The 576,716-nt window shown below is 38.5% G+C and overlaps 4 protein-coding genes and 1 long non-coding RNA gene across 11 annotated transcripts; 1 reads left to right on the top strand and 4 right to left on the bottom strand.

Moving 5' to 3' along the window:
* Positions 1 to 21,169: 21,169 nt before the first annotated feature.
* Positions 21,170 to 23,257, bottom strand: LOC116419768. Its single transcript, XR_004230065.1, has 2 exons — positions 23,176 to 23,257; positions 21,170 to 21,935 (listed from the first exon to the last, which is right to left on the bottom strand). It is a non-coding gene; the product is annotated as an uncharacterized LOC116419768 (long non-coding RNA).
* A 13,793-nt stretch (positions 23,258 to 37,050) lies between these two features.
* On the bottom strand, positions 37,051 to 40,726 carry POU4F2 (POU class 4 homeobox 2). The gene is made up of 2 exons (XM_031941562.1): positions 40,171 to 40,726; positions 37,051 to 39,593 (listed from the first exon to the last, which is right to left on the bottom strand). Exons 1-2 carry the CDS (start codon positions 40,468 to 40,470, stop codon positions 38,652 to 38,654), a joined length of 1,242 nt encoding a protein of 413 aa, XP_031797422.1. The 5' UTR covers positions 40,471 to 40,726; the 3' UTR covers positions 37,051 to 38,651.
* Positions 40,727 to 108,516: 67,790 nt separating this feature from the next.
* On the top strand, positions 108,517 to 359,394 carry SLC10A7 (solute carrier family 10 member 7). Of its 7 annotated transcripts, none has more exons than XR_004230006.1 (12): positions 108,647 to 109,073; positions 117,552 to 117,634; positions 123,770 to 123,906; positions 128,186 to 128,261; positions 185,285 to 185,323; positions 282,614 to 282,649; positions 308,544 to 308,627; positions 309,930 to 309,964; positions 317,884 to 318,049; positions 320,074 to 320,125; positions 326,441 to 326,514; positions 356,844 to 356,882. XR_004230006.1 is itself a non-coding variant. In XM_031941416.1 (12 exons), the coding sequence occupies exons 1-12, from the start codon at positions 108,974 to 108,976 to the stop codon at positions 359,156 to 359,158; spliced, it is 1,023 nt and encodes a 340-aa protein (XP_031797276.1). In that variant the 5' UTR covers positions 108,662 to 108,973; the 3' UTR covers positions 359,159 to 359,394. The 7 variants fall into 7 exon arrangements, 5 of the variants coding, with proteins under 5 accessions (XP_031797279.1, XP_031797275.1, XP_031797278.1 ...); XM_031941416.1 differs by lacking the exon at positions 309,930 to 309,964 and adding an exon at positions 359,129 to 359,394 and having other exon boundaries at positions 108,662 to 109,073; positions 356,844 to 356,989; XM_031941415.1 differs by lacking the exons at positions 309,930 to 309,964; positions 356,844 to 356,882 and adding an exon at positions 341,580 to 342,734 and having other exon boundaries at positions 108,640 to 109,073.
* Positions 359,395 to 386,548: 27,154 nt separating this feature from the next.
* Positions 386,549 to 399,313, bottom strand: REELD1 (reeler domain containing 1). Its single transcript, XM_031943507.1, has 7 exons — positions 399,106 to 399,313; positions 397,103 to 397,325; positions 394,237 to 394,388; positions 390,490 to 390,805; positions 388,454 to 388,512; positions 387,894 to 388,208; positions 386,549 to 387,815 (listed from the first exon to the last, which is right to left on the bottom strand). Exons 1-7 carry the CDS (start codon positions 399,311 to 399,313, stop codon positions 387,238 to 387,240), a joined length of 1,851 nt encoding a protein of 616 aa, XP_031799367.1. The 3' UTR covers positions 386,549 to 387,237.
* Positions 399,314 to 424,375: 25,062 nt separating this feature from the next.
* On the bottom strand, positions 424,376 to 438,060 carry LSM6 (LSM6 homolog, U6 small nuclear RNA and mRNA degradation associated). Its single transcript, XM_003773154.2, has 4 exons — positions 437,819 to 438,060; positions 431,932 to 432,035; positions 429,011 to 429,124; positions 424,376 to 424,657 (listed from the first exon to the last, which is right to left on the bottom strand). The coding sequence occupies exons 2-4, from the start codon at positions 432,023 to 432,025 to the stop codon at positions 424,623 to 424,625; spliced, it is 243 nt and encodes an 80-aa protein (XP_003773202.1). The 5' UTR covers positions 432,026 to 432,035; positions 437,819 to 438,060; the 3' UTR covers positions 424,376 to 424,622.
* Between the last annotated feature and the right edge of the window lie 138,656 nt (positions 438,061 to 576,716).

The raw sequence follows: 576,716 nt of genomic DNA, 5'->3' as shown, positions 1-576,716 counted from the left end.
TTCTTTAGTTTGCTCCAACAATACAGCTCCAAAGCCATCTACCCAGTGCTATTCTTGTTCATGTTTTCTTAAAACAGAGATTCTTAACCTAGGACCTGTGAGTTTATTTTTTTAATGCATTGATAATTGTATTTCAATACAATTGGTTTCCCTTATAATGCTGTATGTTTTGTTTTATACATTTGTCAATATTATTCAGAGGAGTCATATAGTTTTTCATCAGACTAGCCAAATAAGAACACCCGTCCTAAAAGTTCATCACAGGGAACCTACCAAGACTTCCCTGATTCCTCAAGAATTGAAAATGTACTACTGGAATATTCTGTCATCTGAATACTTGCTACATGATCCACACATCTTCTCATCCCATCCAACAGTTCCTTGATGATGCCTTTACTCTTATTTCTTGGCAAAACCTGATAGTTCATTTGGCATGGAAGTGACCTTGATTCCCAAAGCTTATGTCATCAGAGAATAAGTTCTGCTAGGTTCTACCATGCTGGAAAGATTCCAAATATAACATCAGTAACAAATCAAATCATTTCTGAGAATCAGCTAAGCTAAGTTCTAAAAGGCATATTACTATTACATTGGCAACTTGATGATGAATTTAGTTTTGACCATGGAAATCTGCGAAACTGATGACACAAAAAATATGAGAAAAAAAAACCTGATCACTATATTCAAATAAATGATAAAAGAAAAGTGTCCAAAAATAAAGAAGGGAGGCCAAATGGGAGAAAGACTGTGAAGAAAGAATCAACAAGATTCGGCAATTCATTGGACATGAATGAATGGAAGGATTGAGGGAGTGAGTGAGTGAACAAAAAAAAGTCTTTATTAAGAGCTTACTACTACGTGATAAGGATGTAAGAGATAAAATAAAATCAAAAGTGAGTTAAAACTTTTCAAGCCTGGGTAAATAGCAGAAGTTAAGAGTGACCTAGCAATGCATGCTTAGTCTCTTAAATGTTTACTGTCAAAATGTCCCTTTCAAATCTTAGAAAATTTAATCTTGCTTTACAAACCCACACAGAGAACTAATATATTCATAAAAAATCATATATCACTTTATAATGTGCTCGTCTTACAATAGTCATCTTAAAACAATACTAAAATGAAGTAAAATATTATTCTACCCATTTTACAGATTAGGAAATTGGAACTTGGGAAAATTTGTAATTAGTTGATAGTCATGTATCTAATAAATTAGAAAAACTGGGCTTTGAACTCAGGTTTTTTAGGACCAAGTTCAGCAGTACCCTATACAGTTTCTCTCAAATGAGTTTGAGATTGTTTGGGTAAGACATTTTCTGATCTGATACACTGGAGTTAAAATACTCAATTCAAACTCCACAATTAGTTTCAGTTCCTAATTTTGGAATCCAAAGTAGCCTAACAAGAAAACCTTGTGAGGAGCCCCATGAGAGTTCAATCTTGCCCTCACTTCAGAATTTGGATCATTATGTTCTCTTCATAAATCTTTCAGTAAAATCTCCTTTCTTTTTTCACATCCTAAATGGCCTTTCTCTTCATTAATTGCAGAGAGGATTCAATATTGATTTTAAAAGTCTATGATAAGGTAGGCTTCACCCAGGTAAGTATAGTTAGGAGAAAGATGAGACCTTTGATTTAGGCCTGAAAGTGCCTTCAGAGGGTATCTAGAGCAACCCACTCATTTTACAGGTGAGAAAAATGAGACCCAGAGATTTGGGCAAAGTCACACATGTAGTGACAAAACCATCGTTCATATCTAATCATCTCACTCCACAATTTTCACTCTGTAAGGTGAAATATAAATACATGATAAATAGAAAGATAGATGGATGGATGGATGGATGGATGAACAGATAGAAGATGGATGTATGGAAGGAGGATGGAGAGAAGAAGGGAGAGAGGGAGGAAAGAAAGGAGAGAGAAAAAAAAAGAGAGAGAGATGCAAGAAAAAAAATAACCATTAGTCATATATATATGACTTATTTCTTGTTCCATAGGCAAAAGAAGACATTGTCTATAATTATCTTTCTTTTAGTATAAATTCCAATTAGCAGCAACCTAGAAAACTCAATTTACCAAACACAATTTGGGAAAAAGACAACTTAAAGAGTGATTGCTTACATCATGAGATGAATGTTTTTTCCTTTGATAAAGAATTTAAAATTAAAACAAAAACCCCTAAGTTACATATTAATTCCTTGGGAAAAGAGCCTGGGTGAACAGGAAACTTATAGACACTGACAATTTAATATTAATTCAAAATGAAGGCAAAATGATTTATCAGTCATAACTAGGATGGATCAATGAAGACTTTTCCCCAGGGAGCCCAAGTCTTTTAAGAGAGCAATTTGGGATATCACCTAATTAGCAAGAAAAAAAATGTTAAAATAGGAATCTGTGAGAAAAATTTCTCCAGTTCTGTAGCCAAGATGAACATCGCCCTGATCTAGTCTCACTATCCTCCACCCCGGCCTCCACCATAGATAGAAGGCTCTCCAGTCTCACAATATCTGGGGTCTCTCCCCATGAAAGTCAACTTCTCTGAACAAACTCCCTAAGTTTCTCACTGGATTTGCCTTTAAAAGTTGATTAGATGTATATACATATATTGTATTTAACATATACTTTAATATGTTTAACATGTATGGGACAGCCTGACATTTAGGGGAGGGAATGGGGGAAAGGAGGGGAAAAGTTGGAACAGAAGTTTTTGCAAGGGTCAATGCTGAAAAATTACCTGTACATATGTTTTATCAATAAAAAGCTATAATAATTTTTAAAAAGTTGATTAAAGGATGTGCTTCATGGTGTTTGTCCTAGATTTGACCACAAACCCACCTAGTTTCAGCACTACTATAAGTCAAATGAAAAAATTAATTGATTTGATTTTTTGAAGTCCATTTGCAAAGAGATGCACAGGAACTCATCTATTGTATAAAATGATGTGCTGTTTTTGAATGTATGATGTAATCTATATCCCATCTCGAAAATTTAGCCAGCAAGAGACTGGAAGTCCCTCTAATAAGCTCTACAAATAAACCATTAGCATTGTTTTTCAAATGTCCTTTGCTTTCTCTTTTCCTAATCTTATCTCCAATTTTTATTTTATCCCGTCTTAATTTCTCCCAACTCATCAGGCTTTTATTTATAATTACATATCCATTTAATTACAAAGCAATTTGGAACACTTTGTGTAGAAGATAATATGCAAAATAAATCATTCCATACACATCTGCAGTGAAACTTTTAATTTGAACATCAGTGCCAGCTGATTTTCCACAGCCCAGAATGATATCTGCAGAGCTTTCCTTAACAATAGCTCAGGCATTTTAATGTCAGTCGCTAACTTAACAGGGAAAAATTTCAGTCAAATTTTTAGCACCCATTCTCAATCATGGTTTACTCAGGTTAGATTATTAGGCAGCAATAATGTCTGTTCTTCTTAAGTATTGTTAGCCACTCAGGCTTCCAACTGATGTGTTCTTAAGCCTGCTGTTATCTTGGTAACACAAATGTAAGGAAATAAAACAAGATAAACATTCTTTCTTGCCTTTCCTGCCATCAAATAAATAACAGAAGATCCAGAAATGTGTTAGAAATAATAGGATGTCTACCAAAGGGAATCAAAAGGGGAGAAAAGCTTCAGAATTTAATGCAAGATTATTCCTTATCCAGCTCAATTCAGGAAACAGATTGTGAAGAGGGAATTCCTGACCACAGTAGTAACACATTAAGATCTTAGTGACAATCAGTGAACTGAGGCCCATGGCCTCAAATTGCCATCAAATACTGGAACAACTGGCATCAAACTTGGAGTTAAGAGAACTAGGTTTGAATCAGCTCTCACTCTTACTAACAAATATTAGTGAGCAAGTCACTTAGCTTGTCTGCCTCTTTATGTCTTCCTTTGTAAAGCTGGAAAAATAATATTTATCCTGTCAACTTCACAAGATTGTTGTGGGGAAAAGCATATTGTAAACAAGACCCTAGGTTTTCTGACTCACAGTTCAGAACTGGTTACATTATTCCTTATTACTTTCCATTATTAATAATATTACTTTCCCTATAGGTTTATATATACATATATGTAAATATATCTGTGTATATATGCATACATATATACAAATTTGTATACTTGAACATAAATAAAAACATATATACTTAAAAACATACATGTTATTGTTCAGTTTTTTCAATCATATCCAACTCTTCATGACCCCATTTGGGGTTTTCTTGGCAAAGACACTGGAATGGTTTATCATTTTCTTCTGCTGCTCATTTTACAAATGAGGAAACTGAGGCAGAGTTAAATGATTTGCCCAGGATCACACAGCTGGTGAGTGTCTGAGACCACATCTGAACTCAGATCTTCCTGACTGCAGACCCAACACTCCATCTAGCTGCCCATATGTGTACGTATATCTGTATGTATACATAATTGTATACATATTTTCTCAATTAATCAAGACATTTGGGACAACTTAAATATAATTTCTTGGACCATAATTTAATAGTATCAATAAAATATAACATAATTATATATATAATATATAATGATAATAACCCAATCTTTTTCATAATTGTTGTCAGCCACTCAGCATATAAGTATTTCCTAAGAGCCTGCTCTGTGAGAGTACTGGGTACTGAGAGGGAATAAAAAGGATAAACAATACACTCTTCTCTTAAGAGGTTACAAAATAGTTCAGGCAGTAAAGGCCAAGCATGGGGTAATTTGAGAACAATTGTGAATCTTATATTAACAGAAATCTTCAGCTCCGCCCTTTCCATTTTGGGGCTGAACTTAGCTCTCTGGCATTCTACAGATCACCTGTTTCTATGTCCCGAGGCTCAAATAAAGTTTTGGAGCGTGCAAAGTTTGTATTTGGTGTCTCCAGCTCCCCAGTTTTGTGCCCTCCTCTGCTTCCTTGGCAAATACCCCCTTTCCCTCCCACTGCATACTCAAGCATCCCTACGTTTCTCATCATCAAAACCGACTCTCTAGAGTTCATTCACTCTAGAATGGCCATACCTGATATGTATCCCTCCCTCCAGCTGGATTTAATCTTAAGCTAAAAGAATCATGCTCCCAAAATAACGGTTTGGTCATGTATACTTATGGTGTATCTAATTTATACTTTAATATATTTAACATCTACTGGTCATCCTGCCATCTGGAGAAGGGGGTGGAGGGAAGTAGGGGAAAATTGGAACAAAAGGTTTGGCAATTGTCAATGCTGTAAAATTACCCATACATATAACTTGTAAATAAAAAGCTATTAATAAAAAAAAGAAACTGGTATATATATATATATATATATATATATATATATATATATATATATATATATATACTTAAAAAAAAGAATCATGCTCCCGTGGTCTTAGGCAACGGTGAGTCTGGGACTGAGAGAATGGGGAACAGGACAGCTTTTGTGGTGAGATCAGAGCATTTGGTCCACCTGGGCATAAAAAGCAACAACCTTCCCTTCTAGAACTGCAGAAAGTTTGGTCCCTGACCCTCAACAAAGGATCACAAATTCTGACCTAGTAGGGACTTTAGAGATCACAAAGCATCATCCCACTCCATCATCATTAATGAAACTGAAACTTGGGCAACTAGTGAGTTGTGATTAACAGTTATGAGCAATCATTAATAAAACAAAGATGCTTGTGACAACGAAAGAAAGATGTTTACCACAGTCCAAAAATCATTTTCGTGTAAGGATTAACACCTACACACACACACACACATACACACACACACACACACACACACACACACACACACACCTCAATTATTTAATTGGTCTTTAAATTTTTGTAGACATTCACTTTGGTAATGGACAAACATTCTCAAACAATGGACAAACAAAACTCAATGATTGTAATAAACTACTGCATAATTGTGGATTCTCTGTCACAGAAATAGTTCAAGAAATTTTAATGTTCATCTATCAGTTGCTAAAATGGAAATAACCCTTAATTTATAACGTTGGGATCTGAATTCGAATCCTAAATGTTATTTGATTTGAGGCAATCATTTAAAGTCTCTGGGTTTCAGTTGCCACATCTGTGAAATGAAGGGTTTAAATTCTCTGGTTTCTAAAAGAGATCTGATTTCATTGCCGTAGGCAGATTTCCTGGAGACTCTCTTCTACCAAAGCAGATCAGTAACTTATCTGCAACTTAGTCTGATAATAGCAGATTTAAGAACACACCAGTTAGAAGCTGAGTTGAGCAATAATACTGAAAGTCTTTCACTTTTCTTTCCCACTTATTTTTTTAATTCCTTCAATTCCTCTAGGGATACTGGGCTGGGATTATTCCATTTTCCCCTAGATTTCTTTAAAAATGATCTCCAAAAAAAGAATAGTATTGAAATAAATGATGGGGACACAGAGATTTTATAGCCTTCACCTTGAAAGTTTTTAACATATGTATACATATATTGGATTTAACATATGTTGGACTACCTGTCATGTGGAGGAAAGGGTGGGGGGAAGAAGGGGAAAATTTGAACAGAAGATTTTGCAAGAGTCACTGTTGAAAAATTACCCATGCGTATGTGTTGTAAATAAAAAGTTTTAGTAAAATAAATAAAGAAAGAAGTTTTTAACAGAAATGTGTATGGCAGTTCCTTCCACAGCAACCTCATTTTCAAAGAGCCTATAAAAATGAAGTCTTTTCCATAGAAAACTTGCATTTTTCATCAATAGGTGTGATTGGTTACATATTTCATTCAAGGTTCTTTCAGCCAAATTCTCAAAGTACTAAACAAGAAGGAAATTCCAACACAAAGGTGAAAACAGTACTTGGATCTTTCTGGGAAAGTTAATTCATTCCAATTCACCCTGGCCTAATATATGTTAGAGCCATTTTCCTGCTAAGCCTTAAAAAATAAACAAAAAAAAAATCAAGGTCTCTGATTCAATCTATAAAAACTAGAGTTTCTTTTATTAAAACAATGAATGAGCATTAGTTCTTAATCTTTTTGTGTCATAGACCTCATTGGCAGTTTGATGAAGTCTATAAACGCTTGTTCAAAATTATGGGATTTTTTAAATTCATAAATGAAGGAAATGCCAAACTTCAGCTAGAAAATAAAGGTGTATATATTTTTCTTAACCAAGTTCCTAACCACTGAAATCATAGATGCCTAAATTGTCTTTGAACCACAAATTAAGAAATCCTATTAGAAAGGCAGCATGGCATAGAGGAAAGAATAATGGATTTGGATTCAAATCTTGACACCCTACTATCTGCATTACCTTGGTCAAACCATTTCTCTCTGGATCCCAGTTTCCTCATCAGAAAAAGTGAGAGAATTGGACTAGGTGATTTCTGAGGTCCTTTCCAATTTCCAGGTAGCACTATATATACAGCACATCTCAGACTTATTGTGAGTTTGGTTACAGACCACCCCAAGAAATACACAATAAAGCAAGTCACACAAATGTTTTTGTTTCTCAGTACACAAAAAAATTATGTTTACACTATACTGTGGTCTAGTATACAACAGTATTGTGTCTAAAAAGGTCACATACCTTAATTTAAAACTACTTTATTGCCAAAAAATTTTTTTTAATTCTAAGTGTCATCAGAGCCTTCAAAGAATTGTAACCTTTTTGCTGATGGAAAATCTTGCCTTAATATTGATGGCTGCTGGATGACTGGAGTGGTGGTTGCTGAAGATTAGTGTGGCTGCAACAATTTCTTAAAATAATGCAACAATGAAATTTGCAACCTAGATGGACTCTTCCTTTAGCTTGAATACTTAGAGGTTACTTTAGTAGCCTAATTTCAATTTGCAGAGTAGTTGCATTTCAGGAAATTGGGAAATATGGGGAGAAGGGGTAGTCAGAACACACTTAACTTTTTTCAATTAAGTTCACAATCTTACATGGGTGTAATTCATGGCTCCCTAAAATAATTTACAATAGTAACACCAAAGATCACTGACCATAGATTACCAGAAAAACTATATAAATAATGAAAATTTTGTATTATTGAGAGAATTACCAAAATGTGACACAGAGATATGATATGAGCATATGTTTTGGGGGAAATGACACTGACTAACTTGTTTGACATAGGGTTTCCCCAAAGCTTCAATTTGTAAAAAATCTAATATGTGCAAAGTTCAGTAAAGCAAAGAGCAATAAAAAGATGTAAACTTGTTCTGCTCATAGACAAGTAAAATGCAAACCAAGATTTGCCATTTGCCAATTTCCTTGATACCACATCAGAATCTACTTTTCTTACTCTTTCTACTTCTTCTGTCTCTCTATATCTTTCTTTGTCTATATCTTTACCTCTTTCCGTTTCAATGTTTCTCTTTCATTCTCAGCATATCATTTCCCCTGCATGTTCCTCTTTCTTTTGTTTTCCTCCTTTTCTATCTCTTCCCTTCCTTTTTTTTGTCTTTCCATCTGCTTTCTACCTCTTAACAATCTGGCCCTCCCAACTCTTTTTCTTTCTGCATTTTCTCCTCTCTCTTCCTTTCTCATGCCTTCCCCATCTCTTTTCTTTCTCTAAACTGCCCATAATATGTAACTTAGAGAGGGAAAAAGGCAAGTTGTATCAGGTATCTTATTCATATTTAATTGTAAAAACAAGAAAATTTTATATTCTGAGAAAAAAATAACTTTGTTTTTATTTATATGGGCCACTTAAATGAACTGTTTTCTCTTAATCATAAGCTTTCAGCAAAATAAAGACATTCTTCCATCCTGACTTTACTGTGTAAAGACTATATAACCCTACTGACCTTACATGGTCTCTACATAAATTGCTCTGATAAGATCTCAAATTTCTTGATAAGAGCCACAAAACTTATCTCTCTCATCCAATTTTTGTTCCAGATTGGGGGACCATAATCCCAATATTTTTTTTTTACAGATTACCAATAGTTTTTCATCAAACACTCAGAAATGAGTAACTATGTTCTGGGGAGAAATTATTACTCAAGGAAAATATTTGATTTCCACGAATCAATGTCTCTGAAGGATTGTTTAAACACCCAGTGTTACTGAGTACAACATTTCTCTGACCTCTTCAGTCGAAATGCTTGCATTTGGATTCCAAGACACATCAAGCCATTCTAGAAAAGGTCAAAACTAATACATGGACAAATATCTTATTCTTATTTCATCTAGATGTGACAGCATGATATGGTTTAGTCTACCTGCTGATTTTTAGAATCATACAGTATGTTTGTGATATAAAAATATTAAGATTTCTATGCTTTTCTTTTAAGGATTTCCTAACAAAAGGTCCTTGAAATTAGCCATGTAAATTTCTGGCAGCAGACACTTGAAATGAGAGTATTGTGCTTTTCCATTCTTTGTAGCTTTTATTCAGCTGATTCACAATCAGTTGTTTGTTATTGTTGTTTATGTGAATAAGGAATTAATAGATTCACTATATTTATAACCTAGCTAGAGCACATTTGGAATATTATCTTCAGTTTTGAGTACTACAATTTAAAAGGACAACAACCTGGAAGTCATTGAGAAGAGGTCAAGCAGAATAGTGAATGGGCTTAAAACCATGTGGGACATTGGAATTGATTGAAGAAACTGAGGTCATTTAGCCTGGAGAAGAGAAGACTCAGGCAGGATATAATGGCTGTCTTCAAGTATTTTGAAGGACTGTGATGTAGAAGCAAACTATATTTGTTCTATTTGACCATAAAGGGTAAAACCAAAAGCAACTGATGGAAATCATAAATTTAGATTTCTCTTCAGGGAGTCCATCCTCACAATTGGAGTTTTTCAAAAGTAGAATGGGTTGACAAGGGTTCTTCATCGACATACATCTTCAAGCAGAGGCTGCATGGGGACTTCTGAGCAGATTCTTTTCAGAATGGGGTTAATGCAATTTATCTCCAATTCCTCTGCTCTCACCTAACTGACTTAGAAATATCTTAGGCTTGTCTACTCTGATTTCCCTTTTAGTTAAAGTCTCTATCACCTTCCCGAGTTCAAATCTGATCTCAGACACTTATTAGCTGTGTGACCTTAGGCAAATCACTTCACCCGATTTACCCTATAGAGTAAAATGAGCTGAAGAAGGAAATGGCAACATATTCTGGTATATTTGTCAAGAATATGGAATCACAAAGAATCAGAAACAATTGAAAAAATTGACTGAGCAACACATGTGGCCAGTTGTTTGTATAGTATCTGGCTACTATGTGCCAGCTACTATGTGCTTCTTGAATGAGGGTCTATTGTGGGTTGCTAATTTTCTCTGGTAGAATGTAAGCTGCTTGAGGGCAAGGAGTGTTTCATTTTTCTTTTCTTTTTATCCACAATGCTCAGGATTGTATCTAACATAAAGTAGTAGTAACAATGCTTGATTGATTAAAAATAAAATTTTTAAATAATCAAAAAGTATTATTCCAGGGTTATAACACTAACGGGGGCAAATAGAGCTTTTCTCCAGGGTGCTGAAAATTAGTGAGCACTAACAATTCTCAGTCATGCAGCAACATAAAACAATTGAGTTTATCCTTTTAGAAAGAATAATTGAAAGAAATAGTAAAGCCAGTAAACAACATCTTCTTGCCCCTGGCAGAAGCACCACAAATGAATTCTTGTCCATCCATACTTTACCAAGTGTTTCTATCCCATTTCAGAAAAAAATGTTCTTAAAAGTTAATTTCAAGATAGATTATTTCATCTCCTGCCTCCATCAGTCTCAGTAGAGATAGTGGCTTTGTACATAAGTTCACAGCTCCCACGCAAGTGTGTCTTTCCAACCCACCTCCCTAGACCACTAAGCACCAACTTCCCTCATGGCCAACGTGTTTTTTTTATACCTATAGCTGATTTTTAAAAATTTATTTGCAATCCATTTACTTTATTCTCCCAGAACTAATTTCACAATTTAAGATTGAGAAATCAATAAGATGTGTGTGTCCATCTGCATGGGCCATTGTGATGAAAGATTAACAAGAATATTTTCTTTTCATAGACTTCCTTGGGTTTACTTTTGTTTTGTTTTAAATTCATAGTCTTTTCTCTGATGCTTGAACTCATTTAGATTCTCTTCCAATACATGTCCATACATAAAGATGAAAAGTATAAAACCCTTTTATTAGTGCTATTGATTTTAAATTTAAAACTGTTGAGAATAAATTGCTCGTTTCAGAAAAGCCAGAGGGGGAAAAGGGGAACTAGGGAGTTCCATGTAAATAAGCACTCAAAGGTCTCATCATTCTCCTTCTGTCATTTGCCTTGTCATTCTCATTCATTTCTAAGAGGAGATCCTATGCAGGCAGGTAGGATTCTTGTCTCTGAACCTCAGCTCAATGAAATAAAAAAAAAAATCTGTGGTCTTGTCACAGAGGATGTGTCCCAACATTCTCAGATCAGGTTACAGGTATAATTGCTGCATGCTCTTCATTCCTGCCTTAATGTACTGCCAAATAAACAAATGGAGAATAATCTTTTCCACAGATAAGGAGAATTCATAGAAACAACTAGGAGGTAAAGACATTGGGCATAACATGGATGGATCTGGGGCATTCACTCTCAGGGAACTCTTCTCCACTCCCCAAAAAATCTATCAACAGGAAAAAGTCTCTCTTATCCAATTCTCACAAAACTCACCTCTAGGAGAGAATATGGATACTTCCTATCCCATATTTAAAAGAATAGAGACTAGAATATGATTTCATTGTTATATAGAAATCTAGGAGAGAATATGGCTACTTCAAATTTCACACTTAAAAGAATAGGGACTAGACATATGATTTCATTGTTATATGGAAATCTAGGAGAGAATATGGCTACTTTCTTATCCCACATTTAAAAGAATAGGGACTAAACATCTGATTTCATTGTTATATGGAAATCTAGGAATAGGAAATACCCTCTTCTAATGCAGCTTCTCTGATTTAGAGATTTGCTTAGGACACTGAATGGATATGTGGCATAAAGCTAAAGTGGATTAGAGATGGACTTGACTATAATTCTGACTCTGAATCCAATTCTCTTCACAACCCAATCCTATCCTTCATACTTTAAAAAGGAAACTCATGATTTATCTCTAAAATTCATCTTGGAACACCAGCGGGGAGAAAGATTGAAATTAGACATAGTCATGTTACACAAAATTAAACCCAGAGACAAGGAAGGTCAGTGGTGTTAGCCTAAAATGTTTCAGAAATGATTAAGTAGACTAAAGCTTTATTTGCCAATTTCATCAGGAAACGTGGTGTACATAAATTTATACCTAAGTGGAAACTTTCAGTCCATCATTTAGAGCCCACCACTATCCAACTCCAATCTTTCCAGATTTATTTCATATGATTCCCTTTTTACACATTTCTCTCTTGCTTTCTCCAAGGCTGGTGTCATGGTATCTCATCCTAGGAGCCTTCTTTGATCCCTTCAGCTTTAGTGCTCCCTCTTTAGTCAAATTATTATGTATTTATTTGTATATATAGAAAGGAAGGAAGGAAGGAAGGAAGGAAGGAAGGAAGGAAGGAAGGAAGAAAGAAAGAAAGAAAGAAAGAAAGAAAGAAAGAAAGAAAGAAAGAAAGAAAGAAAGAAAGAAAGAAAGAAAGAAAGAAAGAAAAAGAAAAAAAGAAAGAAAGAAAGAAATGGGTAGAGAGATAGAGAGATAGGTATAGAAATATATACTGTATGCCCCCAGTAATAATAACTAATCTTTATATGACACGAGGATCTATAGGGTACTTGACATATATCTAGAATCAATTAACAATCCTGTGCTGTTCCAAGTTCTTTACAAGCTACAATCCAGTCTTTTTCTACCTTACTCACTCATAAGTATTCTATGGTCATCTAACTCTGGCTTTCTTGCTATTGCTCTAATAAAATACATCATCTCCAGCCTCCAGGCATTTGCATTGGCTGACTCTCAAGCCTGAGATGTTCTTCTCCAACTCTGCCTCCTAGATTCTCTGGCTTCCTCCAAGTCCCAGCTAAAATCCCAACTTCTTCAAGAAGCCTTTCCTTACTGGATTTATATCCCAAAGAGATTTTAAAGAAGGGAAAGGGACCTGTATGTGCAAGAATGTTTGTGGCAGGTCTCTTTGTAGTGGCCAGAAACTGGAAACTGAGTGGATGCCCATCAGTTGGAGAATGGCTGAATAAATTGTGGTATATGAAAATTATGGAATATTATTGTTTGGTAAGAAATGACCAACAGGATGATTTCAGAAAGGCCTGGAGAGACTTACACGAACTGATGCTGAGTGAAATGAGCAGGACCAGGAGATCATTATAAACTTCAACAACAATATTAAATGATGGTCAATTCTGATAGACCTGGCCATCCTCAGCAAGGAGATCAACCAAATCAGCTCCAATAGAGCAGTAATGAATTGAACCAGCTACACCCAGCAAAAGAACTCTGGGAGATGACTAAGAACCATTACATTGAATTCCCAATCCCTATATTTTTGTCCGCCTGCATTTTTGATTTCCTTCACACGCTAATTGTACAATATTTCAGAGTCCGATTCTTTTTGTACAGCAAAATAACTGTTTGGACATGTATACTTATATTGTATTTAATTTATACTTTAACATATTTAACATGTATTGGTCAACCTGCCATCTGGGGGAAGGGGAGGGGGGGAAGGAGGGAAAAAATTGAAACAAAAGGTTTGGCAATTGTCAATGCTATAAAATTACCCATGTATATAATTTGTAAATAAAAAGCTATAATAAAAAAGAAGCCTTTCCTGATCATCTTTAATGCTGTTCCTTCCCTCTATTAAATATCTCCAATTTATTTTGTCTATATCCTGCTTATATATAATTGTTTTCATGTTATCTCTGTCAATGGACCGTGAGCTCCTTGAGAACAAGAATTGTCTTATGACTTTCTTCATTTCCATCTTCCTTAGCAGAGACCCTGGCATATAGCAAATGCTTAATAAGTACTCATTGACTAACTGGCTGCCATTTTATCACCTGAAACTGCCAACAAATCTCTAAGGTGAATAACATAGTTAATATTGTTCCTGTATTACAGATGAGGAAATAAATGTTTGAAGAGTGATTTTTTTCAAGTTACTTGAAGAATTAATGAAGGGATTTGAATCTATAAGCAATGGATGGAGCAAAGGGCCTGCAATCAGGAAGGCTCATCAATCTGAGTTCAAATCTGGCCTTAGGCACCTACCAGCTGTCTATATCTTGCTGATAGAGTCATATAACCCTATTTGCCTCAGTTTTCTTATCTATAAAATGAACTAGAGAAGCAAATGGCAATCCACTCCAGTATCTTTGCCAAGAAAATAGCAAATGAGGTGACAAAGAGTCAGACAAAACTGAAAAATAACAAACTCTCAACTTTAAAACTAGAACTTTATGTTATATAATGTTACTTCTCTAAAGAAGGAAGGTTTCTTATGAGGGATACTGTTTTGTTTTTCTTTTTTTGTATCTCCAGTGTTTTGCATAATGTGTGCTTAAAGAATGTTTATTTAATTGAATCTGATAAGTGAATTATCCATGTGCCTTTTAAAAAACTTTAATAATTTTATGGAAATTTTCCTGAAACATATTTGATCTTCTTATCTCCTCAAAAAAAATCCTTAAGGAAAAACATTTCATGAATAAATCAAGAATTCAAAGCTGAAAAACAATATGACTAAAAATATATATATCCAAGAATAACTACAATGTAGAAGGGAATGAGAAAAAAAACTTATGGAATCAAATTAAAATTTCAAAATAAATGACCTTGAAATTATAATGGATATAGGTGCTTAATACCTTCAGGATCAATTTAAAATACATTTCCATCTAGTTACAGAGACACATGGATCCGGATCCAAGAAACTTTCATTGCATATAAGCAATTTAGAATTTTCAAATCAAAGAAGAATGTCCAATTTGATTAATATTGAATATTCATTATGATTAAGTCATGATAATAGTAAAATGTTGTGATGGGAAATTTATAATATTACAAACTCTTATTTTAAATTGAAAATATAACCTCTAAATGAGACAAGCAGGTTCCAAAATATTGCATTCTGTTTGTCTTCATTGAATACTCTCAACATTTGTAAAGCATGGTACCTGGAGCATAATAAACACTATAAAAATATTTGTTTATTGTTAATATTATGAAAGATACTCAAATGGAGCTGGGATCTCATCAATGTGGACATTCTCTATTACCATGTAGATGATAACCCAACCATGGCTACCTATCTATCCTACGTTTTCTTGTCCATGGGCTCTCATAACTTTGCCACAAGGGGTCTGATATCCTGGGGATATTCCTCACTTTCTCTTGACATCATGAGGATACCACAGAAGTACACAAACAGTCTCAGTCACCCTCACATGACAAATCATCAATGTATTAGTAAATGTTAAATAATGAGCTCTCAAAAATAAAAATTAAAACTTTTAAGTTTAATTTGCTTAAACTATTAACATTTTCTATCACTTTCTTAAAGCTAGAAAATAAAAAAAAAAAAAATCAGACCCTGATTTGTCATATTTCCCAATTTATGAGATTTAGCAGTTGGATCTCCTGAACCATTTTGAGCCAGGTTCCCGTGACCAGGATCTAGTAAATTCTTTATTATATCAATAAGAAAACTGAAGCCTATAGATACTAAATAACTTGACCACAATTAAGTTACAGAACCCATGTTTGAACTCTACTCTTGAAATGACTAGTCCTCTATTATACCAACTGCTTTTCCAACTCTTAGTTTTAATGTTTTAATGTGACTTTATCGCCCTTAATGTCTAAGGCTCAATGTGTACTTCAGGTATCAATTAATACTTCAGGTATCAATTAGTACAACTCCACTAATACAGATTGTTGTTCAATCCCGTCTAACCCCATTTGGGATTTTCTTGGTAGATACAGGAGTGATTTGCCATTTATTTTCTCCCCCACATTTTACAGATGAGGAAACTGAAAAAAACAGTGTTAAGTAATTTGTTCACAATCATACAGTTAGTGAGTATCGGAGTCCAAATTTGCATTCAGGAAAATGCGGCTCCCAGACTCCAGAGCCAGTGCTGCACCCACTGAACCACCCAGCTTTCCTATGACTTGGTAGCTGATCTTAAACAGTTGCATGATAAAAACAAAAACAAACAGATAAAAAAGAATGAGAAGAGACATAAAGTATTTATTAAATACCTACTATGTGCCAGGAATTATAATACAAATATTATCTAATTTTATTGTTTGCATTAAGAAATGGGAATGAAGATGATTTATGCAAAAAGGAAAATAGCTGCTGCTTCATATTTAAGCATTGGAGTCACATGAAGTTCATGTTTAATATCCCTTATAACTTCCACTTCATAGAGAAGAAAAACAAAGCAAACAAAAACCAAACAGCGGTGAGCTGTACTTCAGTGGAACCCATTGCGACAGAATGAGGCCAGCTAGAAATGCATCTGCTTCAAGTATTCCTGCTTAAAGTTAGATGAGTGAACTTCTAAAGAGGCCTTGATATTCACCTGTATGGCCTTTCTTGTTCACAGATCATCAAAATGAATTTTTTTCTGCAAAATTGTTTCCTTCCACATGAGATTAGTCTTAAAAGAAAAATGCCCTGATACTGTTAGCTCTTGAAAATTCTGGTTTCCAAAGATGACAAAAAAAAAAAAAGTTTTACTAACCTGAAAAAGGCTAAATGTGATCTTCCCGCAATGATGCTTTGTTGGAAATCACATGAAACTGGGTTCCTTTCTGGGTTTGTTTGCTATTTCATCTCACTAGAGTTCAATTGAAATTTCTGTTATTCACTTTTAGAAAATATAAATTGGAAGCCAGACTTGAATCTTTGGCAACATGGGTACCCTTATTGAGACAATTCTCAGTGTCTCTGCCCATAACCTTCTCTATTTTCCAGTTTTTACTTTGACATCCACAATCAAATAAGCATTACCATTGTTTCTGGAAAAACTATGTCAGTCACTTGAATGATGGCTCCACTCATCATCTCTCTGATTTTTCAAGACCAAAATATCCTTCCCTGATAATCACTCTCCTAATGATGTCATTTTTCCTGTATCATTTGAATGTAATCATCTCGAAGGAAGTTATACAAATTCAAGAAGTATGTGGTAGAGTTATTTCTTTCATATTTGTGTAAGCCAATATATCATGGTGGCCAATACAAAATTCTAAGTCAAAACTATAAGAAATATTCTTTTTTATGAGAAATAATTGTGTGATATGTTAAGTTGTCATATGTCATACCTCAGGTTATATCTTTGCATTCTTTATTGATACTTCTTGATTGTAAATTTTTTTTAATCAATAAGCATGTATTAGGCTAGAAGCATTGTGCACTAGGGATACAAAGAAGAAATGAAACAATTCTTACCTTGAGGAAATTTTATTTTTAACATCATAGTCATTTCCCAGAATTACCAACCCCTCTTCCCCAAAATGAATTCCCTATTACCTTTGGGGGATAAAAAAGAAAGGAAGGGAGGGAGGAAGGGAAGAGAGAAGAAAGGAAGGAAGGAAGGAAGGAAGGAAGGAAGGAAGGAAGGAAGGAAGGAAGGAAGGAAGGAAGGAAGGAAGGAAGGAAGGAAGGAAGGAAGGAATAGGAAGAAGAAAAAAAGGTGGACAAAGTTGACCTAGAAAGAAAGCACATCTGGCAGTTTATGCAACATTTTTCACCTATAGTCTGCTACATTTCTTTGGAGGAAAGGAAAGTGTATTTTATTTGTTTTCCAGAATCAAGACTGTTGGTTTAAAGTAATCTGGACTCAGCTACCTTTCAGCTTTATTTTTAATTATAATAATTCAATCACTGGGGCAGCTAGGTGGGGAAGTAGATTGAGCACTAGCCTTGGAGTCAGGAGGATCTGAGTCCAAATTCAGCTTCAGAGGATTGATATAATAAGTCACTTAACTCCCCAAATCCCAATTGCCTCACCAAAGACTTTAATAATCATCAACATTTTACTTTCTGCAATTTGCATCAATTTACACAAATCCTCCCAAGTTTTTCTGGAATTGAGAAGATGCAACAGCTAATTGGATGACATGGGGAGGGGAGGATATTAGCATGGGGGAATGCAGTGAGAAGACAGTGGATTAAGAGTAAAAAATAAGGATTGATAATGACTCCTAGGTTTTGAAGAAGGGTAAATAAAAGAATAGAGGTACGTACCCTAGAAAAAGACTGGAAAATCAGGAGGAAGGATGGGCTTAAGGAGAAAAAGATGAATTGGCTTCTGTGTTCACTGAGTTTGAGATGTAGAACATGCCAGTGGAAGGCATCATGTTGGTTGTTTCAGAAGCTGATTCTTCTCTGTCAAATCATTGAATCACAGGTTTTCAGCTAAAAGGAATGGAGGTCATCAAATCCAATCCCCATCCTACCCCTTTTATTACAGACGAGAAAACCATGACAGAAAAATGAGTCACATAGCTATTAAATAACAGAGTGGAATTTGAACTGAGGTCTTCTGACTCACCATGTTGCTACCTCTTATCCATCTTGAAGGTTTATGCTTAATAAGCAGTCACCAATACAATTTAGTACCTAAATAAACAAATTTTAAAAAGAAGCTAGGAAGACTTGTATTTTCTGATGTAGAATGAAGTAAACAAAACTAAGAGAACAATTTACACAATGAGAACAATATTATAGAAAAAAATAATTTTAAAGACTTTGAAATTTTAATCAATACAAAATGAAACATGACTCCCAAATCCAGTCAGAGAGGGAATGGATTGTAAAAGCAAGATTAAACATATTTCTGGTGTAGTCATTATGCAAATTTTTTATTTAACAATGAATTTTTGATATGAAGGTTTTAGTTTTCATTTGTTTATTGTCTAATGGGGTGGGGAAGTAGAAGGAAGAAATAATAAGTGCTTATAAAAACATTTAAGGAAAATTAGGATTCAGAGAGACAAAGAAATTTGAGAGAATGAGATCAAGACTATCAGTAAGGGATTGGTGGGAAAATACATACATATGGCAATACATATATATGTATGTATTTAGAAATATATTTCCATATATGTGTCATCTATATAAAATGGGGACAATAATAACATCTACTTCCTAAGGTTGCTGTGAAGATCAAATGACATAAGTATAAAGCATAATACATAGTAAAAACAATATAAACATTAGCTATTATTATTATGTGTATTGTATTATACATGTATATCTAGAATGATATATGTGTACATGTATATATACACAAGTACAGAAAAAGTATACATACATACATAGAGACATATATACTTCAGTATGTGTACAGACATATATGTGTGTATAATTGTATTACTTTTCCCAAAACAATGGTAACCTTGATTTGATTGGAGTTCCCAAAGCAAGATAATGGAAAATAGAGAGGATTGTAGCAAAGACGCTCAGCATTATCTCAGCAAGTTCCCCATAATAACAAAGATTCAAGTTTGGATCCCAATTTATATTTTCCAAAAGAACATAACAGAATTTTCAGTTGAATTGTAGTGAAATAGAATAACCCAGAAAGAGACTCAGTTTCACTGTCAATAATTCTTATATTGACAATCTATTTTGGTTTTACTCAATAAAAAATATTTTTAAAGAAACTAAGCATATAACTATTTTTTCTTAGGAAAAAAATGCATTCTATAAAGACTGTATTCAGAAATGGAAAAGACTGTTATGTTAGGATTCTTGCCCAGTCCTAATATCCCCTGTAGGCCATATACCTGGAAATCTCCCTTGCCTTAGAATGCCTCAAGAGTGAACTGAGCCTCCCCAGACACTTAAGCTCTTCTAATGGAGAGCCAAGGACCTGGAAGTCTGAGTATAGTGGGCTAAAAGAAATGCTAAGCTAAGTGAGCTGCATTGAAAGGCCCTCATGTTTTATGGGCCTGAACTTACTTTTGGAGTTTCAGTGACAACAGATCTTGCTCATTAGCAAACTGGAAAAAGGCCTGAGGACTCTTTTTCCCTAATGTCAAAGTGAATTATTAATTAGCTCATGCTTGTTAAAAAAAAAACTCACATATACCCAAATAACACCACCAGATTATGGCCAAACAATGTGGATGATTGGGAGGAGAGCTGAGCTTAACCTCCAAACTGATAGAACTCATACTACTAGGGAAGCAATTATGGTTTAGTATAGATGGGGTCAGGAAAGCTCTGGGTTCAAATTTCACTTTTCACACTAAAAAGCCAGGTAATCCCTCAGGGTCTTGGTTAACTCAAATGTAAAGTGTAGCTTTTGTTTGGAGAAGGAGAAATGGAGGGGTCACGACATCTGATGTCATCAATATGGAGAATTTCCATTATAAAAACTCCCTACACCAATGCAGTTCTCTAATTTATAGTCTTAGAGATTTGCCCTAGTGACTCTTAAAGGTTTAACCACTCACCAATGGCCACACAAACAGGACAATCTTATTTCCACTCTGCCAGAGAAATCCATTTTCACAGGTGAGATCAATAATATGTAAAGTTTAATTGTTAAGATCTCCTCATGCTGAGTCATTGGTTAAATAAAATTAAAGAAAAATATATCACTGGGAGCCAGCGGGAGCCACTGTGCCGCTACATTTTGTTTCGAGGAGGGTGTTCAAACTCTGTGCCCTGCTGCAATAAGGCTTTCAGAAAGGGCCGAGTTGAGACTGAATGATCAGGAAAATTATTTATCAACTTCAGGATTTTCTGGAAAGAAAGGATGATTCTGCTGGAGACCTGAAGACAAGATTCCCAGGTTCTAGGTCACTACATCAGTGCTAGATTAGGTTGCACTCTAGTGTCTGCCGCTGGAGACAAGATTCCCAGGTTCTAGGTCACTACATCACTGCTGCTGCACTCTAGCCTCTTTGATCTCAGCGGCTGGGAAACACTTAGGAGCTCGATTTTCCTGAGGCTTGCGTGGTGCTACTTTAATCCCTCTCTGTACTTTCATTTTAGGAGAGTGGAGAAAGTGGAGGAGAAAGAGAGGGAGAGGCAATGGGAGCCAATCAAGATAAAGGACAGCTACCTCCGCATTCAGTCAACAAGCGTTTTCCGAGGGCTGACCATGAGTGGAACACTGTGCTAAGTGCGGGAGATACAGAGGAGCAGAAATACTCACTCAGCAAGTAGCAGTGAGCTAGTGCTTGTGTGCAGGGCAGTGAGACAAACGTCCGACACTCTCAAAGAGCTTGCAATCATTAATTGGGAGAAAACATGTAGGCAAATAACTCGTGTTCCTTTATTCCTCAAGCATTTATCAAAGTTTATTGCATACAGAGAAGCGTGGAGAAGATGTAAGTTGGCGCAAGATGTGGTTCCTGCCTGCCCTGCAGAAGCCTCCTTCCGGTCTAGGGCTGGACTCCCGGGTTTTGAGAGCTGCCAAAAGGAATTCCCGGAGGGTAAAATTCCCGGGGGAATGGGGGGGGGGGCGGAGAGGGGAGGCAGTGAGGAAGTTTCCTAGAGAAGAGGGGGCAGTGTCCAGATGGCATTTCAGATGGCAAACTCGTGCCCCAAGGGACTGAAAACAACTTCCCCCAATAACCCCACGCCCCCTCTTCAGAGAGAGAGAGAGATATCGGTGGGGGTGGGGCTCTGGCCGCCCACCCCATCTCGCCCCCAGCCCGGAGCAAAGGGAAGGAGGCGGTTTTGCAGAGGGAGGAGGAGGGAGCTGGCCGCTAGGCTGACGTAGGCCCGGGGGCAGTCAATGGGCGAAGTCGGGAAGCCTTCTCCTCTGATCCAGGCAGTTGTCCCCGAGGAGTTGAGGAAAGATCACTGCGAGGGCAGGAGAGGGACGCTGCCCCCGAACAATGAGGCCGAGCGGGCGTGGCAGAGAGGCGGACCCCGGCGCGTGGGGGCTGCTGGAGAGCTCCTCTCCCTCTCGCTCCTCCCCGAGGCCTCCGCCGTTGGTAGCCAACCTTCCTCAGCGTCCGCCTCCCCCGGTGTAATTTTGCCCGGTCTGTCCCCAGTTAGTTGCCTAAGGCCACTGGCATACAGAGGGAGAGAAGGGGGTGAGGGGGAGGGGGAGAAGAGGGGCAGGAGATGGGGGAGGGGAGGGAGAAAGAGACAGAGAGGAACAGAGAGAGATTGGTGTCATGTCTACCAACTGGGCTCTTTCCTGACCCAGCCACTCATCTGTCACCACTGTCTCATTCCTGTTATTTACATCTGTCTTTAGCATTCTAATTACTCGCTTTATTACTTTAGCCTGGAGGAATCCTGTAAAAAACAACGGAGATGAGGATCCAACCACACAATAAAACTGCCCAAAATCCCCACTGCACATTATACAGAGCACTTGAGAATATTTGTGCTGTTATATGACCTCAATATGTCCTTAAATTGATCTTATATCTTTCTTTTCTCCTACTCTTTCTCCTCGTGGAGGTAATGAAGTCCTTTAAAGGTACGCAGTTAAAAAATAAAACTGCTAGTACAAATAATGTCTATATGTTTGGGGCTGGGGGGGTGGGGAGGGAGGAATCCTCAGGAACTCCCCAGAAGGGGCTGCGGGGGAGAGATGCTCACGCTATTTGGGACTTGACCCTCCGCTACACATAGTGCTGGGCGCTAATAGATCCCTTCCTCGCTGTTGCCCCCCATCCCTGTGGGTTATTTTTGCCTCAAATCTAATAAAACAGAGCAATCCTCCCACCCAAGCTTGCACAGGGGCGACAGAGTCCTGAAAATTTAGTGGGAAGAATAAAACGCCTAATGTATTTCATTACCTTGCATTAATCTCTGTGTCCCCAAGAGGCCTTAGGAGGGGAAATGAATTAAGAGGAGAAATGGAAGTGGGGTTCAAAGATCATAGATTTTTTTTTTAATAACGTAAGGTTCAAAAGCGGGGGGAGGAGAGAAACCTGGTAGATTTGGTTAAGCTCTGGCCAGTGGGATGTCAACTGGAGACTTCTGAGTGAATGGAAGATCTGAACCCAGAGCTAAAGGTGCACCAGGTTGAAGAAAGCTGAAATGAAAATGTGGGTTCCTAACTATTATTTATTCCTGCTAGAGGGATTCCTATTGCACTCAGTTGCAATTTTCTGGGCTGCTAATGGTTTTCTTTATTGTGTTATACTAACATAATCTTCTCCAGAAAAAAAATGACAGAATATATGGATTTTTAGATAAATAAAAGGCGTAATTTATTGGCCTTTATACTCTTCTGATGGAGTGGTTGATAGATAATATAATAATATGTACATAATTAATCGGGTTTACTGTACCTCAGTCAAATTACGTTCACCAAGATTGTCTCTCCTTCTCTGTGCCTAGCGTTTCGATTTGCTCACATCCTTCTTGTCCCCTGTGTGGAAGAGGGCAATAAGTGGGATTGGGAGTGGGGAAAAGGGTAGGGGGTAGTAAGTGGAGATGCTAGCATGAAGAAGCAATCGAACCCATAAAAACTAGTAAACATTGTTGAAGAAATAAGGGAGCTGGCCAACCTGCTTCCCATTCTCTTTCCAACTTATGCGATGTGTTCTAGAGCCCAAAGCCAAATATTTATATGTGATATAAATGTAAATATGGGCAGAAGAGAAAGAAACAATAGACAGGAAGTACTTCTCCCTTGAAGAGGGAAATGAATGGCCAAGGGAGACTCCCTCCTTCTTAGCCGATAGAGCGATTTTTCAGGGAATGGACTTTGTAAGGAGGTTTGTTCAGCTTTTTGTTCAGAAATGTCTGCTATAATGTTCAAAATAAAACTTTTTTTGAAAGCTAAATTAATGATGTAAACTGGAAGTTGGGTAAGGCAACACAAAGCTCTTTATGGACACGAGACCCGCTTGTTTGACAGGAGATCTGTGAGTTGAGGACTTGGAGGGAAATCATTTCCTAAAAACCAGAAGTCCCTTTCACCCCTTGCCTTGGCTCCAGTCAGTTGTCCATTCAAGGCATGGCATGCTTGCTCTTCCAAACTCATCTAAATTACATCAATAACAGGGCGCACTCTTTAATGAGCTCTCAACTTTAAAGACTTGAAGGATATTAACAAGCCGCTTGACAAATGGTGCTTAGAAGCACATTAAAGACGCTGCTAATGGAGCGCATAATGACGGCTAATTTTCGATCAGATATAAATTAGAGCCCCAACAGTTATTTGCCTTAAGGACTTTATGTAAATGATTCTGTTCTGTATAAACTGAAAGGCAAAGAGAGCCCCGCCATTTTGGCAATCCTGGTGCTTATGATTAATAGATCTGCAGCAGAACTGGGCAAGACAACTGATGACATTTCCATCTAAAAGTCAGTGTGTTTGGGTAGTAAATAAAAGATCCGCAGGAGACAGAGTGGGCTTCTTCCTCACCGGGTAGGGGTGTGTGGGGTGCAGACAAAATAATGTCCTTGGAACCCTTTTCCTGAGATTAAGGAGACCAAATCCAGGCTCGACTTTTTCCGTCCCCTCCACTCAAACTCACAATTAAATCACCCTTGGGATCAAGCATACCTCTCTGCCACCCAGGCTCACAACCTCTTCACACTTTTCAGGGTCACCTTCAAGGGCACAGTCAAAAGTGGCTTTGCAACCTCCACATAGTGGAAATCCCTCACTCGGAATATTTCCAGAGTTTTGCAGTTGTCGGGAATTAGTTTCATCAGATCTCATCCAAGTGTTTAGGAAATACCTGTGATCTTTCTGTCATCAGGGGGTGGGGAGAGAGACAGAGAGAGACAAAGACAGCTATAGACATTGAGACACAGGGAGAGATTGGTGACTAAATGCAGCAACAGGGTGCTGCATTTACAAAAGAAAGGAGATCACTTTTAGGATAAGCTAAAAGGGCCTTAACAGGCATCTAGTTCAACCTTCTCTTTTTACTTATAAGGAAAATGACCCCGGGACCTGTACCCTGACTTGCCCAAGTTCTCTCACATATAGCAAAAGGCAGAGCTGGGAATCTAACTAGAGAAACCTAGATCCTCTGATTTCAGAGCTCATGCTTTTCAGGCATCAACAAGCCCCTTCAACACCTAATCTTTCTTCCTGGAAAGTAAATTATTAGAATTAGGATTTTGGTTTTAACAGTTGTGAGCACCGTTGACCCCAAAATAGTCTCCAATTTATGTGTTTCTGAAATCACTAGAAAAGATGAAAGAAAAAGTCCTAGCGTTAAGTAAGTTGCTTCCCCACTTAGCCACCAGTGCTTTCAAAATTATAATCAACCCCTTCTGGTGAAGAGGAAAAAAAGGGATGGTTTTACTTTTCCAGGTCTCAAGTTCATCACCTACATCAGGCTATAATCTAGGCAATGGGATGTGGCATCTGATTTCTTTGGGCCTGAATGTACTCAAGGATTGCAATGGCAGGATCCTTCTCTGGACCAGGAAAGAGAAAAGTATATGTGAGGAAAAGATCTAGAACATATCCCTGCATTCCTCCCTCTTCCCTCTCCCTAAAAATCCTTTCTCCAGCAGAAAATGCGCATATTATCTTGGTTGCAACATTCTCTGCTTTCTGATTTTTGGTAAATATGGAAATCATATCATATCACCAAGGGATAATATTTACAAATATAAAAATATTTAGGCAGGTCTAATGGAAAAAAGGCTGGATGTGGAGGGAGGAAATTCTTTGATTCGAATCTAGCCTCTGACACTCAAAAGCTATTCAACCTAGAGAAAGTGACTTAACTTAATTTAAAATATAAATAATTCTGGCTGAAACACTCACCTCAAAGGATTATTGTAAGGATTAAGTGAGAAAGCACTCTGTAAATATTAAAACATTCTACAAAGGTCAGCTTAGTTAGTTCAAATGGAGAAGGGCCTCATAACTCCTAGGTAATGTTTCAAGTAAGTACTGAAATTCTGTCCAGGAGTCATTTTTTTTTCTCTTAGCTGCATTGAGATCCCTATACTGGAGATGTTTCCTTGATATGTGCCATTTGAGAGATAGAAGGAGGAAGGGGAGGGGGAAAGGAGGGGTATAGGGCAAAGGACTATTAAAGAGATTTCACCTAGACTTATTAAATCATCTTTTTTCTGGAAGTAAGCTGATACCTAATGGTCATACGGCTGGAGTAAGGTTGCTTCTTACTGCTATTACTGAGTTAGAGAGTAAATTCATACTGGAGCCAAAAAAAAAAAGAAATTCTTTCAATTTTACTTTAATTCTCTATGTCTCTTTCAAGGGTGTGGTATGTATGTGGATATTTGTGTATATGTATTTGTCTTTGTCTCTCTACGGGGGGGGGGGGGGGGTCTATATGGAATTTCTGTACTTTATCCAAGCAGTAGAGGAAAGAAAACAAATGAGTTCCAATAGCTTCACCCTCAACCCTAAACATAGAGCAAAGAAAAGATGGTAGCAGTGAAGTGATTTCTGCTACTTAACTATTTTGAAGGACTCTTTCCAGACTCTTCACCATGACTGTCCAAACTGAATTATGAAAACAAGAAGTTAATTCTACAAACCTTGACAACTATTAGTGGCAAGATGAAAGAAATCACTACTATCATTTGAAAAGCAGACTTGAAACTTGCTGAAGGAGAAGCTGGATTTGCCAGTTTGCTACATTAGCTTTGCCAGTCAAAGATCCTCCAATTTCTGTGGGTTTCTTCCTTTCAGGTCCTACCTAGATTGAATATTAGAAAGATTGAATCCCTTCCCCCTCAGCCCTTAATTGAAGTGTGTTTTCCCTTTTTCTCTATCTCTTTATATTAAACAGCAAAAACTACAGGATCAAACTACATGATCCCTGGAATCTCAGAGCTAATTGGGAACTTTGGCAGAACTGACAACCTCCATGTGAGTCACTCTGGCTAAATGGAGAAGGACATGATTGATAAACACAGTACCTTTGCTATTTTCCTGCCATTTCTGTGACTGTTTTGGCTAGCCCACACTGTAAGGGATGCTATATTTTCTTTTCTCCCTGGAAACTGCAGGACTCTCTCTACTAGGCCACCATTAGACAATGCCACTTCTGCATAGGGACTATCTACTTCTGGATCATACTCATAAGTCAGAACAAACATACCTTAACAGTACTGAAGAAGAATCAGTGAAGTCCACTGAATCATCACAGAAAGAAGAGGCAAGGCCTTGTGAAAATATCCCACTTAACAGTCCTTTAAATTCTAAAGGAGAATTTGCAAAGCAAAAATCCCATGTAACTGGTGGTTAAAAACTTTTTTTTACTGGAAATTAGAAAAAATAAACAAGAAGTAAATTGATGAGTTTAAACAAATTTTCAGTTGTGGTGCCTGAGTAGAAGTGAGGGAAAAGGAGAACTAATAGAAAGATCTTTGGACCTATAAGGGAGGGATCTAATATCCAATTAAGTTCTGCCCCTTAGTTTCTGTACAACCTGGAACTACTCATTTTCCCTCTCTGAATCTCAGTTTTCTTATTAAAATGAGTAGGTTTAAACTCTTATTTAGTTTAAATAAAATATCTAAAGTCTTTTCTAGCTCTAAGTCTCATGAGTCTAAGAACCCCACAGTCCTCAGAAAACTAAAATGCTTTTCCCTCGGGAGGAATAAAATGTGGCTTTAACTTCACCCAGAGGTGAGATTGTCTTCCTTTAAAAATAATAATTCACACTTATATAGTACTTTAAAGTTTGCACAGCATTTATCTTCAAATAGTCCTGTGAGGTAAAGAGTATAAATATTATTATGCCCATTTTAAAGATGAGGAAATTTAGGCTCAGAAAGGCTTAATTGGCTAGACCCATATTCACACAGCTAGGAACTAGGGAAGGCAAGGTTGGAGCCGAAGCTTACAATACTGGGTCCAATGCTTTTAAGACTTTTGAGGTCAGAGGTTCAGAGCTCTTTCCCCCATCTGGTAGGTAATACAGAGGCCATCTGGCAAAGTAATGGGGCTCTTCAACTAGGACTGAGAAGACAAGTTGTATATCTCAAGTCAAGTCAACAAATATTTATTAAGCACATGCTATGGATTGGGAATTGTGCCAGGTGCTGGGAATACAGAAGGAAAATATAGGTCCAATTCTCAAGATCTCACCAACTCAGCAATTAAGGAACTTAGAGGGAATTAAAAAGTTGGGAGGGGACTCGGGTATACTGACGAATCTCTATCACCTTAGGAAACTGGGACTTTGTCACCTCTCATCTAAGGGTTCAGGGACTCCCTGAAACCCAATTTGAATTAGAATCATGAATGTAATCAGTATCTCCTCTTCTTTCTGTTCCCTATTTCCAATATGGCAAATTTCCCTAATCTGTTTGAAATGTTTTATATTGCTACTTTTATTACTCAGAGATAATAGTTACATTAGGATGGGGCCACTGAGCCTGGAATCAGGAAGAGATCCTCTTTAACCATGCACCCAAAAATCTAACCATCTACATCTCAGGATTTGAATGAGTCAGTTAGAAATAAAAAAAAAAAAAAATGTAAATTACATTTCTTTTAAAAATACAAGACTGCTCACTTTAAGTCCCTTCGAAAGAAAATAGTGATCTTTTTTAGGAAGAATGAAGAGTTTCATAGAAGCTTAGCATTAGGAGGTGATCCTGTAAATTCCCACATATTTGTGCAATTAAACAGGATGAAGAGGGAATCTCCAAAGCATAAAGCTGATCTCATTTGCTTTTAACTCCCTGCCTTCTCCCCTGTCATTCTACTGGAACAGATGCAGCAGGACCTAACATGTGCCTTTGCCACGCTGTAATGTGATTTCCATCAAGCTGGCCATTAAGGATCCTTTTACAGCTCCCCCTCACCCTCAGCTTCCATGGTGCCCTGGGGCTCAGTCAAGAAAGGCCGGAAGTCTGGGCTCAATCTCATTCCCTCCACCTAGCAAAAGGACTACTGCTCCTGCTGCTAACTAAAAGTAGAAGGATTGATGGTTTGCATGAAGGAATGGGTCAGGCAGGACACAGTGGCTTCTTCAACACTAAGTCCATAAAAAGACCTTCAAAAGAAAAAAGTAAACACATTTATGGGGAAGGCACAGATAACTAACTGTAACTTGAGAGTACAAATTTTTCTAAAAAAGGTGTTATGGATGTATAACACCTCTTCAATACCCCCAAAGCCCTAGATACTTCTACCTCTGGGATCTCATCCAGTTTAACCAAAAATATATAGTTTAATCAAATTCAGGTTGCTTTGTTTTCAGAGTAAATAATGGAACCTTTTAAGGGAATGGGATTATTAGGAAGTGTGTGCATAGCATCTATGTATCTCCTGGGACCTAGCTCAAGGGATCCTTGGCTCACATGAATTCAACTGCTAAATACACCCACTCTGCCCATCTGAACTTGCCAAGAGAATTATTTTTTAATCCCTTCCCCCCAAATAACCTCTTACTAGCTTAGAGGAAACTTTTTGTCTGGAAGGAAACTGAGGAGGGAGCAGGATTAAATAAGTGATAATATAAAGAATAGATTATTTCACACACACACATATACATATGTATAATTACTCCCTTTCTATTAAAAAATGTTTACCATTCTAATCTCATTAAATTGCTCAGAAAAGTAATGTGTTTGAAAAACTAAAGGGTAAGGAAATAATAACTAAACCCCTATCCCTTTAGAGGAAAATGGGAGAGAGGTATTAAAGGATCATATTCTCTTGAAGAAAAGTCAAAAAGAGTTTGTGAATCTGTGTCAAAGACGATAAGAGTAAAGGGGAGGGGAGAATGAAGAAAGCAATGAATAAGTAAGGAAGAGAATGATAAGAGCAAGATAGAGGGAGTAGTAAAAAAGGGAGAGGAGGCGGGTAAAGAAGGGGAGAGGGGGGAAGAAAGAGAGAATTCTATAAGCTCCCGAGGATCTAGGGTAAGAGGGCTCCTGCTTTCTGCCCAGTGACAGCTGGAGTAATGGCTCTAGTCCCCAGTGCTGGGGCTTTGGGTTTAGTAATTACTGTCCAGCTTTCTCAGCTCAGGACTTTGGAAGGAACCTGCTCCCTTTTCTCTTTTTTCCTCCAACACATTTCACTACCATTTCATTACTGCTCTGGGCATTCCAGAACCTAAAGGGGTAGGCTGGGGGTGGGAGAAGAAGCTTTCCTCTGGGGACTCCAGTCTCACCAAACATAATTGTCTAACTTCCTTCAAAATTAGGACTATCTCAAACTCCCAGACTCCTCGACTTCTATGAACTATACTTGGCCTGGACGGGACTCACAATGCTAGTAAAAAGGAGAATTTTCCCTGGGACTTCAAACTTTATCCTCCTTTTATCTTCTTCGAAGGCCTGTTTTGACCAGAGAAGGAAATAAATTGAAAATCTCCCCTCCCCTCACCCAGAGATTCTGAGTTAGTCCCCCAAAGGCCTGTTGTCCCACAGCCTTAAGGAAGAAAGGGAGGGAGGGAAGGAGGAAGGAAGGATGAGGGAAGGAAAGAGGAAGGAAGGAAAGGAGGAAGGGAGGGAGGCAGGAAAAGAATAAAGCATGGAAGGAGGGAGGAAGAGAAGAAAGGAGGAAGAGAGGAAATGAAGAAAAGGAAAGAAGAAAAGAACAGAAGGAAGAGAAGGAGGGAGAAAAGGAGAAAAGAGGAAGGACAAGGGGGAAAGGGAAAGAAGAAGGAAAGTAGGGTAGGAGGAAAGAAAAGTGGAAGGGAGGAAGGGATGGAGAAATGCAGAGGGTTACAATTTCTGGGCCTGAGGGCACAGGTGGCAAGGGCGGGGGGAAAGGGGGGGGGAAAGGGAGGCAATGGGGGGTGGGAAGAACGGTCGCCTCCCTTCCTCCCCGCCTCCCATCCCCCCTCAAACTGTTGGAAGCCTCACGTAGCCAGGGATTTTTCAGAATAATTGATGGGTCCAGTTCTCCAGAGTTTTTCGGGGCAGACCCGGCAGAATTTAAATGACGGATTAAATGTGGGGGCCGAGGCGCCCTGGCCGCCGCTCTCAATCTTGCTCTTTCTCTCCGGCTCTCAGATTCTCCGGCTGGCAAGACGTCTGCTCTCGGGGCCGCTGAGGGCCCACGGGGGCAACGGGCAGCGCCTGGCCCGGGGCCCGGGGCAAACCCGCCCTCGCAAGGGGAGCGTCTCCAAAGTCCCCCCTCCCCAATCCCTTGCTTTCTACCTCTTGCACCCCGCTGCAGCTCCCCCCGCCCCCTCGCCCCTGGGAGGGGTCCGCAGGGCGTGGGGGAGGGAATAGGGAGGTGGGGCTAGCTGGGGGGAAGGGTGGGGGAAGAGTGACTCGTGGTTCGCGATCCTCTGCTGCTGCGTAAGCTTGCCAAGATTGAGGGGAAGAGTTCTCGGCTCCCTAGCACACCCGCAGCAGAGGGAGGTAGTTGTGCAGAAGGCTTCTGGGGATCCCCTCCCCTTCGCCCTCGGTGCCCCCAGCGAGGCTACCTTTTCGCCTCCGTCTCGCCGCAACTGCGGCCCAGAGCAGGCGGGCAAACGGGAAGGCGAGCTCGCTGCGCCGGCCGGAGCTAGCGCCTCTCCCGCCCTTAATCCTCACCCAAGGTCCGCACTTACCTAAAGCTGGGAAAGCTTGGGGGGAGAAAAGAAGTTCCCCAGCCGGGGGAGAGCTTCTGCCTCGACTCTTTCCCACATCCCCACCTCATCGATTTGTTCCTGAAAATAGGGGGCTGCGCATTCTTATAACAGCTACAGCCAATTAATATTGCATTAACTCTATTAAAAAAAAAAAAAAAAAAAAAAAGCCAAAGCACCAGAATGCTTCACCCTATCAAAGCTATCTATTATTCACGGAAATGTAATTGGAGACCTAAGATGTGTGTGTGTGTGTGTGTGTGTGTGTGTGTGTGTGTGTGTGGTGTAACCAGGGCAATGGAGAAAAACACAATCGTGACAATATTCCAAAAAGGAAAGGGAGCCGGGCGTATCTAATATTTAATTTCGAGTCTGTGGTTTTCTAATTCGAGATTAAAAGCAGTCACGTCTTTGAAGCCAGACACTTGGTATAAATGTACAGTTAAAATATTCTATTCCATGGTCCCCAGACGGAGCTCTCTGCTCATCCCAGCCTTCATTAAATTTTTATTATCATCCCAGGCTGGAGCAGGGAGTGAGAGGGAAAGACTGGAAAGACTGTCCATCTAATTGCGATTGATTAAAAAAAAAAAAAAAAAAAAAAAAAAAACATCTTAGCTTTCCTCTCTCCTTCCCCTCCCCAATTTGATAAATTAACAGCAGTTTTCTTTATCCGCCCATCTTTAGAAAACGGTAGATACAATTATAATATCATACGAACGTACTTTCCAACAGGCAGACAGGGTCCAGAGTCTTCTGTGTTCTTTGAGATTCGGGGGGAGGGGAGATAAAAAGAAGGGGAGGGGGAGGATGGCTTCGGAAAGTGCAGCCTATATGAAAAAAGATGACATCAGTTCTGAAAGATATCTGGCGAAAGATCAACAGAGAAGCTTTTGCACTAAACTGGTTCTTACCATTCTGAGATTAAAGCTTATTGTTACCCAGCAAAACAAACAGATGATTATACCCTGCTTCCCACTTGGGCAGCCTTTTTAGTGTGCAGGATGAAAGGCAAGAGCGGCTCTACCTCTTCCTGGTTTTATTCTGTCTGTTCCCCTTACCCTGAATCTACCAGATCTCTATATCGCCCCCGTCTTTCCTCCCCCACCCCCAAACTAGAGTAAAGCATTTGTTCTTCAATTCTATCTTCATCTTGTGCAATTAATCTATGTTAGATCAGGCTACTTTGTGAGTATAAAGGTGTAGAGGTGGGGAGTGTGTGTGTGTGTGTGAGAGAGAGAGAGAGAGAGAGAGAGAGAGAGAGAGAGAGAGAGAGAGAGAGAGAGAGACGCAAGACAGAATTCATTCCAATGAAAAGGTTAAAAAAAATTTTTTTCAAGAAAGCTTTTCGTCTTGCGGGCACTAAAGGTACAAAATAAAAGCCACAGAGTTTTCTTTCTAAGCAGCTCCCTATTATCACGTCGCCACTTAATTTTATTTCCATTCTCTCCAAGTTAAATAGAAAGACTGGCTCACAGGGGAGCTGCCATGTGGCCACAGACTGGGGATGTCAAGCAGAGAGCCTCGCTGTGCAAAGTTAATTTCAATTCCCGAAGAGGATTTCACATTCCGGCTCGCTCTGACCCACAGTAATTAGCTGAGATAACTAATGATTACTTACTTATTCCTTGTAATTATCTGGATTTAATAATTCGCTGTGTAATTTATTAATTCTCCCATAATAGCTTTTCAGTAGTGGGAATGGCTCATTTAAAGGGGAAAAGCGGAAGAAGTTTCAAGATTTCTCTCCTGTTGCAACATATTCACTCGCCTATTGACAAATTTGGCTCTTCTGGTCGTTCTAATTATCCTCATTATGAGGTAATCTTGTTCTCCCTGTTTGCCATATTAGAATACTACGTTGACTTTTTTCCCCCTCTCCTGTTGCTGCTGCTGCTGCTGCCATTAGAGGCAAATGAAAATATCAATCTGCCTTCTATTTCTTCTTTCTTTCTTTCTTCCATCCTTATGTTTTTCTTTTCTTCCTTTCCTAAACCTCCTTTTTACTTTTCTTCCTTCAGTCTTTATCTCTTTCTTTCCTTCCTGCCTGTTAGTATTATTTTCCAAGTGAAATAAAAAGCATTTCAATTAAGATTGTTAAAAGCTTATTTCCAGTACTTTTAATTCTGCGGGACGCAAAGATATCTAAACTTCCTCGAAGAAGCTACTTGAGAAATTAATCTCCCGATCTTCTAAATAACAGGTTTCAAAGAAAATCAAAGAGTTTTTAAATTTCCACACTCCCCACTACTACCATATCAACATAAAGAGCTTTCCCAGTGGACTAAATAGAAGAACTATATTTAAAGGGAAAATCGACAATGATGTTTTACATGAAATGGGAAGGAAGAGAGAGTATTTGGTCCAGAGACTTTGCAAACTGGATTCTCGAGCCCTAATTTTGAGAGGCAAAGCCTTAGTTTTGAAAAAAATATATAACTAGGAAAAATCGAACGTATGATTTATTACGTTTGCATATTTCATTGACACCCTCAGATTTCCATATAACCCCTAAGAAATCTGTCTAAAGAAATAACTGTACCTCCCAGGTGGATAAAACACCAGGGACATATAAATACAACATCTAAGTGATGATCTAGTGTTTTGAGATGTAGTGTTTTCAAATAGCAACTGAAACCGCTTTTTCTGACTGTCAATTGTTTTGTTTTTATCCACATGATCATGGTGAACAGAATCCGAGAAAATGGCTTAATTGTTAGAGTTTTTTATATTGTTTAAAGTACGTCACTTCAAACTGAACTTTCCAGCCTAGGGGGAGAGTTTCCTCATATAACTTCTCCTTTTCACATAATACACATAGTTTCCTAGCAGTACAGCTTGGAGAATGACTAGAAAATGAATCACATAAATGCCTAGTGATTCGACTGATGTGTCAGTGACATTCCATATTTTCATATGATCAGTTACTGTTCTGAGCATTATCAAGTCATCTCTGGGTCTCCAGGGGGATAGCTCAACCATTTGCATACAGTCGGTGCTTAAAGATGTTTATTGAATTGAACACAAATGAATATTAAACAGTACTTTGTGCATGGATTATTCTCCCTCCTCCTTGTTACTTTAACTTTCTTAGTCATTTGTCTAAGTCCCCCCTCCCCACTCTCCATATCTTTTACCTAACTTGGGATTTCTCTGTACCCTTTCTTTACTTAAAAAGACTACTTGAAAGAAATGGTTTTATTTGGTTCTCTTCATTTCCTTCACAAACCATCATACTCTTAGAATATAAGATCATAATTTTAGACCTAGAAAAGATATTAGAGGCCATTAAGCATATTTAATTAATAAATGAAGAAACAATAGCTTTCTTGCAAGTAAAAATACACTTGAAGGGGAAGAAATGTAACACCCTGAATGTGAATATTCAGTACCCAATCATAATCTAAAATGTCTTACATAGAGAAAAATCCAAGAACTAAACAACACAAAACATAAAGAAATCCTTGGTGAATCAGGGCAAAGAACATGGTGCTATCCCAATTGTTTAAATAGTTGGATTGTTACTGAATTTCACTTTATTCATTATTACAACCAGGGACACATAGAGTTTGTTGCAAATCCCAAAATATATAGAAAAATTTTTAAGGAAAGCAATATTGTTTCCTCCACTCCTACCTCATGCCATTCAACATCTTTCTTCATTTCCACTTACTACCTGGATTCCTCTTTTAATAAAAATTTGATGGCTTTATTTGTAAAATAGAATATTCCCACACACTATCTCCCTTACACCCCCCACCCCCCATACCACCTATCCTCTCCCCATCCCCTCAACCAAGATAGCACTGGCCAAGTGAGAATTGGGTATTTATATTAAAGAAAAATTGCATTCAAATTTGGGAAGCCTGTCTTCTTCTTATGAAGGATCAGTTTTCTTTTGAAAGAGAAACTATTGAGTTCCTCCACTCTGAAATAAGTACAACTCCAAACAAGGTTTACTACTCAAAAACACTAGCTAGAGTTGAGGGTTGGCCAGACTCTGTGCTCTGTCCATGGTGCTGAATGCAGGCCTCCACTCTGAGATTGGGCAGCAAATTGAGACCAGGAATAACGAGAGTGAGAACAAAAATGAAGGTGAAGGATTTCAGTTCTAAGAAACTAGAATGTAATAAAGTCAGATGCCTTGTCACTTTTTTCTAAACTTAGCAAAGTTGCAATCATTCTTTCATTTTCTTCAAAGTCCCTTTTCCTTGTCCCCCAACTCAGGCTGATTCACGAATATCAAATGTTTTCCTTTTTTTTTTTTTTAATTTAGAGGGTTCACTCCTTCCCTTTTTTTTGGTAAGAATAACCATCTTCCCCCTTTATCTTTCCACTCTCTATCCCTAATGGGGTTTGTCACATCTGTAAAGCATACTCAAGTGCCACTCCAGCATTTATTGACAGTCTGAATTACTAAAATGATTTTGAGTAGGGAAATCTGGCATTCCTCCATTTAGTCACTGACATTAAAAACACCTTGAGGGAGTTTCACTTTACAGGAGAGTATGGGTTAGATAAAGCACAGTCATCAGGGATGGGGAGATTGGGAAGTATAAGAAGGAAAACCCATTGGTCTCTTCTTATTTGAACTACAAACTATAATTGTTATTTTGTACAATTACTATTTTTCTATCAATAATATTAACTTCAAATCAGAGCCCTCTTAATAAAGTGTTTAAAAACCCCAATCACTCTGTAATTTGAGAGAACCTGAAAATTATCAAATTAAGGTTAATTTCACTGTTGAGCAAAAGACTGGGGTCAGAAAAAGAACTTCTTTGTCTCTATTCTACCTTGAAGAGATCTCTGTCACCTCCAGCAACTCTACTCATCACAGCAGGTGGCATAACAGAATCACCTTTTAAATATTCCCCTTCCCACCCCTTGTTTCTCCCTCTCTGGGATCCACCACCCCACCTACCCCAGACCAGCTAGCTTCATTAAGTGTGATGGGAAGTGTTGTAAAGGAGGGAAATCTGAAGGAAGGGAGGGAGGTCCTTCCAATCCAGTGTCATCCCCCTGCAGCTTGGCACCCGCCAAGAGCTGTCAAATAGTAGGAAGCTGCTGTAGGATCCTATTCTACATCTAAGGCACCCTGAGCTTCAGCTCTAGCCACACCCGGTCCCCTGGCACTGCTCTGAAGTGATCTGAGCAGTCACCTCCCAAGATTCTTCAATTGGCTTCCTCTCTAAATGCTGGAGAGGGGAGGGGCAAAGAGGAAAGATGATTAGGAAACGTTGTTCATTCAATATTTTCCATTTACAAAGCAACTCCTATATATCTTGTTGAGGGTCTGGAAGAGGCAAGTGGAGGGAAATATCTTAATTTGTTGTTAAATGCCCCACATCATCCTGGCAGAAAGGGAAATTCTCCAAAATACTAAGTAATAGAATTCTGTTTTAAAGAGCCATGTTCCTACACATACCTAAAATAACCATTAGTTTGAGGAGAAAAATATCAAAATCGTCATACTAATTTTCCAAGCACTTCCACAAAAAAGAACCAAATTAATGATTAAAGCAACAACTTAACATTTAAAAGCAATTTAATTTCAATAGCATATTTTAATGAAAAAACAGCATACTTTCCCAATAAAACATTAAAATCTTTTCTTCAATGAAAGACAATTCAACAACATTGAAAATAACTTAATACATGACTATATTAAATAAAGCTTCTATTAACAAAAACAATAAAACCGGCTCATATACAGAACTTAAGACTTCAGAAAGTCTTCATTATAACAGCAGTACAGCGAAATCTGTAAGAATATATCTATGTGTGCATCATTTTTCAATGAAATATTTACAATACCTAAAGTACTAGAAGTTGTGTACCTTATTTGTTGTTATTTCAAAAGAATTGTACCAAACAATGTGAATTTACAAGCAGTGCACTGTCCCTCTAATAATTAAATTTTGGCTTTTCTACAAACAAACCTCCAAAGGGGGGGATCTTAAAAATGTAAAAAAAAAAAAATAGAAAAGAATAAATAAAATATAAGAGAACTGGGAAGTTGAAACATTGTGAAATAGTCTTGAAATCTATAAGGACAAACACCAGGAGGCAAACCAAGCCAACCCTAATTTCTTTTCAGCTTTAGAGGAGTGTCTGTGTGCTTGTGCCTGTGAATGTGTGAGAGATAGGAGGGAGGGGGTGGGGGGAGAGAGAGAGAGAGAGAGAGAGAGAGAGAGAGAGAGAGATTGGTGGGGACAGGACAGTATGGGAATCCCCATTAAATATGTAAGGAAGTAAACAATACTTTGGACAGTGAATCAGGTCTATACAAATAACGGAGGACATCTATTACAGAGTGTCAACGAGTCACAAATAAGAACACTGCCAGAAAAAACAAAAGAGAAACAATCTTCGTTCAGAGTGAGAATTTACATGTGGGCCAAAAGGAACATTGTAGAAAGCGATAGTTTTAGGAATTCCACAAAGTCTTCAAACTTAAACTTTTCTGGTGTTCACTATACATAATTTCCCCTTGTTTGTTTTTAATCAGACTTAGATTAAAGAAGTTTAATTAATCATAATGAGCACAAATTAAGTTGCCAGAGACATAAATGAATAATTTACAGAGGATTGTTTGGCAGTAATCTAATAATAGCTTTTAAAGATCAGTGAACACAGTGGGCAGCTCCTTTCCTAAGCATTAACACTTCAGAGGAGAACGAGAATAATAACCACAGTAAAAATATATTATATATAATATACAGTGTAAATGCAGAAAAATCTGCCATCTCTCTCTTTTTTAAATCAAAATACTTTTGAGATGTCTCTATCATGTTAGGGGTCAAACTCTAGTTTAAAGTTCCAGTCCTGACACAATTTTAATTTTCTGAAAAATAGCTGCAAAGTGTACTTTTAAACTCGAACAAGGGTAATGTCTTTAAGAATAAAAACAAATCTTACTTGATCGTTCTTCAGTCTTTTAAAAAAGGATTTTATATCTGCCTTCAGTCAGTGCCAGAATACTTGGAAGAGCAGGCTGCCTTTCTAGATGTGAAGAGGGACAACATCGTCCAAACTTGAAAATTCAAGTCTACTTTTCTTCTTCTTCTTTTTTTTAATCGTGTTTCTTCATTTCCCCCACCTCCCCCAGTTTCGCCAGGCTTCTTCAATAGCTTTCTCATTTTCTCTCTCTGGTGGAATCAGACACTGAAATAATTTCATATCGACAAGTAAAGAGGAAAAAGATGAGGAGAAATAGATGGAGAGAGGACGAAATTGAGTTCGGAGAAAGGATAAGAGTCCCAAGAGAGATGGAGGGCCTTTCAGATCCCAGCCGAATATTTCATCCTTTTCTGTTTCTGCCTCTGGTTGCAGAACCAAACCCGCACCACATTTTTCTTAAGGTCGAGTTTCTCTGCAATGGCGGCAATTTTCTCAGAGGAGGGGCGAGGCTGGATGGCGAAATAGGCTTCGAGGGAACGCTTCTCGGGAGCGGCGATGGACGTGCGCTTCCTCTTCTTCTCGGCCCCATTGAATAGCTCGGGTTTGGTGAGCTTTTCTCGGTGGGACTTCTCCGCTTCTTCGAGCCAAGCCTGCAGGATGGGTTTGAGAGCGATCATGTTGTTGTGGGATAGAGTGAGGGACTCAAACCTACATATGGTGCTCTGGCTCAGCGAGCCCACGCCGGGGATCTTAAGGTTGGCCAGAGCGGAGCCCACGTCCGCTTGGGTCACCCCCAGCTTGATGCGCCGCTGCTTGAAGCGCTCGGCGAACGCTTCCAAGTCCCGCGGGTCGGCGTCCACGTCGCTCATGCAGCCCATGTGCGAAGGGAGCCCGTGTGCGTGGGCCATGCTGAGAGCCGCCTGGTGCATGGGATTCATGGTGGCCATGTGCGGGGCGTGGGCGGGCGTGGACACCACCGAGCCGTCGGGCCCCGTCATAGCGCCCAGGGCCAGCCCCGGCGTGATGTGATCCAAGAGCTCTCCCTCCAGCGCCTGGTGCGGTTGGTGGTGGTGGTGGTGGTGATGGTGGTGGTGGTGGTGGGTGCCGGACAGGGCGGAAGGGTGCGAGATGGGCACGGAGGACGACGACGCGGAGGAGGTGCACGGGATGGTGTTCATGGTGTGGTAGGTAGCGTCCGGCTTGAAGGGACTGTGATGGGGCGCGTGGTGATGGTGGCTTTTGGTCTGCGAGACGATGTCCACGGCCGCCAGAGCTTCCGCGCGGGCCAGCAAGCTCTCATCCAGACCACCGAAGATGTTGCTCTGTAATTGCAAGTAGAAGGCACACATTACTGACTACTGGGAATTGGGCTCTCCTCCCCACACCACCTCCGCCAGTGCTCCCGCCTGACCGCCCGCTGCCGCCAGCCAGCCCAACTAAACCATCTCCGGAAGGTTAAGAAAACCAAACAGAAAGAAAAAGAAAGAAAAGAAGTCCTGGTAAAAGAGAGAGGAGAAGGGGGAGTGGGCAGAGAGAGAGAAACGGTGGAGGAGGAAGAGAGCGCAGAGAGACTACACAACACCCAACACAACACAGCACACACAGAGAGGCAACATCCCAGGTCATAAAAATTAATATGAAAGACTAGATCCACTGAATACATAAGTTGAGGGAAAGGAGGAGAGAGAGGAGAGAGAGCGGGGAGAGGGAGAGAGAGAGAGAGAGAGAGAGAGAGAGAGAGAGAGAGAGAGAGAGAGAGAAGGAGAGAAAGAGAAGGGAGCGAGGGGGGAAAAATTGGAGGTGTGGGGTGATTTGCTGTGCAGACATGAAAAAAACATCAAGCAGATAAAGGGGACTGTCAAAACGTGCCTTTAAGCGGTGATTATGCAGAATACATACCGGTGGGGTGGGAAGACACGCTCGCCTCATCGCCTCCGAACCTCCGCCGCCCCCGCTGCCTCCGCCGCCGCCGCCGCCTCCGCCGCTGCTGCCGCTGCTGCCGCTACTGCTGCTCCGGCCCCCGCTGCCTCCGCCGCCGCCCCCGCTACTAGTATTGCTGGGGGAACTGGACGAGGGTGCGGCGGAAGAGGAGGTACAGGGAGAAGCGGAGTGCAGCGCCGAATATTTGGGCTCAACGTGCAGGCTGCCGCCGTGAGGCATGCTGAAAGCCTGCTTGCTGTTCAGGGACATCATCATCATCTTCCCGGCCGCCCCGGAGCGCAGGCACCAGGCACCGGGACGCGCAGACGATGCCCGGAGCCGGGAAAGGCAAGGGAAAAGTTGGGCTGGCGGCCGGCAGGCTCCGCTCGGAGACCTGGATGTCGCTCTGGGGCAGCGTGGCTCGACTCCGCTCTTGCCGCCGCAGCTGCCTCTTAGTCCTCCCAGGCTCCGCTCTGCTCTGGCTTCAGCCCTTTCCTCTCGCAACTGCCCCCCAAGCCTCCGGCCGGCCGCAGTGTTATACTTCCCTCGCTCCCCCTCGCCTTCCCCCTCGCTCCCCCTCCTCCTCCCTTCCTTGCCAAGCTCCTACAAGGTTTGTTCCTTTTCCCCTTTCTCCCTCCTTTTCTCCCTCTGGGCTCCGGATCTCTCTTTCTCTTTCTCAGCCCCCCCTCAAACCCCCCACCCTCAACCCCCGCCTTCTCCTCTGTCACCAACTCTCCCACCGACTGCCTCCTCCTTTCTCCTCCTCCTTCTCCGCCTGCGCTTTTGATCCCAATGCTTCTGGGCTGGCCCCCTCCTGACTCCCACCCCCACCTAGTCTGGTCTCCCCACTTCTCACCCTACCCCAGGCCCCTCCCCGTTTCCCCAGGAAGCACCAATGCCGCTGGGAAATGCCGTAGGTGATTGCCACCAGTCCTCTTCTGTACCTTCTCAGCGCCCTCCTTCCCGCCCCTCGTCCCTGGATCCGAGTAGGAAGAAACTCTGCAAGGAAGTTGCCTCTGGAGCCAGGCTTAGATAGAGATGGGCTTTCCCTGTCTTCCCCAGTTAACTGTCACCTCGCACCCGGCTCTCTCTTCCCAACCCAAGTAGCAGGTTCCCGCCCTCCCCTCGACACTGACTGACTCTGGTTCCCGGCCCCGGATGGAGTGAACAGCTGGAGCAGCTGCCAACCAGCGTGTTCTCCCTGCCCTCCTCCGGGCGCTCTTTTGTGCCACCGCCTCGACTGCCTCAGTCTCGAAGCTCAGCCCTGCGCACCTTGACCCGGCAGGTGCCTTGTGCCGAAGAGACATCGGGGTATTTGGGTTGTGAGTCTTTCTCTCTCCCTCGGTTTCTATCTGCTCTCAGCCCATTGGACAGCGGCAGGTCGGGCCCTGGGTGAGAGTGCGCATGCGATTACCCCCCCCTTCGACACCCCCCCCATCCACACACACGGAGTGCCTCTCCTCCCTTCCCCCCTTCTTTTCCTCCTCCTCCTCCTCCTCCTCCTCCTCTCCCTTTTCTAGTATAGTGAATGTGAATCTCGTGTGGATACGCTTGAAAAACCTTTCACTGGATTTATTATTCTTCATTAACCACAATAAAAGGGGGGAGGGGCTGGCTACGGGGGAGGGGGAACCAAAGATACTACATAGCGCATGTGTTGAATGCGCCTCGGGTTACACACACACACACACACACACACACACACACACACACACCACCACCACCACCACACACACCACGTACCCTCGGGGGCTAGCACAAACCCCACTTATCTTCATTCTCACCGCTACACCCAGCGGTTAGCTCCTATTTTTAGCGGATATCCTGTCGGCACTTTTTAATTTTATTTTATTTTGCTGAGGGGGGCAGGATGTGGGGGGGGGGGATGCCTAGACCCGGTCTCTGAGAAGTAGACAGACTTCTACTTCCAGTTGCGAAACTAGGTGTGCCATCCCACCCTACGGCCTCGCCACTTCACCCCCATCTCCCACGGTGTTTGGTTGGGGGGTCAGAGGGGATGGAGAATAGGCTAAGGATCAGTGAGGTCTCCTCTCAAGTCCTCACACAGGATGAAGGGAGGGGGTAGTAAAGGGCTCGGGGCTCACCCTGTGAGGGAGTGCTGGGCAGGAGTAGCCCAGCGGGCAGGGGCGTCGGGGTAGCCGGGAGCAGGTGCAGGCGCAGCGCCTAGGGAGTGGCGAGCAGGTGCTGAAGCAGGAGGCGCAGCTCGGGGAAGTGCCCGCATTGGCGCTGGGGCAAAGTCGGAGCGGGAAGGTAGCGGGCTCGGCGCAGGAGGGAGGGAGGGAGGGCGGACGGGACGCACCCCGGAGGAGCAGGCGGGGGCCGGTCCCCCACTCCCCCCGTGCCTCCTGGAGTGCTGGACAGAGCCCTCGCTGAAGCAGCTTCTCAGCCCCGACGTCTTTTCTCCCCGCTCTCGCCCAGGGCCGGTTAAAGTTTGGTCCCCAGTAAGCGGGGGCCGACTCCTCCTGGGCTTAGCTGGCGGCAGCTTAGGGCTCCGTCTGATTTCTCCGCCTGGGCTCTGGATCCCAACGAATTTCCCTCCCTGGGCTGGCGGCCGCCTCGGTCGGTCGGGTCGGTGGGTTTGTTTGTTTCCCCCTTTCCCTGCGTGGGCTAAGTGCATTAGACATCCAGCCAAGGGAAACTGTGCCGGCTGTCTGGCGGGGCTGCGAGCGCGGGCTGCGCTGGGGAGCCCCGGCAGGGCCCGGGGCTGTTGACATGAATGAACCTGGCTCGTGCCGGCCTCCTGCAAATATGTGCTTAGGTGGTTAATTTCGACCTAAACTGGAACCCGTGTAATTTTCAAGGAAATAAGGGAGGAAAATGACATTGTACAGCTCTCACTGTCTCCAGCTTCGAGAAATGAAATAAATCAAAGTTAAAAGCTTGAGTATCATTTAATTATAGTGTGAATAGCGCTTTGAAAGAAGTAGAACAACATCTCTAAACAAATTATGACCGGGCCAGGAAGGAATTATTAGATTGAAATTTCATTTAGGCTCGGGAGACACCGCGCTTCACTGTGTAATCTGCTACGCCTCATCTGATTTGTATGCTTAATTCAGCTTGACGAATTTATTAGTTTTCATAATAGTGAAAAAATGGAGCCGCACTATGGGCTAATGCATTGTGTGTACTATAAATTGTATGTCATCGGTGAAAGGCTGAAGTCTATAGAAATCTTTTATTAATGACGGTATAAGAAGAAGGATTTTCTTGCCAGCCTCAGAGAGAGAGAGAGAGAGGTTCATGCCAGAGCCCAATGCTGGGCGTCTTGCTGGCCTTATTAACATATCGCCGTACTAATTAGGCTACTTCATCAATGATATCATTTCAAACTTTAAATTATCTTCTAATTAAAAGAGTTGTCCAATTTGCTTAATCTTCAGAAGGCTTTGCTTAGTCTAATGAATAAACTGTTGAGCGTCTCCGATGTGGAACAACAACAACAACAACAAAGAAAATCCATAAAAAGTGTGACCGTGTATGTGGTTTTTAGTTGGAACTTGTATCAAGTCCAAACTAAATAAGTTGGTGTCAAGGGAGGAAAAACAGTTGCCAGATGCCCTCATTCGCCCACCCAGTAAGTAGCTTGGATCAGAAGACTCAATAAACTGAATTTCAAAATCTGGATGTTGACACAATTTGTGTGTGATTTTGTCTAGAAGAACATCATGGAGAACAACAGAAAAAGTCTTCTCTCCCATTAGGTGCCTAATTAGATGTAAAGGGAACAGCAACCCTGAGATGTTTAATGAACATTTTTTTTCCCTTGGCAAAGCACTCCACGCTGAACTTGGAGACCAAAATCAAATATTTGGGGGTGTTGGAAGCTTCTCCTTCTCCCCTCCCCCTTCATTGAGCTTAATTACTTGCAATAGTTGTTTTAATGTATGTTGTCACCTGGGAGTATTGAGAAATGCATATCGTTAATATGAATTAATCTTGATTTTAATAGCAACTGACAACTGATCTCCAAAATGCTAAACACTTGTCATCGCTTCCTATGGTAAATAAGGCATTATAATAAATTCATGAAATAAAGAGACTACTGGTGAAGGGACTAGACAAACTTTGTTTGATGTGGAATGTGGCTTGACGAAAACCACTTTAACCCAGTCAACTCCAAGGCAGACCTTTCCGAAAGGGCCAGAATCGGTATTTCCATACAAGTAATGTCGCTCATTTCTTTTCACAGATGCTTCTTTTCCTGGAAGGGGTGGGGACTTAGGAGTCCAATTATCTGAAAATGAAATGAAAATCCTTCGCAGGTGACTGATAATTCAAGAATTTATTCTAAGCCTGTTATTCTCTGACCTCCTAAGAACACATACTTAAAAAAAAAAATCAAGTTACAAAGTCAAATTCTTCCCTTTCTCACTCAGAGTGAAAAATGAACAGCAGCGCCCAGAAGTGACTTCTGGACTGTATAGGAGGGGAAATGCAATCTTCTCCCAGCCTCGCGACTTGCAATCTCCGCCTCATTACAAGAGTGCCCAGAATACCAACATGCTCCCAGTGATATCGATAAAACAATAATACGTCGAGAGTTTGCCCACAAACGTCGCTCCAAAGTGCATCCGCTTATTTAGAAACTCTGCTCAATCGCTGCTCCACACGCCCCTAGAAAGTTTCGGAACAAATCGAAGAGGTTTGGATCAGTATCCCAACCTCAGGGAACTTGACCTACGAAGCTTCCGAGCTTAATTGGCTACCTGTCCATAGAAAGCATCCTCCAATGGCTGGATTTTGCTCTACTCCTAGCTACTGAATAGGAAAAGTGCCAGTGATTTGTTTTTGTTTGAACTCAAAGAAATGGGAATAGGATCAATTGTCTCACTTTCCTGGGAGAGCCCCCTTGACCTGGCCGAGCTATTGTTCTGGCTTAGTCCCCTGCAGGCTGCAAATAGATGTGACCCCGAGGGCGTCCCAGAGCAGATTCAGGAGAAGCTGGGAGGGTTCGAAGCAGTGTCACTGGATTTCTCTTCACAGCTTCACCCCCTGCAGCCACTTTGGAGCAGGCTCTGGGAGCAGTGAATTGTCCTCCTCTAAAGAGCCCTCCTCCCCACGAGTGTCCAGAATCTGGAGGAGAGAACTCTGGTCTTCTTTCCTGAACCGGTGAACATATTTAAGATCAAAATTACTAACAGATTTATTATTTTACTGACCCTGGTGCATTGGGGGGAATAATACATGAAGGGCACTCTGATTTTTTTCTTTGGTTTGATTTGGTTTGGTTTTAGACACAACCAGTGGAATTGAGAGGAAAACCTCTCCAAAAGGCTTCTATCGGGTTTACATTTCTAAGGGGACGCGGATGGTTCGTTCAGGCCTAGCACCTTCCCGGGTTTCTTGGATTTTTAGGGGCAGGGGATTCGGAGTCTACTCCAGCATCTTCGAAATGAATGGCAGAGGAGTTCGTGGGCCCTCTCTAGTTTCTAGTTTTTCACAGAGGGCGAGGTCAAAGGCAAGTAAACCACTGCCTCCCAAAAGGATGTTCTGGCCCGACAGCACTCTGAAAGGGCCATTTTGGAGGCCTCCTACAGAATTGCGTCCCGCGACAGACAGCTCCAGCTTTGGGTAGGGATGGATGGAAAAGAAGAGTTAAAATAAGAGTGTGGGAGAGTTTGGAAGAGCTTGCTAAACAATCGTAATCATTTCCTTGTCACCTTTTCTTCCATTATCCTCTTTTCCCCTAGCTCTCCTAACCTCCTTCACGACACATTCGAACCCCGAGCTCTTTCGTGGTTTCTATTCGTGTGTTAACTTCTATTCGGCTTTGGACTTCCAGTGCTCTTTGGGGCCTCAAGTCTGCCCAGGGTTTGGGAGCAAGAGGAGGGAGACCCCAGGTTTTCAAGAGATGCTCCTTCTCTTCCACCAAGCATTCAAGGCCGGAATATACTGGATATTTTCTCTCTAGCCTCGCCCCTGCCCCTTCACTAGAAATCCCATTCTGCTGGTCTATCCCTAGAAAGTTGGGACCCCTTTACTCAGATCCTGGGAAATGCCTGCGAGCAGCATTCCTGCTACCTTCTAGATCTGGATCCTCCTTTGCTGAACCCTCCTCTGGGAGGCAGCCGGGGCTGCGGGCTTATAGGCAGAGAAGGGATAAGGCAGAAGGCGCAGAGCAGGAGCTCAGCTCGCTCTCGGCTTCTCCATGGAGAGCCCTGGAACCTTCGAACTCTAGCCTTGGCGGTTGGGAGTCACCGTCCCAGCAGCACCTAGAGTTCTCTCTTTGGTCGAGTGGAAAAAGAAATACAACGGGAAGGAGAGGTGAAAAAGGGGAATGGGGCGTCCTGGAATTGTCCAGCGCTCCGAACCAGGGAAAGGAAAGAAAATATTTCCCCCCCCCCATTTAAGACCCACTTTGGGGTTTTTAGAGTTAGGATGTGAGAGCATGTAGGAAAAAGTCAAGATTCCTTCTTCCAGAAAAGAATAAAGGCTTTCCCCACACTCTCTTTAAGGTTAATTTTTGAAAGACTGCGAGATGCTGGACGTTCCTGGCCACGCAGGGTTTGGAAAAGAAAAAGGATTGAATTTGGGGGGACTGAGTTGAGCCAACACGATCAGGAGAGAACTTTTAACTCTGAACCACTGAGAGAGACAAATCTTTTTGAGGTGAAAACATTTTAAGCAACAAGGAAATTAAAATCTGCCTGTAAGGGTAAGAAGCAGGAATTAAGCATTCGATACCCTGATTCCTCAATCTCAAGAGAGGGAGGACGTGGGCGCGCGCGCACACACATGAACACGTATAGGTTTTCACACAAACATATAGGTCATACACACTCAAACACACACACACACACACACACACACACACACACACAATCTCGCCCCGAGTCTTAATCCTGCGCGCACCTTTCCACCCTGTCTCTACAACGATGCTGAATTCCCTCGTGTGCGGAGGTCCTGCTCCTTTACTTTCACCTCTGGCAGTGAATTTCCTAAACCCGTGTGTTTACCTTTTCCCAAAGTTAAGTCCAGTCACGAAATCAAACTGAAAGCATTGGAACAATCAATGAAGACTTTTGCAATTTTTTTTTTTTTTTTTTTTTTTTTTTTTGCCTCGTACTTCCTGGCACTAAAATAAATGCAAGAAATCGAAACTTAATTACTTGAAAGAAATCCAGAAATCCCTCTGCATAATTTATCCAGTCATTTTTAGTAGAGTTCGCATGTTAACTCTATACTTTTCCCAGAGATCTAACCCTATCCTCCTTCCCCAGCTCTAATCTTGCCTCAATCTCAGTTCACTTTGCATTCATTTTCATGCACAGGGATCATCTTTCTAAAAGCTCCCAGCCAAAAGAGTGAGTGCGTCTCGGATGGTGTGGGTTTATGTGTTCATTTAAGTCTGTTACTCCCTCCCCAAGCTGAGTTCACCTCTACCCTCTTCTCCCCTCCTCTCCCCTTTTTTTCATTGCAGGTTATTATTTGAATTTGGGGAGTTGATTATTTTACTGATCCTGAAACCAGGCCTCTTAGTAAATACAAGTCTGGACTATTTCTCCAGGGAATATTGTACCATCAAAAAGTGCCATTCTGCTAGTGATGGAAAAATTGATTAAAAGGTGGATTTTTTTCCTTCTCTAGGGATACAGTCTCTTTTCTAGAGTATAGTTAACCCAGCTAAGTTGCAGTCAGTATGTCAGTATCTCTGGCTCAGTTTACTTCTCAAGCTACTTATAAGCAACCCCCACAGTCTGGGTGCATATTTCCTTAGCTGGTTCCCCGGCTGCCTCTTTTTTCCTTTCCCCTTTCAAGGCTGACCTCTTGGGAACTACATGTCAGAAAGCATCTATTCAGTAAAGTGCTAAAGAACTAGCTCAAAATTAAAGGGCATAATGATTAAAAGCAAATACATACTTAGATATGTGTCTGTATGTATGTATGTATATATGTACATGCATGAATAGATACTTTTAAGTTAAAAGGGATGAATACCAAGGCTTATATCTTCTTGTAAAACATTCTATTTCTCAAATGCAAAATGTGAGAAGTATGATGGTGGGGAAAATCTGGGATTTTTAGTGACTTGAAAACAATGTGAATCAGCAATCCATTAGGAGGCTGCCTCTTCTCGAAGATACAGTCTCGACTGGTTTGGAAGCCAGGAATATATTCAGGAATGGAAATCTGCCTTAAACACTTAGGACATGTGATCCTAGTCAAGTCATTTAACTTCTATAAATTTCAGTGTCAAATCTGTAAATGAGGGGATAATAGTGTCTACCTGATAATGTTCTTGTAAGATCAAATGAAATAATACATGTAAAGCACTCTGAAACCAGACAACTCTGAAAAGTGCTGCATGAATAGGAATTATTGGTTATATTATTATTGTTTTACCATTCACTGAGAAAGTACTAAATAAAATAAGTGTCTGTTCAGTCAGTTCAAAGACCCATCTTTGATCATTGATCATTGACTGCTGGACAAAACCTTTCTCAAATACCACTAAAAATGTAGGCATTTGGTGATGATTAGCTAATGCCTGGTCCAGTGAAATTAAGCAACCCAGTATTCCTTGAATTCATTAGTATCGTGAATATGTCTCCCGAAAAGGAAACTTCATCATAGACACCTCACAGAATCTGAAGTAATGTTATGAAAGAATGAAAAATACATTGGGGAGCTGCTTGGAAACCAAAGTACATTTTGATTTAACTTACATTAACAGAAATGTAATGTAAAAGTGAAGGGATCTAACAAAACCATTAATAATTAAAAAATAATTACAGATAGTCTATCCTTACTATTCATAACCACTCAACACTTCAGACAAAGAAAACGGAATACTCTTAATGTGACTGGGATGTGAGCAGCCTACTAATAAGAAATTAACCAAGGACCATGCATTTGTCAGAGTAGGCTGGCTCTCCCTCCCCACTATCCTCCATTCCCTCCTCCTGACTCCCTGCATTTTAGACTCTCAGCGTTGACTAAGATCTTCATGTTCTTCTGGCCTAGAGATGGAATCTCCCACGGTTTACACAATGGAATTCTCATGGAGAAGTTTATTTTATTTTATTTTGTAACAATAGGTCAAGATTTCATCTAAATATGAGGACCTATCTGAAAATTAGAGACATTCAACTACCATAACCAATGATAGCTATTTATTCTATACTTACTTAGCACTTAACTCCAGGATTTGCCTATGTGGGGTTGAACATGCTCCTTTGAACAGTGTAAGTATCCAAAAAACAATTTTATTTCCTTGCTCACTTTGCAGAGAATGTTTTGTTACTAGTAAAAGCAGAGAGCCAGTCAGCACTCAAGATAACCTGAGTCTGTCTTGTCTTTGACACACATTGGCTATGTGACTAGTGACCATTGATTTAATCTCATATTGGACCCCAGGCAACAGTCTAAAATGGTAAATTTGAGGTAAGGCACTGATCTGCATCAGTAAAGGGATTGTCCATTCCAGGACTTTCCAACATTACTGGTGAAATCAGTGGTCACAAATGAAAACAGTGTAACACTAATAACAATAGTTGTCAGCATGACATAGTGGATGGAAAGGTGGTCTTGGGTTCAAGAACATCTGGGTCTCTTACTCAATAAATTTTTAGTAAGAGCTTACCATATGCCAAGCATAGTACTGTGTCTTCTCATAAAAAGAAAGGCAAAAAGCAAACAAACAAATGAATAAATAATTGAGTAAATGAATGAATAAATATAATTTTAAAATATGGTTCTTATTCTGGAACTTTAATAGAGCTCTTATTTTAACATGCTAATGAAGGAAAAATGTGTGACAAATTACACATAAAATATATGTATACATAGTATAACTGGAATATAATCCCAGTGGGAAGGATCTAGGTGGCAGTGGAGGAGAGGAAAACTGGAAGAGCCTTTTGCAGAAGATACAAGTTGAACTGAGTTTTGAAAGAGTTCAGGGAATTCAGGAGGCAAAAGGAAAGAAAGAGAGGATGCAAGATCCTGGACAAATCATTTAATCTCTCAATACTCCAGGCAACTCTCTAAGATTTTAAAATCATAGAAGAGCTACCTAGCTGTATTAGTATAGAAAATGTTGTAAAGAGAATTTTCTTCCTTAGAGCAGTGAAACCACAGATCTAGTCCAATAAAAAATGATCCAATGGTGATTTTTAGCATTAGTAATAACAATGATTCTACTAATTTAAATCACATTATCACTTTACTGTTTCAAGGCATCTGTTTTCATTACCCTATATCTTTTTTTTTTTTTAATGGAAACTACAGTGTTACTAGTTATGAATAAAATGGACCTGTGTTATCCTTTTCTGTAACATCTTTTTTTTTTCTTTTTGATGTTTGTAACATGCTTATATCTAAAGAGCTGAAAGTCGTTTCATATCCAGTTTTCTGTAGTAGGCCTTTTCAGAAAGTGTCTGTGGAAGAAGGACCAGTCAAATCCATTATCTTAGCTGTCTTCTGGTCTTATTTTGTTTCAGGGACACAGGGGACTGAACCTGTAGAAGCTCTGTTGATGTAAGCTGGAGCTTTGGAGAAATCAAAGCAGCCTGGTGGAAGGCAAACTTTACTGCCTCCTTTCAGAGATAAAGGAAGATGTTACAAAAGGAAAGATTTGCAGACATGGTACTAAAATGTAAGGAAGCCACGATTGACCCTGGCTGGGAAGACACCACAAAGTAGAAACTTACCGTCCAGGAGACATTTTCCTCATCAAAAGAGTCTGAAGCTTCCTTTCCCCAGCCCCAATAGAAACAAAACAAAACAAGATTTTTTTTAAAAGGTACAGATCCTTTCATTTTTCTAGAAAGCTGAAAGGAGAAATAATGAGTTGGATTCATAGAGTGTGTATTTTCAAAATGAATACAATTAATTCAATATAAGAAAGCATATTTCTATGCTATTTTAAAATGAGGTTCTTTATAGCTTTTTATGAAGGAAAATATTATTTATGTGAATGAAAACCAGCTTACTGATTTGTTTCCCCACCATTTCTGAAAATATACATATTACATTTGGTTTATTTATATGAGTTCTTAACTTGGGGTGTGTGAACATATTTATGTTTTAAAATATTTTGATAAATGTACTTCAATATATTTTGATGCATTTCAATAATTGTTATCCTTTATAATCCTATGTGTTTTATTTTGTGTATTTAAAGACATTATTCTTAGAGGTATGTCTCAGAGTCAACGAGAAAATACATACACAGAGACAAACAGACAGACAGACTCTGGTCTATTAAATCATGACTATCCAGAAGAAATATTTGAAACTTGTCAGAATCAATTGTTTGACCTAAAAGAGCTTTAAAGAGAAATTAGATGAACTAGTCAATACTGAAAGCAATAGGCTTTTTTGTTTGGTGTGTTTAAAGGGAAAGCCATGTGGCTCATATGATATCATACAAGGGAACAACAGGTAAGGTGCTAGGATAGAATAGCACCTTATCGTACTGATACCAGGACTGACATCTTCAAACTTTGACTGGGAAAAAAAAATAGGAGAGGGATGAAATTAGTACTATCAGTAGGAAGAGTTGTCTGTAATAGTCTTCAGGCCAAAGTAGAAAAAAAGAGTCCATCATGGCTCTCACTGAATCTTTATTCCATGCTCCAAGGATAATAGCTCAAAGGTTCAGTTGGTTGGGGGAAAGGGTTGGTAGTTTCTTGATCAAAGCAGCTCTCATTTGATATGAGGAGGGGAGGGAAAAGGAGTACTGTTCAGGCTAGCAGGATTTCCCACTCCTGAAATAGGGAGCTGCCAAACAGATGGATAAACAGAAATTTTTAGCCTGACTATAAGAATCTCAATATGGAGGATTCCAAAGAAAGAGTAGGCAAGAAAGGAGGGAATAGCAGCTATGAGGGAAGTATAGAAAGCAAGGAAATAGCCAAAATTTATGAAGAAAGTGTGTCTACTACTGGATAGTACACAGACCATGGTTTGGGAAAAGACTAAGTCAGAAATACACACTAACATACACACAAAAACATACATAGGTTTTCATAATAACACTTTTATCACATCCAAAATGCATTTTCTCCTCTCTTTCTGCCATCAACCATCCATCTATACGTGTCAAGATAGTTCCATTATCTTACAAATGCTTTATTAGGAGGCTATACTTTTGTGGTTGGAAAATTACATGCAGATATAGCAAGGTGTCTTTGTGAGAAGGAAGGTATATGAGGTGAAAAGGAAAGCTACCTATTCCCACTTTGTAGCCTCCACCTTAGAAATGTGGGCATCAGTGGTATTTTTAGCCAGCACAACCTTCCTCTCCATGGATGTGACCTAGCCTCAAGACAGTTCCCTCAGGAACACCTTGAAGGAGAATTTTTGTGGGCATTTGTAAAAGGGAGCAATGTAGAAACTGATGTGACCAACTTAACAACCCAAACACACATTATAGTCACACTGACTTTTTTAAGACTACTTGTTTAGCCTACAAGAAAACAAATTATCAAAAGTACATATCTTGATATTTTTTGAAGTTTATCATATATATCAGTGGAGGTAGGAGAGAAAGAAGGGAGACTTCTTAACAGCATCAGCCTGGGCCAAGGAGGTATGGAATAGAAGGGAGGAATGTCTTTCAGGTTTAGGAGTTCAGGGATTAGCCTTTCTGGAGAAATGAAATTTCTTGATTTCAGAGAAAGAAAGAAATAGCCTACATACATGTAGTTGTGAGTAGCATTCTCTTTGGAAAGAAAAAAAGCCCATGAGTCATTTATTTTAACTTTGCTAGGACCAATGAGAAGGAGATGGTTTGTAGGGTAGAATTTTCTTTCTAAAGGGGGGTTGAAACCAAACCACAATCATTTGTGTTTCATACTATCATACTAGTGTATGATATTGGAAGGGATGTGTCACTGTCTTTGGGGAAGCCAAGGATCTAGCAAAATGGCAAAGGGTTGCCCTCTTAGCAACCTAGCAAGCCTAAGTTTATTTTCTTTCTGAAGGAAGTCACTAAGTTATTTGAGTACTTTGTGTGTTTGTGTATCTGTTTATGAACTCCTTTGGGTCATCAGGGCCCTTATGAATTTTCTGTGAAACAAAATAAATAGCTAACCTTTATGAGAAATGGAATTTTGGAGAAACATAGACAGGAATGATATCTGAGCTACACTTACACCTGTTTCTAGAGTAATTCCAGACAGAGACAAGTCTAGGAGAGAAAATAATTCTCTTGTATTCAACGTCCAGGATTGAATCTGGTCTGTGAGAGCCTTGGCAAGCCCCGGACCATGGGTTACAAGTATATATGATAATGTAAGGTAACCTAGTATAATATAAGATGATAGGTGCAAAAGAGAGTCCAAATATTCTAAAAAAATTTGATGAGGGAGAAAATTTTGTGGTTGGCTTAAGGAAAGAAAAGGAGAGAATAGAAGGATACTGAGAGGCAGAGAAGAGTTACTGCCTTCCAAGGAAGGAGTTGGGGGAAGGGGAGGTGTGGCCTAAAGACAACATCAAATTTAAGAAACCAGCTAGTGGTCCAATTCTATTGGATTATGAGCATGTGAAGAGGAGAAATGTGAAAAAAGATTGAAGAGGTAGATTGGAGTCATATAGTACAAGGCCTTAAATGTAGAGGTTGTATTTTATACTCATGGGTAATAGGGAGCGACTAAAAGGTTTTGAGCAGGGTAATGACATCTGTGTTTCAGAAAGATCATTTGGACAAAAGTTGGATGATTAAATCATTCAATTTATTATTTCACTTTTGCCCTCCACTTTAACTAGCTTTTGTGACCAGTTACTTCCAGGTATCATTTCATGAGGATAGAAGCACTCATTGAGTTTCAAGCAAAGAATAGACAAACTTAACTTTTATTAAATTATTAAAGGATATTGAGAAATGTTAAAAAGAGAAATATGACACATTTTATTCCTGTCATACATTAAAAAAAACAAAAGCACCATAAGTGGATAGACCACTGCCAACGTATTAATTAGATGGTAGACCCAAAGGCCTTCAAGGATCACAAGTCTACAACATTTGCCTGAATGTTGTATTTTCACAGAATCTTTGACTTTGCAAAAAAAAAAAAAACATAGAAAACTTCAAATGTTCTGGCAGTTCTCTATTTCAGGAAATCCAAAGGAAATTCAAATTATCCTATCGAGGTAAACCACACTTATATTTACTAAATTTGTTCTAGCTTTTTCTATTTCATAAAATCTTTTCAATCAATCCCAATTCTTCATTTAAAAACATAGAGTCCACAGAAACACACAGAAGTGTTATGCCTTACTCCCTTTGGAAAAAAAGAAGTAGGATGGCTACATGCATTACCCCTCAAATGAATCATTGCAATTGATGATTAGTGGCTATCTATGTGATATGTATGTATATATTCCTGTGTTAGCAAAGTGAAGTGCTTTTATTAAATGTAAAGTCACTAGTGAGTGCCTTTCATCCCAACACCAAACCTACACTAAGATAGTTTCTGGCATTAGAACTATACCTCCAAACATTGTACTTTGAGATAGACTGTCTCAGACCAATCCTATCTGGACATTTAGGTTCAATAGTGGAACAAATGAAACATTTGTGGATCATTCAGCAGTTATCGAAAGAAGAGCCACTTAGCCATAAAATGAGGATACAAAATTTGGTATTAAGCATGCTTGGAGTTGATTCTACTCAGCAAATCTCCCTCACCTGAATTACCCATCTTTTCCCACTATTCAAGCCTCATAAACACTCCCAACTCCTCATGGCTGCTTTGTACTCTGAAAACCAAAAAATAATGTCAACAACTCAAGCTTTTAGTCCCATGAGCCAATTAAATCTACCGGTAAATGGGAAAACAAAAAATCCTAGTCTAAATTGCATAATTCAGGGGTTTACATACTATTCACAACTGCTATCCCAAATTATGCTTCCCAGGGTCTTAGTCTACATGCTTTCCTCTTAAAGTTTCCTGTACACAATATGAACAAAGTATATGTCACAGTTGAGACCGTAGTTACCATTGTTACCATAGGAAAGAAGTTATATTTTTAAACAATATAGTAAGGAAAGACACATTCATAGGATTGTTGATTTAATTGGACACCTTGGAGGAGGAAATGGAGATCCAGACAAGTAAAGTGATGTCATAGGGGCCTAAATGTAGATCTGGAAGAAAACTACTCAGAAGTAGCAAATGTGTCCTCCCTGCTGCCTGTAATACTTCCAAGAGCCGATGCATCTAAACTAGATTAAAAGGGAAAATTGGGTTGTATCTAATAAAGTAAATAAAAATACAATCGAATCTAACTGTCAGTATGTGGTTTTCTAAATCACTCTGGAGCCGGCGGGGATCCTTATATCCAGTTGAGTGATCCCATTGCTTTAGGCCTCCATTCCATCCTCACTTAATGGATTCAGAAACTGGAGTCAGAAAGATTAAGTAATTTAACCAAAATCATACAAAGGGTAAACAGCAGAACCAATAATTGTTGAGCTCTTTGATCCTTGTATATAATTTTCTTTTCCTTTCCAACATGTATTCTAAGGTAATATTTTGGGAGGAAGGTAGGGAAGCAATGTTGAAATAATATATGGAAAACTTGATCAAATATGAAATCTCACTGAGCTCTGATGCAGAAATAACCAACAAACTCAACAACTTGGAATAGCCACAAATCCTGAAGAAAATCAGAAGTCATCAACCATAGTCAACTGGTCAACAGCATCTACTATATGCAAATACTATGTAGTCCTAGGTTCTTTGCTTATTGGTGCCAGATAAACATAGTGGGCACTTAATACTAGCTGCCTGACTATGAGGTTACAAAGTATTAAATATGGTCCCTGTGCTGTAGGATCTCACAATGTATTTGGAATAGCAAGTAGAACCTTATTTGGAATAGCAAATAGAACAATTTCAGCTTCCATCACAATTGCCAGGTTGAAGGTGGGCTTTTGGAGATGAGCTAGGGAAAGAAATCACACTTATGAAATTCTGTCTCAAAACACTTTCCAAGCTATGCCAACAGACCATGGATTATTTCTTCAAATCATAAAATATTTAATTAGGACAGAATAAGAAAGTAAATAACAAGAACAAATTTCTACACAATGGAATACTATTTCACAAAGATTCCCATCTTGTGTGAGAGAACTATCCATGGTCCTAGGATTCCATCCTAGATAAACACTTCTCAGGATTCTGTTTCTTAGGAAATAGCTGTGCTCCCACAGAGGGAGTTTTTCTCAGTCCATTAATATTTATTAAACACCTACTATGTGTCAGTAAATATACTAAGTGTCAGCAATAGAAAGATAAAAATGAAAATTCCTACTCTCAAGGAGCTTATATTCTAGAGAAGAAAAAAGATTACCAATAAGCATTAATTTGGGGAGATTCAGAGTTTTCCCTTTTATCTTCCTCATTTTAAGGCCATAGTTTCTAAAGATTGAGCTAACCTTCACCTCTATCTAATCCCAGAAAATATTACAAAGAATCTCTAGTCAAGGTGAATTCCATTCTAATCAATCTTGGGTGGAAACAGACTCTTTTGTCTAAATTCCCAAGGCTGGATATGGAATGGGTATAGAAATTATCTCTCTGTTCCAGGGTAACATGTCATCTCTCTCAGTCCCTCACTGTAATACTCATTCTCTCATTAATTGTTAACCAATCAAAGTTGATTGCCATCCTTTTGAACACTTTCCCCCCAAAGAACATAAACACCACAAGTGCTACTGTGATTATCTTTGGTCTAAGAGACTGCCAAATGACCATCTTTCTATTAAAATGCTGACATTATTAAGAAAATGATTAAATTACCCAGAAATTATGTTCTCACATCTTTTTAATTAACACATAATGGGAAAAGATAAAAATGTATGCCTAGAAGCATCCACAGAATATATACAAAATGAGGGGAGGAAACACACTTAATAGCTGAAAGGATCAAGGAAGTTTTCCTAAAGAAGGCAGTGCTTAACTGAGCTTTATAGGAAGGCAAGTATTCCAAGAGATGAAGGCAAGGAAGAAAGCCTGTTCTGACCATGGGAGACTGCCCGAGCAAAGGCACAGAGATGGGAGTTGAGAGGCATAATAACATGTATGCAGCATAGTAATGGCTAGATTATAGAGGGAGTGAAGGTGAGTGATGCATAAGAAAACTGGATAGAAAAGGACCAGATTGCCAAGCAAAGGATTTTCTAATTGAGCCTAGAGTCTTTTTATTGAGACCTTAATAATAGGGAGCCATTGGAGCTAATTTGGAGAAAGAGAGGGAGAAAGGAAAGACAGAATTATACTGATTTTCAGTTAATCAACTACTGTAGTATTTTCTACAAATGGCATCCATATGTAAGACTGTCCGTGACTAGAGGCCTCTTTTTTTAAGTTCTTTTGTTGAAACTTATAACTATCTAACAGAGGCAGCTAGGAGGCACCGTGTTAAAGCACCAAGTCTGGAGTTAGGAAGACCTGAGTTCAAATTTGACCTCAGACACTTACTAGATGTGTGACCCTGGACAAATCAACTAATCCTGTTTGGCTCAGTTTCCTCATCTGTAAAAATGAGCTGGAAAAGGAAATGGCCAATCATTTCAGTATTTTTGCCAAGAAACACCCAAATGGAGCCATAAAGAGCCCAACATGACTGAAAAACAAAACATCAACATGGCAGATCCAAATCAGAAAAGGTTTTCTACTGTTCAAAAAGAGAGCAGACTGATTTTCCCCCCTGAATTTTTAAAAATAATTGAACTTTGAATGAGTTCTATTTTTATTTTTGCTACTATCTTGGTTTAGTATTTAAGTATTGACTGCATCAGCATATATATAATATATTCTATTTTCTAAGCTATAAATCTTAGCTATAATATTTTATTCTCTGGCAAAAGTTTTGTTTTGCAAAGGCCAAGTCATAAGACATTTGTAGAATAACAGAATGACAGAATGATAGTATCTCAAAGTTGGAAAGGTAAGGAAATTCCTTGGCAAGTGGTGATCCAGCCTTTACTTGAAGAATTCCTAGGAAGAAGTCAAGGGAAACAAAATGTTGGACCAGGGAGTGAACTTCTGCCAGGACCCTGGAGATCTGGAAGGGCTCAGAGAACAGGGTTTTCCTTCTCTATTAAGTATTCTTCTCTATAAATGGAGTGATGTATAGAGTACTGGACCAGGACTCAGGTAAACCTGAGTTCAAATTCAGCCTCAGACACTTATAAGCTATATTATATTGGGTAAGTCACTCAAACTTTCTCTACTTGAATTTTCTCATATAAAATGGAAATAATAATAACACTTGCCTTCCAGGACTGTTGTGAGAATAAAATGAAACAAAACTTGCAAAATGATTTGTAACTGTTAAAGAGAAACAAAAAGCCTAAAAATTATTACTATTGTTACAGATATGCTTTTCCTTCAGTCAATGCCCCAAGCATCTCTCAAGAGATAGCACTTGTTGTTGCCTCTCATTGCATTTTCCCATTATTGTTTTTTCTGTTGTATTTCTTGGCTGCAAATTAGGTCTCCTACATTTCTTCTGAATTGCCAGAAAGTGAGGGTTGTTTTCCTTCCCAAGGGATCAGCTTTCTGTCTCCAGGATCTTGGGCCACCTCTGAAATAACTCAAACTCCAGCTCTAGATAACCTCTACTACTCTACCTTCTAGATTTAATAGTTATTTAATAGCTACTTAATAATTATTAACATGATATAATTATTACAATACAATGTATAATATAACATTATTTAATGACTTAAAATACTTTTTAAAACCACAGTCATTACAATATATTAGTTGTGAATCCTACTTTATAGGTAAGAAGACTAATTAAGCAGGTTAACCAAATCGTTTTGCTAAAGGTGACTCCAATGACAGCATTTATATGTTCAGAATTTCAGGATCTGATCAACACAGTAACCACACCTGGCAGCAGACACAACAACTTTCTATCCTTTTTAATCTCTCCTGATAAGAGGAAATTGAGTTTCATCTTCTGTTCTCCAAAACCACTGTATTTTTCTTCTTGCATTTAATTTAAATTCAGATGCCTTTTAGTGTTGTTTTCATTTCCATAATTATAATCATTGTGTATATTGTTTTCCTGGCTCTGATTTCTTCACTGCATCAGTTCAAACAACTCTTCCTCTGTTTCTCTGAATTCCTCTTATTAATATTACTAATGTTGCAAAGATCATGCATTCTCCTTGGCAGAGAAAATAGAACTAGAGAAGGATTGAACAGCTTTGCTTTTATTACCATCAATCAGTGGGTATGTCTTTTTTTTGTAATACTTCTCTTTTCCCCCAAGAGAGCTTTAAAAAAACAAACTGCAAATGCTTTTTGTCATTGGCTTTTCTTTTTGGCCTCATTTCCTAATAAGATTTAACACTCCTCATATTTCTTGTACAGTACCAAACTATATCTCTATTACTGACTCTTTTCAAATTTTATACCAATCTTTTAAAAATACAAATTGGTGTACTGGTCTCTTCAGACAATTACCATTTTCCCTCTTCATTGTTTCTCTTTTTTATCTTCAGAATTCCTTTCCTGTGAATTTCTCATCTCTCTCCAGTTGGCTTCCTCCATAGAACTAGAGGACATGGAATCTTACCTAACTTTCCTTTGAACTAGACCTGGTATGTTGTGGTTATTTGTCCTTATCTTCAGAGACAATCAATGACATTACAGGTTTATATCTTGACTTGGTCATAAATTGGATTTAAGCAAGGCTGAGTTGCACAAAGTCATCAGCCTCCTGTTCTCTTACAGAGTCATCAAAGTCTAGTGACAGAGCAGAAATCAGGATGCCTGGTAATGGCCCAGGATGGCCCAAGATTTTGGTATCTAATATCTGATCAAGATCCAAGAACTCCACAACCTGCTTCAGCAGTCTTTGGGTCACTGGAATAAATTGTTCTCATCCACCCCATTCCATTGGGACAAATCTTCTATGTATCTCTCTGCCACACCAATAGATTTAAGGTCTTTTGATTACCCTCAATGTGATTCAGCCCATCTGCTGAGATGATTTTACCAGGGTGTGTCTATTGCACATGCTACAGCTTCTTGAAACAATAGGTGAGAGAGTTGGGAAATATCAAAGGTAGATGAGCATCCCTGAAAAGAGTTCAGCAAGCCCTTACACCAGAGGTGCTGTCCTTCATGAACAACCCACAGACCCTGAAACTGTATGTATCTGGCAAAGGTAGTATTAAACCCATTTCCTTTGAACTGGACTTGCTTTGATTATATCATGCTATATTCTCCTGTTTGGCACATGTACATTTTAAAATAGCAGTAATTCATTTCTCCAAGTACCTCTTGTTCTGGAAGAGAAAGGAACTGCCCTCTTGACAAAGTCAACATGTTCAAGAAAATGGCTTCAGGGCTTAGGCTGAGGAAGTGAAACCTGCCCATAAAGGGTCCAAGCCTTTGATTTGAAACACAAATAATTATTAGCATTCCAAATTAAATTATCTCTCTGCCCCAGGTTTGTAACTCCTGGACATTTTGTACAGTTTGACTAGTGGGAGGAGGGGAAAGGATTTAATTGAGCCAGAGTATTCCTTCTGAGTACTGACTCATACACATTTCTGTGTGGGAACCCAGTTCCTACCATCAGAAAAAAAAATAGAGAGATTCTAGGTTTTAGATATGGAAATTATATAGTCAATCTTGTTATGAAGATGTTTTGCCATAATATTTTTTGTAATTCCTTTTATAACAGTGATAATGATGGGTTAAAAAGAAACAAAAACATTTGTGGCAGCTCTTTTTGTAATAGCAAGGAAATGGAAACTGAGTAGATGCCCATCAGTTGGGGAATGGCTGAATAAGTTACGGTATATGAAGGTAATGGAATATTATTGTTCTGTAAGAAAGCATGAGCAGGCTGATTTCAAAAAAGTCTGGAAAGATTTACATGAAATGATGCTGAGTAAAGTAAGCAAAAGCAGAAGAACATTGTACACAATAATAAGACTGTATGATGATCAATTGGTGTAGACTTAGCTCTTCTCGACTATGCAGTGAATCAAGGCAATTCCAATGAACTTCAATTGGAAGATGTCAATCACATCCAGAAAGACAACTATGAGCACTGAGTATGGATGAAATCATAGTATTTCCACCTTTTTTGTTTCTTTCTCTTTTTTTTCTCTTGGTGAAAAGTTTTTCTTGTACAACATGACAAATATGGAAATGTGTTTAAAGGGATTACACATATTTAATCTATATCAGATTGTTTGCTATTTTGGGAAGGGGGGAGGTAAGGGAGGGAGATAGAAAAATTTGGAACACAAAATTTTACAGGGATGTATGTTGAAAACTATCTTTACATGTATTTGGAAAAAATAAAATACTATTAAGTTTTTTTTTTAATGCAGATTAAAAACGGTTTGTGTACTTGGTCTATAAATCTTTTCCCATAAACATCATCTTATCTCTCAGGTATACAAGTGATCATGTCTGAAATTCATTGAGTCCTTGCCTCCAGTTCATAGCATCCTTAGTTTCTTTCAAAGCACAGCATAATTTGTATTTCTTAGAAATGTTTCTTCCACCCCCTTAATGACATTATTTCTTATTAGCTTTGTGTGTACTTGTTATCTCTGTACTCTAGTACAAGTTATTTCCCCCCTGTAGAAAGTAAACTCCTGGAGGGCAGGCAATGTTTTATCATACCCCCAGGACGTAACACACATAGTTTTTTGCATATTATAGGGACTGAAATATTTCTTGAGGGTGATGCTCTCTCTGAATCCAAAATACCCATTGTGATTATGAAACCCCAAGAAACTTACTAGTCTCAGAAAGCTTTTCAACCTATACAGTTGTCATTTTTCTCCAATGATACAGTCTCAGTATTTATAGTCTCCCTTTGCCTGTCAGAGTAGTGAAAGTTCCAAGATAGAGTAAAACCAAATTTTGCTTTAGAATGGCTTTAAGAAAATATTCAGATGCATATTGATGGAAATTCTCACCATGTCTGCACACAAACACACACAGATAATGAATTCAATAAATGAGAAGCAGTGTGTCATGGCAGATAGATCACTGAGCTTGGAGTTAGGAGATCTGGGTTTAAATCCCATCTCATAGATTTACTTGTTACATGACTATAGGGAAATTAATTTTTCAGAGTCTCAGTTTCCTCAATAGTAAAATGGGGATATTTGCATTATCTACTTCAAAAGGTTGTGGTGAAGAAAGCAATTTGTGAGCCTTAAAATGTGACACAAATGGGAATTGCTATTGTAGTGCATGTCAACTTTGGAGCTACATTCCCCACTCTCACTTAGACTAATAGGTTGGGTCTCCAGAGAAAATCTACTGCTTTTCTCTGAGAATTTTTTAATTTAATTTTTTTTTTACATTTTGAGTTCCAAATTGTCTCCTTAACTTCCTCCCCACTTTGCACCAGAGAAGGCTACCATTTGACACAGGTGTGTGTGTGTGTGTGTGTGTGTGTGTGTGTGTGTATGTGTGTGAGATGTAAACTTTGAACTTACTTTCTACATTTTTAGATAGGTATGGCACCTGGATTTCATCTGGTTCCTCCTTGTTTCTTCCCTCTGAGCTACCTAAGAAACCCCTAAAATTATATTTCCCCTATAAAAAATGTGTCCATGAGGAAGATCTTTGCTATGTCCTCCAGGACTAAGACTAAGGTACTAAGGTAGTCAATGGCCTACTCAGACCTCATGACAACTTTTTTTTTTAATTCCTTGAATTCTTCCAAATTCCTTTCCTTGGTAACTATTGCTCTCTCAAATCTATTTCATATTTACCACTCCTATTTTACCTCTTCCTTTTGTCTGTAATCTCTTCTAAATAAACATTCCCTTTGGCAAAGAGATTGGTCATTATGAATTTGTCATGTTTATTTTGAACTATAAATTGTTACCCTAACCTTATATGTGTGTGTGTGTGTGTGTGTGTGTATATATATATGTATATATATATATGTAATATATATATACATATATATATATATATTGTGGATATGGGTAGTTGGGTGTGAAATTACATTATGATATGTCTCTTTTTAAGTTATTTTTCTGGAGGTAAACAGCATCTACCTTAGTGAACCCTTTGTAATTGATTTGAGTATTTATAATGCTCTGAATAACTTAGTCAATTCATTGAACAACATTGCTGTTAATGTGGACAACATTCTCTTACAAAATCTTGCCAAATCAGGAGCCATTTTCCTCTCAGTCTTTGGGAGCCCTAATTCAAATTACCATCACTGCCAAGGGTTAGATAACAGATGGACAAGTCACTAACTCGATTACAATCCAAGGAATTTCATCCAGGTGTGTTGATTCACTGCTGAGATGAATCCAGCAGACAGATCCTCAGTGCTGGCTTCTCAGTGTACTCCACTGCTATCTACAGACTTCTGTCTTGACCTCTGGTGACTTATTTGACCTTTTGAAGCTTACAAGATTATAACTTAGACTATTCCATCTCTGATACTCCTTCATCTAAAATCAGGAAATTAAAAAATACCTCACAGACAGAAGAAACTTAAGTTCTACATACCCTTAGCCATAAAATAGCCCAGGTCTAGCAGGGAGGTAACTTGTATATTTCCTTCCCTGTGCAAATGCTTATATTTCTTGCATAGTTCACAACTAGGGAAGAGAGAGGGGTTTTGTCTGTTTGTGCTTTCATACACAAATACTCAACTCAGTTTTGCCCCACCAACCAATGAAAAGACTGGCTTAAAAAGAATTCTTTAATTCTAATTTCTGCCCTTTGAGCTTTGTTTTTCCTTCTTTTCTTCTGGATTTTCTCTTGCAGTTGGGGGGCTACATGATAACCAATAAAGCAGTTATCCTTCTACTATTTAAAACCAATTCAGCACAGTGGATATCTGAGAAAATAGTGATAATACTTCAGAACAAGAAAATGTAAATGCCTAGAAGATGTGCTGTCATTTCTATCCCTTACCTTTCTGTTCTTAGACTTGGCCCCCTTTAAGACCATGGATAGATAGGTCATGTTATAATAGTTCTTTGTCCAAGTACTTATATGGTACACTAATTTCCACAGTGATTGGAAAAAAGACCACTAGTTCTAGAATCAGATGACCTCAGTCTGAATAATGACATTTTAGAGAGGTTTACTATTTTTCCAGGGTATTTATTTAACACTTGACAGAAATATTCTAAAGATTGATCAACAATTTATGACTTTTACACAGTTCTGGTGCTTCACAAGTATCCCAGGCCAAGATGCCCACTTGTCCAAAGTCCAACAATAGGATTTATTGAATTGTTGACAAGCTAATTAGCTAAAAAGGCACTTTCATCAAGCAGCAAACACTTAAGATGGAAATACATTGGCAGCCTATGTCTTCACATTTATAGAGACCTACTGACCTTTTCAGCAACAATAGCCTAGATCTTCAATAATAGTCAATATTCAATAATAAGGAAGGGGCTCTAACATCCTGAAGAATTTAGCAGAGCTCATTTCCATATAAATTGCACCCTCAGATAATGGCTGAAGTTTGTATTGGAGGTGACAAGGAAAGTGAGCTCCTTCTCCACACAAAATGCTCTCTTCAATTATGCATGAAAAGCATGGGTTGGAGGCAAGCTAGGTGGTCTAGGGGCAAGAGCAAAATTATTCCTTTCTGATTTCAGTTTTAAGGACTTTTGTCTTAATATATGTTTAAAGATTCCTTGTTGGAAAAGACCCATTTTATTTTGCTGAGAGAAGAGCAAAAATAATTATCAAACAATATACACATTGGGTTCTTGTGTTTTCCGAACCTTTATAATAAATATATGTCTATAAAGAGAGCCTTCTATAGTCAGTTATTTAAGAAAACTTATCTGTTTAAGATTCCCTCAAAATGCATGTAGGTTACTCGCAAGGGTGAGAAAATAGGCATATAGGTCAGTAGACATTAATAAATCAATAGCCTTTTGGGGTTATTCACATAATCCAAGAGTTCTTTTTCTTTTTTTCTTTTTTTTTACCTTCTCCTCTCAGAAAGGGAAATTATTATCATTATTCTCAATGTTTTTAAGATTTTATTACAAGTCTGGAGTTCAGATGAAAGATCAGGGTTAGAGATTTAAATCTGAGAGCTGTATCTATATAGAGGTTCAAGCCTTGCTCATGAAAGGTCTTTTAGGAGAGTGGGGAGTTGAAGATTGGAGGGGAGAGGGATGGGATCAGAGGTAGGGGACTGTATTTTGTGAAGAATAACAGTTCTTCTGGGATTAGTAGGAGAAGAAACAAGTGAAAATGATACTGAACTTTATTTGTTCAACATATATTTTACTCCCCCTTCTCCCCAATTACATACTAAAACAATTTAAAAAAAAATTATTTGTGGGTTGGTTTTGTTTTGTTTTTAGTTTTGAATTCCAAACTATTCTTTCCTTCCTTCCCTCTTCCTCCCTGACATGGCAAGCAATCAGATATAGGTTATATATGTGGAATAAAAGTAAAGCAATTTTGTATTAGTCATTTTATACAAAAAGACTAAAATAAAAGAAAAATAAAGCAAATTTAAAAATAGCATGCTACTGGTTCTTTCTCTGAAGGCAGATATAGTATGCTTCATCATTAGTTCTTTGGGATTCTCTTGGCTTATATTAATGAGAATAGCTAAATCATTCACAGTTCTTCATTGTACAGTATGACAATTGTTGTGTACAATGCTATCCAGCTTCTCATTTTGTTTTGCATCAGTTCATGTAAGTCTTTCCCCAGGTTTTTCTGAAATTATCCTGCTTGTCATTCTTATAGCACAATAATAGTTCATCACAATCATATACCACAACCTATTTAGACATTCCCCAATAAATGAACATCCCTTCAATTTCCAATTATTAACCACCACAAAGAGCACCTATAAATATTTTTGGTGCTGATAATAATTATATTATATGTACCACATATGCTATATTATAAATAACAAATGCTTTCAAGTTAAGGTCATCTATGAAAACAACTAGAGCTTAAAAAGTAAGATCTATTAATTTTTTGACAGTGACTGATTGTAGATCAGGAACACAACTTTTTAGGCAGGTAGATCATATAGTAGATCGACATGGATTGAAGTCGGGAAGCTTTATTTTCCTGAGTTCAGATCTCACCTCAGATATTAGCTGTGTGATCCTAGGCAAGTCACTTAACCCTGTTTGCCTCAGTTTCCTCATCTGTAAGAAGAGTTGGAGAAGAAAGTGACAAACTACTAGCATTTTTTTTTGCCAAGAAAACCCCAAATGAGGTCACAAAAATCAGATATAACTGAAATGACTCAACAACATTTAATCTTTTTTTGTATTTTAGTCTGACTAAAACTATAAATCCCTTTTCAGAACTATGTTTTAAAATATATAAGATAAAACATAGGATTATAAAGAATACTGACATACAACTATTAAAATATAAAAACAAGTTCATATATCCCAGATTAATAATCCCCATTTTAGGCATCCCAATTTAAAATGAAATTATGTTCCAATATTTTATATGTAAGTCAGTTACTTAGAACCAAGAATGCATTTTTTCCTATAGAAATTATCTTACAATTTGTGATTAGAGAACACCAAAACATGCTTTCTACTTCAGCCACCCAAGATATCATACTGTGAATTAGTAGAATTTAAGAATGGATTTTTTTCAATAAAATGTACTTCATTGAGATAAATTATATCACACTAACCTTCTTCCCCTTTTCCTCTTCCTTTTGTTCTGGCACAGTTACCAGACTACTACTAGGGAACAGGGATAGATGGAGACGTAATTGTATTAGCAGAGGGAGCTTGAGGTAAGGGATTCCCTTTACTAAGGTAGATTGACACCTTCTCTACAATTTATACTTTTTTTTAAAACAGTATTTTATTTTTCCAAATTCATGTAAAAATAGTTTTCAACATTAATTTTTGTAAAACTTTGTGCTCCAGATTTTTCTTCTTCCTTCCCTTACCAAGATAGCATTCCCAAGATAGCAAGCAATCTGATATAGGTTAAATATGTGTTATCCTGCAATTTATACTTTCAAAGGACCAAATGAGATGTATGTATGTAAAGCACCTGAATGCTAGTGTGAGTTATTAATCATCATTTATTATATTGTACAGAAAATATAATATAATACTGTTTAAATCTAACTTTTTGTGATTTGAGATTGTTGGAATTCAGAATGTGGCCCCGATCCTATAGTTCTCTAGGAAAACTAGAGATGGTTACTAGGAATTTGGGGTTCCCCTAGGTCCTAGATCCACTTGAAAATCTTCTTTTGGGTTCCCCCACCTAGGTTGTATTTTACAACCAAGTTTTGTGTTTTAGTTTCACCCAAATTTTATTGAATGTTTATATCTACTGATATTGTTTTTAAAAGCTTTATTTTTTTTAATTTAATAAATTTAATTTAAAAAAATTTTAAAGCTTAAACTGCATATGAGTGGCATAAGTACCCTTGTTTAAATAAATCCTAACTTCAAACTTCCAGAGCCTGAGTCAGAGGGAACTAAGACCTCCTTTCTAGCTTGCTCTCTTTCTACCAAATGATCTAATAAATTGTTTTTCCAAAATTATTTCAGATGTTTGGGTTAGATCTCTTCAACAAGACTAGCTACAATCACCTATGTCATCACTGTCATTGTCATCATCGAGTCTCTTGGAACATCAGGAAGTTAAATGACTCATTCAGGTCACAGTCCCATGGTGGAATTCCAGGTCTTCCTGGCTCTGAGTCTAGCTCCCTAACCATTATTCCTCTTCTAGATCAGAGGAATGATATAGATATAGCACTAGATCATGAACCACTCACTTAGATTTGAGTAAAGCATTTGACAAAGCCTTTTAATGCAAACTCAGAATGTTTCTCAGCTCAGACATACCGGGACTTGGTCTTCGAGTTATTAAACTAGATTGAAATGGATAGTCTTCAGTTGAATCAAAAGATCATAGATTCAGAGCTGGACCGTGTCTTAGAGGCCAGTTAGTCCTAATCTTTTTGTCTCCTGACTGCAACCTGGCACCCTTCTTAGTGGCTGTTTGGAGTACTGCCAGGCTGGTTTAGCTCCCTTGAAATATCTCATCCAGATGGACCAGAGCCAGAAGACCCAGAGGCTTACGATGAGATATGATAATGGGTTCCCTAATCAGCTGCTGAAGTAGAACTCGGGGATTATTCAAAAAGCATGACCTGTATCAACCTGTAACCATGAACATGTAGCTATTTCTTTGTATTGGTCATTCTTGATCTTATGTATATGCGTCAATGAGTGTTCTGTGGTGACCATATATCTAGGATGGCACTGACTTTGTGAGTTCTGAAAGATCAGGAGATGGTAGGAGGTCTTCCAGGGACTAAGGTATTATGCTAAATTTGGTGGAATAGCCCAGTTGGGGCTACTCCAGTGAAAACAGTGAAAACTGACACAAAGAAACTGAATGTTTTGAAATAATAATGACCAAGCTTGACACAAAGTAAGAGTTATATTCCTTTCTTTCTCCCTTCTCTAACTAAAGATCGTTTACCTCTAAATATAGCCAACTTCATTTAAAGCAACAATAACGTCACTTTCATATATATATATATATATATATATATATATATATATCATTAGCACTGCTTTCATGCAGTTAAGTTAAAATATTATTTTGTCTAAAAAATGATACCAAAAAAACTAGAAAGGGAGGAGAGAAGGAAATAAGAGAGGCAGAGGCAGAAAGAGAAAGACAGAGAGAGAGAGAGACAAAAAAGGGGAGAGATAGAGACAGGAAAGGAGAGAGAAAGGGAGATAGAGAGAGGGAAGAAAAGAGAGACAGACACAGAGACAGAGACAAAGAGGCAGACAGAGATTGAGACAGAAAGGTGGGAGGGAGGGAGAAAGAAGGAGACAGAGAGACAGGGGCAGAGACAGGAAAGGAGAGAGAAAGGGAGATAGAGGGAAGAAAAAAGAGAAAGACAGACAGACACAGAGAGGCAGACAGATATTGAGACAGAGAGGGGGGAGGGAGGGAGAAAGAGACAGAGAGACAAGGGCAGAGATAGACAGAGAGAGATAGAGACAAGAGTGGGAAGAAAAGGAAAAGGGAAAGTGAGAGGGAAGGAGAAAAAAAAAAAGATTTGTTCTTGTCTATCTGGGCAAGAATCGGAAGAGAATAAGGGGAAACAGATAAATGAAGGGGGGCGGGGGGGGGGGAAGAGGTGTGTGTAAGTATGAGTTTGCCAGAGCAGAAATTAAAACTGTATTGTAAACAAAATCAATCCATCTCAGAAGGACAGCCTTGAACTTGGGGAATGCTTGAATCTTTTCCTACTTCCATAACTGGTTCTATTCACTTCCTAGATTATCTTGGGTTTTTTTAGTATGTTTCATGTTTTACCTAATATTCATTTTCCAATATGCCTCCTACCCCACACACCCTCCATCATAACCACCAATTCCACTATCACTGCTGAACCTCCCCTTATATCAAAGAAAAACAAAAACAAAACTGGCAGGCACTTTCTTCTGAATATGCAACATTACATATCAGTAGTCTCCCATTTCCCAATGAACTAATGAATGAAATGGCATTTATAAAGGACTCACTAAGGGTCAGGAGTATGCTAAAGCCAGAAAATATAAATAACAAAAGCAGCACAATCTTCAACCTTAAAGAGCTTATATCCTAATAGGGAAAGACAATGTGAAAGCTGGGGAGTGAGGGCCAGGAAGGGGATACTTCCATCCTGAAAGTTCCTGTGATTCTAATTGTCCCTCCTAGTAGATGGACAAGACAAACCTCTTCCACAAGCAAGGGCAGAGTCGATTTGATCATATTTTCAGAATTCGGAAGGAGTGGGAGTGAAGGATAAGGTACAAATTCCCTGGAAAGGTGGCTGGCTACATATGACTCTAGATTAGCTTTTGATAATGACTCATCCACAAATGCCCTAAGGGGAGTGATTTCCAAAAACCTAGCTTAGAATTTTATGACATAAAATATTTTAGGCACACGGCAATAACAGTTTCTATTCGATGTAGGAGAAGAAAAGAAAAATCCTATTTCAGCTTAGAAAAATAAAAACAAACATACTCAAAACCCCACCCCCTTCCCTTTCAGCTTTCTTTGGGGATTCAAGAAGACAGACCTGGGAAGCCAGAGGGCACAGTGACTATCCTTCAGAAAGCAGGAGAAGCTGAATGAAACAGAGGCCCAACAGCTACAAGCTTTGCATATTCATATTTCTCAATTGTTAAGCATTAGAAAATTCAGGTAATGAGCATGTGGTAATTCAAGCTGCCTTGGTATTGCTTGGGGGTTTGCCCCTCTAGCCCTCTCTGGGAAGAAACTGTTCTATCAAGTCATTCCCTCCTTCCCCCCCCAAATCGAATCAGCTCTTGTACATTGAAGTTTTCAACATCACCCATAAGATTTTTAAGGACTTGTCAAAAGAATCTCTGTAGTCTCTAGCCATGAATAAAAATGATTTCAGATATCATCTTTATCTCAAGTTTTATTTCATGGGATTAATTTAATTGATGGAGCTGAACTGGATAGATTGTTATGTGGTTTCAGGTAATAAAGAAAACATTTACAATTTTAAGGAAAGTCAGTTGTTGTGTATATTCCAAATGATCCCATTTACTTACGTGGCCCTACACTCTTATTGAAAAATGACAGGGCAGTGATATCTAGATTAACAAATCCTCTAGGAGTTCAGCTCCTTCGTTATGAATTTGACCCTTAAAAAAAACAACAACAAGCAAAATGTTTATGAATCATGAGATGTAGAACTGTCCATCCAAAGTTAAACATCTCAAATGCTATCAAATTAGTGTACCCATAGTTTCTGTTTGTCTAGACACAGCTACAAATAAATCAGGTCATCCCATGGCAAAAAGGAAAAGTCACTGACATTTGTGTAGCACTCTCTCTGGCTCCCTTTCCCAGACTGAAGTCCCAGAGAGTGACTGACTATTCCTTCTTTTAGAATTCTAGAAATTGTGTCTTATAATACTATTGCTCACAAACCATAACTACCATCTCTGAAGGCTATTTAATCTTTCAAAGTATTAATAGGGTCAATTTTTATTTACAGATACACATGAATATCATATAAGAAAAAATGAATATGAAACAGATGAAAAAAAGATATGTTATGTATTTATTGATATATGGGAAAGAAGGCTCTCTGTTCCTTCTCCCAACCAATAACTCACAATAGTCTTCCTTGACCCAAAGCCACCAGGAAAAGAGAGTGACAGATTATATTCTCTCAATAAGTTCCAGTTCAATTTCTATCAGATTATTAGTCCTTCTTGATCCTCAGCCAAGCAGAATACTTTTCACTATCACTTGGTCCTAATTATGTAGTGATTTATGACCAGAAATTGGTTCCCCAAAACCATGTTGGATTGGCAGCAGGATTAGAACATTGCACATGTACAAATCCACATGTACCTTAAGGACTGGCTCTCATTGGCCAGTCTCCTAATTATATTTAATTTCTTTGTCATCAGTCCCAGGACTTCTCTTTATCCTTTCAGGAAGCATGTTTTAGTAGATTAGAATGATGCTCTCAGAGTCAGAAAGTTCCAAGTTGAAATCTTGCAGTCTGAGTGACTCTGGCAAACTACTCAGTCTTTTGGTGCCTCAGTTCCATCATCTAAAAGATTGAGCCTCTCTCTTATTCATTTTAATTTCTTCATCCCTAGCTGCTTAACCAAAATAGAGATTATTTGCCAATTATCACATTTATTTGTTTGCTATAAAACTAAAAAAAAAGGTCTCTAATATAATTTAACTCAACAAGCATTTATTTGTTGTATGTATACATAATAATTACACATAAGTACATGATATGTATTATGTACAAAGTAGTGTGCTAGGTGAGGATAAGAAAGTAAAACTAACCTCTAAATCAGCCATCATCAAAAAGCTTACTTCCACCTGGAAATTGCAATGTGTAAAAAGATATGTACAGTATAATCCTATAGAAGGACAATGCACTAGCAACTAGAGAGAAGATGAAAGAATGTAGCTTTTGTTGTTTAATTGTTTAACTATGTCTTACACAGCTGTGTCTCAGTGACTTCATTTGGTGTTTCCTTGGCAAAAATACTAGAAGTGATTTGCTATTTCCTTCTCTGATATCAAAATTAAATTTGCCTCTGTAATTCCCACCAATCCTCCAAAAAACATTTATTCAATACCTACCAAATGCCACATACTGTGCCAAGCACTTCTATCTCTTTAATGGAAAAATTTTTATTAAAAAAATCTTTGTAAATATTTTCTATTTTTCATTTGTACAAACTTATGCCTTCCTTTTATTTGGAATGGTTTATTATTATTATTACTAATGTTTCTTTAAATTTTTTTCATGACCTTTCTCTATCATCATCTATAATATTTTACAAATCAAATTATGTTCTCTTTTAGTATGCCATAGCCCTTTATTGTTATATGTTTTATTAACAAAGAAATCATGAATCCTTTTCTATTTATTTTGTTCTCCCCATTATGACAGTTAATTTTCACTCATTATACTTCTTTAGTAAACTGTTGTATTCCATACATTTATATCTGTTCTTCTACCTTTTCCCCATTTTTTAGCTTTATTATGGATCCAGCTTAATTTATTTTAATTTTTTCTTCTCATTTTGAATTTTTATTTTGTATTTTTAATGTTAATTTTTGCTCTCTGTTTAGTGGTCTATATTTTCTCTCTATACAAAGAATTGATGAGTCAGTAATGAGTTCTTTCTTATGTGCTATAATAGAATCAATTTCATTTGTGACATAACTTTGTTCTCATGTCCAGTGCCAACTGACATTTGTCAAATATAATATTTATTCTATGTAAACATAAGGCCCAAGAAATGTGACTATATCCTTTAATGATTATTGTTGTATTCCAAGAGGTCTACAGCTTCTTCCTCTTCTTTCTTCTTCTTCTTCTTCTTCCTTCTTCTTCCTCTTCTTCCTTCTTCTTCTTCTTCCTTCTTCTTCCCCTTCTTCCTTCTTCTTCTTCTTTCTTCCTTTTCTTCTTCCTTCTTCTTCTTTCTTCTTCTTGATCTTCTTCTTCCTTTTTTTTTTTTTTTTTGCAATTGGAGTTAAGTGATTTCCCCAGGGTCACACAACTAGGAAGTGTTAAGTATCTGAGATCAGATTTGAACTCAGGTCCTCCTGACTTCAGGGCTGGTGCTCTATCCACTGCACCCCCTAGCTGCCCCTAGAGCTTCATTTTTTGAGGTTCCAAAAGCCATAAAAATTATAAAAAGCCATCTAGTCTTGGAAGTATTACCATCTTTGGAATAAGGTGAATGATGATTTTCCTTGTCTTCCCTCTTAAGCAGTTCATTATCTAACTCATGTGTGGGTCAATCAAGAGTAGGATGAGACAAGTTCTTCCAGATTTGCACAGAAATGGAGAAATTAGTTTGTCATGAATAGAAAGAATAAAAGAAATGCTTCCCTTTGTGGATCTTCCCTACATACAGAAGATTAGGTCCAATGTGTTGACGTTTAAATACCTGCATCAAATACAAATGACTGAGGACTATAATTGCAAAAACTGTCAGTGAAGATTAATTCTTTAGTTAGGTGAGGATCTGAGAAGCAAATATGATTATTTGGAGGCAACACCAAGGAATCACCAGTAGAATTTAAGGTCCTTAAAGGCAGGTGCTATTTTCATTTGATCTTCATATCCCCATTGTTTAGCATCAAACAGACAGTTTTTGTTGAATGAATAAATGAATGAATGAACTTGATTACTTGAAATCCAGACAATCATCATCAGGAAGAAGTAGCTTTGAAATACAAGTAAATCCCTTATTTAGGATGCTATATATTTATCTTCCCATCAAATTCTGAGTCCTTTTATCATTAGCAATGACCATAATAAAAGCTTATCTATAATGCTTTAAAGGTTAGCAAAGGTCTTTCCTTATAATAACCGAGTGGAATAGTGAGTATACATAATACCATCCTCATATAGCAGTGAGAAAGCTGAGGATCAGGAAGTTAAATGATGTGCTTAAGACCAAAAATCTAAGACTCAAACCTAGGTCTGGTTCTAAGACCAGTGGAATAAAAGAACCTTGAAGTGTTAGATTATCCACTGGATTTTTGTTTGTTTTTGTCTCTGTTGCTTTTTGGAGAGCCATTACCTGTTCCATAAAACCTCTTAGAAACTTAAGAAGGTAAGGATTTCAGTGCAGGGAGGGAGAAATTGGAGAGAAAAGAAAAGAAAACTGTTTAACTATAAAGGGAAAACTGATAATGCCTCCTCTCTCCCCCCATCCCCTATCCCCCCTATCTCCCCTATATCAAGAATTCTGTTCCAGTTTCCCTTAGCCCTTGCTAGTCAAAAAAATCAAGCAATATAAAATCTAGTCTATTTCTCTGCCTTCAGGCATGACTGCAACTAAACCATTAGGGGATGCAAATTAATTCCTTCCCTGACTAAATCTTGGTATATAACATATGTTACAGGCCATATGCACAACTCAAACCATTCACAAAGGGCTTGGCCCATCCACCCATTTGTGTGTGGGACCTATCTCAAAGTGGAGATAAGCTAGAATATGGACATTAATTTTCTTTTTCAAAAACAATTTTATTGGTTTAACAGATAATGAATTAGCAGTGAAAGCAATTAAAAACCATTGAGTTTTTAAAAATCTATTATTAGCTTAAATGTTTTTGAACACCATTTTTAAAACCAATAAAAATGTATTTTTAACTTTGTTGTTTCTGAAACTTAAGTTAAACTATGGGGTGTTTTCCCATTCTTGAGCAGTTCTCATTAGCCAATTTACAAATAGATCAGTTTTAAAACGTGGGTTCAAATATATACATCAAACTCAGATGCTCCTTAACTCCCATGTTCCTTGACTTCCCCTTTTACAAGTTTCCCATGTCTAAAAAATTACCATCAATTTCCTTTCCCAGGCTCTCAAAAAAAAAAAAAAACAAACCACCAACCAACTTCTCAACATTGCCATCTTTCCCCACCCTCATTTCAATTAGGGTAACTGCCAGCTGTCAAGAGAACTAGCTCAATTCAAGGACCCTGGAGAGGAATGAATGCTCCAAGATGACCCAACTGGGCAGAAACTCAAATCTCTGTAGTCTGAGTAAAGCTGTAGCTATGGATTTTGTCATTCCAAGTAGTTTCCAGGCTTCAAAGACATGATGATGATGGTGGTGAAGATTACAGCAAGAAGCGAAATATTATAATTCCACCAAAATGTTAAAGTTTATCAAGTACTTATCACACAACCCCATGAGGTATGATAGACACATCATTCTTCTCATTTTATAGGGGAGGAAACAGAAGCCCAAAGAAATTAATAAAAATCATAGAATTAGGGCTGGAAAGGAAAGATCAATTAGTCCAGCCCCCAATCTTAGAGATGAAGCAATTAAGGCTCAGAGAGATTAAATGATTACCTAATGTTATACAAAAATGAATGACTTGGACAAGATACAAATTTGGGGATGGGATTCTATATCCAGTGCAGTGAATAGATTTCTGGGGATCACTAGATACACACATATATTCTCTCTCCCTTCCCCTCTTCCTTTGTCTCCTTCCCTTTTCTCTCTCTGTGTCTGTCTCTGTTTCTGTTCTTCTTTGTGTTTATTTCTCTCTCTCCAATACACACACACACATCACATATGGATATTCACACAAACATGCACACACACACATGAAAACTTACAGGGCTTAATATATTTATTTCTTTTTTTTTCTTCTCTTTTTAATAGCTTTTTATTTACAAGTTATATGCATGGGTAATTTTATAGCATTGACAATTGTCAAACTTTTTGTTCCAATTTTTCCCCTCCTTCCCCCCACCCCCTCCCCTAGATGGCAGGATGACCAATATATATTAAATATATTAAAGTATAAATTAAATACAAAATAAGTTTAATACATTTATTTCAAGGCAGATAGGTGGTACAATGGATAAAATATGGGTGTGGAATTAGGAAAACCTGAGTTCAGATCTCTCATACACCTACTGTGCGACCCTGCAAGACATTTAACTTCTCTCAGCCTCAGTTTCTTTATATATAATATGGGGATAATAATAGTACCCATCTCCTAGGGTTGTCATGAGGATCAAATAAGATATTTGTAAAAGTGCTTCAAAATATAATGTAAATTATAATAATATTAATTATTATTCTTTGAAAAGAGCACTGGCTCTAGATATAGAAGACTTGGATGTTGACTATCTGACTTGGAAAAGTCACTGAACCTCCATGTATCTCAGTTTCCTCCTCTATAAGATGAGGGACTTGAATGAGATGAGCTCTGGGGCACCTTCCAGATCTACATCAATGGTGACATGTGTTTGGGTACCTTTTAGAGCACTCCTCAATGCTGGCTAATTGAGTGTCCCAACTCCCCAAATGGTACTCCCTTATACTATTGTGACTATTAGCTGACAAAGTAATGGGAAAGAAGAACTCGGTTTCCAATCCCTGCCCCTTACAAACCTGTGTAGCATTAGACAAGTCACACAACCACTCTGGGCTTTAGTTTTCTCACCTGTCAAATGAAGGAGATGACTTCCAAAATGGACAAACTCTTCCCAAGTTGTCTAGCTTGAAAGAAAGACATTCAGATGCCTATTTTTAGTAAAGAATGAAAGAGGAAGGAGGAAGCACTTCAGATGAGAGTAGAAGGTGAGGAAATATGCTGAGGGCACAATTCCTTGAGAAATTTTCATGAAAAAAAACTCATACATATACCAAGCACAGAGAAGTACAAAACTGTCACAGTCTAATATCAACTTCACAGTTTTGTTAAAGGCACATTAAGGTATGTGGTATGATAATAAGAGGATGAAATTCAATGTCTGATGCTTTGGAGAAGCATCCATTCTGGCTCATAGCCTCTGGGTCATGGCTCGGAACTTTGGAGCTCAAAGGGGGAAGGAGATGGTGGCAGGGAAATAGCATAGCAAAGGGGATGTCTGCCTCAGGTATAGACATGATACCCATTCTGCCAAAGGAAACATCCTCTGCCATCAGTATAAGACCCTGGAGTTGGTGGCTCAAAGACAATCAGGAGATGCAGCTCTCTGTAAATAGCTTACCTTGCTCCTTAGGACATGTCCATTGAACTTAATTAGGATATTCCTAAAAGTTAGAAGTCAGACTCACTAAAACAAACAAAAGGTTCCATTTTTATTGACATGTATGGCTGTTCTGAATTATTTATTGAGTCTTCTAAGGAAAATAATATTTCTCTACTTTAACCTTTTCCAGAGAGTTGATTTTTAAAAAGCTCCCTTTGACCACCAAAGTGGATCTCTCTCCTCTCCTCACCCTGGGAATAGAGGCTGATAATATTAACCTAAGGAAGCTTCACACCTTGGTGTTTTCTCTTACAAACACCTTAAAGTGCTCTGAGTCTCTCCCACAGTTCTTGTGAGGACAGATTCATTTAAAAGAACATTTGGAGATGTTTTCAGAGGAGCCGTGACCCTGGGAAATGTAGAGTATCAGATTTTTCCATCACACTTACTACACACCTTATGGGTCCAATAATTGTTGAACAGTAGGGGTTGTAGACCTTTTTCCTAAAGGGAAAGATAAAACTCAAAATCATGCTTTCTGCTCTCAGTTAATCCCCTAAGTAAAGTAGATTTCCTTTCCCTGGATAGAACTTGCACCACACCATGCTGAGGAGGACAGATTTCTCTTTTTCCTCTGTCCCTCCTCCCCCTCCACATTCCCACCTTAAATGATTTAGGAGTTGAAAGCTTGTAGCCAACAAAAGCCTGGCGTTATCTCCCACAAAATATTTTAACATGCAGAGAAAATTAAAAGCTAAGAATTTTCTACCTTTCAAAATGTAAATTGATGCACTATCTAGGAAAACTTTTAACCCTGAGACATATAAGGATAGCATCACCTTCCCTTATAGGCTTTTTTAAAAATTCTTAATTAAACTGCTTATTAAATTCATAATGCCAGTTTTCACTTTTCCTCATCTTTCATAACCAATAGTTTGTCTTATCTTGTAGAATCCATAGTTAGTATATCTCTTACTTCAATCTCAACATTGTCTATCAACATACAGGTCCTTATTACCTTGCACCAGAACTCTTCTATTTTAGTCTCCTAATTAGTCTTTCAGCCTCCAGTCTTTCCCCCTTTTCTCCCTATTCTCCACATGGTTGCAAAATTGACATTTCTAAATCTCACTAGCATTTATATACTTAAAATTCACATCTAAAAGGGAATTTGAGCTCAGATTTTCTTAATTCCAGGCCCATCAGCCCATTTACCCAGTTGCTGAAAGCTTATGACCTTAGCTTCTCCTTAAGAAATTCAGGTGGTTTCCATAGCCTGCAGGATAAAATACCAATTCCTCTGTTCAGTACTTTAGACTACTTTATTTACTTTGGTGCACAATCTGGCTCCAGTATGTCTTTTAAGCTTTTCTAATATTACTCTTGTTCATTCACTCTACATTCCAGCCAAATCAGTCAGCTAGCATTTATTAAACACTTGCTGTGTGATAGACACTGTGTTAAGTGCTAGGGATACAAAGAAAGGCAAAAATAGTCCCTGCCTCTCAAAGATTTCACATTCTGATGGGAGAACAGCATGAGAACAACTTAATACAAATTAGTTACATTCAGTCATACCTTGGAAATATTGTGAGTTCAGTTCCAGACTTAATAAAGCAAATGTCACAATATAGCAGGTCACATTACTCCCAAGTTTCAGAGAGATTCCTGGTAACACTGAAAAGTCAACTACTATATGGTCACACAGCTAGTATGTGTCAGAGGCTAAGTGTGAGTGAGATTATCCTGACTCCAGGACCAATCCTCCATTTACTACACAAGCTGCAGGTCAACATAGTATTACTGATACTGAGTAAATCCCCAGGTTCTTCTTCCCAAGTAAGATGTTTCAATTTATCAGTTTTCTAGAAAGTAAATCCAAGGGGAATAGTAAAAAAAAAAAAAATACAAGCACTACTTTTCCTCTGCTACATCTAATTTAAACAAATCTTCCCCTTTTTCAATTCTTTGTGATCTTTATAAAGTAAGGTAAGTGGGGAGAGGAAGCGGAGGAAAATAGAGGTAAGTTTTTTCTTTTTCTTTTTTTTTTTTCATAAAATAACCAGAAGAAAAATCTACATAAAATATCTTAATTTCAAAAAAATGTCTCTGTGGAAGACAAGAGAAAGAAAACAAGGACACGTTAAGCATGCTTTTACCAAATGTGTTTATATAGAGCAACATCCATTGGTGTTTTGACAGAGTAATGATGACCACTTATCATCAGTGAGCGAAACTTTATTCTTATTCAGGAAGTGTTATAGGGCAGAAATGCTAATATCAAAATGTCACATAAATTCACAGTGCCTTTAAGATTTATTGCACAAATAAAAATATAAAGGGGCAGCTGGATGGTGTAGTGGATAGAGCACCAGCTCTAAGTCAGGAGGACCTGGGTTCAAATCTGGTCTCAGATACTTAATACTTCTTGGCTGTGTAATCCTGGGCAAGTCACTTAACTCCAATTGCCTCAGCAAAAAAAAATTTACATATATATGTAAATTTTTTTTTTGCTGAGGCAATATATATATATATATATATATATATATATATATATATATATGCCAGCAGTTATAGCAAAAAAAAAGAAACATCAGAAAAGGAAAAATCACAAATTTAACCTATATTGGATTACTTGCCATCTAGAAGAAGGGAAGGAGAAAAAAATTGGAACACAAGGCTTTGCAAAGATGAATGCTGAAACTCTCTATCTATAACTAAAAAGTTTTATAAAAAAGAAAATATTAATTTGGCAGCTATGTGAAAGACATGTTGGACAGAAGAGAGACTTGAGGCAATTTAGAGGCTTTGGTAATAGTCCTGGCAAAAGAAGACAAGGGTCGGATGGAGAGAAAGAAACCATACAAGAGATTGTGAAGGTAGAATTGAAAAGAATTGGAAACTGATTAGATTTGGGCAGTGAGACTGAAAAGTGGAGGATGACCCTGGACAAGTCACTTAATCTTGTTCGTCACAAGTTTCCTCATTTGTAAAGTGAACTTGGAAAAGAACCCATATAGGGCTTGGACATGACTGAAAAAACAAGATTAGGCCAGATGACCTTTAAGTTTCCTTCTGCTTCTAAGATGCTAGTCTTTCATGTTTCTGTCAGTTTTCACCAAGCAAATAAAAAAATGTACATAACAAGATTAGCCATCCTAAATAATCATTTATGTGCATGTATATATATATATATATATATATATAACATATATATATATCTTACACATGCACATACACTTATATATATATACACATCTTCACACACATTTTTATATATGCATATGTCACTATTTCAAATGCATACATATCTGGGCAGAGAGTGAAAGACGAGGAGAGTATAGTGGATAGGGCACTAGTTTCAAAGCCACAAAGATCTGCATTCAAGTGTTGCCTCTGATGCAAATTTGCTGTAAGACAATATACAAGTCTTCTAGCAAGGGTCCTCAAACTTTTTAAATAGGGGGCCAGCTCACTGTCCCCCAGACTGTTGGAGGGCCGGACTATAGTAAAAACAAAACCTTTGTTTTGTGGGCCTTTAAATAAAGAAACTTCATAGTCCTGGGTGAGGGGAATAATCGTCCTCAGCTGCTGTATCTAGCTTGTGAGCCGTAGTTTGAGGACCCCTATTAGTGCCTTAGGTGCTGACCAACATTGGTAGAGTGGGTTTTTTTACCTGAAACCTTACTACACCAGTAAAATCACAGGTCTGTGTTTATGTGTCTGCGTTTATACCACTGGCTTCATTTGTGATTGTACCGTTTGCCTCTATTCTTAGAAATGCCTTAGAACAATAAATCTCGTCTCTTCAAAAGTTTTAGGAGGCAAAAAAGATCAATGTTCTCTTAGAGAGAGTTCACTGCTCTGAGTCTTGGGTTTGCCTGCCCCAGCTGTAAAGCCATAGGCTCAATACTCCTAATGATATCACATTAGTCTGGACCCTGGTGATCAATACAAAAGAGCATAATGCTACCATCAACCACTCCAAACTATCAATTTTGAAGGAAGTTAGGATGACTTTAAATTATTGTTATACTGAAATCGGAAACTTTCCGAGGGAACCTGCCCATGAAAGATATATGATCTTGGTGGAATTCCTTCACTTTCATTATTGGAGGGTCTCAAACTATGATTTCGTCTGTAGGGAACTTCAACCTAAAAAGTCTTTCTACTGAGACTGATCAGCAAATGTCTCTTGGGCAGTTGATAGTCTTAGAGAAGTGGGAGTGGAGGAGATGGGATGGGAACTGAGAATATAAGTGATTTGTTCAGGGTCACATGGGGAGAAGAAAAAGGAAAACAACTATCTTCTAAGTCATATTATCTTTATCTCTTTTCCTTTTTTTGAAAATTTGTCAAAGACAGTTTCCAACATTTACCTCTGCAAAACCTTGTGTTCCCAATTTTTCTCCCTCCCTCCTCATGTCCCCCTCTCCAAGACAGCAAAGCAATCTGATATAAGTTAAACATGTACAATTCTTCTACTTCCATATTCTTCATTCTGCACAGGAAAAATTTGACCACAAAAACACAAAAAAGAAAAAATAAACAAGCAAACAAATAATAATAAAAAAGATGAAAATTCTATGCTTTGATCTACATTCAGTCTCCATAGTTCTCTCTCTGGATCAGATGGCTCTCTCCATCACAAGTCGGTTGGAATTGTCTTGGATCACCTCATTGTTGAAAAAAGCCAAGTCCATCGGACATAATCTCATTACTGATGTTCACAATGTTCTCCTCACTCTGATCACTTCTTTCACAAGCTATCTTTATATATTTATAAACACATATATGCAACAAACATCTTTTTGTTCTATCTGATCCAAGATTTCATCAGTATAGGGAGCTCCCAAAAAGGAAATTTCCTCTCCCAATATAGTTCAACCCCTTCCATGAAACTTATCCTTACAGAGAGTTCCCTGGGGCTCTTAAGAGATAATTGATTTGCACCCTATTATATAGTCAGTGTGTGTCTTAAACCTGGTCTTCCAGACTATAAAGGCCATTCTCCATCCATTAAATCATGTTGTTCTTCATGTTTTCCAACCAAAACACACACATATAATACATGAGGGAATGAAATTGAATTTTGGAATAAGTAAGAAGACAACATGAAGAAAGAAATTAGTGTTTGACATATAGTAAATGCTTAATAATGATTGGTTACAGTTATGAAATTCCTCTTCCCCCCAAATTAAATAATTCTGAATACAAAAAAAGGTGAAGTCTTTGCTCTGGGCTGTATTATATGTAACTGAAATAAAATTATTCTGGTGTTGATAAACACAATATCTTTTATTTTCTTGTCCAAAGAAAGTATTTCTAATTTCAGAATGTGGAATAGAATTTTTTAAAAAAGTAGTTCAGTGTTCAGGAATGTTTTACTTACTATTTTAATAAACCTTTGTTTATGCCTAGAGGTGCCATTAAATTACCAGACAGACATTAATATACAGCACACTGGGGATGTGGTGCGGAAGCTGTGATTATTGCTATGTGCGTCACCTGGAGCTCACAACTGTCTCTATCCAGAGCTGTTGGGCAAGAGATTAAATAGGGAAGGATCAGAGTTTGTTTATGTGTTAGGACTGTTTTTCTGCCATGCTGGGTAAATGGAGTGCTGCTGTTGATGAGACACTTCAAGAAACCTTACTGACAGGCTTCCAAAAGTGTTCAACTCAGTTTGAGAGATTCTGCTCTTCCTTTTATATAGAGAAGTTACTAAAATCATGTTTAATTTGGTTTTCTCCAAAGCACCGAGTGGGAATGGATTGATTCTAGCAGAAAGTAAGACTCCTGAAGGGCAGAATTTTTGTTAATTTTTGTCATTGTATCCCGAGCTCCTACCAAATTGTAGAGGAATTTATAATAATTTTGATCAATTGAATTGAATAGTGCAGAATTTCTTTTCTGCACTAGTATTCAGTGCTCTTAATGGGCACAAGTGCCACTGATACTTGGACTATTATATTGAGAAACTTAGTAACCAGTTGGAGCATAGCCATGAAACTGGAGCCTGGATATCAATCAGTCAGTCAGTCAGCAAATGCCCATTAAGCATTTATTATATGTCAGGTACTAGGAATACCAACAGAAGCAGAAGAGAACCCTTTCCCTCAAGGATCTTACAATCTTCTACAGGAAAACAACACTTAAAATGGAGCTGGAAAGGACAGGGGAAGGGAAAATCCTGTGATATGTCAGCAGTGTATCCAGGGAAAGGATGAAGGTATGTTCTGTGTTTTCTGTCTCTCTGTCTTCTTTGACTCTCTTTCATTGTCTTTGTCCATTTATCATCTACCATCTCTATCTCCATTTTCTTGTCTCTTTCCCCTTTTCACATAGCTGTGTTCATTGGTTCAAAGGAATTCTCATTGTAGAAATTCTCACCACCAATAAAGACCAGTAACCAGCCATCACTTAGTCATTAAAAAATTTTTAAACAGTATTTTATTTTTTCCAAATACATGCAAAAATAGTTATTATCATTCATTTTTGTAAGGCTTTTTGTTCCAATTTTTTCTCCCCAATAGCAAGCAATCTGATATAGGTTAAATATGTACAGTTTTTTTAAACATATTGCCCTATTTGTCATGTGGCACCAGAAAAATCAGGTCAAAAGGGAAAAAAACCACAAGAAATAAAAAAAAGCAAAACAATGTGAAGATACTATGCTTCCATCAAGTCTCTACAGTTCTCTCTCTAGAAATGGATCAAATTTTCCATCCTGAATCCATTGGAATTGCTTTGTATCACTGCTTTATTGAGAAGAGCCAAGTCCGTTACAACTGATCATCACATAATCAAGTTATTACTGTGTACAATGTTCTCCTGGTTCTCCTCACTTCATTCAGCATCAGTTTGTGTAAGTCTTTTCAGGTTTTTTCTGAAATCTGCTTGTTTATCATTTCTTATAGCGCAATAGTAATCCATTAAATTCATATAACACAACTTGTTAAGCCATTCCTTAAGTGATGGAAATCCACTCAATTTCCAGTTCCTTGAGACCACAAAGAGAGCTGCTAAAAACATTTTTGTACATGTGGGTCCTTTTCCCTCTTTTATGATCTATTTGGGATACAGACCCATGGCTGGATCAAAGGGTATGCACAATTTGATAACTTTTTGAGCATATTCCAAATTGCTCTCCAAAATAGTTGGATCAGTTCACAACTTCACCAACAATGCATTACATCACTTACAGGTCTCAAATTTTATTATAAAGCAGTTATTATCAAAACAATCTGATACAATCTAAGAAATAGAGTGGTGGATAAGTGAAATAGAATAGGTGCACAAGACCCAGTAGTAAATGACCACAGTAATCTAATATATGATAAATCCAAAGATCCACACTTTGGAGACAAAAACCTCCATTTGACAAAATTGCTGGGAAACAAGAAAGAAAGCAAAAACTAGGTATACACCAAGATCTTATACCATATACCAAGAGAAGGTCAAAATGGGTACATGATTTATATATAAAGGATGATATCATAATTAAATTGGGCAAGCAATCACTAATAATTAAAGAAATATAAATTAAAACAAGTCTGATATTGACTAATATGACAAAAATGGGAAATGATGGATATTGGAGGAAATATGGGGATAATGCATTGTTGGTAGAGCTGTGAACTAATCTAATCATTTCTAGAGAGCAATTTGAAATTATGCTCAATGGGTTATAAACCATGTATTCTCTTTGATCCAGCAATACCTCTGTTGGGCCTATTGACTAAAGGAATCAAAAAATAAGTGGGAGAGGAAAAAGGACATATTTGTGCAAAAATATTTATAGGAGCTCATTTTGTGGTGTAACGATTGTAAATCAAAGGGATGCCCATCAATTGGGCTATAGCTAAAAAAAACTGTGATATAAGATTGTGATGGAATATCATTGTGCTATAAGAAATAACAAGCAGGATGATTTCAGAAAAATCTCAAAAAACTTACATAAACTGATGCAAAATGAAGTGAACAGAACCAGGGTAATAGACACAGCCACAGTAATATTTTACAAGGAAGAATTGTAAAAGATTTGGCTATTCTCAGCAATTGAATGATCCAACAGAATACTGAAGCACACTATCTGCCTCCAGAAAAAGAACTGAAATTGTTTGAATAAAGAATAAAGCATGCTATTTTTACTTTCTTTTTTCTTTTAAGTCTTTTTGTACAAGACTAATATGAAAAATGTTATATTTATATTTATAATTTATTTATATTATATTTATATTATTATATATTTATCTATTATAAATTAAATATATTATATTTTATATTTATCTATTATAAATTAAATATATTAAATTTATATATTATAAATTAAATATATTATATTATATTTATAATATTATAATATGGTTGACATGATTTCATATGCATAACCTATATCTGATTGCTTACTGTCTCAGGAACATGAGAAGGAAGAGAGGAAAGGACAGAATTTGGAATTTAAAACATTTTGTATCAAAATGGTGGGGGAATCAAATATAATTTTTAAAAAGATCATGCAGTTAATAACTTTCTGAGACAGGAATGCAAAAAAAAGTATATAGATTCAGATACTCTGGGTGTTACAGTTTTACTAGCATCTCTCCTACTCATTTCCCATATATGCCTTTTATCTCACAGGGTTATTATAAGCACATAAGCATAAAATGAGTGAATGCAATGTGAAAACACTGAACAAATTGTAGAGCCACAAATACATGCAAAGTATTATCATGGGGAGAGGAGAGGGAAAACTGGCTCCTACCTATTTTTGATACCTAAATAAAAAGGTAGGTTTTGAAGAGGAAAAAGTCAAATTCTACCTACTGCTATGAATAATGTATGCTATGTTTTATATAAATTAAAGAAAGTTCATATTCTAAGAATAATTTAATTCCACTGGGTTTTAAAAGATAAAAGATTCTGTTCTCAAAGAGAGGTTAAACTCATGGGCAAATCCAATCTGTCTTTTCTTATAGAAAGTAAAAAGACAAACACTAAAGTTGATAAAAAAAAAAAATTGCAACCCTCTCATTTTCTCCCTTAATGGTTTTAAGCTTTTTGTTAAACAAAAACAATATTTTTCACTATGAAGCAGAATACTTATTGAATTAATTAGTGTTATTCAAAGATATATGGGTAAAAAGGAGATGGGCTGGTCAAGGTGGAAGGACAACCAGTGGATAGTCTACATGCTATGTTGTTGCTTATGTAATATGAAGAAACCTAGAGGATGGCTGTTGAGTGGATGTTGAGAGAATGTTGAGTGGATCTTTCAAATGGAAGATTAAGGCAAAGAATCTGGACACCCATTGTCCCACTATCAGACTTTGTCATCTTGGGCATTTTACCTCTCTGGGTCTTCATTATTTCCTTTTTATCTTTAAAGTCTTTTCTAGTGATAAAATTCTGTAATATTTCTAGATTGGCTCAACTAATCAAGAAGGGGGCTGTAGACTACCTCATATCTATTAGATTGGCTGCATTCATAAAAAATGACCCAAAAGAAAAAAAGTGACAAAGGTTGGAGGGATTGTGGGGAAATAGCCACATCAGTGCACTGTTTGTAGAGCCATTCTAGAAAGCAATTTGAGACTATGACTAAAACATTACTAAATTGTGCCATACTTTTGGACTCAGAAATACCACTACTAGATCTATATCCCAAAGGGAAAAAAAGTGTAGCATATGGGCTAGTTCCCTGGAGGCTTCAGGGTCAGCCAGAATCAGGATGAATTAAAGTTGTTGGTCTTTAGGGGGAGAAGTAAAGGAGGCAGCCAAGCAAAAACCTGGATCCTGGAGTCCAGAGTCACCAGCCTCTCTCCTACTTGTCCTGAGGCCAAGTGCCTCTGACTCTCTCCTTCCCCCTCCAATCCTTGCCTATGATTATCTCACTACCAAACATTCAGCAAGCACCAAGGTGAGAAGAGCCATTTATCCAAATATATGCTAAAAGAGTCATTGTCTCACATTGAACAAGTAATTAGCCTTAAGTGCTCAGTTGTCTGATTTAAGCACATCTTTTGGGAGTTTCAGCCTTCTACAAAAAAGAAAGAGGAAAAAAGATCCTACATGTACAAAAATATTTATAACATTGCTTTTTTTTAGCGTCAAAGAACTGGAAACTAAGAGACTGTCCATCAGTTGCCAATTGACAGAACAAATTAAGATATATAAATATAATTGAATATTATTATGCTATAAGAAATAATGAGACAGTTTCAGAGAAATCTGGGAGGATTTGTATGAACTGATGCATGGTGAAATAAGCAGAACCAGAACAATTTATGTTGTAACAACAACACTGTAAAAATCAATTCTTTCAAAAATTAAAGAATTCTGACTTCACGACTCCAGAGGAACCACAATGAAGCATGCTCTTGATCTTTTAACAGAGAGATGGATTCAGGATGCAGAAAGATGCATACATTTGGGGGCATAGTCAACGTGGGGAATCTGCTTTGCTTTACTATGTATGTTACAAGGATTTTATTTTATTACTTTTTTTCCTTTTCGGGGGTATAAGGGAGAAAAAATAATTTCTTAATAATTGTTAAAAGGTGGGGGAGGTGGGAAGGAGAAGAGTATAGAATCCACAGATGGCCTCAACTCTATTCTAGGTAAACCATCTTTCCCTGGTCTCAGCTCTATTAATTTAGAAGTTGGCAACTATTTTTCTTTACTTAATTATATCACCTGTGCTCAAAACATTGAAGGTGCTTAATAAATGTTTATTGTATTGGATAAGCATGGCCACTAAAGCCACTGAACTCTAATTCTATAGCCATAGCCTCTCTATTAATTAAAGTCTACCAGGGACCCTCAAACTATGGCCAGACGGCCAGATGCGGCAGTTGAGGACGATTATCCTCCTCACCCAGGGCTATGAAGTTTCTTTATTTAAAGGCCCACAAAACAAAGTTTTTGTTTTTACTATAGTCCGGCCCTCCAACAGTCTGAGGCATAGTGAAATGGCCCCCTATTTAAAAAGTTTGAGGACCCCTGCCCTAGACAATCCTTCTCCCTCCTTAGATAACCCTAGTAACATAGTAATTTCTCAAAAGAAACTTTAACTTGGGGCATAAGCTATTTTTCCCATGCCCTAAAGAATAAAAATAGCCAAGTTTCCAGAATATGGCCAATTTCTCATTTAGTGTCCACCATGTCTATCCCACCCCCCTTTCTAGTTCATGGCTGTCTGCTCCTCCCACCTCTTCCTTCAGCCTGGAGCACTGGTCACATCTACCAGCTGGGTAGAATAATAGGTGGTTAATTGGTTAATGGGTTGCCCCCATTAGAGAAAGACATCATTACACTCCGATAGCCACACATTATCATTCAAGGGTAAGCTCCAGGCCTATCAGAGCCCCATCGAACAGCTGTTTTCTTTTCTTTTTCTCTCCAGAAGGGCAATGGGGTCATTTCCTCAACTCCTTTTGTCAATATTAGTACAATCAGCAAACTTATTTATTCTTTGAGTCATTTATCTAGCAAAAGTAAGCCATCATGCTGATTGAATTCTAGTGTGCCCAGGGAGTTGGACTGCTACCAAAGGATTATCCCACTTCCTTTAATATTCATCAAATTGAAAATAAATTTAGCTGGAAATAGCTAATCTAGTTCACAGTTGGTAATTTGGGATTCAGGACTAAAATGCATCCTTCAGAGAATCAGAGAGACGACTTGGAAGAGATTTAGAGACCCTTCAGACCAATAGCCTCAGTTTCCACAAAAGGAAATTTGAGATCCAGACAAGTCAAATAAGCTTCTGAGTCCCACGGCTAGTAAATAACCCAGACGCTTTGTTTTCAACTCCAGCCCTCTTTCCAAGGTACCAGGCTCAGTTCTGTGACAATGATGGAGGTCAGATAGAGGGAGAATTCTGACAACGACAACGAGCCTCTCTCTGACCCCGCCACCTTCCCTGCCTTGTTCCCATTCAGGCTGATAGAACTCCATGCCCCTGTGGGCCTCTAGTTTCCAATATAACTTTAAAAGGCCATTTTCCAGGGTCTGTTCTGCTTTCCACCACTGACTTGCCTCTCGGGCACTTTTAAAGCCTGCATGCTTCAGCAACTCCCGTCTGGAAATGGAGGCTGGAGAGTTCTGGAGGGAAACAATTCCAATCTGCCTCTCCACACGAGGATGTGATGAGGATGGATGAAATAATGTTCCTCCATTACTTTCAGATGTGAGTATAAAATGCACCTTTGTAAATATGAAGTATTTTAAGAGGCCAGTTATTGCAACTTCTCCCTACACTAAAAATTGCTGACTACTTTAAGCCTGGGAAGTAAACATATCAGTTTGAAATTCAAGTACACTTCACTTGGGAGCAGCAGCAGGCTGGCATTGCAAATACCAGAGGTCTTTACTATCATGTGGCTATATTTTAGTTGAAAGCTTTCCTTCAAATGCATATCATGTTCTGCTCCGGGGTTATTTCAAGTAAAAAGGCTCTGATCCTGATTGAAGCATAACAACTCATTCATATGCAGCTTTGAGGCTGACAAAGCACTTTCATCACTCCCGGGGAGATGATCAGTATAGTGATCATCATGCCCATTTTATAGATGAGGTCACTGATGGGCAGAGGCGGTAGCTGACTTCCTCCTGGTCATTAGTACCAGAGGTTTCAAACCCAGGTCTCCTAACACCATGTCCTGAAGTCTCTCCATTATATGATGTATCCTCTAAATAGGGACCCAGGGGGAGGGGGTTCTCTTCTACTTAGAGACAGAGTATGATAGTGAGGGTTCTGAACTTCCAGGTTTCTGGTCAAAATTTGAGAAGATTGAAGCTCACAGAAGCCTTTTCTCCTTACCCACTAGGGCAAACACATTTAATTAAACAGTATTGCAAGGAAATTGTCCACAATTGTCATCATTGGCTGACTAATGCACTTTCCTAGAGGCTCTTCATACTCCTGGAATCAAGCATCTTAATGGAGTGAATAACGAACAACTTGAGCAAGCAAGCAAGACTAATGACCATGAAGTGATGCTGGAATGACCCAATCCGGTGGAATCAAAATCTAGAGTGATCTTGAATTTTCCGAAGGCTTGTCACATCCTAGAATGGGCAGATATGTTATCTCTTCACATACCCCAAGGGCATTAATGTGTTCAAGGAGATGTCCAACAAAAGTCACTGCAATCCATCATGTCCTGTCTCATTGGTGCAGAGGATGCTAGGATGGAGAGTGATCGTTGATAAAGTCAGGAGACAATGTGGACACATGTGGGTTCCTATCGCATCCTGTCATTATTCCAAAGAGGCGTCCCTGGGTAGTGGGAGGCGTCCTGTGTTCTCAAATCAGGAGGACTTGGGCTTAAGTCTTGAGTCTAACACATGTGGCCTTTGGCAAATCAGTAATCTCTTTGTTTCTTCCGCCAATTCCCTTTGATTTATTAGGACATAGGAGGGCTTCAATGAGAATTCCACTCTGCTGAAAGCATGAGCCTTAACGGCTCCAGAAGGCAGGCTGCCCAGTCAAGAGTGAGAAGGAAGATGAGACAGGGAAAAGTAGTGTAGGACCAAGATTAGCTTGGTGACCGCAGCAGCCAACTGAGCTGGCAGGGAGGGGTTTGGAGGCCACAGAGGCTCTGGCTCTAGAGTAGCCTCAGGTGAGCTAAGCAGATCCTATGGAGAAGGGAAAAGCCAGCCTGCTAGGCAGCTGCAGGCAATTGGTGCCCTCTTGCAGGGAGAGGTAAAAAGGGATATTGCCAGGATGCCAGATGCTGAAATGATTCCTGTGACAATGGCCCCAGCAGGCTCACTCCCGTGCCCATCATCTTTGTCTCAAGTTACCGCTATAGATGGTTCTTGGAGAGAAAGAGAAAGGTGAGACATGAAGAGAGGAGATGAGAGAAGAGGAACTGGTGACTGTGGAGAGGAAAGGAAGAGAAGGCATTTAGAAAAACACTGGGCATTCAATAAAGCATTCATTCAATTGTTTATTCATTATGAAGTTTCTTGGATCTTCACAGTACCATGAAGCTATCTCTAATAAATTGGTTTAATTAATTTATTAATATAAATACAGCCCTAAAGAATCCCTCCTTCCGTGATTCCAAAACCTAAAACTTTTTTTCCCCTGAGGCAATTGGGGTTAAGTGACTTGCCCAGGGTCACACAGCCAGGAAGTGTTAAGTGTCAGAGGTCACATTTGAACTCAGATCCTCTCGACTTCAGGGCTAGTGCTCTATCCATTGCACTACATCTTGACAGTGCATGTTTAGCAATGGTTGGAATTATGGATTTGGAGATACAGGTACTAGAATTTGTTCTTGGCTCTACTCTTGTATAAACCGAGGTGAGATAGTAACCTCTTTGTGACTCTACATCTGTAAAAATGTGGGTGATGGCAGCTATCCAGGACAGAACCATTAGTTGGTTGATAGTCATTAAACAATCTGAGGCATTTCCCTTATTTTGTGTTTCCCAGTTCAATCTAGCATTCATTAAGCATTCCTATGCACAGAACATGGCTAAGTAAGGGTGAAACAAAAATAAAAGGAAAAATTGCTCCTGTACTGAAGAGCTTAACTTTGTTTGCCTCAGTTTCTTTGTCTATGAAATGAGCTGAAAAAGGAAATGGCAAATCATTCTAAGTTCTCTGCCAAGAAAATCCCAAATGGGGTTACAAAGAGTTAGACATGACTGATCGATAATTGAGGTTAGGTGACAACTGAAAGGCAGATTTAGAACTTTCAGCCTCCAAGTTTTCAATTTGATCTACCTCCCATAATCTCTTTGTCATCATTTTGAAGAGTATTAAAATAAGGCGTCAAAACAACAAGGATATTGTAACAACCAATAAAAATGGATCCAATGCTCACTGAAAGTAGGACTGTGTTGTTTTTGTTGGTCCCCACGTTCTCCAAGAGGATCGTTGATGTACCTGATTTACCATTTGGATCGAAGTGAGGCAGAGTTCAACAAAGTCATGAGTCTCATTTTCCTTCAGAATCATTGAAATCCAGTGGCAAGAAAAGGTCAAGATGACTGGGAAAAGTCTAGGTTTGGTCTGTGTGTTATATCTAATCTCTAGCACCTAGAAAAAATCTTGTACATAGAAATTGTTTAATATATTTTGAATTGGACAGAACTAAATTAATTTAAAAAGCCATAACTTGAAAAGAAAGTCTCTAATGAATTGAAACATCATGTTAAAAATATTTATTCTCTTTAAACCTTAGTCTCCTTATTTGTAACATGAATGGGTTGAATGAGATTCATTTCTGGATATAGTAGACATTTAAATTAAGTAATCTCTAAGTTTCTTCCAGCTCTGAAACTGTCATTAATGATGTGAAGGTGAGAGAATGTGAAGAGTTCCCAGAAACCAGTTCTCCCTGATCCACCATTTTGCTTAGGTCTGCCCTGTACACAAAGCTATACTAATAGGGATAAAAGGAAATCTCATTTAGATGGAACCACAAATAACATCTGGAATCTAAACTTTTGGAAGGCCAGACCATATTTTAAAAAACCCAATGGCTTTTTTTTATTATACATGACAATGTTAACATCACAAGATAACAGAAATAGATTTATAATAGAATAATAGAAAGAATTTTAGCATTCATTTTATCTAATCCTCTCATTTGTACATAAGTACTACATACATGTTAGCTATTATCATTATTCCACTAGTTTTTATATCCATATGCCTCAAATAATATTTTTCTGATTTCCATTTTTAATAGTATTTTAAGTTTAATGGTATTTAATAGTGTCTTAAAGAACTTTAATCTGATTCTATGTGCCCATGTTCCTTAATATGTAAACTCATTTGCAAATGCGATTTTTTTAAAAGGTTGGATATTAAGAGGAATAATGCTGTTCAGAGGTGTTAACATGTAGCCTACAGACCCCGTGTGGCCTACTTCTAACAGATTAAAACATAATTGGGAAAAGGGAAGGAAGAATAGAAGGAAGAGAATTTGGATCTCAAAATTTTAAAAATTAATGTTAAAAATTGGTTTTACACGAAACTGAAAAAAATATTAAAATGTAATTGAGAAGTATTTAATAAAGTCAATGAAAATACAATAAAATATAGATGGGATTGCATTTCAAAACCAAGTCAATAAGTATGTACTGATTAGTGATTTATTTCTATATGAGTTTGATACCATAGTGTCAATGATATCAATAGATTCAGAGATTTTAACTTGAATCACAGTGGGAACACTTGTGTGACCTTGGATAAGACAATTCCCTTCTCTCTAACATGGCCTTGAATATTTCTAAGATCTGTTCTTTAAAATCTATGATTGGTTGTCCATTACATTTTACAGCACCTGGGTTTTCAGAAGTTCAGCAAATAGAATTGGGGATGTGGAGGATTTAGCTAATCTCAATTACTTTATAAGGGAGACAGAGCGACAGAAAGAAACAGAGACAGACAGACAAAGGGAGTAGAAGAAGGAGAGAGAGGAAGAGAGAGAAAGACAAGATAGACAAAGACAGGAGGAGAGAGAGAGAAACAGAATGGAAGAGAGACAGAGAAAGAGGAGGGGAGAGAGACAGACACAGAGAGGGGGGAGAAAGAGACAAAGACAGACAGAGAGACAGAGACAGAGAGAGGGGAAGGAGAGAGGAAGAGAGAGAGACAGAGGGACAGAAAGGGGGGAGAAAGAGGCAAAGAGAGACAGAGAGAGAGACAGAGGGAGGAGATGGGGGAGAGAGAAGAAGTGAGAGAGAGAGAGAAAGAGAGAGAGAGAGAAAGAGAGAGAGAGAGAACAGACAGAGGGACAAAGAGACAAAGAAAGAAATAAAAAGAGAGGAAAAAAAAAACATAGTGGAAGAGAGACAGAAAAAGGGGGAGAGAGAGACAGAGGCACAGAGAGACAGAGACAGAGAGAGACACAAAGACAGAGAGGCAGAGATAGAGACAGAGAGGGGCGGGAGGGAGAGAGAGGTAAGGTACATTATTTAGAAAATACTTGCTTTCCCTCCCCCACCCCCATATACCCTAGAAGGATCCCCCAGGCTTTCTGGAAAGCAACACAAGTTTTGTGATTCTGCAAATCTGAAAACAGCAGATTTGGGCTTTTTGCCAAACTATATTTATCTTAAACAAATTAAGGTTGCGCCAGGCTGTCTAGATTAAGTGGAATTTTGTTTCTTAGGTCGGTTCAGACTGATGATTTCCGGGGGTGGGACGAACCCCAGGTGTGGGAAGTTCCTCTACCCAAGCAGATCTATCATGCTTATGTCATTTAGTGTTAGAGTAGCCTGGGGCACTGAGAGATTATGCGACTCTTTCAGGGTCATAGAGTTTGTATGTGGCTGGAGACCAAACTTGCATTTTGGTCATCCTTGTTTCAAGATGACCCTCAACACAATTCCCATTGGATTAGTTGTGTGAGAAAAAAAAATGTTTTCATGTTCATCACTTCATAAGAAGTGAATCTCATGCCCCACCCCTCACCCAATTTGTACATCTAGGGTTTTGTATGTCTTTAGATCTCATTAGATTAGGTGCTCCCTGAAGGCAGGAACTGAGTTTTTTGGCTTCTTTTTATTAGCACAGTGACTGGCACATAGTAGGTTCTTAATAAATTTTTCTTGATTGATTATTTAGCAGTCACTTAATAAAATGTTTATTGAAGTGAATTTCACAAAGCAACCAATCGAGCTAATGAGATCTTAGCTTATAATGAAAAAAAGTAGAGTATCAAGACCCTGAGACACAGGTCAAATCATATGTGTAGTATGGTGCTTGGTTTGGAGCATCACATTTTTATGGAGGGCGTTGACAAACTGGAGTGTGTCCAGGAAGATGACCAGGAAGGAAAAGGTCTTTATGATCATTCAGTAGTAAGGTTATTTAGAGAAAGAAGGGAAGTTTTAAGCCCAGAGAATAATAATTACTAACGATAATAATAACTAACATTTTCATAGCTTCTATTGTGTGTCAGTATTATGCTAAGTGCTTTATAATTATTGTCTCATTAGATTCTCATAACAACTGTGACACGTAGGTGTTATTATTGTTCCCATTTTACAGGTGAGGAAACTAAGGAAAATAAGTGATTATATAGCTAGTGTCTGAGGCCAGATTTAATATTGCCTTCCTGACTCTAGATCTAGTTTCGAGGATTGTTATATGTGTGTGTGTTGTGGAGAAAACTTGACATGGCTAGCTGTGAATATGTAGGGGTCAATTATGTACAAGTTTCCACCATTCTTCGAGTTTCCTAAGCTTGCAGTTTCAGAATAGTTCTTGATTTTAAATTCTCCTTCACCCCACATATATGATCAATCAACAAAACTTGTTACCTCTACCCCCACAGCACCTCTCCTGTACTCTCCCCTTGTCACTATCCACTTTGAGCCATCATCATATTTTTAGTCTGTGTCATCTCTTGGTTAGACTGTAACCAAGGAGACTAATAGGATTCTTTGCTCTACTTCATCCTCTACATAGCTCACCAAAATGACTTTCCTAAAGAATGGGTTAGATTAGACCAATTCCGTTGCTCAAGAACCTTCAATGGTTCCCTATTACCTCCTTATAAAATACAAATTCTATTTGGCTTTCAACCCTTCCCCTAACCTTGAACCAGCTCACCTTTCTAACCTCATCATAGATGAGGTTTATCAGATTGGTCTTCTTGTCATTCTTCACACAGAGCACTCTATTTCTTATCTTGGTGCCTTTGGACTGGTTGTCCAAAAGCCTGGGGTTCTTTTCCTTCGTCCATTCATCTTAACTGAATCTCTTACTTCTTTCAAGTTTGGGCTCAAATATTCCCTCCTCCATGAAGCCTTTCTTGATTCCTTTCTCCTTACAGAATATCGTGTAAAATACACAATAAATTTATTGATTCTGTATGTGTGTATTCCTCTATTAGTATTTCACAAATGTTTGCTGACTGATTGTTGCTCTGCTAACTTTCCCAGTTATTCTACATAAATTCTATCACTAGGGGAATTAAATTTGTCCTGCTGAGATTAGAACTAGGAACAGTGAGTTTGGTACTAAATGGTAAATTTAAATTTGATGTTAGAAAATTTCTTTAACAATTAGAGGTAACCAAAAGTTTCAAGGAACAGTATGGGAAGTAGTGAGGTCTTTCTCACTTCCTATTCCACACTGAAGCCAATCTATCTTTTTTTGTTGTCACGTAAAATATAGAGAGTATTCTTGTTTCAGGTACAGTTTGGAGTCCAAAGTCTCTTCCAACTCCAAGATTCTGGAAGTAACGTTCTCTCATGGTATATATGTCAACTACACGAATCTTTTCCCTGATTTTCAAGAGACCAAAATAGTTGCCCCAAATTACCACAAGGAAGCCAATCTTTATTTAGGTGATCTATTTTTCTCCAAGCCATGAGGGAACAGAAGGACTTACCCTTCTATAAAATTCCAGTTCTTAGAAAGTGCCATCAAAGCAGGGAACCCAAATGAGGTTTTCAAAAGGATATTCCAGTTTGAAACCCAGCAGGTGACAAATTCAGCCCTGCAGCCCTCTGGGGACTTGGCTACTAAACACCAATATATCCTCGAAACATTTATTTTGTAAGTAATGTTAATGATATTCGGAGAGCCTTATGTTTATTGTTTAACACTGCCATCATTTATTGATGACTAATGGCCAATAAACAAAGCCCCCTGCCTCAACTCGGGCTTCTAGTCAGTGTTTATGGATTAGCCCCATTAGTCTCCTTTTGAAAGCCACTGGGAGAATGCAGCTGGTGCCCAGCCTCAGCAGAGACACAGGAAAGCAGCGTCTGCCACTCAGGTGAAGACAAAAGAGGTAACCATCTAAGAGCCACAAAGAGCCATGACCAGAAAAAACCAGTCAAGTATTGTCCCATTATTATTATACAATCCCCAAATATATAATGGGAGAATTCATCCTTTGGGCCTAGCTGCTGGACTGGACTCGAGTTCCGATCCAACTTGTGGAACTGAAGCAAATCACATCATGTTTCCAAGCTTCAGTTTATCCATGTGGGAAATGTAGAGTTTGGACCAGGTGAATTCTTTTTTTTTTTTTTTTTTTTTCTTCAAAAAAAATGTTTTCAGATGAATTCTAAGATCCCTTCATACTAAGAACTTATTTTGATGATGATATAATATAGGTGCTTCTCCAAGTCCAGCCCTTTATCTACTATGTCAAATTGCTTCTTGAGAATATCCTTTACCCACATGTGCAAAAATACTTATAGCAGCCTTTTTTGTAGTGGTATGAACTGGAAACTGAGTGGATGTCTATCCATTGGGGAATGGCTGAATAAATTATAGTGTATAAATATAATGGAATATTATTGCTCTATAAGAAAAGAAGAGCAGGCTGATTTCAGAAAAGCCTGGAAAAACTTACATGAACTGATGCTAAGTCAAGGGAAAGAAACCAAGAGAACATTGTACATAGTAACAACAAGATTATGTGATAGATTTGGCTCTTTTCAACAATGAGGTCATCCAAGACAATTCCAATAGGCTTGTGATGGAAAGCCATCTGGCCAGAGAGAGAGGAAGAATGACAAAGATGGAAACTGAATGCTGATCAAAACACATTATTATTATTATTATTATTTACCTCTTTTGGGTTGTTTGCTTGCTTCATCCTTTTTCTTCCTTGTGTTCTTTTTTTCCCACTTTTGATCTGATTTTTCTTTCACAGCATGATGAATATGGGAATGTGGTTAGAAGAACTACACATGTTTAACCTATATCTGATTGCTTGCTATCCAGAAAAATTTGGAACACCAGGTTTTGCAAAGGTGAATGTTGAAAACTAAAAGAAAGTATCCTTTTCAGGAAAGAATGAAGAGGTAGTTAAGAAAATGGTAAAAATGGTGAAAACTGAAGGAATTGGAAGGAATATTGCTGAAAGTAGAAGGTAAAAGGCAGATTTTTGAATTTATGAGGGTTAGTTAATGAATTATTAATGAAGGATTAATTTTAGTTATATAATTCCATTTATTGTTTTAAGAATAACAGGAATATCTTTAATAATATAATTTAAATGAATGAATATTAAGTAACTGCTATGTATAAGAAACCAAAGTCAGGAAAACTCTTCTTTGTGAGTTCAAATCCAACCTCAGACATTTACCAGCTGTGTGACTCTGGGCAAGTCACTTAACCCTGTTTGCCTCAGTTTCTCACTTGTAAAATGAGTTGGAGAGAGGAATGACCAACCATTCTAATATCTCCACCAAGAAAACCCTAAATGGAAGAGGACACAACTGAAATTATTGAACAACAAATGCTTAAAGAAGCCTCATACTAAATAATGAGGATGCAAAGACAAAACTGAAAACAAAGAAAAAAAGAAAAACAACAACACAACAGTTCCTGCCCTCAAGATGCTTATATTCTACTGGAAGAATAGAATATTTGCACAGATTCAACCACTGTCTAGATATAGATAGATAGATGAATGGATAGATTTAGAGAAGAAAGGGATAGAAGTCATCTAAAGTACTCCTCTAATTTTATAAATAAGGAAATTAGGTCAGAAAGAGTGAGCAGCCTAAGGTCTCATAGATAGCAAATTAAAAATCAATGTTTGAACCCAAGTCCTCTTATTCCAAATCCATCTCTTTTCGCCTTAATAATTTGAGAAGGGAGAGAGCAGTAGCAATTGGGGAGGCCAGGAAAGATTTTCTTATATAAGAGCTGATAAATAAGCTTCTCTATCACAAAAGTGAGGAGAGAATTACTACAAGCATATATTTGCTTTATATGCACCCATTCATAGTATATCTTTACATACTATACTAAGGCTACCTCTGTGTATCTTGGGCTAGTTTTTGCTTAAAATATATAAAAACTTCTCTAAATGAATTTGGGTTAGAGGACTAAGGCTCAGGCTGTTGGCCTGGCTTACTAATCACCTGAATATAAAAAGCCATCTGGGTCCTATGCTTGACTGGCAGATCATCATGGGCAACACAGAGGCAGGGGACAGGTGCTCTGCTGATTCACTTTTGTGTCCTTACTAAATATCTTTCCCATGGTATTTGTTGTTGTTCAGTCATGGCTGACTCTTCATGACCCCATTTGTATTTTTCTAGGCAAGGATAATGGAATCATTTGCCATTTCATCCCCAAGATAATTTTATAAATAAGGAAACTGAGGCAAGGAGGGTTTATGACTTGCCCAGGCTCACACAGTTAGAACTCAGATTTTCCTAACTCCAGGCCCTTCGTCTACTGCACTATGCAACTTCCCCTGCTATGGCTAAGTGAACATTTGGTTAATCGTTATTTTGGGGGGGGATTGTTTCACTTCATGTTGATAATAGAAGACTAGCCCAGTCAAAGGGTGTGTGTGTGTGTGTGTGTGTGTGTGTGTGTGTGTGTGAGAGAGAGAGAGAGAGAGAGAGAGACAGAGAGAGACAGAGACAGAGAGACAGAGACAGAGACAGAGACAGAGAGAGATTGATTTGTTCCTATGGAATGTAAGTTCCTTGTAGGAAGGGACTGCCCTCAATTAAGATTTTGTATCCTCAGATTCTCAAATTGCTCTTGACATATACACAATTTAATAAATACTGTTGATGACCTGATTTCAAAAGCTATAGCACTCAGTTTAGCTAGAAAGTCAGTCAACAGCATTTATTAAGTTCCCAATATGTACCAGGCACTCTGTGCTCAGCATTGGGACTACAAAGAAAGGCAAAAGACGTTCTTGGTTTTCTAAATGCTCAAAGTCTATTCAGGGAGACAACCTGCAAAACTCTATAGACAAAAAATTATCCATCCATCCATTCATCCATATATTATGATAAATTGGAGATATCAACCAAGAGAAGGCAGGAGTATTAAAGGGATTATTAAGGAAGATTGCCACTTCTCCTAAAGCATTAAATGACATTTAAATAGATCTGGACCAGACTGTGTAATTGTCTGTACAATGTATAAATAAAAATTGATTTTATTTTTCATATGGACATTTAAGATTTATTTTCATTTTTCTTGGTTGTGGTTAGCGAGAGTTCTTTTAAAATTCTATATTACCTCTCTAAAAGAACTGAGAGAGATGCTTTTTTTCTTGGACTTTGGCTTCTTTTACATAAGTTATAAGAGTCTTGTGAACTGAACATCTTTTAGGTTTGACAATAGTGCATCTTGCCAGATTGCTCTCAAACATTCACACCTGTGCACATGGTTATTTCAAGAGAGTAATACAAATGTTTTGTGTAGGAAAAATTATATATACATCTATTACATTAGGGAGAGCAAAGCTGAAAGACAAACATCCAAAATATGGTTTATCAAAATGGGAATTAGCTCAACCTAGTAACTACTCTGTGTGAAAAATTTAGCTTTAACAACTTTGAATAATTCAAGTCTGCTACTCAACCAGAAAAGACACAGATAGGAGATGTTCTAAGCCTTAAGGGGTCCTCAAACTTTTTAAATAGGGGACCAGTTCACTGTCCCTCAGACTGTTGGAGGGCCGGACTATAGTAAAAACAAAACCTTTGTTTTGTGAGCCTTTAAATAAAGAAACTTCATAACCCTGGGTGAGGGGGATAATCATCCTCAGCTGCCACATCTGGCCTGCGGGCCATAGTTTGAGGACTTTAGAAAGGTTTAGTAATAATTATAATTGCCAGCATTTGTATAGCATTTAATGTTTACATTGTGCTTTATTATATTTTAACTTTTTGATCCTCTTGACAACTCCTTGAAGTAGATGCTCCATGGGCATCTATTTTACAGATGAAGAAACTGAGGCTGAGTGACTTGTGACTTGTTCAAGATCATAAAACTTATAAGGGGTTATGGCCAATCATCTTGACACACATATTGCCACTCACCCCAATGATTCTGGAGGAGTGAGGCTGATGACTTTATACAGCTCAGACTCATTTAAATTCAATTCATTCACAGGTCAAGACAATGTCCGGTGATGTCTCTGGCCCTCTTCAAGAATGAAGGACAAACAACAACAACAAAACTAGTAAGCACTGAAGCAAGATTTGAATTCATCTTCCTGATGAGGTTCAGTATTCTATCCACTGTGCCACCTAGCTGCTTCCTGAATAACTTTTTTTTTTAAAACACAAGATCCAAGAATTTTGTGGACTTGACATCTTTTAAGTTTTGGTAAAAATGTATCTTGGAAAATTTTTCCCAATCACTTAAAGTTTTGCAAGTTATTTCAAGACTAGAGTGTCCTAAATTCTGAAGTTTCAGCCCATGCTTAGCAAACTGAAGAAAATGATAAAAAAGACTGAAATAATGATATAGTATCTACAGGAGAAAAGAATAACTAACTATAGTGTTGGTGGAGCTATATAATTTAGTCCAATAATTCTAGTTAACAACTTGGAATTATGTAAGAAAAGTGACCAATTCACTTATTTGGACAGATCACTTCCTCTCTCTGAGACAAAGTTTGTTCATCTATAACATGAGGGAGTTAGACCACGTGATCGCTGAGGTTTAACGTTTTATTATTTTAAATTTCTCTAAGTTATTCAATCACCGGAATAATGGAAACTCAACATCACTGGATCTCAGTTTCCTCATTTGTAAAATGAGGGGATTGGAATAGGTGATCTCTAAGAACATGAGGGAGTTAGATGATCACTGAGGCTTAACATTTTATAATTTTAAATTTCTCTAAGTTATCCAGTCAGTGGAATAATGGACATACACTCAATGTCATTGGATCTCAGTTTCCTCAATTGTAAAATGAGTGACTTAGAATAGATGATCTCCGCAGGTCCTTCCACCTCTTAATCATTGAGTTTAGGTATGATCTGGATAGGGTCTCAATCCATTTGATATTTGTCAGTTTAAGAAATTTGATATGACTAACCAATAAAACTCCCTATATGACTCTGGGTAATAGTGGGTAGTTATCCTATCCCTGAGGATCCAGATACATTTGTTTTTTGGGGGTGTTTTTTTTTGGTGTTTTTGAGGTGGGGAGGAAGGCACCATTTTAATTTTTACTTAACTGTAGTTTAAGATATTTGGTCAGGTGAATTTGTTTGATATCATTTAAACAACAGAAAATGACCACAACTGCTGTTTTCCCTGCACATGACAGTTCTTCAAGCTGGCTTATTTAAAAAAAAATTCCAGCCATGTTTCATTAATGGTGCCAAGTTCTGTTCTTTGTTTTTGGTTCATCCACTTCCTAAATCCTTCTGTGATATTGTTATGCACAGTGTGTTGGGCTTTTGTTTCTTCCACTCTTTCGATCCTTCATCATTTATTAATGACACAGATTGTGTGATGAAGAGTTGTCAACATTATCATTTTTCTATATTTACAGGTATAATAAAGGCATTGAAGTAGGTTTGTCATCTAATAGTCTTTAAATGATCTCTCTCTTTCTGGCTGCATTTTCCTTCCATTATTTACTGTGCCTCCCAATAGCTTATCATCTGAGGCTGTCTGCTCTTTCCTTTGTCCTTAATTTCCTGAGACAGCTTTCCACTTAAGAGACTGAGAAAATATTAGATGAAGAGATTCCACAAACCACGGGAGTACAAGGTCCTCTAGATAGAGGCACATTCATATGCCATAGGTTAAAAAAGAGATGGCATCATGACATCCTCCAAACAGAAAATCGCACAGCTGGCTTCTCACTGTAGTGGGGCCCCAGCTCATACCGAAGCAAAGGTAAATACCTGTAGAACTCTCATTAGCACTTGCAGAATAGAGGGCTAGAAGATTAAATTTCTGTGAAGAGAACGTAGATGGCATTGCCTAATGAGAGGATCAAATATCTCTTTACATTTCACATAGAATTCTTATAACTACGGAATTTTATTTATGGAAATGTGCATAGAAGTGCGCATGTTTAACATATATTGGATCAATTGCCAGCTAGGGGAGGAAATTGCCAGCTAGGGGAAGATAGGGAAAAAAATGGAACATGAGGTTTTGTAAGAGTGAATGTCAAAAATTATCCATGTACATATTTTGAAATAAAAAGATGGAATTTTAGTGTAAATTATCAGAGATAAATACTAGATAACATATAAGCTCATAAATCTAGAGTTGGAAGAGACTTTGTTATTCAGTCATGTTTTATCCTTCATGCTCCCATTTGGAATTTTCTTGGTAGAGATAGAGTGGTTTGCCATTTTTAGCCATCTCTAGCTCATTTTTACAGATAAAAAGTGAGGCTTGGGGTAAAGTGTCTTGCCCAGGGTCACACAGTTAATAAGTGTAGAAGGCTGAAACTTTTGAATCATTGCACTGAGGTCAGTTCAAGCACTTAGGGCTCATTACTGATTGAACAATACTCCATGGGCATATGTTTAGAAAATGGTCCTTCTCACTATCCTGTGCTGGATCAATGATTGGTGTATACAGAGCATTGTAGGAGGGACTAGAGGGTGGAGTAAGACAAGCCAGGGTCACTTTAGCTCTAGACCAGGAAGAAAGAGGCCATGGAGATTCTGCTTCCATCCTGTTCACTTCTATCCCTAAAGACCAAGAATAAAGACTAAGGACTTTTGCTTATCCTGACTCCGGCTGATTCTGGGGTGTCCTGGGTGCTAATGTGGTCATCACAAATAAGTACCTGAGGCTAGATTTCACTTTCGTCCTGCTGAATCCAGGGTCTGTGAAGTGGTCACCTAGTTAGAGATCATCTACTCTAGTCCCTTCATTAGATGTTTGAGGAAACATTTCTAAGATCCAGAGATGCTAAGTAAATTTCCATTATTCCTGTGATTGGATGATTTACAGAAATCTATGATGTTAAAACTGGAAAAAATCTTGGAAATGAACTGGTTTGGGTCCCTTGAAGTTACAAATGAGAAAGCTCTGGGTCAGAGAGAAGGAAGGAAACATTTATTAAACTTCTAATACATGCTGGGAACTGTGCTAAGAACTGTACAAATAACCCATCTGATATCCACAACGATCCTGGGAGGTAGATACTATTATACAACCTCTGAGGAAACTGAAGTAAATGGAGCTTAAGTGATATGCCCAGGGTCATACAGCTAGTAAAATGTCTGAGGCTAGATTTCAATTCAGTTCTTCCTGGCTTCAGGTATAGGATTCTAGACATTGTGCCATCTAGCAAGAGACAAGGTGCTATTACTCCAAATGACAAAAATAAATTCGATATGACAGATAAAACATTTATTACATATTTAGTTTGTGCTAGGACTTTGCCAAACACTGGAGATGCAAGTTCATCAAAAATAAAAACAATCACCCTCAAGGAGCTTACATGTTAGTGGAAAGATAAAACATAAAAGGGAAGTGAAAAGGTTCTAGGAAAGAAGCTATCAAAGTTTGGAAGGATCTTTTATTCCTGTAAAGAACACTGGATTGATTCATTCACATAATCAAGCTTTATTCAGCCATTATATTTTCATATTATGCTCATATAAGTAAACATTCTAGTACAACTGGCAAAATTATTTGACATCTTTGTTGTTCCTATAAAAAGAAGATGAAGCAGACAGTAACTTCTTTCAATGGTAATATAACGAGAGTAATCTTCGAATGTGAAAGCATTCCAATTTTGAAACAATTATTTTGGAAACAGTCACATTATCTCATAGTAGGTAGGGAGCTCAAAGGCCATTTTGTATGGTATATTAATAAAAATTTCCTCTATGACAACAGGACACTCGGTAGTTTCTGGAAGATGACAAGTGGTTATCTAGATCAAAACTTCTCAAACTGTGGGGTCAAGCCTCCATATGAGGTAACATAACTGAATGTGGGAGTTGTGAAAAATTTGGCAATAATAAAAAGGTATCAAATATTCTACCAAGATTTATTTATGTAAAAATAAACAAGCACATTCATCTTATTAGTATGCAAATTTGCTTTCATTTTTAATAGTAAAGTTATATATATATCAAAGAATTGTTTTATATTTCTTGCGATTATTAGTAAATGTTTAATTTGTATCTACCTTTATATCTGAGGTTGCATAAAAATTTCTTGGGCCAAAAGGGATAATGGGTAGAAAAAGTTTAAGCCTTGATCTAGACCAGGGGTCCTCAAAGTTTTTAAATAGGGGGCCAGTTCACTGTCCCTCAGACTGTTGGAGGGCCGGACTATAGTAAAAACAAAAACTTTTCTTTTGTGGGCCCTTAAATAAACTTCATAGCCCTGGGTGAGGGAGATAAATGTCCTCAGATGCCACATCTGGCCCGAGGGCTGTAGTTTAAGGATCCCTGCTCTAGACTTCCCTTAAATACCTGGAACAGAGAGACCCATGGTCTGCTCAAATTGCTCATTCCTCTATTAAAGATTTCTAATTGAGGGGAAGTTTTGTACAATCAAGGCCATTATCCAACTTCCATTCATTGTTTTTAGCTCTGTCTTCAGGAACCAATCCTAAATAAGGTTGAGCTTTCTTCACTGGGCAGCACTTTAAACATCTGAAGACAGCTATCATCTTCTCCATTTCCCACCTTTCAACCCTCTCTCCAGAACTTTCAGCACTCAGAGTCTCACCTTATTTTCTGCCAGACATTCTTCAGATTAATGTTTTCCAAAAAACATGGGAGCTACATTTTAAAATATTTTATAGAAAAGTTGATAGCTACAGACAATTATGTACAAAGAACAGTGGGCTACAGCGTTTTGCTGGCAAAAGTGACCATGCAACAAGTGGCCCTAAAAGACTTTGAGAAAATTATAAGAGAAAGAGTTAGGTCATCACATAAATTTAAAATTATTAGGGACAAAAAAAAAAAAAAAAACGATCCAACTGGAATGTGATTATAGCTGGGACCTGATTAGTGAGAGTAATGAATTTTCTTGAAGTGGTCACATATATTCAAATGTACATTTTTTGAAGTTATAATTATGCAAAATATAATCATTGAAAACATAGTTTGAACTATTCCTGAGACAGTCAATTAATGAGCATTTATTGAAAACCTTCTTCCATTTGAGAATCACAGAGAATTAATGTTTCCACAAATGATGTTATAAAGGGGGTAGGTATCATGTGGTATAGCAGAAGGATAGATGCAAATCCCTGTTGTACCACATAATACACTAGTGACCTTCCATAAAAGGCTTAACCTTTCTGGGTCTTACCTTTCTACCCTGTAAAATGAGAGGTTTGGACTGAATGACCTTTCAAATCCCTTCCAATTTTAAAACCTATGATCTCATTTATTGATTGGTCCATCTCTCTCTTAAAGGGATTTAGTGAGGTATAATGGAAGGAACTTTGGTGAGAGTTGGGAAGAGATGTGGATTCAAATCCTGTTTTTTTTGTTGTTGTTGTTGTTTTTTTTGGTGGCATTGGACAAGTTATTTTCCTTTTCCATTTTCCTCACCTGTAAAATGAGGGGGGGTTGATTACTTTAGGGTCTCTTCAGCTCTAAAACTGTGAAATTATACCAAACAATTCTCTAGTTTGCATTCTTAACAAATGGTAGAAAAATTTTTCTAATGAACCTATGCCAGGGTCAGAATGGACCTGAATGTGGGAATTTGCCAAACACTGGAGATGCAAGTTCATCAAAAATAAAAACAATCACGCTCAAGGAGTGCTAGTGGAAAGATAAAACATAAAAGGGAAGTGAAAAGGTTCTAGGACACACATAAATGCTCAGGAAGGTATTGGTAACTGGGACAGGTTATCTTAAACTGATCAAACGTTGGAATATTCCAAATTACACTTTAATTAAAAACTGGCTTCTGGAAGTCGATCATCCTTTATGGTACTCAGCAAGAATGGGAAAAGAAATCTGTTCTTTTAACTCTTCCCTGTTTCTTAAGTTCTCTAAATTAGATAAAAGGTGCTCCCAGAAGCCAGTGTTAGAAATGGAAGGGTTTGGGAATTGTCCACAAAAAGACCTCTCAAAGCCAGATTGCCAAGAAAGGAAATTGGGGGAAAATGGGATTCTTGAGAAACCCTTAGTAACTGGTTATAGGGATCAACCTATGATACTTCTGAAGCTGACCTCAATTTTGGGGAGCAGCTAGCATGCCAAAAATAGATTGAAAAAAAATATGTTCACTGAATTTTCACGGTGCTTGGTAATAAGAAATCATGGATGACCTTGAGAAAAAGTTTCATTGGAGTGAGGGGATAGAAAGAAGCCAGCTTCTGAGTGGTGTAATGGATAATGTTGAACCTAGCGTCTGGAGACTCTAGAACTGAGATAAGTTGGTATAGATATCAACACATTGGAAAAAGTGTTCCGTTCCCTTTTTGAGAGAGGTGAGTGAGAGAAGAGATGCATTATGGTTTAGACTTTTATTATAAGTATTAGGGATAAGAGTTATACTCAGACATATTATCAGTACATGTTTGATTTGTACTATTGTTTATTTTAATCTATTTTATTTTATCTACTGTTATATCTGGAGTTGCATAAAAATTTCTTGGGTGAAAAGGGGTCACGAGTGGAAAAAATCTAAGTCCTGATCTAGATTTCCCTAAATACCCATGGTCTGCCTAAATTGTCCAACCCTCCGGGCTATGAGACTACTGGAAAGGCATTTAACTTCTTAATGGCTCCCTAGGATTAGATTATAATTTACCCCAGGGCTACTCTTCTGAATTAGTGAAGGAGTTTCCAAACTCGGCAATTCTCAAAGATTTTAGTGAAAACTAGGTACTCTCCATCCCAAAGAATCCAAGGCTTTTTTTTTAATTCTTTAAAAATTCTACGTTGACTTTTTTTTTTTTTTTAATCATGACCTTCAGGTATTTCAATAATTAAAAATTGTCTCTTCCGGACCTATCTCCAGGTCGGTTGTGCTTCCTACTGGGCTCTCTCCTAACCAAAACCCAGCCTTGGGCCAGCGCCTGGCCTTCAGAGAGCCTGGACGGGAGGAATTCCCCCGAGGGCAGATAAGGCGGCGCCGGCTCCACAGCTGCGGCCTTCACAGAGCCATCTCGGAGCCCGGAGCGCCTTTAACAAAGTAATGAATGGGGCGCGACGAGTTTTTCCGCGGGACAGCGGGAGCGCGTCTTCCCCCCTCCCCCCCCCCCCCCCCCCCCCCCCCCCCGCACAGCTCCGGGGTTGTTTTCTCCGCCCGCTCCAAGCCAGCCACTACGGGGGTTCCGGTGTCCCATCCCCCTCCGCTGCTCCCTGGCCCGGCGCCTTTCCGGCAGCTCCGGCGCAGGGTGAAGAAAGCGCCCTCGGCCCCCGGCTCCGAGGGCGCGGGGCGACCCGCGCCCGGGGAACCGCGTCCACGCCGAGCTAGGGAAGCAGGAGCTGCAAGCGGAGCCCCGCCCTCTCGCCGGCTCCACGTCAAACGCCCGACGTCAGGAGAAACAATGTAATGCATCAAAACAGCGCGCCCCGCGAATCTCCGCGGCAGCCGCCGCCGGTTTCCCCTCCCCCACGGCCAAGGAGAGCAGGACGCGCGCTCCCGGTCCCAGGCCTCCCTCTGGGCCGGGACACGCGCCGGAGCTCGCAGCCCGGGGGAGGGGGAGGGGGAGGGGAAGGGGCAGGGCGCGCGTGCGCGCAGCTCGTGCCCGCCCCCCCCGCCGAGAAGCGCCGCTTCCCAGAGCCCGGCCGAGCCGCGGCGGTTGCTTCTGCGAGTCTATTAGCAGGCGCGTGGTAGCGATGGCGGCTCTCTGGGAGACTTGCCCGTCACTGGCTACTCCTCCTCCCGGCCCGCCGGCGGCGCTCCACCCCACCCGCCCCCGCCCCCGCCCCCCCCAGCGTCTAGTTTACAAGTAGCGATTTCCCCGGCCGGTGCCGCGGGTTCGGAGCGAGCCGGGGCGCGCGCCGCGGGCCGGGCGCAACCACCCTCCCGGAGGAGCCCGAGGCGGGCCCCCGCATCCCCGGCCGGCCGGCCAGGCCAACATGGGGCTGAGGGAGAGGCTGGGCAAGGAATGGTTCATGTTCTGCATCGTGCTGGCCATCGTGCTGGCGAAGATGGACCCGTCCGTTGGGGCCAAGGGCGGTGAGTGCGGCCCCTGCCCGCGAGCCCCGACAGCGGGGGGCGGCGCTGCTGGCGTGCACGCGCCCGTGTCGCGAGGGAGGCTCCGCGCCTCGGTCTGGGTTACCCCGGGACCCCCCCCTCCCCGTGGGGGCGTCAGCCCTGCACGTGGCCTCCGACGCGTCAGAGCCGCCCACCCTTGGGGTGTCCGGCAGTGGTGGGGGGGGGGGACGTAGTGTGTAACTGGCCCGCGGGTCTCGGGGGAGAGCCAGGAGCAGAGCCGTCGGGGGGGGGGGGGCCCGGCATCGCCCTGACCCGGGGTCCCGGAAGCTTCCCCACGTGGAGACCCGGCCTCCCTCCCTGCCCCCCGCTGTGCGGCTCCCCTTCTCTTCCTTCTCGCGGGGAGGTGGGGGGCGAGGAGGAGAACGTCCTGCCCGCCACCTCCAAGCTTCTCTGAAACTTCTCGCGCAGACTGACACGTTGCACACTCGTACTTCCGTGTGCTCTCCTGCCGACGCTCGCTCCCAACGCTTGGCTCGCTCTGCCAGTGGGTGCCCGCCTCGCGTCACTGGGAAAGCCCGGCTCTGCTCCCCAAGAAAGTCCTTCTGGAGGGTGGACGCTAATTGGTTAATAAACTGTAGCCGGCTTTGAAATCGAAAATCGCAGATAAGGGGAGCCTTCTACAAGTCTCCTTAGTCTTTATCTCCTCTTCTGTTCTAACGTAGAGTGTGACTCAGTACAGATAAAATGACACTTTTTATCTAATCAGTTTTTCTCATTCAAGAAATTCTAGCTTAATTTCAGTGTTTGACGGATCTTTTTGATCCCTGCGCTGGTGTCGAAATCGTCGGAATGTTCAGTGGGAGATATTTGTGTTATTTTGATAAAAACACGTTAGAAATGAATGAACATTATTTGTTGTTCCAGTCAGTCCCAAAGTCATTTAGGTACCTGCACCCCCAAGTTGAGAAGTCGGCTCCCTGGAGAGCTTCTTGAAAGAGACAGCACAGAGACGATCATGCTTTTCTGTTTTTATCTTTTCTAGTATTAGTTACTTTACTAGGTTTCATTTATTATTTTAGAATAATAGAATATTTTTATTTAATTTTTATTTAAAATTTTTTTATTTATTTAAAATATTTATTTCATATTTTAGAATAATAGAATAATTTAGAATAACTTGGAGCACTAGTTCGTGGAAAGGAAATAGAATCTGAAGAAGGATATGAATTGGCTCCATACCAGGAGTCCTTTGTAACTATGTGGACAGCAGGGCTTCCATGCCTTCCTTTTATGGAACCCAGAAAGTACCAATGCTTTTTACAAGCATTCTCTGTGACCTGTAGGCAAATGCTGCAATATATATTTCAGTTTCTGTAAAATGACGATCACTCCTTTACCTCTCAGGTGTTAGTAAGAACTGACTTGGAAGTTGGGAAGAAATCTGAGGCTGATAATTATTAGCTACGATTTCTATTGGGTTATTGTGGAAGATAAAGTAAAATCCTGTGTTGTATGCAAAAAGCTTTGCAAACCTTTTAAGCTTACATAAAGGTCAGCTATTATTCAGTGGAATAATAGTGGGATTGGAACATAATAGGGTTTTATAGCCTGTGCTGAAATGTTTCTAGTCAAAAAAAAAAAAAAAGTTTTAAACACAGTGTATCCTTGTTTCAGTTTGCCTTGTATAGAAAGTACCATCTTAAGTGACTTGCAGATGCTTGAGTTGTTATTTTGGAAGAAAACTTTGGCAAAGTCTGTGGGGTCATTAATAATGGGAACCCACTAGGTGGGTGTTAATTTCTTTCTAAAGCAATGTTTCAGTTTCCTGAAAGGAACATGTGTACAAGCTGGGAATTAAAATGAGTTCTATAGTGAATCTCTGGAATATAACATGAAAACAAAGTGACTTTCAAAGTTGTAAAAAAAAAAAATAATAATAATAAATAAAAATAAGAAAGGTAGGAGGCAGTCAGGTGGTGCAGTGGATAGAGCATCAGCCCTGAAGTCAGGAGGATCTGAGTTCAAATCCGACCTCAGACACTTAACATTTCTTAGCTGTGTGACCCTGGGCAAGTCACTTAACTCCAGTTGCCTCAGGGGAAAAACTTCAGGATGTGAAAAGTATATTTAAACCATTTAGAAGCTTAGTTTAATTAGATTAAACTTCCTCCTATCTTAAATAATATTATGTTGGGTATATGTTGACTGTAGCATCTGTTTCCCTAGCATTGGTTGCATGTCACTGGCAGGTATGAGGCATGTATGCATATTCACACATTTATGTTTGTATACATATGTATGTATATATGATACATTGTGTAAATATCAAAGTGAATATTGTGTCATATATGTTAACATAATATTATATATCTTTCTGACCATAATGTGCCAAAGCAAACACAAACTGGTAATTTCCTTGTTTTCTAGTTACATAATATTCACTTTGCAAATAACTGTTTTGTATTGTTACAGAGAGTAGGGTTCAACTAGGATAAGTAAATACAGTTTAAGATTAGATATCTTCTCCTGTCACCCTTGATCCTTCAGCTCTTTTCTGAACCCACTTAACTTAAACATTCCCAACCACTTTAAATTAAACTAAATTTTAAGCCTCCAAATTACCTACCAAAACAACACCTGGGAATTGGGAGGGAAGGAATTATGATATATGCTTGATATCTGCCTCGCATATTGAAAGTGCAATTTTGAGGGTTAACAAAAACTCATTATAGTAAAACAGTTTAGCTGTCCCTCCAAATAGAAGCCTGGTTGTTCATACATTTGTGAAAAGTCTTGGTAGATGGCCATATTTCTAATTTTTGTAGTGAGTCCTTGGTTTCTTCTCTAACAAGGGTTGAGGTTTGTTCCTGGCTGTATATAGTATTGCATTTTTACTTTCAGAGGGGATAAGAATGCTTACTATCCAAATTTTTTTTTTCTTGAAAATAAAACAGCTTGCCATAAATGTGGTGCTTTGGGGTTTATAATGCACTTTACAAATATGTTCTCTTTGTAACAGCCCTGGGAGGAAGGTATTTCTATTATCTCCATTGAACAGATGAGGAAACTGAAGCAGAGATTACCTGAATTGCCCAAGATTACACAACTAGTAAATGCCTAGAAAACTGAAGTAGATATATAAAGTGACTTATGCAGGTCACACTCAGCTGGTAACAATCTGAGACTGGATTTGAACTCAGACCATTTGGACTTCAGGTACACTCAATTGAGCAATAATTATAATATAATAATTATGAGCAATTGCTCATAAGCCACTCTGTGACTTAACTAGGGATTTTAGTAATTTCCATTTTACATAGAAGTAAAATAACAGACTATGCTGTTCTTAGGTCTCAACTTTCATTTTGGTAAAATAAGTGAGTTGGACTTTTAAGATTTCTTCTACAAATCTAAATTGAGTGACTTTCAAGACAGAAATCTCCTCACATAATTAGCACTCAGATGCCTTAAGATTTAGTACAAAATGCCCCTCAGTGGATTATGCAGCATTTTTTAAAAGTCGCATAAATCAAGGATGAGAACTGTGTGCCATATTAAATGAAAATATTATGTAGCTACTAGGTAGGAGAGTTACCAATAGAACACTGGGCTGGAATCTGGAAAGCTAGGATCTAACTCTCCTCTCACAATTACTAGCTTTGTGACCACAGGCAAGTCTCCAAGACTGTAAGTTGCAGGTGTTTTCTGGTGCTTTTTTTTTTTTTTTTTTATAAGGAGTTTTCAACAATAAATTTACAGGTCAGTTCCTCATTGTAGGTACTTGATATATTGATATGCTGGATGTGATCTACGCATCCCAGAAATGAAGGGAGCATTGAATCCTGTATAGATTAGAGCCTCCCAGATATAGTCAAGATGATGCCTTTACCAAAGGAGAAAGTTGCTTTATTCTTTTGAAATACAGATTAAGTTTCTGATTTCCAGTTGCAGATTTAGTTAAGTCAAAGATTACTATGAATAAAGCATGAATTCTAAAAAGGAAGCTACATTTTTTTTTTATGTACAAGTCTGTACTGTAAAAAAAAAATGCTTCAAGATTTAAGATTGTGACACAGATATTGCAGCAGAATATATTATCAAGTTGCAAAATTTTATTCAGTAGACTCTTGCTGCCCCTCACCTCCTTAAAGTTCTAGTTGACTCACATTTTGAGGGTATGAAAAACCCACACTTCTTTGCCCATAAAAAAGCACTATGAATTTAGTGGGCTTATACCTACATAGGATCAAAGAATTTTAGGTTAGAGGCCTTGGTTGGTCAGGTAATTTAAAAAAATGATTAAAAGCCAGCTATGTGCTAGGCATTGTGCTAATTATTGGGGATACAAAGAGAGGCAAAAGAGAAACCTTGTCTGCAAGGAGCTTATAGTCTAACAAGGGAGACCATAAGTAAACAAATATATATATATATATATATATATATATATATATATATATATATATATATAAATAAGCTATGTACAGAATAGTTAGGAAATAATTGAGAGCGGGAAGGCATTTACTGTAGAAGGTATGATTTTAGTTGGGACTTAAAGGAAGCCTGGGAAGCCAGGAAAGGCAGGAGATGAGGATTGAGAGCATCTCAGTCGTGGAGCACAGTCAGAGAAATGTCTGTAAGTGCAGAGATGAATGTCTTGTTAGTGGAATAGCAAGATGCCATTGTCATTGGGATTGAAGAGTATGTGTTGGAAAGGAAGCGTCAGAAGACTGGATACAGAAGAGGGGCTAGGATGTGAAAGGCTTTGAGCAGTGGAGGATTTTGTGGAGGCCACTGAATAAGAGGGGGACATGATTGGACCTGCACTTCAGGAGAATCACTTTGGTGGCTGAATGAGGAATGGATTGGCGGAGGAGAGACTTGAAATAGATGTGCCCACCAGCTGTTATTGCAGGAATCCAGATGTGAGGTGACCTGTGCCATTTATGGTGGTGACAGGTGGGAAGACATCAACAGCTTTGGCCCCGGTTGGAATGTAGGGGATAAGGTAGAGTTGTGAGCCAGAGGGCCTAGGAGGATGGTGTGGCCTGAGGGTGGGTTTGGGGGTAAAGAGAGCAAGTTTAGTTGAGTTTGAGATGTCTATCTCTTCAAGATGTCTGAAAGGAATTTGGAAATGTGAAGACTGGAGGTCTACAGAGGGGTTAGGGCAGGATGGATAGCTTTGAGAACCAGTAGCTTAGAGATGGTAAGGAAATCATGGGAACTGATGAGATCACTAAGTGAAGTGAAGGGGGAAGAAGAGAAGAGGTGGGGTCTGAAGGGAAATCCAGCAAAGGAGAGGTAGGAGGAGAACCAGGAGAGACAGGAGTCCTAAAGCCTAGAGAGAAGAGACTATCAAGGAGGAGAGTGACCCTCACAGACTGCAGAGGGGTCAAGGAGAATGAGGACTGGATTTGGTAATTTTTGGAGAGAAAAGTTTAGGGAGAAACCTTGTAGAGGGTTAATGAGATTGAGAGGAGAGAAAGTGAAGGCATCTGTCGTAGATCACTTTCTTAAGGAAGGACAGCAAAGTTAGAGGGCAATAGTTATTGGGGACAGAAAGATCAAGAGAGGGTTTTTTCAGGGTAGGGGAAACTGGGTATGTTTGTAGGCAGAAGGGAAGGAGCCAGCAGACAGGAAGAGATTGAAAATAACTGTTAGAGTGGAAATGACAGATCAATTTGTTGGAAGAAATGGGATGGGATGGGGTATATTGAGCAGTAGAAGTTATTAGCCTTAGTAAGGGGGGAAGGAGGTGACAGAAGGCATCTGAATGATAGGAGATGAAGAAGGGAGAATGGAACTCAACAGTGGATAGTCTTGATTTTTTTTTTTTCCTGTAAAATATGGAGTAAGATTCTCAGCTGGAACAGGTAGCAATGAGAGACATAAGGAGACAAAAAAGATTTGGAAGAGCCATTGTGGAGAGTGGGAAAGTGAATTGATGAGGGAGCTATATGTGGGATTGCCCAGCAGCAGTGAGGGCCCTATTGAGGTTGGGTAACAAATTTGTAGTGGACTAGGGCAGAATGGTTGTGCGATTTTCTCCATCTTTCATTGGCACATGTAATAGGAGCAAAGGTGGTGAATGGTGTGAGTGATCCAAGGCTGAGGGTTGGTAGGTACAATCATTAAAATGCTAAGAGTAAGGGTAGGGACTCAGCAGAGGAAAGGACAGTGTAGATTTGAGTTGGTTCATTGGGATCAAGTTGGAGAGAAGTGGGGAGAATGGGTAATAAAGGAGAGAGAACCTGGAAGAGTTTTGAGGAGTCAGGGGATTGGAAATCTTGTTGTAGACAACGAATTGGGTTTGGTAAGAGAAGGAAGAGGTAGAGATGGAAAGCTAACAGAATGTATCAGATAAGAGGATTTCTAATTCTTGAACATAGAAGTGGTTCATTTGTAGGTAATGATAAAATCAAAAGTATGACCATCTTTGTGTGTGTCTGAGATGTGGAATAGGTCATGGAAAGTGAATAAGATTGAAGAACTGAATGGTTAGCATATTGGAAGGAGAGTCAGCATTGATACTGAAGTCACCTAGTATAAGGGCAGGGATTGGGGAGAAGAGAAAAATTGTCATTCATGTACTAAACTTAATGAGGAAGTAAGGGAGTAGACAAAGGCTTTTAGGGTTCTGATAGGGTTTTAGTAGGGATAAATGGCATGCACCTCAGAGGAGGTTAGTGAGTGATGGAAGTAGAGGGAGGACCTAGAAGTGGCAGTGGGGAAAGTAAGAAGTATCCTAAATACATAATCCACATTTGTTCTCTAAAAAGGCACACTAGCACTTCCTTCCTTGTTGACAAGAAATGTCAACAAACATTTTCTTTGTTTTAATCTACTGAGGACTGAACATTGTCCTAGGGCTGTGTATTTGTACTGAGATTAGAAAGTTTCCAGGTATTCTTTAATAAATTGGCAAAGAAATTATTCTTTATCAGAAAAAACTTGGGTTCAGGGCTCATCTAGGACATTTCCTAACAATGTTACGTGGGCATGTCATTTAACTTTGGTTAGCCCCAGTTTCTTTATCTGTAAATGTTAATCCGTCAATAAACATTTATTAAGTGCCTACTATATACCATTTGATATATAGTGCTGGAGATGCAAATACAAAAAACCAAAAGTCCTTACTCTCAGGAAGCTTATAGGGAACACTCTGTGTGGGTGTGGGTGGGTATAAACCATCTGGGAAGCAGAGGTAAGAAAGAGGAGTGTTGCAGATATGATCAGTGCAGAGACACAGATAGAGATAGAGATAGTGCTATGTCCAAGGGACAGAGAGAAAGCTAGTTTGGTTGGAATGTGGGATGCTGAAAGGGTAGTAAAACATAATGAGATTGGAAGGAGAGAATAATGCCAGCTTCTGAAGGATTTTAAAAGTGAGAGTTTATATTTTATCCTAAAGAAATTAGGGAGGTATTGAGTGCCAGGGTCAGACTTTGACTTGAGGAAAGTTACTTTGATTGTGTTTGGGGGATGGAAAGAAGGTTATTTCAATGGTTTATGTGAGAATTAGGGCCTGGACTAAAGTGGTGGCTGTGTGTGGAAAGAAGGAGTTGGATGCAAGAAATACAGAGGGAGAAATGACAAAATTCAACAACCAACCTGATATGGGGGGGTAGGGAAGATGAGAAATCAAGAGCAGGGGAAAGTTACAAACCTGAGAGACTGGAGCAGTGGTGGTCCCTCTGTCAGAAATAGTGAAGTTTGGAATAGGAGTGGGTTTTGGGGAAAGATTATTGGAGGCTGTTTGGGACATGATGAGTTTGACATGCCTGTAGGATATCCATTTTGAAACATCTAGTAGGTAGTTGGTAATGTGGAACTTGAGCTCAGGGAGCAGCCAGGAGTGGATATATAGATTTATGAATCGCATGTGTAGGAGGTATACTCATGGGAACTGATGGGATCACTCAGAGAGGGAAAGAGAGAGGAGAAAAGAGGGGCCCAGGACAGAGTTTGAACTTTGAAGCACAACTATTTGCTAGACGAGAAAGGAGCTGTTCTATTCATTATTTTTTTGGTCCTGATTTGTGTTATTAAATATCTCCATAGTCTTCTTTATACCAAATCTAGTGTTTTGGAAAATATAGATAAGCCTGTTTTGATTGGGAATTGGAAGAATTCCCCAATAAATATGAGTACAGGAAGTGCTCATATTATGGTCTTTCTTCTAATCCTGGGAGAAGTTGACCAAATAGTTCTCCCCCATGAACTTTTGTTGTTTTTAAACCCCATGTGGGATTTTCTTGGTAAAGACACTGGCCATTTCTTTCTCTAGCTTATTTTATAGATGAGGAAATTGAGGCACACAGAGTAAAGTGATTTGTTCAGGAACATACAGCTAATAAATGTCTGAGGCCAGCTTTGAACTTGAGAAGATAGGTCTTCCTGATTCCTGGCACTCTACCCACTGTGCCACCTAGCTGCCTGTTCTGTGGGAGTGGTGATCATTTTGTTATATTCATTCTCTCCCTTTCTCTCTTTTTTTTTTAGGACCATTGAAGCCTGAAACAACTATAACCTACATTGCTGTTTCAACCATATTCTTTAACAGTGGACTGTCACTAAAAACAGAGGTATTGTCAAGGGGACATGAAAACGAAAGTCAGGAAAACCTGACCTTACTCATCTGTTTGACAATTTCAGTGGCCTTGAATAAACCTGTCCGTAGTTGGAAGTATAGAAAAATAACAACAATATTAAATAGTTGCCATTTCTAGAGTGTTTGTGAAGAGCTTTACATTCCTGATCTCCTTGGATCTTCACAACAGCAAGTAATCACTACAAGTCTTATGGTTTTCATATTCCCATCTCCAAGCTTGATTCCATTAGTGCCTTCCTATGAAGTGTCAGTATGAGTGAAAATGATTTGTGATAATCCATTGTTTTGAGTCCAAGAAAAAGGGGCTGAATTACTACTACATTTTCTTGGAGGCCCACTTGGGCCTTTGCATCGGATTTATTTTGAGTATAATTAATGTTGCAACAGGACTAAAAGTATTTTGGGCCTTGCTTACCCTATGATTAGAACTGCCTTCTAATCATGTCTAAGTTGCTTTGTGCAGTTCCTAGAACTTTTCTAGACTGTTTATATAGACTCAGACTGTTTAAGGGCAACATGCCATTTTAACCTCCTCAATATTAGAGGTTACTTAGTCCATTTTATAGGTTTTACCTGGACTTACCACTAGTATATGTATAAACATATATACTTTATAAGTATGTGTGTGTGTATATATATATATATATATATATATATATATATATATATATATACACATACATGTTTATAAAGCATTTCTAAATCCTAGTTCATGTTTTAAGATAAATAAGCATATTAAATAAATGAATATAGAGATAATTATAATATCTATTTCCCTGGGTTGTTATGAAGATCAAATGAACTGATGCTTGTTAAACATGTTGTAAACTCTGACCATGAACTAGAATGATCTTTTCTTCATCTATAAAATGAGTATCGGGAAGTAGGCAACGTGAGGTCCCTTCCAGCTCTAAATTTGGGATTCCACCGAGTAATAAATGAGTTGTGACTATGTTGGCAGAGGGAGGTTCCTACAGATGTGGTTGGTATTCATATATCTTCCTTACTGTTAACCCATTTTAAGATGCAATGGACTATGTGACAGAAGTATTTCTGCACAAAGAAGTCTGTGAATAGAAAGGTGATGACATTTTTAAGTCAGAGGGGTTTCTTCTTGAAGGGGATAAAAAGCTGAAAAATAGATAAAATTTACTCTTGAAGAAGTAGTTAAGAACAATTGTTTTGTTACAAATCTGTCAGCTCAGTAAGTTCCTACTCTGTAGTAGGGTAGTTAGGTGGTAAGGTGGGTAGACCACCAAGACTCATCTTCTTGGATTTAGATTAGGCCTCAGACACTTACCAGCTGTGTGGCCCTGCACAAGTCACTTAACCCTGCTTGCCTCAGTTACTCATTTGTCAAATGAGATAGAGAAGGAAATGTCTATATCACTCCAATATCTTTGCCAAGAAAATCCCAAACGGGGTCACAAAAACTTGGACCCTTGAAAAATGACTCAACCGCCACAGCTTTCCCTAGTCCCAGGGAGTTTGTGTGCAGTTGGAGGAGACAACATGTATAAGCAGATACAGCATATATGTGAGATATGTACCGGGTAATTTGGGGGAGGGGGAAATCAGCAAGGACTTGTACCAAAGGCGATGACTGCTGGGATTTGGAGGAAATACTGGTATACACAGCTTCATGGGAACAGAAACTTCCCATGCCGAGGAAGGATGTGGCCCAACCCCATCTCCGTGGTTGTAGAGTCTGAGATTTTATGGGTGGTGAGCAGCTGCAGGTCCATTAGTTTCCACACAGAGGGAGGGATGCTCACAAAGGCCCTTCTGTGAATGCTGCTGATGTCTCCCAGACAGAAGGCTCTCTGGAGAGCTGTTCTTGGTTCCAGAATCTGGGACGATGGCACCTGAGAGATGATAGCTAGACTGACGTGGCTCTGAACTCTCTCCTCCTGCCCCGGCTGCTCTGGTTTTGCAGAACAGCTCTCCTCAGACCCAAGGTTTTGTCCTAAAGTGCATCCCCTGGTGCCTGGTTAATGCTACAGCTGCCATGTTTACTAGCTAGAGTGCTGATCTAGAGCCAGGAAGAATAAAGCAGAGAAGCAGAGTGGGGAATGATGATGGACCTCCAAGGCAGGAAGCCTTGCCTCTGATCCTTCTATGAAAAATATAGTCTAGTCAGTCCCCTGGATCCAGTGCCTTCTCTGTTAATTGGAGAAAATCCATTTCCTGCGGTTGTTTAGAAGCACCAGTGATAGGGCAAGTGCTTTGCTAACTTTTGAGTTCAAATTTGGCCTCAAGTACTTTCTTAGCCACATGACCCAGAGCAAGTCCCTTTTCTCATCTATGAAATGGGTCTAATAAGTAGCCAGCTCCTACCTCCCAGAGTTATTGGGAGGAGCTCTGTGAGTAGGAGAGTAGGAATCTTGGCCGGCTTGCCTCACTCTCAGAGTCTTTGACTAGCTCACCATCTGTACTAAAGAGTAAGAAGGGACTTGGATCAGGGAGTCTGAGCTCATGGAGGACAATGGTCTCTTGTTCTTAAAGCTCCTGTAAAAGCTTCTAAAATTATGTGGAATGGAAGTGAGGCCCTCGTGGAAAATGAGTGACTTTTATGTCTGGCTAACTTATTCAGGGGTAGCTGGGTGACCCGGGGGAGAGAGCGCCAGATCTATGGGACCCTGGAGAAGGTACCTCATCCAGATTTGCCTCAGTTTTCTTATCTGTAAAATGAGCTTCAGAAGGAAATGACCAAACCCCTCTAGTATCTCTGACATGGGGACACATTAATGGGCTCCTCAAGGATAGGACATGAATGAAAGACAACAATAACAACTTATTTAGTCCAGGAACTAAGAACTTTTCCTCTTGCCACAAAGCAGTCCGTTTTCTTAACTAGGTTGGTAAAGAAGCAGACTGGGGCTGGCCTAGCACCAGAGATAGGTGAAGTGCTCTGCTAACTTTAGAGTGCCATGTAAATGTATTCTTCGGTGGTGCCTTGGAGAGAGCCCTGGGGCTTCCAGTCAAGAAGACCTGGTCAGGTTCAAACCTTGCCTCAGACACTTACTTGGGAGTGACCCTGGGCGAGCCATTTAACTTCTATCTGCCTTAGTGTCCTCACCTGTAAAATGGGGATAAGAATAGCCTATCTTCCAAGGTTGTTGGGAAGATCAATTGAGATAGCTATAAACTGCTTTGCAAGACTCAGTGTGATATAAATGTTAGCTGCTATTACTGTTATTATCCATCTGTCAGTCAGTGAGCCTTCGTAAAGCACTTGCTGGGTGCTAGCTCCTGTGCTAAGTTCTAGGGTACAGAAAGAGGGAAGAGAATCTCTGGTCTTGTGGACCTTACAGTCAACTGCGGGAAACATGATGAGGGTGATGATATTGATGAAGAAGTGGACAAACATCAGGAAAGGAAAGTTAGAGCTAGGGTGTGAAGGGCTTTCAGTGACAAGCTAAGGGGTTTGTGCTTTATCCAGGGTCAGGCAGTTAAGTGGCTGAGTGAGGATTCTAGCTCAAGCTTTTCCGACTTCAGATCCAGTATTCTAGCCACTGTACCCCCAGCACAGCAGCATGTAGAATTTAGAATTTTGTGTTCAAATAAGTCCCAGATCATCCAGTGCTTCCTCAGTGCTTAGTTCCTAGCATATAGTAGGTGCCTAATAAGTGCATATTGACCAACATTGGCCCAAGAGGTAATATCATGGATCATCATGAATCAATGATTTGGTAAACATCATGTTGGATGCCACGTTGTTTCACTTCTCTGGCAGATGTCCTAAAGCCCAACTTCATTGCATTCTATCAATGTGTTTAAAATGTCCAGGAGATTGCTTTTCATTTTATCTCATTTGAACAACAGGAACAATCACAACAAAAAATAACAGAATATGTGTGTGTACGTGTATATACACACACATATATGTAAGCACAAAAGATAATTTTATTAGATTCCCATAATAATCTTGAGAGATTTGTGCTGGTTTTATTCTCATTTTATAGATAAGTCACCTGGGATAACAGTTAATGAACATCTGAAACAAGACTGGAACTCAGGTCTTCTGATTCTTAGTCAGGCACTAAAGACTCTGGATTGGTTGGGGGGAGGGATGGCAGATGGAAGTTCAGCTCTGTTCTGATAGGGTTCAAGGCCTGACTTCTCAGGAATCCTTCCTGAAGTGTAAGCAGGTTGAGGTTTCTAGGAACCTTGAGAAACTGAGGCATAAACCTCACTGCATCTGATATGAGTTTCATCAGTTGCCTCTCAGACTCATTTCTTCTCCTTTCCTCCTCTCCAGTGAGTTCCAAGTCTGCCAGTTCCACTTTAGAATAGTTTGAATTGTTAGAATTTGTGGGTAATGGAATCCCAAGCTTGTCCTCTTCCAGTCATCACCATGATGACTTACCTAAATGGCAAGAAATCCAGCATGGACCCGGAAGGAGTCAAACAATAGAAATGCCATCTGTCCAACTAGAACCAGATATTGGCTATAGGGGGATTTGTTTTCTGTCATAGCCTCTTACGGAGAGGACTGCTGTTGCTTAGAAGGGTTGTAAATTTTCTCAGTTGATGAACATGTTATCAGGGCATTGTTTAAAGTAACTATTTATTTGATGGAAAGAAGAGCCATAGAAATTATGTAGAATTGGGAACGGAGTCAAGTGATCAGGATTTGGCTTTTGACATTTGCTAGCCCTGTGATTATAGGCAATTAACTTGCCTCTTGTGATTCCCAGTTTTCTCATCTGCAAAATGGGTATGACCATATTTGCACTGTCTTCCATATAAGTTTGTATATTTGATCCTTGAATTATTTTAATGGTTGACTAATTGTGCTTCTTTATGTCACAGGATATTTTTGCTTTGCTTTCATGTATCTTTTTCATTGCTTTTTACTTTTAAAAACTATTACCAAATACAGTAAAAATATTACTGATTTGAATTAATTGAAAGTGTACAGGTACACAGAGGAAAAGCCAATTTTCTAATCTGGGATTTATGGATCTCTGGGATGCTGTGGATAAAATTTAGAGGGTCAAGAAACTTGGATGGAGAAAAAAATTACACCCTTAATTCACCCTAACTAATAGCTGGAATTTAGCATTTTCTTTAATTACTTAAAAGCAAGATTATAAGAAGGGAATCTTTACCAGATTGCTCAAGGGGTTTCTGATAGAGAAGAGGTGAATAAGTTGTGATCTAGAAGAAGGAAGGCCTATAGTATTGGATAGATTCTCACCTGATCTAAAACTCACCTGGAACTCATACAACTTCAGAAAATCTGGATGGGTTACAATCCAGGAGTACTAACACTGATGCAGTTATAGAACCAACAAGCTATTTAAACATTTCCAGTGACAAACTGTATTATTATCTGATTGTAGTTAAGTCAGTTTAATGACTAGATAAGGATCATTAGTAACCAGCAGAGCATTTTTTCCAAATTGGACCTCATAAAAGAACTGAATACATAAAGAAAATGTAGCTTCTTCCTTCCTTTTTTCCTGAGGGTAGGTTGGGTTGGTAGGCTATGGATAAAGAATATACTGTTAGGTTTGGTTGATTCATAAGTTACATTTGTTGAGTTACTTTCTCTCCCACCCCCTTTTTCTCTATTTTTTATTACAAAGAATGACTTTCTGAATGGGAGAAAGGAATGAGGAATATTTGGAAATAAAGGTTAGATAAAACCAAAAGGTAGCAATAATAATTAAAAGGCTTCCAGAAAAACAACAACAACAAAACTGTTTTCCCTTCAGTAGGTTAATAAAGTTACCCTGCAGACTTTCTTATAGTAGTATTTTGCTTAACATACTCATTTCTCATATTTCTTATAGTAGTATTTTGCTTAACATCCATTTCTTATAGACCAGCAAGGGTAAAAAAAGAAGTTTTTCTGTTGTCTAAATTAAGTTGGTTGTATTTTCAATATACATCAGGCTATATTTTTAGCAATTTAAATTCAAATACTTATAAGCACTATAAAGAATATTTTCTCCTTAGAATTCTATTAGGAATATTTTTAATATAAAAAGGAGTTACAAATAAATACTGAAATAAAATAACTAGATTTAATGGTCTTTCTATAGCTATCTCTCTTCCAAAGTATTTTAAAATGTGTTTCTCTCTTTTTACCACCCCCCAGGAGCTGACAAGTGCTTTGATGCATATAAAATTACATCTTTTTGTTCAGATCTTTACACTTGCATTCTTCCCAACAACAATATGGCTTTTTCTTCAATTGCTCTCAGTCACATCTATCAACGAATGGCTCTTAAAAGGGTATGTTGAAAAAAAATTCATTTTTTGGGGAGGGTCAGTGGTGAGGAAATTGAAGAGAATTTATTTTAAACCAATTTTTTCCATGTTTTAAACATATGTAAGAGTTTATTAATGGAACAAGTATGTATTTTCTGTAGTGAATTGTTCCTCTCTGTGCTAATAACACATGTTTTAACAAATGATTCCCCCTAAAGTTTGAAAATGTTGCTCCAGATTTAAAGATTGGTGGGTTGATTTAATTGCGTTTTGGGGGGAAGTTTTTAAAGTAGTTAATACTTTCAGATTATGGTGTAATAAATGGAAAGGAATAAAATGAGCTTAAAATGAGGAGGCTTGTGATCCAGTGCTGTTCTTGCTACTAATTTGCTCTGACTTTAGAGGAATCAGTCACTGTTGGGGGTCTGTTTGCTCAGCAGTAAACTAAAGATAATCCTCTATTCAGAACTTTTTTTTTTTTTGTGAGGCTCAAATGAATTGTAAAATTCAATTTGAAAAATATATTGTGGTATTTAAAACATTTTATTGTTTTGGCTCAACAGATAATAATAATTAAAGCTTATATAGTACTTTAAATATTATACAGTGCTTTCCTTACATTGACCATTGACATAGGTAGTGCCAGCACGATTCTGTTTTACAGACAAACTGAGAACTTAAGTGACTTATAGGTGATCACCCAGCCAGTAGGGTAGGATTTTACTCCAGGTCATGCTGTCTTAGTCAGTCGTGCTTTAATTATACATGTCAAATTATGTACAGATATTTATTATGAACCCCACTTATTTGTGATGCTAATAATTCTGATGATTATAAAGAATAATAGTTTACAGTCTAACTGGGGATGCAGTTTATCTATTTGTATATGTAAAAATATAAAAATGCTAAAAGACATTAATTATATAGGACAGTGTCCCAAGGTAGACCTTCTTTAGTGCTTATCATAAAGCATGATATTCTTTGTCTCTTAATCCTCACCTGAATTTTAAGTGTATTATTCCAGTTGCTTATGATGTGCTATTTTCTAGTCTTATCCAAGGAATCAAAACTCAACATTGGCTTTAGGAATATGTAGTTTTTGTTATGTGCTTCGGTTCACATTTTTATCTGGATCATTATCTGTGACCTTCCTCCTCCTTCATCCCCCAAATAGCTAACGAGCAAATGTGTGGATCTTCAGAAATATTTACTTTGATTCTTTTATTTCTTCAAAAATCAAACCATCTTAATATTTATGTTTTCATCTTTTCCTTATAACACATTTATTTCCTAATTATTTTCAACTCAGTATCTTAAAACAACAAACAAACAAAAAAAGGTGATTTTTGTTAAAAATTCTTTTGGGTGGACAAAGGTGGGATTGCTTGGGAAGATGAATGGAGGTGAGAAAAGCATTGTATAATGTTCCTAGAGAGCAAATTAGCATATCTGTGTTTTTAGAACTTGAAATAAATTTGGCTACCTTCTTTCTCTGTTTCTCACATTCCCTCCTGTTCGGTCCAGTTCTGCAAAAATGCAGGAGAAAAACCTATAATACTGTAATGTTAGTAATTTTATGATAATTACAACATCTACAATATTTTTAAAAATAGAGTGATGGTCTCAACATGGACGAGGCCACAATAATCCTTAACTTAGATATAAAAGTGAGAGCTTTTGACATCAATAAACATGTGAAACAAGACACTTAATTCAGGCATTGAAATTAAAAAAATTAAAAAGTAAGCCATCTGTCCTTTGTAATTATATAGTATAGAATGTTTTGCTCACAAATTCCTTTTAACAGAATAATATAAAAATAATAGGTTTCTGCCTGAAATGATCATAACTGATATGATTAGAAATAATGTTATTAGTGGACTATACTCACTGTTACAATAATTTTCTTCTGTATGGTGATATGTTATTGGGACTGTGTAACAAATAACATTCTCATAGCCTAAGAGAACTTTTTATTTCTTATAGAGGATATTCTAAAAATATTAGTGCTGTCTTAAGTTTTTAAAAACTGTTTAAAAAGACCTATGGAACACCCTGTATTTTATATTGCTTGAGATGAAGAAGTCAAATCAAGTCAACAAGCTTTCAAGTGTTACTATGTGGCTGGTATTATGCTAAGCCTGAAGATGCAAAAAAGAGCAAAATAGTTCCTGCTTTCAAGGAAATAGACAGCTAGACAGGAGTAAGATTAATAATAAGAAGATACAGGGAAGATAAGGGAGAGTGAGCTTGGAAGGGAAGCACTAAGATTTGGGAAAACTGGAAGGGCTTCTGGCAGAAGTAGGACTTTAGCAGGGACATGAAGGAAGCCAGGAAATTTAGGAGGCAAAGGTGAGGGGGAAGAGAGTTTCAGGCCTGGACACCAGCTAGTGAAAGTTCCTTCTTGGCAGGTAGGGTGTCCTGTGGGAGGTTCTAGCACAAAGCTTATAGTCATTGGATAATAGAAGGGAGTAAGGTGTAATGGTTGGAAGGATAAGGATGGACTGGTTATAAAGGGTTAGTTATTGTTGTTTAGTTGTTTTTCAGTTGGGTCCAACTCTTAAAAAAATTTTTTTGTCAAAAAAAAAGAAGTTCTAAACAATAAAACAAAACAAAAAAGAACATTGTCTTGTGCCTAGCAGAACATCAGGGAGGATTCAAAATATATAACAACAAATTACCAGATCAAGAAAGCATACATACATATATGTGTATGTGTGTATATTAGTGGAAGAAACTATATTCCTGATGGCCCATTTTTTCTTTACTTCCTTGTAAGTTATTGTTTTGTTCTCTGCTGTATACCTTTTTTTCTTAAACTTTATTCTTTTTTTCCCTTTTCATTTCCCCCTCCTAAGGGAGACAACATGCAAACATTCGTGTACAAACACACTAGACAATGTAGGCTATATTAGAGGCAGTCAACAGGGGCTAGGCTTCCTGCAGAAAGTGGGATTTTAGTTTGGACTTAAAGGTAGGGAAACCAGGAGTTAGAGCTGGGGGGAGAGGATTCCAGGAATGGGAGATTGCAGGTGAGAATACCTGGAATTGAAGTGTCTTGTTGGAGGACCATCAAGGAAGGCCAGTGTCCCTGCATTGCAGTTTGTGGGGAGGGAATAAGTGTAAGGTGACTGGAAAGGTGCAAGCAGTGTGTCTTGGAGGGCTCTGCAAAGCCAGCTGGAGGATGTTAGTTTGATCTTGGAGGTCACAGGGAGCTGATGTGAGCAGGCCTGGTCAGACGGCCTCCTTCAGGGCTGCCTTTGGGTCCTAGTAGATGGACCTGTCCTTCTCCCTGGTCTCCTCATCCTGTAGCCCTTAGCTCTCTCAGGACTTCAGTCTTTATCTTCCTTTATCCATTTCTCCTTCTTCCCTGTAGAATAGACTGATCCTCATCATGAAAAAACACTTCCCTTTCCACTGCCATCTGATGTCATATAATTGTCTGGTCATGACTAGATTTAGGGCTGGGAAGGACCCAGAGGCGGTCCCCCTGATTATATGGGTAGTACAGGTCTAGGCTGGATGGACCTGATTTATTTCTTCTGCCTCCTTTCCTCAGATCCCAGTCACCCCAAGCCCTCCTTCAAAGCTTTCTTAAAGATTACCTTTTAATCTCAAAATTCTTTCCCTGCCTTTTCCTCCTCCTTGACTTCTCTGGGACATGACACCTTATTGAACACCCTCTCTTTCTCAAAATATTTTTCTTCTTTATGTTCTCATTCTCAAAATTTTACTCGAATGTTTTACTTATTTGAAACCCTAAAAGTCCTTGGGAAGATACCACCCAGAAAGATGAGTTACATTTAGCTTTGATTTTATTGCAAAATCTTTCTTGACTGATAATTTTTTAACTGTGTGATGCTTTTAGTGTCTTTTCAAAAAAAAGAAATAATTATTTGTAATGCTTAGGATTGTCTCAGATATAAAGTCACATACTTTTGTGCTAGTCCAAAGTGATATGGGGTTTCTTATTCAGCTTTTGAGGTCTGCCGCCCAGTGTGGAACTTAAGCAGCTAATGGATTGTGACTCAGTGGAAAGAGTGTTAGATTTGGTATCAGGAACAATACCTCCATTCAGATCCTGCCTCTGACACTTATTAGCGGATTGGTCACTTAAATCATCTCTGCCTTGGTTTCCAAAAATGCAAATTGGACACTTTGCAAACCTTAAAACAGTATCTAAAGTCATCAGGGTTTGAGTTTATATTCACAGTTTTATATTTTCATTTGCTCAGTTCTCAATGCAGTCAAGCGGATGAAGTAAAAACCCTATTTATATGTTATTTTATATTTTATTTTTCAGTTTACAAACAGTTGGTTGCATGCCGCCTCCTGTTTCTTCTGCAGTGATCTTAACCAAAGCTGTTGGTGGGAATGAGGTGAGTCCTGGGGCCAACTTATTTTAAAAATAAAATTGTTGTTCCTCTTCAGTACTTGTTTTCATTGAATCTCAGGGTTGGAAATGACTTCAGATGCCAACTTGTTCACTTGATACAACTAGATCAAGACTCTTCTCTAACATATACGTGACAATGGTCATCCAATCTTTGTTTAAACACCTTCCACAAGGGCGATCCTATCACTTCTCAGGCCAGTCCAGGACACTTTGGTAGCATTCTTATTGTTAGCAAGTTTTTCTTTACATCTTGTAGAAATTTTGCCTTTTTAAATCTTCTACTTACTGTTCCTAATTCTGCTCTTTAGGGTTATATCACAGGACTGGGGATGGGAGCCATGGTTGGGATGGAATTTAGAATGGGAGATTTGTTTTCATTTCTTGTAAAACATTTATTAATATCTTTTTATAATATGTTTGTGTCTGCACAAATTCCCTTTCCCTCCCTCTCTATTGAAGTATGAAAGAAGTAGGTGCGTTCATAAAAATAGGTTTTCCTGGACCTCATTAGGTGTGTCCTTCAGTGACAGACAGGAAAACAAAAGCAGAAGCCATTAAGCATTTAAAAAAAAATTCTTGAGGATGACTTTAGCCTTTCTAGGGCACCTTAGAATTTAAGTTGGCATTCTTCACACCTTGCCCATTAATTAAATTTGATTTAGTCATAGCACATGCATGAATGTAAAAATGACAGCACAAGCAATGAAAGCAAATATAATATCTTAGGTGGTTAAAATAAAGTGAAAAAAAATTATCCTATTTTAAGCCACTGACACATTATTGATTAGAGGCTGACAACCAATAGAGTATCTAGTTGGACCAACCTCTTCATGCCATCCTCAAACCATCTGGATTCATGACAGACATGGCCATGGTGCCCTAGGGACATAAATGACAATGGGAAAATATGTTTTAGTACTATCAAGCTTAAGAGGAGGACAAAGGGAATTATTTCTTTATTAGATGGAGAAGGAGAACCAATAACAGATGGCAAATATTTTTATAAAAAAGTCAATTGTAATTTGATAACCAGAGCAAGCAGCACAAGGTATTGGAGATAGAGTAAGAAGAAGCATACTCAAGGTTACATACGTGAATCCCTTTTCATTCTTTTCTTCTCCTTTCCCTTTCTTCTCTTCTCTTATTATTTTTTTACATTTCAAGTTTTGTATACTAACTGGTTTATATAGAATGATAGGAGGAAATGGGGTAAATTAGACAAAATGATTGAGGCAAACTTTAGTGTAATGTTTCAGTTAGGTAATATTTGCAAAGAAATTTTGTTTTTTTTATTAGTAGTACATACTAAAAACATGCATAGTCTTTTTCTTAAATCAAGTTCTGTTTTGAAATCTTTGGGATTTGGAACACATTTCCCATGACAGTAGTATTTTACATGGTGGATGGATTTTGAGGCCAGTCTTTTCTGTCCTCTTTAATCAATAACATAGCAGAATTATAGTTTTTCCCTGTGATCTGAATGTGGGAAGTTGGAAGTCATTCAATGCAGGAGGAGGGAAAGTGAAAGTGAAATAAACTCCCTTCTTTCTTGACACCATACCAAACTTCAGCAAAATTTGAAATGTTCAAAGTTTATCTTTGGCCCTCTTCCATCTTCCAGTGTATTTCTGTTTGAGGCTTACAAGCTCACATGTACATGAAATGGAAATTAAACATATTCAAGGGTCATTATCAATTAAAAGCCAAATGACTGATACAGGAAATAGGTGCTATTGGGAGGTGCTGGTGGGTTCCAGGAAGGATTCATAAAGGAGGTGGGAATTGAACTGGGACTTGAAGCATAAGTAGAATTTGGTCAGTGAAGAGATGGCAGGATAGACGGACAGTGTGAAGGAAGGTTCTGAATGAATAGAGCAAGTCTGTGGAACCCTCTTGTCTGGCCCAGGTAAAAGATCCACTATTGAAAATGCTGGTAGTAATCTTAGAAAAATCATTTGGCCCCAAATTGCATAAGACTGAATGCCAAGTTTGGGAATTTGGGTTGTATCCTGTTGGTGGGTTATGGAGAAAGATGAGATCCCAAAATATCCTCATTTTTATAAGTCTTTTGGTTTTTATCTCTTGTAATGTAGCCATTTGCATTCTAGGAAAGTGTGATCTATTCAGATATTCTCCTGGGAGATCAATGTACAACTGCTCAAAAGATTGGATATGAAGAGTAATTATAGATAGTTCACTGATAAATGGGGAAGCTTACCCAATGATGCCCTATGGGGGAAGCAGGGTCATTTATGAGCCTAGGACTAATTAATTTTCTTAAATAATGGACTAGAGAATGAGCTTTTAAAATACAGAGCTTTTCCCAACTTCCATGGAGGTTACCTAGACTTTTAGAGAAGAGTAGAATTAGAGTAACTCTGATCTAGTTAGAAAAATATTTCGAAATAAATTTTTCCTTGTAGAAAAATGAAAAATATAATCTTTAGGAAAACATTATGTAAATTACTATGACCAAGAATAAATAGTACTATTCATGACCATTTTTATTTTGCACTTGCTTTTTAAAATAGTTTTATTGATGTCTTTTTTCAATATAATGTATATTTCTTATTATATCCTTCCTCACTCTCCCAGAGAGCCATTCCTTATAAGAGTGAATTGGAAAATAGGAAAGAAAAAAAAATTTCAACAAAACTAACAAAATGCGTCAAACCGAATCTGACAGATGCTATCCCCTCACCTCTGGAGGGAAAGGGAGAAAATGTATGCTCATCATGTTTCTTCTCTGTGGCTAGGTTTGGTCCTTATAATTTTATGACATCTAGTTTCAAAGGTTTTGTTGTAGTCGTCATAAATATTTTTCCCTAGTTGTTCTTATATTGCTTTTATGCATTACTTTAAAAGATTTTTGATACCTTCTACTTTTTATGTCACAACCATTTCTTGATATTACCCCCGAGGCCCTTCACTGTGGTCTTTCTTGAAATAAATAAAAGACTTAAGAAAAACCAATAGATAAAATGGCCATATCTGATGACAACCTAATTCCCTTGTCTCTCCTCTAAGGGGAGGAAATTATGTTTCACTTGTTTTTTAGTACCAAGATTGTTCATTACTGTTACTATAAAGGGAGTTGCCTTCCTGTGTTATTTTTGTTTATATTGTTATATATTCTGCTCATTTTTACTTTGTATCAGTTCATACATGTCTTCATAGATTTCTCTGAATTTTCAAGGCTGATTTACAGTAATATTTCTTTCTTTTTTTTTTTTTTTACTATGTCTCTTTCTATCTGTTTCTCACACACACACACACACACACACACACACACACACACACACACACCTACCTTATACTACTATTCTACCTTAAGTGGGAACCCAATTTTTTGGTGTATATTTGTGACCATTATAAATGATGCTACAAATTTTTGTTGTTATATGGACTTTACTTTCTTTGATTTTGTTGGAGTAGGTACCAAAACTGGACCAAAAGGATTAAAAGTTTTTCCCATAATTTGTCTATGAAAAGACATAGAAATCTTTGTAGACTCTCATAAGGAAGCATAGTAATATAAACTGGTAAGATATTTGTGATAGGGGCCACATCCTAAAAGTAAAAATGTTGTTTGGTAAATAAATTATGAATCTCATACCAATTACACTGTTGTATTGTTGGAAATTATACCATCACTTTAATATTTATTATATTGTAGAACTTAGACATAATTTTTTGCAGTGACTTTTCACATTTGTCAGTTTACTTAATTAACAATTTTAATGAAAGTACTGTGAATTGGTGCTGCTTGCTAATTGCCTATTATATTGGCTTTACATTTGGGGTCACAACATGAGAAGGCTTTCTCTTTTTCCTGAGAATTGTTCCTGGGAAAAGTGATTTGTGTTTTTCAGTTCAATGTCTTGTGAGTTTAAGGTGTCATTTCAATTAAAGGCTCTTTCTAATTTGATTCCTATAAAAGCTGCATATGTGGCATTGATTTGAAAGAAAGAACCTTTTGCATTCAACAATTCAATTCAGTAATCCTTTATTAAGTATCCAGTGTTAGTAAGAAGAACGTTGTATTTAGCGTCATGAACATGTGCATTCAAGTCTTGACTTTGCCACTTAAAACCAGTGTGACTTTGGGCAGATTTTCTCACTTCTGGTCCTTATTATTACATAGCATTTTAAGGTTTGCAAAGAAGTTTCCATATGTTAACTCATTTGATTATCATAATGCTGTGAGATGGGGGGACTGTTTGCATTTTAACAGATGAGGAAACTGAGGCACACAGTGTTTATTTGACTTGTCCAGGGTCACAGATCTAGTTAAGTGTTTGGGGCTGGATCAGAAGTTTTCTGCCTCCAAATCTTTTGCTCTGTCTAGCCACCTCGTAATTTCTTAGAGTTCCTTCTTGTTCCAGATTGATCATTTTTCAAAGGTAAAAATGAAATAGGTGACTAATTTACATTCTACCTAGAGATGGGATCAGAGGAAGTTTCACATAAGGGACACAGCTGAGGGAAGAAAGATAAGAATTTTGAGGTGTGGAGATGAGGAAGAAGAGTCTATTTCACTAGAATGTGGTTTGTGAAGGGGAGCAGCTTTAAAGCAACATCATATGATTGAATGAATACATGTATGGAATGATATTGCGTAAATGCAGTGCTTGCACTATATTTAAGATTGTTCTGTATATCTGAAGTGTACTTAGATATTAGCTTTCAAAGGATTTTTATCAGCATCATGCAAATTGTTCTTTATATCAGTGTAATATATGATAATTGAAAATTTTTAAATGGTTCCTTGTTTTTTCTCATAAATAATAGATCATTTCTTTGTTTTTTTTTAATTGTCTGTGGGGGTATTTCCCTATTTGCCTTTTTTTAACTTTATCAAGTATTTTATTTTATCTGAGATTGATTTTAACTTTTGCTTTAACTAACTTTAACTAACATAACACTTTATCTTTAACCAACATATCACTGCAATCACTTGAATCATAAGAAATTTTGTTCCATCTCCTTAGACTTATTCTGAATGTGTATTAATAGTTCAGATATATTTTTAATCATACCATGTGGCAAATTATTGGCATATTTTTAAAACTATTCCTTTTCTTGAGAAATATTTCTTTGAAAGTTTGTTTTGTAACTTCACAGTTTATGTTAGTTTTCTTCTGGCACATAACTGTGAAAAGGAGGATTAATTTTGGAGGATATTTAACTGAAGTAAGGAAAGACCACATATACAATAAGGCAGTCAAAAGATCATTGTTATTGGGGAAAAAAGTTCAACAAATCAATAATAATTTTTAAAGCATCTACTATATTCTATATTTTGCGAGGTGCTGAGGATATACATACAAAGAATAATGCAATTCCTGCTCACACTAGAATTCCATTCTAATAGGAGATACAACAAATGCACATTAAAAATATATACATCATAAATATGAATTATAGAAATGTGCATGTGTACAAAACAGAAGAAAAATAGAAGCTCAGTAGTTGAGTACTCATAACAAGTCCCATCACTTCTTGGATCTTCCAGTTGCTTTTAGTATAGGTCAAGATAAATTATGCCTATATATGCTTGTTGCAAAGTTTATGTATATCACCTTTAAGTATGATGTTATTGATATTAATAAATTCAGAGTTCTAATTTTTGGGAAAATAAAACTAAAAGCAAAGAAAACGTTTGCTAATATTCCTTAGTTAACCATTGCCTAAGGTTTAGTTTTCTTTCTTTGACCCATGAAAATAAAAGGAAAAAGTATAGAATCCTGATTATGTAAGCTTAAGTTTTTTTTTTTAAATCATAATTCATAAACCTTTTTGAAGGTGAATATGCACATTTAAATATATAAGGTGAGGTTTTTGCTGGCAAAGAAGTATATCTGGGGGAGGCATTAATTAGGGAATGGTTTAACAGATTGTTATATGAATATGATGGAGTTTCAGAGAAATACAGGTAGACTTGTATGAACTAACGTAGAGGGATATGAGCAGAACCAAGAGAACAGTTTATAAAATAACAATATTGTAAAAATCAAACTAATTTCAAAAACTAGAACTGTGATCAATACAGTGACAAAACATGATTCCAATGAAGCATTCTACATATTTTATGACAGTTTATAGACTTAGTTTCACTGAGACACAGATTCTTTTTAGATATAACATTGGGGGTTTTGTTTTGCTCGACTACACATATTTATTGCAAGACTGTAGTTTTTTTTTCCCTTTTTCAGTGTGTTTGTGTGTGTGTTTGTGTGCGCACACGTGCATGGGAATGAGTGGATGGCAGTGGGAGGGTATTTTTGTTTGTTGAAACAAATTAAATTAAATTTTAAAAACCTGCAAATGCAACACTTTCTCTATTATCTTGTTCTTTTAGCATTTGGCTGAAGGGAAAGATGAATTTCTATTTGCGCTTTTATTGGCGTGTTTTCATTGGAAAAATTAAAGGATTTGTAAACATTGATAGTCGATCAGAAATTCAAACATGACAGAAAAAGAAATAGTTTGATCCTTGCTTCCCTGAAGCAGGAAGGTAATGAGTTGAAAATATATATGTTTTCAGTTTCATCTCCGGGGTTAGTTCCCCAATCTTTTCAAAGGAAACCTCAGGTGTCTCCTGGGCAAAGAAAATTATTACATGAGGTGAACTCTTTAAGTCATAGACCAAGGTCGTGGCAGCCAGTATGTATTTCAAAAAGGTTTTCTGTCTGCTTGGAAAGCAAATGAAGTTCTCATTACTAACTTTAAAATTACACTTATGAGGGAGTTTTTGTTAGAGGTGAAAGATCAAGTTCATAGAAGACCAGCTGGAGTCTGAAAGTTCAATGTCTGGCATATCACTGTAGCATGAAAGATTGCCTGGTTATTCCATATCATCTGTGGGGAGTTAATAGTGCGAATCCTAGGCATGAAGATGAGATTCCTTAAAACATTTATAAAGGTAGTTACTGTCAGGAGGAATGCTTACAGAGAGCATGTGATAATTCAGAAGGGTGAAATTCTTTCACTCTGGTTCCCTGGCTTATATTCAACAAGTTACCCAGCCTTTCTGGTTTTATTGATTTAATTTTATTTTTCTGTAAATTTTTATTTTATTTTGTTTTTTATTTGTCATTCATTATGTATTTCCCTTATTTTTATTTTATTTTTCTGTAAAAAGTTTAAATAATGAACTAGATTATCTTCAGTTATCTTCAATGCCCTTAGCCTGCCATATATTATGTGTAAAATAATTTCTGTGGTGCTGTGAAGTTTGCAAAGTTGCTTTATGCCCATCATTGTAATCCTGTGAGGTGGGTACTATTATTTATCTTTATTTTATGGTTAGGACAACTGAGGTTTACTGACTTATTCAGAGTTAAATATTTGGGAATTGTCTGAGGTAAGATTAGAACTCAGATCCTCCTGATTGCAAGTCCAGTGTTCCCTCCACCATGACAAGCTCTCTCTGGTATCTGTGCCCAATGGCCTATCCGAGGAATGCGGGGCTGCAGTGCCACCGGGATCCGGGGCCCAAGTTGTCTTGTATAACGTTCACATTTCCCAGATGTCCAAGATCAGACCAGAATGGCAGAGCTGAGATCGGACTCTGTTCTATGCTTTCAAGCACAGGGCTCTTTTTATTGGGCCGGGCCGTCTCCTAGGGAGGTGGGGAGTGGGCACAGCACACTGCTCTCAAGCCTTTGCTTTGGAAGAGAAGGTGGCAAGGTCTCCATCACTTGGGTGTCCAGAGCGCTGCCTGAGGGCCCAGAGCTCTTCCCCCAGCGCCCCTCTGAGACGGCCTCTCGCTGTGTGTTTTGGGTCAGACTCAGGTACTTGGAGGAATTGGGAGCTGTGCTTCCTAGTACGCTGACAGGATAAATATGGGCTATTAGGCGGCCAGAGGTTTTGAGGAGGCAAATCAGCTCTTCCAGGTTGCTTTAAAGTATGCTTGTATTCTTTGGCTCTCTTTTCTGTCTTTTCCTACCTCTCTCTCTCTCCACACACACACACATACATTTCTTGTACAAAATACATATATGTATATGTATATATAAATTTTTTGTACACAGCTGGAACAGAAGAATTATTTTCATTTATGGAAGTGATGATCTTGAGGATTCTCAGTGTGGAGAATGGCATCTCTCAGGGGGTCAGCAGGCTTGTGGCAAATATCTGGAAGACATGAAATTCAGATCCAGGGGCTACTAGTTTGAAAAACTTCTTGGGCATCATGGCATTATTACGGGTGCCATTATTTTTACTGTGGTTTAATCCTATGACATGGCCTCAAAGGGTCAGAAAGCTGGAAGGGAGTATAGAGATTATTTTTTTTTAGATATCTTATTTTAATTTTACTAACATGAAAAACCACACACATATACTTTATAAACCTTAAAGTGGTATAGAATAATACTTATAGAAGAGATTTTATTCTTTTGATGGTGTGATGACAAACTGTTTTTAAAAACACACGTTGGAAAATGCAGCTATGTATAAAACTTTTGGTGTTTGTTTTTGATTTTTAGCTACAGCTAAAAAGCAGCATGAGCTGAGAATGCAGAAAAAATTAATACTTGGAGTTATCCTTTATAATTGTTATTTTACAAATGAGGACAGTAAGAGCTGGAAGGCTCGAGTAATATTTTTCAAGGTGGTACAGCTAAAAAGTAGCACTGATGGAATTTGAACCTACGTTCTTCTGGTCTTCTGCATCATCAGTGGCAGTAAATGGCTCTCTGCTCCCAAGCCTTCGTGGTGACAGCAGAGGAATGGGGCATTTCCCTTCTGTGCCCCCTGCAAAAGCAGGGTATTCTCCAAGTGCTAAAGCCACATATTTAATTTTCCCCACAAATGATGTCCTAGAATGGTGGTGCAGAAGTGGATCCATTGCACCCTGAATGTGTGGCCCCACACTTCACATTCTGTGGCTTGTCCAGATGTTCTGGATTGACTGGAGGGAAGGATGTGTTTCTGAGGAGACAGTGAGATGGTGTCTCGTCCCCTCAAGTCTTCATCTTCCAGATCGGATATTTATGATCTCGGGGGGATCGCTTGAGGTCCCTGGTGTGTTGGGTGGTCAGTCTGTGTCTTTTCTGGGTGATGCTTTGTATGGTCCAGAGCCTCAAATACTTCACTGGTGCTGAGCTTAAATGTGGCTGAACCATGAAGTTTGGAATGGCTGCGTGCTGCTGGACATTACTGCATTGTGAAACGTGAACATCCCTTTTAGGAAGCAGGATGGGGCAAATGATCAATATAATAGCCAGTAGTCATGATGGCTAATGTTTATATTATGTTTTAATGTTTGTAAAGCATTTTACAAATATTATCTAATTTCAGCCTCACAGCAGTCCTAAGAGGTAGATCCCATTCTATTCCCATTTTTCAGATGAAGAAATAGTCAGACAGGAGTTAAGTGACTTGTCCATGTCTACATAGCTAGCAAGTATCTGAGGCCAGATTTGAACTCAGAAATTCCCACCTTTAGTCTGACATTATTCAGGGAAGAGGTAAGGAAATAAACATTTATTTGGTGTCTACTGGGTGACAGATTTGAACTCGGTTTTTCTTGATCCCAGGTGCTCTATCCAAGGAAGGGGTAAGGAAATAAGTATTTATATACTACCTCCTGTGTGTCAGGCTCTCTGCTAAGCACTTTAAAATCTCATTTGATCCTCACAACTACCCTGGGAAGTTGGTACCATTTTACAGTTGAGGAAACTGAGGCAGACAGAGATGACATGATTGGTAAAGGGATCATGAAGCTGCTAAGTGTCTGAGGCAGGATTTGAACTCGGGCCTTGTGAAGTGGAGGTCTAGCACTCAATAGAGTTGTACCACCTAGCTGCTTTACTTTCTTCATTTATAGATGAAGAAAATGTGTCCCAGGGCTGTGAAGGGATCTTCTTTATACTGAGATCACAGAGTTCAAAGATGGCAGAGTCCTCTGCTCTTAATTCAGTGTGGTATTCACCATGTTAACAGACGTGAACTCCCAATCTTTCTCATTCTCTCTGTCAACCATTGAATGGCTTGGATTATAAATTGAGGACATTGCTGACATGGGGGTGACAGCCCTCCAGTAAAGCTGGGGTCATTTTTAGGATGTTCATTTGCTTGCCTTCTCAGGGTGAGGGAGGGATGGGGAGGAGAAGAGAATTTGAACTCAAAATTAAAAAAAAAAATGAATGTTAAAAAAATTCCATGATCCCTCTTTTTTAATTTTTTATATTTAATTTATCTTAGACATTAATATTTAAGTGTTTTTTTTTTTTTTTTTCCCACTGCAAGTAATTACTGTAGTCACTGGGGATCCTAAATACAGATTGTCCAAGTGATTGCCCAAGAGTCTGGAGAAGAGGGTGATTCGGTTTAGTTGCGGGGAAGATAATAGACACTGTGTTTTTGTCCTGGTCTGTTATTTCTCCTCCTTGGGTAAATTTTGGTTCTTTTTAGAAGGTGTTGGTTTTTGTTTGTTTTGTTTTTGTCAGGGTCTGGTGGGGAACCTCATTTATCCATTGTGGCCTTTGGGTTATTTCCTTAAGAATGGGAATGTTCTGTCTGTATCTTTTAATACCAAGAAATTTTCCCCTTCCTTTTTTTTTTTTTTTTTTTGAGGGGGGGGTATGTTTTCATAATTCTTTGGTTCAGTCACTTTTTTATTAAAAAGCAAACAAACCCCATCCCAAACCTGAAATTAAAGTGTATTTGTTCAGTTGTGCCTCTTACATGCAAGACGGACATTTGTTATTTTATTGTATGCTGTGATATCTGTGAAACTGTCTTGTAAGTGTTGTTGGTTACTTACTGTATGCAAAACTCTGGACTCTAAAACAAACTTGGATTACTTCCTGCTCATAAAAACCTACTAACTAGGGGCAGATAAAAATTTCCACACAGATAAGAAAATTTAGGAAGGCCGAGAGCACTGACACACGGGGATGGAATGCTGAATTGAAGGAATGCCAAGAAAGCCAGTTTGTCTGGAATGCAGAGTGCCCGAAGGGCAGAAAGACAAAATAAGTCTAGAAAGTTAGGGGCAAGCTAGATGGTGAAGACCTTTGTGCATCAGACTGAGGACTATGGGTTTTATCTCGGGAGCTGGAAAGGCAGCAAGGACTCTGTAATGCACGGAGTGTTGGACTTGGGGCCAGGAGAGTCCCTGTCTCTGGCACTTAGCGGCATGTGACTCTTGGGCAGGTATGGAGAAGTGACCTGCTCCATCCTAAAACAAGGGCAGGGAGAGTGGATCATATAGCCTCTACAGGGCAGAGCTGCTTATTGCCTGCTGCATTGGTGGAGGGAGGACCTTGTTACCACAGCTCCATTCCATTAAATCTGCCATTGGCACTTACCTGGAGGATGCATTGGCTGATGGAGGCTGGAATGAGAAGAACCAGCAAAGAGGCTGTTGCACTTGTCCAAGAGAGGGATGGCAAGGGTTTGAACTCGTCTAAGTGGAGAAAAAGAGGGCCACAGATAAGCAACATTTGGAGGTAGAATTAGACAACTGATTGAATATATAAGGTGCAGAGGAGGGAAGAATCAATGATAACTCAAGATTACAAACCTGAATGGATGATGGCTTTCCTCACTGATATAGGGAGAAGGTAGTTTTAGGGAGGAAAACTAATTTAACACCTATGGCTGTGCCTGGCCATAGAAGGTGCTTAATAAATGGTTGATGGTTGGTAGTAGCATTTACAGGTTGATATTCCAAATTCTCTCTCTGGAATGTGACTTGAGAGGTTTGTAAATCCATCACTTTTTAAGTTGGAACAGAACCGAAGTTAAAACTGGAAAGGACCACAAAGATCACCTGGTCTATTTGTCTCATTTTACAAATGGATTGACAACTGGTAATGTGATGGTGGATTGAATGTTGGAATCAGGCAGACCCAAATTTATATCTGGCCTATAACATTTACTAGCTGTCTGAGCATCAAGTTATTCATCCTTTGCCTCAGTTTCTCCATCTATAAAATTGGGATATTAATAGCAGCTACCTCCCCTCTCCCTAGATATCATTTGTATGTAACTTTGCAAAGCTTAAAACTATACAAATTCTAGCTATCATTGTTGAGGCCTGAATAAATGCTATGACTTGGCCAATATTACAGCAAGCTAGTGTCAGAGTCTAGACTAAAACTAGTCTTTTCTGACTCAGTCTAGAATTCTTTCCCTAACCTATACTATGTTTCTAAAAATTGGGACAAGTAAATTAAAAAGTACATTAGGAAATAGCAAAAATAGTTTTGGAAATTAGTACATTCTAAGTCAGAAGTGCCAGACATGCAGCATGCCTACCTGTGGCCAGAACCAGTTTAAATTGTAACTGGGATATATTTATTTATTTATTATTTTCATTTTCTGTTCCGCATTCTCTTTTTCCCTCTCCACCCATTGAGAAGGCAAGAAATACAATACATTTTATACATGTGAAGTCATGAAAAACATTTATGTCTACATTAGTCATGTTGTAGGGAATGAGGGAGGGAGTGGGTGTGGAGGTGATAGAGGGGGAGGTGGGCAGAAGCAAGAAAAATAAAGAAAGTGGAAAAATAACATGCTTCATTCTGCATTTAGAATCCATCAGTCTTTTCTCTGGGGGCAGCTAAATCCTTCACAGTTGATCATCATCATACTTTTGCTGTTGCTCTGTATAGGTTCTTCATTTTGCTCTTCTCACTTTCCATCAGCTCGTATAAGTTTTTTTTTGGGTTTTTCTCATATCATCCCCTTCATCATTTCTTATAGCATGGCAATATTCCATCACAATCATTACACAACTTTCCCAATGGACAGACATCCCTTCAATTTCCAGTTTTTTGACACCACAAAAAGAGCTGCTTTAAACATTTTTTATATATAGTTTCTTTTTTCCTTTTTCTTTGATCTCTTTGGGATACAGACCTAATAGAGGTATTACTGGGTCAAAAGGTAAACACAATTTTATAGCTATTGGGAAATAATATTCTCCGAAATGGTTGAACCAGTTCACCATTCCACCAACTGTGCGTTATACAGTCCCAGTTTTTCCACACCCCCGTCAGCAATGGTCATTGTCCTTTTCTGTCATGTCAGCCAATTTAATAGGTGTGAGGTATATCTCAGAGTTGTTTTAATTTGCATTCTTTTAATTCATAGTGATTTAGAGCATTTTTTATGTATTAAAAATTTGGAAACAGAGGGCCTGGGTTCTTGGCTACTGTTTGCACAACCTGATTTTCATTATTTTCAAACTTGATCTCTCAGGTCTTTTCCTGCTCTAAATCTGTGGTCATAAGCTGGCCACCCTTCCTTTCTCACTCTGTCTTCCCATACAAGAGATACAACAATGATGTATGCTCACATATACGAGCCCATCAGGAAGGGGGGTGCTTCTTAAGTCTCCAAACTTTGTTTGGCAAGCTGCTGTAACCTAGATGTTTGGTCTGTGTTTGTGCCATGTTACTTTGATCTATTTTTTGCAAAGACTTATTTGTCCGTGCCTTTATTCTCTGTATGCTGGAGGGTAAAGGATCTTGTCTCTGGGGTTAGCAGACCTGGGTTCAGAAACAGCTTTATTTCTTACTCCCAGCTGATCCTGGGGTCCCTTCACTTATCTGAGCCACAAAATACAAACTGGAATTTCCTAGGAGTACAATAAAATTCATGGAAGGGTGTTGGAATCTTTACAAAGTGTTAAGCCCATTGGAGTTGATTTGATCTTAGAGATATTTTGGGCCAGAACTTGAAACAAGGTACTAAGTGGAACAAACAATGCTTGTGTTCACACTTTTAGAGAGGTCATAAGTATCTAAGTACTCAATGGAGTTCACACGTTTGGGAGAGTTCAGGGTTAGGGTTTTACACTCTGGGAGATAACCCAGAATCCCTCTCCCTCCAGAAGGCAGAGTTAACCTTTGGGAGATCACATATATAGAGGGAGCTCTTGGAGTTTGGGGACTTAGTTGAGTAGTTACTTGAAAGAGTTTTTCTTGGGAGCTCAAGAGAGATTTACTTGGAGTTGGAGAGAGCTCTTGGAACCCACAAGCCCCATCTTCGAGGCAAGAGATTCATTGCATCTTCCAACTTGGTGCTGGCTGGAGGCTGAAGAAAGCAGAGGCAGAAGCCAAAGACAAAGCTGCAAGATCTCTTGGAGCCAGGCAGAGAGATAGGCCTCAACTAACCGGGCTAATTTGGAAGGAGAAATAAATGTTTGCATTTTTACCAGCTGGCTGCATTTTAGAGTAATTATTCAATTGTAACTGAAACTAAGGCTGCCTCCAGAAAACCTTCACAGGAGGGACTTATTTTTGTTCTGTCAATCAGCCAACATTTATTAAGTGCTTGCTGTATGTCAGATGTTGTGCTAATAAGTAAAAATGAAATATTCTCTGTACATGTTTGTAATGGTTTTTTGTTTTTTCTTATGCTCTCAGTTGAGGGTTGGAATGGAATTTTGAGAAGGCAGATTTAGACTGGTTAGGAGAAATGAAATGTTAAAAACAATCCCAATAAAATAAGTGAAATCACTCTTGGTCTCAAAAGCTTAACATGGGCTTTTTTCAGTGTAGATTTCTGTGAAGAGGAGAGGAGAGATGACAGAAGAGAGAAAGATAGAAGAGGGAGAAGAAAGGAAATAGAAATGAAGATAGCGTATATAGACTGTAGTGTTCAATGTTCGGAAAGAATAAGGGCCTGGCTCCCTGAAAGGAAGAAATTGTTTGACTTGAGCGTTTTACAAAATTACAGCATTAAGCAGAGACCCCCATACTGGGGCTATTGTGCTCTGCCCAGATTTCCAGGCTTGCTTAGGTCAGGGCTGCTGGCTCTCCTTTGCAGCCTTCTCATTGTATACCCTCATTACTTTGTGTGCTCCTCCCCAAAGTGCACAGCTCCCCGCCATCATAATTCTGAGATCTCCCATCCCCATGACTTTGAAGTTATAATGTCCTATGTTTAGGGTTCCCTTTCTCCCTCTTTTTGCCTGTTAAATTTTTGCCAATAGTAAATGTCATTTCCTTTAGAAAGGTTTTCTTGGTAGATAAATAAATAACCTTTCCCTTTGGACCTCACCCAAGACTTATTTTGCAAGTCTCTAATGCTCTTTTAAGATAATCTCTGTTACTGTTAATCGTGCTTATTTCTCCTTCCCTTTCTGTATCCAAAGCTTGATGAGAGTAGGGACTCTGTTACTTACAATCTTTGTATCTCTTCTGTTGCCTAAACATATATCCAAGAGGTTAATGAATAAAATGCAGGGCAAATAGTTTTGAGAAATGTGGTTAATTGAAGGGAAAGGGAAGGGAATAATCATTTGCCTAGGATCAGCTGCTGTGCTAATCACTTTGTAAATGTTATCTCAGTAATCTTCACAATAATGCTGAGAAGGTATTATTATTACTCCCTTTTTATACTTGAGTAAATTGTGACAGGTGAAATGACTTGTCCAAGATCACACAGCTACTGAGTTTCTGAAGTAGATTGGGATTCATATTGTCTTGACTCCACACCCGGTATTTGTGTCCACTAGGTTTCTGGGATCCACAGCTTGGTTGCTAAGTTGTTTCCCTCAGTGGGAGGAGACCAAAGGAGAATTTTACTTTATCTTTTCCAGAAATGTAGAGTTCCTGTGGTTTTCCTCTCTTCTCCTATGGAAAGGGGAAGGGGAATGTAGAATAGAATACCATTTTAACAGTTGAACTGTCTCTTAATAATAGAAACACAAATCTTTGGATCCTAAACACCAAGAAGCAGGGAGACTTTGCTCTTTGAAAAAACAAAACAAAACAAAACTTGTTAATTCGGACTAGAGCAGAGAATGTTAGAGAGTAGACTACTAAACTTTCCTGTGTATCACAATCTCCTTACACATGCTGATGAAGCCTGTGTTTATGAATGTAAAAATAAAATCCATAGGCTTACAAAGGAAAAAAAAAATTGTTTTGAGATTTAGGTAAAAAACAAAAATAAGTTTACAGACTGCAAGCTGAAAACTCCTATTCTAGGACAGGTAGTCCCCCAAAGTGCTTTGTTTGGAAACTGTGAATGGGATTTTATTGTATTTTATACAGTTCTCTTAAAGATTTAATAGTATTTATTTTTCTCAGTTACATATAAAGACAATTTTAAATTTTCATTTAAAAAATTTTAAGTTCTAAAATTTCTTCCTCTTTCCCTCCAGTAGTGGCTCCCTCCCAAAGATGGTAAGCAGTTTGATATAGGTTATGTTATGTGCAATCACGCAAAATATTTTTCAGTATTAATCATGTTGTGAAAGAAGAAATAAACCCAAAGAGAAAAAAATGAAAAAAAGTGAAAAATAGTATGCTTTGATCTGTATTCAGACTTCATCAGATCTTTCCTTGGAAACAAGTAGCATTTTTCATCACAAGTCCTTTGGAATTGTCTTAGAACATTGTATTCCTGAGAATAGCTAAGTCATTCATAGTCGATCATTGTATAGTACTGTTGTTATTATGCACAATGTTCTGATTCTGCTCACCTCATTGTACTGATGTACAGTGTATGACTTACCAGGTTTTTCTGAAATAATCTTCCTGTTCATCTTTTCTTTTCTTTCCTTTTTCTTTTTCTTTTTCTTTTTCTTTTTCTTTTTCTTTTTCTTTTTCTTTTTCTCTTCCTCTTCCTTTTCCTTTTCTTTTCCTGAGGCAATTGGGGTTAAGTGACTTACCCAGGATCACACAGATAGTAAGTGTTAAGTGTCTGATGTCAGATTTGAACTCAGATCCTCCTGACTTCAGGGCTGGTGTTCTACCCTGCCACCTAGCTGCCCTCTGCTCATCATTTCTTATAGATGTCAAGTCAAGAAGGGGATTATAAATGTTTGAGAACATTTTAGGGGAGAAGAATGAAAGATTGAAAGGGAAAGGATGATGACGATCATCATAAATCACAAAGCCAGAGGTTACAGATAACAAAATAAACACAATCACACTTAATAGAGTTATTTTGGCCTGGAGGATAAAAATCTACACATAATCAAGAAAGTTCTTCTGAAAGAAACTTTCACTGGAACAAAACCCTGAAGAGGACCAAGAGCACATGTAGGAAAGAAGATCAGTGCAGACTTTGCCTAGGTGGAGAATGGAATGCCATCATCTGGGATCCAGAATACCCCCAGTTAGGTTCAAGTGTAGGAGGAGGACTGTGTAATGGTTTGGAGGCCAGAGCCTGGTTAGGAAGGACTTTTTAAATACTAACTAGAAGAATTGTGCAATAGGGAACTGGCCCTTCTTGACCTGGGGCATGACTTGGGCAGACTGATAGGTTTGTCACCTATTATCTCATGGGGATGGTTTACTTAAATAGGGGTTTCAAAACAGTTGAATTGAATAGGTAACTCTCAGTATGTCCTATAAATCTTCTTGCCTTTCACTACTGTGAAATTAAAATTTATTAAAATACCTTTAAGGATCTGTTTTTTTTTTTTTTTTTTCCATTGTATTCCTACAGTTAACACAGCTTACAAACTCATTAATTTTGTAGATGAAGTATGAGAATTGCTGTGATTGTAAAATGTGTCATCCTGTAGTCAGCTTCATGTATTTTGGTTAAACCTTAGTAATGATTAGTGTTTAGTTTATTGAAATAAATGCATAAATTATAGAAAAATTTTCTTTTGTGAGAAAAGCTTGCATTATTGGCTGAGTCATGTGTTTCTCAATCATCCAGGTCTGAAAAAATGTCTCTGGAAACCTTAAAATAGTATGCAAATGCCAACCGTTATTACTCTTGCTATTATGATGATGATGATCATCATCAGCTTTTACAGGATGATTAAAATATTGTTCTTTGTCATGGTCTCGATATTCCAGCCAAACCAAGATACTTGCTATTCCTCATAAATAACATTCTGTCTCTGGTTGGCTCTCCTGCCTGTTTGGTTTCCTAGCTCCTTTCAAGAATCAGCTGTTGTGTCACTCATTTCATAACACCTTTCCTGTTCCCCCTAGTTGTTAGTGGTCCCCCTCCCCTCCCCTTTGTATTACCTTCTCTGTCAGTGTGTTAAATACTGAACTTACGTTCAGTAGAACATAAGCTTTTTAGAGGCAGACACCATTTTGTTTTTCTATTTGTATTGTAGCCCATGTCTGGCACAAAGGAAGCACTTAATAAATGCTTATCCATTGATTGAATCTAGGTTCCTGATAAGACTTTTATGGTGCTTCTGGAATTCCCAGTTTATATTTTGTGAAATTTTACTCTAAGCCAAAAGGCAACTTGTTTCTTTATATTTTTGTTTAATTATTTCTTGCAGTGTAGGGTTTATAATAAAATAGAAACCAGTTCTTCTCTGCCCGGAAACTGAGCTAAACTGGGGCTTTTTGGACAGAGAGAAGCTTGACGACCTGTTGATTTGAGTGTAGTAGGAATAATTAGAGGGGGATTAGATAAATAAAAATTAAGTAGAGCTCCTCTTCCACTGGATGTATCTGCCAGGACTGATGAATGAGAGCAGTATCACATGATTCTGATTCCAAATGGGAGAATGATAGAGGGAATGGGTTGTGGCAACAACTGCTCAGTGACATAAAAAGAGAGTGTAGCCTATTTCATTCCTTAGACTGGTGTCTAGGAATTTCTCTCTTGCTGCTTTTAAAGAGATCAGACCGATAGCAAGGCATCTACACCTCCCCATGCCAGCTGAATTAAAGTCCAAACTCCTCAGCATGGCATTCAGTGATCTCCACATTATATCTGCAGCATATTTTTTTCCAGATTTATTTTTCACCCCAATATACCATATCATTCAGCCAAACTGGACTGCATTTTCCTTTTTGTTAATACCTTTTCTTCTCTTTCCTTCAACTATTCCCTTACTGGAATGGATTTCTACTAGCTTCCTTCTTCTGCCTTTCAAAAACCTAATCTATCCTTAAGATTCATTCCAAATGATGCCTTTCTTGTTCTCTCTAACCAAATATGATCACTCCCTTCAAGCTCCCCGCTATTTTTTCCTTTCCTTTATGGCTGCCTAAACATTTTTTCTTGCCCATTGCTTCTTTGTATAATTTATCTTCGTCTCTGTCTTGATTGTAGGGTCTTTGAGGGCAGGGACTAGGTTCTTTTCTTTTGTGTTTCCTGAAGATTGAACACTAAGCTCAATAAATATTTGTTGAATTGAATTATAGAAGGAAAACAGAGAAGTTTCCCTTTGAAGTTCTTCTCTTTCAATTGGTCTATTATGAAAGCAGAAACAACAAAGCCCAAGAAAATTCAGCTTTTGATGCCTCATGGCAGTCTCTGTCATTAGAAGTAGTCAGGAAGTTGTTCAGTTCTCTGACTCTTCATGACTCCATTTGTTTTGTTTTGTTTTGCAAAGATACTGGGGTGGTTTGCCATTTCCTTCTCCAGCTTATTTTACAGATGAGAAAACTGAGGCAGAGGGTTAAGTTATTGCTCAGGGTCACACATCTAGTAAGTGTCTGAGGTTGGATTTGAATCCAGGAAAATGAGTCTTTCCAATTCCAGACCAGATGCTCTATCCACTGTCCTGTCAGGAAGATCCAGGGTTTGAATCTCTTCTCAGACCCTTATTGTCAGGATAATCCATCTCAGAATCTTTCTCTCTCCTTTTTCTTTTTTAAAATTATTTTTATTACAGCTTTTTATTTTCAAAACATATGCATGGGTAATTTTTCAAAATTGACCCTTGCAAAACCTTGTGTTTCAAATTTTTCCCTGCCTTACCCCCACTCCCTCTCCTAGATGGCAAATTATCCAATATATAATAAATATGTTAAAAATATATATTAAATTCATCATAGGCATACATATTTATACAATTATCTTTCTAAACAAGAAAAATCAGATCAAAAAGGAAAAAAATGAGGAAAAAAACCAAAATGCGAGCTAACGACAACAAAAAAAGTGAAAATGCTATGTTGTGATCCACACTCAGTTCCCCTAGTCTCTCTCTGAGTGTAGATGGCTTTCTTCATGGCAAGATCATTGGAATTGGCCTAAATCATCTCATTGTTGAGAAGAATCATGTCCATCAGAGTTGATCATTGTATAATCTTGTTGCTGTGTACAATGATCTCCTCATTCCACTCAGCATCAGTTCATGCAAGTCTCTCCAGGCATCTCTGAAATCATCCTGCTGAACATTTCTTATAAAACAATAGTATTCCATAGTATTCATAGATAACAACTTATTCAGCCATTCTCCCACTGATGGGCATCCACTCAGTTTTCAGTTTCTTGCCACAAACATTTTGATACATACAGGTCCCTTTTCCTCCTTTAGGATCTCTTTGCGATATAAGCCCAGTAGTAACACTGATGGGTTAAAAGGTATGCACAGTTTGATAACTTTTTGAGCATAGTTCCAAATTGCTCTCCAGAATGATTGGATCTGTTCACAATTCCACCAACAATGTATCAATGTCCCAGTTTTCCCACATCCCCTCCAACATATTCTGCATTATCTTTCCCTGTCATTCTAACCAACCTGACAGGTGTGTAGTGGTATCTCAGAATTGTCTTTATTACCATTTCTCTGATCAATAGTGATTTGGAGCACCTTTTCATATGACTAGAAATGGTTTCAATTTCTTCATCTGAAAATTGTCTGTTCATATCCTTTGGCCATTTATCAATTGGAAAATGGTTTGATTTTTTATAAATTTGAGTCAGTTCTCTATATATTTTAGAAATGAGGCCTTTAACATAACTCTTAAATGTAAAAATGTTTTCCTGGTTTATTGCTTTTCTTCTAATCTTATCTGCATTGGTTTTGTTTGTACAAAAATTTTAACTTAATATAATCAAATTTATCTATTTTAAATGCAGTAATGTATTCAAATTCTTCTTTGGCCTCTTTGTCTTTTGCACGGTGTGGATAATAGTGACACTTACTGAACTAGGTAGTTATGAGAATTAAATGAAATGTTGCATAGGAAGCCCTTTGCAAATCTTGAGGTGCTATATAAATGTTAGTCATGATTATTATTGTAAAATTCACCAAAAAAGTGTTTTTTGTTTGTCCAGAGTTCTAAGCAATTTATTTCAATTGGTAGTTAATGTATCTTCATTGGGTCAAAGTAAGGGAAGCTGCTCCGGACCAGCACCCCAGCCTCAAGCTTTGCTTGGACATAATAGTGGAATTCTGCTGACCTCTCATTAGAAAACAAGGTGTAGATTTCTTAGCAAGTGTTTTCCCCTTTGGTCTTATATCTTGGGGGAGAGGAAGCTGCTCAGAATAAAACATCTTATTTTGTTTTTAGTATTTCTCCTTCCTCCCCTGTTCTTCCTATGTTCCCCCTCCTCTTTCCCCAGCATCTTTCTTTTCTACTGGGGGGGGGGGGGGATTTTCATTAAAGAGAGAAATGCTGCTGTTTAAGATTTCCTTTCTCATGTTTATACTATCTTGAAATTGTCTGTCTGTGTCATTAATCACCATGGAGGTAACTGATTTCAGTGGATGTTGTTGCTAAAATGGGGAATTGTGAACTCATGAGAGAGTGGACTGGATTTGAAATACAGTGTATGGCAAAAGTCACCTGCAGCCTCACCTTTTTATTAATGTAAAGAAAATTGAAGTATAAAACAGACCACAAGCCGTTTCTTCAAACCAGCAATGTGAACAAGGCACCTCGTTATTTTATTCAAGTGTACAGTGTCTTTTGTTTTTCCACATGCAGCAGAATAAGACTCTCTTTATAATGTTAGTGTCAGGAAATTTTGGAATACCTCTTATCCTAGTATTATATGGGCTAGAAATAGATATTTGGTATAAAGAGAGAAATTCGGGATAATCTTTTAAGCTTTAAGAGGAAAACCAGAAAGTTGAGAAGTTGGGAATGTACCCCTCCTTGGTTTTATCTTGTGTTTGTGTAATGTATTGGTGCAAATTCTTTCCTTGAGCCTCAGAAGGTATTGATTTGGGGATAGAACAATTATCACTAAAAAAGGTATTAAAATGTTGATGATTATTTGTTGCCCTGGAAGAATATTGATGACCTTTGTCTCTTCTCCCCAAAGCCCTTTGTCTTCAAATCCCTTTATTTCTTTTTAAATTCATACCTCCTCTCCTAGGTCCCTCCTGTTATCTCAAAGGCACACTTAAAAAGACGCCTACTTTACTCAAAATCCTTCTGGCTGATTGGCAGCCAAAGTCCTGAAAAAAAATTGTTAGTAAGAAGAAAGAGCAGGGTAGGGAGGGAGTTGGGATAATGGGAACAGAGTAACTCTATTTTGCAAATCTTAGGCATTATCCCACAATTTTGGTGTCACCTTCCAGCTGACAATTAAAATCTTTGTTTTATCAGTCATCGCCCAACCCTAACAGATGGGTACAGAAGCCATTTGATTTGTATTTCCCCCCAGCCCCTATTTTTAACTTTTTTGTACACATTGTCATTTTCTGTGATGAACGTTCAGTGAATTTTTAAAGATGATTGATAGTCTTTAAAGATGGAATATATATGTACATATGTGTATATATATATATATATATATATATATATATCCTATTTAAATTATTCTTGAGCAAAAAATCGCAAAACATGACAGTTCCTAAGACCCCCATAGAAATTTGAAGACAATTTTGGTACTCCAGTCCACTCAAAAAACCTGCTAATATTGTAATGTTTTTTCCCTTGCCAGGACCCTCCTTGCCTGGTGTCATTTCTTGAGCTCTCGTGGGATGAGATTAGTCTAAACAACAAAGTAGCCAGATGTCTGGTTCTGAGAGAGTCCCAGAGGCCGGGCTACAGTAGGCAACAGAAATCGGTGGGGCTGCAGATCAAAGATACCTGAGGATTACTGATGGGCACATAGTATATGTCATTCCCATTATTAACAGTCTGAGGAAATTTGTATCCCTAATTAACCCTTTTGTTGAAGTAACCCTAATTTTTTGGTGTATTTCTTAATACATACTCTTTTTTAAAGTATAATTATACTTTAGTGGTAGAACAATAACACCACCAAATAATAATGATGATAATGATAATAGTAATAAAACTCAACAATCGCATACGTGCAGAGGATATCAACAATTTTAGGGATTTGATAAAATTTCTAAATCATTTTCTATCATTGTTATCTTAAATAAGACCATTCAATCAAGTAATATGTTTCATCTTCAGTTAAAAGCTTAAAAACAGTGAGCAGCGATTCAGATAGATAAGTATTTGTCACCCAGTCACTGAGCCTTACTCTTTAAATATTATTATAACAATTTGGGTATTGTTCTTGGTAGAAATTTTAAAGAATAACTTCCTTTTCTTCAGCTGAATTCTGATTAAATCTCAGTGGAAGGAAATTTGTACCCTCTGAACAGTTTACCCCTTTCTGCCTTACTTGGCTATAGTATTATTGAAATATTCATTAAAATCTCTTTTTTTCTTTACCTGTTGGTTTTATATAAGCTTATCTGTAGCTTATATATTATCTACCTATCTAATGTATGTATAAAATCTGAGGACTTTAGGCTATTTTCAGTTACTTTGGGTTCTAGATGTTGGAAAGCTTTTAGGATTAATTGACACCCCTGGGCATGTATAGACATCTGATTTTTGTCTTTGATGTTTTAGCCTCCAGAAATAAGTATCAAGACAAAACAAAAGATGCCCGTTGACCATGGTAAATGATTTGTTTTGCACCTGGCAACATCGTGAAGTAAAATCCATGCACCACTTTTCCTGGTGTTAGAACTATAAACCACTGCCAGCAAGGGCATCATTAGCCTTCTTTAACTCTTATGGTATAACATTCTTTAGAAGTAACTAATCCACATACATAAAATCTATAATGGTTTCTTCTGTTCTAATTGAATATATATCTGTTGGCAATTCAGTCCCAAGGTGTTATTATTATTATTATTGTCTAGGGGTCAAGGCTTCTTTTAACTTCTCGTGGGACAGAAGCTCCAAGGAAGATTTTTCAGGGATTCATTGATTTTTTTTCTTTGACTGTTGATGAATTAATTCCTAGTTTATTTTAAGCATTTAAGACAAAACAGAATTTATCAACTGCACAAAGTTCTAGAATGGCCTCTGCACTTTTTTTTCCTAGAAAAGAATTAATACAACAATGAAAGTTCCTTTTGTATTTTTCCTCTTCATCCTTGTATGTATAGCTGATTGTTTGTACTTTGTATTGTGAATAGTGCATTGTAGGTTTTAGAAAATCAGTATGGTTGCTGGTTTCCTGTTTTGAAAATCAATTTCAGTGATAAGAAATATAATTTTAAAGCCCAAGTCTCATCATTGTCATACTCACTTAGATCAAACAATATTCATGCCCCATAATTCAAGGTATCAGATGGTCTCATAGAGTTGGTTATAGTAGCAAGTGATCTGTATTCATATTTACAAATGTAGATGGGCTTCCAGAATTAGAATTCTCTCACACTACTTCAGGTTACTTTGATAATGTGAATTTTCCTTATTTCTTTCTGTCTCTTTCTAAACTTGAGAATGAGAGGGAAAAACTCTAGGTAGGCAGATATTGCTGCTGGCAACTTCCTTACAAGGTAGATAAGATAAAATTACTGATGTAATGAGCAATCTGTATTTTTGTAAATATAAATATACTCAGGATAGCTAGGGTTATTCATTGTCCACTTAACATTTAATTGTGGATCTGAGTAGATGTATTTTAATCTTTAAGTGGATTTTTCTTTTTCTGATGTTCAGTGTCATTTTAGAAAATGAGCTTTTTTGTTTATATCTTGGAAGTTATGGTAAGTGTGTGCTGCCTTTGGAATTTAATTCCGATTTAAATATCAGTTCTGTCATTCTGCAGCCCAAATTACCCTAAAATTGCTTCATTTCTCTGGGCTTCTGTTTCCTCAGTTGTAAAATGTGGATGTTGAACTTAATATCCCTTCCAACTTCAAATCTGTGAATCCATAAATTTTTTTATTACTTATTTCATTCCTTCCGTCCCTTCCCTTCTTTTCTTTTTCTTCCCTCCCTTTTCTTCCTTCTCTCTCCCTTCTCTCCCTTCCTTCCTCCTTTCCTCCCTCTTTTCCTCCCTTCTTTCCTTCCTCCTTTACTCCTTCCTTTTCTCCCTTCCTTCTTCCCTTCCTTCCTTTCTTCCTTTCCTCCTTCCTCCTTCCTTCTCTCCCTTCCTATCTTCCTTCCTTTTAATTTTATTGCTGTCTGTCCCATTTCCATCTGGTTCCTATTTATTTTTCATTAATTTCCCTGACCATCTCTTCCCTGACCTTTTATCATTCAATTCCAATTTTCTAGAACGAATCTGGATTGAATCTGGTTGGTTGGAAGGGACAAACCATTAAGCTCACATCTCTCTCTCTTCACTAGGCACTCCTCCCTGTTACCCATCTATAACCTGTTTGGGGATTAATGATGTTGCAATCATTCTCTGTCATGCAGTATTCTCTGTCAATACTTTACATTGAGATGACTGAATTAAGACAGATGCAAATTTTAAGTTGACTTAGTTGTTTGGGATGAAGACCCTTCAACATGCCTGTTTCTCATAATATAAAAAACCATGCAGATTTGGAAAGGCTTATGGTAGGTTAAAGTAGGCTGCCACACGTGGGCAGAATTATGCTGAAGAATTAAGGATGTCATTAAAATCCAGGGGCCTGGGCCCCAGTAAAGATACGGGATACTGTGGACCTCTGTCTTGGTCTTCCTGGCAGGACTGCCAGGCTTAAGGGAGGGTGTGGACAGGAGGAGCAGGTGAGGGCCAGGCTTTGAACAGGGGGATGAGATGGCAGCTCCATTGTGAGGTCTGAGCAGCTTTGGTAGGACAATGGAGGCTCTTTTCCTTGGATGACTATTTTGAAAGGTTTCTTTGATTTTTATATGTAACTGGTTCTTATTTTGAATGTTTTTCTTCTTCGTTTTTAGGGTTGTGGGGTAAGAGCCCTGAACATCTATTTGGGTTTAGGAGAGTTGTCGTAGGTTTAGGTAGCAAGCAGATAAGACCAGATCTTGGCAGAGGACACTTATCAGTGCCCCTCTGACACTTGTTGGGACCATCCTGAAAGGAGCAGGACTATACATGAACCAAAGCCCATGGCTTCTTGAGCCCTTAAAACCTGCAGCTTTGTTAACAAAGTTGTGAGGAAATAAGGGCCAAAATGAGAGTCTTGGTGCTCTCTTGACAAAGAGTAATAGAAACAGAATTTGGGTCCTTCTGCCATAAGAATCTGAGCAGCTGGCAGGAAGGAAATCTTTCCAGTGGCCTTGATTTCCCTTCTTTCCATTGGAATGCTACATAGTTAAATATGAAATGAAACTGTAACTGATAATCAAGCACATCGAAATAGTATTTGAGAAGCAGGACTTCCCAAAGACACAAGTTTCAGTTATATTAGTCTGGGGATTTTGCCTGGAGAAAAAAAATGCCTGGAGAAAAAAAAATTTCCTTTGATTCTAGCTTACTTGGTAAAGAAGATAAAGGGGAAGGGCTTGGAGGCTTATAGTCTTGACTTAAAATCCTAACCCAGAAATTTGCTAGTTGTATTATCCTGGGTAGTCACTTGACCTCTGTTCTTAGTTTCCTCTTCTATAAAATGGGGAACACAATAGCAATACTTCCTTCTCTAGATGAATTAACATGTATAAAATATTTTTTCAGAACCTATGAAACCATATAAATGCACTTCTTATGTAGAATTATATATGAAATTTTGGGAACAAAGTATTTCAAATCAATCCATATTTCTTTTTTGTGTTTTTAAAAACTTTCTCTCATTTGATTTTGGAAAAATGGAGATCATTTAATTTCCATTCACAGTTTTTATTTTGGGGGTTGGTGTTTGTTTGAACTCATACAAACTGGAGTTGTTAACACTTATAGTTAATGTCTTATACCTGAAAACTAGGATTGTATAAGGATTCTTTCAGATCTAATTTACAGAGTCCTGTTATCCTGGTTGGAGAAGCTGAGCTTGGAATGGAAATAGTTAAAACTCTGAGCAATGGGGAATGCTTAGATTTGTTAAATTTACCCCTTGCAAGAATTATAAGAGAGTCTAGGTGACTATATATATCCTGCCACCAAATATGCCTAGTGTGTGTGTAGTTGTTTTTTTAATCAAAAATCAAATTTCAGTTTTTAATGACCCAGAAGATGCATTATGTTTTGTCAAATCATGAGAATTTATTTATAAAGAGATTTGGAATCCCCAAAAGGTCAGAAAGGGGATTATAATTTTGCTGTTTAACACACATATAAGCATTAATATTTATAATTGAGTTTAATATTTTGTATTTACAGTTCCATCAATGTGTAATGTAATATAGTGTATTTTTCAGAAACCATTAAATAGCCTAGAGTTGACCCACAGAAGAAGACAAATTATTATTATTTTTTCTGTTCCTTTTATATTTCCCCTAGATTGCTTGGTACAGGGTATAGTAGGCAAATTCCACCATGATGGGGGTGTCTATCCTCTGTCTTATATGTTTAGTAGTTACCCAAAGAGCTGATATGTTACCCAGTTGTTAGCTTCATCTGTTGATGGAGTACCAAAGTAGTTATTGCTAAGCCAGTAGGAGTAACTCTAATGGAGAAAATCTGTTATTTGTTAGATAAAGCCCTTATTATTTACTTTTTACCTAATTATTTGAATGCACATAAAATATATTAGATTGATCTCCTTAAATAATAATGTTAGTACTGTAACATTTAATATTCATGGAAATGTTAGATAAATGCATTTTTGCTAGACTAAAGGATTCATTTTTTATTAAAATATGTACAAAACCAAGATATAACTTGCTCCTAGAAAGTCATTTTTTGGGAAGTATGTGAGTATTTGAAAAGGTTTTCCTTAATAATTGGCGACTCTCATGCTTTTAAATAGCTTAGTTTTGTGTAGCTCCAAAAACCCTAATTTTTTATGGACTAAATTGTCATTTGTGCCTTCTTTATGGGAATAAACTCTTTTTAAGGGAATATGGGCTAAGGAGTATGTGACAACTAAGTTTGTGTAATTTGGTGAGCTAAATATAATTTCAGAATGCCTCCTTTAGTGTTTTAAGGATCTTGTGTAATGTGTGCTAAATAAAACCTTTTAAATAACTGGTTCTCTTCTTTCTGCCTGTACAGTGGCTTGTGGAGGTTTTTTTTTTTTTGGGTGGGGGGGAGAGGGGAAGACACATATGGTAAAACAGATTCTCTTAACTGAACAGGACAGAAATTGAACCTTCTAGGGGACAGTGAGAGCCTAGGAGGAAGGGAAAGGGGGAGATTTTTGTGCTCCTGCCACGTTTTTCCTTCAAAAAGGAAACCAGGCACCCTGATAAAAGGGCCGTAGGATATGTGTTTGAGGGAAGGCACGGGACTGTTGGTGAGTTAGGGGTGAGAATGGCCTGGGTTGATCTTTTGTTATCTCCTCCTTCAGCCAGTGGTAATTGATTCCCTCAGTTTACAAACCAGTGTGCACAGAACTGTGTATTTCACGCGGAAAGCCCCTTAAAACTGGCTCTCTTTGGGTCAGAATAAACACCACATTTTGAGGAATGCCAGGATGGACATTGTCCCTCCTTCTTCCCTTCCCTCTTTTCCCTTCCTCCCCAGAGGAAACAGTGAGGGCCACTTCCCATTGCCTTGTATTGATTGAGCGAGCCCTGGAAAACCAGCTGCCCAGACCATTAGCTTGACCTGGCCGTGTTTTCCTGGGTCTGGAATGCCTAGCCTGCCTCCATCCTCCAGTCTTCAGACAAGCTTGACTTTCAGAAGTTAAAAGGCAATATTTAGTCAATCCCTTGGAAACGATGCAGAGACGTAGATTCGAATCATAAATAAGGAAACGCATTGAGTACATTAAACAGACATAGAGAAATGGATTTCTGTCTTTTGTAGTAAGGTAATTGGGCACCACAGCTTGGCAGGAGCTGCTGCTATCGAGCCGCCTCTATCTGCCACCGGTTGATAGGCAGGTGATAAGGCAGCTTCCACTAGGGTCTGCACAGGAGGCCTACCTAATATGCTGTCTGCCCTAAGGGCCTATGGGAACACAGTTGGATTATTATGTTAATGCATGAGCCTCCTGCCCTCTTCCTATCCCAGCTGGGTTCCCTGTTGTTAGGGCCTGCTTTGCACTGACAGTGGAGTAATATGCTTCATGATTGAAAGGGCAAAGGGGTTTGGGGAAAAAAAAAAGAATAAGACTGCACAGATATGCAAATGCGGGAAGGAAGTCTGGAGGAAGATTTTTACCAGAAGTCGAAGGGAGAAAGTTTATGAGGAAGGCTAGAATTACTAAGTCCCCTAACTGGACTCTGTAAACAGTTCATTTCTTAATTAATTTCTTCGTATGCAGACTTTCCCAATACCAGCACAAGGCCTGCTAAAGTGCTTACCAAAGCAGGCATTTAGGTTGATTTATTTTAAACTAAGGTGCTGTAATGTATTGGTACCTGTGTACAGTGCTGACAGGGGGATATTTTTCAAAACCTTCATTACTCTTTCAGAATCTGCATTTGCTTCTTACACTTTATTTTAAAGTAGCATTTTGCAAAAAGATATTGAGGTAGGTTGTATTTGTTATTTTTTTAAAGCTGTATTTAATAACATTCCTTCCTTCCCCTTTTAAAATATAGACTTTAAGAGATAATTTGAACTTGTCATTTAGGAGAGGAATACTTTCTGATTATGGCTTCTTAAATGGTGGTTCAGTTCCCAATGGGGTGCTGGTTTCTGTTCAAGTTCTGTTTTGATAGACTGATCATTGAACTTTGGTAGAAGTCCAGCTAGACACTTGTACCATGTGGAACTTCTTCCCCGGCAGGTTTTTCCTCTTTGGAACATGTTTCCCAAATAGCACCTACTATGAATTTCCTTAGGAAGGTAGTGGGTAGATGTATTCATATATTAATAAACTCTCAGGTTAAAAGTCTTTTCATGCAGAATGTAGAAGATGCTTATACATGGTTAAGTTTTAAATTCAAAATTCACTTCAAATATTTAGTGATGTGTTATTTAAGAAAGGACTCTCTTCAGAAGGAAGGTAAATGTAGACTGTCCTTATTACAGAATGACAGCAGGAGAAGGGCTCAGTTTTCCCGTGTGGCAAGATCATTTTATGACTTGGCTTGTAAATACTTGGATTCTACTCTTTATTTCTTTCTTTAATGGAATTGTGTCCTCTAGAAACATTACATGCAGAAAAAGTCATCCTGTAAGTGAGAAATGAATCTCATTCTCTAATGCTATCATTTAGAACTTATATTATATAATGGGGAATTTTTTTTTTCCCATTGGAACTTTGAAGATTGGCTGTTTGTATTTTCCATGGATCAAACAAACATGGTGTTCTTTCACTGGTGCAGAATTTCCTTTAGGCTAGCTTTGGGTATGTAGGTTCTAAACCTCTCTATATTGTAAGTGATTGTTTCGTGCTCTGGCAGACTTGTTGGGAGGATAGAGATAGGAATGAGAGTCGAATAAGAAGGATGGGGTGTGGTCTTCATTCTTAGAGAAAATAGCCTCATCATTGTGGTCCTTGGTACCCTTGGGCTCAATCAGATCATGTGGTCATAGATTTAGATCTGGAAGAGAACTTTTTAGACATCCTCTGATCCAACTTTCTCACTTTACAGATGAGGAAACTGAGATCCAGAAAAATTTAGTGACTTTCCTGGGTTAAATAAGTAGTAATTAAATTAGAGCCAAGACTAAAATCCAAATCTTCTGACTCCAAATCCAATATTCTTTCCAAAGCATCACTATCTCCTGAGTATTATGTCTTATTTCCCTATGTGGTTGCTACTTTCACATGTGTATCTTTTTTAAAAAATGAATAATAACTTTTTATTTTCAAAATTCAAAAAATTTTTCAAAATATTTTTTTAAAAATTTCAAAATATTTTCAAAAATTCAAAATTTATTTCAAAATTTTAATTTTGAAATATTTTCAAAAAATCAATATTCAAAGATAGTTTTTAACATTCACCCTTGCAAAACCTTGCGTTTCAAATTTTTCTCCCTCCTTCCCTAGACAGCAAGTAATCCAATATAGGTTAAACGTATACAATAATTCTATACATGTTTCCACAATTATCATCACATATATATCTTTTAACAATTGTCTGGTTGCCTTAAATGTGAGCCTTCCCTAGATGCTTAATGATTATTTTAGGTTAGAGATGAACCACAACATTGTTATGTGTCACGGATTCCTTCTTCTCCCCACTTTTCCAATAAGCATATGGAGCAGGAGAAATGTCATAGCCTCTGATTTTGAATCATAACTCTAACACTACCCTTAATATCAGTGTGAGCTAAAGGGGGCCATTTAATCGCAGTGTATCTCCATTTCCATTTACAACCTTTCAGATCCCCTTCAGCCTCAGATCTAAGTTTTCAAAGAGAGAATTTTGCACACCAAAATTGGTTGCTTGCATTTCATCTCGGACCCTAACTTGCCACAATTTGCCCTTATAGTTTGCTTATTTTAGATTCTGAAGAGAAACATCAATACTATAGGAAGAAAAATCAAGTTTATTTTTGATTAGTCTTCCTGGCATCCCGTTATGCAATATCAATAAGACAGATTTTTGTTTCTAAACTTGGTGGAATTCTGTGTGATGTTTTTGCTTGAGACCACCTAAGTTAATAAAGGTTAGAATAGCAGTATGAAGTTCATGTTATTTGAAAAAAAAAACTTTAAAGGAAATATTAAAATTATGTTGCTGCTGTTGAAGATTTCAAGCCATTGCTATGGGGTTTTGTTAGGGGGAGCAATTTATTTTATCTTTGTACCTACAGTTTTTTCTGTCCTCAAAAAAATTAGATCTTAATTTCCAGTCCCTTGAGTTCCATAATAAAGTCTTCAGTAGTATACGTTTTTTATTAAACATCTTTTTTACTCTAATTTGCATTTCAGATAATATAACAAAATGTATGTATTTCAAATATTCATTGCATAATTGTGATTAGAACATGTAATCCCTCAAAAGATGTTAATTGTAATTTAAATTTACGTTGAATTTAATTAAGCGAGTTGGGGATTAGAAAATAGATGTAAGGAGTAGTTAAGGGAATAAATTTTATAGAAAGGCTATAAAGCTCTTGTGATTTTTAAGGCCAGGAAGATGAGGAAAAAATTGATAGAGAAGAGACAGGTTAAAAGCCAAACACTGAATTACATCTTAATTTAAGCATCTTTAGAAATTTCAAATTATTCTGACAATCTGGGTCATGAATTTAGTCTGATTGATGGTTAAAATGGAATTTAAATATCCTTGATTATATCTTGAGGCATTTTCAAATTCTTGGTAACATTTTTTAGATATGTGAAAATCTTCTGAATTTTTAGAAGACATTTTATATATGTATACATATGCACATGTATTGTATATATACATAGATACCTTAAAATCTTTTATTAGCATCTTTTTGTTTTTATATCACCTTCATATGTCCCTCCCACCCCTCTTAGAGAGCCATCCCTTGTAACAAAGAAAAAAACAGTTCAACAAAACTCGCTAATATATCAGTCAGGTCTGACAGTATATTCTGTGTTCTACCCTGTAGCCCCCCCCACCCCCCATCTATGCAAAGAATAGATTCCTGGGGAATAGGTGGTTTACATTTAAACAGTTAATATTTTATTCTATGAGTTCTTCATATATTCATATTGCTATTAATAATAGTGTTAATAGATGGCATTTACAGAGTACATTAAGGTTTACAAATGAAGAATAGTCCTGTTACTAGAGAGCTGGAAGTGCAATCTTTTGGTCCTGAAAAGAAATAATTAAAAGGCCCAACTATATTTTAGAGCTGAGGTGTCAAACAGGCAGCCAGGAGACTGAGTTGGGCTCTGAACCAGATAAATATGTAATTGAGCAATATTTAGCAAAATAAATGTAGTAGAACATAGATGTGGTGTTTTCCTTTTTTCTTTTAAAGGACAGACTTTTAAAATTCTTTTTTTTAAGTTCCAAATTCTCTTCTTTTCCCTATACTTTCCTATACCTTCTTTTACAAAAGAAAAAAAAAAAAAAAAAAAAAAGAAAAGAAAGAAGAAAAAAATAGACTATGTACCCTGAGTTCATAATATCTCTCTGGAGGTGAATAGCTTATTTCATCATGAGTCCTTTGGAATTGTGGTGGGTCTCTATTTTAATCAGAATTACTAAGTCTTTCAAAATTGATGAACTTTATGATATTGCTATTGTGGTATTGACGTTCTCCTGTTTCTGTTCACTTAATTTTGCATCAATTCATACAGATTTTCCCAGCTTTTTCCTGAAACTATGCTCTTCATTTCTTACAGCACAATAGCTAGTATTTCATCACATTCATATATTGTAAAAGTATGTGGTTTTCTAAGTCATTTTGTTCCTAGCATGGATCCTTATGTGTGTTTAGCAACTCCTACTTCTGTTTGAATTTGACACCACTGTTGTAATATTAAAACCCAATTTCTTAGATTTTTTTTTGAAAGCATAGCAAATGTTTTGTTTCTCTTCTTCTTGACTATGAAATGAACTCTTTGGAGGACTCCTGTTGGAATACACGGGAGCCACCTGATAGTGGCTGCTGGAGATCCAACCCAGAATGGATCTCCTCTTGTGAGAGGAGGATGACACAAGGAGATTGAGAGGCAGTGGCTGTTCTCTGACCTCTCTGATTGAGAGGCCTTTGCATTGTCTGACCTCTCTCTTCTTCCCTCTGCCTCTAATTTATCTCGTTCCTAGTCTGCAACACCTGTGTCAGCAAAGGCTGCCTTGCAACTCCTTCAGACATTATAATCCACAGCTGTGGAGGCTCTGGAGAATTGAACTGTCCCTTAACACACTCCCAGTTAAAACATTGATTAGATCATAGAATTATAGATATAGAGCCAGAAGAGACTTTTGAAATCATTTATTCCCTTACCCTGTGGTCCTCAGACATTCTAATTTAAGTCCCTGGATAGATTTCATAGAGTCCCTGAATTTAGTTGGGGGAAAAAAAAGAAAAAAAGCCTTCCATCTTAATTTTCACTAAATATTTGTTTCCTTGGTAATCCTGTATATTTTATTTTATACTTTTAAAAGCATCATTTTAAAGAACCAATCTGCAGTCTTCAAAAACCTACCAAAGAGGTCCATAATACTTAAAAGGTTTAAGAATTGTGGCTCTCATTCAAATAGATGAAGAACTTGACTGTAGGAAGAAGAAGCAGAAGGTCACATGAGTGGTATGGCAGGGTCTCAGACCTGAGTCCCCCAGTCCTCTTCCCCACTGCACCTTGGCTGATAAGAGCCTTGGGAGTTGACAGCAGTCTCCATAGGATGAGAAGGATCAGAGAAGTTTGGGGTTTTCACTGCACTGAGAAATCCCAGAGCTACTAAAGTTATAATGGGTTTTCATAAGGATCTCTGCCCTCATCTGATGGATTTAATTGGATTTAAGGTGGAACTGCACAGAGTCATTAGCTTCATCCTCTTCTTCCTGAGTCATCAAAGTCTGGTGAGAAGACAAGTGGTGATGGCCCGGATGCAGTGAGTGACCCCTGATGCTCACCAAGCTCCAAGCACTCCACTTCAGCTGCCTTTACGGCCACTGGGACAAACTTTGTATTCGCCTGTTCCCTCAGGGAAAGCCTTCCCATGCTCACCAGTGGGTTTGAGTGCTGCCATTTGCCAAGGTGCCTTATTGGAGGGTGGCCATCTATGTGCTATAGCTTCTTGGAGCCACAGGTGAGAAGTGGGTGAATCAGTGGATATTAGAAGTGGATGAGCAGCCCTGCAAAGGGCTCCCCAGAGTGACATCGGACCTCTATAAAGTAGTAAAGCTCATTTTTGCAGTAGTTTTTCTAGCTATTATTTAGTAGTAATAATAACAGCAGCATTACAAAGAGATTTTTTTAAATGGGGGAAAGAATTAATTTGCACAAAAATATAGCTGCTTTTTTTGGTGACAAAAAATCAGAATTTGAGGGGATACCTCGTCATTTGGGAAATGGCTGAATAGGTTATGGTACATGATGGTGATGGAATTATTGTTATGCTGTAAGAAATGGCAAGCAAAATGATTCCAGAAATATCTGGACAGACTTACATAAACAGACGCAGAGTGAAGTGAGCAGAATCAGGGTTGTACATAGCAAAGCTCTTCTCAGAAATAAAGTGATCCTAGACAATTCCAAAGGACTCATGAAAGTCTACCTCCAGAGAAAGAACTTATAGAGTCTTAATGAAGATTGAAGCATACTTTTTTTCATTTTATTGTTTTTGTGTGTGTTGTTGTTTGGAGGAAATTTTTTTTGTTTTCTTTCACAAGGTGACTAATGTGAAAATAAACAAAAAAAATTTGTCATAGAGCTTTAAGATTCACAAAGCACTTTAAAGTATTATCTTGTTCAGTTCTTACAACAATCCTGGTAAGGAGGTCAGTGCTATTATGATGTCGATTTTACTGATGAGGATACAGAGGTAGGCATTGTGATTCACTCAGAAACACATAACTAGTAACTTTCTGATGAGTGATTTGAATTTGAGACTGCCTTCTTTCATGTCCTATCTCTACTATACCTAACACCGCTATTCCTCACATGAGACGGAAAGGAGAAAGGTGCTAAATATTTTCCTAACTCTGTTGTGAATGACTCAATTAGAATTAATCCGAAGAACCTCCTTTTTTTTCCTGCTTATCCATCATTTCCTACAATTAATGACTTATTAAATGTGCACAGAAAATTTCAAGTAACCATGATGTTGTTATAATAGTATCTTTTAAAAAATTATGATGAGAGCTTAAGTGACTTATAAAGATTTAAGGAATAGAATATTTTCATTTCTGTTTGCCAAGAAAATGAACATTTCTAAAAGCTAGATGTTGACTGAACTAATCTTTCAGAGAAGATTGTATGATCTTTGTGTCCTGCCTAATTTATTGTTGCCCTATTTCTGTTGATAAACTTGTAATAAATACACCTAAATAGTGATTTCCTCACAATAACTCTTTTAAGTAGATAATGCAAGCATTAGCATACCCATTTATAAATTGGGAAGTCAAGTCTCTGAGGTAATTAACTTGTCCATAGTCACTAGGGAAGTGTCAGAGGCATGACTCAAACATAGGTCTCCTGACTACCGTTTTCTAAGTCACCAAAAATCTTCATCTATTTTCCCTCAAAGACCCTCTCACACAACTTCATTTTTCCCACTAATTTCACTTTTTCTAAGAAATGGAATTTTTATTAGGAGACTTTAAACAAATCTCTAGCATCTCACCAGAGTGACCCAGTTTGCCAAGAGAAACGGATGATATTCTTCCTTGGACTAGGTATACTTTTTAATATCAGGGACATATTTAAGTCATAGCTGCAGTGTGTAGTGAATCATAGGAGTAGAAGATGGAAAGGTCCTTAGAAGTCTTCTAGTTATATTTTATACTTATATTTATATTTTATAATTGAAGAAACTGATACCCAGGGTCATATAGGAAGCAGGAAAGACTGAACTTGGAACCACAGATGCCAGTCTTCTTTCTTTCTTTTTTTAATAAAGCTTTTTATTTCCAAATCATATACAAAGATAATTTTTCAACATTGATCCTTGCAAAAACCTTGTGTTCCAAATTTCCCCCCCTTCCTCCCACCCCCTTCCCTAGACAGCAACTAATCCATATTAAATTTTACACACACACACACACACACACACACACACAATAAATACACACACATTTATACAATTATCTTACTGCATAACAAAAAAGATCAAAAAGGAAAAAAATTAGAAAGAAAACAAAATTCAGGCAAACAGCATCGAAAAGAGTGAGAGTGCTGTGTTGTGATCTTCACTTCAGTCCTCTCTCTGGGTGTGGGTGGCTCTTTTCATCACTGAACATGTGGAACTGGTCTGAGTCACCTCATTGTGAGGAAAGCCACATCTGTCAGAATTGATCATGGTATGGTCTTTTTGTTGCTGTGTACAATGATCTCCTGGTCCTGCTCATTTCACTCAGCATCAGTTCATGTAAGTCTCTCCAAGTCTCTCTGTATTCGTCCTGCTGGTCAGTTCTTACAGAACAATAATATTCCCTAACATTCATGTACCACAACTTCAGCCATTCTCCAGCTGACAGGCATCCTCTCAGGTACCAGCTCGTCGCCACTCCCAGAGGGCGGCCACGAACATCTTTGCGTGTGTGGTCCAGTCTTATTTCTCTTGAGTCAGTGTCCTGCCTCTCCTTGTCCGGTCAGTTGCCACCAGGTTGGACGACCTTGTTTGTGTGGGTTGCCTCCCCCCGTGGAACGTCAGCGCTTTGAAGGCGAGTGTCTTACAGTCTGACATGGATCTGTATAGGTAGTAGGTGTCCAGTTTGCTTTGGTTTGACTTTTCACCGGCACTGCATCGCTTTAAGATGTCCCTACCTACAGCCCTGGGAGGTAATGTTTAATGCCTCATTTCCCCCGACCATATTCCATATTCCAGGCTTAATACATGATGAATAGCAATTTAATTTTGCCTTCCTCTTAGATGTCTTCTCCTTTAAAGGAAGGTGGGCCCATAGCTACAAAGCTAGCCATCACAGAAATGACGTGATTCACAGAATTGTCCATTTCAGCACTGTTGCCCTGCCCAACCTCCATCTCACACGTACTCAAAATGGCACCAGTTTGGGATGGAATCAAAAGGGCAGTTTTTGAAAAGATGCCCTGTTTTCTTGTTCCTTTTGAATGGAAAAGTAATAAATACATTTTGGAGTTGGTGAATGCATTGTTTAGCTAGAGCTCTAATCCTGTTATGATGTGATTGGGGATAAGACCTTTAAGTGTTGTTGCTGTTGTTGTTGTTGTTGTTGTTGTTGTTTAATCACAGTTTAGCATCTCTTAGAATTTGAATTTAAATAAGAGTGTTCTTGAGAGGCTGTTATTATACTGTATTCTTCTGAGACTATCTTCTCAGATAATTTTTTTCTTTTTTTTTTTAGAGAAAGTTATTTATTGACCAAAAGGAAGCCTTAGGTTGGCAGAGTTACTTATATATTATGGTGTCGCCGGGCCCCTTTTATTAAATCATCTCTTTGCAGCCTATTAGTTGCTTTGATACAGCAAAACTGATCTCAATCCTAAACAGAAGAACTAACTTGAAAATGTAAAGATACCCAAAATAAAAAAGAAATAAAAGTTGGAGGTATTTCTAATGCTTTTTTTTCTCTCTCGATGGCTTTCCTCCTTATAGAGAAATTCTTTGTGAAATATCCATTTCATATTTGTTTGTGTATGTGTTTGTGTATATGTACATGTGCACACAGGGTATGTGTGTGGGGGCATATGTAGACATGCAGCCTAACACCATGTCTACCTAATGGAAACAATGATACTTAGCAAATTAGACAAAAGAATTAGATCTTTAGGAGGATGAGAAGCAGCAGTAGGTCTCTGATAGCAAGATTTCATTACATTCTTTCTTTTTATGCTGCCTTACTTTTTTTCTCCCTCAGTCTGACTTAATTCATCTATAGATCCAGGAAAGGAATCACTGGTGTGCTTTCAATCAATGAAAGGAGTAGAATACAACTCTTAGAAGCCCTATTTTCTTCAGTGATGAAGTCAAGCCCTATTATCTACATCAAACTTTTTAGATCCCTTCACCTTCTAAAGTCTGATTCCTTCAAATTCTCTTTTATCTATTTGCTGTGTATGTATGTGTGCATTTTTCATAGACCTGTTTATGCATATGTCTCTGTCCCAGCTCAGATTATAAGTTCAAGAGTAAGGGACTATTTTGTTTTTGTTTTTCATTCCCAGCTCCTAAAACAAGAACTAGCAGGAATTATAATTTATAATAATTTTATAGGAATTTAATGAATGTTTATGGATCAGTATTGGTAAAATCTCTGGGTTAGAGCTAAAGGACTTGAGTTAGAGTTAGGGTTCTGCCATTTGCTACTTTTATGGTTTGTAACAAATAATTTAACTTTTTTCTAATAGTCACCTTATCTAAATGGAGTTAGATTAAATGAGAAAGGAAGGAAGGAAAAAGAGAGAGAAAGAAAAAGGAAGGAAGGAAAGGAGAGAGGGAAGAAGAAAGGGAGGGAGACAAAAAGGAAGGAAAAAAGAAAAGGAAATAGGAAGATGAGATAGGAAAGATAAATAGGTTGATAGAGATAGAAATAGGTGGGCAGGTAGATGGTTAGATAAATGATCAATATATGACAGAGCATTTATATAAAGCATCCTGAAAACCTTAAAGCACAATGTAAACTATTAACTATTATTATGTGCTTACCATATATTCTGTATTGTGAATAGAAATAAAAGCATGAAAGACAGTTGCTATCCTCAAGGAGCTTACATTCTAATGGGGACAACAGATCTAAGAATGCTGTAAAAGGACAGGAGCCCAACATAGCATGATGTACAGACCAGTTATGGATAAGACCAGACAAAAGTTCATTTCACAGGCAGAGTCCAAAGTTGGTTTAGAGGATGATGCCCAGAGTGCAGAAAGCAAGATTTGGAAATAGTGGTGGGGAAATAAAGTGAAGGCCTGAGATTTGAACCCAGGTCACTGAACTTTAAATCCACTTTTTTTTTCATGAGACCAAAGCTATGACTTAACTTTGTAGGTGATTGATTAAAAATAGCTCCTATGTCACTTGTATTTAAAAAATACCCTTTAGGACTTTGTTAAAACTTTTTAATGAAGAATAAACAATTCTATGCAGTGTGGATTTATGCATCTTGAGCATTCCTTTTCAGCATTGTATGACTTCTTTGGCCTTCCCTTACTAATGCAGCCTGGTAATGGGTCTGTAATCTTAAAAGCTTTCCTGGAGGTGTCCTGGAGAAGTAGATCCAAGGCTGGACTCTCTGGCTGGACATCTGCCTTGCCTGGAATTCTCTCCACTTCCTCTCTGTCTTCTGGATTCACTGGCCTCCTTGAAGTCCCAAAGAAATAGCTACCCTCTTAAGGAATCTCCCCTCTGTTCATTATCTCCAATCCATTCTGTTTGTATCTTGTTCGTGCACAGTTGATTTCCTGCATTTTGGATTTAGGTCATAGAATTTTAAAATTGGAAGAGATACTAGCTCATCTTGACCAACTTCCCATTTCTAGTGGGGAAACAGAGGCCTAGCATTTAGAATTGAAAGCTGTGTTCTATGTCATTTATCCCCACTCCTTACCTTATAGCTGGGGAAACAGCACATTTTTAAACAAGTTAATATGCTGCCTACAAGGAATTAATGGCCCTGTTTCTGTTTAAGTTTGACCCCAGTGATGTAGATGATATGAACTTTAGAATGGCCTGCTGAGACATTATCTCTGTCCCTGAAAAATAATGGTAGGCAGTCACCTATCTTGAAGAGTTCAGGTTTAGTCTTTCTTGGAGGCAGAAGGGCTCAAGTAGATGATTGCAGAGGTCCATGTAAGTGCAATGATTCTATTATAAGTTATTTCCCAGAAGATGACGGGAAAGCTATTTTTACTGTTAATGAAAAGCTGATGAGAGAGTTATTGCTAGGGGATTGATCTATCACTCTCTTAAGAAGCTCCGAGGTCTCAGACCTAATGGATGGCTAAATAGCACACAGTTAGATAGCTGCAATCTGCTAACATTTATAGAAAATATGGAATATTTCAGCAGAGGTGATTTGCAAATGTCTGGTTGTAAGCTGCTCCTCCTTCTACTCAATTTTTTAAAAAACATGTTTTGGGAGAGTATCCTTGAAGAAGCTCTCATTAATTTGCAAGATGGATCTTGCATATAGGTTATGTGTTGACTTTAAATGGAGCTTCAATTAAAAATTAGCAGGATGTTTAGTTTATAGTATGGCTTCTGTTTCAAGAAATTGAGGAAGAAATGCTCTTTAAAGGCTGTTCAGTAACAAATCCTGATTTGGAAGTGTATTTGGTTCTTGTTCCCTCTTCATCCTCCCACCTTTTTTTTTCCGGTTGGGCTATGAATGGTACCATTTTAGGGAGTAACCTCAGTGTCTGTGAAGCCACACAGTCATGGAAGAACCCCATTGTTGTATCACATATAATTTAAAAAAATTTTAATACCTGGATCTATAATTCCATCAGTTTGGAGAATTCCCCATGTGTAGGGAGAATGCCCTTCCAAGTAGGCAGAGAAACAACTTATTTGTAACCGACAATCATAGAAAATCCCTGGAGGAACTGCAAGTTTAAATGACTTGCCAGGAAGACAGGTTAAATGACTCCCAGGTTAAGGAAATATCTGACTTGTATGGCTAAGAAGTATCTGAGGCCCAGTGCTCTCTCTACTGTGCCTCCTCGATGTCTAAAGCCTGTGTGTGTGTATGAAAAGCGAGACTCGTTCCCTGAGTGATGGGGATCTTCCTGACGTGATGACTGTTCTTTTATCCACTCAGTATTAAGAACTAGACTTTATTTTATGGTGTGACATTTTAAGTCAATAACTGCAAATCATTTAACTTTATTCTGCATTGAAAGGTACATGTTAAATTTAACATAAAAACAGATTTTCTCTTGTGGAGCAGATAATTCCGTTTCCCCAAACTCAGTATGGGTTCAGACAGTGGGACCCTGGGAGGGACACTGTGTAGAATGACATCCTGGTCCTTCCTGTAATCACCTTTTAAAGTATTAGGGAAGTTAGACCTTTACCCCCAAATTTGTTGTCTTTAGTGACTGATTACAGATTTAAATCTCTGCTTTTGCTGCTCCTAATGACTTCTTGTGGCATGGAGATGGTCCCTTAATTCTCAAAGGCTATGCCTGCAGAGCACAAGATTTGGGGGTTGGAGTACAGGGTTCTGGTGATGGAAGGATTGGTTTGACTAAACCCAAAGAGGCTCTTCCCCAGAGTTGGCCACAGCTAGTAAAGTCATTGGCCCTAGAAAGTCAGATTATTTGTTAAGGTAGGGAAGGTTATATTCTGCACTGATAGAGAAAATACGCCCAAGAATGAAACTGTGAGATTTTGAAGCATATATTATACTTTTTTTGACTTTTCATTCTCTTTAAAAAAAAAAGTCTTAATTTATGAAATAAAACAAGAATTTCCATAGCACAATATAATAAAAAATATGATTACAAATGAAACTGAAAACTTGCTGTTCCTTTTGAATATATAATAGATATCATGCAAATTTCTTTTTTCTTTTCTTCTTACCCACATCATGATGACTATTATTAGATACAAATATGTATTATATATGTGTATATATATATATATATATATATATATGTATCTATATAAACTGTTCCATATGTACTTCCATTTTTCAGTTCTTTCTCTGTATGCAGTCTTTTTTCATATTTTCTGTATAGTTCATTTGGGTATTTATAGTAATTAAAATGACTTCTTTGCTCAAAGTCTTTCTTAAAACAATATTGCTATTTCTGTTACAGTGTCCTGCTGTCACTGCATAAATTGTTCTTTTGGTTCCACTCCTTTTACACTTTAATGTTTCATGCAAGTCTGCCTTTGTTTATTTAAGATCATTGATCTCAACATTTATTACAACATAGTAGTATGTATATGTACATACACAAAGATATGTGTGTGTGTATATAGATGCATATATATATATATATATATATCATATTTACTCAATCACTAAAAGTTAAATGTGAAATAGTACATTGTAGAAACTGTAGGTTAATGGAGAATCAAGTAAAAGACAGGGCAATGTGTGTAGTATTCCTCTAGATCAGATCATAAAAAACTTTTCTTAGAATATTGTAGAAATATTTCTGTCCATATTAATTATCACGTGATTTGAGCCTACTAGGTCTTTCTTGATACTCAAGTCATGTTTTTGTTGAAAAACCTTTTTGAAAACTAATATAGAGCTCGTGTTATTAAAAAACGGTAACTACAATGATTTAAGTGGTTTTCTGAGCTTTCAAGAAGCGCTTGATTCAGTTCAACAAACTTAGAAATTAAAAAAAAAAATAATAGCCTTTTATTTTCAAAATATATGCAACAATAGTTTTCAGCATTTGTCCTTGCAAAACCTCGTATTCCAGATTTTTTCTCCCTCCCTTCCCCTCCATCTTCCCCTTGATGACAAATAATCTAATATATGCTAAACATGTCCAATTCTTCTGTACATATTTCCATGATTATCATGTTGCACAGGAAAAATCAGATCAAAAAGGAAAAAAATGAGAAAGAAAATAAAAAGCAAAACTTAAATATTTACTCTTATGCAAGGCTTAGGAAATTTCAAAGGAGAAATAAGGGTTGTCATCAAAAATATATGTAATTGAAAAAGTTTGATCAGATGTATGGTGAAGGATTAAACAATGGACAACCCACGTGTTGTTCCATTGGTTTCCTCATGAAATTGAAAGAGATATAATTTTGTATATACAAAGCATACTAATGGAACCTCCTCCACACTCTGTGACTAATGTATGGGAAGATATAGATGAGAGTCACACAGGAAAGGCAGATGTGGATGAATTGAAAGAATATCATAATATTCTTATGAATGAAATCACAGATTTGAGTTTTGAGCATGGTAGGCACTGGGGATGCAATTGCAAAAGTAGAGTAGTCCCTGTCCTTAGAGAACTTACATTCTTCTAGGTGGATACAATATTTACAAAGATGATTGCATGTATACTATATTTAAAGTTTGTAAATGATTTCTAGTGGGAGAAGGGACTAGCAAGTAGAGTGAGTAGGAGCTGTGTTTAGAAGGAAGCTAGGGATTCTGCGAGATGGTACAGAGTGAGTGAATTCCAGAAATGGGAGCCAGCTTGCCAGAAAGACATGGATATGGAAAATGGCATGTTGTGTGAAACTCGCATGCGAAATTCCCAGAGATTGGTTTGACGGGAATAGAGTGTGTGTGAAAAGGGATTCTTTGGGGGAAAAAATTGGAAATGTAAATGAGTGCTCTGCTCTTAGGGGCTTTATATAATAGTTTTAGGAGTTTAACTTGCATTTTAATCATATCAGTTTGGCATCTGTTTGGAGGATGAGTTGTAGACAGATATCCTGGAAGCAGAAAGACCAAGTATGAAATTGTTACTGTTGTCTAGGTGAGAAGTGATGAAGTCATGAACTAAGGTTGGTAATGTGTGACGGGAGAGAATAGAGTGGATTGCAATTGTTAGCTTAGAGATAGACTTGGAGATTTATCAAAAATATAAAAACAACTATTTTATATTAGTGATGTATAAGAAAAAATATTCACAAGAGAAAATCCAAATTGCTACTACCTCTGATTCTTTTAACATCTCAACCAAATCAGTCTTTCTTTTCAGTCTAATTGTGAGAAAATACTTTTGCATACTAAAGAAGCAAAGCAGGCATTAGATTTTTAAAAGGTGGTTGGAAATGGTAACAGGCATCTAGCTTGTTTTGGAAGGGCCAGCTTGCACAATAAATGATTTTGGTTGAACAGGTAAGGTGTTCTTTAATGTTGAACCATTTTGTCACGTGATTTTTTTTTTTTTTTTTGATAGAAGTAGGGTGTGCATTTTAAGAGTTATTTAAGAGTCCCTGTGTGCTTAGAAAATAATCTGAATATATGTTCCTTTTTTCAGCCATACCACATAGTAGGTTATTCCATCAATGCAAGAAAATGACTCGGAGCTGTAGCTGGAACGATATGTAAAAATACAGCTTGTGAAAGATTTCCTTTATTAACTGTCATCATCCACAGAATATATGTTCAAATAAACGTTGTGTAATAACTAAATTTGAGATTAATAGGCCCCTTAAGAAACAGCGAAGTCATTCAGAACAGTCAGTGAAAAATAGGCTAGGAGGTGGAAACATGCACATATTGTCCTGCTTACATGCTCTCTTTGGTGTCATTCCCATTTATCACTGTCGGCCAGCTCTGTTCTCATTAAAACACTCTTGCACAAAAGCAACTTAATTTTCTTAAGAGGAGAGGACACCTGATTCAATTTAGCACCCAGAACCAGTAACGGGAATATGGTTTTTTTTTCTTTCCTGAATTGAAACTAATAGTTACAAACATTTCCCTGTCCCACTTCTTACCAGTTCACCCTAAGATGATGAAGGATATTAAATACCTTTTCTTTCTCTGTTCTCAATAAGCAAACCTGGAGAAACAGGCCAGCCTTTAAAGAAAATATAGCATATTAATGAAAAAAGCAACTGGCTTCCAAGGATTAGATAGGAAATGAAAATAAAAATCTTGGAAAATTCCTGAAATATTTTTAAGACAGAGAAATGAAAATGGTCATTAGAAGATTTGGGTCCATTTATCGACACGTGCCTCCAAATTCTTCTTTCTTAAGACAAATGAAGACCATGGAAGAGTTTTGCAATATCTTTTTTATTTTTATTTTTTTATTTTTTAGTGTGAATTATAGGTTTTTTTAAACTTGTCTTTTAGAGTTTTTAAGGTTCTAATTCTCTTAATAGTGGGCTCAAGCAAAGCAAGATCATCTTTTCCTTTAAATTCAAATATGGTATATGAGCTTACTTTTGAATAGATGTCTTATATACTGAATTTTCTGTGACATGGATCAATAATAATGGAACACAATTGAACACACTGAATATTTTACCAATTTGTTTAACTCAAACTGTAGTTATTGTGGAATCTATAAGATGATAAAAGATATCATTAAGTAGGTAAAATTTAAGTGTTTTTGTAATTGAAGTATTTATTACCCAGCAATGGAATGTTCTTATGATTGTATTCTGCTTTTTAAATTAAATTAGATTATTTTTAATTGGTAAGATTTTTTAGGATTTGAAGCCAGAAAAGGTCTATAGAGGCCACTTAGCCCCACACATTCATTTTATAGGTGGGGGACTGGGACCAGAGAGAGGAGAAGTGACTTACCAGGATTCATTCTGGTTGTCATTGTCAGAAACAGAATTAGAATTCAGTTCCTCTGAATCTCAAATCTACTCCCTTTATCTCATGTTGCTGCCACTAACACTTTAATTCATCGGAATATCATTGATGGAACAATTTTTCTTAATTATAAGTGGCATATATTTCTCCACTTTAGTGAAAACAAACTTTTTTTTTTTAACAGTGCAAACACATTGCAAGGGACTTTGGAATGATGAAAAAGGGAATTAACCCATGAAGAAACAAATTTTTAAAGTTAAAATTTTTGTTCATGCTTTTTGTTTCTTTTTATACCATGGCTATTTCTCAGTATCCATCCCCATACCCCTCATCACCAATTGAGCTCTTTTTTGGAGCAGAGTGACACTTGAACCAAACTGCATGATGTGTAATGGGGTGCAGCGATACTCTGTTCCATAGCCCGCTGTCTCTCTGCTAAGAGAAGAAATAGGTTTAATCTTCCCTCTTCTGGGAAGCTCATGGGTACTCATAATTAATGAGAGTTCTGTTGACATTGTTCTGATCCTTCCTTGTGCTCTGCAGGACTAACAAGTCTTGCCCTTGGAAATCAAGCCTCCTATAGAAAGGAAGGCAACAAGCATTTATTAAGTGCCTCCTGTGTGCCAGCCACTCTGCCATGAACTTTACAAATCTCATTCGATCCTTACAACAACTTTGGGATTAAGGTGCTTGCTGTGAGCATCCCCATTTCACAGGAAGAGGTTATAGGACTTGTTCAGGATCACACAACTAGTAAGTGTCAGAGGCTGGATTTGAATCCAGATGTTCCTGGCTACAGGCTTGCTGTTCTATCCAGTAGCTCATAGTTTATTAATTCTTGGTTTAGGGATTAAAGTGGAAACATTTTTAGTTTAATTTCCAGCTCCTAGCATTATGCCTGGCTCATTATAAGTGCTTAATAAGTGTTTATTGTTTGACTAAGCAATCTTGAATTTGGACTGAGTATACAAAAACATGAAGCTCTCACCTGTGAGAGGCTTGGAATGGCAGAAGCTCCCGTGGGGATCCCTTGAAGGTTCTCTCCAGGATGAGATCCTACTGTTATAATTTTTCCCCTTGCTTAGGCCTCAACTCTCTGTAAATGGTTAAAAGGATGTTTTCTCTTCTATAATTTTAGACACTGATCTAGCCGGTGGAACTGGAACATGATCATTTCATTGACCAAAACTTATTGGTCTTGTTCAGATTAGTGGCCGTTAAGCCTTTTCCAATCCAACCTAGTTTTCTGATTGCTCCCTTCTTTCTCCCATTGGCACGCAAGTGCTTGGGTTGTATGGAATCTTGCTGGTAAAAATTCATAATTTTTTTTTGTGTGTGTGTGTGTGTGGGGCGCGCGTGCGTGTGTTTCCTGTTTTCTCAGCAGTGTAAATTCTTCTGGAGCAGGACCCTGCCTTTTATTTCCTTTGTCTCCTCTCTGTGAGCAGGGTGGGCATTTAATAAATGTTGTTGGCTGGCGAGTATTAACCATGGTATTTTTGAGTTCTAAGAGTGGAAATTTCATGGGCCCATTAATGTTTTGGAAGCTCTAAATTACAGGTTATGAAATATGATATGTATGCTGTCTCCTGGTGCATTCAGACAAAGAAAGATGATAAAATGTGCAGCATTTTTATTTTCTCTCCTCCGGAGGTGCTTGATCTCATTTGAACATGCAAAGGAGAGAAGGGCTGTGATTCAGCAAGTGCCCCTTAAGAGGGGGGGTAGAGAGTAGTGTGAGAAGAGAATCTGGGCTTGGAATGAGAAGCCTTCCTCCTCCCTACAAATTCTGACTATGGTTTAAAAGCCCTTGGGACTGTAGCTAGTCCTAGTGCCTAGTCTCCTCCTCTGCTGAAAGTGAAAGGGTTTTTCTACCTCCCCCCATTTGCTTTGTCTCTCCCATTAGAATGTAAACTCCTTTTTTTTTTTTTTTTTTTTTTAAATTTAATAGCCTTTTATTTACAGGTGATATGCATGGGTAATTTTATAGCATTAACAATTGCCAAACCTCTTATTCCAATTTTTCACCTCTTACCTCCCTCCCCCCTCCCCCAGATGGCAGGATGACCAGTAGATGTTAAATACATTAAAATATAAATTAGATACACAATAAGTATACATGACCAAACCGTTATTTTGCTGTACAAAAAGAATCAGACTCTGAAATATTGTACAATTAGCTTGTGAAGGAAATCAAAAATGCAGATGGGCATAAATATAGGGATTGGGAATTCAATGTAATGGTTTTTAGTCATCTCCAGAGTTCTATCTCTGGGTGTAGCTGGTTCAGTTCATTACTGCTCCATTGGAAATGATTTGGTTGATCTCGTTGCTGAGGATGGCCAGGTCCATCAGAACTGGTCATCATATAGTATTGTTGTTGAAGTATATAATGATCTCCTGGTCCTGCTCATTTCACTCAGCATCAGTTCGTGTAAGTCTCTCCAGGCCTTTCTGAAATCATCCTGCTGGTCATTTCTTACAGAACAGTAATTAGAATGTAAACTCCTGATGGGCAGGGACCTGTCTCTAGTGCTTAGGACACCAATTGACACTTGGTAAGTGCTGATGAATGGGTTTTTTCCCTTTCATAGTCTAATCTAAACCTGTAGTTTAGGGCAGAGAGAGCATAAAGCTGGCACCTGTCCCTAGCTGGAGGTACTTGCCACCATTTCCCCCTTCTCTGACCCAGAGTGGGACCAGTGTAAAGTGGTGAAGGAAGCGACAGCCTCTAGGAGCCCTTCCTTGGCCTTTGCCTTGGAGTCCTCAGGGGAACAGAACAGGGATGGTCTTGGATATTGGATAGCTCTCAAAATCCACAGCCAGCCCTTCCTTGGTGAAAAAGGAGGGGCCTGTGTGATTCAACATGCTTATTACCCTGTCATTTCTGCCCATCTGGTTGTAGTGCCTAGTGTAAGGGACAGCGCCAAGATGAGAGGGCATTTACAGCAGAGAGGGCTGAGGCTGGCGCTCATGGGGAGCTGTAAGGCACTTACCTCCCTGATATTAATACTTACTCTTGCTATATCACAGGGTTGTAAGGAGGCACCTGATCCCATTTCCCCATTTATCTCTCCCTTCTCTCTAACATGTTACTTTCTTTGCACTTAGAGTACCATAACCTTGGATAAGGTCTTGACCATCATGTCTTACTTAGACTATTTTAATATGCATCAAATCCGTCTTTCCACCTCCACTCTCTCTCCCATTTCCAGTCAAGCAGCTGCCAAAAGAATATTCCTGATGAACAGGTCTGACGTGTTACTTCCCATTTCAGAATTCCTTTGGTCCTTAGATAGGGTGATTGTTTTTTGAGTCTTGGACCCTTTTGGTGATCTGATGAAGCCTTGATAGGACCCCTTCTTGGAACAATGTTTTTAAATGCATGAAATAAAATACACAATTTCATTTAAAAAATACATAAATAAAACACAATTTCATTTAATAAAACAATAATTTTATTAAAAATACAGAAGAAAACAATTATATGGAAAAAGCCATTAAAAAAAGTCCCTAGGGCCCTTCATTAAGAACCTTGCTTTAGATCAAATCCAGACTTCCCTGCTTCCCTACAACTGCTGTTGTTGTAGGATGCATCCCACAATTTAGATATGATCTCCCTTACAGGTTCATTTAATATCACTTCCTTTATGCATCAATTCCAGGCAAATGTGGCTATTGACTTTCTTCCTTGGCCCTGCTTATATTTCCTCCACCATCTCTACCTGTTGAAATGTGCTACTTTTATCATGGGATATTTTCTGTTTGCCTAATTCAAGGTGATTTTTCCTCCTTAATTTTGTTATAGCGCTTTGTATGCTTTCTTTGTATTTATCATATTTGTCATGTTTGCTCCATTTTTGTGTGAGGGCGTTTATGCAGACCTACCACAATCTGGCACACTGTTGGTCTGTGGTCCTTGTTCTTTGAATTGCATTGAATCGGATCTTCCACTGCCTCTCTGTCTGAACCCCGAGCTTCAGCTAAGCCGGCCTCCAGCCCATCCTTTGGATGGGCCGTACCTTCCTCTCAGTCTTGTGTCTTGTCTCATGCCTCCCTTCATGGCTCTATGAAAATCCTCCCACGACAAGCCCAGACAGCTTTCTCCATGAGGCTTTTCTGCTGCCTTGGAGTTCTTTCACCTTTGCTAGGATATTTCAGTGTATTTCAACAAGCATTTATTAAGCATACTGAGAATGCAGGGACAAAAGTGAGTGAGGAAGGCATCTCTCCTCAAGGAGCTTTTATGTTCTCCTTGGGGATGAAACAGTCGAGTCAAGTTAAATATACACAAAGTGATGCTGAGAAATTTCAAGTGGGAGAGAAGTCTATCAGATTTAGAAGTCTTTTGTTAGGAAGGAGTTAAGAATTCCTTAAGGCAGCAAGGAAAGAGGGCAAGCCCGGGCTTTGGGACAGTTTTCACAAAAGCCTGGAAGGAGCAGCCTGGAGGTAGGTTGACTAGAATTAGGAGGGCATGAAGAGGAGTAGTCTGGGAATAAGACTGGAGCTGAGTGGTGGAGAAGGGCGGCTAGGGACGCCACACTGCACAGAGCTCTGGGCCTGTGGCCAGGAAGACATCCTCCTGAGTTTAAATATGGCCCTAGGCACTTACTAGCCCTGGGATCCTGGGCAAGTCACTTGGTGCTGTTTGTCTTCCCAAGAAGCAAGCAGAAGATTTCGGATTTGATTCCAGAGGCTATGGAAAATCTTTGAGCAGGGGAGTGATGGGGTTAGATTTGTGTGTTAGTAATGGACCTTCCTTTGTACATGGTTATTTGTGTGTCTTATTCCCTCTAATGGAATGTATGTGCTTTGAGGGCAGGAAATGGGATGCATTTCCCCTTTCCCTGCAACCCTTAGCATGTCATGCCCATTTTGGAAAGATTTGTTGAATAAATAAGAAGAATGACAATTGAAATTCAATGGCGATTTTTTTTAATTTAAAAATTTCAAATGAATTTTCATGTGCCTTATGATCATCATTTCCCAAAGCATTTATTCAGTACTGATTGCTGTCTTAGACTAATATTTCATTAGTGTCATATTGCAATAAAGCTTTTCCAGTCTACTAAAAACCAACAGATAGCCACCAAGTTTCAATTTTTAAAGGGAAGGAGACAATTTAGTGAGTTGGAGAGGGCATTTTAGGAATAGGATGGAAGAGTTGAAGATGAAAATGGAATGACTGGACAAAATGAGAGAGGACTGATATGGAAGTGGTAGTTCAGGGAACTTTCTTAAAGGACTTTGAAAAAGAGAAAAGATAGGCCTTCTTTTCCTGAGCTGAAGCTCCTTTTTTCTGATAGACCTTGGATAGGGGTGGGGTGGTTGGTTGTTCATATATAAAATAAAGGTGTGGAATTAATAAAATAAAGCAAATGTTAATGATAGTATGGGTTGATCACAAAATTTTTAGACTTGATAGATACTTATTAGCCAGTTGTCATGTTCTAATAGTCCATGATATCACTGATTTGGTGATTTCTTCTGAACATGGAGAAGTCGTCACTTATCTGTGCTTGTTTAGCCTATGTAATTCTTGTACTGGTTCTCTTATAAGTTTGGCCTTGAAGGTCCAACCAACATGGAGGACACCTTTCTTAGCTTCTCTTAGCTCTCTTATAATCTACCTGTCATTTTTTTATTCTTGCCATATGATCACATCATGTTCTCTTCCTTCAAGATATCTTTTATTCCTGTTCAGAATTCCTCATTAGTTATCTGTTGTAGCCTGCTTATACCAACATGAGCCTCCAACTATTATATGGCTTAAATCCTTGTTCCTTGTCCTATTTGTCCTATAACCTTGTCTTATAGAAGTTATAATCTGGATCCAGAGAATGTTAGTGAACCTCTCAATTTTTACCAATTATTCTTTCCTATATTCAATCTCTATCCCCCCCCCCTTTTTTTTACTAGCCCAGAACCAAGTCATGTGCACAATTTACTGATTCAGATCACATGTTTTTTTCTCGTCTATTTTCCCTCAATCCAGTCTCTCAGAACTTAAAAAAGTACATTTAGCTATTAAGGGTTCCTCTTTTATTGTTTTGACTATCCATTATTGAAATCTTTTCTTATTTAGTATTATATATGTACATGGCTCACCACCCCAAATAGATGCATAATCCTTTGAAGGCATGTCTGCATATTCCTCACAGCACCTATCACAATGGTTTGCATATAGTAGGTGACCAGTATATGTTGAATAACTGCTTCTTGCAAAATCCTCACAGCAGCCTCTGTTGTCTATCTATCTTATCCTACTTTACATACCCAAACCTATTTCAGTCATATCATTCCCTTGATCATAATCTTACTATATTTTCATGCTGCTTGTGACATTAAATCTACCTGGTATTCAAGGCCTTCTAACTAATTGACTCATCTTCTTTAACATCATCTATCCTTATTTCCTCTTATAACTCCTTGGCTCCATCTAAGCTATTCTTCAGCCAGATTTTGGCAATCATTTCTGTTCTTGCCAGAAACTCAAGAGTCTTCCACTCTCATACAGATTGTTTTGTGAAGGCAAATTATGACATCTTTTCCTTAATTCTTACTTAGTCTTAAATCATTGAACGGATGTTGCCTCAGACCAAAAGACCAAGGTCTCCCACTGCATCCAGGACCATCGCCAGTCATCTTGACCTCTGTTTGACACTGTACCCTGATGATTCGGGGAAGCTGGGGGCTGATGATTTTGTACAGCTCTGCCTTACTTAAATCCAATTCACTTGCAAGTCAAGACATGACCCTCCTGATGTCATTGGTCCTCTCTGATAACAAAGGATTGCTGTTGGAGAACAATAATCTGTGGCTTGTGATTCGTTGTTTGACTTTTGAAGGTCAGAGAACTATCAAATTTGATCCCAAAATTTCTTGTTTGCCAGAATCCATTACTGCCTTAGGCAGGGGTGGGACTGAAATAGAGATGACTGAATAGTGGGTAAGACAGAGCTCCTCAGTGAAAGAAGGGAGGGGTGTGTGTGTGTGTGTGTGTGTGTGTGTGTGTGTGTGTGTTTTCATATCTATATGTGCAGGGTATCACAAAAGTCTCAGTGTATAAAAACACTGAGACTTTTGGTGTTCCTAGCATGTTTGTATTTCTGCATATATATGTTTCAAGGAGAAAAAAAGCCTGATTCAGAGGGGGAACTTTCATCCTAAAGTTCCCATTTGTGCTTATTTTTTAAAGTCAGGGCCAGGAAAGGCAGAAGAAACAAGCCGGCTATCTGCTAGGTAGGGTTCCTTGTGGGTGAGATATATCATTGATCAGCTCTGTTTACAGAACTGATCACAGAGATACAGAGATATTTAGATTGGTATTCCCAGTGCTTAGATTGGTTACCTGGTACATGCTAAGCACTTAATAGTAATCTCTTGATGTGACTTGATGAGATTTTCATTGTTGTACCCGTCAGTCAGACTCAGTTCCAATTGTCTCTGAGGTTTGTTTCAAGGGTGCAGAGCTGGTCCAGAAATACAATTAAGAGAGAATATTTCATTTTCACCTAAAAGTAAATTCACTAAATTGTAGCAAGACTTGAGTGTGGGAGTTGAGTGTGAAAGTTTGATGATAGTAGAGACAATTAAACCATGCAGACCACCAAGGGAACCTCCACATTTTGAAAAATTCCATAGATTGTTAAGGATCAAAATTCTCCTGGTATAGTGCCTGAAACACAGCATCTCTTTGTCCCACTGTACTATGCTTGGAGTGCCAGAGGGCAAAACTTAGAGCAGTGAGTGTAAATTAGAGGGAGAGGCAGGTCTTGGCTCAGTATAAGAAAGTTTTCTAAAAATAAGAGCTATCCAGTGACAAAATGAGATACTTCATATTATAGTGAGTTCTCCATCATGGGATTTGGGCAAAGGCTGGCTGAACATCCATTGGGGATGTTGTTGAAAGGATTTTAGCAGTGCATGGGAAGTGGGAACATGAAGGATTTCATGCAACCATGGACCTGCTTGGCAACAATGGTCTGATCCACTTTGACCTCTTGAGAGCCTGGTGAGGCTAAAACTTGGTTCTCTTGGTTCTGTATTCATTGGTAAGAAATTTATGCACAAAATGAGACTTTTGGTAGCCTTAGATACTCTGCCATATCAAACAGTTGTGCTCTATTAGGTAAATAATCATTTATTCTATGCGAATTAAATATTGGTCATTGCTATTTAGTAGCCTCCCCCCCAAAACAAACCCTCAGATTCACCTGCATTCATAAGCATAAACAAAGCAAATGTTTAGTTCTTTGTTACTGTTTGATTCTAATGGTCATGTCAGGGATCCACTTCTGCTTAAGATCATAGCTATAACTACACTTGACCCATTTCACAAATGTCTGCTCGTGAAAAGGATTAGGCATCTGAATGAGTTCAAAACCATCGTCACAAATTCAGTGGTGTGTATGTAGACCTTAGGAAATTCATTATTGTTATGTTAACATAGTACATAATAGTAATACATCTGTAGAAGAGATTTTTCTTCTATTCAGATAGCATAAGAAGCTCAGGGGAATGGGTAGATAATGACATGAAAACTGTTCAAAGTTAGTGTTTGTTTCCATTTACTTTGAGTCTCCTATACTTTGAGTGCTTCCCTATTTCTTTGAATACTAGGGAAAGACTCATCCATTTGATACAACAAACTTGTACTAAGCAACCTAGTGTGTGTCAAACAATTCACAACATGGAGCAATGAACAGAATACAAGCCTTAGCTTCTTCCACAGGTTAACCCAGTAATATTTCTGTGCCATAGGACAGAAGCATCAGACATAGTGTCCAAGCAGATTAAAGTGAAATTGGAAAATATTTGACAAAATAAATAGAAATGCAATTTTATACACACACACACACACACACACACACACACACACACACTATAATACAACAATACACTTCCAGTCAAATATACAGCCTGCGGGAATCTTTCTGTCCAGATTCCTGGCCTGGATTTCCATGAGTTGGACACCACTGCCTCAGACATTTCTCTAAGACTAGAACGGCCATCTGGTTGGATGGAGACAGTGTAGAGCTAGAGCTGAATACACTGATGAAATCACAAGTCTGGAACCAGAACTACTTGGTAGCCACTAGGGTTGCAAAGACTGTACATTCAGCCTGCACAGGATAAGATAGGGACGTACTGTGAGTTCATTGGTATTGGGAACTCTTAGACTGGTGCCTTTTCTCGAGAGCCCTGAGGAGTTAAGTGACTTTCCCACAGGGTCAGAGGTACAACTGAATTTTGATCTTCCTGGCTCTAAGATTAAGCTGTATCTATCATATGACATTTCCCTCAAAAACAAAGTATATATGAATAAACTCCAATAGAGTGAGGGCACTGAGAAATAGAGGTGGAATAATCAGGAAAGGTTTTAAATAGAGCTGAGTCTTGAAGGAAGTTTTGGGTTCTGAGAGACAGAAGAGAAAAATAAATGCATTCTAGACATGAGGGAATAGCCTGTGAGTGCAGAAACCATGTTAGGTGGAGGATGTGGCTGGATTACTCTGTTGCCTGGAACATAGAGTGTGTGAAGGAGAGTAAAGTAAACTGGAGCCGGATTTTCCTGGACCTTAAATGAAAGATAGTGTATTTATTCCAGAGGTAGTAGGAAGCAACTGAAGCTTGCATGATAAGACCTGTAATCAAGAAGGAAATAGATATTTGACAACTGTGTGCAGGGTGGAAAGATTCTGGAAAGAATGGGGACGGAGTTCAAAGGTGGGAAATTTATTCATTGTGAATGTAAGATTTGTTGTAAGCCTAAAGTATAGACCATCAGAATTAGAAAATCACGGAGGTTTTACCCTCCTGGCTACTCTCTGATTTTTACTTCTACCACAAAGCTTTCTCTCCTTTAATCCTTAGCAAAGGAATCCAATAAGTAAGAGGTGTTAAAATATGTTGCTGTAGTTTACAACTGTCATCTGTAATGTTTTATTTAGCTGTATCTTTTTCCATTGCTCCCTCAGCAACACGGAGCACCATATGCCATTGTCCCTGTCAGGAAGCAAAGGTTCCCTGGTCTGTGCCTTTGCCTGTGTTTATGCCACAGAGGAACTGCAGTCCAGTGCCATCTTTTATTGATAGGGCCAGCAAAGGAGGAATCTAATGAAATTATCAAAGCTTTGAATTAATTATGAACTTGAATAGGAGAGCTAAGCTCTCTGGAGCCAGGGATCTCATTACCCATTCACTCTCATTGCATCCTCTTATGGAGCAGAAGGCTGGTTCAGATACAGCTCTTAGCTTGGCTTTGGACTTTATTCAAACTTGCTAAATTGACATCCTTTTCTTATTGCAGTGTGGCTGAAAATGTCTATGATGATTAATTTAATTCTGCTCGGGAACTCCAGGACATGTCAGTAGCAGGCTTTTCACTTCACTCCTATCTTTTCTTTCTTTCTTTCTTTTTTTCCCTTTCTTATATGAGCTTTTTGTTTGCTTGTTTTACCTCTTTTCTATCATCAAATTGGATGCCACACAAGTTTCTATCCATTTGGGGAACTGGGAGAAGCATTCAAGATTCAGGTATAGCTTCATCGAACATAGTGGTTGATTTAAAGTTAAGAGCTCTCTTCCAGCTACCTTGGGTTCCCTGGATACTTAGGTAAGACTGCTAGCTTCTAAAGCCATTGCCAATTGTTTCCTGTCTGAGTCTGAAAGACTCCTTGGACTGACCTCTTGCATGGGTGTTTCTACTTGAGAATGGTGGGTGCTGCTGCTGAATGACTTGTTAACTGGGTGGGCTTTTGCAGTCTTCCCTGATGTGTGCAGTGTGGGGTTAATGGCACAGCCTGAGAGCTCCCCTTGTAGCCGATGGCTTCAGTTACTCGTGTGCATTGAGCAAGGGGGCTAGGAACTTGCTGAGGTGACCCTGCCGTCATGGGTATTTCAGTCAGAAATCTAAATTGCTGTTTTCTTGGATGAATAAATCAGCCTCTGATTGCTTTGTGTCCAGTAGGCAGAATCAATAACTATGAGGTTGCTATTCACATATTGGGGATGATTCTTTTGTTACCTGTCATAAGTTTGTAACAATGAGTAGCAAGCCTTTTCGGCTTGCCATTGAGACCCATTATTTATGAGTTCCTAAGCTGCAGCTCATCTGTCTTTGTAAACTACAGGCCACTGGCAATTTTTGTTAGCAATGGCAAACTTTGCCTAATGGTAGATGGGGTTCTGGGGCTGGGAACTGGAGTGTTGGGAGGAAGGAGGGAGGGAGAATGGCATTCTTTGCTTGCACTGTGACTGTTGACTTTTAGTTTACTTTTCCTCTTTCCTCTTCTCTGTAGGCAGCAGCTATATTTAACTCAGCCTTTGGAAGTTTTTTGGTGAGTAATGCAATGTTTAAATCTTTCTCTGAAATGACTTTTTGGGAGTTGGTGGAGGTCAGTTATTTGGAAGACTTTGGCGAAAGCTGAAAACATTTTTCAGTTCTGTTAAATGTTCCTGTACCTTTCTATTCATCATGGCCTGAATAAAATTACTTACTAAATAAAGGCAATTGATCTTCTGCAGTGTACTCTATATGCCTGAGTTTAATATGCCATTGAATGGGTTAAAGGGAATCAATTATAACACAACGTTTCTCTTTATAGAGGTACTGTCAATATATTGATTATTTAATGAGGTCTATTAGATTACTATTATTTTCTATCAAGGGGCCAAGGATTTTGAAGAGGAAACATGACCCAGCTGGTCAGAAAGGAGATGCTAATTTCCTTGGTGACATGTCATTTATTTTGTATGTTTCATTGACATTGGAGCCACAATCCTGGGTACTTCTGAGAAATCTAAGGGAAAGACCAGGAGGCAACTTAAAGGTCAATAATTTGCAAAGATTAGAGAAATCATTTTTTTTTTTCTTTTAGGCATCAGTCTCTCAACAGAGAGAGAGAGACAGAGAGACAGAGACACACAGAAAGAGCGAGAGAGAAGGGGAGAGAGAGAGAGAGAGAGAGAGAGAGAGAGAGAGAGAGAGAGAGAGAGAGAGAGAAGGGAAGAAAGTCTAGACTTCTATACAATAAGAATTAATTTTTTAAATAAAGAATAGAGAATTGTAGTCTGTTTCCTTTAGTGGTTCTTTTAAAACTGGAAGATTTGGCAAAGTTTTGAGTTTTTAAAAAATTGCAAAAGCTGCTTGAGTTTTGGAGGGTTGTGAGTAGAATGTTTTGATTTAAATCCTTGAACTTAGGTGAAATACATGAAGATAAATTAAAATACTTTTCAGGGAATATATTTCTCATTTAAGCAGTTAGATTATGCTGATTTATATATAAAAACAAAATCAATTAGTTTGAGGATAGGATTGTCCTAAATTCAAATTCATTTCATATCACCACCCATTATATATCCAATGGTTGTATCCAGAGGTTGTATATCCAACCTCTTCACCAATATATTTGCTGCTATTACATTAGACTCAGACTGTTGATTAAGTAGTTTAAAATTAAGAATAGTATAATAGTTAAGAATTGTGCTAAGACTTTGTCAAAAATATGTACTTTTATAAATATATTTATGACATATATTTAGTGCCTTTTAAAGTTAGGATATTTTGTTGTACTAATTGTACAGTTTTTTTGAATTATAAATATTGTACCATTTTTGTCAGATTTTAAAGATTCATTAATAGGTTATTTAATTGGTCATAATTCCTGATTATTTTTAGCTTCTGTAATTGCTTTATTGAGGTAATTGCTTTTACTTGTTTACATTTTATTTTCTGCAGAGTGATTTTTAAAAGGTTGCTTCTTGACCTACTATATTATGCTATTTTTCCAAGACTATAAATTACATTTGAGTCTTTGATCTCCATTGGTGGAAAGAATTTTAATAGTTATTAAGTACAGCTAAGTATTCCTTGATCCTCTAGCTTTACTCCTTACACTTAGAATCACAAAATTGCAGATCTGTGCTCAAGGAAGGGAAACAAAAGAAAAAGAAAAGGTTAGCAAAAAGATATTCTTGTATATCTTGTATATTATCAGTCTGGGAGAATAAAAAGGTTTTGGATTGTGACCGTGCCTCTGTCACTTGCTAGTCATGTCATCTGATGACCTTGGTCAAAGTAGTTTATCGTGACCAAGGTAAGTTTCTGAGGATCATAATACCTGTAGCACCTATATACCTTAAAACGTTACATAAATATCAGTTATTCGCACTTAAAATGACAACAGGGTTTGACCTAATTGGAAGTCAGTTTGTCATAAATTAGGAGGTCATGTACATTTGCTGACCAAAACCTGATTCCCTCAGCTCCATATTAACTCTAGAAATTTGAGATTTTTTTTAGTCTTCATTGTGACTATGGAATGGAGACAATTGCTTATCTATTGATACACTGTAATATCGATACATTAGCTTTTCTTGGGTTAATCCTTGCTGCAACTGGAAAATCAGCCCAGTTCGGCCTACACCCATGACTACCTTCAGCTACAGAAGGTCCTACTCCTGTATCAGCATTATTACATTCTAGCACCATAGTCGTTGCAGGTATCTTCCTCCTAATCTGATTTAACCCCATTACACAAAACAACCAAACAGCTTTTACTATCATACTATGCCTAGGAGGAATTACAACTCTATTTACCGCCATCTGTGCTATCACCCAAAATGATATCAAAAAAATTGTAGCTTTTTCTACATCAAGTCAACTAGGCCTAATAATAGTAGCATTAGGCCTAAATCAGCCACACCTGACATTCTTACACATTTGTACACATGCCTTCTTTAAAGCAATACTATTCCTATGCTCCGGCTCCATCATCCATAGCCTCAATGATGAACAAGATATTCGTAAAATAGGGGGGCCAAAGTTTCTTAAACTGTAGGTCACAACCACAAAACTGTGATTTATTATAATTAAACATTTGATTGGTATGTCTATTTTTTATACTGGTAAAAAGGGGTCACGAGTAGAAAAAGTTTAAGAAGCCCTGACCTGTGTGATTAAAACCTTCCTCCCTCTGCACATAGTAGGTGCTCAGTCAGAGTTGTGTGAAAATGGCTTAGCCTTCCTTCTGTATGAAGCCCCAGGATTGGGGAGGGTGGGAAGAAGAGGGCCTGGAGCTGGCTCCTGATGGGTAGGTGACATTGAGATCGGGAGAGATCTGACAGAGATCCTGAAAGCGAGGAGAAGGCGGGGAAAAGCAGAGCAGCTCTTGCTTGCTTGCCATCTTCCGTTCCTTCACGAAACATGAATTACCAAAGCTGGGTAGGAGTTTTTGGTAGGATGGGGCTAAGAAGAGGGAGCAGAGTTAGAGCTGAAGGCGGCTTCTTTTCCTCCATAGGCCTCTACCTCTTCCGGCTGCTCCCTCTCTGACCAGGCTTGAGGTTCCTTCTCTCTGACAGGCCCAAGTTACAGTCAAGAACAGATGGTTTAATAGATTCTAACTCTGTAATTTTCAAATGAGAGACATTTCTTCATGGACTTTGAAGGTTTGTTTTATAGATAGAAAACACCCAGATGTACTTAAGATCCTCTGGTTGTTTTTATTCAGTCACTTAGTCCCGTCCAACTCTGTATGACCCTATTTCAGATTTTCTCGGCAAAGATAGTGATTTGCCATTTCCTCCTCTAGTGTGTCCCCATTTTACAGATGAGGAGATGAAGCCAATAGGAGTTACTTACCCAGGATCACATGGCTAGTAAGTATCCGAGGCCGGGTCGGAACTCCCATCTCCCTGCATCCAAGACAGGTGCTCTGTCCACTGCGGTATATTCTACTGCATAACAGGCTGGCCTCAGAATCAGGAAGCCCTGGGTTCGAAGGCTGCCTTGGACAATGCACTGAACTATTCTGCTGAAGTCATTTACATGTCTCATGGTCGCCAGTCAGCTCTCTGAGGTGTTCTCCGTTAGGTATGAGTTACCAGTCTCTCAGTGGAGAGCCTTCCCCCCACAGATAAAACTGCGTTGCTCTCCTTCCCTTCCCACACCCCTTTCTCTGCCCCACAAATTGTCTTAAGTGAAGATTCAGATGACTTGAGCTAGTGGGGAATAGGGGAAAGAGACCTGAACCAGAGGCGGGAAACCTCAATTCTTGTGGCTTTCTGTGAGTTCTTGGGCAAGTTACTTAACAGTTCAATTCAACAAACATTTACTAAGCACCTCCTTGTGTTCCTGGCACTGAGAGTACCAAGATAAAAAGGAAACAGTCTTTGCCTTTACAGAGCTTACATTTTACCAGGGATGGAGTGGGTGTGGACAGAAATACAATACAGGTAAAATAAGTAAATGGGATGTCATTTTTAGAGGAAGAGCCTTAATTGTCTATTGTAAAATGAAGGAATTGAACTAGATGTTCTTTGAGGTCCCTCCTAATTTGAAAATGCTATGTTCTAATATTCAGCATTCCATGTTCTAATAGTCTATGTTCAAATATTTGATAGATCAATATTTCATATTCTAGCATACTGTATTCAAATAGAATACAATTCATTATTCCATGTTCTTTCATGAAATAGCTTTGCTCTTCTATAGTCGATTCCTTCTTGCTCTAAAATTCCATAATTTGAGACTTTTATTGTTAGGAGTAAGCATTTTTCAGGTATTCACATATGGGCATCTAAAAGAAATTTAGAATTCCTGATTGCATTTTAAATTTTGAATGAAAATGTATTGATAAGATGAATTTTTTTAAAGGGAAAAACAATCTTCAAAAATTCTTTCTGGTTTTCAGGTAGTTGGGGGCACTAGATAAAACATTGTCCATATTTATAGCAAGCTTCGTAACATCCCAGGTCTAATTAAAACACAGTGTTTTAAAGAACTAATTGTTACAGAAAACTGTTTTTATGTAGCTGGGTTGGTAATAACTAATGATAGATGAATTCAATTTACATAAATTTCAGACCAAGAGAATATTTTAGAATCATGCCATGGAGGATTGCTTTAAGTTAAGAAGTTAATGTCATTATCTCCTCCTCATTTAAAGAGTTCGCTTTACAATAATTGTAAAGCATAATAAGCGATTTGAGATTTCTCACTTGATGGGGTTTTAATAAAATCTGATAGCATTTTAGTAATTCTGGGTGGTTGTTGAGCAGGGTTTTTGCTATTATGAAATATCCTAATGAGGGAAGGGATGTGCATAAGGCCAAGTTCAGCATACTTGAATGCTGTTTTGGACACATATAAGCAAGGAGCATTTCTCAAACACAGGGCATGGTGATTCTCTGGGGAATAGGATCAGGGATTTCAGATGTCTTTGTTTAATTTCAAAAGGTTGTTTGAGAAGTATTAGTAATTTATCAAAGTTACAATTTAATTGTGTGATTTGGTCACATTCTAGCTTGAGGTCTTGGAGGAGGAATTTTTCTGCTCAACCTCTCACCCCCCCCCCCCCAAAAAAAAAAAATTTAATCTAAAAGGTAACATGCCATTGGGCACGTTAATTTGGTATGAGTCTTGTATTCCAATGAAGTTCCACAATATTCTAGCAATTGGTTGTGAGCTGGTGGAAGATCTGCTCACTGAGCCATCCATGGCCAAGTGAGCGATGAATCATGTTTGCTTCTGGACATTATCTTTCAAAAATTGATCTTTGAAGATTATTATATTTGTTTGCAGTGAGAGAGCTGGCCCCAAATCCTTGAAGCCCTGGGTCCAAGACCAGCCTGATGTTGGTTCAGAACCTCTTCGTTTTCAAGGCAACTCCCCAGGACTGGTGCAGAGAGGGTTTCCAGTCTGCACTGACTGTGAGGGGGAGAGTTGGCTCACCTGGGAGTTCCCCATACTCCCAAAATCACAGGTGCAGTCCCAGTCAGCTAGGGACTAGCCGCTAGGCAATACCGTGCATAGAGCTCTGGGCTTAGAATCAGGAAGGCTGACCCCACCTAAGTCACTTACCTACTCTTGACTTGTGAAATGGGAATAATAGCAGTGTCTATCTCTCAGGGTTGTGAGGATCAAATGAGATCATATTTGTAAAAAGTGCTTAGCTCAGTGCTTAGCACAGTTCCCTTATCTTCTTCTCCCCATCCCAGTTTCTGTTTCCAGATATCTTACATTTATTTTGAGAAGAGGATTTGGGGGAGGAGGGGAATTACATTTTTTTACAAGATATCTTTCATTATCACATTCTCCTCCTTTGATGTGGTGGTTGTTGCTATTTCCAGAAGCTCATCTAAGAAGAATACATCAGGAAAGGGGAAAAAATTACATTTAAAAATCTACTATCCATCTCTCACTCTTGTAGCTTAGTTTAAGTACCTTAGTTGTCCTCTGGCCTTAGCTCTAGTTCTCACCAGTTTCAGTTTTTAAATCTAAACAGAACAGATATATTGCTTGCCTTCTCTTTAGGTGAGGGAGAGACTGAAAGGATAGAGAAAATTTGGAGCTTAATAAAAAAAAAAAAACCCATTAAAAATAAATAAATAATAGTTATTAAAAAAAAAAAGAAAATAAGCAACAAAAGAATCCACGATTTTTATATAGCTATTATTTCCCTACATTTGCTCCCCTCTACTCTAATCATACCCCTTTCTCTTCCTTCTTTGGAACAAAAAAATGCAGTGTAGAAAATAAACAGCCACGTTGTTTGACAGTATGCCTCTGCACCTAAATTCTACACTTCTCTGCCAAGAGGATTCATCATCGTTCTTTTCACTTCTGTCCAACATTGGTGGGGGGTGGGGGGTGTATGGGCTGTTAACTTCCCAACCCTTGCTCAAAAATCTACAAGATGAATGAATGTTGCAAAGGGCATTTGTAGACTAAGGCCTGAATCCTTGAATACTTTTTCATTTCTTTAGAAGTGATTTTATTTGATTTGTGTTAATTCAGTATTCCCTTTTCATGCACTACATAAGATTATTCTGATAGTTTTTACTCTAATGCTAACTTGCCCAAATAATCTACTTTGTGTTCTAAGCTCTTTCAAATGTTTAGAAGTTGTCTTGTATCTTCTCTACAAGTAGAGAATACTTTTAGTTCCGTTTTCTTCATTTAAAAAGAAGTTTCATCCTCATTTAAAAAATCATAGTCATTTCTAGAAATACTTTTCTCACCTTCATTCCTCAATTTCTCTCAGTAAATTGACCCTTTTCCTATAACATCCAGTATAATATACAGTATTTTTCCTTCTTATCTGGGATTGGTGGGAGGGGAGTAAGTTTCCTTATGTGTTACCTGAGACCATTTGTTTTTCACTTAGTTCTTGTAATTTTAATTGTGTGTTAATTCTACAAGTCTTTTATCATAAGAATAATTAATTCCTACAGGTTGCTCTGAATTTTTCTTTTAGTCTTTTATTACTGTACAAAACTATCCCATTGCATTTCTATAGTACAAGATTTTTTTAAAGCCATTTTTCAATCAATGAGTACTCACTCTGTTTCCTTTTTTTTTTTTTTTTTTTTGCTACAAGTGGTGTTGTTATGGATATTTTGGATATTATGGATATTATTGGGCCTTTGTTCTTGTTCTTGGCCTTCCTGAGTTATATTTCCAACTTGTTGAAGGCTATAAACAGTTCAGTCCCTGTTCCTTCATGATTTCACATTGATTTCCCTGCCATTTGGCAAGAAATGGAATCAATTAGCAGCAGCAGTCAGTGTTGGAGAGATAGTGGGAAGACAGGCACATTCATTCAGTGTTGGGAGAACTCTGAATATGTCCATCTTTCCAGGATGTCATTATGTAATTATTAAAGGAAAGTGACTAAGCTCTTTTAAATCGTGAGAAGTGTGAAAAAGAATATAAATTCAAGGAATAAGAAGTGTAAGAGTTCACCTGAAGCCACTGTGACTCAGTGTGAAGGGATCAGTTTTAAAATAGCCATTAGGAAATTGACTTTAAGCGAAGTGAAAAGGGTGCTGGATGAAGCATGAGGAAATTTAGATGGAAATCCCAGCTTATTCTCTTTCCAACTGTGTGACCTTCAGAGTTTGGCCCTCTGAACTCCAATTTGATCATAGTAGCATGTTTCCTACCTCACAGAATTTTTGTGACTAAAGCAGTTTGCCCATCTTTAAAATGCTAGAGAATTTAGGTAAATTTAGAGGGCTAATAGGATAACATTGTACAGTGTATTTGAAGTGGGATGCAAAAACTTAGCACTCACCACTGTGCTATACAAACACTAAGCATTTAATAAGTCCTTAATAAGTTAGTTTCATAAGGTAAACTTAACAGGATAACAGAGCAGCTGATTGGGTCATTATACACTGTGTTTAAACCTAGATGTGAAAGCTTAGCATACAGTATAATGCTTTATATACAGCTGGCACTTAATAAGTACTTCTTCTTGAAAAATATTGGTGGAACAATTAGGTGGGTAGTAGATAAAATACCAAGTCAAGAAGACTCATCTTTATGAATTCAAATTTGTCCTTAGGCATTTGCTGGCTATATGATCCTGGGCAAATCACTTAGTGAGAAGAAAATCCACAGTATCTCTACTAAGAAAACACCAAATCGGGTCACAAAGTTTCATACACAATTGAAATAACTTGAATAAGAACAGAATCACAGCTGGAACACTAGCACCAAAGTAAAATGGCAGATAATTTGTTGGACACCCATTAGAGAAGCAACTTAGCAGGATAGGTTTAATATAGGTTTAATAACCCTAAACTTTTAAGTCTAGAAGATTTAGATGGGAATTTTCCCTCTGACATTTACTTAGTAGCTTTGTAATCATGGAAAAAGCATTTAACCCCTCTAAGCCTTATTTTCCTCCTTTGTAAAATGGGGATAGTAAAGTACCAGCACATTTATTTTTGAGGATCCAATGATGAGGTTGGTAGATAAAACACTATATAATGTGATTTGTTGTTGTTATGCTTATTATTCTACTACTACCTGACAAATTCCCTTGGGAGAAACTAAGACATTTAAGAAATGGTCTCTGTTCTCAATCTCAACTAGATTATAATCTGGTTGATAAAGTGTGACATTAATATGTAGTAAGTTAGATAAGGATAAAAGCTTAAAATAACCACTCAAGACAACAGCATCCTGGCATTTCAGCCCATAAATTTGAATGGGAAAAATTACATTTTTATTTTTATTTTTGTTAAGTTCTAACAGAAATTTACAATTTCCCTAACTTATTTATGAACATTTATAGACATAAAGTGGTTCATAGACTTTACCTGATTTCCAGAGGAGGTCCAGGGCACAAAAAGGTCTAAAAATCCCTGCTCTAGGTGATTTCTTAATCTCGTCCTCTAAGGATTGGGGGGGGGGGGGGGGGGGGGGGGAGAGAAAAAACAACAAACAAACAAACTTTGGGAAGGGAGGCTTTCTGAATGGGAGAGTGTAGGACAAAGGAAATCTCCATGATCCAACAGGAACTCTCTCCTCAGTCAATCAATCCATGTATAGCTTGTGCTTGCCTTTCCTAGGCAGAAAGCCTTTATGCCTTTGTGTTTACACATCAAGCAATATTTTTAGCACAGAAATATTGTGGTAATTGCTTTGTAGATTTGTTTCTCCTATAAGGTTTTATCTAAAATAGTCATCCTAAACATAAAATGGCCTTTGTTGCTCAATAAAAATGTATAGAATCTGTACCTATTGCATTTTAACAGCATAATGCCTTATATTACTTGACAGGACTTCTGCAGCAAGTAAATGCATTAGTCACAGTGTCCATTTTTCTTGCAAATTTGTGACATAGATTTAATTATGGGAATGACCAGCAACTTACTAATCTAATTTTAGGAGAGGCTCAGCCAACTTTTTTTTTTTATTTTAATAATGATGGATTTTTTAAAAAAGCAATGATTTCATTACTATTTAAAGAAATCCAGTGGTTTGGAACTAGCCAATTGACTGAAGTTATTTTATTACCCTTTAACAAATGCCATATGCCTTTATCTTTTTTTAAAATTAATTTTTAAAATGTCATTCCCCAAACTGTGAAAATTTTTGTCTGTATACATCTCTTTGACGAAAACAAACAAACAAACAAATAAATCAATAAATATCTCAAAGAAGACCTGGCTTCCTTCAAAGTATACCTCCTACCTGAAGATTTTTCTGATCCTTTCCCAGTAGTTAATACTCCTCTCTCTCAAAGTTACTTGTGCTTTTTTAAAATTTGTTTTTACATTTACTTTATTATTTTCTTATGTGCACATACTATATTCTCTAAACACACACCCAATCCAAAGGACTATAAGCTCCTTGAGGGCAGGGATTTTTGTATCCCTAGCACCTACTTAGCTTCCTTATACATAGCAACTGGTGAACAAATATTTGTGATAAATAAACTGAATAGAATGAATAAATATGAAGAATTTTTGGTAATTCTTATAATAAAGGCCAGCATATCAGTTCAGGTCCTGTCTCTGATAAGAACTGTCTTTTATGACTTTTCCCCCACCCTGGCAAGTCACTTAATCTCTTTTTCTAGGCAGTCTGCCAGGATTTTAAATTAAAGAGAAAGGTATTAGTAAAGGAAATTTCCATTACCTAGGAATTTCATCTCCCCTGAAATCAGGGCTCTAGTCCCTCTGCTAATCCTTATTTATAATAAGTTCTCTGGAACTCATGACCACTTTCATTGGTAGAAATTTAGATTCAATTTTCTGAAGTTGAGTCTTAACCTTCTAAAATAATGACTTCTTGACTACCTTAAACCTAATAGAAACTCCATCATTGTTATTTGATTAATATGCTTATCACCTTCCTCATTTCGTGCTATTATTGTATTAGCACAATTTCCCTAACATGGATGGGCTACAAAGTTTTCCCTTTTTCCCTATAAATGTGAAACACCAGTTCTTGAAGTTGTGGCTCCTTGGTTCTAGTGTCTGTGTTTGCTTCTTAGGCCTTGTCCCAGTCACGATCCACATTTGGAAGCCCCTGTAACTTCAGAAAAGATCTGGTAGATGGAGAAGCAGAGAGTTGAAGCACTGTGCTTCCTACAAGATGGAGACTTCTCCAGGTGCTGAGGAATAGGATAGACGTGCATTTCTAAATCTTGACCTTGAACCCCAGGTTCTTTCCACAGTGTCTGCTCCTCCTTTGTATTTTACAATGAAGCCGAGTCTGCAAGTTTAAAATCCATCCCTGGTCTCGGGCCTTTGAGGAATCATTGATCTCTTCAAAGAAACTTTGCTCTTGTGTTTTGGAGGAAAGTCGGGATGCCATTTGTTCTGTTGACGGTAATAAATGGTTGACAGTCACAAGCGCCTTATTTGGCTCTGCCTTGCACGGTTCTTTCAGTCTGGTTCCTGCTCCCTTTTGTTCTCAGGGAATCAAATGCATCCATTTAAAGCCTGAAACTTCAATCAGCAGAAGGACCTGTCATCCTGAATGCAAGAAAGAACACACATCTCTTTTCTTTTTTATTGTGCTAGCTACAAGGAAGAAGTGCAATGCTCTTTTAGGCAGACTTCTTGAAGTACCGGCTGGTGATCAGAAGTCAGGCACGCTTTGTAGGCGCCTCCCTCAATGGAAGAGCAGTGTACATAATGTCAAATTTAAAAGTAAACATATTAGATTGTCTAAGAGGCTCTTACAAAAACAACAATAAAACAAAGTGACTCTCAGAGTCTAGCAGTACAAATAATACAAATCGCAGCCGTGGGGAGAACCATGTGGTAGACAGAGTTCACCTGATTCCGTTGTCCCTGGATAAAGGTGCAGTATCTTGGCTTCTCCCCATCCTCAGGGTTTTGCTGGATGTCCAGCTTTGTATTCTTGCACCTCCAGACATATGGCTGCTCCCTGAAAATAATTGAATCAGTATTCATGACTGCTAAAAAATTGTGTCTCTATCTTAGGATATTACACGTGACATTAATAGAATTACTTAAAATAAAATTCTGTTTGTTTGAAGTGTAAAATGGTGCCGAGCATAGAAGAATGATTGAGCAATTATGAAAGACTAACTTTGATCTTTAGTAATCTAATTTGCAAATATTAAGTGCAAATAGCAAATATTAAGGGTGGAGGGGAAGTTGATTCCCAGGAATAATGGAACAAAAAGAATAAGTTGTATGAAATCAATTTGATGGCTCTTTTAGGTTGGAATTACAAAATTAGTAAGTGAAAGTGTGACTGTTTCATAGGTTTTCAGCTTTAAATTATCTTTTAAAAATAGAGTACAATTATATAGTAAATATATTTGCCCCTCAGATTTGCTAAAACAATTCTCTAATTCTTCCTTGCTCCCATCACAGCTTATTTTCTGTTATACTAACATAGAAATAGTCTTTATCCCTTACCATAGATAGAAGAACTTCATTAAATACTGGAAGAGATCATTTGCATCCCTGCACAGGATCCTGCACATAGTAGGGGCTCAATAAATGTTCATTGAATTGATTGGCTCTCAGGAACCAATCATCCCATAGTGATGCGTTACTGGGATGAAACTTCTTGTTAGTTTACCAGGTTGACCCACAGCTTTTTTTGGGTGATCAATGCCATTTCTTGGAGATTTGGTTAGCAATTTTGGTGTCCAGTGAAAGCTTTACAAGTCTGCCCAAGATAAATGGTGTCAAGTTCCTTTCAGATAAATTTGTAATGACAAATTCAATCTGGAATGTGGTAAGATACACTGCTATATTTAGAAGTATCAGAGATACAGGGATATTATGGGGCTAATTCTAGAGAGAGAGGAACAGAAAGGAAATACACCATTTGGTAGGGTTTTTAAAAAATTTAACTGATTATTTTTGTTAAAGAGGCAATTAACTTAGATGTCTTATGTATTGCTGCTAGAATATGTTGAATATAAGCACCCTTTAAATTTCAATGTCCTGGGACAAAGCCCCTTTAGGCCCCACTGTAGAAATGCTTCTGCCAGGTCTATGTGAAGCTTCTCCATGTGTCCCAATTTATTTGCTAGTACTCATTTGCCACATTTGCATTAGTCTTTTTTCTAGAGCTATTCAATTACTATAATTGTTTTTGCAATGATTTTGGTGATACTTTTGCCAAGTAGGAACATTTCATCACTGTGATCCTTTGCAGTTTTAATTCATGTAGGGCCATCTCCTGTTGTCCTGATCTCTATTGGCCACTGGACCCCAATGGCTCTGGAGGGAAAGAGAGGCAGGTGACCGTGCCCAGCCTTCCTCCCTTAAGTCCAAGTCACTTCCCTGTCACGGCATATCTTCCCTGATGTCAGGGTCCTCTGTGAGCACGAAGGACAAACAATGATTCTGTTCCATAGGAGAATGCTTGATCCGTCGATATAGATTTATTGGTCTATTGTTGCTGTGGCTTAATCTTAGTGTTTCTTGCAGCTGTTGTTTTCTGAAATACTTGAACTCAGAGTACTGTGTTAAAGCCCTTATCAATTCAAGCTTGATCCTTTCTCCTTTTTGCTTAATCTCCAGCCTACCAGAGTTGTGCATTTCCTTGCTGCTTCTTCCCAAGAGGCACTTACCAAGCGAAGGATACTGGGGAGAAGGGGGCAGGGGAGGGGGCAAGTAAAGAATATGGAGCTGGGAATATTGGCCTTCCTCAAACCTCCCTTTGGGGATCTCATGGAGCATTTTTTAAACTCTTTTTTTCTTTTCTTTTTTTTTTTTTAAGAGTTTTTTGGCAGCATAGCTAATATGGAAATATGGTTTTCATGTCTTCACATCTATTGTGGATATCATGTTTCTTGCCTTTTCCATAGGTGGGGGAACAGGCGAAGGGAAAGAGATAAATTAAAATGAAAGAACTCAGAAACTCAGCCATCTCTTCCCTTCCCTATAGCTGCGTAATTTGGTTCTAACTCCATCTTCCTTAAGCCCAGGCCTTTTCCTCTCCCCACCAAACCCTTTTCTACTTCCTTTTGTGGTTTGCTTCCCCCTCCCCCATTAGATTGTAAGCAGTTTGGGGACAGGGGCTGAATTCTTAATTAGTGACTAGCACATAACATACTAGGCACCTATTACTTGTTGTACTGTATTGTAGTGTAGTTATGGTTTCTAGTCCCAGGTCTGCCACTCACTTTCCATGTGACCTTGGGCAAATTATTTGTACTCCCAGACCTCAGGGTTTTGGTTTTCTTTTGTTTTTAATCTCTTCTAGTGAGTGGTTTATAGCAGTAAATATTGGACTTAAAGCCAGAGAATTGGATTTAGCTTTGCTACTTAACAACTAATTTACAACTTTGGACAGGTTACTTCCTTTGGATCTCAGTCTTCTCATCTGTAAAATTGAACTAAAAGTCATTAATCTGCTTCCTTCCCATCTCAATGCTGTCATCAAAGTGGGTTGGCTGAGATAATCTCCAAAATCCTTTTCAGCTGTAACATTCCATTCCATTTTAAACGTTGATCACATTTTGAATTATTTTTCCAAACAACTGTCACCACCTGAGCTTTCCTTTATGATGCTGTAATGATTTGTGCTTGTAATAATTCTATCCTGAATATTTACCATAAACCTTTATGTCTCACCCATCTATGTTTGTCCAAAAGTCATGCTGTTTTTCCAAAGCCTTGAGAAATGTTTATTGCTTTATTTAGGTAATACTAATTGGGATGATGGGGTTGAATGCACTAACTTTTTTTTTTTTTTTTTTTGGTATCTTTACATCATCCTTATCATCTTTACATCTGTCCCAGATTAACCCTCCCCTGTGAAAGTGAAATTCAGTTAAAGCAAAAATGTGCAATGTAGAAATTTTGACTTACAGTGTATATAATATTCTGTCCTGATTGGCCCCTAGCTCTGTTGTGAGAGAGGAGGAGTCAGGTTTCTTTATCTCATCTCCAGGACTTTCATTGATTTTTCCATTATTCAGAGTTAACCTTCCTTCCTGGGAGCTTTTAATTTATTTTGTTGATTCTATGTGTTCTCTCTGTTTTGTTTTATTCTGTAAGTTCATATAAGTCTCACTAAATATCTTGGAATTCACCACAGTCATCACTCTTTACTGCACAGTAATATTTGATCCCTTTTATAAGGTATCCTGAATTCACTGTGGGGTCATTTGTAGATTTTTCTCCTTACTAGAACTCTGCAAGTTATATAAATAGCCTGATTTTTTTTTTTTTTTTTTTGATTTTTGTTCCTTGAAAAATTCTTTTTTTTTTTTTCTCTTTTTTTTATTTTTTATTTTTTATTTATTTAATAGCCTTTTATTTACAGGATATATACATAGGTAACTTTACAGCATTAACAATTGGCAAACCTCTTGTTCCAATTTTTCACCTCTTACCCCCCCACCCCCTCCCCTAGATGGCAGGATGACCAGTAGATGTTAAATATATTAAAATATAAATTAGATACACAATAAGTATACATGACCAAAACGTTTAAATAGCCTGATTTTAGAGATCATGGGTCCTAAATTTTTTTTGATTCCAAATTCCTGTCGTTGAAGATTCTTAAGAATGTACCCACAAAGAAAAGATGAGTTAAAAATATTTTAACCAATTTTTTAGTTTTTTTTTAAATGGTACAAAAATCTGTTTCTTTCACCAAAATATTATTAATGGTAATTTAGTGAAAGCAATGTTATTTATGCTTCCATTAAAAAATTTACACTTAGAGATGCAGCAATTTTAGGTCCTGGAACTCATTTCAATTTATTTGTCAATTTAATGGCTCTCATAATAGGAAAATATGCTTAGAATCAGGTGAAAAAGGAATATCATGACTGGATTTATGAGATTATATTTGTTTTTTTTTTTTATCCCATCCACCAGTTATGCAAAGGTTTTTGTTAAAATTGGGATAGTAAAAATTTCCATTTTCCCTCATAATAATTAGTTGTTTTGAAAGCTAATTAAAAGTCATTGCATTTTAATATTTTTAACAAATGAGTTCCAAACTTATTGAAATTTTTCATTTGGAAGATTAACTGCACACCCAAATAAGCACGTAGAGATTTAATCACAACAAAGTTAAAAATATGAATTATTTTACAAATTATCAATGAAAATGTTTTTTTTTTCACTGACAATAATTTGCACTAATAAAATGGTAGCTATGGTGTGTGTATATATGTGAATGTGTGTAAATCATGGCCATTCTATTACTTTCTAATAAATAGGCTTAATTTAAGTCCAAGATAGATTTTTATATTTGATGTCTATTCCCTCTTGTATGTGTAATGCTGTATTATTTCTTCGGTTAAGATTTTTCAAGGATGAATTACGTTGAGATTTATGTGAAGATTCAGAAAATTCCCAGTCCTTAGACTTACTAAATTGGCCATTTTTAATATATTATGCACATACACAAAGGAGGTGGGATGTCTTCAGTTTAAGGAACCCTTGGCATGAGAAGAGATTTCCCTGAAGCACTGGAATCCACAAGCTTTATATAAGGAAAATTTAGGATTGGAGATTTAGAGTTTAATGAACTTTAGGGTTGGTTGAGTTCAACATACAAATGTGGAAACTGAGGCTTGGAGTGTTTAAGTGACTTGTCTGAAGTTGAACAAACAGCATGTGTTTGACTCATATTTGCACCCAGGGCTTTTCCAAATCTAGAATTCTTTCTGCTAAGCCCTGTTGCCCAGTGTAGCCTCCATCAGAAGTGGGGCTTGAAATTAAGTTTTCCTGTCTCCAGGCTGGGCATTCTTCTTGCTACACAAGTTGCCTTAATACAGATGTTATTATTTGGAAATCAAACTAGAAATTTATGTTATTGAATAGCCTCGACTATCCTCTTCCTGCCTAGATTGGAATGAAGATGCCCCCCCCGTATTTTTATCCAGGCAGCAAATTTATGCTTATAAAATCAGTTAGTTAAAGCTTCCTTGCCTTAAGAAAACAAAAATGCCTCTTTGTGTCCTCTTTTAGCTTAGTGTAGAGTGGTGTTCTCTAGAATTTTTGAAAAGACCCTGGAACACAGCCAACATATTTTCTAAAGGAAGGGTGACATAGTGGAGCCATTTACATAATCTTGACTTCTCATAGTGTTAAATTCCTCTCCTTTCCAGGCATTTTACTATTTCGATAAATTAATATTCTTTGAGAAATGCTGACAGTGCCAGAGAAGCCAAACTCAGTCATATACATTCAAGTGATGTTCCCTGGGAAAGAATTCACAATTACCAGTGATTTGGGCCATTTCCAGATGCCCCTATTGTTCTTTTTTAAGATTGTGAATCTTCTTTTATGTAGAACAACTTCCTCACTAGGATTATTGTCCTTTTCCCTCTGTGACGTCCATCCACAGTTGTCTCATTTTTATCTTTATGTTTCCATGCCTGAGTGCTTCATAAGTGTTTGTTGAATATTATTCAATTTGATATAACTGAACTTTCTTTAAAAAAACAAAAAATGAAATTCAAACCCAATCCTTTCTGATCTAATTGTCACCTGATTTTCTTGTTAGGTACCAGTGTCCAGCGCTCTTATTTACACTATAGTTTGATCAACAAATATGTTCCTGGGGGCCATTCACATCAAACTTAGGGTGTGGAATTCCCACTTGCATTACTTTCAGACCCTGGGCAAGTCACTTACTCCTTTTTGCCTCTGTTTCCTCATCTGTAAAATTAACGAGAGAGAAGGAAATGGCAAACCACTCTCATATCTTTGTCAAGGAAAACTCAAATGAGATCTCGAAGAGGCAAACATGACTGAAGAGCAAATGGGGAAATGACAAATTTAGATACTTGTTTCAAACAAAATTGCATCAAAGACGTGTACCAAAAATGTATCGTTCTTGGGGACTTGTCCGTCTAGCACTGTGTTAATATATAACTTACAAATCGATTGTGTGGGTAGAACTGTGGAAGGAATTTTTTTTGGGGGGGAGTGTATGTGCACACACATTACTAGTGACTGGACAAGTTATTTAGCTTGTTTTTCCCTTGCCAGTTCTAGAAGACTCTAAATTGGTCTGCATCCCTGTCCTGCTGGGCGGAGTTGGGGGAGAGGGCCGCTTTTGGTCAGAAGTGTTGGATTGGATCTCAAACACCATTTGAGATAGCCATGGGCTGTCTAGAAGGTGATCAGGAGGGAGGATGGAGGCGGGGTGAGAGGGCAGAGCAGAGTATTTCCATGGGATCTTTGAGACATAACATTGTTGGTCACCCCCTGGCTGATCTGAACTTTCTCCAGAGAGAGATTGCACACCAGAGACCGGCCAAGGCCCCGCTGATTTCTCCATGGCTGGCACCAGGCTCTCCTTGCCCCCAGTCACTGCCCAAATCAACTCTCCTCTTTAATGTATTTGAGTTCATGGTACTCCCCAACGTTCATTGTCTTCTCTATTCTTATTTCTGTCTTTCTATTTATGAAGTGCTTAGAAGTTCTGCTGGGAGATTCTGAGTAAACATTTCAACAGAAAAGGAGATATTTTGCATTTTTATTCTATGTTGATTGAGGTCAAATAGCTTTTGCAATTTTTCATAGTAAAAGTATTAACATGACACGGTAGGCTAAGTTCCTTCCATCAAAGGAGCTCACTAATACCTATAATTTCTAAGGTGAAATCAATACCCGAGTTTTGCTTTTTGTTTTTCTTTTTCTTCCAAGCCCTTACTTTCTAGCTGGCTCCTGTTATTTTCACTTTTGAAAACAGTGGGGGCCCTTGCTTTTAGGCGAAGTCACGGTTCCTATTACTCTTTTTGATGCATGAGCATGATCACATTAATGCTAATTGGAGATATGTGTATTCATCGAGAGTAAAAATTGGGCTCATTTTTATGTTGGATTTCAGCCTGCAGCTAGTCTTACTCAGAATCATAAACCCTAAAAATTAGAGGTTTCTATAGAAAATAAAAATGCTCAGTCTGAGGATATCCATTTCATAAAACAGCATTAACGGTTGTTGAGGAGAACCACCCTGTTCATAACATTGGACGGCAAATGTTTAGTTGATAATTTATAAGGTTGATGACTTCAGCCTCGAGCTGCAGCTCAGGATGCCTATCAGCCAGTGGCGAATCTCTGTGACACTGCTGGAGAGCGGGCTTCCGTGTAGGCCGGGCCTGACTTATGCAGGGTAGCCCCCAGCCCCGAGTCCTTCACACAGCTCATCATCATCATCTGCTCAGATGATGCCTATTTAGAAATCAGCTGTCCCCAGGGTACAGAGAGAGAGGAGCTGGGCTACCAGGATGCCGGCCCGCAACCCTTTCACCTCGCTGTCAAGGAGACAAATGTTTGTCCTTAGGGGAACACCAGAGGTTAAATCTCCAGTTTTTGTCTCACTTATTCTCTTCCCGCATCGGCCTCCCAAGCCCACAGCCAAGTGTACAATAAGGGGCAGTAGCTGGAAATTCAAGCTTCTGCTTCTAGAAATTGCTTCTGGATGTCTTTAGGATTGTCTTCTGGAAGAATGTTTTGTAGAGATGTCACCGGTATAAGGAATGGTCTTCATTGTCACATATTCTGAGAAAATTCAGCATGATTCCCAGTGCTTCTTCCTCTCAGTTATCTTCAGAAGTTTTTCTTTGTTTTTTTTTAAACTAATTTAATTTTCAAGGTAGAATAATGGGAACTTTTCCAGCCCATGTAGGAGTTTTCAGCCAGTATATTTTGTATGTCGGTACATATATACATGCACAGCATGGTAGCCCAAAAATCCTCTGTTCTTGGGCCCAATCTTTCTCAGGATTGGCTGTTTCTTTTCTTTCCTGGCAGAAAAAGAAGAGTCTCTTATTTTCCAGAATCCCTATGTCTGAATACTTCCATTTCCCCATGTAATTTTGGTACCTGAAGCCTTCTAATCTATGATATTAGTAATGAGATACTCATCGGATGCACCTGCTAGAGACTCAGCCACTGCCTGTAGAAACCCTGGCCCTCCGAGGAATTGTTTTTTGTTGGATGACCCAAATATTTCCTTACAAAACAGAAGCAAGGAAAACCTGGCCTAAACTGGCACTCTCTCAGGTGGGCAGCCTCTGGATTTTTCTTCCTCTTCCTCTATCCTGCCAAGTGTGACCATCATCCCACTGGACGACCAAGACTCTGTTCTAGTCACATAATTATAGGGTGTACCCTGTTCTCTCTAGAAATCTGGTTGTATTCTTAATCTTTTGATCAAGAGATGTTTTTTCCTGTCTTTCTCTGCTCACCCACCCCCTCACTTTTGAGTCTCTCAAGTTAAAACGTCATACTTTCCTACATATAAAATAAAATATGTCAAACAAGGGCTCATTGATTTTCTGCATTTATGCATCAGTCTATTTCTTGTTGGGAAATCTCTGTATCCTCAAAGGGAGCTTCTGTGGACTGGGATACCCAAAAACATGCCAAATAAAATTATGAAAGGAACTTTTAGGAGAATCCCTCTAGGTAACAAGGTTTTCAATATAGACGATCCTTTATTCCTTTAGGTTTCACATTAGATAAACAAATTCACAATTTTGGAATAAAAATATTTCAAATATAAGCACATTTTCCTTTGTCAGGCATGTAATCATTTAACTTTTTTGTCATCAACCGTTTAATATTTTCTTGATGACTCCGGGTTATCATCATGAATATTAACTTTTGTACTATAAAGTCATTTTCTGAGGCTTGGTTAAGTTCTTTACATACGCCTTTTAGAATCCTTCTCTTTCTTCAGGGGCCCAATTTAGGTAATACCTCAGATTTTACCAATTCAGAATTTATGGTACTTCAACTTGAGCTTCATTATCCTGCTTCTGTAGAGAGAATTTTCCAGTAAGCAAATTAATAATGTAAACAAGAGTGTGGTGGACATACTTAAACTACTTGTGGAGATAAACTCTTTTCAATGAATGTAACTCATTAATTGTTTATGGGCAAATTGTGTTGCTAATTACAAATGAGTTTTATCTGTTCATTGAAACTGACCCTGAAGGAGCTCTATATGGAAACACTTTATTAGCAGATAGTTCAAGTTACTGAAAGTAATAAAAATACATTTTTTTAAATTATGAATTAAGACAGGCCTATTATGGTTCTTTTTCCAATTCAAACTATTGTACCTATGTTGTAGGGTAGATAGAGAGGTGAAGGTGGATCCTATATTCCAGGAAGACCCAAGTTTAAATCCTGTCTTGGTAACACTAACTGCATGACCACAGACTAGTGTTACAACTTCTCTGCTTCTCAGACAACAGTAAGACCAGTAAGTTATTAATAGATCTATATGTGTTTAATGTCTGTTTTCTTTGAATTTATTTTGCGTCAAATATTTTTCCTCTGAACATATTTTGATATCATTATAATATTATTACTACTTTTGGGGTTGGGGAAGGCAAACAATTCACTAGTTTTCCTGCACTTGTCTTTACCTGGTTTTGTAAATGTAAATAAAGATCCCCTGGATGTAATTAAAGTCCTTTGACCTTATTACAAACCATCATGTGAATTTCATACTGGTGGAATGGCAAGGCTGTGAACATACTGCTTTATTTTTCCTACCCCTTGTGTAAAACCCCCATCTTGTCCTGTTTGATTTACAGATTGAGGTTGGGGTTCAACTGCTAGAGGTCTATTGCCATTTGTCCCTTGTGTCCCAATGAGACATTGGTTACCTCTCTTTCCAAAATGACTTATTCTAGAATACTTTCTGGTGTGAGGCCCAAAGGAAATGGGCATAACATAACTGTGTGGCAGTAATGTGCTTGGGAAATGATGGGAACACAAATGCAGTCCTTACCTTTAAGAAGCTTACATACCCATGGAGAAGAACACATGCAAATAAATGGGTACACACAATATGCATTTTTAAAAAATGTGTTTAGTTCCAAATTTTTCCTCCAGCCCTTTTACTTATTGAGAAGGCAAGGAATATATCAATCATATGTGTAAAATCATACAAAACATTTACATGTTAGCCATGTTACAAAAGAAGAAGAAAGTGACACTATTATACTTCACTTTGCACTGAGACTTATCAGTTCTCTCTGGAAATGTATATCATTTTTCATCATTCGTTCTTTGGAATTGTCTTGGATCATTGTACTGATCAGAATAGCTAAATCTTTCACAGTTGATTATTCTTTCAATAATCTTCTTACTACATACATTATTCTCCTGATTCTATTCATTTTGCATCAGTTCATATAGGTTTTCCCAGGTTTTTCTTTATATACTCCAGCTCATTCAGCCATTCTTAATTTGAGGATCAACCTTTCAACATTCAATTATTTTACAACTACCAAAAAAAAAAAAAAAGCATCTACAAATATTTGTGTGCATATCAATCCTTTTTTTTGCTCTCTTTGGAATACAAATCTAGTAATGGCACTGCTGGGTCAGAGTATGGGCAATTTTTAAGCCTTTTGGGCACAGCCAGGGACTCTAAGGGGAAAATTTTAAGAGGGAAAGCATTCCAGACATAAGGGTCAGTGCACAGGCCTGAAGAGAGGAATTAGAAGAGCAAATAGACTGATATTGTTGGATTGTGCATGGACAAGAAATTTGGAAAGGCAAGAAGGGATTGTGAAGAACCTTAAGTGGTGCATAATCATAGTTGAGCATAGAATAACAGAGATTCCCTGGAGTTGGTTGAACAGGAGTGAAAAGTGTTGGGAATAGAGATGGTTGTGGTATCTCTGTGAGGGACTGTGGGAGAAGGAGGCATGGAATCTTGAGGCATGGAAACTAAAAAGAGCAGTAAATAGCTGTCCAGTATTTTGAGTGCTTTTCCCTCTTTTGGGGAGCTTGTATTTGTGATTGATTTGAAACCATATTTCTGATTACATTCACATGTAATGATGGGAGCTATTTATGGTTATACATACCACACAGATATGTATAGATAAAATATAGGTACCGTCAGTTTCTAGAATCAAAAACCAAGATATGTGTATGGATACATATGCCCCCACTCAGTGTATTATACATTATAGACATGTAATTATGGTTGGATTAATGGATGCTTACATGGATACCCACAAAACTATGTTCAGTTTCTATATTCTTATGTATTTCTTGCCTCCCCAGCATCTAAAACATAGGGACAACTCTGAATAGGAGGGAAAAGCACTAGCCAAGAGGAAAATGGTCCAGATGTTTCATTCCATGACAGAAGTGTCACCCTTGGACTTTTGGACTTAGAATTGTGTATAAAAGTAAGACTAATGCTTTAAAAAACTTAATTTTGTGGGCAACCTTCAGCTCTTCTTCGAAAGTAAGTTGAAGATGCTACTGCGGGCTGTGGTGCACCTGGAGGGCGCTTCACAATGGAAACCCTTGCTAGCTGACTTTTGGCCTGGCGGTCACATGGTATTTCACATCCTGCCTCTGACACTCAGTGCTTGTAAGCCATTTAGCTGCTTTTGTCCTCCATTTACTCATCCCCTAAATCAAGGGACTGGACTCAGAGATACTAAGTCCCCTTCCAACTCTAAATTTATGTTTCTGTATATTATCTATGTAAAGTACTTTAGCACAAAGTAAAGCATTTTATCTTTCTATTTTACTTATGTGAAGAGCTGTAAGTATAAGACCTAATAGCCTGGTCCCAATTAAGGAGCAAAATCATCTCAGGATTGTGCCTCAGTGTCCCCAGAAAACACCTTTGTATAATAACAGTATGAGAACTGTTTATTCTAATGACCTGTAGGCATAAAAAAAAAAAGGAACGATTAAGCTGTAATTAATATAGTCTGCTTCTTAAGGCAAGAAAGGAAGTCTATAATAAGTTTTAGAAAAATTTTCATACAGATAATTACAATTTAATTTTAAATGTGCTTAAGGGATGAGATTTTGTAACTTGGAAGTTTATGTCAGGTAAGTGAGGCATTTGTGTGTATGTGAGAGAGATGCTGTAGAGATAGTCAATGCAGTGGAACACAGTGTCAGGGAACGACCCACTGGATATGGAACCCGAGGACTTCAGGGGCTAAATTCTGGCTCTTTCCATGGGACCTCACCTGAGTCTGTTCTCCTTTGTGGATTCAGTTTCCTCATCTGAAGGCTTGTGGGTAGTTTTCTAGATGAAGGATTTTTAGGCTTTATTTTGTGATGTCCCCTTGGGCAGCCCTAGTGGAGCCCTTTTTGGAATCATGTTTTTAAGTGCATAAAGCCAAATATGTAGGCTTTGTAGAGGAAACAAATTAAATTTATATACTGTCATCAAAATATTTTTGAAATGTGTAGAGATTCTAAGTTATTAGCCCCTAAACTAGATCATCTTTGAGATTCCATCCTGTCCTAATTCTTCTGGCTCTTTCAGTGCTAGAGCTGACTGGCCAGGGTTTGAGCTCAGATTTGTTGGGATTTTAGGTTAGATGGTTTGAAGGCCCTTTGGGACATATAGTACACCTTCATTCTCATCCTTTCACTGTCCCATTCTTCCTACTACCTCCTTTCCTTAAACCATTCCCATTTAATCCAGAGAGATATCCCATAGTTTTGCTACTCTATCGTCTTCTCCACTTGACCATCCATTACTTTTCCTCATTTGGTTAAGTAGTGAACCTTCTCATGGTCTCATTTATTTCTACTTTTTAGAGAAATTGTTATATGGTCACTCTCTCCCCCTACCTCCTGGTCCCTTCTCTGTGGGACTCAGATTCCTCATCTTTAAATTAAGGAGTACAAAATCCCCAATATCCTTTCTTAATGCCAATTATTAATTAATAGCAATATTTCTATTAAACATGTACTAAAGAGGTATCACAATTTAATAAGTGGTCTTCATAATTCTTCTTGCTTTCCCATTTTATTTTTCAACACACTGAGGATAGTATTCTTACCCTAAAAAAGAGCTCTAACATTTATGGATTGCACATAGGATAATGAATTTTTCCCCTTTTTTATTGAGTAAAATTGATATTTCTATTTTAAGGGGAAATTTCATATAAAGAAAAACTGTTAAAGTGACTCATTTTTTCAGTGATCTTTTGGTGAAACACATAAAAATACCTTCCCATTTCTCGCCCTATCCCCCAAAATCACACTTTGTGGATGCCTATCACTTTTAATCCAAGTAATTACTTTCCAGACTGCATTTCCCCTCTCCCCCTTTGGACAGTGAGAAGATAAAAGCCGACTTTTTCCCAGATAGCACCATACTTCACAAGTGTCTGAAGCAGGTGTTAGAAATGCAGATGAACCCTACTGACTAAAGGCCCTACAAATTTGAAGTGAAACCGCCATTGGTCTATTGGCAGCATTCTGTATGGGTGAAGTTTCTGCTGGTTAAATTATTCATTTGATTGTGTGAGCTTATTCTAGAGTTAAGAAAAGCTGCCTTTTACATTTTAACTGTCTCTCCCACCCCTTTTCCTTTTATCAACATTATATAAGCAAAGTGTAAATGCTACATCCAGATTTTTTTTAAATAGATAAGACCAGCTAACCTCTAGGTCTCTGTGCCACCATGTAACAAGAATTTCTACTTCCCTCTTTTACTGGTGATATGGTGACTGTTACAACAGATGGAGATGCCATCTTGTTCTACTACTGCCATCACCCTCAGAAAACACTTAGTAAATACATCTCTGTTCCAATGTTTTCTATTGATTTGGGGAGTCTGAAATTTGGACAGTTAGAGGCTGTACTTACTACTGACGTCCTTTTGTCCAGTATCTTTTCTTTGGAATTTCCCTAAATAAAATATAAAGAATACCAAGGGGAAACTAAAGGTTAAGGAAAGTAAAGATAACTGGTTTTTTTTTAAACCCCATCTAAATTTATCTTTCTAAGCTATCTATTTGTCCATGTATACTTTAGCTATCCATGAAAACAAATTAAGAAACCAAATTTATCTGATTAAAAAAAACTGATATCTTTGAACGATAAAATATAGATTTTAAAATATAGTTTAACAGAGAAGTATCATAATTCCTAGACCTCCCATTAATTTTGTTTCTCTTCTGACATTTCAATGAACTGAAGGACAATGATAGAATCTTAGAATTGGAAAGAATATCCAGGATTATCTCATCCAAACTATACCTAAACAATAATTCCTTCTAAAAAATCCAGTTGAGTTTAGTAGAGCTCATTGTTAAGTAATGCTCATTGTTAGTAAAGCTCATTGAGCCTTATTGTTTATACTCTGTGTGGCCCTGGGGACAAAAATGAACAATGAAATGCCCTCTGGAAGCTTATATTCTTCTTGAGGATGCAAAATGTCCACAGAGAAGTATATAGTATAAGTGGTAAAAACACTAACTATGAGAGATCAAGGGGAGAAAAATCAGAAAAATATCTCTAGTCATAAGACCCTAATTTCTCTTGAGCTGATCTATTCCAATTTGGGGTAGCCAATCATATTAAAAAAGTCTGATCATAGAGTAATAAGAATGCTGTATGAGGTTTTTCTTTGGTGATCTCCAACAAAAATGAACGGAATTGATAATTAAGATAAATAAAGAGCTAATGGTAGGGTGAATAGACTCCAGCAAAAGACACACTGGCATTAATCCTTATTTTCCCTTAAAATCTACAGCATAGTACCTCAAAACTTACTAAGATGTTCTAAATGGGGATGAATTCCTGGAATTACTCCAAAGTCTCCGGAATTCTTTCCTGCAAACTTAAAATGGTTAACTGCTAAATTCCTTAATGATTAATCTCAAAACCTCTAGAATCTGCCAAGATGTTTTTATGTTTTTATTATCTAACTTTATTTCTGTCACCCCATCTTGTCCAGTGTTGGGGCCAAAAAAAAAAAAAAAAAAGTTTTTACAGGCGTTTCCTTTTTTGTTTCCTACTCTCCCATGGAAAGCCTGAGGTGGGAGTTAGTTAATAAACCTTTCCCAGTGTTCTCTCTGAGCCACAGCCCTTAAAAGTGTTTCTTTTTGGCTGCATTTTAATCTTTCAGGACAACAGGACAAATATGACATGGACATTGTGCAAACACAGACATAGACAAAAAGACAGGACGAAGACAAACCCCGAAGCACAATGAAAATACTGATTTAAAGGGACTCTTGTGGGAAGGTGGGTGACTGTCCCATCTTTGCCACAAGCCATGAAAAAGAAGGGAGGGAAACCAGAGCTCCCGCAGTCCCTTGCCTCGGCCGGCAGTCCCTTGCCTCGGCCGGCAGTCCCAGACAGGGAGAAGAGGGTGTTCCTTGGGTGTTCCTAGGAACACCTTGGGTGTTCCTAAGAGCAAGTGTCCCTAGTCAGAAGGAAGTGTGCCAGAGCCCGAGGCCCGACCCTGAGGCCCCATGTGCCCCGCCCCACGGGCCCGGCCCTGAGGCCCCACAGGCCCGGCAGTGTTTGAAGGACCAGCCCAGCAGCGGGGCAAAAGAGAGAGCTGGGAGGCCCAGCTTGTGGAGCCTGAGTTCTGGCTGTGGCCAGTCCCCGGGCAGATGAGGAGAATTCCTGACTGGGAGGATCTGGTGAAGGGACGCCAGTGTCGGACAAGAGAGAACCCAAGGACTTTGGGGCTTCCCAGAGGAAGGCGGGGCGCGATTGGGCTTTGAGGGTGGGAATAGAGGAGGCTCCAGAGGCTGGAGACCAATTCCGAGCCTGCTGCAGCTGGCTGAGGGAGAGGGCCCCACAGGAAGTCGGAGTGCCTGGGCTTAAATCCGGCTCTGGCCTTGGCTATGCGGGCAGTGACTCTGGGAAGGGACCGTTAAGTGTCTGGACTAAAGGGGTCCAGAGGAGGGCCTGGCCGAGATGGCCTCCAGGACCTTCTCCATCCCTGGGCTGGGAATCTGTCTCTTGTACCACAAAAGGAGCCGCTTCCTGGAGGGCAGGGACTCTGGCACTTAACAGACCATTATTAACTAAAATGGAAACTTGTCAATAAAGGAGCCTGCAAGGTTGGGTCTGGACTGTAGCTGATCTCCCTCCCTCCCTTCCTTCTCTCTTTCCCTCTCTTTGTCTTTGTGTCTCTGTCTCTCTTTCTTTCTCTGTGTCTCTGTCTCTCTCCCCCTCCCTCCTTTACTTCCTCCTTCTCTCTGTCACTCTGTCTCTATCTCTGTCTCTCTCCCTCCCAGCAAACATGATCACAAATTGCCAAAGGGTAGCTATAGCCTGGAGGTAAAGAAAACACCCCTAACAAGTATTTTGGCCTCTGAATGGCATTTGCTACTTCTGGGAGCAGCATACTTTCCCTTTCTAGAACCTTTGCAGCAAAAGTTGGTGGAGCATTTGTGGGCAAGAGGTTTCCTTGGGCACTTGCTGCTTGGTCCTTGTTAGGATCTTACAGTGGTCAAGCCCAGCGCACACAGGAAGTAGAAGCCAGAATTGCTTGAGGTTCCCTAACAGGTCCTTCCGGCTTTGAGATTCTGTGATTTTGTAATTACTTACGTCTTTCCATTTATGAAGTGCTTTCCTAAGGTGAAGCAAAATCAAATATTCCCCTTTATGTGGCCCTTGTGAATACTTTTCCCAAAGTTTCCTGTTTTTAAAAGATTAATCAGACCCCTTTTCTCGACATCTAGGTTTCCTCCTCTGGCAAAATTTGCTACAGGTTGACCAGAAACATACAACCGTATTCTTACAACTAATTTTAAGGAGATGATGATGATGATGATGATGGTGATGCTATGATTTATACTTTAAGGTTTGCAAAACACTTTACAAATATTTTGATTCTTAGGAATCACCCTGGAAATAGGTGATAATGCCTCCTTTTTATGTCTGTAGGTAAAATTAATTGGCTCGTGTGGAGTCACATAACTAGAATTTGAACAGGTCTTACGGACTCCGGATCGAGTGTTCTGTCCACTCCACCCGCAGCTGTGGTGGCCACCCCTGTGTCCTGGCTCCTGAAGAGGCTGTTTCAGCTCTGAAGCTCTGAGCTGCCTGAGGGCAGGTAGTGGTTTTAGCCATAGGAGTGTTCTCACCAAGTCAGGTGACTAGCATGCTGCCTAAGGCAGGGTGAGCTCTCCAATTGGAGAAGGCCAAAGCTCCCATACCCTCATCATTAATAGGTGAATGCTTCCAGTAAAAGCTGTCTTAGGCAAGATACAAAGATTCAGTCTCAAAAACCAAAGCAAAATATAATGAACAAAAAACAAATAAATGGGCCTAATCTCCTTTTGATTGTGAAAAAGGTAGATTTGTGATTTTTTTGACAGCACAAGGCCTCAGCACTTGCCAATCGAAACAAAATTTAAGATACCCAAAGCACTTAGCTACCAATTTACAAGACTTTAGTTATAATATCAAGAGATCATATGACAAAAACCCTAATTTTTCTGTCAACTGTCAGACAATTCTTTGTACATTACCGCTTTAAAAGACTTTTCTTGTACATGACTGATAGCATTTTTTCCATATTGATTTTCTTTTTGTCATATTCAGACCACATTTCAAACCTCATTAAAGCCTATTTCATCATTGCTCAGACTTCATTAGTTATGGCAGTATCTCAAAATTTTATTTTCTCTCTGAATATCATTATTGTGGTTGCCAATCCATCATAAAAATAATCAGAGGGATTCTTCTTTCACACATGACTAATGTAGAAATATGTTTAATATGATTGCACATGTATAACCTATATCAGATTGCTGTATGGGGAGGAGAAGAGGAGAGGGAGAAAAAAATGGAGATCAAAATCTTATAAAAGCAAATGTTGAAAACTATCTTTACATATAATTGGAAAAAATAAAATACTACTGAGTGGCAAAAAAATAATCAGGGGAGCAAAATGAAAAAATTAAGATGCTTCAGACAGGGAAAATGAAGGCAAAGAAGGGAATGTGATGAAAATCTAAGAACATGGATGGTGTAGATAAAGCAAACTTATTTTTTAATTCTTTTTGGGATAGTCCTGTGACTTCATTGGTGTAGGGAACTCGCGGTATGGGAACTCCCTCTATCTCTGCAGGTCAGTACCTGCTTTGTAACTTATAGTTTATAGAGTATTACTTGGGGGAAATGAGAGTGTCATTGCTGATATTTATGTAACACTTTTAGATTTTCTTTTTTTGTGTGTGAGGTAATTGGGGTTAAGTGACTTGCCCAGGGTTACATAGCTAGTAAGTATTAAGGTCTGAGGCTAGATTTGACTCAGGTCCTTCTGATTCCAGGGCTGCTTTTCTATCCACTTTACCTTCTAGTTACCCCACTTTTAAGTTTTCTAAAACTAAGCTATCTCTTTTTTATCCTTGCCTCAACTCAATGAGTTGAGTTTTATTATTATCGCCATTTTACACATGAAGAAATTCCAGCTCAGATAATTTGGGATTATGAACCAAATTCTGAAAGACCGGCTGCAACTTTTGATGAGGGATATCCTTTGGAATTGTATCAAATTAGGACAAATTGTGGTAATTTAAGACAAGTAAGAAGTATGCACATGCTCAATTTAGAGTCAGAGAATCTGAGTTCAGACCATGACTTTGGCATTTAGTGCAGTGACTTTTGATAGGTGTGAGTTGGTTTTAATTTGCATTTCTCTTATCAATAATAATTTAGAATATTTTTTTCATGATTACAGATAACTCTGATTTCTTCTTCTGAAAATGTCCTTTTCCTGTTCTTTGACCATTTATCAATGGGGGAATGACTTATATTTTTATAAATTTGACTCAGGTCTCTGTATATTTGAGAAATGAGTCCTTTATGGAGAAACTTTGTTACTTTTCTGCCCCTTTTCTTCTTTCTTTCTAATCTTGGATATATGGCTTTATTTGTACAAAATCTTTAGTTTAATGCTATAAAAATTTTAAATCAACATACCTGAAGAGTTATTCTTTAATCTGGATTTTTAGGTCTCCCTACCTTCAATATTAGGAATTAACTTGCAAATCCATTCTGTTCATGCTATCCTTTTACCTAAGAACCTTGAAGCAATTTCCTTTCAATTTAATATATTTCTAATATGGGCATTTCAGCTTTTTTTTTTCATGAATTATGTACTAGAAATAGTGATGCCTGTGGGATAGAAGAAAACATACCATGATAGAACCACGTTGGGTTAATTTTGTTCTGATTCCTATCTATGGGACCTTAGTCCATGTTTGTATTTCTTCATTGTCTTCAGGACTTGTCTTTATTTCTGTAATTAAGTAAACCATTAGACACTTTTGAGGTAACCACAGACCCATATAGACATGTTGTAGGGGCAGATGATGTTAGAATAGGTTTTCTGTTAAATTCATTGAATCTCAGTGTTGATAGAGAGCCCAGAGAGTCATCTGGCCTTCAGGGAACATTGAATCTCTCCAATCTGCACTATCTCCAACAAAGAAAGTGTCATCCAGACTCTTCCATAAGTCTCAGAGACCCTTTGGACGCCGTTGTCAGAGCATTCATTGCCACCATTACCTTTTTAGACAATTCTAAACAATATATCCTTACCGTGAGCCCGGATCTTCCCCTCTGTGACTTCTACTGCACAAGAGCTAGTATAACGTAGGAGCATCCAGGACTCTGAGTTAGAAAATCTCGATTCCGAGCCCTGGCTCCCAACACATAAGTCTACTGTCAGCATGGCACCTAAATGTAACAATCAAGTATTTACTGATTGGCCACTGAAAATAACGGCTCTTCTCCGATCTTGGGTTATAATAATAGACTATTGCAGCTAGAAGGTAATTTAGTCCTGTAATGGTCATATATGGGTCATATAGAAAATAAGTTTATCTGCTTTTAGTAGTTATGCTTTTCCTGTTCTACCATACAACCTTTTAACGAACAGGAACTTTTGATACTGTTCCCTGGATTTGGCATTCTATCTCCTTACTCCTTGCATGCTTGATATTTTGTTTTCAGTGTTCCTTATCCCACGCCTGTGTCTTTGCATGGGCTGTGATCTGTGCTTAGAATACATTTCCTTTCTGAATCTTGGCTTCTCTCAAGGCCCCACCCCTTGGTTTTCCTGATCTCCTGAATTCTCTCCCTTCTCAAATTATCTTCTCTTTCCTCATCTGTCTTCATATAATATTATCGCAACCAAGGCATGATCTTTGAGCCAAGCCTTTCATTTCCTACCCCTAGCACTAAGTATAGAATAGTTTGGATTGAATTGCATTGAATTATTTTAGGGGTTCTGAGTCTTGGAGCTGTCTCCTTGTTTTCCTTTTTTCCCATAATAATTTTTTCCTTTTATTTCTTGTCATGTTTCTGATCTCTCTTCATAGAAATATGTGTAAATATTTGAGCATGATACATATGTGCTATATGTATGTATGTATGTGTGTGTGTGTATATATATATATATATGTATATATATATATATATATATATATTCTTTAACACATTTCAGAAGCATTTTAGTTTGTCTCTATTTATTTTGCATTCTGTCTTTTCCCCTATAAGAACAGGTGGTGTAGCATATTTCCTTAAGGCATATTTCAGATATGTGGAGGAAATAGTCATCAGTGTTGGTCTGTTCTGCTTATATATGTGGAAGACTGACGCTTTAGCTTGAGCTATTCATTCTCAGAGCCCCTGGCTTGTTTCCATTGGTATATGTATGTCTATCTCTAATTCTTATCTATCTATAATATGTGTATGAACACACATATACATATATATATATATGTATGTATATGTGTGTTCATATATATATATATATATACACATATGTCTAGATGTATATTTTTACATATTTGAATGTACTTCAGGGTCTATCCAGATACAACCTGGACCTGGAACATCTTGAAATAGCTCTCTCTAATTAAGGGGCCCTCAACACACTGGAAGCTCTTGATTTAGGTCTTTAACCCTATCAGAGGTCCTGTTTGTGTAATCTCTAACTCAAGGCTTAGTCTTATTCCTTAAATGAGGAAATTTAAGGAAAATGTTTTCCAAGTCTTAAAGCACTACTCTGTGTATGTATGTATATATGTATATATGTGAGCTAACATTACTCTTCCCCTTGGATTTTCTTCCAAGCCCATAAAATTAAGAGAAGAAAAATGATGGTATCCTGGAAAAAGTTTCAAACTTAGAATTTAAAAAAAAAAAAAAAAAAAAAACCTAGGTTCAAATTGTAAGCTTATATTTACTGAGTTTACCAGACTATCTCCAGATATCTAAAAAATCTCGGGTATCAGCTTCTTAGTGCACTGTGATTGCAAAAGGAAATGAGTAGGGCAAACCATTCAAATAAGTATTTATTATGAGTAGATCATTTAAACTGCCTGAATCTTTGTTTCCTCATCTCTAAAAATGGGAAAGACCGGGAACATGGAGTGCTAGCCATTGAGAGAGCAACTTCTCATAGGAAGGAGAATGGCAGTCAAGCCTTGAAGGAAGATGAGGATCCTCAGAGGCATCTGTGGAGAGGGAATGTACTATAGACATAGGGTACACAGCCCAGGCAATGGTATACAGGTGGGAAATGGAATGGTAACAAGAGGGAGTAGCAGTTAGAAGCACTGGGTGTCGAACACAGATGCCAGAAGCTGGCAAAACTCTGGGGTGGCCTGAACCAGATTACAATAAAATTGGGAAATGTTTCATCAAATAAATAAAAACACAGCCCACCATAGTTAATATTAATTTGTGGCTCTCAAGTCAGTGTGCTCTATAGGGACACACATTATTTGAATGGAACACCACTGGTATGGGAAATAAGGGACAAATGTTTGAGTTGGGAAAACCTGGATTCAAGGCCAGTCTCTGACACACATTGGTTATGTGGTCACAGGGGAGTCATTTAATCTCTCAGTGTCCCCAGATAACTCTGGGGGACCCTACGTTGTAGAGGGGTTGCTAATTGTACATGGGTGTAGGAAGGTTCCATACCAGGAGTTCTCCTCTGCTCATAACAGCCCAAAAAGCTGAGCGGGAGGTAGATATTAACTTCCACCATCTGTTTCTCAGGGCTTTTGTATACAAAAGCACTTTGTAATTCCCTAAGGCCTCATCAACTATCTACTAGAATCTTGGTTGGTCAAGGACAAGGTCAGAATTAGGGGTGCCGAAGACAAAAAGATGGCCCTTAAACAACTTAGTCATTCGGGATGGTGCTTGTTTACTGGGAACATGGGGTGGTGTAGAAAGTTCAGGATTTCAACTGGGTCGAATCTGGATTTCTTCAGTTATTGCCCATATGACCGTGGACAAATTTTGCCCAAGTCTCAGTTCCCTCATTCATAGGATGGAGATGCTGACATCTTTTACACTTAACCAGAAAGCTGTCAGGATGTCAGATGAGATGATGGGCAGGAGGTGCTTTGTCAATATAGATGCCAGCTACTGCTCCTCTCCCCAGCTTCAAACCTCTCAGACCCAGTGGCCGTGTGGTCCCGGGCAAGTCCCTTAACCTTGTCTGCCTTAGTTTCCTCATCTGTAAATGAGCTGGAGAAGGAAATGGCCAACCCCTCTTTGCCAAGAATATTCTAAAAGGAGTCACAAAGGATAGCACTGAAAATAATTGAACAACAAAAATTATTGATAGTAATAAAAAAGTTCCCAGAATTCTCATGCTGAATTTTTTATTGGCGATTTCTCTCTCATTTCCCCCCTCCCTTTCTAAAATAGAGCTGTCTCTGTCTTTCTAATGCTGGGCAGCCTTTACAAAGTTACTTTTGATACTTCTTGTCCTTTGTCATCATCCAGATCTCCTTTCTGCAAGCACAATGGCCCTGTCATTTTGAGACTGAGAATCTGTTTCTTATTACAGTGAATTAAAGTTCTTCCTGATCACCAGGACTAAGCTTGTCGGCTATTCTTACCTTTACATACAATTGCCTCATTGTCAGCAAGCAGTAGATCGAGTCCAGATTTGACTTCAGGTTCTCTGATCTTAATTTGTCCCCTCTGACTCCTTTCATGATGAAGAGTTGTTTTGATGCTGAATCATTGTCCATTGCCTTATCCAGAGAGACAGTGGGATGTTTCAGGTGTGGGGGGACACCTGGCAAAGAGAGTATATATGTACACTCCCCCTCCTTCTCATTCCTCCCTTCTGTTTTTGGTAAGAATAACCAAAATAATTTTAACCCTCACTGAAGATTCCCTTGTCAAATTGTAAGTTCCTGCCATTGTACTATCATTCACCTTTTCTACAAAAAAATTCTCTTTTTCCTCTATAGAGTAGAACCATATTTTTCCAAAACTGAACCCAACAGAGTTTTAATAATACCATTCACAGGCATTTATTTAACACCTATTATGTTCTAGGCATTGTGTTAGACCTCAAGAATATGAAAGCAGAGAAAAAGCATCTCTTGCCTTTGCTTATGTTCTTTTGGAGTTTTGGAGTATGTTCTTTTCAGGGCAGACTGGGCTACAGAAATACCATAATGAATTTGCCAAATTAGCATATACACAAAGTACTCTGTGTCCGCAATGCCTCCTCAGTGCTGATCAACTGTTTAATAAATGATTGTTGAATGAATTAGAGAATGAGTATAGAGATATTACTCTACATTCATACTTCATTGTCTGAGAAAACAGGATTGTGAGTCCCCCATAGGTCAGTTGTGAGTGGAAATAGGTTGCAGCATATTAGCAATTAAGAATTATGTGCAAAAAGTGGTCGAAATGGCATCATCAAAAGTTAAATGACAAGAAAAGGAGATGGGGTCATGCTTATACTAAGAGAGATTTTTTAAAATGGACAGCCTATTTTTGAGGCTACAGATGCTGACAGTGATGATCCATTTATTTATTCAAAAAATGATATATTCTTTTTATGAAGACAGCACTGTGATAGGTGCTAGGAAAAACTAAAAAAAAAAAGTTTAAGACACAGTCTTTGCCATCATAGTATCTGTGGTCCAGTAGGTTTTAGCAGCTAATAAATAATGTATAATATTGACACACAATGACACACGTATATGTATATATAAGCCAGAAATAATAAAGATGTTATGAAGTGTTCTGTGATATCAGAAGGGAGGAAGGTCATTACCTACTAAGGGGAGTTCAGGGAAGATTTATTGGAAGAGATAGCATTCTGGTTGGGATGTCTAAGATTTCATCAGAGGAAGGGACAGTGGAAGCCTGGGAACAACCCAAGATGGAAAACTTAGGCATTGTCTGGAGAATAAAGTAGTCCCATCTGGGAAGATTATAGGGTACATGAAAGGCCATACTGCAGTTGTACAAATAGGTCTAGGATTTCTTTCATGTGAATCTTCCTTCCAAAAATGCAAGCCCTGTCTTGTTCTGCATCTCCTTATCCTATGAGAATATTGTCCATACTATCCCCCAAATTGTGACAGCCAACATGTTGGGAGGAGCAGGAGAGGGCTTTCCCTAGCTCTTCTGATGTTACTTGGATACCAGAGTTCAATGCTGTGTCCATTTTTAAACCTTCACTCTTACTATTATCTTGATTCTACTTCCTTTTCTGATCATCTATCTTTTTTATTTTCTTTCTGCCACTTTTGCACATAATTCTTAATTGGCAATATGCTGCAACCTACTTACACCCACTGTTGCCCTTTGAGTGACTTAAATTCTGATTCCCCAGAGACCACGGTATTCTGTGATTCACAGCCATGTAACATCATTGAAAGAATGTTGGTATAAAAAAGGATAGATGTTTGTTTCCAGAAGGAGAATGGAGTCCTTGAAAGCCCTCTGCAATTCCTAAAAGCAATCTAGCCCACTTGACTTCATTCAATTCTGGGTGCAGTTCATCATCTATCTTCATTATCCAAGATAAGATGTGTTCTCAGTATATATCCCAAGGAGAACAATGACAGAAAAGATGCTCCATATTTATTAAAATAATCCTAATATAATTTTTGTACAAAAAACAAACAACAACCTGAAAAAGTAATTACCTGTCAGTTTGGGGTTCACCAAATAAATGTTTTTTATGAATATAATGAAACATTATTGTGCATGCATGATGTGTTTTTATACTAACGTGGGTTAAAACCCTGCTTTAGACACAGACTAGTAAGTGGCTTAGATTTCTTGAGAGTCTCAATCAAGACTCTGAATTATAGAATGATTGGTGATCTGCATTGATGAGAGGATTTTCCTCACCAGGGACTTTTCTACACCAATGATATCTCAAGTCCAGATTCCACCTCCCTCCAAAAAGGTAGGCAATGTGAGGAATTCAGAGAAATAAAGGAAGATGTGTGCAAACTGATGTGGAGTAAAGAAAAAATACGTAGAGTACCATTATGATAATGAAAATGAAAACAACACTAAAAGATATCAGAAATCAAATTTAGATGCAATGACCAGAGAATTGATCGTGGAAAATATGTCCCTCTTAGTAGAGAGGTGACAGACCATGGATATGAAATGCTGTCTATGTAAACAAATATGGTCATTATGTTTGATTTATCTTTTTTGTTGTTGTTATGATGGGGAGGTTCTGTCTTTGAGTCCATTATCAATGTCATGTCTCCTTGTGGTTGTGGTTCTTTGTTAAGAAGATGGACATCTGTCTCCACAACAATAAAAAATACATGCTGGTAACATGAGATAATCTTGAAAAGGTGTATGTGAACCAGATTCTGCTTGGGAAGGACTTGAGGCTTTCTATCTGATGGACAATAAAGATCTAAAGGGTTTTAATCTGAGACATATAAGGAAAATCAAGATGGCAGAAGAAGGGAGGAAGGGAGGAAAAGGAAAGGAAGAAAAGAATAGAAGAAGAAAGGAAGGAGGGAAGGAAGGAAAAAAGGAAGGAGAAAAGGAAGAAAAGGAGAGAAGGAATAAAAGAAGGAAGAAAGGAAGGGAAAGAAGAAGGGAGGGAGAGAGTACTGGAAAAGGGAGACAGTGGTACTTGAGGCCCTGTGCTTGGCAGGCAATAATGAGGCTGTTCCCTTGGTGTCTGTAGCTCCGAGAAGAGTCTGTTATTCCCATGTCTGCTTCTGAGGGTTATTGTTTTCCCTGCAGGCCTTTACTCACACAGAGCTACTCCCTTTGTGATAGTCTTTTGGCTAGATTTGTTTCCCCACATCTACAGTTACCAGCATCGATTCAGCACCTTAAAACACCTTTTTCTGTGTTCATTCTTCTCCCCTACGTGGCTGTTCCCTTTGACTCACTGTGCTCTGGCTGCGAGGCTCTCCTGTGTCCCCGCAGAGCCAGCGTGCCTTTTTTAGGGCCCCCTTGTTGGTGATGCAGGGCCGCCCCGGGTAGTCAGCAGGCAGCTGAAACGGAGGGAGAGAGGGACATCTCTGTACTTGGGGTGAAGATGGGAGGCTTGGTAAGCCCCGCTTTCCTGGCACAGGCTGCTGGGACTTCATCTTCCCGCTCTGCAGCTGTCGTTGGGAGCTGCGAAGGTTCTGCCTTTGAGTCCATGACCCACTGTGGCTGATCATCTTCAGGAAGGAGCTCCCAGAGGCCATCTGTCTCTGTGACTTTGGCCAATGGTTCCAGTGGACGAGCTAGGAAGAGCTTCTCTAAATGTCTAAAAATTATCTGACAGTGACTTCTTAAGCCTCTTGTTGCTTCATCTGACAGTAAACAGACCGGATTATTCCAGAAGAGTAATTTTTAGGGTTTAGAGGCAACATAAGATATTGGAGGCTGTCGGGCATGAAATCAGGATTCCTTATGCTCAAATTTGACCTCCAACATTAGCTTCCTGAATTTGGGCCACTCATTTACACTTTCTAATAAATTTAACATGGCTTTTAAGCCCCATGGTTTGAGCCAGGGATTATGCCAAGCATTGAGGATATACCAAAATAAAAGGAAACAGATCCCTGCCTTCAAAAGAGATTAATTTTACTGGAGGGAAATAATCTGTATGCAGGGAGGTCTATACAAAATATATGCAAAATAATTAGTTTTACAAGGAGGGAGGATAGTGCTAACAATTTTGGGGAAGGAGTCAAGAAAAGGCCTCATGTAGAGAGCAGTGCTTGAGCTAAGCCTTGAATGGCAATAAGGATTCTAGACGGCACAGAAGGGGAGAGCATTTCAGGAAAGGAATTCAGCCTGTGCAAAAGCCTATACATTTTTAAAAAAAATATCTTTTTGTTTTCAAAACATATGCATAGATAATTTTTGACATTCACCCTGGCAAAACCTTGTGTTCCTTTTTCCTCCCTTCTCCCCATCCTCTTCCCTAGATGGCAAGTAATCCAATATACATTGAACATGTGTAATTCTTCTATACATATTTTCACATTTATCTTGCTACACAAGAAAAAAAAACCATATCAAAAAGGGAAAAAATGAGAAAGAAAGAAAAAAGCAAGCAAACAACAACAAAAAGGTGAAAATGCTATGTTGTGATGCATACTCAGTTCCCATAGTCCTCTCTGGGAGTAAATGGCTCTCTCCATCATAGGATCATTGTGAATCATCTCAATGTTGGAGAGAGCCACAGCCATCAGAATTCTTATAGTCTTGTTGCTGTGTACAATGATCTCCTGATTCTGCTCATTTCACTCAGCATCAGTTCATGCAAGTCTCTCCAGGCCTCTCTGAAATCATCCTGCTGCTCATTTCTTACCAAACAATAATATTCCATAAATTCATATACCACAATTTATTCAGCCATTCTCCAATTGATGGGCAACCACTCGGTTTCCAGTTTCTTGTTACTTCAAAGAGGGTTGCATGTTGCACATGCAGGTCCTTTTCCTTCCTTTAAGATCTCTTTGGGATACAGGCCCAGTAGTAACACTGCTGGGTCAAAGGGTATGCCCAGTTTAATAACTTTTTGAGCATAGTTCCAAATTGTTCTCCAGAATGGCTGGATGATCCGTTCACTGTTCCACCAACAAAGTATCAGTATCCCAGTTTTCCCACATCCTCTCCAACATTTATCATTATATCCTTTCTTGTCATCTTAGCTACAAAAATCTATATCTCAGATAACTCCGTAAGACTTTTCTATTCTTGATGGGTTGTGATTTGGTGGAGGGGGTTTCCAATATTGAGTTCCATGTTTAGTGCAGATTGTTAATGTATCTGTATGTAGTAGAATTCAGTTCAATTGAAGAGAGAATGAAGTAGACTATATGGAGGAAATTTTTCCAAAGATTCATTGTGGAAAAGGATCTCAGTGGCTGATCATGTTGGGAGAAAATTGACAGCTGGAGAAGGTCTCCTAAGCTATGGGTATGTCATCTGTGAAGAATTTACTGGAAGACTTGATAAGATCCCACCAGACAAGAAGGTCCTGGATGGGCTGTGATCATTCTAAACCATTCTAATACCCCCATTACAGGGGGCTTCTATGTAGATGAGATCACAGAACTATTGAAGTCTTCTTATATATTTGTTTTTAGAGTCACATAGTTCTCAGTGGAACTTGTTTTAAGTAAGCCATCTTTTAGTTCTTTCTTCTGTTCTAACTGTGTTAAAGTCAAAAGTAATGTTTAGGGAGGGAAAAATCACAAATACAATTCATAAATACTTTAAAAAAATAGAATTCCTACTTGAATAAAAATTCTACTTAGAAATGTAGCTTATCATTGAAGGAAAAACTTCTGGGATTAAGTATAAACTAGTTTTAGAAAAGAAATCAAATATTATAGAATTTGAAAATCTAATTTGGCACCCATTGAATTAATGCCCTGTAAAATCCCAAAGTCTGAATTCAGTTTACAGTATATTTGACTTAATTCTGTTGTTTCTTTTTCTCCTTCTAAGTCCCCTATCCCTTATGTTTAAATCCTGGTGACTTTTCTTTCTTTTTTTTCTTTTCTTCTTCTTTTTTTTTTTTTTTTTTTTTTTAACAGATTTAAACATTAGGACTGAATTTCTAAAGAGGAAAAATTCAATTTTATGGTGGCTTTTTATGTGTTTTTTTCTCAACTGATGTTTTTTATTTTTAACATCACTTCTCCTTTCCTAATATAAGTATTCCTGCCCACAGAACCTTCTTCTCTAACAATGAAAATTATGCCTAAACAAAATAAATCAATCCAGAGGAACTAGATCTAACAGTGTATACATGCTACAGGCCACACCCAGAGATCAACTATGCTCCAACTCTATCCAAAGAAAGCCGGGAAGTGTTTCTTCCTTAGTGCTCTTTAACCAAGATTGGTTGTTGCACTTATTCTGATTTCTTACATCTGTTAGTGTTGTTTTCCTTTACATTATTGTGGTCATTGTGTCTATGACCTTTTTCATTATGCTTTCTATCACTATAAACTTCTGAGAAGAGGTTCTGAGTTTTGTTCTGTCTTTATAAGTAATCTTATAATATCACCAGTATTCATGTTTTACTTGCAAATAAGTAGAAATCCAACAGTCAGGTATGTAAGAAGCAAGGTTGGTAAGAGCCCTTAAAATATTTGTATAATAATGGGGCCTTGCTTTTAAAATAGATGCTGGAGTAGATTGAATGGAATTTAATTTTAACTTCTACGGCACAACTGTAATTCCCTCCAAAATATGTCAAAATGCGGTATATTTAAGGTGGTGTCAGCAACAATTTTTTGGTTACTTAGAATAATGCAATAGAGCACTATCAACCCTATTTTACTTTTTTGAGTTTTGAACTTTTTCTACTCCTATGCAGGAAAACAATCTATTTTACTCCATATTTGGGGTTGAATGACTGTCACTGGCAGAAGAAATAGATATTTTTTTAAAAGTGATCTTGTCATGTATATTATATTTTCTGAGATCTCTGTGTTTTTCCCTGAATCTTAGCATTTCTATGGTTTAGATGTGCCTTCTTATTGAAAAAGAAAAAAAAATGACGTATCTTCTAAGTTGTGAAATCTAGATCCTTTGGGTCTAGTCACTTAATCTGTTCTCTGTAAAGGAAATAGACATCAGTGATCTGAACCAGAGAAAAGTATTAATATTGAAATATTTATATTTATATGAGACAGAAAATAAAAGGCATGTTATCTAATTTTTTTTTAATTTTCAAGTTTATCTCAGTAATATTCAGTGGGCTAGATAAGAAGTATAGAAGGAAGAATTTTTGCTAAGGTCTTCCTTTCAGTCACCCACTCATTCATTTTAAAAAAAATTATATTTATTCAGCACCTAGGAGAAACACCACACTGTAGTTCCTGATGGAATTTCTATGGGGTTTTTTGTTTGGGGAATAAATTGATTCTGAAAATCAGTTGTTCACTTTGACCTTGATTTCCCCATCTGTTAAATGTCAACTACCAGAATCTTTGATATAGGAAAAGCTTATGGACAGCATTATCTCTAACTTAGAAATTCAGGGAGGTGGCTAGAATACTGGAATGTTAAGAGATTCTTCAAGGGGCAAAAGAGTCTGCATATCAGAGGCTTACTAGAACTTGGATGTATCTTCCTCCAGCCTTCGAGGAGTTAGAGGTAACCCAACTTGGTAATTATGGCACAAAGTGTGAGGTCTGAGCCAAGGAACATTACACAGGGTCCTTGGAAAAAGTTTAACCTATTTAATATATAAGAGGGATTGGGGAAAGGAGATGCAATGGGGAATTACAAGATTTTAAGCTGTAGTGGATCTATCTACCCCCCACCCCCACCCCCTTTATTGATGAGAAAAGAGGCCCGGACAGTGAAAGCCTATGCCCAAACTCAGCTCCTTTTAGACCCGATCCAGTGCTCTTCCCCTACAACCTACCGGCCTTGGCTAGGAACCACAGCCCCTTTGGGGGAGCTGAGGGCCAGCTCATTTGGTTCCCATTTAGCTCTGGATGAAAAGCTGGGGCAAAGAATGAAGGCCAAAATGGGCTTTAAAAGCCAAGATTTCATTTAACTGCCTGTAATCTGGGTAGGTGAGACCAACTGAGATGTTCCTATGAAAATAGAGTGGGTTTGGCTTGTACCAATCATTAACCATGACGTTTGTCCCTATAAAATGTTGTCTTATTGGACTTCCTTCTGAGATCTCCATTGAGAGGGCATAAAAGGCACCTTTATGTGGAGGGGAAGGAGGGTGCTGGGCAGCGGACAGAAAACAAGACTCCCACAGCACTTTTTGGAGTTGTTGCCGGAGATACAAGAAAAAGGGACAACAGCTCCTGCCTCCAAGCATCTAACATTCTGACTGGGGGTGACCACCTACGTTAAATGTATATAAATGAGTGAAGGGTAAAATGTGGGGAGTCAGGAAAGGCTTACTGCAAGAGATGGCATCTGAGGTGAGTTTTGGAGGAAAATGAATGCCTCAAACTGCATGTAAAGGCCCATATGGTGATAAGAGAAGAAGGGAAGTAAAGTGTAAAAGGACTGGAGAGATCAAAATGTTTGTAAAGGGATTTTAATGTTAAATCGAGAAGTTTATACTTCATCTTGAGGGTAACAGGAAGCCATCAAAGTTTGTAGAGCTTGATCAAAGGAAGTTTCTTCTGGCAGCTAACATATATGGATAGTTTGGAGAGGAAAAGTGTTGGAAGCAGAGAAATGAGTGAGTAAGCTAACAGTTCTGGCGAGAGGCAGTGAGGTCCAGAGCCTCAGTCGTGCACCTGGAGAGAAGAACATGGCTGCAAGTGATGTTGGGGGTGGGGAAGGAGACAAGGGACAGGTGCTCAATTATTGACCAAAATCATTAACCCAGGGAAGCCCTCTAATTGGGTGTGAATCACTTAAGTTAGATATTACACCCACTAGTGTGCAAAATTTTGAGAAAGCTGGGTGATATTTTGCTACCAAATTCTAACCTTTTTTTTACAAGTTACTTGGGCAAAGATAGTGAAGTCTTACTCAGATTTTCCCTTATGCTCAAGGATTTGCAAGGCAAAGCGCTGAGTTGCGAGGCAGTGGTAGTAATGGTAATAATAATAACTGGCATTATATAAGTACTTTTTATATGCCTTATCTCCTTTAAAATTCACAATAACCCTTGAGGTAAATACTGTATTACCCCCATTTTACAGATGGGGGAACTGAGGCTAAATTATATGATCATGATTTCACTCCTAGTTCCTATTAGAGGATTTGCACCTAGGATTCCAACCCTAGCACCATCCACACTCCATGTTGCCACCAGTAGGATGCACCAACCTAACACCTGCTCCTGAAGATCAAGAGAAATCTCTGTCCTATTTTCTTTCTCACCCCCTCAGCCTCAGTGGATTATAGTTGTATAAACCGTGCGGGTGGGCGTTAGGCGAGACAGAGTACCCCCTCACCCATTCTTCAATCAATAAGAGGCAATGACATCTCATCATGATAGCTATTCGGTTTTGGGGTGTGTGTGTGTGTGTGTGTGTGTGTGTGTGTGTGTGTGTGTGTTTTATATACATAAGGGCCTTTTTGGTGCACTCTGAAGAGAGAAAAAAAAATTCTCCAAGTCTTCTCTAAGAGAATCATGTTTTCCTTGCTGCACCATGATGAATGTCACAGTTGTGCTGGGCGACCAGAATAGATCACATTGAACATCCCCTGAGCTCCGTTTGCAGACAAGTCGTATCTCCACGATGACAAAATTCCCACAAGATTTTGAATTATTAATGCCTTGGAATCTGCGGAATTCAGCAGATACGTTCAGGGTTATTGATGGCAAACTTTATCCCTTTTATTTCAGATACACATAATGAAATCGGGAGTCCCTCAAATAACCATGGTTAGTGTGGAGGCTAATTTTGCCGGGGCCAGTGGGCATTTGCCTTAATGTGTATAAATACAATTTTTCTCTCTCACAGCAGATTGTGAGGTGGGGAGAGGGAGATGCAATTGGCACTAATTTATGAACCCTTCCAGCCTTCTCTGTGTGCTGCACCCTGTGAGGGCAAGATGCTCTAATTACACCGACTTCATATAATGAGAGCTTTTAATGACAATTACTGATTGGAGTTGGGGATGTGCTGGGACCTTTAAGAAGATGTATTGACTTTCAGAAGTGAAGACTTCATCCACCCTTTGTATCCCGTCCATCCTCCAAAATCCTGGCCAGCCAAGTCTTCCCCAAAAGGCAGGGCCTTGGGACGCTGGGGGCCTGGCTTCTCAGATGTGCTGCAGTTCTCCACTCAGAGCAGGTCAGAGAGTTCAGGAGTTATTTTGGAGCTCTTAACAGTGTTTTTACTTTGCACTCTAAATTATTGTCACCTAGTCTGCCTTTTGGGCAACAAGATTCAACCCCTCCCCCCCCCCCCCCCCCCCCCCCCCCCCCCCCCCCCCCCCCCCCCCCCCCCCCCCCCCCCCCCCCCCCCCCCCGGGCCTTATCAGATTCATTGATCTGTACAGCCAAGCGTAGGTAACTAACATTCTTTTCCTCTTACCATGTTCCTAGTGTTAAGTGTTTAGGTTTGGGTGGAGGTTGTTTTTTTTTTAATAGAATTTAAAATCAATGACCTGCTTTATGTGAGTATGGATGTAGATTCTAATGGTGAAATCCAATGAGAGGTAGTCTGGGGTGACGGGTTGGTTCTGGCCTCAGAGTCAAGGGCCCATGGGTTCAGATTACTCCGGACCCAGCTCCCTGCCTGACCCCAGTCAGCTTACTCTCTCTGAGGGTCACCTTTCCTCCTCTGTAAAACCTCAGGTAGTGACTCAGGGCTAGTCTGAAAAGCAGAGGAAATTATGTGTGCAAAAGCACAACCACAAAGTCGTGTCAGGGACCCCTTGGACAGTCTAGGGAAGCCCCTGGCTCTCTTTGCGGAACACTTACTGTTTATAAATGCAAATGCACAAAAGAAACACATAGAGTTACAAAGGAGTGGAATTATGTGGAGGCGCAGTTATCAAAATCTTTTCTTTTTTCAAGTTCACATATACCATATTCAAAACCCTGCTTTTTTTTTTTTTTTAATTTAATAGCCTTTTATTTACAGGTTATATGTATGGGTAACTTTACAGCATTAACAATTGCCAAACCTCTTGTTCCAATTTTTCCCCTCTTACCCCCCCCCCACTCCCCCAGATGGCAGGATGACCAGTAGATGTTAAATATATTAAAATATAAATTAGATACACAATAAGTATACATGACCAAACTGTTATTTTGCTGTACAAAGAGAATCAGACTCTGAAATATTGTACAATTAGCTTGTGAAGGAAATCAAAAATGCAGGTGGGCATAAATATAGAGATTGGGAATTCAATGTAATGATTTTTAGTCATCACCCAGAGTTCTATCTCTGGGTGTAGCTGGTTCAGTTCATTACTTACTGCTCCATTGGAAATGATTTAGTTGATCTCATTGCTGAGGATGGTCAGGTCCATCAGAACTGGTCATCATATAGTATTGTTGTTGAAGTATATAATGATCTCCTGGTCCTGCTCATTTCACTCAGCATCAGTTCGTGTAAGTCTCTCCAGGCCTTTCTGAAATTATCCTGTTGGTCATTTCTTACAGAACAATAATATTCCATAATATTCATATACCACAATTTATTCAGCCATTCTCCAACTGATGGGCATCCACTCAGTTTCCAGTTTTTAGCCACTACGAAAAGGGCTGCCACAAACATTCGTGCACATACAGGTCCCTTTCCCTTCTTTATGATCTCTTTGAGATATAAGCCCAGTAGTAACACTGCTGGATCAAAGAAAACTCTGCTTTTTATGTAAATGTATTGAATTTTAAAATTATTTTTTGCTCTTGTAATTTTTGAAAATGAAGCTGTACCAAGGAGGGGTGGTTTTGATATATCTACAGCCTTTTTTTAAAAAAAGAAATGGAGCAATATTATTCTTTGTAAGTTAAGAACTCCTATTTATATATATGTTGTTTAAGTGTTCCGAAACCTCAGTTATACAGTGCCTTACTCATTTGTTTTTTAATTATGGAGTTATAATGACCCTTTTGGCATCAATTAATCCCTCTTTTGAATGGAATAGTAAGGGAAGGGAAGGGAAGATGTTCCCCTGACTCATTTGTAATTAAGGTTATTTTCACTTTGAAATATGGTTCCTACTTAGAACTTTTGATTCCTTTTTTATTTTCTTTGTTAAATGTTTCCATCTTTCTGCTCCATTGAATCTAAATTTAGTACCATAACCAGTGGTCAGCTGGCAGCCATGTTTAAATTTAGTACATATTAAGCAAACATTTGAATGGCTTTAGGTAATAGGGTATAGCGGTATCTTCATTACTGAAAATATTAAAGTGGACAGGGTGGCACATTTTAAAAAAATTTCTAATTGTTTCAGAGCCTTTCCTTCTAGCTCTAGATTGTTGAGATTCATTAAAAGGCTACATTTCATATGTTGTGTATTGTTTTGCTCAAATATACTGAACATATTTTCAGTGCTCAGTGACTATTATTTTGCTAGCCAGTCAGTGATAGGTAGGCTTAGTGATTGAGCTCAATAATGTTTAGGCTGTTTATTTCATTCTTCAATCATTTATTATGTCTAAGGCACTGTATTAGGTGCTAGGGAGAAAAAGTCAAAATTGAGACAGGCCCTGTCCTACAGGGCTTCTATCCCTGAAAGGTGGCATTTTTGGCCCTGTTCCTTAGGCACAGTCATTCTCATTTTCACCATTTGGATTATAAACTCCTAGGATCCAAAGGAATCTCAAAGTTCATTTCGTCATCCTTTCCAGAAGGAAGAATTCCATTTATGGTAGGTCTCGGCATTCAATGGGGCAGCTACGCAGTGCAGTGGAGAGAGAAGCCTCATCTTCCTGAATTCAAGCCTGGCCTCAGACACTTACTGGCGGTGTGACCGGGGAGATCCTGGCTGCCTCAGTTTCCCCATCTGTAAAGTGAGCTGGAGAAGTAAATGGCCAACCACTCCAGCATCTCTGCCAAGAAAATCCCAAATGAGCTCATGAAAAGTTGGATCTGGGTGAAAACTCCTGAACAGCATTCACACTGTGCTTGAAGACCTTGGTTGACCAGGAACAGAGTGTGCATTTCACTCTTGGATGGTTCTCATTAATATGGAGGTCTTCTCTCTACTAAACTAAAAACTGCCTTCTCACAGATTTTAGTATTTATCATTGGATCTTTGCTGTGGAGCAAAATGATTCCCCTTCCAAATGACAGCCCTTTAAATACTATTAGAAAATGACTTTCGTGGATGTCCCAACCTTCTCAGCTGCTTGTCCCTTCCTCCGCCCCCAGCCTTGTATTTATTTCTTATTTGGTCTGTATATAATGTACAAACTATCTTCTCTGACAAAACATAAACTCCTTGAGGGCATGAATTGTTCCACCTTTGGCTTTGCATCTCCTGGGTCTGGCGGCAGTCCGGAGAGGCTCGGCAAATGCTTGCGGATTGATTGATGAACCACCTACAAATGCCATTTTTTCCAGTTTTCCCTTATGAAGCATGGTTTTGAACCGTCTCTCTTTCCTTGGTCGTCTTCTCAACAGATTCTAGTTTGCCAGCTCCTGCCTAACCTGGGGCATCCAGAACTGAACACAGTCCTTTGGGTGGTCTGACTGAGCCAGTAGCGCCAATAAATAAGTTTTAAGAGCTCAGAGATGGTGACTTTTTTTTTTCCTTAGCAGCCAAGGCCATTCATATATAATACCAGACTTGAACAAGGGAATGCAAATTCTGATCTTCTCCTTCCCAAGCTTCTCGAATGACATTTTGTGAAGTTCTGTTCATTCCTTCAAAATGGAAGCTCCTTGAGGCCAGGGGCTATCTTTTGCTTCTCTTTACCTCATTTGCACTTTGCATAGTTCCTGGCACAGCCAACCCTTAATAAATGTTTGTTGATTGTTTATGAACTGATTGATTTCAGCAAATGTTTATTAAATATCTACAGTGGGCTAGGCACTGGGGATCCAAACAAACATGGAGCATTCCCTCAAGGAGCATATGTTCTATTTAGGGGATACATAAGTAGGACAATAAAAGGTAAATTAAAGAGCAAATACTAACCACTATTGTGTTAATCAAGGAGGTAATGCCTGACCTGAGTCTTGAAAGAAGGCTGAGATTCTGAGAGTATAAGATGAGCAGAAGTACATTTCAGGGATCCAGGGGATGGGTGGTCAGTTTGATGGGAACATAGAATTTCTGAAGAAGATTCCATGAAATGAAGCTGAAAAAGGAAGCGAGAAAAAGATGAAAGGGAATCTTGAATTTCAGGCGGTGTTGTTTGTATTTTATCACCAGGATCAGTGAATTATGATAGTGATGTTGCCAAAGCTATGCCTTAGGATATTATTCTGGCAGATATGAAAAGTAGAAATTGAAAAACAAAAAGATTGGAGACAGGAGACTTCCTGTATTTTAGGTGATAGGCAGCAAGGGCCTGAAAAATCACAGTTAAATATGTGTATAGAATGGGACCATCATAGAGTGATAAGGAAGAAGAGACAAGAACTGACAGGTTATGAATTATGAAGGATGATGGAAAGAGGCAAAAATCAGAGATCATTCATAGATTCTGAACATGATGACTGGGAAAGATGATTGTGCCCTCTGCAGAGACAGGGATCAGTAAAAGAGAACTGACAATCAGCTTCATTTTGGAATGTTGCCTGTCCTCACTCTGTGCTATATTTATGTTCCAAGAAAAGGGGTGGTTAGTTGTAGCTATTATTATGGTTGTAGTGAGACCTGTCTCATGAAAGTGTGGTCAAAAATGTTTTTGGTTAAAAAGAAAAATATTTCTTTAAGGTGTATTTTCAGAACTAGTGCTAAGCAAAGTTTGGGGAGGAAATCTGTCTAATTCTCTCTCTCTTTTTTTTTTAATTTAATAGCCTTTTATTTACAGGATATATGCATGGGTAACTTTACAGCATTAACAATTGCCAAACCTCTTGTTCCAATTTTTCACCTCTTACTCCCCCACCCCCTCCCTAGATGGCAGGATGACCAGTAGATGTTAAATATATTAAAATATAAATTAGATACACAATAAGTATACATGACCAAAACGTTATTTTGCTGTACAAAAAGAATCAGACTCTGAAATATTGTACAATTAGCTTGTGAAGGAAATCAAAAATGCAGGTGTGCATAAATATAGGGATTGGGAATTCAATGTAATGGTTTTTAGTCATCTCCCAGAGTTCTTTTTCTGGGCATAGCTGGTTCAGTTCATTACTGCTCCATTAGAAATGATTTGGTTGATCTCGTTGCTGAGGATGGCCTGGTCCATCAGAACTGGTCATCATATTAGTATTGTTGTTGAAGTATATAATGATCTCCTGGTCCTGCTCATTTCACTCAGCATCAGTTCGTGTAAGTCTCTCCAGGCCTTTCTGAAATCATCCTGTTGGTCATTTCTTACAGAACAGTAATATTCCATAATATTCATATACCACAATTTATTCAGCCATTCTCCAACTGATGGACATCCATTCAATTTCCAGTTTTTAGCCACTACAAAAAGGGCTGCCACAAACATTCGTGCACATACAGGTCCCTTTCCCTTCTTTATAATCTCTTTGGGATATAATCCCAGTAGTAACACTGCTGGATCAAAGGGTATGCACAGTTTGATAACTTTTTGAGCATAGTTCCAAACTACTCTCCAAAATGGTTGGATTCGTTCACTACTCCACCAACAATGCATCAATGTCCCAGTTTTCCCGCATCCTCTCCAACAATCATCATTATTTTTTCCTGTCATCTTAGCCAATCTGAAATCTGTCTAATTCTCAACATTGTGGGATTCCTGCCTAAATTATATAGATTGTGCCTTAGTCTTCACCTGTTCTGTGGTTATATATTGGAGGAAAATATGGATCTCCATTTAACAGATGAAGCAGCACATGTGGGTCTGTGGACTTGAAAGCAAGAAGACCAAGGTTCAAATCACAAATCAGACAGCTACCATTTCTATCACCTCCAGCAATTTATGCCTTTGCCTTTGTTTTCCTTCATTAGTGGAAGGCTCTCTCTCCTCACTTCCATCTCTAAAACAGCCTCACTTCCTTAGCTCAAATCCTATCTTATGTAAAATATCTTGTCCAATCCTCTTGGCTACTAGTTCCTTCTCTGAGATTCTCTTCTATCTGCTCTGTATCTCACTTAAAAATGTATTGTGTTGTTATTTACATGCTGTCTCCCCCATTAGACTATAAGCTCCTTGAAGGCAGGGACTTGGATTTCTTCCCCCTTTCTATCCCCAGTGATTATTAGTACAGTGCCTAAAATTTAATTTTGAGGCTTTTATGCCATAATACATGGTCACGGTTTCATGTACCGCTGAGAAAAAAAGTATGTTCCTTTCTGTCTCCATTCAGTTTTCTCCAAAGGTCTGTCATACCTAACTTTTCTAAAATTCTATTTTCCTCCTTAACTTCTCTCTTATTTATTTTGTGTTTTTATTTACTTAGTTCTGAGGGAGCAAGATTGTGATTCCCCAACTAGTATAATTTTGCTATCTAATTCTTCTTGCACTTCTCAACTTCTCTAAAAATTTCAATGCTATATGTTTAATGCATATGTGTTTAGTATTGATATTACTTCATTATCTGTGGTACCCTTTAGCAAAATGTAGTTTCCTTCTTTATCTCTTTTGATTAGGTTTATTTTTACTTTTGTTTGATCTGAGATCAGGATTACTATTCCTGCTTTTTTAAACCTCAGCTGAAGCATAATAGATTTTTTACCTTTTATCTTAACTCTGAATGTATATCACTCTACTTTAAATGTGTTTCTTGTAAACAACATATTGTAGGATTTTGGCTTTTAATCCTGTCTGCTATCTGCCTTTCTTTTATGGGAGAATTCATCCCATTCACATTCATAGTTAAAATGACTAACTTTGTATTTCCCACCATCTTATTTTTCTAAAGCTATACATTTCTCTCATCCTTTCCCCTTTCCCTGCTCTCCAGTGTTTTGCTTTTGACTACCCCCTCCCTCAAACAACCCTCCGCTTTTACAACCTTTCCCCCTTCCATATCCCTTTCCCCTTTTACTTCTATTCTCCCTTCTATTAGCCTCTCTCTTTCCTTTCCCCTTTCCTCTCCCACTTCCCTATAGGATAAGACAAGCTTCTCTATGAGCTAAATATGTCTGATATTCTCTCTTTGCACCAGATCTGATGAGAGTAAGGTTCACACAATGCTCAGCCCCCTCAATTTTCCCCTCAATTATAATAAGTCTTTTTTGCCTCTTCATTTACCCCATTTTACCTCCCCTTTCCTCTTCTTCCAGTATAATCCCCTTTCCACCTCTAATTTCTTTTATATATCATCACAATAAAATCAAATTGTACCTACGTCTTCTAAGTATACCCATATCAGAGATACAGTTCTCAAGAATTAAACATATCATCTTCCTATAAAGGGATGTAAACTTTTTAACTTTTAAAAGAAACAATTATTTTTTCCCTTCTTTTTTACAACTTTTTGGGCTTCTCTTGAGTTTGTATTTAAAAATCAAATTTTCTTTTCAGCTCTGATCTTTTCATATAAATGAAATTCACCTGTTTCATTCAATGTCCATCTTTTCCTCTGAAAGATAATGTTTAATTTTGCTGGATAGTTGATTCTTGGCTGCATTCCAAATTCCTTCGCCTTTTGGCATATAAGATTCCAGTTCCTTTAGACTTTTAAATCGAAAGCTGCTAGGTTTGAGGTAATCCTGATGGTGGCTCCTTGATGTTTGCATTGTTTCCATTTGGTTGCTTGCAGTGTGCTCTCCTTGATCTGATAATTCTGAAATTTAGCTATGGTGTTCCTTGGAGTTTTCATTTTAGGGTCTCTTTCATGAGGTGATTGGTGAATTCTTCCATTGGCTGTTTTACCTTCTGGTTCTAGGCCATCAGGGCAGTTTTCCTTGATGGTTTTCTGAAAGATGATGTTTAGGCTTTTTAAAATTTTCATCATGGTTTTCAGGAAGTCTAATAGTTCTTAGATTGTCTCTCCTGGATCTATTTTCCACATCAATTGTTTTTCCAATGAGATGTTTTACATATTCTATTTTTTCATTTTTTGGGGTTTTGTTTGACTGATTCTTGATGTCATTGAGTCATTCGCTTCCATTTGTTCAATTCTAATTTTTAGTGAATTGTTTTCTTCAGTTAGCTTTTTTATCTCCTTTTGAATTTGACCATTGGAACTTTTAAATGAATTGTTTTGTTCAATGGATTTTTCCCCCATTTCAGAAATCCTGTTTTTCAAGAATTGTTTTCTTTTTCCATTTTGTCAAATCTATTTGTAAGGAGTTATATGCTTTTTCCATTTTACCAAATCTATTTTGTAAGGCATTATATGCGTTTCCCATTTCTCTAAATCTATTTTTAAAGGAGTTTTCTTCAGATAATTTCTGTTTCCTTTTCTAAACTCTCCTGCAACATTCTTATTTTCTTTCCCCATTTTTCTTCTAACTCTCTTTTAAGATCCTTTTTTTTAAAGTTCTTCCAAGAGAGCCTTATGAGATGGGGACCAATTCACATTGCCCTTTGGAGCTTCATGTGGAGACAATTTGCCTTAGGTGTCCTCAGGGTTTGAGGTCTATAATCAGAGCTCTTTTTTTCTTTTTGGATCATTTTTAAAGGTTGAGGTCTGCTCCTAGTGCAAAGGGAATTGACCCAAGCTGCCTCCACAGGTGACAGCTGCTTCACACTGTCCCTGCTGCCATTGCTGTGGCTCCCTTCCTGTGCTGCTGGGTGGGTGCAGGGGCCCACTATTGGCCCTCTGTCATTGCCTTGGAGGTTTGAACAGCTAGTTGCTGATCCATTGGTTTCTGAACCAGGCCAGAGTCACCCACACTGCTGTACTTTGGCCAAGAGCCTTCTGGGAGGTTCCCTTGGGGCATGGAGGCTCTGGGTCCCTGCGCTGAGCCTGTTCTCGGCCGCCTTCCCCATGCCCCTTTTCTGAAGTTCTTTCAAAATTTGTGTGTTTTGTCCCTCCAAAACCTGGTCAGAAGCTTGATCTGGTGTTGAGGGACGCCAGGGAGACAGTCTACTTTCCACTATATTGGTTCCACTATAGTGGTTTCCACTATATTGGTGGGGTTCCCACCCCAGTGCCTAAAATTTAATAAGCATTTAATAAATGCTTGTTGACTTGGCTTTTGCAGCTCTTTGAGCTGCAAAATGAAGCTAATTGTATTTATAGCAATTTCTTCATAAATATTATGAAGATCAAATGAGAAAACATCTATGAGGTCCTTTGCAGCCTTTAAGCACTATACAAATATCAGTTATTGTTTTTAATGGACTTGGAACCATAAGAGAATCGGTTTTTTGTTTGTTTTTTTTTGGTGTGTGTGTGTGTGTGTGAAAGAAACATAGAAGTCTTCAAATTTCATCCTGGGGACTTAGTGGCAGAGCAGGGATTTGAATCAGTGTCTTCTATCTGCAGATCCACTGTTCTTTCCATTGTATATGGTGACCTAAAGGGATGGTTTCTGTGACATGATTAAAAGGATACTCTTTAAAATCTTATTTTTGACACTTCACAAGTAGCCAAACCTATCACTGATTTTTAGCCTTAACGTATGAGGATGCTGACACAACAGACCAGCTCGTCCTTCCCAGAGCTGTTCCCAGCCCTGCAGAAAGGCCCTGCTACCCTGACTCCCAGGCTTGCAGAGAGCAGAGTGCTAGGTCCCCTGGCTGCCAACATTGGCCCTGATGCCAGATTCATGCCCTGAGCTTTTTCAAAGGTAATATAAAATGTTTTATAGAGCAGCCACAGAATCCCAACCAAGGGATTCCGTGGAATTTCCAATTATGAAAGCAGAGCCGAAATTGCCTAGCTCGTCATCAGAACCCCCAAATGGAATAAAGAACCTTAATTTTGCATGTTCAAGAAAGGGCCTCCTCCTTAGGTATTGCTGCTGTTCTTGATAAATAAAAATACAAAACACAAATCTGTGAGAGGAATGAGGTACTGCAAATGAATAAATCATTTTGTCTTTTGAAATAGGAGTTCCAGCTTTTCTTTAGCTACCTAACACCACGTCCACATTGTGTTAACTTTTAACTAAAGACCCTTAGTCATGTAACCCACAAATACATAAAATAGCCTAGCCACCAAATTTTATATTTGTACATGTACATATATACACACACTAACATATGTATGTATACACACATTTATGTATGTATATACATACATATATGTTAGTGTATCTACATATACATAAATGTGTGTAATTTATATGTGTACATATGTATATGTATATCTATCTATCTACCAGAAATGTCTCTAAAGACATATAAAGAGAGAGACATGCGTGTGTATTTGTGTGCATGTATGAAGAAGATGGAGAAGGGGCTCCCATCTAACCCAGCAGCATTATTAAGCACACGCGACGCATTTGCAAGCATTCAGCCTTTCTCTGTCTGAACGCTGTGGACCAGTGGGTCACTTTCCCGGCAGTCCGCTTTCTGGGGATATCCACGTGGACACTGAGGTTGGCACGCGCATTGAGCTCGGTGCTTGGGAAGTGGGGGAGACGCACAGCACGGCCCATCTGCCGCCCGCCAGGTCTGCATCGTGCGGACCTCAGGACCATACGCCTGAGACTTGGACGCTGCAGTGCCATCCAAGCCGCGGAGCCGCTTCCGTGAGAGGCGTTCGTGGACGGTTCTGACCTCGCCTGGCAGCATCTGTCCCGGACATGGAGGTCCTTTCTGCAGCCAAACTTCAGACTCCCCTGCAGAGCATAGGTTCTGCACGTCAGTGAGCAGAGGACAGCGTATCTCTAAGATGTTTCGCGGAGCCCTCCTAGAGGGGTGCACTCAGCGGGCACGAGTGACCGGTGACACTGCCCAGGTCTCGCTGAAGAGCTTCAGCATCCGTTGGGAGGCATCAGAGCCTGGCGCAGGGCAGCCGGCCTGATTGCCCGTGTCAGGGAGGGCTGTGCTCTCCAAGCAGGGAAAGAGTGCTGAAGTCCAAAGGAAGCGCGAGGTTCACCATTTCGAGACATCTCCGCTCCGGTGTTCCTATGGAGTAGTTGTGCCGGCCTGTGGCAGAGCAGTCTGACCTTGGGTTGGTCTGAAGGAAGATTCCTCAGAGCCAGATTTTTCCTTTCTTTGTTAAGTGCCTGCTCTTTGGTGAGCAGTGAAGATGCAAAGCAAGGCCTTGCTCTTGAGGAGCTACATTGCCAAGATTGAATAAATAAAAGACAGCAATACATCTTCCATGTCATTTCCAATACATTTCCATGCCATCACTAAAGTCACAGCCACTTCTGACATTGAAGCAATGGACAGTGGCAGGGACGTTGGGGAAGAGTTTTCTTTTCTGGGTCTTCAGGCAGGAACATGGGCCAGGCTGCATCTTCACAAGGATCACTTCCTAGCAAGATGGCTGGTGATGGGTATGGTGCCAGGTGGGCTAGATGCAGGGCCACTGGTCTCCAAGAGCTCTGCTATCCCCAGGGCCCTTGGGCTTTCTGAGTCTCTTTCACAGAAATTGGTAGTGGTGGGGATGACAAACTTCTCTCTCCATGAGGATTACTTCCCTTATATATGGTTTCAGATTCTGGATTAGAAGCAGGGCTGTTAGTTTGGGGTCCACTGCTCTTAGGTTTTTGGGTACAGGGTCCTGGCTGACTCCACCCATATGTCTGAGGAAAAAGAATGGAGGACTTGAGCCAGAAGAGCAGGGTTTGAATTTCTGACACTAGTAGTGCAATAATGGACAAACCCTTTCCATCTCTCTGACTCTCAATTTCCGCATCTGTAAGAGTATTTTTTGTATCCCCAGCACTTAGCACAAAGCCTGGCTCATAATACGTATTTAATAAATTCATATTAACTTAAAATACGTCTTATCTACCTTGTGGGAACATCATTAGGAAGATACTTTGTAAAAACATAAAGCATTGTGTAAATATGTTTTGTTATCATGAATAATAATAATGCTTTTAAGGTGTTAGGATCTTTTTTAAAAACATCAAAATTGAATGAGGAAATAGTTTGAAGGCTATTGGTCATAATGGAGGAACATGGCATATGGTCAGAGCTCTATATCCCCAGATGTTGGTGTGCCATAGGAGATTTCAAAGGGAGAACATGGGATTCTGTATTTCTGACTCTGGTTTGTGTTATGAATGGTTTTTGGCTATTGTTGAGTTCTCTGATTAGGTGATTGGAGCCAGCCTATGTGGTGATGATAGCAGACAAAAGAGAAAGGATGGAAAAGGTGATAATGACTGGCAATTGTTAGAAAAAGAAGGTAAAGACATAATGACATTTAAGTACTCTGCACATTAAAGCAAAATAAATCATCAGGGATCTGGCAAACTAAAAATCCCTGTTTTTGTGAGAACTGAGTGGTTTTTACATTTTTAAATACAACCCAACTTTATTTGCAAAAGTAAAAGCCATTTTTAGTTCACAGACTATATAAAAACAGGTGGGCCCACAGGTCTTAACTACCAGTTGTCCAAGTCAAAATTCTATTCTTGTCTCTGGGTCTTTAAGTTAAACAGTTTCTTCACTATACCCTTTATTAGCCACCATCTTGTATTCACTTGGTATTAAATACCAACTTGGAAAGGACAAATAAGAAAGTATTAAGTTAATTTTAGACCTTAAGTATGGTTACCATTCATCCTGTCAGCTTTCTGGTTTGTGTTAAGGCCCAAATGGGGAAATTGGTACCTATTTCTAACAAACATTCAACAAGCTGGACCAATATCGTGTGGATTTAAAAGATTGTCTTTTTGATAGAAAATATGTTTGCATTGGAGTTCTTAAAGACATAGAGGAAAATGGTCCAACCTAGTGTTAGAACTCCAGGGCTAGAAGTTCCTTAGAAGTCCATATGGTCCAGTCTCTTCCCCCTACTCTTTTCCCTCCACAGAAAAGCTTCTTCTAAGTCACCCAGTTAGTGAGTGAAGAGTTGTGAGCTGATTCCAGGTCCTTGGAGTCCCAAGTCCTCGTTCTGTCCTCCACACAGTACCCTAGCAGCTCTTGTAGGAGCCAAGGGGAGAAGAGAAAGCAGACATTAGCAGCCAGTGCCTGGAAGAGCCACAGCCAGCTGTACAGAAGCTTCATTTTCCTGCCCCAAGATTCCTAGTCCTTTCTTCATTTTCCCTCATGGCACAATATTTGAGAAGAGAATTAACCAAAAGTGCACAGGATATAGTCTTCCTCCAATGCCCTCACCCACTTCGAAAGAATAGCTTTTACCCATCCTCCTCATCGCCCCTTCCCAATGGAAAAATCTCTGATGGGAATGGGTTTGCCATGGCCTGTAAGGGAGGAAGGCCATGCTCAGCTGCCTCCAGTCAGGGTACCTCCAACTCTGTTTTAGGCTTCACTGGTGAACCAGAGGCCACAGGGCTGCCTCACGCCCCAGTCACACACATGTGTATGTTTACAATGATGCTCTTTTTCAAATACTTGAAATGACTCTCTTTCTTCCCTTTGATTGGTTCATAGACACACATTTATCACCATTTGCCTAAAATATGATTTGCTGAAAAAGAAGCATTATTCCAGAATTAATTCAATTTGAGATTTTTCTTTAAAAAATATGAAAATTTTCACTTTTTAAATGTTTATCTCCTCAATGATCTGCTGTTACCATGTTAACTTCTGTGTTAATCTTTTCTCTATGCTCTGGCAGTTTTTTTGTTTTTAATTTTCTTTTTTCTTATGAACTTAATCACCAAAACATGAACATTCCAATATTCCAAAGATTCCAAATCCAAATCCAAAAAGAACAATAAAGAAGTTTATATAAGAAATAATGAACTTGTTATTTGGCATTTGAGAAATATATGTATTGAACTTAACACAAATAACAAAACTGTGATATTTATGTCCCTTATTGTACTTTTTGTTTTCTTCTGTGCATTTAAAGCAGTAACTTTTATAGTTATCTTTTGGTTTTTATGTCACCTTGATATATTCCTTATCCCTCTTCACTTCCCAGCGAATCAGCTCTTAAAATAAAGAATAAAAAAGGGGGTGTGGGGGGGAAACAGTTCAACAAAGCATAGCATATTGAAAAAAATTTAGCATTATATTCAATATTCCATAACCATAATCCTCTTATCAGTCTCTACAAAGAAGAGGAGAAAAGGTATCATCTTGTATAATTCCTTTTAAAATTTATTGTTATTATTTTTAAAAATTGTTTCCATTTACATCATAGCCATGGTTGTATATTGTTGTTAAAATCAGCAGCTATGCTATTTTAGATCAAAGTTTTCTTAATTGTTTTGTGTGTCATGGATGATCCCTTTGATAGTCTGATGAAACCTGTGCAGTCTATTTGAGTTTTTAAATACATAGAATTACAATGAAGCCAGTTATATTGAAATCAAGTTGTAAATTTTTTTTCTCATCCACATTCACACGCAAATAAATCTCTCTACAGACTCGTGGGCGGGAGTTGGTCGGGGAGCCCAGGAAAATAACACATTTTAGACTAAATTCTTTATATTATATATAAATTTTAGAGTACTGCTATTACTTCCAAAATTCTGGGGTCCCAACTGAGCTCAAATTTTCTAATTCCCAGAGTATTCATTTATTCATTCTGCCAAGGTGTCCCCTGACTACTGAACACTGTAGTGATCCAAAGTTTGTAAAAGTCTTGGTCCTTGGCTTCCTAGAAAGATACAAAAGAAGGTGCCATGTGAGAGCTGAGGGAGGATTTCATTACTAACTGCAGTCACCAGAAAATGTATTCCAGGACCGTAGATTTATTATTGAAAAGGAATAAAGAGAACATCCAGTCCAACTCTCATTTTCCAGCTGAAGAAGAGATCAAATAATTTGTCCATGGTCACATTCTTTAAGTGACGGAGCAGGATTAGATCTTGGGTTCTGGGGGTTGGAAGTGGGGAGGAAAAAGCATTTATACTGCACCTTCTATGTACCAGGCACTATGCTAAGATCTCACTTGATCCTCACGACCACCTTGGGAAATGGGGTTTATTATTATCCCCATTTTACAGATGAGACAGCTGAGCCAAACAGAGGCTAATGAACATATCTAAGATCTTACCCATTTGGTAAATGTCTGAGGCTGAATTTGAGCTCGGCCTTCCCAGCTCCAGGCCCAGCAGATCCCATGGCTCTTTCTACTTACTGTTTTGCTTTCTTTCTAGTAAAAGGAAAGCCTCCATTTTTCTATAAAAAGCTGGGTCTGAGATCCAGAACCTGTTGCTTAACTTTGTTCTCTCCATCCCTTATTTAAGCCAGATTTTCCAGCATATTCTAAAATATTCTTCAAAAGCATATCAAATACTTTGCAGTCTGTCTTCTCTAATATGAAGCAGTAACGAAGAGATGGGAAGAAGGGATCAAGGAGCATTTGGTTTTACGTGGGGAATGAGACCCAAGGCAGTGGGAGCTGAGGATGGGAAGAGGCAAATAGGAAGGTTGTGGAGGCACCATTATTAATTGGACTTAACCTCTGTCCCCACACTGATAGAGTCCTAGTGGAAGGTGCCCAGGGCATTCATTGGAGCTGAAGGTCATTAGCTGAGATATAGCGTGAAGACACAGGGTCTTCTGGAGTTCAAAAATGAGGGTATTGTACAAGGAAAAGAGTCAAGAGTTGAGAATGGTAATTTTGTGAGAACAATCTGAAACCTGTGGTTATGCATTTCTCATGTTTTTTTTTTTTTCCTCCAAAATGAGAAACAAGTTTGTCAGGAATTATCTTGCTTAGATTTCTTTCTGTTATTTAGGCCAATCCATTATCGTGTAGAGCTTCCTGCACCATTTTCTGACTCACCCTGAGCCCAACCTTCATAAGTCAGCTTCTTTATTTCCTTTCCAAAGGCTTTCCCGTTTTGTTTTATCAACTATTTTCACTGCCCCACCACTAGAATGGATTATAATTTAAAACAGACAATTCATCAAGATTATACTATCCCTCTAAGGGAAGATGAAAGCAATTACCTGGGCAGAATGATAATTTAAAGAACTCTCTTTAAAAAATGGTTTACATTTGCACTGACGACTCCAAATTTGATGTCTTCCAGTTGAGTTTGTCATCAAAAGCTTTTCTCAAGAACAAACCATAACCCTACTAATGAAACTCTTTCTAGGCTTAGAGATTGTCCCTGCCAGGGAGATTTAGAGATAGATTTAATTTTGTTTCCTACTTGTTGGGAGAGAAGAGCTCTTATTGGAAAAAAACAAAAACAAAAACAAAAACAAAACAAAACAAACCTATTCTCTCCAGAAAATGCCTTTTTAAAAATACATGGAAGTTTCTTTGGTTGATCTGCGACACCAGGGCCAGGCAGCTTAACTGTGAGTACTAGAAAAGAGGGGTCCAAAGGATACAAACGTTCTCTTGGTGATAGATAATGCTGTTGGTCTGTCCCAGGGGCTGGCTCGTGGAGAGAACCCTCTCTGAGCAGGCTTGGGCTGAGAATGCTGGAGAAGTAGAAGGAACTTCCTCCCTGGGGAGCAGAAAGAGTGTCTTGTGTGCCCAAAGACCGATGGGCTTCCTTTGTCTGAAGGCCAGTGCTCGAGCCTAGACTAGGCGAGTTCCCCTTGTGGAGGATGGTTTTGTTTTCCAGGGTAGGGGCAAGCTGTGGATGGGAAGTCAGAATTGGAAATCCCTTTTGGGATATCTGTAAGCATCTTTTCCTCATTCCCAGGGAGAATAAGAAGGGCTAATGGCAGCATCTCATCACACTAATTAAGACAGATTAAAAGAGGAAATGAGTGATTGACCTTGAGCTGTGACTCCTGCTGAAGCAGTGTGGTGAGATGGCAGGGTTATGTTTCTGTGGATTTCTTTACCCCAGCTTCACCCTGTCCCCTGTGTTGCCTCTAATTGAACCATAGAGGGAAAAAGGCCTTCCGCCCCCACCTCATTTTCGGATAGTAGTTGTTTTTGTATAGCAGAGTTATCCAGGACACAGGAAGTGGGATCTGTTTCACATCATGACATCAGGGAAGATGTGTTATTTATGGCAAATAGTGCTCTGCCTTTGAATGAATTCCGTCACCAGAGGCCAAAAGTGTCCCCAGGATGATGTTTTCTTATTGAAAATGTTGAGTTCTTTGTTCATTCTCTCCTTTAATAACCCATTTATTCTTTGGCCCTAAGAAAATAGTTAGCCTTTTATTTCTCTTGGCTGCCTGTAAGGGTTTTCCAGAGGAATTATGATTATTAGATGAGAATTTTAGTCCTGGAAGGGCCTTAATGATCATCCAGTGCAGCTCCATTTTATTTTTAATCCAGTCCTCTCCTTTTTTTCCTCCCTACCTCTAAAAGTGCTTTATTGATGTTTTTAGTGTTTTATGTCAGAGTCATTTTTTAATCAAATGAGATGAATTCTGTAAAGCACTTAATACAGTGTCTGGCACCTGGTTGTTTTTTGTTGTTTGTTCTCCAAGAGGACCATGACATCAGGAAGGTGATACCATGACATGCAAGTAAATTGGATTTAAATGAGGGTGGGCAGTGCAAAGTCACTGGCCTCACCTTTTCTTCTGGAACCATCTGCATCTAGTGACCAGATACAGATCAGAAAGATTGGAGATGGCAGATGATGCTTAATAAATGCTCATTCTTTTCCCTTCTCTCTCTTCACTTACCTTTACTTCTTTAAACCCTCCCTCCTTTAAAAAAAAAGTATTCAACAAAATTGATTCAAAATAAGATTTCATCTGACAGTATAAATACAACATTTCACCCCCATGGTCCATCACCATCTCCCTACCAAAAGGATGTGGTTTTCACTACTCTTTAATCATATGTTTTCTGGGACCAAGATTGATCACAATTGATTCAAGTTAATATACATTTAGTATTTGTTTATATTACTCTGGAGGTATAATTAACTTTTTTTTTTTTTTTTTTTTGCACCAAGTGGGATTTGAAAGTAAACTCACCTGAGTTGCAGCTGCAAGGATTGAGGGAGGTATGTGTGTGAGATGTGGTCACTGCTTCAAGGGGACACTGGATGTGGGAGGAAATAGGCCTCAGAAAGGGGTCAGTGCTTCTTCACCTTTCTAGTCAGGATAAAACCCCTATCTCCCGGCCTTCAGTTCATGCAGGTCTTCCTATGTTCCTTTAAGTTCCTCCTGTTTGCCTTGTTTATTATATTAATTTATCACAGTTCTGTTTTTTTTTTTTTTCCCTAATGAATGGGTACCCTCTTTGTTTCCTTTTTTTTTTTTTGTTTTTTTTTGCTCCCTCAAAAGAATGGCTTCCTTTTGTAGGTATGGTAACTAAGATCCAGAGAGGAAAATCCACAAGGCCTGTAATCTCCCAAGCTGGACAGGATCTTTCTCTACTGGTTCTTGTCACTTCACAACTAGTTCCCAGTTAATATGAATAATGAATCCCATGAAGTACTCACATGTATTTGAATTCACACTATTTGAAGTTAAAAATGTTTAAAATGTGACCATTTCTCAGTATTTATTATTCATACTAATCAGGATCTGACTGTATGTGACTTTTCTATATTCATATTCCAGTTTGCATTACATTCTTTTGGACAAGTAATATCTTTCCTTATCATGATTAAAAAGTATTTGGGAACATCATGTCTTAAATAGTACTTACTATAATATATTTTATACAGATGATATTTAATAAATGCTTGTTAGATACGGAAGCATAAAACTTTATTGAAACAGAATTGTTTCCTTCAGCACCTTACATGTATTTCACTTTTTTTTTGGTAGCTGATATGTAATTGAAAAGCTATTTGTAAATGAAATCTTATCAATTGTATGCTATTCATTTGTGACTTATCATTTCAGAATTTTTTCATGTTCATTTCTAATTGATTTTCATTTGAGTTTTGAGTTTATTTTCTTCCAGGATAACATTAAGAGAGTTTTGTTAAAGAAAAGGATAGTAACAGGGATTGGCCCCATGATTTCATGGGTATTGTACGGGTAGGGAACTTCCCTCTGCCAATGTAGATCAGTACCTTCTCTGTAGTTTATAGTGTTAGGGTTGTCTAGAGCACTAAAAGGTTGAAAGATATGCTAATGATCATAAAGCCAATATGTGTCAGAAGTGAGATTTGAACTTAGGTTTTCCAGACATCCAGGACAGCTTTCTATCCACTATACTTTGGTGCCTTTAATGATTTGATTTTTCAAATCAAAAAATTCCTTCCTAATGCAGATATACAATTACCTATGTATTTATTTGATACATTGGGGATTTTGGATTTTCTAAAAAATAAAATACAATGAGAATCTAACGCAATAAAAAAAATGTTTTTTTGACCTAAAAACTTAAGCATTTTCTTCCTGTTTTCCAGTGTGGAGGCCTGGTCAGATCATTTTGCTTTCTAATTTAAAATACTTTGGTCTTCTCCTGTGAAACAGATCAAGTGCAAACTGTTATGAAGTGTAACTCAAGGAGAAAGGGTTGGTTTTTTTCCCAATTCTTTTTCATGAGATGAAAGGTTAGCTGACTTTTCCATCACTCTGCTAATTCACATCATTAACCTTGAAGTAGATTTCAGTAATTAAGAAGTAAATAATCATCATATCCTTAAGGTCCTTTCTAATGACCCAGAAACAAGGTTTTGTTTTGTTTTGCTTTGTTTTTTACAGACAGGTAAATAGAAAACAAGATGATGAATTTCATTTGAGGGCTACTTTTGATGAATTTGAGCCATTGCTATTAAAAGAGAGATGATCTGATGATTTATCCACTTGGAAAGAAGTAACTCATGGGATTTAAAATTGGAACGGCCCTCAGAGACCCTCCAGTACAATCTTCCATTTATACAGATGAGGAAATTGAGGTGCAATTGTTGTTCTTTCAAGATCACATAAGCAGTATGTAGCAAAGCTGAGGTTTGAATCCCTGTCCTCTGAATTCCAAATCCATTTTCCTTTACCCTTCTACCAGGAAAGCAAGAAAAATTAAGCGACCTGGAGTGTTACCCCATGTTCTCACAGGATTGCTTCACCCTGAGGAACCCTAGCAGAGTGCTTTGGAGCATCTCAATAGAAGGCTAAGTCCTCACCCATTTGAAGGCAAATATTGCCTTTAAATATCCAGTCGCAGGATGCTCAGGAGTCAGATGGCTCAAAGGACATGTGAGAATGTTTACGGGCAACTTAATGCTGTTCTGAATTCCTTTGTTTCCTTTCCAGTACTTTCTACACCAATTTTTTGGAGTCACTTAATTCCTTCTTCTGAGAAGGAATAGTCATAGCTACAAACTAGTAGTTCTTGTTTCTAGGGCAAGATTATGAGTGAAAGGAAGGGCAGGGAAGAGAAGAGTCTATCTTGGAGCCATCCCCCCAGATGGAGGGATGAGAATTCTCCCAGAGACCAGTAGTTCCTCCCCAAAGCCTGAGGCAAAGTGGAATCATGGTAGTTGGGGTTGACCTAGATGCTATCCAAGCTACCCTCCGTGGCGGTGACCCTGGGGGTGGCAGCCCGAGCTAAGTGAGAGGAGGGGACACTCTAGAGCATTTCGTAATGAAACTGCTGGTCTCACTTTAGTTATGACTCTAGTGATGAACCTAAGGCTTGATCTATCATGTTAGCCCTCACTTCTTAACCGAATGATTCTTAATGATTTTAAAATCAAGTCATAGTATTTGATTGAAGGAATGGGCTCTCCACACAAAGCACACCAAGGACATTCTCATGGTGTCTCTAGGCAACTAATTTCCAAGCATTAGGAGTTCTCCTTTTCCCTAATGTGTGCACATTAGTCCCAGGCCAACAGGCAAAGGTCTGATTGCCCCCAGTGGCTGTACCATGAAATGCATTAACTAGAGGACCCTCATTATGTTTGTTTCCCTCATACGTTGTTCTTGAATTGTCTCTCTCTGTTTCACTGCCTCTCTGTCTCTGTCTCTCTTTATGTGTATCTCTATCTTTCTCTGTCTCTCTCTGTATGTCTGTCTCTTTTGCTGTCTCTGTCTCTACTTCTGTATCTCTTCTTTCTTTCTGTTCCCCCCCTCTTTCCTTACCCCTTTTCTTTTTCCCTTTTTCTTTCTCTTATTCCATCTCTTTCCCTCTCACTTTCTGTCCCCTTCCTGTTCCCTCAATCATATGGCAAGAGGATGAAGGAAAGATCAAAGCTTGAAGATTGAGGGGGTAAAAAAGTAATACGACACTTGGATTAAATGATTTTAATTCTTAAAAAGCCAGAACAGAAAGGAGGATTTCTCTTAGGTAAGACCTCCTCCTCCAACCCTGAAAGGAAGATGAAAAGAAAAGGTTGACGGGGTGGTGTTTGTTTTGTGCACTTGCAAAATCTACATTTTCTTCCCTTTGTGCCATCCCATTTTAGCATAGCAACTCTGAGAGATGAATCCTGATTTGACCTTTAACGCTGCTGCTGCTACACCCTGCTACTCTGTGGTTTCCCTGTAGGAATAAAAGCCAACACTGGCTTCCCTGAACTTCTTTCAATCAATAGTAGTGTGGCAGAGTACATATTATCCCGATGGGCAGACCAATAGGAAAATAAAAGCACATCCATGGATACAAATAGAGAGGTAGACAGATTTGGAGCAAAATCCTTTTAAATGGGAAACATGAGGAAGAAAGGCTGAGGAGGGTCAGATGGGGTCTAATGATTTGCAGATTAATTTTAGGTTGCTTGAGGATGTTGCTTTTCTTGAGAACAGTACTTCTGATAAGTATCGTCAAGTTCTTCCACACTTAAAAATGAATTTATTACTTTGACTCTTAGAACAAGCCTCTCGGGATTGTGCATGTTGCACAATCTACAGTGGCAAAATTGTGTTAATTTGATTGACTAGAAATATTAACCATATTATATCAAATAACTGCCAGGAACAATTCATGGCCATGCCCTGTGACTTTATTTTAATTGATTTTTTTTCTTTTATTTTCAGCTTCTCTGATTTTGTTTCCTCTGACACAGGTTTATTAAATGCACAAGGAAAATTGTTTTGCAAATTATTTTTAGTGTTTTTACCTGGTTTAAATTGGGAGGGTTGTTTAACTCTTTGTGTCCTGCATTCCTCTCGTTTTTCTTTTCTTTTTGAATTTGATTATTCATTGCCTTCCCGTGGTTGGTGCTGCTGACTTAAGCGTAATTTGCTGGCCCTGCTAAAGATGCCAGAATCCACGTCAGCATGGTGTGCCATTAGATAGTGTGTTTAGGAGTACCATTTGATCTTTCATAAGAAAAAAATCTGAAAGTGGAAATTGAATATGATGGATTGCTGTAAGACAGCTTAATATTCCTATTCCTGAGCTTTGTGGACTAATGAATCACTTGCTGTTCTCCTCCAAGAAAATGACTCTAATGTGATTTGTAATATGTTCACTCCATATTACTCTAGGGTAAAGTCTCTACCCCCTTTGCCCCTTCCCCTTTGCAAACCTCCCTTGTCACAAAAACGTTATTTAGCTATACCAAGAGTTTCCTTGCCAAAATGGTTTAAAGGGGGAAAAAAATGAGGGAAAAAGAAAATCCTATTTCCAAGCCACCCATCCTCATCTGGCCTCTTTGTCTTATAGTATTCTCTCCTGCTTAATCTACTGCTTTTCTTCTTCTTTCCCAACACAAGTTTATCATCCCATGGAAGAAATAAATAAATATAATCAATCAGTGGATTATTTTTGAATCAACTGCTGGAAGTGGGTGAGGGAAGGATACCACATTATTTATATGTCAGTTTAAGGTTTACAAGGCAATTTGTCTGGACATTTTTTCATTTGACCCTCACAGCTGTCCTGACGTTTAAGTCTTTAAGGTGTTCTTAGCCTCATTCAAAAGTATTCTTAGCCTATTCTTAAATCAGTTGAAGGAATTGAATCTCAGAAGTGATTGGCCCATGACTAGAACTTGCTTCAGAGACAGAATTTAAACCCTCAGCTTCCTAAATCCAGCATTGTTTCCACAATACCACTGTCTCATGAGAAATAAAAGGAAGTCAAGACATAGTTTCTGTCTCAGTCAATCGATCAGTAAACATTTATTGAACACCTATTTTGTGCCAGGAACTATGCTAAGAAGTAAAAAAAAAAAAAAAAGTCCCTGTCATCAAAGAGTTTATAATCTAATGGGAGAAAACATGCAAAATATGTATATACAAAGCAGACTATATACAGGATAACTAAAAGTGGGAAGGCACTAGAATTTCTGTGGGTTAGGAAAGGCTTCCTGTAGAAGGGATTTTAGCTGGCAGAAAGAGAGAGCTCTGAGTATGGAGGAGAGCCAGAGAATGCCGGGAGCTGAGAGATGGAGTGTTTTATTTGTGGAACGTCCAAAAGGCTCATAGTGGAAAGGGGAAGAGGGTTTTTCACACATTACTAGTGACAGCTGCTCACATGCAGAGCAGAGCACGCTCTCACCTATGCCCAACAGCCTCCTGTCATCAGGTGCCCAAATGAGAACTGCGAGCAGGACAGCTGTGGAACTCAGAGAGACCGGTGGGCGGGGTGATCCTCGGGCAGGGAGTCTAGTGTCATGTCATAAGCAGTGATGAAAGCCAAGGCTGGGTCTTTGGAAGAGCTCTAGCAAAGCCTCTGTGTCCTAGTCATGCAGTGCTCCAAGTGAGCTTCCGCCAGAATCCCCGGCTTCCTCAGCACTGTCCCCCGTCGAGCCCACTCCCAGTTAGTGTTCTCCCCCAAGCCTCAGAAACCACTCCCAGTTTTATTTTGTGTGGAGTTTAAATTGACTTACTTGCATACATTTTGCGCCATCTCTCTAGGATAATTACTCCTTGGACCAGGGACCATTTTCCCTTAATTATTCAGCTCAAAGGAGCCTAATGAATGCTTGTTGAATTGAAGGGGTTTTTGATAGACCAGATGTTCATTTTCATCAAGGATCTTATAGTAACCTCATAGAGATGACCTAAGGATCAGGGAAGATAAAATAAGAAATACCAATAATAGAGGTACTGGGCTAACCTTTTTACATTTATTATTAAATTTGATCCCTACAACAATCCTGTTACTACATGCTATCAAAAGTTCAGTGACTTGCTCAAGATCACACATCTAATCCATTTGAATATAGGTCTTCCTGACTTCAGGTGTACTTCTCTGTCTGCTGTGCCACTTGGCTGTTCTGTCTGCTTGTCTCTGTGTCTAGGTCTGTCTGCCTTATGTCTGTCTGTCTGTGTTCTGTCTGTGTGTGTCTGTGTGTCTATATCTCTGCCTGTTTCTGTGTGTCTGAGTATCTATCCATCTAGGTGGATATAAGTATATTTACAGATGTATGTCGATATATCTGTCTCTATATCTAAATATAGGTTCACACACAAACAGAGACACACCTCCTACACTGAGCTTTTAGTCTCAGTTTCTTCAACTGTAAAATGTAGATAATAATAGCTCCTATCCCTGAGGGTTGTTGCCAGGGTCAGATGAGGTAATAATTGTACAGAGCTTAGCACACGGTACCTGGCACAGAATAAGCAATATGTGTGTGTGTGTGTGTGTGTATAAACACCTTGTATATATAAATATTATTATATATAAAACACTTCACAAACTTTAGGTTGCCGATTAAATGTGAATACTAATACTAGTAACTCCCATTTACTCCCAAGACTGGATCCTTTGGAAGAGTCCCACTGTGGAGAAACTTAGCAGTAATAGAACATTTTATTTGATGACATTTGTAATATTGATTTAAAACCTAGGCTGGTAAATTGTGTTACATTTTATTCAAAAAGAATAGCAATGGACTTGTTTGTGTTTTGAAGTCCAGGGTCTTTCATGCTCTTTCATCTCCTCTGGCTCCCTTAGTACTCAGCCCGCACACGTTTCTTGTATTTGGTTAGCTAAGGTAGTGCTGCATTAGGAATCTCGGTACAGAGGTCTGCTGATCCTAGGCGAAGCTTGCGGCGACTGGGATCCTGCAGCATCAGTGGTCCCGTGGCTGGTGACTGGAGTCCCTGGGTAAGCCCCATGTCGTGCGCCAAGCACCCTGCCCCCTTGTTCTCATTGGCACTGGGCCTGGGGCCTCCTGCACCAGCTCCGCTGTCAGGGAGAGGACTCAGATATAGCGTCTGAGTGAATCGCCAATCACAAAGGAGTCTGGCTGGTTGGGGCCAGGGCTGAAGCCCTGCCCATGCGTCCCCGAGCCTAGTCCGGGCCTGAGCCGGGAGCAGCCCTCCCCAGAACCTTTCCTGAAGCCCTCCCCCCCCACCCCCCGCCATTGCCCCCTCTCCCGCTTGTTCTTTTCCTTTTATCTCCTTGCAGCTGCTCATACCCCACTCCCTAATGAAATGTAAGCGCTCTGCAGGCAGCGACTGTTGTTTGTCCCTTTGATTTGTGGCACTTACCATGGCAGCTCGACAGATGTGAAGTATTTATCATGTTCCATGAATGGTTCTTATTCCGTAGCGGTTTTTGGTTCACCAGATCCCTCCCTTACCCTTTGACCCTTTGACCCTTCAGAGCCTGCTGCAGATAACCAAAGAACAGTTTTCTAACAGATGACGAAGAAGCAGGTGGGGTAGGGCGGGACCCATCAGACAAACATCTCTGAGAATCTCTCATTGGGTAAGAGCTTATGTTACAGGGAGTCTGAAAAATTCCTAAGCAATTTGTTAAATTAAAATGTAAACTACATGAGAAGAGTAAAGTGCTTCAGCCATTAAATAACGTCAGATATATTGGGAGAGGTTTAAATAATTCCACATATGTGTGTGTAGATGGAAGGAAGAAAAAGGGTAGAGAAAAAGAAAGAAAGAAAGAGGGCAGTAATAGGATATTGAAGAATTATATCTATGTGATATATGGAGCAGGGAAGAAGAGGAACGATAATGATTTGAGAAAAATAAGTAGTGCTCACATACATACATACATATATGTGCATATGAAAGGATTCAAGAAGAAAATCATTTAAACTTGAAAAGCCAGACTTTTGTGCACTTAGAGGAGAAAGGCATTAGAGAGACTAAACCAGTAACAGACAGCATCCACCTGGAAACAAAAAGAAGGCAAATTAAGAGTCATCCTAGGAGTCATGACCCAGACTCCTCTGCAAGCAGAACCAGGTTAAAATGCAAATAGAGAAAAAAGAAAATGTTGGACTTAATAAATAAGAATACAACATAAATCATGTTGATTTGTGACTTTCTAAGCCAGTATAAGGCCCACTGGGATTCATTTCTATATGAGCTGGACATTAGTGGACAAGACTTTGAAAGGAATGATAACTGAGAACTGTGTCTCAGAATTCAGAAAACTTCAGATTTTGGGAAGTGAGAAAAGGAGCCGAACTTTCATCATATGTGCTCTCTAAGCTTGAACCCACATGAACACACATGCACACATGGGTGTCTATGTATATGCATATTAGGTATGTATATGTGCGAGTTTGGGGTGTTCTGGAGGATTAGCAATCCTAGTGTGAGGCTGATGAGCCTTCCTCAGGATTGCACATCCACCTTTGGAGTCCCTCTCTCAGCCAGCTTTTACCTGTGGCTCCAAGAAGCTGTAGCATATGCACTGGCCATACTCAGGTAATGTTGGTAGGTGGGCTAAGCCAACAACAGTCCTCAAACCCATCAGTGAGTTAGGGGGATATCTGTTCAGGTTTGTGACTTCAGGCCCAGTCCTCCATCCAGTCAACCACTAGCAGCCTCACAGGTACATCGGAGTAGCTGAATGAGCCAATTTAAGCTGAGTAAACCCTGAGCCACATTTGAATATTCCACATAAGAGTAGTTTAGCTGAATTTAAACATAGATGTAAGGACAGTGACTTCTTCTTTCATAGGAAGGGATTGATCTAGCCTTTATATTTTAAGAAATTAATTCTGGGGTATCTGATATCAGGAATCCAAATTGGAAATTATGGTTGTGGACAGTGTGTGGTTTTTCAATAGCAGAGAGACTTTTCAAAGTATTCCTTTCCAAGTAAATATTATTGCATTTTTAAGAAACATTTGCATACCTGAAATGATTTGTAACTCATTATGAGACATTTGAATCTGGGGCTATCAACTCCTGATGACTATCTCAGGGCTATCTAAAGGGTTATTTAAAATACAGACTCATCTTGATTATATGTGACTTGAGAGAATTGTTGGATGAAGATCTGTACTAGTGATTTGTTTCAGCAAGTATTTTGGATAGAAAAGATTCGGAGGGAAATCTAAAAACCCAATTTCTTTGTCCCCAAAGGACATAACCATAATTCATAATTCTACCTCAAAACTTTATAAAATGACAGGAACTTAAAGTATCTAAGAGTATTTTCTTGTCCAGTGGTGATGAACCTGGTAAGAGTATCTATTAAGATATGAGTATATTTTTCAGTCTCTGTAATATATAGACAGGGGTAGAAGAAGAAGAAAATATGATCTGAGAAAATAAATACATTGCAATAAACATTTACCTGTCCCCTGTGATGTAGCCCAAACATTGATGGTATGATGAAGCAAAAGCTTTCTCTCTCTTTAAAATCAAGCATGGTAATATTGAAACATTTAAGGGTACAAAAGTGCCCCCACTTATCATGAGGGGTTTTGAGATTTTTCAGTTCAGTTCTGTCTAACTCTGTGTGATCCCTTTTGAGGTTTTCTTGGCAGGAATACTGGACTGTTGACCATTTCCATTTTCAGCTCATTTTACAGATAAGGAATTGAGGTAGACAGGGTTAAGTGACTTGCTCAGGGTTGCACAGCTAGTAAGTTCCTGAGGCCAGATTTGAACTCGTGAAGCACTCCATCCACTGCACCAACTAGCCACCTTCTAGTAGTAAATTTGTGGTATTATAATAACACATAGGCAATGTTTAAAAAATAAAAAGTTAAAACAGTGTCATTTATAGCTTTGCTTTATCACATTAAAGATTTAGTTTCTCAGTAGCATGGCTGCTCCTTTGAGCCTTTAAGTGATTGCCATCACCATCCTGATATTGACAGTTCTCATTCTTTGCTAGGGAAAGCTCAAGTGGAGAGAAATCATTCTGTTCCTGGACCCTTCCTCTGAGTCTGTCCAACATGATGGACTAGGCCTACAGTACATTGAATATAGTAATATAAATGATAATTAAAACAGTAAAATCTTGAAAATCACACAATAGAAAAGGAGTTCAGAAGGGGACATGGATGAAAAAGAGTGTTTGATTTTGTGTTCTTTACTAACTCATTACAATTAACACAGTTTATTTATTAGACTATAAATAATGAAGTTTATGATTTCACGTGTGGTTTTCATTTCCTTGTTTGTGCGTTTGAATTTTCTCTTTATGCTTCTTGCATTTGGAATTAGATTAAATATCAAAAACAAAATAAAACAAACACCAGACAGATTAAAACTTAAAAAAAAAAAAAAACGGGTTTCTTTTTAAGATTTCTATAATGTTAAGTGGTATATGGATTCAGGTATTCACATTTTTAAATGACACTTTTTTGGTAGCTAGCTGAAGAAGACTTTAAAAAGTTATCTTAGTCTTGCAATTCTTCAATTATATGTTATATCTAATATCATGGAATTCGAATCAAAAGGATTGGCCAACTAGGCCAACATGGACCTTAGCAAAAATCCCCTACATGTCATACTTGACATCCAGGTGATCATATAGATTTTGCTTAAGGGAACTCCCAAGGCAACTTAGTCCCTTTTTGAACAGCTCTGAATATTAGGAAGATTGTCCTTAGATTGAGCCTAAATCTGTCTCCAAACAATATCATGAGTCATAAGATCATGATTAGAAGATACTGTGGAGATCTTCTAGTTCAGCTCTCTCATTTTGCAGATGAAAGGAGTTGAGGTCTAAAGAGGTAAATCAATGTGTGTAAGGGCATCCAAGAAGTAAATGTCAGGGTCACCATTTGAATTCAAATCCTTTGATACCAAGTCCAGTGTTTTTCTATTGCACTATGAACTTTACTAAATTTTAATTGAGATCTTTAAAAACAAGTACCTAAGTATATTTTTAAAAGCTCATTCTAGAAGATGATATTTACACATTTATCATCAGTGTCACCACAAGTCAGGATGTCCACATTCTAATAGACTTCCTTCTCTAGGATAGGAGTATCTTTGGCCTGCCAGAGAGAACCCCTCCACCATGGTCTCCCTTTATTAAGTTTGGGTTTGTGGATAGAGATGGCACCTACTAGAACTTGGAAGACATTGCAAGATATACTGAAGGTCATTTTCTGGAGGGGAAAATCTCCAGCCTCAGTCCTTTAACCATGATTTCCAGTTATTAGACCCCAATGAATTGAAAAGAAATGCTGTTGAACATGTGTGACTTGAAGTTATTGGCTTCACTATTTCTCCATGAAAGAAAAACAACTTTTCAGAGCTTCCATGGCTCTGAAAATAAAATTTTTTAAAATTATGAATCCATTTGGAAAGTAATATTTGCAGTAGAAAATAGAAGAATGGGAATATGAGGACTTTTTGAAAAATCATATCCTCACAGAAAAAAAATAATATCATTTCTGCTTATTGGGTCTGTGTAGTGTGTTTTCATGGGGGAAAAAATTCAGATACGGTATCTGCTTGAAAATGAATCTCAAGGGAACAAACTCCCAACTCCAATCAGAGTCCCCAACTATATCTGGTCAAAGCATCCTCAATATTGATTTTCAAAAAAGGAAGCACAAATCACAGGTCAGTGGCATTTTTGTAAGATTTGGAGATGACATGAAGCTGAAACATAGTGAATTAAAGACTCATGATCCAAAAGAGATCTTGATATTCCAGAGATTCTGTGAGTTAAATGGCACAGGTATATTCCCCATTTTACAGGTGAAGAAATGGTAGTTCAGAGATTGTGATTTATTCATAATCATCCAGTTCTAGTGGGTTTCAAATGCAGGGTTTGAGTTGATGTTCTTGACTCCAGATGTAGCATATCATCTGCTAGAGCAGGGTATCTCTCCCATTTGATTGTAAAGTGTTTAGTTATTGAGCTAATGGACCCAAATAGGTTTGACCACAAATAGAAATACAATATTAATGGAAGGGTTACTTTGTCCCTTTTCAAGGAATGGTTATAATAATGGATGGCTGATTTGATGGGGCAGTTTCTAATTGTTGCTGGTTAACTTAATTTAGAATAGGGGTTCTTAATCCTCCCTTTTTTGGTTACATATCCTTTTGGTTGTCTTTGAAAACTGTGAACTCCTCGGAATAATGTTTTTAAATGCATAAAACAGAATATACAGTATGACAAAAGAGATTAGAGCAAAAATAATTTTTTTTCCTTTCAAGTTCATAGACTCCCTGAAATCTATTCATTAATCTTTTGAGGGTCCATGGACCTCTAATTAAAAACCCCAGCTTTAAAATTTGTCGTATTCTAGTGTTACATCTCCCACTATTCCTTGATAATATCAAACCCTAGAATATTACAGATCCTCCTAACTGACATTCTGTGCTAAAGCCAAGGAAAGGTACTTGAAAGAATTTGCCTTAACTATTCACATAGAAAAAACCAAATGGATAAAGACTTGTTTACTACATGTTGGTGGGTATTCCCTTTAAAAAGGCAGCCTGGAACCTGGACAGTCCTTTCCATCCTATTTGCCTGTCCTCACAGAATTCTTTCATTTGGGGTCTGCCTAATGTGCTGGGGTTCTTCTTCATGTTCTGTTGAAATTACCTGGATATCAGTGGAGCAAATGGATTGACCATCAGTTACCCATTAGGCTTTCTATATGCTAGCCCATCTTATTTTCTAATAATATGTTTTTCCAATGGCATCCTTTGTAGCACTCCTGCATAATTCCACAACTGTAGTATGTTGTAGCCTTCTCACACCCACCTCAGCTTTTTGTTCTTTGGGGTGATCTTCAACTTTATGAGACTAGCCTTTCTCCACCATCACCAGAACAATATTGGAAATATTAAAAAGCTGGGATTTCATTTCAGTATTAGAATGTTAGAAATAATTTTGGAAATTTGGGACTCTTATTCCAGGAAGAGAATTGGAGGGGGGGGGTCATGAATTAGGCACTTACTGAGTACTAGTTTGTGAGCTAGGCACTGGAGAATTCAAAAAGACAAAGAATGAAAGAATTTGGACTCTGAGAGCTTACATTCTAAAAAGGATTTAGGGTTTTCTGAGGGCAATTTACTACTTTCTCAGTCCTGCTCATAGTTCCTTTTTGGTGTCTGTCCGAGGTACTGATCATTAAGCTCCATGGATTTTCCATCTGCCTGTGTAACAGTCTGCATAGGAGGCATTTTGTTGTCCATTTGTATTTTTTTCCTTTGTTAATAGTTAAATTAAATTCTTTTGGTGCTTTTCTATAGAATGTCATTTAGGAGGTTCTGCAGTGTTCTGATGCAATTCTTGATGCAATAAGCCCAAGGTCAACTGTGAACAAGAGCAGCTAGATGATCTCACTAATTTATAGGAAATCTTTCTCAGACCTGATCTGTTTTAGAGGTATCTTCAGTGTTGGTCACGACTAATGAACTCTTTTATTTCTGTCTCTTTAGAACTAGCCTACAAAAAATTACTAGATATTATAAGAGCTAAATAAGTCACATTAGTCTGTGATGCTTCTTGTACCATAACCTCGGTGAATGCTAAATATATTAGGCTCATATTTACATGCCATAAATAAGAAAATTAATTTGGTTCTTATTCTGTTTCAGGGATTCACAAACATTTTGGCACTGATTTGTTTGAAAACGTACTTTCAATTTTCACAGAATTTATCTGAATAACATGTTGGGTTGTATAGCTAGTAAAGGAATGCCAACATGAGAATATGACTAACTCTTTAGGGAAATGAGAAATTATGGCATCTTTGCCCTGTTGCCTTGTCTCCCCATTCTCCTCACTATTTATATGTTAGCCAAATTATTTTACAAAATCAGCTTTGAAGATTTCTGCACAGAGTGGAGAAGAACAAGGATTTACATTCAGGCCCAGTGCTATTGAGGAAAATTTACATGAATTTAAATTACGTATTTCCTGTGCTGTTGTTTCCTACAGGAGGAAGCTCTCAGAGCTTTGAAAGCATGGCTCTTTGGTTTGTGAAACTTGCCTGACACCTCACAGGAGAAGGAAATAAAGACATTTTACCTCAAGTAAAACATTTTTCCAAATTTTCTCACGCACATTCATGTGGGTGTTGAGAGGAAAAAAGCAAGAGTTATTTTTCACATTTTAAATACAAAAACACACCAGCTGCCACACACAACCTTGCCACTAGAGAAAGGGCGAATAACTAAGTTTCTCCAGCAATCTCAGAAACTAAATTTATTGAAATCCCAATGAAAGCCTTTTGTTGTGTTTGGTATAATGGAGAAAATTCCATAAGATATCTTCCATTGCGTTTTCCTAATGTTAATCTTCCTAGGTCTTGTGCTCCCAGGTCAGGCAGTAAACATACTTCATTCACTTACAGGAAGTCTCACGCCTCAGAAGCCAACCAGGTTCTCTCATTACAATCAGTTTTCCTTTTATTTCAAGTAATATCTCTACCCGTGCCTTTAAACTCTGAATCAATTTTTTATGTATGGTGGGTTTTTTTTTTTTTTTATTTGTATTTCTCTTGCAGGCAGAAGGACAAGGGGGTTAATTTGCCAGTGCTTTCTTTTTCTCCAATGTCTGCAGAATAAATTTGTGTTCTAGACCACATGATTTGGGGAGTTAGAATGTCTCATTAAGAACCCCCACATAAGCTTGGCTCTCATTTGGTGACTGGCCTCCTTTCTCACTTGCCATTCTTGTATCCCTTTGCATAGCTTAAAAATCCAGTTTTCATTTGGTAGCAGGAAATCAATTAGTGTGTTGAGTTAATCACCTTTCATTCAGCTTTGCCCCACTCGCCCTCTCTGTCATCTGTTTTCTGAAGGAAGATGCAGACCAATGACTGACCCGTGTTGTCCGTTCCCTTTTAAGAAATCCCTGATGTGCCCATGACACTGGCTACTGCTGTATACAGCTCTGCATTTCTATTCATAATTGATGGCTTGGGCCCATGCAGGCAGCACCATACCTAGCAATATGGATTATCATGGAGTAGGGTTTTTTAGGTGTTTGAATTTTCCATTTCTCAACAGAAATAACTTCTGCTAAGAAGGAAATTCTAGAAGGAATAAATTTAACATGAGTATATAGCTATGTGGATACAGCATGTGTATATATGTACATATGTGTATAAGAATATCTGTATACAAATGCTTATGTATAATATGCATATATGTAGTTATGTATGTATGTGTATAAAATGTATTATATATAGGCACATGTATAATATTCTTAAACATATATGTGTGTATGGCTAAGGATGTGTGTGTATATATACATACATACATACATACATGTGTGTGTATATGTGTGTGTTTACATATGTGCCACAAAGAATATATGTGTGTGTGTGTGTGTCAGAGAATAAATTATTCCCCAGCCAAATTGCAATCAGTCTTAGAATTCTGTTTGTCATACCTTTAGAGATGTTTCGTTTTGCTGATTTGTATGATGTTCAAAACTTTTAGTGGTGATGAAAGTGAAAACCAGTGTGATTTCATGGGAAAAGCACCAGAGTTGGGGACCTAGGTCTGAATTGTTTTATTCTTCCTATGAGCTTGGCTGAGATGCTTCCCTGGGTTTTTCAACCTCAGTTTTCACATTCCTAAAATGAGAATACTGAACCAGATAAAGAGATCATATTTGTGGCCTGGGGGATCCCAAACAGTTGCAGAATCAGATTAAAATGTAATCTAGGAAATGTTTAACAAGATAAATGAAAACACAATTCATAGATAATGTTAATTTGTGGTTTTTTAAGTCAATGAGCAGTCCACAAGGATTCATTTCCATCTGAATTTTATGCCACTGGATTAGTTATCTCCAAGTTATCTTTAGAGATGCATTTTAGGTTTTCATGATTTTTCCGAGAATGGGCTCAGGAACAGAGTCCCTCTTAAAGGTTTTAAGATGTCATGGTGACCAGGTATCATTCGTGTTAATCCATCCATCCATCTGAGCGTGTGCCTGAGGGAATTCAGCAGTATAAGAACTATAGAATATACCAGGGGAAGGAAATGTATCCTGTTTTCTTTTTAGATCTCTACCACATTTCTATTCAGGCATTCTCAAACAGGAGTCTGGATTTGCTGCTCTTGATTTTTGCAATAAAAGTTCCTAGTTCCCAAATTCAGATAATTTTCAACATACAGAATGTGTTCTAAAATTTTTTGTTGAAGTCAATAGCTAGCAGTTAGGGTTCTAGGTTTGTGCATAAAAATCTGTATAATGAAATGCATAATTGATCTGTGCTTGGGCAAAATCACTGATGCTGTGAAGACTTCTCAGTGATGGGACATTAGTAACTGGTAATTGTGATAACTGACGTTTATATAATATTTTATGGTTGGCAAAGAGCTTTATATGAATTATATCATTTAAGCCTTCTGAATATGAATCACCCTCTGAAACAGATGCCATAGGGATATTTATTTATGCCTTCATTCAGTTATTTACTTACCAACGAGAGAAAGGCTAAAGCATGTCGTCTAAGATCACCCAGCAAGAAAATACCAGAGGTCGGATCCAGCCCAAGTCTTTCCTGATTCCACATTCAATGCTCTTTCCATTATAACACACTGCCCTCAGACCCCAAATGATGCAGGTTCTCTCAGATCCATAAGCTTCTCAAAGTTTATCTTTTAAGAGGAAGATATTTATGAGGTCTTACTATAAGGCATGTCACTAATTTGCTTGAGTCACTCCTAATGGCAGTTCTGTAAACAAAAGGACAATGTTTTAAAAGTAATAGTGGGAGAGGAACAGGCGTCTAACCTGCAGAGGTGACTCATTAGGTGGGGGAACATTCCTCTCTATATATATGTGTTAGAGGCTTTTACAAATCAGGTACTCTTTCTAGATTGGAAGATTGCAACAACTTCTGTGCCTTAGTAGGAGGTTTCATGAATTGTTGTGGTTCAAAACAAAACAAAACCAGATCAAAACTGACCAGCAGCCTCTGACCTCTGTTGATCCTTAGATGGTGAGGATGAAGTCTGTCCCAAAGCCTTTGTCAGCTTGGGAAAATTAGTCATTCTTCTGAAATAGGCTTCAAGAACCCCAGAGATATGGGAGAAGGTGGAAATGTGTGTGTGTGTGTGTGTGTGTGTGTGTGTGTGTGTGTGTGTGTGTGAGAGAGAGAGAGAGAGAGAGAAAGAGAGAGAGTCAGATACACAGAGAGACAGAGACAGATACAGAGTCAGAGATACACAGAGAAGAGACAGAGATACACAGAGATAGAGAGAGACAGAGAGACAGTCAGAGACAGAGAGACGGGGTGGGGGGGGGAGAGAGGGAGGAAGAAAGAGACAGAGATGACTTGGGGGGGAGTTCCTCACCTTGTATGATGGCCTTCTGGGTCTCCATGCTTGGAAAACCCAGAATTCCTGTCTCTAACCCATACTATACACTTATGATGATGATTTATGTCACAGTGGGCACGTTACTTAGGTGTCCCCTGCCTCCGTTTCATTCCCTATACAATAGCACCTACCTTGTGGTTTTCTCGTGAGGGTACAATAAATCACATTGGTAAAGTGCTTTGTGAACCTTGCAGGCCTGTCCAGATGTTAGCTGTTGTTGTCCTCTGGTCTCCTCTTCCCACCCCCAGTCCTCACTGTTGCCTCAGTACTCCCACGGGCTGACAATCCCCTCCATGTACTTTCTGAAGATGGGCACATGTCCCCTCCTCTCCCATACCTCCCTAAGGGATTCTCGGCCAGGTGCCCCCATCCAGGCTTCCAGAGCCTCCCCAGAAGGTATGGGGAGAAGAGTACAGCCCTCAGCCTGCCTTTATTTCATCCCCCATTCTTGGTGCAGAATTTCCTCACCTCTTTTTCCCCCTCCCCTCCTCTCTTCTGGTCATTCAGACCCACACCCTGACAATATTTTGGGGTCATTTCTTGCATATAAGTTATTATGGGGGTATGCAGGGCCCTCCATGGAGTTCCTCCTGCTCGGCCCTTGTCTGTGTTTTCCCATAAATCCAAGACAAGGAGGGAAGAAGTATTGGCTGTGGGTTCGGAGAATCACTGGGCTTGGAATTCTGCCCCCTGGGGTTTCTTTGAGATCTTGGGATGGCCTCTTAATGTGTCCCCCCCCACCTTTCTTCCCTTGTTAAATGAGGCCTGGGAAGTCCTTTCCAGCTTAAGTCTCTGATTTCTGACTTCCCAGCGTGCTGAAGACCTCCTCCCATACCTATGGTTATCTGTAACTACCTGCATCTCATGGAATTAGGGAGTTGTTTGGGACTCTGAGGTTAAGTGGCTTCCCCAGGCTTGTGATGCAGGTACGATTTGAATTCAGGGTGTTTTGGCTCCAAGGCCCATTTTTAACTCCCTCTACTGAGCTGTCTCCTTCTGTAGTTTTTTTAGTGTTAGGTGAGTATCTTCTTAGATTACCTGTCAACTGTTGTCACTTGTCCATACATGAGGCTAATTTTCTTACTCATTTCTAAGTTATTCTAAAATCATCCACTTAATTCTGGAAGTATCTTGGAGGTCACTGATTATAAGCCTTTTTATGTTTTCAACAAGGACTCCATAGATGGGAAATGACTCGCCCAGAGTTCTGTAGGTTTTATCACCCGCCAGGATGTGAAATGTAGTCTTCTTCCTCCAGATCCAGAGCTCTTCCCCCTTGCTCCAGGCCATCCCATCTCCTGGGGTTGAGCCCAGTTCATTGTTAGTGATATGTTTTGGCCATCTTCTTTCTACCATCTCTCTCTACACTGATCTTCACCCACCATTTTGGTTCTTTTGTCATCTGTTATTCACAACAATAGAGCATCTTTTGATTTCTTAAAATGTGGCTTTTGTGATGATTGATGAAAATATCAAATAATTGGTTACAAGGAGTCAAGCTTGCCATTTTCCACCTTTTCAATTCAGGGCCTGCTTATTGTCTGTACTCAGTGCCGTCCAAGTAAACACACCTATCTTCAGTGACCTGAATCAATAATAAGCCTTGCTTGTATGTGTTACTTTTTTTTTTTCACATTGTTATGTTTAATAAAATTTAAAGTCATTTAAAGTCATTACCAAATTAATAGTAAGATTTGTCCCTATGTAATTCCCCCCCATCAACTGATATCTGTATTACAACTATTAGCATGAAATCTTTTATGTTATTTCTGAAACATGTGAGAACCCCTGTTCTCTTTCTTTCAGTTAGTTATAAGATTAGCATTGTATAGTGGAAAAAAACCTAGGCTCTAAGGCAGAAATTTAAGTGTCCCCTCTGACATTATATCTGTGTGACCATGATTTAATCTCTCTGACCTTCAGGTTCCTTCTCTCTAAAACGAGGAATTGGACTAGATAATCTTTGAGATGCTTAATAATCAATAATTAATGATTATTCATATATATATTTTGGGGGAGAGAAAGGAGAAGAAAAGGAGAAAAGAAAGAAGAGAAGGGAGAGAGAAGAAAAGAAGAGGGAGAACAGATGCTTAACACTGCTTTGATAGGACTTTTAAAAAGGGACACTTTGCTATAGAAAATACCTTGTGAAAGGCTACCTGGCCTCTTTTCACATATTCATCCATAATATTTTCTAGAGGGGAGAGAGTTCACATATGAATTGGTGGCTATTGATGCCCTGCTCCTCCCCTTTTAGTGGTAATACTGTGCTCTACGGCTTTTCCCCAGTTATCCCATAACTTCCACTCTTCTAGGCATCTCTAGCATAGATTTGTGCATCATCTCTAGCATGGTTGTCTCTGTTCAGTCCAGCTGTGATTACCATCTTTGATGACATTACTGCTTCTTCAGAAAACACATTAGGGAGAGGAATGTGAGTACAAATGTGGGGGGTTTGTTGTCACTTTTAATGAAAATAGTTTGTGAGAGAAATGCAAACAGATCTTTCCTTCCTCCCACCTTCATCTGTGACTGTTTTTGAGATGATCTAGCCTTAATTCTCTTACCAAGTTTTTTGCATTTTTTGCATTTTCTCTCTACTGATCTTTGCTCTTTTGTGAGGAGGTCCTGCTTGTTGCCCTCTACCATTCTCCTCTGTGGTGTACACATAGCCGCCATGTCCTTCCGTTTGGCAGTGAGATAAAGAGATTGACAACAGAGCTGTTTTCTGGCCCTTTTGGCCTCTCTATTGTTGCAGTTGCTTTATGAAATAAGTGTCCTTTCCTTACCATTTTTAAGTATAGTAATGAAGTAATGATCTATACCAATGCCTCTCTAAGTTGCTTTTCTAAAGAAATATTTATAATACTCTAATAACATGAGGCTTTGGATTAATCTAAAAACTGTTGACTTCCTCCCTTTTCTTTATTGTTAACCTTATTATGCAATATTTTGACCAAAGACATCACATCATGGCAGATGGAGGGTAAGAGTCAAGAAGGCAGCTGTAGTATATGAATTTGAAGCCAGAGGATCCCAGTTTCAATCCTGGTTGTGCTTCTATGTGACTTTTAATAAATCCTTTAGCCTTTTTAAGTCTCAGTCAGTATAGATCGGGTTATTAACCCCAAATTATAGTGGGAGTATTAAATGTCAGTGTCCACATTTGTGCCTCTTGTGTCCAGGAGGGGGATAGAGGTAGGGAGGTTAAGTCTTGGGATTTCAGTCTAGAGAATTCTCAGGAAGAAAATTTACTGTATCAATACAGATCAGCAACTTTTCCTAAACTTCAAATCTTAGTGTCTCCTGGAGCTTTGAGAGATTATACTTGCTCATTTTGTATGTCCAGCAAGCCTTCCTGACTCAGGCCAGCTCTCTGTACAGAGTCCTGTGGTTGTCTCTCATGCCAAAAATATGAGACACATTTATCTCTTATGAATAGGTGTTTCATTTTCCCTCAGAGTTGTAAAAGAAATAAATATTATCGTCCCAAAGGAAAAGGTGGTAACATTGCTACTCATTTTCTGTACTCGGCAGCTGACTCAGAAGCTAATATTGACCATCCTGAGGTCAGGCCCTGATTCAGCAAGAATTTCAGCCTCTCCCAAAAGAAACAACACTGAAATGATCCATGTCTTGAGAAGACTCTCAGAATGAATAATTTCACTCCGCAGTTAATGAAGGCTGTTTGGAGATTTGTCTTAAGTTATTTTGCTCTTCTCCTTTGCATATAGCATGTATGTTATAACATGTCCTCACCACTCCTCTTCCTCTCTCTCACACACGCAAATACATGCACGTGTGCACACACATAGGCTAAGAACAGGACTGTGTGCCAGACATATCGCTAAAGATACATGAAAATATATTGTGGTTGTACTCTAGCCCAAGAAGACTGCAGAACACCCTAAATCAAGTACTTTAAATTGTACAATATAATTTTCCTTAATATAACGGATGCATTGATTTGTTTTACTCAGTTGAGCTTTATTTTTTTCCCCCTCTCCTCCTCTTCCTCCTCTTTTTCTTCTTTGTCCCCATCCTGCCCTTCTATTTTGTCTACAGAAGTCATTGTTATTGGGAAGTGACAGTCCTTTTGTTTTTAAAGGGGCACCAGCAGAACATATTTATAAAATTATTTGTCACAAACTCTCTAACTAGCTTTAATTTAGATAGTTTGGACTAGTAAAACAGCCATTTTAAGGACCATTTTTAGGCCCTTGACTCCTAAATGATGGCACTGATTCTATTAAGAGATATCTCAGCAGTCTGGCAAAGAATATGGGCACAGTTATAAAAGGGAGTCCTGTCACCTCAGAGAAGCCACCAGGCATATTTCAGGGTTTAGGGAATTACTCGGCTGGCTTTGGCGTACCCAGAAAACCCTCTCTAAGTAAATTTAAATATACAAAAGCAGCCCCCATTCATCCACCCAGGGCTTCTTAGTTGACTTATCTGGAAGGTACCACAGCGCCACCTAGTGTCCCCTTGGTTCATTTTAACAGACTATTTTTGACAATTTCAATGGTTCTGGAAATCACATTTTAGTTGTAAATGTCACTGAGAGAAAATGTGATTTAAAAGCATTAACAAGACGATATAGGAAGCGATGTTAAGTGTTTGCTTAGTGTCTGTGAGGCAATTTCCCAGATGTGGACACAAACTTTCTGAAAAGTGTCAATTAGGAAAAAGCCCCATGTAACAATTTATCAGTCTCTCCATTCTATCTTTGAAGAAAACCATTCATTTATAGAACGCCGTTACTTTGTATGTGATCTGACGGAGGTGTTCGGAAGTTATTTTTCATTAAGTGCTTCTCATATTCAGCATTTGTGAATTCCTGCCTCAAACCAAACTGTAATTTCACCAAGAAATTGAGGAATACATCAATAGTCATGATGTTTTACCTAAATAAAAATGCCAGTTTTACTCAGGAAGTTGTCTCTAGTGAAATTATATATAAAGACTTTATTTTGAGGCATTCTCTTTCCCCCTTTTATCCCCCTACATTTACAGCTTGATATTGTAATCTTCCCTGAATACCAAAGCAGAAGGAAAATAGAATCTTCTTTGAAAAGGGTCTAGATAAATTGATTTAGAAAGGGGAAACTTATACAAATGCCACTTTTTTAAACTTTAGGTCAGTGGGTCACTTCATTTTCTTTATCTTTAAAAAAGAGGGGGATTGGATTAGAGAGCTTCTGAGGTCCCTTTAAGCACTAAATATATCAGAATAAACAGCAGTCTTGGTCACTGTGATTATTTTTTTATATTTGGTTTTTAAAACTTGTTTTCAACAAGTGTCATTGTTTTGAAATTTAGCATTTGTGCTTTTATATTGTCACAGACCTATTCTTTTCTTTCTCTCCCTCCTTCCCTCCCTCCCTCCCTTCTTTTCTCCCTTCCTTCCTTCCTGTCTTTTTTTTTTTTTCTTTTGGTGAGGCAATTGGGATTAAGTAATTTGCCTAGGATCTCATAGCTAATAAGTGTTAAGTACCTGAGACCAGATTTGAAGTCAGAAAGACCTGAGCTGTCCTCAGTCTATCTAATTCTTATCATACAATCCTAGCAATAAATTGATTATGCTACCTTAGGACCAATCCAGATAAGTTAAGTTAATCACTAATAGGTTAGTTGTCAGGTAATGAGTTCTTTGGCCATAGCAACCCTAAGAATGGCTGTATGGCTCTCCAGTAAATTAATTTTTTTCAAAGGAGAAACTTAACCATTTTGAAATTTTTTTGCAAACTGTAATGATTGCTCTTGTTAACTTTCTACATTGAAGCAAAAAGAATGGTTTTTTTCCAGTACTTTTTGCCCTACTCTCAAAAGTGTTTGTTTGTGCATAAATATACATATATATATGTAAATATGTTCAACTATCCATACATAACAACCTATCTCTAACATTGGCACATGCAACATGAACAAAATTACTACCAACTTATGTTTTTCAGGATTTGTTTTTTTTTTTTCTTTTTCTTCCTCCACTGAATTTGTTATCTCCATATATATGGGAAGCTCCTGGAATGAAAACTCATTCCACAGACACAGATAACCTGTCAGTTAAGATCTTAGAGTTGTCTGGGATATTGAGAGGTTAAGTGATTTCTCCCATGCTTCATATAGGCAGTTGCTTGAGAAACATAATATAAATCTGGATCTTTTTAACTCCCCAAACCAACCTTCTATCCCTTTGCCATTAGAATGTCATACTTTATATATGATCTAACTGAGGTGCTTAGAAGTTATTTTTCAGTAAGTGCTTCTAATATTCAGCATTTGTAAGAAAGCCTGTAGAATTCCTATCTCAAACTAAAATGTAATTTCACCAAGAAACTGCGGAATACATGAACAGTCATGATTTTTACTTAAATAAAAATACCAGTTTTAGTCAGGGAGTTGTCTCTAGTAAAATTATATATAAAGATTTTATTTTGAGGCATTCCTTTCTCCCTTTGTTTTATGTGTTATATCTCCCTTTCTGTATTATATCAAGCATTTGCTATATATGATTAGATCCACCATCTATTTCTTTTTAAATAATAAGCCATGTTATAAGGTTCCATATATACATAAATCTAAACATAGCTACGTTCAGTTCAATATTTATGACAGCCATTCAAACTTTTATTCTTATCAAAATTATTCATTTAGCAACACCTCTGATAGTTTCAGTTGTATGGTATTGTGTTCCCAACCAGAGGTCTTATCACCACATAGAAATTCTTTTTTGGAAATCTATTACAACAGGATTTGTTCAAAATAATAATAGAATTAGTTCTGTAATCCCTGCTTATCTGTGCTTTAGCTACTCATAATTCCATTAGTGGGAACAAAGTAGACCTTTCCTTTAAAGTATTATAATTATCGGGGAATTTTACTTCTATAGAATGAACACACAAAAATTCTTATTATTTTCTTTGTAGACTCAATTTGCCTGTTACTTGTTTAAAATTTCATGCCAATTTATAGCTGCCTGTTAGGGGCAACTTCTTCACAAGAATAGACCATATAGTTTTTAAGTGACGTAATTTAGAAATTATAATAGTACTTTGCAACATATGTCAATTTTGAAATTCTCATCAGGCAGCCAGAAAGAGTGCATGTGTGTGGAAGCTGCCCTCTACTGGGCAATCAGAAGAATGAAGTCTGACACAGTTTTTCAATTTCCTGGACATCTGTTATCCTTCTTGATGGTCTTTGCCACATAATCAGATTTTTTTTTTTTTTTGGTCATATAAATACCTTTGAATTAAGAAGGTGCTGATTTGTTTGCTTTATGGGAAAAAATCATGGAATCATTGATTGGTTATTAGCTTTAGAAGGAAAATTGGGGATAAAATAGGAAAACCTCATTTCATCAATTGTAGCCTAGAGAGGGAAATGATTTGCCCATCATGATGCTGAGCTGTTCATTGGTAGCGCCAACATTAAGACCTAGGACTTATGATTCTCAGGCTAAAAGTTATTTCCATTACATCACGCTTATCTCAATGATTTCATGCATGTGAAAAACTCCCAGTATTGGAACTTCTGCATGATATAAATCAGCCACTCATCTGTGGCTATTGTCCAGGGCACTGAGTGCTTAACTCAAAGGTCTTCTTGACCCCCAGTTACACCAGCAGCTGTTTGGGAGCTCAAGTCTCTCTGACTATTAGCCCAACATTATATCCACAGTGCTGTTCTTCCTTTGGCTCATAATCCTCAATAATACCATCATATGATATTAAAAATAATAATAGGGTTAGTCATAAACATATAGCACTTTAACACAGATTCTTTCATCTGAAGGAAGTTATCAAAAGCTTATATGAATCAGACCATCTACATATAATAAACTGAATGGACTCTAGCTTAATCTTATTGTGTGTTTTTTTCACATTTTTCAACAAATATTAATCCTTACAATCATGTCAGTCCTGCAGCAATATGCTTTAAGATAGCACAAGTGAACGAATTGACTATAGTGTGGCCACACTATAGCCCATTCACTCCAGATGTGTACAGATGTGTCATAGATTTTAAAGCTATGAGAACCCTCAAGTGTAGCCCCCCAACATAAGGGAAGATGATGATAATATGATGGTGATGATGATAATGAGTACCACTACATTTAAGGTTTATAGGATGAGCTTCCTTATTATAAACATTAAACATTGTGTATTTGTGGTGAATGCATACCCTGGGAATAAAGAAGGATCTTTTCATTTACTATATTAATTTGTCTTTAATTTTTCAAAGCTAGTCAACAGAACGAATCCAAAATTCTTATCTCTGTGTAATGCAGATTTTCTGAAGTTCCCCTGCTTTCTGTCCTATCCCTCCCCTGCTGCAGCATGCAGGACACTTGGGAGAAAGGGGAGCCAGTCTCATTTCAACAAGCCTTTATTAAGAACTTACTTTGTACAAAGGACTGTGTTGGCAGCTGAAGGATCATAGACAGCCCCTGCCCCCAGAGATCTTCAATTCTCCTAGGGTAGGGGAAGGGATATCATATGAATTTAGATGATCTAGCACTGATCACATAGGATGTGAGCAAAGGCTAGAGAAAGAGAGTAAATAAGAAGAGCTAGCCTTATTTACCACTGTAAGAGTTCCTATATTGTCTTATTTGCTCCTTACAATAGCCCTGTGAAGTAGGTATGATTCCCATTTTACAGACAGTTCTGGAAATGCTCGAGAAGGCAGAGAGCGGAACCAAAGACTTCGTGGAGAAGAGGCTACTAGAGCTTAGACTTGAAGGAAGGGAAGGAAATAAGCATTTATTATGTGCCTACCATGTGCTGGGCACTTGCTAAGAACTTTAAAAATCTTATCTCATTTAATCCTCACACCAGCTTTGAGACGAAGGTACTATTATTATCCCCATTTTAGAGCTGAGGAAACTGAGGCAGCCCCCCTCCATGGTGCACCTAGCTGTTCTCTAGAGGGAGAGCTTGAGCCCTCAGCCTGTGAGAGAGACCTGGAGCTCAGCCTAGATTTGGAAGCCTATGAGCCCATGGGAGCAGGTGGGATCAGGGAGAGACCCAGTCACAGGGACTTGGGCTGACAGGAAACCCAGGAGAAATAAGACTATCCAGCAGGAAAGGGTGACTAACACTGTCCCAAGTGGCAAAAATTATCACAGAGTGAGAAAAAGCCCTTGAAATTAACAGTTATTGGGCTGCCTTTGAAATGCCAAGTGCAGTGGTGGGGCCAGAAGGCAGCTTGTCTAAGGGCTTGAGAGGCCCTGGGCTGGTAGGGAGGCAGGAGCAGGGGCCCTGGAAGTTTCTTTCTAGTAACCCTAGCAATGGAAAGGAGACCAAATGTAGGGCATTGGCTCGGGGGCATGGCTAAGCCAAGTGAGAAATTTTAAAGGATGAGGTAGACCCGAGTGCGTTCATAGTAACAAGGAAAGAACTAGTAGACAGGGAAGGATCAGAGATGAGGCGGGGGAAGGGGAGGCGGATGATTAATGTACTGGGGTCCTGCAGGAGATGGGAGGTTATAGGATCAAGAGAACAAGTAGACAGATGAGCTTGTCAAGGAGAAAGTTGGCTCATCCTCTGAGAGGGGAAGAAAGCATAGGTGGAACTGTAGAAAGTTTTTGAGGAATGAAGTGGGAAACACAGGGGAACTCATGAGAGATGACCTTGATTTTCTCAGTGAAGTAGGAGATGAGGTTATGAACTGAGAGTGGGGAGCCTAGGAGTGTGGCTTACTTAAGGAAGTTTGAAACCGATTCTGAAAAAACTTATCGGAATTTATTTTGGTGAGGGGCACCATGGGGTACTAGTGGGAGAGCAGGCTTTGCATCAGGTAGTCCTGAGTTCAAGACCTGCCTTTCATACATAGAGGGGAGGGTCCCAGGCAATCCTCTAAGTTGCTGATCTCCATTGGTGGAGAAAATGTCCTCAAAAACAACAAAATAATTTCCAGGCAATTTCCCACGCATCTTTGATTCAATTGTTCTTTGGCAGCATTCCTACATCCATCACCTCTTCCTCAGCTTCTTCAGTCTCTTCTTCTCCACTGACTCCCTGCCCTCTGCTTCATCGGGCTCCAGTTTCTTTGGGAAAGTAGTGTTGAGCCTCCTTACGCTGTGGCTAGTTATGGTTTTCCCTCCTTTGGATCACCAGACTTTCAGGACCAAGTGCTCTGTGCTCACGACCATCCACACTTGCTGTGAGAGCTGGGTTTCTGTACCAGAACTCTGCTCTCACAAGTCATCAGGGACCACCAGCTTTCCCAGCTGGTGCCATGGCCCTGGGCTTCATTCTTTCCAAGTAATGTTTGACACCCTCTCTTTAAAACCCTTCCCGGGGATTGGCTCTTTCAGACGTGCCCCAAATCCCCTCTTCAGCTTTCCCCCAGCTCTTTTCTCTTTATTCTGTGACCTGTGAAGAGCTCACTCATCCTTATCTCCAGCACTTCCCCAGTTATCACCAATGTTTTACCATGTAACTCTCTTGCTCCAGAACTGGCAGTTGCTGTGATTGCCCCCAGAATAGTTCATCCCTCCAGTTTTGCCTTCTCCTAGAATCCTTTGCTTCAGTCTGCCCACTCTTCTGGCTTCTCTGCCTGGATTAAACCTTCCCTTTTTCAAGGTCTATCTCAAGGCCCACCTCATTCATTCGTTTATTCATCCTTGAATGCTAAACATTCATTTTTAACATTAGTCATATTAAAAGAGTCAAAAAAAAATCAATGTGTATAATGACTATGACAATGTAAACAAGACTAATTAATGTGCAGAGGCAACAAAGCTCTAGTCAATCATTGTGATCTGAGTCTGTGTCCACTGCCAGCGTTAACGGCTGCCTGGGTCCTTTCTAGCAAGAACTGATGAACTCTAACTGATTTTCTAGGAAAGTGGCATCTTTAAGGGGTCTTGCTTGGATCCTTGTTGGGAAGTGATCACTGAAGTCAAACAAGTTGCAGCCGTCCGTTTATTAAAATAAATACAAAAAAGTTCATTATAATTATAGATAGTGTTATAATTAGTATCGGATAACTGGACACTTTATTGAAAGTGTCCTCAAGTAGTAGACTGTATGTATATTGCCTGTGAAGGCAGCAGGCAAGATGGCTGGAGCGGGAGGCCCCTTCCCCAGAGGCATGGAATGGAGCAGATGAGGCTGCAGCTTGATCTATTGAAGTCTTCCTCAGGTCTGAATTTCTTGTCCTGTTTCCCAAAATAGCATCTTATTAACTCAAACTAATACTTTAATAAAAGGGAAACTTGGAAAAATTTCTGACGCCTGCTCTGCAAGCGGTACATAATAGACAGTCTCAAACCCTGGCTTTGGTATCTATCCAAGCTATTCAAACTATCATGAAACCTAATCAGTACTTGATACTTCAGGGTGTGTGTGTTTTCATACACATAGGTCCTCTTACTGCCAAGGCAGATCCCAATTCCACTACGTGTCTGTAAATGGATTTTATGTGCTGCTATGACCAAAAATCCTGGTAGTGAGCCTCCACAGACTTACCTGGACTTGTCCTCAAACAGAGAGAGGGGGAGAGAAGGGGGACAGAAGGAGAGAGAGGGAGAGACAGAGACAGATTCACATAGAGAGTGACTGAGAGAGAGGAGGAGGAGGAAGAGGGAAAGACAGAGAGAGGGAGAGACAGAGACAGAGAGAGAGGGAGGGGAGAGAGAGAAGGAGAGAGGAGGAAGAGGGAGAGACAGAGAGAGATAGAGACATACAGAGAGAGAGAGACAGAGAGAGAGAAGGAAGAGGGAAAGATAGAGGGAGGGAGAGAGAGGCAGAGACACATAGAAAGAGACTAAGAGAGAAAGGAGGAGGAAGAGGGAAAGACAGAGGGAGGGAGAGAGAGAGGGAAGAGAGAGAAAGGGAGAGAGGGAGAGAGACAGAGGAGGAGAGAGGAGGAAGAGGGAGAGACAGAGACACACAGAGAGAGACTGAGAGAGAGAAGGAAGAGGGAAAGTTGGAGGGAGAGACAGAGACACACAGAGAGAGACAGAGAAAGGAGGAAGAGGGAAAGATGGAGGGAGAGACAGAGACAGACAGACACATAGAGAGAGACTGAAAGAGAGGAGGAAGAGGGAAAGATGATAGAGAGAGAGGAAGAAGAGGGAAAAACAGAGACAGTGAGAGACAGAGAGGGAGGGGGGAGAGAGGGAGAGAAGAGAGACAGAGAGAGGGAGAGAAGAGGGAGAGGGAGAGACAGAGAGAGAGGGAGGGGAGAGAAAGAGAGACAGAGATAGAAAGAGAGGAAAGGGAGAGAGGGAGGGAGAGAGGGAGAAAGAGAGAGAGAGCGCGCCAGAAAGACAGAAACAGAGACAGACACATAGAAAGAGACACAGGGGTGGGGAGGGAGAGGAAGAGTGAGTTTGTGTGTTTGTGTGTGTGTGTGTGTGTGTGTGTGTGTGTGTGTGTGTGTACGTACATGAGAGAGAGCACATAGACATAAAGAGAAAGTCAGACAGGAGTGTCTCTGACCTGGGCTCTGCTTGTCAGCTTAGGAGGATTTGAGACAGAATTTCTATTTCCCGAACCCACCTTCAGAAATGGTCACCATTGTGCTGTGGCCAGCCATCCGCATAAGACTTTTGTGGGGACCGCGCGAATTGGGAGGCTCACCAGTGGGGGGACACCAGTCCTAACCTAGCCGCTACTTTTCATCTTGGGCAGGCCTTGTCTGCGTCCTCCCATCCCTCAGTAACTATTTATTAAGTGCCTACTGTGTGCCGGCCTTGTGCCCAACCCTGGGCACATGAAGAAAGGCAAGAGATGGTCCCTGCTTTCATGGACTCCGGTCTCATGGGACACATGTAGACACCTTCAGAGATGGGTTAACTGGAAATGCAGAAGGGGCTTTCTCTGGGCCGCAGCCTTGTGTGACGCCCTGGCAGCTCCCGCAGCCTTACCTGCCTCACCTGGCCTTTTGATGCCTTTCTAAAGAAAAAGAAGCACAGAAAGCTCCCGTTTCTTACACAAGCTCTGCTATAGAAAAGTGCATTTACAGTTCTCTAATGGGACTGAAGCAGTCTAGAGCTACATTTTGTTGATCAGTGCTTGAGGTCAAGGAGTGTGGGGTTTTTTTTCTTTCCACTAAAATCATTGAAATATATTCAACCAATCGTTCACATCAGAGGTGTAAATGGATTTCCTGGAAGTTTTTCAGCAGCTAATGAAAGGCAGTGACTTTTTTTTTTTTTTAAACTTTGACTCCATTACAGGTTACAGTGAGAAAACTTAACAGTCCACCCCAGCTTCGAGGATGCTCTAGCTGCCTTGACCTTGAATCCAGAAGGAGAGGCGGCATCTTTGGCTAGAAGTGCTAATCTATAATCTGTTTACTCTGATACACTGTATTTTTGACAACACTTGTCCAGAAAGGGAGAGGGAGAAGGAATGGAATTGATGTGTTCTTAAATGATGCTCTGTCCCACAATTCACTAGGTAGAAAATTACATATTTTTCCTTATTTGCCTTTCTGACATTCAGTAACGGTTGCTATCACGGCTTCAATTTATAGTTCACCCACTTTACCGCTGATATCTGCTGAGTGTTCATGTTGTGTGTGTGGTTTCTCCGCGTCACCCAAGGGCACATTTCTCAGGCCCTTCCTTTCATCCCCACCAGAAAGAGGTACTGAATATGATGCTCTGTTAAAACATCCTTCTCTGCTGATAACTGACTCGTCGAGAGCACTTTATGGTTTACCAGGGGCTTTACATATATTATTTTATTGCATTCCTCACAACGACCCAGTGAGGGAAAGTGTGATTCTCTCCAGTTTATGTATGGACAAAATGACATATAGGTAGAGGTGACTGGTGAGTAGCTAGGTGCGTCCATAGAGCACCAGGCCTAGAGTCAGGAGGATCTATGTTCAAATGTGGGCTGAGATACTTACTATCAATATGAACCTGGGCAAGTCCCTTAACTCTGCTTGCCCTCTCTGTAAAATGGGGACAGTAATAGCACCTACCTGCCAAGGCTGTTGTAGGGATCAAATGAGATAATACATTAAGGCACTTAGCACAGTAACTGACACAGAGTAAATGCTATATACATAATTAGTTATTATTGCTATTATTATTACCCAATGTCACACAGTAAATAACCAACCTTGGATTTGAACCTGCTTTTCATGACTACAAATCCATTGCTTTTTCTATAGTACTCCAACTTGTCCCTAAATATATAGAGATCTTTAAGGAAATCATATAAGATTTTAAGACTTTTTCCTCTCCCACCCCCATTGCCATGACTGCTACTTATAACAATTGCTAAGTATTATTACACTCACACTGCTCTCCATCGTTGGCTCCCTGTTGGAAAATAAGGGTCTTGTAAAGCCCAAAGAATAAACAGAAATGTCAGTCCCACACCCCTACATTGCAAGATACAGCAGACACAGCCCTTTGTGCCCACTGGGTATGGAACGAATGCTGAAAATTTCAAGAACCTCCCTTTTGGGTCAGTCATTCTTACTGGGAAGAGTCTGACACAGTAACTGGCCCTAAGCATCTTGGCCCTTCTAGGCACATTTGGTTGCTTTGAGCATGTTCACCAGGAACCTGGGATGGTTCTGTTATGGGATCAGTGATCCTGTCAGAGTTGAAGGCCTGTTGTCGGACCCATTCCTTATCAACGGGAAAACAAAGCAGCAGGAGCCATGTATCCAGCCACGCTCAATGTCCCAATAAAAGTCTTCAAATCCAGCCACCAAATGAGGTGATATTTGTAAAAAGCACTTAGCCCGGAGTCTGGCTGGGTGGGCACTCTGGGGAGGCTCCCTCCCTTTCTTACTCCGTCCAGGACACTCTGGACTCCGGGAGTACTCAGGACTGGAAAGGGAATGTGTAGCCTGAGGAGAAGCTGGGGAGATGGCCTGGTAACTGTCTTCAAGTGCTTGAAAGACTGTCGCACAGGGAACAATGGCGGGTGATACCAAGAGGCCAGTGTAGGCTTTATAAAAGGGTGCGGGTGGACAGGGACATGGGGGCCTGGTTGGGGAGGAGACTTCCTGCCAGTTAGAGCCACCCCAAACTGTCATGGGCCATCTCAGGAGGGTGAGGGGTTTTTCTTTCTTTGGAGGACTTAAGAAGAGGTTGGACATCCTTTGTCACAGCTGCTGTGGTGGGGACTTTTCAGCCAGATAAGTGGACTTTGAGTCTCTTCTGCTTCTGAGGCTCTGTGGTCCCCCAAAGCTTCTTGTTTAGCGTAGACCTCCGTGCTCTGAGGGCTCCTGCAGAAAGGCATGCCACTGGGCTGGGCCACTTCCCAGAAGATCCACAATGAGTCTAAGAGCATGTGTCTACTAGTCAGACCTCGTGAAGGCCATGTGGGACTGGACTGTCCAGCGTACGGTCACTGGGAAAACAGAGTCAAGGACACGCAGAAGGAGACGAGTGTCTATGGAGGGCTCCTGGGGCAGGCTGTGTGAGGGGGGGAGATGCTGGCACAGGGCCGCCAACATGGCATGCCCTCCTCAGAGAAGGCGCTGGGCTCCATGGCCAAAGCAGAGCCGAGCTGGCTCAGAAGGAGCACGAGATGCACATAGCGAGAGAGCCCAGCCCACGTGTTCGTGTCACTGTTCGTGTCCGGCCTGTGGCCAAGCTTGTGTCGGTCTGATCAGCCACAGCTGGACACCCGAGACCCGACTCTAACCTCGTGAGCCATTTTGGTCCTCTTGGAGAACAAAGGCCTGCAGCACCCACCTTTGGGCCAGGGATTGCCCGGGCACCTGAGATACATATACAGTGAATAAAGAAATTCTTTCTACACACAAGGAGCCTATGTTATAGTGAGGGATATTAGCAGAAAGGTCATGGACTAAAGGTGTAGAATTGGGTATATTTCTTTTGGATACCGTTAATGGGGGAATTTGTTTTATTTTACTGTGCATCTTTGCTACAAGTGTGTGTTTTTTTCTTTATTCCCCTCACTCCTCAATATGGGTACAGGGTGGACAGAGAGGGAGGGAGGGAAGGAGGAAGGGAAAGAACGAGGAAGGAAGGAAGGAAGAAAGAAAGAAGGGAAGGATGGAGGAAGGGAGGAGAGAAGGGAGGGAAGGAAGCACAGACAAGCAGTACAGCTTTGAAAACTATAGATTGAACTTAGTACATAATAAAACTCAGTATAAAGAAAAGTAATCTATGTCTAATAGTTTTGCACTTTTGTGTATAATCCTGTTTCTGTGTACACATGCGCACACATATATTTCTTTCTCTCCATACATATGTAAATATGTATATATATATATATACATACACCTTTATAGCAACAAGATTATATATAGTATATATACCAAAAAAGGAATTTACATGTTTGTGTGTATATACAAACATATATATATGTAAATATCCCTTTTATTTGGTGTTTTAGTGCAGAATAAAATAGATTTTTAAAGTAAAATTATAATGGGGAGACAAGAACATAAATAAGTATATAAAACATAAATTAAGAGAAGAAATAGAAATAATGTGTCCATGTCTTTACCAGTTGTTTTGACCTTCTCTTGAATGACCTGCCTTATTCCTTGTAGCTGTGAAGAAATCATTTCTTATCTCTGGTTTTCATTTTCTTCACCCATAAAATAAAAAGGGTTGAACTAGGAGGCCCTTTCCAGACTAAAATTTCTCCAAAATTCTGTGATGTGTGTGTGTGTGTGTGTGTGTGTGTGTGTGTGTGTGTGAATATGTACATAACAAACTGCTAAATCCAGCAGGCTCTTACAAGGTGCCTCCTATACAGAGCTGTGGATAGTGCAGGGCCTAGAGAAATATTGGCCCTGTCTCTCATGGAACAGGACTCTTGGGTGGTTCCAGTACTGAACTTTCAGGCCAAAGGTAAAAACCATGTGCCTTTGAGTAAAAATTTTAAAACTTTGGTAGGCCTCAGTCTCCCCATGAGTAAAGTAAGAGTAACATACTGTGATCTCCAGGTGCCTAATACCTCTGAATCTGTGGTCATGTGGTAGTATACAGGAAAAGGAAGAAGTAGGTCTCTCTTAGACCTGATTCAAGGAAATTTAGCTAGACAAATACCAAAGATATTTAAAATTTCATTGGAAGCATCCGTGGGACTTCAGTTTAGGACATTTGTACCTCTAAAGCAGTCCCAGCTGTGGATCCTGAGGAATAGAGCATTAAAGCAAGGCCTCATGGCCTACCCACGTACGCCCATCCCTGGACCACCCAGAATATAATCAAGTTCCGAAAATACCGATTGTGGAATGCTTTTTTCTTCTTTAAGTTACAAGATGCTGAGATATGAAGGAGAGACTGAGAGAGAAGTATCATTTACTTCCCTCAAACAGCTGTCATGTTTACTCCCAACTCAAACAACTCGTTTTTAAAGATTTGCCTCCAAGAAACCTAAAAGCCTGGCTTCCGTGGCCTGATCGGCAACAGCCTCCAACCTGTTTTCTGTCACTGAAGAAAACAAATCTTTTGCCTGTCTCTGCCTGGGGGAGGTGGAGGAACCAAGGAGGTCCTGAGTGACTAAATCAGATGAAAGACTTGCCTTCCACCATGGAGACATGGAGCCTAATCAAGTGAAATGAGTTTGAGGTCTCTGCTCATTTCCTAGGGGAGATCCGTTCACATTACAAAATCACGACATCCCATTCATCACAGCTGACGTGGTCTGTGCTCAGGAGAGGACCTCAGCTGGGACTGAACCACCTGTCTTTTCTGGAAAGAGGGGGCACTTTATCCAAGTTAGAGTTGAAGCCTTGGAGAAGGGAAGCTTGCCAGGCAGGGCCTGGACCTCAGTAATGCACACAGAATTCTGTGAAAGGGAAAGTCAGATTTACCATGGGCAAGGCAGGAAGATGGGTGGGAGGCCTTTTAACTGTGTCAAACACAAATAATCGAAAGAGAGGGCTGCTAAAGAGGCTCTGCAGAGGAAACTAGACTTGACCCTCCCCCTTTCTTTATCATCTAGATTTTATTCAGCAGGAGGAGATTTTCATGCATCAGAGTTTAGAATGGCAGAGTGTTCTGTTTTCCAGGCTGATAAATGAACATCATCTTTTTTATTTCTTTCAGGGCATCATTGTAACACCATTGCTGCTGCTGATTTTCGTGAGTATTTTGATGTTAAGGCTTTAATACCTTTTATTAAAATCATTTACAACCTGTTAAGAAAGGTCATTAGGGGAAAATAGAAATTGGTAGCATTTTGTACCATTTTCATTTCACATGTTTTAAAGTATACTTTAGGTATAATCAATCAGCTGGCCAGACAATATTTAGTTTATTTTTTCCAAATACACATAAAGATAGTTTTGAACATTCATTTTTGTGTAGCTTTGCATTCCAAATTTTTCTTCCTTTCCCCTTTACCTCCTAAAGATAACAAGCAATCTAATATAGTTTAAATATGTGCAATCCTTTTAAACATATGTCCTTATTTGTCATGTTGGACAAGAAAAGTCAAACTAAAAGGAAAAAAAAAATCATGATAAACAAACAATCAAAAGGCAAAAATACTATGCTTCCATCCACATTCAGTCTCCACAGTTCTCTCTCTGGACGTGATTGACACTTTCCATCCCAAGTCTATTGGAATTGTCAGGCAACATTTATAAAGCACCTACTATGTGCCAGGCACTGACACTAAGCAACTGGGATACAAAGAGAGGCCCTCAAGGAGCTCACAGATTAATGGGGAGCATGTCATTCATTATGTACAATAAAGCTACATATGGGATAAATTGGAAATTGATAGCAAAGAGTAGACACTAGGGAATAAAAAATGGTTTCTTGTAGAAGGTGGGATTTTAGCTGGGTCTTGAAAGAATACAGGGAAACTATATCCTAATGTAATTTGGATGATGTTAAGCTATCTGGCCTCATTTTCAATCTCAACAGCAAGCATTTATTTATTCATTTAATAAGTTTTTATTAAGCACCTATTACTAAGTTACCTTTAGTGCTGGGCACTGAGTATATAAAGACAAAAATTACATAGACTCTACCCTTAAGAGCTTATATTGCATAAGGGGAGTTAACATTTGATTAACATATAAATAAATATACAAAATAATGCAGGGTGGTTGGGGGGGGGGGAGGGAGTGGCTAGCAGTTGAAATGATCAGCCTGTGCCTTATATGAGAATTTGATTTGAATCTTAAAGAAAACTAGAATCTCATAGAGGTGAAGATAAGAAGGGGGTACAAACCATGCATGGGGTACACTGTGCAAAGGCAGAGAAATAGAAAAAGGAATGTCATATACGTTAGAAAATAGCAGAAAATGCAGTTGTGCTGGAATATGAAATGCACAGAGAATAATGTGTACTAAGCCTGGAAAGGTAGACTGGAGTACTGATTAAGTGCCTATTATATACAAAGTACCATGCTAATTACTAGGGATATAAAGGCTCTTGCCTTATGAAATTATAATCTCTGCCATAAAAGACTCTTCTGGTTCTGAATACCTTCATAGAAGCAAGCTCTTGTGGTTCCATAGTCCTCCTGAAATCACAGGTTTTTTGAATTCACACTCTCTTCACCTGAGTTCTGTCCTAAATGTTTATTGACTAAATTTCATTTTGGTATCCATAAAATGAAAAAAAAAAAATTGGTACTGATCCAGAATTCTTAAGCACATGGGTCTAGTGGACAAATCAAGGCTTGGGAGACTGGAGGTTCCAGAGAGCTAGGTTGTAATAACTCATTGTATAACTTTGGAGTAAGCGCTCAACTCAATTCAGCCAGTAGTTAGTAAGCTCCTACTGTGTTGTGTGCAAGGTAGTGTGCTTGGGGAGGCAGCCTGCTAGAGTGAATGGAGTGCTACACTTGGATCCAGGAAGCCTTGGGTTCAGATCTTGCTTGGCTCAGCTGTTGAGGCTTAGTTCCTCCATCTATAAAATGGAAATAGTAATTGCACCTAGCTCATGGGATTGTTTGAGGATTGAATGAGAGAAATGTGTAAGAAGCAAAATATCTTCCCAAGAACTCCACTGACTCACTGATGAGTGCAGCAAAGATTTATTTTATATTCTTGCAAGAATGGGTGCCTGGGTGAGTAGACACACCTGTGAAACTCCAAAGGCAGCATTTTATTTCCTATCCTGAAGCACAAGTCCTTCCCCTGATTCCCATTAATTGGACATGACTCAAATCTCCATACCTGATTACACAGCCAATCCCTGCCCCCAAGGAGCTTGCCTTCTAGAAGGGGGAAGCCAACAGAGGAGGGGTAAGGGCAAAGAACAAAAGTATCTTTTCAAATCTCAGGCCACCACCCCATTACCAAACCCAGGCCCTGCCCCCTAGGAGCTTGCATTGGGGGGGGGGGGAGCGGGAGGGGGGAGATAATCTCTACCCTGGATTATTCTTTGATGTCCAGGTGGCTTTCAATTTTCTAATTTAAGTTTCATTTCTCCAATTTAATTTTCCTAACTGTGGAAACCAAATAAATGCCCATACATTTCTCACAGTATGTGAAGTATTTTGCAAACTTCAAAGCACCATACACATAATTGCTGCTACTACTATTTATGATGGTACAAGCAGTAGTAGTAGATGGCAGTAGTAATAATTGTAAGTAGACATATGTGCTTGACCCTGAGGATATTCAGAGAAAAGAACAATTCCTGTCCTCAAGAAGGTCCTGGGAACATGTGTTCTACATTCCACTTAACATCCCTCTCAGACACAATTTCCCCTTCTCTAAAACAGAGGTAATTGTACCTGTCCAAATCAACTTCCCAGGAATATTATAAGAGGAAAATAAAAGAATAAATAGCAAGGAACTCAGAAATTAAAGCATACTCTATAAGTGGCAGCTGTTGTTAACTGAGTCAAAATTGTTTGTTTGTTTTTTTTTAAAGGAATGCTAATTAAACGTCTTATTTCTTTTGCTGCTGAGACATGAGAAATAGAAAAAAAAGATTATAATAGAAATTAATGTTATTCCACGCTGAGCACAGCAGCATATTTAATCATGAGTAATACCAAAAATATTTTATAAACTAATTTTTTTCCATGCACACATTTCCCATATATGAATCACTTCCCTTATCACAGAATGCAGTCACTGCTGGGGCTGGAACTGAGTTCATCAGTCCTACTGCTATCCAAGACAGGGGAGAGAAATTTATGTAGATATCCCTCTACACAACATGATCACCTAACTTGGGATTCATTAACATAACCTAGTGAGGGACTCTCTCCATTCTCCAAGGAATTCAAGAAAGATGCAGGATTAACCAAGCTCCCTAGCTGGCTTTATCATCTAGGAGTGATGTTCTCTCCAGATACTGTCTTTGAACCCTGGCTCAGACCCAACCATCTGCGACAATTTAATCCATTCCACAAGCATTTATTAAGAGCTAGGCAGCACAGTGCAGGGAGAGAGCGAACCTGGCCAGGAGTCCGGCAAGTGAGGACCCAGGCCTTATTCGGATGCCAGGTGGGCCCCGGGGAGCTCTCTGAAGCTGTGACAGCAGGTGTGAGTCTGCACAGGCTAGGAAGTAGCCCTTGGCTCAGGGAGCTTGTGTTCTTCTGAGGTTGGAGTTGGAAGACCTTGGTTGGGTCTGTAGACCTTGACAGGAAAGGCTGATTTGTGAAACTACTGTACTCAGAACAAGACTAACATCTTAGTGGGTGTTCCCTTCGTTAAGGATTTATGGCACTTCAGCTAGGTTTAGCTGGCTTGCCGCACTGAGCATGATCCCACCGTGAAGCTGACTGCCTGGAACTACCATATCATCAAAAGCCCCAGAGCTGCCCACTGCTCTTCCAGCTCACTCACCACTTGCTCCCCCTCTGCTCAGGCCCTTTTGCTTACCCTGATACCTTTCCTCTCCCCATTTTCTAACTTCCTTTTGTGTGTTTCCTTCTGCCTTTTAGAATATAAGCATTGTGGGAGCAGCTTACTTTTGTGTATGTGGGTGTGTATATGTGTGTGTTCCTTGTGCTTAGCAATGTCTGACACATAGCAAGTAATTAATGTTCATTTTGTCCATCCATCCATCTATTCATCCAACCATTCCTCCATCTGTCTCTCTATCCATCCATCTACCCACCCATCCAACCATTCATTCATCTATCCATTCATCCAACTATTTGTCCACCCAATCATTCATCCATCCTTCTATTCAATTGTTTGTCTATCCATCCATCCATCCATTCATCCATCCAACTATCCTTCCATCTAACTATTCCATCCATCTACTCATCCAAGTATTTGTTCATCCAACCATTCTTTTGTCCATCCCTCTACCCATCCATCCTTCCTTCCTATCTATCTACCTCTCTATATTTGGTTGTCTGTTGTACTGAGAGGAACCAAATGACATCACTATCAGGACCAAGCCAGAGCATGTCCCTCGGTGGCTGATCCAACCCATACAGACTCCAGAGGCCTTACTGCGGTGGACACAAATACCCCATATGAATGTTTGGAGTGGAGATGTCTCCAAATGGGTGCCCCTCACATTCCTTTTGCTCTGCTGCAGTGCTGCTTTGATGCAGGCGGGCCATGCTGGACAGTCCAGCGCCCTCGCTCTCTGAGAGATCTCGAGAGTGTCCTTGTATCACCTCTCCTGATCTCCGAGGGAGCCCTTGCCTTTTCTGTCTCCCTGTCTGTCTGTCTGCCCAGGGTTAGTTTCCCCATATGGACAAGATTTGATCAGCGAATCAATTGCATTGACAAGACTGTAGTGACCTCTATTCCAGATAAAGCAAGAACATCTTAGTTGATATTCCATTGGTATAAAAGAATTATAAAAGATTTCATCACATCATTTGTTTGAGTTCAAAGGCTGTTGCTGATTAAAGATGGGTCTTGTCTGAAAACAGGCCCCATAGGATCTCAGTCCCTGTACACATGTTCACGGTGTCTAACTCAAGTTACTTAGTGCAGAGAGAAATAAAACTGCCTGTCTTAGGACAAACTCTAAATGCAGACTTTTCACTGATGCAGAGTGGCCCCTTCTCTTTCCTGACCCCCTCTCCCCACGCTGTGTTAGCCTACATTAGCTAAGCTTCACAACACTGTGTAGTCTAGGCTTTATTCTCTTAAAATTTGTCTTGGAGAGGCTGTTTTCCAAGCTCCCGGCATTGGCTCTGGGAGACGCCAGGCTTCCTTTCCCAGTCAAGTGGCAGAACAAGGTGTCTGGAATCAGGGGGAGTAAGTGGGCATTTTACAGGGTTTCCTGAGAGGACACAGCAGATGAGAACACCTTTGAGAAGGGGGCAGCCTCTGGCTGGGGCCCGTTTCTGGTGCTTCCACTTCAGAATCCGTTTGCCAGCTTCTCTGCCACTCAGGTCATCGGGGGGCCATGGGGGCTCCACCAGTTGCAGTCACGGCAGCCGGGTTTTCACTGCTGACTAAAGATCACCGGAGCCCCTTCTGCAGAGCTCCCACACTCCTCAATTCCGCAGCGGCCTCACCGGCCATTTCTTAAAGACGCCCTTCTTCCTGGAAGGCTTGTGACTTGTGCGGGACTCGGCCCATGCCCTGTCGGGAGTAACTCATCTCCCTTTGGCGCTAACTCCCTCGGTGGGGCTGGTCCTTCTTGGCTGCCCAGGCTCCGTTTCCATGGTGACCCACAGGGGAGGAAGGATGGGGCAGCGTTGTGCACATGGCCTGGCCCTGGCGGAAGGAAGGTGCAGGTCTGCCCCTGCCGGCAGCGGGACCACAGCCCCCTCCAAGGGGCAGATTTCCTCATCTAATGGGCAGGGATTGTGTGTCACCTCCCTTGGAGAGTCGTTGGTGGGTTGCATTGTCACTAAACATGAAGCACCTGCTAGGTGCCAGGCCCCCTGCTGAGCGCTGGGCAGAGAAGGGTAAAGGATCCCGGGGCCATTATAGTGGGGGAGACAAAAGGCAGACAACCGCACCCAGACAAGCCGGGGGCCGGGGAGTGCCAGGTCCTCGCTGGAGGGAAGGCACTGGAACTAAAGGGCCTTGGGAACGCTTCTTGTAGCAGGCAGGATTTCAGGTGGGACGTCGGGGAGGCCCGGGGAGGCGAAATGTGCCATGGAGAGAGCACTGGGCCTGGTCCCGACTGCCCTCAGACTCCTCCCTCGTGCCTCAGCTTGCTCCTCTGTGGGAGAAGGAAACGGCAAACTCCTCCATACCTTTGTCAGGAAAACCCCCAACAGCATCCCAAAGAATTGGACACAACTGAGACAATGAAATAACCACAACAGGGGGAAGCCAGGAGGCAGCCACCAGGATGGAACCTGTTATCATGGGGGGGGGGGGGGTTAGGGGAGCAGCAGTGGAATTGCCGGGAGTGGGAGGTTGGAGGATCTAGCCCAGCGAACCGCAAGGGGGCCAGTGCCAGGAGTGTAGAGTGCGAGGGGGGTACCGGTGGGCAAGGTGGTGGGAAACCATTATCAGGTGGGGGGTAGGAGGGTGACATGGTCCTGCCTCTGGGACTGCTTTGAGAGGGGGGTGACCTGTGGCAGGCAGAAGCCTGGCAGGGGCCCCATTGGGGCGGGGCTGTTCTGAGGGGAAAATCAAAGGCTCAGCAGTAGCCTTGCCATAATACGGCAAGGGAGAGCGAGGAGATGGAGGAGCAGAGGATGACCTAGATCTAGAGCCTGGGGGTTGGGAGAAGGGTGGTGGAAGGAAGGAACACGACAAGTTCAGTTTGGAACCTGTTGGGTTTGAGATGTCTACAAGACATTCATTTTGAGATGACCACCAGGCAGCTAAAGATTCAAGAGTGAAGGTCAGCACAAAGGATGGGGCTGGAAAAGTAGATTTACGAATCATCAGCCTAGAGATGGTGATTGAATCTTTGGGAACTGATGAGATCATCAGGTCTACTTGACAGACTTTAAAATGCTAAGTAAATGTCAGTCATTGCTGTCTCTCATCACTTCTGGAAATTGAAGATATTTCATCATGTTTTGTAGATGGGAAAAAGATTCAAGCAGGATCTCCATGGAGTCTCTCATGGTAGAACTGAGATCAGAATTTGAAACTCACTGTCCCATAACCTGTGTTAGGAACCCACTGCTTATTATAATCAAAATATCTGGATGAGACCCAATACATTATTGTTGTTGTTATTGTTCAGTCGTGTCCTACTCTTCATACCCCCATCTGGGGTTTTCTTAGCAAAGATACTGGAGTGGTTTGACATTTCCTTCTCCAGCTTTTTTACAGTTGAGCAAACTGAGGCAAAGAGGGTTAAATGACTTGCCCAGGATCACACAACCAGTATGTCTGAGGCTGGATTTGAATTCAGGAAGAGCCTGACTCCAGATTTGGTACTCTGTCCACTTCTGCTCCTAGCCACATTCATTAGAAAATTGTTCTGGTTTGTCTACATTTTTGTAGTCATAAGATGATAATAATTGCTGATATTTATTCAGGTCTTTAAAATTTGAGGGTGAACATGTTGCAATAGAAATACCATTGGAGTCAGGGGACCTGAGTTCAAATATTACTTGTAGGACCTTGGCAAAAGCATTTAATTGGGTAAAATGAAGGAGTTGGATTTTCCTTATCTCACATGATACTCACTGCAACTCTGTGGTGTACATATTATCGTTATTGCTTTTTCACAGATGGGAAAACTAAGGCTCAGAAAAAGTAAACAGCCTGTACAGAAACCCACAGAAGATCTAAGATGGGATTTAAGCCAGTCTAGAGCTCCAGGTCTAGAGTTCTGTCTAGAAAAGAGGCAGATGTCAAGGTCATAGGATTAACCTCTGCTGAGAGCACTCAGACTAAGCCTTGGGAGAGAGACTTTGCACCCTCTCCAGTAAACAGCCCCTGCCTCTGCCACTGCTGCTGCCAATAGTAATAACGCCTTTATTTATATATTGCCTTTCCTCCTAAGAGAGCAGAGTGCTTTCATGTATATTATCTCATTTATCTTCACAAGGTTCTTGCAAAGTAAGTTAGGGCAGATGTTACTGGTCTCATTTTACAAATGGAGATGCTTCAGCACCAGCAGGTCCTGGTGAAAGGAGGTTCTACAGGCACCTGCAACTTGCAAATGAGATTCGGCTGTAATTTGGTTATTTGGAATTCCAAAAGCATTTACCCCAAGAAATGGCATCCTTAAGTGACAACTCCCATACTGAGCCTGCAAGTGGCTGGTTGATTCTCATTCTTACTGAATGATCAATAAGAACTGCAATAATTCACACTTAGGGCATAGAGGGATGGAAGGAGCCCAGGATGGAGAGCCAAAACCACTGGATGCATTCTAGTGGCAAGAAAAGGGAGGGGAAGAGAAGAAAATAAGCTTTATGTAGCACTTATTATGTGCCAGGCTCTGTTCTAAGTGCTTTACAGTTATTACTTGACTTAAAACAACTCTGAAAGGTAGCTACTTCATTTTGCAGTTGAGGAAACTGAGGGAAACAGTGATTTTTTTACCAGGGTCACATAGCTAGTAAATGTCTGAGGTCACATTTGAATTCAGGCTTTCCTGACTCCAGGCCCAGTGTTCTACTTCCAGTGCTTTATCTACCACCAACTTTCTTGTGCCAGCAGCACAGAGTAGGTGTGTTGCTTATTCAGTTGTTCTATTATCTTTAATCCTGAGTGTTTCCCTGGATATAAGGTTTAATGTTTGCCTTGAGACATGCTATGAACTTTCCAGTCAGTTGAATTCAGTTTACTCTAAAACCTTGTTTGGTTGAAATATAGGCAAAAAGAATATGAAAGGATATTGCAACTTAATGCTATGATGTAGCTTCTTCTATCATTTTTTTGGTAATTTTTTTTTAATTTAATAGCCTTTTATTTACAGGATATATGCATGGGTAACTTTACAGCATTAACAACTGCCAAACCTCTTGTTCCAATTTTTCACCTCTTACCCCCCCACCCCCTCCCCCAGATGGCAGGATGACCAGTAGATGTTAAGTACATTAAAATATGAATTAGATACACAATAAGTATACATGATTTTTTGGTAATTTTTAAAAATTTTAAACAAATACAAAATGAGAAAAGAAAAAAATTGCCATATATGCAGTAGACCATAAGAGAGGATTCAATCTAAAACAATAAATTCCCATTTCAAGAAAACCTTTTTAATAAATACTATATATTGTTTTCAAAGCTGCCCAGCTTTTCTTTGCATCCTTGTTGTTGTTTTTTTTTGTTGTTGTTGTTGTTGTTGTTCTCTGCTGTGCCGCTTCTATGCTTTATTTTTTCCTTATTTCTCTTTACTTTATCTTTATCTTCCCCACTACCATCTTAAAGAAGGCTACAATTACGCATGGAAATACACACACACATATATCTGTAAGACCATACTATGATAAGCATTTTTCTTCATAAGTTCCATGGAAATAAATATATACGTAGATATACACCTACACATATGTAAGAGCTTACTATGATAGCATTTTCTTTTATAAGTCCAAGTCTCTTCATCTTTTTCTAAACCAACCAGGTTATCACCACAGCAATATTCCAACTCAATTACATCCTGAGAGAGATGATCTATAAAAAAATTTCCCCCAAATTTTCTGCATTTCTTCCATTCTTGGCTTCATAGATTTTATTTATACTGGAAAATTTTAATTTAAAGCAATTGAAATTATCCTCACCTTTTCATAGAGTTTAAGGTCTGATACTGTTCAGTCTAACTCTTTTATATCTTTTCCCCCTTGTTACTTTGATCTTTTGTATTACCCATAACAATAAATATTCTTCAGTTATTTAGATCTGAATTTAATTGTATAAAAAGTGTTTCATGTTTATGTTCATAAATCCCTATATTTATTTTGGCAGGCATATGCTCAGATATTTTATACTGTGTAGATATTTTAAATGGTTTAGAACAATATTGAATAATATTTTGATACATAGTGTAGTTTATTTTTCACTTTTGATTAAATTTCTTTTAAGTTTAACTTTGATATCATAATTACCATCTCTGCTTTTTTTGCATGCTAAATTCTACTCTTACCCTTTAATTTTTGTGTGTATCTCTCATTTTTATGTTTCCTGTAAGCAACATATTGTTGAATTCAGATTTTTAATCTTCTAACTATTTCTGTTTTATGGTAAACCTTTCCTATTCACATTCTAAGTTTCATTTACTTCTTGTATATTTTCCAGCTTCCTATTTTTCCTTATTGTCCTTCTCTCCCTAATTATCTGTTTCCTTCCATACTCCTCTGCTTTACTTCCATCTGCTACTCCTACTCCCTCCCTTATTTTTTTCCCTCATCCTATCCCCTTGTCCTCTTGGGTTTTCTTTTTTTCTGGATTTAGAAGACTTTTATACTCTTCTAGATATATATGTTCTCTCTTTAACCTATTCCCAATGAGAGTAACATTCTAGTACTATCCACTCTCTCCCACTAGATTTATCTCCATCAGTTCTTCCTTTTGTGCCTCATTTGTATAAAATAATTACTGCTTTTTGTTTCTCCCTACCATTTTATTTTTTAATTACCCCATCATACTGAACTCAGCCCCGCTGGGTTGGAGCTGTTTGAAGATCAGCTGTTTCTTAGGGTCTTCTCAGATTCTTTGGGAGGACAGTTGCTTTACCAGGAATTTATTTCTGCTGTTCTGAAGTGATGTTCTGCTTTTTTTTGTGTAGGAAATTTGGGAGAGCCTCAAGTTTGCTGACCTAGTCCTCCATTTTCCTGAATCTTCTAGGTTTCTTCTTGTTGAGTCAGTATTCTGAGTTTATATTCTACTGAAATCATTCTGGAGGCATATGGTAAACTAGGTTAAGGAAATATACTTGAGCCTAGTTAACTCTGAAAGATCTCAAAGGCTTACAGCTCCCAGATTAGTTGATGAGGGTAAACCTCTACCATTGTATCAGTGAATCCCCTTATTCTGTGATCCCGCAGACCTTACCCTCACCTTCCTTTTAGTAACTCCTTGCTTAGCAGTCAATTCACAACTGTTTAAGTCTCTTCTAGGCAGTTCTAGGTGCTAATGATGCAGGGACAAAAATGTAGAGGAACATGGAAAATAAAGCATGTATGTATATAAATAGATTAAAATGAATGAGTCAGGTGCCAAGTCTATGGATGATTGGGAAATATGGGGGGGGGGGTGCTAGCATCTTCCCCTGGAGTGGTAGTGGGTCTTTTTTACATTATTCTCTGACACCAGCAAGTCAATCAATCAAAAAAGCATTTATTAAGTATCTACTGTGAGTCAGACATTATAGATACAAAGACTTACAGGAAGCCACACCATCCCTTTCAGAAAATGATAAGTTTATGTACTGAACCCTAGTGAAAGGGGGTTACTCAACTTTCAGCAATCCCAGAGCCTTCCTGAATTATCTTTATATATTGGGAATAGTTGCTTATAATAGGATATTCTTTATATGTTTGTCTACCTAGCTGCTCCTTTTCGCCACAACTAAATATAGTTTAAGTCCTTGTGTGACCCTTCTGTGGTCTGGAAATGTGTCCAGTTCCCTCTCAGCTGTCACCTTCTGGGACCAGGGTGATGGATGATCCTGAGGTCTCATGGGCAGTTCTCATGGAGTCCACACCCAGGTTAGCCATTGAGGAGCAACCTTGCGCAGTCTGGTATGGTCGTCACTCAGAACCCCAGATCCGTTATTTTCTTATGGCCTCAAGATGAATGATCAAGTCATTCGAGCATTTATAGGCTCTCTTAAACAAGAACTTGCCCCATGGTTCTATTGGTAGGAGGAACTCCCAGGGAAGATCCTCCTTTTGCAAATTCAATGAGGATCTTTGTCTTTCGATAAATCATCTTCCCTGCTTATCCCAGTTCAGGCTGGCGACTTCTCAGCAAACTATAGCCTTGGGGACTTGAAGAAATGCCTAGAGCACTGACAGGACAATTAATAATGGAGTGCATGTCAGAAGCCAAACTTGAACCCAGCTCTCATTAGCTTTGAGACCAGCTGTCTGTCAGCTCACTTTCATGGTTCATTATATTTTTCTGCAATTGATCTGGTCAGATGGTTGAAGGGGATCTTATGAAGTCATGCGGTCCATTCCTCTGCCCCCAGACAAAATGGTATCACAAGGCTTGCACTGTTATTTAAAGCAAGGGGATTCCTTAGGACCCCCTCCCAGTGTGCCACAATTTCTTAAAAATAAGTCCTGGGTCTTGAGTTTTTGATCTTCATAATGATCCTGTGAGATTGGTATTATTATACCTTTTTCAAATTCTGCCTCTGACCCTTACTGTATAATCTTGGGCAAATCACTCTGTACCTCTAAGAATTAGTTTTTTCATAAAATGATAAATTTCAAGCTCAAAAAATTTAGCGGCCATCTAGTTAAGTGCTTTTATTTTAGAAATAAAAAAATCAGGGGCCCAGCAAGGTTCAAGGGCTTGCCCAAGATCTGTAGTAGAAGTTGGAATCATGGTCCCAGTGCCTTTGCACTGCTTGTCCCCCATGCCTGAAATATACTCCATCTCTTCTAACTCCTCCTATTCCAGACCTTTCCTGATCTCCCAAGATGTGAGAACCAGCCTTGCCCCAAATCATATTTCTTTCATTTATACCTATTTGTACTCGTTCTCTTCTCTAAATAGACTAGAGTTCTTGAGGGCACTTTTCTGTTTTTCTCTTCAGGGCCTACCAGAATGTTTTGTTTTATATATATATATATATATATATATATATATATATGTATATATATATACAAATATATATATATATATATGTGTGTGTGTGTGTGTGTGTGCGCGCGCACGCACATGCACACACACTTAATTGCTGTTTGTTGCCTGGTTGAGTCCATTTCAAGCACCCCATCCACAAGAGCTGCGTGTCTAGACTAACCAGGGATAATAATGAGAGGACTCACCTCATAAGCTTGTTATGTGGACCAAATGTTTGAGAGACCAGTCCATCATCATTTATTAAATGCCTGCTGTGTATGAGATACAGGATAAAATGCTGGACTTGGTGTTAAAAGTAACCTGAGTTCAAATCTGTTCTTAGGTACTACTATCAATAGGGCTTCCTGTGAGCTCCAAATAAGAGCATATTTTGCAAACCTTAAAAAGCTGTATGTGTTCAGCAGTTTTTATTTTTCTCTCTTATCCTGTCCCCTGACCTCCTTGACATGTAGTATAGGGCTGGTGCACAGTGGGTATTGTGTTGTACAAGACATTTTACAGAGACAGGGCCCAAAAATGTAGCCAGAGCTTGGAAAATCATTGTCTTGTAAATTAATGTGCAAAGAGTTGGAGAAATGTGGAGACAGGAGCCATTTGGAAGGGAATGAATCCAGGGAGATACTGTTATTGAAAGGGAAAGACAAAGTGGAAACAGGAAAGAAACAGCGTCCTAGTGGTATTGGGAATGCAAAGAGCTCAAGAAGATGTAAAGCCTTGATCAGCAGTAAAACTTGAATATCAAAATGGAAAGGAGGCCGATTCAAACTTTTGGCAGATGCCAAGAGGCATCCTTAGCAGGGAAAGTTGAGGAAACAATGATTTATTTTGACAGTCTCATAAATTGGGCAAAGCTGTGTGATGTCCAATGAAATAAATGTTTAATCTTTTTTGTAGGATTCTCTAAGCCCTGTCAAGTCTAAAATTGTACTTTTCCCAGCAAGTTAATGCGATGAAACTTATATAATAACTTTCCCCACTTCTTGGGTTTCTTTTCTGCACACTTTATTTCTTGGGTCTTTGTTGGCATCTGATTCTTAACAGTGTCATTCTCCATCAGTACATGGCCTGAGAGACCACATGTGAAATCCCAAATTTGCCACTAAGCAATTACTAAGTGCCTGCTATGTCCAAGGTGCAACTCATTGAGGAGCAAAAGGGAAAAAAGGAGATGGTCCCTGCTTTCCCAGAGGTGGGATCCTATTAAATCCAGCTCTAGCATATTGATGAAAAGCATGTCTATTTGTGAGGTTTTCCATTCTTTTCCTATTCTTTCACCAATCGGTCGCCAGGTTTGTGATTCCTGCTCTGTGTCAGGTATGAGAGTTGAGCAAGCAAAAATATGAAGCCAGACTGGCTGTGGAGGAGTGTGGTGTGGCTGGGGAGACAGACAGACCAGCCCACAGAACAATCATACAGGAGTTAATTGCTCACCTGCATGGTCTTGCCTGTATGCAGAAGGATTTCTCAGATAGGAGAGATCGGGCTGGGAGGGAAAGATCCGTTACACTTTCAGAAGCTATCAGTCCTCATTAGTTTTCCAGTTCTGTGCCTGCCTACAATCTGCAGCTCTTGAACTTTTGATCCGAGCCATAGAAATAATAATAATGTACAGAAACCATTAGTATCACTTACGATACTCTGTCTCTTTTTCCATAATCTATTTGTGGAGACATCTACATAATTGATATTCACATTTATGATCACATATGAGAGGCATTTAAAGTAGATGGCTCTTAAAGAATGACTTGTATTCTCTACTGGCTTACTAAAGAGCTTGCTCTGAAATGACCTTGGGGTGAAGGCAGAGCATGAGAAGATGAGGAAGAAGGATGACTCAGGCCGGACTGGTCATCCTTTAGCTGTCCCTGGCTTGCTCTCTCCCCCTGTCTGTCTTTTCCCTGACTCTGTGTCTGGGTTAAAAGGGTGTCATGGAAAGAGTGACCAACTTGTAGTCAGAGACCCAGGTTCGAAGCTCAGGTCTGAGAATTAGCCAACCTGGGAGACTATGATTTCACCTTCCTCATCTGTCATTAAAAAACTGGGACTTGGGTTATCTTGGAAGTTCCCTGTGGCTCTATATTTGTGATTCTGTGATTGGAAAGAGACAGAAAGAGGGGGAGGAAGGGTAAGAGGAGGAGGAAAAAGGATGAGGTAGGAAGAAGACAGGAGAAGAGGAGGGAGGAAGATGAAGAGGGAGGGAGGAAGGAGGAGGAGGAAGAGGAGAGATAAAGAGATGGAGAGAGACAGGAAGGAGGAAGAGAAAGAAGAAGAGGAAGGAGAAGAGAGAGAAGTGAAAAAGAAAGAGAAAGAGGAGAAAGAAAAAGGAGAAGGAGGGAGAAGAGAAAGAAAGAAGAGATAGAGAAAAAGTAGGAAGAAAAGGGAGAGACAGAGACAGAGATTTCCCAGACTGACTTATGAGCTTCCCCTGTCCCTGTGACTACCCAGTAAGCACATTTCTGGGAAGGAGGTGTCCTGTGCAGCATTCTGAGCTGGAGCTAAGTGTAACTCATCTCTGTCCCCAGTGACAATAGTCTGAGAATGCTGCTGGCTGGGATTGTGTTACCTACCTTAGAGGTGCTCAGGGGCATGGCACAGGGAGGAGTGAGAGCTTTGTAACCCATCCTCCTTTGCTGAAAACGAATCCCTCCCACCTCTACCTCCAGAGATAGAAACCAAGCATTTTCCTCCTTGTTTTCATAACCTTAGTAAGCTTTTTCCTTTGGCTCTATGTAGCCAGTTTTCTCATCTAGAGAATGCAGAATGGGACTGAATTTTCTGTAAACTTTCTTCCTGAGGAACATCCAGGATTCAATTTGTAGAATGTGTCCCAAAAATCTGCATGCATTTGTAAGCTTCAATAGCTTTATAAGCTTTAATCATCTTATTTTAAGCTCCATTGGCTTATTTTAGATACCCCATTTAAAACCAAAGAAGAATAATAGGTTTAGGGTAAGAAGGAACCTTAGCTGTGAATTTGTCCATCTTTTTCATTTTATAGATAAGGAAGCTGAAGGATCAGAGAAGTGATTGTCTAAGGTCATTAAGAGAAAAAAAAAGCTAAGATTGAATCCTGGTCCTCTGCATGCACATCCAGCATATTTTCCATTGCGCCATCCACACTGCCTCTTCATATTTCTATGTCTATTCATGTGATCTGTGTGGGTGGAGGTATGGGAAAGGTGAATGTGTAGGAATGTGAGTTGTAGACCCATCACTTGTCTCCCTGAAGCCAAAGGGTTCAGTCTGCCCATTTAAGGTGACTTTCATGAACAGGCTGTGCCTGAATTCCTAGCAAGAGAGCTTTGACATTAAGCATTCTGCAATATGTACATCTCTCTAATCTATTCTTATTTTTCCCTGAGTTGGGGCCTTATGAAAGCTGGGGCCAATCATCAAGGGTGAATTATTAAATACAATAATGTTTTAATAGCTGAGAAGAGATCCAAATAGATGAGAAGCCTGTGGCTAATGGATTTCACTGGTAGGAGATAAAAGGCTGATTACGCAGTAGAGAAAATGAAAACCCAGTGCATTAATGACGATTTACAGGTCAGTTCACTTACATGAGTGATTTAAAATGCACCATCTGTTTTCCAACTGGGTGTTTATAACGGTCATTTTTGTAGAAAGTCATCATCTCGTTCGTCCAGTAGGAAGGATAGCTGGCTGCCATGACCAAAGAATTCATTACTCAATGGGCAGGTTACTTATACACTTGGATAGAACACATGTTATTCCTCTGAGACTATGTTCAAAGCCCTTCCAATTTAAGTAGTATCTGGAGACTGCACCTCATTGGAGTGGCCTCTGGGGACTCACATTATCTCGTGCCATGAGGAGATATCTGCAAAGTGTTCATGGAAGGATAGTTACTCTTCCAAATGTTTCTGAGTCAATCTAAATTCAGCCTTGTATTTTTGGAAGTTGATACAGCATGAAAGTATATACAGCATCTTTCCTTCCTTATCAAGTTGGCCACAAATCCCTCCCATGTTAAATAGTTTAAAAACTGAATGAACTAAATGTCTCTGACCTAGGTAATAAAAGAACATGCCCTGGAATGTCTCAGAATCCTTTGTCCTAGAATTCAGCATTAGGCAAAGCCATATCTGGAGTTAGGAAAGGGTAGAGTGAAATAGTCTTGATAGAGTGCTAGATTCTAGAAACATGAGGCTGACTTGGGTTTAGAGTTATTATGGGAATATAGGGCCAGCCCCAAGTTGGGAATTTGATCTGATCACACTGAAAAAACTAGCCTGGCTATGAGCTCATTGATTCAGCTTCTTAAACTTGTTTGTGTCCTGGGCCCCTCAGGCAGTTTGGTGAAGCCTTTGGACCCCATCTTGGAATAATGTTTTTAAATGCATATAATAAAATACATAGGATTATAAAGGAAGACAATTATATTGAAATTTACTTACAGAAAAAAAATTGTTTTTTAATTTACAGAGCCCAGATTCTTAATCTGGGATTCTTAACCCAGTCCTCAAAGATCCTTAATCCCCAGGGCAATCAGAAAAATGGCCTAGATAAACCAGAATTCTTAACCTTGGTTCAAATCATGCTAAATTTTCCATTCTACACCCTCCGGATCTCCTCTGAGCCACCGCTGTACTTACTAGATGATGCTCTGACCAACCAACTACCTCATCACTCCCTGATTCCCTTGGTCCAGGATTATTTTGGATGTATTTTCCTGAAAATTATCACCAGAGTCTTTTACCATGCCTTCTAAGCATCACAGGACCATTCTATCTGAATTGAGAATGAAGGATTGTTATGATTGTCTTAAGTATCTCATAATAATAGAGAAACAAATCCAAGAGCAAAAAGAAATAACAGATAACACTTAAATTAGGATCCCTTTTAAAATCTAAATTCATTCATTCCAGAGTTCACTAATTATTTCAGCTATAGCACAGAAAAAAAGCACTTTAAATTTGAGATTTTCAGGATGTTCATGTGATTTTGTTCCCTTAATAGGAGGATAGTCCATGTATTATAAACAAACAGTTTTTAAACTGTCGACCATATAAACTGCTTCCATACAAATTAAAATAACTAGTCTTACTGCATACTCATCAGATTGTTAGAGGTGAACAAAGATGAAAAGAGACCCTATTAAGAGGAACTATGGGAAGAATGATGCACTAGAACATTGTTTTTGGAGCTACAAATCAGCCCATTTTGTGTTCATTTGTTTTTCTTGTCTGACTCTTTGGGACCCTATTTAGGGTCTTAGTGGTTTGCCCAGGATCACACAGCTAGTCACTGTCTGATGACAAATTTAGTCTCAGAGAAATGAGTCTCTGATTTCAGGCCTTGTGCTCTACCCGCTGTAGTACTTTCCACCTCTTCTGGAAAACAGTTGATAATTTTGTAATCACCTACCATTTGACCCAGCATCCTTCTACTGGACATGGACACCAAGTAGGTGGGTGACAGAAATAACGATCACATGTACAACAAAACACTTTTTGGGTATTACAGATAAAAGCATCATTTTTTTGTGGGGGCAAAAAAAGCAAACAAAAATGGGTCTTCATCTGACGGGGAATGACTGAATGAATTGTGGAATATTACAATGGAAAACTGTACTCTTAGAAAGTGTGCAGAAGAAGGATTCAGAGGACAGGAGAAGACTTGTATGGAGTGATAGAGAGCAAAGTGAGGTGAATCAGGAAAAAAAAGAGTACTAAAAAGAGGTTGTCTCTTTGTAACCCTAAGGAGCTTGTGAAACGTAACCTCTTTTTTAAATAAAGGGGAGGGGCAAGTAAGTGCAAAATGTTCTCCACAGCCTCAGACCCTGGCTCTGTTTTCTTAGTTATGAGAGAAGATGTGTGTGCGCGCGCCTAGTGGGCACGTGCCGTGTGTGTGTGTGTGTGTGTGTGTGTGAGAACAACTCTCAGGTAAAACTAAAGGCACCCGGAAACTTGGAGAGGCAGGCCCCCGGCTTCCTTGCCCTTGGGTTTGCAGGAACTGCTCTCCCCAGAAGGGCTGCAGGCTGTGCAGCGGGGGCCGCCGCCCTTTGTGGGCCCCGGCCGCCGCAGCGCTCCCTCTGGCCTTTGTCGGCCGTACAGTCTGGCGCGCACTGGGTCAGAGGCGGGATTAGCCCGGCACCAGGAGCTGTCGAGAGGAGGAGCCCCCGAGGGCGGTGACCCACAGGAGGAGGAGCCTCTGAGGGCGGCGGCCTGGAGGGGGAGGAGCCCCCGAGGGCGGTGACCCAGAGGAGGAGGAGCCTCTGAGGGCGGCGGCCTGGAGGGGGAGGAGCCCCCGAGGGTGGTGACCCAGAGGAGGAGGAGCCTCTGAGGGGGGCGCCGGGAGGAGGAGGAGCCCCGAGGGCGACAGCCAGGAGGGGGAGGAGCCCCCGAGGGCGGTGACCCAGAGGAGGAGGAGCCCCCGAGGGCGACAGCCAGGAGGGGGAGGAGCCCACCCCCACCCCCCACCCCCGAGGGCGGCTGCTTCAGAAGCGCCCTCCTTCAGGAGGGAGTCCCAGGCCGGATCGCATTTACAGTAATTGACTTAAACTGCTTCTTTGGAACCCGTCGAGGGTCCTGTGGCTGCGGTCAGTCAGTGGGCCGCCGGGCCCGGCCTCCCGAAGCTGTGAAGTCTGCCCTGGCATGCAGAAGCAATTAGAGGAGCATCTGGCGGAATGGAAGTATGAGGCCCCCTTACTTCTTATGCAGGGATGGTTTAACTAAGGCAAAAGTGAGCGCCACGCCTCCTGTGGTACCTGTTCTTCGCATTGTGATGAGGCGTCTGTGGTGACTTCCGTTGTGAACTCCCAAGTGAAAACACGCTCCCCCTCTCCCTCTCGCGCCTGAAGTGGCCAGTCTGAGACAAGCGCACGGCTGTAGCGGCGAGCACTGCGGGGCGTTTAGGGGACTCTGCTCTAATTCGGCTGGCCCTGTACTTTTGCTAAAAAACACGCTGCTTCTTGGCTTCCCCTTTTTGTCCGGCCTGTAATTCCCATGTAGGAGACCCCTGATCGGTGGCCAGTCCGACTTGGAGCCTTTGCGCCCCCGGTCCCGGGAGCGAAGTGACCGCGGGCCACGTTCCCGTAGCCAGCTGCCTCGGAGGCAGGGCTTGAATGCTAACTTTGCGGTCCCAGAGCCGGCCTCCTCCGCCTTGCCACCTCGGGCAGCCGGCGGTCCCCCACAAGTATTGACTGAGCTCCCAGGCCCCTGCGGCCGTCCTGCCTCTTGTTGGCGCTGCTGTAGTCACGGTGCATACTCGGCTTCCCTCAGTGCCCCTCCGGTCTTTCTGACATCCTCACGTCCCGAGTTGGCGCGGTACCCAGAACGTTCTGTCACATTCATGCGCGTCCTTTGTTGCCGTTCTCCACCTAATGGGCGCCCACTCTGTTCTTTGCTGCTCCTGAAAGTTCCCGCAACGGCGCCGACCGGCAGGAGAGGGGGGCAATTTAGTAGGCGAGGGAAGAGGCCTCGGTTCCCTTTGAGCAAGTCCACTAATCATTCCGGATTTTGATTTCTTCATCTATAAAATGGAAGGTTTGGACCTTTTGCACATGCAGACAGAGAGAAAGAGAACAAACTTGAGCCTTTTGGACCTAAATAAACGTTTGTTGAGTATCTACTATATGTCAGGGGGATTCAGGGAAAGATGATAAACATTGATTAAGCGCTGTGTGCTGGGCATTGCGCTAAGCCCTGGAGATATCAGGAAAGAACACCAGCCTTTATTAAGCACCTACTATGTGCTGGGATATAAAGAAAAGCAACCAAGCAGTCACTACTTTTGAGTGCCTATTATGGGCCAGGCTTTGTGCTAAGCACCGCGAATCCAGAGCCAAAAGGTCTGCTCTCCTGGGGCTCCCAGTCTGAGGTGGCCAGCTGACCTCGAGTCCCTTTCTCCTCCCACATTTGATGCTGCTCCTTCCTCTACCTTGCACTTGCATCCATATCCCAGCCTCCCCCGGTTTCCTCTTTGATAAAGTGGACATGATCTCGCCCTTGGAGGGCTGTAATGAAGATCACAAGATCACAAATAAAGTGTGAGGTTTTTTTTTTTTTTTTAAAGGCAGATATTAACTTTAAAGTATCCTGTAAATGTTAGCTGTTATTATTATTTTCTTCCTATCTAGATATCCCTCTTTTGGCTCCCTTTCTAGGGAAATGCAGGGTTCATTGAGTGATAATTAGTAGTGATTTAACAAAATAATGATTTAACAAGGTAATTTAATAAAATTATTTTAACAAAATAGTTTGTACAACCTGCAAACTAACTGATTTTCTTGATAGTCTCGTTTTTTATATATGTTCAGAAGTGGGTTTTCTTGTTTTGTTTTTTAACTTTGAACATGAGGCTGCCTTTTAGACAAGACCAATTTTTGTCACTCCCTAGTTATAAATTACTTCATAGTTGATTCTTCATAGACATATCCTGAGGCTAAAATTGTGGAACAAATAAATCTGATTAATAACACAGAATCCCGTGATAAATACATTTTAGAACTCTGTTCTTGCCCCGTGGGTTGTCACACCAAGCTAATATATTGCCTCAATCTAAAACTGGGCATCTCATTAATGATGGTGATAACAACAACTGATATTTGTATGCCTCTTCAAAGTTATGAAATTACAATAATTCTATAGTGTAGGTTATTACTCCCATTTTATAGATAAGAAAACTGAAGATTGGGTGGTTAAAGAATTTGCCCAAGATTGCACAGCTGGCAACTATCAGAAGTTGAATTGGAACCCAGAGTTCCCGACTCAAATCATTTTCTGGATGGATCACTAGTTACAATGTGCAAGCCAAAGCAGTCTTTGTTCTTGATGACATCCCCAACATTTAACCCAGTGTCCATTAGATGAGAACACTGAGGACAGGAATTATCTCTTACCTCTATCTCTAGGGCTTAGTACAGTGACAGGCTGTTTTAGTGGGTGCTGAATAAGTGTTTACTGATTGATTGAATGGCACATAGTAAACTAAGTTTTTAATATTATGCTTGTTGAGTAATTCTTTTGATTATGATCTTCAAAATATGTTTTTAGAATGATTCAATGCTATGACTTTTATATAGAATATATATTTTAAATTTCTTTAATATGATATATTAAGAAGATAGGGTTTAGAAGGAGCAGATGTTTTAAAGATCATCTTGTCCAAGACACATGGGTCTGTAGAGGCAGTTTTCAAAGGAAGAAATCAAAAGTTTTTAGTAAGCATATTATTAGAGTAAGCAGTAAATCATTAATAACTAGAAAATTACAAATTAAGGCAACTTCAAGTTTTTACCTCATACCTACTCTTCTAATAGACATAACAAATGTAGGAGAGATTGTGTGTTTTTTTTTAAAAAAGACATACTTATGCATTGTTGGTGGAGCTGTGAATTGTCTAGCTGTTCTGGAAAGCAATTTGGAACTGTTCCCAAAAGGTTAGTGAAATGTACATAGCCTTTGTCGACTGATACCACAACTAGGTCTAAACTGGGAAAAAATTGTAGACAAAGAAAAAGAGCTCTCTATGTACAAAAATATAGCAACTTTTTTGTAATAGCCAAGAAATTGGAGACAGAAGGCATCTTCTCCTATTTGGAAGTGGCTGTATATGGTATATGAATGTAATGGAATATTATTAGGCCATAAAAAGTAATGAAACAGTTTCTGAGGAAACTGCAAAGATTTCTATGAAAATTTCTATAAAGCAAAGTGAACTAGAACTGTTTATACAATGACATAAAAATCATAGGAAAAACATCTTCGAAAGAATTTTAAGAACTCTGATCCACACAACAATAAATCTTGAGTCCTAAAGCATGTCTGCAGATAGGTGGTAATCTTAAAAGAAAGAATTGTTTACATATATAGCCATTGTTGGAATTTGGTTTTTGCCAGATTGCTATGTATCTATGTATTGACGACTTTATTTTTCAGATTTTTATTTTCTAAATTCAAGGAGGGAGTAAGTAGAAGGGCCTTTTTTTCTCCTTAAACTATGACCAACCCCTCCTTTTTTTCAAATAAGGAAACTGAAACCCAAAGAGGAAAAAAAATGCCTTGCTTGCCCAATTCAGGGAGGATCAGAGCTGTGGCTCAAAGCTGGGTTCTCTGACTACCAGTATCTCTTCCAGGATGTCATAGCTGCTTGCTTCTAATGTGAGGCATAATGACTAACATTTGGTCCTTTGGTTCTTGCCCATGGAGAGACATCGAAAGGTCATTTTGTTGTGGTGGTTGTTTTCTACCAGGCTCGGTTTTTCTACTTGACACTCTTCATTGCCTAAATCCTATATTAGTCATAGAGGAAAAGCTTAAGCTGCAATTTTGACTGGCTAAATTGTCAGCCAGTTGTCAGCATTGCTGCTGATATTAAATGAATTCAGGTCCAGTTTTAGGCAGAGCATAAATCTTTGGCAATTCATGGAGATTTGTGGGGTAGAGGAAGAGAGGATAATATAAAGCATCACCAAACATTTTGATAATTATAGTTTCAGCAGATCAGAAAAAAAAATTTGAGATTCACTTCAGTTTGTAAGGAACTGTCCTAGCCACTGAGAAATCAGACAAAAATGAAGCAATCTCTGCTCCCAAGGATTTGGCTTTCTCCTGGGGTAAGAAGGAAGAGAGAAATAAAGGGATGAAATATAGGAGAATTTGGGAAAGAATAGTCCTAATAATTGGCAGGATCACAAAAGGCTTCCTTTAGAATAGAGAGACCTCTTACTTGAGGTCCCTGATCTGTTATTTTTTCTTTCACAGTTTGATAAATACATTTTCATTATTCTATGCATTTTATTTTATGCATTTAAAAACATTAAACTGAGTTCATAGGCTTCATCAGGCTTACTACCTGTGACACTCGAAATTATTAAGACCCCCTGTTATAGAAGGTGGGCACAGAGGGTAGAACACTGGGCCTTGCAGAAGGTTAGGATTAATGTTTTCATGCATTTGGATGAGGAAGAAAAGGACCTTTCCAAATGAAAATAAGATGTAGATATTTACTTCTAAACAAATGATTGGAGAGGGAATTCTCAGATATCGGGCAGGAGTAGGTAGGTACCAGCTGCACCAAAAGAGTTTGAGAAAGTGTTTGCCTTAGTACTTCCACGGATCTGCAATCTCATTGCTGTATGAGAGGTCTCTTTAGTGGAGATGATCACAAACCATCCATTAGTGAGCCTTCCCTCTTAACATGTGACCAGCCTCCATCGATTCAATAATATCTTTGTGGGTAATATGTTTCAGTCTCCTTATCCACCCTAAGCTTTCCATCTTCCTTTGGCTAGCTGGTCATAGGAGAGCACAAAGAAGCAGTCATTAAAAGTCACTTAAGGAAAAGAAATCCCTAAGAGGCTGAAGGTGAGCCAAAGGGCTTTTAAAAACAAAAGACTATAAAAAAATAACAAATGTACAAAAAAAGAGTATTAATTCTCAATAGTTAGAGATAATGGGAGAGTGCATTTAGGAGAAAGGAATGGAGTGCAAGATCTTTTTGAATCTTAGCCTATAAATTGGGATTATTTTTGTTCTCGGAATTACAGTAATAGTCTAGGCAAGAAATAATCCAAAAATGAAGAAAAAATATTATGAAGGAAATATATTAATTTACATTAATTAAGGATACTACTCAAGGAGAGAAACACCAGTCTACAGTGAATTCTGTATTAGGCCCTGGCTAGGTCTTTACAAAGAAAAGATTTGCCTTTTTTTTTTAAGTCATTGGAAAAAAATGAAGGAAACCAAAGGCAAGTGATCTCAGCTATAACCCTTATCTTAACAAGAGACCAATGAAGCATCATGTCCTTGAGTGAGACAGGAGCCTCAGGGAATCTTATACACCTGAGATGAAATCACCTAGCCAGCACCTAGTAAAGAAAGGAAAATAGTCAATAGTCAACATATAGTATAGAATAGATCATCCGACCTCTGGCTTTGCTCTTCAATCGCATTTAGCTAGCATGTTTCACAATTTAAGTGGTTAATCCACATATATACTTACAGGATCCCAGACTCAGATCTGGAAGAGTCACATCTCTTGTTTCACAGAACCTTGGAAGTGGCAAGAATCATCAGAGACAGTATTTGACCCCAGAATATGTGTGTATTTAGATAGATAGATAGATAGATACATACATACATACATACATACATGTAGTTATAAATAAAATTATCAGTTTAATTTGGATAACAACAATTATTATTACTATTCTCATTATAGTAATAATTTTGTCATCCTTAGGTGGTGTTGAATTGGGCCACATAATACCTCAAATTCTCTGATCCTATAAATTCAGTGAGGGAAAACAAAACAAAACAAAAAAAAAAGTTATGATACCAAACCAGGGGATAAGAGATGACAGCCTGATCATTGTACTAATTCACATAATTTTAAAAAGGCCTAAAACAGGGGTTTGAGAAAAAGGACAAGGGACATATGGGAAAGATAAGTGATAATATGATTCTCTTGTCAGTGATATTAGTGTGGCATAAAAATTTGTGTGTTTGGAGAAAGAAGGGTGGGCAGTGAGCAAGGGGAGGAGAGTGTTTCAGTGCATCTGAAAAATCTGAATAATACATTTGAAGGAATAAATGCTCCTTGCCAAAACTAAGTGAGGTTTGACTTTGAAACCTTTTTTCATTTTGAGCTAGAAAAAGTCAATGACAGTGATCCAGTGAAAGCCAAACCAAGCCTAATTCTTCAAGCAAACTCCAGAATTAGTTCTTTTCACATCAAAGAAGCATATTTGAAGGTTTATTGAAAGCCCAAGGGAGTATAAAGATTGGAAGTGGTTGGGGCACTTTCAATCACCTCCTATGTAAGAGATCTGTGGAAGAAAATGGACAAGAGTCACACAGATAAGGGATTGTGCTCAGTATATGTTGAGATCATGTCTAGAGCAGTGAGACAGATTTGATGGAATCTAATTTAATATCAGCTACCTCATGAGTTTGTAAGCTCCTTGAGGGCAAGATTTTTGCCTCTACTTTTATATTCCCAGCACATACAGTATCTGCCACATAGTGGATGCTTAACAAATATTTGTTGATGGATTAATGCAAATTAAAACATAAAAATATAAACTTTAAGAAGTACACCAAGTGTTTTCAATAACATATTTATGCTATTTGTGATGTTTTCAATAAAAGCTTGAAGAGATTATTCAGAATCCACTATTTGAACAAGTTACTAAATTTTTGTTACCCAAACATCTGGTTTAACAGCTGGCAGACAGACTGCTTTGCATTAAATTTAGAAAATTGAAAGTAACATCACTTTCTCTGTGTTTGTATGCAGCTGTTATATATGTGTCCCTTTGTGGGTGTGAATTTGATTCTTACTGCATTATTTCACAAATAAAAAAAATTTTTTGTCTGACAAGCTCATTATAAACAGCTTACTGAATTCCTTCTTTCTCTTTTTTTTATAGCTTGGATCATCTTCTTCAGTGCCTTTTACCTCCATTTTTTCCCAGCTTTCTATGACTGTTGTCGTTCCTCTCATTATCGGACAGGTGAGTTCTATACTTGTATATCCAGTCTTCTGGCAGGAGAAATGAATAAATGTGAAGGGAAAGGAATAAGCATTTATTTATATATATGTCAGGCACTATGGTAAGCACTTTTTATGAATATCACATTTGAGCCTTGAAAGACAATTTCAAGAGTGAGAAAAAAATCCCAGAACCTTGTAGTAGATACTTCTTTATTGTACAGACATCACATTATACTTCCCTTTATCTATTTTTATCACTCTTACATGAAAGGCAGTATGGTATAATATAGAGTCGACTGACATCATAGTGCAGAAAACCCAGTCCAAATCTAATGCTGACATTTGTTACTCTGGGCAAATCACTCGTAGTGCTCCTCGGTAATTCTCTAAGACTGTAAGCTACAGACAAGTTGGCTTTTTATACCAATATAGGCAGTTTCCAAGTTGGCAACTCCTTACACAGATCACAGGATCATAGAAGATTTCTAGTTCATCACTCTCCTTTTGTGGATGGAAAAACTGAGTTTGGGAGAAGCTGTGTCTTGCCCAAAGTCAGAAAATTGAAATCAAAGTGTGAACAAAAAAGGGGGGAAATCACTTTTGTGTACATGAGTGATGGTAGAGCAATCCTGTGGTAGGAATGTTGAGTTTCTTCTAGCTTTTCTTTAGCTTGCTAAAACAAATGGAAAAACACTAACAAACAGTGAATGCTGTTGAAGACATAATATCCCCAAAATCAGTTCCTCGGAAGACGTGGATATAGTTCAGTCCTAGTGAGTGATATTGTCTACATTGTTGGAACCAGTTATCTGTCATTTTGATTAATTATGGATCTCAATAGGGACGGGGCCTGATTTCTTTGGTATGAGAACATTCTGAATGAGGAAACTCCACCAATGTGGGTTAGTAACATCAACATAGTCTTACGGCACTTAGTGGACTCATGATTTACCCAGGTCACACAGCAAGTGTGTGTTAGTGATAGAACTTAGAACTAGGTGTTCTTGGTTTCCTGTCATAACAGGCTCTCTATCCACTGACCTGTGCTGATGATATGGCAGGAATACATCAGCAATATGTGATGCTATGCACATGGAGATGTCTTCCAACAATACAGATCCCAATACATTTCTCTTTTAGTATATAAGGTCTTAAAAAAATTGCTAAAGCTCTAAAGGGTTAAATCCCTTTAGATCCACAGGATCATGTAGCTCTAATGTGACAAAGGCAAAACTCGACCAGCCCTGGATCTCCTAGACTGTACCACAACTCAATGGAAAATAACATATAGAGTTTTAATTCTGTGATTTCCTTCTGGTAGGTTCTGGTAGAGTTCCTTTTCTGCCTTCACTTAAGGTAATAGAAAAAAATCATTCCTATTTAATTTTTCATAATGACTGATCCTCATTACATTAATTTGTTTTTACTTTTTGTTTTTCCTCATGGAAATGTTAGATATTGGATTACTTGCCATGTAGGGGAGGGAATGCAGGGAAAGGAAGGAAAAAATTGGAACACAAGGTTTTGCAAAGGTGGATGTTGAAAATCATTTATGCATATATTTTGAAAATAAAAACTTTATTCAAAAAAAGAGAAATGTACAAATCTAAAAAAAAGAAATGTCAGATATTAGGGGAGGGGGAGGGGGTAAGGAGGGGAAAAATTGGAACAGAAGGTTTTGCAAGGGTCAATGCTGAGAAATTACCCATGAATATGTCTTGTAAATAAAAAGCTATAATAAAAAATGTTAGACATTGAGTTCAGAGTGGAATCTTGCTGAATTCCTTCTTAAAATTTCGTTCTGTAGACTACATTCCCAGGGGAATGTCCATGAAAATGAATGTTTCATCTCCTAATGCAGAACAGGAGTTAAATTTGAGTTATTACTCAAAATAAAATATATTATTTGTCTGTTGGACAAAGGGACAAAATTTTAAACATGGAAAAAGGACGAAACTAAAACAAAGAAGAGAGAAGTTACTATAATACCTTGTAACCCCAGTGGAATGGATAATAGAGGAATTATGGACCTCACAGAATCCTGGGGCTGTAATTGCCTAATTGGTCCTTAAAATAGCATAATAGGTACACATAACCATGGTTAGATAGGTAGCGGTTGCATGCTTCCTTAAAAATCAGACCATACACGACTTCTAAGAAGAGGATATTTTAATGGCATGCTGTCGGATAGTCTCAGATCAACTATAAGAGTACATTAATGTTCATCTCTGGAGGTATAACAAATACAGTTGGCATTTCACCGCTCTGTACTTTGTGTGTCACAGACAATATCAGTTTAGTACTTTGTTTACTTTCTTGGTACTAGAAACCAATAATAGACAGTAACTCATAATTGGTGTACATTGTTCTTTATAGGCTAAGAAACATTTCAAATGCCAGTGGTATAAATAAGCACACACTTCAGAATGAATTAGGATTGGATCAAAGAATCTAAATTTTTACATAGTTCTGCAGGATCCTATAGCTATATCAGCATAGGACTCCTAAATTGAGAGGAGTGTTGATTATTCTTACTCACAAGCTGGTGGAAGACTTTTTCTCCCCTATCCATATAATAAGTGATAAAGTATTATTATAAAGATTGTTTAATGCTTGTTTTAATTTCCGTCACTGTCACTTTTCATAAGTAAAGCAAACAAATACATGGACCATGTCTGATGGGTTAGGATTCATTTAGTCACAAAGTCATTATCAGTAATCTGGAGTTGAGATCATTGCCTCCAAGGTTATTGCATCCATCTGGATGTCTTCTAGTATGGTTTTAATTTATGTTATTATGGCCACAAATATAGTTATTTTGGTTCTCCATGCTTCCTCTATATCAGTATACACAAGTCTTCTAAGTTTTTCTGAATTCTTTTTATGTGTGTTATTTCTTGTGGTGAAAAAATATTCATTATATTCCTAATACCCCTGTTTATTTAACTATTCTCCAGTCAGTGGTCATTCACTTTGTTTCTTAGATTGTTGTTGGTATTTGGGGACATTTTGGTATTTGTTGCATTCTTTTTATTCAAAATTCTTGAAGATAGGAACTATCTTTTGCTACTTTTTATATCCCCAGTGTTTAGTCCACCTGACATATAGTAAGCATTTAATAAATGTTTACTCTTTGATTGTCCTTTGGAAATTTGACAAGTGATCTTTTCTGAACTATTTTCTTTCTTTCCTCTTTTTGAGTCCCTAAGCTTTTGGTGAGTTTTAGGTCAGATTCCCTCCTTTTGCAGGAAGTTCATGACTCATCCAACCAAAAGTAATTACTTTGCATTTACTTCTCTGTGAACATATTCTTAATCATCTCCCTCTCCCCCCCCCCCCAGGAGAATATATGCCACTTGAAGACAGGCACTGTTTAATGGGAGTGGGGTGGGGAGAGGTTTGTGCTCTAACTAGCACAATAATCTTGCACATAGTAAGTTCTTAATAAAAATGTTTGTTGACTGAAATTGAATTTCCCGAGTTGACAGAAAACAGAAACAATGAACACTGCTATAGTATTTTCTTTCCTCTTCCAATAGACCTTTTTTCTCCATATCTAAATGCTTGTGACAAATTTATTTTATACTTTTTATTTAAGAGTGATTTATGATTAAATGTTAATGAAATAGAATTTTCACCACCTTTCATCATATTCAACTAGCTCAGGCATTTTTCAAAGCAACAGACTTTGAAACCTACTGTTTTCTATGAATAAATAATAAAAAAGTATATCTGTGCATTATTAGTCATTCATTCTCTGGTCTCTCCATTAGTGATTCATTTTCCAGTTTAATGTTGGCACTGTTGCTTTCATATTAGACCTTCCTTAACTAAAGTTAAATTAGGAGGTATTAAGCTTGCACCTTCCTGCAACCTCTAGAATTTTATCAGTTGTGTCAATGGGAAACTACCCCATTACCTTATATTGTTTCTGGTTAGAGGGAACTATTGGTTACATTATTCAAGGAAATACATTGAAAAACCGGGTGGTCTAGAGGAAAAGGAAAAAAGAAACTTAAACAGCAAACAGGATATGTGGGTTCTGATTCTTGGACCTCTACTCAATTCTTATGGCAATATATCTTTGCTATCTGCAACTCAGTTTTCCTGTCTACAGTATGACATTAATAATATCTTTCCTTGCTGGGGAGTCCAAAAAGGAAAGAAAGAATATTGCCCAAATGAGTATCACTAGGAAAACTTCCAGAAAACAAAGAGAAATTTTAAAATGTAGCAAAAGCAAAATCACCTCCAAACAACACAAATTAAACAAAATCACACAGATTTTAATCCAACAATCAGGAAGCATTTGTTAGGAAGTTGCCATGTGTTAAGGGCTGGGAATACAAAGAAACGGAAAAAGCAGGCTTTGGTATAAGAAACAATATAATGGCAAAAATGTTTAAATGTTCAACAAATGCTGTATTTCATTAGATTCTCTGCCATTGACCCAGAGAATGGGTCCTAGAGAGGTTTCAGTTGACTGTTGCTTAAGACATAAAACATAGCGAACAGATTAGAAACCATATTTATATTTGATGGGATACTGTGTGGGTGTCAGAATCAGATAGGAAGCCACATATTGACTTAGAAAATAATATATTAACATTATCTATGTTTTATTGTATTTTTATTTTGTTAAATATTTTCCAATTACATTTTAATCTGGTTTTAATTCCTCAGGAGTGTTCCAGGCTGTGTACTAGCATACAGGGTGAAAAGTATAAAGATTTTGATCTTGGGAAAATTATGTTTCTTCTTTAAAAGGAAAAGCTTAGCAGTAAAATTGCTACCATGCTTTCCTATTCCCATTAAGAAAATACTTACAAATTCTACAGAAAGGAAAGAAGAAAAGGCAGAAATGTAATACCAAAAATTGGCAAACTTAAGAATTAAATATCATTCTTCATAAGGATTCTAGGCTTAGAGGTAATGTATCATAATGAACAGGATTCTGGACTTAGAGTTCCCTATGTTCAGATCTCTTATACTTGCTAGCCATGTCATCCTAGAAAAGTCAAAACTTCTATGTCCTTCAGATAGTTTCTAAGGAGTTGGCTACCAAATTGGGATCTGCAAATTTAGCTGCTGGAGGGAGTTTGTGAAGATGATAAAATCACAGTTCTTTCTCCTCTTCCCATAATTATTTTAGGATATAAGCATTCTTCACTAAGATGTGTTATTTAACCCAATTAATGACCTGATAGATGGTAAATAAAATCCTACTCTTTGGAAATGCAGAGATCAATCTAAGCTTCCCTATTTGTAGAACTTGCACCCTTCCAGGTTCTTAATTTAACATAGAAAACTGAAATATTGAATCAAGTCAATAAGATTGAAGTTCAGTGACATGGGAAAGAATTTCTACCACCACCCTATCCTGAATCCTCTGGGGAAAGCATAAAAAATAATGAACATACTATCATTCCTTAATTTTTATTAGTTCATTGAGGATAAATGCATAACCTGATAAACCTGATAACCTGAGCATAAACCTGATAAAAGATAAGGTTGACCTCTGCACCAGAATGTTGTTTTCTCTTCTCAGTGTGCTTTTTTTTTTCCTCAAGAGAAAATACTGGAAGGTCTGTAACCAGTGCCTCTAGCAAAATCTTTGCCTCCTTAAGATTTTATTAAAAAAACAAAAACAAACAAAAAACAAACCTCCTAAAGGACAAGGCAGTTCACAGATGGGGTAAAATTGGCATGGTTCTTGTTTTGAAGGGGAACCGAATGGAAAGCGTCAGATTTTATAGGTCCTAGAAATACAGGAATTTCATGGGATCAGAGTTTTAGAGTGAGACCTCAGAGGTCATCTAGTTAAACCCCTAATTTTACAAATGAAGAAACTCAGATGTATGTCAGTGACTAGCTCAAAGGTACACTCCCTCACCACTCAGTTTCAACAGTGAAGTATTTTTAGTTGCAAAATTTTTTAAAAATCTGGTAATTTGAGTACTTAAAAAGAGCAGATACTTCTGGGGATCAAATGCTTGTTTTAAAAAATAAGATTGAACTTAATAGTTGTAGATCCTGGCCAGATAGAAAATGATAGATTCAGCACCTAGGACAGTGCCTGGCACTTAAAAATATTTATGCATATTTGTTGGTTGAGTAATCAATGCAGCCAAAATGCCCAAGGTGAGACTCCTAATAAAGGGAAAGGTTGCAAACAGCTTGTTCTGCCCTGTTGTGATTGTTTCATTTGATGTGACCTTAATTTGAAATGTTCCTTTGCAGTGCATTTTTCTACATGTTTATTAAAGTAGCAGGGGTAGTATAGAATGCAAAATACATTTAAAGATGAGGTACTTTATTAGGATCGTTAAATTCAGGGGGGAAAGGGCCCCTTTTCTTTTTTTCTATCTCCTTTAAATGGCATATTGTTAGAAGTCTATTTTCTCCTCAGATCATTAGTAGTTTGTTATGAGGACATGGAGTATTGGGTATTTAAAGCTATTTTTAACGTTTACAAATACAACTGCTGATTATAGAGCAGTTTATTGATAGGTTATTTAGTACCTACCTAATATGCTAGTATTTTCCTGTTCCTCTTGGCTTCCATTCTTTTGGGGGAAGAAGAAGGGTATAGAGGAAAGGAATTTCATATTTCATTTTCTCTAGGACTGGGTTCATGTGGTCTGTAGAATGTTATAATCTGGGGATTTCTGTTACTCAGATGTTTCACTTCAGCATAACTTCCTCCTAGGTCACATGGATAGTATTTAACAATAATACCCCATTTAATGTGCTAAGCAGACCAGAGGTCCAGGGTTAGACTATATCACTTCTTACTGGCTGCTGAATTTCTGTGGATTTCTGGGTTTCATTTTGTTTATCTATAAAAATGGGAAGATGAGGAGGTTGAACCTCTAATGTTCCTTCAAGTTCCAAATCTATAGAATAACCTATTTCATTTCCTGGAAAAGTTGATTTTGAATTTATATTTGTCTGTCTGCTTGATATTGCCCCGTGCAAGTTTATAAAATACATCAAAGGTATGAAAAGCCTTGGTAAATTACCCTGCTCTCAGGAGACTTCCAAAGAGTCACGTCTTTGATCCAAGGTCATAACTCTTGCTTCACCAGCAGTTCTAGTGTCCAGGATCAATATTTATACCACCAACTGCCAAAAAAAAAAAAGCCCCCAAAACTTAGCCATTTGAAAAGCTGTTTTCTGGTGAAACTAATTTTTTATTCTCTATAAGGCTTCATAATGAAGCTTGAGGAGACCAAAAATACTATTATTTTATATCTTTTGTCTATAACAGTAGAGGTTAAATAAATTTAAAATCTTAGAAAATTCTTCATATAATGAATACTTTTAAGTAAAATGATTTTTTTGAGTATTTCAGTGTGATTTCTCTTTTGAAAAAGAACAAGAGATATTTTATAAAGTCACTGATTTCATTTTGGAGTTTCAAGTTGTTAACTTTTTGTAAAATGCCCCTTTCTTTTTATATATGCCTTCTATATGGACCCTTCAATGTTACACTGATAACAAATGACATTTAAAAATTAACAAAAACAAATACAGAGCATTTGTAACAGTTTGTTCCTGTTGCCCCCCATTATTCCACCAAAAATGAAATATGTTTGAATAGCTATTTTATGGGACAAAGACTGGTTATATAATTAATATGAGTTCAGTTGTTCTGTAGTGTTGTCTTCAGTTATTATAGTAGATGTTTATGTTGTTCCTCAAGTTCTGCTCTCTTTGCTACAGTTCATGCAAGACACCCAAATTTCTCTGAATTATTCATTTTTTTCAGTTTTTAAGAACTCAATGACATTCTATTACATTTTTATGCCACAACCTGCTTGGCCATTCTTTAATTGATGGACAAATTTTGCAAAGCACTTCATCTCATTTGATGATCAAAACTACTTTATGAGATAGCTGCTATAATTACATATGTTTTACTGATGAGGAAACTGAGGCTGAGGCTGATGAAATGACTTTGTCCGCAGTCATGTAACTAGCCAGTGTCTGAAACAAAATCTTCCCAACCCCCAAGTTGAACTCTGTTGATTGTACCACCTGCCTGCTGTGCTCACTGCTCAGATGCCTTCAAAGGATCCATTTATTGACTGACCCTTAGGAAAGGCACTGGTTAGTTCTTAAAGAAGCTCCAACAGAGGATTATACTGTCACTCACAGATTTCTGTAAAGTGTATTCTGCTGTGAATTTGTCTTCTTTTTCAAGGCATATTAATGATGCCGTTTTTAGGAGATAGGAGAACCCCATGGCAGAAGTCAGTACAGGTTCCCTGACCTCATTATTGCTAATGGATCATGGTAGCACAACCTGCTGTGGTCTTTCAGATTCCGGTCACACAGGATAATTGAGTGACAAGTCTCTACCATGGAACTAAGGATATAGCTTTAAAAGAGTCCACCTCTTCTCCCCCCCCCCCCCCCCCATTAAATGAAAGTTTTAAATAGAAGTTAACAGATGGTTCTCAAAGCCAAATTCATCTCTACTATTCAGATCTTCCGCGTCACAGCAAGTTCAGAAAATGAAGGTGACTTTTATCATTAAACTTTCATTTTACAAGACTCTTGCTAAACAACTTCAGATTCTACTTCTCCTGTCATGGTGAAGTCATGGCAGGTTTGCTCATTTTCAAGTGTTAATTCTGGTATTCTAAGAGCATGCAAATGGCATTTGTCTTTGGATTTACAAAAACTCTAGATATTCAGAGTTTGAATTATTTAAACTCCCACAACACATGCACTTTTTGCTTTTCAAGCATGAGTTATAATTTAATTAAAAACTTCTGGTGCATCGCTGGCTTTTTAAAATATTAATATGTTTCATGGATCACTTTAGATTATCTGCCATCATGAAATTCCTAAAGATGTCAGATTTTTAAGATTCCCAAAGATGCACTTGGAATGGTCTGTTGAGGCAAGGGGGACAGTGATAATTACATCCATCCATTAGGATCAGCAGAGGAGATAAACTTTGGGGAGGCTTAATGGGCATGTCTCAGTGACAGCTAGCAAAGAACATTTGGCATGATTAAGGATGGATTTGAATGCAATTGAAAATATACTCTCATTATGGACACCCAGTGGAAGTTGCAGTACAAATGTTAAATTCCCCAGAAGAAGAGTTTTGTGGCAATGAAGCTTTGAAATCCATTGTGGCCCTCGTCCAAATTATTCTCTTCCCTTTATGTCTTTCTGCTGTCAAGTTCACTTTGTGCTGCCCAGTTTGGCTCCTGAAACCCTCTGAAAACGAGGCAGACCTGTTGCTTTCTCCATTTCAGATTGTCCGAAGGTATATCAAGGATTGGCTGGAGAGGAAGAAGCCCCCATTTGGGACGATCAGCAGCTGCGTTCTCCTCACCATCATCTACACAACCTTCTGCGACACCTTCTCCAATACCAACATCGACCTGGACGGCCTCAGCCTCCTCATAATTTTGTTCATAAGTAAGTGGGCCCTTCCTCTCCCATGGCCGCCCCCTGCGAGCTGGGTCTCTGGAGTGGCCGTGGTGACCCAAGCTCCCTGGGGACCGCGGTGGGTTAGCCAGGACTCCTCCAGGCCGGCTCACCCTCAGGGGTATGGCTGCTGGCTGAATACCACTCAGGAAGCCCTTCATCCCTTACAAAATATCTGCAGTGCTGTTTAATCCGAATGACCGTGGGTAGAGATCACAAGGGACCAGTATCAGGTCGAGGCGAATGAGCCAACGGCCACATTTGTGAAGTTCAGCAGGAAGGGGACTCTTGGTCCTGGAAATAGGGAGAGTCAGTCCCGTGTGATGAGCACGGGGAGTACTGAGTCCAGAACAGAAGCCCCAAGGGCAGGTTCTGGCTCCCCTGCCCACGGTTGCTGGGGCAGGGCTCACCCTCTCCCAGCCATGGCTCTCTTACTTGTAAAATGGCAGCTGGAGGCAAAGACATGTCACAGGGTTCTTCTAAGAGGTGTTTTCCTGGAGGAGACCCATGAGGAACATCGTGATAGTCTTCTAGGGTTTGAAGGCTGTCATGAGGAAAAGGGCCAAAACAGAGTCAGTAGCTCTTTTGTTGAACTCTGCATAAATGGGAGCTCCCATCATTGCTTCATTACCCCTGCGTAACCTCCAGCCAGAGTCCTCTCCTTTCAGCATGGAGATGACCCTGAGTTCTCAAAGGGTGTGTCAGGAGAATATGAGCTCGGGCAGAACCTACAAAAGTGCCAAGGCATTAGGTGTGAACCCAGCATACCATCTTGGGCTGCATTACAGGAGGAATTAATTCTAGGTATAAAAGCGTTGATGGGGGCAGCTAGATGAGGCAGGAGAGAGAGCAGCAGCCCTGGGGCCAGAAGGACCCGAGTTCCGATGTGCTCTCAAACACTTGACGAAACTTACTAGCTATGTGACCCCGAGAGAATCTCTTAACCCTAATTGCCTTGCAATAAAAAAAGAGTGGATGCTCACATGTCCTGCAGCCTTTTCAGGCTTCCCCTGGAACATGGTGTTTAAGAAGGGTATCAATAAGCAGCTGAGTGCCAGAGAAGGCAGCAGAATGGTGAGTGTCTCAAGCTCATGACACTGAGGACTGGCTGAAGGAATTGAGGACGTTTATCCCAGAAAAGAAAATATTTCAGAGGCACACGATGGCTGCCTTCAAGTGTTTGGAGGGCTGTCTTTGAAGAGAAAGATTAGACTTGTTCTGTCCAGCCAAAAATAAAGTCATTGGGTGCAAGTTGCAAAGAGGCGGCTTTAAGCTTTAGTGTCAGGAAAATCTTGCTACCAGAGCTGTCCCCAAATGGAATGAACTGCCTCATGCAATTATTATCTCATTTAATCCTCAGGGGCTGTCATCATCCCCATTTTACAGCTGAGGAAACCGAGGCAAGCAGGTTAAGGAGCTTGCTGGGGTCACACAGTTAGCAAGTGTCTGAGGCCAGAGTTAAAGCCCATTTTTCTTGGCTTCAGACCCATTGCTCTTCCCGGCTCCATGAGCTGCTTCCGGCGGGAGCCGGAGAGACACTTGTACTTGTTGGCAGTGGTGACTCCTGTCCACGTTGGGCGGGACTGGCCAGCACTGGCTGGCCGCTGAATTCCTTCTGGATCTTGGGTCCTGTGTGTCCGCTTTCCATGCACCAGCCTGGCTAACGGGCAGGAGGCTTATTGACAGCGAGTTGGCCGTTGGCAGGTGACATTTTTTTAAACCACACATGCCAGCGCCCAGCAGATAATTGAATGATCACAGACTTAAGCCATCTCTGAGCCTGTCTAATCCAAGCGTCTCATTTGACAAATTAAGAAACCGGGCCCCCGAAAAATTAAACGGCTCCCCCATGACCACATGCAGAGGCAGCCTTGGCCTTCTGACTGCAGAGCCTGTGCTCTCCCTACCGGCCCACCCTCCTCCAGAGCTCCTAAGCCAGCGGCAGCTGTGTAAAAGCTGTTGATGCTAATATATCTTCAGTCTTTATAATGCTAATTTTTTCTGTTTTCTTTCAGTATTTTCTGTCCAGCTGAGCTTTATGTTTTTAACATTCTTCTTTTCTACAAGGTACGTGAGTTGGTTTCTGGTGTTGGTCCCTTATTTCAGAAAGGGTGGCTCAGAATCTCTGCCCAGGTTCCCCCTGCCATTTGTAAAGGTGCGGCAGAGACCTGCCTCACTCTTGCACAGTCCCTTCCAGCTTGCCAGATCCCCCTCAGCTTGTAAGTGGGAGGTTTCTCTCTTCCCTGATGATGTGAGGAAAAGTAGCCATGGACCCAAAGGATGCAAGGTGTGAGCCTGGAGTGCAGTGAGGCACTTTTTTTTCAAATGCAAGTGTGCCCAATTACAAAGAGTAAATGAGTAAAAACAAAAAATAAGAATTTGTAAAAATAGATAAACCAGTACATGGGGCTGTGATTTACAAAAGAATTCTTTACTTTGCAAATCAATCGATAAGCTTTTATTAAGTGACTACTGGGGGCTGAGCCAGGCGCTGGGCTAGATGTTGGGGAACAAAAGCAAAATGAGAATCCTTCTTAGGAGTCCCTGATTTCCTTCAAATCACAGCTTAGATCAACCTTCAAGAGCCTCTTGCTTCCAGAGAAGGATACTTTCCATCAGCTTTGTTTGCATTGTATGCCTGTTTATACACATTCTAGCAGCCACCAGGCACTGTCTTGAATTGCAGTTCTCTGTGCTTTCACACCTTGCTAAGAGAAGACGTGAATGCCAAAAACTGAGGCTGACAGAAAGGACCAAGCCAAGTCCCTCGTCAGGTCCACGCCCTCATCCTACCTTTGATGTGGTGGACATCTTCCCACATCTCACATGTCTGTGACATGAGGGTGACACCCTCGAGGGCAGGGACTGTTTTGTCCTTCCTTCCTATCCAAAGAACTTAGAACAGAACAACAGCAACAACAGATATTTGTTGATTGACTAAAACGGTCCCTGACCTGAAGGAGCTTACCTACCAGCAAGAGAAACAACATCTGAAGTACATTTAGGCTAGACGTAAAATAAATGCAAGGGAGTGTTACTGTTTGTCCATGACATCAGCAAGGTGAGTCCATGACTTGCAAGTGAATTGGATCTCAGTAGGGAAGGACTGTGCAAAGAGGGTCCGGGGGCCAGATATAGATCAGGACGACTGGCAACGGCCCTGGATGCACTGGGAGCACCAATAGGAACAGCAAAGTGTCTTTAAATAATTAATTTGTATAATGCATTTAAAATGAGGTTCACTTCTCAGAACCCATCTGTGGGATACACAGGAGTCACGGTGGCTCACCCAACATTGCGCATTGCCTGGGACATCCAAGGCAGATGTCACAGGGGGTGCAAGGGGATACGCTTGCCTTTCCTAGTCCCTCTCCCTGCACCTCTCTGCTTTGTATTGTACTGATCAGGGAGCCTGTCCTGGACAATGCCCGCTCTTTGAAGGCAGGTGCCCAGACATTTCTTCAGCTTTGTGATCTCATCTAGCACATAGTAAGTAAGGTCTCAGTCAGCACTTAGTGAATGGACCTGTTTGCTGTGCAGGGCCCATAGGGATGAATGATAAGCTGGTCCCTATTTGCCAGAGGATAAATAGTGAGTGGCAAAAGCATCTATTAAGCATTTATGATGTACCCGGCATAGTGCTGAGCTCTGGGAACTCCAACCAGGAAGCAAGACAGACCCTGCCCTCAAGAAGCAAGGGAAGGCGCTTGGAGGCCTCGTCTCACACCCAACAAGGCAAAACCCCCTGAAAGAGCCAGGGTCTGACGGGGGGGAATGAGAGGAGGCCAGAGACCAAGAGGCAGGGTTTGGAAGTGCGGGAAGTACTTTGCTTGGGAAGATGGGCTGGGTCTTCGGAGGTATTTTGCTTGGTCCTTTTTCCCAGTCTCATTTTCTCTTAGCAAAGTATGAAAGCACAGAGCACTGTAATTCAGGATAGTGCCTTGTGGATGATGGTCAGTGCCCGAGAAAATCAGGCAAAGGAAGCCATATTTCCAAGTAGGGAAACCCAGAAATACAACCTAAGGAGAGGACTTGAAGTAAACCCAGACGGGTGGGTGGTACTTCAGAAAGCAGAGATGGAACAGGGAGAGACGGCCACTGGGCACCACCTTCAGAGTTCTCACCTCATCCAGCTTCGGGTCATCCCTGAGCTATTGGGAGGACAAGCCTTCCATCCTCGCTCAAGATGAGGAAACAAGCCCCAGAGATAAGCGTGGCATGTTTAGTAAATGACCAGCAGGGCTCCCGCGGGGGCTTCTGCACTTAGTTCTTCCCGTTGGGGCCCAGAAGAGCAGTTCCGTACCTCGATGGCAGCCCTGCTTGAAGATGGCCAGCGTATCCCTGCTAAGTGTTCTCATCTCCAGCTGAGCATCCCCAAGCTCTGTCAGCCGTGATCTCGAGGCCCTTCCTCATCACAGGGGCTGGCCTTTTGTGCTTGTGTGCCAGGCTATAAATGCCCCGACTAACTGTGGCCCCAAAGCCGAATGCGATGCTCCGGCTGGGGTCCGACCGTGGCAGAGCAGAGGGGGGTTTACCTCGCTCTTCCTGGGCTCCATGCCTCCTCTAACACTGCCTCCGTTCAGGTGGGAAACTGGCTGCCTCACTGTGAACTTGGGATCCATTAAAACTTCCAAAACTTAGAGAAAGGATTATCTGGAAAAACACACATGTAGAGTACTCTGTACATGCAAAGAAAGGCAAGAGCCAGTCTCTACCCTCAACTGACTCACATTGTAATGGAGGAGACAACGTACAAAAAGAGAAAAAAATAACAAAATAGATAAAAGAATAAATGGGAGGATTTAGATCTAAGAGGAAAGGGCCTACCAGTGGGGGAGCCTGAGGAAAGGTCTCTTTCAAAAGGTAGGATTTGCAGTCTTGAAGGAAGCCGGGAGGCAGAGGCGAGGGGGGAGCAGGTGCGGGCCAATATTAGTCCTGAGACCATGGAATTTAGAGGCAGAGGTCAATAAGCTCGACTCTCTAATTACCCAAAGGAGAAAACAGAGACTTAGTGAAGAGAAAATATTTGCTTAAGATAATGGGATACTACATAGTAGATCTGCCAAGCAGTTAAATTTCTGTGGTGGAGATTATTTACTCGCTGCCCTCTGACTGTGAAAGGCACCATGGAGCAGTGGGTAGCTTGGAGAGAGTCAGGAGAACCTGAATTCACAGCCTCCTGGATACCCGACTGTGGGCCTGGGCAAGTCAGGTTCTTTTGTGTCATCCTTAGCCACTGAGTTGGAGGGGAGCTGTAACTTGCCTTGGAGAAGGAGTTTTTAAAGGACACCTCCTTCTTGTTATAAGCAGGTTTCAATGTAGGAGAAGGTAAAGCCCCTTGTAAACTATCAGGCGTATCACTGTGAGGATCCACTCATACTGCAGTGCTTATTTAATAAGGGTGGCCTGCGGGTGAAGATAAAAGATCATAGATCCAAAGCAACTGACAGCGTCATCTAATTGTTTTACAAATGGGGAAACTGAGTCTGGGAGAGGCCAGATGACGTGTTTGAGGACACAGGGGTAGCACGTGGCAAAGCCTGGAATTTGTCCTCAGCCCCTTTGCCTCCAAATTCAGAGGGATGCTCCAGCAAGCTTAGAAACTCGAGAGTTTTCCAAATTCTGTCCTTGGAAAGAATGATGAACATTTATTTAGCACTGTAAGTTTTATATACATTTCATTTGAACCTCACAACAACCTTGTGAGCTCAGTGGTACAGATATGATTGCATATGAAAAAACAACTGAGGCTAAGAAATTTAAAGATTTGTCCATGGTGTGTGTATCTGTGTCTGTCTATCTGTCTGTCTCTGTATCTCTGTCTCTCTCCTTGTCTCTCTTTGTCTCTTTCTCTCTGTTTTTGTCTCTCACTCTGTCCTTCTGTCTGTCTGTATCTCTGTCTCTGTCTCTATATATCTCTGTCTCTGTCTTTATCTCTCTCTCTCTCTCTCTCTCTCTCTCTCTCTCTCACACACACACACACACACAGCTATTAAATGTGAGAGGCAGATTTTGAAGCAAGTTCATCTTTCTTGAGGATTCCACTTCTGAGAGATGGTAATAACACAGATGAGGTTCAGAAAAGAACCAAAAAGGTAATTAGAAATAAAATTGTTGACAAAAAAATAACTTCAGATGGAATAGAAGAATGCTCAATTATCATTTAGGATAGATAATCTAATTAGGAATAGAGAATACTGAAGGTTCATTTAAATCCAGTTGCTGTATATCAGAAGGGCTCTCACAAGGAGGGTCATAGCATCTCAGATATAGTGCTGAAGGGTCATTTAGTTCAACTCTTTTCTTTTGTAGATGAGGCAATTGAGGCCCAGAGGGGTAAAGTGAACTTCCCAAGTTCACTTGGGCACTGCTCACACCACTAATAAAGAGCTAAATTGGAATGACAGCAAGATGGTCTCAACCTCTACCAAGGACTTCTCAAGAGAAATTGGATTCATATGTACTGTAGCATGAAGAACTTAGTTAATAAACAAGGAAGCCTTTCCCCAGACTATACGTTATCCAGTGTAGAAATTAGCTATGGAGAGAAGGGTAGTAGGGTGCCTTTCTCCAGGGGTCTTTAAAAATTGGGTCAGTTCTTTTTTTAAGGCTGGTGTAAATGGAGCATGTTTGAATGAGGTCATGATCATGAGGCTACTAACAAGTGTGCCATCTTGATTTTACTGAATGCTTTGTCCTTATCATGGAGTTTTTATATGTCAGAGCTCATTGGAAAGCAGAGTACAGATATCCCCTAGAGAATGGTAGGGGACCCAGTAAGATGAATGATCTCTGTTCTAAATGATTTGATGTATTATTATTTTCTAAATTTTTGTCTATATTGAAATATGGGAAAGTGGATTATGGTATCCTCCCCTTCCCCATACAACACTGTTTCTCATGCATATTTAAGACTTGGTCTTTTGGAGTTTATTTTATTTTGGGGGAATCTAGATCTGTGATGTTAAGAACTGCCAGTGGGGAGACTCTTCACTGATGAAGATCAGCAATTTCTGCAAGTTGCAGTCTTAGAAAGATAACTGCAGGGCAGTAAGAGGTTAAGTATTTGCCTGTTGTCACAGAGCCAGAGTTGTTCACACTCCAAGATTAGCCCTCTAGCCACCTTCATCATCAGCTTCATCATATGTGAATGCAGTCATTAAAGCATTTTTTAACATAATTTCCCCCTGAAGGTAGATTTCCCTCGTTTTTTGTCATGAGACCATGTTGCTGTCCCCTGATAGTGACAGAAACCTTTTTAGAGACATTAACACTTAACAGTTTCTTTGGCTTTAAATGGACAATAAGAACTTATTAACCCCAAAGAGTTACACTACTGTCTTGCTCTGAATCACTGCTGATCATCAATTAAATACCCATAGAGTCTTGAGTGAAAGCTGCTGGACTTGGGATTTCAGTAAGTTGATTACTCAGTAGAATGTAAGCTCCTTGAGGACAGGACCTACTTAATAATTATAGGCAAAATTTAGTGGCAAATTTAAAAACCATTTAAAAAAATAATCCAGATATGATTCCAACGTTCCTAGTGTCAAAGCCTTGACAATCAGATTAGTAATTCATCTGTAGCTTTTACCCTTAGAAAATTGCCTGCAACACCATAAATTTAAGTGGATGGTCACCTAACCAGTATAAAGATGACCCAGTCAAAAGTAGGATTTAAATCCAGATCTTTCTGTCTCTTAGCCCATACTTCCATCTACTTTATCACCCTGTATCTCATCTGACACATAGTAAGCATTTAATAGTATTTATTTGTTGAATTTCATTGGCTTGGGAAGTCCCTCCAGTGGTGTGCCTTCCCTTCCCATGCAGTTCTCATCTATGTAGTTCTGTCAGTGTTTTAGAAGAGGCTTTCTTTTTAATTCATTTATCTTATACTGATAATTAGTGTAGCATTTGAGCCATTTAGTTAATATGTAGTAAGTCCCCTGCTTATCTTTTGGGCTACTTCAAGAAAAGTAGGCATTTATATAAAGCCACCTAAGAATCAGACACTATGCTAAGGAATTTTTTTAAAAACAAATATGACTTCATTTGATCCTTTCAACAACCCTAGAAGGTAGGTGCTATTCTTAGCCCCATTTTACAATTTAGGAAACTGAGGCAAACAGAGGTTAAGTGTCCATGACCATATTTGAACTCAGGCCTTCCGCCTTTGTTAATAGCATTCTCTCCCTTAAAAAAAAGTTACACAACACTTCACATTTCCGCTTAGGATGGCTTTTGTCACTAAAATTGAACTAAAGGACAATGACATAAAAGTGAGTACTCCCACTGGGATGTTTGACCTAGAATGTGTTAGTTAAGTAAGTTTTGAATAAGTGTTAGTAATGTATTTTTTTTCTTTCTTCTTGCCCCTAGGAATAATTTGGGTTTCACACCAGCAGACACTGTTGCTATTATTTTCTGCTCCACACACAAATCCCTCACGTTGGGTAAGTAAATTTGAGCCCTAAAGAGCAGTATTTAACGTAAGCCTTGTCTACATACCTCATTCATTTAGAATTCAGAGGGTCAGAGAAAACTATTTGGAAGGAACTTGGGATTGTCCACTGTCCCATTTAAAGAGCAATGGCATGAAAGACAGCTTCCTGGTGTGTGACTGCTGTGCAATTAAATTGAAAATGGACCCCAAAGGTGGATAACAGCTCTCTCACCAGAGGTCTTAGGCCTCCTTGAACATCCAGTGTAGGGCACGAACACACAATAGATACCATGTTTGGTGCTGGTTCTAGAAAGATAAAAATAAAATCATGTCTGCTCTCAAAATAAAAAATGGCACATACTGAACCAGTGTCAGTGGGCCAGATGTTCTTCCATCAGCCTCTTCTAACCCAGTGAATTCAAGTGGCTCACTCCTGGAGATTCTAAGTGCCTTAAGGACAGGAGTGTCCTTTGCCTTTTTTTTTTTTGTTAACAGAATTTCGAGTACTTAGCACAGTGTCTCATGTGTTTGTGGGGGGGAGGTGTGTGTATATGTGTGTGTGTGTGTAAGTGCTCAGGTGGATCAGGCATTTATGAAACACCTGCATGTGGGAATGGGGAGATGTAGGTGCTCTGAGGAGTAGATCAGGCTCTGTTCTAAGTGCTGGCAGTTCCACTGCAGGCCAAAAGACAAAAGGTTCCTGCCCTCCAGGAGCTTAGACCCTAGGACCACACGTGAAAGGGAGTTGGGAGTAGAGTGACTAGGATACCATTGGCTGGGCCAGCCCGCTTCCTAACTTAGGAGGGGCTAAAGCAGAAAGGAAGCCCGAGCAGAAGGTCCTCCCCAAACAGGGCCTCTTGGGTCAGAGCTGGAAGGGCCCTGGGAGCACTCACTTGAGAGAGGCAATGACCAGGGGTGAGCAGGTTCACCCTGCCAGTGACGGTCCAAGCCTGGGGGAGCCCACGCCTTCCTGGCTACATCCAGGGCCCTATCTCCTGGGTTCCACAATGGGTACAGGCCTTCTACCATCCAGTCCCTCCTGTTGCTGTCGCGGTTCAGCCCCACTCACAGTTCTAGGAGATCTCTCTCTACTCTCCATTTCTTTATAACTCAGTTTCCCTTTAGCTCTCAGAAAGAGCCCTCTTTCTTACTCTTCTTCCAAGGCCTCATCTTCCTGCATTACACAGCAGCCTTCGTCCCCAGTACTTGTTCCCAGAACGTGGGAAGGAGTGAAACAAAGTAGATTGGGCCAGTGCCAAAGGGCAAAGACTAATTGCCAGGATTCTTGACTTTATGGCCTCATGTCCTGGACATGTTGGTGCAGCAGCAGACAGGCTGGTCACAAAGCTATGATTCCAACCATCCTGCTGAGTTTCCTCCTTGGTGACCAGGAGTAACATATAATTCACTTTGGTTCTAAGGAGAGGAAACATGTTTCCTCTCTGATAAAAGATGGCTCTGGAGGGGAAAAAGAGGCAGGTGACCTTGCCCAGCCCTCCCTCAAATCCAAGTCCCTTGCATGTCACAGCATCCCCTCCCTGAGGTCAGGGCCCTCCTCCAGGACAAAGGACAAACACCAAGGAGCCAGGAAGACCATTGAGACAGCAATGGGACCCCAGCCTGCAGTGGACTCCCTCTCTCCTGAGGCACAGACTAGTGATTGAGCAGGTTCAGAGAGCAGTGGTTGGTTCATTTGGTATCAAATGCAAAATGCTTCATCAGCTTCACTGAGACTTCTAAATGAAACTCCTTTTGGGAGAGGATGCTATCTGGATCTTCCCCCAGAAGTTTAAATTGAATAGGAGGAACCTGAGTTCAAATTCTGCCTCTGCTATTTGCCACCGACTTCCCTGAGCCTCAGTTTCCCCATCTGTAAAAGGAAAGGGTGGGCTAGATGTTCTCTGAGGCACTTTCCAGATCCAGAGCTTTGTGTCTGGTGTTTTGACCTGGCCTGGATGATCCCTGAGGGCGCTTCTAACCATGAGCCTTAGGAGATAAATACTGCAGCCTTACAGTTACTTTGCAGATACCTCAGTACCTTTCTTCGTAATCACCAAGTATTACTCTATTCCTTTCCTTTCCCCTCCATGTTTATACCTGACAGGTCTGGCTGTTCCTAATTCTCTAGCTACTGACCTTAGGGAGGTAGGTCTCCTCTGTGGCACCCAATGCAGTTTCCTGTGGGTGGAATGACTACTGCCAAAAGGCATCAATAAAACTTTCTTTAAAAAACAAAAAACGTCCATCTTGAATGGCACACTGCCGTGGAATCGTGACTGTTCTCTGAATGCCCAGTGACCCAAACTTCATATTAGGTTAGTTTTTCTCACCACCTCCCCTTCCCAAGATCATGCTCCTCAGCTTCAGCCTCCTGAATAATACTTTTTGGAAACCAGATGAAAGTGTTTTTTTTTTTTTTTTGTTTTGTTTTTTTTTTGGTTGGTTGGTTGGCTTGTTTTGGTTTTGACTTTGTTGCTAGAAAGAGCTGGGCTTAACCAGGTTTGAATTTGTATTTGAAATACCCATCATTGCTTGTTTAGCATTAGACCACTAGTACAGTATCTAAGAAGCCTTGTAGTAAAACTCTGAGATTTTTGGAATACAACCTGAGTCACTTGCCCTTAGGGTAGCTGGATTTACCAGCTTTCAGTCCTGTAAGTGCCATGATAGCTGCTGTCCACAGCGACCCTCCCTCCAGGTATTCACCACCCTTTCACTCTAGTCACCACGGCAACCCGCATCCTTCCCCCTTGGGCAGATAGAGAAACAAGAGCTCTGTCTGCTTATTTCCACCTGGAAAAGTAAGAGTTTGGTCCTGGACTGAACCTCACAGAAGCTTTGTGCTTTGAAATGTCAGCTCACACAAGTTCAATCCCTACTAGCTGGGGCAGAAATTATTGGTAAGGAGGATGCTGTGCTAATCACAGTGCCTGGTAGACTAGTAATTATTGTGTTAGAGGTTTTGTCTGCATGGAAATTACAGGACAGTGCAATAAGTGTGGAGGACCCCAAATTCCAGAAAACAAGAGCAGCCAGCCTCAATTAAGCTTAGTCTTGTTTACCCTCCTTGTCTTCCACCAAACATCAGTGATCAGAGCATTTCGTTTTATGGGAAAGAAGTTAGGACAATGCTGTGGAAACTAGCATGGAGGACAAGATGGCTCACCGGCCCCGAAAAGTCACACACAGCCCTGCGTCTCCCCTGGCCTGTTTGTCCCTTTCATGAAAGGGCCACGTTGGGTCTCCTTTCACCAGCACTTCCTTCACCTTGGGCTAAGAAGAGCCATACGATTTTGTATTTGTTTTAAAATATCAGCAAAGGAAAAACAACCTGCATAGAAAGAGGAATACAATGCAGAGTCAGGAAATCTGGGTTCTGGTTAGATCTTTGCCATTATTAAGCTGCATGTCCTGGGAAGGAGGGAAGAAAAGGAAGGAAGGGAAGTTGGAATGCAAGGATGGAGGATAGGAGGAAAAAAGGGAGGGAGAATGAAGGAAAGAATAAAGGAAGGAAGAAAAGGAAGGGAGGAACATTTATTAAGTACCATGTGCCAAACACTGTGCTAAATGCTAGAGATGCACATGGAAAAATAAGGCTGTCCCTGATCTCAGGGAGCCTCGATCCTAATGTAGGAAAGGCTATTTAAGAGGCTTCAGCAGCTAGTCAGATGGAAAGTCCCATAGTCCTTGGGGTACAGCTGCAAACCAGATAATGCTTCTTTCCTTAAAGTCATTTCTGCCTGTAATTTCTAACGTCAGACCATTTGACAGCGCCAAGAACTTTGGGGCAAGGACTCTATTTTCTGGGTCCTGCAGAAGCTGTGGTTGTGAGGAGGCAGGGGCTTTAGCATCTACAGAAGCATCTGCAGATCCCATCTCCCTGGGGTTTGCTTCCCAGGATGGTAGTTATAGGGGGTGGGCTGGAATCAGGACCGGCAATCTCGAGGGGCCCGCTGTTTCCAGGCTTCCTGGATGCAGCTGCCTGATGTTTTAGCAAGGAAAGTGAATCCTCTCTTCATGGATGCAAGCCTTTGGAACACCAGTATTCCCAGAGCTCTTGGGCTCAGGGTCTTGGGCTGTCTCCATTTAGGGTCTCACTAAATCATAAGTTCTAGGAGGGAAGAAACTACTTTTTATCCAAACGTTGTCAATCTCCCAGTGTCTGGCATAGAGTTCTGTTCTTCATAGTCCAGAACTCCAGAGAATCTGGGATTTCCCCAGGTGGACTTTCCCTCCAGGGATCAGACCATCCACTCATCCCTGCCTGCCTGTCCCGGGCAGCCCCATCACCAAGAGAGCCCACTCAGCATGCTGGCACGGGGTTAGGGGAGAGCTCTTCCTCAAGTTCTCTCCCCATCTCAGTGCAATGTGTTTGCGGGATGTTTCCTCCCCTGGGAGACCTCGGTTTTCTCCTCTGTTCAGATGAGAGGGTTAGGTGCCAGATCTCTAAAGTTTCTTCAAGCTCTCAAGTTGTTTGGTTTTTGCCAGTGTGGGATCTCCTTCCATTCACCTGCTTAGAATTTAGGAGATAAATGTCAGGGAGAGTTTGAGATTAAGTCCTGACTAACTTAACAGATAGAGAGCTAGTGTCAGAGACAGCATTTGAACCCAGATATTTCTGACTGTATCCAGCATTGTAGGGACTGTTACCTCTCTGACTTTACCAGAGAATAACAATAATGATAATAATAATTAGCATATTGTGTTTTTTGTGTGTTTATGTATATATAGTACGTTAAGATTTGTGAAGCACTTTACTTATGTAATCTCATTTTTATCTGCACAAGATTTTACAAATGAGGAAACTATTACCAGAGAATAACAATAGTAATAATAATAATTTGCATAAAGTGTTTGTGTGTGTGTGTGCATGTGTGTATGTATACACAGTGTTTTTAAGACTTGTGAAGCATCTTACGTACATAATCTTATTTTTAGCTACACAAGATTTTACAAATAAGGAAACTGATACTAGGGAATAACAATAGTAATAATTAGCATATTGTGTTCTCTGTGTGTGTGTGTATGTATATATAGTGCTTTAAGGTTTGTGAAGCACTTTACATATGTAATTTCATTTTATCTGCACATGATTTTACAAAAGAGGAAACTGAAGTAGACAGATTAAATGACTTGTTCAGTCTAATAAGTATCTAAGGCAGGATTTGAATTCAAGTCTTACTGCCCGCAGATCTAGCACTCTTATCACTTGCACTATTTAGCTACCTTGTGGCAAATTTATTTTTTAAAGGAAGATGCAGTTAACAATTTTTTCCTTTCAGTCTAAAATCAGTAGAAGAAAATATCCAGAAGGATCAAAAGGTTGATGAATTCTAGCTTCAGAAATTTTCATCCTTCTCACCTCCGAGTTAGAATTTCCCACAGTGTCTGTGGAAGTCCTTCCATGAATGAATGGTAGCTTGCGATAACATGAACCAAGTTAGTTCATTTCATTTCAACAGTCACCTGCTATGTGCCTGGCCCTGTGCTAAGTGCTGGGGATAAAAAATCACAATTGAGACAATTATGTACCTTCCAAGGAGTAAAACAACTTATATGGAGATAAGTGAATGTAAGATGGTGCTGGGTAGGCGGGGCAGCATTAACCACTGCGGACAGCAGCAGAGGAAGAGCTGGTACTGCACATGAACTTTGCTTTGGGGGAATCTGGGCAGTCTTTGGGATGGAATAGAAGAGTTCATTCTGGGTGCAGAGAGATGATGAAAGCAAAGGAAAGGAAATGTTATATATGAGGCTGGTTTGGCTGGAGCTCGGAGTGGATAGGAAGGAGTTGATAGGGGATTGGTTCTCTAGAATAACTCTTTGAAGGTCGGCCAGCTCCATCCAGTTGGCTAATTTAGCTGATGGCCTAAAAAAGTAAATTCTTACCTGAGCACTCCTCCCAGCCTTGTTACCCAGTGTATTCTGCCAGCCGTGATTCTAACCGTCTCGGTCCCCCCCACATGTGTGTACCTGCTTACATGTAACACGTCCACACCCATGCAGTCCGTCCCTCCTTGATTCATTGCTTTTATTAGTGTATTTGCCATTGATTGATTACTTCCTGGTATTAGGACTTTGTCTATTGATGGATTGCAGATGAAGTGACTATTTGACCTTTAATTATGAGGCTTCCTATTGAAAATGACATTGAGCTATGGCTCTTTGGAATCCATCTGGAAACCCTGACGTGGAACTGCTCCCCCGGAGCTCATTCGGGGAAAGAGGAAGCCTGGAGGAAGCGGCACCTGATGGCCACCGGCCAATTGGGTGTTCCATAGGCTCCACCAAGGCCAGAGGTGGTTCCATAGCTTATGGACATGAAACCTCCGCCGCAGGCAGAGAGAGCCACCGAGGAGCATGGTCTCCTGCGCCCCCTTCTCATTTAGTCTGCTGTTTGGATAATGTTTGAGGACAAAGTGCCGTGGCACAGTATGGAAGAGTGCGCAGGGCAGATCGGACGCCCATTGTGTGACTGTGCCAGGCCCTGTTCCCAGGCTCAATTTCCCTCTCTGTAAAATACAGTAGGTTGGATTCAGTGACCTCAAAGTTCCCTGCCAGGGATCTAATAGAATCTAATTTTAAAAAACACAAAGCAGACATAGATCAGGATGGTGGAGTGCAATCACTGTCTGTCAGAAGACCTGAGTTTGTTTATTGGCGGCTTCCTTTCTCTGTCCTTCTCTTCCTTTTTATCCCGTCTATACAAAGAGTCAGGGCTTATACAAAGTCTTTTTTTTTTTTTTTCATCCAAGCCACAGTCTAAAAAATGATTTCTGTATATTAGATAAAAGTATTTCCAACCAGGTCTCATTGATCTACGTTCCGTTGTCCAGAAGCTGTCCAGCATTTGGGCCTCCCGCCCTCCATTCCTGAGTATTACAAGAAGGCAGTAGAGGAAATGCTCTGTAAAAGGTAGAAAAGAGACATCTGTCTTTGGGGTGGGGCCATCAATAGTGCTGTGTCCTGCAAAAAGGCTTTCTTAGATTTACGTGGTAATAAGGAGAATGAGTTTGAGAGCCCTTTCAGTTTGACAGCATCCTTAAAGATGCTGCTGCAGTTATATGTCTGGGAGAGTTTACCATCAGGCTGAAGAAAAAGCGATGATGTATGAGTCATTCCGGGCTCTGTAGCAGAGAAAAGAGAAATGCCAGTCTGTCCATTGAGTAATATATATCTGCTCAACCAAGGATTCCAAACTGTTTTGAGCTTTGATTCTCCGTTAGTTATCAAAAGCTGGGTTACCTGAGATTTACTGCTGTGATATATAGAGCTTTTGGTAAATGTTCCAAAAATCAGGTGCCTGTTGGGCAGCTTGGGTGAATTTAAGGGGTAAAAACTTAGCCTTGCCTCAGCCCCAAGCACAAAAGTAACAGTTCCTGTCTATAGAGTGCCTTAAGGCTTACAAATGTCTTTGTGAAGTGGTTAGGGCAAATATCATCTCCTTTGGTTTTGTGGTATCTGAAGTGGGATTTGAACCCAGGTTTCCTGACCCAACACACTCTGCTTACCCACTGCCATCATGGTAGATAATGTCTGCCCACCTACCCTCCACTCCCACTCCCCATCTCCATCTTCTTCATTCAGTCCCAAGAAACAAAACTGGTAGACCAGGCTTTTCCTCCTTCTCCTGGGAATTTCTAATGCACACTCTTATATCTGGTGGAATATTCCCCAGATTTATCACATTCACACTGACTTTTCTTTTTGTCCATAAGTGAGCCCAAGCCAAAGGTAGGACAGGAATCCAGGCCTGGCTGAAAAGTCTGATGATCCCCTCACAGATTGATTGATCTCTTCCCTCTTGAGAGAGGGAGTCAGGAAACCGGTCCTCATATTAACTAACTAGTGGGGGGCCTCTGTTTCCCCCTTTATAAGGTAGTTCACAGTGGTTGAGAAGCTCCTCTATATTTCTTTGATTCTCTAAGATTTTGACCATTTAGGAAGAGAATCACAGGATCTTAGCATTCAAAAAGATCCCAGCAGCCTCTAATCCAAAACATGACTGAAAAAGGGACCCTTCTACAAGCTACTGCACAAGCGGGCCTGCAGCCTGAGGCTCCCCGTGTGTCCTGAGCAATCCCTCCGACCCCGAGGCCCTTTCATAAGAGGACAGGGGCCTGCAAGGATCAGAGCCACTCACTGACTCCTGCTATTTCCAGAAGGAAACCTAAGAATCAGAGGCCACATCAGACTTGGAGACCAGCTTCTCATTTTGAAAGCCCCATGTTTTCCTCAGCACAACCTGTTATTATCCCAACTTACTGGGTACAGTCCTGAGTGATTTCTTTAGTTTATTTAGATCTCTAATAACACTGTGCAATTGTACCCACCAAATTTAATTATTTAAACGGAAACACAATAGCTCTGAGGCAGTTTCATGTTGGCACAGGGAAGGCATCTCTGTGTATTACCAAACAGCAGAATGTTGCAGCTTCTCCGCAGGTAGGGAGGCCCCTGCCATTCCAGTAGAACTGGGTAGGGGGAAAGGAATTTTTTGAGACCCTCAATAATGTTTTGTTGTTCAGTTCACATTTGACTCTTTGTGACCCTGTTTGAGATTTTTCTTGGCAGAAATACTGAGTAGCTGGCCCTTTCCTCCTCCAGCTTACTTAGCAGCTGAGGAAACTGAGGCAAATGGGATTAAGGGACTTGTCCAGGATCACAAGCCAGTTCAGTGCCTGAGGCTGGATTTGAACTCCATAAGCCCAGTATCCCTGACTCCAGACCCAGCGCGCTGTGCACTGACGCCTCCTCACTGCCTCAATAACAAGAGCGGTTGATATTTATATAGTCCTTGAAGGTCTATAGGATGTTTTTCATTTGATCCTCCCACCAGTCCTTGAAGAAACAGCTATTGTTGTCCTCGTTTTAGAAAGGAGGAAATTGGGGTTCAGAGAGGGTGACTTTCCTTGGCTCACACAGCTCCAGGTATAATGGTCTGAGGTTGGGCTGGAAACCAGGTCATCTTCATTCCAAATGGAGCTGTCTGTCCTCCCCACTGCCTTGCTGTAAATGTTTGCTCACTGTGCTCCGTTGCACGCTCTGGGGTTCCAGAAAGGAGGCTCCCCACATGCCAGGGATCTTCTTCTGTCCCCAAACATGGGCTTCTGAATTTGGACCTGTGTCCCAGGTAGCCAGCCCAGGCCCACTTCCCAGCCCTTCCTCTCTTTCCGCACTCTCCACCAGCCGTGGAGTTTTTTATTAATATTTAGAAAGTTTGCCTCCAGCAGTACTAAAGTGCGCATCAGAGAACAACAGTTGTTTACTCTGTTTGAACTGAAGGATTTCACCCAGGAGATCTCCTCTACTTGAAGTTTACATCTCTCAATCTCAACTCGCAACAGAGATCGATGAATAACCATTGTCATTTCAGAGTTGCATCTCTCCAATTATTTATTTGCTCGCGTCTCTTCCCAGAAGTTCTCTTAATTGGATCAGACACTAAGAACCACATTGCAGGGATTTTGCATGACAGCCAGCTTTCCTGCCTCTTTAGAATAAAGAGCATGCATACCCTTGGCTGCAAAGTAAGGGTGACACTCAGCCCCTCCCCTGTCCCTTCCTACAGCGCCATCAAAACAACCCCAAGCCAGGAAGGAAAGTGGGGAGGCTGTCGACTTCTTGGAACTCCACCGCACTCAGCAGGCTGCTGACAAGCTACCCCGGGGGAGAGGAGATGTTGGACACAGCTCAAGAGACTGCCAGTCTCAGGATGGCAGAGGCTTTGGATCATCATCTCTCTTGAAACTTAGAGGGTTGGAGCTCGTGTGTTGAGACTTGTGGGGAGGAGGAGAAGGAGAAATAGGAGGAGGAGGAAAAGAAGAAGAAGGAGACGGCAGAGGTGTAGGCAGAGGGAGAGCGGAGGAATCTTGTGTTGGCTCCCTAAAGCTGGACTTGGGAGCATGGCCTTCCAGGGAAAAGAAGCCCCCCATTCGTGGTTTACTTGACATCGAAGTGACTTGGAAATCTACTCCATCCTTGTATGCAAATAACAAAGATCACCAGCCCTCTCTATTTTTTCCAAAATCACAAAATTGCAGCATTTTAAATTTAGAAGAGACTTTAGTAACTGCTCAGTCCAAAGAATAACCCTTACAGCCAATTAGTCCAGTAGACAAGAATATAGAACTAGGAGTTCAAATTCAGTTCCCTGGATGTGTAATAGTTGTGTGACTCTGGGCCAGAGAAGGGCCAACCAATCCAGCACCTTCGCCAAAAATAAATAAATAAGGTCACAAAAAATCAGACATGACTGAACAACAGTCACTATTATTGTTGTTGTTATTTAACATGCCCACCAAATGGGCCATTATTTTGAAGATCACCAGTGAAGGGCAGCCCTCTACCTCCCAGGGCAGCCCTTTCCCCTTCTGAATACTTATTTGTTCAGATTTTGTTTCCTTAAATAATCCCTAAATTCAGAAGATACCCACCTCAGAGCTATGAGGATAAAACGAAGAAGGATCATAGGATCAGAGACTTGGACCTAGCAGGTGCCCAAAGTTTACCTAGACCAACTTCCTGAGTCCCAGAGAGAAATTAAATGACTTTCCCAGTCAGACATGATAAAGCTGGATTCTGACCTCAGTCCTAACTGGAGCTAATCTTTCTACTGTGCTCCACTAAAAATTGTTATATTCACTCAATGATAATTAAATGCCTACTATGTGCAATGGACAGTGTCAGGAGATATTCAATAATGTCTGCATTCCTCTTCTATATTCTGTTCATCTGCTTGTACATCTGAACCAAAGCCTTTACTAGGTTATAAATCTCTTCCAGGACCAAGTAAGCCTTCATAACCTATTTTTTCCTTCTCTCACAAGCCCTGGTCTACAAGTGTTACATGTAGCAACTGCCTGATAAAAATGTTTTTAATGAATTGATGGAATAGGTCCCTGGCCCTTTGGAGCTCAAAATCGACTATTAACTTATATTTGTATATTGGGGCTTGAGCGCTGGACTTGGGAACAAGAGATGTACCAATGTGACCATGAGCAGTTCTTCTCACCTGAAAAAAACGGAGATGAAACTATTTTCATAACCTTCTTCTGAAGGGTATAATAAAGAAGGCATTACTGACCAGAAAATGCTGTTGAACACCATAGTTTACAGAGTCTTTTGAATCTATTCTACATTTATTCCTCACAATAATCCTGTGAATCTGTGCTATAAGGATTAGCTTCCCCATTTCATGAAGGAAGCCTCCGAGAGATGATGTGATTGTCCATGGTTTTTAATGCTATTGGGGAGAAAAAAAAAAAACCCACCCAACTTAAAAGTAGCAGAATAAGGATGCCAAAGCTACACTCTGTAACCCTATCTCCAACCCTCTGTCCGAGGCACCACTGGACACTGTTTTCTGGAGCCGCTGGTTAACAGAAATGGCCAACAGCTCATAAAAGTCAGTCATGTTAGGATTATAAATTTGTTTCTTAAATGAGCCACACCAGCACTGAGCCAGTGCCACTCAGGCCTTTGACTGCCAGCCGGCAACACCATAGACCTCTCCCTTTGCCCATGAAGTGCGTGTTCAGTCATCTTTCTGTGACAGAGTCATCAGGATTGTTCTCTAGCTGCCACTCTGCCTTCTTAGCTTGCTGCTTCTAGGTGTAGCTCAGGAATTTCTCCCCAAGAGATTCTCGGTCTCCAAAGAGCCTTCAAGTCCTGTGTTTAATATGCATAGCAATTAATTTCAACTCAAAACTTGCCTAAGAGATGACACAGAGAAGCCCAGGAAGTCTGGGTCATGGCTTGCCTGATTCAATAAAATATAGTTGCTAAAAAGCTGGAACTTTTGTCTAGATTATATCTAAGCAAAATAACAGGCCCTAGAAGCACCTCCGCTTAAGATAGTTCTCAATCTCTTTTCTTAACTAAACTTTTCAAATTATAAAACTTAATCATTACTTCCCAGACCAATTCCTTAAGTAAAATGTGCTCAGTTGCTATTACTTCAATCCTGTCATGGTAATTAAATGAATGGAATCTATTTTCTTCTTTGTCCACTGACAGTAAAGAGGAAAATAATGATTTCTGAGAATCTAAATAAAGATTTGGGAACTTTCCATTGGAAAAGGAAAAAGGCAAGAGGTATCAAATTTATGTAGCCTACAATACTCCCAAATATGGCCTGGAACCAGATTTAAAGGGAATTGGGAAATCTTTAACAAAATAATAAAAATAACACTAAAACATAATGTACAGTATGAGGTTTTCTAAATTAATAGGCATGGCCCACTGAGATCCTTATGTTCTGTGGCTCCCATTTCTGTATGGGTCTGATACTAAGGCATCCTTTCCCAATTCTGGTAGTCTTCCTCAGCAGAAGCATAGTCTCAGACACAAAGTTGGAAAGACTGTCAGAGACCAGCTAGTCCAAACTTTTAATTCTACAGATAAGGAAACTAAAACCCAAGAAATTTAATAACTTGCCCATAATCATATCTTGTCCTCAAGATTCTGATACAGTCACTGAAAACCAATCCATAGGCCTACCTGAGTAAACCAGAAATGACATTTACTTTTTTTTTTTGTTTGTCAGAAAGAAGATGAAATTCTATGTCCAGACAAAAATTAGAGACTTCATGGAGTAAATAGTGCTAAAAGTAGATGAAATGAAGTAAAATCTGCATAAATGTAGTTGGTTGATCTAGCTTGTTTTTGTTTGTTTGTTTGGAAATAGTTAATTGCATATTGTTTGTATGCATGATGTATGATATATTTATAAATAAATTATTATTTAGAAAACAATAAAAATCCCCGAAGTGGACAGTTGAGGATGAGCTGTTGATGAGGCAGGAGTCTTCAAAATGAGGTCCTATCTCCTCAAATTGCTATGGACTCTAAAATCAATTTTCACAGTGCTTTCACTATATCCTTGAATTAGATGAGCCCAAGAACCTTTTGAGGAAGAAAGAAAATGGTGAAAGAAAAGCTGTTAATAACTGATGGTTAATCCCAAGCTGAAACTACCACCTCCTCTTTTCTTAGAGGTCTCATTTCTCTGGGCCACATGGCCAAAGTGAACACCAGGGGAATAAAGAAAAAAAGATTTTTAAAAGATACTGATTGCTCATTTGACCTGGAAAATGTCAGTTCATCTCTAAAATTATCTGATTCATATATAAGGCCTAGCTTCCTCAATTTCACCATTTAACTAAAATTTAGAAAGCTACCTAAAACCTCCTGAGAGGCAAAAAGTAAAGTGAATATAGGAATTGGGTCAGGAAAACCTTCAGATTCTGCAACTGATATCACTGTGTGACCACCACAATGTCAGAAACCATAAGTCCAGATACTACAGTAGTAGTAGTAATAATAATTATTGTAGTAGTAGTAGTAGTCGCAGTAGTAGTCGCAGTTGTTATTGTAGTAGTAGTAAATAGTAGTAGTGGTAGTTTTTGTAGTAGTAATTATTGTAGTAGTAGTAGCAGCAGCAACAGTTAGTAATAGCAGTAGTAGTAGTATTTTTACTACTGCTACTATTACTAATAGCTGCTGCTGCTCTAGTATTTTACTACTAACTACTGCTGCTGCTGCTGCTGCTAATAGTAGCAGTATCCCATCATTAATTGGTTTTTATAGTCAAGTTTTTAGCCAAAATTAAGCTTTGGGAGTAAAATCCTGTGAACCCATGTTTCAATATGACATTAATGAGATACTCTTTCAATCAAACCTAATTAAGAAAAGTTCAGGTGTTAATTCATTCAAGTCAAAACAAGAGGCTGTAGCACCTGCTGGCAGGCAGGGCACATTGATAGCCAAGCAGTTTGTGTCATGTGTGGAGCTGACAATCTGAAAGGCACTAAGTATACCTCTGGTTACATTTTCTTAATGTAACCTCTCTTAAGGTTCTGGAGAGGTCTCATGTTTTCAGATAAATCTAAGCGATACCTTCCTGCAGTGGGGCTTGGGATTTACAAGTGGTGGCAGAGGGAGGCTCAGCATCTTCATCTCTCTCCATCCTACAGCTGACCTGGGTGGAGCTGGCAAAACCTGTGCCCTCCCAACCCCACTGCACCCAAGATCCGTGGGTCCCCAGGGTCCTGAATGCCCTAGCCCAACCAGGATTGTTCTTGAGCAACCATCCCTGAGATGTGACTGCCAGTCTGCCTCTGAGGGACAGATGGTCAGGCAGGACCCTGGGAAGAGAGAAGTTCAGGAAGCAAAGAGCCTTGGGGAGAGAGAATGCCTAGCCAATAAAAGTGAGAGTAACCTCAGCCTTTGGGAGAAAGCAGGTTTTAAAAGAACACAATCCTTGTCTATCTGTGCTCATCCAACCAGGTGGGATTCGGGGGTGGGCAGAGGGAGGGTTTACAAAGAAATAAAGGGGGCCAGCCTCTCCCACCTAGTCTAGAATGCCCTCACCTCTCAGCTCTACCTGGAACCCCAGGCTTCTTTCAAAGCACAGTTCAGATGCCCCCTTCTACCCAAAGCTTCCCCCCTTTACCTCCACTTATCATGAGATTCCTTTGTATAGATTTTGGACTCACTTATACATGCCCGTGGTACCACCTTTCCCAACTCCTAGTAAAATATCAGTGACTTGAGGTTGAAAGAGTTTTGTTTGTCTTGTTCCTGGGGTCTAGCACAGTAAATAAACACTTAGTAAATGTTGAATTGAAATATAGGTCAGTTAATTAAAGGAAAGCCCCCCTGCTTCCTTCAAGATGTTGACCCTTTCCAGGAGTCACACCACAGCATTTGGATACAGTCTTATTTTTCTCAGAGCTTAATTCATTCTTGAATTCCCTGATAGCTAATTACTGCTACAACACTGTCAGACAGGTGAAGGTGTACCCAAGCCTTCTGAGGCAGCAACCTTCAATTGGCAGAGTTAAATGTTTCATTGTAGCATCTGGTGAATCTTCACAGGTCATTCATTAAACATCGTTTCCAATCAGAACCTACCTGTTCCAGAACAGCAGTAGCATCACCTGCTCAGGATTTCCTTTTTTGTTTTGCTTGATGTACTTTGGGCGTAGTGGGATAGGATTAGAGTGCAGGTAACCTGACATTAACCATTCTCTTTCCGATTTCCCTGATAAATCAACAATACAATCAAATAAGCTCCAGTGAACACCACTAAAAAACCCCAAGTTAGGGAGGATCAAACCTTTGGAGATGGAGGAATGAGGAGGAGGAGAAAGAGGAGGAGGAGGAGAGAGGAGGAGGAAGAGGAAGAGGAGGAGGGAGAAGCAGGATATCCCAGCATCAGCCTTTCCTCATGGAACAATCGTTTTCCTCCATTCTCCCACCCCTGCGGAGAGGCCATCTGTATTATTAATCAACTTTTCTGTGGTTCCCAGGCACTTTGACCAAATGCCATTTCGACATTGCTCTGTAAATAGTGGATGATATTATTTGTATTACTGACCTCGAAGGCTTGGTTATGAGGATTAGCTGTTTAATGGATGTGAAAACGCTTTGTAAACTGTTAATATGTGAATAAATCTTGAAGAATAGCCTTCTTTACCATAAAACTTCAAATGAGGATTTAAAGTTCACATCAAAGGCAGTCTGGGTAATTTGTGTTTGCTAAAAATCTGAGAAGAGAACTACTGTTTCCTCTCTTTTCTTGCCTGACTTGGGTTATTAAAGGGACAATTTCTTCTTCCTATTACTAATGACCTGTGACATCTAGTTTGTAGCCTTATATTTGAAAGGTTTTTTATAGAGCTCTTCTAGGCTACATTGTCCCTTTGGGAGAAAGGATATTTTTGAATCCAGGATTTAGAAATCTAAAGCAAGTGTAAGTCTCTCAGGATGGTTTATATAACCATTTCCATATACCATAGCTAATCTGTTTCTCAAGGTACCTCCTCCCTCCCCCCAAAAAAGCATTGTTTTTTGCACAGCTAACCTGTTTCTCAAGGTACCCCCCCTCCCAAAAAAGCTTTAAAATCATCCTAATTATATGTAAATAGTATTTGAAAGGAATGGAGTGGAGAGTTTACTGAGGTAGGGTGAGAAATCATTAGTAGATTAGTAACTAAAGTTTTGCTTTTAATTTATAACTTTTTATAATTCTAAATTAATAATTAATAAACCATTTAAAAAGATCCTAGACTAACCATAAGCTGCAAAGAATTTGCATTTTTTGTAAGTGTATATAAATTTTAGCCAAAATATCCTCTTTGCATCTGCGGCCCCTCCAGGTCTCTTTTTCTTTGTCCCTGAGTTACTGTTTGTTACTGTTCCTTGTTTTGGTGTAGTCATTTTCATTTATTCAAGGAACCAAGCTAATAAGCATTTATTAAGCGCTTACTGAGCTCAGATTCTTGGGGAGAGACAACATGTAAAAAAAACTATGTACACAGGGGCAGCTGGGGGGACCTGGCTTCAAATATGACCTCAGACACTTAACACTTCCTGGCTGTGCAACCCTGGGCAAGTCACTAACCCCAATTGCCTGGGGGTGGGGGGGAGACTATGTACATACAAGATATAGGAGAATAAAATAGAGATAATTGTGGAAGAAAGGTGTTTAAGGAAAGACTTCTTTCTTGCAGAAATTGCAATTCTATTGGTTACTCATTTAGGTAAAATTGGGCAATGGAACTTTAAAAAACTCTTTAAAAATTACTTTAATTAGTTAATGTTAAAACGCCTTCAGTACCTTTGGGGGGGTTGAGCTGTCTGTGCCCCGTGGGTGAGATGGTCCCGGCCATAAAGCTGCCTTTTACCATCCCATCCAGCAGCTCCGCTCTGGAAGCTTGGAGAAATGGGTGCTGGTTTGGTTAAAGAGCCGGTTTCCTGTGTTTGCTGTTGCTCTGAAGGCCACTTCCCTGGCGCCATCTCAGCTTAGTCCCCGGGAAGAGAATGGGCCAGTCCGTCTCATTGGGGCCTGACGCAGGAGCGGGGCCCAGGATGTGGTAACGAAGCTCCCTTCTTGGGAGGCTTGTGGCTCCAGCCCCTCCGTGGGGACCGTGGCTGGGCGGGCTCTGAGATACTGGCTCAGATCTGGACCTTGCTCTGGACACTCTTTACTGGTGTGAACCAGCCACAGTCTGGGACTTGGTGTCCTGGAGGCCCGGTGGGAGGCCTAGTGACAGGCCTGGCGGAGTGGAAGGCCAGCCCATGGGTGTCTGTTCATTCTCCCCGGGCCAGAGAAGTCACTTACCTTGCCAAGGCCCAGCTTCTAATCAGAAAAGGGGGAATTGTCACTGACCTCCAGGGCCAGGCCCTTGGGGCCCTCAGCCTCAAATGGCACAAGTAAAGCATTTGCAAACTTGATAGCGGTTATAAATGCCAACCATTGTTCACATGCTCTAGCAAAATAAGCTCCAGATTTTGAGTGCAGATCTTGGGTCCAAATCCTAGCTCTCCCAAACCAGTATTTGCCCTTGAGGAGGTAATTTATAATCATTTTTATTTATCTAGAAGGGCCTTTACACATGATCTAGTCTAGCCCACTTATTTTATAAGAAAGGAAATTAAGGCTCTGTTTGTTTGTCCTTCCTTCTCGAGAAGGATCAGGACATCAGGGAGGTTCCCCACATGCGAGTGAATTGGATTTAAGTGAGGGAGGGCTGGGCAAGATCATCAGGAGCCCTCTAGGCCCAGTGGCCAGATAGCTATCCATCAGGACAACAGTAGATGTCCCTGGTCCCCCGGTGGCAATGGACAAAGCCAGCATTCACACTGAGAATGTAGTTTCTGGCTCTCTCAGTGCTTATGCACAAAAGGGAGCTATTTTTAGTGAATCTCTGGGCTTTCTAAGCCTTATTTCACCTGGTGACTCAGGACTTCATATGTTGTATAGTTTGTAGTTCTGAGATGGATCAATCCACAGGCAAGTGAGTAGGACCAAAAAAAGTTTCTATAAAAGGCATTGACAGGTTAAGTGATTTAGACTGTCAGAATTAAAACTTTCTGATTCCAAAGTTATCGCTTTATCTGTTAGTCCATACTATTTTCCAAATGGAAAATAAACCCCTCAAATTCAGCTAAACACAGCTTTGAAAGAACAGGCGTGAAAACAGATAATTCTGTGTCACCTCAATCAACCCAGCATTCAGTCAATCTGAAAAGCAAACTAAATATTGGACTTTGGAGAATTCGAGCAAAATGTTTTATTTTCCCTTTCGCGTGAATAACTGATGTTAGCTTGTGCAGCCCTTGGAATATAAAATCTGGTTCTAGCATCCTGTTTGCCCCCTCCTAGAGATACAAGCATCGCCTCTAGTATTTGTCCCCTTCCGTTCTGAAAATGTTTGTAGAAGAAGGACTTATTAGTCTACTCAGCTAATAAATGTCCGAGGCAGTGTTTTAACCCAGGAACCCAGTCCAGTAAGACAAGTTATCTTAACAAGGACTAAACTCCAGGCTCGGTTCTGCCGGGTTATTTCTCCCTTTCTGTGTCCTCTGGCAACCTCATAACCTTCCACAGGACTGGGCAGTCCTACAGGGGGGCCAGGTGCCAGAAACCCCAGCAGCTTAACTGTCCGGCCCGTGCAGGCCCCAGCCTCTGCGCATCGTCCGCCTGCTTTCTCTGAGGGCCTCCTCCTCTGCAGCCAGTGCTACAGGGGCTAGCACAGAAGTAGGATCTCTACCTAACCACGATGAAAAGGTGGGAGCACAGCGTGGGTTAGATTCAGAAGCGTGCCTTGGATCGTCCCGCCAGGGAGAGCCCTCAAGGCTGGCGAGGTGATGAAAGCAATGGAAAGGAGACTTGAAGGGGACCCTGAAGACTGAGTATTTGGAAGGAGGGCATCCCAGGTAGAGTTCCAGCATGCAAGACATGCAAACAAAGGTGGGGTAGTGGGGAGCCTGTTTGACTTAAGTGATCCAGAGAGTCTTATTGGAGGAGAATCTGGAGAGAAATTGAAATAATAGACGAGAGAGCACTTTGTAAGCTGTCAAGTGATATGTCTGCACATGGAAGGTGTTATTAGGTTAGAGAGGATAGAGCCAGATTACGGCAGGCTTGATTTGATATGACAGACAAGAGGGAGCCATTTCGAGTTCCTGAGCAGGGGAGTGACGTGATTAAAGTATAATTTATAGTGTTGATTCCAGTTGTGCCATCTTATGTAGGATAGATTGAATGAGAGTCTAGAGGAAGGGAAGCCAATTAGGAAAGCATTTTACTTTAAGCGTGCATGGTTTGACTATAGTACTGGACTCGAAGTCAAAATGAAGGGAATTCAGATGGGGAAAGAAAGGAAACGAGCATTTATGTAGTGCCTACTGTGTACCAAGTGCTGTGCAAAGTGTTGGGTTTGTTTTTTTTTTAACAGGTATTATCTCATTTGATCCTCACAAATCCTGCAGTGTTAGGACTGTAATTATCCCCATTTTACAGTTGAAGAAACGGAGGCAAGCAGGTTAAGTAACTTTTGCAAGGTCACACGAACTCGGGTGATCCTGACTCCAGCTCCAGTGCTTTAACCACTGCATCATCTAGTTGCTAGCAAGGACAATTCCTGTGTGACCATTAGGAAGTAAGTCACTTATTGAGCCCTGTCTCTAAAATGGCAATGATAATAATTAAACCAAGAGATAAATGCTCACCATTAATACAGAGGAAATCCTGGACAGGTTGACAGTTGCAAAGCAGTCCTTTTGGATAGTGAGATTGCCCTAGATGCTGCTTTTTTGCAGAGGACATTGTAATGATTGTATCAAGGGCTATATCTCATTGTAGATCCTCTTAGACAAGATCTGTAACAATTAAAAAGAATTTATTCTCATCATCTCACAGGAAAAACTTGGTCTGTGAAGAATGCCTGTTGTCCAAATAATAATATGCAGTCTACAGAACTCATGCATTAGTATAGATACCTCTGTAGATGTATCATGTATATGTGTATATATATATATGTGTGTGTGTGTTTGTGTGTATGTGTATACACCCATCTTAAACAGAAGCTACAAATGGATGAGTTGAGAGGAAAATTAAGGAGGAGGAGAACATACTAGATTGCCCCAAGGATATCATATTCCTTTTATGACCCTAAACCTCTCCCAGAAGGAAAAAAAAGCCCATCTTTTTAATAGCAGCATTCTACTGGCTATGAAACACAGCCCTGAGAGTCACAGAGAGGTGCCTGAGTGGTACATGAGTCATTTAACAAATAAGTAATTAGGAAGAAGAGCCCAATGAAAGCATTTCCTTAGTGACTGTGTGAACAGTCATGTGCTCCAGCTTTGCATAGTGAATGCAGAGATGGCCAATGAATCCAGAAGGACTATCCACCTCCCACCTTGGATGCTTCCTAGCAGCGCGGTCCTGGCAAATCAGTCATCTCTAAAATGGAGAAACTGGACTAAGTAGCCTCTAAATCTCTTCCAGGTCTGAAGAGATCCCCAAGATCTTAAGAGAAAGCTAAGAGCTCCTCCCTACCGTCCTATCCCCAACATTTACTGGGGCAGACATGGACAGCTTTTGATCTGCTTGAGTTTGTTCTCCCTTTCTGTGACCTCTGGCAACCTCAACCTTTCACAGGACTGGGCAGTCCTACAGGGAGGGCTTTCCATAAAAGCCAGAAACCCTGCGCAGCTTAGCTGTTCATCCGTGGGATGAAGTCGTGTCAACAAGCAGTTGTTCAGGGCCCACTCTGTGTCAAGCTCTGTTTTGGGTTCCATATTTCGCACAGCTGGTGCAAGGCTCCATTGAGATCATGCATATAAAGGGGGGAAGGTTGCAAAAATTAAAGTACCATTTCAATGTCACTTGTTATTAGGATGAGAATGATGGTGATGATTTGGTCAGAGCTGGATCTGAGTGGTGGGAGGGAGAAAGTGCAGGTGAAGGACTTTTGGGCGAAATAATCAAGGATTGTTAATCTATCTTGGGAGAGAAATTGAAAGAGGACTAGTCAAAAATGACCCTGAAATTTTAATACCAAGAAATGAGAAATGCTGTAGACAGGACTGGGTTTGAGATGTGCTCATCACTGTTGTCCTGGAGATTACAGTATTGGGCCTTCGATGCTCAGACAGACAGCATGACGTGTACATGATTTAGCCTGGGAGTTTACAGGGTCTTTGGGTGCAGAAGAGGTGACCGAGCTGTCCTATCCACTTTCTCCACCATTCAGCAGCAGTTACTCCCCAGATTGAGGCTTTTGTGAGAAAATAAAGACCACATGAGGAAAGTGGTAGAAAAGCCCACACACAGATATATCACAGACGGATTCATCAACTTGTTAATAACCCAGAGAGTATTGCATCCAGGCATGTCCTTTCATAAAGGATCAAGACCAAAGACATCGCTGAGGTTTATATCTGCAGGCTTCCTTTGGGTAGGTTAAGTCTCGTGTGCCGCTCAGTGAGGGTAGTTTCTGAAATCAAGCCACACAAACGTGGCTTTGTGACCCCTTCCTCCTCATCCCTGATGGGTGCTGGTGATGCTCCCCCCATTTTCTCTGCTTCCCGGAATTCTGTGACGTTGAGAAAAGAAGTAAGAGCCTCAGTTGGCCCCTGGGTAACCGCAGTTACGGTGGAGGCTTCTTGTCGTGGTTTGGCAGGAGTCCTAAGACTCTTTTTTTCTGTGCGTTCATCTGCCTCTGACACTTATTAATCATGTGACCCTGGGCAATGTATTACTTGTGTGCCTTCAAGTGCCTCACCTTTAAAATGGGCATTATGATAGCACCCACTCCACAGGATTAGTGTGAGAATCAAGTGAAAGTGTGAGAAATCTATAGAGAATTGAGAAATATATAAAGCATGTGATAAGACTTAAAGCTATATAAATACTATTATTATTCCCAGAGCCAAGAATAAAAGAAAAGAATAAAGGAAGGAAATGAAAGGAAAAAAGAAAGGAAGGGAAGGAAAGAAGAGGAGGAGGGAGGGAGAGAAGGAAGGAGAGAGAAAAAGGAAAAAGAAAAGGAAATGAGGGAGGGAGGAGGAAAGAAGAGACAATGAAAGCTATTAAGTTTTGACCATGACCTCCAGCCAGTATCCAAATTCTCAGGCAATAAACAAGATCACGCATTCAGAGCATTTATCCAGAACTTCATATATTCTTGAAGCATCTGTGAGATGCTTCAAGAGACAAGTACAAAAGCTACAAAAGATTCCCAGCTACAAAACATGTCCCTAATAGTACTAATTCAGAACAAAAATAAAATTTAGATGGATGGGTGGATGGATGGATTGATAGGGAGAGAGACAGAGAGAGAGAGCCAACACATAGTACCATAGGTGCATGAAGCATATTTCCTTAGGATATAGAGCAGAGGTAGTGAATGTACAGCCTGTAGGCCATATAAGACCTGGAAAATCATTTGGCAACTGCAAGCAATGATGAGCTAAAATTAGGTATAATCACCTCCTGTTGCTTGAGTTCTATAAGCTGATAATTATGTATAGCCTGCAAATGATGTTATGAATATCCAAGTGACCCTTGGCAGAAAAAAGGTTCCCCACCTTTGGTATAGAAATAATTTTTAAACTTAAAAAAAATTACAAGGACATTTATTGAATACTGAAGGACATTGTTTTTATTAAACTAAAACTTTTAAAATTAACTAAACTTTATACTAAAAATACAGACTTTACAAGGGAATACTTTTCATTGTATCCCACTCCTTCCCCTTCTCTTAAGGAGCCTTTTTTATTTTATCCTATTGGCTGAAAAAAAAAAAAAAAAAAAAAACCATGCTTACACCTGGGTCTCCCTCCCCTGGCCCTACCCACTCTTTGCTAATAGGTCCAACAGAGACTGTTACAGTCTAAATAGCAGCACATCATCTTAAAGTTTAACATCCTAACCTCTCGCCTTCCTTACTCTATCAGTCAGAGGCCTAAGGAGACATAATCTATGCTGAGTGATGGAAACAGGACCAGAGGAGTCAAAGGAGAAAAAAGGCTGAGAATGGTTGATGGGATGGGGATGGGAAAGCGGGGCAGATGGCCTGCCTAAGCTGGCAGGAACTGGGTTTCTCCCAAGCAGAAGCTCCATCAGAGTCCAAAATCATTTCAAAAGAGCAGAAGGTTGAAAAGCCCTAAGTCTCTAGGAAGTCCTCATGGCGGAGCCTCCCAGATGGCAGGGGGAAGATGGTGGAAGGAAGAAGTGGAAGTAGTCAGTGACAGCTCCTGGGGTCTCCGGGTCCCCGACAGCACCCCTCCCCCCAGGGAAGGTGAAGTAGGGAGCCTCGGGACGTGTCCCAGCAGCCCTCACCTGGAGCATCTGTAACCAAGCACTGCATCCGTAGCAATGTCCCAGGAAGGGTCACAGAGTCACACATTTACACTTGGAAAGGCCCCAGAGGCCCCCGAGCCCAGGAAAGGCCATTGAGACATACAGAGGTCAGTTGTCCTGCTCGGGGCCACGCAGCTTGTAGCATCTGAGGCTGGCTCTGCGTTCCAGTCTCTCTGACTCTTGAGCCAGGGACGCAGACTGAAGAGGAAATCGAAGCCCAGGAGAAGTTTGCAAGGAGACACTGCTAACTTCTCCAAACTACCATCCATTAGCGAGTCGTAAGGAAAGAAACTTGAAACACAGCCATGATGGGAGCTTTTGAATTCAGGAAACATAAAATAAACATATTAAAACAGGAGGGAAAAAAACCTACTTCTAATACTTATTGTTTTATCCCTTCCATCATGGGTATAGGATAAAAGCAAACTCTTACTTGCTTGTTAGAAGAAAAAAGCTCATACTTCAAGATCCTTCTTGGCACATGTCAGTTGAAAGCTTTGCTTATGGAATATGCTGCAGTGTCAAAGCCTGTTGGATAATTTTAGACAAATGTGTCATGTGTGACATGGAAATATGGCACGCTGTACATTAGTGATTTCCCCAGTGTTTGGATCAGGTAATAACGTGCCGGCAAAGTGCTCTTTATCTCTACACACTGTGTACTTGGATAGCGATGGGGAAATGCTCTGGGTAGAAATTACTTTAGTCAGAAAAAGAATCCATTTACGGTATGTGTCTTCTAACATCTTTCAGACAATGCCTTGTATTAAAGAGGCATTTTTTGATTAATGTTTCATAAACATTTTTCAGCATGACAGCTTAAAGTCCCAGTAAAATTGTAAATGCAGCTCTGGTGTTCACTTTCATAAAGTCAAATGCCGTCTCATAAAGTCTTCTTGGATTTTGTCAGTCCCAGTGACACAGAATCAGTACCTGGCAACATTAAAATTAATTTTCTTCATTTATGTTACGGCTCCGATAGCAAGATGAAAAGAACCCTTTATTTAAGCTTTCTTTTAAAAATACAGAAAAACTTATTCTTAATAAGTTTCATTGCTCTTATTATTTTTATTCTGTTAACTAACATGAAGGATTCACTGGTAGCTGCTGGAGATACTTGTATAATGGCACCTACGGGCATTAAAAAACTCCTTACAGTTAGGGATTATATTTTACATTTAAGTACCCTCTACACTGCCTTCCTACTTAGTACTTTTATACCCTACCCTCAAATTTCTTACCCCTTTGTGCTTTCAAGATTCTTCCCTTTCCAAGCCCCAGCCTTGGGTTAACCTCACCAACGTCCTCTCGGTTGCTCCTCACATACTTCTGTGTTTTATCTTTCCCCAGTTAAAAAGGATCAGGACTATGTATGTCTCATAAAAAGATTTTGGTACAGTTCCCTTCCACCTCTCAATTTTTGAGGATAATTTGTGAAATATTGGTACTTTGCAAGTTTATTCCTTCCTTGTGGATCCATCAAGTCCAAGAGTTTTTTTCCTTTGGTAAATTCTTTACAACTAAATCTATTTCCTTTTCTGGGATCTGGACTTCTAATAGTCTAGGTACTCCATATTTTTTTAAGGTTTTTGTTTTATTTCTATTGTGTCCTCAGCTTTTTTTTTTGTATGTAAGTGACATAGTGTGGTCTGATTGTTCTTTTGTTTCTCGTTTTGCTGTGATTTCACCTTACTCATTTTCAATTTTAGTGATCTGATTTTTCTGTTCTCTTCTTTTTAGTCAGATTAGGCAAGAGTTTTATCAATTTCAAAGAACCAGCTCTTAGTTTTATTTATAATTTCTGTAAGGTTTTTTGTTGCCAATTTATCTATTTTCCCTCTGATTTTTGATATCTCCTCTTTTGTTCTTATTTTATATTTGTTTATTGGTTTTCTAATTTTTTCAATGCTAACTCAGTTCCTTAATCCTTTCTTTTTCTGTTTTGTTAATGTATAATGGTAAGGACATGGTTTTCTCCCTGAGAACTGCTTTAACTGCATCTTAGAAACTTTTATATAGTCTAATCATTATCATTTTCTTTTACATAGTTATTTATTATTTCTATGATTTGTTCTTTGACCAATTCATTTTTAAAAATTTCATTGTTAAATCTCCATTTGGAAGTGTATTTTAGGTTTGTGACCCTGAACCAAATTCCATTTTTATTATATTAGGAATTTTAAAGGATGTGCTAACTGTTTTCCCCTTTTTTACACTGGTTTGCCATATTTCTGCACCCTGGTCAATTTTGGTCAATATTTATAAAAGTTCTATATGGAAGAGAAATATGTTCTTTTGCTGTCCTATTTAGAAGATACCATAGATTTTTTTAAACTCTAGTTTCTCCAGACATTTGTTCAGTTCTGTATTTTGTTTATCTTTTTGTTAGACTTATTCAGAACTGATAGAGGGAAATTCAAGTCTCTTCTGTTATTATCTTTTGTCTTTTGTAACTCAGATGTTTCCATTATGAATGTGGATGCTAAAGCATTTGGAGTATTTAAGTTTAGTACTGATATTGGTTTTCTGTGTATGGTTCCTTTTAGCATAATACAGTTTCCTTGTTTATCTCTTTATTTTTAATATTTTTGCTTTGATAGCATGATGGCAATTCCTGATTTTTTGGATTCACTTGATGTATAGCAATTTTTTTTCCCAATCCCTCAGTTTTATTTTGTATATATCTTTGTTTTATAAAATGTATTTATTGTAAGCAGCAATCAACAGGTTTCATTTTCTTATCTGGTTTGTCAATCTTTTTTTTGTTTTATTGGATTGTTTAATCCATTCACATTTAAAATTATGAGTTAATTTATATTTTCCTCTATCTCTAAAGTTGTTTTTTTCCCCAAGTTATGTTATTTTCCCTTTTCTTCCTTCAATTACTTTACATTAATCTTTTTTTAAGGTGACTCTTTTCCCTTTCACCTTGATCCCTTTGATTCTTGTTACCTACTTCTCTTTAAGGTTTTGTTTATTAATTCTTCTACCTTGATATTCTCTCTCTTTCCCTCCTTCCCTTCATCCCTCCCTCTCTCTGTCCTCTCTGTCTCTGTCCCTATCTCTGTCTCTCTCTATATGTGAATTTCTCTTTTTTCCTCTTAGTCAAATAGATTGCTTCTTCCCCTCTAGTCAGTCCTTTTCATTAGGCTTTTTAAAAATATTCTCTTTACACCCCTTTCCAAAAAAGATTTATTTTATGCTCTAAATTATCGTCTTTTCTTTCTGTTTACTCCAGACCCTCATAATCTGATTTATAACTCATTTAATCTAGTTTTCTACTCTTTTCTCTGTATTCTGCATTCAGTCAAAGAATCATTCCAGGCTCTGCCTGTGGATGCTTTCTGTCACTGCCTTGTAGAGCTTACCCCATGGATTCTCTTTTTCCATTGTTCCTCAATCTGAATAATGCCAGTTATTGCCATAATCAAAGAAGATTCTGTCCATGATAGGATCCCTCTCCTGCCACCAAGCTATATCCTTTCTTGTTGACCTTTTCTCTACTTTTGTCTGGAAATCTCCAGCTCCTCCAAGTTCCAGTTGTATCCAGGGGTTCTCTGTCTTTCTCTTCCTCTCTCCTTCTTTCTCTCTGTCTCTCTCTGTCTCACCCCCTCTTTTTCTCCCCCCCTTTTCTCTTTCTTCTCTCTCTCCCTCTCCTTCTCTCTCTCCCTCTCCTTTTCTCTCTCCCTCTCCCTCTCTCGCTTCCTTCTCTCTCTCTCCCTTCTCTCTCTCTCTCTCTCTCTCTCTCTCTCTCTCTCTCTCTCTCTCTCTCTCACACACACACACACACACACACACACACACACCTGCGCGCACATGCATGCTCTAAGACCTTTCAAGCCCCAGTCTTTCAGACCTCATTTAATGTTGCTAGGTCATTCTATCCCTTTACTCATAGGGCCATTCATCAGTGGAGCTTCCTCCCCCCTCGAATGGGAGGCTTCCTTCCTTTCCTTCCTTTTTCTTCCTGTTCCCCTCTCCTCATCCCCTACCTGCCTCCTCATGCACTCCCTTTCTGAGACCACATAAATCACCTTCCCTTCCTTCACTGTAAGGGGCACTATAAGGTGACACAGTGGGTAACGATGGCCTTGGAGGGGCACTCCATGCCCTGAGTTCAAATCACTCAACTGGCTCAAACTCTAGCTGTGAGACCCTGGACAAGTTTCTGAACCCTGTAAAATGAGCAGGAAGGTGCTGGTGAAAAGGAAATGGTGAATTATTCCAGCATTTTTGCCAAGAAAACCCCAAGTGGGGTCATGAAGGATGAGACACAGATAAATGACCGAACACAATAAAAGGGTGCTAAAGCTAGATGGCTGCCTTCCCTTCCCCCATTGGATTTCCCATCTTCTGGCTGGGTCTTGTCGCTCTAATGGTTAAGTTTTTTCAGTTTGTTGCAGATGATATGTGAGACTGTGAAAAGGAGAGCTCTAGTGAAATACATTTTTGCATAAAGGTCTAAAATTTATTAGAAGGTAAAAATAATTGAAAAGCTATTGCTTCCTCCCTGGTGGTATAATAATCATAATAATTTTTAAAGGGTTATTTATGGGCCTTCAGCTCACCCTAATGTGCTGGCATGGGGTGCTCGGATCTTGCTTAGAGGAGCCTTTGTCGGGAAGGGCTCATGGCCAGCCGACCCAATGGGTCTCCTGGAGAGGGTGATCCAGCAGGTCCCTGCTGCTGGGTCCAGAGGATGTCAAAGAAACCTTACAGGAGACAGCTGCAGCCCCAGAGTACGGAGGGAAGTTAGAATTACACCCCCCCTTACTCTGTGCTAGAGGCCCAAGGAGCTTCCATTATGACCCCGCAACTGTCTGCTTATACATCCAGCCCGTCCCTGCCCACTTCTGCAGTCCAGCTTGTTGTGCTTGGGAGGCCTTCCCCCCTCACGCGGCTCAGTTACCCTGGAGGAGATGCTGTTGTTACCCCATTCCACAGATAACAAAACTGAAGCTGCTCTGGGAAAGGCCTGATGAAGGATGATCCAACTGCTCAGATTGGGATTAGAATGGAATAAGACACTCAGACAATCCCCTGTTTAACAATAAGTAGGTTTAAGGCAATTTACACTAGTTCAATTAAATGCAGCCCTTCTTGTCTCTATAGAAATCTATCCAGTCAGAAGAGAATATTGATTGGTAAGACAGTGGGACATCCCTAAGTCTGATGACTCTGACCACTTGGGATTTGGGGGGACTTGTGCCTTTTTGATCGTTAGTTCTCAAACTTTCTGGTCTCAGGACCCCTTTATATTCTTAAAAATTATCAGGGGCTTCTTTATTTCTATCAATATTTACTATATTAGAAATTAAAATTGATATATTTTCATTTGTCATTTCATTTAAAAATAACCATTATATATTGTATTATAAATAACATAATTTTTATAAAATATCACTATATATTACAAAATAAAATTTTGTGAGAAAAAGGTCGTTGTGACATGTTTTCCCAAATCTCTTTCATATTGAGCTTAATAGAATGCAGCTAGATTCTCCTTCTGTAAAGAAGCTGGTGGTTTTCTCCCTTTTAGAGGAAACTCACCCTGCCAACATGGCAGGGGCCCTAACAGATGTTGCTCTTATTAAGAGATTCCGAGGCATTAATGAGGCGTACTATTGATAGGTATCACATCTGGGCCTTCCAGAGCGTGGGCTCTCTTATCTCACTATTCTCTGGACCCCACCACCTGCCCCAAGATTGAATCAAATACCACTTTGAGACAGTGCTCTCTGTCTGCATAAAGCAGGGATGTGTGAACTTGCTTAGACACGCACAAATTGATAGGTCTTTCAGTATCACCGGTTTCCTTGGCAATCCTCTGTGTTTTGTTTTGTGCATTTAAAAACCTTCTGAGAAAGGGTCCATAGGCTGCACCAGATGGCCAGAAAGGTCCATGACACCAAAAAGAGATAAGAACCTCTGGCTTAAAGCAATGGATATTTCTCTGAAGCTTCAAGTCTTTTTTTTTCTCATCCAGATTAACAAGTATTTATTAAATACCTACTGTGTGCCAGGCATTAGAAGCAAAGCAAAAACAGGCTGTATCCTGAAGGAGTACACACCTAATCAGGGAAACACTAGGCGTATGGATAGGACACGGAGAGCACAAAGTGGACCTGATCACAGTGGGAAGGCACTAGCATTAACAAGCATTGTTCTACAGGAGGGCTGGCTGAGACGGGGGGCCTGAAGAATGCAGGAGGTGGGAGTGAGGAGGGAAGGAATTCTTGGGACAGCCAGGAGAAGTGCCAGAGGGGGGCGAATGGCACAGAGGCCCTGCCTTTGGACTGGGGAGCACTGATTGGTGCATAAGCTGTAGGAAGCCTGGGAAGACAGGAAGGCTTTAAGGCTAAACAAAGAATTTTGTATTTGATCCTGGAGGTAATAGGGAGCCACTGGGTTTTAATGAATAGGGCAGTGACAAGGTTAGACCTGAGCTATGGAAAGATCATTATTGTTTGTCTTTCATTCTGGAAGAGGACCACGGCCTCAGGGAGGTGCTACCATTACTGTAGGCGAGTTGGATTTGAATGAGGGAGATCACCTGCCTCTAGTTTCCCCTCCAGAGCCATCTGGATCCAGTGGCCAGATAGAGATCAGGATGACTGGAGATGACCTGGGATGCAATGGGCCTTTTTAAGCTAAGGTCTTCAACAGGTCTCAGTTTGACTGAAGCTGCACCCATTCCATAATTAAGAATAAGCAGCACCTACTTATAATCTAAAAAAATCTAAATAATGCATGAATGAATGAATCTGGGAGGGAGAGACTCTGAGGGGTTTCTGGCAGGAACAGAAATAACTGGCATTTACATTCAATCTGAGTCAATCAGGACCCAAACAGTGACCAAGTGGGGCTTGTTCTAGGACCTACTGGTGACCAATGAGAATCATATCAGTTTTGGTTTAAGGTCTGGTCCTTAAGAAAGAAATCTAATCAGTAAATCAACTGGGAGACCCATCAGAAAACTATTGCAATTATCCAAATGGTGAAAGGAAAAAGAAGATGTTAGCTCCCACCCATGAGCTGTGTCAGGGGTGGGTAGAACCCTAAGATTTGGGTTTGGGGGCATTGTGGAAGATTGACATTTTGCTTAAATACAGTTCTCTTTTGAGTGGTCTTAGCCCTAAACCTGTATCTGTCCATGGTTTTTCCTCCTTTGTCCTTAGGAATTCCAATGCTAAAGATCGTGTTTGCCGGCCATGAGCACCTCTCCCTAATATCTGTACCCTTGCTTATCTACCACCCAGCGCAGATCCTGCTGGGCAGTCTGTTAGTGCCAACAATCAAGTCTTGGATGGTGTCAAGACAGAAGGTAAGAATTCCTTAGGATTCAGTCAGTCAACAAGTTTTCATCTATTCCTAATAGGAGCCCTGCTAAAAAGGCTGAGGGCACAAGAGAGGAGACCGTTTCTCTGTCCCCATCAGGGGAAACAAACAAACAAAAATCCTTATTGAGAAAAACCTTCAGCCTGGTATCAGATGTATACTGTTTATCCATATTATTTTATGGATTTATTATCCATATAGACAGTATTATTTTAAGCAACGTAGGTGTGCTGATGCTGTTTGAATTTGGAAGGAATGAGTTAGTTCAAGGTTCAGAGTTTTTAATTACCATAAAGGTGGAGTTTTACTATAAAGATGCAATTTTTAAAAAAAGAATAACCTCAGGTCAATGCCAAGTGAAAGTCAGAAAACCCAGGTTCCATTCCAGCTCATCCAGTGACTGCATAGGGAGCCTTCTTGCTTGAAAACTCAACTCGGCTGCTTTGAGCATCTTCCTTGTAAACCCTTAAGCCAAAATAAACAGGCCAGCTATTGATTTCTGGGTAAATATGTGTTGATTTACTCTGATTTCACAAATAAGCAACTAATACCAAAACAAACCAACAGTTAGCCCAGGAACTTGGCCAGCTTTGTCGAGAGAGCCATTGGCCAGCACAGATGCTTTCCCTGGGACTTGGATTTCGCAGGCCAGATGACAGCAGACTGGTCTAGATTTGAGCCACTCATCAGCTATAACCCAGAAGATAGGGGAAAAGCAGCTGCCCTGGTGGCAGAGAACATATTTTAAAGGCAATTTTCTGACAATAATAATGTTTTAAGTTACTCTGACCTAAGAGTCGTTGTCAGTTGATCGTACCTGGGACAATGAGACTGCATCTCTAGAGGATGCTGCCTGCAAGGGTGAGCTTCCTCCTACCCAAGACCATGTGCCAGAGTTACCCCTTTTGAAAGTTTCAATGGAATTTCTCTTTGTAACTCTGACTGTTGGATTTTGTTAGTGATATATAAGAATGCTGATGACTTATGTGGGTTTATTTTATAACCAGCAACTTTGCTAAAGTTGTGGATTATTTCTAATAACTTTTTAGCAGAACCTTTTGAAAGTTTCTAGAGAAAGACACTTTTACACTATGTTTGGGAGTGAATTTTTTGAAGGTATTTGAAAAGATGCTTTCTTGTTTTTTCAACCAAAAAACCGTTAACATAGAAAGAAAGAAATATAAAAGTGTTTTTCTGATAGTGGTCATTCCCAGTGAGTTGGAAAGGCAACCCGGTATCGGAGAAAGAATCAGGGAGGCTGTGAGTCAGTTCCTAAGACACTTACTGCATCTCTGTGTCAAATAAGTCACTTACTTTTCAGTTTCCTCACCGGTACAATGGGAATAAAAGTATTTACCTTGCAGGGTTCTTGTAAGGGGATCATTTTATTTATTTTAAAAAAACATCATTAGCATTAAAAATGTAAGTAACTTTTCTCTCTTAATCGTATTTTTTTCACCTGAAATTTTAAAATAAAAATATCTTTGGAAACTAAATTGAAATTTTAAAATAAGAATATCTTTCAGATGGAAACCAAATTGAGCCAGATGGAACCAAAGTATCCTTTAGAGGGTAATTCACAGGATCTTAGATTCACCCTGGCTCCCAGTGAATGCACACTAACAGCTGGCAGGGACCTTAGCATCCTTTGAGATTAGCCTTCTCCTTTTCCGCTTGAGGAAACGTAGGCATGTGGAGAGTAAGTGACTTGCCCAGGATCACTAGAAGTGTCTGAGACAGAATTTCGGACTCATTTCCCTGACCCCCGGCTACATGCCTTCTAACGTGGGCCCTCTGGGCCTCACTTCCGTGCCCCAGAGCCGCGGGCGATTAACTGTCAGTCACTCAGCTAAGTGATAGGTCCTGCGGATCTTGTTGGGGAAGGGAGGGGAATGCTTTCATTCCCGAGTCCAAAAGAAAAAATCCTGGATTCGGGTTCCAGCCCAGCCCCGGCTGCCCTTGTGAGCTCGGAAAAGAGAAAGCCAGAGCTCCAAGCTTGGCCGCGGCTTGTCTGTCTCTGCCCTGCTGGGGGGCCTCCGGGCCGCTGCGGGGTGTATCCGGCCCTGCTGGGCCTCGGCCCAGGACTGGCCGCCAGACTCACGCCTTCCTTCTGCTCTTCTTGCAGGGCGTGAAGCTGATGAGACCAACCGTGTAAGGGAGGGCCGAGTCACCGCTGTGTATATATGTACGATACTGCACACTCACACTGTCCCGAAGACCTGTCCTTGTGAATGTGGCTTCAACGCGTAGTTTATTTTTTATATGAAAAAAGATCTGTGTAAGTGCCTTACACCGCCTTTGGCCGGAGCGGGGCCCGAGGCCTGCCTCGGAGCCGTTTATTTTTCTAACTCAGTGACTGCCGTCCCGCTTGGGAAGCGCGCCCGGGCTCCCGGCCCGGCCCGCTTTCCGAGGGCCCGCTTTCCGTGGGCCCGCTTTCCGAGGGCCCGCTTTCCGTGGGCCCGCTTTCCGTGGGCCCGCTTTCCGAGGGCCCGCTTTCCGAGGGCCCGCTTTCCGAGGGCCCGCTTTCCGTGGGCCCGCAGCGCTGCTGCAGAGAAGGCCCAGGGGCAGTCCCCTTCCGCCCCCCTGGCTCCCGGGACTGGGGCGGCTGCGTGTGTGTCTGCGTGTCTCTTTATTCTAAAGCTGTGACATCCCCCTTTCTTCTGCGTGCGCGCGCTCAGCGGGGGGCCAGAGGCTGGAGGGAGGGAGGCTAGCGAAGCGGGGAACATTTGCATTCACTGACATCACTTTGTAGACATTCCTTCAAATTAAGAGTGTCCCGGGATAATTCCTTCAGTTCTGCGGCACGAGCCGGTGGCACCTGGCTGTCTCAGGCGCATCAAGGCCGTTTCAAAGGCCCGGAGTCTGAGTCTGAGTCAGGTGGGGGAGGGCGGGGGGGACTTGTGTTTGTGTCATCATTATCGGGCGCTTCCCGCCTTGGCTCCCTCCCGGCGGGCACCGCGGGTGAGGAGGGTGGTCCCGGGAGGCCTCGGGGTCCCGGAAGGAGCGGCCCGCGGCGCCGGGAGACTGTCACTGCTCCGCCCGACCCGCTGTTACGTTTGCGGGACCCACAGCAGAAGCCCGGCGCTGGGCGACCGTCGCAGGCCCGCCAGAGGAGGGCGCCCACGGGCCCGGCAGCCCCGGGGCTTCTCCCAGTTGGCGGGGCTGCCCGGACCGGGCCCAGCTTCCCTTCCCGGGTGGAGAACCCGTCCTTCCTCTGAGTTTCCCGTAGTTTTCTTTCTCCGGGTCTTCTCATCCTCGGCCTGACGTCCACAGGAGCATTCGGGGTCCTGAGGCGGGGCCGCGCCCCCGGCGGCCCCCAGACCAGCCCTTGCTGGAGCTGCGGGGCTTCCCCGAGCGCCATGATGGCTTCCGTTCCCCCCGAGCGCCATGATGGCTTCCGTTCCCCCCGAGCGCGGGCCGTGCCTTCCGCCTCCTGGGAGGCCCTCGGGCCCGGGCGGCCGGTCCTGCGCCAGGTGAGCTTCCGGAGGTTTGCACACACGCACGGAGGGCAGCGTTAGCTCGGAGCCGGGGGTGGGGGGGGGCGCGCTGGGCCGGATGCGCAGGCTCCTCCGCCTGGCCCGTCATTCCAAATGTGAGCCTCCAGCGTTCTTGTACCCTGCTTCCCCGCGCCCAACGGATCTACCTCTGTTACTGACGCCCGCACCTCCCGTAGGGGTGGCTGTGGGCGAGAATAAAATCCGGTTACAAACCCTCGGAGCCAGTGTCGCTGTCTGTCTGTGGAAAACTCCGTCTCCCGCCCCACCCCAGCGGTGTTAAGTGTGTGCGCAACACGAGGAGGATTATTGTGGATGGCTCCCGAGCAATCCGGAAAGAGTGTGTTTCCCGCCTGTCTTTATGCAGACACGGGGGCATGTGGTTCCAAAAGGGACGTGAAGCAGAACTGGGGTCCGCTTTTAGTCCTTTTTATTGAGGCCTAATTATTCCTACCTAAAATATTCTGCTGGATTGATGGATGCTGCACTGTGTGTGTTAGACCTTTCTTTTCACCCAAATATATTTGTGAAAAGAAACTTCTCTAGTGATACTTATGTTGATGTGACTTTCTGTTCCCCTGGATAGCGTTGGTTCTGCTGTTTCCCAATTTGATTTCTTTTGCCAGATGATATAGACCTGGCCGTATGTTCAAAACAAGTTTGTTGGTATAAACAAGTTTTTTTAATTTAATTTTTTAATTTAAAAATTTAATTAACAATAATTTAAATTTTAAAATATTAAAATTTATATATTTAAACTTAATTTAAAAAATTTTAAAATTAAATTAAAAATAAAAATAAAATATATACATATCAGTACACTTAAGTATCTATTCCATAAGTGGAACAGTTTTTTTTTTTTTTAATTGTGAGGGTTAGGGAAGATGATGATCAATTGGATCACTTATGAATTGAAAATGAAAATAACATTTAGAAATCATTAGAAAAATATATCAATTTTTTTACTTTAAAAAAATTAACTATTTTCTTTTTAAATTTTGAATTCTAAATTCTAGCCCACCCATTGAGAAATCAAACAATATATTCAGTTATACATGTGAAGTCATGTAAAACATTTCTATATTAGCCACTTTTTTTTAATCCTTCCTATCATAAAACTTTCTATGATTAAAGGTTTTTTTTTTTTTTTTTGGTTTCTGCTCATTTTCCAGGCTATATCATGACTTTAAAAATTTTTAAAAAATAATTATAACCTTTTATTGACAGAACCCATACCTGGGTAATTTTTTACATTATCTCTTGCACTCACTTCTGTTTATATTTTTCCCCTCCCTTACTCCACCCCCTCCCCCAGTTGGCAAGCAGTCCTATACATGTTAAATATATGGCTTTCAAAACTGAACTCTGCTCCTGAGGCTCAGGAGGGACTGTCCAGGCGGCTTGCATCACAGGGCAAGGACCTGGTCTCTGGCTTGCTGTGCCAGGAGCAGCAGCTCACCTGTTGCACAAGTGTTGATGGGCCTGCTCAGTAACCTGCTGTGCCACTGGCCTGCTGCACCAGGATTGTGGGCCCGCAGCCGCTGCTCTGGGCTGGGCTAGGGGCCTCTGACCAGCTTGCCTGTAGTGCAGTACTCTCCTGCGATCCTCTTAAATTATCTAGGGCTGGAAAATGGTTTTCTCTCTCTCTTTCTCTCTCTTTGTAGATTCTGTCACATCTGAAGCATCATTTTGAGGCTTGATTTGAAGCTGTTTGGGGAAAATTGGCGAGAGCCCAAGTTTCTTCCTACCTTTTCTCTTGCATCTTGGCTCCACTTCCCAACCAATCAACCACATTTCTTTTAAAAAGAAAGAGAAACGGGTATTTCTTAGATTTTATCATTTCTCCCGCTGGAGGTAGATAGTATTTTTTTCATTGTTTCAAAATGCTAATCATTGTGTTAAAGTAGTCACATCTTTCACAGTTGATCAGTATTCTCTTAGAATGCACAGTGATCTCCTGCTGCTTCTCACTTCTCTTTGCTTCAATTTATATAACTCTTGCCAGTTTTTGTTTTTTTCCTAAACACATCCCCCTAGTCATTTCTTATATCACAACGGCATTTCATCACAGTCCTATAAGTTATTCAGCCATTCCCCAATTGAACATCCAGTTGATTTTCAATTGTTTGCCACAAAAAAAGAGCTACCATAAAATATTTTGGTCCACGTAGGTCCTTTTTCCTTTTAGTTTGACCTCTTTGGAATGCAGACCTACTTGTGGTATTGCTGGGCCAAAGAGTATGTATACTTAGTTGATCCAAACTAGTTGCATAAATCACCTGTGGGCTCCATAAGCTAAATGTGAAGTTTTAGCCTTTATAATGTTACAAAAGTCTATATCAGATAATTTATTCCTAGAAAAGTTTTTTTTTGTGTGTGTGTGTGTGTGTGTGTGTGTGTGTGTGTGTGTGTGTGTGTGTAGTCTCAGTGGCAATGTACCAATGGGGAACCAAGGAGCTGGTCAGGATTTTCTAAAACCACTTCTTATTCTTGTAGAAAGGGAGAGAGAGACACTTTGCCTAAAGCCACCGCTTCCTCTCTAGATAATCTTAAGCCAGTGAGCTTACATCCATCCATGGCAATGTTTTAAAACGTATTAGTTAAAGGATGCTTAATGAACATCTTAAGAAGGAAACATTGATCAGAAAGAGCATCTGTGACTTCATCAAGAGCAGACTGTGCCAAACTGACTTCATTTCCTTTTTTTGACACACTAAGCTGGTAGATCAGAGGAATCTAGATTTTAACAAGGCATTTGTCAAAAGCTCTCATGCTCTATTTGTGAATAAGCTGAAGAGATGTGAACTAGACGCTAGTACAGTTTGATAGATTGGGAACTGGATGAGGGACCAAAGAGTAGTCTTAATGGCTCAATGTCAACTTGAAAGGAGGTCTCTGTTGGAGTGGTTGAGTGATCTCTGCTTGTTCCTTTAACATTTTATCAATGACTTGTGTAAAGACATAGATAACATGGTTATCAATTTCCAAATGACACCAAGCTAGGAGGAAACATAGATAATACAAATTCAGACACTGACAGATTCAGAATCCAAAATCTTCATAAATAGCATATCTAGCTGAATTAAAGATAATGCAACTTAATTGAGATGACTTTCAATTTTACACCTAGCTTTAAAAATTAACTTTCCAAATTTAAAAAAAAATGGGGAAGTGTAACTGAAGAACATTTCATCTAAGAAAAAGTTGGCCAGTCACAATATGAGTCAATGGTGTGATATGGCAGCCAAGAAAAAAAAAAAAAGCTTGTAGTACCCAAAGCCATCTCAATACAGACCTGTTGCTGGGGATGGTCTTACTGTACGCAGCCTCAGTCAGACCTCATCAGTATTGTATTCATTGCAGGTACCACATTTTAAGAAGGATGTTGGTGGGATGAGATGGAGTGACTAGAGGAAGGCTTCCAGAATCATGAAGGGGCTTGAAATAGTGTCATAGGAGGAATAGTTGGAGAAAATGGAATATTTAGCCTGGAAAAGTGAAGACATACAATCACAGATGTCAAGTAGATGATATCTTCATTTTATAGAAGAGCAAACCCAGTCTTTGTTGTCTCATTAAAGTCGTGTCTTCAGTTGGCTTTTCACGGCCCCATTTGGGGTATTCTTGGCAAAGATACTGGAAGGGTTGGCCATTTCCTTCTCCAGTTCATTTTACAGATGTGGAAACTGAGGCAAACAGGGTTGAGTGACTTGTATAGGGTCCTGTCTGGGGCCAGATGAGGCTTCCTGGCTCCGGGCCTAGCACTGTGCCATCTCACTGCCCTAAATTAGGTTTTAAGAGGTTAAATGACTTGCCCGTGATCACAAAGCCAATTAGCTGTCCAAGATTAACACAGTCTCTCCTAATTGCAAATCCACTGTGCTTTCTATTATGCCATGCTACCTCTTAATTTGTCTCTACCATTCCTTAGAATACAGAATTTACAGCTGAGTTTCCACAAATGCATGGGTGAGACCCTACAATGAAAAGGACTGCTGGTCTGCCTGAGGCTTTCTAAATTAATTCTTTGGGCCAATTTGTATAGAGCTTGATAATAGGGATAATAAAGAAGATTAATTCTTTAGTAAATCTTTATAAAGAGTTTTCTTCATGCCTGCTGTATGAGAGATGAACAAAGAAGTAGATAACTTACCCCCCCTAAAGTAGATCCTGTTATAGGCTAACCAGAAAGACAAGAAACAATTAGAAAATCTGAGTCATCCAAACTTTAAAAATTAAATAAAGATCACAAAAAAACAAATAGTCTCTAACTTTTGAGGGATGCAGAGTAATCAGCATAGAGCATGACTGAGCAAGAAAGGCTTCTTGGAAGTAGTCCTGAGTCATTGATGCAGCCCAGAAGAGCCCTTCAAATACAGCAGAAGGAGAACTATGCTGATGAGGGCAACAAGAGCGCTGGTAAATACTCATGGATGGTTTCTTCCTTCTATTGTTCTCTCCCCACTTCAAAATTTATACATTCAAGTGACACATCAGGAATGGCAGTAAGACCTGTAATTACCAGTATCTTTTAAAATTTTTACATTTTAAACATTGTTGGTCTATGATCTATTCTTTCAATAAAGCCAATATCAATAAAATTCCTGGAAAAAGATGTTGTTGTGTGTCCTTAGTTCTCAAAGAGGACCAAGATATCAGGGAGGGGATGCCATAACATGCAAGGGACTCGGATTTCAGTGAGGGAGGGCTGGGCAAGGCCACCTGCCTCAATTTTCCCTCCAGACCTATCTGGGTCCAGTAGCAAGATGCAGATCAGGATGACTGGAGGTGGGGATGTAAGTGAACAAAAACAAAAAACAAGATTGGAAGAAGATGAGAACACAAAAAAATAAGATACTTAGTTTTAAGATAGAATTGAGGAAATACCTATGGACGATAGCTCTTCCAGAAAATCTCAAGAAATTAAGTTGTAAATTTCCCTATAGATATTGGAAATGGCAAAGTTCAGATTGAGAGGACTCACAGAAGGAAAACAGAAAGAAACCTCAGGTTTAAATCATCAAGAAACAATAATTAAATTGTATAACTACAATATCAAACCAAAAAAAAAAATCTTGCAAATAGTAAAGGGAAAAAAATCTTCAAACCTCAAGGACAAAAATCAGAATAGCATCAGACAACTTATAATAGGCTGTAAGAAATCAAAGGAAAATAGAATATAACATTCAAAAAAACAAAGGATATGGACTGACAGTTCAAAGTAGTATATCTTACAAAGCAGGACCTTACCACCAAAGAAAATGGACCTCTCAGGAAAGAAACTCGAATCATTTCTTTACAAGAACCCAAAAGCAAACAGGATATTTAATTTGCAAACTAACCAAAAATTGAAAAGTTGAATACTTTTAGATAAGAAAGGCTAAAAAAAAAATCAAATGTTTATTTTTATGTGACTAGGGATAGACAAGAATGTGAATATAAGATGAGATGTTTCTCTAATCTTACATATTAAATGACAGTAAGAAAACAGAGTTAGACTCAATGAACTGAAGAAGTAAAGAATATAATAGGAAAACTCAGGAGGAAAGGAGTTGGACTTCCTTGTATGCCAGATTTTGAAAAGCTGGTAGCCCAGAAGCTACTCGTGAGCTCTTGTTTTTTCACTCGTTTCCTGGTCATCATAGATTTTGATATTTAATGTGAAAATGATTCAGCCATTCCAGCAGGCTCTCCATTTGTGGTTATGATCCCACAAGAAGCTGCAAGCTTTTGGTCTTGTTTTCACACTGAGAGAAGAGTGTTCTTATCCATTCTTCTTTCCAAAGCTAAAAGCCACAAGCAGCAGATACAACCCAAACTGATGGGTTTATTTTCAGCAATTCAGAGGCAGAGAAGGTGGGATCCTTTGGGATTGAATATACAAAGAAGGCAGTGATGGATGAGAAGCGAATCAAATATATTGAAAGCCTGGAGCATTTGCAAGAAGGGCATTCTCCATGAGTTGTAATCTATGCAGAAGAGCTATCGGAGAGTCCATTAAATGTCAGTAATCAAGTCAAGAAGTGACCAAGGCATGAATCCTCACTTTCCTTTCTAATCAACACATGCGTAAATGTATTCTAAAAGGCTAAAGCCATATCCCTTTGATGAGGAGTCTTTAGCTCCTGGCAGGCCTCCCATAGGGCTGTATCTCAGAAACTAGCTCTGTAGCCCTGTACAAATCACTTAACTTTTGCTTCAGGTTCCTCATCTGTAAAATAGGGACAATAATAGCAGCTATCTAGGTTCCAGGGCCTTTTATGAGCATCGTAAAGAGCTTAGCACAAGTTGCTTAAGAAATGTTCTTTTTCTTCTACCGGTCCATCCCTCTAAAAAGTTTCTGGGGAAGGGCCATGCACTCCTGCAGCTAAGGAAATACTTAGCAGAATGATGGCTCCGCCAAGTCTGCCCCCCCCCCCCCATTTAGATCTCCGGCTCTCCAGCCCTAACGTTCCTTGACAGAACTTTCAGAGATCATGAGATCACCGATGGGATGCAAGAAACCCTACAGGATATTTAGTCCAATCCGGTCCCATGGACTGGTGAGGAAACGGAGACCTGGATATGCCTGTGAATTATCCAAAATCAGACAGCGAGTGAGTGACGGCAGCTCCCGTGGTACCGCAGCCAGGCCATTTGTGGCCTTTTACTCAGTGGCACTCATAAAGTCCTGTAATCAGAGGCATGACCCTGCCGTATAGCAGAATATAGACCTCCAGCTTGGATCAATGGCTCCCGGTGTATCTCCCTCCATATTTATTCCCCACAACACTTAAATTGATCTTGAAACTTGAATGAATCTATAGCTCAGTATCTCCCAGAAATATTATTTTCCTCTTTTTTTTAATTTTCTTTTTTTTATTGAAGCTTTTTATTCCCAGAATCATTAAGAGTATGAATATAGGTGCTTTGAAGTTTTGAGCTCTAAACTCCCATCCTCAGGACCAAATCAGGAACCAGTAGGAGAAGGGAGATGTTTCCAGAAGCGGCAAAAGAGAATCCCAGCCGGCCATGAGGGGCGAAGGCGAGGCAGTTATTGCGACGGGGAACCTTTGCCGGAGTCCTTGAGCTCTAGGTCACTGAACAAAATCCAACCAGGCCTCTCCTGACAGAAAATCGTTCCCCACCTCGTGGCAGCCCTTTTGACAGACAGGGAAATGAGTTTTCCATCTCTGTCCAGTGGGCTAGTGTCCACATCATATTTGGCACTAAGCAGCAGTCCCCAAGTCTGTGGGGAGGGAATAGACACGTGTGCTAGCTACCCTCCTGCTTGTGAGGGCAGAGGCTGCGGGTCAGGGCTGAGGCTTATTGGCAAGTAAGCTCTCTCTGGGCCCCCCAACTCCCAAATCTACCATTTAGTTACAATTTGTTTCCTCTCATCTCCTCATCTGAGAGGTAGAAATTAGGGAATCTCAGAAAAGCATTAAATTCAACCCAATCTCAATGACTGTACTGTTAACCCTTGCACAGCGCAACGTGGATGGGATATGGTGTGGATATATGTCACAGCGCCTGAGAAATTAAATGAGAACTGCTTGGGAGCTTTGCAGAGGCTGCATGTGGCACGGCAAAGGCCGGTGGATAACACGGGGCCTATGACCATTTGGTTCCCTAAATTTTCCATAAGACACTGTGAATACCCCATAAAAGAAAAAAGAAATAATTCAGACTTTCTGTACCAGTGACGGGCCAAAAAATTTTACACAAATTTTCCAGATTGAGGGGGTACCATACCCTTAACCCTAATATGTGGAAGGGATAATTCATTTTTTTTTCTAAAAGTCTAAATATTCTTATTCTATTTGCCCCCTTTTCCTCATCTATAAAATGGAGATAATAAGACTTCATGATCTATCTCATTCAGATTATTGTACAGAAAACAAAACTCAAGGCATTACAGAAATATGAATTATTTTTGTTGTTATTGCTTTATCCTTGGGCCTCAATCCTTTCATATTTTAACAAATCACAGCGATGCTTCAATAATGGGGGAAACTTTCCAGAGTACATGAGAGACATCTTCCCTCTCCTCGTTTCTTCATCTTTCTCCTTCTAGGAGAGATTACTTGATTAATTACTTTCGTTTTTGGATCATGGGCCCCTTTGCCAGACCGATGAAATCAGTATTTTCCCCCAGCAAACAGGATCATTTCACTAAGCTTGTGTCATCCATGTGGAGGAGCTTGGAAACAGCCTCCTGGAGACGGAGGACTGGTCATAGATGGGATTCTGCATCAGCCCAGCACATGGCTGTGAACAAGCTTCTTTTCTATTCATTGCTTAACCAGATTTTGTCGGGCTCTTCAAATTTTAGACTCTAACTTAGCACCCGAATAAGAATAAATTTTGGGAAGGCAAATGTGATGCCTTCATTTACACTATATAATAAAGGAGGAGGGCCTGAGAGTGACCTCCTTCCATCCTCCCCTCAGGCCAAGAAATAAGCCCGAGAGATTTGGTTTTCTTGTTTGTTCTAGAGCTGGTGGATGGGGCCTTCCGCCAGGAAGTCCCGAATCCAAATCTGTGACCCCGGGCAAGGAAACTAAAGAACTAGTCACTGACCCCCAGGACCAGAGGAGCACAACCAGTGGGGGCTTGAGCAAGGGACAGGACAAAGATATTCCCCAATCCCTTGGAGACCCCTGAGAATCCTGGGGTGGGGAGGCAAGGCAGAAGGGGCAAATAGAACAGTCCGGCTTGTTGTGAGCACTTAGCACAGTACCAGGAACATAGTAGGCACCTAATAAATACTAGTCAGCTGACTGACCCTAGGAAAGTCGAGTCAGAATCAATCTTGTCACATCATAATGATGTTTTTGAATATATAAAACGAAACACTAACCTATAGTGGATTACTTATTGTCTTGGGGAGGGGGAAGAGGGAGAGAGAGAGGGAGAAAAATTTGGAACACAAGGTTTTGCAAAGGTGAATGTTGAAAACTGTCTTTGGATGTTTTTGGAAAAATAAAATACTATCAAAATAAAATGGAATAATTACAAAGGAAATTAATTATATTGAAACATAGTTGTCAAAATATATATGTTTAAAAAAAAAAAAAAAACTAAGTTCAGGGTCTCCTAGTCTGGCCTCCTCCATTCCCTCTCTACTCTCCCCAACCTCCCAGACTCTTCTTGCATAAAGCTAATTCTTGGATAAGCAAAATCTCCCCTCCCAGAAGGGCAATACTGCAGCCCATTGCGGAGTTGACACGGCTCTCCAGCCAGCTGAGCTGATAACTGTACCTGCTGAGCCACTACTTAGGGGGCAGGAACTGGGAAAATCCTGGGCTGCTTCGGAGCAGCTGCGGCCCCGCCCGGGGACCCCCCAGAATGGGCTGGGGCTCGCCTCCACATTAACACTCGGGCCAACTGGACCCTCCACAGCCCCTAGGCTGCACTGGCTGCCTTTTCTTTCCAGATGAGAAGGCCTGGACACACTGAATGTTTTCACTGTGAGGGAAGCTCTCTGATTGATGTAATTGAGGGAAAAGAAATCATTACAGGAGGCTGCTTATCTGTAGTGTTCATTCATTCAACAAATATTTGCAAAGCAATTATTATGTACCAGGCACTGGGTATTCAACGCCAAAGCCAAAACAGTCCTTCCCTCGAGGATATTCTGTTTTTATTGGGGGAAACAATATAGACATAGATAAATATATGTTAAATGTAGATATAAAACGAAGTTTCATGACCAGTTCTCTTTTTTTTTCTGTTCATTTGGACATGGATGTGTTCATTTGAGTTGATGTTTGTGAGGGTCAGAAACAGGTCATACAAAACTCCACAGGAAAAACAAAGTAATCCAATATCTTCCTCCCCAAAAACCCTCTATTTCTTCCATATTTTCCTATTACAGTCTAAGGCACTACAAAATCATCATTATATTCAATATTTATTGATGCGATCGATCAATTTTACCTTTATTTTGTCGTTGTTCAATTGTTTTTCAGTCATGTCCAATCCTTCATGACCCTATTTAGGGTTTTCTTGGTAAAGATACTGCAAGGAATCCATTTCCTTCTCCAGTCCATTTTACAGAGGGGGAAACTGAAGCAAATAGAGTTAAGGGATCACACGTCCAGTTAATGTTTAAGGTTGGACTTGACCTTATGAACATGATCCGGACTCGGCTCCACCTAGTCACCTCTATAACATCTCTCTTATACCCCCCTTCTCTGCCCTGATTCTGCTATCACCCGGCCACTGCCCCCCTCCTCACGCCTGGACTACTGCAATAGCTTGCGTTGGTCTGTTCTCCACAAGGCTCTCCCCACCCCAGTCCTCCCTCCATTCAGCTAAAGTCATCTTCCCAAAGTGCGAATCCTACAGTGCAATGTTCCGGCAAACACCAGAGGCCCCATCACCTCCAGCTTCGAATAGAAAGTCCTGCTTGGTATTCAGAGTCCTCCATAATCTGGCCCTTCCACTGCCTCTCTCATCTTCTCACCTTCCATGGTGCACAACCCAACTACTCCCTTCTCCTGGTGCAAGACATTCCCTCTCCCCACTCATTGTCCTCCTGCCGTCCTTCAAGCCCCAGCCAAGCTCCACCTTCTACAGGAAACCTTTCCCAATCCTCCTCAACTTCAGTAGCTTCTCCCCTTGGATTATCTCCCTTTTATCCTGCATATAAACCTGGATAACCTGTCCCAAGCCCCCTTAACATTAATAGCTTCTCCCTGGGATTATCTCCCATCCATCCTGCATATATAAGCCTGTTTGTACATAGCTATTTTTGAGTTATCGCTGAGCTCCTCGATGGCGTTTTAACTTTCTTCCCCTCTTCAAGGTTTAGCTCAGGGGCTGCCATAGAATAGGATAAACTTTTTTTAATTGAATGATTAAATTTATGATAAAGATGTTAGCTTTCTTACTTGAAGTGATTTCTTTTCCTTTTTTCCTTCCCTTTCCTCCCTCCCTTCTTTCCTTCCCTCCCTCCCTCCCTCCCTCCCTCCCTTCCCTCCCTCCCTCCCTCCCTCCTTCCCTTCCTTCCTTCCTTCCTTCCTTCCTTCCTTCCTTCCTTCCTTCCTTCCTTCCTTCCTTCCTTCCTTCCTTCCTTCCTTCCTTCCTTCCTCCCTTCCTTCCTCCCTTCCTGAATTCTCTCACCCACAGACCCTTCTAGAGCTAAAGCTAAAGATCAGGCACAGTAGGAAGGGCAGGCAGCGGAGGAATCAGGATTTGGGGCTACAAGGAATTTGGAGATGATGTGTCCAAGCTTCTAGCTTCACAGATGAGGAAACTGAGGCAAACAGGGGGAAGTGGCAGCCAGGAAGTGTCTGAGGCAGGATTTGAGCCTGCACAGACCAGGCCCAAGGCCGGGGCTCCATCGGCTGCCCCACCTGGCTCTCTATCCCACGCCGCCTCTCCCTCCCTGGCCCAGAGCAGGCCTGTTAGGGGGTGTGGGGCGGGAAACGTGGGGGAGGAAGTCATAAGAGAGACTTTGGATAACTGGTCCTAGGGTGTCTCCCTCTCTTTTCCTGAATTTCCCAAGCAGCGCTTGCAGACGGGCTCGGGCTCCCAGCTTGGGGAGCGGGGCTGGGCCGGGGCTGGGGGTTGCTGTGGCCTGGGTCAGGGGGTCTGAATCCCAGTGGGCACTAGGTCAGAGGGCACGGGAAGCAGCTGCCTCCATGCTTCCTGCAGGCTTTCCTTCGTCTCCCGTGTCCTAGTCAAGGTCAAGGAGGGCGCCCCAGGACTCAGAGGGGCCGGTAGTATCCCCCACACACACACCTTTAAAAAGAAAAAAAAAAAGAGCCTGACCATATTTCCCAGAGGTATCAACAAAATCTAAATATATTTTCCAAGCCTGCCCTCTAGTGGAAATTCCACGGCAGCAACCCAGAATGAATTAAAACTAATGTAAATGAGCCACTTCCAGGAGCTTCCTTCTGAGGGTTTTCCATAAGGACCTGTGTCTCCAGGTTAGAAACCTCCCCACGGAGCCGCCATTCCTTTTGCTGGGAGCTCCCTCTGCCTCTGTGTGAGACTTCGGAAAAGGGACAGAGGATGTCCGAATTCTGCTGACCCCAGCTGCGGTGACTTGGGGGTGAGGGGGGGGCTTCCCACCGTTGCCTTGTGCTCTTTGGGGGGGCCCTGGGCTCACCGGGAAACGGCTGCACTCCTTAGCTACACCATCAGCAAAACGTTCCCTTAGGATCTTCTAAAACAGCTTTTTAAAGGAAAGAAGAAGAGAGCTTCCACTAAGGCCGCGTCCCGGGCTTGCGGAGCCCCGGTTTGGCCTGGCGAGGAAGCCAGAGTTCCGGGACCCGCAGTCAGAATGACATCACATCCCTCCCTGAAGTCTTTTTTTATTTTCTTTTTTCCCTTGGAGGATGTGGGGACAATGAGGCGTTTGTGTTTCTTCCTGGTTCTCCCTGGCCAAGGTCAGCTTTCCCCTTGGGACATCACCGCCCTGGCCCCGAGCCCTGGGCCCCACACCCCAACAGAGGCTTCCATCGGGGCCCCTCCCTTTCTGTCTCTTTGGAGGACTTTTAAAAAAAAGCATTTCCTCTTATGGATGCTTTAGGTAAGGGAAGGAGTTCCTCAAGGGGTCTTATTCCCCAAGATTTTATTAGACAGTGATGGAAACACACAGCCCCCGCTGCCCTGTTCAGAGGAGGCGCTCTGGCTTGCTAGGCCTTTAGCCCCCCTGCTCTGCTACTTCCTCTCCCTCACTCAGGTGTGGCTCCTACTCCCTTATCCCACCTTTCTCCCTGCTCCTCCCAGGTATTGCCTGAGTGCCCAATGGCCGCAGGATGGAGCCAAAGAGAAACAGGGACGGGACGTGTCCCAAGCGTCTTTAAGTTTGCCAGATCCAACTGCTCAAGGGGCTATGAGTCAGTCAACTTGTTCTAAGCACTATCCTGAGGCTCTGGGGAGATACCAAAAAGAAAGAAACAAACAAACCCCATAATACAGTCCTTGCTCTCAAAAAATCTACAATTTTTTAATTAATGCTTTTATTTTCAAAACAAATGCACGGATAATTTTTCAACATTGACCCTTGCAAATTCTTGTGTTCCAAATTTTCCCCTCCTTCCCCCACTCCCTCCCCTGGATGACAAGCAATCCAATATATGTAAAACATGTTAAATATATGTAAAATCTAATATGTATAAACATATTTATACAATTATCTTGCTGCACAAGAAAGATCAGATGAAAAAGGAAAAAATGAGAAATAAAATGCAAGCGAACAAGTAAAAGAGTGAGAATGCTATGTTGTGAATCACCCTCAGTTCTCACAGCTCTCTCTCTCTCTCTCTCTCTCTGGATGTAGATGACTGAGGGCAGTCATCTCATTGTTGAAGAGAGTTGCGTCCATCAGAATTGATCATTGTATAATCATTGGATACAGTGATCTCCTGGTTCTGCTCATTTCACTCAGCATCAGTTCGTGTAAGTCTCTCCAGGCCTCTCTGTATTTATCCTTCTGGTCATTTCTTACAGAACAATAATGTTCCATAACATCCATATACCATAACTTATTCTTCAACTGATGGGCAACCTCTCATTCTTATGGGGAGAAGGCAACATGCAAATATGGAGGCCCATGGGAGATCTCTCCAGGGGATCTCAGAGTGAGCACTCATGGGGAGGAGGAGAGGCCTGAGGAAGGCCCCCTGCAGTCCCCACGCTTTACCAGATAAGGTGGACCCTGAAGGTTAAAAGAAAAAGGAGCATCTCCTGGGGAGATGGTGTGTCGGTCCCACGAGAGAGCTGGCTCCAGAATGAGAAGGTGCCAGTTAAAATGCAGCCTCCTTGGGAGCCACTCACTCAGCTCCCCCTGGTCAGTGTCTGGGCCTATAAAGTGGGGGCTAGGCCGGATGGCTTCGCCCCTTCCAGCTATGATGCTAGGAATGGGTATAAATATCCATGTGAGATTCCTGCAAAATAAATATGAGGAGATGGGGGGAGGACACACTATGGGCAAGGGCCTCAGGAAGGCTTCATGGAGAAGGAGGGCCTGGAGTGTGAAGGGATTACCTGCAAGGAGCAAAAGGGATGTTTGAGGCTGGTCTGAAGCAGACTGGGATGGCGCAGTGGATAGACTCAGGAGGAGCTGAGTTCAAATTCAGCCTCAGATGCTTGACACTTACTAGCTGTGTGGACAAGTCAATTGACCCTGACTACCTCACCAGGAAAAAAAACAACAGATTGGGTAATAATGTATAAGGATAGAAAGGTAGATGGAGGCCAGGATGGAATTTATATTTGATCCCACAGGCAAAAGGAAACCACTGGAATTCAGTGAGGAGGGGGATGACATGGTCAGACCTGCCCTGCACGAAATCCCTCTGGGTCTCAGTTTCTTCATCTTTAAATGAGGGATTATTTTAGATGGTTTCCAAGATGCCCTGCAGGTTCCTATGATCATGGTTTTCCATAGTACCCTTTGATGTGGTTCGAATTGTTCCTTTAATCAACCTCCTACCCTCTCCCAACACACACACACACACACACACACACACACACACACACACACACACACAGATTCCGCCTCCATTCTTAATTGACTTCTCTCAACAGTTTTTAGAGCCCAGGAGGCCCTCTCTGTCATCCGCCTCTATGGGGTGAAGAGATCGGTTTGTAAGGCAGCCAGGGGAGAACGCTTCTGTGAAACATCACAGGTGAACTTCAGTCTCTGAGAGCCCGGGCAAATGTTGGCTGAAGCCCCGTCTAAGGTCCATAGAGTCAAAATAACAGGAATAATGATGATGATGATGATGATGATGATGATGATGACAATCCCATAATAATCTTGATGTTTGGGCCCCATTTGGAGCTGGAAATGATCAGTGAAATTATCTGGGATGAGGTTACACAAAGTGGCGCTGGGCATTTGCATAATAAAGATCACAAAGTCACTGCCTTCTCCATCTCTCTTAGTGCTGGCTGCTGAGTGTCCTTGATGCAGGACACGGCGCTGGAATGAACAGTGTGGCACTTTGCAATGATTCTAATTTTTGGCTTGCGTGTGAAATACCAGCTCGCTCTCTCCCCCTTCTTCCTTCCTTCCTGCCTTTCTCTCTGCTGGCTGTCCATCTCTCTCTGTGTCTCTCTGTCTCTTTCTTTGTCTCTCTGTGTGTTTGTATGTGTGTGTGTGTGTGTGTGTGTGTGTGTGTGTGTGTGTCTCCCCCCAACAAATTTTGCTTCTAAATGATTAAGTGCTGCCTGTAATGGATAAAACAATCTGAAAAAATAGCAGGTGCATCTATGACCTCTGGTGGTGACCTAGCCAACACTATTCCCTGCCCCTTCCTTTCAGTGGATAGGTGGGCATCATTTTCAGCTATCATAATTAATCATTAGCCAAGATCAGTCTCTAGCTCGGCAGACAGTGCTGTCCAGCCTGACCATAAATCAAGGAAATACATACTTTAATATCCAATGAAATGTATTTTCAGGCAGCCTCTTTAATCCACAAAGTAACAACGTACTTTGCAGAGATCATCCATCATTGACTGAAGGGAAAAGGAAGGTCCTGAGGTGCCATTTGAAGCAAGACGGGAAATCCAGGGGTCAGAGGAAGGTGGAACACAGAGTAAGGAGAAAGGCAATATCTACTGGGACTAGATTGATCCAAGCGAGGAAGCAAGTCGGTGATCTTTGTTCTGTTAGGAAGCAGCATGGTGTGTTGGATAGAGCCTGGATCTAAAAATCAGGGGACAGAGAACTCAGTCTCTGCTGTACCACTAACTTGCTGTGTGATCTTAGAAAAATCGGATCACCTCTCTGGGCCCCAGGGTGCAAATAGGGATGGGGTTGAATTATCTCTCCAGTGCAGCTCAATTCAACAGACATTTTACTCAACACTTGCTGTATTCAAGGTGCTGGGCTAAGCATTGTGGATATAACAATAAAACTATGTTTACTGAGGCAACTCCTCATTTACACAGGTGAGGCCTTTAGAGAAGGAAAAGAACACTAACCATTGGGTGGATCAAAGAAGACTTCATGGAGCAATTTTCTCTTGTTGACTTTTGAAAGAACACAAGAATTCTGAGAAGTGGAGATGGCACAGGGAGTGGCCCCGTATAAAGACCCAGAGGTGGGAAATACTCGTAGGATTTGATCACATCAATTCTCCTCTCTAGAGAAAACTTTCTGTGAGCAAGCCAGCAGTTTCTAACAAGGGAGTGATTAAAAGGCTGGGGAGGAAGTATCAGGAAAAACATTTTAGGCTTAGTTCTTTGTCATGTCTCCTGGAGTTCCATGCATTGGTGCCATTAATTGGTACATTTCAAAATTATTATGATCATTGCAATGCTTTGCAAAAGTAGGTACGTAATAAATTTTGTGAAATTAAATTGAATTGAGTTGTCTTTCTTGTCAAAAGACATGATTTTATGAATTTTTAAAGGTATAAGAATGCAAGAAAATAGTATTTTGAATATACTGGAGACCCAGGAAGTAGTTCTCTGACTGAAGTCTTCTCAACTCTCCATATTGCTCATCAACTCTTTTCAAAAATTCCCCAAGCCTGATAAGTTCCCCCTTCCTACCCATCAGAATGGGAACGCCCTAAAGCATGGACTGTGTTTAGCCCAGGGCCTGACATCACTAAAACATTTAATAATGCTTGAGGAAGAGAAGAAAGGAAAAAGAAGAGCCATTTTGTGATTCACTCAAGGAAGAAAAGTTTGTTTGAAAAGTACCTTTTGAAGTTCTGTAACTTCATGGGCTACTCTACGTTTCAACAGGAAAAGGGACACAAAACATATCATTGGGAATAATTGGCCTGAATCGTTTCTCTTAGACCTGCCACTGCCTTCACTCATCTTTTTTGGAATTCCACATACCTGAATTAATCTAATGAATCTTAATGAGCCACATTTCTTTCTCTCAAAGTTTGATTTCCACAACACTCAGAAAATGCGTGTGTTTTGTGTACGTGTTTGTGTTGTGTGTGTTGTGTCTGCGTGTATCCAATACAGGAGCCATCATCATGGTTCCTGTAAAAATCCCAGAACCCCTCAAATAGGGGCCCTCCGGTCTATTCCTCCAAGTTCAAGGTATCTGGAGGTTTGAGTCAGCATTTATTCAAGACCTTAGCTTACCTTTTACCTTCATGTGGTATTGTTGTTGTTGTTGTTGTTATTGTTGTTGTTGTTTTTAAACTGTTTAAACAATCAAAGCAAAAAGACTTCTAGATAAATAGAATAAAAATGACAAGGAAGATGCCCTCGAGCACACTGCTTTCCTCACCAAGGCAGGATCTTCTGCTCTCTCTTTTCAAAGCTAGACACCCCTCCTGAGCTTCATCCTGGCTGCTTTCTGGCTGCTCTTTGCTACCATCTGCTGGTCTCTGACTAGGGCACAGGCTCTATCCTAGAGGGGCATCTCCTCTCACTTGTGTCTTTACTTTTTAACTGACTCTTCATCAAACTCCCCCCTTCCTTTTTTATGATCCAGTCTACCTCTTCTCTAAGTTTCTGTTGGAAAAATTCATTTTTATTTCCATCATACTGTTTCCTATCCAGGGAATGTTGTAAAGCTCAAATAAGATAATGGAGGCAAAACACTTTGCAAACTTTAAATGACTATATAAAATTCAGTTCTTATGGTTTCTCCCTGTCACCAGTCCTCCAGTGTGGTAATGACTTAATTCCCTGAGCCTTCTATAGCACTCCTGCTGATCTCATGCAATATTTAGAGGAAAACAGGAATGTGATACAGGTAAATGTTTAACAACCAGGCTCTCTGGAGAAAAATAAATGTATGCATACACATATTTTTAAATTTAATTTGAATTATTAGCACCTTCTTAAGTCTAGACAATTTAAAAACTCAACCAAATAAGCCTTGGTTTATAGCAATGTCTGTGATGCAAATACTCACGCTGAAAATCTAACAATGCTTTGACAATTGAGTTACAACTGCCTCGGCAGGGTTTTGTTTTTATCATAGCCCCAGTGTGAGCAAATCATTCCCAAGAGCTCCACTTAGCAAAACTGAAAAAGGGCTAGGGTACTCTGGGGAAATCTTTCTTAACTCTCCCAGAGTGTCCCTCAGAGTGCTCTTGAGCCAGCTCTAACCAGAGCCCATTGTTAGATTTTACAGTAAGTTAAATTTCAGTTTTCATAGTAAGTAAATTTCATATACGTTGCTACAGATCTGGGCTTGATTCATTAATTTGTTCGTTGTCTAGGCTTAAAAAACTATTAATTCAGACTAAACTTAAAAGTGTGTATGTACACGTGACTATTATGGAAATAGGTTTCACATGATTTCACATATGTATCAAATTGCTTACCCTCTTAGGTAAGGAGAAGAAGAGAGAGGAAGGAAATTTGGAACTTAAAATTTTGTTGAAAAAATGAATACTCAAAATTGTTTTTACATGTAATTAGAAAAAAGAAAATAAAGGACAAACACATTTTTTTCCCTCTATAGAGCCTAATTGTTAAATATTTATCAGCATACCTCTGTATTGCTCTAAATATTGCCTGAGCTCGGTAGAAATGAGAGTAGAGAGTAGCTGCAGGAGAAAGCTTAAGGAATGAAGTCATTCCTATACTGGAGGCTAATAATAATAACTGGCATTTATATAGCACTTTAAGGTTTACAAGTACTTTGCATCCATTATCTCATTTGAGCCTTATAATGTCCTTCACTTCTTATGTTCTTTCAGATCATCAGGACTGGACTGGAAGAAGACTGAAGGATGATGACCTTTAACATAGTCCTTCCCCAGAAACAAAATCACTATCCATGGAATGAAGGTGGTTTTGATGGCATTTCACTACTATGCATTTATCCAAGTGTTAATATTATTTAAGCTTTAAAAGTTTGATTCAGCATTTTTTAAAAAGTACCTAGACCCCAAGAGATACTGTTTTAAAAGAGTTCTTCATCAATTAGTGCCCTGGCTCATTAGTATTAATAATTAATAATATTTGGAGAGAAGTTCTCATTTAAAAAACTATAAATGTATAACCACGTAAAATCCCATATATTCACTAGATTTCACACAGGTTACAAGAAACCATGCTAAAATTGATGCTACTTCTCCCGCCCCCAACCTCTTAGGTATTAATTCTAGATATGAACTGAGTAAGTATGTATTTGCCGGACTAATTAAAATGAATTATCTCCAGTTTCCAAAATTGGAAAAGTAAGGTCCCCGAGTGATTAACAGCTACAGTTAGCCTCTGAGCTGACATATACAAAGTTTAATCCTAGAAGTTGATCCCAAAAAGCATTATTATCTTTCATTATCTCTCATTATGACACGTCTCATATCATCAACATCATCTCGTTACTTTCACTTGGAATTCCAAAGAAAACATCCTTAATATGTGATGGGCCCCTTTGGCAGTCATAGGGATTAATTCTCAGACTATGTGTGTGTATGTCTATATATATATATATATATATATATATATATATGTATGTATGTCTATATATTTTTAATGTGTAGAAAAAAGTACATGAAATTACAAAGGAAGTCAATTACATTTAAATAGTTAGCAAAATATATTATTTAAACAATATAATGATGTATAGCTCATATTTTGTTTCCCCAAAGTTAGGTAGTCAAGTCCTGTATCCTCTTCCTAAATACATCTCATACAAGCACTCAAGGTGCCAAATCCATATGAAGTGTAGGACAGCCTTTATTTCACCTCACAGAAAATACAAACAATTCATGGGAACCCATAAAAAGATAAAGAAATCCATAAAGCACGACAATAGCCCATATTCTTTCCTTTTAAAGGAAATAAACTTGGAGTCATTATCAGGGCAATCCTTAGACATTCAAGCGAGTTCTTATTGCTCACAGAGTCCTACATATTCTCTCCCCACTAAGATTCATGGTTTCACAGGTTAGTCTCTCCTCAGAAAAATAAACATTTTGGGGGAGCTAAACACATAGTCACTTTGCCATAACATCTTCACTGCCAGAATAACTCATGATACTAAAAGTTGGGTTTGGTTCTCTGCCTCCATGACAATTTTTTAAATCTTAACTTCTGAGTTATTTTGATGAACCTCTTCACCTTCAGCAAGAAACATGATATTGAAAGAACACTTTTTCCTTCCCAAAAAGTGGGGTTCAAACTTAGGAACTTTCTAATTTGAGAAAATTTTGAAAGTAATTGCCAAGGATGGGATTACATTCTCAGGATAACTGGAAACACACATGTGCTTTTGCCATGTCCTTCTGCAGGAAATTTCTTAGTCCCCCCAAATACCATTATCTCTTATGATGAGAAAGTGCATTCTCAAGATCTGTCCTCTCAGGCCATGTGCAAAAATATGCACCGCTTGTTCTTGAAGGCAATCATTTTAAATTCCCACACCAAAGACATTTTCCAACTATAGGAGGTCCAGACTCTGGATCCACTTGCTCTTAAATCCCGTGGAAAACAGCGGTTTCTCTTAACACGTATTTTCTCTTAAATCCCATTATCAGCCAAGATCCAATGTCTTCCAGAAAGTTACCCCATGGGCAGGTCTATACTCTTAGGGAGAATTTCTCCTCAAACAGATGCTCATACTCTGTAATCACATCAAGTACACTAAGAATATATCAAATTGTTTAGGTACGATGAAAAGATGCTCCAAGTCATTATTAATCAGAGAAATGCAAATTAAGACAACTCTAAGATACCACTACACACCTGTCAGATTGGCTAAGATGACAGGAAAAAATAATGATGATTGTTGGAGGGGATGTGGGAAAACTGGGACATTGATTCATTGTTGGTGGAGTTGTGAACGAATCCAACCATTTTGGAGAGTAGTTTGGAACTATGCTCAAAAAGTTATCAAACTGTGCATACCCTTTGATCCAGCAGTGTTACTACTGGGATTATATCCCAAAGAGATTATAAAGAAGGGAAAGGGACCTGTATGTGCACGAATGTTTGTGGCAGCCCTTTCTGTAGTGGCTAGAAACTGGAAACTGAATGGATGTCCATCAGTTGGAGAATGGCTGAATAAATTGTGGTATAGGAAAATTATGGAATATTACTGTTCTGTAAGAAATGACCAACAGGATGATTTCAGAAAGGCCTGGAGAGACTTACACGAACTGATGCTAAGTGAAATGAGCAGGACCAGGAGATCATTATATACTTCAACAACAATACTAGATGATGACTAGTCCTGATGGATCAGGCCATCCTCAGCAACAAGATCAACCAAATCATTTCTAATGGAGCAGTAATGAACTGAACTAACTATACCCAGAAAAAGAACTCTGGGAGATGACTAAAAACCATTACATTGAATTCCCAGTCCCTATATTTATGCACACCTGCATCTTTGATTTCCTTCACAAGCTAATTGTACAATAATTCAGAGTCTGATTCTTTTGTACAGCAAAATAATGTTTTGGTCATGTATACTTATTGTGTATCTAAGTTATATTTTAATATATTTAACATCTACTGGTCATCCTGCCATCTAGGGGAGGGGGGGGGGTAAGAGGTGAAAAATTGGAACAAGAGGTTTGGCAATTGTTAATGCTGTAAAGTTACCAATGTATATAGCCTGTAAATAAAAGGCTATTAAAAAAAAAAATGAAAAAAAAAAAAAAAAAAAGAAATGAGCAGCAGGATGATTTCAGAAAGGCCTGGAGAGACTTACATGAACTGATGCTGAGTAAAATGAGCAGGGCCAGGAGATCATTATATACTTCAACAACAATACTATATGATGATCAATTCTGATGGACGTGGCTCTCTTCAGCAATGAGATGAACCAAATCAGTTCCAATAGAGCAGTAATGAACTGAACCAGCTACACTCAGTGAAAGAACTCTGGGACATGACTATGAACTACTACATAGAATTCCCAATCCCTCTATTTTGTTCGCCTGCATTTTTTATTTCCTTCACAGGTTAATTGTACACTATTTCAAAGTCCGATTCTTTTTGTACAGCAAAATAATTGTTTGGACATGTATACATATATTGTATTTAACTTATACTTTAACATATTTAACATGTATTGATCAACCTGCCATCTGGGGGAGGGGGGGGGGGAAGGAGGGGAAAAATTGGAACAAAAGGTTTTGTAATTGTCAATGCTGTAAAATTACCCATGCATATATCTTGCAAATAAAAAGCTATATAATAAAAAAAAAAATTGTTTAGGTACGCCTATGATCAATTTAACCTTTTGGTTGTTGTTCAATCATTTTCAGAATTGTCCAATTCCACATGACCCCATTTTGAGGTTTTCTTGGCAAAGATACTGGAGCGGCTTTCTTTCCTTCCCCATCTCATTTTACAGATGAGGAAACTGAGGCAAACAGGGTAAAGTGAATTGTCCAGGGTCATGCAGTTACTAAGTATCTGAAGCCAGATTTAAATTCAGGTTTTTCCTAATTCCAGTCCTAGATTCTATCGGCTACTCCACTTGGCTGCCTCTGACAGATCTGCCTAACACATTCCTTCCCAGTTGTGAGGATTAAATGTAATCTAAGATAATACTTGTGAAACTGCTTTATAAAATATAAAACACAATACAAATGTAAATCAAAGAGCACTGGTCTGGGAGTCAGGAGAGCTGGATTCGAAGCTTTCTTTTGCAACTTACTATTAGTGTAACATTGGGCAATTGACTTGGGGCCCTCACCCCAAATAAGAAAGTAGGTACAGTGAATCCTTCAAGTACTACATCTATTAACCTAATAAAGGGGATTCATGTTTCAAGTATATACTATATGATCTTATGCTTTCCATCTCTGTGGATTTCATAATTTCTTCACCCTGAATTTCTTAATTCTATTCTAATAAAAATTCCTCCTTTACAGTACTTTTTTAATGTCCTTGAAACTCTACCCAATGTTGTCCATTTGACACTGGCCCTTAAAATAAAGTTTTTATTTCATTTTCTCTACAAATTAATTATGCCATCATGTCTCTCTCATGCTACAAGAGCTAATACTGATATTTTAAGTCAGGGAGTCTCAATCCTGCTTTTTGACACTCTGGTCTATTTCCAATTACTTCGAAAAAGTATCAAGAAATTCTAAAATTCTAGTAGGCAAATGGAAATCAATTCATCTTTCTTACTTAGTAATTCCATGTCACACAGGATTTTAAGGGTAGGGGTGGAGCAGAGTGTAATGAAATCAAACCAATAAAATAACAGCAGGGTGCCCCCTCCCCAAAGGCTCAGAATCACCATCTAAAGCACTGCCAGGCTGATGCTGAAGGAGGGCAAAACACTCATTTATTCATAAAGTGTCAGGCCTTCCCAGGGAACTTTTCAAATAAAATGTGACACTTATTTAAATATTTACTGGCTTGTTGACCTATTTTCTTGGTTAATTAGGGTTTTTTAAGAGCTACCGTAACAATGGCAAATTAAGCCAGACAGTCTTAATAGCCAGCTCAGCTACAAAAATCATAGCAGGAGGGGAAATGCTATTGGAAACATTAGAAAAAAACACTCCATGTGGAAGGAGGAGGATTTTTTTTTCCCCTTCTGATGGATCCATGGGCTTCCTAATAGACATTGCAGAAACATGAAAGATATGAAAGCATTTGCTGAGAAGACTTTATCCTCTCAGTAATTACATTTTCATACCTAGTTCCTTCATTAAACAGGTTATCCTCGAGCTCTTTCATTTCACCAGAAAGAGTTTGAATATATTAAGGATTATGGTGGTTATTACTAAACAAAAAAAAAAAAAAAGCTATTTTTACTCTTTGGCCTTTCAGAAGTTTTCATTGCTTTATAAAAATTTTTTTTTAAAGGCTCATAGGTTAACCTAACACTTCCTACTCATGTCCTTCTCAGAAACAGTGTCCAGCTGCTTCTGGGGCCTTCTGGGAAGCTGGGCCTGGAGTATCTAGAACATATTAATGGGCCCAGGTTACAGGGCCTGTGGGTTCCAGCCACCAGTGCCACAGAGGGAACGACGCTGAATATCTGGGCAAAAGAGATGAATTGTAGGAAATATAGTCTTAGGGCGTCATGGATGAAGAGGCAGCGCATGGAAGAAATTCTTGTCTCAAAGGGAAACAAATTCTTGTTTCCTATTAAAACATAGGAATGGAGTCACTTTGAGTGTATATCCCTCTCGTTCTCCGAGTGCTTCTTAAAGGCAAGGTCTGAAGATTCACGTTCAAATCCAGAGATCAATCCTCCCCAGTGGTATAATCCTGGGCAAATGACTTAATCTCTGTTTACCTCCTGTATCCTCAATGATCAAATGGGGATAATAGTAATTACCTCCGGGAGCTGTAGTGAGGATCAGATGAGGTAATATCTATAAAGTATTTAACACAATGACTGTTACATGTATATATTCAATCATTTTCAGTGGAGTTCAACTCTTTTGTGACCTTACTTTGAGGTTTCCTTGGCAACACTGGAGGGATTGGTCATTTCCTTCTCCAGCTCATTTTACAGATGGGGAAACTGAGGCAAAAAGGGTTAAGTGACTTACTAAGAGTAAGTAGGTATCTGAGAGGGGACTTGAACTCAGAGTTTCCCAACTACCCCTCCCTGCTCCCTGGCACATAGTAAGTGCTTAATAAATGTTTGCTCACTTTCCTTCCCATACTTCCCTTCTCTCATGATCCTGCCTATGCTTTCCAAGCTTGGATACTGAATTTTCTTTCTACATGGACAATGAACTTGACTCAATGATCAGTGCCTCCGAAAGATATAGGTGAGCAGCAATATCAGAATCCTGTATCATTCATTCAGAGCCCTCCCCAACCTGCCTCCCTTTCCAAATTTCTATCATATTATCCCCCTCTACATAAGCTATAGCCTAACTATATTGGACAACTCTCTGACCCCTAAATATGCACTTCCTTCTAATGAGTTAATTCATCATGATCTCTCTGACTGGTACGATTTCTTCTGTGCATCCTTAATTGCTGAATGTCTACTTATCTTTTAAAGCAGGGTTTCCTGAGAGAGAAAGGGGAGGGGGGGAGGGTAAGAGAAAGAAGGAGGAGGGGGGAAAAGGAGGAAAAGAGAAAGAGAGAGAAAGAGACAGAGAACAAAATACATGGAATTACAAAGACAATCATGGTTATTTTTGTTAATTTTTTTGCTGAGGCCATTGGAGTTAAGTGACTTGCCCAGGGTCACACAGCTGAGGTCGGATTTTAGGGCTGGTGCTCTATCCACTGCGCCACCCAGCTGCCCCAGCAATTATGTTTAAATAGCAAAAAATACTGAAATAAACAAATTCATAAACCTCAAATTAGGAACTCTTATTCTAAGCCAACTCTAACTCCAACTCCTCCAAAACCCTTCCCATATTGCCCCTGGTTGATTGGGACTTCCCATCGCAGAGCTCACACTTCTTTTTGACTCTCTCCGGGGAAACTGTTCTGTAATACCTCGTTCGTGACTGGCTGGGCCGGTCCCTTCTCTCCTGGACTCTCATTTCCTCGGGGCAGAAATCATAATCTAGCTAAACTTTTGTGTTCCCCTTCCCCCCGCCCCTCACCCCCTTTCTATTCACTGTTCTGGGTGTAACAGGTTGTTGATAAGCGTTTCCCGAGGAGCCTGCGTTCCCCTGAGAGCCAGGGCTGCAGGCGTTCTTCCGGGCCCAGGGAGCCACTGCGGACGGAGGCCCCTCTGCGCTGCCCACAGGTTTCCAAAGCGGAGGCTCTGCGGCTTCTCCGCCGTGGCCTCCTCCTGGTGGCTGCAGTGGCGCGGGCGCGGCGCTCTCACGGGCTGCGGCTTGGGTAAGGCTGCCAGCCATCAAGGCCCATGCGAGTGCGCGGGGTCTCTTGTGCGCGCTGCATTCACACACGCACACTGCGTACATAGCTCCTCCCGATAAGCCCCGAGGGCAGGGACTGTTTCACTGGGGGGGGGGGGGCGGGGGGGGAGGGGATGACCCGCGGTGGTACCCGGTCGGACAACCAGCACGCATTAAGCTCTCCCTGCGTCCCGGGCCCTGTGCCGACGCAGAGAAGGGCAAAGGCCCCATCCCTGGCCCAAGGCATCACACGCACTAACGGCCCTTCACTCGGGCGCTGACCCGGGACACTTGACACTTCCTGGCTGCGAGACCCTGGGCAGGCCCCGGGCCCCCACCCCTCAGCAAAAAGAGAGCCTGGGGCCGGAGAGACGAGCCCCGGGCCGGGCCGGGGGAGCCCCTTCTCGCGGGGCGAGGACTCTGGCTCATCCCCTAACAGGCCCCGGAGGCTCCCAGGTGTGTCGTGTTGGGACGGCCGAGGCTGCCCGGCCGGGCCTGTGTCTGCAAGGAGAAGGTCACGCGTCCGTGCTCCACCATTAAAGACCACTAACTGCCGGCCGGGTGTCTGGCGGGGTGAGGGGCGGACTCCCAGGAAAGGGGCACCAGAGCCAAGGCCGCAGTGCGGAGGTCAGCGCCTTTTCCTGACAGAGACACACAGCCCCGGGCCCCCCGGGCCCCCCGGGCCTGGTTCCGGAGAGCAGAGAGGAACGGCTGTGACACCGGAGAGGGAGCGCTTGTATCGCCGCTGGGCGCTCGCAGGAGCCCGGTTAATGAGCAGGTCATACAATATTCATCGCGTTGGGTTTAATTCTTCAAACAGAGCCATCTAATTGCAGGGGGAGGGGGGGTAAATCACAGGCGGGAAGCAGACAAGTATCTGAAGGAAGCCCCTCTGCTGGCGACGCTGGGCCCGCGTGTTCCGCCGGGCGGCCATTTCTCGGCACCCAACCCTCCCTCAGGAACGCTGCCCGGTTCCCTGCGCTGGTGGGCGGCACTTGGGGGGCGGGGCCAGAACTAGAAGCCCCCCGGGCCGAGGGGGGGGTCGCGGGTTCAGGCCGCGGCTCTCCGAGCCCCCGCGGGGGGCGGTCCAGTTGTACTCGGCCTGACTAGCCCCGACGCTGCGCTCCCGGACCCTCTGCAAGCGCAGTGTCTCTCCCCGTCTCTCTCGGCGGGGACGTCGGGCTCCGGCAGAGACCCCCGGGTCCCCCGGCGGCGGCAGGGCCGGGCCCGGAGGCGCCGCAGGCCGGCGGCCAGAGCCAGCCCGAGGGTGGCCGAAAGGCAGAGCAGGACGCCCCGCCGGGCGCTCCGCAGGCCGGGCCCGCCAGGCTCCCGCCCCGCCTCGGCCCGCCGGGCGCCGCGCTCCCCAGCCCCGCCTTGGGCCTCGGGAAGCCCCGAGAGCCTCGGCGCCGGCCGCTCCCAGGCCGCGGGGGCTTCAGCGCCTCCGCGGGAGTCGGGGGGCGCCCCGCCGGGCCGCGAGGAGGAGAGGCGCGCGGTCGGGGGGGCTCCGGGAGGCCCGGTCTGAGGCGGCCCGGAAGCCTCGGGCCTCTCCTTCAGGAGCAGCGGCAAGGAAGAGAGAGGCAGAGTCAGCGCGCCCCGGAGGCTCCCTGCGCCATTTTCCGCGGGCCCGCCTTAGGCCCTGAGCCCGCCCCCCTGAGACTGCCCGGGGGAGGGGGGAGGGGGCTCCGGGGGGGGGGTCCAGCCCCCACCCGGCTCTCCGTGGGTCTGCGCCGAGTGGCTATGGAGGGGTCCCCGCCGAGGCTCCGGAGGTCGGGAGCAGGCCCAAGCTGGGGCCTCTAAGAGCCTCCCCCACAACCGTGGCGGGTTCCGAGCCGCCTGGAAGCTTTTAGCTGACTCTGGGTGCCGGGCCCGAGCAAGGGGACCATTCCGTCTCCCTGCAGCTTGTGATAGACGTGAGCGAGAACACTGTGCCCCGTGTTCTCGGCGCCCCCGGTAAGGGACAGCAAGCCCGGGGCACGCGTATTTCATGGGCCCATTGGTCCGACCTCCGGGACGGCGCGGGGCTACGGAGAGCGGCTGAGATCGCTAACTGAGGCTAAGCGGGAAGACAGATCGCCGAGCCCTCCGTTTCCGCAATCGCCGGTAACTTCAGAGACCCCGCGGAACGGAGAGGCGGGCGTCGGCGGGGAGAAGAGCGCCAAGGGCCCGTCGTCCCCTTCGCCCTCGGCTTCCCTCCGGCCTGACGCCACCTTCTCCCTTCCCTCACCCCACCCCCCCCCAGCATCCCTTCCTTATCCCGGGGCCCCACCTCTTACCTGCTCCCCCTCCTCGCAGCGCGGGCAGGGCGGCTCGGAGTCACCGCGAGTCCTGAACGGGAGAAGAAAAGCGCTGGCAAGCTCCTGCCCGGCCCTGATGCTCGGTTAAAAGCGGGTTTCCCAGCGTGGTCCTTATCCCCCTTTTGGGAGCGTGAGAGAGCAGGATCCGGAGCACGAGGGCAAGAAACTGAGCTCGCACAGGCAAGACCCAGGATGGGAGATCCCGGATACAGATTGTCTGGGTGATGCTGGGCCTGCCCCTCAACCTCTCACCAAACTCTCTGAGGGGACCAGTTGCAGAATCAGAGGGTATAGAGAGATTCGTCATTGGGAGATCCCTGAACCGATGCCACCAGTAAGGCTAGGCCCAAAACAAACAAACAAACAAACTAGAACAATAGTCAGAAATCAACCAAACCCGCCATCTCCATCTGGGATAGAGTCAGTCTGAGACAGCTCCCTGCAGGGGCCACTGTGCCAGCTAGCTCTCCAGCATCTTTCTTCATTTGAACAATGAAAGGGTTTGATTAGGTGAGCTAATCATATTTAGACATTTAAAGCCTGAAAAAAGAGACCTTAGAAGTGATCTAATGTCATCTTCTCGCTTTAGAGATGAGGAAAGCAAAATGCAGAGAAACTGAGGAACCTGGCCGAACTCACATAGGTATGAGAGAAATTATTTTTCTCATATTAATAACTAATTGTTGAATGAGGGGCAATGTTTTTCTCCTTTTCTACTTATCTAGAAATCAATCCTTGTGGGAAATCTCTCTCAAAGAGTACCCACCAAGATGCTTGAGATCTCATCAAGAAAGTAAAAGAAATTCTAAGATTAGGCTAATGGGTGTGTTCTGGCTCATTGGGCTCAGAAAGGGGGCGGAAATATCGATTCTCTCTTTTGTCAGACGGTGACGTGATGTTTGATGTCTCTGACCAATATTCAGGAGACCAAAGTATCCCCAGACCCTCATTTGAACATAGCTCAGCCTCTCGTTATAATATTCATTTTCTCATTGTTAACCAATCAGAGTTGGTCGCCACTCTCAGGAGCGCCTCTTCTTCCATATAAATTGTGAGCCTACTACCCTCCAGGGTCCTTGGTCTAAGAGAGATGGCTAAACCATCCTTTTATTAATAAACATGCTGGCATTATTAATAAAATAATTACATTACCCAGAAACAATGTCTCCTGAACTTTTTAATGCCACTGGTAGTAAATTAACGAGACTGAAATGACCATCCTTCTATTAATAAAGATGCTGGCATTATTAATAAAATAAATTGCATCGAAATTATGTCTCCTGAACTTTTTAATGCCACTGGTAGTAAATTAATGGGACTGAATTTGAACTCAGACCTTCTGATTCCAAAAGTATCTTCTATTCCAAAGTTTATATGCCTATAATCCTATGATTAGATCACCTTGATCAGGGGATTTTAATCTTATGGATGTTATATGTTCTAGAACCTTTTGGTTGTTCAGTAAAGTCTACTGACCCTTTGTCAGAATAATGTTTTTAAATAATTGAAAAGAATGCAAAGTTTCAGTTACAGGTTAATGAAAATAAAGATGTAATTTTTGTTTCCCATCCACATCGAGAGACACCCCCCCCCCCCATTAAGAACACCTGAGCTATAGGAAGGGGGGGGAATGGAGGAATAGATAGAATTTGGAATTTAAAACTTTTTCTAAAAAAAGTTTTGAAATTATTCTAACATGTCATTGGAGAAAAAAATGCTATTAAAAAAGAACACTGACTGCTAGAACTCTTGAACAGCAGAGTAATAGAAAGTGCATGAAATGTGGAAGAGGAAGTTTTACATTTGAATCTTGCTGTTTTCTGCTTATTGTTGTGGCCTTGAACAAGTCCTGTAAACAATTTGGGTCTCAGTTTCCTCATCTCTAAAACAGGGGATTTAGATTAGAGCACTTCTATGGTTCCTTCCAGTTTCAAATCCTACGAGAGCCCATTTTATTTCCTTTGGCTCAAGGCCTGCTATGCTGCCCCACTTTGTGCTAGCCCAATACCGATTGGGTGGGTTGCGACTGGAGCCGTCATCCTGGAATGGGAAGTTCTCCAATACTGGGACAGCCAGGGATGGCTCTGAAGTCTGGTCCCTGTCTGGGTGGGGGCCATCCTGGTCAGGCTGCCCTCCCTGGTCACTGCCTCTGGCTCCTGCCGCCATGTCACCAAGAGGAGAAGGATTCAGAAGATGCTCCTCATCTCCAGGAGTCTCCGTGGTCACGAGAGCAGACTCCAAGCTGTCTGTCACTGATGTACCAGCCAGGCTGACAACAGCAAATGCCACTGGCTGGGTATGCTGGGCAAGAGTGATACTAGGAACTGGGGAAACAGAGACCCGGAAACACAATCAAGAAAGAGCAAAGCTGTTATCTAGACCCCAACTGGCACAGAAATAAAAGCCTGTTACAAAACAGATGGATGGAGTTTATCTCAAGTGAAATATCCCTCCCCTAAGTATTAATGTTTTACTTTTGTATCTCATGTTGCTAGAATAATAAGTAGAACTGGCATTAATTTAGTGCTGTACAATTTGCTTTTTTACAAACATTTTCTCGCTTGATCCTTGCAACAATATTGTGTATGGGCACTAAAGTTTAGTTTAATCTTCATATTTTTTAGCAGAGAAGGAAACTGAAGCTCAGAGAGTTTGAGACTTGGTCTGATTATACAGCTAGCAAGTAGGAGAAGCAGGGTTCAAAAACCACTTATATAATTTCTTCACTCTACCTCGCATAAAGCAGAGTTCAGGCAGCCATATGTAAGAGAAAAGTGATTTGCAAACCTTAAAGCACCATAGAAATGTGATTTGTATTATTATTATTATTATTGGTTATTACTAAAACCAAGGATAAGTATTGGGTCTTCCTAACAGGCCTAAAGGAAAAGCCATTAAGTGTAAGCTATTCCAATTTGTCAACATCAAAAACTGATCTGTCCATTAACAGAAGTCCCAACGCGAGCAATGAAGCACTCAGTTTTTTCTCTGTCTTTGAAGGCCGAATGCCTGCCACCACTCAGATTTTGTTACTCTTTGTGACTGCAAATAAGTGTGTAGAGAAATCAAATTGGTCACTTGGCTCCTTCTCTGGCCTTCTCAGGACTGGAAATGTGAAAAGAGCAGAATTCAAGGATCCAAGGATCCCCGTGGAAGACTGGGCTTCTGCTGCCATATCATTGGCAATTAGACCTACCATGGCAGGGGTAGTGAGTGGGACACAAATCTAAACAAGTACTTGGTTCCTGCCCAGCCAGCCTTTCTTCATTCTAGTTAACAAGACTGGGCAGGGCAGAGAGAAAATAGGAATTATATTTGTGTTAAGTAGCATGTGATTAGCTGAAATTTGCTTACCTTTATCTCAACATTTTTTAATTTAAGAAAAAATTAACTATGATATTGGAGGGGATCACAGGAATAAAGGTTGGCAAAAGAAGCAACACGGACATATGGCATGCCATTGAAATACTGAGCACTGGACAAGGCTAGTCTGGATTCTGGCCAGTCAAATATGACCTGCTCTGCCTAAACAAAAAGTTAATAAACAAATAAGGTTCTCTCCTTCTTTGGCATGCTGAATTGACTGTCTAGATGAAGTTAAACATCTGCTCCAAAGAAAAGATATGAGAATTCTTCAGAGAAGTAGGGAAATATGGTTACAGAATAGTGCTAATAGTGAACTTGGTTGCTATGTGGTTTAGTTTTCTTAGGGCAGTTTCATAAAAAGATAAGTGGTTTTGAATAGATTATGGATATGGATCAATAGCATGGGACTTGTCAATTAGATGCAATTAATGATTTTAAGGGAGAAATTTATCTATGTAAAAAGTGTAATTAGCAATATTAAATAAATTAAGTGACAATTAGCTTTGTAGTACATTGCAGAGAGAGACAGACTTGGAAGAAGAACGTGAGTCCAAGCTCTGGCTTTTGTTACTCATTACCTGTATAACTTCTGGGCCTTAATTTCCTCATCTATAGAATGAAGGGATTAGATTAGATGACCTCTCAGGCTCCTTCTTTCTGACTCTAAATCCACAAGCCAATGAAGATATGTCCCAAGGGACTTTGCTTTCATATACAATAATGCCAAAGAATATTTTGGTGAAATCCATTAGCCATTTATGTCAATTGGCTTTGAACTTGGAAATTTATGGGGCAAGAGGAGCAATGCCATGTAGACAACCTAGGGTAGTGAAGAAAGTACAGTTCTAGAATCAGGAGACCTGGGGTCTAGGGCTGATTCTACCATTTATCAGCTCTCTAATTTGGAGCAAATCCCTGAAATTGAACCTCAATCTATTCATCTGCAAAATGAGGGGTTGGACTAGGTTGCCTAGTCCAATTAAATTATTCTTTGCATATATATGTGTGTATATGTATATGTTTATAATATGTATATGTATGCATACACATATAGTGTGTATGTATATATTTATAACTTGTATATGTGTGTGACTATATAGTGTGTATGTATATATTTATAACATGTATTTATGATTGTGTGACTATATATAGTGTGTATTACATATGTATAGCATATATATATGTGTGTGTGACTATATATAGGGTATATATCTATATACTTATATGTGTGTATGTGACTATACATAGTATGTGCATATATTTACAGCATAGGTGTGTGTGTACATATATATGTATGTGTGTATATATATGTGCACATACTCAAGATCTTTCCAACTGTAAATCTATGACTTGATGCTTTTACTTTTTTGCCTTTAAAATAATTTTTTTTTCAATTTACAAAAACTAGCAAATTAACAAATATTTATTTTCTTTCCTTTCTACTTCACTCCCTGGGGGGAAATGGAGAAGAAAAAAAAAGCTGTTGGACCAAATTTTTAGAGGAGTCATGCAAAAAAAAATTCCTGACCATGTCCAAAATATATTTCAGCCTTTACTTTGAGTCCATCAGCTCTTGCTCAGATGGTGGGTTGTATACTTTACTGAGTCCTCTGGAACTATGGTAGGTCTTTATGTTGATGAGAGTTCTTAAGCCTTACAAAGTTGTTACTCTTTTATAAACCATTCTCCTGATACTGGTGATTTTTCAGAAAGTAATATTTCCTCTACTTTTCCCCTATAAGTATTAAAACAGTTTAAAGTTACTCAATGAGGTTGGAAATCAGATTGCTCTGGTTTCAACCCAAGAACTACTCTGTGAGTTACCTGGCCTTTGCCAAGTGTTGCATCTCTCTCACTACTCCCATTCTTAGCACAATGGACATTTCTCAGGAGCATGCATTGTTTATTTTTTAATTGAATCTAGAGAACTTCCTTCTTTTTATACATAGTCAATGATTAATTGCTTATGGAAAAAAATAGGAAAAGAACTTATAGGATAAGGGGGGAAGAGCTGTATTATTTTTGCTCTCTGTACAACTTCAGGGAGCTAAGGGAACTGACCAACATCTTCTGTATATGGGTCAGATGTCGAAGCTTTTGCACAAGACTGCTCTGACTCTCCAGCCTGGAGCCAGCTGGGAATGTGTTTGGCAGAAGCAGACGAATCATGTTTGCGGTGGCACAGGTCAATCAGGGATCTGTCTTTGTTCCCGTCTCAGTTTGCAGGCTATAACTTTCCTAAGCCTGTGGGCTGTGAACTCAGCTTCTCCCTATCCCGGGCTTGCTCTGCCAAGGTAGGATACTAGAGGCAGTAACTTTTAAGTGAAAAAAAAATGACATGAAAGACAAGGATGACAATGAATAAATAAATATAGGGGATTAACTGTACCTGTGGTTGTGACTTCTAGGCCATTTGGTTTCCACAGGCTTGCAGCTGGCTCCATGTTGCCATCAGAAAGTGTTCTGTTTTGTGTCTGCTGAGACACGATGGTTGATTCAATCCTTTCCCAGTAAATGAAATATGACTGGACTACTGATAAACTGTTTGGGAAGAGGAAATCACTATGTAATTCTCATGAATAAAACTAAAAACCATCCTAATAGGAAAGGGAGGGTAATGATAGGGCAGGAAAGAGAATTAGAAGATTAAATAAAATACAAGAGCTCAAAGGTTGGTATTTTGTTTTCCTTGAAATGAACCCATCCTAAAACAGATAAGTCCAGTGTGTTATAATGGAAAGCACACTCTCTCTGAAGTCAGAGGACTTGGATTCAAATTCTGTTCCTATCTTTGAAAGAACGAGGGCATTGGATTCAATTGATTCTACAATCCTCAACAATTCTAAATCTGGGATTCTTTGACCATTACTGGTATTCATACTCAATTATCCTCTTAGATTATTTGATTCAAAAATTTCATTGTGAATAAGTGGCACATAAGATTAAGAGCTGCTAGAGTCCTTAAAAGTCAACTAGTCAAACCTTCGTTTTGTAGATGAGGAAACTGAGGCCCCAAAAGCTTAAATTGTTTGCCTGATGTCACAAAATAAGGAGCAAAGTTGGGATTTGAATCCAGGTTGTCTGATTTGCAAGTTTACTTGTTTTTTTCTTCTACATAGTCCCATAATCTTATAAATGATTAGATCCAAATGAAGTTTCATTTTCAATTGTATTACTAATTATCAGTGTGATGTTATTAACCAATTCTATAATAAATTGAATTTATAACTAATATATAATTAAAAAGTAATCAATTTAGTAGTTAGTGTAATTTTTAGGGTTAATCATTATAATTATTTTCATAATAATACTGGCATTATTTGCCTATTAAAATATTACTCTTTTCCCTAACTATAAGTTACATGAATCTGGATTTTTTAAATATATTTCAACCAAAATATTCTATTGTCAGACGCTAAAGATTACAAAAATATATAAAACAGTGTCAATCCTTTTGTAATTTATTTTGTTTAGAAAATATATTTTGCCACAAAAAAAAGTTACTCATCTTAACATATAATGGGCATATTATTGCTATTTTAAATGAATTGATAAATATTTTAAACACTTGTGGTTTTAATTGCTAATATGGCAACATCAATAGATGTAACTCACATAAACAAAAGCTCTTTGGTATCCTCAATCATTTTTAAGACAACAAAGGGGTCTTGAGACCCAGGGGTTTGAGAACTACTGGATCAAATGATCTCTAAGGTCTCTTCCAGCCTGAAATTCAGTGAACTCATTTATAAGCATACTGTTTCTTTGAGATAAGGATTACTGGTGTGTAGAAAGGTAGAGACCTTATCCAATTCAAATATTTTGTTAATTTAGAGGTAGACTAGTACCCTGCATCCAGTACTTAATAAGAGTTGAACTGAGTCACCATACTTATTTTCAGGATAGAAAAAATATATCAGAAAGGGTTGAGTGAGAGTACCTGAGGTCTCACAAAAAGTCTATGCTGAAATTAGGAACCCAGTTTTAGATCTAACTCAATTGTATGCACTATCAAATTGATTCAAATTGAGTCAATGTTATTAGGGAAATTTAGAGTGAAAGAACACAGAGAGAGAGGTCCAGGAAACTTCTTTTCTATTTAAGTATTTCACTGAAGACAAATGTCAGCTGCTTCACACCTTAGTTTTTTCAGTAGCTGGAGTGCTGGACTTGGAGTCAGGAAGGCCTGAATTCAGATCTAGCCTCAAACAGACACTTAATGGTGTTTTGGACCTGGACAAATTATTTAATTTTTATCTGCCTCAGTTTTCTCACTGTAAAATATATGCAATTATATTTTGTATATATATTTTTAATAGCATTAACCTCATGTGGTTGTTGTGAGGATCAAATGTAAATCCTTTGCAATCCTTGAAGCTCTCTATAAATGCTAGTTGTAAATGTTATGCATATCCATCTGACCTAACTTAAATCAGAACTGTCACAATAAAGTGGGATGACTGGTGTTAAAAAGACTTTAAAAAGTGAAAAAAAAAATTAATTCAAAGTCACATTAATGTTTAGTCCTATTGGACTTCCTTATCTTTTGGGGTTTTCTTTACAAAGATCCTGAAGCGGTTTGTTCTTTCTCCAGCTGATTTTACAATTGAGAAACTGAGGCAAATAGGGTTAAACTGACTTGCCCAGAATTATACAGTTAATAAGTGTTTGAGGCCATATTTGAACTCAGATTTTCCTTACTCCAGACTCAACACTTCATTCACCATTCCACCTAGCTGTCCAATCTGAAGCGCCCCAATTCTTTGTACATACCTGCCCTGACCCAAAAGAAAATCCAGAGTCAAGGAGCAGAAGCAAGGTAGTGGCAATTATTCATTTCAAACCAATTCAATAAACATTCCGTACCAACTGTGTGTCAGATACTGCGGTAGATGCTGAGGATAAATTTAAAAAAATCTTTGCCCTTAAGGATCTTAGATTTTCCTGGGGGGGGGGTAGATGTAGCCATGCAAGGGGACAAAGTTTGGTCATCTCAGATGTGTCCTGTGGTATTAACAGGAGGGGGAAGAGAAGTAGCCTGTAAAGAGAGGATAGCCCAAAACGTTCTGCAGCCCATCCCTGTGACTGTCCTTGGATCTCTAAATCTGGAGAATGACCATTCCGCCATCCCTCTAAAGCAGAGCTTAAACGGGCAAGGAGGTCATCTTGCAGCGGGTACAGTGGGAGGAGTTCCCATCGGCACTCCATGTAGAAAGCCCAGGAGCCAAGAAACAAATCTCTCTTTCCCAGCTTACAAGAACTTGATGTCCCCAGTGGGTTGCTGTGGTGCCTTCCACACAAAGGACAGATTTCTCTTTGGGGATTTGTCCAAGTGGGTCACCGTATTGGCTCCTTCAAAGCAGGACATCAATTTGGACCCAGAAGGGATGGAAACGAAGGTGCCGGCAATTTGGTCATCAGAAACTCTGCGAGCCTGGAGAAGGAATCCCATGAAGTCCCCACGGCTCCTCACGGTCACTGCAATATGAAAGAATGAGTCATTCCCACACAGAGCTTATGGGATTTACAGAAGCACTTGCAAAACGGTCCCATGATTGTTCTCTCCCAGTCACACCTCCCCTCCCTCTTTCTCAGCCCAGAAAAAGCTACATTTTCATTACAGTCAATGCTGAGCTCTCCATCACAGGATACCACTTTTAAGGGATATTGTAGGGGCAAGTCCCTATTCAGACTGGACCAGAGAGCCTCTGAGGTCGCTTCCAGATCTCAATTTCTATATTTTCAGCGTGTGCTGCAATTATTTTGGTTTTGCATGTCTATGGGTGGGAAAGCAGAAGTAGCAAGAAGGATGTCATCAGAGAGGAATGACTGGTTGGGTAACAAAGTGAGAACGAATGATGAAGATGTGGGCTCATTTCCATGTTCCATTAGGACTGGTACAATGTTAGAGACTTCTGATGGTGGGTGGGATGTGATTTATTTTGGACGGAGTGCCCACAACTCAGTAAGTCATAGACCCATCAAAGTATTGACATTGAATGCTTCTCCAAACTTGAAGAGATTCCATCTATCTGTTCCCAGGCTGGAAAACAATTAAGTGGATTTGGAATTAAAAATCTTGAGTTCAAATCCTCCATCATTTAACTACCTAGTTACAAATCCTACCTCCAATTAACTCACTTAGGTGAGTTATTAAATCTTTGCCTGGGTTTCTTGTAAAATGAAAATACACGCCCACCTCCCAAGGTTATTGTAAGGATAAAATGAGATATTTGCAAAGCACTTTGCAAACTTTAAAGTGCTATGTTATCACTATTACTGTTATTATTCTCAGATTAATATACTCCCATACAGGAAAAAGTATTGATTCCTACACATGTAATATTACATATGCAAGAGCAAAGCATTAACTTTAGCATATTAAGAGATTAATGAGCATATTATAAATAACATTTCTAAGCTCCCTAGTTCTGAAAAAAGAATTTCTGATTCCCCTTAATGCTAATGTTTTTTCTCTGTAGATTATCTCTCATTTATCCTGTCTGTAGTTTGCATATTTCCCCCCCTCCCCATTAAACTCACCCACTGAGAACAGATATTGGGTGGGTTTTTTAATCTGTGTCTTGGTATTCCCAGCACTTTGCACATAGTATTTAATAAATTCTTGTTGAATTAAAAATCAATCTATCTTATCTGCAGATTCTTATGGAGAATAATTCATGAAAAAAAAACTTAAGCCATGCCATAAATCTTTTTAATCTGAATAAGGACAAGGTGTGGTGCTAACCATTATTGGCTACTTCCAGAATATTGTCTTTATCATTATATCATATTACCCACACTGATCACTGCACAGGTCACTTACTTCACGAAGAGCAAATAATGTGATTGTATACTTTTAACTTTCCATAAGATCCCAAACCATATTTTAACCTGAAATAGGAATAAAGGAACCCCCCCAGCAATACATTTCAAATACATTAACAATCACAGAATCACATTATAATTGCACCATAACTCATTGACAGAAATTCTACATGGGAATTATCCTGCTCTCTTGTTTATAAAAGAAAATGTCAGAGATTAAATATTACTTATGTACACATAAATATTCTATATATATATATATATGTACACAATTCATGTGTGCATTTTTTACATGCAAAGTTTCCTCTTTAAAATTTGTGCCTCACCCAAGATTCTGCCCAGAAGACTTTACCATTAGACATTTATACCATGTCATGAATTCTATGATTTGAGATTCTTGGGAGGGTCTCGGGGAATGTGGCACATTTACCTGGTACTTTGTCACCGGGAGAGTAAGAGGACACGTTGGTATAGATGGTAACATAACTGTTCCTTGGATTCTGAAGTTGGGCTCTGATGTGTCTAGGCTTCATATCAACACAAGCCACAAGGCTTGCACCATGAGAGAAAGCTGCAGTGTATGAAATCATACAGAAGGTGGAATATGCCCATCCTAGGATGGCTTCTTGGATTTTCATTTTGTCCTTTTACCTGTGACATAAAAAATAACTAATGACTCTACTTCAGAAAAAGAAATTATAAATCCCCACAAATGTAGTGACCAATGTTCAAGAGATACTTTTTAACATGGTGTCAACAGATGTCAGGTATTCTAAAACTAGACATAAAAGATGAATGTCATTGTAGACATCATTATATATTTTATATTCAAAATGATCCATCTTAAATCATTAACGTGCTGATGTTGCAAAATATTTGTTCCTAAGTGCTAAACCAAGATGCAATCCAGAAAACTTTCCCATCAGACACATATAAACCGGATAAACAGACCAATATCACTAAATGGAGCTACAGATTTAAAAATATGCACATGTTTTAGTAAACTCTGAATCATATCTGCATGGTTTGGGCAAGGTAAACTAAAGGTAAGGTCATTTTCACTAGTCTGGATAAAAACAATGCATAGTTGTTGACTTTTTCATATTTGTCAGATTCTGTTTAGTTTATTGGTAATACTCCTGGTTGGATTTTTTTCTTGGCTTTTCATATCTATATAGATATTTAGATATCTATATAGATATCCTGTCCTTCCCTAAAATTTTTCAAACCATTCCTTTCTCAGTGCTTTTCATCCATTTTTCTCTCCCTTGCTATATAAGAACTACCTAGCCAAACCTTAATTATTTTTCCCAGTGTCCTCAATATCACCATCACTGGTTATGGATTCAAAATTATAGTTATGGACAAGATGAAAATATGTTCGATAGAGGGTAGTATAGTTAGATGAATTCAGAACCAGTTGAATGTCATGAGGTAAATAAAAGACCTAAAAGAGTGAAGGGTAAAACAAAGAAAAAGACCTATAGATCCATATCAGTAATGAATATTAATTCATAAATTTTAAATAAAATGCTAGCAAAATACTATAATGATATATTCAATACATTATTTACCATGATAAAGTTGGTTTTATGCCAATTATCACCAAGCACAGGGAACAACTAATATAACTAACCATATTAAAAACAAATCACCCAAAACTAGGGGCGTGACCAGGTGTCATTAATGAGTCAATTCCAACAGAGATTTAGTGGATCTTGTGGGGTATCTGAAGGATCTGTGCTTGGCACTAGGCTGTATGACAATAGTATTTATTAATGACTAGGATAAAGGCACAGATGGAATTAATGCTTATCAACTCTATGAATGACACTTGGTTGGGAGTAACTGGATGAGGGCGATCTTTTCTCAGTTTGCATCCCTCTGGACCCATCCCCTCCTCCTCTATACTCTGTCCTTTGAGTTTTCATGAAGTCTTCTCTCCTGATTGTTCTCTTGCTGGTCTAATTGTTCTTTCTTAGTCTCTTTTACTGGCTCAACATTCATTTCACAACAATAATAATAGTGATAATAGCATATAACCAAGTGCTCTGCTTGTGTTTGTTTCATCCTCATAACAATCCAGTGAAATAGATGGTTTTATCATCCCAGTTTCATATGTCAGGAAACAGGTTAAGGGACTTGAACTTGTCTTCTGCCTTCAAATCTGACACACTGTGCTATCTATCTGGCTTTCAGCAACTGCCTCTCCTACTCCCCTACCTGTGGGGCGATCCCCGAGGCTCTGTCCTGGGTCCTCTTTTCTTCTCGGTCTACACTATCTCAATAATATTATCAGTTCCCATGGGGCAGATAACTCAAAAACCTCTCTCTCCATCCCTAGTTTCTCCCTAAGTCATTACCAAGTGCCTATTGGATTTTTCAGATTGGATGTCCTAGAATTATATGAAACTGAATACGACTAAAGGAGAACTTATTATCCCTCCCCTGAACTCCTCTTCCTTTCCCTCAAGTTCTTATTTCTACAGACAACACAACCTTCTTTGCATCTTTTGCCAAAATGGTTTTCTTTAAGCAAGTATTTGAGCATTTCTCTCCCCTTCTCAGTAAACTCCATGGGACCCCTAATCTCTAGGATAAAATATAAACACCTGTCTTTGGCTTAGCAAGATCTTCATCTTCTTGACTTATCTTTCCAGTTTCATTTCATATTATTCTCCCTCTTATTCTTTGTGATTCAGCCAAACTGGGCTTCCCACTGCCCTCGGCACATGGCACTCGGTTAACCCAGACTTCTGGGGGAGCTGTTCCCTTACCCGGCACACGTTCCCCTCTCATGTTCGCCTCACTAAATAACTTCTTTGTTGTGGTTTTAATAAGTGCCACTTTTGGAGCTGAGCGGCCTCGTTTTAATATTAAAACAAAGGGTTAAGAGCAGAATGTATATGTTTTGACGTAACAAAAATTGATGAAATAGCGTGTTACTGTGAGTCCCCATGAGGGGATGTAATTATTGCTCTCAGAGACATCTGATATCACCTACAGATAGTAAGTTGGCAGATGGTCACTTGGGTGAGCTACTGTCATCCAATCATTAATTAAAACTTGGAACTCCATTATTACAAGACTAGAGCTAACTCACTACTATTCAGATTAAGTGTGCAGTTTTGAAATGTGTTTACTTAGTTATATTAATCATCATTTCGCTTTTCAGCAGAGGGGAAACAAAAATAAATTAATGATTCCATGTCTTGCTTATTCTAGCACATTTTTTGATAGGGAAAAAGGACAAAATGATTTTTGAAGGCAATCAGGGTTAAGTGATTTAAGTTAAATTACATTTAATTAAGTTAACCCTGATTAAGTGACTTGGCCAGAGTCACACAGTTCGTAAGTTCCTGAGGCCAGATACTCCTGACTCCAGGATTCCATTGGATCACTTAGTTTCTCCTTGAAATTTTTTTTTAAATAAAGTTGGGAGATTTCCAGTGAATTTCATTCAGCGAGGCTGCCTCTAGAAAGGTAGCATGGATGGAGGGCCCTCCATGAAGTCAGGAAGACCTAGTTTCAAGTACTGCCCCTGATCTATATATTTACTGCCAGTAAAGGAGATTAAGAAAGAGTAATTAGATGAGCAAGAGAACAAGCAGGAGAAAAGACTGTCATAAAAACTCAAAGGACTTGACCGTGTGACCATGGGAAAGTCAGTGAATCTTTTAGTGTCTCCAGGCAAATCTCTCAGAGTATAAATTATAAGGGACTTTTGGACCTTCACCACTGGAGACTTTTTGTACCCGGAGCTCCTCATCCTCATGACATCATAGATCTAGACTTAAAAATACTTCTTACTTCCATAACTTCAGAGGACAGGAAGCTGATTAATATTTTTAAAATGCACACAGATTGAAAAATGGATATGAGCAAAAAAAAAAAGATGATAGAAAATGTCAAATAAATCAGTCAAAAAGTCCCCCATAAAAATATGCAGAATAATTGCAGACATGTTAAAAAATTGACCATTAACTTTGAAAGAGCCCCTCAAGGCAATGGCCTTCCTATCTGGAATCATAGCTAAAGGAAGAAACTTCATCTGAAATAGTTTGACAAATTTGACTATAAAAATTAGACACTGAGAAAAGAATCTACCCCCAGAGTTTTCTCCAACCTCACCCTCACCCCTTTCCTATAATGTAGAAAGATTACAGAGGAAGGGGAAGCCAGTTAAGAGAAATGTCCTATAATTATTTTCTAGGAAACTTCCAATACTGTGACCTACACTACTTTTTTCATGGGAACTTGGTTTCTAAAGGGATGAGCTGAAATAGTTAATTACTGTCATCTCTCAGGCTCCTTAAGATGTAAAAGATGAACAAGAAGAGGAATTTGACTGGCCCAGCCAGCCAGCTCCTGACTCTATTCTCCTTCAGAGGGAAAACCATACCCAAAGTTATAGCAAGAATTATGTTTTCCCAAAGTCAGAAGGACTAAGTGGTTATGGATCAAGGACCAAAAACACAGCCATAACCACACTGCTGCTACCCATCCCTGGCTCGGAACTCTCTTCTTCAGATTCAATACCTCTTCTAGCTGAACTGATTTGTAAGAAACATTCACTTACTTTGAGAAGATGCGCTCCTTCTGATTCATTGGTTTTATCCTTGAGTTTTCCAAAGAAACCTCCTTTAAACAAAGTTGTTTCTTACCCCACCTTCTCCCTCACTTTCTCCCCTAATGAGAAGGGCAACAGCTGTTACCACTAATATAGTGTCTTCAGAAATCCAGTGTCCAAATCCAGCTTTAATCACATTAGTTTTACACACACTCCTCTCCAAATCCTCATCAATATTCTCATTTCCAATTTCAAAACTTTCACAAAGAACAGCCAAAATTGGCTTTGCCCAGGTGCTTGGCCTTGGCATCCCTGACTGAATAAAGCTCGCATCGCCGGGGCTTATGCTTGACTCTCCCTGACAAGGCAAGGCTCCTGGGAACAAAGACATTTTAACTGTCACTGTGGTAGACTGAAGAAATGCTAACTGCCCAAGTGGGCACTACGCCATACCCAGAGTAGTGCCGTGGTAGGGGCTGAAGATCCCAACTCGGCTCTGGTCAGTGTTAAAATCATCGCATCGGGAATGAGAAAAGAAAGCTTCAAAGTCTGAGCTCTAGCACCCAGATCCACCCATCTGGGATTTCATGGCAAAAGTGGGATTTTTCAAAGGATGACTGACGCTTCTTATCAAGACTAAACTTGTATGAACAAAGCTTTGTTTTTTTTTTTTTAAATGGACAAAATTTGTATGGATCTTGCCTGTTAGGCCAAATAACAACTTTTCAATAAGTGGATAAGAATAAAAAATATACTACTTATCTCACAGAATTATTGTGGGAAAGCATTTTGTATAAATATGAGCAATTCTTTTTGAAGGAGCACAGATTTAGGTTCATCCAGGATCTGTCCTAGAGGGACTGTGTAACCTCGGGCAAATTAACTTGTTTCCTCATCCATAAAAATGAAGACAAAACTCCTAGCCCAGAAGTTCATAACTTAGAGACCACAGGATCTCAGGGGGTCCATGGATAGATTTCTGAGTGTCCAGGAACTTATTATTTCTATAATTGTATTTCAGTATAATTTTGGCAGTGCTACATATTTTATTTTATGTATTTAAAATATTCTGAAAGAGGGTTTACCAGACTGCCAAAGGACTCACAAACCATTAAGAATCCTTGGTCTCGGCTATTTATTTCACAGAGTTATTGGGAAGATTAAATGAGATGATGTCCATGAAAGTGCTTGTAAATTGTAGACTGGTGCTATATATGCCTTAAAGTTGTTATTACTATCATATAGAAGAGTCTCAGAAGATGAGGTCGTCAAAAAAACAATAGGTGAAGTTTATATAATATTTTTAGTGTTCACAAAATACTTTATAAGTAGTATTTCATGTGATTCTTGCATAAACAAGATGAGAATAAAATACATACTTTATTAGACTGTATCTTTATTATCACACAATTGACTAAGATATAGAGAATACAAGTTCTTATTGTGCTAATTATTGTTCAGGAGCAAAATGAGTACTTGAAGATTCTCTTCCAACAAAATAACTTAAGTGTATATGTCAAAATTATGCAAAATTCCTTGAGAGATAGAATGACAGAAATAATTTTGTTCAATTGTTTTCTAATTTCAGGCAAGATACAAAACAGGGAGAACTATACTAGCCAAAAGTTTATTATTTTGTCATCAAGGAAATGCAGGGTGGATTCTAAGATGAAAAGAGATCCCCTGGAGATGGTGAAGTCCATCAGATTTTTCTTTCAAATATGATACTGTGCTAATTACCTTACCCCTAACTAGAAAACTGTAGGGCTCCATAAATGAGATCCACATCTACTCAAAAGGTTTTGGCTGAATAGTTGATACAGGATGTTTTTTCCTGCCCCTTGCAAGTGGACAAGTTGGACTCAGAATCAGATTAGGAAGAGAGAAAGACAGATTGCCTTTGTAAACTGTAGAGTTCCTTTATTGATCCAAAACTAGTCCTTGAAGCAAAGGTTCAACTTTTTTGTTTAAAGATTAAGTATTCCTGCCTTGTCCAGGCTGGAAATGCAGGGGCTACTCACAAACCCAAATCTATTATTGAGTAGAATAGGAGCTTTGACTTGATCCACATTTGACTTGGGTCAGTTTATCCCTCCTAGGAAATCTGGTGACTTCTCCTCCTAAAGGCTAACCAGACTGATTGTTGACCTCCACCATAGTCAGAATTTCTGAGTTCAAGCCATCTGCCAGCTTTAGCATCCCTGGTAGTTGGGATTACAAACGTGTACCGCCATGACTGACATTCATAATTTTAATCTCAGTTATGAGGCTGTGAGTTATGGAACCAACAGTCCACAAAGAATGAAAAATGAGTGTGTGTTAGAAGTGACTAGAGAGGCATTTGGTTGGTATTGATAAGCATTTAATGATGTTACTATGCACCAGAGCCCGTGTTAAGTACTAGAAATACAAAGGCAGTTCTTACTCTCAAGGAGCTTACATTGGAGAAAATAACATAAAAGGAAGATGAAAAAAGAGGATGATGGAAGAGGAAAGAAATGGAGGTACTTAGAATAGAGCAGAGAAAGTCTGGAGAGTCAGGAGCAGAGCCTAGAGAGGAAGGAAGACATAGTTGGGTGACATCTTTAAAAGAGTGGTTCTGGGAGGAATCAAAGGGAAAGGCCACAAGAGGAGAAGGTCCTTTCAGGATGCCAAGTCCAGAGCTAAGTGAGCTTTCGGGCTGACCAAGTATTAGATATAAGCTGTCTGCTTACCTAGTGGGAATGAAAGCAGTGAGGTAGATAGAGTCAGGAGACTCATCTTCACAAGTTCAAATTTAGCCTCAGACACTCACTGGATGAGCCTGGACAAGCTCTTAACTCATCTCTTCCCTCATCTGTAAAATGAGCTGAAAAGGGAAATGGCAAACTTCAGGATCTTTGCCAAGAAAACTCCAAAGGGGATCCCAGAGAATCAGATGGGACTAAAAGGACTGAACAACAGCCCTACTTCCAACTAATGAATTGGATCTCCCCACTGGGCACTAGTGAACCCTGGAGGAATCAAGGGGAATTTCTAACGCCATCAATTATAGCCTCAACTATTTATTATACTCATCCTTCCCCAAGATTATCAGTTAAAAATAATTTAGTCAGTTATGCTTTAAATAACTTTTACAAAGGGATCCTTATCAAGGCTGTACAGTGACAATCTCCTACAAGAACAAACATAGCCCTAGATAAAATGAGCTTAATTTAGAAACACATGTAAGTATTAAATCACAATTGTAGATTGCCCTCCAGCATTCATGATGTGTCTAAGAAATCCCCCTAAGGTACAGTGTAGTACCTTCTTTGGGGGTTCCTTCTAAAGTCACTGCACCGGCTCCCGAGATAGATCAGAGGTGGGGTGATGGGAAGTGCAGTGTCCTCAAAGCTTGAAAGGACCTTCTCCAGCCAAGGCAGAGGCAGGAGATGAGGGAAAAAGGTCTGACCCAGACCTGAACCTCTCCTTCCTTCTTTTTCCATTCTCCAACCCAGCAGTTCCTTCTCAGGGGGCTCAGCCTGAACACCCCCTTTACTCCAATTTCTAGAATTCTGTTGCTTTTCAAATCTCTGGATACTCAGTCTTTCTATATATAAAGCTTACTCCAACTCAAAGGCTTTTCAGCACTTAACCCAAGACCAATGGTGGATAAACTAAATTATATTCTTGACTCATTAAAATATCAGAGCTAGACCATTGTGCTCCATTGGCATCCTTTGGTGTCAAGAAAAATCAAGGAAGGTTCCTAGTGTAGGGCGGACCCTGTTGGGGAACATAATGGAGTTTGTGATTGAGTAGAGCGGGGTTGGACAGGTGTGGATGGTTTATGGATAATGCTGCTGTCATTGAGCATATCCAGCTCTTTGTGACCCCATTTGGGGTTTTCTTGGCAAAGACTCTGGAGTAGTTGGATATTTCCTTTCTCCAGCTCATTTTATTGATAAGCAAACAGGTAACATTGCTAGGAAGTGTCTGGAGCCACATTTGAACTCAAGTCTCCTGGACTTAAGGCCCGGTGCTCTATCTCCTGAGACAATTCACTGCCCCAAATGATTTTGTAGGGATATGTATCTCATAGTGGTCTGTGGTAGAAACTGGAGTTGAGACAAATAAGAAACCAACTGCAAAAGTCCATCCAAGAGGGAGTGATAAAAGCCCAGATATTGGTAAGTACAGTGAAAATGGAAAGGAATAGACTGATTTGAGAATAAGGTAGAGGACAAACCAGCAGGACTTGGTGATTCACTGAAAGAAAGAAATAAGGGAAAGAGAGAAATGAAAAATGACTCATATTTAGAGCCGAAGTGACTAGAAAAATGGTCATATTTACAGATAATGGGGAATCACAAGGAGAAAGTTTTGAGAAGGATGATAAGATTATCTTTTTAAAATTTACATAATACAAATGTTGGAGAGAATGTGGGAAAAATAAGATATTAATGCACTATTGTCGGAGTTGTGAACTGATTCACCATTCTGTAGTTTAATCTGGAACTATGCCCAAAGAGCTATAAAACATGATCTAACAATACCACTCCTATGCCTGCATCCAAAAAGATATAAGGACAAAATATTTAGAGCAGCACTTATCTGATGACCAAGACTTGGAAATTGAAGGGATGCCCATCAACTGGGGAATGGCTGAATAGACTGTGGTTGTGATTGTGATGGGATATATTATTGTGCTATAAGAAATGATAAAAAGGATATTCTAAGAAAAACCTGGAAAGACTTGCAGAAGCTGATGCAAAGTGATATGTACTGTGTACAAAGAGACAGCAATATTGTAAGATCATCAGCTGTAAATGACTTAGCTATTCTCAGCAATACAATGAAAGAATGAATTCAATGAAATAAGTCTGAGACTTATGAAAAATATTCTCCATCCCCAGAGAAAGAACTGATCATGTCTAAATACAGATTAAAATATGCTTTTTAAACATTATTTTTCTTGAGGTTTTTGTCTGTTTTCTTTAATAGCATGACTAATAAAGACATGTTTTTCATGACTACACATCTATAATCTATATCAAATTTCTTGCCTTCTCAATGAGGGGGTAGGAAGGAAGGAAAGGAGAGAATTTAGAACTCAAAGTTTGAAAATGAATGTTAATGATACTAAGTGAAATGAGCAGAACCAGGAGATCATTGTATACAATATCAATATTATATGATGATCAAATCTAATGAACATGACTCTTCCCAACAATGATTTGACTGATGCCATTTCCAATGATCTTGTGATGGAGAGAGCCATCTACACTCAGAGAGAGGAGAGTGGGAAATGAATGTGAATCACAACACAGCATTTTCACTCTTTTTGTTGTTGTTTGCTTGCATTTTGGTTTTTATTCATTTTCTTTCCTTTTTGATCTGATTTTTCTTGTGCAGCAAGAGCATTGTATAAATATGTTTATACATATAGGATTTAACATATATTGGATTGCTTGCCGTCTAGTGGAGGGAGTGGGAGGAAGGGAAAATCTGAAACACAAGACTATGCAAGGATCAATGTTGAAAAATTATCTGTGCATATGTTTTGAAAATTAAAAAGCTTTAAAATGAATGTTAAAAATTGTTTTTACATGTAACTGGGAAAAATGAAATAACAAAGTCAGAAAAAATATTTACAAAATATATCCTTGGAGGAAATAATGAAAAACTTATTTAAAAAAAAATCATGAAAACATTTCGATTTTCTCTTTTAACTTCTCTCTCTGTTCCCTCATTGAATTCCAAACCATCCTTCACACCATTTCCTCCACAAAGTTCCTGGTCCCCCCAATTGATGATGCTTTCCGCCCCACTCATCAAAGTGCATTCACAGAGCACTTCAAATTTTATATTATTGCTGTGCATATGTGATGTTCCTCCTAGACTTCCATATTCATTAGGGTGGGGATTATTTCTTATCTAACCTATATCTGCATACAGAAGGCAGTGAATAAATCAACGTTGAAATAAATGAATGAATGACATTTAATATATCTTTAAATGTGACTCTGATGCGGCTAACATATATTGCTAATATGCAGTGTCTCATTATAATCACTCATTACTGTGTAGTATGAATTACTTTTCCCACTCATTTTGGTGCTATGTTGCTTTATCTTGTTACTTCACCATTTCACATGAGGTTATCTCTCTAAATAGACTGGACATTCCTAAAGAATAAGAATCACATCTTAGACTTCTTTAGTGTCCTTGTTAGCACCAAGCACAATTCTGTACACACAATGCACATTCAATAAAAAAATTTGTTGAATTACTCTAACATGGGAAACAGAGGAAAATCAATTTTTAGACAGCAGATTTTTTGCTATATACAAAGTCCAACCCACCACAATCTGAATTGAATCAACTCTTCCAGCCTTACCTTCCACTGCTTCCCTTCCTTCATGAGAGGAAGGCTTTAAAGTGCTTTTGCCAACTTTGGAGCAATATGTAAATATTAGTTTTGTTGTTATTGTTCATATGCTTCAGTCATATCTGGGAAAATCTCCATTTGGGGAACTCTTGACAACACTGGAGTGGTTTGCCATTTCCTTTTCCAGCTTATTTTACAGATGAGGAAATTGAGGCAAATAGGGTAAAGTGACTTGCTCAAGATCACACAGCTGGTAAGTATCTGAGGCCAGAGTTGAAGATGGGATGATAGTCTTCCCGACTCAAGGTCAGTCACTCTATCCATTGCACCATCTAAGTGCCCAGATATTAGTTTTTATTATCATTTATGGAGTATAAAAGGACAAAGCATCAAGGGTCTTCATTATTGAATAGTCTTTTAGTATTCCGCCATTAAGTAATCTATAGGGTCCTGATCCTATAGCATTTTGGGATTAAGTGCCCAAATATTAGTTTTTGTTATAATTTATAGAATATAAAAGGAGAAAGTGTCAAGGGTCTTCACTATTGAATAGCCTTTCAGTATTCCAGTCATTAGATAATCTATGGGGTCCTGATCCTATAGTATCATGGGATTTAGAGACTGAGAGGTCGAGATAATCTAATCTTGGCTTACCATTTTACAATTGAGGAAACTGCTCAAGGTCACACAAGTTAAACAGCAGGGATACATGATCTTTAACAATGAAATCCAGTAATAATCACCTTACATTTATATGTGACTTTATTTTGCAAACTCTTTCCCATTATCCTATTTAATTTCTAAGGTGTTCAAGTCCTAGCAATGAGTTTCATTTTTATCACATGCATGCTTATCGGTTTTAATAGTAAGGAAGTAGTAATAATATTTCCATTATACACAAAAGGGAAATGAAGCATAGAGAGAATATGACTTATGCAGTGTTGTGGAACAAATTATTAGCGAAATCAGGAATGCTTTCTCAGTCTTATGCTTCCCAGTTCAGTATTTGGTGCATAAAGAGACTTCTCATAACATCTTCTCCTGGCTACCTCATCACACTCCTCAGAGTAGCCCCCCAATCACTATTTCAATAAAAACTCCAAATCCAAACAACCTAACCTTGATCTGAAGGAGTCCTCAGAGGCCATATTTCTAAATTACTCTTGAATTAATCACTTCTATGGATATTTCCCCCTGCCTTCAGGACAAAGTTTTTTACTCTATTTTATGATCTCTCAATTCTATAGCTATAGTCACATTTCCCTGGACTCACTACAGTTCTGCAGGATCATTACTTTGACTTTTCTTAAAAATGCACCTAAAATTGATAGACTTCATTCATGAATCTGTCATTAAGCAGCAATAAAAGTCAGTACCCACAGGGTCCACGGCTCAGGAGAAAGAAGTTAGGTAACACTTAGTCATGATACACTAATGAGAAGAAAGCCTCCAGCACTCTGGAGTGTGTGTGTGTGTGTGTGTGTGTGTGTATGTATATATGGATAGATATACACTTAGACATTCTCAGATTGGAAGAACCTTGGAGATGTCATTTACAGACATTCACACCATTGATTGGAGGGGACATGGAAGTAGATGTCATGTTTCCTCATTCTTACAACAGAACTTATACTTTTCCTCCACATACATGCAAATTCACTAACAAAAAGAATATAATTCACATATTTAAAGCACTTTTAAGAACATATCAAAAGTTCCATTACAAGCTAAGTCAATAATATCCACCTTAAACAAAGCCTTTCAACCAAATTCCACAGATTGATTTCTTTATTTCACCAATGAACATATTTTTATTCCTATCCTTTCTTACAAAATCCTTCTAACATTTGGTTTTATCCATGTTGAGAGACTTTCTTTTCAAGATGCTTTTAGTTAAACATAGAATACTCAATATTTAAATAAAGTTTAAGCATGGCATTCAATCAGTGCCTTCAGAGATAGCATTTCTCAAGAATGCATGTGTATCACATTTCAGAGTAATGCAACTTAAAAGAAACACTATATGAAATTGTGAGGAAATGAGTTTGTCTCTTCAAATCAAGTTTAATCACACATTGCATATAGATCACTTCCCTGATCCCCATAGCCCAATTTTTTTTGGAAATTTTATTTAGTTTCTTCTCCAACTTAATTCTAGAAATAAATACTTGAATGTTTTTATAAAATGGGTGGTTTCCAAAATCTTATAACTTTCCCACTGCAGAAGAATATTTTTCAAAACTATAGCTTGTAGAGATCTAAAAGCAAAAGGCATTCCAAACTATAGTATTTTATTATAAACTCAGAGAGTTAGAGGGAACCATTGTGTACACAGGATCTCAGAGATATACTCCAACTTCCCACTCAATCCAAGAATTCCCTAGACAAAATCTATGACAGATGGCCATCCAGCTTCTGTGTTTGAATACTATCAGTGATAAGGAACTTGATACAGTGAGTCAGTCTATTCCATTTTTGGAAAGTATTAATTGCTAGAAAGCTCTTCCTAACAGTTGAAATTTGCTTCCCAGTAACTTAATCTCATTCATTCTATTTCTCACTCTAGGGTTACAAGAATAAATCTCTTTTCTTTTTCACATGTCAGAGCTCCAAGTATTTGAAGGCAGCTATCATGTTTCACTCATCTCTTCCCCAGGCTAAACATCCTTAGCAGATGTCCACATATTTGAACTATTTAATAACTCTATATATTGCTTCTCTGACAATTTTTAAAATCTAAATTAAAAAGTTTAATGAACAAAAATGTATTTTTCTCCCTCTCACTTCCCTCCCTCTTGGAAAAAATAAAAATAAAATCTTTGTAATAAATGTGCAGTCAAGCAAAACAAATTTCTGGATTGCTCATATTGAAAAACTGTGTCTCATTCTATGCCCTAATTCCATCACTTTCTTATTAAGATATTTAGCATGTGTCATCATTGGTCCTTTGAAATTATACTTGGTTCAGAGTTCTTAAAAATCTTTCCAAATTGTTTTAGAATTTGTTCTGGTAAATTTGACTTTCAAATACAGAACTCAAGGAAAGTATTAAATTAAATTGCAGGGCTGGTTCACTATTAGGAAAAAATATTAGCACAGTTAACTATACCAATAAGCAAACTAGCAAAAATTATATGATTATCTCAATAGATGCATAAAAAGTGTTTAACAAAATCCAACACCCATTCCTATTAAAAAACACTAGAGATCATAGGAATAAATGAGTTTTTCTTAAAATGATTAGTAGAATCTATTTAAAATCATCAGCAAGCATCATATGTAATGGGGATAAACTAGAAGCATCTCCAGTAAGATCAGGGTGAAACAAGGTTGCCCACTATCACATTACTATTCAATATTGTATTAGAAATGTTAACTTTGGCAATAAGAGAAGAAAAAAGAGATTAAAGAAATTAGAGTAGGTAATAAAGAAACCAAATTATCACTCTTTGCAAATATGATGATATAATTGGAGAATCATAGAGAATCAACAAAACTCACTCACAACTCACAAGTTTAGCAAAATTGCAGGATACAAGATGAATATATATACATCATCAGCATTTTTATATATTATCAATGAAATCCAGCATCAAGAGATACAAAGAGAAATTCCATTTAAAATAATTGTAGATAATATAAAATATTTGGAAATCTATCTGCCAAGGCAAAGTCAGGAATTATATGAACACAACTACAAAACATTTTTCACACAAATAAAATCAGATCTAAGGATTTGGAAAAATATCAAGTGTTCTTGAATAGATCGAGTAACTATAATAAAAATGACACTAACTCCCTAAACTAATCTACTTATTCAGTGCCATAACTAACTCCCAATATAATGCTGCTGAATGTTGGAGGGGATGTGGGAAAACTGGGATTTTAATACATTGCTGGTGGAGTTGTGAACTGAGCCAACCATTTTGGAGAGCAATTTGGTATTACACTGAAAAGGCTATGAAACTGTGTATACCCTTTGATCCAGCAGTGTTTCTACTAGGCTTATATCCCAGAGATCTTAAAAGAGGGAAAGGGACCCACATGTGCAAAAATATGTGTAGCAGCTCTTTCCGTAGTGGCAAGAAACTGGAAACTGAGTGGATGCCCATCAGCTAGAGAATGGCTGAATAAGTTACAGTATATGAATGTTATGGAATATTATTGTTCTCTAAGATATGATGAGCAGAAAGACAATTTGTTCATTGCTTCTCTACTTTGTTTATGATGTTACTCTTTATATTAAAGTCATGTGAGATATAAACCTATACCTGGTTTCTAGCAGATTGTTGTTCAGCTTTCTGAGTAGTTTTAGTTAAATTTTGTTAAATTCTTATCCTACTAGCTATAGTCTTCAGTTTTATCAAGCACTACAGAGTGTATTTGCTGTTTTTAATCCTGTACCTAATTTATTCTAGTGATCGATCTCCTTCTTTGTCGCTGTTGCTCAAATGTGTCCAACTCTTTGTTTTCACCAACACTGGTACTCTTGGCAAAGATTGTGCAATGGTGCCATTTCCTTCTGCAGTGGATTAAGGCAAACCTAGGTAATTTGTCCAAGCTCACACAGTCAAGTGACTGAAGTCACATTTGCACTTGGCTCTTCCTGACTCCAAGCCAATGGTCCCTATCCACTAAGTCACCCAGTTGTCTCAATATTTTTACCTAATTAGTACCAAATTGTTTTGATGATTATAACTTTGTAGTTTTGAAATCTTCTAGGCCCTTTTCCTTCCCACTTGCTACCCCAATATTTCCGTTGAGATTATTGACTTTTTGTTGCTCTAGATGTGCTATTTTTCCTAGACCCACAAATTTGGCTAATTTGATCAGAATGTAAGTGAATTATGTATTTTGTAGCACTGTTATTTTTATTGAGCTGACTCAGCCCAACCATGAACAATTAATATTTCTCCAATTATTATATCTATATTTCTATAATCATTTTGTAATTATATAATTGCTGTTTTGGCAAGTAGATTCCTGAGTACTTTATACATTCTGTAGTAATTTAAAATAGAATATATTTTTCTATATCTTTCTTTTCTGTTTTATTAATAATAGAAATGTATGGCTTAAGTTGATTTATTTTATATTCCCCATATTTACTGAAATTATTTTTCAATTAAAGGGTTCTCTAAGCACATCATCACATCAGTTGCAAAAAACAATCTTTATCTATGTTTATTCCTTCAGATTTTAAAAGTCTTCTTGTTATAGCTAGCATTTCCAGCACTATATCAAAATAGTAGTTGATGGTGGACATCCTTGCTTTATCTCTGATTTTGTTGGCAATGTATCTGATTTATAAAGCTGACTCTTGGTTTTAGATACTAATCATTATGCCATTTTTTTTTTGAGGGGGGACAAACACCTATATAGTAAGGGAGCTCATGTTAGAGAGGTTTTGATTGAAAGCAAAGTACTTATCTAAGAACGCAGATTAATCCTTTTAGGTTTTAGTGCATCATTAAGCTATTTATTTTCTAGAATAATATATAGTATCTGTCTTGGTCAAGTATGTAGAATATTGAGTAAATTTTTTACACTTTCTCATAGATTAATGTTTGTCGTTATTCAGTTGTTTCAGTTAAGTTTGGCTCTTCATGACCCCGCTTGGGGTTTCCTTAGCCAAGATACTGGAATGGCTTGCCATTTCCTTTTCCAGCTCATTGTGGCAAATAGGTTAAGTGATACTGAGGGTCTGGCAAGTGTTTGAGGTCAGATTTGAACTGAGAAAGTTGAGTTTTCCTGACTCCGAGTCTGATCCCCTGTGGCAGTAGCTGCCCAAATCAGAGTGAGCCATTCATGTACTTAGCTTAGTGCTATGTAAGCACTGATCATTTAATGGAAAATATGGCAGTGATAGTATCTCTAATATTTATTGACACCTTCCATTTTTCTATTCTGTGCATTGCTACATGAGTCCATTGTTGAATATATCCTTCTATTCATGGAGTAATCCCTTGTAACATGAGAGAAAAAAAGAAATAAATCAGCAAAATGAACAAACTATAACAACATTTTTAATTTACCTCTGGGAACTAGTTTGGTCCTTTGCACAATCTATTACACTCCTCAGATCTTCATATTTAAGCTTTGGATGAGCTTTCTCCATTTTAGAGAACAAATGCTTTTGAATGAATACAACTAAGAAATAATGGCCTGCAAATTTTTTTTTTTTTTTTTTGGTGGAAAAAATATGGGAGAATCCAGGTAGGAAGTTAAGCTATTCACATTTTTTTAATGTTGTTGTTTTAGTTGCACTGAGTTGACATAATACTTGAGGTTTTCTTGGCAGATACTGGAGTGGTTTATCATTTCCTTCCCCAGCTCATTTGATAGATGAGGAAACTGAGGCAAACACAGGTTAAGCTCAGGGTCACACAGCTAGTGTCTGAGATTGATTGGATTTGAATTCAGGTCCTCGACTTCTTTATTCACTGAACCACCTAGTTGCCTATTTAGCCCATGATACATATAAATATATATTATATATACATAATGTGTGTGTATTGCAAGTTCTGATTGCTGTCACTTATAAGATAGGAATGGCACTAAACAGAGAGCATAACATCAGAAATCCAGCAATGGAAAGACCTTCAAAGGCCATCTGATTCAAATCCACAATTTTACAAATGGGGAAACTGAGACCCAGGAATGGTGGTGAAGTGATTTACCAAGTGGTATGAAATAGGATTTGAATCCAGGTGCTCTGACTCCTAGAGTCAATTCTCTCTCCAAGGAAAACATTGTATCTCTCCACTTCTCTTGTTAAAGGGGGCAGAACAATAATGGTAAAACCAGGACATTCCCCCCCCCTCCCCAACAGTAAATAGGGACGTTTTATCTTTGCCAATGCTTTTACTCTTCTTTCTAGCCTTATTGCTATCGATAGCATTTCCAAAACTTTGTCGTGTAGCCGTAAAAAGGAGGGTTATTTATTCCTGTCTTACTGGAAATGTTTAATTCCTAGTTTCTAGTGGGAATTTATTAGAAATTCCTAATGTTTCTCAGTTGTAAATATCAGCAGTTTTTGATTTCAGACTTGTAGTTTTATCATTATGCTTTGTTTAAGGCCTTGCATCAGTAACAGTTACATGGCTTGGGCTGTTTCTGTTTCTAATATTTCTCTCTCTCAATATTCCTAATGTTGAATCATCTTTGCATTCCCATTACAAATTAAACGTTGTCCTGTTGTTATTCAGTCCTTTCAGTTGTCTGACCCCATGTGATCCTATTGGGCATTTTCTTGGCAAAGATATTGAATTTTGCCATTTCCTTCTCCAGCTCATTTTACAAATGAGTAAACTGAGGAAAACAGGCTGAAAAAGTACTTCAGGGTCACACTGATAAAAGATCAGACTTGAACTCAGAGAGAGGAGCCTGACTTGCAGGCATGGCATTTTATCCACTGTATCACTCAGCTACCTGTACCCCAATTCTATGACTTTAAATGTTATGTATGTATGTTACTATAGTTTTTTTGTTAGCATTAACATTTTTTATCAAAATTTATTAGCGATAATTGTTTTTCTTTCTTTTATCCTTATTCAGAGTACTTTTGTCTCATAAAAGAAGTTTATTACTATTTTCTTTCTGAAGTTAAGCATATTTTGCGTAGTATAGATATTAATAGCTTTTAAAATGTGTAATAATGGTTTTTCATGAAGATGTCTCCAATATGTTTCTTCAGGCTACCAAATGGCTTCATTTAGTTTTCCCATGAATGAACTAGATTTCACCCAACTGTTGCACCCCAAGCAGGCAGAACTGAATTTGGCAAAACATGGTTTTATGGAAAGTTTTTTTTTTTTTTGCTTTCACTTTTCTCACAATTCATTTTAAAATTGTTAAAATGTGTGTGCAACAGGATTTTCCCTTTCACTTTATGATATCTGATCTTCAAGGAGCTAGTAGCTGCCCTTGCTTCAAATTATTTTGAATTCATTTTGTTTAGACATACATGTGTCTATGAGGTACATCCACATTTCCCTCAATCAACTTCTTGAGGACGGTTTTATTTTTGTCCTTTGTTTCCCCTGCATTAAGCAGTGTCTGGCATGGTGCAGCCACTTAATAAATGGTTGCCAATTAATTGATTCTTTCTAGCAATATAAACATAGCAGCACATTTTGATTAAAGGACCTATTAAAAACAGTTTTAGTTTCTGTGCCTTTCTCCCTCAGTTCTCAAAGTGCCTGGTCTTGATGGAAAGTAAAATGCAATCATTAATTTTTCCTGAAAATTATTGAAAACTCAAGGACACAAATTACAGGGGTAAAGAATCCCCCAATAATAACTCCTGGGAAAAAAATGTAAATTCATTTGACAGACATTAGCTTTGGGTCAACATCTTACACCATTTACAATAAAAAGCTCCAAATGAATACATGACCTAAATGTAAAAGGTCACATCATTAAAAAATGAGAGAAAAAGTAGAATGAGTTACTTTACAAACTATTACTAATGGGAGAATTTTAATTAAACAAGGGAAAGAAGTGATCAATTACATAAAATTGAAAAGTTTTAGTACAAACAAAATCAATGAAACTAGAATTTAAAAGAAAGCAGTTAACTGAGAAAAATCTTTGCAGCAAATATCCCTGATAATAATCTAATATCCAAAATGTTTACAGAACTGATATAAATACATAAGAATAGTCATTCTCCAAAAAGGTAAATAAGCTGTCTTCAAAGTAAGAGATACATACAAGAGATTAATAAATATATGAAAGTTTACTCACAATTATTAATAAATATGCAAATTAAAATAAATCAGAGGTTTTACTTCACACCCACCAATTTGGTAAAGATGACAACAAAGGTATACAGTAGATACTGAAGGGACTATGGGAAGAGAGGGACACCAATGAACAATTGGTAAAGCTGTAAATTGGTCTAACCACTTGAGAAAATAATTAGGAATTATACTTTTAAATAAGTCATTAAATACATCCAGCAATTCTACTATTACACATAATAGTATTGAAAGGAAAGGTCTCACATATTTAAAAAAGAAACAACAGAGTAGCTTTTTTCTGTAGGAACAAATAATCAGAAGGAAAGTAAATACTCATCAATTAGGAAATGGCTGAACAAATTGTGGTATGAGAAAGCGATGGAATTTAGTTAAACTGTAAGAAATGATAAAAATCTGAGGAGGAAATCTGGGATGTCTTCTGGGAACTTCAGCTGAGCAAGGCAAGCAGAGCCAAGAAGAGTTTATGAGTACGACAATAAAGGAGAACCATACTCCAGGACTTCAGTGCTGATGGATTTGATTTCAGAGAAGCACTGTGAAGCATCCATCCTGTCTCCTGAACAAGAGGTGACAGACTAGATGTATGGAATGAGACACAATTTCAGACGCTGCCGATGTGTTTTTTAACTTGAATAATACGTTTTGTTTTTTTTTTGTTTTTGTTTTTTGTTTTTTTTTGTCACAAACGAGTTTTCTAATGGGAAGAAACTATAAGGATGAAGTAAAGGATAGGAATAAATCCTGTGGTTGCATTCTAATTTACAATAGGAATATGGGGTGAGCACAGTCTAATATTTGAGCAAAATTTAAATTCATTGCATTAACTATTAAACATAAATTCTCAGGGTTTGAGGTAGGATGCAGAGGGAAGAGATCAGGAGGAAGTTTGTGCTGAGGAATGATGATAGTGAAATGCATGAGAAGAGACCAAGAATCAGAAACTAGCATCCAGTGGCAGCTTGGAGAAACACTGGCACACATTTACCAATTCAATGGAAATTTCACCTTAAATGTTTGGCCAGAAAGGCCAGGCTGAGGACAATGTGTGAGATCAGAGTACATATCCACCCTTGGTCACAGCCTGGGTCATTTTACTTTCCTAATACACAGGATCACAGATTTAGAGCTTAGAAGGGACTGGTCATCTTGGCTTACACCGAGGTGCAGATACTCATAGCTTATAATGAAGCTTTTAGGAGTGATATGACCGAGAACAGAATTTCTGAAAGAGAAACCCAATTAAAGCCAGGCTTTGTAAATAATGTTGGCAGGCAGACCAAAGGGTCAAGTTTAAAACCTTTGTATAGTATGCAGATTTTGACTATATTCATCCTTTCCAACATGTCCATGCAGAAATCAGTGACATATTTGAATGTAAAGGACAGCAGCCCATATGTACACATTGGGACCACTGCCTACACTGGTTTACTTCAACTGGGAAAATGAATAGACTGATTTACTAAATCCATCCCACCAGTCAGTCATAAGGCCCAGCATTTAGCACATCAAGGGAATGGTGGAATTCCAATCTCACCGACTCTGCCAAGTGAAATGCAAGCCACTTAAACTCTCTACTCCAGTTTTTCCCGTCTATAAAAAGGTAATCACATTGTTCACAGACCCTGGAGAATAATATGAGGATTAGCTCAGTTGGCTAGTGAAACCAAGGCCATGGGCTTGATTCCCCATATAGGTAGTAGTTTTGAACAGAGCAGAAAAATTATGTTCCTCTGCCTCAACTTTAAAGAGGCTGGCTCTGAAAAATGTGAGTCAGTAGTTCTTTAGAAAGGATGATGGTGACAATTTTACTATGGCAATTAAGAGAAATTTGTAAAATGTTTCAAGCTTCTAGAAAAAAAAAAGCTGTAAAAAGTACCCTTCCTCGCACATACAAAATAAATGAGAATTTAGATGCAGTGATTTTTTTTACTAGGCCCTAAGTTTTAAAGAGTATATATTTTATAAATCATAAGAATTTTCTTATAAAAATGTAGAAGATAATTTTGCTTGTTTACATTTGAAATAATTCTTATATCTTCCCCATAAAAATAGCATTAATATTTGTAGTTACAGAATAGTCACCATCATCCCTTAGGACTTCATAAAAACAATAATCTTAGCAGCATATCTGTCTAAATTTTGGCAAAGGCTTCTTTTCAATATGGTAAAAAATCTTATTCAGATCCCTCTGAATTGGAGTTGATGAAATTTTAGTCAACACTGAGCTCTCTATGAAGATTTGCTAAGGAAATTAAGAGTGCCAGGGCTGTAGGGATGATTTAACCTATTTAAAAGAATTATTTTACATCTTAACAGCATTCTTTTGGACATTACAGGCGAAATGCAAATTAATTGTATCTATTTTTCATTAGCACAACCCAGCAGGACCTCTACTAAGTAACCCTGGGTTAAGAATGAGCTGGAATATTATATATATATATATATATATATATATATACACACACACATACACACACACTCAAGATCCTAGGGTAATAACCTAAAAACATACCACTTTAGACTAATAGATCAGACTAATTATGAAAGTTCTATTATATATCAAAGTATGGGTTTTTAAATTGTTTTAAAGTTCAGATTTGAGAGATTGCTCCTTTCCCCAAATTAAAGGATACACTAGTACAGTGAAGCTGTCATGTTTGCCTGAGAAATATCAGACAGCTAGAAGTGTCCTGACTCCTGTTCAGCGTTTCTGCCCTCCTCATCTGAAACTCGATCTGAGACTCCCAACTAGCTCCTAAATAAATTGTGGGGCCACAGTTGAGTAACATTTTAATACATCTGAATTACTTAACCTTCAGTTTCCCTAACAGTAAATGTGGGACAGAATTCACTTCTCTTTGGTCAGCGACATTACTCTGAATTAGTGCAAACAACCTTAGACTTGAGAGGAGAGGGAAGCTGGAGAACACCAGTAGGAGGAAAGGACTTCAGTTCTTAGACATGATTTGGCTCAATACTGATCAGGCAACAGGTAGGAGAGTATTAATACTCAGCTAAAGAACCCCGAACAGTCTCTGCAAAAGCCAGTTAGCCTCCTTTTCATTACTTTGTCCCTTTTTGTACCTGTTTGAACAATGAATATATGGATAATAGCACCTGAAATAGTAATATTTGGGTATAAATGAAAAAAATTGCTCTCCAAACCTTAAAGCATGATATAAATGCCAATTATTATTGTCCTTGTGAAAAGATGTTTTAATGCACTGATTTAAAAAATAACAATCACCAAAATTGCACCAATATCTACCTGGAATAGTAACAGAAGCCTATTCAGAAGTTCATTGACAATAGTTTTGAGAATTAGAAGGGTCAAGATAAATATGAGAAATATCTGTTCTTAGGAAGTCTGACAATTTGACTTTGGGCCTTAAATCTTTTATTGGCAGGCCCAATCAGTTTTGCCTAGGCCTAATGATCTAGGCCACTTCTCTGTATTCATACAAAATAATATATTGGCCCTTTGGGCCAATGCAACAGTAGAGTGGGATGTCTTGGGGGTACTGAATTCTCCCTGTAATGGAAGGTCTTTAAGCAGAATCTGAATAACTACTTGATGTCATATCCTGTGGAAATACAGGTTTGATTAAATCAGAGATTCTTAACTCTGCTTGTCCATGATCTCTGGCAATGGGATTCCTTCTCAGAAATCCCTTGGACATTGTTTTACCCATTTGTCAGATTACTTATTGCATGCCTTATTGCCCTAAACAAGAACCCACATTTATAATTTAATTTATAATTTAAATTTAGATAATTTACATTATACTGTAAAACTCCCTTATTGAACACATGGCAAAAAAATGCCATCATATGGCTGGCATGACAACATGGCAATCATTTCCAAGTGGCTATATTTGTACTCAATGGCTCTATTTTGGGGATAAGCAGTACTAAATAAGAAATCAATTTCTTGGAAAAGTAGTCAGGAGATGGCTCAAAAGACAAATTGATCAGTACAGTGAGAAGCTAAAAATTAAGCACAATTTTCTGCTAGTTGCAACCTCTTTGCTATAGCTCAAGATTATAGGGGTAGCACATGGATGTATTTTAGGGACCAAGGACAATGAAAATTATTTACTTAGAACAAATGTCTTTGCTACGTGCAAATGAAAATCACAGTCTTTGACCTCTAGGAAACTGAAGTTAAGAATAAAGTAATTTTATCACTTACACTTTGTTCCACGTTCTGTAATGTGCAGGTATACACAGGGGACAACTTGCTCCAGTACAATTACATATTATAGTACTTTTATCACCATAAAAACGGTAGCATTTCCCAAAGTAGATCTTGATTAAAAGTAGTTCCATTGGTTGAAAACACCACTCTGCTGTAGATCTATTAAAATCCAGATATGGCATGGGGGAAATAAAGACACATACCAAGGAAGAGGTCAGGGAGGAAGTTAGCAAAAATAGGATGCTACAGATTTGTGGGAGATAAAAATGGAATTGCTTTTAGAAGTAGCTAATTTCAGTGAATGAAGGGACACAGTAACCTGGCTGCCTTGCACATTCTACAAAACAAATGAGAAAATGCATGCTCCACTTGGAGGAACATCCATTTTCTCCTTAAAAGAAGTCATTTATAAAAGAGCAAATTGGCGATTTGTACTTACAGATTGGACCCTTTTCAGCCCTTGTCAAGAAGTGATAAATTATTGAAGCATAGAATAAAGTGTTTTATTTTCTGTGTGCACTCTTCAAAGCCTTCTGAAATGTTTTTATTCACCTTTTCCCCACTATTAATTAAAAAATAATTGCTCCAAATTATTCCCCTGATCTAAAACAAAACAAGAAAAAGAACAAACCCAGACGCCTCTGGCTTCTCCCTATCATCAACATCTTGCAAGGAGGGAATTATTTAAAATCACACCGCTGTTTCCTGGAACCAAGAGCCTGCTTATATTAGAAGAGGGACAAAGAAGGGAAGGACAGAGGAAGGCTAATACGACATTCACACAATTGTCTGGTGCTCATTCAACCACAGTGCCTAGATGTATCTCTGTTGTTCCTAAAGACACCGTAGACCATTCAGAGAACAAAGCAGGGTTTTGGAAAACTCATTAATAAACTGTGAAAACTCACTCAGCAGGAGACACTTTACCTAAAGCCAGTGTCTTGTGCCAACATGAAGATAAAGGTAGGAGGTAGAATTACTTAGTAAAACTAGGATCTACTGCAATGACTTCCTTAAAATTACTTCCCAAATATGTTAGAAGGCAAATATGGGATTATTTTCAAATCACAATTTGGTTTTTCAAAACTAAAGGACTTTAGAAACACTAAGCTTTGCTCTAATAAAAAGTGTTTTTGGAAACAGCACTTTCATATACAGGGATAGCCTGTTCCTAACATGTTTGTACAGTAAGATTATACTGATGCTATTTTTGCTTGAAATAAAGAAATAAGGATATCTAAAAAAATCTAACTCAAATAGTATCAGAAAGAAAGGAGCAGAAAGATGCCAGGATGACCGCTAACAGACTGACCAAAGGAAAACTTCTTTCACTTAATTGGCAGAGTTAATATGCACACTATCCTTTGCACTTAATTCTTTTCCTTCACACTCCTTTTTTATGGAAAAGCTACCATTACATCTGATTCAAACTACTTAATTCTGGCCCACCTCCACTCTTCTGCTCCCCCGCTCCCCCGCCCCCCCAAATTCCTACTTCCAGGCAATTTAATTGTTTAGCACCTACATTTTAAAATTTATAAGACATTTTAAAAGTTTCAGACCCAAACTGGACATCTTTTTATAGAACATTTCCACTAATATATTTGTGTGACTTGTTAAGTTGGCAGGGAAGAAAAGCAATAAAACAAGTGGTAACACTTCTTGAAACTGCCTGTATTGGGGAAAAAAAATCATCCTATCCAACTGTTTTACCTTCAGTCAGGAGTATAAGAAATAAAAAGCCATCTTCATAGTAAGTGAAACTTAAAATTGGGAGAATTTTTTTTTTTTAAATCAGGAATAGGTAACAATCTGTTACCTTTTATTTTTTTTTATTCATATCACTGATAGTCATAAGAAAGTTACCAAAACTGAAAGGGTGAAAGAAGACTGTACAAATGAGACCATTATTTTATATATGTTTATAATAGTGCTACTTTCTCCCCCCACATCAGTGCATAAGCTATAATGAAAATAGGAAAATTTACATAACAAAAATAGGAACAAAATTTGTAAATTTTTAAAAATGAAAATACAAAAAATTATTCATTTCCTGGTATCTTCACATTCTTCTCTTCTGTGTACTTATATATAACACTGAAAAAGAAAACAGAAATTGATTAAAATATATTGATTCTTACAAACAATTACAATAGCAAGTTTTACTAGAAAATATAGATTCACTTCCTAGTTTTAAAAAACAAATTTCAAAAGAACATTTAATTCACAATATAAAATGAGTTTTTGGAAAAAATACTTCATGAATGACTCTAGACTTGAGCTTAAAATCCTGAGCAGTACATCCCTGGCTTTGACTCTGGATTTTACTCACTGTGACATTATATAAAATTAAGACCTAATGTCAAAATAAACTCATTCATGTTAACATACTGGGGATACAAATTCTACAAAAATACAAAGTGTTATGCCCATGTTCCCCCAAAAGTGAAAATGTTCTGAACACCTGAAATGATCACCATTCAGTGTCTCAGAAAGATAATAAAATAAAGTCTAGAAAAGAATAATTATACTGAAAAGAACACTAGATTTGGAGAGAACAGGGTTCTGAATCCCATTTCTGCTAGTCATTATCTGATCTGACCATAGGCAAATCACAACTCTGCAGCCTCCCAGGGCTGTTAAAAGAAATATCTGGTAATCTTTAAAGCACTATATGAATGTAAATTATTATATAAGACAATGGAAAATGGCCAATCAATAAGCATTTATTAAATGATTAATATGTGCTGGGCACTGTGCTAAGTTCTGTTCTTAAGCTAAGTTCTGCCATAAAAAAATGGGCAAAAGATAAGAGAGTAGCCAATTTCCTTTTCCTAAATCTATTCTTTTCCTTGTTTTCTGGACTGAATTTGCTGCCCTTTGCTTTAAATTGTTTGTTCCAGCCCTGCCTGCTCCTCAATAGAAATACTGAATTTACTGTTTCATTTTTTAAAACTAAATCCAACTGATGTGGAGAATAAATGAAGTTTTAATTAAGTCTTTGCTATTTGCAATGGCCAAGATAGTCCCTGCTCTCAAAGATCTCAGAAGCTAATAGAGAGAGAACAAAAATTTCAGCTCAAAGTCAGATGGAAAGGAACTATGGTTCTCAGAGGGCAGCAGCAAAGCAGATGTGGATGTCTCATTTTTCTTATTAAATGAAATATGGGAATCTGGGCAAGTCACTTAACTTATGTTTGCCTCAATTTCCTCAATTGTAAAACAGGAATAATGGTAACATCTAGTTCCCAAGATTGCACTTATCAGTAGTGCTTAGCACATAGTACAACAAAAATGCAATTGTTAATTTCATGCCATTTTCACTAATAAATCCTATCCGTTTCTGATGTCACACAATTTGAAAGTGCCTAGGATTTTATTGACAAGAACATTCTCCTCTGAGTTCTTTTCAGTTCAAGTCCTGGACAATTTTCACAAGGGTCCAAAGGGGGACGGTGACTTGACTTGCTTGCCACCTGCTGCTTCCTGAATCTCCCTCAGGTGCCACCAGTCCCACCTGTGGCAACTGACTGACCCCTTGTCCACAGGCGCAGCCTTTCCCAGATGAAGGCTGCTGAGGCTGGGTGAGATACAGGATGAGGAGTTGGGGCTGCTTCTACTCACAGACCTCTTGTGACTGTTGGTAGTAACTGGTCAGAAGCTGTTGCTGAAGATGAGAAAAGTGTCCCTCCCTACTCCCACTGATCTCTCTCCATTAGTGGCTAGCAATGCGGGCCTGGAAGGTGGTCCCTGGTTTAAGAAGCACTACCATTTCCAAGGTTCTTGAGTTCAGAGTGCTTGATCATGCCCACCAGGGTCCCAGAGAAGACAATAATCCAGGTGGTGGCGATGACGTAACTTGTGTGGCACACCCTACACCCCATCTCTCACGGGGAGTGTCTGTCTGCATTAGCCAGATGGGCTTGCTAGCCTGATGAGTGGCAGGTGGTGAGAATGGCTGGCTCCTGGGGGGGTGAGGGTGGAAGGAGGACCAGCGGCATGAGGGACACTGCAATTGCCAAGGCTCCTTTCTAGTAGGCAGATGATGATGGCCGTTGGTCGAAGTCAGCGGTTGTGGTAAAAAGAAAAATGGGCTCCCTTTCTAGAAGGATTTCTTCCTCTCAAAGATGGCTCTGGGGGCTAAGCTGATATGCTGTTAAAAAGGCACTTAACCTAGTTGGGATCCATGGACAAGGGGTCTGTGAACTTGCATGGGACAAAAATTAACACTTCTATTTCCACAAAGCTTTTGTTTCCTTTATAATCCTGTCTATTTTGTTTTGTTCATTAAACAACATTCTGAGAAGAGGTCTATTGGCTTTTCCTAACTTATAATTTTCTGTGACAGAAAAGGTTAAGAATTCTGACTTAGTCCAAAAGCCATTTAATGAGGTACCCTCCACTAACCCCAGGTTAAGATCTCTGAAATTAAGCATGGAAGATACGCACAATGGTTGTTTCTTAAATAAGTCTATCCAATTGCCCAATCTGCCTTCACCAAATGGCTTGGTTTGTGAATGTGGGCCAGAATTTAGTAATCATGTAAATCTGGTCACAAATTCATGAGAGGCCTCCTGTTATTCAAGGCACAACAACACATTGTTGACAATGGTCATTAAGAAATTCCGAGGTAAAAATGTCATATAGATTAACCAAGGGAACTTTGGCTCTTCTCCAAGGCCTAAGAAAAGGTGTTCTGAAGCATCTGGGTTATGAATTAGTAAGAGTTTTAATGTAATTGACATTAATAAGGTTATGGGAAAGGTCACAAGCAAATTCAGCAAAGAATACACTAACTCCCACAGGGAAGGTGGTGGAAGAGGAAAGATCACTCACAAACAGTTGGCATTAGTATAGCCTTTAATTTTCAAACATACTAATACCCCCTGATTATAACGCAAAGATTAGAACACCAGGTGACCGTTATTCATTAAATAATCTGCTCTAAATATCAGGATCAAAGAACCAACAAAGTTTAAAAATCCTGAGTTGTTCAAAATAGCTATCTTTGAAGGCACCTCCTCTGCCAGAAGTAAATGTGCAGAAAACTGAACTCTCAGCTGAGGATAGATTTTTTTTCTGCTCTTCTGACAAAGAACTCACAGTCAGAAGACAAGGTAAGCTGGCCACAAAAGGTTGCTGAGTGAGAAGAGGCAGCCACAGATTCCTTTAGGAGACAAGGAAATCACACCTCAGAGTCAGAGACAAAGAGAGAGCTCATAGCTAGTTGTGAGGCAGGAAAGGTGACTGGCTAAGGATGGAGAAAAAATGTCAAATCCCAGTAGTAAATGAGTCTTCCTGAGGACACTGAAATAATTAGGAGTTGATTAGAATACTATCATTGTTCTTAAAATTCTGTGACTTCATAGAAGGGTATTTCTCTTATTTGATCAGAGCTACTTCCAAAGTTCCTTGTCACAGCAGCAAGTTCATGAGGTTGGGTGGCCAACGATGACTTTTCCTCACCCTTTCCACTGCCAGTTTGTAGGGTCTGGCCAGAGCTTATAGCATACACATTCAGAACCTAGAGTTATCTATGCCTGAATGAAGCATCAAAGAACTTTAAATAAATGCTTTATTTAAATAAGAAAGCTAAAGATATAGGAATAAATGAAGGAGTCTTTATCTTGTGGGACATAAAATGCTATAAAATAATTTTAAAATAAAATACACTAATTTGAAAATTCTGAATGTGGTATAAATATGAGTAGACAAGATACACAGAAATAAGTGGCTATAGTATTTTTAAAGTGAGAAAAAGGACAAAAGCTCTAACAAAGAAACACAGTACTAGTAGGAAACTTGGCTTGGATGGAATTACAGCAAGAAGGTTTGTGGATTAATGGGTCACATACATAAAAAGTTGTTCAATAAGATAGAGCATCGAATCAGTATTTGGGAAAAAAAAATCAGAACTCAAGTTCCCACTGGTGAAGCATATGTAAAAAAATTTCGATAGAGAATACCTGAGATATCATTGGTATAAGGAATAGTCAGATGAGGAAATTGTCTCTACTAATCAAGGTCAGTGCCTTCTCTATAACCTATAATCCAAAAACCAACCTAATCCACACGTGAGAAGGTGACGGGACCAGTCTAGTTTAGAAACAGGATTTGAACCTAGGCCTTTCTGACTCCAAAGCAACCTCTTTATCCAATATGCACAATGTTTTATATAAGAAATAGCTACCACTAATTTAGATGCCACATCACCTGAAAAATTCTGCACATTCCAGGCTAGAAAGTCCCATTCTACAAGGTAATGTCTAGGTTCCTTTAGCTCTAAATTGAAAGTACCCATGAAAACACAAATTTAATTGAACATCTTACTGCCATACTTCATTATAATAGATATAAAAACTACATTTTGACTTAATACATATAGAAATATTGATTGCAATTATGAAAAATCATTTCATAAGCAGAGATGTAGCATAAAAAGAACATTACCATTATTTCCACGAATAAATGCATCCCCATACTTATTCTTTAGTTGTCCATTTACATATTCTTCTGTTTGTTCCAGAGCTATATTCATGTAGCCATCCAGGCAAGCCAGGACACCTAGAGACATATTCCAACAAAAAGACGATATAAAAAGTAAATCAAGCTTGAAATCACAGGGTAAATCATATACATGACAATCCTCTTTTGTTTCCCTAGATACAACAGGCTCAATATGAACTCAAATTGTAAGTGACAAAGTCAAATTTAAAAATTCCTTTCTATTTGTCAACAGAAATAAAATCTAAAGAAAATACAATATGGAAGTATGTTTGCATTCACAACCACCAGATAAAACAATAACTTTTCATTCATCTTTTCAGAATCCTTCACATAATGTAATAAATATTTTTAATCACTGTATATTTTCTATCTTGAAAGTAAAAATCTGAAAGCTGCTACAATTACATAGCAGTAAATGGCCATCCTCTCATATAGCTCCATTCCTAAGGCACTGTCTTTCATGTTAAACACTCAATCAAAAAGCCTGATCTGGCTAATTTATTTCAGCTTTTCACAATGTCTACAGCAGCAGATGAACTTATCTCAGTGTTAAGTGGAAGTCTTCCCAATCTGTTGAAATAATAGAACAGGAGACAGCAGGTGCTACTGAAAGAACATCTTAAAGCGGTGACTCACCGTGAGGAGCAGCTTGAGAATACAGAACAACATATTGCACTGTGACACATCCCATTTTGTTTTGTTACAGTTACAATATATTTTCAAATCAAAGCTACTATAGAAAAGTAGCTAAATGCATTCCAAAGTAGCTTTCCAGGAAACCACTCTAGTACATTCTTTTAATCATACTGAGGTGACATCAATTTTGCCCAACTTTTACCTGCCAACTTTCTACTTAAAATTTGTCATTTTAGTATAGAATGTTGTAAGCTTCTAACTCAGACTCGAAATTAAAGTGATACTTTCCAGGAAAATTTGCAGAGTAAAACAAGAACTGTAGAATTCAATTCTCTTAAGCAAAAGAAAATGGACCAATAGACAAGAGATTGTTTTAAAGCCATGACTTCATTAATATGCTTCTCATTCGCTGTCTGTTCCCCTTTTGTCCCCCAAACAACAACAACAAAAGATTCCTTTTCAAAATTGTAAATGAGTTAATGAGATGAAGCTAAAAAGATTAATTTATCAAAGTCTTATTTGTTTTTGGAAAGCGTCTCACACACACAAAAAAAGCTTTATATAATCAGTAACATTAAAACTGTTCTGTTAAATAAAATTTGGGTGTTATTTTAAGAATACTACTGGTTTTTAGAGTATTTAACTTCTTTACAGATATGAATGGATCTTTTTTCTCTTGAGGCATAGTTAGTTAACATGCTTTTAATGGTATCTATCCTCAGTTATGTGGTTTGTTTGAAAAGTAAAAGTATTTTTATAGTTAAACTTTTATCTTCTGATTAAGACATTTTCCCCAAAGTAAGGCTAGTAAACCCATGCAAATGAAGAAATCAGTTAAACTAGATGTGGAGAAGGCTGGAAACAGTACTTCTTCTAATCCCTCTTAAACAGATCCATGAACAGACTGTTCTATCAAGAGTATATTAAACAACCACAAAAAAAGACTGGTGTTTGCAATAATAATTTCTAATGGTGCAATAATATTTGGCTTCAGCATATACAAAGACAAAAACAACTCTTACCAATCTCTTTCCTGCACACCTAAAGTATGCTCAGCACTGTCAGAACACATGCATACTGTCCCTTTACTAATCCATTAGCCTATATAGACAAGTCCCAAGAAGACTATTATTTTCTCTGGGCTTAATGGAAGTCTCTAGCTAAGAAGCAATGCATGGATTACTTCATATTGCCACTACACAGTATAAATCCACTAATCTATTATAAATTCAATTAGTCTTGAGCCATAGTATTCGTTTTAAATCATGAAGGCAGTGTCTAAATAACATAAATAAAAAATAAAGTCAGTTAACCAAAAAATTTAGGGCCCCCCCCCAAAAAAAAGTCAACAAAACCTTAATATGGAATGCAAAATTATCAATCTAAATTTTCTATAATGTATATATTAAATTTCCTAGATCATTTAACAGTCTTCATTTTGTCTGAGATGGCTACTATTATCAATATAAGAGAATCCCACTATGCCAACAGCTGATCTAGCAATTCTGGCAGAATTAATGACTAAACTGATTCATTCAGTAATGAAAGTGATTCCCCCAAATCTTAATATATTTCATCAGAGTTTACAAAGTATTTTTCATATCAACCCCATGTACAAGTATTTTTAATTTTGATTTTGATGGTAAACTAGCTGAGGTTGCGATGGGGTTAAGTGGCAAATATAGGCTCTAGTTCTGAAGTGTAACAATCAGAACTTGAATTCAGAATCTTCTAGTTCTGAGTTCAGTGTTTACTCCATTCCTTCACAGTTAAAAGAAAAGCTTTGAGGGACTAAAGTTGTGAAATACAGAATTCTAATGTTTATCTTTTAAGCACCAAGATTGCTTTAGGATCACATCATCTTTTGTTTTCTAAGACATCATCTCAATACTTAAAATCTTTAAATCATGAGCTGATCTCATTCAGTCCCAAGTCAATAAACTCAAAGAGTTTAAGAAAATAAAGCTTGAGCCTAATACAACCCAAGACAAAAGCATATCAAATTTTGCCCTTGTGGCACCAAATTCTCCATTGCAAATGCAGAATCTGGTGACAGATTCTGTTAATAACCAACAGCTTTTGTGTATCTATTGGAAGTTCTAAAAACAACTCCAAAAAAGTGAATCCATAATATTTATTTATCCAATATTTATTATAAAAAAAATATATCCAATATTTATTATAAAAGTTATAAAAGTACATAAAGTGTGTAGGCATGAAAATATTACCTCTATAATCAACTCCTGAATTTAACTTTACTACAACAGGTCTTCCTATGATCTGCTTTAGGAAATCACTGGGAGTTTGCTTCCGTAGACTCATTTTAGCAATCCTGTTTAGAGAAAAAAGAAAAAAACAAGAGTTAATTATCCACCAAAAAATGAAAACAACCCTGGATAAACTGTTCACGGGAAATAAACTGCCAATGAACTGGATAAAGATAAAATTTTGGAAAATAAACTGAAAACTACAACAAACTGAAAAGTCCTCAATGTATTCAAAGATTTTACTTTCTATACTAAAACATTAGTTAAATTAATGTATTCTAAATGATAGTCATTTAGACTTTGAGGAAAAAAATTTGAGGAAAGTCATCTTGTTTTTATAATAGCTACTTAGAGAGATTCAATAAACAAAACAAATAAAACCTGATTTGGAAAGTAATTTCTTTTGTTTTGGTCAAATTCAGCATCCACCTAATTTCTAGAATGTGATGTAGCATATAATTTTTAAAATTTCAGCACTCAAGAGTGCTCTCAACAGTTTTTAAAATCTGAAAAAGAATGAAATGGGGATTTTTTAAAAAATTATAATTCATTCTTTTTACAAAATAGAAGCCTAATATGCAACATGCAGAGTTTATCCTTTTAATAATTTGAGTTTTGCTTAGTTTTAGGGCAGTTATTTGGAGACTTGATAAAGTGAGTAACGGGATTTAACTACTTGAATAAGTTGTGAAACTCCCCCCCCACCCCTCCCCAGTTTTTACTCTAATAGGGCCTAACAAGGATAGTTATCATGGTGCTATGCCAGTGAACTCTTTCCTTAATCAATATAGTATTGCCACTGATAATAAGACAGATCTTCAGTATTGGTCAAACATGAGACTGTTGTATGATTTCTGTCACAACCTTTTGACTCAGAAGCCTGGATTTGTCTTCCTTGGTCTCCATTCTTCTAGATATGTATGATATTTCTTATTAGAATTTAAATTCCCTGAGAGACAGTCTTAACTTTTTTCTATTAGCCCATGGTAGGAATTTAATAAATGCTAGTAAGTTTTCTTTTTTTCCATTTTAATATTTACTGAGGACCTATCATATATAAGACACTATGTACTACAAAGATACATAAAATCCATTCCTGTTTTTCAAAAGCTTATAATATGTTAAAATTACAATTTTTATACAAGAAAAAAGCAGATTAACAAGAGTGGCAATCATCTCAGTAAATTAAGTTTCTGGGAGAGTTTTTCTGCAGTAGTTGCAGTCGTGTTCAATTCCTTGTGACTCCATTTGGGCTTTTTCTGGCAAAGATACTGAAGTGATTTGCTATTTCCTTCTCCAGCTCAGAGGGAGACCTGAAAACCAGTCTGATTTCATAAGAGGGAAAAAACGTTAAAAGTTATTCTTCAATTTTGTATTTTGTTAACAAGACAATGAAAAAAACAAAAAGGAGAAGGGGACTCATAAAAAATATGAAATATCAAATCAACTATTTTATTCACATTTCACAAACAATTTAACCAATTCTATTTCTATTAAACTGCCTAGTTGTTAGGGTATCATGAAACCAGTCTCAGTTGATAATTTAGGACCAGAAAAAAAATTCTTCATGTAAAAATAAAGAAGCAAATTCATTCATTAGTATGCAAATTTGCTTTCATTTTTAATAAATGGCAAAATTAGTTATATCAAAAATCAGTTTAAAATAAATTTATGATTTATTGTAAGTAAATGCTTTATTTGTATACCTACTTGATATACATTTATACCCAAAGCTGCATAAAAATTTCTTGGGCAAAAAGGGATTGCAGCAAATGGAAAAAATTCTCTGATAGAGAGCTAAAGTGAATGAATGAAAAAGATTTATTAAGTACTAATTAGGTGAAGACAGTACCTTTTTTTGAATAGGAGTTCACATTAATGGGAAGAGAGGACACATGAGGTTTTGGCCATAGGGTAGAGGGGATAGGCCTAAAAGCTTTAAAAGTTCAAACCTAGGATGACAGAAACCAGGTGTTCTTAAGCTGCAACAGAAAAGTCAGACAGCAGTTCCTACAGTTGGGCATAGCAGCAGGGAAGATAAAAGCCAAAAGATCTTAGCTGTGATGGCACAGCAAAACAAAAGATCTAGAAGTCTTAGTGGAAGGATTAAAGTTGGTATCTATTCTGTACCACTACTGGAAAAGGGTAGAGGAACCTTTGTGAGCCTAATCAAGGTACACAAACCCTTGGACCTCAGTTTCCCAATCTGTAAAATAAAAGGGGTTGAACTAGATGATGTATAAAGTTCCTTTCAGATCCACACCTTGATTCTTTTCAACAAGTACACAACTTTTAGGCAGTTCCTATGTGCAAAGCATTATAATAGTCACTGCATCTAAAGCTTGTTCCTATAAACTTTTCTCTTTAGATAAGAGGCATGACCATCATCATTTCTCTAATCCATCCTCTATCCCTACCTTTACCCTTCCCTGATGTTTAAAATGAACTGCTTTATTTAATCAAAGCCAGCACATTTCATTTAGGCTGGCATGATATCTAGCACATTATTCGCCAAACTGCATTGCACCACTGCCCTGCAGAGATTTTTAAAAAGAAAATGAAGGGGTGGGAAAGAAAACAGGCTTATTTCATATTTCATGTAGAGTACACCAAAAGCCTATTTCTAAATATGCAGGAAGCACAATTTGAAAACGTCAGTGGAAGAGGTAGTTGGAAAATGCTGAGAAACAACTGAGATGGCAGAGAACTGTAAATTAGGAAACAGCTAGTATTGGCTAAAAAAAAAGGGGGGGGGGGCGGAAATCATGTTTTATTTTGAACAATATTCTTAGGGAAAGATTCAAGCAAGAAAAAGTGACCATCCTCTTTCCTAGCAGGTATTTAATCTATAAATTTTCACTTGGAATAATTCATATGGTTCTGGGTCAAACATATTTTCAACATCAGCAAGCTGTGGGGGAAATGTTAAGTGCAATCTAATGAGTATAGTGGCTGACAGAGATGGCATTTGGAGAGAGCATCAAGAATTGAGGAAGAGATCTCCAGAGTTCTTTTTGATGACTTCAGAGTTAACATGTCCTGTCTGATCAAGTAAAAAGTGGCCCTCTCCCTGTTCATCTTACACCCTTTAAACTTAAACTGCAGGTATCTGAAAGATAATGAAGTATAATAAAATAACAATAATAATAACTGGTATTTATGTAGGTCTTTAAAGTTTGCAGATTTTTTAAAATACTTGAATGCAGGAGAAAGTAAATTTTGGAATTAAAAGATCTAAGGGACTTTGAATTCAGATTCTACTACTGAATGCTGCTGAAACTCAGTATCGTCAAAAGATTTTTATTTTTTATCAGACCTGCATTTTCACCTATGTAGGAAGTTCCAAGTAAGGAACTTAATTCTACATAGGCAATGAGTACAATCTCTACAATTTGTGATTTTAGAAAGTTGTTTGGGAACAATGAAAAGTTAAATGACTTACCACCTTAATCTAAACCTTGCTGACTTAGAGACCATTTCTTTATCTACTATGCCTTGACATCTTTATGTATGAAATTAAGGCTCTGAAGCAAATGTTCTCCAAAGTCCCTTACAGCTTTGTGTAAATGAAGTGCTAGACTTAGGACTCAACAAAAAACAGCTTGAATTTCTCGCTCATACTTAACAGCCCTGTGATCATAAGCAAGTGACAATCACTTTTAGTCTCAGTTTCCTTAACTGTAAAATGAGAATAATAATACTTGCAGAAAGGCAGAATGATGGTGATGGTTTTTTAAATGGTTCTACCTAATAAAAGATATGAAGGAGATTGAAAATTAAACTGTCAAAAGCTTTAAAGGGATTCCATACCAAATCAATCTCTAAACTTTTAGTTCAAGCAACAAAAATTGTTTTCCCGAACTTTTCAGGACTTCGAGGTTCTTTGGATGACTAAATAAAGGATTGAAGGCTAGACTTGGAGTCAAAATAATATACAATATACAATAATATACAATTGTATATTATAAATTGTGTAAACACAATATTCTTCTCTTCTAATTCTCAACAGCTCTATGAAGAAGGGGGAAAATAAACTTCATTTCTGATAATGCACTTTTAAAATTTCTAATGGCTTTATCACAAAATTCAGAGCCAACAAAATAATAATTTAGATATCTCCAAAGTGCAACCCTCACAAAATATCAAAAAACAAATCTAACCCTGAAAATTGCTATAAATTAATAAAAACTAAATTAAATAGCAAGTAAGACCAAAAAAAAAAAAAAAAAAAAAAAGAAAGAAATCATCTTCAAACTTGGACCAGTATATCATTCACCACATTCCTTACCCACCTAATATTCTTTTTTCCTAATAAAGTGAGGTCAAATTAAGGAAACAGAATTTGGAACTGCCAGCGGCATTAGGAGTCATCAAAGCTTCTGAAAATGCTATGCACTTTTAAATTTTGGGAATTCTCAACTTTTTATTGGTGCACTGTCTCCAAACATGCATTTATCTTATTTATCTCTAACTTTTCAGACTTATCTAGATGAGGCAGAATGTGAAGACCTCTTTTCCTGAATCCAACCCCCCCTTCCCTCAACAAAAAATTGTGGTCCCAATTCCATTTGGGAGTCTTGTGATCAAATGGAGGGGGAGATTTAATTTTTTATGTAAATACAAACAAGCACATCCATCCCATTTATAAAGTCTTTAATATATAAGTCTTTAGACTATAAAATCTTTAATAAAGGGTAAAACTGTATGTATACCAAAGAATCGTTATACATTTTTAAAGCTTTATTTTCAAAACATGCGTAACTTCAACAGTCACTTTTGCAAAACCTTGTATTTCAAAAATTTTTCTCTCTCTCTTCTCCCACCTCCTTAAACATGTGCAATTCTTTTATCAGTTTCTTTATGACTATCAGTAAATGTTTAATATGCCTAGTTTATAAACATATATCCGGAGTACAGGTTTTTGAAAAGGAATCACGAGTGGAAAGTGTCAGAAGCCTGGCTTAGTTTTTCCACTCGAGATCCTTTTTTGCCAAAAAATATTTTAGTAATCCCCGGTACATAAACAAACATTTTCTGGCAACACATTACAATTTTGAGACCCCCGCGTTCTGTCCCTAAGTTTAAGGAGCTGTCTCTGCACACTGCGGCCCCCTAATAAATGCTTTCTCTTCAGTCTAGGAGGCTCCCAGTGTCCCAGGGAGAAGGGCGAAGTCCGGGATTTCTGACGTCAGGACAAACATTACCAGAACCCTGAGGAAGTGGGGATTTGTCCCGTGCGGGAAGGACTGGGAGGGAGCCCGGCGCTTGCTGCTGGTACAAGGAGGGGGGCCGGCAAACAGGGTCCTTAGCCCCTTCTTGTAATAATTGCTCAGTCTGAAAGGAATAAACCTGGGGTTTCAAAGGAAGCTGAGGAGACTATGATAGCGACCCCAAAACGTTTGTTTTTGCAGGAGACCAGGCGATGCGCTCCGGGGCCTGCATCGCCACGCCCCCTTTCGGCCGGGACCCGAGCAAGCTGACCCATCCGGTCAGCCCCGGCGGCCGGGCCTTGCCCCCCGGCTCCCTGCCGCTCCGAGCGTCGGCTGCGCCCGCGCTCCGAGCGCGGGAAGGCGCTCGGTCGCTCGGGGCTGACCAGGCCTCCGGCCGCCCCCCACGTGGTCCATTCCCACGGACCGCTGGGAGCAGAGGCCGCGCTGGGCTTTGTGGGACCGCTTCAGAGGGCACCGGAGCTCCCCACAGGAGGCCCCGGGAGAATGACCTCAGGCCCCGGAAGCGCTCGGTCACCCCGCGGAGCTCTGCTGGAAGATGCCACCGTCCCCTCCCCCAAAAGTCCCTCGGGCCTCGCGGGCAACCCCAGGCGCCCTCCCAGGCCCACCCCCGGGCTCACCTCTAAGCTCCTCGGGCCAAAGCCAGCCGCGGCCGCGCCTCCGCCTCCCGCCCAGAGCGCGCGCGGCCCGCTCAGGAGCGGCCTCGGAGCGCGCGCCTCCGCCCGACCAATCGCGGCTCTGACAAGCTACGGCCAGCCTGCAGGGACAAAAAGGCTGCGCCTTCAGAGTGCCCAGACTACTCCAGGAGAGCTAGGCTCCTGCCCCCTCCCCCTGTGGCTATTGTAACTGACGTTAAGCTGCCAGGGGCGGGGGGAAATTTGCCAATGGGGGCGTGGCCACGGTCTGTGGGCGTGGTTAATGTCAGCGAAAGGCGGGTTTAAGGGGCGGTACTGTGAGAAACCGGAAGTGTAAATCAATGGTCTCTGAAGGCAGAGAGCTCCAGGGGGCGGAGCTGGTGCCTCCGCTGGGGTGGGTGTGTGGGTGTGATAATTGTAATTAAGAGTTGGTCATAATGGTCAGACCCCTGAGAGTCTGAGGGACCTGGCTGGGGCATAAAACTGCATTCAAACCCGAGTTTTATTTAATAAGTCACCTAAGCTGCCTAAGAGAAAGTGGAGGGAGAGAGAAAGAAACTGGGGGAGAGAAGGGAAGGAGCAAGAAAAGCAAAGGAGAGAAGGAAAGTAAAGGAGAGAAGGAAAGTAAAGGAGAGGAAAACTGGGGAGGAAAGAAGGAAGGAGCAAGAAAAGCAAAGGAGAGAAGGAAAGCAAAGGAGAGGAGAACCTGAGGAAGGAGAGAAGGAAAGGAGCAAGAAAAGCAAAGGAGAGAAGGAAAGTAAAGGAGAGAAGGAAAGTAAAGGAGAGGAAAAACTGGGGGAGGAGAGAAGAGGATCAAGAGAAGCAAAGGAGAGAAGGAAAGCAAAGGAGAGGAAAAACTAGGGAAGAAAGGAGCAAGAAAAGCAAAGGAGAGGAGAACTTGAGGAAGGAGAGAAGAGAAGGAGCAAGAGAAGCAAAGGAGAGAAGGAAAGTAAAGGAGAGGAAAAACTGGGGGAGGAAAGAAGGAAAGGAGCAAGAAAAGCAAAGGAGAGGAGAACCTGAGGAAGGAGAGAAGAGGATCAAGAGAAGCAAAGGAGAGAAGGAAAGCAAAGGAGAGGAAAAACTGGGGAGGAAAGAAGGAAGGAGCAAGAAAAGCAAAGGAGAGAAGGAAAGAGGGAGAGGAGAAACTGGGGAAGGAGAGGAAGGAAGGAAGCAAGAGGAACAAAGGAGAGAAGGAAAGAAAGGAGAGGAAGGAAAGAAGGAGAGGAAAATGGGAGGAAAGAAGGAAGGAGCAAGAAAAGCAAAAGGAGAGAAGGAAAGCAAAGGAGAGGAGAAACTGGGGAGAGAAGGGAAGGAGCAAGAGAAGCAAAGGAGAGAAGGAAAGGAAAGGAGAGAAGGAAAGTAAAGGAGAGGAAAAACTGGGGGAGGAAAGAAGGAACGGAGCAAGAAAAGCAAAGGAGAGAAGGAAAGCAAAGGAGAGGAGAAACTGGGGAAGGAGAGAAGGGAAGGAGCAAGAGAAGCAAAGGAGAGAAGGAAAGTAAAGGAGAGAAGGAAAGTAAAGGAGAGGAAAAACTGGGGGAGGAAAGAAGGAACGGAGCAAGAAAAGCAAAGGAGAGAAGGAAAGCAAAGGAGGAGAGAAACTGGGGAAGGGAGAAGGGAAGGAGCAAGAGAAGGAAAGGAGAGAAGGAAAGCAAAGGAGAGGAAAAACTGGGGGGAGAGAAGGAAAGGAGGAAAGAAAGGAGAGAAGGAAAGAAAGGAGGAGGGAAACTGGGGAAGGAGAGAAGGGAAGGAGCAAGAGAAGCAAAGGAGAGAAGGAAAGTAAAGGAGAGAAGGAAAGTAAAGGAGAGGAAAAACTGGGGGAGGAAAGAAGGAACGGAGCAAGAAAAGCAAAGGAGAGAAGGAAAGCAAAGGAGAGGAGAAACTGGGGAAGGAGAGAAGGAAGGAGCAAGAGAAGCAAAGGAGAAAGGAAAAGAAGGAGAGAAGGAAAGGAAGGAGAGGAAAACTGGGGAGGAAAGAAGGAAGGAGCAAGAAAGAAAGGAGAGAAGGAAAGCAAAGGAGAGGAGAAAACTGGGGAAGGAGAGAAGGGAAGGATCAAGAGAAGCAAAGGAGAGAAGGAAAGCAAAGGAGAGGAAAAACTGGGGGAGGAAAGAAGGAAAGGAGCAAGAAAAGGAGAGAAGGAAAGCAAAGGAGAGGAGAAACTGGGGAAGGAGAGAAGGGAAGGAGCAAGAGAAGCAAAGGAGAGAAGGAAAGTAAAGGAGAGAAGGAAAGTAAAGGAGAGGAAAAACTGGGGGAGGAAAGAAGGAACGGAGCAAGAAAAGCAAAGGAGAGAAGGAAAGCAAAGGAGAGGAGAAACTGGGGAAGGAGAGAAGGGAAGGAGCAAGAGGAAGGAAGGAGGGAAAGTAAAGGAGAGGAGAAACTGGGGAAGGGAGAAAGGGAGAAGAGAAGCAAAGGAGAGAAGGAAGAAAGGAGAGAAGGAAAGAAAGGAGAGAAAAACGGGGGAGGAAAGAAGGAAGGAGCAAGAAAAGGAAAGGAGAGAAGGAAAGCAAAGGAGAGGAGAAACTGGGGAAGGAGAGAAGGGAAGGAGCAAGAGAAGCAAAGGAGAGAAGGAAAGTAAAGGAGAGAAGGAAAGTAAAGGAGAGGAAAAACTGGGGGAGGAAAGAAGGAACGGAGCAAGAAAAGCAAAGGAGAGAAGGAAAGCAAAGGAGAGGAGAAACTGGGGAAGGAGAGAAGGGAAGGAGCAAGAGAAGCAAAGGAGAGAAGGAAAGTAAAGGAGAGGAGAAACTGGGGAAGGAGAGAAGGAAAGCAAAGGAGAGGAGAAATTGGGGAAGGAGAGAAGGGAAGGAGCAAGAGAAGCAAAGGAGAGAAGGAAAGTAAAGGAGAGAAGGAAAGTAAAGGAGAGGAAAACTGGGGGAGGAAAGAAGGAACGGAGCAAGAAAAGCAAAGGAGAGAAGGAAAGCAAAGGAGAGGAGAAACTGGGGAAGGAGAGAAGGAAGGAGCAAGAGAAGCAAAGGAGAGAAGGAAAGTAAAGGAGAGGAGGAAACTGGAAGAGAGAAGGGAAAGCAAAAGGAGAGGAGAAACTGGGGAAGGAGAGAAGAGGATCAAGAGAAGCAAAGGAGAGAAGGAAAGCAAAGGAGAGGAAAAACTAGGGAAGGAAAGGAGCAAGAAAAGCAAAGGAGAGGAGAACTTGAGGAAGGAGAGAAGAGAAGGAGCAAGAGAAGCAAAGGAGAGGAGGAAAGTAAAGGAGAGGAAAAACTGGGGGAGGAAAGAAGGAAAGGAGCAAGAAAAGCAAAGGAGAGGAGAACCTGAGGAAGGAGAGAAGGAAAGCAAAGGAGAGGAAACTAAAGGGAGAAGAAAGCAAAGGAGAGGAAAACAGGGAAGGAAAGGGGAAACAAAGGAGAGGAGAACTGAGGAAGGGAGAAGAGAAGGAGCAAGAGAAGCAAAGGAGAGGAGGAAAGTAAAGGAGAGGAAAAACTGGGGGAGGAAAGAAGGAAAGGAGCAAGAAAAGCAAAGGAGAGGAGAACCTGAGGAAGGAGAGAAGGAAAGCAAAGGAGAGGAGAAACTGGGGAAGGAGAGAAGGAAAGCAAAGGAGAGGAGAAACTAGGGAAGGAGAGAAGGAAGGAAAGAAGCAAAGGAGAGAAGGAAAGCAAAGGAGAGAGAAATAAGGAGGGGAAGGGCAAGAGAAGCAAAGGGGAGAAGCAAAGGAGAGGAGAACCTGAGGAAGGAGAGAAGGAAAGCAAAGGAGAGGAGAAACTGGGGAGGGAGAGAAGGGAAGGAGCAAGAGAAGCAAAGGAGAGAAGGAAAGCAAAGGAGAGGAGAACCTGAGGAAGGAGAGAAGGAAAGCAAAGGAGAGGAGAAACTGGAGGAGAGAAGGAAAGGAGCAAGAAAAGCAAAGGAGAGAAGGAAAGCAAAGGAGAGGAGAAACTGGAGGAGAAAAGGAAAGGAGCAAGAAAAGCAAAGGAGAGAAGGAAAGCAAAGGAGAGGAGAAACTGGAGGAGAGAAGGAAAGGAGCAAGAAAAGCAAAGGAGAGGAGAACTTGAGGAAGGAGAGAAGAGAAGGAGCAAGAGAAGCAAAGGAGAGAAGGAAAGCAAAGGAGAGGAAAAACTAGGGAAGGAAAGAAGGAAAGGAGCAATAAAAGCAAAGGAGAGGAGAACCTGAGGAAGGAGAGAAGATAAGGAGCAAGAAAAGAGGGAAGGAAAGCAAAGGAGAGGAAAAACTAGGGAAGGAAAGAAGGAAAGGAGCAAGAAAAGCAAAGGAGAGGAGAACCTGAGGAAGGAGAGAAGATAAGGAGCAAGAGAAGCAAAGGAGAGAAGGAAAGTAAAGGAGAGAAGGAAAGTAAATGAAAGGAAAAACTGGGGGAGGAAAGAAGGAAAGGAGCAAGAAAAGCAAAGGAGAGAAGGAAAGCAAAGGAGAGGAGAAACTGGGGAAGGAGAGAAGGAAAGCAAAGGAGAGGAGAAACTGGGGAAGGAGAGAAGGGAAGGAGCAAGAGAAGCAAAGGAGAGGAGAAACTGGGGAAGAAGAGTAGGAAAGCAAAGGAGAGGAGAAACTGGGGAAGGAGAGAAGAGAAGGAAAGAAGAAAAGCAAAGGAAAGGAAGAAATGAAAGAAAAGGAAGGGAGATAAGAGAAGGAAGAAAGATTGGTGAATAGGATGGAGGAAGAAGGAATAAATGCACAGGAGGTAGAAAAAAGAAAAAGGAATAAGAGAAAAAAGGGAAGGGGATGTAATGCATGCATGGGGTGGCCATCAGCAGTGTAATGATACCTTTCTCTATATAGTATATATCCCTTCCTGGGCTGACACCCTTACTTCAACATTTACATAAGTTGGCAGAGAAGAACCCCCAGGATGTGAATGGTTATTTAGGGACCACAGGATTTGTGATGAAAAAATCTCCTACTTAAGACTATATTTTGCCCCTTTTGCTTCTGTGTACATAAATGGCCACTAATAATAATGATACCATTTTATCTTAAACCTAATGATTTACTCAACAATATTACAAAACAAAAAATAATGGCCTCATAGACACACAGCAGAGCAAATGCAGAAATAATTCCATCACACTCTATATAAAACAGTTAACTCTCTCCAACCAATTTAAAGCCTTAAAAAGTGAGCAAGAACAGGTGAGGAAAGATTAATCTTTGAGAACTTAAGGAACTTTCCCAAAAACCTTGATGAAATAATATCTGGAAAAGCTTCCACTGTTGTTGATTTGCTGGCTTAAAAAAATTGATGAGGGGTATTTACGATTGGTGAAACTCTCAGACAACTCCTCAATTGTTTCTTCCGTTTCAAGGATGCTGTTTTTGAAATCTAATATATCTGAGTTCTATGAATTCTTAAGTTTATGGTTAGTAACCAAATGCTTATTTTTGTCTATAATTAGGAAATTTACATTTGTCATATAACGGTTTTAGTGTCCATATTTATCTAATTAACCTAAACAGTTATCCAATTCTTTATAGACATAACACTGAAGTATATTTTGCTCTCTCTTTGTGCCAGTGTTTAATAGTTATTCAAAATGAGTCACCTTGTGCCTCAGAACTCTCAGATTAATTTTTTTTAAAACTCAGAGCACATATATGCCTTATATAAATGATTTATTAACAACTGCTTTTTTTGTCTCAAAAATAAATTTCCTGTCCCCAAACAAGTAAACTGTTATTCCCTCCAAGGAATGCTGTCTTAGAATAAAGATGGTAAAAAAGAAAGAAAGGAGAAAGAAAAGTGAAAGATACTAAGGAAATAAAGTTAAGATGGTGGAGAAAAAGCAGGGACTTACCTGAACTCTGAACACCTTTAAAATCCTCTGAACACCTTTAAAATGGCATGATAATATTCCTGGAATAATAGAACCCTCAAAATGATAAGAGTCAAATAATATTCTAGCCAGAGACAACCTAGAAGGTCAGCACGAAAAGTCTGTTCCATTTGGTGAGAATGGAATATGGGTCAGGGCAGGGTCCCAGCAAATCAAGAGAATACCTTGTGAGCTATGAAATCAGCAATGGCGGCAGCTGCTTTGGGAGATCTCAGTCCACAGATGGTAAGGGAGTTGAACTGATCAGGAGATTATAAGGATCTGTCTTCTGGTTTTGGGGCCAGGACTCTATTGCTTTGCCCAAACTTGGATGTGGTTTGCAGTCCTGGGTAGCAGTCATAGGGCAACGAGGAGCATTCAAAGGTTGCAGGCTGAAGTGGAACAGGGGTATTCCTCAGAGTTCCAAAGAATAAAAAAAGAGAATAGTAAATACTTCTCTTTAGGTCATAACACTTTGGAAGAACTGAAAACTGAACAGGTCCTAGAAGAATCTTTGAAAATAATTGCACAAAAACCCTGATTCAAGCTTGGGACAGTGTATTTTCCACCCTGGAAGCAGAACCTTACTTCAACATAAAAGAAAAGTCAAATATTTGGAAAAAATAAAATACTATTAAAAATTTTTAAAGAAAAAAAAGAAAGAAAAGTCAAGAAATAGACTAGAAAAATGAATAAGCAGAAGAAAAAAAATCTGATTATAAAAAGTTATTATAGTGACAAAGAAGATCAAGACACACACTCTGAAGAAGAAAACAAAGTCAAAGGTCCTACATCCAAAGCCTCCAGGAAAAATAGGAATTGGTCTCAAGCCTAATTTTTAATGGTCTCAAAAAGCATTTTGAAAATTAAGAAAGGCAGAAGAAAAATTGGGATAAGAAATGAGAATGATGCAAGAAAATCATGAAAAAAAAAGAGCAGCAGCTTGATAAAACAGATACAAAAATACTGAAGAAAATAATACTTTGATAATATGTTGAAAATGAACATCTTTAAAAACAGATTAGTCCACACGGTAAGAGAGACACCAAAAACAATGACAAAAGAATGTCTTAAAAAGCAGAATTGGTCAAATGAAAACAGGCACAAAAATGTACTGAAGAAAAAACTTCTTAAAAAGTAGAATTGATCAAAAAGAAAAGGAGATACAAAAGCTCACTGGAGAAGATAACTCTTCAAAAATAAGTGAGCAAATGGAAGTTAAGAACTCATGAGAAATCAAGAAACAATAAAATAAAACTGAAATAATGAAAATTCATTAGAAAAATAACTAATTTAGAAAATAGATCCAGGAGATATAATTTTAAAATTATTAATTTACTTAAAGGCTATGATCCAAAAGAGTCTAGACATTACCTTTCAAGAAATGATCAAGCAAAACTATTTTGATATTCTAGAACTAAAGGCTAAAAACAGAAAAGGAATAACAAACACACAGTTGGATATAGAAATTTATCTTAGCCTACATGAAAGCAGGAGGGGAAGGGGATGAGAGAAGGAAAGGTGCAGTGTATGACAGAAGAGAGGGACCATATGGGAAGGCTATAGTCAGAAACAAAACACTTTTGAGGAGGACTAGGTGAAAGGAAAAAGAGAATAGAATAAATACAAGGGGAAATAAGATGAAGGGAAGTAGTTAGCAAAAGTAACTGAAAAAAATTAAAAGCAAGTTTCTCTGATATTTCTCAAATATATTAAAGAACTGAGTCAAATTTACAAAAATAAGAATCATTTTCCAACTGATAAATGATCAAAAGATATGAAGTTTTCAGATAAAGTAATTAGAGTTACATACAGCAATATGAAAAAAAAAAAAGTTCTAAAGCACCATTGATTGGAGAAATGCAATTAAAAAAACCAGTTCTGAGGTACTACCTCATATCTATTAGACTGGTTAATAGGACAGAAAAGAAAAATGATAAATGTTGTAGGGAATGTGGAGGAAATGAAACATAAATACACTGTTATTGTAGTTGTGACCTGCTCCAACCATTCTGTAGAGCAATTTGGAACTATGTGCAAAGGGTTCTAAACCCTTTGACTTAGCAATATCATTATTAGGTCTGTATCTCAAAAGAAATTTTTTTTAAAGGAAAAGGACCTTTATGTACAAAAATCTTTATACCAGCTCTTTTATGGTGGCAAAGAATTGAAAATCGATGGGATGCCCATCTTTTGGGAAATGGTTCAACAAATTGTGGTATGAGATTGTGATAGACAATTATTGTGCAATAAGAAATGATGAGAAAGAAGAGTGCTCTCAGAAAAACCTGGCAGGACTTGTAGAAGCTGATGCAAAGTGACATATGTTGTATACAAAGTAAAAGTAATACATTGTAAAGTGATCAGCTGTGAATGATTTAGCTCTTCTCAGCAATATGATGATCCAAGACATTTCTAAAGGACTTAGGATGAAGAATTCTATCCATCTCGAGAGAAAGAACTGATTGTGTCTGAACTGAAACATACTTTTTTTTTACTCTCATTATTTTCTTGAGTTTATTTGCCTGTGTTTTCTTTCACAACATGGCTAATAGGAAAATACGTGTTGCATGACTACACATGTTTAAAATCATGTTTTTGCCTTCTCAACGTGGGGGTTGGAAGGGTAAAAGGAGAGGAAGGGAAAAGGGAAAGCATTTGAAACTTGGAGTTTTAAAAATACATGTTAAAGTTATTTTTTCATTTAATTAGGGAAATATGAAATACTCAACAACAACAACAACAAAAGATACCAGGAAAAGGGATTGAGAGAAAAAAGGAAAAAAAGAAAGGTCAAAATTTTAATCCATCTTTGAGTTACTTAAATATGGGTAGGCTAAGTCATTAGCAAGTTATTGTTTCCATTGCAAATAATAGTGGGTAAAATAAATGATTTTAGGGATCTTGTGTATTTTTTGATCATTTGAAGGTAAATTCTAACTTTACCTTCAGGAACCCAGTAGTCCTGTTGTTATAATGAGGCCTCAGAAAAGGACTTAATTATTAATGACATACATTGATTTAGACTAAAATGTTGCACAGATTATGTGCAACTATGGGAAGCTAATTTATAAATTTACATGAATTCTTATATTTATTCTAGTAATATGGGAAATAAGCCAGCAGTTGAGAGTGGAAAATAAATACATTGCCACCCACACAAATTTGATTCTTTTTCTTTTCCATGCACTTAGCTTAATCAATTGAAAACAAATTCTAGGTTTTATTTAGGGCTTCCAGCAGAGAGAAATAAGAGATAATTTCCTTATATATCCAATACCTAATTAGATTTAAAAGAGGCAACTTGGTGTAATGAAAAGAATATAGGATTTAGTCAGAAGATTTGAGTTTGGATTCTGCCTCTGACAGAATCTTGGGCAAGCTATCTAAAAGTAGAATGAGTTGCAAGGAGAGGTCTTCAAACAAAGGCTAGATGATTACTTGCCAGGTATGTTATACAATGCAGTTTTCAAATGTAATTTGGACTACATAACTTCTGAAGTCCCTCCCAATTCTGAATCACAAGTGATTATGTAATAGTTTCTTATAGCCTGCATTCTATTCTTTTAAGTGAGAAGGTTATAATACATGATCCCTAAGGCTTCTGGTTCTAAATTCTATCATCCAATGCTTCTAGATCTTCACTATCTTCAGTCAATACTAATATTTGTGTGTGAAAGCATAGGTCAAAAGAATCACAAAATGAGAGTTTAGTAATTACTTGGCAAAAAATATGATAGTTTTTCAGAGATTTGATTTTTTTTCTTTTTCTTTTTTTTTAAGAGATGGAGAAGAATTCTTTTCCTAAATTTATCACATCTTAGTTTAGGATATGAAAATTAGAATCACAGCTAAATGGTTATCCTTGTGTTCAGACATCTTTATTTAAAGGTCTTTTGTAATAAAGGCTGCAATTCTCCAGGGGTATAACTAGGATCAGGTGATCAGAGCTTTGTCTCACAGCACTAAAATTTAGCTGGAACTGATGGCACTTGCATGCATTTAGCAGTATAGAAACAATTGAGCTTAACATGTACTTAGCAAGGATGAGTAGTTAAAATGGGAAGCTATCAGATGTCTTCTCTTACATATACCATCTTCTTTTCCAGAGGAGATTTTACATTGTTCTGGAAACTTGATTTAGCTAAAACTGCCCTGGGGTTTCTGTCTTTCTCTGTGTGAATGATGTTCTTATAGAGTTTCTCACCCCACAGATTTTATTTATCTTTGAAAGTTAATTGACGCTGAGAAGGTAGGCAATCTAATATAGTTATATATGTGTAATCATGAAAAGTATTTCCATAATAGTTGTATTATAAAAAAAAAGAAAAAGTTTTAAAAGTGTGCTTCAATCTAAAAAAAAAAAAAGTTGATTGAAGGGCATATTTTGTTCTAGTTACCTAAACACTGAAATGGCTAGCAGCTATTTTGCCAATCTTTTCCCTTGGGTCAAATGCCTATGTGAAGAGCCATTGGCTTTATTTATTTTTTAAAGATATTTTTCAGAAAACTTCCCTGAGAGAATTTGAATATCACATCCCTGCTGCATTGGGAAAAGATATGATAGGAAGACAAATGAAGAGGGAGCAGGAAGTCTCCAAATTTCCATACTCATCAGAAGGTTCCATTAAAAGCATAAAGCCCATTCCTCATGCACTTGGAGAAATAGGAAAAAAAATGACTGATACCCTCACCCCAAACCCTGGAAGCCATCTGGAAGGGGAAAACAGGGACCTTTTTGAGTCTTGGAAGAATGAAATGTTTTCCATGCACTCCAATAAGTACTTGGGTCCTTGAGGGACAGAGACTATGGTACCCACATATATATATAAGTTCAAAAGAACTTAGTTGCTTGTGAGGATCAAATAATATGATATATGTAAAGTTCTTTGCAATCCTTGAAGTGCCATATAAATGTGAACTATTATTAAGTGAACCCACTCTGGCCTGGAGGTGTGTTTTTGAGTGTGGTATATTTGGCCAAGGCTCTATAGTAATCTCTTCACGGGCCTGCTGCCAGATAACTGGTCCCTGAGAAAGGTGATGAACACCATCTGCTAGGGAACGGCAGAACTAGAAGTCAGCAAAGGAGCTGTGGTGTAAATGTAGAACTAGGGTACAGCTCGGAGAATGACAACAGACAGCAGGGTTGCAGACTGTTTTACAGGAGGTAAAACAGAGGACAGGAAGCAGAATCTTCTAAAATGTCAAGGAAAAATGAACATACTGTAGACAAAGGGAACATGGACGACAAGGAGGAAACTCCAGACTCCTCTCTTTCTGCTATTGTTTCAGTCACTACCGTTATGTCATAGATACTAGGTTCCTAGGGAGCAGAGTTGCCCAGCGGGGGAGTGAACTTCTTAATGTTCTTTGGGCTCAGATGTGAGTTCTTTCTGAGTCTTCTAATTTGTAAATAAAATGATCTTTGTTTTGAACTTTGTGGATCTAAGTGCTTGTAAGAAAAGCTAGTGTCTACCCCAGGAGAATGCTAGAATATGACATTCCCAAGTTCTAATTTGATAGGGACAACATGGGGAATGAAAGGTTCTTAAAGTTTACTCAGGCTCTTTATGTTAGGAATAATCCTTTAACATGAAGGTTATATTTTAATATAAAAATGACATTATAGGGGATGCAGTGGATAGAATACCAGCTCTGAAGTCAGGGGGACCTGAATTCAAATCTAGTCTCAGACAACTTAACACTTCCTAACTGTGTGACCCTGGGCAAGTCACTTAACCCCAATTGCCTCAGCAATAAATAAATAAATAAATGATATTATAAAGGGGAGAGGGAGTGAAGGAAAACATCCTAGATTAGTTACTTTCATTAGTTAGCATTGTAAAATTAATTAGCATTGTGAAATATAAAACTATTTAAAAATCAATCTTTGAAGAAGATATATTAACTTACTGTTTTTACTTCTTGATTTATCATTACAAATTAATTTCATGTTATGTAATACTTATCAAAATGAAATTTATTTTGTAATTTGATGTGATTTTACCAATACTGTAGGAGAAATTTTATTTATTCTGTTGCTAAAGCTTTTCTAATAGGATTTATTATTTATGTTAAGGTGATGCTATTTCCAATCAGTAAGATAATAATTGGAGACTGGGTGAACTGGGAACTCTTACAGCCTCACTAGAACTCTAAATTATGCCTTGACTATGCATTTAGAAATTTGGATAAGATATGAGTTAAAGCTGGACAGGCCCTTAGAAATAATCTAGTCCAATCCCCCTCTTTCTGAAGATAAGGAAATTGAGTTGAAGAAGAAAAGTGATATGCTCAAAATCATATGGGTAGCAAGAATGAAACCAGGATCCATACCCACCTCTTCTGACTGTAAATCCAATGATCAAATTCCTTTTGCCTGTCATGTTTACCAGGTAAGTGGCTCAAGTCGGTTCTGCTAAGCACCACACATTACTTTGTGAATTTATTATGCATTTATTATTGCTGAAAATAATACTTTAAAAACTTCTTGTTTCTATGTTTTCATTTTAAAGTGTTTTCCAGTAACTGATAATGAAACACAACCACTCAGTAATCCTGTTATTATTGACTCAAAGTATGAAATAATAATGAAATGCTCTTCCCTATTCTCTTCCATGTCCATTTAATTCTCCACTGAAATGGACCTGTGATCTCATCAGTGTGGGTTCTTTCTCCACCCAACAATGCAGATCCCAGCCCACCTGTGCCTCCTCATTCTGTGTGACTCTTAGCAATGTCCTCCAATAAATATTTAATAGAGAGTACATTCAATATGCTAGTGGCTCCTCTCTCCCTCTCTCGAAATTGCAGACACCAATGGGACATGTGGGCTGTCCATCAGTTAGTTATTCTTGGATCTTGTCATCTGATTGGCCCATGTTCTTTCTCAGGCATCTATCTCTTGAGTGACAGCCTCTATAGCAGGAGCTTTTTCCACTCCCGACCCCCTTTTGCCTGAGAAATTTTTACGTGACTCCAGGTATATAGGCATATAAAATAGCTATACAAAACAAACATTTACTGATAATAAATCATAATTTCATAACCCCCACATTCAGTTATGAGAACCCATTTGGGCTTTATTCTATAGAGATAAGAGAACATCTATAAAATTCTTTTCTAGTAATGTGCTGTAGTGTATTCACTATGTGCTCACGAAGTGCTTCTATACTGCCCTTTGAATGAGTCTCAAAATGAATTCTTTGGAGATTGTGATATTTCATGACTCAAAGATATCTAATATTATTGGAAGAACATTGTTGTTAAAAAAAAAAAAAAGATGTGCCTATCTGTCATTGAAAAGATTAGGGCAATTTAATAGGACTATACAATTTCCCAAATGCAATTTAGGCTACTTTCTCCTTTATGTCCAATTCTGGACTCAACTCATTTTTTGAACAAAATATAAGTCCAAAATATATATATTGATGGAAAAGTTCAGAAGGTTATCTATACAAATTCATATCATAGTCTCAGCAATATGTATTTCATTATACTTTGTTATAAGAAATTACGATTTATTATCAGTGTTTGGTTTGTATACCTATTTTATATAATCATAAACCTGGGTCATGTAAAAATTTCTCAGGCGAAAAAGGAATCAGGAGTGGAAAATGCTTTAAAAGTCCTTATATAGGATGTCACTGGAGAGATGTGTGCTTATATGTTATTGGTTTTCTTTCAGGGATACTTAGTCTGAATTTTTTCAAATAATAAGAGATCCATGTTGGAGGCTTTGTAAATGATGCCCTGATACTTGATGCCATCAGCACAATGTCCACATTGGGAAGACATCGCCACTTTTAGGGAATCCCTTCTCCCCTTGATTTCTATGCTCCTGGACATCTTCATGGTAGGTCACCTTTGGTAACGTGTATCTCTCTATTTTCCTCTATGATTAATTTTGTCTTCCCACCCAATTCCTATCAGCCAGTAACCATATTTTGGAGCTATCTCCGCTGATGGGATCACTTGCAGCTCTTCGGTGAAGGAGTCACTCTCTGGAGTCCCAGCCTGCCAGACAACTTTATTCTTTAAAAGTTAGAGAAAGCAATGGGGGGACTGAGGGGAGGAGAAATATTCTGATTGATTCTGATCAACAAAGAGGAATTAATTGCTGAAGTATAAATGTTAGAAACCCTGGGAGGGAATAATGCTTGCATCTTAGAGTCCACAATAGCAGTCCTTACGGTGTCTTTTAAAAAATTATCTATTTATTTAAAACTAAATACAAAATAAGAAAAAAATGTGAAGAAAAGGAAACTAAAAAACAAAACAAAACAATTACATGTGTCCTGCAGAACATCAGGGAGAATTCAAAATATGTAGCAACAAATTCCCATATCAAGAAAGCATATACAATAACATATATATAATATAAAATCATATATATGTTTATGTATTTTACATATATAATATATGCATATGTATTATGTATATATACATATTTTAATATATAAAATAAAATAAATATGTATAATCTATAATAAAATATGATTATTTTACATATATGTATATATAATATAAAATATACATATATTTTATGTATATACATAATATATATGTAAAATACACAGAGCCTATAATATATATAAAAGATTATATTCAGGAAGATGCATCTTTTCTTTGCTTCCTTATAGGTTATTTCTTTTGTTCTCTGCTGTGCGCTTTTTACTTTATTCCCCTTTCATGTGCCCCACTTCCTCAAGCAGCTAATGTTAAGCAAGGTGACATTTATATAAAAATATGTATGTGTGTACATGTATGTATTCACACTCACACCCACCCAATACATATATTTATATAGACACATACACATTTACATGCATATATACACATATACACATGCATTCACACATATGTGGACATGTATCTAAAACAATATTAACATGGCTGACAATGTAGATTTCTCTCTCGATTGAATCTTTAAGTTTGACTTTATCTAAGATCATTGATTACCAGTCCTACTTTTTTCTCCCTAATACAGTCTACTCCTGATCCTTGTTATAGCTTTTGTGTTTATCTCTTATATCCCATCCCTGCTATGTCTTCTACTTTAATTCTTGGATTTTAATACTTTATACTTTAATCCTTAGCTTGCCTTGCTATTAACTGTCCCCCAACTATGGATCCTTTCCTTATATCCCCCCCCACTCTTTCTCTCTTTCTTTATCCCTTTTCCATTAATCTACCCACTTTCTCTCATTGCCATAAATCTACATACCCTTCTATACCTATGTCTTTATCCTAGTCCCTCCCCCCTTATTTCTTTATAGATTTTGGAGAATGCTTCATGGTACACACACACACACACACACACGTGTGTGTGTGTGTATATATATACATATATATATATATATATATATATATATATATAGTATATATATATATTTGTATTGTTCCCTATTTAAACTGTTCCCAATGGGATTAGGTTTCCAGATTCACCAGCCCTCTTTGCCCCCTCTAAAGCCTCTGTGTCATTCTTCCTGTGTACTTCATTAATATAGCATAATTACTATTTTTACCTTTTCCTAGACAGTTTTGCTTTTTAGAGTCAGATCATACTCAGCTCTGCCCCACTCTTTCTTTTGAACTACTTAATTACTGATGTCAGTCTTAAACACATAGTTTACATTTTCCTGTAAAATACATAAACAATTTGTTCTTTTTTAGTTTTTTGCAATTAATCTTTGATGTTGACTCATATATTGAATTTTCTATTAAGTTCAGATTTGATTGAAACAAAGTACTGAAAATCTTCAAGTTTGTTGAATGTTTTCTTTTTTCATTCAATATTATGGTTAGTTTTTCTGGATATGATATTTTTGGCTGCAGGCCTAGTTCTTTAGATTGTCAATATATATTATTTTAGGACCTACAATCTTTTATTATAGCTGCTGACAAATCCTGTATAATTCCAATCAAAGCCCCAGAATATATGAATTGGTTTTTGATTGTTTTGTTTCTTGTAGAATTTTTTCTTTGATCTGAAGTTTCCAAAATTTAGCAATAATATTTCTGTGTGTTTTCCTTGTAGAATCTCTTTGAGGTGGTTCTGGATGGATTTTTTAAAATTCTATTTTCCCCTCATGTTCTATCATTCCTGGACAATTTTCTTTGATATTTCTTTTATTATTTTGTCAAAATGCTTTTTTTGGTCAAAGCTTTCTGGTAGTCCAATTATTCTTAGAATTTCTTTTTGATCTGTTCTCCAGATCTATTGTTTTTCTTAGATTTCACATTCTTTTCTATTTTTTCATTCTTTATAATTTTGTTATTTAATTTCTTGGTTTCTTATAGCTTCCCTGGTTTCCCCTTGCTCAATTCAAATTTTTAAAGAATTAATTTCTTTTTTAAGACTCTGTATCTTCTTTTCTAATTGATTAGCTGTTTTAAAAATTGTATTCCTTTTCTTGAATGGTTCTTTTTTTTTACTTTTTCTTCATTTTTTCTCATTTGATTTTTAAAGTTTTTTTTGAATTCTATGAATTCTTTCTGGGCATGTAGCCATTTAACATTACTTTTTGGGGTAGATAAAGCTTTTTTATGTCATTATGGTTCTCTGAAGATGAGCCCCCATCTTCCCTATTTCCATGGTAAGTTTCTCTAGTTGGAGTCTTTTTTCTTTATTTGTTCATTTTTTAAAAATGAAAACTTTTAAGGTAAGCACCTCTAATTCTGGAGGAGAGGATGGTGCCTGTAGCTTCACTCCAGTTCTCTCTATTGACCTGAAACCCCAAACCAGGAGTCCATCTCTCCTACAAGTGCTTGCAGCCTGCAGCATCCCTGCCCCACTGCTTCTGCACTCACCAGATGTACTGGTTCCCTCTCCCCCAGAGCTGGGTCTCTGCAGGACAGTTGGCCTTCTTATCAGCAGAGATTCCCTCAGTATTCCCAGACTGAGATCCCAGATTCCCCTACTGACCATGAGATGAAAGTTCCTTTGGTTTGGACTGAGGTTCCCTTTGAACTAGTGAGAACTTTGAGCTAGTCCTAAATCTGCCAGCTAACTGTTTCTGCCTACTAAAGATGTGTTGCACTTCACATAATTAAACCCCAGACCTGGGGTCTTTTTGGGGTCCTCAGATGAGGACCCTCATTCTCCCCTAACTATTCTTTGTTTTTCACTGATTTTTGCTCTGAGGTGCAACTTTGTTTGTGAGGGAAATCCAGAGAGCTTGGGATTTTCTAAACTCCTCCATCTTCCCAGAATCTTCCTCCCCTTAAGGCATCTTTCCCAAACTTTTTCCTTTGCCTTCAAGTGCTCTGCAACAAGGTTTTTAAAACTTTTTCTATTCACAACCCCTTTCCACTTGAGAAATTTTTATTTGACTCCAGATACATAAAATAAGTGTGCATATCAAACATTTAATGATAATAATTTACTGTGACCCTACACATTCAGTTAAATGACTCCATATGGGGTCATGACCCACAGTTTAAAAAGCTTTGTTCTACAAGATCCTCAACCCCCTTTAATAGAGGAGATTGAGTCCTACTTTTCTTAAAAACTCAGGCCATCCACTATAGACTTGATGCATCACCAGTGCTGTACATTTGAAAACCCCTTTACATTTTTACCCATCTCATCCTTTTTGCTTCAGTTTCCAGTTGTTAGTATTCTAACTCAGTTCTCCTTGAGGCCTTCCTCTTGATTCTAAATTTGGGGTCCATTTCCTTCTGGATCTTCTGAGAATTTGTCCAACTGACTATCTCCTTTTCCAAATCTCAGGTCTGGAAGGCACTTCATAGAACACCTAGTTTAATCCATACCTGAACAAAAATTCATTCTATAACATATACAACAAATAATCATCCAGGCTTTGCTCAGAGGCATCTGCTGAGGGAGAATTCACTTCCATCTAAAAGAGCCTATGCCATTATTGGACAGCTCTTATCATGAGGAAATTTTTCCTTAAATCAAGTCTAAATTTCAATGTAACTTTCATTTAATGTTCTTCTGCCAAACAAAACAAATCTAATTCAATTATCTGAAGCAACTCTTCTTCCTCTCTAGTCTTTTCTTCTCTAGGTTAAACATTCTCATTTACTTAACTAATTTTCATTCAATATGATCTTTTTAAAATATACATCTAAATATTTTTTTTGCTGCATTTTGAATTCCGAGCTCTCTGCTTCCCTTTTCCCATCACACATTAGAGAAGGCCAACATTAGAAACATATACACACAAAATCATAGCATACATACTTCTACATATTTGTTCTCTTTCTGAAACTGGATAGCATCTTCCTGCATAAATTCTGCTCTAGAAGGGGTACATTTATATGGTGGCCATAAATGGATATTTATATAGTGTTTTAAAGCTTTTAAAACACATGATGTCATTTGAGACTGTACTGAGTTCCTACTATACATAGGGTATAGAAGAATAACATCCCTGGACTTAATCAAGCTAAAGAGAAAAGACAATAAATGTTGAAGAAAAATAGAAGAAATCACTGTACTATTCCTACCACTGAAGAACAGTGGGACTTTGGACAAGTAACTTAATTTTTCTGTCTTCCCTGATCATCCTGGAAACCAAATATAATATCTAGCCTTGATCAAATGTTTGGAACTTATTGTTAGAAATACATTTTTATGAAATGTCATATCTACAATTCAACAAAGATTTATTAAGCACTTCTTAAGAGCAAGATTTTTTTTAATATTAAGGATGCAAATGTAAAAACAAAACATTCCCTGTCATCAAGGAGAAAACATTCCCTGTCTTCAAGGAGCTTACACATTCTTGGGAACATGCAAGATTTCCTCAAATGAGTGGACCCAAAGTGTAGACAGAATAATTTCAAGAGAGACAGAGAGATACTTATGAGTTGGGGAGGTCAGAAAATGTCTGATGAAAGAAGTGATCCCTGAGGAACAACTGAAAGGAAGCCTTAATTTCTAAGAGGTGGAGGTAGAGTAGAAGCATTTTGTAAACCCTTAAGAAATCTTGTTAAGTGATTACAAGATGGTTGGGGACAAAATGGATAATGTTAGACCTGGAGTCAGGAAGATCTGAGTTCAAATTCTGACTTAAATACTTATTAGCTGTTGGACTCTGGACAAATCACATAACATTTTCAGTCTCAATTTGCTAATATATAAAATAAGACCTTATACTAGTATTCACTCCAAAGGATATTGTAAGGTTCAAATGAGTTAAAGTGTATAAAGTATTTTGTGAACCTTAAAGTATTATAGCAATGCTAGCTATTCTTATTATTACTAGGATTCTAACAATTATGCACCTGGTGCCTCAGGAGCCTGAAGAAATACAGTGGCCACAAATGTTATATATCTATCTCTATGAATATACATATGTGCAGAAATGTGTATGTATGCACTATGTATATGAGTGCATACAAGTATACACACAGTGTCTATTTATTGTATATACATGGAAATTTATTTTTATATAATATTTGAACAAATTATGTATGTGTTACATACAAGCTATATATTAACAAACAGCATATATACGTGCTTGTGTTGTACGTGTATAGAATATATGTACGTCATATTCTTTATATCATATTACATATATATCCATTTATTGTGCATATGTGGATATGTCTGTGTGTATGCTTATGTGTATAAATATATATAAATATATTGTATATGTATATATCAGCACTCTTTGTTATAGTAAAGAACTGGAAACATCATGTTTACTTACTAATGGGGAATAGATGGACAAATTATAGTATCTGAATATAATAGAATGTTATTGCTCTGTAAGGAAGGATGAGAAGGACATATTCAGAGAAATCTGAAAATAACTATGATGAGATACAGAAAGAACTGAGCAGAACAATAACAATGACAACATAAAGAAAAACAACTTGGACTTAAAAACACTGATCATTGGAGTGACCAAATAGGATCTCAGAAGACTGCTGGTGCTTTCTACCACCAATGTTTAAATTTTTTTATTGTTTGACTATATTACCTGGTTAGAAGAAAGGATCTTGTTTGTGGATACAGAGTTAGTGGGTGATGATGATGAAGTAAAAAAAAAGAAAAAAAATGAAATGATTGTCAATGAAATATTTAAAAATACACAGAAGAGAGTGCAGAACGTTCTGAAGGAGACAAACAGTGCAATTTTGTCAGTATCATTTTGAGTTTACACTTAAGATATACATAATAAAAGTTCACAACTTCAAATACAGTTTTTTTGGCTACTTGTATATGTTCATGCCTGTTAGTGTTTGTTAAATTCATAATAAAAGTGAAAATTTTAAAAATAAAATTAAGACAGGGAAAGAAAATACAATGATCAGATATAGTTAAACTCATGGTACTATAAAGAGAGCAATTTAAAATTCAGGAATTTTAATTATACCAGAGATCAAGTCATAATTCACCTTATTAGGCATATGGTGCCTAATTAAAAAGGCACTGTTCAACAAATTCAGTTCAGTGAACATTTATTAAACTCCTCCTATGTGCAGAATAGATTGAGTACTACAAATGCAAACATGACAAAGGGCACAGTTCTCAATCTTTTATATTCTACTATGCAGATACTTACAATGCAAGACAAAGAAATACTGGGGCAAAGCTCTAGGAAAATTTGAAGAGGAATGGGATTGTCTTACCCCTTTTCCTACCTCATTGCTTTTTTTTCCCTTTAGCTGGCAAAATTGCTATGAAGAAAAACACTTGGTAATGAGCTATTTACTAGTAGCTGACAGATCCAAATATTATCGAAGCATCTAATTTTGGAACTGGAAAGAAATTCAGAGTCCCTCTAGTTCAATATGTTCTCAGCTAGAAATCGCCAATACAACTCAAGTGGTCATCTTATCTTTCTTTGAAAATCTCCTGTGAAAGCCACCATCTCCCAAAGCAACATATTTCATGTTGAGGCAAGTCCAATTGTTAAGAACTTTATCCTTAGATCAATCTTCAAACTCTCTCTCTACAACTTCCATGTACTGCTTCTAGTTCTGTCCTTTGGGGCCAATCAAAATGAATCCAATCATTCTTCTATGTGGCAACCTTTCAAATAATTAAAGATAGTTATCATGTCCTCCCTAAGTCTTCTCTTATCTAAGGCAAACATCGCAGTTCTTTGAACTGATGTAAATAAAGAATTATCTTCAGCTCTTTTATCATACCAATTGCCCCCTTTTAAATGTGTTCCAATCAGTTTATATTCTTACCAAAATGTTACTTAAAAAATAAAAAATCTGGTGGAATTGAATGAATGAATGAAAAAAATATATAAAGCACTTACTATATACTATATTAAATGTTGTAGACAAAAATAGAAAAGTAAAAATAATACTTAAGATGCTTTGGAGCCCTCTCAGTCACCTGAAGTGAGTTAGAATAAATTTTCTAAAATGGACTAAAATGGACTCTTCAAAAGTTACAAACTAACTTTCTCCTGACCTAAAACTCATGGCTTCAATAAACACATATTTAGTACTCATTTTAAGACACAGTGCAGAGGCATAAACCAATAGATGTAATTCAGAGTAAATTGAGGAGACACAGTACAAACAACTAGAGATCTGAGATAAGGTTTCAGGAAGGAAACCTTGAAGAAAGACAAGAATTCAGAAAGACAGAGATAAGAGTCAGGGAGGTATTTAAAAGGGAGAGGAAAAATGTGTTCAGGAAAGAAGTAGGATGTTGAGTTTGGTAATAACTGGTCATCCATTCAGGATAGAAAGAGAGAGCAGTAAGTATATAATGAGATTAAAAACAGAGGTAAGAGTCAGATTGTGGCCAGCCTTGAATGTCAAGCTAAGGTGTTAGTTAGAGCATCCTAAATTTAAATTCTGTGTTCTTAAGCAAAACACATCCTTTAACTCACTTTTCTCTATGCCTTCTTAACTGTGCACTTAGTAAGTCTTCCTTTCTATGATTTCTAAACACAGTTTAGATAATTATAATAGCTGTTCCACTTTATGGGAAATAATTTAAGCATATCAATTATTGGACTTTGGTAGAACAACTTGTTAGTATAACAGATTTGGGGAACCCAAGATTTCCTCCAATAAATCTACTCTCCTTGAAGATAGGGGTTATTTTAAATTTTGTCTCAGGGCCTAGCAGATTATTCCCTCTCTCTGTCTCTGTCTCTCTTGTCTCTGTCTCTCTCTTTCTTTCTTTCTCTCTCTCACTTTCTTTCTTTCTCTTTCTTTCTTTCTTTCTCTCTCTCTCCATCATCATGTTCTTTACTTCCTATATTCCAATCTATCTATCCATCTCTCATCCATATCCTATCTATCTATTATCTATCTATCCCTGCAATAGATATAGGTCTATTATAGGAAGATATCTACATTACTGATATCTCTATCTATAAATAGACAAACACCAAACACATATGTGTACATATATGCACCCATGCACAATGCACACATGTACGGCATGCACTTGCATGGTATGAGGTCTATTCCTGCATGTACACTTTTGCATGCACCCATATAGGCATGCAGACATGTACTGCATGTGGGTGTGTGCACATATATGTGTCACATGCATGTGTGTGCCATGTGTGTATATGCACCTGTGTGTGGGCATGAATATAGACACAGGCAAGTAGTAATCTGCTCTCCTTGTTCTTGCATGGTCTTCCTCCTCTCTGCTTTAGGGATGACTGCTATTTTCTAAGGCTCAGCTGTAGTGCGACCTTGCCTCCTCCATGAGCATTTCCCAAGCCCATCTGCTGTCAGTGCTCTTTCCTTTATTCAGCTATATACTAAGTTTTCTTCAGAAGAAAGTAAGTTTCCTGAGGACAGGGGCTAGTTCTTTTTGGTATTTTTTCCCCAGTATCTAACACCGTCAGGCATCTAATATGTGTTTAATAAATGCTTGTTGAATTAAATCATTGCCTTAGACTGAAATAAGTCTCCTGATATCTTGCATTATTTCCCCTTCAAGTTTGATTTTTTTAAGTTAAAATTTCTTTGGTCCCCTATTTTATGAAGGTAAGACTCTGAAAGATCTCTCCCTGATGTCTTTGGAGTCAATTCCTTCCAACACCGTGGCACTCGGTGCTCTGTGGCGAATGCCAGAAAAGCCCTTTCCGCTTTATAATTCAGTGAAATCAGTGGGAAGCTGCCCTTGTGTTTTAATCAAAATGAACTTGAAAGGTGAACATTATAAGTGGGAGAAATTATTTATAATTTGGTAATAAAAGTTTATGTCTAACACTCCAAATTTCATACATCTGCTATGTGCTGGCCCTGAGATATAAAACAATTGAAGTTGCCTTTACATTTGGCCTTAGATGAAAGGTCATAAATTAGAATGATAGAGTTCGTCGTCTTGCCTAGCTCACAAAATTTCCATATTAACATCTTCACCTCAAACATAAATGGTTACCAAGCTACAAAGAAAAGAGTTGTAGTGGCCTTTATGAATTATAGTTAATGTTGGAAGTCAGTGATACATAGAGTGGCTCTAGGGTCTGAACTATAGAGCATCTTGAGATCTGCTTGCAGGAAAGCCATTGTCAATTTTGCATTCAATTAAAAGGAATAAAGGGATTTGTGACACTTTAGGGTCCATTTAGGTATACTAAAAACTGGGTTCAATTTAAGGGTTGTTGCACTGGTACTCTTTGCTCCCTTTTCTATGAAAACTGTATTTCTACCTCTTGAAAGAATTTTCCTGGCCCACATACCTGCTACCAGATTTATTCAAAATCCTGCTTTCAATTTTCAAAATGTTCCTTTCAAATGTGGTTTTAGCTGATAATGTAAAAAATGTGATTTCCCCCCCCAAGTATATAAGGGCTAGCAAGCACACTTCATTTCTATCGTGGCATTCATCAAAACTACATTTGATCCAAAATATTAATGAATTGGACCAGTGCTTTATGTTTAGACTTTCAAGAAAATGTTTACAGTTAAAAAAAAAAGAAGCCCAGATGTCCTTGATTTTCCAGAGTGGCTTATCAACTCCATATGCTTTTTTAAGTGAAAAGTGTCTTTCACCAGCCCAGTGGTTCAGCTAAAAGACAATATATTGTGCATTAGCAGGGTCAAGTTCAAGAACATCAGAATTTCAGACCTGTAGCCAATAAATATGAAAAAATTTAAAAGCAAATGCTTTTATGCAGCATTTCTTCTAGCAGAAAACACCTTTAAAATACTGGAGAAGGGAAAATAACAAAAAATGCCAAAGATTTTGACACTGATACTTTCATGTAGTTAAAAAAGGCTTTTAAACAAAAAAACCCTGAAAGTAAACAAACTGGTATAGTAGATAAAGTACTAAACTTGGAGTCAGGAAACTGGAGCTCACACTCCACCTCTAATATTTATTAGTTTCAGTGACAATGGGTAAATCATTTAACTTGTCTCAATCTCAATTTTCTCTTCTGTAAAATGGGAAGATGGACTCGACAATTTCTGAGATCAATTCTAGCTCTAACTTTATCAGCCTATGATAAGGATTAAAGAATTTCAGAATTTAAGACTGGAAAGAACCTCAAGGGATCATCTTGGCAAATTCTCTGAAAGATGGAAAGGTATTGTCAATGGAGAAGATCATATCCACAGAAGATTTCAGTAATAATTCCTTAAGGTATAATGACACACTAGCGGGTAATAATGTCATTCCACGGGTAAAATGATATTAATTTCTGATGTTTGACAGTACCAAGGACTTTGGTGGCAAGAACTTTATTTTCTGAGTCTTCAAGAGATCTGGCATAGCCCCTGTAGAAATAATTGCCAGACTGCATTTACAAGGAATTGCTTCCCAAGGATGATGTTCCCAAGGCTTTTGACTTCAGAGTCTTGCGCTATTTCCATCAATGTCCAAGGAAAGGTGATGGTCAAGATGGTAACCTGGAACATTCTGTCTCCGGTCCCTCCGGGACCAAACACAGTATGTGTGGTCAGCACAACTGACCAGCCAGTCTGTAAGAAGGGACAAATTGTTGGCAATTGAAAAAGAAGCAAATCCACTGCAACCTGAATTTCCAGGAACAAATTGAGCATCCCTGTCAACTTCAAGAAGGGGCTAGAGTTATCTAAGGTTCAATAATATCTATTGAACATGCAATATCTATTCCCTACACAACCAAGGAAATTGTCATGGAATAATAGCAAACATTTTTATAGCATTTTAAGGTTTGTAAGCTACTTTAAATTTGGTTTGATACACAAAACCACTGGGAGGCAAGTGCTAAGGTCATCTTCATTTTACAGATGAGGAAACTGAGGCTGAGAAGTGTTAAATGCCTTGCCCAAAGTTATACAATTAGAAAGTGTCTGAGGCAGGTTTTGAATTCTGTTGCCCATGACTTCCATTTTAGTACTTCACTAAGCTACTATGGACCAGTTTTGTGCAAGGGACTTCACAAGTCTTATTCTTTCCAATAGTTTATGGGTACATCATCAAGGATTTGGGGACCTCATGGTCTTTGATTGAGTCTTCTTGGTTTGTCTGGTCAGAAGATTTTGGTTGGAATCTGTAACTGTGAGACAACCTGGCATAATGTGTAAAAGAAATTTATATTCTGCTGTTATGCTAATAACTAATTATTAATTTCTGATCCACTCTTTTCTTTCTATTTCTATTAAAACTCAGCTCCTGAAAAGGTCAGTCAGACTCTGAAGGGCATGATTGAGTGATGAGATTGTTCCTAGTCCTCAAGGCACATGCACATTAATTTTAAATGGGATCCAGCCATCAAGGAGCCATCAACCCCTTGTCCTTGGTCCCCTCTGTTAGAGTTTAGGACAGTGCAGCTCATAAAGGAGGAAACTAGCCAGGGAGCTCTGGATGGAGATGGCTTCCCCTATCCAAATGCCTTGATGCTGTTAAGTTTATCAGGAAGAACTGAAGTTTTTAGCCCTCCTCCTTATTAAATGTTCCCCAATCAGTGCTAATCTTCTCTTGTCAAGGGAATTCCTTCCAGAAGGGATCTAAGGCATTTCAGGGTCTCTCTTGGCATCGGTAGTTGCTGAGAGAAACCACTGATCATCAATTTATTGTTTTCTAGATTAATTATTAAATTGATTACAAATTATCCAGAACTCTATCTCTTAGGGTTTTCATTCATGACAATAGGTAAAGTGTTGATCTGGGAGTCAAAGAATTGGGTTTGAATTCCATTTTTGACCCTTATTATGAAGCCCTAGAAAAAATACATAATTTCTCCCAGACTTAGTTTTCTCATCTATAGAATGGGGATAATAGATAGTGATGATGCTATCTCACAAGTTGTTAAAAAGATAAAAAAGAGATAATTTGTCAAAAAAAAAAAAAAAAGCACTGCATTATTTAGGATTATCCAGGGATTAGTATTGAAAATTTAGAGATGGACTAAAATGGAAGTCATGGGCAACAGAATTCAAAATCTGCTTCAGACACTTTCTATTTGTATAACCTTGGGCAAGGCACTTAACACTTCTCAGCCTCAGTTTCCTCATCTGTAAAATGGAGATGATCTTAGCATTTGCCTTGGTATCAAACCAAGTCAGTTAATTTAACTCTCTCTTTTTATAGAAATAGAAATTAAGTTCTGGGGAGACAGTGATTTAGTCCTAGTTAAATAGTAGTAGTAAGAATCAGAGAGTGGACTTGAACCTAGCTCCTCCAGCTCTAGAACCACTGCTCTTTCTCCTGTGCTGTATGTTAGGACTAGAAGGGACTTTACATGTGTTCTACCCTATTTTAAAGATGAGAAAACTGAAGCCTAGAGAAGTCGTCCCCCAGTGATCACATAGTACTGAGGTCACACAGTACAAAGGAGTGGAGCTAGGATTCAAAATCTGAGCACAGGACTCCAAATATCACACTTCTGCCACTATACAGTGCTACTTCTCTACTTATTACTTGAATGGCCAGAGCATTTAGCCTCTGGAAGCCTCAATTTTCCACATCTATAAGATGAAGGAGGCAGGACAAAATAATCCCCAAGATCCCTTCCAGCTTTAAATCCCATAATCCTATGACTTAGTCAATGTTTTCTGCCAGTAAACAGCGCAATTCCCATCTTGGTCTGTTTTTAACATGGACTTGAACATATCCCAACAAAACAGACAAATCTGATTTTCCTCATTATCCAAGCCAGACCACGTAATAAATCACAGGTGAACATCACTGGAGGCAAACTAGTCACCTATACTTCTGCCATCCTCCTCATCCCCCTCCTGTCCTTCCAACCAAAGCCTTGTATTCTTCCCCAGGACACTAGACTGTGAGAGAAGAGCTTTTGATTTTGCTTGCATGGAGCCAGGACTCCACATCACTCCCCCACCTCCAAAACATTCCATAGCAAATGTACTTTCTCTTTCTCTTTTCTATCTCCCTTTTATATGTTGTCTTTCCTCAGAACGTTAGCCCCTTGAAGACAGGTACTGATTTGCTTTCTTGTGTTTATATCCCCTGTGAAGAGATAAGTCCACATATGAGCTTATAAGTAATAAATATGAAAAGGATAAATACAAATATACATGAAGTAATATAATACAAGTAGAGCCTGGAGCCTCAAGAAAGGAGGAGGCTGAGGGGAGGACTGAACACACTTCAGGTGTGGAGATAGGAGGTAAAGCAGTCCTTCTGAGAGAGAGAAATGGGGGTGCATTTGGGAGGAACGCAGATTGCGGAAGGAGGAGCAACATTCAAGAAGCTGCAAAGATGGGCTGGGATCAGATTTTCAAAGCCTTTGTCAGCTAAAAAGATGGAGTTTCTATTTTACTTCGCGGGGAATAGGGAACCCCTGGAGTTTATTGAGTAGAATGCTCAGATGTCTGTTTGAGGAAAATCACTTTGACAGAAATATGTAGGGTGGATTGTAATGGGAAGAGACTTGTAACAGAGAAACGTCAAGTACATGCACTCACACATACACACACATATGCCCTCACCAGATATATATACAGTTTAACTTAATATATATAGTAAATATGCATGCATACTTATCAGATATCATATATATAATTTAATTTAATATGCATAACAAATACAGATGTAATTTCCCTAATCATTTATTGTGTTTATAATATATTATATTACATGCAATATATACATACACATTCACTAGATATATAGACAGTTTAACTTAATATACAAAATAAATACGGATGTAATTTCCCTGATGCTTAGTTTATTATGTATTATTATGTTACATATAATATATATATATATATAGACACACATATACACACTCACCAGATATCATATATACAGTTAAATTTAATATACATAATAAATATGGATATAATTTCCCTAATGCTTAATTTATTATGTATATAATATATTATGTTGCATATAATATATACATATGTACATATCCACTCACCAGATATCATATATACAGTTTTACTTAATATACATAATAAATATGGATATAATTTCCCTAATGCTTAATTTATTATGTATATAATATATACATATGTACATATCCACTCACCAGATATCATATATACAGTTTTACTTAATATACATAATAAATATGGATGAAATTTCCCTAATGCTTAATTTATTATGTATATAATATATTATATATAACATAAACATACACACATATACATACTTATCAGATATCATATACAGTTTAACTTAGTATTTATAATAAATATGATGTAATTTCCCTAATGCTTAGTTTATTATATATAATATATACATACGTAATACATAATATATACACACATACACACCAGATATACAGTTTAACTTAATATATATATATAATAAATATGATGTAATTTCCCTAATACTGTTTATTTTATATATATAATATATACATATATAATACATATTATATACATACACACTTACCAGATATACAGTTTAACTTAATATGCATAATAAATATGTATGAAATTTCCCTAATGCTTAATTTATTATGTATATAATATATTATATATAACATAAACATACACACATATACATACTTACCAGACATCATATATACAGTTTAACTTAGTATAAATAATAAATATGATGTAATTTCCCTAATGCTTAGTTTATTATATATATATAATATATACATACATAATACATAATATATACACACATACACACCAGATATACAGTTTAACTTAATATACATAATAACTATGGATGTAGTTTCCTTAATGCTTAATTGATTATACATACATATACACATATACTTAACTCTCCATATATGTCTATTTATTATACACATAATAAATATATCTTTATATGTGATATATAGATTTATTTTTCCTTTCCTGATGATCAAAGAGGATTTTTCAGTGTCACCCACTTTTATTTTCTGTGTCATTTCATTACCGCGAAGGATTCCTGTTCTGGAGATTCCCTCTGCTGTGCTGAACACCAGCTCACCTTAAAGAGCTGCCCAGGATGTTGGGGAATTAAGAGCTTTGCCCACGGTCCCAGAACGAGTATATGTCCGAGAAGGGCCTTCTTCCCTCTGAGCCTGACCCTTTAGCCTTAGACCCCACCTCCTCTCAGGGCTCATTCAGGCAAGATTCATGCAGACTGAAAAGAGGTAGACCGTGTGTTTAAGAAAGTGGAGAAGTTAAGGGGGACAATAACGTGGACAAGAGGCGGGGGCATTTTCTTCAGAACAGAGAGGGAGGCCCTTTTTGCTTTAAGACAAATATTTTACTAGCCTCCACCAGCTAGACAGGAAGAAGGCTTGGCCGGGCTCTGAGCGTGGCTTTTTTCCATCTTTAAAGCTTCTCCATTCTTCAATGGTTGGCAAAGTTTCCTTGGCCGGAGGGAGTCCGTCTGGCTGAAAGGTATTATTGGAGGAAATGTGGGGCCCTGGATTTCACCTAGATCAGCACACTCACTGCAGCCGAGAGAGGGAAGGTCCTGCCCGTACCCAGCTCCGAGTTAGCCGGGTCAAGGTTAACGAGCACATTTCATCCCCTTTCCTGCCCCCCGAGGGAGTGGGCCGGGGTGGGATCGGCAGGGATCACTTTAATAGCAAAGGGGATCCCGTTGAGTCCGCCTCCTGATCCCGGGGAATCCCCTGGGGAAGACTGAAAGGGCAAAGAACCAGTAAAAACACCACCGGGAGAAATATCAGGAGTCAAGCTGTCGCCGAGCGAGAGGGAGGGGGGTGGCTAAGAGAAGGCCTGCCCTTGGCTGGTAGCGTCATGGCTGATTAGTGGGGCTCGTTGTGGGCCAAGTTTCAGGGCAAGTTGCCTTGGAGGCCTGCCCTTCTTATCCCCCCACTCCCTTGGAATCATTTTTACTGTCCCTATCCCTCTCTCTGAGCATTCCCTTTCCCATCTTGCTCTCAGCGAGCTGTCACCTTGGAAAGGATCCCATAAAAACTCATTCTCCATGAGATATTAATAGCAGATAAGACTTAGTATGTTCTCTTCACCCTCTTCTCTCCTCCTCTGCCTCGACACCGCTGGATTTGCATTTTAATAGGTGACGGTTCCTTAATTACCCCAAGGAATTCATCTCTAAATGATGGAATCTCAGTCCTCCACCTCAGGCTGAGAGGGGAGAGATGGCAGCATAAGGGGGTTTCCCTGTGTAGGTAGACACAGTGTCACTGGAGGGAAGGGGAAAGAGGAGGGGGTGTCCTGATGATGAGGAAACCTGGCTCCTGACCCCCCAAATCAGGGCATGGCGGTAGTTCACAGGAGCAGTGGGAAAAACGAGCTTGGAAAGAGATGATTCCATAGAACGTTAGGGAAGGGAATCCCCTCCTTTGGGAGATGAAGGGACTGAGTCCCAAAGTGTTTCCATGACTTTCCCTATGGTGCAGTGGGAGTAAGGTGGTCAGAGGACCTGCCTGGTTTTGAACCCTGGCTCTGTCACTTGGGTGACCTTGGATAAAGCTTAATTTCCGTGTAAAATTAAGTGTGTATGATTTTTACTTCTAAGGTGACTTCCAGTCAGGGACTCTATGACATAAGGAAGGTCTATGTGTGGGGGGTGAGAGGTGGGGGAGGATGACACACGGAGCACTGCTTATTGGTTCTCCTCCAGCCATCCCTCAAACTTCTAGCAAGAGGGGAAGGAAGGTGATTATTGGAACATGACACCGAAACCATGGACCGGTTTCCTAGGCAACCAGGAACCTAGACCTCCAGTCCCCAGATACTTCTTTTGCTTAGTTTCTTTCCCTGAGTACAGGTGACTGAACAGTGAACCCAGGAGAGCTACATCCCTCATAAGTTCAAGGGGTTGGGGGCTTCTGTGTCTGGGTGCTGGGAGTCACCCTTACAACTCAGCCTAGATGACCATTGACTGGAGAATGGACTTTGCACTCCTGGACAGCCAGAAGATGTGGACCCCTGAATTAATTTCTCAGAGAGCAGAGATTTGATAGGAAATCAAGCAGTCTCATAAAGTGTTTTGCGTTTTAATGTTCTACAAATCCACTTCCCAGGAAAGTATAATGGAGGGATGAGTTACTGTAACATGTTTTATCTGTTTTTCAATGCATGTTTATGCGTCTTTAGTGCTTTAAATATCTGCTTGATCTATTTTGTGTATTGAACACTTCTCTAGATTGGGACTCTGTAAATCGCTTATAGGGGAGACACTATGCTCAAAAGTTACTTAAGGAGTTTTCCCAGAATTTCAGAGCTGGGGAATAATGAGTCAGAGAATACAAGACAAAACCTGATCCCCTCTTTGGGATCAGGCTTTCTCCCAGACTTTCCAGTCTGCATCTAGTCTAGAGCTGGGGCCCCTGGGTGGGAATAAGACTTCCTTCCAGGCCATGAGTTTTACATCTTGGAGATTTACCCATCATCCTTTAAAGAACTAATTCCATCCAGACCTAAGTGAATATTCCCTTTTGGGAAGCCTATATATGTTTGGGACTCATCTAGATTTGCATTCTTTTTGAGCTAAGACTAGTTATTCTATTGTCAGTTGTGCTTGAATCTCCATTTGGAATGCCCGATGGTTTTATAGGGATCCTTTGGGGAAGAATGGGGTATATTATATTTTGTAGAGACTGCTATATTTTGCAGAGGATCCTCGGTACTAAAAACATTAAGAACTCTTACTTTAGGGAGATTTTCACATGAACTGGAAGATCATTTGAGGGTAGACTGATCCTTTGAAAAGGGAAATTCATTTTTTCTTTCCTTCTTTTTGTTTTACTTTTACTCTTAATAGTCTTCCTAATTGTTTTGGGTCAGGACAGATCCTTATAAAGAGGAGGTAATCTATAATAAATTTTGTAAAATGTTGTTTATTGAATTTACATAATATGTTTGGGAATAAGGGTAATGGCGCCGCTGCCAGCTGTGCTAAACCAGGCCCCTTACAAAAGGTGGTTAATCTGTGATTAAGAACTGTTATAAATGAATTGCTTGGGATTTTGCATGACATTCAAAGGGCCATTTAGAATCGTGCTCTGTGGATTTTGTTGATACATTTTAGTGCAAGGCACTGGAGAGGAGACATTTGAAGATTATCCCAGGTTGGGAAAATATAATAGCACCTAACACAATGCCTGTAACATAAACCGGTCCTTAAATTAACTGATTTCTTATAGATTAAGGCAACAGCAGTTTAGGAAATGTATATCTTAAATGAAATAGATTTACCCCATTGACAGATTAATTTCTCTCACAACCTAAACTTAGCAGTTGAAAGAGAAGGGGTTCATTTTCTGATGTTATTTCATTATGATTTAACATAGGGAAAGGAAGTATCATCCTTTGTGTAGGAAAATTTTGGTTTTTGAAATGTTTTTCCTTTGATGGTGATAGACTTGTGTTGATTTAGCCAGGCTCCCTGAGCCAATTCGCCTTGTGATTGCCTGCCTATAAGCCTGTATTGTCCAGGCTTCTAGCTTTTCTGGCCTCTATTATTACTCCCTTTTCTATGTTTTTTGTACAGATGTCCTCTTATATCCGAAATGCTTTCCTTCTCCCTTCTGCCTTTGTGAAGTCAATAATAAATCAAAATGCGTTTATTAAGCAGAACTGTCTTATGTGCCTGGCTTTGTGTTAAGTGCAAGGGATGCAGATTGAAGTCAAAAGAGAGTTTGTAACTTCAAGGAGTTTACTTTGTAACAGGAGAAAACAGCACAAAAAAGGGAGCTAAAAAGTGTGTGTGTGGGGGGGGGGTCACCACTGTTCAGGGACGTGATGGTGAAGTCTAGAGAAGGAAGGGTAGCTATCACAGGATCCTCCTCAAAATGGGAGGTTCTGGGAGGAACTCCCAAAGTAAGAAGGAACTTTCTCATAGTTGAGTACCACTTTGAGACCTTTTATGATCTTCACCAGTTTTTAACTTTCTGTTCATCTTAAAATTACTTTCTACTTCAGGAAGTTGATTTCAGAGAGACTTACATAAACTGATGCTAAGTGAAGTGAGTAGAACCAAGGAAACATTGTACACGGCAACAAGAAGATTATGTGATGATCAATTCTGATGGATTTGGCTCTTTTCAACAATAAGGTGATTCAGGCCATTTCCAATAGACTTGTGATGGAGAGAGCCATCTGATCCAGAGAAACTGTGGGGACTGAGTGTGGATCACAACATTGTATTTTCACCTTTTATGTTGTTGTTTGCTTGCTTTTTTCTCATTTTTTTCCTTTTTGATTTGATTTTTATTGTGCATCATGACAAATGTGGAAGTGTATATAGAAAAATTGCACATGTTTAACATGTATTGGATTGCTTGCTGTCTGGGGGAAGGGGTGGGAGAAGGGAGGGAAAAAATTTGGAACACAAGGTTTTTGCAAGAGTGAATTTTGAAAACTATCTTTTGTTGTATTTTGAAAATAAAAGGATTTTATTAAAAATTACTTTCTATTATTTTGTTTATATGTTAAGAATAGGTTTGATTGAGTAAATCATCAAGTCATACCATTCTATTTAAACCAAATAATAGAATTTCTTTACCAAGTTGAGAACAAGTCTCAATTAACCAAATACTTTAAATGAGAAGTGTCCTTGAATGAACCAGGGATCAGTGTTCAGATTGACCAAGGAAATTTTCCCTTGAGTTGTCTGCAAAAGAGAAGACCAGTTCCAAATCCATGTTATTTGAACATCTGATGGAGATTCAAATTCCAGTGAGCAGTGAACATAGAATTGCTTTAAGGAGAGGGGACGATTCTGGTTTCAAACTTGATCTCAGGCCCTATTCACCCCAGGGCAATGTTAGGGTCGGCAGAAATGTCTGCACCTGTAGCCACAGACGTACCAGAAGGAGATTTACAATTCTACAAAGAACTCAGCAAAGAGCGGACACTATACATTATGAAATTTCTTGAGTATTCTGTGAAAGGTAGAGAAGGACTTCCAAGAACCAAGAACTCTGTGAGTTACCTCTTTTGCCACATGCATTCTTTTAGCTTTCCTTGGACTGTTTGAGAGGTGAACTTTTCCTAGTGTACCACCTTAGTAAATACTCTTCCTAAAAGCTATTTGAATCTGTTAAGCTAAGTGATTATAAACTGATAATCATGGTTAGAAGCACACTAGTTGGGGCCCTTCAGCTATAGCATTAGGGGAAAAAATACCCACACTTCCTCAGGAATACCTCCAGAACTTTAAAGGAAAATAGTAGTTATGCTTTGGGGGATTAAACTTACCAAGGTGATAGGGGATTCAAGTGGACGTTTAATATATGCTATTTATTTATTTATTCATTTATTTATCTGCCTACATATTATAACCTTACTAGAGAATTTGAATTCTTTGAAGGCAAAAACATTTTTGTTTTTGTTTTTGTCTTCCTGCTTCTAAAATGATGTCTTGTATAATCTAAGCATTTAACAAAAATTTTGTTGAATTAAGTTCAATTGAATTGAATTGGAAACTGGCTGACTAAAATAAAATTAAACCTTTTTATAGTGACTTAAACCAGGACCAAGGCCTCATGAGCCATGGCTGTGATCATCTATGAAACTTCAGATATGGTAAAAATGATATTATTTTGCTTTCCCAGATTTTTCCTTATGGAAAAATAGCTTCACAGTTATTGTTCTCAGTGCTGCTAGAAGACCAAAGTCCTCCAGTTGCCATGAGGTTACTCTTGCACCTTCTCCAATGTCTTCCTTCTGGCAGCAAGCCAGTAAGAAAGGGGCTCAGGTTCAAGAGAGCAAAAGGAAATACATCTTTTTACTGTAAAGCTGTGCACTGTGTGGGGGCACGCTCCCTCCTTTCATCCTTGCTTCCATTCACTAAGCACAGACGATTAAGAAAGACAGTTGAAGAGCCAGCTATTAAATGCTGACAGAGCCAATCTTATTTACTTTTCAACTATAGGTAAAGATGATAAAGGTCTCAAAAAATATAAAGTATGAAGGTCACAACTCTGTGGCCCTGGAGATGCTGTATCTTGTTTCTTTGTTTATTTTATAAAGCTTTTCATTGATTTTTTAAGAAATAAAGATAGTGAAAGCAATAACTATGGGTAGCTCAAGTAACTACAGTTTGTAAGTCTTAGAAGAGTTTTTTCATCAATAAAGCAGAAAATGGTATCTCTACCACTGGATTACTAATATCAGGATAATATGGAAGAAGGAGAATTAACTGGAATATGAGAGCTTGCATTCAAATTCTGCCTCTGATGCCTATTTCCAGTGGGATGTTGGGCAAACTACTTAACCTGCTTAGATAAGAAGCTCTCTGAGGTTCTTCCAGTTCTCCATCTATGAGTTTTGAAGTGGGAATTCTCCTCTTTTCTGTGGTACTTTACTAAATATTTGGGGCTGGAAGATCAAGGTCAAGGTGACAATGTAAAGGCAGGGATGTAGCCAAGCTCTCCAAATCCCCCTTCAAACAACTTTAAAATAATGCCTCAAAATGAATGCTGGCGTGGCAAACCAACAAGAGGTGGAAGGAAACAGCTTTCCAGTCTAAGACAAGTTAGAAGGTCAGCAGGAGAAGTTTGTCTGAGAGTGGAGTACAATCCAGGGCAGGCTTCCCCCCGGGGTACCAGCTGCAAGCCTTGGGGATGGCTGACTCAGCTGGATAACTGGTCCAGAGGAGGTCACATGGGACTCTTTGCTGGCACTGGGTGCATGTCTGTTGCATTGTCCATCCGTACTTCTGGGTGGTAGTTCCAGGTGAGTGAGTGCACTAGCAAATTACAACATGTATCCTGAGGGGAGTAGGGACCCTGATCGCATTTTTGTGGTAGAAAAGAACACTTGTGGTTGCTTACAGACAAGACATCTCTCCTTAGATGATACCCACTCTGGAAGAATTGAAGACTTACAAAAACTAGCTCTGAAAACAAAATATGAAGCTTTGGAGTGTTCCACCCCAGGAGTGGAGCACAACTCTAACATGAAATTAAAAATCAAGAAATAGGTTGGGTAAAAAGTTTCTGATAATAGAAAATTATTATGGGTGACAGGGAAGGAAAAACCAAAAATCAGAAGTGGACAACTAAGTCAAAACAGCTATATCTAAAGCATCCAAGAAGAAAAATGTAAATTGGTCACTGGCCCAGAAAGAATTTCTGGAAGAGCTTAAAAAGGATTTTAAAAATCAAATAAGAGAAATAAAGGAAAAACTGAGAAACAAAATGAAAGTTGCACAAGAAAATCACGAAAAAAGAGTCAACAGTTTGGTAAAAAGAGACCCCAAAATACTGAAGAAATTGATACCTTAAAAATCAGAATAGACCAAAAGGTAAATGAGGCCCAAACATCCACTGAAGAAAAGAATTTAAAAAGCAGAATTGGACAAATGGAAAAGACATATACAAATTCACGGGCAAAAAGAACTCATCAAGTAGAATTGGTTAAAAGGAAAAAAAAGGTACAAAAACTTCTTAAAGAAAATAATTTCTTAAAAATTAGAATCATGCACGTGGAAGCTAATAACTCTATGAGACATCAAGAAACAATAAAACAAAATTAAAATAATTTTTTAAAATAGGAAAAAAATGAGATGTTTCATCAGACAAACAAGTGACCTAGAAAATAGATCAAAGGTAGATAATTTCAAAATTATTGGTCTCCTTGAAAGCCATAACTTGCCCCTCTTTGAAAAAGAGAGTCTAAACATCAAGAAACTATCAAGAAAAACCACCCAGCTATCCTAGCAACTGGTAAAAAATAGAATACATCATGATGGAGACAAAATAGCAAAGAGAAGCAAGGAAATTGGCTGAATTCTTCCAAATTTCCCTTAAATCAAGCCTCTAAAAGAATTCTAGAGTGACAGAATCCAGAAAAAAACACAGATTGAAACAGTTTCCTAACCCAACAGAACTTAGAAGTTCAGGAAAAATCTGTCTCACTTGGGTAAAAGTGAAGCAGAATTTAGCACAGGAGGTCTCTGGCCAAACCAGCAGGAGGCCCTTAACCACAGCACAGATCAGCAACTGATATCCCTCGATATTAGATTGGCAGGACAGTTGCACAGCAGGCCAGTTGTGAGGCCTCCACTCCCAATGCATCAGGCAAATTGTCAGCTGCAGAATCCAGGGCACAACAAGTACAAGTAGACTGGACTACTCCAGCACAGTAATCAAGCCACTAACAAATTGGGCCCCAGAGTAGAAAACCAATGAACAGATGATTGTCTCCCTGTGCAAGAAGTTTGGGACAATATCCTCTCTATTCCAGGAGCACTTTAAAAAGTGAGAAAAAAACAGAAAAAAGCCCTGACCATAGAAAACTACTATGGTGACAACGGAAACCAACCTAGAAGAGAACAGCAATGTCAAAATGAAAGGTATGCAAGAGTCAATAAACTGGAAAAAGAACAAAAATTGACTTAAGGAAACAATTTCTTAAAAAACTAGAATTGGTTGAATGGAAAAGGAAGTACAAAAGCTAACTGAAGAAAATAGTTCCTTAAAAATTACAATTGAACTATTGGAAACTAATGAATCTATGAGACATCAAGAATCAGTGAAACAAAGTCAAAAGAATGAAAAAATAAGATAAAATGTAAAATATTTTGTTGGAAAAATAATTTATGTGGAAAATAGATCTAGGAAAGATAATTTAAAAATTATTGAACTACATGAAAGCCATGATATAAAAAGAGCTTGGATATCACATTTCAAGAAACTATCAAGGAAAACTGTCCTAATATCCTAGAATCAGAGGGTAAAATAGTTAATGAAAGAATACATTAATCAGCCCCTTAAAGAGATACTGAAATGAAAACTCCAAGGAATATTGTTGGCAAATCCCTGAATTATCAGGTTAATGAGAAAATATTGTAAGTAGTCAAAAAGAGACAATTCAAATATCAAGGAGCCAGTTAGGATTACATAGGATTTAGCAGCTTCTACATTATAGATTAGAGGGGCTTGGAATACAACCCAAATAACTTAGCAAAATTGAGGATAATCTTTCAGGGGAAAATATGTATATTAAATGAAATAGGGGGCTTTCAGAATGTTCTGATAAAAAGATCAGCATTGAACAGCTGATCTTCAAATAAAACACTTAAGAGAGGCATAAAGAGATAAAAATGAAAAGGGAAAAATACAAGAAATTCCATAAGGTTAAAGTGTTTAAATCCTTATACAAGAAGATGTTACTTGTAATTCTTGAGAAATGTATCTATTAGAGCAGTAAAAGGTTTGAATATAAGTAGACTTTAATGTGATGTTATAAAAAAATTAATAATTGGAGACAGAGAATAGGAGGAAGCATAATGGGGTAAATTATATCACATGAAGTGACACACAAGACTTATTACAGTAGAGGAAAAGAAAGGATATGAGTGTGAGCATTGTTTGAACCTTACTCTCAAATGCTTTTTCTGCATCTATTGAGATCATCATGTGGTTTTTATTATTTTGGTTATTGATATAGTCAATTTTGCTAATAGTTTTCCTAATATTGAACCAGCCATTTGAACCTTACTCTCATCAGATCTGACTCAAAGAGGGAATAAAATGCACCCTTATCTGGGTACAGAAATTTATCTTACACTGTAGGAAAGTAGGAAGGAAAGAGGGAAAGAAAAAAGAAATAAGGCTAATAGAAGGGAGGAAATATTGAGGGAGGCAATGATCAGAAGGAAAACACTCGTGAGAGACAGGTGAAAAGAGAGAGAAAGGAATAAATGGGGGGAAATAGGATAGAAAAATAGGATACAAAAAATAGTTAGCGATCATAACTATGAATATGAATGGGATAAACTGTCCCATAAAACGGAAGCAGATAGCAGAGTGGATGAAAAACCACAATCCTAAAGTATGCTCCAGCTTAAGTAAAAAATCCCAAAATCAATCTTGATCTCAGGGAAATTATATCTTGCTAAAAGGTACCATAAACATTGAAGTAATATCAATACTAAATATAAAAGCATTTAGTATAATAGCATCCAAATTCTTAAAGAAGTTAAGTGAGTTACAGGAAGAAATACACAGCAAAACTATACCAGTGAGGGACTTCAAGTAAAGGAAACAGCACATTCATGAGTGCAGAGGCAGGGGAGTGGGGATACTGCTGGTTGTGGGCATTTGTTGGAGAATGGAGCTCTTGATTTGGGGTTCCTGGTCAGAAGAGAGTGCTGAAGTGAAACCAGAGACACCATCCTCTCCCCAACCCACACTTCTCCCTTACACTAATACTTGTTATTTTAAAAAATGAGCCTGCAAAAAAAAGAACCCCACCATAGAAATACATTATGGAAACAGGGAAGATTGAGGTTCATCTTCAGCAGAAGACACTGAAGCAAAAAAGCTTCCACCCCAAAGAATAATATGAAGTGATTCCCTGCCCAGAGAGAATTTATTGAAGAACTCAAAAAAGAATTTATTAGTCAAATGAGAGACATTAAGGTAAACTAAAAAAAAACTAAAAAATAAAAACCATCCAAAAAAACCAAGATTATGAAAAAAGTAACCAGATAGAAAAGGAGACATAGAGTTCCAAAGACAAAAATGTTTGAAAATTAGAATTGGGAAAGGGGAAGCCAGTGAAGCTATGAACAACAAAAAAATAACAAAACAGATTTTTAAAAATGAAAAAAAATAGAACATAATGTAAAACATCTTATAAGAAAAATGACACATCTGAAGAACCGATGAAGAAGAGAAACTATAATAATTGGACTGCCTGAAAGTTGTGACCAAAAAAAATGACCTTAACACAATAATGAGAGAAATAATCCAAGAAAATTATCCTGAAGTGATAGAATATAAGGGGAAAGTAGAAATAGAAAAAATCCACTGATAACCACCTATATGAGATCCTTTATGGAAAACCTATAGGAATATTAATGCCAACTTTTGAAATGCCCCAATTAAAGAGAACATTTTGCAAGAAACAAGAAAAAAACCAATTCAAATATGCTGGAGCTACAATTAGAATTATACAGGATTTATCAGAGCCACAATAAAAGACCACAGATCCTGGAATCATATCTACCAACAATCAAAAGAACTAGTCTACGGTCAAAAATATCATACCCAGCAAAATTATCTATAATATTCAATGAGAAAAATGGACATTCATTGAATTTGCAGATTTTCAGGACCTTCTATCAACCAAACTCAAACTTCATAGAAAATTTAACATATAAGAGCTAATATCAAAGATCATTTTCAAGGAACTCAACATGGATATATTGTTTACAGTTTTTTTTACATGAGAAATTTATAACATGTTTAGGAAAGATTGGAACAGAATTAATGTAAAAATAATAATTATGTCACACAAATAAGGTGCAGAGGAAGAATAAACATAGAGGCATTAGAGAGGGGAGGAGGGCTCATAGTTCTGAAAACCTACTCACATCAGGAATGGGTTAAACAGGCAACACTACATATATACCATGAAGGTATCCTCCCAAACCTATAAAGAAATAAGGGAGGAAGGATAGGCAGACAGTGAAGCAAAAGGTAAGGGAGGGATCCATGAGTGGAGGGAGGTTAAGTAAGCAAGTTAGGAACAGAATTAAAGCAAAGGGTCAGCTGGGATAGGAAAGATATTTTTGTGTTTAGGTAGGGGGTATGTGAATATGTGTATGTATATATATATATACATAGGTATATGTAAATATCTTTTCTTAACCAAAACCTGTTTGGGGATAATGGGGGGGATGAAGGGAAAGAAAAAAGACAACTTTTTTTTTTAATTTTTTAAAATATATTTTTAAAAATAATTATAGCTTTTTATTGACGGTACATATGCATGGGTAATTTTTTACAACATTATCCCTTGCACTCACTTCTGTTCTTATTTTTCCCTTCCTTCTCTCCACCCCCTCCCCAAGATGGCAAGCAGTCCTATACATGTTAAATATGTCACAGTATATCCTAGATACAATATATGTGTGCAGAACCGTACAGTTCTCTTGTTGCACAGGGAGAATTGGATTCAGAAGGTAAAAATAACCCAGGAAGGAAAACAAAAATGCAAACAGTTTACATTCATTTCCCCGTGTTCTTTCTTTGGGTGTAGCTGCTTTTGTCCATCATTGATCAATTGGAACTGAGTTAGATCTTCTCTTTGTCAAAGAAATCCACTTCCATCAGAATACATCCTCATATAGTATTGTTGTTGAAGTATATAATGATCTCCTGGTTCTGCTCATTTCACTCAGCATCAGTTCATGTAAGTCTCTCCAAGCCTCTCTGTATTCATCCTGCTGGTCATTTCTTACAGGACAATAATATTCTATAACATTCATATACCACAATTTACCTAGCCATTCTCCAATTGATGGGTATCCATTCATTTTCCAGTTTCTAGCCACTACAAACAGGGCTGCCACAAACATTTTGGCACATACAGGTCCCTTTCCCTTCTTTAGTATCTCTTGGGATATAAGCCCAGTAGTAGCACTGCTGGGTCAAAGGGTATGCACAGTTTGATAACTGAAAAAAGAATAAAGTTAAAAAGCAGAGAACAAAAGAACAATTTACAAGGAAGTAAAGAAAAGATGGACACTCAATAAAATTGAAAGTAAAGTTATTTAACTAATAAATTCAAGAACTGGTTTTATGGGGTAAAATAAAAAAAAAAGATAAACTTTCGGTTAATTTAATTTAAAAAAGAAAAGAAAACAAAATATTCTATATCAAAAATGAAAAGGCTAAATTCACCAACAATGAAGAAGAATTTAAAGCAATAATTAGGAGCTAGTTTGCCCAACTATATGCCAATAAGTCTGACAATGTATAAATTGATCAGATAAATAGAAGAGGAAAAAATACATAAATACCCATTTTAGAAAAAAGGATGAATTCCCAAGAAAAAATTCCCAGGGATAGATGACTTTACAAGCAAATTCTACCAAACATTTAAAGAATAATTACTTCCAGTACTATATAAACTATTTGGAAAATAAACCAGAAGGAGCCAAAACAAAGAAAAAATTATATGCCAATTTCTCTAACATATATTGATGCAAAATTTTTAAATAAAACATTAGCAAAGAGATTGCAACATATTATCACCAGGTAATATATTATGACCAGGTAGAATGTAGGAATGCAGGGATGGTTCAATGTTAAGGAAATGATCATAACAAAGCTAACAGAAATCATATGATTATCTCAATAGATGCAGAAAAGGCTTTTGGACAAAAAACAGCACCCATTCCTATTAAAAACAGAAGAGGAGGGGCATCCAGATGGCACAGTAAATAGAGCACTGGTCCTGAATCCAGGAGGACCTGAATTCCAATCTGGCTTCAGACACTTAAGATTTACTAGTTGTGTATTCCTGGGCAAGTCTCTTAACCCCAATCACTTTGCAAGCAAAAACGCTAGAGACATAAGAATAAATGGAAGTTTTCTTAAAATGAAAAATAATATAATCAGTGAGCATTAAATGTAACGGGGATAAGCCAGAAGCTTTCCCAATAGGATCAGATGTGAAATAAGAATGCTTAGTATTATCACTATTGTTCAATATTATACTAGAAATGTTAGTTTTAGAAATGAGAAGAAAAAGAAATCAAAGGAATAGGCAATGAGTAAACAAAACTATCACTCTTTGCAGATGACATGATGGTAGAATTAGAGAATTAATTGATACAGAGATTATGTTAACAATGAACAATTTTAGCAAAATTGCAGGATATAAAGTAACCCCACATACACCATCAGCATTTCTATATATTACCAACAAACTCCAGCAGCTAGAGATGGAAAGGGAAATTCTATTTAAAATAACCGTAGACAACATAAAATATTTGAGAACCAAATTCAGGTCCTATATGAATACAATTACAAAACACAATTTCATGCAAATAAAGTTAGATCTAAATAATTGTAAAAATATCAATTGCTTCTAGAGGTTGAGCTAATCAAATAAAAATGAAAATTAGACATAAATCAATTTACTTATTCATTCCCATACCAATCAAACTATCAAAAATTATTTTATAGAAGTAGAAAGAATAATAACAAAATTCACCTAAAAGAACAAAACATCAAGAATATCAAGGGAATTAATGAAAAAAAAAAAGCAAAGGCAAGTGGATAAGCCATACCAGATCTAAAACTCTATTATATAAAGTGGCAATCAGCAAAACTATTTGGTACTGACTAAGAAACAGAGGGTAACATCAGTGGATTAGGTTAGGTACAAAAGATAAAGTAGTAATTTATTGTTTGACAGACCCAAAGACCTTAATTTTCGGGATAAGAACATATTATTTGACAAAAATTTCTGGGAAAACTGAAAAAATAGTGTGGCTGAAACTAAGTATAGACCAACATCTCACACTGTATACTAAGGTAAGATAAAAGTGGATACATGATTTAGACCATAAACAAATTAGGAACTAATAAACTATAAACAATAGTTTAACCGTCAGATCTATGAAGAAGGGATAAATTTATGACTAAAAAAGAAATAGAGACCATTATGAAATGCAAAATGGATAATTTTGATTACATTAAATTTAAACTCTTTTGCACAAAGCTAATGCAACTAAGATTGAAAAAAAAAAGAAAGTTGGGAAACAATTTTTATAGCCAGTGTTTCTGATAAAAGCCTCATTTTTCAAATATATAGAGAATATCAGAATGCAAATCATTTCCCAATTGATAAATCTTCAAAGGATATGAACAAGCAGTTTTCAGATGAAATTAAAGCTACCTATAACCGTATAAAAATGCTCTAAATCCCTATTAATTAGAGAAATGCAAATTAAAATAATTCTGAAGTATCACAGTCCCCTCCCCCAATTATCAAATTGGCTAATGTGACAGAGAAGGAAAATGGTAAATGGTGAAGAAGATATCAAAAAATTGGGACCCTAAAGCATTATTGGTGGTGGCGTGAACTGATCTAATCATTCTGGAGCACAATTTGGAAATATTCCCAAAGGTCTGTAAATTTGTATATACATTTTGATGCAGCACTGGTCCTTCCTAGGGCTGTACTCCAAAGAGATAAAACAATGACCTATGTGTACAAAAATGTATATAACAGCTCTTTTTGTGATGACAATTGAAAAATAAGGGGATATCATCAATTGGGAATAGCTGAACAAGTTGTGGTATATGAATGTGATAGAATACTATTGCGCCAAAAGAAATGATGAGCAAGGTGTTTCAGAAAAACTTGAGAAGACTTACATGAACTAATGCACCATGAGGTCAGTAGAACAAGGAGAATACTTAAGACGTTAACAGTAATATTATACAATGGTTGACTGAATGACTAAACTATTCTCATTTATACAATGATCCAAGACAATTCTTAAGGACTTGTGATTAAAAAATGCTATTTATCTCTAGAGAAAGAACTAATGAAGTCTGACTGCAAATTGAACCATAGTTTTTTTTTTTTTTAATTCATTTCTTGAGCAGAACCAGGAGATCATTGTACATGGCAGCAACAAGAGTATACAATGATCAATTCTGATGGACGTGACTCTTTTCAACAATGAGATGATTCAAACCAGTTCCAATGATCTTGTGATGAAGAGCCATCTATACCTAGGGAGAGAATTGTGGGAAATGAGTGTGAATCTCACTCTTTTTGCTGTTTGCTTGCATTTTATTTTCTTTCTCATTTTTTCCTTTTTGATCTGAATTTCTATGTGCAGCAAGATAATTGTATAAATATGTGCATATATTCAATTTAACAAACATATTTTACCATGTTTAACATATATCGGATTGCTTGCTGTCTGGGAGAGGGGGTGGAATTGTGGGGGGGATTGGAACACAAGGTTTTGCAAGGGTCAATGTTGAAAAATGTCCATGCATATGCTTTGAAAAGAAAAAGCTTAAATAATTTTTAAAAATTTTCATTTCTTTCTTTTTCTTCTCTTGTGTCTGTGTTTTCTTCCATAACATGACTTACCCAAACACATACTTACTTTGCCCGATTACCCAGTTATAGCCTACATTGAGTTACTTGCCTTCTCAATGAGGAGGTAAAGAAAGGAAGGAGGGAATTTGGAACTTAAAATTGTTTTTACATATAATTGAAAAAAATTAAAAGAAGAGTTGGGTCCTTGAGAGTCAATCACCTGCTTGTTCTATGTGAAAATGCAGTTGTGACTTCATGGGTTATATGATTTGCCTAGACAAAGGAGCTCTTTCCCGAGTGGAGAGCTTGTGAAGGATGTCTTTTCATACTTAACCAGGCTGACCCTTGGACCTCAGCCATAGTCTATAAACAGGTCGGTGTTCAGAGCCGATCTACATGGACCTACCAGAACTTAAGAGCTCTGCTAACACATAGGGTTACCCCAAGAACACAATGAAGCACTAGACCAGGAAGGATATAGAGGAAACATGTGGAACACATTATGAACTCACATTAGTGGCTTCTCCACAGAACAGTAAATAATGACAATACCTTCTCATGATTACAGATTCCCAGCAAGAAAAAGGAAGAAAAACAACCATTGTCTTCCTAAATGTTCTGGACCTGAACTCAAACTCTAAGTCACTCTTCCAGATTGTATAAAATTATCCCAGAAAGCCCAAGTGCTAAGCCTGACATACATAGGCATACTTAATAAAAGCTTATTAAATGAATAAATGTCGAAAACTTACCATATTTTTGTCTCCTAATGAATAATTCTTTTCCATGATTCTATTTGATTGGATGTTTACAAGAAGCTGATTCCCTTAGGGAATAGAGGAAGTCTGAACCATTTTTCTTGATTCCCATGGGTACTGATTCCTCCTACTGGTCCATTTTAAATTAATCACTTTTCTATTGCACCCTAAATTTCCTCAGAGAAATAAAAGAAAGCAAAGAGAACTTCCTTTTGTGTTTTTCTGTAGAGACTTAGACACCAACAGATAGTCGTGTTCCAAGAAGCCCCTATCCCTTGGTATTCCCAGTGAGACTTTTTTTTTGCCACTTAGGAAGAGAAGGTCTTATTTCCTGGGCTTCATTTATTTTTAGGCATTCACAGGATTGTTGACTAACCTCACCCAGACTTCCTCCTCTATTGAGATATTTACAGAGCAGGTCAAGGAAAGCGGGTCTGTAATTATGAGATATGCCACAGAGAGCACCAGCAGAGTTACAGCAAGAAAGCTTGGGCTCCAGCCACCTCCCTGGAGGCTTCTCCTTTTCTACTTGTGCTAATTGGACAGCCTATCCCATGGCTGAGACCGGCATGCTTCTGGGCTTTGTGAGGTAGTGGCTATTTTCAGTTGGACTGGACTACAATTCATTAGGTGATAACTTACTGAATTAAGAATTGAGATTGTAAACCCTGAGTTGTTTTCTTTTTTTCCTTGAAATTTTAGGAGGTATTCAAATAATCCACAGTGCTGAATTGAAAGCAAGAAATTATAATTACACTGATTGGAGTTGTTTGACAATGGATGTTAGTTAGCCTTTTGCTCTTATTGATACTAGAAGGAAGAAGATAATTTCATTTCTGTGAAAAGTTCTTGATTTTAATGGTCTTTGAAATGGAAGATCTCTCACTTCATGAATCCATAGACCAAGGCTAATAATTGCAGGAGTTTTCCTCCCAGGCTGTTCTTGACATAAGGTTGACCTTAGTGGTTCCTTTTATAAAGATCATAGGATATAGGATATATAATCAACTTTTTAAAATTCTTAGCCTCTTTACTGACTACCAGAAAGAGTTAATTCTCCAATCCTCCAACTGATTTTACTATTGTGGGTGGGATTCCTTGTAATATTTCCCACCCATCCTGTGCAATTCTCATCCATGTCTCCTAATAAATCTGCCCCTGGGGAGGTAACTAATATGCTGGAGACCTCTTTACATTCTCCTGACATTGTGGAGATTACAAAGAGTCACCGAGACTGACCAATTGTTATCCATTGCTCTTACTATATAACGGGACCAGTTTTTTTCCTCTAGAGACATTCTTCTTACCACTTTATCTTTGTAATCATTAATCTTTAAGGAATGCAGCTTGCTCACTCCCAGTACATACCTTTCTGTTGCCCTTTGGGTGATCACACTAATGAAGACCTCAAAATTGCTAACTTACTTCCCAGCTGTCATACAAATGAAAAAAAAAAATTTCTTTGCTGCTAGTGACCCAGGAATCCCCAGTTCAAATATAGAGTGGGAGAAACTTTAAAATTCCTTAGATGTTTCTAGGCCCAGAAAGAGAGAAAATGAATAAAAGAAGTTAGCCTGAGGGTTCACAAAGACAGATAAAAAGCTGTAGCTGATTATTATTTCTGTATTTTTATAATATAAGTTACAAAGGGTATAATTTACCAGTATTCCCTTTCTTGTCCCTCTATGAACTAGGAAGTTGCAATTGACTTTCCCATTCTCTTCTACATATGTTGGATAGCCCAAACAAACCAATTCCTGTACTTGCAAGTGCTTCCTCCCTTCAAAATATTACTTCATATTTCCTTGTCTGTGTACATACTGGTTCTAGAAGTAGAATGTAAGATTCCCAAGGCAGCAGAATGATTGCTGTCATTTTGGTCTTTCTACTTCTAACAGCTTTCTCAGTGTCTGACACATAGTAGGTGTTTAAATGCTTAATGACTTGAATTACCTCTGTGCTTAATTCTATAGATGGATAGCTCAGCCTCCACTCAAGATTTGTTTTGCTGATAAATGATCCTAGGGCTATTCTACCTGAAAGTGAAGACAGATACTCTATTGACCACCAAGGTTTTCCTGTTTGTGAATTGAAGGTGAAAGTGGGTTAAATTCTCATTTTTTCTTCCTTCTCAAGCTGGGTAACTGTAAGCGGAGGGCTCAAATCATTGGGAAAGTCTTGTGATTTACTGCAAGAGCAAGTGTGAAATGCATGCATTAATAAATCTTACTCTACTGTTATTTCATATTCACTCCCTGTTCTCCTGCTTTTTTAGGGATGTGTTTTTTTAATTGAAATAAAGAGCCATCTTTGGAAAAAATTTTCCCTTGGAACACAGTGTTAAGAAAATGTATATTTATTTCTTAAAGTAATCTCATTACTAGAAGGCTACCTCTTTTCCTTTGACAGTAAAACAGAGTGCTTATCTTCCTATTTTCATAATGAAAGCTCCCCAAGCACAGGATACCCTGGCAGATTTACAACCTCAGAGCTGGAGAACTGACAGGCATTTTAATATGAAAGGAGATATGATGTCTTTAATGTACAGTGATGTCACTCCTAACAAGGTAGAAGCATCTCGGTGCCGGGCAATCACCATAGCAAGTCCAACCTGCTTGCTGCAGAACTGACCTCCTGACCCAGAGAAAGGTCACCAAGAAGAGAAAAAAAACAGGGGCTCCGTCTCTTCAGGTGGAAGGTCCCCATCTGAGGGTACGGCCGATTGTGGGTGTGCAGGAGCTGCAGAAAGTGGGAGCTGGGAAGCGTCTAGACAGAGCTGACCTTGAGAAAAGAAAAGGCAAGACTTGATACTGAAAGGATAATGAAAATCCTCCAGGGAGTGTTAAAATGAAAGCCAGATTGCCTGTTGACCATCTCCTTCCCCCTCCCACACCCCCCACCCTTTTATCTCACCCCAATGGACCTAATAACTAGAAAGTGATATTGACAGCAATACCTTCATTAGCAGGGGTGCATGATGTTCACCTAGAGGAAGGACGGAAAGCAAATGCCAGAAACTTGGGGTCTTTTATTTGCAAATTAAGCCTTAAAGGTTTAGCTTTTTTGTGTGGAGAAAATATTGGTTCTGATTTTTAAAGAGCTTTAAATTCTCAGAGGCTGATATTCAAATGTCCTTGTCCTAAGCCCCTAATTATATCTGCCACCGTTCCTGACTGATCTGCAAGGATTTTTTTTTTTTTTATCAAATAATCCTAATACTGCAACAACGGTCAGAGCTTTTGTGTATAAAGAAAGCTACAAATGGCCTTCAGAAGTCCAATTTCTAGGCTATTTTCCTAGATCAGACTTTAAGGTCTCAAAAAAAGTGTAATTTTCTAAAACTAAGTTGTTCTTCAGTTGCTTCCAACTCTTTATGACCCCATTTGGGATTTTCTTAGCAAAGATACTGGAGCAGTTTGCCATTTCCTTCTCCAGCTCATTACAGGTGAGGAAACTGAGGCAAACAGAGTTAAATGTCTTGTCCAGCATCATACAGTTAGTAAGAGTCTGAGACCAGATTTGAACTCAGGAAGATGAGTTTTCCTGTCTCTGGGCTCAGTGTGTTATCCACTGCTCCACCTAGCTGTCCCCAAAACTAAGTGGGTTCTCATTATGCTTATTTATGAAGCCATAGGCTTCTATGGACATCTACATTCTCAAAATTGGGGAACAAAACCTTATAATTCCAAAAGTAAATAAATTAGACAAGGGCTAGATGGGCCAAAAATAAAAAATGGAAAAGCATCTCTAGGTCCAACTACTTCATGGTACAGATGAGGGCCCAAGGGTGAGTGATAGATAGGCCCAAGCTCACACATTTTGTAAGTAGCAGAAACAAGATTTAAATTAAGATTCTCAGACTCCAGATTTTGTGCTCTAGCTAGCACCCAGCATTATCTCACTGGTGCTAAAGACTAAAGATTACGTTTTCTTTCTAATTTTCTTCATTCCCTCTATGATCCTAGAGCCGCATTGTGACTAGACCTGTATTGTGAAATGGATTGCAGGAACCCAACTATTGAAATAAGAATGTGTTGGATGCTTCCTTTCTGGGCCTTAATGGATTCCTGGCATAAGTACTAGATCATAAAAAAAATATGGCATAGAAAGGCCATATGGCATAGTGAAGTGGTCCTGCTTTGGAAGTCAAAAGATCTTGGTTCAAGACCAATGTCTGCTACTTTCACCTGTGTGACCGGAGGCAAGTTGTGGGCACTTTCTGGACCTCAGCTCCTCATCTGTGAAATGAGAAGGATAGAGTAAGATGACATTGGAGGGTTCTTCCCGTACTAAATCTCTGATCCTAATTAGATTTCTCACCTGCCTCCCTATCTACCCAGGAATAATTAAAAGTAAATGATCCATTTCTTTTCATTGAATTCAAAGAAGCCAAACTACTCCTCTTAGAAAACTGGATTAAAAACAAAACAAAACATGTAATTGCAATGACTGATATTGGTTCTAGAATACAGATGAAGACATGTACCTCCTTCCTCCAGGAGACCTGGAGGGCTAGCCATGTGGAATGTTGCAAAAGGTATTAGACATCATCACTGCACCCATTATATTTCTGCTTAATTGTTTGTCTTTGTTGGGAAGGAATTCTCACTATTGAGGTTAGAGCATGGAGAGGACAGGGTGGAATCCCTAGGTATGTTAAGTCATTTTTCAATTTTGTCCGATTCTTTGTGACCTCACTGGGGTTTTCTTAGCAAAGATATTGAAGTCATTTAGCCATTTCCTTCTCCAGATTATTTGACAAATGAGGAAACTGAGGTAAATAGGACAAAGTGACTTGCTCAGGATCATACATCTAGTAAGTATCTGAGACCAGATTTTGAACTCAGGAAGGTGAATGTGCTTGACTTTGGTTCCTATCCACTCTATCCACTGTGCCACCTAGTTGTCTTCACATACACATGCAATATATATATATATATATATATATATATATATATATATACACACACACCCAAATATGTGTATATATTTTTATATATACATACACATATATGTATATACAGACAAGTGTGCACACATTTGCCATGTGTGTCTATACATATATATATATATATATATTGTGTGTATATATTTATATTAGTGCATTGTATGGATACATAAATATCTATCTATAGATACACAAAATTATATGTATATATATAAATATACATGTGTACTTGCATGTGTATATACACATGTGTGTGTGCATGTATGTCTATATATCCAGTCAGTTTCCCTCCTGAGCTTCAATCCTGCATCATTGAGTGTCCACTGGCCATTTCAAATTGACTATCTTAAGAGATATCTCAAACTTAACATGTTCAAAACTGAATTCATTTATCTTTGCTCCTAAACCCTCAATTCTCTTCCAAAATTAATTGGCTCTATGAAAAACACCCTCATCCTTCCAGTCTTTTAGGTTCAAAGCTTTAGCATTATCCTAGAATCCTCACCCTCCCTCACCCAACATATCAAATCTTCTGCCATATCTTGCCTTTTTCACTAACTATTGCCTTAGTTCAGGCCTTTACAACCTCTCACTTATACCACTATAAGTCTCCTGATTGATCTTATTTCAAGCTTCTCCAACTCATTCTATAACCCACTGCCAAAATTATTTTCCTTAAGCTTAGATGTGATCTTTTGACATCCTCAACCAATATACACCAGTACTTTCTACTGTCTCTAGGATTAATTAATAATAATGATAATAATAGACTTTTCTGTTTATCTTTTAAAGCCCTTCCCTAGCTAGCCCAACCCATCTTTCTAGTCTCACTGGACATTTTTCTTTCTCCTTACTGTGACCCAGGCAAACTGATATTCTGTCTGCTCCATCTATAGGCCTTTGCCATCCCTGCAATGTATGCCTTCCCTATCTCTGCTTGTACAGATGTGCAACTTAGTGAGTCTTAAAGGAAGAGAAGGATTTTTAAAGGATTATATAAAAAAGGGTGCCTCTGTTCTATAGGTGGGCCCATATAGAATACATAGAGATGGGAAATAGCACTTTAAATCTGAAGAACAAATAATGATCTAGCCTATAGAGTACAAGAAATTGGGTAATGTAGAATAATGTTTGAAAGGTAGCTTGGAACCAGGTTATAAAGGACCTTAAATTCCAGGTTAAGAGATTTATCCTAGAAGTAATAAGGAGCCAGTGAAAGTTTTTGAGCAAGGAAGTCACATGTTCATACTAGTGCCTCAGAAAGATTATTTTGGCATGTAAATGGAAGATGAATTGAGTACTGGAGAGAAAAGTAGAAGGAGACCATTTAGGACACTATTAATAATCCAGGTAAAAGGTGATGTGGGTCTAGGCTAGTGTGGTGGCTGTGTCTAATGAAAAGGGGTAAAATGTGAAAGATGTGTTTAGAAAGTACATTTATCTACTATTTACCACTGGGATGTGTTTCATAGCTAGCTAGAAGTTTGCTGAAAATACAAACCACATTTTACTGCTAAGAATAGCAGAGTCTTTTACAGCTTGTCATCCAAGAACACTGCTATTACTTTGTATATACTACATTTCATTTTGCTTGAGTTCATGGAAGACTTTTCAGGTTTTTTTTTTCTGAGAGCATCCTACTCATCATTTCCCATAGAATAATATTATTTCATCATAAATATATATCATATTTTATTTTGCAATTTATGGGTATCCCTTCAATTTCTAATTTTTTTGTCCTGGGAAGAGAGCTGCTATGAATATTTTTTTCATATAGGTCATTTTCCTTTTTTTTTTTTTTTGGAAACTCTTTTGTTATTTATGTCTAGTAATTGTTAGGTTAAAGGATACGCATGGATTTATAACCCTTTTGGCACAGGTCATCACATCTTTTCATTATTATCAATTGGAGGACAGCTCTTCTTTTTATAAATTTAACTCAGTTACCTCTGTGTTTGAGAAATGAGGCCTTATCAGAGAAACTTGCTTGGAAATTATTTTTTACAATTACTATTGTTAACTGTATTTCCCCCCATTTATTTTCTCTCTCTTTTTATCCTGACCCTCCTCAAAAGTGTTTTGGCACTGACCACTCCCTCCCCTAATATGACCTCTCTTTTATCACCCTCCTCCCTTCCTGGATCCCATTCCCCTTCCTTCAGGATAAAATAGATTTCTATACCTATACTGAGTATGTATGTTATTTCTCTTTAAGCCAATTCTTGTTAGAGTAAGATTCATTCACTCCTCCTCTGCTCCCCTCTTCCTGTAAAAGCTTTTTCTTGACTCTTTTTTATGGCAGACAATTTGCACCATTCTACTTCTTTTCCTTTCTCCCAGTACATTGCTCTCTCACCCCTAATTTCATCACCAAAAAATATTATCCCTTCATGTTCAACTCACATATGGTCCCTCTGATTATATATGCTCCTTCAAATTGCCATAATAATGAGAAAGTTCTAGTGAATTACAAGTATCATCCTCTCATGTCGGAATGTAAACAGATAAACCTTATAAAGTCCCTTATGATATCAATTTCCTGGTTACTTCCTTATGCTTTTCTAGAATCCTGTATTTTAAAATCAAATTTTCCAATAAGTTCTGGTCTTTTCATCACAAATGCTTGAAAATCCTCTATTTCATTGAGTGACTACTTTTCCCTCTGAAGGATTATACTCAGTTTTGCTGTATAAATGATTCTTAGTTATAATCCTGGCTCCTTTGCTCCTTGGAATATCATATTCCAAACCCTTCGATCCTTTAATGTAGACGCTGCTAGATCTTGTGTTATCCTAACTATGGCTCTACTATATTTGAACTGCTTCTTTCTGGATGCTTGCAATATTTTCTCCTTGACCTGGGAGTTCTGGAATTTGGCTATATTATTCTTGGGAGTTTTCATCTTGGAATCTCTTTCAGAAGTTGATTGGTGGATTTCTATTTTACCCTCTAGTTCTAGAATATCAGGATAGTTTTACTTGATAATTTTCCCCTGAGGCAATTGGGGTTAAGTGACTTACCCAGGGTCACACAGCTAAGAAGTGTTAAATGTCTGTGAAGCCAGATTTGAACTCAGGTCATTCTGACTTCAGGGCTAGTGCTCTATCCATTGCACCACCTAGCTGCCTCTCCTTGATAATTTCTTGAAGGATTATGGCCAGGCTCTTTTTTTGATCATGACTTTTAGATAGACCAATAATATTTAAATGATCTCCCCTGGATCTATTTTCCAGGTCAGTTGTTTTTCCAATGAGATATTTCATATATATTTTTTTATTTTTTCATTTTTTGGTTTTGCTTTATTGTAACCTGGTTTCTCATAAATTCATTAGCTTTCATTTGCTCAATTATAATTTTTAAGGAATCATTTTCCTCAATGAGCTTTGTACCTTCTTTCCCAAATTTTAAAATTGGTCAGTTTTGCTTTTTAAGGCATTCTCCTCATTTGCTTTTTGTATTTCCTTTTGCACCCCTTTCTTTCCCTAATTTTTCCTCCATCTCTCTTATTTGATTTTCAAAGTCTCTTTTGATCTTTTCCATGGCCTGAACCCAATTCTTATTTTTCTTGGAGGCTTTGAATATAGGAGCTTTGATTTTGTTTTCATTTTCTGAGTGTGTGTTTTAATCTTCCTTATCACCATAATCAGTTTCAATGGTCAGAAACTTTTATTTTCTGCTTAGTTTCCTAGCCTATTACTTGGCTTTTAACTCTTTGTTAAAGTAAGGCTCTGTTTCCAGGATGGAGGGTGCACTGTCCCAAACTTCAGGGATTTTGTGTAGCTGTTTTCAGAAAGCCTTCTAGGAATCAGACCATAAGCCCTCTTTTCTGCCCTGGAGTATTAAGAGTGTCCCTGTCCCACTGCAGTTTTAAGATCTAGTGTGCTAAAGCAACAGAGTCCTGTTTTGGTGACACCTGGGCCAGGGGCTCAGGGGCCAGGGCTGGGCTGGATGTTGCTTGAACTAAGATTGCATGCTGAGCTCCTGCCCTGTTTCAACAGACCTGCTGACCGTCTAAATTGTCTTCAAAATTCTTCTCCATCTTTTTGGGTGTTCTGATGCTCTGAAATTTGTTTAGAATTATTATCTAAAGGAATTTAGAGTGGTTTTGGGGAGAAGTTGGGTGAGTTTCTGCTTTATTCTGCCACCTTCCAGTATGTTATTTTAAAATGCTAGAAAAAGAACAAAATAAAAATCCCAAACAGTTCAGGATGGAAACCCTGAAAATCAAAGTAGATATTAATAAAATGAAAAATAAAAAATTGAACTAATAAATACAAGTAATTTTATTTATTTATTTAAGTAAATAGATAAACAACTGGTTAATTTGATTTTAAAAAAGAAAACCAAATTATTAGTATCAAAAAATTAAAAAGGTGAATGTACCATTAATGAAAGTGAATTTTAAGCAATTATTAGGAGTTATTTGACCAATTATATGCCAATTAAATTGAAAATATAAGTGAAATGAATAAATGTTTACAAAAACATAAACTTCCCATATTAACAGAAAAGGAAATTAAATTCTTTAATAACTATTATATTAAAAGAAAGTGAACAATCCATAAATGAGCTTCCTAAAAAAATATTCCCAGGATCAGATGGATTTACAAGTGAATTCTATCATAGATTTCATGAATAACTCACATTAATACCATAAAAACTATGTGAAAAATATATAAAGAAGTTCTATCAAATTCCTCTTATTACATAAATATGGTTTTGATACCTGAACCAGGGAAAGCAAAAACAAAGAAACAAAAAAGGAAAACAAAAGACCAATATTCCCAGTGATATCAATGTAAAAATGTTAATAGTAGGAAGATTACAGCAATATATCACAAAAATCATACACTAAGACCAAGAGGGATTTATATTAAAATGCAGAATTAATTCAATATTAGGAAAATTATCTGTATACTTGACCATATCACTAAAAACACAATAAAAATCTTATTGTTAGATCAATAGATGCAGACAAGTCTTTGACAAAACACAATACCCATTGAAATATAACACTCATTACAACAAAAAATACATTAAAAATACAATACATACATTAAAATCATTGGAAAGCCTTGTAATCAATGGAGCCTTTCTTAAAATGATAAGTTGCTATTATTGTGATGGCGGTGGTGGTGTCTGACTCTTCATGACTTCATTTGGGGTTTTCTTGGTAAAGATATTGGAGTGTGTATTTCCTGTTTAAGTATTAAGAAAAAAGAAATTGAAGGGACAAAAATAGGCAATGAGGAAGCAAAACTATCACTCTTTGCAGATAATATGATGGTATACTTAAAGAATTCAAGAGAATCAACTAAAAACTTATTGAAACAATTAGCAACTACAACAAAGTTATAGGATATAAAATAAATCCACACAAATCACCCACATTGCTATATACTATCAACAAAACCCAGCAACAAGAGATAGAAAGAGAAATTCCATTTAAAATACTTGCAGGCAATATAAAATATGTGGGAGTCTACCAACCAAGACAAACTCAGGGATTATATAAACACAATTACAAGATATTTTTCATATAAATTAAAATATATCTAAATAATTGAAGAAATATTAATTGCTCATGTGTAATCCAAGCCAATATAATAAAAATTATTATTCTATCTAAGTTAAATTACTTATTCAGTACCATATTAATGAAACTACTAAAGAATTATTTTACAGAACTTTAAAAAATAATAACAATTCATTTGGAAAAACAAAAGATCAAGAATTTCAAAAGAATCAGTGAAAAATCTGGAAAGGAAACTGGCCTAGCAATTATAAACTATATTGCAAAGCAGTAATCATTAAGTGATCTGGTATTGGCTAAGAAACAGAATGATGGATCAGTGGAATAGATTAAGTGCAAAATATACAGACAGTGTGACCACGATAATCTAATGTTTGATAAGTGCAAAGAACCAAGCTTTCAGGATAAGAACTTACCACTTAACAAAAAATACTGAGAAAATTAGAAAGCAATTTTGATATTTCATACCATATACTAACGAAGGTCAAAATGGATAAATGATCTAGGAATAAAAGGTGTTATCATAAGTAAATTAGGGGAACACGGAAAGATGTGCCAGTCAGAGCTATAGACAAGGGAAGAGCTTGTGACTTCACAAAACATACAGAGCATTCCAGGAAGAAAATAGATCATTTTGACTACATGGAATTAAAAAGCTTATATACAAACAACATGAATGCAGCCAACATAAAGAGGAAACAGACAATTGGGGGGAAACTTAGTTTCTCCATTTAGGCAACTACATAGGGAACTGAGACAAATTTATAAAAATAAGAGACATTCTCCAATTGATAAATAATCAAATAGGCATTCTTTGGTGGTTATTCTTGCTCTCACTTACCTCACTCATCCTTGATTTCTCCCTTGTCTCATCAACCCCTTTCTATCAATGTGTTCCTTAGCACTCATGGTCTGTTTTTGTGTCTATTTTCTTCTTTTAGGTAATTTAATTTTATTTTGTCCTAAAGACACCCAATCCTGTGCAGCTTTCTTTCTTTTAAACCTTATATATTTTGTTCTTCAAACTTAGTAGGAGAGATGAGTAGTGTTAATCTTCTCTGAGCTTGTGATTGTTCCTGTTGAATCTTTGACCTGATATAGGTCAGACTCTTTAGCTTGACACTCAAGATTTTCTATAATCTGGCTATATCCAATCAATTCAACATTATTTAAGCTCACCATTGAACCCAAACTCTCTGTTCTAGCCAAGCCAGCATTATCATTCACTCTTGACTACATACATATACACATACATACATACATACATGCGTATTTATTTATGTTATCCTCCCTTTCTTTATTTTATTTTATTTTTAAAAAATTTTAATAGCTTTTTATTTACAAGTTATATGCATGGGTAATTTTACAGCACTGACAATTGCCAAACCTTTTGTTCCAATTTTTCCCCTCCTTCCCCCCACCCCCTCCCCTAGATGGCAGGATGACCAATACATGTTAAATATGTTAAAGTATAAATCAAATACAAAATAAGTATACACGTCCAAACTGTTATTTTGCTGTACAAAAAGAATCGGATTCTGAAATAGTGTACAATTAGCCTGTGAAGGAAAAACAAAATGCAGGCAGAGAAAAATATAGGGATTGGGAATTTAATGTAATGGTTCTTAGTCATCTCCCAGAGTTCTTTCGCTAGGTGTAGCTGGTTCAATTCATTACTGCTCCATTAGAACTGATTTGGTTCATCTCACTGTTGAAGAGGGCCACGTCCATGAGAATTGATCATCATATAGTATTGTTGTTGAAGTATATAATGATCTCCTGGCCCTGCTCGTTTCACTCAGCATCAGTTCATGTAGGTCTCTCCGTAGCCTCCCTTTCTAGGAGAATTGCCTTCTTTTTTTCTTTTTTACATATTCTAAACCAATTCAATTGCCATTTATTTAGTCCTTGGATGTATAAGATTATGTCCTAGATCCTAGGGACATAAGGATGAAAACTGGGACTTTTTTTTGTTTTCAAAGAACTTATAGTTTAATCAGAGGATATAACATGTATGGAATTAAGTAAGGTTCAAAGTAGTTTGTGATAGGGACAAAGGAGAGATAGAGATAAAGCATCCTAGGAAAGTTTGAGCAGAAGGGATCCATTTTAGCTGGGAAGATGAATTTCTCTTACATGGAGGAATTAGCACCTAAGCTGGGCCTGTGGCAAAGAGAATGACATTAGGAGGGAGTGTGTTTCAGCCTGCAGCATCTTTCAAGGTATATAGTTCATATTCTACCTTTTTCATGTGGCATTCCAAGACCACTCCAACTTTCACTGATTTTTCCTCACCTTGGAAATCCTCTAGTTCTTGCTTTCTGTACCATTCATAAAGTATTTAACCATGTGCTGCCTTTGGCTCTTCTGTATATTTCTAAGCCCCTTGAAAAGGGGAAGAAAGAAACTAACATACCTTGTGTATCCTATTTATTCCTATCAGAATCCACCATTTCTTCTAACATTAACTTCTATTAACTCTGTATTTAGCTTGTATGTTTTGAGTTTTATTTATATATGTTGTGACTCCCATTAGAATGCAAATTCTTTAAGGGCAGAGTTGAGATTTTTTGGAGGGGGTATCTTTAGTGCTGGGAGGGGGAAAGAAAATAAAGTAAGAAGATAGAAATAGAGATGGGAGGGAAAGAGAGAGAGAGAAGGGGAGAGAAACAGAGATACAGAGACAAAGAGACAGAGACAGAGACAAAGACACAGAGACAGAGAGAGACAGACACACAGAGAGAAATAGAGACAGAGAAAGAAGAGAGAGAGAGAGAGAAAGAGAGAGAGAGAGAGAGAGAGAGAGAGAGAGAGAGAGTGAGTTAATTCATAAAGGGAAACCTTTTTTAAAAGATAGAATTTTAGAAACTTTTTGACTGTCACCTGGTATGTCTGAGTATGCAGAAGGAGAAATGAGTCTTATTTGTGCAAAGAATACCAAGGCAATACTGGGCATCTGTGCTAGGGACAAAATTGATCTAGACTTCTTTGGGGAAAGAGACACATGTAATTCCAGAGACTATTTTTTCTTGAGCTATTGTTAAATCCAGTGGCACTTTCAAAAAAGTTTGAAATTTTACTTCCTTGATTTGATGATCTATCTCTGCAGTCTCTCTGTCTCTGTCCATCTGTCTGTCTATCCCTCTTCTATCCTTTCCTCTGTCCCTCTTCTCTTTATCACCCTCTCCCCCACTTTTGTTATGGTATTTTTGTCTGCTCACTACATTTCTTGGGCCTTTTGGGGGAAAGGGGAGGGGAAGAAATGGATCCAGACCTGTAATACTAAGCAAATCAGCACCTTCTCTACAATTTATGGTTTTAGAGAGCTGCCTGGGGGTACTGAGATTAAGTAACTTGCCTTGTTTTTCTCTTAAAAATCAGCACACAAAGGACTTTTTCTCAGATTCTGTGGTCAGACCAAGTAATTCTTTGTGAACATTCCCTTCAGCTAGTCTGCCAGTTGAGGTAGAAGAGGACTCTTCTGCCTAAATTGTATTCTGAATCCCAAAAGGAGACCTGTGTCCTCTAAAGATGAAAAGATCCTGTGTAGGAAAGGGAAAATTAAAAAAAAAAAGATTTCTTAATTCACAAAAGCCTGCAGTGATCTTTTCTTCTCTAGGAAACCTTTAAAAAGAAAGAAAGACGATGGCATAATGCTTAAAGGCTTTAACAAAGGCAACAATCCCCTCTAGTCAAACAGTTTGGAAACATGGTCCCCCAGGAAGGATCTTCATGGATATGCTGTGTCACTTCCTTCAGCCCCCTATCTAAACCAGCATTGGACTGGCACATTGCCTTGTTGAAATTGGCTTACCATTCTGTTTAAGTGGGCATCCTGCCACCCTAATTGATGGGTATGAGTGCAGACATGTTAGAGAACCAGGATGTACATCAAAATCTGGGTAGAAGGAGAAGGATTTCAGCCCAGAAATGTCAAAACAGCCAACTGTGCTGAGCTTGCATGCCAAGGTGAAGGAGAAGATGGTATCAGTGTCATTACTCAAGCTTAGAGCTGGATTAGTTCTTAAATTCCCAAAATAGCTGCAACATAAGGCAAGATCTGGGCCCTGAGGGACCAAGATGAATGTCAGTCAGAGGCAGTAGAAAAGTCCCATGTCCTTCAGTGACTCGTCACTTGGGGTATCCATGGTGTTTTTTGCCAAAACAGAACTTTCGCCAGAGCACATTTCTAGCTTTGCAAGCTTCATCATGTAAGGAGTCAGATCCAAGACCTCTTCTTTCTGAATTCTTTGCCAGGCTTGGACTTTTAGAAATAAGGGTGTTTTGCCCTTACAAGGGAAATATACTAATGATGCATTTGAAACCAATGGGAAACACTGGATTCAAGAACACATAAAAGAGGAAGGAGAAAATACATTCTTAACATAAAACTAGGTAGAGTCCTGGAGAGAAAAGGAAGTGGCCACTTGATTGGATAGCATTTATTGAAAGCTAAGCAGAATCATTTGGACTTAATGGCCCTTGTTATAATGTCTTCTAATTTTAGAAAATATATTCTAAACTTTATTCATAGAAACCTGCACATATAATTCCCAGTAGTGCTCATTAAAATGCCTTACTCATCTGTCTATTTCTTTATCTTGAATTCCAATCTCATAGATTTTAATGCTGTCCAATCAACTTTCTAAATGAAATGTTGTGGGATACCTCAGCCCACAAGTAGCAGCATTCATATGTAGTTTTCTAAGTTCAGGTCATTGGGTATGACATGAATTTTTAAAACATGGCTAGTTAAAGCAAGTCATTTTCTTTCCCAGTTTGCCCCGATGCACTATTCTGCTTAATAACTTTATCATTCTTCTCTGTCCACATTTAAAAATAATATACCAATGGATCTTCAGCATTAAAGTCAGTTGAAATGAACAAAGATTTTTAAAGTGCCTACTATGTGCGTCAAGCATAAATCACACAAGTAAGGCAATACAATTGGGTCTTTGCTTCAGGTACCAGAAGTTGGAGAATTCTGATTTCTCCTGATATCCTTCAAAAGCTTAGAAATAACTAAGCTTTACACTTAATGAGCAAGAGTAATTAATTAAGTTGTGAAGATACCATCTGGCATAATAGAGCCTCTATCTTCTGTGAGTTCTCTCTTCCCTGGACCAAAGATGCAACAGCATATGGGGATGTGATTTATGTCATTTCCCAAGGAGCCAAAAATCCCTAGTTATGGCTCTGTCTAGGCCCTATGCTAAGCACTGGGTACACAGAGACAAAAAGGAAACAAATTCTACTCCTCCACCCTCCACCTCCAGTTTATTTGTCTACCTGTCCCTGCTAGGAAATACAACTTCAGGGCCAGTAAGATGGTCTAATGACTCCTTTATTTTTTGATGGTTTTCCTTCTCCACCTTGATCATGCATTGTAAACCTATTTCTACAGAGGCTAAGAAACTTTTCTCATAATAGCACAAATGCATGCCAGACCAAAACTCTTGTACAATTATATGTGAGATCTAAAGTCTGCTGAATCCATTCCTCAGTTCTAGTATTGACGTCTGCAACTTTTTTCACAGCAGAATGGTAAGGAGTTATTAAGGGGGGCTTCTATATAACATTCCAGTTTTAACCTCAGGGGTAGATCAGACACTGAACCTTCTTAATGAATCCACTTTTGGCTCACAGACAAAATCATAGCTGAGAAAGATACTTATGTTTTTCTATTCTGTTATATGAGATAACATGCTTGAACTCCTTTTTCAGTCTAATGATGTGCCAGTCATACAATCATAGTAATTCATAGGATTTAGAGCTGGAAGATACCTTCGAGGTCATCTAGCTTGATTCTCTCTTTTACAGAGGAGGAAACCAAGAGATGATGCAACCTGCCCAGAATCTCACCTGCAAGGGAAAAAACAAAACTAAACTAAAAGCTACTGCTTGAACCTAGGGCCTCAGATTGAAATATATTACTCTTGCCATTACATCATATTGGGATAGTCCAACATGTCTGCAAACCCATAGATAAAATATTTCCTCCTTTATGACTTAAGTTGAAAATAAAAGCAATCTTCAACTCATTCATGGGGATTCATTATTAACTCACTTCAATGGATCTATGATCTCTCAATAGGGGCACCCTATTCAAAAGTACAGAAAGCAATCCATTTATGCCCTTTTGTCCCATTTATTCTGTGCAGGTTTTTTTTTATCTATGTCCTCCCATTTGTTCTCCATGAATGCTAGAGTTCTTTTCTCTTATTCTTTTAACATTTTGTAGGTACCATTTAGCCACGTAGATTATCTGTATTTTTTTCTGTTGTACCATGGTTTATCTAGTTATTCTAACTGTATGGATCTTAAATAGTAATTTTATAACATTTCTTTCTCGTAAATCTTTTTTTCTTCCATGTAAATCATAATTTGTGATACACTACAGTCCAATCAACAATTCCATTCAACAAATATTTTTAAGTACTTGCCACACAAAGAGCTTTATGTGAGGTGCTAAGGATCAGAAGAGAAAAAATAAACAACCCTGCTCTCAAGGAGTTTTCATTGTACTGGACTATATATCTTTTCAATGCCCTTGGGCCACCCCAAATTTTAATTTTTGTGTTTCATATCCACATAGCATCAATACAAAATAATCATTATTTAATTTTTTTAAAAGATGGCTTATTGTGTTGGAGAGCTGCTTGGGATCATTTTAACTGCTGTTGGACTTTTCAAATGTAATATCACCTATTTTCTTCCTCTTATTAAATTTAAGTTCTTGTTTACTATCTTCACTATCTACCTAAGGCATTTGTATTGATGGACTAACTCAATGGACTTTCCATCAATGTGCCCATTTTTACAAAAATAGTCTCCATTTGTATTGAGTATATTGTTGATGAAAATGTAAGAAGAGAATAGACTTTTTTATACATTTTTAATAGCAAAATATATTTTCATAATCACAAAATTGATTGAACAATGTAAAGATGACAAGATTCAACTGTGCTTATTATTTACTGATTACATTTTTCTTTTTATTTCATAGAGTAAAATGTAACCTTATAGATTCTCTTCCAAGTGTCTCCCATGCATATGTTCAGGTCAGAATTGTGACTTGGACCTATTTATTAGAAAATATACTTTGGCAGCTCTGTGATGGGAGCCAGAAAATTGAAACACAGATACTCATTAGGAAGTTACTGAAGAAGCCTAGATAATTGCTAATGAGTGACTGAAATAAAGTGGTGACAGAAAGAAATTCCCAATTTACTAGTTTCACAATATCTTTAGATCCAAGTCAATTTTTTGGGAACTGATAATGCATTTAGATTAAGTATTCAATGTAGCCCTCAAAAGTTTATATAACTCCAAAATGTAATTAAATTAATTGTACTAATAGCCTCCTCCTGATTTCAGTGCAGGAAATGGAAGAAAGTTTTCTTTGTTTTTTTAGGTGTAGGCAACATTTTTAAATAAGTACTTTAAGCAACTATATTCCTTCCTTTATATGCTTCTCTCCCATTAGCAATAGCCACCCTTCTCCTTATGCTTAATGCCCATATAGTGCCCTGAGTTTCTCATTATGACCCCTAATCAATCCAACCCACCCTCTCCAAAGTTATCCATACTCTGAACTTATTCACTTAACAATGAGGCTTACTCATTCCCTATGAACCCACTTAGATATTAGGAAGGAATTAATTTGACCAAAGTAATTCACACAGTATGAATGACTGAGAGCTTCTCAACACTCACAGAAATATTTACATTTTTAATCAAAGATGTTGGTTTAGTACAAATAGCTCTAATTGGTAGGATTCAGGAGATGTGTCATGTGGGGTAAAAATTTTTAGTATATTTGAAGATATTTTGCGCACGAAGGACAGCCATATGCATCTGCTGACTTTCTCTGGATTCAAGGCTACAATATTCCTGATTTTGACAGCTTCTTCTTCCACTTGTGAACCCACATCCACGACAATGATAACTATGTTAGGAGGTTCCTATGTAAGGAAGAAAGGAGGGAACAGTTAGGGGAACCGGCATTTATATGGCTGGATGGGTGACACAATAAACACAGGAGAGAAGGGATAAATATGCACAGATAACCCCAGTTCTCCTTCCCCTTCATTCTCACTCTGGCTCCATCAACTGTCTTTAAGCTCTTTTGATCTCCATAATATCTGGACTAAGAGACTGATTCCTTAAGTTTTTGCTCTGACCTGAGTGAATGAGGCATCCTGGATAGAGCACTGATCTTCGAGCCAAGCATCCTAAGGTTCAAGGGGTATGTTCTTTAATATTTAATAACTGGCTTTCTGGAGAAAACAACAAGAAACAAATCCTGTGCTGCTGGGGACACTTTTAAGTTCAGCTGTGTTTACATTTTCTCCATGCTTTCTTAAGGCTAAACAATTAACAAAGAAATAAACTAAAACCTAATTTATAATATTTGCTGATTTCTGAAGGATAAATGCTCATACTGAAAATTTAACCACCAGCTTCTGAAAAACAGTTTGAGCTGCCTCCAGCACATCCCCGATTCTTATCCTGCCTCAGACACTTGCTAGCTGTATGACCCTGAGCAATCATTTAATCTCTCTTGACCCCAGTTTTTTCATGTAAAATGAGAAGAAAAATAAACTTATCTCACCAAGTTGCTCTGTTGATCCAATTAAATTTAAAGATATATGTATGCACATACATATATCTAATCTAGATATATAGAACATATATATTACTTTGTAATCTTAAAGAATTATATAAATATAGAGAAGCATAACTTTTGGGAATAAAGAGAAGAGACCTTTTGTATACTGTGTTGGTCACACCACATCTGTACTATTTCGTTTAATTTTGCGAGTTGGAGTTTTGGAATTGCATTATTTGGAATAACTTGGAATAATTTGGAATAACTATCATTATAGTTATTATCAATAATTAATAACAATGTTATTATTATATGTAATATCATTATCCCCATTTTATAGGTGAGAAAATCTGATATGAATGAGATCTTTCTGACTCCAGGTCCAGTTCTCCATCTGGTAAAAAGTATGTTAAAGGGTCAAGCCACTTCTGTGACCTTTCCATCTATTCCACCATGGTAAAAGTAGGAGACTACACAGATCAAAGACCCTTTTGCATTTTAATCTCTATATTAAGTTGTTGTGGCCAATTGCTCTTGCCCAAGAGCCAGCCTTCTGAACATGAGCCTCTCTGCCCTTGGCTAGGCTTAAACTCTGAGAGCAGACACAGTCTGTTGCTGAACCCATACTCAAAGTCCTTCCAGATTATAGAGCCTGTCAGAGCTTGCCATCTGTTGGTATAACCTCTGAGGGACCAGGGTCATCTCTGTGACCCAATGAGGCATTGGAAGAGCCCATTTCAAGAGTAATAATACCTCCATTGAATGTCTCACTGAGTTGCAGTATCTTAAATGTTAAACACTTTGCAGTCCTCCACATGCTATAAGTGATGATGTTGGTGATGATAATGGGTCTGATCCTTGTGGTACCATGGCAAGAGAAATGGACATCGCCACTGGTGATCTGGATTCTGGTCCATGGTTTTAGGATTCCAGGATCAAAGTAATCCAACTACAGAGCACAGTGCTTGGCCCATAGTTCGCACAATCAACAGATCAACTTAAAAAAATCCTTTTTATCATTTGAAAAAGATAAGGACAATCTAGTCCAGCTCTCTAATTTCTTGATGAGGAAACAGAGCAAGTGAAGGGAAGTTACTTGCCCAGAGTCAAGTCTAGTAAGAAGAACCAAGAATCAAATATAGGCACTTTTGAGCTTAAACCCAATGCTTTTTTCTCTAAGCTGCCTCTCCAAATGACCTTCAGTAAATCACTTATATTCTAAGACCCCTCTTTTATCATCTGTAAGTGAAGAAAGGAATTAGATTTTCTATATTATCTTTTTCCTCTCTAATATAATGATGATAATGATAACTGGCATTGAAATTATACTTTTAAGGTGTGCAAAGTGTTTTATACTATTATTTCATCCTTACAACTCTGAATGGTAGTTGCGGTTTTTATCTCCATTTTACTGTTGAAGAAACTTATATAGCAGTTAAGTGGTTTATCTAGGGTCATATAGCTATTAAATGTCTGAGGACAAATTTGATCTCAGGCCTTCTTGACTTTAAGTGAGATGTTCTATCCACTGTTCCATCCAATTCCCTAATATACAAAGAATCATTGAATTTGAAAGTTGGTAGGGAGCTCAGCAGCAATCCAGTCCAACTCATATATGAAAATGAATTGCCACTAACATGCAGCCAATAAGAGGACATTTGTCCTCTGCTTGAATGTCTCTACAGAAAGAGAATCTTTTATTCTCTACTCCCAAATAGCACATTCCCCTTTTGGATGGCTCTAGTTTTAAAGGAAATTTTTCCTAGCATCAAGTCCCATATTTCTCTTTTTGAAACTTCCACCTATTTCTTCTAGTTTTTCCCTCTGGGCACAAACATGGCAAATCTAATCCCACGTATTCTCTGTGACATCCCTTTAATTATCTGAAGAGAACAGTCATGATCTCCTGTTTTCCCTTCACCAAATTGAATATCCCTAGTTTCTTCATCTAATCCACATAATGATCCATATAAGAACCTTTGCTAATCTAATATTTGTAATATTTTGTGATTCTAAGATAATAGCCTTTGGAAGTCCTATTCTCACCCCTCATCTTTTCTCTTATTGTATTTGGCCAGATTGAAAGGTATCAACCAGCCAATTATTCAATTCAAAAAACATATTAAGTGTCTACTGTGTGTAGGCACTGGGCTAGGTATTAAGGATATAAAGGCAAAAAGTGAAATCATCTATCCTCAAGAAGTTTCCATTGTTATGATCTTGTGATGAAGAGAGCCATCTACACCCAGAGAAAGGTTGTGGGAACTGAGTGTGGATCACAACATAACAGTATCACTCTTCTTATTGTTGTTTGCTTGCATTTTATTTTTTGTCTCATTTTTTTCCTTTTTGATTTGATTTTTCTTGTGCAGCAAGATAATTGTATAAATAGGTATGCACATATTGGATTCAACATATATTTTTACCATGTTTAGCATATATTGGATTACTTGCTATCTAGGGGAGGGGGTGGGAGAAGGGGGAAAACTGAAACCCAAGGTTTTACAAGGGTTTATGTTGAAACATTATCCATGCATTTCTTTTGAAAATTAAAAAGCTTTAATAAAAAAAAAGTTTCCATTGTACTGAATTAAAGCTAATTTCTTGCCCTTTAGTGATGATTGCTTCCTTCATCTCTTAATCTAAATTAGTCTCCTGATCTAATCTTGTTATATATCATGTGATCATATTTCTTCCCTGAAGTTTGTTTGCAATATATGGAGTTCCCTTTCATTAGCAGAAACTATTTTCCCTTCTTTAACTCTTTCAAATCCTGCATTATTTTCTAGGACTTCTAGGACATGACATTTTTTAAAATAAAATTTTGTTAAATTAATAGTATATACTTTTTCTTCAACCCCTTACACTAGAGAGAAAAAAGAAAAAAAAAATAACATGACAAGTATGCATAGTTGAGCAAAAACAAATTCTCATGTTGTTCATGTACAAAAAGTAGTGTCTTGTTCTGAATTTTTATTTCATCACCTCTACAAGGCAGAGAACATTCTTAACTATTGATCTTCTGGAATTGTGACTAAGCATTACACTGATTAGAGTTCTTAAATCTTTAAAATTATTCATTTTATAGTGATGCTACATTATCAATTATTTTCCTGGTTATTATTACTTACTCTGCATCAGTTCATATAAATCTTCTCAGGTTTCTTTGAAACCATCCCTTCCATTATTTCATATAGAAAAATAGTATTGATTACATTAATAAGTACTATTTTTTCAACCATTTCTCAGTTGGACGGTATCACCCCTCCTTAGTTTCCAATTCTTTCACATACAAAAAGAGAAGCTTTAAATATTAGTGTAATACAGGATTTTTCTCCTCTTGTTTAGACCTAGTAGTTACATTGTTATATCAAAAGGTATATACAATTTAATAACTCTGGAGATACAGTTCTCAATTGCTTTCCAGAGTATCTGCACCAATTCACTGCTCTGTTAACCATACATCAATGTATCTGTTTTTCTGGAGCCTTTTCATCATTTTTCATTTTCCATTTTTTGTCAGCTTTGCTAATCTGATGGCGTGAAGTAGAATCTCAGATTTACTTAAAGATTTTTTTCTCTAATTACTAGTGACTTCTGGCATTTTTTTTCTTATACTAATAAATGGCTTAAATACTATTTTCTTTGTCACGATTGCCTATAGCATTGCATAACAGAGAAAATTTATAAGTCCTGAGTTTAGTGAAAGATTGAGATTGTTGAGACAGAGCCAAGATGGCAGAGTAAAAGCAGGGACTCACCTGAGCTCCCCTCCCAGACCCCTACAAATATCTTTAAAATGACTCTTAAACAAATTCTAGAGAGACAGAACCCACAAAAAGACAGAGTGATATAATTTTCTAGCCCAAGACAACTTCAAAGGTTGGCAGGAAAGATCTGTTGCATTAGGGTAAGAGAAGAGCACAGTCCAGCACTGGCATTAACAGACTGGGCATTAGCAAGTCAGGAGCATGCCTTAGGGTGACTGAATCAGCGCTAGCAGTTCTCACCCCACAGATGGTAAAGGCATCAGATTACCGGTCAAAAGGAGATTTACAAGGATCTTTTTTTTTCTGGCACCAAGGGAAGAACTCTTGTTGCGTTGCCTACTCTTGGATCTGGGATGCAGTCCTGGGTCTTAGTCTCGATGTGAAGAGGACCACTAGCCTAGCAGAGCTTGCAGCCACAGGGGAATAGGGACTCCAGTCATGATTCCATGGTTGAAAAGAGTGCTTGTGATCACTTACAAACCAGTGCACAGCACAGAGTTGTATTAAACTCATCCCTCTCTTGGAAGAGCCAAAACCTCATAGGTTCCCAGAATTATTTCTAAAAACAGTTGCATAAAATCCTTGAAGGTTGGGGCAGTACTCCCACCATTTGGGAAGCAGAGGCCAGGTTTAATATAGAGTTAAAAGTCAAGAAAGGCTGGTAAATTAGCAAACAATAGAAAAAAATTCTGACCTAAAATATTACCAAGATAACAAAATCAAAACATATTCTAAGAATATAACAAAGTCAAATGCCTATATCCAAAGCCTCAAAGAAAAATATGAATTGGTCTCACGTAATGGAAGAACTTAAGAAAGATTTTTGAAATCAAGTAAGAGAGATAGAGGAAAAATTTGGAAGAGAAATTAAGAGTGATGGAAGAAAATGCATGAAAAAAAGTCAACATATTGGTAAAAGAGGCACAAATATCTTAAAAGAAATTAACATCTTAAAAATAGAAAAGATCAAATAGTGAAAGAGACATAAAATTTCAATGAAGAGAAAAATGTCTTGAAAAGCAGAATTGGTCAAATGGAAAAGGAAGCAGAAAAATTCACTGAAAAGAACTCCGTAAAAAGTACAATTGGGTATGAAAGCTCACTGACAAAAATAATTCCTTAAAAGTTAGACTGAAAGAAGCAAATATACGCTTATGATTTTTACACCTTCTTTCTTTCTTTCTTTCTTTTTTTGCAGAGGCAAGTGGGGTCAAGTGACTTTCCCAGGGTCACACAGCTAAGAAATATTAAGTGTCTGAGGCCATATTTTTAACTCAGGTCCTCATAACTTCAGGACTGGTACTTTACTTACCACACCTCCTAGCTACCCTGATTTTTACAATTTTAAGAAACAATCAAACAAAATCAAAAGAATTAAAAAAAATAGGATAAAATGGAAATATCTCATTGGAAAAATAATTACTTGTAACATAGATCCAGGTGAAATAATTTTAAAATTATTGGACCATCTCAAATTCATGATAAAAAAAAGACCCTCAACATCATCTTTCCAGAAATTATCAAGGGAAACTGTATAGATATTCTAAAACCAGAAGGGAAAATAGAAATTGAAACAATCCATCCATTACTTCCTGAAAGAGATCCACAGATAAAACTCCAAGTAATATTATAATCTCCAGACCTTCCAGATCATGGGAAAAAATACTGCAAGCAGCCAAAAAGAAACAATTCACATATCATCAACAATAGTAAGGATTTAGCACACAGGAAAGTAAGAAGGGAAGGGGATAAGAAAACAAGAGGAGGAGCTGATAGAATAAAGGGTAGTTTCAGGCAGTTAAAAGGCACAAGCAAAATGCTTGAGAATAAACAAGATAAAAGGAGAGAGAAAAAAAGATAAATGGGTGGGAAGAGAATGGAGGGAAATATATAGTTGATAGTTATTACTGTGAAAAAAATTACAGTGATTTTCTCAAACAAAGACTTCAATCTCTAACATTTAGAAAACTGAATCAAATTTGTAGAATAAGAGCCATTCCTCAATACATAAATGGTCAAAGGATATGAACAGGCAGTTTTCAGACAAAGTAATCAAAATTACATATAGTCATATTTTAAAAACCTCTAAATCACTGTTGATGAGAGAAATGCAAATTAAAACAATTCTGAGCTACCTCACATATGTCAGATTGGCTAATGTAACTGAAAAGGAAAATGACAACTATTGGAGGGGATATAGGAAAATTAAAACGCTAATGTATTTGGTGAAGTTATATGCTGATTCAACCATTCTGGAGAGCAATTTGGAACTATGCCTGAAGGGAAACCTTTTGACCAAGCAATATCACTTTTAGATCTGTAATCCCAAAGTGGTTAAAAAAAAAAAAAAGGAAAAGAATCTATATATGCAAAAATTTTATAACAGCTCTTTTAGAGGTGACAAAGAATTGGAAATTGAGGGGAAGTCCATCAATTGGGGAATGACTAAACAAGTTGTTGTGTACAATTGTCATGGAACATTATTGTGCTTTAAGAAATGATAAGTAGCCTTTTATAACACAGATATGGTATCTAAACCAGGTAGGATGAAAACAGAGAAAGAAAATTATAGACCAATTTCCCTAATGAAAAAATGCAAAAAGATGCAAAAATCTTAAATAAAATATTTGCAAAGAAATTACAGAAAGTCATCTCCAGGATAATGCACTATGACCAAGTAGGTTTTATACCAGGAATGCAGGTCTGCTTCAATATTAGGAAAACTATTAGCATAATTAACAAAAATCATACGATTATCTCAATAGATGCAGAAAAAGCCTTTGATAAAATCCAACATCCATTCCTATTAAAAACACTAGAGACTATAGGAATAAATGGAGTTTTCCTTACAATGATCAGTATTATCTGTTAAAACCATCAGCAAGCATCATATGTAATAGGGATAAAATGCAACCATTCCCAATAAGATCAGGAGTGAAACAAGGTTGCCCACTATCACCATTACTATTCAATATTGTATTAGCGATGTTAGCTTTTGAAAAGGTGCTCCAAATCACTATTGATCAGAGAAATGCAAATTAACTAACTCTGAGATATCACTACACACCTCTCAGATTGGCTAAGAAGACAGGAAAAGATAATGATGAATGTTGGAGGGGATGTGGGAAAACTGGGACATTGATACATTGTTGGTGGAACTGTGACCGGATCTAATCATTCTGGAGAGCAGTTTGGAACTATGCTCACAAAGTTATCAAACTGTGCATACCCTTTGATCCAGTGGTATTACTACTGGGCTTATATCCCAAAGAGATCTAAAGCAGGGAAAAGGACCCACATGTGCCAAAATATTTGTGGCAGCCCTTTTTGTAGTGGCAAGAAATTGGAAACTGAATGGATGCCCATCAAGTGGAAAATGGCTGAATAAATTATGGTATATGAATACTATGGAATACTGTTGCTCTGTAAGAAATAACAGCAGGATGATTTCAGAGTGGCCTGGAGAGATATACATGAACTGATGCAAAGTGAAATGAGCAGAACCAGGAGATCATTTTACATGGCAACAACAAGACTATATGACGATCAATTCTGACTGATGTGGCTCTCTTCAACAATCACCAACATTGAGGTGATTCAAACCAGTTCCACTTGTTCAATGATGAAGAAAACCATCTATACCCAGAGAGAGAACCATGGGAACAGAATGTGGAAAACAACATAGCATTCTCACTCTCTGTTGTTATTTGCTTGCATTTTTTTCTGTTTTTCTTTTTCTTTCTTCTTGATCTGATTTTTCTTTGCAACATGATAACTGTATAAATTTGTATACACATATTGGATCTAACATATATTTCAACATATTTAACATATATTAAACTATCTGCCAGATAGGGGAGGGGGTGGGGGCAAGAAGGGGAAAACTTGCAACAAGAGGTTATGCAAGGATCATTGTTGGAAAAATTACCCATGCATACTTTGCAAATAAAAAGCTTTTTAAAAAAGGAATGTTAGTTTTGGCAATAAGAGAGATTTGGCAATCTCTTTTTCAAAGAGATTAAAGGAATTAGAGTAGGTAATGAGGAAACCAAATTATCACTCTTTGCAGATGACTGGAGAATTGGAGAATCCTCGGGTATCAACTAAAAACTACTAAAAACAATTTACAATTTTAGCAAATTTGCAGGATACAAAATAAATCCATAGAAATAATCAGCATTTTTATATTTTACCAACAGCAAGAAATACAAAGAGAAATTTCATTTACAAATAAATGTAGATAATATAAAATATTTGGGAGTCTACTTGATAAGGCAAAGTCAGAAACCATATGAACACAACTACAAAACAGTTTCCATACAAATAAAGTCAGACCTAATCAGCTGGAAAAATATCAAGTGCTCATGGGTAAGCCGAGCTAATATAATAAAAATGACAGTACTACCCAAATTAATCTACTTATTCAGTGCCATACCAATCAAACTCCCAAGAAATTATTTACAGATCTAGAAAAAATAACAAAATTCATCTGGAAAAACAAAAAGTCAAGAATTTCAAGGGAATTAATGAAAAAAAATGCAAATGAAGGTGGCCCAGCTGTGCCAGATCTAAAACTATATTTCAAAGCAGCGGTCATCAAAACCATTCGGTATTGGCTAAGAAATAGAATAGTCAATCAGTGCAATGGGTTAGGTTCACAGGACAAAAAAGTCAATGACTATAGTAATCCTAGCGTTTGACAACCCCCCAACCTTCAACTTTTGGGATAAAAAATTCAATATCTGACAAAAACCACTGAGGAAATTGGAAACCAGTGTGACAGAAACTACACATTGACCCACACTTAACACCATATACCAAGATAAGGTCAAAATGGGTTCATGATTTAGTCACAAAGACTGACATTATAAACAAATTAGGAGAACAAAATAAAGTTTGCCTCTTAAATCTGTGGAGAAGGAATGGATTTCTGGCCAAAGAAGAACTGGAAATTATTATTGAACAAAAAATCGATAATTTTGATTGTACTAAGTTAAAAAGATTTTGTACAAACAAGACTAATGCAGATGAGATTAGAAGGGAAGAAATAAATTGGGAAAACATTTTTAATTCAAAGATTCTGATAAAGGCCTCATTTCTAAAATATATAGAGAGAATTGACTTGTTCATAATAATTCAAGCCATTCTCCAATTGATAAATGGTCAAAGGATATGAACAGACAATTTTCAGATGAAGAAATTAAAACCATTTCTAATCATATGAAAAGGTGCTCTAAATCACTATTGATCAGAGAAATGCAAAGACAATTCTGAGATATCACTACATACCTCTCAAATTGGCTAAGATGACAGGAAAGGACAGTGATGAATGTAGGAAGAGATGTGGGAAAACTGGGACACTGATACATTGTTGGTGGAGTTGTGAACAGATCCAATAATTTTGGAGAGCAATTTGGAACTATGCCCAAAGGTCTATCAAACGGGACATACCCTTTGACCCAACAGTGTTACTACTGTGCTTATATCCCAAAGAGATCTTAAAGGAAGGAAAGGGACCTGTACGTGCAAAATTGTTTGTGACAGCCCTCTTTGTAGTGTCAAAAAAGTGGAAACTGAGTGGATGCCCATCAGTTAAAGAACGACTGAATAAGTTATAATGTATGAATGCTATGGAACATTGTTGTTCTATAAAAAAGATCAACAAGATGATTTCACAGAGACCTGAAGAGATTTACATGAACTGATGCTGAGTAAAGTGAGCAGAACCTGGAGATCATAGTACATTGCAACAGCAAGATTATATGATAATTAATTCTGATGGACATGGCCCTTCTCAACACTGAGATGATTCAGACCAGTTCCAATGACCTTGTGATGAAGAGAGTCATCTACATCCAGAGAGAAAACTGTGGGAACTGAGTGTGGGTCACAACATAGCATTCTCATTTTGTTTCTTGTTGTTTGCTTGGATTTTATTTTCTTTCTCATTTTTTCCTGTTTGATTTTTCTTGTGAAGTAAGATAATTGTATAAATATGTATGCATATATTGGATTTAACATATATTTCTACCATGTTTAACATATATTGGATTACTAGCTGTCTAGGGGAGGAGGTGGGAAGAAAGGGGAAAACTGAAACACTGGGTTTTGCAAGGGTTGATGTTGAAAAATTATCCATGCATATCTTCTGAAAATTTAAAAGCTTCAATTAAAAAAGCTTTATTAATAATATAATAAAAAAGAAATGATGAGTAGGATACCTTCAGAAAAACCTGGAAAGACTTATATGAGCTGATGCAAAGTAAAATGAGCAGAAGCAGGAGAACCTTGTAATATCATATGATCATCTACAATGAATAATTTAGCTATTCTCATCAATAAAATGATCTAAAGCAGTTGTGTAGGACTTATAATGAAAGATGTTATAGATCTCCAGAGAAAGAACTGGCAGAGCTTGAATACAGATCAAAGACACTTTTTCCTTTATTTTTCTTGGGGGTTTTTTGGTTTGTGTTTTCTTTCATAGAATGACTATATGGAAATGTGTTTTGCATGACTATATCTGTTAAATTGCCTTCTCGATGTGGGGAGGAGAGGAGGGAGAGAATTTGGAATTCAAAATTTTAAAAAAAGAATGGTAAAATTGTTTTTACATGTAATTAGGGAAAAATAAAATATTAAGTGAGATTTTTAAAAAAAATATTAAGTGAGATTTTTTAAAAAGTGAGATTTAAAAAAATATTAAGTGAGATTTTTTTTAAAAAGAAGAAAGGTTGAGTTTTTCCCAGCTCATCCATTTCCTCAGACCCTCTTTGAATTCCTCCCTCAGGTGGTTTGCATTAGAATGAACTCCCAGAATCCCCATTTTACAATCCTGAAATATCTTATACATGTAGTAAAAATTACAGACATAATTTCTACCAAAATTCCTCCCCAGGTTCAATTGGAAGTCAGGGATTGCCTGTAATGTGCAAGACATTCATCTGAAGTCAGTCCAGAATAATAGTTAACATTTATTAAATACCTACCATATCCTAAGTACTGTTAAATGCTAGAAGCATTAGAATCCTAGTCAGCCCAACTTTCTTTCCTAGCTTCCAATGTTTATAATGGTGAAGATGGAAAAATATATATATATATATATATATATATATATATTACTTAAAAGAAAACTTTAAGGTCTGAAAAATGCTCATATATATTATCTCAGTTGACTATCACAACGATCCCATGATACTGAAGGATTCCCATTTTATGTATAAGAAAACTAGACTCCAAACAGGTTAATTGATTGCCACAGTCACACAACCAAAAAGTGATCAAATTAGGGTAAAGCAAACTCAGGTTTTCTCCCTCCTCTTCCACTTCTAGAGCCATGACAACTAAGATGGAGTGGTCGAGGTTTTGGTCAGGGCACTAAAATAGAGAGGGTATTAATAGCACTTCCAAAACCAGCCCTTACACATTTCCTAGCTGTATGATCCTAGCAAATCCCCGATCTCAATCTGCCTCAATTTCCTCAAATCTAGAATGGGAATAAAAATAGCACCTACTTCACAGGATTGTTGTGAAGATCATATGAAATAATATTTGGAGATAGCATGGTGCCTGACCCATAGTAGACATCTGATAAGTGAGTAATGATAAATAAAAATATAAACATAATATTATATATATAAAACAAAAATTCTTGTTCTCTCTTCCACATTCCCTTCTTCTTGTTGAGGCAATTGGGGTTAAGTGACTTGCCCAGGGTCACACAGCCAGGAAGTGGTAAATGTCAAGAGACCAGAATAGAGCTCAAATACTCCTGACTTCAGGGCTGGTGCTCTATCCACTGCGCCACTTACTGTCCCCATTCCCTTTAGGTAGCATAGAAACAATTGAGCTTAGCAAGGACACTTATTCAAAATAGGAGAGTCCCAGGTGATAGGTTTCCTTCCCCCAGCAGCTATAACCCAGGTGACTTCTGCTCTAGCTTGGTCTTTTGTCCTGTCCTACAGTGGGGGCCAGCACGCACTCTGCAGCGTTCTGCCGGCCTCCCCTGCCTAAACAAGGGCTTTGGGCTGATCGCGCTCTCCCCACCGACTCGATTTGTCTTAAAAAGTGGTTCCGAGGGCGGTTTCCTGCCGCTCCCCCGGGGCTGGCTGGAGATGTCTGCGGGCGACGCCGGAATGGCGAGCCCCGGCTTCGCCCGTCCCTCTCTCCCCGGGCCGGGCCGATCGCTTCGCGCGCCCGACTGAAGGCAGTTATCTTTTATCATGATTAAGTTGTTTCTGCGGCCCCATTTAGCACCACCTCTGGAGCCCGGTGACAGCCGTCGCTGGGCTGCCCGCGCCCTTCTTAATCATTCGGATCAGAGCAAGGATGCGCCTTTGAACTGCCTCGGGGAAAGAGTGATTGGCAGCGAGTCTGACAGAAGCCCGGCTGCGGTGAAACCTTCCAACGTTTCCACCGGAGGGGGGGAAGGGGGGAGCCGGCTCTGATCGATGCCAGCCCCGCGGAGCTATCAATAAGAAGACAGGTCCGCGGCCGAATCCAGACCCTGGGCTGCTGCGCAGAGCTGAGCGCCACTGGTCCGCGGCCCGACGGGGTGCTTCGGAGGGTGCTGGAGAAAAAACCCCGGGTGGCTGTGGATGAGAGAGAGAGAGAGAGAGAGAGAGAGAGAGAGAGAGAGAGAGAGAGAGAGAGAGACAAAGAGATACAAGAGAGAGACAGAGAGTGGGAGGAAAGGAGAGAGGGAGAGATAGGGACAGGGACAAGGAGAAGAGAAAGAGAGACAGAGAGAGAAAGAGAAAAGACAGAGGGGAGCGTGAGAGACCAAAAAAAGAGACAGAAAGACACAGAGGTAGAGAGACAGAGAAGTAGGGAGTGAGAGACAGAAAAAAGAGAGAGATAGAAACAGAGACAGAAAGGCAAAGAGACAGAAAAGAAGGGAGGGTGAGAGAGAGAAAAAAAAGAGAGAGGAAGGGATGGGAAAATACAGACAGAAACACGGGGAGCCACACAGGGACACACAGAGATAGTAACAGAGAAAAGGATATTTTATGGTCCTGACTGCTATAATATAGAGTTTCTTGTGATGAAATTAAGTTAATGAATGTTGAAACACACATCCATTCCTTGTGTAGATGTTTCTCAAATATTGTCTCTTTCCTTTCTTGTGACAGTTACATATTTGAATGGAAAAATAAATAGAGGATTTCTGCTAGGGGCCTGGCAATGTGGTTTGTGAGTTCACAGTTTGGCTTTTGCTTCACCCTGTGTTTTTGGCTCCCTTACATGCAAACTAGTTAACCAACTCATAATTGATTTGGATGGAGTCTGACGTCTGGGGAAAATTTCCCTCAAATTCCACAGGTCTTTCATTTCATAATGACAAATAAAATAAAGGATAATTGGAGTAAGGGAACTAGAGAAAGGTTTCAGGCACTGTGCCTTTCACATTTCTGGCATTTGAGTGAAAGATGTATGTGGGCACTATCTATTGAATTCGTTTGTTATTGAAGAAAAAATAAAATCAATAATGCCAAAAGGATTAATTTGATCAGGATGTAAGATCCCTTCTTCTTCCCACAATGGATAATTAAGGGAAGAATTGCCAATAGCAGTAAAAATGACAGAATTTCTTAGAATCCATGTGGGAATCAATCCAAATACTGGCAGCAGCCCCCTGTGAAAGTTAACCATACAAACAACAAAAATCAAATGAGCTTCGGTCTCTTCCTTTCATTTTGAAAGTGTGTGATTTATGATACAGAGAGATTTGAGAAGGTCACCTACTTGAGTAGTAGGAATCAGAAGCCAGTTCCTTACCTCCTCCTACATTGTCCCTCAGTCCTCTAAATGATTCAATTTCCTGCCTGCCATTGCAGCCCTCCCTTCTACCCCAGGCCTAGCTCCAGCCCCACTGGTTGAATATTTCTCTCTCCCCCCCCCCCCGCCCCCCGCCTTTTTTTTTAACCAGTCTCCCAGTGATTGGGTCTCTGAAATGTGCTGCTGAATGGATCTCCAGTGCTAGCTGCTGGATACCTGAATTTCCACCAATTTCCTGCCACATAGCGAAAGGCAAATATGGGAATCACTTTGCTCACCTCTGCTTGATTAAATTGTTCTTGGAGTTCAACTCTATTTATACTTTTGACAGTATTTGCATACTATCTGTCTTTCCTCAGCAAACTGATTTTTCTCTTTCTCAATGACCTACTTTGGAAGCTATATTCCTATCTATCCATCCCTGGAAGAACTAATCTAGCCTTGAAACATCAATAGTCGATCAATGATTTGGGCTTACAACTAAAAAAATGAGAAAAAGAACAAATTAAAAACCCTCCATTAAACACTAAATTTAAAATTCTGAAAAAAGGGGGAGATTAATAAAATTTAAAATAATTGAATTAATAAATTACACTGTTGGTTTTATGAAAAAACCAAAATAGATAAAACTTTAATTAATTTGATTAAAAAAGGAAAGAAGAAAATCAACTTGTTAGTCTCAAAAATGAAAAGGGAGAACTTTCCATCAATGAAGAGGAAATTAAAGCATAATAATTAGGAGTTATTTTGCCCAACTATATGCCAACAAATTTGATAGTGTAAATGATATGGAGGAATATCTACAAAAATATAGATTGCCCAGGTTAACAGAAGAGGAAATAAATTATTTAAATAGTCTCATTTTAGGAAAAGAAATAGAACAAGCTACTAATCAACTCCCTAAGGAAAAGTCTCCAGGGCCAGATGGATTTACATGTGAATTCTACCAAACAGTCAAAGAAAAATTAATTCCAATACATAAACTATTTGAAAAAGTAGAGAAAGACAGAGTCCTACCAAATTCCTTTTATGACACAGTTATGGTGCTGATAGCTAAACCAGGCAGGGTGAAAGCAGAGAAAGAAAATTATAGACCGATTTCCCTAAAGAATATTGATGCAGAAATTTTACTTTCTTAAGTAAAATATTAGCAATGAGATTACAGAAAGTCATCCTCAAGATAATACACTATGACCAAGTAGGATTTATACCAGGAATCCAAGACTAATTCAGTATTAGGAAAACTATCAGCATACCAACTATATCAATAGCCAAACTAACAAAAAACATATGATCATTTCAATGGATGCAGGAAAACGCATTTGATAAAATCCAACACCCATTCCTATTAAAAATACTAGAAAATATAGGAATAAATGAACTTTTCTTTAAAATGATCAGAAGCATCTATTTAAAACAATCAGCAAACATCATATGTAATGGGGAGAAACTAGAACCATTCCCAATAAGATCAGGTATGAAACAAGACTGCCCGCTATCACCATTACTATTCAATATTGCTATTAGAAATGTTAGTGGCTAACAAATAAGAGAAGAAAAAAAGATTAAACAAGTTAGAGTAGGTCATGAGGAAACCAAATTATCATTCTTTGCAAATGATATGCTGGTATACTTAAAGAACCTTAGAGAATTAACTAAAAAAACTACTAGAACCAATTCACAACTTTAGCAAAGTTGCAGGATACAGAATAAATCCACATGAATCATCAGCATTTTTAATATATTACCAACAAAGTCCAGCAGTAAGAGATACAAAAAAGAAATTCCATTGTTTTTAGTATAAAACATTTGGGAATCTATCTGCCAAGGGAAAGTCAGGAAGTATATGAACACAACTACAAAATACTTTCCACACAAATAAAGTTAGATCTACTCAGTTGGAAAAATATCAAGTGCTCATGAGTAGGCCAAGCAAATATAATAAAAATGACAATGCTACCTAAATTAATTTACTTTAGTGCCATACCAATCAAACTCCCAAGAAATTATTTTACAGAGCTAGAAAAAATAGTAACAAAGTTCATCTGGAAGAACAAAAGATCAAGAGTTTCAAGGGAATTAATGAAAAAAAAATGCCAATGAAGGTAGCCTAGCTGTACCAGATCTAAAACTATATTATAAAGCAGTGGTCATCAAAACCATTTGTTATTGGCTAAGAAAAAGAGTAGTTGATCAGTAGAACAGGTTAGGATCACAGGATACAAAAGGCAATAACTATAGCAATCTAGTGTTTGACAAACCCAAAGACCCCAGCTTTTAGGATAAGAACTCAGTATTTGGCAAAAATTGCTGGGAAAATTGGGACCTAGTATGGAAGAAATTAGAGCTCAACCCTCACCTAACAGCACATATCAAGATAAGATCTACATGGGTTCATGATTTAGACATAAAGAGTGATATTATAAGCAAATTAGAAGAACATATGATAATTTATCTCTCAGATCTGTGGAGAAGGAAGGAATTTGTGTCCAAAGAAAAACTGGAACTCATAATTGCATATCCAATAGATAATTTTAATTATATTAAGTTAAAAAGTTTTTGTACAAACAAAAGTAATGCAGACAAGATCAGAAGGTAAGAAATAAATTGGGAAATCATTTTTACATTTAAAGATTCTGATAAAGGCCTCATTTCTAAAATATATATAGAATTGACTCAAATTTATAAGAATCCAAGCCATTCTCCAATTTATAAATGGTCAAAGGATATAAACAGACAATTTTCAGATGAAGAAATAAAACTATTTCTATTCACATGAGAAGGTGCTCAAAATCTTTATTGATCAGAGAAATGTAAATTAAGACAACTCTGAGATACCACTACATACTTCTCAGATAGGCTAAGATGACAGGAAAAGACAAGGATGAATGTTGGAAGAAATGTGGGAAGACTGGGACATTAATACATCGCTGGTGGAATTGTGAACAGATCCAGCCATTCTGGAGAACAATTTGGAACTATGTTCAAAAAGGTATCAAACTGTACATACCCTTTGATTCAGCAGTGTTTTTACTGGGTTTATATTCCAAAGAGATCTTAAAGGGGGGGAGGGGTGGGAAGGGACCTATATGTGCCAAAATGTTTGTGAAAGCCCTCTTTGTAGTGGCCAGAAACTGGAAACTGAGTAGTTGGAGAATGTTTGAATAAGTTATGGAATATGAATGTTATGGAACTTTATTGTTCTATAAAAAATGACCAGGAAGATGATTTCAGGGAGGCCTGGAGAGACTTACAGGAACTGATGCTGAGTGAAATGAGCAGAACCAAAAGATCATTATACACGGCAACAACAAGATTATATGATGATCAATTCTTGCGATGAAGAGAGCCATCTACATCCAGAGAGAGGACTATAGGAACACATTATAACATTCTCATTCTTTTTGTTGTTGTTCACTTGCATTTTGTTTTCATACTTATTTACTTTCTTTTTTGATTTGATTTCTCTTGTGCAGCAAGAGACTTATATAAACATGTTTATACATATTGGATTGAAGATATATTTTAACTTGTTTAATACATATTGAATTGCTTGCCCTCTGGGGAGGGGGTAGAGAGAAGGAGAAACTCTGAAACACAGGCTGTGCAAAGGTCAATGTTGTCAAATTATCCATGCACATGTTTTGAAAATAAAAAGCTTTATTAAAAAAAAGAAAGACCAATAGTCAAAACTACAAACTTTTACATCATCTTTACTTTCCCCCACATTAGATCCATTTACTTGTTCAAACTCGTTTCTAGCAGCAAAATCAATCTCTCTCTCTTACTCTCTCTCTCTCTCTCTCTCTCTCTCGTCTGCTTCTACAGAATTCAATTGCCCTATTCATGGTTAGTACGACCCTCGCAATATTTATCACTGAAATAACTTCACTATTAACATTTAGCATTTCTTTTTATTTTGTGAGTAACAAATTGTTTCTTTCACATTTGTTGTGAATTGTTTAATCCTAAATCCTGAATCTCAACTATGATCTACACAAGTGAAGAGAAGCAATTTGGATGTAAAGATTTCATAGGTGAAATTGATTTGGAATTTTCTGAATTTATTTATTCCCTTTGATCCAATGACACACTTGCCTAGTTGTGGCTATATTGCCACGGGGATACTGTAACTGTTATTAATCTTATCATAAAATGTGTGCCCACCACAATTAATCTAAGAAGATACTAACATTAGCATACTCAGACCAGTTTTTTTTTTTTTAAGAGATGCTGAGAAGCTGAAGAGAGTCTTTTCACAAAAAGGGGGAGGGAGGAAGCATTCAGAAGAGTTGGGATTCTTTGAGCAAGAAAAAAGTGCTTAAAGGAGATTGCATAGACTTTTTTTAAAATAACTTTTTATTAACAGAACCCATGCCAGGGTAATTTTTTACAACATTATCCCTTGCACTCACTTCTGTTCCGATTTTTCCCCTCCCTCCCTCCACCCTCTCCCCCAGATGGCAAACAGTCCTATATATGTTAAATAGATTACAGTAGATCTTGGATACAATATGTGTGCAGAACCAAACAGTTTTCTTGTTGCTCAAGGAGAATTGGATTTAGAAGGTATAAATAACCCGGGAAGAAGTTTACATTCATTTCCTATGTTCTTTCTTTGGGTGTAGCTGCTTCTGTCCATCCTTGATCAATTGAAATGAAGTTAGATCTTGTCTTTGTTGAAGAAATCCACTTCCATCAGAATACATCCTCATACAGTATCATTGTTGAGGTATATAATGATCTCCTGGTTCTGCTCATTTCGCTCAGCATCAGTTCATGTAAGTCTCTCCAATCCTCTCTGTATTCGTCCTGCTGGTCATTTCTTACAGAACAATAATATTCCATAACATTCATATACCCCAATTTACTCAACCATTCTCCAATTGAGGGGCATCCATTCATTTTCCAGCTTCTGGCCACAAACAGGGCTGCCACAAACATTTTGGCACATACAGGTCCCTTTCCCTTCTTTAGTATCTCTTTGGGTATAAGCCCAGTAGAGACACTGCTGGATCAAAGGGTATGCACAGTTTGATAGCTTTTTGGGCATAGTTCCAAATTGCTCTCCAGAATGGCTGGATGCGTTCACAATTCCACCAACAATGTATCAGTGTCCCTGTTTTCCCACATCCCCTCCAACATTTTTGCATAGACTTTTGAATGCAACATGAGTTTGAATGAAGAGAAAGAATACTATTTTTCATCTTCTTTGAGGGCAAAATAAGAAGAAATTGGTGAAATGTGCAGCATGAGAGACTTAGATACACAGAAGAAATAAGAAGGAAACAATAGGTCCACCTTAAATCAGAACAGCAGGGCAGATTAAAAATTGCCTTCACTAAAAGTCTTTAAATATAAAACCACCCAGGAATTCCCAAACTCCTTGGCTGAGATTAAAATTTTTGACAACCAAATTATATCTAGCAGACCTTATGGCTGGGTGACCCTGGACAAATGACTTAGAACGATGCTCTAGACAACTCAATGACAATTTCAGAGAGGGTTTAAACTACACAGTTCTTCAACCTGCGGCAGTGCCAGAGGCAGCCAGGTAGCCCAGTGGATGGAGTGATGGACTTAGAGTCAGGAGAATATGAGGTGAAATCCAGCCTCAGGCACATGCTAGCTGTGTGACCCTAAACAGAGGTTAAGTTACTTATCCTGTATTTTTCTCAGTTTCCTCAACTGAAAAAGAGGGAATAATAACTACCTCCTTTGTGGTTGTAAGGCTTAAATAAGATACCATTTGCTCTTAGCACAGAGCTTGCCATGGAGGAGGTGCTTAATAAACACTTCTTTCCTGACTTCCCATCCCTCTGTCTAGCTCTGTTTTGGTAGTTTATGACTCTTGCTCTCCCTTTTCATTTCTGTTGCCAATAATTACTCCTCAACTCCTATAAAATCCGTAGCCCCATTTTCACCATCTCCCCAGAAAATAACAGTAATATGTCACTCATTCCCTTCAGCTCTTTTGTTTTTTCCTTATTTTCTTCCTTGGATTAGAATCGTTAGTACTTATAAGAGTCCAGAATTAACCTTGAGAAATCCTAAAAAGGCCATCTGTCCAGTGTTGAAAACAAGGCGGCTGGATAGTTTTTCCAGCTCTATGATTCTTTGAAAGCCTGTTTGTCTTTCTCTCTGTCAGTCTGTGAGTGTTTTCACTAATAAAATGAGACACCTACAATACTGGCCTACTCCAGGGTAGGTCACCTGGGTCCAACCTTCACTCTATGAAAGAATCCTCTCTCCAAATAACATCTCTGACGAATGGTCATTCAGTCTCTGTTTGAACACTTTCCCGACAGGGAAGAAGTAGGAGAATATAAATGGAAAGTAAAAACTGTTAAGGGATAAATTATTGTGCAATTAAAATATGCCTAATAGCTAAACCACACTGAAATATTCATTTTTAAGGTTTGTTTTTTATATGCAAACATGCTCTTTGATAAAACTCTTCTTGGTTTTTTTCCCTTTAATTGTAATACAATTTGCCTACATTTCTCTTAATCCCTAGTTATAAATGGACGTTTTGAGCACAATTTTTTTGTAAAGTGATTTAAGGTAAAACTATTCTTGTTTTTTTAATTTCATTTTAATGCAATTTGTCCACATTTTCTCTTAATCCCCACTTATAAATGGACTTGTTTTGAGCACAGACAATTTTTTATAAAGAGATTTAAGGTAAAGGAGGGGACGTGTGAATAATCAAATTAATATTTGCAGTAAATTTTCCCCAATGAGGAGGGGTGGAGGTTTGGGGTGGGGTTCAGCTCTATGATTTCTTTGCTTATGTAGATCAATGTGCTGTGTAACATAGCCTTAAGAGTTTCCTTCACCTCAAAGTTAAGTGACTTGTTGCTCAGTGATGTAGCAAATTTCAGAAAATAATGTAAACCGAGGTCCTCCAGACACCAAGTTCAACTCTCCTTTCCCTGCTGCTTCTGCTGGCTGCCCTCTCCTCCAGCTCTTCCCTTTCTCTCCCCTTCCCACTTAAAGAATTCTATCCCCCACTATTCCCCCGCACTATTCAGAAAGGCCGTTTGAACTAAACTGCTGGAAAAGTTAGGACCTCATAAATCATGGTAAATAGAACAACTTCTTTGTTCCTTAATCCTCAGTTCAGTTGGAAATATTAATTGCAGCTGTGCATTAGGGATTTTCTTAATTTGCGTTAATGCTACAACAGAAGACGAAAACCATCTATTCTGCAGTTTTTCAAACTTCCAAATTCTGGGTCTGCTTGGAAGAAGCTTACCTTGCTATGATTAGTGCAAGCTCTTTGTTGGAAATTTAACACAGAATCTGGGACTGAGAGCTAGCGAGTCAGGATCAATGCAATTTAGCAAACTAAGCAAGGGAATGTTCAAAGCCATTTGGGCTTTGGCTGGCTTTATATACATGTGAGAGACCAGAAGTGGGTCTAGGCAGAAAGTAAAGTCAAATCAACAAGTGTTTATCAACAACCTATGTTGTGGCAGGTAAGCACTGATAATACCCTCAAAAGCTTACCATCTAATGTAGGAAATAACATTCAAACAACTACATATATATGCATATATATATTCTACATATATGCATATATGTATATACATGTATACATATACATGTATATACATATATGCAGAATAAACTGGAGAAGGAAGGCACTAGTTTTTTTTAAAAAGAATCAGGAAAGCCTTCATGCAACGAGTAAGTATTTTTTTATTCAAGCTTTTTATTTTCAAAACATATGCATGGATAATTTTCAACATTCACCCTTGCAAAACCTTTTGTTCCAGAATTTTTCCCTCCCTTCCCACCACCTCCCCTAGACAGCAAGTGATCCAATATATGTTAAACATGAACAGTTCTTCTATACATATTTTCACAATTATCTTGCTGCACAAGAAAAATCAGAAAAAGGGGAAAAAAGAGAAAGAAAAGAAAAATGCAAGCAAACAACAAAAAGAGTGAAAACTCTCTGTTGTGACCCACACTCGGTTCCCACAGTCCTCTCTCTGGATGCAGATAGCTCAAAGGTAAGATTTTTAATTGGCACCAGAAGGAAGCCAGGGAAGCAAATGGATTTGAGAGAAGAGAGAATTCCAGGACTGGGAGTGTCTTGGGTATAGAAAAGAGGCCAGAGTCCCTGGATTATGGACTATTGCAGGAGAGTAATGTTACAAGACTGATAAGGTAGGAAGTAGCTAGGTTATGAAGGACTTTCCCATCAAATACAGATTTTTATATGTGACCATTGAAGTTTATTGAAGAGGGAAATGGCATTAACAGAACTGTGTTTTGGGAGGATAGCTTTGGTAACAGGTTGAAATATGGGCTGGAATGGGGAAGAGAAAACAATGATAGGCTATAAATCATGACCTGGACAAATGGGTATAACTTTTTCCTTATTTATTCATTTATATAGAGAGCTAAGTCATTCAGAATTTCCAAAACTGGGGAACTCAGAACCCCAAAACTATCTGACTATTTTTAGACAAGTCATTCACTTGTTTCTTTGTTCTTCATTTTCAAAGAGGGCAAATGACATCACGGGGTATCTTGACTTGTACATGAATGTGGATTTAAGGGAGGTAGAGGTGCATGAAATCATCAGCCTTGTTCTCTCTTCCTAAGTCTTCGAAGTCTAGTGACAAGACAAAAGTCAAGATAACCGGTCATGGTTTAGAGATATATTGGACAAGTAACTCCTACCTGGATAACAAATGGGTACAGTCTAATCACCAGAGGTCAGAATTGGGAAGCACAGGGAATATTCGCCATAAGCCAGAATGTGGTTTCTGAAAGAAAGACCCAAGTCCCTGGACTAGGATGTTCAGTTCAAAGAAAAGGAGTCTAGGAACATTAGTTTAGCTGGGAGAAGAACCATACTCTCTGTATTAGGAACTAGAAACCTGTCATTAAAAATGAAGTGTTTTCTATCCAAGACTCTTAAAATGAATAGACAGGGCACACTATACAGAATAAAAAAGGTGCTATTGATGGTCCTCTGACTAAAGAAAAAGGTGACTGCTTTTTTTAAAGAGGAAAAAAACCCAAGCAAACTCTTTTGGCTTTTGAGCCAATAAAGCAAGTCAGGGCCCACTCATCACAAGAAAAAGAACTATCAATCATGGGATGAGTAGGGCTATACCTGACAGCACTTGGAAGAGACTACTACTTAGCTGACAGAGGTCAACAGGGAGCAGGTCCAATAGGAACAGCATGATGACATCCCTAAAAGATATCAGTGGCCCTGAAGTAGCAGAGGCATGAGTGATGTCCTCTACTTATAGAGAGGCAAGTTCATTTACCCATCACTTTCTTAAGTCCAGAAAATCAACAAAATACTAAATCCAACCCTGATCTGTATTTCCAGGTATAAATGTTCAGTGAAAGTGGAGCAATCAGCTCTCAGGAGCTAGTAGTAGCTGCTCTAACAAAGCCATCTCATTTGAACCTTTTGTATTTCTTATATTTGTATTCTTGTATTTCCATATGTATTTTCTGTGCTTGTCCACTCTTCCAAATGAAGGTGTATATCTTCAAGAGAATGTGTGTCAGTTTTATTGGAGATGTTTTGTTCCAACTTTTCTTATTATGCCATTTTATTAAATGTCTGGCTGCCATTAAAGGTATAAACATTGTTGGGGGCTCATGAACTCTCATGAACTATGAGCATAGATTAGAGGATCTTGGATCTGGGGTAGCCTTTCCAGGGGGACCTACTCTGAGAAGTCGGTCCTTAGCTATTATAATTTATTAAATGCTTGCTATATGCCAGACACTGTGGATACAAAGACCAAAAAAAAAAATCTCTGCCCTCAAAAAGTTTTGTCCTCATTCTGACTGAAGGGACAAAATACACACAAATATAGTATTAGAAAAAAAGTATAAGTGTAGAGTCAATGATTTGCATTTGGCCCTAAGTATGCCTTTTAATATATTGAATTTAATATATTTAAACTGGCAAGCCAGGCAGCTCACTATCAAAGTGAGGGCCATTTAACCTAAGAGTGCCATCAACTTTTAAATGAAGGTGGGAAGTGTAATAATTTTAGAGTACAGAATACAGTCTATCTCAGAGCAATCAAATTAATCCTTTCAGAGATTGAGAGCACTAGTTTAGATACTGGAAACATTTCAAAAAGCAGATCAATAAAAGGTATAATGAAACAAATGAGCAAGATTTGAAATGCAGGACATAATTGTTTTAAAGTAGAGACCCAGGAGAATACTGATTTGAATCAGGTTGTATCTCTATCTGTGGCCAACCCCTGGTCCTGAGAGAAGCTGGGCTAATCGGGAGAGGAGAAATCACTGCATTGCTCTGAACTTCACTTCTTACTTTCCTTATCTATAAAACTAGAATTAAAACACCTACAATATTCATAGAGTTGTGGGGAGGCTCAAATGAAATGTCTTTCTAGAGCAGTTGCTACCAGTTTATGAGAGCTCCTCTTTCACTGAGTATCTATATCTGGAAATCAACAAATGCTACAGATAGGGATGGATTTACTATTTTGTTGATTTCTTGGACTTAAGAAAGTGATGGGTAAAATGCTCATAATGCAGATTAAACTTGGAAAATGTATAATTTGTATTTTTTTTCCAGAGAGGCCATTGTTAAACATTTATCAGCATATTGCTGCTTATAAGGCTTTATAAAGGAATCCTCCAAGGACATTTAATACCTGTGTGACTTTGAGCAAGTCATTTAAACTCCTTTAGCCTCAATTTCTTTTTATGTAAAATGAGAAGACTTTTGAGACCTATTCTAGGTCTGGATCTATGATCCTCTAATCTATTATTTCCTCAAAGCGAAGAACTGTCTTCTGTCCCGCCCCCCTTACCACTACCTATATACACAGCAGATAATAATTGTCTATAACAAACAAACAATTTGTCTTATAACAAAAAATTGTCTATAAAAAAATATTGTCACTTTTTTTAATGTGTCCTGGACCTCGTGAGCACTCTGGTTGAATCTAGGGACCCCTTCCCAGAACAACAAATTTAGCAAAAAATAAAATAGGTTTACAAAGATTAGTGAAAATTATAATGTAATTCTTTTTTTCCATTCAAATTCACAGATGCCATAATATCTATCCAATGAACCCTTTGGAATACTGTGCACCCTAGATTTAAAACTCCTTATCTATGTCTTAGTATAAAAGTAAATCCTAGGGAGTTGAAGCATTCAGAGATTAAAAGACTTTCCTAGATTTTTATAATCAGTAAGAATCAGAGTTGCTAACTCTGAATCTGTTACTTTATTCATTACTTGAAACTATAGTTTTTATAGTACTATATATTAGTCAAATATTATTATTAGTAAAAAGAACAAACATTTATTAAGTGCCCACATGACAGGCACTTTAGCCTACAAAGACAAAAATGATACAACCCCTAACCTCCATGGAACTTCTCTTATTATCATATATCAAAAAAGCAACTAGCATGGGGAAAAAAAGTAAAAGATGAAATCTCAGTGCATGGGTAAACTTTCTGATAAGTGAAAGAAAGCTTCTCCCTTGCTCCACCAGGAAAGAGTCAGTTCTAGTGCATCAAGATTTGGATGTTTAATGTTTTGCCAGAAGATGGACTTCTTTTTTCCCTTTAAGTTCTTACAGTTAGAGTGACCATATTTTCTGAACTCAAAATGGGGCCATATTTGCTCTGACAAAGGATATCTTTCTTACAAAGCCTCAGTGAAAATATACTTTTTCTTAAAAATGGGACTGTCCCAGAAAATCCAGCATGAATGGTCACCCAGAAGTCCCCGCGCTTCCTGGAATTACTATTAAAAATTCCAGAAATGCCAGCAATAATTTTCAGATGTCTTAGATACCAAGTCTTTAAACTATAAACAGTAAAATGAGATCACATTCCCTGTGTGCTTTAATGGGAAGTACTCGCTAAGAACAGCTTGTTAAATATTCAAATGACAAGGTTAATTAGTAGTACAGTGGTATCAAATAGCATAGACAACATACTGTGTTATATTGTAAGCAGTTATCTTTCCCAATTAAGAAGTTTTCGACAGGGGCTAATTTACAAATAAATTCTCAAAAATTTGATGAAGTGAATATACAGCTATAGTTTTATTGCATTTATAGCATTTGTTTTCATCTTAAGAAAAATCTATTATTTGTCCCCTGAACAATTTTATTAAAGGAAGGATCATTTCAGGATCATAAATCATATAAAAAGAATCCTAAAATAGAATCTTAGACATGAAGAATCTTAGATATCACAAAGTCTATATTTCTTATTTTATATATTAGCACTGAATTAAGAATCAAGAGAACTTAGACTTACACTTATGACTGTGCACTTAGACTTATGTAGAGTCTTTGTGTGTGTTCAATCATTTTTCAGTCACGTCTCACTCTTTATAACCCCAAAGATACTGAAGTGGTTTGCTATTCCTTCTCCAATTTATTTTATAGGTGAGGAGACTGAGGCAAACAAGGTTAAGTGGCTGCCCAGCCAGAGTCACAGAAGTAAAATCTTTTAGTCAATTATTTATCCATTTTGCACCTTCATTTTCCCTTTTATAAAAATGAAAGGTTTTAATAAATGATCTTTTAGCTTTTCCTAGGCACTTGGATTTTCAAAAATTCTACAAGTTTGTATTAATTAATTGTATTTGATATTCTAGTTTTGCTCAATTAAAATGTGGCATGCTAATAGGAGCATAATTATGCAGTTCAGAAGCAGGGTGAATAAACTAAGAAATAGGGAGCCAGCAGCTCCTGCTGCCAAAATCCTAATGAGGGCACCCGCTTCTTTCCCATTATAAAGCTGCCTATAGGCAGCAGTAAAGAGAAAGATTACCCCAGGTTTCTGGTCTAGTGTTCCTAAATGGTCTTTATTATATAGCTATATAGAGCTGAGGATACAGTACTGACGGGAGGAGACTAAGGGAACTAGAAGTAGCTAGATGGTATAGGAGGCAGAGACATCAAGACATGAATCTGAATCCTGCCTCAGATACTATCCAGCTGTGTGAGCCTGGGCAAGTTATTTGCCTTAGTTTCTTCAATTGTGAAATGAGGATCCCAATAGCATTTACTTTCCTGAGTGATTGTGAGGATCAACTAAAATAAAATCTGTATAGAACTTAGACATGGTAAGGTTAGTGAAGGCTTATTCCCTTTCTTCCCTAGAAGAAACCTCATCATGGCAAAGAAATGAGGTTTTAGCATGGTTGGTTATCTCATGGTTTTCCTGTGTCTATATTTGTATTTTCCTGAATCTTTGATGGCCAAAGGGATGCACTGGGACCTCTGCTTGAGGTCTTAGGTGTAAAGGATTAAGCCATGATAACTTTTTGCCATAAAATCAATGGCAACCATATCCTTGACAAGACTTTCAATTTTTCCCTATTACCTCAAATGTACTTATGTCAGAATTCATTTAACTTTAATATAAATAATCATGACACTATTCCAGACATGATTTCCTATTTTTACTTGGAATGGAAGAAATCATTTCATGGAACCCCTTAAATTCTGATATATGGAATTACCTGACATAAAAATAATGGGATCTCACCATGACATGGCTCATGTCATGCTAACTTGGAAATACTTTGCCATCCCTGTGATCTCCAAGATGTACGTATTCTCCAACAACACATATCCCAGCATCTGCATGTGGGCATCTTGCCCACTTGACATTGAGTGAGTAAGAAGGGAGGACACTACTTTTGTCGTATGACTAGATTGTCTCCTTTTGAAATCTCATCCATTTTTGATGACATCATTTGCAATTATTCATTTGTCACATGTTGCAACCTAACATATGTCTCTCCTATGCCCTTTGAATTACCCTAAATTTTAGTTCTTTGGAAACTGTGGTATTCTGTGGCTCAAAGATACCCAGGATCTTTTGGGAGACATTATTAAAAAGGTGGACCTATGTTTCAGAGGAGAAGGTTGAGGTCATTGAAAGCATCGTGTGGGTTCTCAAAAGCAACCTCACCTGATCTTGTCTTCCTGCCCAACTACAAGACCAGGTTATTGTCCATTTGCAGATCTGTCCAAGGATTTATATGTACAAGAGATCAGATTTTTCATTTAAACAGCTTGATTACATTCATTAAACACCAAATTTATTAAGGACTTCACCAAAAATGCATATTATGTATATATACCCTCATATATGTGTATATATACACACACACAAACACATAAATACACATTGTTGTTGTTGTTATTGTTCAGTCATTAAGTCATGTTCGACTATGTGACCACACAAACACAAACATTTCTTGCTCCAGTGTGTCCCCATCTAAAGATGAGGAACTGGGGCAAATGGGGTTTAAGTGAATTGCCCAGGGTCACATATCTAGTAAGTGGCTGGGGCAGGATTTGAAGTCAGACCTTCCTGACTTCAAACCCAGTGTTCTATTCCCTGAGCCATCTAGCTGCCCATACACACACACACACTACATATACACATACATACTCTCTTTATACAAACATAGATACAAATATATTTGTGACATATACAAATGGAAGAAAATAACACATAAAGAGGAACTAGAAGAAAAAGACCAGGGTGCTGTTTTTCTGTCTGTCTGTATCTATTTATCTATATGTTTTTCTTTCTATCTCTTTACCTATTTTTGTATCCATCTATTTCTTTCTGTCTCTCTCTCTCTCTGTCTCTCACTCTTTCTGTCTCTCTCTGTCTCTGTTTCTCTCTCTCTCCTCTCTCTGTCTCTGTCTCTCTCTGTCTCTGTCTCTCTGTTTCTCTCTTTCTCTCTCTGTCTCTCTCTCTCTCTTCTCTCTCTCTCTCTCTCTCTCTCTCTCTCTCTCTCTCTGTCTCTCTCTGTCTCTCTGTCTCTCTCTCTCCTCTCTCTGTCTCTGTCTCTCTCTGTCTCTGTCTCTCTGTCTCTGTCTCTCTGTCTCTGTCTCTCTCTGCATCCATCCACCTATGTATCTATATATCTATCTACACATACATATGTGTGTATTTATATGTATACATTTCTAATGATGAACTTCCCCAAACTCACTAAAGCTAGCTCTTAGACTTACAGATAATAAAATTTTTTGCTTCCCCCACAGTCATCTTTCCAACTTACCCAGAGAATTCTAATAAAGATTTAATAACCAATTCTCTTTCCCTCAAAAAAAGGATGTGATCATACTTTAACATATTTAACATGTATAGGACTACCTGCTATCTAGGGGAGGGGGTAGAGGGAAGGAGGGGAAAAGTTGAAACAAAAGTTTTTGCAAGAGTCAGTGTTGAAAAATTACCCATGCGTATGTTTGTATATAAAAAGCTATAATAAAAAAAGAGAGAAAAGGATGTGATACAATTAAAATTTAATCTACATTGTTAACATTTTTATCCATCATTTTCTTAAATCTAGAGGATCAACAAAAAATTAAACTAAGCTTTGATTTGCTCACACTAAAAAATTAACAGTCAGATCTCAACAGTCAGTGCAAGCTGTTTCTAGCATATCTATGAATCTAATAGACCTCATGTTCTGGGTCACGGGCTTAGAAAACCTTGGCCCTTCTCTTTACTACTGTGAGACCCCAGAGGAGGACTTTAGCAAATTATTATCATTAATAGGAACAGGAACTAAACTGGAAATTTTATTAGTACAGAGAACTACCAGGTGAAACTTCCTTTGCCAATATAGGTCAGTATCTTCTTTTTTTTGAAATTTGTAATGCTAGTTATTGCTGAGAGGACAAATGACTTGCCAAGAATCACACAGGCAGTATATGTCCATCAGGACTTGATTTCGCTTTCCTGGCTCTGACACCAGATCTCTAAATACTACATTATTTCCTATATCATCATTATCACTAAATTATTTTTTACTATTATATTAATAACCAGTTGTTAAATTGGGATTCAGGCTTTTCTCTTTTATTTCTTCATTAAGGCCCAATTCCCGTTAAAAAGTCAGTCTCTGAAGGACATAACTGATTGATGAGATTACTCAGTGAAGAGTGTTCTTCAGTCTTGGGCAGGACTCCATCCTACTGGGAGATCTAACTCCTATTTAGAATATAAATAGAATCCAGTCTGAGTGAATCCTTACTCCAGGGAAAGGAATCCCTGTCCTTTACCCTCCATTAGAGTTTAGAGTGACCCAGCTCATGAAGGGGAAAACCAGTCAGAATTGTCTGGATGGAGATGGAGTCCCTTTTTCCAGATTGTTGGAGGTATCTGAGTCTTGCAATCAAGCTACACGTTCTCAGCAGGAGGAGCCTAAAATTTCTAGTCTACTTCCTCATTAAATGTTCACCAATAAGGGTTGATTTTCACTAGTCAGGGCCGTTCATTTCTGTAAAGGTATTTAAGGAATACAGTATCTTCAGTGGTGGTCTTTGGTTGTCAAGAGAAACCACAGACCATCAGTTTGTTGATCGTTGGCTAGCTTAATTAAAAATTTGATTATTAATTACTCATAAATGCTGTCTTTTGGGGTTTTTCAATTATAACAGTAGTAGTAGTGGTAGTAATAGTAGTAGCAGTTATAGTGGTAGTGGAGGTGGCTGTGGCAGTGGGCAAAAATTATTTCTACTTCTAATATCTATGATTTCATGAATGCAGGACTTTTGCTCTATGGCCTGATATCAGTTCATAACCTTCTATGACTTAATTAATGTTTTTAATTGTTGCTGTAGCCAAACAAGAATTGGGTTTTCTTGACGTGCATATATGTTGCAGGGATTTTGTTTCATTGTTTTTCAATGGGGAAAGAAGTAAAAGGGAGAGAAAATGAGATTTTGTTCACTGAACAATAGAAAATTTAAGTTTCATCAAACTCAAGGCAATGACACTTTTGTTAATCAACTTATCAATAAAAGTGTTTAATGATAATAACAAAGATTGCTGTAGTCAACAAATGAATTGCTCAGTTCCCCTGAAGGATGAATATATCCGATTTTGTTGAGCTGGTCCTTGAACAGCAAATATACAAACTGCCACTGGACCTGTTCTCAAAGTCTATTCAGATTAGTAGGTTCTATAAGAATTTGTTCCTCTTTGAAAACACAGGGCCATCTTCAGGTCACAATGAAGCAACAGAGGGGGCTTTTTGTCATCATTGTTATTATTAATGTTTATAGATTGCCTACATACCTAATACCCTCTGTCAATCACTGAAGAAGCAGAAGGAGGCTCCATGGAACTGGGTACCATTTTATATTTTCCTTTGTTTCATGAGATAGCATGGCCAGAAAATTTATAACTTGGTGACAAGCACTCCTGATAAGTGTTTCTGCAAGTATCTAAGCTACACCTCAGAAAGAGAACCATAGTTTATTGCTGGGACCATAATTGAAGCTTTTTCATTAGGGTAGAATTGAAAAGATTACCCTTTTCTAGCACAGCTTTGGAGAAGCTAATATTATTAATAATGTTATTTTGTTTTTATTTTATGGGTCAATTTAATGGTAATAAATACGTGCCCTCCAGCACTTTTAGGAACAAGATTGAGGCTGATTAAAAATAATTAAATGATTGGATATTGCAATTTCTCCATTTTTGGGAATCGTTGCTTAATAGATAAGAATGTACATTCATTTTGGAGCCTAAATTTGTATTTTAATTCTAAAAGGATAGATAAAGATTTTGGAAGCCTCTATGGAGTCAGAGACAGAAGGAAATGTCTCCAATGTACAAGAATATTTGTAGCAGCACTTTTTGGAACAAAGAACATGAAGCAAAGCATGTGTTCATTAACTGGAGGGATAACGTGATAAATTGTGGCATCTGAATATAATGGAAAATTATTGCATCTTAAGAAATGACAAATATGAAGTATTCCAGGAAACACAGAGTGCTCTATATAAATTGGGAGGAGATCTAGGAGCCAACCTAGACTAAGATGACACTAAATATCACTGAAAGACTTTGAAACATTCAGTGAAGGAACACTTTGTTTTTATGGGACATATGATGAAATAAACTTACCTCCTTCTTATCAAAGAAATGGTGGACTATAATTGCTACACAAGATTTTTCATTGTCAGATGTGACTATTTTCTTGTTCTGTTTTACCTACAGGTAATTCTTTGTTCAACTTATCTAGGATGAGGTTGAATTGGGGTGAGGTTGTGTAGGGGAAAATCATTGGGAAATGACAATGAAAGAGACAAGCATCGATTTTAAAAATTCTTTTTTTTAAAGGAGGGGGGCAAAATAATGGTTATTGAAATATTTTTAATGACAGCAAAAATAAATGATAATATTATCAAAGAGAATTCATAGCCCATAATGTGGTTTATAACTCGAGTCTGCTGAAAACACTTCAAGTGGCTCATGATCAAAACGTGAACATGACTTGGAACCATTTGGGTAGGGGATTCCTATTGCCACTGATCTAAGGCATAGCTCTGATAGACATCATGTTTGCTTTAGAATTCAACAAGGTTCAGACTGTCTCTCCTGATTTTTTTAGGCTTATATTCACCTATCTTGTTTACTTGGGGTGGGAGGCAGTACGCTGTTCCCATGTTAGCAATATTTGGAAGTAACCAGGGCAATTAATTTTTATAACACATGTTCCCTCTTTTTTGGCCCCCCAAAATCCAAAGGAGATTTTAGAATTAAATCTGGTTCTTTGTAATCCATTTTATAGGAAGTCATCAGCAAAGCTTTAATTATTTCATAATTAATTTAATATGTGACCCTATTAACTAACTGCTACATTGGGCAAGAAATTCAGCAAATAGCATTTGGAGAGGGAGTTGTTTGAGGGTGAGGAGGGGGTGGGTTAGAGAATGCAATTGACTCTACTTGAAAGTTGAGGGCTATTACCCCTCTTTGGGCCAAGAAGCTTCCTAGGTTACTCAGGCAGGCAGAAAATCAAAGCTAGAACTTTGGCACAATGTAACTTAAAAGCATGATCCAGCACAACTCTTTGGTGCAATGAGCCAACAATGCATATCCTTATGAAAATATAACCTTTTCAATCACTTTCTGAGCTCACCACAGATACAAACCAGATTTCCCTCCCCTAGTAATTAAGCTAGCCATTCTAATAATTGGATTGGGTTACTCTAACAAGAAATTGCTTTTCATGTGAGCAGCATGGCTGTCATGTCTCCTTTCGATTTTTTGTTTCAAACACTTGGCTAGCACTTTGGGAGAACTCGTATGAATTTATAAGAAAGTAGTCTACAGTGATTCTTCTGTTTCAGTCCCTTTGAGAGAAAGAATCTTAGGGTTTCTGCTGTTTCAGCAAGCCTGTCTGGATTAGGTAATCCCATCTTTGAAAATACAATTTATTATCAAGTCATGAAACAGATAGCTAATGCATCCTGAGTTTATTAATAGCCACATCCATTATTGGCTAAAGGAAAAAAAATCACCTGTTTTTTCCACGATACAAATTATTGCTAGTTGTGGAACTGACTAAAAAAGAAAGGTTGAGTCTTTTATGATTAGGTCTGGTGAAGTTGCATTTAAATGTCTCTCTCCTTTTGACTGTATTCTTCTCTTTCATTATTTTTCCAGCCATTTTGACCTTTTTTTTTCCTTAAGGGGGAAAATATCCATATGATAAGGAGGAAAAACATACTAGATCTCAAATTCAATAAATGTGCTTTTTTTTTCTCGCTATATTACAAACGAGGCTGCAGTTGGATTGGGGCAGGGTTGGGGGAGGACCGGGACACTCCTCAAAGAATTTGTTAAATTTTAAAAATTCTAATCTATAAAACTGGTAAATTGATAAAAGACAAAGAAGAAATACAATAGTTGACCACATGTATCTATGAGTATAGACAGCCTCATGCAAGTTTCTTTGGGAGCTAAGCAATCATTAGAAGGAAAGGATTTCTCTCTTTTTTTTTTTTTTTTTTTTTTTGTAGACTAGCAAAAGTTTATTTATTTTTTTAATTTTTATTTAATAGCCTTGTATTTACAGGATATATACATGGGTAACTTTACAGCATTAACAATTGCCAAACCTCTTGTTCCAATTTTTCACCTCTTACCCCCCCACCCCCTCCCCTAGATGGCAGGATGACCAGTAGATGTTAAATATATTAAAATATAAATTAGATACACAATAAGTATACATGACCAAAACATCATTTTGCTGTACAAAAAGAATCAGACTCTGAAATATTGTACAATTAGCTTGTGAAGGAAATCAAAAATGCAGGTGTGCATAAATATAGGGATTGGGAATTCAATGTAATAGTTTTTAGTCATCTCCCAGAGTTCTTTTTCTGGGCATAGCTAGTTCAGTTCATTACTGCTCCATTAGAAATGATTTGGTTGATCTCGTTGCTGAGGATGGCCTGGTCCATCAGAACTGGTCATCATATAGTATTGTTGTTGAAGTATATAATGTTCTCCTGGTTCTGCTCATTTCACTCAGCATCAGTTCGTGTAAGTCTCTCCAGGCCTTTCTGAAATCATCCTGTTGGTCATTTCTTACAGAACAGTAATATTCCATAATATTCATATACCACAATTTATTCAGCCATTCTCCAACTGATGGACATCCATTCAGTTTCAGTTTTAGCCACTACGAAAAGGGCTGCCACAAACATTCGTGCACATACAGGTCCCTTTCCCTTCTTTATAATCTCTTTGGGATATAATCCCAGTAGTAACACTGCTGGATCAAAGGGTATGCACAGTTTGATAACTTTTTGAGCATAGTTCCAAACTACTCTCCAAAATGGTTGGATTCGTTCACAACTCCACCAACAATGCATCAATGTCCCAGTTTTCCCGCATCCCCTCCAACAATCATCATTATTTTTTCCTGTTATCTTAGCCAATCTGACAGGTGTGTAGTGGTATCTTAGAGTTGTCTTCATTTGCATTTCTCTGATTAATAATGACTTGGAGCATCTTTTCATATGACTAGAAATAGTTTCAATTTCTTCATCTGAGAATTGTCTGTTCATATCCTTTGACCATTTTTCAATTGGAGAATGGCTTGATTTTTTATAAATTAGAGTTAATTCTCTATATATTTTGGAAATGAGGCCTTTATCAGAACCTTTGACTGTAAAAATATTTTCCCAGTTTATTGCTTCCCTTCTAATCTTGTCTGCATTAGTTTTGTTTGTACAAAAACTTTTCAGTTTGGTATAATCGAAATTTTCTATTTTGTGATCAGTAATGATCTCTAGTTCTGCTTTGGTCATAAAGACCTTCCCAGAAGGAAAGGATTTCTCAAGAGAAAGCAAAGAGAAAGAGAGTTAGCAGAGCTCAGGGGCAAGTGACCAATGCCAGCCAATGCTTTCATGGATGCCTGAGACCTAAAGCTTTATTAATACCTATAGCGAACCATGTTATAGGGCCAGAGCCAGCCTGCAAATAAATATAGAAGATCTTCCCTGATTGTCAGAGGAGCCTAAAACCAGCTACATGAGCCAGGACTGAGAACATGCCACCTTAGCTCTCTACATAAATAGTATAAAACTCATCAGTTTATAGGAGGCCTTTAGGGACTTTCCCTCTCTCTTCTTATAAGGTTTCTGTTGTTTGTCCCTTGTTCTCCAGTGGACCATGATCTCAGGGAGGTGTCACCATGACATGTAAGAGAATTAGATTTAAGTAAGGGAGGACTGGGCAAGGTCACCTGCCTCACTTTCCCTTCCAGAGCCACCTGGGTCCAGTGGCAAGAAATAGATCAAGACAACTGGAGATGGTCCTGGATGAAATGGGAGACCTGGACCTTTTTAAGCTAAGATCTTCTTCGGGTCTCAGTCTGACTGAGGCTGCACTCATGATCAGTAGTGGACATTCCCATTCCCACTGACAACCTTTTTTTTGAGACTGTACTCTGTACTAGGATATGTCTATTAAAAATACACTGAGGCTGGGGATGAATTAATCGATTAGGTAAAGTTCTTGGAGGATGGCAAAGAGGATAGGAGAGAAATCCCATGTTTATTTCTTAGAAGATTCCACAGTAGTGTAGTTCTGTGAGTCTTTGTAGCTTTCTGGTGATCAGAAAAGATTCACCCAAAAGGTAGGAGAATTGTATTAATAGTTTGTGGATCAGAAATCCTTTGGTTTTGTTGTTGTAGTGGGTTTTTTTTCCCTCTTGCATTCTTTCTGTGAGGTGAAATAAAGACTATCATATATCTTATATAAATTGTCACTGAATACTTACAGGAGATCTGGACGCCTATATCTGTGGAGAACTAAACACAGTTCTGCCTCACTTAAACCATTTTATAAGCAAGTCTTGTGATATCATCAGTCTTCTTTGAGAACTAAGGATGAACAATCAGAACTCTGGATGGGAGTAAAATAAGCCAGAATTTCCAGGATTAAGGTAGTCTTATGCCCACAGTATAGTGTACTGGGCCATGAGTTACAATTATGTTACTTTCCTTTCCCCCCTTGTTCTTTTGTTACTTTCCTTTCCCCCCTTGTTCTTTATCAATTACTTTGTATAGCTTCCAGCTTCAGTTTTCTGGATAAATAATATAGTATTAGAAAAGAAATGGGTGGGACTGGGCCACAGTAATCTGTCTTGATGGCAATCTTTTCATTCTCTGGGAGACTGAACAAATAATTCATCTAGGTTTTTATGTCATAGTTCAAGGTTTTCTGCCAAGCACCCCTTCTCTTAGGACAGGAATTAGTTCTTGAAGTTTAGTTATCCAGTGCCTTAGGCTGAATTTGAGTCATATATTGACACTACTCATATGCCAAAGTTTAGTACACTGAAATGAATTTTGGATCTGGACCCAGAAAACTATTTATTATTTTTGTGACTTAGAACAAAGTAACTAAATATCTCTGGGACCAAGATTCCTAACTGGTAAAATGAAGGAGTAAGACGAGGTCATCTCTAGGGTGTCTTCCAACTTCAAACACACATACAAGCAGACATTTATGGAATACAAGTATGTTAGTTGTGTTCTTTTTTTTTAGTGAAGTGTTCCAATAAAGTTTTTATGATAAGTGGACTTTCCCCTAATTCCCTAAATATTCCAAATTATTTACAGGTCTTTTTTAAAGTTTTTTTTTTCAAAACATATGCATGGATAATTTTCAACACTCACCCTTGTTAAACCTTGTGTTCTAAATTACCCTAGACAGCAAGTAATCCAATATATGTTAAATGTACAATTTTATACATGTTTCCACAATTATAATGCTGTACAAGAAAAATTAGATCAAAAAGGAAAAAAGAAAAAGTAAACATCAACAAAAAGAATGAAAATACTATGTTGTGATTCACATTTAATCCCCACAGTCTCTCTCTGGGTACAGATTGCTCTCTTCATCACAAGACCATTGGCACTGGCCTAAATCATCTCATTGTTGAAGAGAGCCACGTCCATCAGAGTTGATCATTGTATAATCTTGTTGCCATGTACAATGATCTCCTGGTTCTACTCACTTCACTCAATATCTGTTCATATAAGTCTCTTCAGGCCTCTCTGAAATCCTCCTGCTGATCGTTTCTTACAGAACAATAATATTCCATAACATTCATATATCATAACTTATTCAGTCATTCTCCAACTGATGGGCATCCATTCACTCATTTTCCAGTTTCTTGACAGTCAGTTGTGTTCTTAATTGCTTCTTCTAAGGGCTCGAAAACAGGACCATTCCCACCTAGGGATAAAGGGGAAATAATAATGAGCTACAGGTTATCAGAATTAAAAACACACTTCCTTTCAGTGCTGGGTCCTGAAAGAGATGCCTAGGGTGAGTGATCTTTGAAAAAAATGAAGAAAACCTGAGAGGTACCACTTGACTAGGGGAGGACAATTTTCCTGATTTATAATAAAATGTAAAAGGATAGAGGCTGCAAACTGTAGATGAATAATTTTGAATATTATTTCTGAAAAAATTCTAGAACACGGTTTGTGATCACTAAAAGCTGAAAGGACTTCATCAAAAACAGATTATGTTACATTAACCTCATTGCCTTCTTTGACAATATAACAAGCCTAGACAATTGAGGAATGTTATTGTCAAAATATACTTTATCAAATGCTTTGTTGAAACTTAAGTCTAGATCTATCCTTATAGATAAGAGAGAACAATGGCAAATAATATTATAGGAAGAATCTTTCAAAATGAGTGTAATGCCTATACCCAAAGAATATTCTCTAGGGACTCAGTGGAAACTTGGAGTGAATTCTCTAGGACACATCTCAGGGATCTGTACCCAGCCCTGTGCTGGCCAATATTTTTGTCAGTGATGTGGATGAGGGCACATATGATATCCTCATCAAATTTACAGATGAAAGAAATCTGGGAAGGTTAGTGAATATGTAGGATAGAAGGGGCACTCAAGTCAAGTCAAACCAACAAGCATTTATCAAACACTATATTCCAAAAATTATGCCAAAGGCAGTGCTTGGAGCATAGTAGGTGCTTAATAAATGTTTGTTGATTGATTGATTGATTACAAGCAGTCTCTGCCCTTAAAGTGCTCACATTCTAAACAGAGGAAGACAACATATAAGAGTGAATAAAAGTTAAGAATAAAAAGAGAGACAATCATGAGGGACATGAGAATGACAAAGTCCAGAAAACAAGGGAAGGCTGCTCTGGGCCCTTCCTCAAAATGAGAGTTCCAGGAAGAACTCATCAATAGCAGAGTGGGGCCACAGGGGTAGAAGGAAAAGGCAGATGTGGGATGGATGGATCTCTTTGATAAACTAGACTATGGCATACTGAATCAAATAAGATGAAATTTAATGGGGATAATTAAATTTGCAGATGTCTGTTCATAGAAAGAAGGGCAGATTGTTTTGTGAAGCCCTGGAAGGCAGAACCAAAAACAATGGGGGAAAGTTTCAGAGAGGCAGATTTAAGCTGGCATAGTTTTCAAGAAGCTAATATTAATCATGTTATTGTTTTTATTTAACCTTAACAATCACATTAAGCTGAACTGCCAAATTGTACTTACTAGCCACTAGGCTGATTCTATTCAGTAGAAAAGATCAAACTCCTTTGTAACAATCTTTTGTCATATCCTGTGGGATTGTAGAACTCCCAGTAACTGATTTTTCCATTCAAATAGGTCCAGGTTATTGGGAAGCCCTGCTATCTGGTGGTTAAATGTGGGGGCTTGTCCAAGATTCGATGCTTTTTTTGGTTTGGTGTCCTGTCACTGGTAGGAACTTCTGGCTGCGTCTTGCCCCAGCTAGATCATAAATTGTGAGCAGGGATGTAGGCAAGGCAGTCTAGACACAAAGAAAAACTCTCTCTGCTTCGCTTACCACAATGTCTCCTCTGTCACCATTCTGTCTCTGACCTTGAGTCCCTTGGTTAAAACTTCTGGTGGCCAACAAATACATCATATTCGGCTTTTTGCCTTTATAGGGCATGCTGACTTAAGGAACAAAAATCAGGTAGGCACAGATATTTACATCAGGAAAAACTTCCTCATGTTACGAGATATACAAAAGGAGAATGGGCTACATCAGAAGATAATGGGACACATTAGTCCAGTCATACGAAGTTCCTAGGGGAATCTTACCACATCAGCAGCCTCGGGGCACTTGCTTCCTGTCACAACTACCTAGGAGAGATGACTGTTGAGAATGTGCTGCTGATTTTCTGCTGCACAGTCTACCCTTCAATGTAGTCTGGATATAGTTACCATTTTTATTTCAATTCTCATCTTCCCATATTCTCACCTCACTTATGAGACAATTCCTCAAGAGACCCCCCCCAACATTTTAAATTATGCACTTTACAAGTTTGCTTATCCAGAATCCAAATTGAATGGTGAAACAATGCTGTGCACAAATAACTTAGAATGTGTAAAGAGGAGATAATTTCCTCCAATGAATAAAACTCTCTTTAGCCCAAACAAATGTAGAAACTTGAGTCTGCACAAACAATTCTCTTCAATCCACATTACTATCTTTCTGATCTTAATCATTTCTCTGTCTCAGTTTCCTCATCTGTAAAGTGGAAGGGTGTATCTAAAATAATCTTTTAAGGTTTCTTCGGGCTCTCTATCCAATGAATTTTTGAGAGAATAACTATTTCTAGATTATGAGTTACCTTTTAACTATAATTCAAATTAGCCAAACATCTATTCCAATCTCTTTGCTTTATAGATGAAGAAGTTGCTCAGAGGAGTAAAATTATGTACTCATAAATTAAACATGCTCCATTCAATTTTGTTCAGGAGCCCAGGTTTCCTAACAAGAAACCCCAAGTTCATGTCCCTGTTCTCTCATTCTGAAAAGCTCTCCTTCCCCTGTGTCAGTCAATTATGCTGATCTTTTCTTTAACGTTCCTACCCTTGAAGCTGAGCATAAAGTTACAATGTTCTTAGAATGCTTTCCATCATTTCCTCATCTCCTGGCGCTACTCTACACATGAACTTTGCTATTCTTCCCTTCTGTTATATAATAGATTGGAGGTCACACATGCTTCTCAATTTTGAATAATTCATCTCAGCAGAATCACCGTATTTCAGTTTGAACATTTATTTCTTTCATTTTAATATTTCATCATTTTTGTCCTAAATGTATGACCTCAACTGGTCACAGTGCATTTCATTTCTTCTTGCCTTAAATATTTTAAAGGTTTCAAAGTACAAACACCACTCACAAAGAGCATAACAAAATGCTCAATTCAAGCTTTGGGTTATTTAATTGTAAGAATGCCATTAAGATTTTTCATTCTTATTTTTCCCCCTGCATTTCCTCCTAGTCCATTTTTTTCCTCAGGGATTCTCGGGATTGTTTTTATTTTGCCATAGTGTCCACAGCTGGTTAGTGAACCACCTGATATTATTGTATCATTACCTGTTAGCCACGTTGTCCAATAGAGTATATATCATGGGGTGGAGAGGTGGGGCAGAGACTATATGGAAGTTTTTGTTTTTTGTCTTACATCCCCAGAACTATTTAATCCAGACTCTGGCACATTAATAGATATTTGCTGAATTGAAGAGGATCTACCATTGCTACATAGACAGCATCGACATTTCTTTAAAATATCTTTACATTCCTAACAATGGATTCCCTGACAAATGATCATCCAAGTCTTTTCTCAAGAACCTCAAGTAAAAACCCAGCTCCTCCCTCCTAAGGCAGTCCATATGGATAGTTAGCAAGTTTTTCACTCTATCTGTTCCCATTCCTCAGTTGCCCCTGGTTCTGTCCCTTGAACTTAGGTAGAACACATTTAATTCATCCTAATGTAATATTTGGAAACATCTATTACAGCCCCTGATAAATCTCTTTTCTAGTCTAAGCATCTTTCATTCCTTCAAATAATTTTCACAGGGAATGAAACAAAACTGTTCATCAACCTGATTGCTCTCAATGGATATTCTTCATCTTATCAACGTTCTTTAAATGTCCTGCCTAAACGGAACACAATGTATTTCAGATGTGAGCAGGGTTCAAAGGGGCTCCCTCTTCCCCCCTTATTTCTGCATACTATTTCTCTCCTAATGCAGCCTCTGATCATACTAGTTTTCTCACAGTTCATAGAATCATAAATTTCAAGCTGGAAGAAATCTTTAAGGTCATCGAGTCTCCCCCTTTTATTTTATAGATCAGGGATCTGAGATTCTTGATCATCTAGGTGGTATATGGCACAGCTAGCATTTTGACTCCAAATCCAGAACCATTTTTATTGTACTCTGCTGACTCTCATCATTGAATTTAAAGTCTATTAAATGCTATCCCAATCTGATCGTTTTTGAAACAAACCACTGTCTGTCCATGCCGCTTTCATCTTTTCCTTCCAAAGTTTATTTTTGAAGCTGTGTGTAAAACTTTGTCCCAAGTAAATTTCTATTCAATTTATTTTTATTTCCACACAATTTACTTTTTAGGTATTTTATTAAAGCTTTTAAATTTTCAGAAGATATGCATGGATAATTTTTCAAAATTAACCCTTGCAAAAACAATTTCCCCTCCCTTCTTTCACTCCCTCCCCTGAATTGTAAGTAGTCTAATATATGTTAAACATGGTAGAAATATATGTTAAATCCAATATATGCATACATGTTTATACAATTATCTTGCTGCACAAGAAAAATCAAATCAAACAGAAAAAAAAATAAGAAAGAAAATAAAATGCAAGCAAACAACAAAAAGAGTGAAAACGCTATATTGTGAGCCATACTCAGTTCCCACAGTTCTCTGGGTGTAGATGGCTCTCCATCACTGAACAAGTGGGAGTGGTCTGAATCACCTCATTGTTGAAAAGAGCCATGTCCATCAGAATTGATCATCGTATAATCTTGTTGTTGCCATATACAGTGATTTCTGGTTCTGCCCATTTCACTTCACATCAATTCATGTAAGTCTCTTCAGACTTCTCTGAAATCATCCTGTTGATCATGTCTTATGGAACAATAATATTCCATAACATTCATATCCCATAACTTATTCAGCCATTCTCCAACTTATGGGCAGCCACTCAGTTTCCAGTGAAATTTCATTTTCTTAAATTTGCCCCCATGTTTTGGGCTGCAAAGATCCTTGTTTTGGATAAGGAACTTAAAAATTTTAAGATACTTTTAAAGATCAAGGATGAGAGTTCAGAGAAGACATTAATAAAGCTTAAACATAAACAAATTCCTATCCATTCTCCAAGGTCCAGGTTAAATGCTACCTTCTCCATGAATCCTAATTCCATAGCTAACAGTGATCTGTCATCTATCTGCTCTCCTAGCATTTTTAATTATCTTGGATACTTATCACAATCTGGTTTACATTTCATTCATTTGTACCCATGTTTTACTACTCCTACTTAAGAACAAAGACCCATCTTTGTATCTTTGTGTCTTTCCCAGCACCTGGCACAGCCCCACAGCACTTAAATTTTTGTTGAATAAAATATGACCATCAGGCCACAACTTAGAAAACTCTGCTGGTACGTGAGTGCTGCTGGAAAGTGAAATGGGATCAACATTCCCCTTGAATATTAAGCCACATTTTAGCCTGTGCCATCCGGTAGCCTGTTCCAATGGAGCTATGATCTCATCAATGCAAGTTTTCTCTCCAAGAACAGAAGGAAATATCCATCTATTACAGTCCCTCCCGTGAGATTCTGGTCTGTGTCCTTTATAAATTGTCCTTTATATGCCTTCTACCCACTGTGTTAGAGGTGATGGGTGGGAGTAGGCAATCCTGTCCTTCTTCTAACATCTCAAGGAAGTCAGTGAAGTACACATTTCAGGTATCATTTGCTCTAACTATGGTCCATGGTTTTGATCATGTCTCTTGTATGACATCCCTTAAACCTCTTCTTCTTAATTCTTTGTTTGTATTAGTTTGCAGTTGGTTTCTGCCTACCATGTGCTTTTCCATTTGCTCTTTAGGTTGTTATGTTATTGATTTCAATTTTTCAATTTTTCAGAAACTATAGAATGTTCCCTGACATACAGCAATCCAATTCAAACCTAAAGAACACAGGTATTAAAAATATGGGCCTTTGATTCCATTTAAAATGGAAATGGAAAATTTAAAATCCTCTGAGTATTTCCAAATTTTACAATATTTCTCATACTCCATAATGAGAATTCAAAAAAAACCTGATGATTTAAAACATAAAATCACATTCTATAAAAGATTTTTTCTGTTTTAGTTCAACAATAAATTTGAGCATTTGTCTCTTTATTCATTGGAAAGATAACTTAGGTTCCAGGATCGAGAATCCAACCTTTTCTGTATTTTCAATATAATCCTCTACCTTCTGTATCCTCAATAGCAATCTCATGGAAGACTGTAAGTAAGGTCTTAGAAGGAAGAAACTGATTTTTGTTCTTTTATCACCAACCCCTAGCACAACGCCTTGCATGTAATAATAAGTATTTGTCAGATTGGATTACATTAAATTATACTTGTATCCAAACGGGAATGCCCTCTATTTATAAATTAAATTCTTTGAATAATTATTGCAGCTGTCTGCTCAACATGGCCTGTGTAGACATAGTCTAAGAATAAACCACATTTGCTTATATGTAGTTAATAATCAGATAATTATGTTCAGCAGAAATACCATGCCTCTGATTTGATTTCTATTATTATTAAATACATCCAGCTAATGTCCACGATAAAAAATGATGATAAGATAAAAATCATAATTCTAGAGTTAAAAATTTATAGAATTATAACTGATCTACTGAAGTCAAGTCAGTCAATCAGTAAACATTTCTTTAATGACTTCTATGTGCCAGTGCTATGCTATGCTCTGGGGATCCATGGAAGGGCAAAAACTAATCTTTGTTTCAGAGATTGTCACAAGAGTTTACATTCTAATGAGAAAAATAACATGTAAATCATTATGTACAAACAAGCTATAAACAGGAAAAAGTGGAGCTAATCAACAGAGAAAAGGCATTAATGTTAGAGGGGATCTGGGAAGACTTCCTGTAGAAGACAGGATTTTAGTTGAATTTGAAGGAAGCCAGGAGATGGAGGTGAGGAAGGGGAGAATTGCAGGCATGAAGGATTGGTTGGTTGGGAGTTGGAGTATCTTGTCCAAGGAAGAGCAATACAGGACTGAAGAGAATTGGAGGAATGGGTGTGGGTGTGAGGTGTAAGGAGATTGGAAGGATAGGAAGGATACAGGATACAAAGGATTTTGAATGCCAGAGAGTTTTGTATTTGATCCTGAAAGTAACAGGCATCCAGTAGAGTTTATTGAGTAGGGAAGAAGGCTAGGGAGGATGACATGGTCAGATTTATGGTTTGGGAAGATTATTTGGACAGCTAAGTGGAGAATAGACTGAAGTGGGGAGAGACTTGTGGTAGCAGCCTAGGTTAGAAGACAGTGACAGAAAAGGTCCTGTTCTTTTCAATGTACCAGGTACAAGTAGTGCAGTGGAAAGAGGGTTGTCCAATACTATATGATGATCAATTCTGATGGACCTGGACATCTTCAGCAATGAGATGAACCAAATCAGTTCCAATGGAGCAGTAAAGAACTGAACCAGCTACGCCCAGAGAAAGAACTCTGGGAGATGACTAAGAACCATTACATTGAATTCCCAATCCCTATATTTTTGCTTGCCTGAATTTTTGATTTCCTTCACAGGCTAATTGTACAATATTTCAGAGTCCAATTCTTTTTGAACAGCGAAATAACGGTTTGGACATATATACTTATATTATATTTTATTTATACTTTAATATATTTAACATGTATTGGTCAACCTGCCATCTAGGGGAGGGGATGGGGGGAAGGAAGGGAAAAATTGGAAGAAAAGATTTGGCAATTGTCAGTGTTGTAAAATTACCCATGCATATAACTTGTCAATAAAAAGCTATTAAAAATTTTAAAAAAAGAAAGAAGGTTGTCTCAGAAATTAGGAGAGCTGAGTTCAAATATTCTATCTCTTATCCAAATTCTCCCTAGACACCTCTTTGCTCCATGTCACACCACTCACGCCCCGCCCTCATCTTGGGTAAATTGTTTAATGATTCTAGTTTCAGTTCCCTCCATCTGTAGAATAGGATTATGGAGTAGACTAGTGGATTTCTAAAATCCCTTACTTTAAATCCTATAGACTTCAAAGAAAGAAATCAAGAGTAGATTTCCTAAAGTGAAGGAAAATTTTTCACTTTTTTTCTGGTCATGTAAATTCTTTATCTCCTTTTTTTTTCTTTTAAGACTTCTCAGAGATTTTCACTTTCCTGTCATTCCTGCTATTCTAGTCATGGAGGCTCAACAAGTGTCAAGTCAATAAAACAGAGAGCATTTAGTAAGCATATATTGTGTGCCAGGCATTGTGCTAAATGCTGAGGATACAAAGAAAGGCAAAAAAAAATAGTCCCTACTTTCAAAGAGCTCACATTCTAATGGAGGAGACATTATAAAAATAACTAAATACAAAGATATCAATAATATAAATTGGAAATAATCATCAGGGGCAACGCACTACATGTATGTATGTGTATGGTGGTAGTGGTGGTGGTCAGAAAAGGCTTCTTTCAGGTATGATTTTTAGAACATATTTGAGGAGATACCAGAAGCCAGAGATGAGGAGGGAAAAAATTCCTGATTTGGGGCACAAAACCAGTGAAGATGCACAAAACTGAGAGATGGAGTGACTTCTATTACCTACAGAATCAAGTATAATTTGGAGCTTATTGAATGGGGAGAGGGTAGGGATATGGTCAGATTCATACTTTTAGAAGATCAGGAAGACAACTGAGTGGGAGTGGAGAATGGACTGGAGTGGGAAAAGGCTTGAAGCAGCGAGACCAACTAGAAGTCTATAGCAATAGGCTTGAAGTAATAAGAGCATTGTCAGAGGAAAAAAGGGAGTATATATGAGAAATGTAATAAAGGCAGAATCTCCAGATCCTGACAATAAATTGTATGGTAATATAAAGAGAGTGAAAAAGAGGGAGTAGTTGAGAATGGCATCTATGTTGTGAACCTAGGGGGCTAGAAGTCACCTATTATTACTTTCATAGTAATAGGAAAGTTAGGAAGGGGAATTGGTTAGGAGTAATGTGTAGAAAATTAGTTCAGTTTTGGACGTGTTGGGTTTAAGAAGTCTATGGGACATCTAATTTGAGGTGTTTAGTGGACAGTTGAAGGTGCAAGACTGCAGGCAAGTGGAGAGATTAAGTTTGGATAGTTAGATCTGATATTTATCCATATAGAGATGATAATTAAATCCATGGAAGCTGATGATGATCAAATGAAATAGTTTTTAGAGAGAAGAAAAGAGGCCCCAGATAGAGCCTTGGGGACACTCATGAACACCAGCTGGGTCAAAAATTCGTCTATAGGTCAAGGAAAATATGCTCATTTCAATATCATGACCTAGCATGTCTTTAGCCAAAGGACTAGAACATGGTGGGATCATTCAACATAATTCTCTACTGACTGGTTTAAAGACCATCACCATTGAATTGCTCAATACAATTAGATAGATTTCAATGAACTTTATTGACCTGACTGCCACAATTTGGTCCAAATTTCTGAAAATAATCCATATGTTTTGTATTTTCCTCCTCATTCACACTCATTTTTGCCTCCTTTTCATGTTCTTGACATCATGCATTCATTCCACTTTCTTAAAATTCTGTATTTATGCTAAATACTAAATATATTTCTATCATGTCATCCTAGAGTCCTTAAAAATACTCTTCAAAAAGGCAAAAAGTTCTTCCAAAATATTATGAAAAAATAATTTTAATCTCTTCTTATCCTTTCCTCTTTTAAATTAGACAATATGAGACATATTTGTGAGACCTTAAAGATAAAAATATATTCTAACAATGAACTAAAATCATTCTGCTTTGCTCATGCTTTGATTTATTTATTAGTTTATTTGCTCATACTTCATACTATAGAACCAGAAGTAACTTAGAGGTCTTCTACTTCAACTTTCTCATTTAAAGAAGATATTAAGGTCTAGAATAAGGAAAGTGTTGGCTTAAGATCATAGAAGCAGTAAGTGGCAGAGATACAATGAGAACCCCCATCCTCTCTCTCCAAATCTAGGCTTTTCTCTCCCATTGCAACACACTGCTAATGGGCTATTGAAGACTGTTCTTGGTTCATAATGTGGTTCCAACAATTTCTGTAGAATTATGTGTCCTCTTGATCAGAAACTCAAGTTGCTTTAGAATATTTTCAAGCAACTGCAGAGTTGGAATAATCCTTTTGTAACTGTTCCATCTTCTTCCTAAATTTCTACTGTTTTCCTTCTGCCCTCACATGTGTTCAAGTTGATTTCCATTTTGTCATCTAATTTTTATTTAATAGCCAAAGACTAGGAGTTCTTTACCCAAAATGTTTTCAAGTTGAAATAAATAAATAAACTTATGAAAATATTTTGAATCAAAAATAATTTAATCTTGAAATGTCAATGACCAAACACCCAAGCATAATTGCTCTACAGCACCATCTAGTGAAGTTGGATAGTGTACCATTGAGCGAGACATCCAAACACAATACCTTTGAGGCAGGCTTACAGTTAGTTTTGTCCAGTCTCACTGTCCCCCAAGCTACAGGACTTCTTGACTTTCACAAGTCTCTGCTACAGAGATACAATAGACTGGAAAGTCCAACTAGTGGCAACAGTGGTAGGAGCTTTGGTATATTACTAATGTTTTAGGGCATGATAATTAATTTTTTTGGCCTTGGAATTATAATAATTCTTACTTTCTATTTATTTCTTAAATGCTTTTTGAACCCCTGAATACATAGGTAAATACATAATTTGGATAATCTGTGTGTGTGTGTGTGTGCATATATATGTAGATGGATACATAGATGTGAGAAGAGGGCAGCCTAGGGCTGTGATTCTATAATTTCTTTATAGGGAACTTACAGTGTGGAAGCTCTTAACAGTATGTATTGGCAACTCAACTGAAACTTAGACTCTTAAAGAGTTTCCTGAGAGGCTAACTGATTTGGCTTTGTTCACATATTAAGCATGAATCTGAAGGAGGCAGTGAATGAGGCAGGGGAAGTGGTGGCAGAGATTAGGAGGAAGCAGGCCAAGAAGGAAAAGAAACACCTGAAAAAAAGAGAAGAAGCGCCTGGAGCCTTTGGCAGAAGCAGAAACAGCATTTCTGAGAATGGACAGGAGGCAGAGAATAGGGAAAAGAAGATGAAAAAGAACAGAAAATGGCAGGTGGAAGAAACAAGAAATCCTAGTCCTACAGGAGCTGTCCACATCCCCTAAGCCCAAGAAGAAGAAAAAGCTCATGTGCCTACAAAAAGATGGGGCAGCAGACTCACCTATTCCAGTCAAGAATAAAAAGAAAAAGCCCCCCAAAGCCTGGAGACTGAGGACTAGGAATGGCCATGAGCCCAGGACCTTAAGCTCCTGGGGCCCAGAGAAGTCCAGTACCCCATTCACCCTCCCTTTCCTTAATCCCAATAAAGACATGAACTCAAAAAAAAAAACATGAATCAGGGTCAGGATAGAAACTGACTTTAAGACTGTCCCTCTTCCCACTATGCTATGCTGTCCTACAAAGCCCATATGCTATAATAAAATGCTACAGTCCGATACAATTCACCCATTTGAAGACCAGTGCCAAATTTTATTTCTGGCCTATTTCTCATGAATTACATTACTCCCAGAGAGATATCTTGCCAAATCTGATTTTTTTTTTCAATCTTCATCCTTCTTGACCTCTCTTATCCTTTTGACACTGCTCTGGATGCTCTCTTCTCTCATTTTTTCCATGACATTACTCTTTCCTGTTTCTCCTACCTAGATTGCTTTTTCTCATTCTCCTTTGCTGGTTCATCATCCATGTCACCCCCTCTAACTAACCATCTAGGTATTCCTTAACACTTTGTCCTAGGACCTCTTCTCTTTCTATATTCCCAGTCGTGATGATTTGATTAGGTCGCATGGGTTTAATTATCATCTCTATTTAGATGACTCCCATATTTATATATCCATCCCCAGTCTCTCCTCTGAGTTGTTCTGTAACACTAGTTATCTATTTGACATTTTAAATTAGATATGTCAGATATCATTCCTAGCTCCAAAATAGAGCTGTCCAAAACAGAACTCATTTCCTCCCACCAACCCCACCACTCTTCCAAATGTTACTATTTCTTCCCAAAACACCATTGTTCTTCCAATCTCTTTGGTCTGTAATCTTGGCATTATATTCAGCTCTTCTCTTCCTCATCCCATATATCCAATCCAGGATCATATCTTGTTATTTCTATCTACATAACATCTCTTGTACCTGACTCTTTCTCTACTCATACAACCAGCACCTTACAGACTTGTCCCTTGTCACCTGAGGACCTTATTATTCACATTATTGCAATAGCCTCTTAATTAGTCAGGCTACCTTTTCACACTCTAATGCAACTTAAACATTTCTCCAAATGTGATTTTCCTTAAGTACAGATTTACCCATGTCACTCCTCTATTAGTTAGCTCAGAAGGCTTCCTATTGCCTTTAGAATAAAATAGAAATCCCTGTGTTTCATTTTGAAAGCCCTTCACAAACTGGCCTCCACCTTTCTTTCTAGACTCATTGTGCATTATTCTCCCTCCCACAGTATTTGATTATATCACATATGTGATATAATCAAACTAGCATTTTTTCTGTGCCTCACACACAATGCTCTATCTTTCATCTCCATGCCTTTCCAAAGGCCAACCCCTATGCCTGGAATGCACTCTCTCTTCACCTCTTCCCCACAAAACTTTCTCTTTTTTCAAGACATACTTCAAATATCACTCTCTATATGAAGCCTTTCTTGATCCCCCAAGAGCTCATGTCCTTTCTCCAAGCGATTGTCTCAGTATTATAGTGGGGAAGAATCAGAAAGGACTTTATCTCCTGCTTCTGGTTCTTACAGGCAAATTTTTATGACCTCTTGAATTCAGTTACCTCTTTTATAAAATGGAAATAACAACAGTATCTACCCACAAAGGGTTTGAAGGTCAAATGTGTTCTGCAGACGTTAAAGGGAATATACATGTTGGCCATTATTATTCTAATTAACTAAATATTTATTTATATTTATTCTCTATATATTTATATGCGTATATCAAAATGCAAACTACTTTTTGACTGTGGTGTCTCATACATAAGATAACAAAGAGGCTGAACCTGGCAAATCTCTTGAACTCACTTCTGAGCTTCAATGGTCTGTGCCAAACCAGTATTTGCATCGTTTGCCATTAACATGATGAACTTCTAGGAGTGGGGACTGGGGAGGGAATCATCAAGGATGGGCAACTAGACTAGGTTGGAAATAGAGCAGGTCAAAGTTCTCTTGTTGATCAGTCATGGGTATGGGTCCATGAGTAACCCATGCACTTCCAGCCTAAGTAATCAAGATAGATTTACAAATGAATGCATGAATAAGTGATTTTTAAGAGAATATACATCTTCTAAGAGTAGGAATCAGTTCATTCTTAGTATTTATATTTATGGTGTCTGGTACAGTGCCCTATACATAGCAGGTGCTAATTCCTAATAGGTCCTTAATAAACACTTGATAAAAAACTTATTGACTGTGTCTCATTCATTGACTAAAGGGTGCCCAAATAAACAGAAGGCACACAATTTGCTTCTGGGGATTACTTGGCTCAGAGAAGAAGCAGGATTCTTTATTATTACTTTGAAGAAAGTGTAAATACTTAGAACAATTAAATGACACAATTTAAAGTCTAGGATTCTAGTTCATTTGCTCTGTGGGTAGTGGGGGAGGTTAGAATAATACAGTGGTTCCTGAAAATGAGTGCAACCCATTAATGGGCAGACTGCCAGGAAACTTCATTGTGCCATGAAAAGCTGCTGTGTCAAATTCTAATATTATCATTCCATCATGCAGTAGAAAAATAGCCCTTGCAAAATGGGGCCTGATATTCAGAGTCTAATAAACCTTTAAGGTTTATCAAACATTAGCATGAAAGACAAAAGAGCAAATGTTTTTCAAACTTATCCTGATTTAACTTAAGGTAGAGGAAATGAGGTGGGAAGAAGAGACATCCTCATTCTATTATCTCTTCATTCTCAAATAGAACAACATATGACAAAATAGATCTTGATTAAGGTATCTATATCTGGAAGGCATGAGTTCAAATCTTACTTCTGACCTTTACCAGCTGTGGGAACAAGCTTTAGTTTCCTTCTAAATAAAAGGGAAGAATTGGACTAGATACAAAATGTGGCAACTGCCTGTAGTGTCCACCCTATGGAGTAATTATAAAGCTTGAACAGGAACACATAGGTCCAATTCTTTGCTAAGCTTAAAGCATCTTTTACATTTCAGCTATGACTGTTATTCACAGAATCACAGAGTTTCAGAATTTGAAGGAATCTCTGTAGCCACCTAATCCAAATCGTATCCCCAATCTAATCTCCTCTATAACATATCCAGCAAGAAATACATAGCTCCTTCTTGGAGACCTCTGTGAAAGAGCAGCAGATTGGGGTCAGATCACCTGAGTTGAAATTATGGTCCTTCTCTATTTTATATATTATTTCATATATGTATATATATATATATCTACACACATATAATATATATGCATATATAAAATTATTCTATAGTTAGCATTTATATAGTACTTTAAAGTTTACAAACAATTATCTCATTCTATTTACTCCCTGCATGTTCTTGAGCAAATCATTTAACTTTCTGGCCCTCAAATCCTTTACATGTAAAAGCCTAGGGTTGAACTAAATGGTTTCTAAGGTCTTCTTTAGCTCTGATTATATTTTACTTTGTTCTTATCTCCCAAGGCAGCTCATTCCATTTTGGGTAACTCTAATTGTTAAGAAGTTTCTCCCTATATCAAGCATAACTGTCTCTTTGTGGCTTCCACCAATTGTGTCTGGCTCTACACCCCTGTGGCCTAGAAGAACAATGGTCATCCTCCTTCTCCAAGTCCACCCTTCAAATTCTTGAAGTCATCTGTCATGGTGCTCTTGTTGATTTCTCTTCTCCAGGCTAAATATCCCACTTCCCTAGACCAATACTCACATGGCATAAACTGGAGGCCTTTCACCTTCATAGTTTCACTCCTTTGGGCACACCTTACTAAAATATGGTAATGATTATTGTTTTACTTATTATTACTTCAGAGCTTGAATGTCCAATAATATTTTCAAACTGTGACAATGTACTGCCTGCTATGAAGGCAAGACTTTCACATCTTAGTAATGGATATATTTTTCTACAACAATTAATTTTAGATGTTAGTAGATAAACTGATTTTTAAAAATCAATTAAATAAAAAGAATCATTTTCTCTGGTCCATCACTTTGTGCTAATGCTTTCAGAATCATGGAATTAGAGAATTTATGGACTGGAAGAGATGCTAGATATCATCAATCCAATTTCCCACCCCTGGGATTTATGAAAGCAATGAGAAATCTTATTTGGAACTCTTGTGAGATATGGTGCTCAACTCCATCTTTTGACTTCAGCTGCTAAAGTTCAAATCTGTCAAAGCAACAGAAATCTAGCTTCTATTTGGACTTTGTTCTACTTTTCATCCCCAGACACTAAATGAGCAAGTTTTCAGTGTCACAGATATCAAAAGGTATGCAAACTATGACTTGGTATTTCTAATGGGAAGATAAAGATCATTTAGAAAAAATCCTTCCATTCTAATACTGATAATTCTTGGTGTTTCCTCATTCTACAAAGGCCAGAATTTACAGTACATATGTCAAATTCTGTTTGATCTATATATTAATGGGATGAAGTACTATGGACTCTGTCCAAAGGACAGAATGGAGAGAAGGGTCTTTCAGCAGTCTACAATCTTTTTCTGTGATGTTTTTGTCACGTTGGCAGTCATCATATCTAACACCTTCATTTTATTGGTAAGGAAACAGATATTCAGAGAGGTGAACTACCTTGCCCAAGCTGACCCAGCTATTAAATGGCACAACCAGGATTTGAATTCAAGTCACCTGACTCTAAGTCTAGTGTCTTTTTCACTCTATCATGTAATGCTGATTTGATTTTCCAAGATCTCAAACTCAATGAATGACTATTGGAGTCTTAAATCATTATTCAAAAAATAAATACAGATTTATTAGCTCAATTAAAAATTCACCATCTGGATATTTGGGATTCCTCATTTCTGAACTAAGGCCATGTTAGAATTTGTTGTATAGACTTGAAATTTCTGAGAACATTTAAAAAATAGGAATTCCCACAAGCTTTCGGTAAAGCCTCATATGATTTAGAATTGTGCAAGAAAATACATTAAACAGTATATACTCTTTAACACACTGATAGTGTTCAAGGACATGTACTCCAAGGAGATCAAAACCAGAGTGATTAAAAACACAATATTTATAGTAGCACGTTATGTGATAACAAAAACTTGCAAGCAGAGAAGGGGGAATTCATTCATGGGGGAATGACCTAACAGATTGTGGTATGTAAATGGAACAGGACATTATTGTGTTATAAAAAGTAGCCAGTAGAAAGAATTAGGAGAAACTTGGAAAGAATTGATACAGTGAAGCAGGAAGAATCAAAAGAAAAAAATTCATCATCATAACATAAAGTGAAATCAACAGCAAAAATCTTCCAAACTCTTTGATACCGTGAATAATTTTTACTCCAGGAGACTGAGTGAACTATATTCCCTTTTCATGGCAAAGGTGTTGGACAACAAGTACCAGATGAAAGATATATTATATGACACAGCTGTTGTTTTGCTTTATTTTATTTAACTTCTTTTTGTTACAAGGAAATGTACTGTCAGATGTAGGGGAAGTTATTAGGAAATAAAAGTGATTAAAAAAAAGGAAAAAAGGAAAACATTTAAAGGTTCTGTAAGCAGCAGAGGAAATTCAGAAAGAGAATAACTATTTTGTGGATAATTGATGTTCACTATTTTTTTCTGTTGCCCATTTTTTGGCCATTTCACTGCTTATTAACACCTTCACCAGAGGGTGGCAGAGGAGGAGAAAGGAGATGAAATTTGAATCTCTTAATTTTTCTCTTGGCTCTCTCTCCCCTCCCCTCTCCTTTCTTCTGTGGCTGAGACTATTTGTTCAGATAAAAGTATTTTATGGCCTAAGCTCTCCATGTTGCCCAAGACCAAGGATAATTGAAAGCCAACTATATTTAACCATCCGCATTATGGTGATGTTTAATTAAAGATTCTAAAGGAATTTGAAATTTGTGGATAGAAGATGTTTGGTACAAAACCTATGCATTTGCAATGAGAACTCACCACATTAACACTTTTCTAGCTGTAAAAAAAAGAAAATTAGAACATAGAGAATTAATATTGAAGTTATAATAATGAATTTCTATAGATCCTTAAGATTTTAGTTGCTTCTTACTGCAAAGAGTTACTGTTAATAAGTGAGGCTGAATAGTTGAACTATAGAGGGAAGCTGACATTGGCTAGTCCAAACAAGATCAGCAATCCACATTCCTACTCCCAGGCTTCGAACTGAAAAAATATTCAGGAAAAGCCAGAGGATGTGGGCTGACGCTCAGGCTAGCCCAATATCAATAAATTGGAAAAAAGCAGAGAAGACAAATTTATAAAAATCTACAGCAGATATAAGTATAACCCTAGTCCAAAAGCCCATTGCTATGGGAATCTCTCCTTATTGGTGAGATCATTGTTCCACAATGTCATGAGGGGCAAGGCGGAGTTGGTGGAAGCTCAAGACCAAAAGAGAGAGTTTCGTACCAATGAGGTTTTAAGGTTGAGGTTGCACAAAAATAGAAAAGAAGCTAGGGGACAATGTTATGTAATGACTAGAACATTGGACTTACAGTCAGGGAGATCTGGATTCAAATTCTACCTCAGCTATTTACTAAAGGTATGATTCTATGCAAGTCACTCAATCTCTCTGTGCCTTATATATAAAATGAAATTGCTTACTCTGAGACCTCTTCCATCTCTCTATTATTTTATGAAGAGCTAAAATATCAGATAAGAGAACCAGAAATCCTTAGAAGGTTGGAATGTTGGGCCAAACTTAATATAAATTTTAATAGGGATAAATGTCAAGTCTTCCTTCACAAAGTTCTACTCCAATGAGTTATTGTACTGTGATACTGACCCCGCATTCTCAAATGTTGGTCCAACAGAATTCAAGCTTTGGACAGGTTGATCATGTTGGAATGGCTTTGAATAGAGTTCCTGAAACAGAATATATTTGTTTTCTGAATATCATTATGGATAAATTAATCACTAAAGGGATGGCTACTTGGTGACAAATCCCTTGTCTGTGTTAATCTACAAAATAAAACAAAAAACTGCAGCATGAACTTCACTCTATTGTGATGTTCCCTGTTCCCTGTCCCCTGTCCCCACTTCCTCTTCTGTGGCAATTAGCAATGAGGCAGACCTCAGAACAGCATGTTCTAAGAACAAAACTCTTCCTAAACCTCCTATAAATATGAATTTAGTTTAAGGAGCTTTAAATGTGAGGATTCAGTTAGTTTCCAGATCACTCCATTTTCTTTCAGGGGCTCTCAGCTTGGCTTGACTTTGAGGAACAAACCCCTTTTCTCCCACCTCCCCAACCTGACCTGAATGGCTGATCACCTGAAATCTCATCACCAAGAAGAATTTCCAAGTTTTGATACTCTACTTTTTCAGCTCACCTTTAGTTGACTTTCCCCTCCGTTTGGAGGGCTGAGCACTAAACTCCTCCCAAAGTCTTTTTCACAGGAAACTCCATTTTCTATCTGCTTGGCTTTGATTCCATTGAATAATATGCGCCCTCTTTCTTGGTTCCCTTCTCCCTTTTTCACCTTCTTTTTGTGTGTTCTTACTTCATTAAATTGTAATTTCCTTAAGGGTAGGATCTGTTTCTTTTTCATATAATATCCCCTGTGCTTAGAACAATGCCTGGCACATAATAGGTGCTTTATGTTTATTGGATAGAATTATGTTGATCTTTCCCAGTGATCAATAAGTAGAAAAATTATCAGAAGAAACAATGTCACATTATTCTTGCCTTAAAAAACAAAAGAGGACCAGTAAACCAAAAGACCAAAAGAAGTTGCAGTGAAATGTAAGAATGACTTATAAGTTCTCAATGCAAATGAAGGAGATGGCAAAGTTGCTATTATTATGCATCCAAAGGCAACAAGAAGTATCATTTCATGAGATAGTCACCTTTTATTGCAGGGTTCATGATAAACATTTACAAAATGACCACCATAAAGATAATTGCAGCTTATGTGCCAACATCTGTTGTGGAGGATGAGGAGATAGAAAAATCATATGAATAATTCAATAGGACCCTCCAGATTAAATCAATATATACTTTATGCATCAGTGACTTCAGAATAAAGGCAGACATAGGGGATAATGGTGGAAAATTATGTTTGGGGAAATAGTTCAAGAATAAGGAATAAGAGAAGTAAGAGAGTTACAGATTATAGAAAATTCTCACTTATATATCATATATACTTCTTTTGAGAAGAAAGTCAAGAGACCTGGACATGAAGCATGCCTACAAGTAGGAGATGTCTGGGTAACAATATGGGAGTTATTTCTTAATTAGCTGTCAGTGTATAGCCATTGACTTTCAAGATCAAAATCAATTAGAAATAGAAGCAAGAATAAAAATGAAAAGATAAAGTAGGCAATTGAAACAATTCCAACCTGATCTATTTAAATGAAAATGACAGTGGGAAAAAAGGAGAGGAATCTTAAGTAATCTTAACCTAATGCCAAAAGAGCAAAGATGCATTTCAGTCAACGAGCACTTATTCTTCTCGCCACACAGAGAGATATGACAACCAAGGGCAATAACAGTGTTTAAAAACCAAAAAACCCAAACTGGTTTATAAAAATATGGAGGAATATGGGGTGGAAGTTTAGAAGTAGGAGTGACACCAAAAGTAGCAAGAAGCTATGGAAGGATAAAAAAGTTTATAGAAATGTTAATGAGAGATGCAACTAAGCAAGATTGTTCCAGGAGTATTTCTTTCTTTCTTTCTTTCTTTCTTTCTTTATATTTATCTTTTTTTTTAATTATTATTATAGTTTTTTATTTACAAGTTATATGCATGGGTAATTTTACAGCATTGACAACTGCCAAACCTTTTGTTCCAATTTTTCCCCTCCTTCCCCTCATCTCCTCCCCCAGATGGCAGGTTGACCAATATATATTAAATATGTTAAAGTATAAATTAAATATAATATAAGTATACATGTCCAAACAGTTATTTTGCTGTACAAAAAGAATCGGACTTTGAAATAGTGTACTATTAGCCTGTGAAGGAAATAAAAAATTCAGGCATTCCAGGAGCATTTAATGATATGAAAAGAGGACCACAATCCAAAAAATGGAAAAGAAATGGAAAATGAAAAGCTCAATAATATGATACAGCAATAACAAAATATTAGTTCTGGGCATAAACTCTAAGGAATTCAATAGCCAAAAATATTTATAACAATATTGTTTGTGGTATAAAAAGCCCTTGAAAATAGGTATTTATCAATTGGAGAAGGGCTGAACAAATAAAATATGGATATTTAAAACATTAAATACCCGTGTGACCTTGAGCACATTGTTTAACATTCTTTAATCACGTTTCTATTTATAGCTTTTATTTCTATATTACTTTCATTTTTTAATATACTTCCCTTCTCCTCTACCCAGCAATTCATCTCTTGTAACAAAAGTTTAAAAAGAAAGAGGAAAACAGAGTTATTCCATAAATACACAAATTCCGCCTGACATTGTATACAATATTCCACACCCATAGTTCCTTGTCTATGCAAAAAAAAAAAAAAAAAAAAAAAAGATAGAAATGTGCATTTTTTCAATTCTTTTGCTGTGGCCAAAGTTGGCCATCCTATCTGTATAGTTCTCTGGGTCAGAATGTTAGTAGAACTTGTATAACTTGAATTAACCCTCATACTTCCACACTACCAACCTGGCTTACTGTTGTAAACTAAGACAGTGTAGTAAACTTTGTCCCCAGGTGGTTTTGATCTGGATTCCAGCTGTGAGCACTTTGTGAAAAGCAGATTTAAAGACAGTTTTAGGATTTTGGCAGGGAGCTCCTGAGACCCCAGGGAACTTCCTTGCCAACTGCTTTCATCTCCTTGTTGGAGGCTTTTATTTGCCTTTATCTTCCTATAGGCTGCCTTTACCACCTTATGGATTGCCTTTACCTGGAGGTTAGTGCATATATATTTAATTAAATGAATTGTTTATGTGAACCCTCAGGCTCTGAGTGATCCATTGTATCGTACAAGCCATTCTGTTTCATATTTTTGTTGAATGTAATGGACTATTACTCTGTTGTAAAAATGATGAAGACAAGGAATTCAGAGAAACATAGTAAGATTTTATGGATTGATACAGATCACAGGATATAGAACCAGCAAAACAATATATTCAATGATTAGTGCAAATAAAACTTTAAAATAATAAAACTCAGATCAAGTGAAATGACCAGCATTGCCATTCATAAATTGGAAGATCACTGAAAAAAGTTGGGATTATATGAATGCAAAGGAAAAATTAAAAAAAAAAACTTGGCAAGTTTTGTATAATCAGATGCAGAGTGAAGTTAGCAGAACAAGAAAGCAGTATACATGCTAGACACAAAAATGTAAAAAGGAAAAAAAATCACTAAAACACTTCAATACACTGACTAATTTTGATTCCAAAAAACTGAAGATGAGATGTTTTTCACTCCTCTGAGTAGAGAAGTGGTGTATTGCTGCTATGGAATGAGCTATTTGCTGTCTAATTGGAAAATTTGTTAGTTTATCTATAATTGTTATTGGATGGGTTTCTATGGAGAAGGAGGTATGATACAGAGAGATGACAAATTTAAGATTGAGTAAGAATTTTTAAAAGCCTTTTCATGTCACAATATGGCACTACTAAGATGTCATGATCATAGGTTTCCCCACCTCCTAGGGAAATCTTGTATGCTGGCTTGTGACAACTTTGCATAAGATTCTAGTGGTAATAAAATCTCTAGGTACCAAGTTCAGTGACTGCTGTATCTTTGGTAACAGCATAACACAAATTACATTGAAGATAGGACCGTTGAGCCCAGTGACAGCAAACTAAAATAGAAATGAATTTTTATAAGCAGTATATAGACTTAGAAGACCACATATTCGCATTATCTATGTTATATTATACTTTTGTTGTTTGTATTCCAATTACATTTTATGGACCAAGAGTTTGACACTCCTGATCAACACTCTCACTCTGTAAATATTCATTAAATGTTGTTTTACCTGACTATGGCCAATTTTTACAATTGTGAATTAATTTTTCTAACGTTGTTCCTCTTGGTTCAAAGGAGTTATATCTATCACATATCTATCATATTTCAACCTATTTTCAATATATTCAGTAATCTGAATATATTGAATACAGGAAAAGAATACAGACATGTAGTCTGGAGAATTGAATTCTAGACCTTGCTAATTAATTATGACTAATTCTAGACCTTGCTGATTAATTATGTGTCCTTGGGCATATAAGTTTATTTCAGTGTACCTTGATTTCTTCTCTAATAACAACAATCAGAAAGAAACTATTCAAACACTGTTGTCACTATCAGGATCACATAAGACTTAATTGTTTTCTTGTTAAAAGAATGGAGGCTGTAGGGCTTAAAATATAAAATTCCAAAATGGCAAAGTAATTGGGATTACAACCAAGAATAACCTACCAAGCAAAACCGAGTATAATCCTCTGGGCAGGGGGAATTGATATGTAATTAAAGAGATGATTTTCAAACATTTCAAATGAGAAAAAACAGAGTTGAATAGAAAATTTGACATTCAAACACAAGACTCAAGAGAAACAAAAAGCAAACATGAAAGAGAAATCACAAGGGACTTAATAAGGTTAAACAATTCACATTACTATTTGTAAAGATGGTACATATAACTCCTAAGAACTTTGTCATTAATAGGGCAGTTAGAAGTCTACATAAGCAGAGTGCAAAGATGTGAGTTGGGATGTTGGGATGATACAAAAAAAAGATAATGGAGTGAAGAAAGGTATGCACTGGAAGAAGGGTGAGGAAGAAGAATGGGGAAAATAATCTCACATAAAAGAGGCATGCAAACAAGAGCTTTTACAGTAGAAGAGAAAATGTGAAGATTGCATGCAAGACTTGAACCTCACTTCTGTCTAAATTGGTTCAAAGAACAAAGAATATATATATATATATATATATATATATGTTTGTGTGTGTGTGTGTGTGTAATACACACACACACACATATATATACACACATACTCAGTTGGCTGTAGAATTTATCTTACTCAACAGAAGTAGAGGGGCAGGAGATAAGAAAAAGGAGGAGATGGGGTGATAAGAGATAAAAGATCAAGAAACACAGTAGTCAGAAGCAAAACAGATTTTTGAGGAGTGATAGAGTAAAAGAAAGAAAAAGGATAAACAGAAGAAAATAGGATGGGAGAAATACATGATTACTCATCATAACTGTGAATGAGAATGGATGAACTCATCCATAAAACAGAAGAAAATAGCAGAATTGATTAGAAACTAGGATTCAACAACAATTTTTAAATAAGAAATATACTTGAAACAGAGAGATACACACAAAATCAAAATGAGGCTAGTATAGAATCTGCTATGCTTCAAATGAGGTAAAAAAATAAACAGAAGGCATCAATCATGATCTCAGACTAAACAAAATCAAAAATTAATCTAATTAAATAATTATGGAAACTACATTTTGCTGAAAGGTACAATAGTTAATATCAATACAAATATGCACCAAATGTCATAGAAACCATATTCTTAAATGAAAAAGTTAAATGTATTACAGAAGAAAATAGATAGTAGAATCATATTAGTGGGGGCCTCAACTTTCTTCTCACAGCATTAAATAAATCTAACCACAAAATAAAGAGGAAAGAAATTAGAGATTTGAAAAGAATTTTTTAAAAGTTGGATATGAACTATTGATTAGAGAGATGGAGATTAAAGCAAATTTGGTACCACTTCATACTTATCAGATTGGCTAGGATGATAGGAAAAAATAAAGATAAATGTTGGAGGGGGTTATGGGAAAACTAGGACACTAATTCATTGTTTGTGGAATTATGAATTGATCCAGCCATTCTGTAGAGCAATTTGTAACTACACTAAAGGGGTATAAAACTGTGTATCCTACTTGATTCAGCAAAGGAGTCTGTATCCAAAAGAGGTCATAAAAGAGGGGGGAAGACCCACATGTACAAAGAATGTTTATAGCAGCCCTTTTTGCTAGTGACAAGGAATTGGAAATTGAATGGATACCCTTCAACTGGGGAATGGTTGAATAAGTTATGATATACAAATGTAATGGAGTGTTGCTGTCCAATAAGAAATAATAAGCAGAAAGACTTATATGAAATGATGCTGAGTGAAGTGAGCAAAACCAGGAGAACATTGTATACAGTAACCGCAAGATTGTATGATGATCAACTATGATGGACTTAGTTCTCAGCAATACACTGATCCTAGATAATTCCAATAGACTTAGATTAGAAAATGCTATCCACATCCAGAAAGAGAACTATGGAGACTTAATGTGGAAGCATACTATTTCCCCCTTTTCTGTTTGTTTGATCTTTCCTTTAGTTTTTGCTTTTTGTTCTGATTTTTCTTTTACAACATGACTAATATTGAAATATGTTTAAAATGATTGTACATGTATAAGTTCAGATTGCTAGCTGCCTTGAGGAGAGGGGAAGTAAAGGAGGGAGGGGAAAAGATTTGAAACCCAAAATCTTTCAAAAATGACTGTTGAAAAAGAGAGGAAGTTAGATAGAATTCTGAAGAAAATTGAATGAGAATAGAAATGGATATATTTTTTTCTTAGCTATACATGGGACCTTTGCAAAAAAAAAAAAAAAAGACTATGGTTTGTTATTTAAAAACCTCACAAACAAGTGCAGAAAAGCAGAATATTAAGTACACCTTTTCCAAAATGTACTGCAATAAAAATTACACTTAATAAAAAGTCATTGAGACATAGATTAATTGAAAACTCACCAGTCTAATACTAAAAAGAATAAGTGAATCAAAGAACTAACTAATCATAGAAACAATCAATATTTTCACTAACAATAATAATAACAATGAGACAACATACCAAAAATTGTGGAATGTATACAAAGCAGTATTTAGGGAGAAATTTATATCTTTGGAGGCATACATCAATAAAATAGAGAGCAGATTAATAAATCAAGTTTGTGATTTATAACAAAAAATTAGAAAAGAGCAAATTTAACATCCCTAATTAAATACCAAAATAGAAATCCTGAAAATCAAAGAGGAGATGAATAAAATTGAAAGTTAAAAAATTGAATTAATAAATAAGAGACAATTTTATGGAAAACCCAATAAAATAGATAAACCATTGCCTTATTTGATGTTTTAAAGAAGAAAACTAATTACCAATTTTAAAAATTAAGAGGGTGAGTGTACCACCAATGAAGTTGAAATTAAAGCCATTATGAAGAGCTATTTTGCTCAATTATATACAATAAAAGTGACAGGCAATCTAAGTTAAGTGGATGAATATTTACAATGGATGAATATAATTACCCAAATTAACAGAAGAGGAAATAGAATACTTAAATAATTCTATCTTAGAAAAAGAAATTGAACAAGACATAAATGATTTTCCTAAAAAAAAAAAATCCCCAGGACTAGCTGAATTGAAAAGTGAATTCTACCAAATTCTACCAAATATTAAAGAGTATATATTATGCATACACAAAAAGCAAATAATACAATATTACATAAACAGTTATTAAAAATAAATAAAAGGTTTTTTTCCAAATTCTATTACAAAAATAGGGTTTTGATAATACCTAACCCAAGGAGAACAAAATCAGAGAAAGAAATTTCCCTAACAAATATCAATTCAAAAACTTTAAATAAGATACTATCAAAGTACTATCAAGGAAAATACAGCAATATATCACAAATGTCATATACTATAACCAAGTGGGATTTATACCAAAAATGCAGGCTTGATTTGATATTAGGAGAAGTATCAGCAGAGTTGATCAAGTCAAAAGCAAAACCAAAAATCAATATATTCATCTCAAAAGATGCAGGAAAAGTTTTTGACAAAATATAACATCCATTATTAAAAAAACAAAAACAAGAAAACAAAACCAAGCACTAGAGAAAGTTTTCTCTTTAAAGAGAAAACACTTTACTCTTACATCAAGAGTAAGCATTACCTGTAATAGGAATAAAGTTGAATCTTTCCCAATAAAATCAGCGGTGAAGCAAAAATGTTCGTTATCACTCTTTCAATATTGTGCTAGAAATGCTCCAATTATAGTAGTAAGACAAGAAAACAATCGAAAGAAAAGGTAATGAGAAATAAAAACCATCACTCTTTGCAGATGATATGATGGAAAAATCCCAGAAAATCAACTAAAAAACTAACTGAAGCAATTAACAACTTCAGTAAAGTTGTAAGATATAAAAGAAACCCACATAAATCATCTATATTTCTATATACTACCTGCAGTAGTATTAGTAATAGTAATTCCCTATTCCCTAACAAATATCAATTCAAAAATTTTAAATAGGGAATGGTAATTAGTAATAAGAGATAGAAAGAAATTCTATTTAAAATAATTGTAGACAACATAAATTACTTGAGAATCTGCCTGCCCAAGACAAACACAGGGATTATATGAACACAATTACAAAATACTCTTCATACAAATAAAGACAGATCTAAATAATTGGAGAAATATCCATTGCTTCTGGGTAGGTCAAGCTAATATAATAAAAATGACAATCGTATTTATATCAGTTTACTTATTCAGTCCCATACCAATCAAACTACCAAATAATTATTTTGTATATCTAAAAAAGTAAAATTCATTTTGAAAAACAAAGAACCAATATCAAATTAATCAATGAAAAAAAAAGTGAAAAAAATGTGGCCTTGTGGTACCAGATTTTGAACTATATTATAAGGTAGTAAGCATCAAGCAATTAGGTAGTAACTAAAAAATAGAGTAGAATAGAGTAGGTGAACAATACATAGCAGGAAATGACCTAATAATCTAATGTTTGATAAATCCAAAGATTCTTTTGGAATAAGAACTCGCTGACAAAAATTGCTTGGAAAACTGTAAAGCACTTTGGCAGAAACTAGTCATAGACCAATATCTCACACTCTATGTCATGCTAAGATCAAAATTGCTTACATAATGTAGAAATAAAGGGTAATATAAACAAATTAGGGGAGCATTAGGGGAAATGTACCTGTTAGAGTTATGGACAAGAAAAAGATCCCAGGAAGTAACATGGTTAAATTAGATTATAAGAGATTAACATTTTTTGAAAAAAAAAAAACATATCAATGCAGCCAAAATTAGAAGAAAAACCAGAAATTGGGGAGATTTTTACCACAAATTTCTCTGATAAAGGTTTCTTTTTTAAATCATATATAGAACTGAGTCAAATTTATAAAAATAAGAGCCATTTCCATTTGATAAGTAGTTAAAGGATATTAACAGGGGTTTTTAGTAGAATTCAAAATGTTCTATAGTTATATAAAAAATGCTCTAAATCATTATTGACTAGAGAAATGTGAATTGAATAACTCTAAGGTACCACCTCACATCTATCAGATTGGCTGACATGATGGAAAAGAAAAATGGCAAATGGTGAAGGGGAGGTGGGAAAATAGAGACAAAAATGCTTTGGTGGAGGAGTTGTGAACTTGTCCAACCGTTCTGGAGAATAATTTAGAATTATGGCCAAAATGCTATACAACTAGCGCATATTTTTTCACCTAGCAATTATGCTGCTAAACTGTATCCTAAAGAGAAAATAAAAAAGCAAAAGGACCTATTTGTATTTATTTATAGCAACTCTTTTTGTAGTAGTAAAGAATCGAAAATCAAAGGGATGCCCAATGGCTGAACAAGTTGTGGTACATGATTATGATGAAATACTATGAACTGATGATAAGCAGAATCAAGAGATTATTGTGAGATCATTGTACAAAGTAACAGCACTTTTGTAATGATGATCAACTGTAAAAGACTTAGCTACTTTGATCAATACAGGACCTCCTGATAACAAAAATTATCCACTACCAGAGAGAGAGAGAGAGACTGATGAACTCTCAGTACAAATTGATGTATAATTTTTTCACCTTCCTTATTTTTCTCATTTTTTAACATGGCTAATATGGAAATATGTTTTGCATGATTTCACATGTATAATGGATATCATATTGTTTGCTTCTCAATGTGTGGGGAACGAACTTGAACAAGAGAGAGAATTTGGAACTCTAAATTATTTTTAAATGAATCTTAATAATAAACAAAAATTTCAAATTCATTCTCATTGGAGATCTTTGAATCAATAAGAGGCAGCCATGGGTAAGGTACATGAGCTTCTAGTGAACAAGAGTCACTTCATTCATTGTATTTGTACTCCTAGGGCATAGCATACCTTGCACATAATACATTCTCACTGGTTAATTTCAAGTATAAGTTAGATCACAAAATTATTCTAGCCCTAACTTTCAATACTATAGTTTTATAGTTTTAACTGAAAAACAAACAAAATCCCCCTGCAGAATTTAAAGACTCCATGGGAACACATAGAAATAGGACAGCAGAGAGGAATTCAGAAAGACCAAAGTTCAAAAATGCTCCTGCCATTTATTAGCTGTATGATTCTGGGCAATTCATTTAATCTCTCTCTCTCTCTCTCTCTCTCTCTCTCTATATATATATATCTCAGGCTACTCCCTAGGACTCCTTTACTCTGTCCCTAATATGCTGGATATGCTTTATTGGAGGTAGTTCCATGGAGGGTAGATTCAGAACTAGAAAGAAAAGGGGAGAAGGTAAAGGAATAAGCATTTGCATAGTGCTGTGGCTACTATGTGCTAAGCACTGTGTCATTTTTATTTTTTTACAAATATTATCTCATTTGATCTTCACAACCCTTTAAGGTAGTAAGAATCTTGGAGATCATTTACTATCAGAATCAAAATTTCTGGGTTAGATGGAGCCTCTCTTAGAGAGGATGGCCTCTAGGACATCTTGGCCAACTCATACCAAAAAAAACAAAAAAAATTCCATAACCTTTCATTTTACAGAGAAGAAAACTGTAGGAGGTAACTGAGGCACAGGGAGAACTGAATTAGGAAAGTCATAGCATTAAAAAAGCAGGATTCAAAACCATATCCTCTCCTAATTCCAAAACTTTCTTCTACCACACTATGGAGAAGAGAGGTAAAAAGGTAATAGTTATGGAAAGAATAACTTAAGAGACTCAGTTTTGTGTGAAAAGAAAAGTTTAGCCTAATTTCTCTTTCCCTGCATTCCCTAACTTCCTGAACGGAGTTGGGCAGTCAGGAAATTTCAATGATTAGAGAAGTCACTTTGGTGTCAGTTTACTCTGGGTTAAACAATTTACCTTTTCCATTAATATTTCTGAGGGATCATTTAGTGTTTAGGTCATTCCATACTCTTCCCTAGTGCTTGGATCTCTAGAGAAAATGATATTTTCAAATAAAACAATGGGAAGAAAATAGATTAAATGGAAACCACTATGCATAGGTATGTTGAGTGGCACACACACAAATTGAAATGGTAAGATTTTTACTGAATAGTTTCTCTTTGTATTTTAGCCAAACTGTCATGAGACAGACCTCTAAGGATCTGTATTTCTAGCTTTTTATACCCACCAGCACTTCCCATTATGGGCCGATCTGTTTAAGACTCAGGTATCATAAAAATAACAAATGGCAAGGTCTAACTAACAACCTAGCTACCGGTACATCTCTTGAGAATTTTGCATATCAATTTTTAACTGAGGTTTAAAATATTGAATAATTATGTCTGTCATGTCATTTAATTTCCTTCACAAACTATGCAAGCTGTTGGTTATTATCACATTCTTTATTAAAATAAATTGACTGAAGCAAATGTCTTTTCTACATTTTAAAGGTAGATTCTTTCATATTGACTTAGTTGAAAGAGTTAAAAGGATAAATAGTGACTATTAGAAAAGAATCCCAGCAGTACAGTGAGAAAAAATGAAACTTTTAGAATCAAAACAAGGTTCAAACCCTACTCTTATGAATGACTATCAGAGGCAAGGTGGGATAATGTAGGAAAACACAAACATACATAAACACACACACACACACACACACACACACACACACACACACAATTTGGAGTGCAAAATGTAGCCATCCTTAGACCTGAGTTGGACAAAACATTTAACATCTTTAGGTCTCCATTTCTTCATCCATAAAATAGGGAAGCTGTCCTAAATGACCTATTAGGTTGCTTCAAGTTCTAGATCTGTGATCCTGTGAGCTGTCTTCACTTAACCTTTCTAGGCTTCAGCATTCTCATATATAAAATGAGATGGTTGGATTAGATGACTTTTATGGTCTTTTCCAGCTCCAAGTCTATGATCCTGTGATTTATTCTTTCATAATAGTTTCTTGGCAAATTGAAAGGATGAGAAGTGCACATGGTTCTGGACAGATATACTAATTCATTATTCCTAGAATGATCTTTTCTCCTGGAAGTTTTTTTTTGGTCCCAAGATATAGCCCGAGTCCAATGTATAATTTTAGTAAGATGTGTATCAGTGCATTGTAGAGTTTTTGTGAAAGAATAACTCTGCTCTTGCAATTGTTCCAATGTCTCCCTGTCTCCATGAAACTTTGTTCAAAATTGTTAGTGAAACCTCAACTAAAAGGATATATAGAAATAATATGATTTGGAAAATTTGGTATTTAAGTAAATGTAGCCCCAAATAATTTTAACAATTCAAGTGAACTTTAGCAGTTTGAGTTAACTTTGCCAGACTCCATCTTCATTCCTTGAAACAAGGTCCACCATATAAGTTACCACCTCCCATAATTCAAAGGAAGTCAGGATTGTGAAATAACCTGTTTGACCACAAGGCTCTAAAACCATATTCTGAACTTTCCAGACATATTTGGTCTAGAACTAAAATTAATTAGAAAAAATAATTTACTGGAAAGTAAGACAGTTTAATCTTTATTTCAGTAAAAACATGACAAACCAATTTATGCTCATCATTTTATTTTTAAAATATTTTATTGATGCTTTTTGTTTTATGCCCTGATTAAAAGACTTTTTTCTTAGTTTTATGGTGAAACTCATAAAGCACTCTGGAATTATTTGAGTTGATAAATGAAAAACTATTTTTCTGAGTTTTTTCTGAGCTATTGACAGTCCAGTGCTCTTCACTAAGTTTTCATGCCATGATGGGATAATATTGGCTTTTTTTTCTATTTAATGTTGTATCTCCCAGTGGAAAATAAGCTACTTGAGGGAAAGGATTATTTTCCATTTTATGTTGTCCAGCAGTATCTAGCCCAGTGAAATTGTCTCAGTCATACTGAGACCTGTTAAAGACAGATTAAAAATGAATTAATCAATTCACTTGTATGTCATTGTCCTCTTTAAGAACAAAGAACAATCAACAAGAAGCCCAATGAAGACATATGACAGATGCCTAATAAATGTTTATTGAATTATAGTAAATGTAGAAATATTGTCTTCAAAATACTGGCTCAAAAATACTAGAAATTTAGGAATGGCTCTGTCTAACCCTATATAAGACAAGAGTATCAAAAAGATATTTATTGGAGGCACAGACAAAAGTTCAATGAAACTTTCAGATCCTTGAATCATCTGCCCTCTCCTTCTGACCTTGTGGCCCCCCTTTTCCCAATGGTGAGTTCCTCCTGAACCTCCATTCTGAGGTCTGGCCTAGATCAGCTATCTTTCATTTTCTTGACTTTAACACCATGTTTCCCATTCAGGCACTTGCCCTCCATGCTGTTTAATCTGTTTTTATGTATTGTCTTCTAGTATCTTCAGAATATAAGTTTCTTCATGCTTGTTGACTTACCGACTTTCTTGTCTCATATTAACCTATATGTTGGGGAAGGAACAGCTTCCTCCCAGTTCCACTGACAGAGATATCATCTTATTATCATATAAAAAAAGATAAGTTTGTCTAAGTTTGTGCAACTATCATAGTTCTATAGGGTCAGTCAAGTCAATAAGCATTTATTAAGCACCTACTGTGGCCATCTATTATGTTAAGTGTTAAGGATGTGAAGAAAGGCAAAGGAGAGTTCCTGTTCTCAAGGAGCTCATAGTCTAATGGGAAAGACAACAAGAAAATCACTAGGTAAAAATTAGATATACAGGGGATAAACTAGAAATGAACAATAGAGCAATGGCATTAGCATTAAAGGGAATTATGAAAGGCTTATTATACATGAAATTTTATCTACAACTTGAAAGAAGTCAGACAAAAATGAAGAGGGAGAATATTCCAAGCATGGGGGAGAGCCAGGGGAAAATGCCTCAAGTAGAGGGATGGAATAAGTTATACAAGGAACAACAAGGAAAGAAACCGGTTCCACTGACAGAGAAGCCATGTTGCCATGGATTAATCCCATATTTCATTTCAATTCTATTTCACCTGGGTTTCAGAGACTACTTTTCAGTTTATCCACCTGCAAGAGAAACTAGCCTTAACTAACATCTTTCCTATAAGTGCTTAAGTGTTTAATTAATGATGAATAGTTAACAATTTAATAATGAATGATTTAATTAGTAATTCTAAAGGAGCTGGAGATTTGTGAAAAGAAAGTTTATTATAGGTGCCCAAAGTATCAGTATTGGTGCATTGATCAGTATAACTATATTATGAAGTCTCATCCAGAAATCTTTTGACTGAAATTGCTAAGGACTTCTGGCACATTGATAGCTTCTTGCCCCTAATTTAGCTTAGCCCACTCTATTTATGTTCACTAGGTAGGGGTGATAAGCAGCTCTTTGGGGGAAGGTTTAAAATTCTGTATTAATGGCAGTATCTAGATGTAGTACAATGAATTTAGGATGCAGTATCAGCTTTAACTATAAATGTCTTGAATTTTGTAGTTTTATGTCACCGCTTTTATATTATTTTAATGCAGCCTTGAATTTCTTTCTTCCTTTCAAAAAATCTCTGATGGAGGTGAAGAAAAGTTGAGAATTTATCTATTTGATGAAATCAAACACTTGGTAGGTAAAGGAAAGGCCATGTGACTAGTAAGCCTATCATAATGTTATACCACAATGCTGGAAAGAAATTTGCTTTTACACGACACTCTGAGGAAAACTAGAGATATGTAGATCATGCAAACCACTATAAAATGGATACCAAATTGGCTGAAAAAAAATCAGACATAAAAGTGGTTATTAATGGCTCCGTGTCAAATTAAGATGATTTTTTTTTCAAATGAGGTGCTGCAGTGGTCCGGTATTATTAAATAGTTTCATTAACATTGCATAATAATAATAAGTAGCAGTTTGGAGAATGGAGAGGAGACCATATTAATAAAATGTGAGGCTGGCCTGATGCTAGAGGGATCACAAATATTGTAAGGAGTAGAATTAAAATTCATAAAATCATGATAAACTGGAGAAAGGGAAGAGGTCAATAAAGTGAGTTTAATAAAGATAAATAGAGAGCAGTTCTCTGAAGGGAGCAGCGATGCAATGAGCAAGCAAAGTATGAGGGGGAGGCTGAGGGAGCAGTCCCAGCAAGATGTGGAGGCTTGTTGAAGGACTCTATCAAAATAAACAGGCTCTGGATGTCGTGCTTGGGATATTCTCCTCCATTTGTATTTTCTCCTTAGCCAAAGAATAGTGGTAACTACAGGGGAAGAAAATGGGCATGTCACCTGAGGGTACAGTGGACAATAGACCACACCTGGAATCAGGAAGCTGAGTTCAAATCCAGCCTCCAACACTTTTTAGCCATGTGACCCTGAGAAAACTCACTTAACTGGTTCACCTCGGTTATTATGAGGATCAGATGAGAGCATTTAGCACAGACTTAATCAATGTGTATTCTTTTCTCCTTCCCTTCTTACTACTTCACAGAATCCTTCTTTTCCTTGATAATGTACCTCAAGCACATCCCTTCTACAGGAAGCCTTTTCTGATTCCTCAACCCCTAACTAACTTGCTTGTAACTATATTGTATTTATTCTCCTTATATTTCTTCTGTCTGTATATGTGCACAACCATGTTGTCTTTCCCTGTAGTCTAAAAGCTCTTGAATATATGGATTCATTTCATTTTTGTCTTTCTCTGTCCCACAGAAGGCAATCTGATGCTTGTTGGAGGTTTGTAGGTGTTAAGTGTGGGATGGGGGAGGGAAAGCTGATTAATCAATCAAACATTGATCTTAATCTCATACTACGTATGTGCCAGAAATCAGACTAAGTTTTGGGATTGCAAAGGATAGTACCAACTCTGGGAGCTCATAATCTAATGGGGAAGACAATATGAAAACAATTATGTACAAGTAAGATACACACACATATACACACATACAAAGTATTGATTGTTCAATTATTTCAATCATGTTCAAGTCTTTGCAATCCATTTGGAGTTTTCTTTGCAAAGATCCTAGAATAGTTTGCCATTTTCTTCTCCAGTTCATTTTACAGATAAGGAAACTGAGGCAAATAGGGTAAATTACTTGTCCAGGGTCTCCCAGCCAGATTTGAATTCAGGAAGATGAGTTGTTCCTCACTGCAGTCCTGGCAGTCTGTCCAATGTGCTAACTAGCTGCCTATGTGTATGTGTATGTATGTGTCTGTTTATATGCACATATAAAACACTTGTGTATGTGTATACATATATATGCATATGTCTGTATCCATATGTACATTTATGTGCATGTATTGTGTGTATATATATGTATATATACAAACTACATACACATTAACAGAAAGAATGCACTAGAATTAAGGGAGATTAAGAAAGATTTCTTTTTTTATTATAGCTTTTTATTTTCAAAACATATGTATGGATAATTTTTCAACATTGACCTTTATACGACTTTGTGTCTCCATAATTTATTCAGCCATTCTCCAACTGATGGGCATCCACTCAGTTTCCAGGTTCTTACCACTACAAAAAGGGCTGCCACAAACAATTTTTGCACACATGGGTCCCTTCCCCTCCTTTAAGATCTCTTTGGGATATAAGCCCAATAGAAACACTGCTGGATCAAAGGGTATGCACAGTTTTATAGCCTTTTGTGCATAGTTCCAAATAGCTCTCCAGAATGGTTGGATCATTTTACAACTCCACCAACAATGCATCAGTGTCCCAGTTTTCCCCACATCCCCTCCAACATTCTTCATTATCTTTCCCTATTATTCTAGCCAATCTGGTAGGTATGTAGTGGTACCTCTGACTTGTCTTATTTTGCACTTCTCTGATCAATAATTGTAATGTTCTCTCTAAAATGTAATGTTCTCTGGTGAGGTTTTTTTAGGGTCTCTGGAGGCAGTCTTCCACCACAGTAATCACCACAAGTGCAGCCAAGGATTAAAGTCCAAATCCTTTATTGTCTCTTTCTAAGTCTTGTCTCCTTTCCTGGAGCCCAGTTAGCTTTCTTAGAGGCCTATCTCTCTCCTTGGTTCTGAGAGCTCCTGCCACCAGACTTTTGCCTCTGCCAGCTTCTGCCTCTAGCTCCCTCTGAATGTCTTTGAATCTCCATGGCTGAGGCTTCTAGCTTATATGCTCCACGCTGAGTATACACCAATCATTATATCACTAGGAAACCATTATTTGTTGTAGGATTAAATCAATGCTAAACTAGATTTAACCATTGTTTCCTCAATTCCATTTAGTATCTTGTTTCAAATTCTGACCCATAACACCCCTTTGTAGGATTAAATCAATCATACTGAACCATGCTAAATTGGATAACTATTGTCTATCAATTCCACTGACTTAGTACCTTGAGAGAATCCTTTGTTTCAAGTTCAGAGTTCTGGCCCATAACAAATAATGATTTAGAGCATCTTTTCATATGACTAGAAATGGTTTTAATTTTATCATCTGAAAATTGTCTGTTCATATCCTTTGACTATTTGTCAATTGGAGAATGGCTTGGATTCTTATGGCTTGGATATTTGAATCAATTCTCTATATATTTTAGAAATGAGGCCTAAGAAAGATTTCTTAAACAAAGTGAGATTTTAGCTGGGATATGAAGAAAACCAGGAAAGTCAAGAAGTCAAAATGAGAAGGGAGAGAATTCCAGGCCCGGGAGATAGCCAGTGAAAATGTCTAGAGGCTGGAGATGTAAAAACTTGTTTGAGGATCAGCTAGGAGGTCAATGTCCCTGAATCACTGAATACATGGTAGTCAGAAGGGGTAGTGGGGGGTGTAAGAAATCTAGAAAAGTGGGTAGGAAGAAGGCAGAAATATAACTAGGACAGAGACTCTAGGACTTTGCCCTAGGGCACTGACATTTAGAAGTCTGTGATCCTACTTGCAGTCATTCAGCACCATAGAAACAATTGGTTAAAGAGCATAGTTAGCAAGAATAATTACTTAAAATAGTAAGAGATCATTCAGTGTTGTTAGCAGCCTGGCTTAGCCCAGCCCTAATTTCTCCACTTTTTAACACCCAGATACCTCTCTGCTGCATTAACAATTTAGGTCAACTTTAACATGCCCAAGGTATACAATTGCTCTTTATAGCTCTGGAGGCAACATGGGATGTTGGGAGCAGTGACGGAGGTGACCAACCTCCTACTTTCCTTGGTACGGCTGTACAGAGTGCTGTATCAGTTATGTTCTTGTCATAAATGAAATGTAAATTTATATTACTAATGTACAAGACTATTATTCTATGAATGAAGAATTCCAATCTGATTGTCATGTCACAACATTAACCTTGTTGAAACTGTCGGCTTCATCCAGCTGGCAATATTCCTGAGTGCTGCCAGAACTAGATTCAAATATAATAGGGAAATATTTAACAAAATAAAGAGAAATATATTAAAACATAGGTAGTATCACATTTTTAAACTAAATCAATATACAGCCTGAAAGGTTTCTTCTATTTCGATTAAAGGCTCTTATTTCTCTCTTAGTTTGACACCACTGGTCTAGACCATCCACCTCTGAGCCTCAGAGAAAAAGAAGTCCAGGTTAAGTGACCAGCCCAAGGTCAAACAAGTCATGACCTTGTCTTATGTTGCCCAGAATCAGCCTTTTTGCTGCTCCCATTTATTGTTTTTTTCCTATTTCCTATTTATCTCTTAAAAAATGTTTGATTGACTGATTAATCAGCTCTCCCTGCTTGGTCCCCAACTTATATTGTTTTTCCTGTT

The sequence above is a fragment of the Sarcophilus harrisii genome, chromosome 6 (assembly GCF_902635505.1).
Source record: "Sarcophilus harrisii chromosome 6, mSarHar1.11, whole genome shotgun sequence".
NCBI lineage: Eukaryota > Metazoa > Chordata > Mammalia > Dasyuromorphia > Dasyuridae > Sarcophilus > Sarcophilus harrisii.
This window is presented reverse-complemented; position numbering and strand designations above follow the sequence as displayed.

Coding starts and splice junctions, on each gene's coding strand:
- POU4F2 (XM_031941562.1), bottom strand. CDS start 40,470: ATGATGATGATGTCCCTGAACAGCAAGCAGGCTTTCAGCATGCCTCAC. Junction 39,594..40,170: donor CGTGTCTTCCCACCCCACCG/GTATGTATTCTG, acceptor TTGCAATTACAG/AGCAACATCTTCGGTGGTCT.
- SLC10A7 (XM_031941415.1), top strand. CDS start 108,974: ATGGGGCTGAGGGAGAGGCTGGGCAAGGAATGGTTCATGTTCTGCATC. Junction 185,324..282,613: donor CAGCCTTTGGAAGTTTTTTG/GTGAGTAATGCA, acceptor TATTTCTTTCAG/GGCATCATTGTAACACCATT. Junction 282,650..308,543: donor CATTGCTGCTGCTGATTTTC/GTGAGTATTTTG, acceptor TTTTTTTTATAG/CTTGGATCATCTTCTTCAGT.
- REELD1 (XM_031943507.1), bottom strand. CDS start 399,313: ATGAAAATCCAAGAAGCCATCCTAGGATGGGCATATTCCACCTTCTGT. Junction 394,389..397,102: donor ACTGGGGACATCAAGTTCTT/GTAAGCTGGGAA, acceptor CTTCCCAAACAG/TTTATCAGTAGTCCAGTCAT. Junction 388,513..390,489: donor AGTCGCAACCCACCCAATCG/GTATTGGGCTAG, acceptor TCTCCCGTTCAG/GACTCGCGGTGACTCCGAGC.
- LSM6 (XM_003773154.2), bottom strand. CDS start 432,025: ATGAGTCTACGGAAGCAAACTCCCAGTGATTTCCTAAAGCAGATCATA. Junction 429,125..431,931: donor TTCAGGAGTTGATTATAGAG/GTAATATTTTCA, acceptor ATATGTCTCTAG/GTGTCCTGGCTTGCCTGGAT. Junction 424,658..429,010: donor ATTTATTCGTGGAAATAATG/GTAATGTTCTTT, acceptor TTTCTTTTTCAG/TGTTATATATAAGTACACAG.